Source organism: Haematobia irritans, chromosome 2, assembly GCF_050003625.1.
Source record: "Haematobia irritans isolate KBUSLIRL chromosome 2, ASM5000362v1, whole genome shotgun sequence".
Lineage (NCBI taxonomy): Eukaryota > Metazoa > Arthropoda > Insecta > Diptera > Muscidae > Haematobia > Haematobia irritans.
In genome coordinates, this window is record NC_134398.1 from 174388275 (window position 1) to 174964990 (window position 576716).

The 576716-nt window shown below is 30.4% G+C and overlaps 3 protein-coding genes and 1 long non-coding RNA gene across 11 annotated transcripts; 1 reads left to right on the forward strand and 3 right to left on the reverse strand.

Annotated features, from left to right (window-relative positions):
• Window positions 1-26152: 26152 nt before the first annotated feature.
• Window positions 26153-381781, forward strand: Pde11 (Phosphodiesterase 11). Of its 8 annotated transcripts, none has more exons than XM_075296859.1 (20): window positions 26153-26380; window positions 27354-27485; window positions 27658-27914; window positions 112244-112335; window positions 278145-278571; window positions 285352-285495; window positions 303616-304009; window positions 315320-315462; window positions 334786-334936; window positions 351627-351782; window positions 360941-361303; window positions 363198-363356; window positions 363473-363649; window positions 373743-373829; window positions 373946-374113; window positions 374906-375033; window positions 375101-375289; window positions 375351-375570; window positions 378643-378726; window positions 378793-381781. In XM_075296859.1, exons 5-20 carry the CDS (start codon window positions 278297-278299, stop codon window positions 380077-380079), a joined length of 4125 nt encoding a protein of 1374 aa, XP_075152974.1. In that variant the 5' UTR covers window positions 26153-26380; window positions 27354-27485; window positions 27658-27914; window positions 112244-112335; window positions 278145-278296; the 3' UTR covers window positions 380080-381781. The 8 variants fall into 8 exon arrangements, with proteins under 8 accessions (XP_075152974.1, XP_075152975.1, XP_075152976.1 ...); XM_075296860.1 differs by having other exon boundaries at window positions 27354-27470; XM_075296861.1 differs by lacking the exon at window positions 27354-27485.
• On the reverse strand, window positions 91723-100407 carry LOC142226716 (uncharacterized). Its single transcript, XM_075296856.1, has 3 exons — window positions 100272-100407; window positions 99176-100126; window positions 91723-92451 (listed from the first exon to the last, which is right to left on the reverse strand). The coding sequence occupies exons 2-3, from the start codon at window positions 99289-99291 to the stop codon at window positions 91854-91856; spliced, it is 714 nt and encodes a 237-aa protein (XP_075152971.1). The 5' UTR covers window positions 99292-100126; window positions 100272-100407; the 3' UTR covers window positions 91723-91853.
• A 15197-nt stretch (window positions 381782-396978) lies between the features above and the next one.
• On the reverse strand, window positions 396979-544324 carry LOC142226718 (uncharacterized). The gene is made up of 12 exons (XM_075296866.1): window positions 542993-544324; window positions 418524-419089; window positions 418107-418455; window positions 406487-406601; window positions 405886-406427; window positions 405590-405807; window positions 404148-405532; window positions 403915-404068; window positions 403510-403771; window positions 403298-403444; window positions 398594-398747; window positions 396979-398518 (listed from the first exon to the last, which is right to left on the reverse strand). The coding sequence occupies exons 1-12, from the start codon at window positions 543028-543030 to the stop codon at window positions 398273-398275; spliced, it is 4176 nt and encodes a 1391-aa protein (XP_075152981.1). The 5' UTR covers window positions 543031-544324; the 3' UTR covers window positions 396979-398272.
• On the reverse strand, window positions 414463-415943 carry LOC142226719 (uncharacterized). The gene is made up of 4 exons (XR_012719733.1): window positions 415709-415943; window positions 414997-415070; window positions 414837-414929; window positions 414463-414766 (listed from the first exon to the last, which is right to left on the reverse strand). It is a non-coding gene; the product is annotated as an uncharacterized LOC142226719 (long non-coding RNA).
• Window positions 544325-576716: the final 32392 nt, after the last annotated feature.

Genomic DNA, 576716 nt, shown 5'->3' on the forward strand with positions numbered 1-576716 from the left:
ATATTATATTATTGTATATACGATACATTGATCCCTTTATATTACATTATTTTTAAAATTAGTTTATTTTTTATTTTCATTTCAGAACAACAACCGAGAAGTGAGTATTCGAACACATAAATATCAATGTCACTAATAACTTAATAGAGAAAGTTCAACGTCGAAGTTTGTTTTCTAAATACCAATCCATAAATCCATTGAAGCACATCAGATAAAACTCTCACAGGATTGTACTATGCCAAATTATTGTGCCGATTCGATGTTGGACAAAAAGGAGAAGATGTTCTCTTCAAAAAAAACAATTAACTACTTTAAGCAAAGAAATTTAATTTACAGTAAAAAGAAAGATTGCGTAGAAACTTCTACGAAAGACTGTCATCCACAATCGAATTACTTGAGTTGTGGTAATACATACCGATGGTAAGTTATCTTAAAACTTCCTAACATCGTCTTCTAAATTGTAAGTTTGTCCATACGTGGTATATATTACGAATCGATATGGACTTTTGCACAGTACCTAGAGAGCCAGAATTGAAATATGCACCTAAAAAATGTGAACCCACCGTGGAAGAAAATGTAGGTTTATTTTAGAAAATTTTAACTAAAATAGTTTTCTAACTGCAACATGTTACAAATAAGTTAATACTTTTTGTCGAATTGAAAAAAAATTTTAAAAATAATTAATTTTTTTCTGTTGTTTAAGAAAATTTCATATATTGAAAGAGATAACTGGATTTAAAAATTGTTAAAATGTCTTTAGCGCTGTACGAAGTTCAAGACAGGTACAATTTTAGTAAAATTTACTCATTTGAGAAACTTATGAACTCAGTTTAAACAAACTTCTGCCATATATATATATATATATATATATATATATATATATATATATATATATATATATATATATATATATATATATATATATATATATATATATATATATATATATATATATATATATATATATATATATATATATATATATATATATATATATATATATATATATATATATATATATATATATATATATATATATATATATATATATATATATATATATATATATTTCGCCCGATATGGACTTATATGGCCCCAGAAGCCAGAGTTTTACCCTAATTTGCTTAAAATTTTGCACAAGAAGAACAATTAGTACTATAGTCAAGTGTGCCACTCATATGACCACAGAGGCCACTCATATGACCTCAGAGGCCAATTTTTGACCACAGAGGCCAATTTTTGCTCCGATTTAGTTGAAATTTTGCACAGGAAAAAGAATTAGCATTGTAGCTATCAGTGCTAAATTTGGTTGAAATCGGTTCAGATTTAGATATAGCTCCCATATATAGCTTTCGCCCGATTTACACTCATATGACCACAGAGGACAATTTTTAACTCCGATTTAGTTGAAATTTTGCACAGGGAGTAGAATTAGCATTGTAGCTATGCGTGCCAAATTTGGTTGAAATCGGTTCAGATTTATATATATCTCCCATATATAGCTTTCGCCCGATTTACACCCATATGGCCACAGAGGCCAATTTTTAACACAAATTTAGTTGAAATTTTGCACAGGGAGTAGAATTAGCATTGTAGCTATGCGTGCCAAATTTTGGTTGAAATCGGTTCAGATTTAGATATAGCTCCCATATATAGCTTTCGCCCGATTTACACTCATATGACCACAGAGGCCAATTTTTTGCTCCGATTTAGTTGACATTTTGAACAAGGAGTAGAATTAGCATTGTAGCTATGCGTGCCAAATTTGGTTGAAATCGGTTCAGATTTAGATATAGCTCCCATATATATGTTTTTCTGATTTCGACAAAAATGGTCAAAATACCAACATTTTCCTTGTAAAATCGCGACTGCTTTGTCGAAAAGTTGTAAAGATGACTCTAATTTCCCTAAACTTCTAATACATATACATCGAGCGATAAATCATTAATAAACTTTTGCGAAGTTTCTTTAAAATTGCTTCAGATTTAAATGTTTCCCATCCCAGCAAAAAAAATGGAAGTTGTTCCACAAACATTACTTTTAAAGCCCCTCCCAGAATCCCCCATCGAGTTTTTTCAACTTCTGATGCAGTCTTTTTGGACAAGTCCACAAACATTTCTTCTAAAGCGCATCGTGGGATCCCCCAATGATCTTTTTCCATTTCCGATGCAGTCCTTTTGGGCAAGTGCACAAATATTTCTTCTAAAACGCATCTTGGGATCCCCCAATGATTTTTTACTACTTCCGATGCAGTCCTTGTGAACAAGTATTAGAAAGAACGCAATCAGGCTATTATTTTGGCTATAATTTTGGACAATTAAATTTTACAAAAAAATAGAAAACTAATAAAAAAACTAAAAAAAATGAATATAATAAAAGAGTAAAAAAAAAAAATAAAAAAAAAATAAATTTCATCCCCGCTGGGATTTGAACCTATGGCGTTTGAGTTTTTCGCTTCCATGGAAGTTCTTTTGAGAACGTTTTGCAAATTACGAGAATTTTTAATTTTTTTGTTTATTTTTAATGGAGAAATATATTTATACGAAAATATATGCCGAAAATAAAAAATAACAAGTAAGGAAAGTCTAAAGTCGGGCGGGGCCGACTATATTATACCCTGCACCACTTTGTAGATCTAAATTTTCGATACCATATCACATCCGTCAAATGTGTTGGGGGCTATATATAAAGGTTTGTCCCAAATACATACATTTAAATATCACTCGATCTGGACAGAATTTGATAGACTTCTACAAAATCTATAGACTCAAAATTTAAGTCGGCTAATGCACTAGGGTGGAACACAATGTTATTAAAAAAATATGGGAAACATTTAAATCTGAAGCAATTTTAAGGAAACTTCGCAAAAGTTTATTTATGATTTATCGCTCGATATATATGTATTAGAAGTTTAGGAAAATTAGAGTCATTTTTACAACTTTTCGACTAAGCAGTGGCGATTTTACAAGAAAAATGTTGGTATTTTGACCATTTTTGTCGAAATCAGAAAAACATATATATGGGAGCTATATCTAAATCTAAACCGATTTCAACCAAATTTAGTACGAATAGCTACAACGTTAATTCTACTCCCTGTGCAAAATTTCAACTAAATCGGAGTTAAAAATTGGCCTCTGTGGTCATATCAGTGTAAATCGGGCGAAAGCTATATATGGGAGCTATATCTAAATCTGAACCGATTTCAACCAAATTTCGCACGCGTAGCTACAATGCTAATTCTACTTCCTGTGCAAAATTTCAACTAAATCGGAGCAAAAAATTGGCATCTGTGGTCATGTGGGTGTAAATCGGGCGAAAGCTATATATGGGAGCTATATCTAAATCTGAACCGATTTCAACCAAATTTGGCATGCATAGCTACAATGCTAATTCTACTCCCTGTGCAAAGTTTCAACTAAATCGGAGCAAAAAATTGGCCTCTGTGGTCATATGAGTGTAAATCGGGCGAAAGCTATATATGGGAGCTATATCTAAATCTGAACCGATTTCAACTAAATTTGGCACGCATAGCTACAATGCTAATTCTACTCCCTGTGCAAAGTTTCAACTAAATCGGAGCAAAAAATTGGCCTCTGTGGTCATATGAGTGTAAATCGGGCGAACGATATATATGGGAGCTATATCTAAATCTGAACCGATTTCAATAAAATTTGGCACACTAGACTACACTACTAATTGAACTCCTAGTGCAAAATTTCAACCAAATTGGGGTAGAACTCTGGCTTCTGGGACCGTATTCGTCCATATCGGGCGAAAGATATATATGGGAGCTATATCTAAATCTGAACCGATTTCTTCCAAAATCAATAGGTATCTATTCTGAGCCAAAACACGTACTTGTGCCAAATTTGAAGTCGATTAGACTAAAACTGCGACCTAGACTTTGATTACAAAAATGTGTTCACGGACAGACGGACAGACGGACATGGCTATATCGTCTTAGAATTTCTCCCTGAAATTTGGCACAAGTATGTGTTTTGTCTCAGAATAGATCCCTATTGATTTTGAAAGAAATCGGTTCAGATTTAGATATAGCTCCCATATATATATTTCGCCCGATTTGGACTTATATGACCCCAGAAGCCAGAGTTTTACCCTAATTTGCTTAAAATTTTGCACAAGAAGAACAATTAGTACTGTAGTCAAGTGTGCCAAATTTTATTGAAATCGGTTCAGATTGAGATATAGCTCCCATATATATCTTTAGCCCGATATGGACTAATACGGTCCCAGAAGCCAGAGTTTTACCCCAATTTGGTTGAAATTTTGCACAGGGAGTAGAATTAGCATTGTAGCTATGCGTGTCAAATTTGGTTGAAATCGGTTCAGATTTAGATATAGCTCTCATATATATCTTTCGCCCGATTTACACTCATATGACCACAGAGGCCAATTTTTAACTCCGATTTAGTTGAAATTATGTACAGGGAGTAGAATAAGCATTGTTGCTATGCGTGCCAAATTTGGTTGAAATCGGTTCAGATTTAGATATAGCTCCCATATATATGTTTTTCTGATTTCGACAAAAATGGTCAAAATACCAACATTTTCCTTGTAAAATCGCCACTGCTTAGTCGATAAGTTGTAAAAATGACTCTAATTTTCCTAAACTTCTAATACATGTATATCGAGCGATAAATCATAAATAAACTTTTTCGAAGTTTCCTTAAAATTGCTTCAGATTTAAACGTTTCCCATATTTTTTACTAAAATTGTGTTCCACCCTAGTGCATTAGCCGACTTAAATTTTGAGTATATAGATTTTGTAGAAGTCTATCAAATTCTGTTCAGATCGAGTGATATTTAAATGTATGTATTTGGGACAAACCTTTATATATAGCCCCCAACACATTTGACGGATGTGATATGGTATCGAACATTTAGATCTACAAAGTGGTGCAGGGTATAATGTAGTCGGCCCCGCCCGACTTTAGACTTTCCTTACTTGTTTTTTACTAACATTGTTTTCCACCCTAGTGCATTAGCCGACTTAAATTTTAAGTCTAAAGATTTTGTAGAAGTTTATCAAATTCTGTCCATATCGAGTGATATTTAAATGTATGTATTTGGGACAAACCTTTATATATAGCCCTAAACACATTTGACGGATGTGATATGTTATCGAAAATATAGATCTACAAAGTGGTGCAGAGTATAATATAGTCGGCCCCGCCCGACTTTAGACTTTCCTTACTTCTTTTTTTAGTATAATTGTGCACTATATTTGTATACAACGTTTTTTCTTATTTTTAGTTCACGTCATTAAAGTTAGCAAAGAATTATTCAAATAAGGAACATTTACTCATATTGTGCAAAACTTAACGAAAATCAACTAATCTTCATGAACTAAAATAAAGTTCAGTTGGCATTAGAGCCCCTCTTTTCTGGGTGTGGGGGTCGCTTATATCGGGGCTATATACAATTATGAACTTGATATGGACCAATTTATGTGTCATTGGGGATCGATTTATCTGAGGGATATAAACAACTATAGACCGATATTGACCTAGTTAGGCATGGTTGTTAACGGCCATATACTAGCACAATATACCAAATTTCAACTGAGTCGGATGAATTTTGCTCCTCCAAGAGACTTCAAAACCAAGTCTCGGGATCGGTTTATATGGGGGCTATATGTGTTTATGGATAGATATGGACCACTTTTCGCATGGTTGTTAAATACCATATACTAACACCACGTACCAAATTTCAACCAGATCGGATGAATTTTGCTTCTCCAAAAGGCACCGGAGGTCAAATCTGGGGATCGGTTTATATGGGGGCTACATCTAGGTTAGGTTAGGTGGCAGCCCGATGGATTAGGCTCACTTAGACTATTCAGTCCATTATGATACCACATTGGTGAACTTCTCTCTTATCACTGAGTGCTGCCCGATTCCATGTTAAGCTCAATGACAAGGGACCTCCTTTTTCCTCCACATTGCAGTGAAACCACTTAGAGAAGTTTTGAAACCCTCAGAAATGTCTCAAAATTTGGAATACAATTATCGAAATGAATTTTAAAACTGCAGACTAATCTCACTTTTCGTATCTAAAATCATATTGAAAATTATTATTTTTTTTTACATTATTTGCCTTTACACTCTTAATGAAGACAATTACCATAGATTGCATCGCAATTTAAGATATGATATAAATTGCCAGAAGTGTTGTACATATTTACATTTCATGCATTCATCAATGAAGTCGTGCTGTGAAAAATGCAAATAAATAAACAATTGAAATTTTTGTCATTTATTAACTGGTTGTTGCTTACAACGACAATATGTCAATGAGCCTGAAGTAAAGACATTCATATGGCCGCTATAAACAAAATTTTTCAGCTGTCAACTAGAATGGAATTATTTTTTGCAGTTGTTATTTTTTTATAGGTTGTCACTAGCTAGCAATGCTGGAGACAGAGGAGTGGGTTTTTTTTAAATATAGATAATAAATTGGGTCCTTATTAGTGAAATAATTGAAATATCGATCAATTTAATTTGAGACTTTGATACACTGTCCCAAAAACCGAATTGTAAGGATAAAACGCCATCGTTGAAAAGTTGTTCGACTTTTGATGAAGTAAAAACTAGAAATACGTCTTTTGTGAACCTAAAGCAAAAATACTTTTCTCCGGAATGAAATTTTAAATAAACGAAATTGGGAAGAATATTTATGTTTTGTAGTTTCAATAGAAGTTTGGCGTATAAGTCCCAAAATGAATCATATCCCATCCCAAGATATACAATAAGGCTATGGAAATTCGAATTAGCCAGCGATGAAGCATGTGTATAGTCAGCCTAGTGTAGATGGGTATCTGGAATTCTTTTTTTCAATAACTTAATAGTATCAATATAGTATCAATTCCCTTAATCTTCTTGTCCAATAAGCTCATAAATATTGTAATAATATGAAATTACTTCTCTTTGAAGGACAAACGATTCTTCGACTGCCTCTAAACTCTTTTATTTGTTTTAACATTTTTTAGCGTCAAAAGAAATTTTCGATTGTCTGAAATTTCATTCCTCGGAAAAAGAAACTTATCTTTTACGAAGGTGATTTTTTATATTTCGGGATTAGATTGTCTGAAATTTCACTTCCTCGGAAAAGAAACTCTTATCTTATGATGGTTGTTTTTATACCCTCCACCATAGGATGGGGGGTATATTAACTTTGTCATTCCGTTTGTAACATACCGAAATATTGCTCTAAGACTCCATAAAGTATATACGTCGTGGTGAAATTCTGAGTCGATCTAAGCATGTCCGTCCGTCCGTCTGTTGAAATCACGCTAACTTCCGAACGAAACAAGCTATCGACTTGAAACTTGGCACAAGTAGTTGTTATTGATGTAGGTCGGATGGTATTGCAAATGGGCCATATCGGTCCACTTTTACGTATAGCCCCCATATAAACGGACCCCCAGATTTGGCTTGCGGAGCTCTCTAAGAGAAGCAAAATTCATCCGATCCGGCAGACATTTGGTACATTGTTATATATAGGCCCCATATAAACCGATCCCCAGATTTGGCTTGCAGAGCTCTCTAAGAGTAGCAAATTTGATCCCATCCGGCTGAAATTTAGTACATTGTGTTAATATACCATATATATATATATACTCGTATATTCCGGGTCGTGGTGAAATTCTGAGTCGATCTAATCATGTCCGTCCGTCTGTTGAAATCACGCTAACTTCCGAACGAAATAATCTTGAAACTTGGCATAAGTAGTTGTTATTGATGTAGGTCGGATGGTATTGCAAATGGGTCATATCGGACCACTTTTACGTATAGCCCCCATATAAACGGACCCCCAGATTTGGCTTGCGGAGCCTCTTGGAGGAGCAAAATTCATCCGATCCGGTTGAAATTTAGTACATGATGTTAGTATATGACCTCTAACAACTACGCAAAAATTTGTCCACATCGGTCCATAATTATATATAGCCCTCATATAAACCGATCCCCAGATTTGGTTTGCGGAGCTCTCTAAGAGAAGCAAATTTCATCCGATCCGGCAGAAATTTGGTACATTGTGTTAGTATATGATCTCTAACAACCATGCAAAAATTGGTCCACATCGGTCCATAACAGAGTGCAACACAAAAATCCAAACAAAAAACAAGTAAGGAAAGTCCAAAGTCGGGCGGGGCCGACTATATTATATCCTGCACCACTTTGTAGATCTAAATTTTCGATTCCACATCACATCCGTCAAATGTGTTGGGGGCTATATATAAAGGTTTGTCCCAAATACATACATTTAAATATCACTCGATCTGGACAGGATTTGATAGGCTTCTACAAAATCTATAGACTCAAAATTTAAGTCGGCTAATGCACTAGGGTATAAATATGGGAAACATTTAAATCTCAAGCAATTTTAAGGAAACTTCGCAAAAGTTTATTTATGATTTATCGCTCGATATATATGTAATAGAAGTTTAGGAAAATTAGAGTCATTTTTACAACTTTTCGATTAAGCAGAGGCGATTTTACAAGGAAAATGTTGGTATTTTGACCAGAAAAACATATATATATATATATATATATATATAGAAGCTATATCTAAATCTGAACTGATTTCAACCAAATTTGGCACGCATAGCTACAATGCTAATTCTACTCCCTGGGCAAAATTTCAACTAAATCGGAGTTAAAAATTGGCCTCTGTGGTCATATGAGTGTAAATCGGGCGAAAGTTATATATGGGGGATATATCTAAATCTGAACCGATTTCAATAAAATTTTGCACACTTAACCGCACTACTAATTGTACTCCTAGTGAAAAATTTCAAACAAATTGGGCCAAAACTCTGGCTTCTAGGACCATATTAGTCCATATCGGGCGAAAGATATATATGGGAGCTATATCTAAATCTGAATCGATTTCAACCAAATTTGGCACGCATAGCTACAATGCTAAATCTACTCCCTGTGCAAAATTTCAACCAAATTGGGCCAAAACTCTGGCTTTAAGGACCATATTAGTCCATATCGGGCGAAAGATATATATGGGAGCTATATCTAAATCTGAACCGATTTCAATCAAATTTTGCACACTTAACTATACTACTAATTGTACTCCTAGTGCAAAATTTCAACCAAATTCGGCCAAAAATCTGGACGGACGGACAGACGGACATGGTTATATCGACTCAGGGACCCACCCTGAGCATTATTGCCAAAGACACCATGTGTCTATCTCATCTCCTTCTGGGTGTTACAAACATATGCACTAACTTATAATACCCTGTTCCACAGTGTGGCGCAGGGTATAATCACTTATCCCAGCCGAAAGTACTCGATGAGAGGAGAAAAGTTATTTCTGGATTTTGCTAGGTTGGTTGCTTTTCGTCTTTTAAGAGCCTCTAAAGTTTTGTTGCCAAATTCGATTTTGAGCACTGTTTGCAATTTTCGTATGGCCATAGCTCGAAAAATACTGTGAATTTTTTTGAGGTATTCAGCAAAGCTCAGTAGCTCTTAACTCGGCCAACAAAATGCTGAATATATTAAGTCTGAAAATTTTCATTCGGTGCCAAGTACCAAGGACTATACGGCGTATAAACCATCAAGTCGGTGTTTTAAGTGCTTAAAAATCCAGTTGTTTGAGCCGATGTGTGAGAGCTGGTCTTGTCGGGATAAACAATGATTAGTCTTCGGCGGTTGGTTGTCCTAAAATCTTGGAAGACAATTGGCAAACAAATTGTTGGGTACTACTCAAAATTGACTGTTCTGCATTATTCTAGTGGTACGATTACGATATTCCCAGTTTTTCTGAAAAGGATCATTTGCTTGGAAGTGCTTCGTGCGCTATAAACTTTTGTTGGATCTGTCTGTCGAGTGTTGTTTACTTTCGGGCACATACGCATAAGTCCACGAGTCATCACCTGTCAAGATATCATAGACGTCTTTCGAAGCACCATGATCGTATTTTTGGAGCATTTATTTCGATCAAACGACGCGAGCCTTGTTTTGGGTGATTGACAAATTGGGTGGGATCTAAAGCGAACAAATTGTTTTGACGGTCAAATGTTCAAGCAATATTGAATTTATGCTGGTCGTACTAATAACTAAGGTTGTTTCAATCTAACGATAGTTTCCCGAACAACAACAACAATTTTTGACGACTTTCACGAAATTAAACTAAAACTCTGTTGATTTCACCATTCCGTCGATAAACACTGGCTCTTGACGCAGTTTCATTTGCAAACATTTAATTAAGTTTATCGATGCACTGTTGTTGAGTTAATCCACGTCGAAAGGTGTAAAAAATAATCGCACTAAAATGTTCACGATTTAATTCCATTGGGCGAGATGGATCCTTTAAGATGCTGTTATCTACACGCTCGGGTTGGTATACGAGTACGTATAACTTCAAAAATAGCAATCTTTGCGTTAAAGTTGTTATAACAATACTAATCTTGCCCAATCCCGAAATATCAAAGGAAAAACATGTATATACGGCCGTAAGTTCGGCCAGGCCGAATCTTATGTACCCTCCACCATGGATTGCATAGAAACTTCTGCGAAAGACTGTCATCCACAATCGAATTAATTGCGTTGTGGTAATACTTACCGATGGCAAGGTATCTTAAAACTTCTTAACATCGTTTTCTAAATTGTGAGTTAGTCCATACGTGGTATATATTAGACAAAAAAGTTATGTATAGTTAAGTCTACAAATAATTACGAATCGATATGGACTTTTTGCACGGTACGTAGAGAGCCAGAATTGAAATATGGGGGTCGCTTATATGAGGGCTATATACAATTATGAACTTGATATGGACCAATTTTTGTGTGATTGGAAATCGCTTTATCTGAGGGATATATATAACTATAGACCGATATGGCATGGTTGTTAAAGACCATATACTAGCACAATGTGCCAAATTTCAACTGACTCGGATGAAATTTGCTCCTCCAAGAGGCTCCAAAACCAAATCTCGGGATCGGTTTATATGGGGCAATATATTATTATGGACTGATATGGAGCACTTTTGACATGGTTGTTAAATATCATATACGATCACCACGTACCAAATTTCAAGCAGATCGGATGAATTTTGCTTCTCCTAAAGGCACCGGAGGTCAAATCTGGGGATCGGTTTATATGGGAGCTATATAAAGGGTGATTCTTTTGAGGTTAGGATTTTCATGCATTAGTATTTGACAGATCACGTGGGATTTCAGACATGGTGTCAAAGAGAAAGATGCTCAGTATGCTTTGACATTTCATCATGAATAGACTTACGATCTGCCACAACGTCAAATTTTCAGTGAATGGGCCCTAGAAAAGTTGGCAGAAAATCCGCTTTTTTATCGACAAATTTTGTTCAGCGATGAGGCTCATTTCTGGTTGAATGGCTACGTAAATAAGCAAAATTGCCGCATTTGGAGTGAAGAGCAACCAGAAGCCGTTCAAGAACTGCCCATGCATCCCGAAAAATGCACTGTTTGGTGTGGTTTGTACGCTGGTGGAATCATTGGACCGTATTTTTTCAAAGATGCTGTTGGACGCAACGTTACGGTGAATGGCGATCGCTATCGTTCGATGCTAACAAACTTTTTGTTGCCAAAAATGGAAGAACTGAACTTGGTTGACATGTGGTTTCAACAAGATGGCGCTACATGCCACACAGCTCGCGATTCTATGGCCATTTTGAGGGAAAAGTTCGGAGAACAATTCATCTCAAGAAATGGACCGGTAAGTTGGCCACCAAGATCATGCGATTTGACGCCTTTAGACTATTTTTTGTGGGGCTACGTCAAGTCTAAAGTCTACAGAAATAAGCCAGCAACTATTCCAGCTTTGGAAGACAACATTTCCGAAGAAATTCGGGCTATTCCGGCCGAAATGCTCGAAAAAGTTGCCCAAAATTGGACTTTCCGAATGGACCACCTAAGACGCAGCCGCGGTCAACATTTAAATGAAATTATCTTCAAAAAGTAAATGTCATGGACCAATCTAACGTTTCAAATAAAGAACCGATGAGATTTTGCAAATTTTATGCGTTTTTTTTTTTAAAAGTTATCAAGCTCTTAACAAATCACCCTTTATAATTATGGGCTGATAGGAACCAATTCCTGCATGGTTGTTGGATACCATATACTAACATCACGTACCAAATTTCAACCGAATGGGAAGAATTTTGCTCTTCCAAGGGGCTCTGGAGGTCAAATCTGGGGATCGGTTTATATGGGGGCTATATATAATTATGGACCGATGTGGACCAATTTTTGCATGGTTGTTAGAGACCGTATACTGACACCATGTACCAAATTTCAGCCGGATCGGATGAAATTTGCTTCTCTTAGAGGCCTCGCAAGCCAAATCGGGGAATCGGTTTATATGGGGGCTATATATAATTATGAACCGATTTGAACCAATTTTTGCATGGTTGTTAGAGACCATATACTAACACCATGTACCAAATTTCAGCCGGATCGGATGAAATTTGCTTCTCTTAGAGGCCTCGCAAGCCAAATTTGGGGGTCCGTTTATATGGGGGCTATACGTAAAAGTGGACCGATATGGCCCATTTGCAATACCATCCGACCTACATCTATAACAACTACTTGTGCCAAGTTTCAAGTCGATAGCTTGTTTTGTTCGGAAGTTAGCGTGATTTCAACAGACGGACGGACGGACGGACATGCTCAGATCGACTCAGAATTTCACCACGACCCAGAATATATATACTTTATGGGGTCTTAGAGCAATATTTCGATGTGTTACAAACGGAATGACAAAGTTAATATACCCCCCATCCTATGGTGGAGGGTATAACTAGTAGTGTGTTTCGCAAAATGGGATTTTTATTTAACGACAATTAATCTTTGTCTTTGTCTCAGTCTTTTTTCAGAGTTCCTACAAAAATTTTTTGTCTACAAAGACAATTTCTCTTCATGCATTTAGTTGCTTAGTACCCACTCTAATATATTACATTTCCACTTGGTTAACATTTTCCGCTAGGTATTCATGCATGCCATCTATAATCGTTTTCATTTGTCAAATGTCAGGTTATTGAGAAGTTAAATGTTCATGATTTGCATTTGACGTCTGATGTTTATTGCTGATAATGAAGATAAAAATTGTCCAATTTACTTATGAGCGCGCAAACGTTAGATGAAATGTACGCTTCAATGGTTGAATAGATGGTTGTGTGAAGGTATATGTATATGTATGTCTGCATATATTTTTGTTTCGAGAGAGTCATTGAACAAGAGAGGAAAATAGAAGGGTATCAAGAACATTCTTTTCATGATTTCTTTTGTAGAAGAATACAGTTTAGATTACGTGTAGTGATTGTCTCTTGTTGTAGAGACAGTTTAATTGCTTCATATTGCAAAGAGCGAATACAATATAAGAAACCTTTAAGTCCCAAAACTCATTTCGTTGTGCGGTTTTAGTGATACAGTTATCATTTACTTAATTCATGCAGAGATAATTGAGAACAATAAGATTAAGCCTTGTGCTCTTATAAAGAGAAAACAAATGGCAAGGTGTAGAGGGCTATGAGAAAAAAATTGTTTTATTTGTCAATTTTTTCCAAGGCAGCTCTGCCCAGGAATAAACTAAAACAGCAATATTCACATAAAACCATAAAAAATATTCGCTTTAACATACACATACGTTTTATTTTAATTTTCTATAATCATTCTGGTATTGCTTTTGAGGTTTTTAACTCAGATATTTATGAAAAACACAAAAGTTGTGATATTTTCAGACGCAAACTGCAGTACATTTGAGAGATACGTCGACGCAAACTTCATGATATTTTGTTGACAGAGTCCTCTGGTGCTTCAGTTTTGCCATGACAAGACTGCGCCTTCTTCTAATTTGTCTATGATTCATGTCTATCCAGAGTTGTCACATACTTTTGCCCAAAACATCTTCAAAATTGACTTTAAAATCGCCAAACTTGTTGAAAAGAATTCTGCGGTCAATTTCAAGTTTTTCGCAATAAATTATAATTCGAGCTAAAATCAAAAACTAGTTACTAACATCCAGCTATTTTCAAATTCCAAATTGTGATGACTACATCTTTTGATCTAAAGCACATAGAGGGGAATTTCTTAAATTTGGACACCTCGAAGAACGGACACCTCAAAAATCGCGAATTTTCTTGAGGCGTTTGTTAAATTATCAGAGTGGTTATAAGGTACGTAGAATTTTCGATTTTAAACCACTGTGCATCAGTACAAATTTTACTTCTTGGGATTAAAAATAGCCAAAATTAGTATAATCAGTCACTATGGCAACACTCTTTCTATTTCTTTCTTTTATCAATTGTTTGTTAAGACTATATCAAATATATCCGCCCTACACTAATGTACGCATATGGTTAAATTGATTGTGCATCAAACAACAAAAAACTAATCGAGGCATTTTCCTCTATCTTATCCATTGTACATAGTATTACCATGATGGATTGGCGTAATTATTTGATGGATGTAGTGAGTGGGAGGATTATTATTACAGCAATATACGAAGAAAGGATTTACTAAATATTATATATGGTCGATTTATTTATGTCATATTTAGTAGCAATATTAGTCAGAATGAAAATTTCCAAAGTGATATCACAAATTTTAATATTGAAATTTTGCGCATTTCTTGTATAATAACCAAACACAAAAAAAACTTGTAAATATGGCCTAGGTTAGGTTAGGTATATGGCAGCCCGATGTATCAGGTTCAATTAGACTATTCAGTCTATTGTGATACCACAGTGGTGAACATCTCTCTTATCACTTAGTGCTGCCCGATTCCATATTAAGCTCAATGACAAGAGACCTCCTTTTTACAGCCGAGTTCGAACGACGTTCCACATTGCAGAGAAACCACTTAAGGAAGATTTTGAAACACTCAGAAATGTCACCAGCATTACTGAGGTGGGATAACTCACCGCTAAAAAACTTTTTTGGTGTTTGGTCGAAGCTGGGTTCGAACCCATGACCTTGTGTATGCAAGGCGGGCATGCTAACCATTGCACCACGATGGCTTCCAAATATGGCCTAAAGTTCAGGCCAGGCCGAATCTTATGTACCCTCCACCAAAAAAAAAATATTTCTATAGAAAATTTTGTCAAAATTTTATTTCTAAAGAAAACTTCGTCAAAATTGTAGTTTTCTATGTAATTTTGTCAGAATTTTATTTTTATAGAAATTTTGTTAAAATTTTAGTTTTCTATGTAATTTTGTCAGAATTTTATTTTTATAGAAAATTTTGTTAAAATTTTATTTCTATAGAAAATTTTGTCAAAATTTTATTTCTATAGAAAATTTAATCAACAATCCATTTCTATAGAAAATTTTGTCGAAATTTTTTTGCTATAGAAAATGTTGTCAAAATTTTATTTCTATAGAAATTTTGTCAAAATTTTATTTTTCTATATAATTTTGCCAGAATTTTATTTTTATAGAAAATTTTGTCAAAATTTTATTTCTATAGAAAACTTGATCAATATTGTATTTCTATAGAAAATTTTGTCAAAATGTTATTTCTATAGAAAATTTTGTCGAAATGTTATTGCTATAGAAAATTTTGTTCAAATTTTATTGCTATAGAAAATTTTGTCCAAATTGTATTTCCATAGAAAATTTTAGTTTTCTATGTAATTTTGTCAGAATTTTATTTTTATAGAAAATTTTGTTAAAATTTTATTTCTATAGAAAATTTAATCAACAATTCATTTCTATAGAAAATTTTGTCGAAATTTTTTGCTATAGAAAATTTTGTCAAAATGTAATTTTTCTATATAATTTTGTCAAAACTTAATTTTTCTATATAATTTTGTCAGATATTTTATAATTTTTATAGAAAATTCGTGATTTCTATAGAAATTTTGTCAGAATTTTATTTCTATAGAACATTTTGTCAAAATTTTATTTTTATAGAAAATTTTGTTAAATTTTTATTTCTATAGATAATTCTGTCAAAATTTTATTTCTATCGAAAAGATTGTCAAAATGTTATCTCTATAGAATTTTTTTTCAAAATTTTATTCCTATTTACAATTTTGTCAAAATATTATTTTTTTAGAAAATTTTGTGTAAATTTTATTTCTAAGGAAAATTTTATCTCAATTTTATGTCTATAGAAATTTTGTCTAAGTGTTATTTGTATAGAAAGTATTATCAAAATGTTATTTCTATAGAAAATTCCATCTGAATTTTATTATTGTAGAAAATTTTGTGAAAATGTTATTTTTAAATTGTATTTCTATAGAAAATTTTATTTCTGTAGATAATTTTGTCAAACTTTTATTTCTATAGGAAATTTTATTTCTTTAGAAACTTTTATCAAAATTTTATTTCTATAGAAACTTTTATCAAAATTTTATTTCTATAGAAAATTTTCTCATCATTTTATTTCTGTAGAAAATTTTCTCAAAATTTTATTTCTATAGAAAATTTTGTCAAATTTCATTATTATTGAAAATTTAGTCACAATTTTATTTCTATAGAAAATTTTGTCAAATTTTATATCTATAGAAAATTCTATCAAAATTTTATTTCCATAGAAAATTTTAGTTTTCTATGTAATTGTGTCAGAATTTTATTTGTAGAGAAAATTTTGTTAAATTTTTATTTTTATAGATAATTCTGTCAAAATTTTATTTCTATCGAAAAGATTGTCAAAATTTTATCTCTACAGATTTTTTTCAAAATTGTATTCCTTTTTACAATTTTGTCAAAATATTATTTTTTAGAAAATTTTGTCAAAATTTTATTTCTAAGGAAAATTTTATCTCAATTTTATGTCTATAGAAATTTTGTCTAAGTGTTATTTGTATAGAAAATATTATCAAAATGTTATTCCTATAGAAAATTTCATATGAATTTTATTATTGTAGAAAATTTTGTCAAAATGTTATTTTTATAGAAAATTTTGTCAACATTTTATTTCTATAGAAAAATTTATTTCTGTAGATAATTTTGTCAAAATTTTATTTCTTTAGAAACTTTTATCGAAATTTTATTTCTTTAGAAACTTTTATCGAAATTTTATTTCTATAGAAACTTTTATCAAAATTTTATTTCTATAGAAAATTTTCTCAACTTTTTATTTCTGTAGAAAATGTTGCCAAAATTTTATTTCTATAGAAAATTGCGTCAAAATTTTATTTCTATAGAAAATTTTGCCAAAATTTTATTTCTATAGAAAATTTTGCCAAAATTTTATTTCTATAGAAAATTTTTCAGAATTTTATTTTTATAGAAAATTTTGTCAAAATTTTATTTCTATATAAAATTTCATCTGAATTTTATTGCCATAGAAAAATTTGTCAAAATATGAATTCAATAGCAAATTTTGTCAAAATGTGATTTCTATAGAAAATTTTGCCAAAATTTTATTTATTAGTATATTCAATAAAAAGTGATTTCAATAGACAAGTGTGTCCAAATGTGATTTCTATAGAATTTTTTTTTCAAAATGTGATTTCTATAGAAAATTTTGTCAAAATTTAATTTCTGTAGAAAATTTTGTCAAAATTTTATTTTGGTGTTAAGTTACTCCTATTTTGAGTGGAATAATTTGCGATATCTACCAAAACATCAAGAATTCTACCAATCTACCAAACAGTAATAAATCTACCATTTTTGGTAGAATTCGACCAACGGTGACAACCGTGCTCCACGGTCGTTGAATATGAGCGGCTTCGAAATTATAGCAACCTGATGGTGGTTGCAATACACTTCAGTAACCCTGTATGTGTGCCATTCGCTGCTCAAAACCACAATATTCATTATTCCAAACTGAACCAATGCTAAAGATCGAATTCCTTGTTTTAAATTTCCTTTAAATAACATTGTCACCCTACGTGTAAAACCCTCGCAATATTCATTTCGTTCTGCATGCGATTTTCTTCAGTGTCCATAAGTTCCATTCCGGTGAGATAAGTGATAAAAATGTTCAATTCATTCAATTGGCGGCACATGAACGAATCACATTCGTTTCATCGTCATGCAATTCGTGCATGTTTTATCTTCCTACTTTGTTTTCGTCGTCTACTGCTCCCTCTTGTATTTTCTTGAATTGTTTGTTGCCTAATTTACGACATTTCTACGGTGATCTTGAGATGTGACGATCTACTTTTTCCTTCCCACCTCTCTCACTCTCTCAAGCACTCTCTTTCTTTTATTCTATGCTACAATCAGAGATACAAATTCATGATGGCAATAAACTAACCTTGAACTTGTCAAATTGTTACAGATACAACGGAGAACAATAACAACAACAGCAACTACATTGACAATCAAATGTGCAATAATTGACTGAGCTTTTACTAGAACATTTGTGCCATTTCAATTGTAATGGGTGTCCGTTACTATATGAATTTATACTTCTTGTTCAATTAGCATATGGGTTACTATAGATTTGTTGTTCCGATTTATCCAAAATGTTACAGTATGGTACACGCAGAGAAAGTGTTTTGCATTCAAAATAATGGAAGAGAAAAACTATTACTCTTCCGCTATTGTGAATTATTTTTATTCACAATGTACTTACATTATAGCTGATATGCATTGCAATCAACTTAAGGTTGATATGTGAATAAATCTTGTTTAAAAAGTGGACAAAAAAAGGTAACAACACCAGAAAGGATGAGAAAAGTGAAAACCACCGTTGATCGAAATGGAAACTTGCTCGTGAGCGAGAATGGATGCAATTGAAATATTGAAAAATGAGTTTGAAAAACAATGTAAGCACTGCTTAAAGAGAATATTGTTTGGGAGTTTCGAATTTTGTTTTTACGGTTATGGTGAACCGTTTTCAAGTTATTCTAAAATATGTAGCGCAAGTGCCCTAATTTTGAACATAACGGTATATCTCGAAAAGTCGAGCTGATAAAAATAAAACCAAGTGCAGATTTGGATTCAGTGACAAATTAGTAAAATTCTCAAATTAGTAAAAATTTGCTATAAATTTCAAATCAACACAAAAAAGTTCAATTTTGTTCCTTGTGTTATTTATCGTGTCGATAAAACAGCTGATCCCATACAAAAAGTTTACTAACCGGTTGTCTATCCACCGGTTAAGTATTAATCGGATAATGAGAAACTGGTCATTAGAATGGAAAGTGCAATCGAGTTGCTTCGCTTGCATGAAAGTAGCCAGTCACCGAATGACAGAACGGGTCTTTGTATGCCATTATAAATTGAGCAGTTTGTAAACAAACAAAATGATTGGGTTTACTTGCCAAAGAGGTCAGCTGAAAATGTAGACCTTCGGAAAAACAAAATAATCGGGTTTACTTGCCAAAGAGGTCAGCTGAAAATGTAGACCTGCGATTGGTCACCAGAACTCAAGTGCCGCCAATGATAATGGTGTTAGTGCTCGTAATATCCAATGGTTGCTCTCCGCTCGTATTCATCGACCATGGGGTCAATAATACAGCCCTGGACTGACAAACATTACTACCGCAGACCATCACATAGCAACAGGACTAGAGTGTCCAAATTACGGGTGTTTTTTTTTTTGAAAAGTCGGTTATCGGTTTATCCGAAAATCGCAATTTTTTAAAACCCGGTATTCGTTTTTTTATTTTGCTCAAAACCGGTTAAATCCGAAAAAAATAAAAATTATTGAAAATGAGTTTAAATACTTATTTTATTCTAAAAAATAATGAATTTGTTAATTTTAATTAAATGAACATTTTAAAACAAACTAAGGATTAATCCATGCTGTGCTTCCAGTATGATAGGAAAATTGATCGCCCTTTGTAAATAATATTTTCGTTTATTTTTTATTAAACTTGACGCTGACAATATGTTGGACTATACGTCTTCAGTGCGTTGTATATACTGAAAGAGTTTTTTCTTTTCTGAAGAGCTAAATGTTAGACAAACGTTATTTACTCTCGACTCTTCATATTTTGTTTTAAACCATATAGCAAAGATTTGTGCTAATCGTCAAAACGCTTCTAATAAATTGCGATTTATTTCCTTTCAAAGATAGGGCGAAATTTCGTTTGACTAAAATTTCGATCTAGAAGAAAATATTTTTCTTTGGGTGCAAGACTACAATTTATTTCAAAAATCAAAAGATGGACCGATACTCACCATTTTCTACACACCTCCTTATGGTCCTAAAATACTTCCAAATTTCCAATTTCAGGCAAATTGGATAAAAAGTACGGTTTCTATAAGCCCAAGAAATAAAATCGGGAGATCGGTTTATATGGGGGCTATATAAAAACATGGACCGATACTCACAATTTTTCACACATCTCTTTATGTTTATAAAATACCTCTAGATTTCCAATTTCAGGCAAATTGGATAAAAACTACGGATTCTAGAATATCAAGAAATAAATTCGAGAGATCGGTCTATATGAGGGCTACACCAAAACATGGACCGATATTCACCATTTTCAACACACCTCTTAATAGTGCTAAAACATCTCTAGGTCTCTAATTTCAGGCATATTGGATAAAAACTACGGATTCTAGAATCCCAAAAAGTAAATTCGGGCGATCGGTCTATATGGGGGCTATACCAAAAAATGGACCGATACTCACCATTTTTGGCACACCTCTTTATAGTTCTAAAATACCTCTAGGTTTTCAATTTCAGGTAAATTGGATTAAAACTACGGTTTCTATAGGCCTAAGACCTCAAATCGGGAGGTCGGTTTATATGGGGTCTATATGAAAACCTGGATCGATATAGCCAATCTTCGAACTTGACCTGCCTGCAGGTCACGATTGCTTCATTATTGAAGACTTCATTATTGAAGACTGTAGCGTGATTACAATGGACAGACATGGTTATATAGTCTTAGAATTTCTCCCTGATCAAGAATATATATACTTTATATAGTAGGAAATCAATATTTCCTACTACAAACGGAATGACAAACTTATTATACCCCCGTCACCATCCTATGGTGGTGGGTATAAAAACTTACGACAAATAGATTTCCGCGCTAAATTTAATTATACCCTGCGCCACACTGTGGAACAGGGTATTATAAGTTAGTGCATATGTTTGTAACACCCAGAAGGAGACGAGATAGACACATGGTGTCTTTGGCAATAATGCTCAGGGTGGGTCCCTGAGTCGATGTAACCATGTCCGTCTGTCCGCCCGTCCGTCTGTCCGCCCGTCCGTCTGTCCGCCCGTCCGTCTGTCCGCCCGTCCGTCTGTCCGCCCGTCCGTCTGTCTGTGAACACATTTTTGTGATCAAAGTCTAGTTCGAAATTTAAGTCCAATCGCCTTCAAATTTGGCACATGTTCCTAATTTGGATCAGAATAGAACCCTATTGATTTTGGAAGAAATCGGTTCAGGTTTAGATGTAGCTCCCATATGTATCTTTCTCCCGATATGCACTAATATGGACCCAGCAGCCAGAGTTTTATATCGATTTGCTTGAAATTTTGTACAAACATAACACTTAGTCGTATAGTCAAGTGTACAAAATTTGATTGAAATCGGTTCAGATTTAATATAGCTTCCATATATATTTTTCGCCCCATATGGACTTATATGGCCCCAGAAGCCAGATTTTTGGTCGAATTTGGTTGAAATTTTGCACTAGGAGTACAATTAGTAGTATAGTCAAGTGTGCAAAATTTGATTAAAATCGGTTCAGATTTAGATATAGCTCCCATATATATCTTTCACCCGATATGGACTAATATGGTCCTAAAAGCCAGAGTTTTGACCCAATTTGGTTGAAATTTTGCACAGGGAGTAGATTTAGCATTTTAGCTATGTGTGACAAATTTGGTTGAAATCGATTTATATTTAGATATAGCTCCCATATATATCTTTCGCCCGATATGGACTTATATGGACCCAGAAGCCAGAGTTTTATCCCGATTAGCTTGAAATTTTGCACAAGGAGTACAATTGGTAGTATAGTCATGTGTGCCAAATTTGATTGAAATCGGTCCAGATTTAGATATATCTCCCATATATATCTATCTTCCGATATGGACTAATACGGTCCCAGAAACCAGAGTTTTACCCCAATTGGATTGAAATGTTGCACAGGGAGTAGAATTAGCATTGTAGCTATACGTGCCAAATTTGGTTGAAATCGATTCAGATTTAGATATATCTCCCATATATAGATTTCGCCCGATTTACACTCATTTGCCCACAGAGGCCAATTTTTAACTCCGATTTAGTTGAAATTTTGCACAGGGAGTAGAATTAGAATTGTAGCTATGCGTGCCAAATTTGGTTGAAATCGGTTCAGATTTAGATATAGCTCCCATATATATGTTTTTCTGATTTCGACAAAAATGGTCAAAATACCAACATTTTCCTTGGTAAATCGCCACTGCTTAGTCGAAAAGTTGTAAAAATGACTCTAATTTTCCTCAACTTCTAATACATATATATATAGCGATAAATCATAAATAAACTTTTGCAAAGTTTCCATAAAATTGCTTCAGATTTAAATGTTCCCATATTTTTTTTTTACTAACATTGTGTTCCACCCTAGTGCATTAGCCGACTTAAATTTTGAGTCTATAGATTTTGTAGAAGTCTATCAAATTCTGTCCAGATCGAGTGATACTTAAATGTATGTATTTGGGACAAACCTTTATATATAGCCCCCAACACATTTGAGGGATGTGATATGGTATCGAAAATTTAGATCTACAAAGTGGTGAAGGGTATAATATAGTCGGCCCCGCCCGACTTTAGACTTTCCTTACTTGTTTTTTACTAAAATTGTGTTCCACCCTAGTGCATTAGCCAACTTAAATTTTGAGTCTATAGATTTTGTAAAAGTCTATCAAATTCTGTCCACATCGAGTGATATTTAAATGTATGTATTTGGGACAAACCTTTATGTATAGCACCCAACACATTTGACGGATATGATATGGTATCGAAAATTTAGATCTACAAAGTGGTGTAGGGTATAATATAGTCGGCCCCGCCCGACTTTAGACTTTCCTTACTTGTTTTTTACTATTTTTTGTTTAATTTAGTAGACCTATATAAAACAATTTATGGTTGGATATTTGTGGATCGGTTAAAACGCTAGATTCCAAATTTGATATGGGCAAAATTACATCTTTAAGTGCCAGCAGACAAAACCCAATTTGTTGCCAATTTCTGGAAGAAAGTCCCTTTTTTTAAATGATAACGTGACCATTCACTGTGTATAGTAGTTTATGATATAGTACGGTTCGCTCGATTGTTTACATTTTTTTAAATGTATGCAGTATAACAGCTTTTCATGTGAACGCGTGATTTTAATACAAGGCTAGGTAATAAAAAATTAAAATAGAAAAATTAATAGAAAAATTTTGAGTCTATAGATTTTGTAAAAGTCTATCAAATTCTGTCCACATCGAGTGATATTTAAATGTATGTATTTGGGACAAACCTTTATGTATAGCACCCAACACATTTGACGGATATGATATGGTATCGAAAATTTAGATCTACAAAGTGGTGTAGGGTATAATATAGTCGGCCCCGCCCGACTTTAGACTTTCCTTACTTGTTTTTTACTATTTTTTGTTTAATTTAGTAGACCTATATAAAACAATTTATGGTTGGATATTTGTGGATCGGTTAAAACGCTAGATTCCAAATTTGATATGGGCAAAATTACATCTTTAAGTGCCAGCAGACAAAACCCAATTTGTTGCCAATTTCTGGAAGAAAGTCCCTTTTTTTAAATGATAACGTGACCATTCACTGTGTATAGTAGTTTATGATATAGTACGGTTCGCTCGATTGTTTACATTTTTTTAAATGTATGCAGTATAACAGCTTTTCATGTGAACGCGTGATTTTAATACAAGGCTAGGCAATAAAAAATTAAAATAGAAAGAAAAAAAAACATTCCCTTGTTTTCCAAATAACATGAAATCACTACAAAATTACTTTCCTATTCACTCGAGGCAATAAAAAAAAGAAATGGGTTAATTAATATAATTTATATGGGTATCTTTGAATGTTTATAACTCTATGGCTACATGTGGAAGATTGTAAGAGACACATTCTCATAAAAACCAATTGACTACGCGTTCAATTAATCATTCATTCAATCTCTCTTAATTTCTTGACAAGCTTAATGGGAATTTAATATATTTCAGAGGGGTCAATTCATACAAACTCTTACCACATGTATCTCTCACTCGTTCTCTCTTTTCCTGTGTCTTTTTCTCAAACACATACTCTGCCTTTAATTCTTTATCATTTACAGTGCAAAGAACACACATGTTACCAGACTTCTCTGTATTTTTTCGCTGGAGCCCTACAAAGTGCACAAAGAATATGAAAAATGAGTATTAAAACGTTTATTTAAGTGATAACAAATGGCAACAACAACAAGCACAACAACAAACTCTAGGCTAGACTACAATGAATGGCCGAATGGAAACGTAATTTGTCAGCATGATGAAAAAAAGGGAAAGAGGGAGTATACGTAGAAATAATTCTTATCTGAAATCAAATATCAACAATTGTGACACGTGAGAGGAAAACGTACAAGAAAACAAAAAAACGTACATCATAATTATTATTGGATTTAGAATTTTGTTTTTATTGGCAGGTAGTTAAATAGACAAAAAGACGATTCTTCAATTTATATGTGTACTTCTGTATATTTTATATGGAGTATTTACTTTGATCGACGCATTCAACAGTAAGATATGGCAAAGACCCATCTGGAGAAACAAATGGTTACATTAGTTGTCTATGGGTAGACAAATTTTTGAAGCTCTCAGACCAAAAAAATATAAGTAATTTTTTTTGTTATTATAGTTTTAATTGAATTTTTAAAAATTAAATAAAAATAATTAATTTTTTTTTATCAAAAAAAAAATAAAATAAAAAAAAAAAATAAAAAATAAAAACAAAAAAATTACTTTAAATAATATTTTATTTTTATACACAATTTGCATTTCCGAAAGTAAATTGATTCAATTAAATATTAAGTGGAATAATTAATTTCGCAATAGGAGGCAAACAAATTATTCTATGCAGCTTCCCATCATCCGAGTTCCAGAAAAACCTATTTCAAATAGAACCTTCGAGTATTTTCTATAGACGATGTCTATATATGTCTAATTATATATCATAATTAGGGTATCCAAATAACTTTCTTTGTTTTTTTTAAGTCGGTTTTCGGTTTATTCGAACATCCGAATTTTTTGAATCCGGTTTTGTTTTTGCTCACAACCGGTTAAAACCTAAATAATAGAAAGACTTTGAAAGCAAATAAAAAAAAAATTGAAACAATCGTCACTACACTTCTAATAAATTGATGTTTATTTGAAAGGAAATCGGAATTTCGTTCAGTAGGAAAAAATTTTGGTTTTGGGTGTAAATCAAACAATTTATCTTTTCAGTTTTATCGAAATCGCGGTAGCTTTAGAAGTTGGGAATTTCATAAAAATACAGAAAATCGGTTAACGAATAGTCAAACCCCGGTTTTATGCGATTAACCGAAAATGACAAATTTTTCACTATCCGGTTTCGGTTTGTTTAATTGAATCGGATTAACCGGTGTCGGTTTTGGACTAAGTTAAAACATTTCTACCGGTCCTAAATATTGAGAGACTATTGAATAATTTCAAAAAGCATTTCTTTGACAATCATAAACGAAAGATCTTTTGACAATAACCTAAACATGCACAGCTGTTTGTTTCACTGTAGCCTTCCAGATTTTAATTTAATTTTAGTCCCTTTTATATATTCTTTCTTAATTTACTTGGAATTAGGCCGTTTTATATATTAACAGCTGTTTATTTGACTGAAGCCTTTTCCGATTTTAGCCCTTTTTAAGTTTTTTTTTTTATTTCATTCACTTGGAGTCCAATGAATTTCCATCTCTGCATATTGCAGATAATAAAATCGAAGAGCATTAAAGTATACTCACAACTAAGACCTATAATCACACGCTATACAAGCCCCATGACTGGCAAAGAGAACATGTGTGTGTGTGTTAATGTGGTGGCTCCAAAATGTTTTGTTTATTCAAAAAAAGAGAAAAATATCTACTCAATTGTTTATTGCTCTTGCTCTTCATATACATATTAACCCAACAATTGTTTATTTGTTGTTGGCGGCTGGCTACATGCATGGGGAAACTGGCTCGCTTTACTCTAAGTAACAGACAGCTGCGATCAGTTTACTCACATAATTCGACGCGTTCAGGTGGAGTTAACGTTGTTCGGAAACGAATCTAATCGTATATCGTATCATCGTTCATTTAACTGAGTGTGTAGCAAAAAAAAAAGAAAAAAAGCAAACGAAATTTTTTATAATATATCGGTTTATCAATAGCAAGTCAGCTAGTTTACTACAGCCCTCTTCGGTTATTAGAAACCACACAAATTGTGCTAAGAATTTAACAAGAATTTTGTGGTAAAAAAAAATTTATGAGAAATTACAAAAATAAAAAAAAAAAAATATTTTTGTTATAGTCGTATATAAAGTGTAATTTATACTGAAATCATTTGACTGCGGGTGAATAAGTTTCTTTTTTTTACGAAACAACGTAAATAATTGCCACGTTCGAGCTATTAAAAAAAGAATTCGATTCACATCAGCAAAAAATTTGGAAAGAAAGCTGTAAAAATTGAATAAACCGAAAAATTGTGTTTGTGTAATTTTTTTTTTCTCAAATTAAAATGAGCAACTAATTACTCCACAAATCTACGTTATGATCTCAAAGTGAAAAATTAACAAAAAAATTAGCAAAGATTTTGTATGGAATTTTGCAAGTATCTTCCAAAATCTTCATTGCGATTTTGAGTAACCCCAAAACCCTAACATTGATTCTTCTTCTTTGTTCTTCATTTGGTATTCATAAAACAGTCAAATTGGAGAATACAAAGAAATTTTAGCAAGAAAACAAATAAACCAAACCAAACAACAAGAACAAAAACAAAAACAAAGACATCCTACATTAAAAAAAACGCGAATACCAAACCAAAATCCGCCAACAACAACAAAAGCTGTTTCAAGAAAAAATAATACTTCCCACTCTCGCTGGTTCTCTTTACTGCTAAGAATCATCAGATAAATGCTGTAAGAGTTAATATTTTTAAGATTGTTCATTGATTTTTTTATAATTGAACTCTCTGTCATTTTTCTCTTCTCTCGGTTGTTGGGGCTTCGAAAAGGAGTATCGCAATATCGGGAAGAAACATACTTTTGTTTTGGTTTTTGTTGTTGTACCACATTAAACGGCGTTATTTTTTTTGTTGTTCTTTCTTCTCTATCGGTTAATAGTCATTTGTCTTCTTCATTGTATATACATAAATATTTGATTTTGTTGTTGTTTTTCCGTTTTTAACAAACTCGGTCACAAAATCGGGCTTTGTCGTCTTCAAAGGCGCTATAATCATCATTATACGGCAGCAAATGAACCAGCAACAGCTGAAACAGCAACCTAACAACAAGAAATTCTCTTTTGCTACTCTCCACAGAAGTGATTGAGTGAGAGTGTTAAGTGAGTGTATTTATGGTAATGTGAATTTCAAGTGTGTGTGTGTGTAGAATTGTGCTTGGGGGTCAATTGTTTGAAAAACCCAAATAATTAATGTATTGTTTTATATTTTTCTTCCTTCTTTTTTAATTTTATTTAAAATTCATTAATAATTGTATGTTTTATAAAAAAAAAATCCACTAAAATAAAGAAAGCCAAGCAATAAAAAAAATCGCTACGTTTTATTTTAAAAATTTGATTGGAATTAAAAAAAAATTAAAGAAATTTGTGAAATACCAATAACCAAAAATATACCAATAATAAAACAAAAACACCACAGTAAAAGTGAACAAAAAATATTGCCGAAAAATTTGCTTTAACGTGTTTGGCATTTTAACTCCAATTATTTGTTTTTGGAAATTTGCAAAAACACCATTCAAGTGAGCCTAATACAACAACATTTTTAAGGTAAATAATTTTTATTTATTTTTTGCTTAATTTAAATACCCTGGATTTGTTTTTGCATGCGAATACCTAACGCAACCATGGGTGTGGGTACATGACGATTTGTTTTTATGAATATTTTTTGCCGGTATATTGACAAATATATGTATGAGGTATCAGTCAAACAAAATGATATTTTTTATAATTTTGTTTTCTTAAATTTGATAATACAGTGAAACCTCCCTAAAAATGGACACTCTGAAAAGAGGACGTCTACCAACATTGGACAAATTTCGTGAGACCATTGTTATACTATCTCATAAAAAATGACCTTAACTTTAAATGGACACCCCCAAATGTGGCCAAAATTTAAGGTGTTCACTTCTGAGAGATTTCACTGTATTAAGGTAGGGCACTATAAAGTGGAAATAGCTTATTCAGGGAAAGTATCGCTCACATTTAGTTTTAGTATTGGAAAGAGAAAGGGAGCTCTCATTTAGAAATTATGAAAATTTTTGAAATGATTAAAATAGACAAACTATGAACAGATTGAATTAAGATTTTTTCAAAAAATGAGGATGGAGATGAGTCAGCCAATGTGATAATCTAATTTAGACAAACTATTCCAGAAGAAGTTTACCAGGCAAATGTGAATAATTAAAGATGTTTGTGTGTGTATGTTTTTTTAGCAAATGGTTTCCTACAGAGAAAAGCGAGGCATATCTAAATCTGAACCGATTTCAATAAACATTGGCACACTTGACTACACTACTAATTGTACTCCTAGTGCAAAATTTCAACCAAATTGGGGTAAAACTCTGTCTTCTGGTATTAGTCCATATCGGGCGAAAGATATATGGGAGCTATTATCTAAATCTGAACCGATTTCAATAAAATTTGGCACACTTGACTATAGTACTAATTGTTTTTCTTGTGCAAAATTTTAAGCAAATTAGGGTAAAACTCTGGCTTCTGGGGCCATATAAGTCCATATCGGGCGTAATATATATATGGCAGATATCTAAATCTGAACCGATTTCTTTCACAATCAATAGGGTTCTATTCTGAGCCAAAACATATACTTATGCCAAATTTGAAGTCGATTGGACTAAAACTCCGACCTACACGCAGAGAAGAAACATGATTGTCACAATCATATTCGAAGAGCAAAATAATATGATAGGAGCTATTTTTGCGGCGACCATGTAACATTTTAACCTGCAACCATGTTGGATCAGTGAACATGGTTCTAAGAAAAATATAATTGTCCTCATCTAAAATGTTATTATATTGATAAAAAGAATTTTGTTTGAATGAAAAGACAATGGTCACGATTTAAAATGTTATGGTATTCATTCAAAATGTTTTTCTTCTAGTTAAAAGAACATGGTCACAACCTAAAATGTTTTGATCTTTATGAAAAAACTTTTTTCATCGTCGAAAAAAGGACGCCACTTGAGAAAAGAAAACACAAAATTACATTTTTTTGTTTGTTTTTATTTATTTATAAACTAATTCATTGTTTATGTGTATTTATAATGCCGTTCAAGCAAACATCATATATTTTTACACATTCTTTTTTTTCAATTTCAACAATAAGTAATTATTCCATATTTACATCGTGCCCATCAAATGTACAAACGCAGACATCATGTAACTGCAAATAAAAATAAATGATCCATATAGCAAAATGCAGAACAAAAAACAGGTACATTTTTTCAATTACACTTTCCTTTTTTGTGTTCACATAAAACCACGTGCCACTTCTGAATAAATAAATTAACACAAAACACAGTAAATCCGTATTCTCCGTCCATTCCAAGAAACAATCAACACACGACTGACGCGCAAAATGAAAATCGTGTGTACCTGCTCAATGTTTTTATAAAATTCTTTTCGCTGCAAAAAAGTTAAAAAATTAAATGGTCACGAAAAAATGTAAATGGTCTTTATGGTCATGTAATGGTTCTAGACATATCTATACTTAACCTATAAAAATACTTTTTTCCCTGTAAAAAAGTAAAAAAAATTGAATGGTCAGGTACATGATTTTCCCGATCATGTAATGGTCTCAAATTCTATCATTTAAATAATAGAACATGTTTGCGGTATTTGATAACCATTCAAATGCTTATTGCCACCATACATTTTTCTCCGCTCGAAAACTATTTTTACAAAGACAAAATACATGGTTTTCGCGGCAATTACATGCTCTAGATAAGCATTAAATGGATGCGGCAACCATGTCCAAACATGGTTTTTCTGTGCGTGTAGACTTTGATTGGCTTTGACATGGCTATATCGACTCAGGAGCCCACTCTGTGCATTTTTGCCAAAGACACCATGTGTCTTTCTCGTTTCCTTCTGTGTGTTGCAAACATATACACTAACTTATAATACCCTATTCCACAGTGTGGCGCAGGGTATAAAAAGTGGTACAAAATTGAGCACTATCTGCTAAAAAATCAATCTATGAAAGCATAAAGGAAAATACATAAAGCGGTTTGGAAGGGCGACGATAATACTATGGGGTCGGGCTATACAACACCGTGTACCCAATATCAAGCAAATCGGATGAAATTTGCTCTTCCAAGAGACTCGGGAAACCAATTATGGATATCGGTTTATATGGATGCTATATATGATTATGGACCGATATGGACCAATTTTTTAACGGTTATTAAATGGCGTATACTAATATCATATGTCAAATTTCTACCGGATCGGATGAAACTTGCTCGCCGAAGAGTGTACGGAAGTACATTCGGGGAGTCGATTTATATGGTAGCTATACACGAAAGTGGTCCGACATGTCCCATTTTTAATACCCTCCGGCAAACTAGAAAAATATTGAAGAACTACTGAAGTCCTGTTCCCGATTCGCCCGATTTTACTTCGTAAAATTCTAGGAAGCGCAATTTTTATCCGATTTGCATGAAAAAAACAATTCTAGAAGTATTTTAGGTCCACGAACAAATATATATTGAATTTAATGTTTATTCTGGACTTCTACACTGAAAAAAAAAATATTTACGTGATATTAAAGATTACGCAATCTCAATTTCAGGATGCACAATTTACACAAGATTAAGGACAAATTTCTTTAAAATAATGAAATTTTAACTAAAAGAAAGTTTATAATCTTTGCATCAAAATTTTTTTCATTATATTTAGGACACACATTTTGAAAATTTGCGTCCCTTCGATAAAGTTGCATGTCTTTAAACTAAGGCAAATTTTCCTTAAGGTAAAGAAACACAATTTTGATTTTTGAGAAATCGTCCTTCAATTAACTGAAATATTGAATCTTAAGATTTAAAATAAAAACGCTTCAAATATAGGCCAAGACTTATTTTGAGGATATAGCATCTTTGGTTTAAAGTTTTTTTTTTAATTAAAAAACAATATTTTTTACTTCGAAGTATCCGTCATAATTTAGATTTTTAAACTGGTATTTTTTTTGAACGTGAATAGCTTTATTAATATACCGGAAAAATAGAATGAAAATTCGATAAATGAGATCTGTATCCTAATTATAATTTTATAGATCCTAGATTTAAAGCCAGATAGGCCGCAAAAAAATTTCCTTATTTTAAAGAATCTTTGGCTCGTCAAAATCTTTGTGGATCCAAGTAACCTTTAATTGAGTGTAGACATCATCAGTTTTCATTCGATTTTTACGAAATACGAAATCTAGAGGTAGCCAGTAAAAAAAAAATGGAAGTTGTTCCACAAACATTTCTTTTAAAGCTCATCCCAGAATCCCCACAAACATTTCTTCTAAAGGGCATATTGGGATCCCCCACTGATTTTTATACCCTCCACCATAGGATGGGGGTATATTATTATACCCTCCACCATAGGATGGGGGTATATTAACTTTGTCATTCCGTTTGTAACACATCGAAATATTGCTCTAAGACCCCATAAAGTATATATATTCTGGGTCGTGGTGAAATTCTGAGTCGATCTAAGCATGTCCGTCCGTCCGTCCGTTCGTCTGTTGAAATCACGCTAACTTCCGAACGAAACAAGCTATCGACTTGAAACATGGCACAAGTAGTTGTTATTGATTGAGGTCGGATGGTATTGAAAATGGGCCATATCGGTCGACTTTTACGTATAGCCCCCATATAAAGGGACCCTCAGATTTGGCTTGTGGAGCCTCTAACAGAAGCATTTTTCATCCAATCCGGCTGAAATTTGGTACATGGTGTTGGTATATGGTCTCTAACAACCATGCAAAAATTAGTCCACATCGGTCCTTAATTATATATAGCCCCATATAAACCGATCCCCAGATTAGGCTTGCGGAGCCTCAAAGAGAAGCAAATTTCATCCGATCCGGCTGAAATTTGGTACATGATGTTGGTATATGGTCTCTAACAACCGTGCAAAAATTGGTCCACATCGGTCCATAATTATATATAGACCCCATATAAACCGATCCCCAGATTTGGCTTGCGAAGCCTCAAAGAGAAGCAAGTTTCATCCGATCCGGCTGAAATTTGGTACATAGTGTGTGTATATGGTCTCTAACAACCGTGCAAAAATTGGTCCACATCGGTCCATAATTATATATAGCCCCCATATAAACCGATCCCCAGATTTAGGTTGCGGAGACTCAAAGAGAAGCAAATTTCATCCGATCCGCCAGAAATTTAGTACATGATGTTGGTATATGGTCTCTAATGGCCATGCAAAAATAGGTCCATATCGGTCCATAATTATATATAGCCCCCATATAAACCGATCACCAGATTTGGCCTCCGGAGCCTCTTGGAAGACCAAAATTCATCTGATTCAGTTGAAACTTGGTACGTGATGTTAATATATGGCCTCAAACAACCATGCAAAAATTGGTCGATATCGGTCCATAATTATATATAGGCGCCATATAAACCGATCCCCAGATTTGACCTCCGGAGCACCTTGGAAGAGCAAAATTCTTCCCATTCGGTTGAAATTTGGTACGTGATGTTAGTATATGGAATTGGTTCCTATCAGTCCATAATTATATATAGCTCCCATATAAACCGATCGCCAGATTTGACCTCCGGTCCCTTTTAGAGAAGCAAAATTCATCCGATCTGGTTGAAATTTGGTACGTGGTGGTAGTATATGATATTTAACAACCATGCCAAAAGTGGTCCATAATCATTTATAGCCCCCATATAAACCGATCCCGAGATTTGGTTTTGGAGCCTCTTGGAGGAGCAAATATCATCCGAGTGAGTTGAAATTTGTGGATGACAGTCTTTCGTAGAAGTTTCTACGCAATCCATGGTGGATGGTACATAAGATTCGGCCTGGCCGAACTTACGGCCGTATATACTTGTTTGATTTAATATATGCCACATATGGACTTACATACAATTTAGAATATGGTGTTAAGAGGTTTTAAGATACCTTGGCATTCGGCAAGCGTTACCGCAACTTAAGTAATTCGATTGTGGATGGCAGTGTTTAGAAGAAGTTTCTACGCAACCCATGGTAGAGGGTACATAAGCTTCGGCCTGGCCGAAGTTACGGCCGTATATACTTGTTCTTTTTTCTACTTCCGATGCAGTCCTTTTGGACAATTATTAGAAAGTAGGCAATTAGGTTATTTTAAGAGCAAATTTAAGTTTTGGACAATTAAATTGCACAAAAAAAAAATAGAAAATTCATAAAAATGTTAAAAAATAGAAAAATTTATAAAAAAGTAAAAACAAAAATAATAATAATAAAAATAAAATAAATTTCATCCCCGCTGGGATTTGAACCTGTGCCGTTTGATTTTTTCGCTCCCATGGAAGTTCTTTTGAAAATTACGAGAATTTTTAATATTCCAGGGCACAACTTCTAAAGCAATGCAAAGGATCCAAAAAGGGAGTACTTCCGTCCTATGACAAGCCCATGTAAAATTCATTGGAGATGATCCAAGTTTCCGGGTCACAGATTGGTAATACAAACTACTTTTTTGGAAGCTCTTATTTTGCTGGTTATTTTAAGTCTATAAATAGGTAAGACGAATATGGTGTTTTTTGGTTCATGGTTTGGTTTAGACTCCATATATACCAATCTCCCTATTTGGTTTCTTGGACTTCTAGACACCGAAATTTTTATCCGATTGCTCTGAAATTCGAAAAATAGAAATATTGCTGGCCCCCAAATAAATATGCCGAGTGTGGTATTTATCGGTTCATTGTTTGGTTTAGCCTCCATATAGACAAATCTCCCTATTTGGTTTCTTGAACTTCCAGGCACCGAAATTTTTATGCGATCGGTATGAAATTCGAAATCTATAGATATTTTAAGTCGAATAATTTGGCGAAGAACCGGCCTATATGTAATATAAGGTTAACATAAAAATTGTCAAAGTTTTTATCTGTGAAAAGATCGCATAATCAACTTCAATTCTTAATTTTTAAAGAAGAAAAAAAAACACATTTGGAAAACGGGTATCACAAACGTTGTTGTTTTCTTGCATTTTTGTATAATATCTTCAGTCTTTTTACAATAAAAAATGTTAGTTAGAAAATTGTTGCAATTTTGCACCAAAAAAATATTTAAAAATCATAAATATCGTTTGTATCAAGCAATGTTCTCTTTTGGTTTCATGGCTTAAATATAGAAACTTTGTTTGTATTACGCAAAAAATTGCTGAGAACTAAATAAACCCCATGGAAATGAGAAAGATGTGAGAGAAGATGAAATTGATCAGAAACAAACAAAAAACAAATGTGACTTAATCTTTATTAAATTGTTTTCACATTCTGTGAAAGATCCAAGTTGGCACAAAAAGTCTTTATTCCTTACAGAAAAAAAAAACATAGTAAACGCGAATTGTTTGTCTGAAATTTCGTTTGGGAGAAAAATATATTTCAGCTCGAATCCAAAGTCAAAATTAACATAATCTCACTATTTACCCTGCAGTAAAATCTTCTTAAATACAGAATAGTACGTCTTCAATGGCATATCAAGACTATCGAACTCATTCTCATATACTGGCATGTTTACTATTTCCAAAACAAATTTCGCTTTTCGTTTACCACATCAAAAAGGCATCTCTCATAGTTCAAAGAACTCAGTGGCCTATTTTTAGTTTAGGTAATAAATCAAATGATGCATTTCAAATAAAGTAAAAATAGATTGATAAATGCTTACATAATTTCCGAGGTATATGCGCTGAGTGCATCTTCTACTATGCATACATTATTTTCATTTTCATATGGGAAAATAGACTATTATTGATACGATTACGATTTCACGTAATAGACAAAAAAATTAACAATACTGTTAATATTTTAATTTTTTTTTAGAAAAAAATTTTGAATTTTTCTATTTATTTATTTTTTATTTGCGTGTGTCATAGTTAGAGTATTTTTTCTGCATGGTTTCACATAGTTTTGTGAAAAAAAATTATAAATTATAAATGTATGATATGTATTGTCAGTTTGGAGCCACCGTGGTGCAATTGTTAGCATGCCCGCCTTGCATACACAAGGTCGTGGGTTCGATTCCTGCTTCGACCGAACACCAAAAAGTTTTTCAGCGGTGGATTATCCTACCTCAGTAATGCTGGTAACATTTCTGAGGGTTTCAAAGCCGTTCGGACTCGGCTATAAAAAGGAGGTCCCTTGTCATTGAGCTTAACATGGAATCGGGCAGCATTCAGTGATAAGAGAGAAGTTAACCAATGTGGTATCACAATGGGCTGAATAGTCTAAGTGAACCTGATACAACGGGCTGCCACCTAACCTAACCTATCCTAACCATTGTCGGTTTTGAAAGTTCTGTTTTAATATTTCTACTATATCGACCGCACTACGGGGTGCACTCAACTTTGCCATTCATCACGCAAACGAAAATTTACTTGGAAAGCACATTTAGGTGAATCATTTCAAAAAACCACATTTGAAATGGAATCACCCTGTATTCTTACAATATTATTGTTAATTATATATTAATCGGGTTTTGACGTCAATGGGTGCATATATCTTTTCAGTTCTGACCAAGTGAATCGAATACAGGTGTTTATTGAATGTTCAAATATGTTAAGAGTCAAGTAATGGTTAATAAATTAGAAATAAATATTGGGAGAATACTACTACCACTACTACTGTAGTACTTACATTTAGTTTGTATATGTTAATAAATGCAATGACTTTAGAGCCTCGTTGATAAATATAATAGGCAGATTTGTATATATGAATATGGAATGCGTAAATATATTTAAGAGATCTTGAGGTACGGTTAAGTGGCAGGCCGATGTATCAGGCTCACTTAGACCATTCAGTTCATTGTGATACCACAGTGGTGAACTTCTCTCTTATCACTGAGTGCTGCCCGATTCCATGTTAAGCTCAATGACAAGGGGCCTTCTTTATATAGCCGAATCCGAACGGCGTTCCAATTAAACCACTTAGAGAAGCTCTCAGAAATATCACCGGCATTACTGAGGTGGGATAATCCATCGCTGAAAAACTTTTTGGTGTTCGATCGAAGCAGGAATCGAACCCACGACCTTGTGTATGCAAGGCGGGCATGCTAACCATTGCACCACGGTCCAATGGTTAGCGATATTTATACCCACCACCATAGAATGGTGACGGGGGTATAATAAGTTTGTCATTCCGTTTGTAACACATCGAAATATCGATTTCCGACTATATAAAGTATATATATTCTTGATCAGGGAGAAATTTTAAGACGATATAACGATGTCCGTCTGTCTGTCTGTCACGCTACAGTCTTCAATAATGAAGCAATCGTGCTGAAATTTTGTCTGCAGGCAGGTCAAGTTCGAAGATGGGCTATATCGGTCCAGGTTTTGATATAGTATATAAACCGACCTCCAGATTTGGGGTCTTGGGCTTATAGAAATCGTAGTTTTAATCCCATTTACCTGAAATTTGAAATCTAGAGGTATTTTATGACCATAAAGAGGTGTGCCAAAAATGGTGAGTATCGGTCCATATTTTGGTATAGCCCTCATATAGACCGATTTCCCGATTTTACTTCTTGGGCTTCTAGAATCCAAAGTTTTTATCCTATTTGCCTTAAATTGGAAATCTTGAGGTATTTTCGGGTCATAAAGAGGTGTGCCGAAAACGGTGAGTATCGGTCCATATTTTGGTATAGCCCCCATATAGACCGATCTCCCGATTTTACTTCTTGGGCTTATAGAAACCGTAGTTTTTATCCAATTTATCTGAAATTGGAAATAGAGAGGTAATTTAGAACCGTAAAGAGGTGTGCCAAAAATGGTGAGCATCGGTCCATGTTTTGGTATGGTCCCCATATAAACCAGCCTGCCGATTTGGGGTCTTGGGCTTATAGAATCCGTAGTTTTTATCCAATTTGCCTGAAATTGAAAATCTAGAGGTACTTGAGGACCATCAAAAGGTGTGCCGAAAATGGTCCGTATCGTTTCATGTTGTGGTATAGCCCCCATATAGACCGATCTCCCGATTTTACATCTTGGGTTTATAGAATTCGTAGTTTATATACAATTTGCCTGAATTTGGAAATTTATAGGTATTTTAGGTCCATAAAGAGGTGTGCCACAAATGGTGAGTATCGGTCCATATTTTAGTATAGCCCCCATAAGAACGATCTCCCGATTTAACTCCTTGGGTTTCTAGAAACCGTAGTTTTTATCCGATTTGCCTGAAATTGTAAATATTCTGGTATTTTAGGCTCACAAAAACGTGCATCGGATTAAGTTTTTATCGGTCCATTTGGTAATGCCTCCATATAGATCGACTTCACTTCTTGAGGGCGCACTGATCATGAAAATTGATTGAAATTCAATGTAAAATTTCCAGATTTTACTTCTCGGGTGAGAATCAATAGATTTTAGATTTCAAATCAAGACGTTATTTTATAATTTTCTTGCACACTTACAAGAGATGTTAATGATTCTTCTAAACCTCAAACAAAAATGGTTCTTATAAATCCAGAATCTGATATAGTTCTCATAGGTTTAATCTTTAAATTTATATTCGGGAAGTGTCCTCAAATCCTCAAGCCCTCCTGAAATTTCAAAGGAAACCCTAATATTTGGTTCCTGGTGGTGGGTATTTAAGATTCGGCCCGGCCGAACTTACTGCTGTATATACTTGTTTTAGATTCTCTTTGGTTAGGCTAAGTCTTCAGTGTTTGGATCATTTCTATTTTTTTGGTCCACATTTTGGACGCGATGCAACATTGCCCGTATTGCCCGTTTATTTAAAAAATCAAATTAAATTTCTTTTTCAAGTTCAATTAGTATTAAATTCAGGAAAATTATTCATGGCATTTTTACCGTAATGGCAAGATGCCAAATCCGGCCAAAACAGTACGGAACAACCGTGTTTCTTCAGGAAAGGCAGCAGACGTTTATTCAAACACTCTTTCACGTAAATTTCTTGGTTGACAGTGCCGGAAGCTATGAAAATGCTGCTTTTCAAGCCACAGGTACAGATGGCTTGCCAAACCAGACATTTCTTTGCGAACTTTGACAGTTTTATGTGCTTGAAAATATCTGCTACCTTTCCCCTTCCTTTTGCCGTATAAAACTCCTGTCCCGGAAGCTGCTTGTAGTCGGCTTTGACGTAGGTTTCGTCGTCCATTACCACGCAGTCAAACTTCGCCAGCATCGTCGTGTACATCCTCCGGGATCGCGCTTTGGCCGTCGTATTTATTTTATTTATCGCGATTTGGAGTCACTACCTTCTTGTAAGTCGATAGTCCGGCTCGTTTTTTGGCTCGATGCACGGTTGTAGACGATAGACCCAGCTTATTTGCGGCATCTCGGAGAGAGAGGTTAGGGTTTCGCTTGAAACTACCGGCAACTCTCTTTGTCGTCTCAGCGGCTTCCGGTTTTCGATTTCCCCCCGATCCAGACTTCCTGGCTGTCGACAAAAGTTCCCCAAACACTTTAATTACATTTGTAACGGTTGATTTGGCAACTTTTAGCGATTTTGGCAGCTTTGCGTGCGAGTAGCTCGGATTTTCGCGATGCGCGAGCAAAATTTTGATACGCTGCTCTTCTTGCTTGGACGGCATTTTGACAACTGAAGAGTGAATTCCAAAATCAAGAAAGGAGCAACATTCTACACACTTACACACACCTTCAAAATGAGGGTCAAAATTGAAAGAAATACGTCAAGTTTATATTGACCAAATTTTGACCGTATCACCCTTTATTAGCCTGGTCATTGACATAAATATAGAATCGGACAGCACCCATTGATAAGAAAAGTTCACCACTTGCAGTATCACAATGGACTGAATAGTATAAGTGAGCCGAACACAACGGGCTGCTACTATACCTAACCTAAGCGATTATATATCAGATACCCTGTATATGTTTCGCTTAATGATAAGGTCATACTCTATTGCCCATTGTGAAATCGCTTAGAGGAATTTTGGAGTATTCCAAACAAGATCCCTAGAAGAGTTTTGGAGCATTCCAGAAGGATCCTTAGTGTGACTACAGACGGTAACTGTAATGGAAAAAAGTGAAATTTCGACTTTTTAAGAATTTTGAAAACTCGTCTTTTCGTCAAACTCAATGTAAGTTCATCCTCCAGCATGATTTTTAGAAATCTTTCTGGAGGTTCAAACTAATTGACTCCGGGTTTGGCGAATTCACTGAAACTATTCTTATACTGATGAAGAATGTGAAACAACCATCCATGTAAGAGCCTTGCTGTTTGATGGGATTTACGCTAATCATTTTGACAAACATAACTTTACTCTGCGAATATTATAAATTATTCTTAAAACTACAGTAAGATTCTAATGGCTTTTTCCCCTCATTTAATGATGCAAATACTTCGCATATATTCCAAAACGTATTCCCTATTTGAGATTAGGTTCACCTTGCATATTAGAAATTAATGTCAAATGTCAATGAAATGCGTTACATTAAAATCCTTTCCATAGTTTTATTTTTAGAATTTCTAGTATATTTAATATTCATTTGAATGTTGTTTGTAGTTTGTTTATAGCGTTCTAGTATCAGTCGCCTTTTGTTTACTTTTTTCTCCGCATTTCAAAACAATTGTGTGATAAGATTTCTTCTATGCATTTCATATATATTAGCTATAAATAAAATTCTACCGATCTTTGATTGAAGAGAAACTGCACGTTTTTCCAATCGCTAGTTTTATGCCAATATTAAAATTATTATTATTTTTTATTTGTTTTTGTTTGAAATACATTTGTACTTTGTCTCAATTGCTGAATAGAAAATATGTATGAGTGTCTATAAATATTTGTTTGATTTTTAATTAACAGTTCATAGCTTTTGGAAAATATGAAGGTGTCCCATTTGAAATGAATACAGTGGCGAAATGCGTGTGAAGGAGAGGGGCAAGAGCTAATGTTGTTTTTTTTAATCACTCGTCGTTTGAACCAATAAAACCTAATAAATTTAGTGAGAAGTTAGCAAATCAGTGTTTATTGAATTTTTAAATAAGCAGGAAATTTTTATAGGCTCACAAAATTGGTTTCATTTTGCTGGAATGGGAAAAGTATTAATAAAGAAAAACATAGATACAAGCTCATCCCTTAGGGAGAAATACAGTGTGGCTGAAATGTATTGCATTTAACTTCACGTTAATATCATTTATAACCGCTCGTCTGACAGATTTATTCATGTGACAGTTCGTTTTATTGTTTACATGCTTACAAATTTTTTGCGAAATAAAATGTTCACAAAATTTTCTATAGAAATAAAATTTTTACAAATTTTTCTATAGATATAAAATTTTGACAAAATTTTCTATTGAAATAAAATTTTGACAAAATTTTCTATAGAAATTAAATTTTGATACAATTTTCTATAGAAATAAAAAATAAAATTTTGTCAAAATTTTCTATAAAAATGAAGTTTTGGCACAATTATCTATATAAATAAAATTTAGAAAAAATTTTCAGTAGAAATAATATTTTGACACAATTTTCTATAGAAACTAAATTCGGAAAAAAATTTCTATAAAAATGAAATTTTGACAACATTTTCTACAGACCTAAAATTTTGACAAAATTTCTATAGAAATAAAATTTTGACAAAATTTTCTATAGAAATAAAATTTTGAGACAATGTCCTATAGAAATAAAATTTGGAAAAAATTTCTATAAAAATGAAATTTTAACAAAATTTTCTACTGACCTAAAATTTTACCAAAATTTTGTATAGAAATAAAATTTTAACAAAATTTTCTATAGAAGTAAAATTTTGACACAATTTTCTATAGAAATGAAATTTTGACACAATTTTCTATAGAAATAAAATTTTCTACAGAAATAAAATCTTGACAACATTTTCTATAGATATAAAATTTTGACAAAATTTTCTGTAGAAATAAAATTTTAACTAAATTTTCTATAAAAATAAAATTTTGACAAAATTTTTTATAGAAATAAAATTTTGAAAATTTTTTTCTGTCGAAATGAAATTTTGACAAAATTTTCTATAGAAATAAAATTCTATAGAAAATTTTGACAAAATTATCTATAGATTTTGTCAAAAATTTCTATACAAATAAAATTTGGACAAAAATTTCTATAGAAATGAAATTTTGACAAAATTTTCTATAGAAATAAAAATTTTCGAAAATGTTCTGCAGAAATAAAATTTTGACAGAATTTTCCATAGAATTAAAATTTCAACAAAAATTTTTATAGAAATGAAATTTTAACAAAATTTTCTATAGAAATAAAATTTTGACAAAATTTTCTATAAGAATAAAATTTGTGACAAAATTTTCTATAGAAATAAAATTTTGCCAAAATTTTCTATCGAAATAAAATTTTACAGGATTTTTTATAGAAATAAAACTTGACAAGATTTTTTATAGAAATAAAATCTTGACAACATTTTCTATAGAAATAAAATTTTGACAAAATTTTCTATAGAAATAAAATTTTGACAAAGTATTCTATAGAAATGTAATTTTGACAAAATTTTCTTTATGGAATAAAACTTTGACAAAATTCTCTATATAAATAAAATTTTGACAAAATTTTGAAAATTTTGTTTGATTTTTAATTAACAGTTCATAGCTTTTGGAAAATATGAAGGTGTCCCATTTGAAATGAATACAGTGGCGAAATGCGTGTGAAGGAGAGGGGCAAGAGCTAATGTTGTTTTTTTTTAATCACTCGTCGTTTGAACCAATAAAACCTAATAAACTTAGTGAGAAGTTAGCAAATCAGTGTTTATTGAATTTTTAAATAAGCAGGAAATTTTTATAGGCTCACAAAATTGGTTTCATTTTGCGGGAATGGGAAAAGTATTAATAAAGAAAAACATAGATACAAGCTCATCCCTTAGGGAGAAATACAGTGTGGCATTTAACTTCACGTTAATATCATTTATAACCGCTCGTCTGACAGATTTATTCATGTGACAGTTCGTTTTATTGTTTACATGCTTACAAATTTTTTGCGAAATAAAATGTTCACAAAATTTTCTATAGAAATAAAATTTTTACAAATTTTTCTATAGATATAAAATTTTGACAAAATTTTCTATTGAAATAAAATTTTGACAAAATTTTCTATAGAAATTAAATTTTGATACAATTTTCTATAGAAATAAAAAATAAAATTTTGTCAAAATTTTCTATAAAAATGAAGTTTTGGCACAATTATCTATATAAATAAAATTTAGAAAAAATTTTCAGTAGAAATAATATTTTGACACAATTTTCTATAGAAACTAAATTTGGAAAAAAATTTCTATAAAAATGAAATTTTGACAACATTTTCTACAGACCTAAAATTTTGACAAAATTTCTATAGAAATAAAATTTTGACAAAATTTTCTATAGAAATAAAATTTTGAGACAATGTCCTATAGAAATAAAATTTGGAAAAAATTTCTATAAAAATGAAATTTTAACAAAATTTTCTACTGACCTAAAATTTTACCAAAATTTTGTATAGAAATAAAATTTTAACAAAATTTTCTATAGAAGTAAAATTTTGACACAATTTTCTATAGAAATGAAATTTTGACACAATTTTCTATAGAAATAAAATTTTCTACAGAAATAAAATCTTGACAACATTTTCTATAGATATAAAATTTTGACAAAATTTTCTGTAGAAATAAAATTTTAACTAAATTTTCTATAAAAATAAAATTTTGACAAAATTTTTTATAGAAATAAAATTTTGAAAATTTTTTTCTGTCGAAATGAAATTTTGACAAAATTTTCTATAGAAATAAAATTCTATAGAAAATTTTGACAAAATTATCTATAGATTTTGTCAAAAATTTCTATACAAATAAAATTTGGACAAAAATTTCTATAGAAATGAAATTTTGACAAAATTTTCTATAGAAATAAAAATTTTCGAAAATGTTCTGCAGAAATAAAATTTTGACAGAATTTTCCATAGAAATAAAATTTCAACAAAAATTTTTATAGAAATGAAATTTTAACAAAATTTTCTATAGAAATAAAATTTTGACAAAATTTTCTATAAGAATAAAATTTGTGACAAAATTTTCTATAGAAATAAAATTTTGCCAAAATTTTCTATCGAAATAAAATTTTACAGGATTTTTTATAGAAATAAAACTTGACAAGATTTTTTATAGAAATAAAATCTTGACAACATTTTCTATAGAAATAAAATTTTGACAAAATTTTCTATAGAAATAAAATTTTGACAAAGTATTCTATAGAAATGTAATTTTGACAAAATTTTCTTTATGGAATAAAACTTTGCCAAAATTCTCTATATAAATAAAATTTTGACAAAGTTTTCTATAGAACTAAAATTTTGACAAAATTTTCTATAGAAATAAATTTTTGATCAATTTTTCTATAGAAATACAATTTTGTTAAAATTTTCTATACAAATAAAACTTTGACAACATTTTTTGTACAAATAAAATTTTGACAAAATTTTCTATAGAAATAAAATTTTGACAAAATTTTCTATACAAATAAAATATGGACAAAAATTTCTATAGAAATGACATTTTGACAAAATTTTCTATAGAAATAAAATTTTTACAAAATTTTCTATAGAAATAAAACTTTGACAAGATTTTCTATAGAAATAAAATTTGGACAAAATTTTTTGGTGAAATAAATTTTTGACAGAATTTTCTATAGAAATAAAATTTCGAAAAAAATTTTTATAGAAATGAAATTTTGACAAATTTTCTATAGAAATAAAACTTTTACAAAATTTTTTTATAGAAATAAAATTTTGACAAAATTTTCTATAGAAATAAAATTTTGACAAAATTTTTTATAAGAATAAAATTTGTGACAAAATTTTCTATAGAAATACAATTTTACCAAAATTTTCTATCGAAATAAACTTTAGATAATTTTTTTCTATAGAAATAAAATTTTGACAAAATTTTCTTTATGGAATAAAACTTTGACAAAATTCTCTATATAAATAAAATTTTGACTAAGTTTTCTATAGAACTAAAATTTTGACAAAATTTTCTATAGAAATAAACTTTTGATCATTTTTTCCATAGAAATAAAATTTTGATAAAATTTTCTATACAAATAAAACTTTGACTTTGATTTTTAGTACAAATAAAATGTTGACAAAGTTTTCTGTAGAAATAACATTTTGACAAAATTTTCTATAGAAATAAAATATTGATAAAATTTTCTGTAGAAATAAAATTTTGACACAACTTTGTATAGAAATAAAGGTGTTAAAATATTTTGTTATAGAAATAAAACTTGACAAAAATTTTTATAGAAATAAAATGTTTACAAAACTTTCTATATAAATAAAATTTCAACAAAATTTTCTATAGAAATAAACTTTTGATATTTTTTTCTATAGAAATAAAATTTTGACAAAATTTTCTGTATAAATAAAATTTTAACTAAATTTTCTATACAAACGAAATTTTGACAAAATTTTCTATAGAAATAAAATTTTGACAAAATTTTCTAAAGAAATAATATTTTGACAAAATTTTCTATAGAAATGAAATTTTGACAAAATTTACTATAGAAATGAAATGGACAAAATATTCTGTAGAAATAAAATTTTGAAACAATTTTGTATAGAAATAAAATTTTGCCAAAATTTTCTATATAAATACAATTTTTAAGCAATACTTATCATAGTTTCGGCTATAGTTCGATTAAAAAAAAAAACATAGGATTGATGTTTTTATTTAATTTTTATCTCCAATATTTCGGTTGACTTCGTCAGAACCGTTAACCGATAGTAAATAGTAAATTTTGTTAAAATTCTATAGAAAATTTTGTCAAAATTTCATTTCTATAGAAAATTTTGTCAAAATGTCATTTCAACGATAATCAATCAGAAATAAATTTTGACAAAATTTTCTGTATAAATAAAATTTTAACTAAATTTTCTATAGAAATAAAAAGTTCTAAAGGAATACAATTTTGGTAAAATTTTCTATAGAAATAAAATTTTGACAAAATTTTTCTACATTGAAAATTTTGACAAAATTTTATATAGAAATAAATTTGTGACAAAATTTCCTATAGAAATAAAATTTTGCCAAAATTTTCTATCGAAATAAAAATTTGCCAAAATTTTCTATCGAAATAAAATTTTGATAAAATTTTTCTATAGAAATAAAATTTTAACAAAATTTTTTTCTATAGAAATAAAATCGTCACAAAATTCTTTATATAAATATTTTTTGTTTGTTATTGTTTTTTTATTCTGCTATCATTATTTTTTCATTAAATAAATTTCTAAAACACTTGGTTTGAAGAAACAAAGAAACATTTTTCTATAATATGATCAAACCACCAAAATATGATCAATAATAGGATTGATGTTTTTATTTAATTTTTATCTCCAATATTTCGGTTGACTTCGTCAAAACCGTTAACCGATAGTAAATAGTAAATTTTGTTAAAATTCTATAGAAAATTTTGTCAAAATTTCATTTCTATAGAAAATATTGTCAAAATGTCATTTCAACGATAATCAATCAGAAATAAATTTTGACAAAATTTTCTGTATAAATAAAATTTTAACTAAATTTTCTATAGAAATAAAAAGTTCTAAGGGAATACAATTTTGGTAAAATTTTCTATAGAAATAAAATTTTGACAAAATTTTTCTACATTGAAAATTTTGACAAAATTTTATATAGAAATAAATTTGTGCCAAAATTTCCTATAGAAATAAAATTTTGCCAAAATTTTCTATCGAAATAAATATTTGCCAAAATTTTCTATCGAAATAAAATTTTGATAAAATTTTTCTATAGAAATAAAATTTTAACAAAATTTTTTTCTATAGAAATAAAATCGTCACAAAATTCTTTATATAAATATTTTTTGTTTGCTATTGTTTTTTTATTCTGCTATCATTATTTTTTCATTAAATAAATTTCTAAGACACTTGGTTTGAAGAAACAAAGAAACATTTTCTATAGAAATAAAAAGTTCTAAAGGAATACAATTTTGGTAAAATTTTCTATAGAAATAAAATTTTGAAAAAATTTTTCTACATTGAAAATTTTGACAAAATTTTATATAGAAATAAATTTGTGCCAAAATTTCCTATAGAAATAAAATTTTGCCAAAATTTTCTATCGAAATAAAAATTTGCCAAAATTTTCTATCGAAATAAAATTTTGATAAAATTTTTCTATAGAAATAAAATTTTAACAAAATTTTTTTCTATAGAAATAAAATCGTCACAAAATTCTTTATATAAATATTTGTTGTTTGTTATTGTTTTTTTATTCTGCTATCATTATTTTTTCATTAAATAAATTTCTAAAACACTTGGTTTGAAGAAACAAAGAAACATTTTTCTATAATATGATCAAACCACCAAAATATGATCAATAATTTGATAGTTTGTTGGTAATATTTTCTTCAAAATGTGGGTAGACACTTTTTGGCTCGAATGGCATCCATGATAGCCCCCCATATAAACCGAAGTCATGATTTGAATTCTGTGGCATCCAGACACAGAAACGTTGAATGTGACGGTCATACCCATATAGGTGTTATCACATTACACTTTCCTACTAGGTCAGCAATTATGAAATTAAAAAATATTTTAAAGAGCGAATATCCCTACTGTGCGATAACATTTGCGTACAATGTATAATTCATAACAATGTTGCTCCAAGACTTTATTGTACCATAACTTTCTCGAGTATTGATTACTTATGACAACAGAGCAAAATGTTGTAACAGACAAAAGTGGGACAAGTACTAATTGCTGCAATAGAATGGAAGTGCAAAAACAGAATATCCCCGCAATCTGTTAAAACGAACTACTCAATCAACTACGAGTTCGAGTACCCACCTCAACAGCCTAGCAAACAAAGATACAGGTTTTAATTGCAACCAATTAGAGATTTGCAATGACACCTTTTTTTTGCCTCTGTTCTCGATTGCTTTTACCTGTGTACTTGAAATGATGGTGTCTATGGTCGCATAAATTCACACTTCCTCCTCACACTTCCACTTTATACATTCACTCACATTCTGTATCAGTTCAGGTCTCCATATTGGCTGGGCATTTGCTATCTAGGTATTTCGCTAAATAGCCTGTTTTGTTAGTTCCTACTAATCATCAGTTGGTTCACTCACCAACGCCACCACACTAACCTGATCATAGCGTGTGTGATTAAAAATTCCCAACACATTCGGTTAATGAGTTGAGAAAATGCAACGCGTATGTAATCGCTGATTAGAATTGTTTTTTGTGACATGTTTACGCGTTTGTTTTCCGATTTGTTGTCAGGTTCTTACTTTTATCGAATTTTGTTGATTTATGACTGATGACATTGGATCAAGTATTAGGGAGGTTTCATAGCTCGAATAAAGGATGGGAGGGTTGTCGAACGTTGTGGAGAGCTTAGCTGACCCTATATTAAAAAATGTTGGTTGTGTAGACACCAGGACTGGGGAGTCCGAGTCTGAGGATTTTGTGGTGACGGAGTAGAACAAATTTTGCTCGACTACGACTCCGGACCAAACAAAATTTGTAAAGATATATAATATATATATATATATATATATATATATATATATATATATATATATATATATATATATATATATATATATATATATATATATATATATATATATATATATATATATATATATATATATATATATATATATATATATATATATATATATATATATATATATATATATATATATATATATATATATATATATATATATATATATATATATATATATATATATATATATATATATATATATATATATATATATATATATATATATATATATATATATATATATATATATATATATATATATATATATATATATTTTTTTTTAATAATTCCCTGCATATAGTCAAGATGGACTTATATCAAAGCCAATTGGAAAAATAACTTAAATGAAATGTCGTGCCGACAAAGGTACATTGATGATTTCCCGTTGGGAAAACATATATAGCATGTTACAGCGATTAATCGAACTCCGGAACTATTTACAATATTTGGACAATGCTAAAGTGTCGCGGGCCAGTGATTGCTGGACTCAGGCCATAAATTGCATCGCTAGAAACAGATAGAAGAAAGTTTAACGACTGGAGCTTTTTACAGAGTGGAGACAGCTGTTTTTTTGTTTTGATGAAGAAAGAAAACGACCTAATTATTATTATTTTTTTAGGTGGTATGTTCATAGACCCTTTTTATTAGCCAAATAATCAGTTCAAAAAGTACGAAAATCACTTTATGAACTCCCTACAAAAATTTGAGGAAACGAAAAAGAGACTGGTGAAGATCTAAGAAATAAGACATCAAGTTCTTAATCAGAGGTCAATTTTGAAAAATATATCGATAATTTACAAGAGTAGCTCAAGAAGAGACCAAAATTGGGAAGGACCAAATGAACACTACGGACAAATATGATGCGCCTCATACATACTTCGGAGTGCAATGGTTATCATGCCCGCATTTCATAAAAATTGTCGTGGGTTCAACCCCAGCTTCGACCGAACACTAAAAAGTTTTTCAGGGGTGGATTATCCACTATTAGTAATTCTGAGTGCTTCAAGCTTCTCTATGTGGTTTCACTGCAATGTGGAATGCCGTTCGGATTCGGCTATAAACGATAGGTCCCTTGTCATTGAGCTAAACATAGAATCGGGCAGCAATCAGTTATAAGAGAGAAGTTCACCACTGTGGTATCACAATGGACGGAATAATCTAAGTAAGCCTGAAATATCGGGCTGCCACTATACCTATCTAAGAGGCATTTCACAAATTTTCTATAGAAATACTATTTTGACAAAATTTTCTATAAAAATACAATTTTGAGAAAATTTTCTATAGAAATAACATTTTTAGAAAATTTTCTATAGAAATAAAATTTTGACAAAATTTCTATGCAGAAATTTCTATAGAAATAAAATGTTGACAAAATTTCTATGCAGAAATTTCTATATAAATAAAATTTTCACAATTTTTTCTATAGAAATGAAATTTTGACAAATTTTTCAATAGAAATAAAGTTTGGACAACATTTTTTATAGAAATACAATTTTGAGAAAACTTTCTTTACAAATTTTGAGACAAATTTCTATAGAAATAAAATTGTGAAAAAAAATAAAATTTTGATAATTTTTTCGATAGAAGCAAAGTTTCGACAAAATTGTCTATAGAAATAAAATTTTGATGATTTTTTCAATAGAAATAAAGTTTCGACAAAATTGTCTATAGAAATAAAATTTTGAGAACATTTTCTATAGAAATAATATTTTGAGAAAGTTTTCTGTAAAAATAAAATTTTGAGACAATTTTCTATAAAAATAAAATTTTAAGAAAATTTTCTATAGAAATAAAATTTTGAGAACTTTCTATAGAATAAAATTTTGACAAAATTTCTATGTAGAAATTTCTACAGATATAAAATTTTGACAAATTTTTCGATAGAAATTTGTCTATAGAAATAAAATTATGAGAAAATTTTCTATCGAAATTTTGAGACAAGTTTCTATAGAAATAAAATTTTGACAAAATGTTTGTGTAGAAATTTCTATAGAAATAAAGTTTTGAGAAAATTTTCTATAGAAATAAATTTTTGAGAAAATTGTCTATAGAAATAAAATTTTGAGAAAATTTTCTATGAAAATAAAGGTTTGATAAAAGTTATATGTAGAAATTTCTATAGAAATAAAATTTTGTCAATAGAAATAAAGATTCGACAAAATTTTCTATAGAAATTAAATTTTGAGAAAATTTTCTGTAAAAATAAAATTTTGAGAAATTTTTCTATAGAAATAAAATTTTGAGAAAATTTTCTATAGAAATAAAATTTTGAGAACATTTTCTGTAGAAATAAAATTTGGAGACAATTTTCTACAGAAATAAAATTTTGACATATTTGTCGATAGAAATAAAGATTCGACAAAATTTTCTATAGAAATAAAATTTCGAGAAAATTTTCTGTAAAAATAAAATTTTGAGAAAATTTTCTATAGAAATAAAATTTTGAGACAATTTTCTAAAGAAATAAAATTTTGACAAAATTTCTATGTAGAAATTTCTATAGAAATAAAATTTTGACAAATTTGTCGATAGAAATAAAGTTTCGACAAAATTTTCTATAGAAATAAAATTTTGAGAAAATTTTCTGTAAAAATAAAAATTTGAGAAAATTTTCTATAGAAATCAAAATTTTCTGTAGAAATAAAATTTGGGACAATTTTTTTGAGAAATAAAATTTTGACAAAATTTCTATGTAGAAGTTTCTATAGATATAAAATTTTGAAAATTATTTCTATAGAAATGAAATTTTAACAAATTTTTCGATAGAAATAAAGTTTCGACAAAATTTTTTATAGAAATAAAATTTTGACAAAAGTTTCTATAGAAATAAAATGTTGACAAAATTTTCTATAGAAATAAAATTTTAAGAAAATTGTGTGTAAAAATAAAATTTTGAGAAAATTTTGTATAGAAATAAAATTTTGAGACAATTTTCTATAGAAATAAAATTTTGACAAAATTTTGTATAGAAATAAAATTTTGAGACAATTTTCTAAGAAATAAAATTATGAGACAATTTTCTATAGAAATAAAATTTTGACAAAATTTCTGTGTAGAAATTTCTATAGAAATAAAATTTTCACAAATTTTTCTATCGAAATAAAATTTTGACATATTTTTCGACAAAATTTTCTATAGAAATAAAATTTTGACAAAAGTTTCTATAGAAAAAAATTTGAGAAAATTGTCTATAGAAATTTTGAGACAACTTTCTATACAAATAAAATTTTTACACAATTTATAAGTAGAAACTTCTATAGAAATAAAATTTTGAAAATTTTTTCGATAGAAATAAAGTTTTGACAACATTTTCTATAGAAATAAAATTTTGAGAAAATTTTCTATAGAAATAAAATTTTGAGAACATTTTCTATAGAAATAATGTTTTGAGACAATTTCCTATAGAAATGAAATTTTGACAAATTTTTCGATAGAAATAGAGTTTCAACAAAATTTTCTATAGAAATACATTTTTGAGAAAATTTTCTATAGAAATAAAGTTTTGAGAAAATTTTCTATAGAAATACAATTTAGGGATATTTGGAAATGTGGATATTTCGGTTTGTGACCACGGTTGCCACAAATGTACCAAAAATGTTAGATTTGTTACAGTTTGGTAGATTAGTAGAATTCTTGATGTTTTGGTAGATTTTACAAAGTATTTTCCTCTAACTAGAGGTACTTTACAAATTTTCTATAGAAATAAAATTTTGACAAAATTTTGTATAGAAATACAATTTAGAGAAAATTTACTATAGAAATAAATGTTTGACAAATTTTTCGAGGGAAGTAAAATTTTGACAAAATTTTGCATTAGAAATAATTTGTTTACAAAATTTTTATGGAAATAAATTGTTTACAAAATTTTCTATACAAATAAAATTTTGACAAAATTTTCTTTATGGAATAAAATTTTGACAAAATTTATATGTAGAAATTTCTATAGAAATAAAATTTTGACAAATTTTTCGATAGAAATAAAGTTTCGACAAAATTTGCTATAGAGATAAAATTTTGAGAAAATTTTCTGTAAAAAAAAATTTATTTTGATAAAATGTTCTATAGAAATTATATTTTGAGAAAATTTTCTATAGAAGTACAATTTTGAGAAAATTTTCTACAGAAATAAAATTTTGACCAAAATTTCTATGTAGAAATTTCTATAGAAATAAAATTTAGACAAATTTTTCTATAGAAATGAAATTTTAACAAATTTTTCTATAGATATGAAATTTTAACAAATTTTTTGAAATAAATTTATGAGAAAATTTTCTAGAAAGAATTTGAATCTGAGAAAATTTTCTATAGAAATATAATTTATGGATATTTCGAAATGTGGATATTTCGGTTTGTGTTGCCACAGTCGATAGAATTCTACCAAAAATTGTAGATTTGATTACTGTTTGGTAGATTAGTAGAATTCTTGATGTTTTGGTAGATTTTGCAAAATATTCTCCTCTAACTAGAGGTACTTTACAAATTTTCTATAGAAATAAAATATGACAACATTTTCTATAGAAATAAAATTTTGAGGAAATTTACTACAAAAAAATTTGACAAAAAGTTTGACAAATTTTTCGACAGAAATACAATTTTGACAAAATGTTGCAATAGAAATATTTTTTTTTTACAAAATTTTCTACAGAAATAAAATTTTGACAAATTTTTCGATAAAAATGAAATTTTTAAAAATTTTCTATAGAAATAAAATTGTGACAAATTTTTAATAGAAATAAAATCCCAACAAATAACCTGCTGAGCCAAATTCAATCAGCGCTTACCTCTGCGAGGAATTCACTGATGAATTTATAAGGAAATGTCCCACTTAGATTAGGTTAGGTTTGGTCGCAGCCCGATGTAACAGGCTCACTTAGACTATTCAGTCCGTTGTGATACCACATTGGTGAACTTCTCTCTTATCACTGAGTGCTGGCCGATTCCATGTTAAACTCAACGACAAGGGACCTCCTTTTTATAGCCGAGTCCGAACGGCGTTCCACATTGCCGTGAAACCACTTAGAGAAGCTTTGAAACCCTAACCATTGCACCACGGTGGCTGCCAAAATATCCCACTTAAATGCACTTCTTCTTTGTATGAAATGCAGCGCTTTCAGAAGCAGTACATTTACATGAGGAGATCATTGCAAATTTAGTGCGCTTAAGAATGCTCATAATAATTCTGAATATTGGAACCATTATGGCGCTAAAGTACTACCAGATAGCGGTAAAATACTGCCAATAAATACGGCCCTGGGAGGTATTTTTCCTTCGGTGCTGTGGGCGGTTTTCGGTCTTCGAGAACAAGGTACTCGTTTCAGTTACAATATCCCCACGATATCTGCCTGATTCAGATATTCTCTTTTCTAGTGCTGGATCTTGTGCTCTAGTTTATAAAGAAGAACCCTTAAATTCTTGCCGATGAACCGAAATGAAGAATTTTGAATGGCATTCCATATTAAATTTCAAGCGGATGTTAGAACTTTGCTCCTCAGGAGGCTCAAAATAGCAACTAAATACTTCTGCCAAGTTTCAAGCCTGGCTAACTGCACGCAGAGAAAGAATATGATCATCTCAAACATGTTTTAAGAGCAAAATGTTATTTGTGTATGGTGACCATGTAACATGTTTGTCACTAAAATGTTATTTTCTCGTCAAATATAACCTGCTTGCCGAAATAAGATACATGATTTCCGAGAAAATAAAATGATTGCGAAAACCAGGTTACATGGTCACCACCCAAAAATAACATTTTGTTCTTAAAACATGTTTGAGGTGATCATATTCCTTCCCTGGGTGTGTTTTCGGTCGGAAATTAGCGTGATTTCAACAGAGGGACAAACAAATTTACTTCGCGAGATCCATTCGGATCTTTACCTCAAAGGAAATTACAAAACTATTGTAACCGTATTCTGTGGTGAAGGATATAGAGAAAATAAAAATCGTATATAATTAATTCTAGTAAAGCTATCGTATACGTTAGGCCGGTAGATTTTCAATTCTGAATTTTTCACATAATCATTTCAATTGAAAGCATTTTACTGTTCTCGGCAAAAAAATCCATCTTTATCTTACATAAAGTTTTATTATTATTTTATTTGTATAGAATAACATCGTGTGTCGGTGGGGTGATAAATTTATTCCAGTCATTTGTGAAATGTGTTATTGAGAATTTGACTTCCCCATTGGGTGGAAGTGCTGTGTGTATGGTGCTGATGTTTTGCAAACGCTTTGGTGATTCCATTGACACGGAACTGAATGCATCACCACCACCACCACCTGCCGAATGATTGTATGGTCAGTAAGGTGTATGAGATGTTGCATTCGCCTTCGCGTTTTCGCATTGACACCGACATGTTAATCAATCAACTCACTTAGTATTGTGTGTTGACTTGGTGTTGTTGTCGTTTACATGGGCCACTGCACCACAATCATTGGTGCGGTAAATGACACTTTTATTTACCTGCAGTAAAACGGGAATAATCGCATCCAAAGCTTCTACTATAGTTTTGTCTGTGTGAATTTTTTTTTGTTAACCAGATACCACTGCAGGCAGGTGTTATCTCCGATGATGAATGTGGTGAAATAAGGGTATGTTTTTGAAGTTGGAAAATTTTGTAACTGATAGTGGAGGCGATATAATGAAGTTTGTATAGTATTTTATTGCTATATGTAAAAGATAACCGAATGTTGCAAATGTATTCAAAAGAATTCCATAATTCTAGATTAATTTCTAAGAATTTATCTTTATGGGAAACAAGGGCATTATACAAATAAAAAGTGCAAATGCAGAATGTATCTGAAAAATTTAACTAAATAGTGGAGAGGTTTGTTGAGAGTAATTTTAACTGAATTAGTAAACCTAGCATTTTGAGGGATATTATTAAAGCAAGTTTGACAGATAACCCTAATTCTTAGACGAATCACACCGATACTTCATACTTCTATACTCTAGGTTAGGTTAGGTGGCAGCCCGATGTATCAGACTCACATAGACTATTCATTCCATTGTGATACCACAGTTGTGAACTTCTCTCTTATCACTGAGTGCTGCCCGATTCCCTGTTAAACTCAATGACAAGGGACCTCTTTCTTATAGCCGAGTTCGAACGGCGTTCCATTTTGCAGTGAAACCAGTTAGAGAAGGTTTGCTTACTCTAAGTCCGTATCTAAGACTATTAAGACTATGTGAGACTCGCTTTTTTTGCGTCAAGTGGCTGCATTACAAACCTCTAAGGGGCCACCCCTTTATACGATGTTTGTTTAAAGTACAGTAAAAAACAAAAATTTTCTGATTTACTTGAGATTTAAAGAGAACACGCCGTGAGGTTATGAATTTATTAGGGGGTACCTGATCTTTTAATATTTGGACGTGAAGGGGGACCTCCCCCTTGGCCGATTTTTGGAAAATTGGAACAAAATTATCCGATATGCTTGAAATTTTGAGGGAAGGTTGAAGGGAACAGGCAAAGAACAGCTACTTTTCGATATTTGGTCGAGGAGGGGGGGTCTCCCCTTTGTCCGACTTTTTTAAAGTACAGTGAAAAAACTAAAATTTTTCGACTTACTGAAATTTTTTTTTGATTGAGATTTTCTGGGACGTCTACACAATATACGCTATATCATGTTTTAATATTGGGACGGGGAGGGAGACCTCTAAAACTGAAAAAAAAATAGAATTCTCAAGTTTACTTCAAATTTAGAAAGGCCGTAGGGGAAGGTTATGAAATCAATATGTACTTGATTTTTGGGGTAGTTGGACGGGAACCTTCTCCTTGCCCCACACTATAGAACTTGAAGGAAAGTTTACAGTTGCAGGGAAAGTGACGTCCTTTACAAAAATAGATAAAAATCTAACCTTCTCCGATTTATTTGAAATTGGTTGGGGAAGGGGAATAGTGAAGTTGGGTAGTTTGTTAAATGAATATAGGGTAGTGAATTTACGATATCTGGTCAGGGTGGAGCGAAGGAGGGGGTTTCCCTTTTTCCCGATTTTTTGAAAATACACGCAAAAAAATAATTCATTCCTAACAAACGAATTTTAGGCAAAGTTCGTTTCTCATTTGCTTTTGGTTGAAAGGAAGTATATTTGGAAGAAAAGTATATACTTTATGTGATAAACGTTTATTCTTTTCCAGGATGTAAAAACAATTTCATAAAGACTAACTCAAAAAAAAAAATTCTGGCTAATTGCATTTTCCCTCACATCTTTCTCACTTCCACGAAGTTTTTTAGTTCTTAGCACCTTTTTCTGTAATACAAACAATGTAGAAGAAATTATACGATTTTATAAATATTTAAAATTTTTTTACCTTTCGCCTGGACGGAGAATCGAACCGCGGACCATGCAATTTGTAAGCCAACACACTATCCACTGAGCTATGTAGCCGTTATTGTCATCGATAGACAATTACCCATATACGTTATATTTATATAGCATAGCTTGCGGCGCCCACGAGCCGATTAAACAAAGTTTATTTAAAAGAAAAATACATATAGTTGGGCACCGTGGAGCAGTGGTTGCTACGTCCGACTTGCATGTATATTTTTCGAAGCAATTCAAAAAACTCTAACAAAAGATAAACGTTTTCGGTACACGTTTTCCAAACGTTTTTTTCTTTGCGTGTAGAAAGTAGAAAATTGTCGATAAATGAGACACGGTACATTATTATATGATATTTGCACAGGCCAGACTTTTTTAAGTAAAATACTTAACTTTACATGAAGTTGACAGGCAACGCTTCATTTTCCGGTATATGTTTGGGAAATGCATGTTCTCCATGTCCAACACTTTAACAAATGTTAATATGGTAAATTTTCAAGTACTTTTACTTTTTCCGATTTATTGGACGGTATGTTGAGGAGAAGTAGAAGAATTGTACAGAAGTACAGGAATTGTAGAAGATTGTCCAAAGATTTGAATACAGAACAATTAAAAAACAAAAAAATTGGTTGAAAGGGACACCCCCTAGCCGATGGTTGTTAAGCCAGGCCGTGTTACATCTGCTTAACCGCCCTATTTCTGTATATAAACGAAAAAGCAAGTAGTCCGATTTTTTTTGAAATGTACGGGACACGTGTGTGGAAACCATGGAGTGATTAATCAGTACTTCAGTTTTTGTGCCAGACTTCCCCTACTCTTTAACAGAGTTCAAATTGTTTCGAATTTGTTTTCAGATGGATATGGTTTACTAAGTTGCTTCGGGAGGCGCAGTGAAGCGGGCCGGGTTACGCTAGTTATTAATAAAAATAGAAAAGTTGGTAAATTTTGTTTTCTTCACTAAAAATAGAAAAGTTGAACAATTTTGTTTTCCTCATTTACATGAATTTTCAAGGCACAATTTTTAAAGCAATGCAAAGCGTCTAAAAATGGAGTACTTCCTCCATTGAAGGTGACCTAAATTTACACTCCATTCAAATTGGGGATCCAATCTCCTTTTTGTTGAAGCCCCGAATAGACAAACATTTTGGCTGTAGACAATGGATATTCCAACTCAACACGTGTCAACCAAGAGTGGGTTAAGAGGAGAGGTTCTTCGTTTCATTTCTACTGTACAATGGTCACCAAAATCTTTGGATCTCAATTCGTTCGTTTATGACATTTGGGGGGTATTTTGAAGAAGTAAGTTGGCACTAAAAAATACCAAAGTGTTGGTAATCTCAAGACGGCGCTTCGTTGGGAATGGGCCGCAGAGCCACTTTCGTGCAGAGTGAGATGGTTTGTTCGGTTGTTTTACAATAAAATTAAAAATAAATAATTTTTCTAAATTCGAATAATATGAAAATAAATAATTTATTTATTTATTTACAAATTTAGACTTATAGTATAATATAGAATACAAAAAAAATATTTCTATAGAAAATTGTTTGAAAATTTTATTTCTATAGAAAATGTTATCAAAATTTTATTTCTATAGAAAATTTTATTTCTATAGAAAAATTTGTTAAAATTTTATTTCTATAGAAAATTTTGTCAAAATTTTATTTCTATAGAAAAATTTGTCAACATTTTATTTCTATAGAAAATTTTGTCAAAATTTTATTTATATACAAATATTTCTATTTTTATGTTAGCCTGATATCAATGCAGGCTAGTTCAGTGTTCAAATCATTTAAACTTGAAATTATTACAATATCTATTCGAGCTTATTCGACAGGAAGATTGAGGGAATTGGCATTATTAAGTTACTGAAAAGAAAATGTCGGATACCCATTTCGCAAGCCTGACTACATATATGCTTCAGTGTCGGCCACTACACATTTCCATAGTCTTTAGCGAGATGATTGATTTTGGTCCTTTTATGTTAATGTCAATTCCCTTAATCTTTCTGTCCAATAAGCTCGAATAAATATTTTAATAATTTCTAGTTTAAAATTTTATTTCTATAGAAAATTTTGTCAAAATTGGCAAAGGAAGAGAGAAATGTTTGTACAAAGATTTATTTCGGCAAAAGCCGACTATCATAAACCTTTTTTCGGAGGGTTCAAGTGTGGTTCACTTTGGGTTTAGTGAACTATTAGAATTTATTCTGATAATTGGTTGATAGTTTTGCTGCAAGTAGAGGATGCTGATGAGGAATGTGGTATTACCGAAGCGTGCGTCCATCCAACCATCTTGCAGTCTATAGGGCTTTGCTCAAATAAATTTAACAAACATTCTTTTCCACTGTTGGTTAAGCTACATTTGTAGTTTAATCAATGAATGGTTGTCAGCTGAAATCAAAAACAACAATAATTTTATATCTATAGAAAATTTTGTCAAATTTTTTTTCCTATTGAAAATTTTGTCAAAATTTTATTTCTATAGAAAATTTTGTCAAAATTTTATTTCTATAGAAAATTTTGTCAAAATTGTATTTCTATAGAAAATTTTGTCGAAATTTTATTTCTGTAGAAAATGTTGTCAAAATTTTATTTCTATAGAAAATTTTATCGAAATTTTATTTCTGTAGAAAACGTTGTCAAAATTTTATTTCTATAGAAAATGTTGTCAAAATTTTATTTCTATAGAAAATATTGTCAAAATTTTTTTTTATAAAAAATTTTGTCAATTGTATTTCTATAGAAAATGTTGTCAACATTTAATTTCTATAGAAAAAATTGTCAACATTTTATTTTTATAGAAAATTTTGTCAAATGTTTTATTTCTATAGAAAATTTTGTCAAATTTTTTATTTCACAATTTTATTTCTATAGAAAATTTTATTTCTATAGAAAACTTTTCTAAAAATTTTATTTCTATAGAAAATTTTGTCAAAACTTTATTTCTATAGAAGATTTTGTCAATTGTATTTCTATAGAAAATTTTGCCAACATTTAATTTCTATAGAAAATATTGTCAAAATTTTATTTCTATATATTTTGCTGCAAGTAGAGGATGCTGATGAGGAATGTGGTAATTCCGAAACGTGCGTCCATCCAACCATCTTGAAGTCTATAGGGCTTTGCCCAAATAAATTTGACAAACATTCTTTTCCTCTGTTGGTTAAGCTACACTTGTAGTTTAGTCAATGTATGGTTTTAAGCTGCAATAAAAAACAACAACAAAACTTTGTTTCTATAGAAAATTTTGTCAACATTTTATTTCTATAGAAAATATTGTCAAAGTTTTATTTCTATAGAACATTTTGTCGAATGTTTTATTTCAGAATTTTATTTCTATAGAAAATTTTTTCAAATTTTTTATTTCAAAATTTTATTTCTATAGAAAATTTTGTCACAGTTTTATTTCTATAGAAATTGTTGTCAAAATTTTATTTCTATAGGAAATTTTGTCAAAATGTTATTTCTATAGAAAATTTTGTCAAAATGTTATTTCTATAGAAAAATTTCTGATAATTTTTCTCAAAATTTTATTTCAATAGAATTTTTTCTCAAAATTTTATTTTTATAGAAAATGTTCTCAAAATTTAATTTCTATAGAAAATTTTGTCAAAATTTTACTTCTATAGAAAATTTTGTCAAATGTTTTATTTCTATAGTAAAAAAATATTTTTTTTCTAAATTCGAATAAAATAAAAAATTCCAAAAATTTTCCAAGCATTTAGTTTTCTAGCTCGAAGAAGTCAAAATGTCTCTTATGACCATTTCTTATCAAAGACATACACTTCATAAATTGTTTGTTGATTAATCAGAAACAATGGTGCATTTTTTTCTATTATCAAATTCTGTATTTGACTAATTTAAGTATGGGAATATCTTGAGCATTATCATGATTAGATGTCACGGAGAAGGAGGGTTTCTGTCAAAAAGATTAGCGCCAAGTGCTAATTCATGACAATAAATAATTGACATCACGCACCTTTAAATGAAAACAAACGAACAAACAGCGGATATTGATTAAAATGAATGAATTATGGTCAAACAATAGCCACAGTGGTAAATATTCCAAATTGATCATCAAAACCACCTGCTTGTCATTTACCTGCCATTAAACGATATTAGAAAGTTTAATGAAAGACGAAACCAGGGGAAAGGGTGTTTTAAAGTTAACATTGACTTTTATCTGGGCAAAAAATGGGAAAATTTGCGTCATTTCAAAATTTCTGTTTATATTTCAATTAGAGAATGGCAAATTTTATTGCGTATTTCCCATACCATAGTCACCTCGAATTTGAGGGTATACAATGCCTGCAAATACCTGCAGGTATGGATTTCAATGATGAATCATCTAAATTTGGTGTTTGTTTGGTGATTGTTTTTTTGTTTGTTTGTTTTGGTAAATTTCCACTTAACTGTATGATATCTAACTTTTAAAAACAAATTCATTGGTAGAAACACTTTCTTGTTTTGCCCTGACGTAGTTTTCAATGTTAATTGAAAGTTGAAGTTTAAAACTATATCAACTACGTCACAAACTTCATATCATCCAAGAATTATTTGTGTTTGTGGAACCATAGATCCAACTGATGAACTGGTTTTTATTTGGAATTAAGCTACTTCCCATAACTAGCTAGTTGTCCGTCCAATGTTCATTGTCATGACAACTATATAACTGGTGTAGAACGCTTCTCGCAGCCCCCGTTTGGAAGATGATTTGGAAACATATCATCAACTTAATGGCTTTTTCGCATTTTCTACGACTTCAACAAGGTCACCTTTTTGGGTGGAGGGGGAACATGAATTATTATTAATTAGTTTAATATCTTATCAGAAATTGCACGCAAAACAAAAAAACCCCAACTTGTAACATTTAATGACACCATCAGATAATGACAATTTTCCAATAGAGTTAAGGGCTACGTCAGTTATTAATTCAATTCGATTTGAACATTACGTGTCGAAACAGCAATGAAGTTGGCAATTTAACAATGTTCTTATTTTTTGGTTTTTAAGATAGCTACATGGATATCCAATTGATGAAGATAAAATTTCCCAAAAATAACACAGTTTTTCCTAGTTTAAACATTTTCATTAAATATGTTTGAATTCCTTGATTTGAAACTTGTTATTTAGCTTGAGGATCACGGTTGCCACTCGTGGAAAACTTAATTTACCAAAATTTTCATAAAATTTTATCACAAATCTACCAAATTTAAAAAAATCGTATTTTAAAGTTTCAAAATCTTGTTTTTATTGCAAATTTGTTAAAATATTTATTTCTTTAGAAATTTTTGTCAACATTTTATTTCTATAGAACATTTGGTCAACTTATTATTTCTATAGAAAATATTCTTAAAATGTTATTGCTATAGAAATGTTAGTCAAAATTTTATTTCTATAGAAAATTTTCTCAAAATCTTATTTTTAGAGCAAAGTTCGCCCAAAATTTTATTTCTACAAAAAAAAAATGTAAAAATGTTATTTCTATAGAAAATTTGATCAAAGTATTATTTCTATAGCAAAATTTGGTCAAAATTTTATTTCTATCGTAAATTTTGTCAAAATTTTATTCCTATTAAAAATATTGCCAAAATTTTATTTATATTACAAATTTTGTAAAATTTCTATTCCTAGAGAAAATTTTCTCAAAATCTTATTTTTATAACAAAATTCGTTTAAAATTTTATTTCTACAAAAAAAAAATGGAAAAAATTTATTTCTATAAAAAATTTGATCAAAATATTATTTCTATACCAAAGTTTGGTCAAAATTTTATTTCTATGGTAAGTTTTGTCAAAATTTTATTCCTATTAAAAATATTGCCAAAGTTTTATTTATATCAATAATTTTGTCAAATTTCTATTTCTAGAGAGAACTTTGTTTCCCAGAGAAAATTTGTCAAAAACTTATTTCTATAGAAAATGTTATCAAAATTTTATTTCTATAGAAAATTTGTCTAAATTTTATTCTATGGAAAATGTTCTCAAAATCTTATTTTTATAGAAAATTTGGTCAACGTTTCATTTCTACAGAAAATTTGCTCAAAATTTTATTTCTATAGAAAATTTGGTCAAAATTTTATTTTTAGAGAAAATTTTATCAAAATTGTATTCCTATTTAAAAAATTGTCAAGATTTTATTCCTAGACAATTTTTTTGTTAAAATTTTATTCCTAGAGAAAGTTTTGTAAAATACTTATTTCTATCGAAAATTTTGTAAAAATTTTATTTCTATAGAAAATTTTGTCAAAATTTTATTCCTAGAAAAAACCTATTTCCAAAGAAAATTTTGTAAGAATTTTATTTCTATAGAAAATTTTGTCAAAATTTTGCGTTTATAGAAAATTTCGTCAAAATTTTGTTTTTATACAAAATGGGATTCAAGTTTTATTTCTATAGAAAATTTGTCTAAATTTTATTCAATAGAAAATTTTCTGAACATCTTATTGCTATAGAAAATTTTGTCAATGTTTTATTACTATAGAAAATTTGGTCAACATGTTATTTCTATAGTAAAATTTCGCCGAAAGTTTATTTCTATTGAAAATGTTATCAAAATGTTATTCCTATTTAAAAAATTGTCACAAGTTTATTTCTATCCAAAAATTTTTGAAAATGTTATTCCTGGAGATAGTTTTGTCAAAAACTTATTTCTATCGAAAATTTTGTAAAAAATTTATTTCTACTGAAAGTTTGGTCAACATCTTATTTCTATAGCAAAATTTTGTCAAAAGTTAATTTCTATAGAAAATTTTATAAAAATTTCATTCCTATTTAAAAAATTGTCATAATATTATTTCTATCGAAAATTTTTTCAAAATTTTATTCCGAGAGAAAATTTTGTTAAAATTTTATTCCGAGAGAAAATTTTGTTAAAATTTTATTCCTAGAGAAAGTTTTGTTAAATACTTATTTCTATCGAAAATTTTGTAAAAAATGTTATTTCTATCGAAAATTTTGTCAAAATTTTATTCCTAGAAAAAATAATGTCAACATTTTATTCCTGGAAAAAATTTTGTCAAAAACTTATTTCCATAGAAACTTTTTTAAAAATTTTATTTCTATAGAAAATTTTGTCAAAATTTTGTTTATACAGAAAATTGGATTCAAATTTTATTTCTATAGAAATTTTGACTAAATTTCTCAAAATCTTATTTCTATAGAAAATTTAGTCAAGGTTTTATTTCTATTGAAAATTTGGTAAAAATTTTATTTCTTTAGAAAATTTGGTCAAAATTTTATTTCTATAGAAAATTTGGTCAACATGTTATTTCTATAGTAAAATTTCGTCAAAAGTTTATTTCTATAGAAAATTTTATCAAAATTTTATTCCTATTTAAAAAATTGTCACAAGTTTATTTCTGTCGAAAAATTTGTCAACATTTTATTCCAACAGAAAATTTTGCTAAAATTTTATTCCTAGAGAAAGTTTTGTCAAAAACTTATTTCTATCGAAAATTTTGTAAAAATTTTATTTCTATACCAAAATTTGTCAAAAACTTCATTTCTATAGAAAATTTGTCTAAATTTTATTTAATAGAAAATTTTCTCAAAATCTTATTATTATACAAAATTTTGTCAAAATTTTATTTCTATAGAAAATTTTCTTTAAATGTTTATACCCTTCACCACTACTGTGGTACAGGGTATAATAAGTTTGTGCATTTGTATGTAACGCCAAGAAGGAGTAATCATAGACCAACATTTTAGTATACGGATCGGCTAAGAATTAAATTCTGAGTCGATTTAGCGATGTCCGTCTGTCTGTCGGTCTGTCTGTCTGTCCGTCTGTCTGTTGATGTATTTTTGTGTGCAAAGTACAGCTCGCAGTTTTAGTCCGATTGTCCTAAAATTTGGTATAGGGTCCTGTTTCGGCTCAAAGACGATCCCTATTGATTTTGGAAAAAATCGGTTCAGATTTAGATATAGCTGCCATATATATTTTTCACCGATCTGGTCATAATTGGCGTGTATATCAACCGATCTTCCTCAAATTCCGTACATCCGAATATTTTATGAGTCTCGAAAAACTTATCAAACTTAAAATATCAGCAAAATCGGTTCAGATTTAGATATAGCTCCCATATATAGCTTACGCCCGATTTACACTCATTTGCCCACAGAGGCCAATTTTTTGCTCCGATTTAGTTGAAATTTTGCATAGGGAGTAGAATTAGCGTTGTAACTATGCGTGCCAAATTTGCTTGAAATCGGTTCAGATTTGGATATATCTCCCATATAAAGCTTTCGCCCGATTTACACTCATATGACCACAGAGGCCAATTTTTTAACTCCGATTTAGTTGAAATTTTGCACAGGGAGTAAAATTAGCATTGTAGCTATGCGTGCCAAATTTGGTTGAAATCGGTTCAGATTTAGATATAGCTCCCATATATATGTTTTTCTGATTTCGACAAAAATGGTCAAAATACCAACATTTTCCTTGTAATATCGCCTCTGCTTAGTCGAAAAGTTGTAAAAATGACTCTAATTTTCCTAAACTTCTAATACATATATATCGAGCGATAAATCATAAATAAACTTTTTCAAAGTTTCCTTAAAATTGCTTCAGATTTAAACGTTTCCCATATTTTTTTACTAACATTGTGTTCCACCCTAGTGCATTAGCCGACTTAAATTTTGAGTCTATAGATTTTGTAGAAGTCTATCAAATTCTTCCAGATCGAGTGATATTTAAATTTATGTATTTGGGACAAACCTTTATATATAGCCCCCAACACATTTGACGGATGTGATATGGTATCGAAAATTTAGATCTACAAAGTGGTGCAGGGTATAATATAGTCGGCCCCGCCCGACTTTAGACTTTCCTTACTGGTTTTTCTATAGAAAATTTTGTCAAAAATTTATTTCTATAGAAAAATTTCTCAAAATTTTATTCTTAAATCAAAATTTGGTCAAAATGTTATTTCGATAGAAAATTTTCTGATATAGAAAATTTTATCAAAATTTATTTCATTAGGAAATTTTTCTACAGAAAAATTTGGGCAAAATTTGTTTCTATAGAAAATTTCTCATAGTTTAATTTTTATAGATAATTTGATCAAAATTTTATTTCTTTAGAAAATTTCGTCAACATTTTAATTATATAGAAAATTGAAGTACTTCTAATTTGGAAAGGAATGTATTGCAAAATCTACGAATACATCAAGAATTCTACCAACTTACCAAATTGTAAAAATCTACCATTTTTGTTAGAATTCTACCAACTGTGGCAACTTTATCACAATGGACTGAATAGTCTAAATGAGCCTGAATCTTAATCGGGCTGCCAATTTAACCTTTAACTTTGTGTAATCTCAAAATCGACAGACCTGAAAATTCATTTCAGTCATTCATTTGAAGCGAAAAATTCGAATTTAAATGTGATGTAATTCTCTCTTTGCTGCAAATTAATACAAAAATATATAAAATTGGGATGTCTAAAGTATACTTTTCAAAATTTTATCAAAATATCAAGTTTAATATTAGGACACTCAATTAATCCAGAATTAAGGACAATTTTTGTAATAAATAAGTCTTAATTCAAAAATGTTCGTATTCTTTGCTTAACTTTTTTATGAAATGTATATCATATCATTAAAATTTGCGTGCCTCCGTTAAAGTCGTATGGTTTTGACGTAAATTTTCTTTAAAGTAAAGAGAAAAATTTTCAATTAAAAAATTTTATTAATACAATTAAGTTTTTAATCAAACTAGAAACATTATGTCTATTAAGTCAATGATTGAAAATTTTTTAATTAAAGAATTAATTAATTTTTAATTTAACTCGGAAGATTAAATAAATTAAAAATATGATGAAGTTTTTAATTAAAAAAATTAATTGATACTATCACTTCTTTAATTAAACTAAAAACACAAAGTTAGTAACGAAAGTGATTGAAAATAGTTACGTTTTAATTAAAAAAATTAATTGAGTTCGACATCAATTAAATTTTTGAAATTATTTGAAATTTACTAATGAAATAAATAAATTTTTTTATCAAGCATTTTTGTATTCCCAATTAAAACTATAATTGATAGTATCATTTAAAACTATAATTGATAGTATCATATTTCAATTAAAAACTTAATTGCATCAATAATTTCGTGATTGAATCGGAGAAGCTTGTTTTCTGTACACGCTCCACCATGGATCTAACATAAAGGCTGGTATCCACAATCGAATTTCTTGGGTTCCTTATGTCTTCTTAATATTGTCTTCTAAATTGTCATTTAGTCTAAGTTAGAGCAAGAGAGGTGGATTGAATACCTATATAAGCCACAAGTATTATTTCTTTGGGTGTATATTTTTTGTTTCATTTATTTCTATGCGTTGTTGAGTGCATCACTAAAGTTTGTTTGAACAATGATTTAGGTTTCATCCCGTCCCCCTGTCACTGGAATGGCAAAATTGTGTAAAAGTTTTTCCATTCGTTATTTAGGCCATATCATGTGGTGTGGAATTTTACGATGTACTACAAAAAACATATGTTTGTACAATCATTGGCAACTTTTTTAGGGATAGCAATTGAAAGAGAGTAAAAATGTTTAATTAAGAACGTGAAAAAAGTTAGAGTAGTTTTAGGCTATTGTTTTTTCGCGTAGCTGTTGCAGCTGACTGCAACATTATACATCTAATGGTGATAAATTGAATATGGCATTTACGGAATGTGTACCTGTCTTAATAAACACAAATATGTATTCGGTGAACTTTTTCTATAAATTCCGAGCGAGTCGATTGCTGGAGGAGTGCTATGTAATATAATATCATTTTTTACACAAAGATTCACTTTGATATTTCGAAACCAATTGATAGACGATGGCGATATTGCTTACACTGCTGTTATTTTTTTTTTTTTGGGTTGCAGGTCTAATTCAGATCGCCCTTTCGAGGCGTGTCTTAAAACTCGCGAACAATGTTTTTGCAGCAGACATTCTTAAGACACCTTCTCTGTAGACACTGCATTCGTTCCGAGAGGATTCAAAAGCGTTTTAACCTCGATGAAAAGCAGATGTAGAAAATGCTCATTCTATACTTTTGAATATTCCATTTTTTAGATTGAAAACTGGTGACAAAAAAAAAATAAATAATAAACAAGTATATAAAGCAGTAAGTTCGGCCGGGCCGAATCTTAAATACCCACCACCATGAATCAAATATTATAGTTTCCTGTGAAAATTTCAGGGGGATTTGATGACAAGCAGATCAGTTCAACCAGTACACTTCCCGAAGATAAATTCAAAGGTTTTACCTATGAAGACTAGATCAGATTCTGGATTTATAAGAATCATATTTGTTTGAGTTTTAGAGGAATCATAAACATCGTGTGCAAGTGTGCAAGAAAACGATGAAATAACGCCTTGATTTAATATCTAACATAACATCTGTAGATTTTACCCTCATTATTTAAATGATTACCAGAAGTAAAATCTGGAAAGTATAATTCAGTTTCAAGCAATTTTCATTATCAGTGCACATGGACCGATTTTCACCATTTTCGGCACACCTCTTTATGTTCCTAAAATACTTCTAGATTTGAAATTTCATGCAAATTTGAAAAAAACGATGGTTTCTAAAAGCCCAAGAAGTAAAATCGGGAGATCGGTCTATTTGGGAGATAAACCAAAACATGGGCCAATATACGCCATTTTCGGCTCTCATATTTAAGGTCCTATAATACCTCTAGATTTCTTATTTCAGGCAAATTAGATAAAAACTACAGATTGTAGAAGCCTAAAAAATAAAATTATTTCTTGCACACCTATTTATATTCCTAACAACCTCCAGATATTCGATTTCAGGCAAAGTGCACAACAGTTACGGTTTGCCCGATACTCATCATTTTCAGTACACCTCTTTAGGGTTTTAAAATACCTCTAGATTTCTAATTTCAGGTAAATTGGATAAAAACTACAGATTTTAGACGCCCAAGAAGTAAAAACTGGATATCGGTCTATATGGGGGCTATACCAAAACATGGACCGATACTCACCATTTTTGGCACACCTCTTTATTGTTCTAAAATACCTCTAGATTTCCAATTTCAGGCAAATTGGATAAAAACTACGGATTCTATAAGCCCAAGAAACCATATCGGGAGATCGGTCTATATGGGGGATATATCAAAACCTGGACCGATACTCACCTCATATAAATTTCATAATCTCCCCCAAGTTCTCCGTAAAATTTCAGTAAGTTGATAAATTTTAGTTTTTTCACTGTACTTTAAAAAAAAAGTCGGACAAAGGGGAGGCCCACCTCCTCGACCAAATATCGAAAAATAAAGTAGCTGTTCTTTGCCTATACGCCCCCTTCAACCTTCTTGTAAAATTTCAAGCAAATCGGATAATTTTGTTGCAATTTTCAAAATTTCCCGACCACATATTAAAAAACGATACCCAATAATAAATTCATAACCTCACGGCATGTTCTCTGTAAATCACAAGTAAATCAGAGAAATTTGGGTTTTTTACAAAAAAAAAAGGACAAAGCAGAAGTCCCCCTCCGCGACCAAATTTCGAAAAATAAAGTAACGAGGCTTTGTCTGGACATCAACCCTAACCGTCCTTGGAAATTTCACCCAAATCGGAGAACTTTGGTCCAATTTTAAAAAAGTCAAGCAAGGCGGATATCCCCCTCCTCCACCAGATATCAAAAAATGAGGTATCCTATTTTCACCACATGATTATCCTCTACGTTCTCCGAAAATTTTTCATGTGAATAAATAAAATTAATGTGCTCTGCACGTAAAAAACTATTTTCCCACTTTTCCGTTGAAATTTTCCTTGAATTTCTCACAGAGCCCGAGACCTTTCCAATGAATGCAAAACGTGGAAATTGGTTTGTGCGTTCTGAAGTTGCATCGGGGATGGCGCTATGTATGAAAAGAGATTTTCCCGCTTTTCCGTTGAAACTTTTCTTTGCTACAAACCCTATGGAGCCCGAGACCTATCCCACGAATGCAAAGCCGTGGAAATGGGTTCGTGGTTATATAATAGATAACTGAAAATTGGGTTTATAATTAATAAACTTGACAAAATAAAATTTAGTAAAATCAGACAAAATAAAAAATAATTGTAAAATTAAAAAATCCCCAAAAATAGTCAAAAATTTCTAAATATTCTGCATTGGCAGTGTCCAAATTGTTGAAAGTAAATAATTTATTTTTTTCTTCAAATTCATGCTCAAATTGCTCCAAATTTGATTGATTATTGTTCTACAGTAATCCCTCGATTTACGTCGCCTCGGTTTACTTTGTTTCGATTTACGTCGTAAAAATGTTTGATCCATCGAACTTCGATTTACGTCGCCATTCGATTTACGTCGTCGATTTTTTTGCCCACTTTATCAGAAACGCCTTCCATAAGTAAAATTAGTATCAAAGATGATGACATCGTAACATTTTATTTTCTGAAATTCTTACCGAAATTACTGAATTACCTTTATTTTTTGAAGTTTTTTATTATGCACATACAACATATGTTAAATGGGTTTAGGTGTAAGTATGAGCAATTTTTAATTCGGTTTACGTCGTCAAATTCCGGAACCAATCACGATGTAAATCGAGGGATTACTGTACTTTATAATGTTAAGATATTTTTCACCCCCTAAAAAAAACTCCAAATGTTACCCCTAAAAATTCCCCCAAATGAAAAAATCCTAAATTTGGGGGAAAACACCCAAACTGGGGACGGTGCAATACCTCTACTATTGAACTCAAAGTCACATTATAGAGTGTTCCTCTATGTTGTGTATCCCACAACCAGTATTTATGCTTGGCTTAAGTAGACTAGTTCATGCAATCGACTCGTATATATCTCTATATAAGTATCAATATATCATCCCCATCTTTTGATCGGTTGTCTTCAAACTCTCAGCCAAAGTATTTCCTAAAACGACATCCCTACTTCACATAAGGAGGGAAAAAAAACACATTGATTTCGTAGTATCTTTGAACATCCCAATGCATTCGAGACTTTGCTGATTTATGTTATTCCTATGAGAACAATTGTTCTTTTGCTTTACTCTTTTTTTCTTTGCATTCTTTTAACAATCGCTTGTGTTTTTTGTGTTTTCTTGTGCCAATTTACTATCTTTTTGGACGTTGTCTTTATCTATCCTAGTTTTAAGTCTTTTAGGGGGAAATTTACAATTCATGGCTGTGACATCAATTGGATTTAGAAGAGAAAACTGTGAATGGTAATTTTTTTGGTGTATTATCTTCTCGTCTCCCTGCATACATGACATATTTCATGCTAGAAATATTGGTCAGTAGACTTTTGGAATACGAATGTGTTTCAATTGTTGAAAGAATTTTGGGTTGAAGACATTTAACTTAAAACTTAAAGATTTTAGTTTTGTGTAGATTAGGTAAAAGTAACTATAAAGTCCTATAAATCGCTGAAACACTTTGGTTATTTGGCTGAGACTGATGAACAATCTTACAGTCAGTGTTTAAAACAAGTATATACAGCACTAAGTTCGGCCGGGCCGAATCTTAAATACCCACCACCATGAACCAAATATTAGAGTTTCCTTTGAAATTTCAGGTGGGCTTGAGGACTTGAGGATACTTCCCGAAGATAAATTTAAAGATTTCACCTATGAGGACTATATCAGATTCTGGATTTATAAGAACCATTTTTGTTTGAGTTTTAGAGGAATCATTAACATCTCTTGTAAGTGTGCAAGAAAATTATAAAATAACGTCTTGATTTGAAATCTTAAATCTTGAGATTTTCACCCGAGAAGTAAAATCTGAAAATTTTACATTGAGTTTCAAGCAATTTTCATGATCAGTACGACTTCTATACCCTCAAGAAGTGAAATCGGTCTATATGGAGGCATTACCAAATGGACCGATAAAAACTTAATCCGATACACGTTTTTGTGAGCCTAAAATACCAGAATATTTACATTTTCAGGCAAATCGGATAAAAACTACGGTTTCTAGAAACCCAAGGAGTTAAATCGGTAGATCGTTCTTTTAGGGGCTATACTAAAATATGGACCGATACTCACCGTTTTCGGCACACTTCTTTAGATTTCCAATTTCAGGCAAATTGGATAAAAACTTCGGCTTCTAGAAGCCCAAGAAGTAAAATCGGGAAATCGGTCTATATGTGGGCTATACCAAAACATGGACCGATTCTCACCATTTGTGGCACACCTCTTTATGGTCCTAAAATACCTATAAATTTCCAATTTCAGCAAATTGTATATAAACTACAGATTCTATAAACCTAAGATGGGAGATCGGTCTATATGGGGGCTATACCAAAACATGGAAAGATACGGACCATTTTCGGCACACCTTTTGATGGTCCTCAAGTACCTCTAGATTTTCAATTTCAGGCAAATTGGATAAAAACTACGGTTTCTATAAGCCCAAGACCCCAAATCGGGAGGTCGGTTTATATGGGGACTATATCAAAACATGGACCGATGCTCACCATTGTTGGCACACCTCTTTACGGTTCTAAAGTACCTCTCGATTTCCAATTTCAGGTAAATTGGATAAAAACTGCGGTTTCTATAAGCCCAAGAAGTAAAATCGGGAGATCGGTCTATATGGGGGCTATACCAAAACATGGACCGATACTCACCATTTTCGGCACACCTTTTGATGGTCCTCAAGTACCTCTAGATTTTCCATTTCAGGCAAATTGGATAAAAACTTCGATTTCTATAAGCCCAAGACCCCAAATCGGGAGGTCGGTTTATATGGGGACTATATCAAAACCTGGACCGATATAGCCCATCTTCGAACTTGGCCTGCCTGCAGACAAAAAACGAGTTTGTGCAAGATTTCAGCACGATTGCTTCATTATTGAAGACTGTAGCGTGATTACAACAGACAGACAGACGGACAGACGGACAGACGGACATCGTTATATCGTCTTAGCATTTCTCCCTGATCAATATACTTTATATAGTCGGAAATCGATATTTCGATGTGTTACAAACGGAATGACAAACTTATTATACCCCCGTCACCATTCTATGGTGGTGGGTATAAAAATGTTTATAACCTGCGCCACACTGTGGAACAGGGTATTATAAGTTATAAGTATAAGCCTTTGGAAATAATACTCAGGGTGGGCCCCTGAGTCGATCTAGCCATGTCCGTCTGTCTGTCCGTCCGTCTATCCGTCCATCTGTCTGTGAACACATTTTTGTGATCAAAGTCTAGGTCGCAGTTTAAGTCCAATTGCCTTCAAATTTGGCACAAGTTCCTGTTTTGGGTCAGAATAGAACCCTATTGATTTTGGAAGAAATCAGTTCAGATTTAGATATAGCTCCCATATATACCTTTCGCCCGATATGCACTTATATAGACCCAGAATCCAGAGTTTTACCCTGATTTGCTCGAAATTTTGCACCAGGAGAACAATAAGTATTATCGTCAGGTGTGCCAAATCGGTTCAGATTGAGATATAGCTCTCATATAAATCTTTCGCGCGATATAGACCTATATGGCCCCAGAAATCAGAGTTTTAGCCCAATTTGGTTGAAATTTTGCACTAGGAGTACAATTAGTAGTGTAGTCAAGTGTGCTAAATTTTATTGCAATCGGTTCAGATTTAGATATAGTTCCAATATATATCTTTCGCCCGATTTTCCGTCATATGATCACAGAGGTCAAAGTTGTAGTCCGATTTACGTGAAATTTTGCACAGGGAGTAGAATTAAAATACTATGTATGCATGTCAAATTTGGTTGAAATCGGTTAAGATTTCTATACAGCTCCCATATATATGCTTTTCCGATTTGGGCAAAAATGACCAAAATACTCACATTTTCCTTATAAAATCGCCACTGCTAAGTCAAAAACTTGTAAAAGTGACTCAAATTTTCCTTTATTTCTAATAGATATCTATCGACCGATATATCATAAATACATTTTTGCGAAGTTGCCTCAAAATTGGTTCAGATTAAAATGTTTCCCATATTTTAAATTTTAAGTCTATAGATTATAAATTTTGTTCAAATGGAGTCAGATTTAAATGTATGTATTTGGGACAAAAACCTTTATATATAGCACCCAACACATTTGACGGATTCGATATAGTATCGACAATGTGGATTTACAAAGTGGTGCAGAGTATAATATAGTCGGCCCCGCCCGACTTTAGACTTTCCTTACTTGTTCTTACTATCTTTTATATCCGTAAACCGATGAATATTTTGAATTTGTTACTTAAATAACAACTAGTTTCTATATATCACCTCAAATTAACTTGTTTGGAAGTGGAAAATAAGAGCATATCTGGGAGAATATTCTTAGATAACAAAAAGAAAAAAAATTGCAGGACGAAAGAAGGAAACAAATCCATAGTCTACTCTACGCTTTATATTTGTTTGCTCATTTTTCATGAGTTAACGTCCACATCAAAAAAAACCTTCACTAACACTTTTTGCATTCGATCCTTGGCAGAGTGTACTTAAAATTGGATGGGAACTTGGATTATTTTAACGTTGATATGTCATTATGATTTATGGAAATTTTGAGGTTTTTATTAGTTGTCTAGGACATAGATTAACCCTCTAATGCGTCATTTTTTTGCCAGGTGATTAAATATTCAATGTTAACGATACAAAAACAAGAAAGCTATACAAGAAAAATGTATATGGTAAAATTCAGTATATGCTGCAAAGTTTCTTGAACAGTTTTAACTAAGTTTTCTTTTTATTTTACCCATTTTGTTGTCTTAAGGTGTGTTTTACTAAAAACTTCCTGATTTAATGAAGCACGCCTAAAGGCGAAATAGGGTAGTAGGGGATTAAAAAGATATGAAATAAAATATATTTTTGCAAAAAATAAACGTGACTAGTTTTTTTAAATGAACATCAATAATCATTGAATATTCCTCAGAAATAATATACACTAGAATTATTGGTACATTTTCGTTTTTGATTTATTTCTTAATTTAACAAGTGATCATTGAAATTCCATACGAAAATCGTTGTGCGTATTTCAAACACGTAGCAATTTTATGAGTTTGTCACATGTTTATGACATTATTTCAGTTTTGGTTGTAAATTTTCTACAGAAATAAATTTTGTACAAAGTTTTCTATAGAAATAAAATATTGACAAACTTTTCTACAGAAATGAAATTTTGACAAAATTTTCTATAGAAATCAAATTTTTACAAAATCTTCTATAGCAATAAAATTTCGTCAAATTTTTCTATAGAAATAAAAGTTCGACAAAATTTTCTATAGAAATAAATTTTTTACACAATTTTCCATAGAACTAAATTTTTAACAAATTTTGTATAGAACTAAATTTTTAACAAAATTTTCTATAAAATTAAATTTTTGACAACATTTTCTATAGAAATAAAATTTTGGCAACATTTTCTATTGAAATAAAATTTTGACAAAATTTTCTATCGAAATAAATTTTCTATGTAACTAATTTTATTGACAAAATTTTCTATTAAAATAAAATTTTGACAAAATTTTCTATAGAAATAAACATTTCACAACAATTTTTATAGAAACAAATTTTGAAAGCATTTTCTATAGAAATAAAATGTTGACAAAATTTTCATAGAAATAAAATTTTGACAAAAATAAGATTTTTTTTCTAAAGAAATAAAATGTTGACAAAACTTCCTATAGAAATACAATTTTTACAAAATTTTGTATAGAACTAAATTTTTGAAAAAATTCTTTATAGAACTTAATTTTTGACAAAATTTTCTATAGAACTAAAACTTTGGCAAAAACTTCTACAGAAATAAAATTTTGACAAAATTTTCTATAGAAATAAAATTTTGACAACAATTTCTATAGAAACAAATTTTGAAAACATTTTCTATAAAATAAAATTTTGAAAAAAATTTCTATTGAAATAAAATTTTGAAAAAATTTTCTATAGAAATAAAATTTTGACAAAGTTTTCTATAGAAAAAACATTTTCATAAAGAAATAAAATTTTGACATAACTTTCTGTAGAAATAAAGTATCGACAAAATTTTCTTTTGAAATAAAATGTTGAACAAATTTTGTAAAGAAATGAAATGTTGGCCAAATTTTCTATAGAACTAAATTTTTGACAAAATTTTCAATAGAAATAAATTTGTAACAAAAAGTTCTATAGAAATAAAATTTTCACAACAATTTCTATAGAAAATAATTTTCTATAGAAATAAAATTTTGAAAAAGATTTCCATAGAAATAAAATGTTGACAAATTTTTCTACAGAAATGAAATTTTGACAAAATTTTCTATAGAAATAAAATTTTGGAAAAATTTTCTATAGAAATAAAATTTTGACAACAATTTCTATAGAAACTAATTTTGAAAACATTTTCTATAGAAATAAAATTTTGAAAAAATTTTCCATAGAAATAAAATTTTGACAAAATTTTCTATAGAAATAAAATTTTGAAAAAAAAAAATTTTATAGAAATAAAATTTTGACAACAATTTCGATAGAAACTAATTTTGAAAACATTTTCTATAGAAATAAAATTTTGAAAAACTTTTCCATGGAAATAAAATTTTGACAAAATTTTCTATAGAAATAAAATTTTTAAAAAATTTTCTAAAGAAATAAAATGTTGACAAAACTTCCTATAGAAATAAATTTTTTACAAAATTTTCTATAAAACTAAATCTTTCACAAAATTTTCCATAGAACTAAATGTTTGACAAAATTTTCTATAGAAATAAAATTTTGACAAATGTTCCTATAGAACCAAATTTTGAAAACATTTTCTATAGAAATAAAATTAAAAAAAAAAATTCAATAGAAATAACATTTTGACAAAATATTTTATAGAAATAAAATTTTGACAAAATATTTTATAGAAAAAAAAATTGACAAAATTTCATAACGAAATAAAATTTTGACAAATTTTTCCAAAGAAATAAAATTTTGATATAACTTTCTGTAGAAATAAAATATCGACAAAATTTTCTTTTTAAATAAAATTTTGAACAAATTTTTTATAGAAATAAAATTTTGCCCAAATTTTCTATGGAACTAAATTTTTTAAAAAATTTTCTATAGAAATAAATTTTGTTCAAAAATTTTGATAGAAAAAAAATTGTACAAAATTTTCAGGCTGATAAGTCTCCGGTCTAACAAAGAAAAACACATTTTTTTGTCAAATAATTTTTTTTGTTAGAAATAAAATTTTGACAAAAAATCCTATAGAAATAAAATTTTGACAAAATTTCCTTTAGAATTAAAATTTTGACAACAATTTCTATAGATTTAAAATTTGATAAAATTTTCTATAGAAATACAGTTTTAAAAAAAATTTCTATAGAAATAAAATGTTGACAAAATTTTCTACAGAAATAAAATTTTGACAAAATTTTCTATAGTAATAAAATTTTGACAAAATTTTCGATAGGAATAAAATTTTAACAAAATTTTCTACAAAAATACAGTTTTGACAAAATTTTCTATAGAAATGCAATTTTGACAAAATTTTCTATAGTAATAAAATTTTGACACAATTTTCTATAGGAATAAAATTTTAACAAAATTTTCTATAGAAATAACATTTTGAGAAAATTTTCTATTAAATAAAATTTTGACAAAATTTTTTATAGAAATAAAATTTAGATAACATTTTCAACAGAAATAAAATTTTTACAAAATCTTCGATAGAAATAAAATTTTCTTTGAATTCAAATTTTTCGTGCTAGTATGAAAGTATCAAAGTCCAATGGTGAGTAGGGTTTTCCTTTTTTTGTAGAAGTGGTAACTTTCCCTAAAATTGGAAAAACATCCCAGCAAAAAATAATTCAGCAGTAAGAGTTTAGTTGCGCTTTTTGGTAGAAAATAAAGTAGGCAGTGCATCCACACTGCATGGATCGGTGGAAATAACGTAAACGAGTAATCACACTAGTTTATGATCATTCATTTATGTTATTGCAACCAATACATGCACTATAGATGCATGAAAGGTAGTGCTGTTTTCCTTCACGCCAACTTCTGAGCATTATTTCCATTAAAATGAGCAATTATATCAGCATTATGTAGAAGCTGCTCTAAATCGGGACATCGCCCTTAAAAATCAGCGCTGATTCGGTTGTTTTGTAAGCAGTCGGTGCTGCCTTTCTCCCTTGCAATTCTGCTGAAATAGCACTCCATTTTTTGCTGGAATGTAAAATTTTACACATTTACAATCCAAGGGGTATTTATACAGATTTTTTTTTAATTTGGTAAATTTTTGGTAAAAATTTCTTCAAATTTTGCTAGATCATTTTTGCACGAGTGGCAACCGTGGTCGTATCTCGTTGGAGTCGATTATTAGAAAATCCTAAACAGCGACAACAACCAATATCCCGTTGGCATCGCATTTGCCCAATTTAAACTTTGTCCATAGGAGAAAATCTTTTAGCCCGCCCAAAGGCCGACCAGTGTTATCGGTTTGAATTTGCATTGGCCTACGTTGGATTTATTTGAAGGAGAAAGTTTCAAACCCCAGTTGAAAACGAACTCAAAGAAGAAATTGGGTCTTAATTTTCATTTCAAATATTGGGCTTCACTTCCATAATTTAATGAAACGACGTTCGACGTTGGTGTTATAGTTCACCTTATAATGTTTTGGGCTTCTATATAATTTAGGGGTTCATTTAAATAAGACACAATTTTTCTATGTACCTCCTGAGGTGGATTGAAAAAAAAAATATATTTTTGTATTTCTATTTTTGTTTTGTTTGCTACTGTCTTTGATTAATATCTTTGTACGTGCATGAGTTTTTGAAAGCGTTTATTGTACGTAAAAACTTTTTTTTTTGTTTCTTAGAAATAAGTTTAGATCTTTTATCACTTTTCTTTCACATTTCAGTTTAAAATGTAAAGTGCTATTTTTCGCACTAACCATTGAAATCATAAACATCGGGCCTAGAAAAGTAACAACAAAAGAAAAACGTGACTTGGTATAGTGCAAACAATAATAGCAATTTAATACAATTTGTTAATCTATTTACAACAATGATTGATTTATGCATTTAATTTGTTGATATTGGACGGACATAATATAGATAATCGGAATTACCATAATAAAAGAGGTGTTTATCTCCGCTAGCCTTAAGGTGGGATTTTTGTTTTTTTTTCACATATACCAATGTCAAGGATATTTTTGCTTTGAATATTGTGATTCCATTACTATAATTTATTTTTCTTTAAATATATCCAGTTTAAAATTATATGTTTTCATCATGAAATTCTTTTTTTAAGGTTCCAAAAGTTTTTTTTTTGAGACTAATGATTTTGCTATTAATTCCTAGACATAGAAGCTGAGAGTTGCACTAAGAAAATCAATTTGAAATTTAAGTTTAGCATATGTTTTAGTAGGATACAAATCTTAATTTATTCGTTTTTCACTCTATTTTTTTTTTATATTATACCAAAGTCCTTCATAAACCTTCCAACCAAAACAAATTGAAATTTCAATGTTTCAATTAAAAAGCGTTTTTAAAATAAAGTCTTCCAAGACATCTCCTGAATTGGATTTAGCTTTGTAGGCCAGTTACAATAGGTTGGGTTGGGCTAAGTTCAAAAGGGAACTCAGGTTGCCCTGTCTCACGTCGACTGACTTATACTTAAGCTTAACTGACACAATTTCCTATAGAAATGAAATTTTTACAAAATATCCTACAGAAAAGAAAATTTCACAAAATTTCTATAGACCAGAAATTTTGATAAATATTCCAATAGACAAGAAATTTTGATAAAATTTCCTACAGACAAGAAATGTTGACAAAATTTCCTATAGACAAGAATTGCTACAAAATTTCCTGTATAAATTAAATTTTGACAAAATATCCTATAGATCAGAAGACCTATTTCTCTGGCACAAAGTTTTTTCCTTGGCCTTAACCCGAGAACATTTGCAACGAACGCGGTAAATAAATCGCAAATATTATGGAAATCATTATATTCTATAATTTATTACAATTTGTTGCATTTCGTATAAACCAGAAATGTTGACAAAATTTCCCATAGACAAGAAATTTTGTCAGAATAGCCAATAGACAAATTCATGGGGAAATTGAGAAATTAAGTTTGGACATAATTTCCCCTTAAATTCTATAATTTATTTTTACAAAATTTCTATATACAAGAAATTCTTCAAAATTTTTCTATAGACCAGAAATTTTGACAAAATATCCTATAGACAAAAAATTTTTGACCAAATTTTCAAACAACAAGAAATTTTGAAAAAAAAAAAATCTTATAGACAGGAAATTTTGACAAAATTAACAAACGACAAGTATTTTTATACCTCCACCATAGAATGGGGGGTATATTAACTTTGTCATTCCGTTTGTAACACATCGAAATATTGCTCTAAGACCCTATAAAGTATATATATTCTGGGTCGTGGTGAAATTCTGAGTCGATCTGAGCATGTCCGTCCGTCCGTCCATCCGTCTGTTGAAATCACGATAACTTCCGAACGAAACAAGCTATCGACTTGAAACTTGGCACAAGTAGTTGTTATTGATGTAGGTCGGATGGTATTGCAAATGGGCCATATCGGTCCACTTTTACGTATAGCCCCCATATAAACGGACCCCCAAATTTGGCTTGCGAGGCCTCTAAGAGAAGCAAATTTCATCCGATCCGGCTGAAATTTGGTACATGGTGTTAGTATATGGTCTCTAACAACCATGCAACAATTGGTCCATAATTATATATAGCCCCCATATAAACCGATCCCCCGGCTGAAATTTGGTACATGGTGTTAGTATATGGCCTCTAATAACCATGCAAAAATTGGTCCACATCGGTCCATAATTATATATAGCCCCCATATAAACCGATCACCCGATTTGGCTTGCGAGGCCTCTAGGAGAAGCAAATTTCATCCGATCCGGCTGAAATTTGGTACATGGTGTTAGTATATGGTCTCTAACAAACATGCAAAAATTGGTCCACATCGGTTCATAATTATATATAGCCCCCATATAAACCGATCACCATATTTGACCTCCGGAGCCTCTTGGAAGGCCAAAATTCATCTGATTCAGTTGAAATTTGGTACGTGATGTTAATATATGGCCTCAAACTCCCATGCAAAAATTGGTAGAAATCGGTTCATAATTATATATAGGCCCCATATAAACTGATCCCCAGATTTGACCTCCAGAGCCCCTTGGAAGAGCAAAATTCTTCCCATTCGGTTGAAACTCCTGCAACAACCATACAGGAATTGGTTCCTATCAGCCCATAATTATATATAGCTCCCATATAAACCGATCCCCAGATTTGACCTCCGGTGCCTTTTGGAGAAGCAAAATTCATCCGATCTGCTTGAAATTTGGTACGTGGTGATCGTATATAATTTTTAACAACCATGCCAAAAGTGGTCCATATCAGTCCATAATCATATGTAGCCCCATATAAACCAATCCCGAGATTTGGTTTTGGAGCCTCTTGGAGGAGCAAATTTCATCCGAGTGAGTTGAAATTTGGTACATTGTGCTAGTATATGGTCGTTAACATATTTCATATTTCAATTCTGGCTCTCTACGTACCGTGCAAAAAGTCCATATCGATTCGTAATTATTTGTAAACTTAATTATACATAACTTTTTTGTCTAATATATACCACGTATGGACTAACTCACAATTTAGAAAACGATGTTAAGAAGTTTTAAGATACCACAACCCAAGTATTTCGATTGTGGATGACAGTCTTTCGTAGAGGTTTGTAAGCAATCCATGGTGGAGGGTACATAAGATTCGGCCTGGCCGAACTTACGGCCGTATATACTTGTTAATTGAATTTATTTTATATTTTCAATAGAAATTTCGAATAAATTTCCTAAAAAAAAAAGGAAATTTAGACAAAATTTCCTATAGTAATGAAATTTCGACAAAATTTCCTAAAGTAATGACATTTTGACAAAATTTCTTATAGACATAAAATTTTGCCAAATTCGAAAATAGAAATTAAATTTTGACAAAATGTCCTATAGAAATGAAATTTTGAAAAATTTCCTATAGTAATGAAATATTGACAAACTTTTTTCGGGTAATGAAATTTTGACAAAATATAAATAAGATTTTCATATAGAAATGAGATTTTGACAAAATTTCCTATAGACAAGAAATTTTGCCAAATTTACTATAGACCAGAAATGTCGACAAAATTTCCTATAGACAAGAAGTTTTGACAAAATTTGATACAGACCAAGAATTTTTTCTAAAATTTCCTATAGACCAGAAATGTTGAGAAAATCTTAAAAATTAATTTTAGAAAATTTCGTAGAGAAAAAAATTTTAACAAAAATTCCTATTGGCTAGAAATTTTGACAAAATTTCCTATAGATATGAAATTTTGACAAAATTTGATATAGACAAGAAATGTTGACAAAATTTGATATCGACAAAGAATAGACAAGAAATCGTAAAAAAATTTTTAGAGACAAGAAATTTTGACCCAAATTCCTAGTGACCAGAAATTTTAACAAAATTTTCTATAGACAAGAAAATTTGACAAAATTTTCCATAGAGAGAAATTTTGACAAAATTCCCTATAGAAATGAAATTTTGACAAAATTTCCTGTAGAAATGAAATTTTGACAAAATTTCCTATAGAAATTCAATTTTGAAAAAATTTCCTGTAGGTAGGAGATTTTAACAAAATTTTCTATAGAGAAGAAATTTTGACAAAATTTCCCAAAGACAAAAAATTTTGACAAAATTTCCTATAGGGAATAAATTTTGACAACATTTCCTAAAGACAAGAAATTTTGACAAAATTTCCTAAAGACAAGAAATTTTGACAAAATTTCCTATAGACAAAAACTTTTGAGAATTTCTTAGAGACAAAAAATTTTGATCAAATTCTTCAAAGTGACCAGAAATTTTAACAAAATTTTCTGTAGACTAGAAATTTTGATAAAATTTTTAATAGAGAGAAATATTGACAAAATGTTCTATAGACAAGAAACTTTGACAAAATTTTCTATAGAAATGAAATTTTGACAAAATTTCCTATAGAAATAAAATTTTGACAAAATTTTCTAAAGGGAAGAAACAAGCGATTTTAATAAATTTTCCCAAAGACAAAAAATTTTGACAAAATTTACTAAAGACAAGACATTTTGACAAATTTCCTATAGACAGAAACTTTCGACAAGATTTCTTATAGACAAGAGATTTTTAGAAAATTTGTAGAAAACAAAAAATGTTGACGTAATTTTCTATAGAAAAGAAATTTTGCCAACATTTCCTATAGCCTAAAAATTTTGAAAAAATTTTCAAAATACAAGAAATTGTGATATCCTGTAGAAAATAAATTTTGACAAAAGTTCGTTTAGGCAAAAACTTTTGACAAAATTTCCTATAAACAAAAACGTTTGACAATATTTTCTACAGACAAGAAATTTTGACACAAGTTCCTATAGACAAGAAATTTTTATAAAATTTCCAAAAAACAAGAAATTTTGACGTAATTTTCTTAGAGAATAAATTTTGCCAAAATTTCCTATAGCTCAGAAATTTTGTCTATAGGACAACAATCAGGACGAGAAAATCTTTGTATAAGAAAGAAAAATTCGCATTCATTTTCCAACGAAATGAAATGTTCGTACTCATGACAATATTGTTTTTTTTTTGAGCTTCCAGATTCCCAACCAATCGAAAATGACATACTACCCACAAGCCAGTATTTGTCATTATTTTCGTTGTTGTGTTTGTTTACTAGAACCATTTACTACAAAAACGCTTCTCATAATCCATACGCTAATAAGCTTAAAGATGCTACTAATTTGAATTAATCGACCTGTTTGTGTTTTTAAAGGGTGATTCTTTTGAGGTTAGGATTTTCATGCATTAGTATTTGACAGATCACGTGGGATTTCAGACATGGTGTCAGAGAGAAAGATGCTCAGTATGCTTTGACATTTCATCATGAATAGACTTACTAACGAGCAACGCTTGCAAATCATTGAATTTTATTACCAAAATCAGTGGCAGAAAATCCGCTTTTTTATCGACAAATTTTGTTCAGCGATGAGGCTCATTTCTGGTTGAATGGCTACGTAAATAAGCAAAATTGCCGCATTTGGAGTGAAGAGCAACCAGAAGCCGTTCAAGAACTGCCCATGCATCCCGAAAAATGCACTGTTTGGTGTGGTTTGTACGCTGGTGGAATCATTGGACCGTATTTTTTCAAAGATGCTGTTGGACGCAACGTTACGGTGAATGGCGATCGCTATCGTTCGATGCTAACAAACTTTTTGTTGCCAAAAATGGAAGAACTGAACTTGGTTGACATGTGGTTTCAACAAGATGGCGCTACATGCCACACAGCTCGCGATTCTATGGCCATTTTGAGGGAAAACTTCGGAGAACAATTCATCTCAAGAAATGGACCGGTAAGTTGGCCACCAAGATCATGCGATTTGACGCCTTTAGACTATTTTTTGTGGGGCTACGTCAAGTCTAAAGTCTACAGAAATAAGCCAGCAACTATTCCAGCTTTGGAAGACAACATTTCCGAAGAAATTCGGGCTATTCCGGCCGAAATGCTCGAAAAAGTTGCCCAAAATTGGACTTTCCGAATGGACCACCTAAGACGCAGCCGCGGTCAACATTTAAATGAAATTATCTTCAAAAAGTAAATGTCATGGACCAATCTAACGTTTCAAATAAAGAACCGATGAGATTTTGCAAATTTTATGCGTTTTTTTTTTAAAAAAAAGTTATCAAGCTCTTAACAAATCACCCTTTATAAGCAGATTCATTAAATCACCTCAAAACGTGCTCATTTCTGTTATTTTGCTAATTGTTACTTTATTCTTTTTTTTTGTTAATAATCGTACATATCACTCAAATTTGTGGTAATTTGTTATGAGTGTATATTAGAATTTTAATAAAATAAACGAAGGTAGCTTTTTATATTTTGCAGCTTGGAAATATTTGATAAAAGCTTAAATTTATTTGTTCATTATAGACAGAGAGCTTCATTGTATAGAAGTTTACTGTAGAGGATTTTGATCGCAATTTTGAGGATTTACCTCAAATAAATGAAAAGCTATATAGTCTATAACATATATCCAGTATTACCGTTGGAAATTTTTAAAAAGTCGCAAAAAAGGTCGCATATTCTAAAAAAGGTCGCACAATTATAAAAAAGCCATTAACATGAAAAGATATTTTACTAACTTATTGCCACTTAAACGTATATATAAATACAATTTTTGTATTAATGTATTTGCATTGAAGAAAAAAATTTTTTTTATATACAAAAAACAGACTGAACAACCAGAACACCGCGTTACCTAAATTTTAGGATGCGCAATTTAAAAAGTATTAAGGACCAATTTCTTTAAATTAATGAAATTTTAATTTAAAAAAAATATAATTTTTGCTTCAAAAATTTTTAATTACATTTAAGACACAAATTTTGCATCACTTCGTTAAAGTCATATGACTTTGAACTAAGGAAAAATCTCCTTAAAGTAAAGAAACATAATTTTAATTTAAAGATACCGTCTTTAAATTCACTGAAATATTGAATCTTCAGATTTAAGATAAAAACACTCCAATCATGGGCTAAGACTTATGTTGAGTATTTAGGGTCTTTGGTTTAAAGTTTTGTTCGAATTAAGTAAATAATTGTTACTTTGAAGTATCCGTTATAATCTGGATTTTTAAACTGGCATTTGTTTGTACGTGAATAGAATGAAAATTCGATAAAAGAGATCAGTATCCTAATTTTATTTTTATTGATCCCAGCTATGTCGCTAAAAAATATCTTTATTTTCAAGAAGTCGCACCTTTGGATCGGAATCAATATCAAAATCCTTAAGGGAAGGTCCAACCTGTAAAGTTTTTTTAGTATAGGTGTCCATTGTGATACCATACGTGATTAATTTCTCTCTTATTAATGAGTGCTGACTGATTCTATTTGTAGCTCAATGACAAGGGAACTTTTTCTTATAGTCGATTTCAAACGGCGTTTCCCACTGAAGCATTTAAAGAAGCTTAGAAACACTCATCATCCGCCGCTGAAAAACTTTTTCTGCTTGGTCGAAACTGGAGTTGAATCCATGGACTTTGTATGCAAGGCGGGCCATTGCACCACGGTTGCTCCCGCGTAAAAAATAAGATGCACGGCAAATTCCGATTTATAAAAATTGCTTCAATTTTAAGCGCTTCCCTTTTGTGCGACTAAAGTCGCACATTTCGCATATTTTAAAAAAGTCGCACAAAAAGTCGCATGACGACAAAAAGGTTGCAAAATGCCACTAAAGTCGCACCACGGTAACACTGCATATATCGATGTATGAGTAAATACACAAAAAAGAATCTGAAGTAATATCAGCTATAAGTTTTGTATGAATATCTATTTAAAGGAGATGCACAATAGAAAAATGATCTCAAAACTGCGTATTTTTCGTTGACTGTTAAAGAAGTTTATACAAATTTATTTTATTGGAGAATATTTATAGTGTATTTAGATTACAGCCTCTACTTTAAAATAACATCAATAAATAAATCCAAACAGAGTGGGAAGTTAGAGTTTGATGTCGTTTTCGAATGTCCGCTATAGTGGACATCGGTTGCCAAGGGGTTAAAGGTCAATACTATGTTCATGTTTCGCTGTGAAAATTAACAATCAAAATAAAAATGTAATAGAATACGTTCTTCCTTTATCCAAATCTTACCAATATTGTTAAAGAAGTAAAGCAAAAATCAAGCATAGGGTAGGTAACACTAAGTGTTACAAACTAAAAAGGTCACCTACTTGATATTTGTTTTTTATTTTTTTTTAAATTAAGCACTTGTAGAGAGACTTTTTTGATTGAATGTAAATACTTCCAATTAATAACTGTTTATGAAAAAACTACACCAGCATCTCTAGCATCGTGACATTAATTTTCTGGATTACTCATTTAAAGTACTAGCACATAGTAGACTTACATAAAAATAAAAATCATGGAATTTTTTGAGCTGAACATTTATTGTTCAAAAAAAAAAAATATTTAATATCTTGTATGATCATTGAATGAAGTGTCTGTTGGTTTGACTATGAATGTTGTGGTCTGGATACTCGACTAGTTATTGTCATGATAATAAAGTTGAAGCGCAATCTGATCAAATGAGTGAAAAAAAAAACTCTGATGATATTAGGTTAGTGAAGTCAGAAATTGTAATAACATTTTAATTTAATTATTTGTAAACAGAAAAACATATTAAATAAATAATAAATAGTATAGTAAAACAAGTTAGTGAAGTCTAAAGTCGGGCGGGCCCGACTATATTATACCCTTCACCACTATGTAGACCAACATTTTTGATACCATCTGAACTTCTTCAAATTGTAACGACCCGACATTAGCCATACCTTCTATGGACCTGGTGCTACCTTTCATTTTCCGGCCGTGCTCAGGGAGTTGGGGTGATGATCTTGGCCTAGAAGGTATGTCAGGGCCTATTACAAAAACCAAAAATTTAGGTAGCTAAACCCTGAATAATAATGACTGCTTTACAACATTAAAAATAAAATATAAACAAAAGATGATTGGAAATATTCGAAGACTAGGGGTGGAAGATGTAATTTTCCCCTTATGTCTCTGCCCACCCTCCTATGTTATCACATTAATTTTAAAAAGTAATTATATTTTAACAAAATTGAAAAGAACCATTAATATTAAAATTACTAAAAAATTTTAGTATATAAAAACAATAAATATTATCTATCGAAATTTTATTTTATAAATATTAGTTTTTTTTAAGTATTGTTGATTATTAATATATTAATTCCACTAAGTATTAACAAAAACAAATAATTAATTTAATAATTAATTTTATGAAGAAATATTAAGTTTTAAGAATTTACACAAACACGAAAGGAATGATATATTTTATTTTGGAAAAACAAAATGTTAAAATGAATATTAATAATTATGTGGAGTGGAAATTTTGATTTTCATAAATTAAAATTAAAACTCACCTATTAGATCGTTGAAGATGACCGCAGCCCTGTTGTCGTATCTTGATCCATGAAGCTAAAATTTCCACTCTATCAAATAGTAAAGCTAATACAAATAGTTATGTGTCTTGTGTATCCTTAAAGTATGGTTCTACATATGAATCCTTGAATAGTTCCGAAAATTAGAAAAATAGCATGGCGTCTTCGTTTTGTCAAAAATTTGATATCGCAATATTCATAGCCTTCGACTGTTGAATATAAATTTTTGTCGCCTTCGCAATTTTCTCTTCTAGTTAAAATCAGACATAACTCAAGCAAACCAATATTTCGTTGTATGTAAATTTTCCGTTTTCACCAACTCGAAGCACACAAAGGTCGCTTCTGTCCGACTTGCCAATTTGGCTTTATAACCAAAAAAATGGTGTTTCAACAGCAGAGTAGGTACAATTTCAGGATATATAATGATTTCCTCATTTGTATATTGTATTAAAAAAATTATTGCCGTAGTAGATTAGTATTGAAATATTTATTTTTGTTTTAACAAAGTTCAACATAAATCCAATCGTTTAATTCGAAATTAAATTGTTTTTTTTTTCACAATTCACAGAAAAATTATTTTAATCGTCTTTTTATTTTCAAATTATGTTTTTCTTCTTCCTCACAAGAAAAAAATTTTATCCAATATTCAAATGTCTATCTCCAATTTTTTTTCTTTTTTCTCCTTTTCAAATTTTAAATTCTCAGTCATCGAAATATTTTTCATAGCCTCCCTCAATTCAAATTAGAATTTTTCCAGCAAGTTGATTCCTACACAAGTGCTAGCAGTCACAAAATTTACATTCCCATATACAAATATTTCAATCAGAACCGATGTGGACCAATATTTTTATACTTTTAAAAAATCACTTGAATTTAAATTTAAATCGGCTAACACCCTGAAACGAAACACAACTAAGTAAAAAATATGAGAAATATAAAATTAATGCCATTTTATTGCACAAAAGTACATTTATGATTTATCCGGCGACACACATGTAGGTATAAGACAATTTGAGGAATTTTTATGTTTGCTCCTTAGCAGTGGTGACTTCACAAGGATGTTGGCTAAATTTCACCAAGAGGTCAATTGTCGGGTTTGTGACAATATTTGGCCACATCGAGCGAGCTTTCTTGGGTATAAAATATGCAATTTTCTAACATATTTCCCCAAATCAGGCGTATATACGAGGGCGGTTCGGAAACTTCATAGCCTATCAATGATAGAAAATAGTTTTTCAAAAATATTTTTATTTTTCAATATAATCTCCTGAAACTTCAATACACTTACGAGGGCGGTTCGGAAACTTCTTAGCCTATCAATGAAAGAGAATAGTTAGTTTTTCAAAAATATTTTTATTTTTCAATATAATCTTCTGAAACTTCAATACACTTAGTCCAACGCTTTTCTAGCAATTCTATCCCTTGATTAAAATAGTTTTCCTCAAGGTCTTCAAAATAGTGGTTTACAACTGTAATTGCATCTTCATTTGAGGTAAAACGCCTGCCAGCAAGGAATTTTTTTAGATTTTGGGATCAAGTAAAAATCACTGGGAGCTAAATCAGGGCAATAAGGTGGGTGCTCAAGCAACTCGTACATTAATTCGTTGATTTTAGCCATTGTTAATACACTCTTGTGCGCTGGTGCGTTGTCTTGATGGAACATTATTTTTTTGTGTTGTAAGCCAGGACGTTTTTCTCGAATTTGTACATTTAATTGATCCAAAAGGTTGCAATAGTACTCCGAATTTATTGTTTTACCCTTTTGCAGATAGTCAATCAATAAAACACCTTTGAAGTCCCAAAAAACCTTTGCCATAATTTTACCAGCCGATTGAATTGTTTTTGCCTTCTTTGGGGCACTTCCTCCAGCTTCAGTCGATTGTTTGGATTGTTTTTTTTTTTTGTCTCTGGAGTATAGTGGTGGATCCATGTCTCATCAACAGCTATGAAACGACGCTTAAAATCCATTTTATTTTGCTTAAAACGATCCAAACAAGGTGGAGAAATGTTCAATCTTATGCGTTTTTGATCGACTGTTAAGAAATGCGTCACCCATCTTGCAGAAAGCTTTTTCATCTGTATTTCTTCATGCAAAATTAAATGGACTCGATCATGTATCTCGCCCATGATATTAGCAATTTCACGCACTTTTAGTCGTCGATCATTTAATACCATATCATGCACTTTGGCTACAATTTCTGTTGTTGTTGCTGTGTTTGGACGTCCACTATGTGGTTCATCTTCAATGCTTGTACAACCAGCAACCCAATTTTTTACTGCTGCGTATGAAGGAGCACTTTCATCTAACACATTCACCATATCATTATGAATTTCTTGTGCCGATAAACCTTTTTTATGTAAATATTTAATGACAGCACGCATTACTAATTTTTCCATTGTAAAAAGAATTGCGGATGCGTCTTGTTTGAACACCTGTTTCTATATGAAGGAGTTGCCAGATCGAAACAAAATTGAACATGTGTTCATAACAGAGATGGAAGTTTCCAAAACACTTAATTTTTCTCTGTTTATACCGCGCTTTTTGTGCTAGGCTAAGAAGTTTCCGAACTGTCCTCGTAAGTTCAAATCGGACGAAAGATATATATATGGGAGCTATATCTAAATCTGAACCGATTTCAATCAAATTTGGTACACATAACGATACCATCAAACGTACCTCTCGTGCAAAATTTGAAGCAAATCACGGCAAAACTCTTGCTTTGAAGCCATATAAGCGCAAATCGGGCGAAAGATATATATGAGAGCTATATCTAAATCTGGACCGATTTCAACCAAATTTGGTACACTTACCGATACTATGAAACGTACTCCTTGTGCAAAATTTGAAGCATGTCACGGCAAAACTGTGACTTTTGAGGTCATATAAGTTCAAATCGGATGAAAAATATATATGGGAGCTATATCTAAATCTGAACCGATTTAAATCAAATTTACCAAGCATTGGCAGAATATCAATACTGCTCTCTATGCAAAATTTCACTAAAATCGGTAGTAAACTTTGGCCTCTGTGGCCATATAAGTCTAAATCGGACGAAAGATGTATATGGGAGCTATATCTAAATCTGAACCGATTTGGCTGATAGTTGGCAAGTTTTTCGAGACTCATAAAATATTCGTATGTACAGAATTTGAAGAAAATCGGTTGATAAACACGCCAACTATGACCAGATCGGGGATAAATATATATGGCAGCTATATCTAAATCTGAACCTGTCCCAAAAAACCACCCTATGCCAAATTTGAGGACAATCGGACTTAAACTGCGAACTTTGCACACAAAAGTACATGAACAGACAGACGGACATAGTTAAATTGACTCAGAATTGAATTCTAAGACGATCGATATACTAAACGATAGGTCTCTGACTTTTCCTTCTTATACCCTGTACTACAGTAGCGGTAAAGGGTATATATAATAATTAGTAATAGCCTTTTAATTTATTTTTATAGTCTATATTTTAAAGATTTTTTATCGTCCCTGCTGAAATGTGTTTCTCTACTTTAAAGAAAGCTTTGCTTCAATGGCATACTACTCTAACGGGCTGAAGAAATTTTTAAAACCGAAAACTGTTTAAAGCCTTCATCTAAAGTTTCATTCAATCAACATTTCTTTATCTCAAAAAAAAAAAATTGTGTTTAAATTTTATATTTTTTTCAGTATAGCCAAAGCTTTCTTTGGTTTTACTGAATAATTAAATTTTTTTGACCAAATGACAACCATTAAATTTTTGTTTTAAATATAAATAATAAAAAAACAACATCGTTTTCATAATAAACCACACTAGTAATAATTGACAAATAACCACAACATATACTTACAACAAAAAAATATAAAACAAGATTTTTTCTCAGATTGGCAAATCACTTTGTGGTGTAATAGTTAATAACAACCATAATTACGAGCTTATAATAATACAATAAAATTACAAAATGACCAATTAAAATAACTAAATGATATTACGATTAAGTGATTATAAAGGGCCATGTTTAGATTTATAGCTTTTATTTTCACGGATTTATTAAGTAGAACTAAGGTTCTCTGTGAGATTTAAATGTTTGGAACTAAGGTCCCGTGTGAATGGATTTGGATGACAGAAACAAATCCTCATCCAACACATGTGAGCTTAGGCTCGATGAATAAAGCAATATTAGAAGAAAGAATTCTGAATAAAATTCTAACCAGCTTCAGCACAACCAAGAATTAGAAACACGTTGGGATTTCATTTCACTTACATTATTTTATTGGGAAATATAGAATAATGAGAACAAAGGTGTGTGTATCGTTGAACTGCTGTTTGTGAGAAGAAAGAGGAAGTCTGGCGAACAATGCAGGCAACCTCGGTTTCTGTACTCAAAAATGCTCGGATAAAAACAGGATTAGTGCTGCCACGTATTAAAACATATAGAAACCGGTTGTAATTCAAAGGTATATGTTAGCTTAACATTAGGTGATCAATTCAGCAAAGTATACATTCACAGAATAAAGGTTATATGCTACATTTAAATTGATTAATATAATTCATAATTCACAATTCATTATTATTTATAGTAATATAAACAAAATTGTAATGAGGATAAGTTTATGGGCAAATTGCAGTAAACATCCTCCCCCACCTTGACCGAAAAGGGCAAATGTTCAATCAGTAAGAGCATCGTTAAGTCTGTGTAGCGCCCTGATAGCTATTTGAACCATGTGGATTTGCTCAAGCACTCGACTGTGGATAGCTGAACTTCTGTCTTCTGTTCGTGTAACGCGATATGGCGTTTGACTTGGTTCACGGTTGATGGGGTTTTTGCGATGGTCGGACGTTGATCTAGTATGGCTGATGGTTTTGCCTTCACGAATATTTCTTTGATTCAAGGAGTGTTGATGGCGACTTTGTCTATGAACAGATTTCTGGTGATTTGCGGGACTTCTTTCCCTATTTATCCTGGTTAACAAATGCCGCATATCGGATGGTACTCGTCTACCTCTCATTTGTTCTTCTGTAAGCCGGGGCACGGGATGAAGGTGAAGTAAGGTGTGATGTTCACCTCCACATTCCTTGCACGCTACTTCCGAAATGCAGTCGTATGACTTGTGGGACCGAGCCAGGCAGTTCATGCAATATCCAAGTCGTCGAACTTCTCTTCGTCTAGCGCCAATGTCCATTCCTAGAAATTTTCGGCAAAAACGTAATGAGTGGTATCGGCTGCAAAGGAGACACTGGTGGATGTTTGGATTTCTTGGTGCCCTATTTTAAATAAATAAAGAAAAAAGCTTAAATGGAGTATTTTGGATTTGTTTGTGTTTGTGTGTTTTTTTTTTTTTTTTTTTTTTTTTTTTTTTGCAAATTTATCATAAAGAAGAGACTTCGGTTTATTTAGTTTTAAGTGATAAATCCTTGGATTCCAGATGTAAAGGACACAATCTTGTGATGTCTCTTGTTGTAACGCCATTTGCTGTGTTTAATTCCGCTACTCGAACGAATCCATCACGTCCAGGAAATGTCTTCGTTATCCGCCCAAGTTTCCATTCACAGGGTGGAAGTTGATCATCTCTTATAATAACTAACTGATTGACTTCGAGATTTTCTTTTGGCCTTTGCCACTTGTATCGCCGTTGCAGCTCTTTCAGATATTCATCTTTCCAACGCCGAGCAAAGTGATGTTGCAAAGATTTAAGTTTTTCCCATCTGTCAGTAAGTGATATAGTGTCTGACACGTACTCAGGTTGAGCTATCAATGGGGCACCTCGTAGAAAATGTCCAGGTGTTAATGCATTCAATTCCAATGGGTCATCTGTCATTGGTGATAAAGGACGAGAGTTTAGGACTGCTTCGATTCTAGCTAATAAAGTTGAGAACTCTTCGAATGTGTACTTAGAGTTTTGAGCGATCTTCTTAAAATGAGATTTAAAGGATTTGACACCTGCTTCCCACAAACCACCCATGTGTGGGGCGTTTGGAGGAATGAACTCCCAATGGAGACCTTGTATAGAATACTTTTTCGATATATCTTCCGAAACATTATTTATAAATTGATGAAAATCGTATCGAAGTTTTCGCTCTGCTCCAATAAAGTTTGTTCCGTTGTCGGACATTATTTTATTTGGAAGGCCTCTTCGGCTCACAAATCTTGTAAATGCTGCCATAAATGAATTCGAGGAGAGATCTGAACAAAGTTCCAAGTGGATGGCTTTGGTGCAGAAACACACGAAAACACATACATAACTTTTTTGGTAAACTGCATTTCTTAGACTTGAAGCTTTTACTGCGAACGGACCTGCGAAATCCAATCCAGTAAATGTGAAGGGTAGAGAGAAACTACTTCGTTCTGAAGGAAGGGCTGCCATTAGTTGGGACTGTATCTTACGTTTGTGTATAGTACATATTCTGCACATACGAATGCATTTCTTGATCGCCGATCGTAGTCGAGATATATAATATTCTTCCCGTATACTCCGCATCAATAAATTATTTTCAGCATGTAATAACAAAGTATGTGTAAACTGTATTAACAATTGCGCATAACATGATTGGACCGGTATTATAATCGGATGTCTTTCGTGGTAATTAAGATCTCCGTTGGCTATCCGTCCGCCAACCCTTATAATTCCATTATCATCAACGAATGGATTGAGGGAAAAGAGAGAACTCTTCTTATGAACAGGTTTAAAGCTTTCAAGTAACGTGTATTCTCGGGAGAAATATGACCGTTGAGTTAATGCAATGAGTCTATTTTTTGTGCTTCTGAATTCTTCGTGTGAGATCACAACTGAACTAAAATTCTCTATTTTACGAGTTACCTTACAGAAGCGGAAAACATACGCGAGTACTCTAATAGCTCTATCCCACCTGGAGAACCGTTTAATAATCTCGTCTTCGACTTCACAAGTATAAAAATTTTCAACTCTTCTAATTTCCGGTAAATCTCCATATGTTACTGTGGGCTTTGGCCATTCCTCCGGGGGTCTTTGAAGCCATGAGGGTCCATGCCACCAAAGGTCATTATTAGCCAATTCTTGAGGACTACATCCGCGTGAACCAAGATCTGCCGGATTTTCCGTAGAACGAACATGCCTCCATTGGCAATTTCCCACATTTCGGATAACTTTCGCTACTCGATTTGCAACATACGTTTTCCATGTAATTGGGGGCTTTCCCAACCAACCAAGGGTGATAGAGGAATCACTCCAAAGAAAAAGTTCCGTGTGTTCAAGAGACAAATTAGAAAGTAAATGTTTAGCTAACTTGGACAACAATACCGCTCCACAAAGCTCAAGACGTGGAAGACTCACAGGTTCTATAGGGGCCACCTTAGTTTTAGAAATTAAGAGATGAGAAGAGATTGAAGTTCCATTGTCAGTCCTAAGATATATGGATGCACAATATGCCTTTTCTGATGCATCGCAAAATCCGTGTAGTTGAGAGGTATGAAAAGGGATAAAGTTCACCCATCTCGGGATTTTTATTTGGGAAATATGTCTCATGTTTTCCAAAAATGTGATCCATTTGCTCAAAGTGGAAGGTCTTACGACCTCATCCCATTGAGTTCCTTCAATCCACAATTGCTGAAGAAGTATTTTTGCTTGTATTATGATCGGCGAGACCCATCCGACGGGGTCAAATAATTTTGAGACGGTGGAAAGAATTTGTCGTTTTGTTGTAGGTTTTGAAGTTGGAGACAGTTCGAGGTCATATGTAAATATATCACACAAGGCATTCCATTGAATGCCAAGTGTTTTTGTACCGCTTGTCTCATAAAACCTAAGAAATTCAGAATCTAACACGTTTTGTTGGGGAACAGAAGATAGAATATCAGAACAATTCGAAGTAATTTTCTTCAATGGGAATCCGGCAGAGTTTAACATATCAATTAATTGGGATAAAGTGTCGACCGCTGTGTCTATGTCGTGAGCACCCGATAAAATATCGTCAACATAGGTTTCCTTAAGAATCACCTTAGATGCCCTTGGATATTCATTCTGTGAATCTCGGGCGAGTTGAATTAGTGTCCTTATCGCTAAATAAGGAGCACAATTAACACCAAAAGTTACTCTGGTTAGGGCATAATCGTTTATAGGACCTAGTGGGGAAGGTCTGAATAATATTCTCTGAAACTGAATATCGTCATCGTGGACTATAATTTGGCGGTACATTTTTTCAATGTCACCGCAGTAAACACACTTATATAACCTCCATCTAAGAATTATTGTTGTCAAGTCCAGTTGGAGAGTGGGACCAATATGAAGCACATCATTAAGAGATACTCCTGAGCTTGTTCTTTTCGACGCATTGAACACAACTCTCACCTTCGTGCTACGACGCTCGGGTTTAACGATGGCGTGATGGGGTAAATAGAACGAACAAACTGATGCATTAGATGATGATTCTTGAGAACTTGTAATTGTCATATGATTTAAAGTTAGATATTCGTGTAGCACATCGTTATATGCCGTTGCTATTTGGGGATCTCTGAAAGCTGTTTTTTCCATCCTAATATATTGACCGAGAGCGTGAGATCTGGATGGACCTAAAGGTGACTGGGACATATAATCCTGTTTGAATGGAAGTCTAACCACGTACCGACCATCTTGGTTCCGAAACGTAGTCCTCTTAAAAAGATTTTCGCAATATTCATCATCCGCTGAAGAGCAAAATTCTGTAGGAACTTCTTCTTGTTCCCAAAATACTCTAAGTTGGTTACTAAGTGCGTCGTTCGACACCTCTGTCGCATGCAAGGAAAAAGAGGAAGTTGTTCGAATTGATATCGGACCACTGATTATCCATCCAAATATCGTAGCCTGCGCTATCAACGAACCACATACATTCTTCACTCCTTCCAATAACAAATGAGGAATTACATTGCTACCAAGTAATAAATCTACATGCCCAGGAGAATGGAAGTAGGGATCTGCTAATTCCAACTCATCCAAGTCATCAAAAGAAATGTCAGGCCTTTTAACAAAAAAATTCGGAAGTAATCGCGTTATCCTGGGAACAACTATAGCCTTAGCATTAACAATTTTACCGTGAGAACTGGAGAAAAGAGAAAATGAGCACATCGATTTAGAATTAGCTACAACCTGACCACCCAATCCTCTAATTTCAAAACGCTTCGCCTCAGTGGGGAGCATCAATCTCTGTTGCAATCCGCTTGAAATAAAAGTCTTCTCTGATCCTTGATCAAGGAAAGCTCTTGCGGTAAAACAGTCTCCCCTATGCTTGATTGTCACCATTGCTGTGGGTAGAAGTGTGTTCTCAACGCTCTCCTCGTTATCTTGGGAAGAAAAGTGAGAAGATGTTTGACAAACCTCGGACGCCGTTGCTTGTTCAAAAGTAGAAGAGTCCTCTTCGAAGTCTTCGTGAGTAGTTAGACTATTCTGCGGGCTAGAAATTGTTTGAAAATTGGCGGCTTGGTCACCCTGTGTCCTGGTGTTAGGGAAATGTAAAAGAGTGTTGTGATTCCGTTTGCAAACTATACACATGTGTTTACTTTTACAATCCTTCCTTGAGTGTTTATCGGATAGACAATTGAGGCACATTCCATTCCGCGAAACAAATTGAGAGCGGTCAGCTGGCGAGAGCTTTCTGAACTGCTGACAATTCCTTAGAGCGTGAGATTTATTGCATAGCTTGCATGTAACATGTGATACACTTTCTGTGTTGAACGAGTTTATCTCAGGTGACTTCCTAGAAACTGCTTTTGTGCCGTGAATAGTATCAAGTCTTTCTACTATTTCATATCTATCAGATAAAAACTGATCCATTTCGGACCATTTTGGTAGCTCCTTATGAGATTTCAATGACTGTTCCCAAAGCGATAAGGTTTCGTGTGGTAGTTTTGTCGAACACAAAAATACCAAAATTGGATCCCAGTCTCCAGTGGATATCTCTTGGGCCTTGAGAGCAGCCAGACAATCATTAATAGTTGATTGGATCTTCTGCAACGATTCGCTACTTTCTGAAGAGATGCTCTTCAAATTGAAAAGTATTCTTAGCTGATTATCGACTAATATTCTTTTATTCTCATATCGGGCGCGAAGTGCTTCCCACGCCAAAAAAAAGTTATCACCGCATAGATTATACTTCCTCACTATACCCGCGGCTTGCCCCTTCACTTTCAAGCGGAGATGATATAGTTTCTGAACTGGCGTAAGCTTTGGATGATTAATGTACACTGCTGTGAACATATCTCGGAATGAGGGCCATTCCTCATATCCGCCTTGGAAATTTTCTGTGTCGCAGGGAGGGACTTTAATGCAACTGAAATCCGTGTCAGTATCTTGCAAATTAAATGACGTTCTCGACGGATCAGATGGTGAGATCAGAGTTTTCTGATAATCTAGAATCCTTGCCTTGCATCTATGAAAAGTCTTAGTACAAGTCGCATATTTCTCCTGCGCCGCCTTTTTAAATTCCTTATCCACATCATCAATCCTATTGGCGAACACGAGCTTATAGGATTTTTGGACATTCATCCACCTTTCCTTTAAATCCTGTAATATGACTTCTAAAACGGAGTCCGTTTGATCAGCCGGTGCAATCTCACTATGTCGAGATCAAAACATCATCAAATCGTCTGAATAGAATATGAAATCGTCTTGCGTCTCAGCCATGTCAACACGCTACGCTCTTGAAGGTATAAATAAACAAAAGGCAGGAATTTGAATGAGGGGTCAGTCTGTCCTAAATCAAATCTCCTACTAATGGGTGTCGATATCGAACACTCAACAGAGTAGTTCCAAAAACAGTAGGCCCAGCACAAAACGATGCAAACACGACCAAAAAAATGGATTTATCGTAAACTCAAAATCGAACACTAAACAATATTTAATGGTTGAATTCACAAACAAAAATCTTCGATCGTTATCCGGAAAAATTATTCCGAAAGAATGCTAAAATTAATAATTCTAACAATTCACGAAATGTTTCGCTAAAGGTCTCATGAGATTCCTTAAAAATTACCGTTTAAAAAATTGGAGGAATGTCGTAGTGTCCGCAAAATACTCGACCAATTTCTCTATTCTCGGGAATGAAATGTCTCCCTATCTCCGAACTTGATAACAGGATACCTAAATCGGGTTAGACTCCTGAAATTCTTTGGTGACTTGACAAACAACTAATTCAGCAAACAAAATTTCATTTCATCAACCCTTCTCATTAACACACATTCACATAGAGATAGAGTCACAACCATTAAATCAGTTTTTCGTAAAGCCAAAATAAATCACTCATTCCAGACCAACAATTTGTAAACAACAACAACATTTATCCTCAGCAAATAACGAGCCAGAAGATTCATTGTGCAACAAATCATATAAAACTTTCAACAAATTTCGAAAATCTTACGACTTTCAATCATAGCATTATCGACGTGGCTATGCATTAAACAAATATCAAATTGCGGTATGATCATGTAAATAGCATTGCTCCTTAAAATCCTTACGACGATTTCCAATATATTTGTCTCGGTCATTGAGCAAATAATATATATTTCGTTTCCCAGGGATGGAAATTCAAAGGCAATATGTATTTATAAAATTTGTAGAAAAGTATTTATTTATATAGAAATAGGTGCAGGTGACTGACAACTTGTAATTTGTATGAGGCAATTATGTGAAATTATATGGTGGATACTTCCTTAATGCATTGACATTTATATATAATATATATAGTAATACGCCAAGGGTTGTAAGGGATTGTACGATATGATTTGGTTTCTTGTGTATTATGGCGATAAGCAATTCACATCTAGATTTACTTTCCACTTTTATATATTCAAACCCTTCACTTTGCAAAATGTTGCTAATGGCCGTGGTTTCGTTACTCTATTGTGTAAAAATACTTAATAGGAAAAGTCGGTGCCTACTTTCAGGCTGCCCATAATTATAGTAAAGACGTCAATAAATTTCACTTTTGTAAGGAAACCATGACCATACTATGAAAATATATAAAATAAAATTTTCTGACTTACAGCGACTCCAAGCAAATGTTACCGAGTGTCATTGTAGATCTGAGTAGATTAAAATTTCTGTAGGTGTATTGTTGTGTGTTGAGTTGCAGTGTTGCTGGAGAATGTCCCAGTTGCATAAAGATGTTGGGTTGATGATAAATGTTGTGATTCTATTTGCTGATGTTGCGATTATAGATGACAAAAAAGAGTCCAATGACGTTGATGTGTTGTGTTTGATGTCTGATGAGCTTGTAGTTATTGCGAAATGTTGCTATGGATGACTAAAAATGTTCCAGCTGTGTTGTGTGGTGATACTGACTGATTGGGAAATGTTGCAGAGAATAAATGTTGCCAGCGTTTGTTTTGATATGTGAAATATGTACGGTGTTTCATATAAGGGATGATTCTGATGATGGGAACTTTTTGGCCATGCAGTACCGTAGTTGATGATAGAGATGACACGAATTGAAATGATCACTGGAATGTACTTTTACCCAAGAACTGATGCTGGCACTTTATACAGATCCAACACCTTTCCAATGCGTGTATGTGAATTTTCTATTATTGTTGTCACCGGTGTACCTTAATTAGGGCTAAAGTTTGTTGGAAAGCCACTGGTAATATAAAATTTCACCGTCACTGAATTCAATGTTGCCCACCGCGATTCATCCGTATCAATGTTGAACAGCCAAATTTCTTGAGCGCGTAGCTTTTATGATTTCTTTTTAGGCCTCACTAAGGCAGCTTCCTGTGGGGAAATGTCTTCTTTACCTCTTAAGGGAGCACTTTATTCAATGTTGGAAGCAACTTTGAGTTTTGGAAAGCCTTTTTTTTCCGTACTCTACGCTTTTCGTAGGTAATTCTGATAATTGATTATATGACCGTTGTGCCGAGTAACTTTACCTTATCCAGCGAATTTCCCGGCTATATTTATAACCTTACGCTTCAGTTAGTGGTTCTGGATACTTGATTCTGAAATTTAAGAAGCACGAGAGTAGTTAAATTACTGCCGCCTTGTTATGTAAATTATTGTTGGGGCTCCCTCGTGGAGCTTTGTTGCGTAATCTTCTCGACTGATGTGGATATCAGAAAATCTAGGCATAAATTGGCTTCTTACCTCGAACTTCGTTCTTTTTATTATGTTACTCTTGTAACTGTTACGTGTTATCGCAATCTCAATTTGATCACATGCATCAAACCATAAAATTTGAAGATTTAAGTTTATTTGACGAATTTCTTTCCTTCGACCGACGCCTTGTTGAGAAAAAATGGTGCCAAATTCACTTATACTTTCATCAAGGTTGCCAAGCCGCTCTAAAGATATTATTTTTAGATGTTTGCAATTAATTTGGAGTTTTTCTTTTTATAAATGTAATTGAACATATTTGGTTCAATGTGAACAGAAGGTATGAAATCCAAATATGTCTATTATAATGGTTGGTGTATATTTATAAACATATTTACCCAGCATACGGTAATATTTGGGTAGAAAATATGGGATTTAACACTTTCGTGCAATGCAATTTCTGGACATTAATCCGAGGACTATATTTTGAAATAGAACTGATATTGATAAATTTCGAAGGACCATGTTTAGATTTATAGCTTTTATTTTCACGGATTTATTAAGTAGAACTAAGGTTCTCTGTGAGATTTAAATGTTTGGAACTAAGGTCCCGTGTGAATGGATTTGGATGACAGAAACAAATCCTCATCCAACACATGTGAGCTTAGGCTCGATGAATAAAGCAATATTAGAAGAAAGAATTCTGAATAAAATTCTAACCAGCTTCAGCACAACCAAGAATTAGAAACACGTTGGGATTTCATTTCACTTACATTATTTTATTGGGAAATATAGAATAATGAGAACAAAGGTGTGTGTATCGTTGAACTGCTGTTTGTGAGAAGAAAGAGGAAGTCTGGCGAACAATGCAGGCAACCTCGGTTTCTGTACTCAAAAATGCTCGGATAAAAACAGGATTAGTGCTGCCACGTATTAAAACATATAGAAACCGGTTGTAATTCAAAGGTATATGTTAGCTTAACATTAGGTGATCAATTCAGCAAAGTATACATTCACAGAATAAAGGTTATATGCTACATTTAAATTGATTAATATAATTCATAATTCACAATTCATTATTATTTATAGTAATATAAACAAAATTGTAATGAGGATAAGTTTATGGGCAAATTGCAGTAAACAGGCCAAAAGAGAACAATGCATCAATAAGTGAATCATACAATGTAGAAGAGAGTACAGACATTGGTTAAAAAAAAAGCTTATGTACCCTCCACCATGGGTTGCGTAGAAACTGCTTCTGAACACTGCCATCCACAATCGAATTACTTGGGTTGCGGTAACGCTTGCCGATGGCAAGGTATCTTAAAACCTCCTAACACCTAAATTGTAAGTACGTCCATACGTGGTATAGATTAAATTAACAAAATTTTCTATTGAAATAAAATTTTACCAAAATTTTCTATAGAAATAAAATGTTGGCTAAATTTTCTATAGAAATAAAATTTTGACAACATTTTCTATAGAAAAAAAGTTTTGACAAAATTTTCTATAGAAATAAAATTTTAACTAAATTTGCTATAGAAATAAAATTTTGACAAAATATTTTATAGATATAAAATGTTGGTAGATTATTTTTGGCTCAAGTGCCAACCATGTTTATGAACTGATATGGACCAATTCTTGTGTGATTGGGGATCGCCTATATATGGTTGTTAGCGGCCATATATTAACACTACGTTCCAAATTTGAACCGGATCGGATGAATTTTGCTCCTCCAAGGGTCTCCGGAGGTCGAATCTGGGGAACGGTTTATATGGGAGCTATATATAATTATGGACCGATATGGACCAATTCTGGCACGGTTGTTAGAGACTATATACTAACACCATGTTCCAAATTTCAACCGGATCGGATAAAATTTGCTTCTCTTAGAGGCTCCGCAAACCAAATCTGGGCATCGGTTTATATGGGTTCTATATATAATTATGAACCGATGTGGACCAATTTTTGCACGCATGATAGATATCATATACTAACAGCACGTTCCACATTTGAACCGGATCGGATGAATTTTGCTCCTACATGAGGCTCCCGAGGTCGAATCTGGGGATCGGTTTATATGAAGGCTATATATAATTATGAACCGATGTGGACCAATTTTTGCATGGTTGTTAGATACCATATACCAAAACCATGTACCAAATTTCAGCCGGATCGGATGAAATTTGGTTCTCTTTGAGGCTCCGCAAGCCAAATCTGGGGATCAGTTTATATGGGGGCTATATATAATTATGGACCGATGTGGCCCAATTTTTGCATGGTTGTGAGAGACCATATACCAACACCATGTACCACATTTCAGCCGGATCGGATGAAATATGCTTCTTTTAGAGCCACCGCAAGCCAAATCTGAGTGCCCGTTTATATGGGGGCTGTACGTAAAAGTGGACCGATATGGTCCATGTGCAATATCATCCGACCTACATCAATAACAACTACTTGTGCAAAGTTTCAAATCAATAGCTTGCTTCGTTCGGAAGTTAGCGTTATTTCAACAGACGGAGGGACGGACATGCTTAGATCTACTCAGAATTTCACCACGACCCAGAATATAAAGGGTGATTCTTTTGAGGTTAGGATTTTCATGCATTAGTATTTGACAGATCACGTGGGATTTCAGACATGGTGTCAAAGAGAAAGATGCTCAGTATGCTTTGACATTTCATCATGAATAGACTTACTAACGAGCCACAACGTCGAATTTTCAGTGAATGGGCCCTAGAAAAGTTGGCAGAAAATCCGCTTTTTTATCGACAAATTTTGTTCAGCGATGAGGCTCATTTCTGGTTGAATGGCTACGTAAATAAGCAAAATTGCCGCATTTGGAGTGAAGAGCAACCAGAAGCCGTTCAAGAACTGCCCATGCATCCCGAAAAATGCACTGTTTGGTGTGGTTTGTACGCTGGTGGAATCATTGGACCGTATTTTTTCAAAGATGCTGTTGGACGCAACGTTACGGTGAATGGCGATCGCTATCGTTCGATGCTAACAAACTTTTTGTTGCCAAAAATGGAAGAACTGAACTTGGTTGACATGTGGTTTCAACAAGATGGCGCTACATGCCACACAGCTCGCGATTCTATGGCCATTTTGAGGGAAAACTTCGGAGAACCATTCATCTCAAGAAATGGACCGGTAAGTTGGCCACCAAGATCATGCGATTTGACGCCTTTAGACTATTTTTTGTGGGGCTACGTCAAGTCTAAAGTCTACAGAAATAAGCCAGCAACTATTCCAGCTTTGGAAGACAACATTTCCGAAGAAATTCGGGCTATTCCGGCCGAAATGCTCGAAAAAGTTGCCCAAAATTGGACTTTCCGAATGGACCACCTAAGACGCAGCCGCGGTCAACATTTAAATGAAATTATCTTCAAAAAGTAAATGTCATGGACCAATCTAACGTTTCAAATAAAGAACCGATGAGATTTTGCAAATTTTATGCGTTTTTAAAAAAAAAAAGTTATCAAGCTCTTAACAAATCACCCTTTATATACTTTATGGGGTCTTAGAGCAATATTTCGATGTGTTACAAACGGAATGACAAAGTTAATATACCCCCATCCTATGGTGGAAGGTATAAAAATAAGAATTTTTAATATTCGATTTAGCAATATTATACTCTAGAGTTTTGTCAATTTTTGTTCTATAGAAAATTTTGTCAAAATTTTTGTTCTATAGAAAATTTGGTCAAAATTTTTGTTCTATAGAAAATTTGGTCAACTTTTTTTTTTGTATAGAAAATTTTATTTCCATAGACAATTTTGTCAAAATTTTATTTCCATAGAAAATGTTGTCAAAATTTTTCTTGCTTCCTACTGAGAGAGTTTCTTTCGTAATAAGGATAAAATATTAAATATTATTATTTTATTTGGCTTTTTTACACCTTAAATGTAAATCTTTAAAAAATACCTAGAGCAAAATTTGCGACAGATCTCTTCCAATCTTAGCAATTATAAATGCTTGATTCTTCTCTATGAATGTCTTCAAATGTGAACTACATTTAAGACCCCATTCACCAACAGGATTTTTAAGGCAGCTAACCACCGATCTATCGAGACATATCGTTGGAAAGGTATTTGGGACGACCTCCTTTTTGTGTAATCGAAAAAAAAATTTAAATTACAAAAATTGAAACTTTTTGGTGCAAGTAAAATTTTTGTTTTAAAAATATTTTTTTTTTTTTTGGAATTAACACTTTGAATTGAAACCTTTATAATTTTTGAACTAATACGATAACATTATGATTATCATTGAGTTTTGCAGGGAAATTTGTTTTAAGAAATATTGCTGAATATGCCACAATTCGTATCCACAATCCCAAAAAACCCCAAATGGGGGACATATGTTAAAAAAACGTTATTGTTTTGTAATTTGCATATTTCTCAGTCGGTTGAATGTTGACCTTCTACAGTTAGTTAGTGGACATATGTGGCTTTTATCATATCAAAAATTTGGATAGGATTAAGACAATATTTTCTATAAATCACTCGAATGCCGATGTATTATGCATGATAAATGGCACATTAATGTAACTAACTAAGTTAAGATCATTTGTACTCTTCATTGGGTTGTTCTTATATATGATCACTTATGATTGTAATTGTTATGATTATTTGAAAGGGGCGTCTTAAAACTGTCATTTTCAATTGCAAATTTGACATGGCCCCAAAGTGGTCCATTTTATATTTTCTTGCTTCCTAATTGTTTAGCATTCAAGCGCAAAAAAAGGGAGAAACAATATTCACTTAATAATCATGGCATTACACAGAGTAGGAGCGAAGAAAAAAAATTAATTAATAATTGCGGCATTACATGGCGCCTAATTGACGTTACATGATCAGTTTGTTACACGCCATAGATTCGCATGTTTTCGCTGATTTTTTCTCCATTTGAATGAGGAACACAACGACCTATTTGGCTTTCATTCCAATTTACAATGTGCTTTATTGTTGTTTTAACTGGGGAAAAAAAGTACAGTTATGGAATTTCACTCATTTGTTGGTGGTGTTAATTGGCATGTATTCTTCGAGGGCTTGTATTTTTATTAAAATGGATTTTTAATTTATGTTCGAGGGTTCGTGTAATATTCTCGTTGCATTTCCAAATGATTATTAAATATTGACTTGAATTTGCCAGTGTTGTGTCATTATTCGAGTTAATTGCAGTCAATTGTTACGATGGAAAAATATTGTGCAATAATAGATAGATTGTTGGTATAAGATTTTTTTAACGATAATGGTGAAAAATGTAATGCATCTGATAGGATTATTAATTAATTTTTAAATGGCGCCAATAAATAGAGAACCATTTAAAAAATAAAATATCTGCCTAGAAAAATCACTTGCACGATTCACAGCAGTAGGTATATGCATGTAGACATATTTACTGGCAATAAGTGTTTCAAATTTCTTGTCGAAGAAGAGTTTATTTGTGTTTTCCACTCAAAGTGGCAACCCGATATTTAAAACTCACATAGACTATTCAGTCCATTGTGATAGTACAATGGTGAATTTCTTTCTTGTCACTGAGTGCTGCCCAATTCTATGTCAAAATTTTATTTCTATAGAACATTTTGTCAAAATTTTATTTCTATAGAAAATTTTGTCAAAATTTTATTTCTATAGAATGTTGTCAAAATTTTATTTCTATAGAATATTGTCAAAATTTTATTTCTATAGGATAGACAAACTTTGTAATAATTTTTTTCTACATTGTTGTTGTTTTCGATTTAAGCTTAAAACCATGCATTGACTAAACTACAAGTGTAGCTTAACCAACAGAGGAAAAGAATGTTTGTCAAATTTATTTGGGCAAAGCCCTACAAACTGCAAGATGGTTGGATGGGCGCACGTTTCGGAATTACCACATTCCTCATCAGCATCCTCTACTTGCAGCAAAACTATCATCCAATTATCAGAATAAATTCAGGCAGTTTACTAAACCCAAAAGTGAACCACACTTGAACCTTCACGAAAAAAGGTTTTACATGATAACCGGCTTTTGCCGAAATAAATTCGTACAAACATATCTCTTTCCCTTTGCCACCGTCAAATCATCGATTTGAGTGCAGTTGGCTGGGTTTATTTTGAGAGTGCTTCCTCTTTTTCTCATTCGTTTTGTTTTATTATTGTTGGTTTTTTCCTCTAATCATTGTTGTTGTTTTTGATTTCAACTTAAAACAATGCATAGACTAAATTTTGTCAAAATTTTATTTCTACACCCTCAAAAAAAAAAATCGCTCCTTTAACATAGGTTCCAAACATATTTTGCAGGAAACACATATATTATTGGATACTGCCGAAACATTAATATGTTTGTTTTATGTGAACATATTATATGTTTGGAAGCATTTTAAGCCAAAAAGAATTTTTCCTTAAGACGATTGTGCTCATTCCCTAACATACTCGTAATTTTCACTTCCACGAAATATTTTAGTTCTTGACATCTTTTTCTGTAATACAAATAATGTTGAAGAAATTATTCACTTTTATAAATTTTTTAAATTTTACCTTTCGCCTGCACGGAGAATCGAACCGAGGACCATACAGTTTGTAAGCCAACACACTATCCACTGGGCTACGTAGCTGTTATAGTCACCAGTAGATAATTATCGTTATAAGTTACATTTATATAGCATAGTTTGCAGCGCCCACGAGCCCATGCAAACATAACATTATCTAACAGAAACATACATTTGTTTGCCACGTGGAGCAGTGGTTAGCATGTCTGCCTTGCATGCAAAGGGTCGTGGGTTCAATCCCTGCTCCGACCGAACACTTTTTTTTATTTACACATGTATATTTATACTATATTAAATTTTTACAATGAAACTTCGAAATGTTGGTTATTAAAGATTTCTAGTGAGTAACAGTGCTTGATATAAACGAAATTGACAGATTTTTGGATAAAATATTATTTTTTATTGCAAAAATAACAATTTTGTAACAAAAAACTGTTTTTGGTACAAAACTTTAAAATTTGGAAGGAATTCAAAAACTCTAACAAAAGAACGTGGAGTCGAGTATAAACATATATATATAATTTTATAATATAAACATAAATTTATTTAGGCGTGAACAGTTTTTTACTAGCATTTAACACCATCGCTCTAAAATGCCTTTTTATTTTTCTTTAATAATTCATTTTAAAGAAAATAAACTTTTTAAATTGTTTTAGCTGTAAAACTCGAACTTAATGTCCGCTTTTATATTTGAAGGTGTCCGTCAACTCCTCGTGGACTACTTATTAATAAAGAGGAACTAAACTTTGTTTTTATACATTTTACTGTGTAATTTTTCACTATTTCCTCCTTATTCATTTTACTGCCCCAACTCTAAAAAGAGTATAGTGCCCTTTCGTTATTTTTATGAAGACCCCTGATTTCTTTTAACGAATCAAGAAAAAAATTGTGCCCATAATGCCAAAATGATAAACAAAACACATGTCCACACATACATAAAATGCTGCTCTCAAGGCGACAACATATGCTCTTTGTTTTTCAAATGTCTATTCTCTTTGTTCCGAATGTCTATTTTCATTATTCAAATTAAATAATATTTAGACTTAAGCATATCAAATTTTTGGCCTTATCATAAAACAGTTTTCCGAAACAACATACAAGCGGTTTCACAGAAATTGTTCTCTTTTCATTCTTTTGCTGTGTTATGTTGATATATTTCGTCAACTCTCCCGGTTTCCGTCTCTATTTCTTTCTCTATACTTTCTCTGTCGCTTTGAATAAAATATCACAACATATGTATGTTTAGTCGAAATTTGTAAATTTATATATGTGTGCATTCAAACATACGAGTTTTATGAAACATTCATGCCCCAAACATAATATATTCTAACATATTAACATAGATGTCCCAAACATTTAGTGTTAGTTTAGGAACATTACATGTTTGCACTTAAATATATTGTGTTTTAAAATTGTGCCCGAAACACATTTTGTTTATATCGGAACATATGAAAAACATATTTTTCTAACAGTGTGCAGAAAATGTTGTCTAGATTTTTTTGCTATAGAAAATTTTTTAGAAATTGTTTTCTATAAAAAAATTGTGCTACAATTTTATTTATATAGAAAAGTTTGTCAAAATCTTATTTCTATAGAAAATGTTTTCAAAATTTTATTCCTATAGAAAATTTTGTCAAAAAATTATTTACAATAGAAAATTTTGTCAAAATTTTATTTCTATAGAAAAGTTTGTCAAAAATTTATTTCTATAGAAAAATTTGTCAAAATTTTATTTCTATAGAAAAATTTGTCAAAATTTTATTTCTATAGAAAATTTTTCAAATTTTATTTCTATATAAAAATCTGTCAAATTTTATTTCTATAGAAGATTTTGTCAAAATTTTATTTCTATAGATAATTATGTCAAAATTTTATTTACAATAGAAAATTTTGTCAATTTTTTTTATAGAAACTTTTGTTAAAAATTTATTTCTATAGAAAATGTTGTCAAAATTTTATTTTAATAGAAAATTTTGTCAAAAATTTAATTACAAAAGAAAATTTTGTCAAAATTTTTTAAGTTATAAGTTTGCCAAAATTTTTTTTTTAGAAAAGTTTGTCAAAAATTTATTTCTATGGAAAATTTTGTCAAAATTTTATTTCTATAGAAGAGGTGTTCTAAAATTTATTTCTATAGAAAATTTTGTCAAAATTTTATATATATAGAATATGTCAAAATGTTATTTATTATAGAAAATTTTGTCAAAATTTTATTTCTATAGAAAATTTTGTCAAAAATTTATTTACAATAGAAAATTTTGTCAAAATTTTATTTCTATAGAAAATTTTGCCAACACTTTATTTCTATAGAGAAGTTTGCCAAAATTTTATTCCTGTAGAAAAGTTTGTCAAAAATTTATTTCTATAGAAAATTTTGTCGAAATTTTATTTTTATAGAAAATGTCAAAATTTTATTTACAAAAGACAATTTTGTCAAAATTTTATTTCTATAGAAAATGTCAAAATAATTTTTACAATAGAAAATTTTGTAAATTCTGTTTAATAGAAAATTTTGTCAAAATTTTATTCCATAGAAAATTTTGTCAAAATTTTATTTCTATAGACAATTTTGTCAAGATTTTATTTCTATAGAAAATTATGCCAAAATTTTTGTTCTATGGAAAATTTTATTAGAAAATCTTTTTTAATTTTTTTCTCTAGAAGATGTTGTCTAACTTTTATTTCTATAGAAAATTTTGTCAAAATTTTATTTCTATAGAAAATTTTGTCAAAATTTTATTTCTATAGAAAATGTCAAAATTTTATTTACAATAGAAAATTTTGTCAAAATTTTATTTCTATATAAAATTTTGTCAAAATTTTATTTTTATAGAAAAATTTGTCAAAATTTTATTTTTAGAGAAAATTTTGCCAAAATTTTATTTCTATAGAAAATTTTGTCAACATGTTATTTCTATAGAAAATTTTGTCAAAATTTTATTTCTATAGAACATTTTGTCAAAATTTTATTTCTATAGAAAATTTTGTCAAAATTTTATTTGTAGAGAAAATTTTGTCACAATTTTATTTCTATAGAAAATTTTGTTAAGATTTTATTTCTATAGAAAATTTTGTCAACATTTTATTTTGATAAGAAACGTTGTCAAAATTTCATTTCTGAAAGAAATTTTGTCAAAATTGTGTTTCTAAAAGAAATTTTGTCAAATTTTTTTCTATAGATAATTTTGTCAAAATTATATGCCTACAGAAAATTTTGGCAAAATTTTATCTCTATAAAAAATTTTGTCAAAATTGTATTTCAAAAGTAATTTTGTCAAAATTTTATTTCTGTAGAAAATTTTGCCGAAATCTTATTTATATAGGCAACATTTCTTTTATTTCTATACCTCTTAGTTGGAGAGGAATAATCTGCAAAATCTGCCAACACGTCAAGAATTTTACCAATCTACCAAACAGTAAAAGATCTACCACACTGAAAAAAATTTCCGTAGCTAAACTAACGCTAAATTTAACTTATTTTTATTGGAAAAAAATTATTTGCTAGAAGTTAAATTCTATTATTTTTACTGAAATTTTCCACAACTTAATGAAATTTTCCTTTTTTTAAGTGTGTCTCAAAATTTTTGTGAACTAAACGGGGGGTATAAAGTTCAATGACCGTACACATAAGATCAATATGAACTAAAGCAAAATAAGATTTTCGTACGATTCCCAAAAATAGTAAGAATGAACTATTGTATGGTTAAAATGGTCATGATTTGGCGCCAATGATTTTCTTCTTTACTTTTAGTTATTTTTTTCTTCTATGAGAGGAAGTAATTTCGAGAGGATGCAATTAAAAAGTACAAAAGGGCATTAAAATTTCGTGGTTTTAATAACGCTTTGTGGAAATCTCAAAATGTGGAGTAAAATTTAGTTAAATTTTCGTGCGAGGTAGTTAATTCTTCCTATAAAACTGTTTACTTTTTTTCGGTGCACATTTGGTAGAAGTCAACCAACCGTGCCAACCGTATTCATGGTCCAAACATAGGATTTGGTCTCGTCAAGCATTGACGCCAACATCATTGTCACCACGGAACAAAATTTCAATTCTATAGAAAATTTTGTTAAAATTTTATTACTATAGAAAATTTTGTCAACATTTTATTTGTATAAAAAATTTTATTTCTATGGATATTTCGTCAAAATTTTATTTCTATAAGAAATTTTGGCATCATTTTATTTCTACAGAAAATGTTGTCAAAATTTTATTGCGATAGCAAATTTTGTAGAAATTGTTTTCTATAGAAAATTTTGCTAAAATATTATTTCTATAGAAAATTTTGCTAAAATTTTATTTCTATAGAAAAGTTTGCCAAAATTTAATTTCTATAGAGAATTTTGTTAAACTTTCAATTCTATAGGGAATTTTGTCAAAATTTCATGTCTATAAGAAATTTTGTTAAAATTTTATTACTATAGAAAATTTTGTCAATATTTTATTTCTGTAGGAAATTTTGTCAAAATTTTATTTCTATAGAAAATTTTGTCAGAATTATATGTCTACAGAAAATGTTGGCAAAATTGTATTTCAAAAGTAATTTTGTCAAAATTTTATTTATTTAAAAAATTTTGCCAAAATATTATTTGTATAGGCAATATGTGAATTATCCTCTTAGTTGGGGAGGAATAATCTGCAAAATCTACGAACACATCAAGAATTTTACCAATCTACCATATTTGGTAGAATTCTACCAACCGTGCAAACCGTGTTCATGGTTCAAACATAGGATTTGGACCCGTCAGGCATTGACATCAACATGAATGTCACTACGGATTCGCACGCCCATGTTAGGTTAGGTGGCAGCCCGATGTATCAGGCTAACTTAGACTATTCAGTCCATTGTGATACCACATTGGTGAACTTCTCTCTTATCACTGGGTGCTGCCCGATTCCATGTTAAGCTCAATGACAATGAGCTTAATGATAAAAATGACCTCCTTTTTATAGCCGAGTCCGAACGGCGTTCCACATTGCAGTGAAACCACTTAGAGAAGCTTTGAAACCCTCAGAAATGTCACCAGCATTACTGAGGTGGGATAATCCACCGCTGAAAAATTTTTTGGTGTTCGGTCGAAGCAGGAATCGAACGCACGACCTTGTGTATGCAAGGCGGGCATGCTAACCATTGCACCACGGTGGCATACCCATATATGTTTCACACTGACATTTTTTGTGCTTAAATAGCTTAATGGATATATCGAAAAAAAAAACTGAAAATTCCATAAATGAGATCTTTGTCCAAATTTTAATTTTATTGATCCTAGATTTAAAGCTACATAAGTCTCCAAAAATGTTTTTATTTGAAAACTATAAAACGGGATTTTTTTTTATATTCCTTCCAAAACTGATACCCATGTGTATTCTTTATTACAAAGAAATTTATATAAAAACACTATTTCTTTCTATTTGCTTGTATGATTACTGATACCATAAATAAAACAAAATTAATAATTTAGTTTGTTTTTCTTTTTTTTGTAGTTTTGCTGTAAACGCTAAATTTTGAAACGTCACGCTGGCTTCACCTAACAACACAGCACCGCCCGTGCTTTGGCGCGCGCGTCGTAAAGTGGGTAAGTTCATTAAAGCTACAATTATTATAATTATAAATAATAACAGTTAATAGATATTGTCATGTTTTAGTTTGTAAATAATGTAGTACGAGTGTGGTTACAAAAATATAGCGTCCTACCATACTGTCAATTCAAGAATTAACAAGTTTTTTCCATCATGCATAAATATACATGGTTTTGTTAAGATTGTGACAAAAATTTAATTTCTGTAAGAAATTAAAATTTTACAAAATGTCTAAATTTTAACAATCTTTTTTTAAAGAAATGAAACTCTTTCAAAAATTGGATATATATACATCTTTTATTAATTTTAAAACAAAAAATTTGAAACTGCACCTAAGCTAATGTAAACAAACCTGGCGCAGCATTTGGTATTCAAAAACATCAACAAAAATGTCCCTTTAAATTTTTTATCACTTCTATGATTTAGTTTCTCCTTCTGTGAAGTGCACTTCACTGTCCAATGACCACTGACTAAAAGTCAATCAATTTTACAACAAAAAAGTGTCAATAAACTGGCGTCAAGAATCTGTTGGGAGAAAAACTCAAGCATTTCTTTCATCAAAGAGTAAACTTCTAACAATGCCTCATTAGGAAGACCCCAAAAAAAGATATTCAATATTCTTTATGCGAATCTATCTAAAAGAAGGAACAGAAAAAAAAAATAACTTTGAGGAATGTCAACATGGGTCAATAATGATTTTTGGCCAATAGCCCATATGAACTATAAAAGGTCAGAAAACAATAATACGTCATAACGTTTTGGGATACTTAAATTCCTGGTTGAAAAACCTATCATTGCCAAGGTTAATGCCAACAACATTGTTGGCATCATAGTCTCAACCATAACAATAGCTATTCAATATACTTGCTATCATCAAAAGAAAAGTTAAAGGTTATTGGCCATCTTATTGCTATTCCTATAATGAACTAACATAATATGAACCAGAATAGGATGTAAGGAAATTTTCTCAATTCATTATCACTAAATTTGAAGCTAAGACAATTTGCCAAAATTTCATTTGTATAACAAATATTGTCAAAATTTTATTTCTACATGAAATTTTGTAAAAATTTCATTTCTATAAGAAATTTTGTAAAAATTTCATTTCTATAATAAATTTTTTAAAAATTTCATTTATATAGGAAATTTTATCAAAATTTCATTTTTATAAGAAATTTTATCAAAATTTCATTTTTATAAGAAATTTTATCAAAATTTCATTTTTAGAGGATTTTTCTCAATATTTAATTTCTATTAGAAATTTTGTCAAAATTTCATTTCTATAGGAAGCTTTGTAAGAATGTAATGTCTAGAGAGAAATTTTGCAAAACTTCAATTCCATAGGAAATTTTGTCAAAATGTGATTTCTATGGGAAATTCTCTCAAAATTTCATTTCTATAGGAAATCTTGTCAAAATTTAAATTAATTTAAAAGTTTTATTTTTATAGGAAATTTTGTCAAAATTTTATTTCTATAGGAAATTTTGTCAAAATTTCATTTTTATAGGAAATTTTGTCAAATTTTCATTTTTATAGGAAATTTTGTCAAAATTTCATTTCTATAGGAAATTTTGTTAAAATTTATTTCTATGGGAAATTTTGTAAAAATTTGATTTCTATGTGAAATTCTATCAAAATTTTATTTCTATAAAAAATTTTGTCAACATTTCATTTCTATAAGAAATTTTGTCAAAATTTCATTTCTATAGGAAATTTTGTCAAAATTTTATTTCTATAGGAAATTCTGTCAAAATTTTATTTCTATAGGAAATTTTGTCAAAATTTTATTTCTATAGGAAATTCTATTAAAATTTAATTTCTATAGGAAAGGTTATTGGCCATCTTATTGCTATTCCTATAATGAACTAACATAATATGAACCAGAATAGGATGTAAGGAAATTTTCTCAATTCATTATCACTAAATTTGAAGCTAAGACAATTTGCCAAAATTTCATTTGTATAACAAATATTGTCAAAATTTTATTTCTACATGAAATTTTGTAAAAATTTCATTTCTATAAGAAATTTTGTAAAAATTTCATTTCTATAATAAATTTTTTAAAAATTTCATTTATATAGGAAATTTTATCAAAATTTCATTTTTATAAGAAATTTTATCAAAATTTCATTTTTATAAGAAATTTTATCAAAATTTCATTTTTAGAGGATTTTTCTCAATATTTAATTTCTATTAGAAATTTTGTCAAAATTTCATTTCTATAGGAAGCTTTGTAAGAATGTAATGTCTAGAGAGAAATTTTGCAAAACTTCAATTCCATAGGAAATTTTGTCAAAATGTGATTTCTATGGGAAATTCTCTCAAAATTTCATTTCTATAGGAAATCTTGTCAAAATTTAAATTAATTTAAAAGTTTTATTTTTATAGGAAATTTTGTCAAAATTTTATTTCTATAGGAAATTTTGTCAAAATTTCATTTTTATAGGAAATTTTGTCAAATTTTCATTTTTATAGGAAATTTTGTCAAAATTTCATTTCTATAGGAAATTTTGTTAAAATTTATTTCTATGGGAAATTTTGTAAAAATTTGATTTCTATGTGAAATTCTATCAAAATTTTATTTCTATAAAAAATTTTGTCAACATTTCATTTCTATAAGAAATTTTGTCAAAATTTCATTTCTATAGGAAATTTTGTCAAAATTTTATTTCTATAGGAAATTCTGTCAAAATTTTATTTCTATAGGAAATTTTGTCAAAATTTTATTTCTATAGGAAATTCTATTAAAATTTAATTTCTATAGGAAATTTTGTCAAAATTTTATTTCTATAGGAAATTCTATCAAAATTTCATTTCTATAGGAAATTTTGTCAAAATTTCATTTCTATAGGAAATTTTGTCAAAATTTCATTTCTATAAAAAATTTTGTCAAAATTTTATTTCTATAGGAAATTTAGTCAAAATTTCATTTCTATAAGAAAGTTTGTCAAAATTTCATTTCTATAGGAATTTTTGTTAAAATATAGATTTGATAGAATATAGATTTGATAGATTTGAAATTCGATTTCTCTGGGAAATTCTTTCAAAATTTCATTTCTATGGGATATGTTGTCAATATTTCATTTCTATAGGAAATGTTGTCAAAATTTCATGTCTATAAGGAGTTTTATGAAATTTTAGAAATTTTGTCAAAATTTCAATTCTATGAGAAATTTTGTCAACATTTCATTTTTATAGGAAATTTTGTCAAAATTTCTTTTTTATAGGAAATTTTGTCAAAATTTCATATCTATAAGAAATTTTGTCAAAAATTTATTTCTATAGGGAATTTAGTCAAAATTTTATTTCTATAGGAAATTTTATAAAACTTTCAATTCTATATGATTTTTTTTCAATATTACAAATTTTGTCAAAATTTCATTTCTATAGGAACCTTTGTAAGAATTTCATTTCTATAGGAAATTTTGCCAAAATTTCATTTCTAAAGGAAATTTTGTTAAAATGTAATTTAAGAATTTTATTTTTATAGGAAATTTTGTCAAATTTCATTTCTATAGGAAATTTTGTCAAAATTTCATTTCTAAAAAACAATTTACCAAAATTTATTTCTATAGGAAATTTTGTAAAAATTTGATTTCTCTGTGAAATTCTTTCAAAATTTCATTTCTATAGAAAATTTTCTCGAAATTTCATTTAATTTAAAAATTTTATTTCTATTAGAAATTTTGTCAAAATTTCATAGAGGAAATTGTCAAAATTTCATTTCTAAAGGAAATTTTGTCAAAATTTAATTTCTATAGGAAATTTTGTCAAAAATTAATTTCTAAAGCAAATTTAGTCAAATTTCATTTCTATAGGAAATTTTGTCAAAAATGCATTTTTATTGGATACTTTGTAACATTTTTATTTTTATATGAATTTTTTTAAAAAATTTCATTTCTATGGGAAATTTTTTTAAAATTTTATTTCTATAAATTTTGTAAAAATTTCATTTCTATAAGAAATTTTGTAAATATTTCATTTCTATAGGAAATGTTGTCAAAATTTCATGTCTATAAGGAGTTTTGTGAAAAATTCATGTCTATAAGAAATTTTATCAAAATTTCATTTCTATAGGAAATTTTGTCAAAATTTATTTCTATACAAAATATGGCAAAAAGTAATTTTTTCTTTCAAAACTTCATTTCTATAGGAAATTTTGTCAAAATTTCATTTCTATAGGAAAATTTTTCAAAATTTCATTTCTATAGGATACTTTTCATTTTTATATAATTTTTTTTTTTTTAATTTCATTTCTATGGGAAATTTTATCAAAATTTCATTTCTTATGAAATTTTGTCAAAATTTAATCACCCTTATTCCTGAAGTCGCCTTCGCCGTCGCTTTTGGTCGCTTTTCCTCTGTCGCCACTAATTGGTATTCCGTTCGTCGATATATTCTGCTATCGAAGAAAATCGGTATTCCTGGTGTCGCTTTTTGTCGCCTTTAAATATACCAGCGACGAGTTTAGTGTTTAATTTTTGAAGAAGTTTTTTAGACTTTATTAATCGAACAGTTGAAAAATAAATTTAAAAAATAGAAATTGGTAAGAGGTAATGTGACTAATCTTCAACAATTACAAAAAAATGGGAAAAAATCAGTATATATAGCAGTTATGGTCATCACATTCACATCATAGAAAATAACACTGTACAATTAAAGTAAAAGTGTTGATTTTCAATTCCATTTATTTTTATTAGAAACCCTTCAAGGCCAATGTATTTTATTTAGCACCAAACTTAGATAACAAATGTGTCCTTCACGAACTTTGAATGATCCTTGGGCACATAATGTCAACGTCGTTCCAATTGTATATGCCGGATGTTGTTATTGTCCTAATGTAGATATCTAAATCATTTCCCGAGTCAAATTTATCATTTATTTTGATTTTCCAAGTCAAAATTGGATTACTAACAAATAGCATTTTAAACGCAAATAATTAAAATTCAGTTTTGTATATCAACTGATTGTTTTCTTTCATGATGATCCTTATGCCATTGATCTCAGCGTCGTCTCCATTTTTATAGTTTCGGAAGCTTTTACTGTCCTTGAATATATATCCACATTTTTTCCCGCGTCAAATTAAACATTTTTCTTGATTTTCCGACATAGAATTGCGTCGGAAATAAAGATATTTTAAACCGAAAAAATTAAAATTAATTTTTTCACATCAGCTGATTGTTTTCTAGTGATATCGGCCTTTTATTACCGAGTATTGTAATTGGTACAAAAAGTAATCGTCGTCGTCGCCGTCGCCACTTCACAGGAATACCAATTGAATGACGAGACGACTTAAAAGCGACAGATGACAAAAAGCGACGGCGAGAGCGTGGACGACTTCAGGAATAAGGGTGAATTTCTATAAGAAATTTTGTCAAAATTTCATTTCTATAGGAAATTTTGTCAAAATTTCATTTCTATAGGAAATTTTGTCAAAATTTCATTTCTATTTTCATTTCTTAATTTTGTTAAAATTTATTTCTATACAAAATATGGCAAAAATTAATTTTTATAGCAAATTTTGTCAAAATTTCATTGCACTAGGAAATTTTGTCTTTATTTCATTTCTATAAGAAATTTTGTCAAAATTTGATTTCTATAGGAATTTTGTAAAATTTTTATTTCTATAGGAAATTTTGTCAATATTTTATTTCTATAGAAAATTTTGTCAAAATTTTATTTCTATAGAAAATTTTGCCAAAATTTTATTTCTTTAGAAAATTTTGTCAAAATTTTTCATTTATACAAGAAAATTTATTAAAATCTCATTTATATACTATGACAAACAGACAATTTTTCGCAAATCGGTATGAATTACCAATGGTCACTCTATGTCTTTAACTCTCACCTATCTCACAATATCGTCAAATAAAAAAAAACATCATAAAAAGGCAAACAAAAATGTTTGCCTTTCAGATATGAACAGCAAACTTTGATTTTTATCAATTTGACATGAAAGTCCCTGTTAACAGGTCATTGTTACAAAGTTAGTTTTTGATATGGTTCGCTTACAAGTAAGTTAAGTTGGCCCGTTTCACGTGTTGGAAAACGACTATCCAGCAAAAACAACAATACACTTGTCGTAAACCCACTTCATTCAATTGCAATATGGTCACGGAGTATAAAAGTCCCAAAGACGTATAGAGGAAAACAACCAACAATAAGCAATGACCTTTAAACTCAAAAAGGAACAATGGCATTAGAGCTGTTGCTTTAAGTTTTACACTACCCATCTTAGCGTTATCAATTTGATTGTCGAACAAATCTCAACTTAATGCCTTGTCATTTGTTCTGATGTCATTTTTTCGTCAACTAAATCCTTTCTCATATGTCCCATTATTCTTTGTTTGTCTTTGAAATGGTGAGATTCGTGTTGTACACACTTTCTTTCTTAGGAGTAAGAGATGGAGGTTAGATTGCTGTGTGCGTGTATCATCTTTGAAATGCGTTTTACAATTTTCTATCCTTTCGGAATGCATTAAATCACTGTCTCGCGTCAAGCTAAATTCTACTGTAAAGGATATTTACAAAGGATTGAGTTTGCTTGTGATTTAGATGACACTTTTGGATGAAAACAAGTTTTGAATAAGATGGAAAAGAACAACTTTAACAAAATTGTTTATAGTGATGATTCAAAAACATCATTTGATTTTATAAAAAGTGTTCCTTTAGAAAAGAAATATTGACAAAATTTCCTATAGACATGAAATTTAGATAAAATTTTTTTACAGAAATTAAATTTATTTAAAATTTCTTACAGAAATGAAATTTTGACAAAATTTCCTACAGAAATGAAATTTTGACCAAAATTTCTTATAGAAATTAAAAGTTTGACAAAATTTTGTATAGATATGACATTTTGGTAAAATTTGCTATAGAAATGAAATTTTGACAAAATTTTCCATGTCAATGAAAATTTGACAAAAATTTCTTTGAAAATGAATTGAACAAAATTTCCTATAGAAATTATATTTCGACAAAATTTCCCATAGGAATGAAAGTTTAACAAAATTTCATATAGTTAAGAAATTTTGATAAAAATTGCTTTAAAAATGAAATTTAGCAGAATTTCCTATAGAAATAAAAATTTGAACAAATTTTCCTATAGAAATGAAATTTTGACTAAATTTTCTATAGAAATGAAATTTTGGCAAAATTTTCCATGCCAATGAAAATTTGACAAAATGTTCTATAGAAATGAAATTTTGGCAAAATGCAATTTTGACAAAATTTTCCATGTCAATGAAAATTTGGAAAATTTCCCATAGAAAAGAAATGTTGACAAAAATTTCTTTGAAAATGAATTTTTGATAAAATTTCCTATAGAAATTAAATTTCGACAAAATTTCCCATAGGAAAGAAATGTTAACAAAATTTCATATAGAAAAGTAATTTTGGCACAAATTCCTTTAAAAATAAAATTTGGCAGAATTTACTACAGAAATTAAATTTTTACAAAATTTTCTATAGAAATTAAATTTCGTCATTTTATACAAAAAAGAAATTTTGACAAAAATTCCTTTAAAAATAAAATGTGACAGAATTTTACTATAGAAATGAAATTTTAGCAAAATTTGCTGTGGAAATGAAATTTTGACAAAATTTTCCATGTCAATGAAAATTTGACAACATTTCCTAATGAAAATTTCATTTTCAAAGCAATTTTTGTCAAAATGTACAAAAATTTCCTTGAAAATGAAATTTTGACAAAATTTCCTATAGAAATTAAATTTTAAAAGATTTCCCATAGAAATTAAATTTTAATAAAATTTCGTAAAGAAATTAAATTTTGACAAAATTTCCTACAGAAATGAAAGTTTGAAAAAATTTCCTATAGGAACGAAATTTTGATAAAATATCTATAAAAATGTAATTTTGATAAAATATCTATATAAATGTAATTTTGACAAAAAAATCTTATAGAAATGAAAATTTAACAAAATTTCCTATAGAAATGAAATTTTGACAAAATTTACTATAGAAACGAAATTTTGGCAAAATTTTCTATATTCAATTTTGTCGACAATTTACTATTGAATTGAAAGTTTGACCAACATTCCTATAGAAATGAAGTCTTGACAAAATTTCCTGCAGAAATGAAATTTTGACAAAATATTCTATAGAAATGAAATTTTGACAAAATTGCCTATAGAAATGATTTTTTTTACAAAATTTCCCATAGACATGAAATTTTGACACAATTTCCTATAGGAATGAAATTTTGACATAATTTCCTCTAGAAACTAAATTTTGACGAAATTTCCTATAGAAATGAAATTTTGACAAAATTTCCTATAGAAATGAATATTTGGCTAAATTTCCTATAAAAATAAAATTTTGAGACAATGTCCGATAGAAATGAAATTTTGACAAAATTTCCTATAGAAACGAATATTTGACAAAATTTCCCACAAAAATGAAATTTTGACCAAATTTCCTATAGAAATGATATTTTGACAAAATTTCCTGTAGAAATGAATATTTGAAAAAAAAAATCCCATAAAAATTAAATTTTGACTTAATTTCCTATAGAAACGAATATTTGACAAAATTTCCTATAGAAATGAAATTTTGACAAAATTTCCTATAGAAATGAAATTTTGACAAAATTTCCTATAGAAATGAAATTTTGACAAAATTTCCTATAGAAATGAAATTTTGACAAAATTTCCTATAGAAATGAAATTTTGACAAAATTTCCTATAGAAATGAAATTTTGACAAAATTTCCTATAGAAATGAATATTTGGCTAAATTTCCTATAAAAATGAAATTTTGACACAATTTCCTATAGAAATGAAATTTTGACAAAAATTCCTATAGAAATGAAATTTTGACAAAATTTCCTATAGAAATGGAATTTTGACAAAATTTCGTATAGAATTTCCCATAAAAAGGAAATTTTGACTTAATTTCCTATATATATGAAATTTTTCCTGTAGAATTTAAATTTTGACAAAATTTCCTATGGAAATGAATTTTTGACAAAATTTCCTATAGAAATGACATTTTGATATAATTTCCTATAAAAAGGAAATTTTGACAAAATTTCCTATAGAAATGAAATGTTGACAAAATTTCCTATAGAAATGAATATTTGGCTAAATTTCCTATAAAAATGAAATTTTGACACAATTTCCTATAGAAATGAAATTTTGACAAAATGAAATTTTGACAAAATTTCCTATAGAAATGAAATTTTGACAAAATTTCCTATAGAAATGAAATTTTGACAAAATTTCCCACAGAAAGGAAATTTTGACAAAATTTCCTATAGAAATGAATACTTGGCTAAATTTCCTATAAAAATGAAATTTTAACACAATTTCCTATAGAAATGAAATTTTGACAAAAATTCCTATAGAAATGAAATTTTGACAAAATTTCCTATAGAAATGAAATTTTGACAAAATTTCCTATAGAAATGAAATTTTGACAAAATTTCCCACAGAAAGGAAATTTTGACAAAATTTCCTATAGAAATGAATACTTGGCTAAATTTCCTATAAAAATGAAATTTTAACACAATTTCCTATAGAAATGAAATTTTGACAAAAATTCCTATAGAAATGAAATTTTGACAAAATTTCCTATAGAAATGGAATTTTGACAAAATTTCGTATAGAATTTCCCATAAAAAGGAAATTTTGACTTAATTTCCTATATATATGAAATTTTTCCTGTAGAATTTAAATTTTGACAAAATTTCCTATGGAAATGAATTTTTGACAAAATTTCCTATAGAAATGAAATTTTGATATAATTTCCTATAAAAAGGAAATTTTGACCAAGTTTCCTATAGAAATGAAATTTTGACAAAATTTCCTATAGAAATGAATATTTGAAAAAATTTCCCATAAAAATGAAATTGTGTCTTAATTTCTTATATATATGAAATGTTGCCAAAATTTCCTATAGAAACGAATATTTGACAAAATTTCCTTTAGAAATGAAAGTTTGCCAACTTTCCTATAGAGATGAATTTTTGACAAAATTTCCTATACAAATGAAATATTGAAATTTTGATCACCGTCACAAAACTTCGCAACTGAAAGCAAATTAATTTTACACAATGTTGATTACGTGTACTTACATTTGTTGTTTTAATTTCTTAATAAAAGCTATTATATTGCCGCCTTAAGATAACTCAAGTCACATAGTCAATTTTAATTGCCATCCTAAGTTACATCATCATCCGTTCCAAAAATTTCTCTAGCGCGTGTTGCCATTTGATATCGTGTTTTAATTTCTTACATTTTCACTTTTTTGCCTGTAAAAAAAACAAATTTTGTTATTTAATACACGTCAACTATATAAAAAGTTAGAAGAAAAAAGTCTTCCTCTAGAACAAACATGGAATTAAAATAAATGCTCAGCTTTGCTCTTTTCTCAGTATTACCTCCGTAACACTTCAAAACTCTCAAGAGGATACCATTCTTCAAAAACAGCCATAATTTAGGCGAATGTGATGCGGTTGGTATGGCAAGGACATCAGAAGCTTGGGAAATTTGAGAGGAACATTATATAGAGTTGGACGTTGCAGGGCTAACATGGAGAAGCGTGGCAACAACACTTGAAACCAATTAATTATGCACATGCCAACAATTTGGTGTTGGATGCTAGGGATGATGCTTTTGGGACAGTTAAACCATATGAAAATGTATTAGTAGGGTTTGTACTGAAAGGAAATTTTTAAATCTACAGTCTTACAGTCTTAGAGATAACCGAATGAGTGAAATTTTGACAACATTTCATATAGAAATAAAATTTTGGACACATAGAAAAAATTTAAGAAATATTCTATAGAAATAAAATTGTGACAAAATATCCTATAGAAATTAAATTTTGACAAAATTGTCTATAGAACTAAAATTTTTCGAAAATTTCCGATAGAACCAAAATTTTTAGAAAATTTCCTATGGTATTACAGTTTTCAAAAAAAATCCTATAGCAAAGAAATTGTGCGAAAATTACCTTTAGAAATAAAATTTTTAGAAACTTTTCTTTAGAAATAAAATTTTACAAAAATGAAATGAATTTTTGACGAAAATGTCTTATAAAAATGAAATCTTAAGAAAATTTTCTATAGAAATGAAATTTTAACAAATTTTTCTATATAAATGAAATTTTTCGAAAATTTCCTATAGAAGTGAAATTTGAAGAAAATTTTCTATAGAAATGAAATTTTGACAAAATTTGAAAAGAATTAATAAAGAACTGAAATTTTACAAAACTCCCTATAGAAATGATAACTTGACAAAATACCCATAGAAATAAAAAAAAAAAGAAATGTACAAAAATTTCCTATAGAAATGAAATTGTAACAAAAATTCCTCTGTGAATGAAATTCTAACAAAATTTCCTATAGAAATGAAATTTTTAGAAAATTTCCTATAGTAGGGAAATTTTGAGAAAATTTCCTATAGAATTGAAATTTAAACAAAAAAAATGTTTTAGAAATGAACTTTTTAGAAAATTTTCTTTAGAAATGAAATTTTGACAAACTTTCCTTTAAAGTGAAATTTTGACAAAAATTGAAATTACAACATTTGTATATAAAAAATGTTTTGACTTATATTTCTATAGAAATGAAATTTTGAAAAAAAATTTTGAAAATTTCGTGTATAATGAATTTTGACAAAATTCCCTATAGAAATGATAACTTGACAAAATACCCACAGAAATAAAAAAAATGTACAAAAATTTCCTATAGAAATGAAATTGTGACAAAAATTCCTCTGTGAATGAAATTCTAACAAAATTTCCTAGAGAAATGAAATTTTTAGAAAATTTCCTATAGTAGGGAAATTTTGAGAAAATTTCCTATAGAATTTAAATTTAAACAAAAAAAATGTTTTAGAAATGAACTTTTTAGAAAATTTTCTTTAGAAATGAAATTTTGACAAACTTTCCTTTAAAGTGAAATTTTCTATACAAATCAAATTTTGAAAATTTCGTGTAGAAATGAAATTTTTAGAAAATTTCCTATAGAAATTATTTTTACAGAAAATTTCCAATGGAAATCAAAATTTTAAAGAAATTCTTTAAAAATGAAATTTTTGAAATTTTGAAATTAAATAAAGTTTTTGGGAACTATAGAATGAATTTTTTACAAAATTTCCCATAGAATTCAAATTTTCAGAAAATTTCTTTAGACATGAAATTTTGGCAAAATTTTCCTTAGAAATAAAATTTGCATAAAAAATCTATAGACATTTTTTACAAAATTTCCTATAAAAATTAATTTTTCGGAAAACTTGCTATAGACATGGCATTTTTAGAAAATTTCCTATAGAAATTTAATTTTCAGAAAACTTCCAATAGAAATCAAATTTTCAGAAAATTTCTTTTAGAAATGAAATTTTTGCAAAATTTCCGTTAGAAATAAAATTTTTGAAATTTTTTTCAATTAAATTAAATTTTTAGGAAATTTCCTATAGAATGAATTTTTTACAAAATTTGATTTAGAAATCAAAATTTTCAGAAAATTTCTTTTAGAAATGAAATTTTTGGAAAATTTCCTTTAGAAATAAAATTTTGCAAAAAAATCTATTAAAAAAAATTCCAAAATTTCCTGTAGAAATTAAATTTTGACAAAATTTGCTTTAAAAAAATTTTTTTGAGAAAATTTCTTTTAGAAATGAAATTCTTGGGAAAATTTTCCATAGAAATTTAATTTTCAAAAAACTTCCAAAAGAAATCAAATTTTCAGAAAATTTCTTTTAGAAATGAAATTTTTGCAAAATTTCCTTTAGAAATAAAATTTTTGAAATTTTTTTCAATTAAATTGAGTTTTTAGGAAATTTCCTATAGAATGAAGTTTTTACAAAATTTCCTATAGAAATCAAATTTTCAAAAAATTTCTTATAGAAATGAAATTGTTACAAAAAAAATTCCTTTAGAAATAAAATTTTGCCAAAAAAAATCTATAAAAAAATTTTCCAAAATTTTCTATAGAAATGAAATTTTGACAAAATTTGCTATAAAAATTAAATTTTGAGAAAACTTATTTTAGAAATGAAATTTTTGAGAAAATTGCCTACAGAACTAAAATTTTGACAATATCTCCTCAAGACCAAAACAAAATTTAATGGATGAAGTTGTCCTAAAATTTCCTAAAGGAATGATATTTTAATGTACTTTGCCATTAAGCGAAAGCTATTAAACCTAACCGAAAACTCCTAAGTGTTTGTCCTCGTTTAGTTAGAAGTTAGAAGGCAGTGAAGGCAGCAAGTAACTTGTTGAAAGAAAAACATTTTGTTAGGACTTTTATTCTGCAAAGTAAGCTTATCAAGTGAGCAAAATTCTTTCGCTTTTGGTTAATTAATCCAAATCCCATGAAAATGAAAAAAGGAGGGTTTCAATTTGTATGTTTTTATTTATTTTGGTACAAAATCAAACTTAAATGATCCCAAAAGGATAATATTTCGCTTAAGTTTTATGAAAACAAACAAATCAAGGGTTTATTATTTATGAATTATTTATAGCTGAAAGGACGAAAATAAAAAATGAACAGAGGATATGAAAAATAACATTAGGCATTCTCGAGGCAGTCAAGTGAAGTAAATGTGAATTTTAGGAAATATTTTATATTATTAATCACTGAAAGTATTATCCGTGACATAATACTGAATAATTGAGTAGCTTTCAGTACTGTTTTTAACAAAATCAGAAAGATTTCCTTGTTTAACAAGAGGGCGGTATTATCAAGCTAGAACTAGTGTCAATTTTTTTTTTTAAATTCCTTTTCTATAATAAAGTTTGCATAGGAAATTTTCTGAAAATTTAATTTCTATAGGAAATTTTCGAAAAATTTCATTCCTATCTGAAATTTTCTCAAAATGTAATTTCTATATGAAATTTTCTGAAAATTTCATTTCTATAGGAAATTTGCACAAAATTTCATTCCTATCTGAAATTTTCTCAAAATTTCATTTCTATAGGAAAATTTCTGAAAATTTCATTTCTATAGGAAATTTTCTGAAAATTTAATTTCTATAGGAAATTTTCTGAAAATTTCATTTCTATAGGAAATTTTCTCAAAATTTCATTTCTATAGGAAATTTTCTCAAAATTTCACTTCTATAAGAAATTTTGTGAAAATTTCATTTCTATAGGAAATTTTCTCAAAATGTCACTTCTATAATAAATTTTGTCAAATTTCATTTCTATTTTCTGAAATTTTCTATTCTATAGGAAATTTTATGAAAATTTACTTTCTATGGAAATTTTTTTCAAAATTTAATTTCTAGAGAGAATTTTGTTAAAATTTCATTTCCAAAGAAATATTCTCAAAATGTCATTTCTATAGGAAATTTTCTCAAAATTTCATTTATAATGAAAGATTTTTAAAAATTGCATTTCGAATGGGAATTTTGTGAAAACTTCTTATCTAATAGTTGAAATTTTGTGCAAATTTCATTTTTTCTAGGAAATGAAAATTTCATTTCCATAGGCAATTTTTGAAAAATTTCATTTCTACAGGAAATTTTCTGAAAAATTCAGTTTCTATAGGGAATTTTCTGAAAATTTCGTTTCTATAGCAAAGTTTTTGAAAATTTCATTTCTATAAGAAACTTTCTCGAAATTTCATTTCTATCCGAAATTTTCTAAAATGTTCATTTCTATAGGAAAATTTTTGAAAACTTGTATTCTATAGGAAATTTTCTGAATATTTATATTCTATAGTAAATTTTCTTTAATTTAATTTTAATTTCTAGAGAGAATTTTCTCAACATTTTATTTCTATGAGAAATTTTCTCAAAATTTCATTAATGATGAAAGTTTTCTAAAAATTGCATTTCGAATGCAATTTTTTTGAAAATTTCTTATCTAATATTTGAATTTTCTGCAAATTTCATTTTGATCAGAAATTTTTTGAAAATTTCAGTTTAATAAGAAATTTTTCGAAAATGTCAGTTTGATAAGAAATTTTCTGAAAAATTTATTTTGATAAGAAATTTTCTGAAAATTTCGTTCTATTGGAAATGTTTTGAAAATTTCATTTCTAAAGGAAAATTTCATTTCTCTAGGAAATTTTCTGAAAATTTAATTTCTATGGAAATTTTTTTCAAAATTTAATTTCTAGAGAGAATTTTGTTAAAATATCACTTCCATAGAAAATTTTCAATTCAAATTCAAAATTTTATTTCTATAGGAAATTTTCGTTTCGTTTTTTGCGTTTTTATAGGAAATGTTCTAAATTTTTTTTTATATGAATTTTTCTGAAAATTTCATGTCTGTAGAATTTCATTTCTATGGGAAATTTTCTAAAAATATCATTTGTATAGGAAATTTTATGAAATTGTCTTTTCTGAAGGAAATTTTCTGAAAATGTTATTTCTGTAGGAAATTTTCTGAAAATGTTATTTCTGTAGGAAATTTTCTGAAAATGTTATTTCTGTAGGAAATTTTCTGAAAATGTTATTCCTGTGGAAATTTTCTAAAAATTTTATTTCTATAGTAAATTTTCTGAAAATTTTGATAATTTGATAATTTTGATTTTCTGAAGATTTCGTTTCTATAAGAAATTTTCTGAAAATTTCGTTTCTATAGGAAATGTTTTGAAAATTTCATTTCTATAGGAAAATTTAATTTCTCTAGGAAATTTTCTGAAAATTTCATTTCTATGGAAAATTTTTTCAAAATTTAATTTCTAGAGAAAATTTTGTTAAAATATCACTTCCATAGAAAATTTTCAATTCAAATTCAAAATTTTATTTCTATAGAAAATTTTCTAAAAATTTAATTTCTATAGAAAATTTTCTCAAATTTTCATTTTTACAGGAAATTGTCTCAAAATTTGGTTTTATAGGAAATTTTCTAAAATTTCGTTTTTATAGGAAATGTTCTAAAATTTTTTTCTAAATGAATTTTTCTGAAAATTTCATGTCTGTAGAAAATTTTTTAAAAATTTTATTTCTGTAAGAAATTTTCTAAAAATTTCATTCCTATGGGAAATTTTCTGAATATATCATTTGTATAGGAAATTTTCTGAAATTGTCATTTCTGTAGGAAATTTTCTGAAAATTTTATTTCGGAAGGAAATTTTCTAAAAATTTTATTTCTATTATAAATTCTCTGAAAATTTTATTTCTGTAGGAAATTTTCTAAAAATTTCATTTCTATAGGAAATTTTCTCAAAATATCATTTCTATAGGAAATTTTCTGAAAATTTCATTTCTATAGGAAATTTTTTTAAAATTTTTTTTTTTTAAATTTCTCATTTTTTTTTATCGCCACTAGTGTATAATAATTCCTTATTTATTTCAGATTTACACAAAAAGTCTAATCACGACCAGATTCTTTGCGGAATTTCGTTATTCTAACATATTCGATTTGTTTTTGTTCCTGACTTATAAGTTATTGTAAACAAATCTAAACTTACTCACCTTCGCATTTGAATTTCAAATGAGGCAACATAATTGACAGCAGCTTTACATGAAAATTCATTCAACTCGATTTTTTATTTTCTCATTTAAGCTACTGTTTTTTTCGTATACCCACATTGCAAGTTGGTTAGCTTACAGTCATTTGAGCGCAAGCAACACGTGCCAATACAAATATTTCCGTTTCCTTATTTGCAACAGGAAAAAAAAAACAAAACAATTGTTTGATTCACTTGCTCGTCTAACGGTATTTACAATTCAACATATCATTGCCATGTCAAAATGTTTACCTATAAATTTTCTCTTGAGTGGAAGCTCTCAGTGAGAGAGGAAAAAGCTTTTCGAGAGAATCAAAATCCAATTATCTAGATTTTAATCAAATATTATCTTCATTTATTTTAGTTTTCTCCCAATTTTGTTCTCTCTCTCTCCCTTGTTGATTTTCTTTTTGGCTTTGTGTTTACAAAGTCCACTCTCTCATATATTTTGTATTGTCTGTTAAAAGCCGGCTACAATGAATAAGGTTAGCAAACAAAAGTCATTTTTTTTCGTGTGCTTTACCTTTTGTTTTCTCACCTCTTTGTGGCTGGTTTTGGTATTTGGATAATAATTACGACAAACCGCAAAATGCTGTAGTGTACGGAAGCCATTCGCGACTTTTTAGCGGTTGCTGAGATGTTATTGGAACACGCACGACATACGTGCATGCCGTACTCATTTCGTTCATTGTCTTCCTCTCAATTCTCACTTTTGGTAACAGTGCCTTTGGCTATGCCATTAGGAGGTACTGTTGCTTTTTGTGCATTTCTTGGGTGTTGGTGTATTTGCGATGTTCGTATGGTTTGCTGTTTTTTTCTTCTGCTTCTTCTTCGTTGTTGTCTCCGTAGCAAACGTGACTACAGGTTGATTAACGGCATTGTTGAGTGTGGCTGCCGGGTTAGTTTTGGTAGTAGCGAGTAATAACAGCAGAGTTGCCATTTATCTTCGATTTTCATTTCTTTTCTCTAACTTGGGATCATAAAAATTTGGGCATTGCCATTGTCGCATGACATTGTCATGGCAATGTCTTTTAATAAAAGTGGAAATTTAATTTTCAACATACTTGACCAAGCGTTCTAACTCGTCTGAATTATACGTTTTCAAGAAGCCTGCAGAACTCGCGACGACTTGTACACTACTACCAATACCGAAGCTAAGGCCAAACCACGTCTTCCAATCATCTTTGAGACAATATCAGCAATCAACTCTTACAACTGATTATTCTACTAAATTATTGTTTTGTTCTAGTTAAATTAGCAGACAATTAAATGAAGATTCCTTTGAAGTTTAAATGTAACGGAAAGGAAGGTATGATAGCGCCATCTAATAGATTTAAGAGGCAATGGTCAGTTTCGGTGTCAGCTGTTTATGAGGGCAGGTATGTGCGAAGTAAAATCCGCGTGAAAAACCACCGTTAGAGAAGTAAAATCTTCGAGCGTCTGAAAAAAACCGTCGTCGGGCCTTCCGCGATTGCAAAGTAAAATCTTCGTCGGGCAAACTCCTCGCCAACGAAGTAATACTTTCGCCTACGAAAAATAATTTTCGTCAGACAAACACCTTCCTCCCTCGCCAGCCAAGCACAAGTTTTGCCGCGCAAGTGCCACCCTCGCCCACCAAAATACAATCTTCTTGGGACAAGCTATTCACCCCTTCGCCAGCGAAGTGCAATTTTTGCGTGAATTAAAATCTTCATCGGACAAATATCCCGCGCCTGCGAAGTATAATTTTCGCCTGCGAAAAATAATCTTCGTCAGCGAAGTAAATCTCAACCTCAAATAAAATCTACGATACCTCCCAAGAGGATTACCCATACAAAGTACCGCGTCTGGCGAAGTAAAATCTGCTGTAACTAGCCCCCGCCAGCGTAGTAAAAACAATAAAACCTTCCTCGGAGAAACCTTGAGCCTGTGAAGTAAAATCTTCGCCTGCGACAAGTAATCTTCTTCGGGCCTTCCTTCCTTGCCAGCAAATTAAACTTTTGTCGGACATGTACGTCCCTTACCTGCCAAATACGATCATCATTGGACAAGCTGTTCCCCTATCATCAGCGAAGTGCAATCTATGCGTGAAATAAAATCGTCGTCGGACCTTCCGCTACTGCGAAGAAAAATCTTCGTCGGGCAAACTCCTCGCCAGCTAAGTAATACTTTCGCCTACGAAAAATAATTTTCGTCAGAGAAACACCTTCCTCCCTCGCCAGCTAAGCACAACTTTTGTCGCGCAAGTACCTGCCTTGCACGACAAATGCAATCTACGTAGGGCAAGCCCTTCTCCAGCGAAGTGCAATCTTTGCGTGAATTAAAATCTTTGTCGGACAAACATCCCGCACCGTACCTCCCAAGAGGATTACCCACACAGGGTAAAGAAGCGAAGTACAAAATTTATCGCGCAAATGCCTCCCCCGCCTGCCAAATACAATCTTCATTGGACAAGCTGTTAGCCCCTTTATCTGCGAAGGGGAATCTATACGAGAAATAAAATCTTCGTCTGACACCCATCGCCCGCCTGCGAAATAAAACTTTCACCTACAAAAAAATACCTTCGTCAGACAAACACCTGCTTCCCTCGCCAGCGAAGAAAATCTCAACCTCAAATAAAATCTACCGAAGTTGTCAAGAAAATTACCAATTCATCGTAACATCGCCGTGCGAAGTAAAATCTGCTGTAAATAACCTCCGCCAGCGAAATAAAAACAGTAAAATCTTCGCCGGAGAAACCTCTAGCCTGTGAAGTAAAATCTTCGTCGGACCTTCCGCACTTGCGAAGTAAAACTCCTCGCCATCGAAGTATAACTTTCGCCTCTGAATAATAATCTTCGTCAGACAATCACCTTCCTCCCACGCCAGCGAAGTAAATTTCAACGTCAAATTAAATCTGCCGAAGCTCTCAAGAGGATTACAACTCATCGTGACATCGTCGTGCGAAATAAAATCTGGAACTAGAAACAGTAAAATCTTCATCGGTGAAATCTTGAACCTGTGAAGTAAAATCTTTGGCGGACCTTCCGCGTTTTCGAAGTAAAATCTTCGTCGGACAAACACCTTCCTTCCTCGTCAGAATGGAGGAAAAAAATTTTCTGATAAACATCCGGCGCCTGCGAAGTAAAATCTTCATCGGACAAACTCCTTCGCCTGACAAGTACAATCTTCATCGAAGTACATTCTTTGTATTGTCCTCCTCCTTCGGGGGTTTATACTTTCTCTCTTTCCCGTCTTCGCCTGCGATATACAATCTTCTCGAGATAAATTCCTTTCCTTCTCCGTTTACCCGATTCTATGTCTAGCTCAAGCACAAGGAACCTCTCTTCCTCTTCCTCCATCCTCGGCTCCGACAAACTCCATTGCCTTCGAAGTATACTCTTCGCTAGACAAATTCCTTCCCACCCACGCTTACCCGCATCTATGCCTACCTCAAAGTCATGGAATCTCCCTTTTAAAGGCGAGTCCGAACGGCGTAACCTAATCTTTGACAAATTCGGAAATATCCCCAGCATTATTGAGAGTGTATAATCCACCACTAAACAACTTGTTGGTGTTTGGCCGAAACTGGAAGTAAACCTATAATTCTTTGTATGCATGGCAGACATGCTAATCAAATAAACTATTGCAAATAGTTTTAGCTTGTTGCCCGGAATGAGCAAACTCCACACTCCTCGTGTCGACACCTCTCTTCTATCCAAATTTGTACAAAGTGCAGCCTTTGTTAAATTTTGAAATACCTACATTCTCAATAATTTCGCGCACCTTCTATCGGTGGAATAGCAGCATTCAAAGCATCTTTCGTTTCGACGCAATTTTTATTATGTGGCAACACTGAATTAAAAATGACAGCGATGCATAATGCGAATAAGGTAGAACACACAAACAATGCCGAATTTAATCCCACCAATACAGACACACACACTCTCGTTGATACTCATGTGTGTGTCTCACATTGAAGTTTAAAGTCGGTTTGCCTCTGAGACGGCTGCTGACGTTTTTACAGTTTTCATGAAATTAGTGTAAATTTTGTGGCGTTTTTTGGACTTGTGTGTATGTCAGTTCAATGGAGTTTGTCTTTTTTTTTTTTGGTTGTGTCGTGAATGGGGGAGACATGAGATTTGTTTCTATTTCTTTTTGATGTTTTTGGCGGTTTTATCGTTGAGTTGAGTTCATTATATTAGACACTTAGGTTGGTTGAGTTAGTTAATTTTATTGCTGGTTGGTTGCTATTGGTATCTGGAGTTTCTAACGAAAGAAGTAAATTTATAGAAACAGCTGTTTCTGTTTGAAATTTGTATTACTTCCTGTTTGGTGTCTCTTTTTAGCAAAAAAATTCCATTTCTGTTCCTGATCTCAATGGGCCGTGGGAATTGATCGTACTATAATTCCAGCCGAATCTTAGACCGAATCGATGGCAGTACCTATCTATACGACATGGTTATATGAGGGCTAAAGATGATTAAGAATCTTTGTAAGCCAAAAAATGTTGGCATTTTCTATAGAAGAAAGTTTTGACAAAATTTTGTATAGACAAAAATTTTGACAATTTTTCTATAGAAATAAAATTTTGAAAAAATGTTATGTAGAAATAAAATTTTGACAAAATGTTCTATGGAATAAAGTTTTGACAAAAAATTGTATAGACTAAAATTTTGACCAACTTTTCTATAGAAGTAAAATTTTGTATAGAAATAAAATGTTGACAAAATTTTCTATAGTAATAACATTTTGACAAAATTTTCTATAGAAATAATTTTTTTAAAAAATTTTCTATAGAAATAAAATTTAAAAAAAAAAATCTATAGAAATAAAAATTTAAAAAAAAAATTTCTATAGAAATACAATTTTTAAAAAATTTTCTATAGAAATAAAATTTTTAAAAATTTTTCTATAGAAATAAAATTTTTACAACATTTTCTATAGAACTAAAATTTTGACAAAATTTTCTATACAAATAAAATTTTGACAAAATCTATATATATAAAATTCAAATTATGTTTGTTTATTTGTTTGTTTGTTTGTTTGTTTGTTTATTTGTATGTTCCGGGTTGGCGCGAAAACGGCTGAACCGATTTACTTGAAACTTTCAGAGATCGTGGGGGGCACTCATGTGCTGAAAATAGGGTACCTCATTTTTTGACATATGGTCGCGGAGAGGAACCTCCCATTTGTCCGACTTTTTGAAAATTAGACCAAAGTTGACCGATTTGCTTGAAATTTTCATTGAAGGTTGAGGTTGACATCTAGACAAAGATCCGCTACTTCATATTTCGATATTTGGTGGCGGAGGGGGACCTCCCTTTTGTTCGACTTTTTTTAAAGTACAGTGAAAAAACTAAAATTCTCTAAATTATCTGAGATTTACAGAGAACATGCGGTGAGGTTATGGAATTAATATGGTGTACCTGATGATTTCATATGTGGACGGGGAGGGGGACCTCCCCCTTGCCCTACTTTTTGAAACTTGGAATAAAATTGTGCGATTTGCTTGAAATTTTCATTGAATGTTGGGCTTGGCATTTAGACAAAAATCCGCTACATTATTTTTCGATATTTGGTCGGGGAGGAGGACCACCCATTTGCCCGACTCTTTTGTTAAAGTACAGTGAAAACAAAACTAAACTCCCCCGACTGAAATTTTACGGAAAAAATGGGTGAGGTTATGAAATTTATATCAGGTTCTTAATTTTTTAATATTTGGTCGGGGAAAAATAAAAGGGCATAGGGAGACATCCGCTTCTCTTAAGTATGTTACATACAGAGAAACCATTAAACTTTACCAAATTTACAGAGGACTGGGGAGAGGTTACGATATTAATAGTTGATACCTGATTTTGTGATATTTGGACGGCTTATAATTTGCCTTTAGGCTTATAATTTGCTTGACATTTTCTGGGACTTTTACAAAAGATACGCTACATCACTTTTCGATATTTGGTCGGGGAGGAGATCCTCCTCTAAAACTGCAAAAAAAACAAAGATTCTTAAGTTTTCTTGAAATTTAGAAAAGCAGTGGGGGAAGGTTATGAACGAAGAGGCACCTTTCTTGCCCCACACTTGAAGAAAAGTTTCACGAAATTTCAGGGAAGGTTAGGGGTGCTATTCACTACGATGTTTGTCGATATTGTATCGGGGAAAGTGACGTCCCTTTAAAACAATAGAGCAAAATTTAAACATCTCCGATCTACTTGAAATTTACAGGGAACGTGGGAGGAGGTGATTAAATTTATACATGATTTTTAAATTAGTATATGATTTTTCTATATCTGGTTGGGGAAGGGGAAAATTGAAATAAACTTTGTCGATTTACTTCGATAGAATTTATAGGGACCATTGAGTAGTTGTGAAATTAATATAGGGTACGTGATAGTCCGATATCAGGTGGGAGTGGAGCGAAGGTGGTTTCCCTTTTGTCCGTTTTTTTTTTCTTAAATTGAAAGTAGAGGGTTGTCCGTAAATGGGAACTCGATACATAATTTTATTATTTTTGCACAAGCTTCTGCCAGACTTCTTTTTAGTAAAGAACTTAAATTTACATGAAATTGGGAGCCAACATAGAGGATGCATGCATTTTCCAACATTTTATCAAATGTTAATGTGGTAACATTTTTTACTACTTTTGCTTTTTCCGATTTATTGGATGGGAAACAGTAATTCTTTGTATGTTATTATAATATAGTGCTTAATATTCAGATATGTTGAGGAGAAGGATACCTTTCCTTGACAAACCACTTAAAATTCACAAGAAATATAGAAGATTGTCCATATACTTGAATACAGAACATTATTAAAAAAATTTGGAGGAAAGGGTACACCCTCTCCCCGACATTTTTTAAGACGAACCGTTTTACATATGCAAGTAGTCCGATTTTACGAAAAAGCAAGTAGTCCGATTTGTTTGAAAGAATTCAAATCTTTTCGAATTTGTTTTCAGCACGAAGGATATGGTTGACTAAGTTCACGCAAAATGTTCCTACTAATACGCTTCGGAAGGCGCAGCGAAGCGGGCCGGGTTACGCTAGTTTTCTATAGATTTAATTTTTGTAGAAATACAATTTTGACAAAATTTCCCATAGAAATGAAATTTTGAAAAAATTTCTTATACTGATCACAGCTAGTCAAAGGTCACAGCTCCAAAGTCGTAGGTTGTTAAGATGTGGGTCGGCGAGAACCACGTTGATTCCGTTAGGGCTCCGCGATACTCAATAAGTATCAGAAAGTGAGCAGCAGATGTAAATCAGGTTTAAGAGTTTGGCAAACCTCGGCTAGTTTAGTAATTGTGGTAAATTCGCATTCAATATGCAAAATTTGGTAAAAAAGGCCGTTCAGATTTATATACTCCTTTCTCAGTTGTTTTCAATAGATTTATTAGAATCTGTTTTGCAATATGAAATATTTTAAATTCCACATTTTTTTTGTTAATTTTATCACCGGCACAAAATTTCAATATCTGGTTTCCTATAAGATTTAAATAATTTCACTTCATTCATGAGCTATTATGACTTGTTTTATTGTGACGTCAAATGGGTTTTTGTTTTTATTTATTTACAATCTCATGCAAATGATTTTCACTTTAATTCGATTGACAATGTGGATGACCGTGAAGAAGTGGTTTAACCTGGTAGACTGTGTGTTATAGATATTTGCTTCTGGGCAAGTATCTGGGTCGTTACTCAATAAGAATCACAAGAAGAATACGATGCACAGTGTGTCGATACTATACGTCGAATGGAGAAAAAATAAATGAAGACATCGAAGGAAAGAGAAAATTTGTAGAATCTAGATTTTGTTTAAAACCAAAATTGCATCAAAAGTTTGGTTACGATAGGCACACATCTTGAGATACCGGCAAAGGTACAAGCGGATGAAATATATCTTCTTGGGCTGGGAAATGAGATAAAACAAGTATATATAGAATTTTAAGTGGATTTGATGACAGCTTGGAGTTTAAAGGAATCTTAAATATCTCCTCTAAGCGTGCATGAAAATCCACGCTTGAGTAACACTTTTAGGATATTCGGATAAAATTTGGGTTGTCGGTACTAATAAGTAAACCAAATTCGGCACATATTTTTGTGGATTTGTAATTTTAGGCAAATTGGAGAAAAAGTGAGGTGTCTTCATCTATCAATATGAGGGTTTTACCAAACCCACCATATATCCAATTTCCGTCCATATATCCAATTTCAGACAAATCTGATAAAATTGCGGTGTGTGTAAGACCAAGAGGTCAACTCGGACGATCGGTCTATATTAGCTCTCATATATCAATGAAACATGAACCCATACACACCATATTCGGCATGTGGTCCCAAAATACTTGTAGTTTGTGAAATCGGATAAAAATTGAGGTGTTTAGACTCCCGTGAAGTTAATGCCAATATTTACTCTATGTTCACCTACAATAGCGCCAGTTTTGCAATTTTCAGCAAATCGGATGAAAATTGAAGAAATCAAGAAACTAAAACAGGAGATCGGTCCATATGAAGGTTATAGCGGCAAACCTCTTTTTATACCCACCACCATAGAATGGTGACGGGGGTATAATAAGTTTGTCATTCCGTTTGTAACACATCGAAATATCGATTTCCGACTATATAAAGTATATATATTCTTGATCAGGGAGAAATTCTAAGACGATATAACGATATCCGTCTGTCTGTCTGTCTGTTGTAATCACGCTACAGTCTTCAATAATGAAGCAATCGTGCTGAAATTGTGAACAAACTCGTATTTTGTCTGCAGACAGGTCAAGTTCGAAGATGATATAAACCGACCTCCCGATTTGGGTTTATAGAAATCGTAGTTTTTATCCAATTAGCCTGAAATTTTAAATCTAGAGGTATTGTAGGACAACAAATACGTGTGCCAAAAATTGTGAGTATCGGTCCATATTTTGGTATAGCCCCCATATAGACCGATCTCTCGATTTTACTTCTTGGGCTTATAGAAACCGCAGTTTTTATCCAATTTACCTGAAATTGGATATCGAGAGGTACTTTAGAACCGTAAAGAGGTGTGCCAAAAATGGTGGGCATCGGTCCATGTTTTGGTATGGTCCCCATATAAACCGACCTCCCGATTTGGGGTCTTTGGCTTATAGAAACCGCAGTTTTTATTCAATTTACCTAAAATTGGTAATCTAGAGGTATTGTAGGACCACAAATACGTGTGTTGTGAGTATCGGTCCATGTTTTGGTATGGTCCCCATATAAAACGACCTCCCGATTTGGGGTCTTGGTCTTATAGAAACCGTAGTTTTTATCCAATTTGTCTGAAATTGGAAATCTAGACGTATTTTAGGACCATAAAGAGGTGTGCCGAAAATGGTAAGTATCGGTCCATATTTTGGTATAGCCCTCATATAGACCGATTTCCCGATTTTACTTCTTGGGCTTCTAGAATCCAAAGTTTTTATCCTATTTGCCTTAAATTGGAAATCTAGAGGTATTTTCGGGTCATAAAGAGGTGTGCCGAAAACGGTGAGTATCGGTCCATATTTTAGTATAGCCCCCATAAGAAAGATCTCCCGATTTAACTCCTTGGGTTTCTAGAAGCCGTTGTTTTTATCCGATTTGCCTGAAATTGTAAATATTCTGGTATTTTAGGCTCACAAAAACGTGTATCGGATTAAGTTTTTATCGGTCCATTTGGTAATGCCTCCATATAGACCGACTTCACTTCTTGAGGGTGTAGAAGGCGCACTTATCATGAAAATTGCTTGAAACTCAATGTAAAATTTCCAGATTTTACTTCTCGGGTGAAAATCTACAGATTTAAGATTTCAAATCAAGACGTTATTTTATAATTTTCTTGCACACTTACAAGAGATGTTAATGATTCCTCAAAAACTCAAACAAAAATGGTTCTTATAAATCCAGAATCTGATATAGTCCTCATAGTTGAAATTTTTAAATTTATCTTCGGAAAGTGTCCTCAAGTCCTGAAGCCCTCCTGAAATTTGAAAGGAAACCCTAATATTTGGTTCATGGTGGTGGGTATTTAAGATTCGGCCCGGCCGAACTTACTGCTGTATATACTTGTTAACCTTGTGTTCTGCCCCAAGACATTAGCCTATTTAAATTTTAAGCCTGTAGACTTTGTAAATAGAAGTGTAAAAATATATTGTCCAAATCGGGTCATGGAAACAAAATTATTTACATATAGCACCCAACAAATTTGAAGGATTTTTTTGTGATATAGAAAACTTAGATATACAATGTAGAAGCGTGCGCGTGACACGAAATTTTCGTGACACGCGTGAATCACGTGAGGCGCAAACAAAATCCAAAGCAACTCTCGTGAATGAGCGTGAAATAAAATCGGTTCGTGAATGTGCCTGAATAAAATTTCTGCAAAATCACGCTCACGAAAATAATCACGATTTAATTCACACTCGTATGTTAACTGAAATTAATTTATCTCTCGAACTGTATTCTATTTTTGAATTTAGTTCCCTTTGCTGATTTCCGTTTGGAAAATATCGTGAGTCTCGTGAATTTGTTATGAATCACGTAAATTGTCGTTAAATCGTGCGACAACGTGAGTCTTTAAATGTAGTTCGTGGGTAAGTAGTGGTTTTCATTTTGTAAATGTGGGCGAGTGGGATTGGCTACCATACGTATCGTGTGTTAGCGTGCGTGAATAAATATTTTGCTTCATGGACGTGCGTGAGTGTGAGTGAAATTTCAGTCACGCGCACACCTCTATTACAAAATAATACTTGTACAGGCTATACAGGCCCATATTGCTACAGAACATTTTATGTCTGAATTTATATAAAGTTTTAATTTTTTAATTAATTTTTAGTCAAATATTGCATTATTATTGTCAGTTTACAAGCACTGTGCGACGTTTCCAGCACTAATGCCGGAATATTTGTTACATTATAGTTTTGCATAATTTTTGTGCTATATCATTGATTCACGTATGTCACTAATTTTAAACATTTATGTCTTTGCAGGTATGTACTATTTATGATATTGATTTAAGGTGGTAAGTAATTGCACTATGAAAGATTTGAGGGGGTTTGTAATTTGAACTAAAAAATGGCAGAATAGTATTAAGTTTGTCCTAATATAATTTGTATTAATTTAATATACACGCAAAGAAAAAAACGTTTGCAAAACGTGTACCGAAAATGTTTTTCTTTTGTTAGAGTTTTTTGAATTGCTTTGAAAAGTATACACTTTTATCACCAAAAAAAATTCGTTTTTTACAAAATGATTATTTTTTTAATAAAAAAAAATGTTATTTTTGAACCAACAACACAGTCCATTTCGTTTATATCAAACACTGTTCTTTTTTGACTTTAGGTTTTTAATAAGACACATTTTACAGTTCGTAGTAAAAATTTAAGATAGTACAATGTAATGTTGAACATATTTTCGAAATCTTCCGACCCTATCTGGAATATATGTAAAAAAAAAACAACTTTGGTCGAAGCAAGGATCGAACCCACGATCCTTGGCATGCAAGTCGGACGTAGCAACCACTGCTACACGGTGCCCAACTAAATGCATATCTGTTAAATAAACTTTGTTTAATCGGCTCTTGGGCGCCGCAAGCTATGCTATATAAATATAACTTATATGGGTAATTGTCTATTGATGACAATAACGGCTACATAGCTCAGTGGATAGTGTAAAAAAATTTTTAAAATTTATGAAATCGTATAATTTCTTCTACATTGTTTGTATTACAGAAAAAGGTGCTAAGAACTAAAAAACTTCGTGGAAGTGGGAAAGATGTGAGGGAAAATGCAATTAGCCAGAAATTTTTTTTTTTTGATTTAGTCTTTATGAAATTGTTTTTACATCCTGGAAAAGAATAAACGTTTATCACAAAAAGTATATAATTTTCTTCCAAATACACTTCCTTTCAGCGAAAAGCAAATGAGAAACGAACTTTGTTTGTCTAAAATTTCGTTTGGGAGGAAAGAATTATTTTTTTTGCGTGTAGTGTCCGGAGTTTTAATGTAATTTATGTTAAATTAAATACATGTTAACGTCTTTGTTTCATCTCCGAAGTGAATGCTGAGAAAGAAAGAAAGCCAAGTCTGGGTAGATCGGTCATAACTTCAATATATGTTGAAGCTAAATCTATATTTGATCCGAGTTTTCAAAAAATGAGCCAAAACAAGAACTCAACAAAAAAAAAATTGGAAGTTGTTCTAACGGCACAACTTTAAAAGCAATTTTAAAAATGTCGTTCCACAGATGTTTTTTATTTTAATTACAGAAAGTTCTTTTAATTTATATTTTTTAATGTATAATTTTAAGTTTTTTGTTTCAAATAGGTTAAAAATAGCGTAAGAATAAAGTCACACAATGAGTGTAAAACATTTTTCCAGGAGCATTTTCGAAATATCTGGATACAGTTTTTGTAAAATATTCTTATCGTGATTTGATGTATCCAGTACGAGGTAAAAATATTTACTGGTTTGACTGTAGCGACGACTTATTTTTTGATTTCTGTCAAATATTTGCCCAGTGTCACCATACCGTACAAATTAATAAAATTGTAAAAATTATTTACATTTTGTCGAAAAAAAAAATTTTGAAAATATTTGGGATTAAATGTTTCAGACGAGCATTGGAATGCATTAAAAATCATGAAAGATTATAAAGGGTGATTTGTTAAGAGCTTGATAACTTTTTTTTTTTAAAAAACGCATAAAATTTGCAAAATCTCATCGGTTCTTTATTTGAAACGTTAGATTGGTCCATGACATTTACTTTTTGAAGATAATTTCATTTAAATGTTGACCGCGGCTGCGTCTTAGGTGGTCCATTCGGAAAGTCCAATTTTGGGCAACTTTTTCGAGCATTTCGGCCGGAATAGCCCGAATTTCTTCGGAAATGTTGTCTTCCAAAGCTGGAATAGTTGCTGGCTTATTTCTGTAGACTTTAGACTTGACGTAGCCCCACAAAAAATAGTCTAAAGGCGTCAAATCGCATGATCTTGGTGGCCAACTTACCGGTCCATTTCTTGAGATGAATTGTTCTCCGAAGTTTTCCCTCAAAATGGCCATAGAATCGCGAGCTGTGTGGCATGTAGCGCCATCTTGTTGAAACCACATGTCAACCAAGTTCAGTTCTTCCATTTTTGGAAACAAAAAGTTTGTTAACATCGAACGATATCGATCGCCATTCACCGTAACGTTGCGTCCAACAGCATCTTTGAAAAAATACGGTCCAATGATTCCACCAGCGTACAAACCACACCAAACAGTGCATTTTTCGGGATGCATGGGCAGTTCTTGAACGGCTTCTGGTTGCTCTTCACTCCAAATGCGGCAATTTTGCTTATTTACGTAGCCATTCAACCAGAAATGAGCCTCATCGCTGAACAAAATTTGTCGATAAAAAAGCGGATTTTCTGCCACTGATTTTGGTAATAAAATTCAATGATTTGCAAGCGTTGCTCGTTAGTAAGTCTATTCATGATGAAATGTCAAAGCATACTGAGCATCTTTCTCTTTGACACCATGTCTGAAATCCCACGTGATCTGTCAAATACTAATGCATGAAAATCCTAACCTCAAAAGAATCACCCTTTAAAACTTAATTATTTGGCAAAATATCACAAAATTTTCAATTCACATACAAAACACTGAATTCGGATTACACCTTAAGAAGTGATGCAAATTCAGTGCAACCGCTGTTGAAATAGAGGATATCCATCCTATGACAAGCCCATGGTAAATTCATCGTTTCCGGGCCAAGTATGCATCACTTCCAGATCCAACAACAGCATTTGCATTACTTTTTTGGCGACCCTTTTTTTATGCCAAATTTGAGAACTTTGTCCACAAGATGGACGGACATCGCTAAGTCGACTCAGAATTTAATTTATATTATATTAACTAAATATTAATTAAATCAAATAATTTTTTGTGCGAAAAAAACCAACATTTCCAAGTGGGTGTCTGTTATTTGGGCTTATTTAGGTTATTCAATCCATTGTGTTACCTCAGCCGGTGAACTTCTTTTTTTTTATAAATGAGCGCTCCCCTATGTTTAGGGTTCTTCCTTTTTATAGCCGAGTCCCAAAGATGTTTCCACTACGGTGAATAATAACTCTGCCGAGACGGAATAATCTGCTGAAAAACTTTTTGGTTTTTGGCCGGAACTGGGGGTGAACCCACGATCCTCTGCATGCAAGGCGGATATTCGATATATGGTTATATTGGATTTTAACTAAAAACAGAGAATTTTCCATCGAACTGATTTTTAATTAAAACAAAAATAATGTTTAATTGCATCAATTAAATTTTTCAATTAATATACATTATTTTGGTGATAGTTTTTGTGTGTAGTTTATTCTTTCTTCTATTGCAAAGGTATGAATTCCTTTAATTTTTTTGTTTTTGAACCACGAAAACATATGGTGACAACTTTCAATTGCCGCTAAGGAAATTATTCCTGAGAGATAAATAAAAAAAAAACATGCAATGGAAAAACCCCATTGAGATAATTAAGCTTAAAGGGATATTCCATGGCGGAAACATTCGTGAGCAGAATCCTTAGAGACTAAAATAAATGCATCTAAAAATAAACTTCTTTGTTAAAAAGTTCAAGACAAAGGTCATGTAAAATAGATTTCTACGTTGGTTTTGGGGTTTTTTACTCAAAAAAAAAAAACTCATTAGGGGGTTTCCCCTTAGGATTTTGAACGTAGAAAACGAAAAAAAATCATATGAGGAAGAGGGGAAAACCAAAATAGCAAATGTACATAATTTTTATGAAATGGAAATGAAGAACGTAATAGGGCAATAGATAACAACAGAAAATGCAATAGACACAATCACATACATATACACACACACACACACAAACACAACAGATACTAACGGCCATATGAGATTAATAAAAACAAAAGAAGAAATAAATAAACAAATAAAAATAAACAAACTTTTTCGAAGCGAATTCAAAGGCGAATTAAATACAAAGATACTCAATGAGTGAAATTCTCTCTCACTCTCTCTATCTCCATCTCTCTGTTGTAGTCACTCTCTTTATTGTCTGTTTGGAGTTTGATTCTCCCATATTTATTTCTCTCATCTTTACCACCATTTGTATCTTTCCATTTAGAACTCAAAATAAAATTGAAAATAGCTTAGATAATTTCGCCGTAGAATTAAATGGATGAGTAGAGGGAAACCAGAAAATATGAAAACAAAAACAAACGAGCGGTAAGGGACCCCCCAAACGAAATGAAACTTTTGCAAATGCACCATAAAATATTTGTCGAAGCTACACATTTTCAGTATCGCTGAGATATTCGTAGAGTACGGTCGTGCTGACTTGGAAAATCTAAAGTGAAATGCGAAATATTCAAATGTCAGATATAAAGAAATACAAATAAAAACAAAAAAATACTAATACTAAAATTAAGAAAGAATGCCAATAACAAATTGAAATCATAAGCTATGCGAAACGAGTAGAAATCAAAAATCTAAGCATATAAAATTTTGTTTTTTTTTTGTCTAAACTAAATGCTAGTGATTTAAATTTTGTTAAAAAAATAATTTGAAACTAGCAAAAAGATATGTGAAATAAATGTAAATAGAAAAAATTCTATAATTTAATTAAAAAATATCCAAAGATTTGGGATTTTACTGAGTGTAAATAATAAATACGTGTTTGTTGGTGTGAAATCTTAAAAGTTAAATTAACTTAAATAAATTTAAAAAAATCGTATTAATAAAAACACTCAAAAAAATGCTATAAAACAAGTTCTTACTAAATCCATAATAAAAATATACAAAGATTAAGGTCATAGCGGAAGTGTAATAAAACCTCTACAATTTGAATTCTAATAATAACTAAAGTAAATGTAAATAACAAAAAAAATAAAACAAATACATAATCCCAATCTATTCAATATAATTCTAAAGAAACTAAATAGAAAACGTAAAGCAAACAAAAAAAAAAAGAAAGAGAAAATCAAAATAGTGTATGTTTTTGTTCTAAAGAGAATTAATGTGAAAGAAAAAATATTTAAAAAATCATTAAAAATAAGAATACAAATATTTCATAAAAAATATTAACGTAATAATTGACAAATAAAAATAAAATATTAACGTAATAATTTAAAGAAAAAATATTTATTGTAAATACATTAGAAAATTATTTTTTTTATTCCAAAAATAAAATATTACAAGTATACCAAAACTAAAAATAAAATAAAGTTTTTGGAAATATGCAAAAATACAAATGAAAAAGTGTCTAAGTGCTAAAAAATGTTAAATAAATCAACAATAATGTGAAATAAAAAATATGTGTATTGAAAGTTTTCAAATGTTTGCCGTTTAAGATTTTTTTTTCCAAAAAATTTACCTGATTCGCATATTTTTTTTTTGGAAATGAGTTTCGGTAGGTGGTGTATACCCTTTACAACAAATTGTTGAACTACATAAATATATTTGAAATATAAAGACAATTATTGTATATATTTGACAACAGTGTCTGTGATTAAAATTTCTGATATTTCTGAAGATCCATTTAAAGATTAACCCTCATATTCATAAAAGTTAGTGTAAACTTTAAACCTACTATTACCATACAAATTCCTTCGATAAACTGCCAGTAAAATATTATGAATATGCACAAAAAAATATCACCAAAATATTTCCAATTAAAAAGTTAATTGAAGTTGAAAATTTTTTCAATTAATAAATTAATTGATACAATTAACTTTTTAATCATGATAGAAACATTAAGTTAATTAAGTCAATGATTGAAAATTTTAAAATTTTTAATTAAAAAATTAATTGATACAATTAACTTTTTAATCAAATTCGGAAGACTATTTCAGTTAAAAAAAGTGCATTTTTTTTAATTTTTAATTAAAAATGTATTTCAAACAATAATTTGTTAATCCAAATAAAATCTCTAAACCAATTCAGAAAGTAATTAAGAATAGTTACCTTTTTAATTAATAAATTAATTGAGTTTTGCAATCAACATCAATTAAATTTTTAATCGAATCAATTAAAAAATTAATTGAAATTTGCTGAAAAAAATCAATTAAATTTTTGATCAAGAATGTTTTCAATGCCCAATTAAAACTGTGATTGATACTATCATTTTCGTGATTGAAGACATTTCAATTAAAAAATTAATTTGATCAATTAAATTCGTGATTGAATCAGAAAAAAAATTTTTGGTGCGCGGGCATTAGTCTACAAAATGAATTAAGACAAAAGTTAGCGACAAATAAAGGGCTAAAGTAGAGTTCAGCCGTCTATATGATTCCAGTCAAATGCTGAGGATGTAATTGAGGTGAAAAAACTTAATTGTTTACAAACCATTCAGGTTTTACATGAGAATTTCCACCTAGCAATTAGTTTTTAGTTAACTTCTCGCAAACCTTTTAACCTGTTCCCGATATTTCTCTGTAAGAGTAAATGAGATTTTCATTTGCATACCAAATTTTGAACTAAGAAAGCTCAAAGATTTTTGGTAATGAACGTTTTTGCTGAAATATTCGAATATAAAACTTTCGAAAAAATTAATTACCAAATTGTTATAACATAAACCATATAGTGGTCAGGCTATAATAACCTTGATCTGCCATAAAATAAGCCTAGCAGAAATATGATTTTAGACCCCATAAAATATAAGCAGATCGACTCGAAATCACCTCCTGATTCGATTTAGCACTTCGTGACAGTACGTTTGTCCATGTAATGGTCGCAATTATTAACCGATTTCGATGAAATTCGGTACATTGAGTTTTTTTTCTGGCACAAGGACGAATACTATTAAATTTATACTATCAAAATAAATACTATCAAATTTAGAAGTAGCTTCCATAAATATGTATCGTCCCATTTCGATAAATGGTACCAGATTATGCTTCTTTACTAACCAATCGCCATCAAATTTAACACAACGTTATCTAATTTATGTGTGCAAAATTTCATCGAAATCGGTTCAGATTTAGATACAACTCCCATATATATGTATCGCCCGATTTTCCAAAATTTGGCCATAATAGCCTTATTTATTAACTGATCTTACTCAAATTTAGCACAAGGTAACAAGGTAACCTTATACTACACTGGCTAATTATCATCCAAATCGGTTCAGAGTTAGGTATACCTCTCATATACATTGAGAAAAAAACAAGTATATACGGCCGTAAGTTCGGCCAGGCCGAATCTTATGTACCCTCCACCATGGATTGCGTAGAAACTTCTACGAAAGACTGTCATCCACAAATTTCAATTCACATGGTTGTTAAATATCATATACTACCACCACGTACCAAATTTCAACCAGATCGGATGAATTTTGCTTCTCCAAAAGGCACCGGAGGTCAAATCTGGGGATCGGTTTATATGGGAGCTATATTTTATTATGAACTGATAGGAACCAATTCCTGCATGGTTGTTGGATACCCTATACTAACATCACGTACCAAATTTCAACCGAATGAGATGAATTTTGCTCTTCCAAGGTGCGCCGGAGGTCAAATCTGGGGATCGGTTTATATGGGGCCCATATATAATTATGGACCGATATCGACCAATTTTTGCATGGGCATTTGAGGTCATATATTAACATCACGTACCAAATTTCAACTGAATCAGGTGAATTTTGGTCTTCCAAGGGTCTCCGGAGGTCAAATCTGGTGATCGGTTTATATGGGGGCTATATATAATTATGGACCGATATGGACCAATTTTTGCATGGTTGTTAGAGACCATATACTAACACCATGTACCAAATTTCAGCCGGATCGGATGAAATTTGCTTCTCTTAGAGGCTCCGCAAGCCATATCGGGGGATCGGTTTATATGGGGGCTATACGGAAAAGTGGACCGATATGGCCCATTTGCAATACCATCTGACCTACATCAATAACAACTACTTGTGCCCAGTTTCAAGTCGATGCTTATGTCGTTCGGAAGTTAGCGTGATGTCAACAGACGGACGGACGGACATGCTCAGGTCGACTCAGAATTTTACCACGACTCAGAATATATATACTTTATGGGGTCTTAGAGCAATATTTCGATGTGCTACAAACGGAATGACAAAGTTAATATACCCCCCATCCTATGGTGGAGGGTATAAAAAAAAGTTATACACCAATATGAAATAAATTGTGACGGATGTCCACCATTCCAACGGCCTTTGCACTGAATTTGCATCACTTCTTAAGGTGAGATTCGAATCTGGGTTTTTTGAATGTGAATTAAAAAATTTTGATAATGTTTTGCTAAATAAAAAATTTTTACAATTTTGTATGATTTTTAATGCATATCATATTTAGTCAAATATATTCAAAAATTCGCACTTTTTGTAGATTTTATTTAGCATATTTTTGAAAAAAATTTTAATATTTTTTACCATTTTATTAAATGTTTTTAACCTATTTGAAACAAAAAATTAAAATTATGAAAAAAGCGAGTTATAAAAAGTTGAATTAAAAGAACTTCCTGTGTAGTTAAAATAGAGAACATCATTGGAGGGATATTTTGGGTCGTGCCTTTGGAACAACTTCCAAAATTTTTTTTGGTGGGTAGTTTAATTTTATAGAATCTAGAACTCACTAATAACTCTATTTAGTTTAAATACGCCGTATCTTTGACTCGGAGATTTTCGCCCTATTACCATTCTTGGACTTTTTTCCAAATTTCATGAGAAGTTTTGCACAGGAAAATTACCAGCAATTTGAAAGACAACTTTTGATGCGGGTTTTGTCAAATAATAGAAATAATATAGAAACAATCCATGTTCTTTTGGATCACTAAAAAGCTTCCGACATATTTCATCATTTTGTGCTCTACTCGAAGTTGCAGGAACTGTTAATATGGATGATTTTCCTAAAGTTTTGACTTGGACTACCGCTAATGGCCTCTACCTAAATCCATACAGAAAAGGAAAAAAGATTATACCTATTAGCTTAGTCCCAGAATGACAATTTTTCATAAATGAAGTACGGCAAAAATCTTACCTACAACATTTTTGAGGTTTAAACTTTACAATATTTCTAATCTTTCGCATTTATAAATAGCCCAAATTTCAGTTAATTAAATTATTTTGTATTTTTCTTCCCGTATTGTTCCAATTGTCATCAACTTCGTCACAAAACGAACAAAAAAATTCCTCGGAATGAGCTTACAAGGCGTCAAACTTTGATCTGAAATGATCTCTCTGTTGTGCTTGTCAGTCGGAGTGAACAAATTTGACATCTACCAAGTAGACAGTATTCTCATGCCCAACATTTTGAGCAAGATAAGACCCAATCGATCTTTCGAAATGTCTGCAAAATAGACTGATTTTTTTAAAGCAGTCGTTTACGAGTAAATCGTGCACAGCAAATGGGTCGATAAGTTTGCTTGCCTTTCGTATTATTAGACCCATTTAATTCTTCATTTGATTCGCAGATTTGACTTCATTGGAGAAGTTAAAAATTATCTTGATTATATCGCCTTATAAAATAATTTCTTTTTATACCCTCCACCATAGGATGGGGGTATATAACCTTTGTCATTCCGTTTGTAACACATCGAAATATTGCTCTAAGACCCCATACAGTATATATATTCTGGGTCGTGGTGAAATTCTGAGTCGAACTGAGCATGTCCGTCCGTCCGTCTGTTGAACTCACGCTAACTTCCGAACGAAACAAGCTATCGACTTGAAACTTCGCACAAGTAGTTGTTATTGATGTAGGTCGGATGGTTTTGCAAATGGGCCATATCGGTCCACTTTTACGTATAGCCCCCACATAAACGGACCCCCAAATTTGGCTGGCGATTGCTCATCCGATTTCATCCGATCCGGCTGAAATTTGGTACATGGTGTTGGTATATGTTCTCTAATGACCATGCAAAAATTGGTCCACATCGACCCATAACTATATATAGGCCCCATATAAGCCGATCCCCAGATTTGACCTCCGGAGCCTCTTAGAGGAGCAAAATTCATCCGATTCGGTTGAAATTTGGTACGTGGTGTTAGTATATGGTCTCTAACAACCATGCAAGAATTGGTCCATATCGGTCCATAATTATATATAGCCCCCATATAAACCGTTCCCCAGATTTGATCTCCGGAGCCTCTTGGAGGTGCAAAATTCATCCGTTCCGGTTGAAATTTGCAACGTGGTGTTAGTATAAGGCCGCTAATAACTATGCCAAAATTGGTCCATATCGGTCTATAGTTATATATAGCCGATCCCCAATCACACAAAAATTGATCCATATCGGTTCATAATCATGGTTGCCACTCGAGCCAAAAATAATCTACCAAAGTTTTATTTTTATAGAAAACATTGTCAAAATGTTATTTCTATAGAAAATTTTGTCAAAATTTTATTTCTATAGAAAATTTTGTCAAAATTTTATTTCTATAGAAAATTTTGACAAAATTTTATTTCTATAGAAAATTTTGTCAAAATTTTATTTCTATAAAAATTTTTTCCAAATTTTATTTCTATAGAAATTTTTTCCAAATTTTATTTCTATAGAAAATTTTTTTCCAAATTTTACTTCCATGGAAAATGTTGTCAAAATTTTATTTTGTCAAAATTTTATTTCTAGAAACTTTAAACGTAATTATATACGTATTTAATCGGCCTTTTGTAGTTTAACATATACCACGTATGGACTATGTGGTATATATTACGGTGTTAGGAAGTTTTAAGATACCTTGCCATCGGCTTCAGTAGAAGTTTCTACGCAATCCATGGTGGAGGGTACATAAGCTTCGGCCTGGCCGAACTTACGGCCGTATATACTTGTTTTCAATTAAACCCGGTTTAGGTTTCTAGCACCAATATAAGCCGATATGTACACAAACCGATCTTCAACGTTATAATTTTTTCTTGGAACTCGTGCTTGATACTGATACCGATTTAAGACGAAGTCTCTACAAAGCAATCTACCCATTAGAATACTTTTGGGAGTTTGCATTCTTTATCATATGAGATGATCATATCTACCTTTAGAAATATGTTCTCATATGTGGACTTATCTATTTGATCATCTTGATTTACATGAATTCGCCAGACCTCCCAAAAACTTATGTTTCATCCTCATTTAAAATTAAATTTAAAACTAAAGTTTGGCCCGTGTTTTCCGGCTCACTTAGACCATTCGGTCCATTGTGATACCACAGTTGTACCTTTTGGTTCATATAGTAAATACAATTGTTTTGTTATTGTCTTTATACTCATATGGAAAATATTAAATTTTATGTAAAGATATCTTAATTTTCGATTTCCCCATCCTAATCCATTACATATCTCGTTTTTGAATAATTTTCTTTATTTGATTTCTTTCACGCAACTTAATCAGAGAAAATATTTGAATGATTCGAGACAACCATGACAATTTCCTTGGAATCACCTTATATTGTTGAAATTCCACTACCCATTTCATATGAATGGGCTAATACTTTTGATAATAACCACTTGATAGGTATTTGTATTGATTTCAATTCAATATCAATAATGTGATATTGTGCAATTGTTCAGATTTTCAAGCACTAGCACCAACACCACCACCCCCAGTCGGTTCAAAAATTCAAATACAATGATAGGGAGATACATTAATAGCAAAAACATCACAGGTTTTCAACAACAAAAATCCAATGTGCTAAAGATATAAACAAACATTCGGCTAAACAGTCGTATCAAAAGACTTGACACGATCAAGTCAGGCATATATGTATGTAAGCTTCCATCCCCTCAACACTTAAAACTCTCAGCACCTGGCCACCCATCATCATCTTCACCACATTAAGAGTCATCATAATAGAAAATCAAAACACAAATCAAATGATAGCGAAGCACACAAACATTTTGGTACCCCCTAATCAATTTATACTCAGATAGTGTTGATTTGTTGGAGACGTGTGTGTGAGAGTGAGAGTAAGTACATAGCACTATGTGTGCAATCAATTTGAGGCATTTATATTGTCCGGACAATAGCAATGAAACAAAAAATTCCACATTAGATCTTTCCTTGTATGATTGATGGGTATTAAGAAAGTCAGAGAGTGAGAGAGAAGGGGTGGTTTTGCGGTAGGACAATTGAAAACGTGGCCCATGGGAGTCAATGAAAATTAAAGCAGTAGTTAGAGAGCTTTCTGTCTTATAGTCTAAGCGTTTGAATGAATGTGACCAAAGATCAGATCTACACTTATACACAGAAAATATTTGATTTTTGTTACACTTAAAAACAGCTTAGTTGGATCCAACGATTTTGGTATTGATTTCAAGCCAAATATTCTGTTTCTTCCAAATAGAGACATTGTTTAAGAAGCTAGTTAGCTATATTCTTTTTGCAATACTATATACGCACAAATAAAATTCAGTTAAAAAGTTCAATGTGTAAAAAAATACTTCAATGTGACTAATTAAAATTCGTTAAAAGAGATATCTGTATCCTAATTTTTATTTTCTTTATCCTAAATTTAAAGCTATATACATAAATAAGTCCCTAAATATGCCTTTGGCTTGGAATCAATAGCAAATTCTTTAAGGGAAGGTGAAAATTGTTGGATACACGTAAATTAGCACAATTTTATAAAAGTCTTATTCAATCTGCAACAAAATTACACAAAGTGTTTGATGATATGACATGATATGATATGATATGATATGATATGATATGATATGATATGATATGATATGATATGATATGATATGATATGATATGATATGATATGATATGATATGATATGATATGATATGATATGATATGATATGATATGATATGATATGATATGATATGATATGATATGATATGATATGATATGATATGATATGATATGATATGATATGATATGATATGATATGATATGATATGATATGATATGATATGATATGATATGATATGATATGATATGATATGATATGATATGATATGATATGATATGATATGATATGATATGATATGATATGATATGATATGATATGATATGATATGATATGATATGATATGATATGATATGATATGATATGATATGATATGATATGATATGATATGATATGATATGATATGATATGATATGATATGATATGATATGATATGATATGATATGATATGATATGATATGATATGATATGATATGATATGATATGATATGATATGATATGATATGATATGATATGATATGATATGATATGATATGATATGATATGATATGATATGATATGATATGATATGATATGATATGATATGATATGATATGATATGATATGATATGATATGATATGATATGATATGATATGATATGATATGATATGATATGATATGATATGATATGATATGATATGATATGATATGATATGATATGATATGATATGATATGATATGATATGATATGATATGATATGATATGATATGATATGATATGATATGATATGATATGATATGATATGATATGATATGATATGATATGATATGATATGTTATGATTTGTTTTTGTCTTACTTTTTATTACACTTTTTTCTGCCCATGTATTCACATTCCATACGGTGGTAATGGTAGAAATATGAATTGGAAATTTATCACGTATTTGATTTGTGCCATTAACACTAAAATCATATCAAGTGTAACGAATGAACTGAATATGATAACACACATGATTTCCAATATCATATGGTTTGTGTTTAGTTTTTGTAGTAGTTGCGAATTAGCCTTATGACTTTTCACTACAACCTTTAGGGTGTTGCCCTCTGCGAGGGAGTTCATGGAAATTATTGTTGGAAGGGAAAGGAGAATTTCGTAGCACAACATTTCAACTGCTGGCTATTATTTTAATTTAACAAAATTAAAAAGTCTCTATACGAATATGAACTAATATTCTTTGAAGCGAAAGGAAAATTAATGGCGGAAATCTATTCTTGATTCCAAACATCAAGGGGTTCTGTTACTTTGTTTTAATCATACTGCATCCAGAATCAAGTAATTGAGCTATAGATTTCTATAAAAATGAAATTTTTACAAGATTTCTTATAGAAATTAAATTTAAACAAAGATTCCCATTAAAATTGAAATTTTGACAACATTTCCTACAAAAATGAAATTATGACAACGTTTCCTACAGAAATGAAATGTTGACAAAATTTCCTATAGAAATGAAATTTCCTATGGAAATGAAATTTTGACAAAATTTCTTATAGAAATGAAATGTTGACAAAATTTCATATAGAAATGAAATTTGGACAAAATTTCCTGCAGAAATGAAAATATGAAAAATTTTCTATAGAAATGAAATTTTGACAAAATTTTTATAGAAATGAAATTTTCACAAAATTTTCTATAGAAATAAAATTTTGACAAAATTTTCTATAGAAGTAAAATGCAATGGATTTTTTATTTGAAACTTAATAAAACTTAGAATTTATATACTTTTCTGAAAACATTGTCAAACTATAAAAAAAATTTTGGGAAAATCATGAGGCGCAAAGTACCAAATTTTGCACAAAAATCGTCACAATGACGTAAAATAGGTACGTCTGGCAAACACTGTTGGCACAATTAGTACATTTTTACCAAAAGTGATAGAATTTGGTAGATTGGTAGAATTATTGATGTTTTGGTAGATTTTTGCAAAAGTTTACTTTCCAACCAAGAGGTACTTTAATTTTCTATTTATAGAAATAAAAAATATTGACAAAATTCTCTTTAGAAAATAAATTTGTGACAAATTATTCGCCCTTACTCCTGAAGTCGCCCTCGCTGTCGCTTTTCGTCTGTCGCCACTAATTGTTATTCCGTTCGTCGATATATTCTGCTATCGAAGAAAATCGGTATTCCTGGTGTCGCTTTTTGTCGCCAACATCGTCGCTTTTTGTCGCCTTTAAATTTACCAGCGACGAGTTTAGTGTTTAATTTTTGAAGAAGTTTTTTAGACTTTATTGATCGAACAATTGAAAAATAAATGTAAAAAATGGAAATTGGTAAGATGTAAAGTGAATAATCTTCAACAATTACAAAAAATGGGGGAAAAATCAGTATATATAGCAGTTATGGTCATCAGATTCAAATCAAAAGAACACTGTACAATTAAAATAAACGTCTTGATTTTCAATTCCATTTATTTTTCATATCCCGAGTCAAATTTATCATTTATTTTGATTTTCCAAGTCAACATTGGATTACAAACAAACAGCATTTTAAACGAAAATAATTAAAATTCAGTTTTGCACATCAGCTGATTATTTTCTTTCACGATGATCCTTGTGCCATTGATCTCAGCGTCATCGCCATTTTTGTAGTTTTAGAAGCTTTAACTGTCCTCGAATATATATCCACATTGTTTCCGCGTGAAATTAAATATTTTTTCTTGATTTTCCGACTTAGAATTGCGTCAGAAATAAAAATATTTTAAACCGAAAAAAATTAATTTTTTTTTGCACATCAGCTGATTGTTTTCTAGTGATATCGGCCTTTTATTACCGAGTATTGTAATTGGTACAAAAAGTAATCGTCGTCGTCGCCGTCGCCACTTCGCAGGAATACCAAATGAATGACGAGACGACTTAAAAGCGAGAGACGACAAAAAGCGACGGCGAGAGCGAGGGCGACTTCAGGAATAAGGGTGATTATATAGTAAAAAAATTTGCACAAAATTTTCTATAGAAATAAAATTTTGACAAAATTTCATATAGAAATAACATTTTGATAAAAAAATTACAAAATTTGCTATAGAAATGAAATTTGGATAAAGTTTCCTATTGCAATGAAATTTTGACAAAATTTCATATAGGAATGATATTTTGATAAAATTTTCTATAGAAAAGCAATTTTATAAATAAATAACATTTTGACAAAATTTTATATAAAAATAACATTTTGAAATTTTTATTTTTTTTAATTGCCTAGAAATGAAATTTTGATTAAAATTTCCTATGGAAATGAAATTTTTACAAAATTTCCTATAGAAACGAAATTTTAACAAAATTTCCTATAGAAATGAAATTTTGACAAAATTTCCCATAGTAATGAAATTTTGACAAAATTTCCCATAGAAATGAAATTGTGACAAAATTTCGTATAGAAACGAAATTGTGACAAAATTTCCCATAGAAATGAAATTGTGACAAAATTTCGTATAGAAATGAAATTGTGACAAAATTTCATATAGAAATGAAATTTCTATAAAATTTCCTATAGAAATGAAATTTAGACAAACTTTTCTATAGAAATGAAATTTTAACAAAATTTTATATAGAAATGATATTTTGATAAAATTTTCTATAGAAAAGCAATTTTATAAATAAATAAAATTTTGACAAAATTTTATATAAAAATAACATTTTAATTTTTTTTAATTGCCATAGAAATAAAATTTTGATTAATACTTCCTATAGAATTGAAATTTTGATTAAAATTTCCTATGGAAATGCATTTTTTACAAAATTTGGTATAGAAATGAAATTTTAACAAGATTTCCTATAGAAATGAAATTGTGACAAAATTTCATATAGAAATGAAATTTTGATAAAATTTTCTATAGAAATAAAACTTTGACAAAATTTCCTATAGAAATAAAATTGTGTAAAATTTGAACAAAATTTCTTATAAAAATTAAATTTTGACAAAATTTCCTATAGAAATGAAATTGTGACAAAATTTCATATAGAAATGAAATTTTGATAAAATTTTCTATAGAAATGAAATTTTGTCAAAATTTCCTATAGAAATAAAATTTTGACAAAATTTCCTATAGAAATAAAATGTTGACAAAATATATTTATTTTTGATACGAGTGCCAACAGTGCTGACAACTCGGGTGTGGCCAAACTTTTGGAGATTCGTACTCAGAAGCAAAACAATTTGGCAGTAAAGTAGGCAAGCAATTGAGTGTATTTGGTAAACTGTGTCAACTTCCGAAAGAACTGTTCAACTTACTTTTGATCACTTTTTTTTTGCAAGAAATTTATGGATTTATTAAAGAAATTACCCTTAGAGTATCTGAATATTAAAAAATCATTTCAGAAAAATTTTATGCATTTGAAAGTAGCTCAAGCATATTAATTTTCAAAGAAAAAATTACATGCCAAATTACTCAACAAACGAAACCCTTTAGAATATTTTTGTGATGATTTTTGTAAAACTCATGCTGTGAATAAAAATTGACTGACCTTTTGTAGAAAAACAAAAACACTAAACATAAATATCAACGAAATATGAAATGCGGTAAAATTATGTGCATGAAAACAGAATAAAAAGGAAATTTTTATCAAATAAACTATATGAGTTGGTAGACACATTAGGGCGTTTCTTATAAACGACTAAAATACATTATTCAAAATGCTAATAAAAAGAACACAGCAAATATTTAAAATTTTCACTGTGGTTTATGATGCTGAAAATTACGAGAATATATTTGGTTTTATAATATTTTTTTCCTTTAGTATCCCTTATTTATTATGGACCACACTATTCTACTCATGTTTATTTCTATGCATGTGTGTGTGTGAATTTCGTTCAGAGGCACATTGTTTGGATTTTTGTTCTCAAGCGATTTCATTTGTAAGGCTCAACTGACAGGTAATGTCTGCTTTTAAATGTAAGCAATTTCTCAGATACACTCATAGAATTCAAAAACAAATTCATAAGAAAATTTTCCATCCAGAAATTTATTTATTAGATGGAAATATCCATATAGTTCTCATTTAGTTTTTAAAATATTTCATTCTTTAACCCACCCAAAGTCAAATCTAATGAATAATTTATTTATGAAGTCAATGCTAATCAAGTTGCTTTATTTCTCGAAGTGCAACATGTGCAATGCTTGCGAAAGATATTTGTATATATGTGAGCATATGTTTGACCGGTGTGCAATTTTCTTTGTTATGTATGGGTTATATATTCGTGTGTGCGCGAGTGTGAGTGAAATGAATGTGGCATATTCTGGCAAATGACACAGCATTTAATGTTTACGGTACATGAACGAACAAACGGACTAACTAACATACATGCCTGGGAGAGCAGCACACCAAAGAACCAAATCAAAGGAACGAAAGTGCATGTTATGCACTCTCCTTGTCATTGTTGTATAATTATGCGATCGTTTGCTGTTTTTTTTTTGCTTTTTGCTTTTTTGATTTTGGTTTAATTTTTTCGTTGTTTCGTCTTTCATTTCAGTTTGGTTTTAATGAAAAATTCTGAACGAAAAGAGAGAAACGAGTTGGGAAGAGTGAAGATTTCACATATTGTGCTCGTATAAGCATATCTTACATATCTACACATTTTATTTGACATATAAACCTTAGGGTGGGCCGAAGAGAATTTTCTAAATAATAATAAAGAGAATTATTATTATATTTCGTTAGTTTATGATTGATTATGACTGCGTCAAAATACTGATTGTTAGTTTATGAAAAACATGTGAAATAATTTTTGGAAATATTCAAAATATATATTTATTTTATGATAAAAAATTTTACATTGACGAATATTCTATGAAGATTAAATGGAGATGTTTGTTTTCTATTCAATTCGTATTCAATACAACCTTAGGATGGCCCGGAGAGAATGTTTTAAACAATAATAAAGTGTATAAATATTATATATCGTTATATGTTCCTGTTAGTATATAATTGCGTCAAAATATTTATTGTTATTTTTATAAAAAAAAATAATGAGGAATATTTTTTGGAAATATTCAAAATATGTACAGTGAAACCTCTCAAATTTGGACACTCTGAAAACCGGACACCTTCCAAATATGCACAGTTGTCTGGGGACATTTGTTATATTAACGCACTAAAATTAATCTCTCAAACCTGGTCAACTCTAAAAGGTGGACAAAATTTAGGCGACCGTGGGTGTCCACCTTTCAGAGGTTTCACTGCATTTATATTCCCAGCAAAAAAAAAAGTTGGAAGTTCTTCTAAGGACAAAACTTTAAAAAACAAAAATGTCCTCCCAAAGATGTTCTTTATTTTAACTACAGAGGAGGTTCTTTTTATTCAGGTTTTTGTAACTCGCTTTTTTATATTTTTTTAAAGGATAATTTTAACTTTTTGTGTTTCAATTAGGTTAGAAACAGAGTAAGAATTAATAAAATGATAGAGAGTATTAAAAATTTGTCGAAAAAATATCCATTCTAGAAAAATTAAAAATTTTTGGACAGTCAAACGTTTCACCCAAGCGTTAGAATGCATAAAAAATGCTATAAATTATTTATGTAACCAAATATCAAAAGATTTTTAATTTATTTATATATTTACAATCATAATGAATTATGAAAATAAACAGGTAATATAGGTGCTAAAAACATAGGTTTTCGACCTGCTGAAGATTTTTTAATTCACATCCAAAACACTGAATTCGGATCACACCTTAAGAAGTGATGCAAATTCTGTGCAACGGCTTTTGATATGGTGGACATCCGTCCTATGAAAAGCCCATGTTATATTCATGGCTTCTGCCCCAATTTTGCACCATTTCCGGATCCAAAAAGAAAATTTTCACTGCTTGTTTTTTTGGCGACTCTTTTTGCTGTAAAAAAATTTACATTGACGAATATTCTATAAAAATTGAATGGTGATGTTTATTTTTTATACTCTCCACCATAGGATGGGGGTATATTAACTTTGCCATTCCGTTTGTAACACATCGAAATACTGCTCTAAGACCCCATAAAGTATATATATTCTGGGCCGTGGTGAAATTCTGAGTCGATCTTAGCATGTCTGTCCATACGTCCGTCCGTACGTCCGTCCGTCTGTTGAAATTACGCTAACTTCCGAACGAAACAAGCTATCGACTTGAAACGTGGTATAAGTAGTTGTTATTGATGTAGGTCGGATGGTATTGCAAATGTGCCATATCGGACCACTTTTATGTAAAGCCCCCATATAAACCGACCCCTAGAGCTTCTTGGAAGAGCAAAATTCATCCGGTCCGGTTGAAAGTTGGTACGTGGTGTTAGTATATGGTCTTTAACAACCATGTCTTTAACAACCATGCAAAAATTGGTCCATATTGGTCCATAATTACATATAGCCCCCATATAAACCGATCCCCAGATTAGAGCTTCGGAGCCTCTTGGAGGAGCATAATTCATCCGATTAGGTTGAAATTTGAAACACTGCGCTAGTATATGGCCGCTAACATCCATACAAAAATTGGTCAATATCGGTCTATATGTGTATATACAGCTGATCGCCAATCACACAAAAATTGGTCCATATCGCCAAAAATAATCTACCAAAATTTTATTTCTATAGAAAAGTTTGTCAACATTTTATTTTTATAGAAAATTTGTCAAAATTTTATTTCTATAGAAAATTTTGTAAAAATTTTATTTCTATAGAAAATTTTGTCAAAATTTTATTACTATAGAAAATTTTGTAAAATTTTTATTTCTATGGAAAATTTTGTCAAAAATGTATTTCTATGGAAAATTTTGTCAAAATTTTATTTCTATGGAAAATTTTGTCAATATTTTATTTCTATAGAAAATTTTCTCAAAATTTTATTTCTATAGAAATAAAGTTTTATCAAAATTTTATTTCTATTAAAAACTTTGTCAAAATTTTATTTCTATGGAAAATTTTGTCAAAATTTTATTTCTATAGAAATTTGTGTCCAACTCAATTATATACGTATTTAATCGGCCTTGTTACCGCAACCCAAGTAATTCGATTGTGGATGACAGTCTTTAGTAGAAGTTTCTATGAAATCCATGGTGGAGAGTACATAAGATTCGGCCTAGCCGAACTTATGGCCCTATATACTTGTTATTTTTAATCAATTCTTATTCAATTCATATTTATTCCTTATGTATATAACAACATATATTAGAGGGCCCTTCTTTCCACAGAGACATTAAGGATGATTTTTACTAAAACAGATAATGCACACATAAAAATTAATTGCCATATAAACAAGAATTGTTTGACTGACTGTTCCATCTTGTTGGTATTAACTCGTTTTATCGTAAAAAATATACAAGACTATCCTCATAAGCTTTATTTTTATATGACGGTAATAGGACAAGGCGTTTTTAAATAGTCTAAATATGCACACATATTAAAATCTTACATGAAAATTTAACATGAAACCAAGTAGAAAAATTCTGACAGCTTCAATTTTCATATAAGAATTCGTTAGACTTGATAGCAACTCGCACAATTCAGGTTTAGAATTGGAAAATTAATTTACCACATTAAGGATGATTTTTTACTAAAGCATATAATGCACACATATGAATTAATTTTTATATTAATAAGGAAATGCTTGTAGATCCCATCTAATGGTTTCATCTTGCTTGTATCAATTCCTTTTATCTTACAGGATTTAAAACAATACCCAAATAAGATTAAGTTTTATATGATGATGATGATATTTCAAGGCGTTTTTAAAATAGGATATGCACACATATTAAATTCTTAGATGGAGAGAATGTAAAAGCAAGTAGAACAATTCTGGTAGCTTCAATTTTCATATGAGAATTCGTTTGACTTATTAGAAATTCGCTTTATTCAGCGTCAAATACATTAAATACAAAATATGGTTCAAAACTCATAACATGGTCACACATAATGATGCCTGTTCAACATTTCACAAAATTTTTTGATATGTAGCGGAAATAAAATATGAAATTTATAGTTGCTGGTTCCGGAAATCGGAAAGTTTCAATTCGGCGATATGTCATGCTATGTATTTTCAACGGCTATGTAACGTCAAGAAGACTTTTAAGGACTGTCCCCATGGACCTAGCCAACTAATTCAGAAAATTGTAAAAGTAGAGTGTAATTATTGAATTATTCCTCAACCATGTGCTTGCTAATGTTAAATTTTAGTGATAAGCTATATGTAATGATAATCTAAAATTACTAGATGGGTTTTTTTTACTCAGTTGTAATAAATTGAAATAAATAAAAAAGTTTTGTATAGACTTTCATAAGCATAGAGTTTCATAAAAAAATCGTAATAGACTACGGTTCGCATAATCGCAATACTTACATTCAGTTGATTAATGTCAAAATGGGGTTAAAAAATTGCTATTATTAATTTACAAGTAGATTATTTGGAGATATAAAAAAGTGTATTTTGTCCCAAGACATAAAACAATGCCTTGTTAAGCATGTTTTGCATAAGTTTACGATATCTGTGAAAATTTAGTTAATGCAGTTTGAATTCGCAAAGTTATGGCCGATCGATTTGATATGACCGGAGCATGTCTAATTGGAGAAATCGGAAATTTTTTGCGATTACGATATTTGTCTTCTATTTGATAATATAACTTATATACACCTAAAAACTACATAGTCATTTTCATTTGTCAATAAATTTGCTCATACAAAAATTTAATCACTTACAAATCATAATTTTCAATAGAATTTCAAACAATATTCACATAAGATTTATTTTTATATGATGATGATATTTCAACACACATGGCTATAAAAAGGAGGTCCATTATCATTGAGCTTAACATGGAATCGGGCAGCACTCAGTGATAAGAGATAAATTCACCAATGTGGTATCACAATGGACTGAATAGTCTAAGTGAGCTTGATACATCGGGCTGCCACCTAACCGAACCTAACACACATGATATTTCAATGCACACATTGTAAATTCCTGCACGGCAATAACGTTAAACCAAATAGGAAATTTCATGAAGCTTCATTTTTCGTATATCAATTAGTTGGGCTTGATAGGAATTCTATTAATCCTGCGTCAGTATAAAATATGCCCATCACCACGTTATAACAAAAATGTTCACACATAATATCTTTTGTCTCTTTGAACATATACTCGTAAGCTTATACATCAAAAATAAAAAAAATAATTTGTCAAAGAAATATTCGCAGCAGTGCGGAAGTCAAAGACCATACAATTCTTATGCTCTTATAAGAAAAGTAATAGTGACAACTTCATATTTGGTGAATATATTAATCTAGACTTTCCTCTCATGTTTTGAGTAGGATATGAATATTATGAGTTCGACTAAAACCGAAAATTTCAAAAAATACCACATCGGTCGCATTTGCTCCCAACCAAGGATGCAGTTTTTGTAATGATTACATGAAATCTAAAGTGCACACATAGAAAATATTTCTCCATTATAAAGGCAACGGCTGTAGAAGAATCATGTTTGTTCTACTTGTTCTATATCAATTCGTCTGCTCTTATAGAACTACTTTTAGTGCCGGCATCATATTTAATGAGCATATTAGGATAGTATTTCTTTTCGTTTGGTTTTTTTTTTAAGTAGAATAGACACACACAGAGATTAAGTGATTGCTGTTAGAGCCAAACATTATACCAAATACCAGATGACACTGATTTTTCAATAGTAATTAGCTTTGTGGTATAGGATTTCTGGCAATGCCTATACTAAATATAATACAAACAATTTTTTCGCCAAATTAAAGTTCAAACTTTATTACCAAACATTTGTAAAGGCTACATCAACAAAACAGGAATTTTAAAGCATGCGGCATGTACCATAAAAATAATTTGAAAAAAAAAACACTTCAACATCAGAGACTTTTTGAGGAAAATCGATAATTAAAAAAGAGAACATAGAAAATATTTCTCCATTATAAAGGCAACGGCTGTAGAAGAATCATGTTTGTTCTACTTGTTCTATATCAATTCGTCTGCTCTTATAGAACTACTTTTAGTGCCGGCATCATATTTAATGAGCATATTAGGATAGGATTTCTTTTCGTTTGGTATTTTTTTTTAAGTAGGATAGGCACACACAGAGATTAAGTGATTGATGTTAGAGCTAAACATTATACCAAATACCAGATGACACTGATTTTTCAATAGTAATTAGCTTTGTGGTATAGGATTTCGTGCAATGCCTATACTAAATATAATACAAACAATTTTTTCGCCTAATTTAAAGTTCAAACTTTATTACCAAACATTTGTAAAGGCTAGATCAACAAAACAGGAATTTTAAAGCATGCGGCATGTACCATAAAAATAATTTGAAAAAAAAAAACACTTCAACATCAGAGACTTTTTGAAGAAAAACGAAAATTAAAAAAAAGAGAACAATCTACATCGGTCGTAGTTGCAGTTTTAGTGATGTTTTGAAATATAAAGTGCACACATAGAATCCTTTTCGACAATACAAAGGCAAAGACTGTAAATGAATCATATTTGCTCTACTTTTTCTATATCAATTCGTCTATTTTTATAGAACTACTTTTAGTATCAGAATCGTATTTGATTAATATATAATTTCTATCTTTTGATATTTTTTTAAATAGGACAGGCACACATAGAGATTATAAGATTGATGTTTGAGACAAACGTTATGCTAAATACCAGAATACACTTAGTTATAAATAGTAATTCGCTTGGTGGTATAGGATTTCCAGCAATACCTATACCATATATTTGACTATAAAACAATACAAACAAATTTTATCACCTAATTTAAATTTCCAAAATTTTTGTATTATTTTAAATTTTAAATATAATAAAATTTGTTAAAGCTCAGAAAGTACACAATTGATTATGGGTAGACAAAAACAAATCATACCTTCATCATCAGCTTAGTCTTTGGTTTCTTTATCACTTAATTCTAAACAAATACCAATTTCAGGACTCACTAATATTTTTTCCTGTAATATTCTTTGATTGAAAAAGCTCTCAGGACTCACTAATATTATTTTTTCATATTCTTTGGTTTAAAAAGCTTCGCATATATATATCTGAATATATTTGTATGTAAATTTGTTTGTTCGTTTAAACAAAACTAAAACGATTTCATATCGTCCGTAAATAATTTGATGAATATGCCAACTTGGAAACGTGAGAAGAAGTTATTGGCTGTTATTTCTTATATTTCTGCTGAGACAGCAGGAAATGTAAAACTGTATGAAATTCTTTATATAGGAAGAGCGAGCGAGCAAACCAAATTAATGTTCAATATCGTTGATATTTTATATGAAAAAGTCACGCGTTAAGGAAATGTCCAAACATTTATAAGCGAATATGCATGGTCACCATTTATTGATGTTAAAGGAAAAAAATATGAAAACATAAATTCAACACTGAATGAACTTTGATCAATCGTAAATATTAAAGGTTTTTCAGGTCTGCTTTGTGAAATGTTATATTGGTTAGGGGTCTGTGGAATTGTTCAAGATCTCCATGGGGTAGTTTATACTTTACTAGAGGCACACAGGAAAAAAGTGGTAACCGTTTTATTGGTAGAATGAACTAAATTGTACTTCACATTTCGAGATTTCCCCAAAACGTTATTAAAACCAGGAAAATTTAATATCCTGATGAACTTTTTAACTGAAATTTGCGAAATTACGCCCTCTTATAGAAGAAAAAACAAGTAAGGAAAGGCTAAAGTCGGGCGGGGCCGACTAAACATCTAATATATATATTATATATATTAGAAGTTTAGGAAAATTAGAGTCATTTTTATAACTTTTCGACTAAGCAGTGGCGATTTTACAAGGAAAATGTTGGTATTTTGACCATTTTTGTCGAAATCAGAAAAACATATATATGGGAGCTATATCTAAATCTGAACCGATTTCAACCAAATTTGGCACGCATAGCTACAATGCTAATTCTATTCCCTGTGCAAAATTTCAAATAAATCGGAGTTAAAAATTGGCCTCTGTGGTCATATGAGTGTAAATCGGGCGAAAGCTATTTATGGGAGATATATCCAAATCTGAACCGATTTGGGTGATATTTTGCAAGTTTTTCGAGACTCATAAAATATTCGGATGTACGAAATTTGAGGAAGATCGGTTGATCGCCAATTATGACCAGATCGGTGAAAAATATATATGGCAGCTATATCTAAATCTGAACCCAAAATCAATAGGGATCGTCTTTAAGCCGAAACAGGACCCTATATATAATTTTAAGTCAATCGGACTAAAACAGCGAGCTGTACTTTGCACACAAAATACACCAACAGACAGACAGACAGACGGATAGACAGATAGACAGACAGACAGACGGTCCGTATACTAAAAGGTTGGTCTATGATTACTCTTTCTTGGCGTTACATACAAATGCATAAACTTATTATACCCTGTACCACAGTAGTGGTGAAGGGTATAATTAACTAAAAGTCGAGAAAAAAGGAAGTTCTCTTGAAGAAGGCTTTGCAAATTACGACAATTTTTAATTTTTTATTGAAATATATATTTATACAAAAATATATGGAAAAAATATATTTCTACAAAAATATATGCCGAAAAACAAAATATAAACGATGTATAACATAAAAAAAAAAAAAAACAAATATATGCGATCATAAGTTCGGCCATGCCGAATCTTATGTACCCTCGTTCATCCACAATTAAATTACATGGGTTGCGGCCGATGGCAAGGCATCTTAAAACTTCTTAACATCATCTTCTAGTCAATGCGGGATATATAGTAGACAAAAGAAAGGTCGTTTAAATACGTATATATTCAGTTCTTTACCGGTATACTCGTATATAGGGAAGAAATAATTACGAACCGATATAAACTTTTGTGCGGTAATTATAGAGCCAGAAGTGAAATATCGGGGTCGCTTTATATGGAGGCGATATACAATTATGAACACGAGACTACAAAAAAATGGCAGCTTTCTTACTGTTTGGTAGATTGGTAGAATTCTTGATGTTTTGGAATATTTTGTAACATATTCCTTCCCAAATATGAAATGCTTCATAAATTTTCTATAGAAATAAAATTTTGACAAAACTTTCTATAGAAATAAATTTTTGACAAAATTTTCTATAGAAATAAAATGTTGACAAAATTTTCTATAGAAATTATATTTTGACAAAATTTCCTAAAGACATAAAATGTTGATAAAATTTTCAATTGAAATAAAATTTTGACAAAATTTTCTATGGCAATAAAATTTTGGTAGATTATTTTTGGCTCGAGTGGCAATCGTGATTTTTCTGTGATTGGGGATCGGTTTATTTGGGGCTATATATAATATAGATCGATACGGATGGATCGATATGATTTTGGCATGGTTGTTATCGGCCATATACTAGCGAAATGTACCAAATTTCAATCGGATCAGATGAATTTTGCTCATTCAAGAGGCTCCGGAGGTCAGATCTGGGGATCGGTTTTTATAAAGGCTATATATAATTATGGACCGATATGGACCAATTCTGGCATGGTGTTTAGAGACCATATACTAACACCACGTACTAAATTTCAACCGGATCGGATGAATTTTGCTCCTCCAAGAGGCTCCGGAGGTCAAATCTGGGGATCGAGGCTATATATAATTATAGACCCATGTGGACCAATTCTGGCATGGTGTTTAGAGACCATATACTTACACCATGTACCAAATTTCAGCCGGATCGGATGAAATATGCTTCTCTTAGAGGCTCCGCAAGCCAAATCTGGGGATCGGTTTATATGGGCGCTATATATAATTATGGGCCGATATGGACCAATTTTTTCATGGTTGTTAGAGACCATATACTAATACCATGTACCAATATTCAACTGGATCGGATGAAATTTGCTTCTCTTAGAGGATCCGCAAGCCAATTCTGGGGATCGGTTTATATAAAGGCTATATATAATTATGGACCGATATGGACCAATTCTGGCACGGTTGTTAAAGACCATATACTAACACCATGTTCCAAATTTCAACCGGATCGGATGGAATTTGCTTCTCTTAAAGGCTACGTATGCTATATATAATTATGAACCTATGTGGACCTATTTTTGCATGGATGTTAGAGACCATATACTGACACCACGTTCCACATTTGAACGGAATGGGATGAATTTTGCTCCTCCAAGAGGCTCCGGAGGTCAAATCTGGAGAACGGTTTTTATAGGGGCTATATATAATTATGGACCGATATGGACCAATTCTGGTACGGTTGTTAGAGACCATATACTAACAACATGTTCCAAATTTCAACCGGATCAGATGAAATTTGCCACTCTCAGAGGCTCCGCAAGGCAAATCTGGGGATCGGTTTATATGGGGGCTATATATAATTATAGACCGATATGGACCAATTTTTGCATGGTTGTTAGAGACCATATACTAACACTATGTACCAATATTCAACTGGATCGGATGAATTTTACTCTTCCAAGAGGCTCCGCAAGCCAAATCTGAGCGTCGGTTTATATGGGGGCTATACGTAAAAGTGGCCCATTTGCAACACCATCCGACCTGCATCAATAAAAACTACTTGTGCCAAGTTTAAAGTCGATAGCGCATATCGTTCGGATGTTAGCGTGATTTCAACAGACGGACGGACATGTTTAGGTCGACTCAGAATCTCACCACGACCCAGAATATATGTACCTTATGGGGTCTTAGAGCAATATTTCGATGTGTTACAAACGAAATGACAAAGTTAATATACCCCCTATTGTGGAGGTTATAAAAATATATGTATAAAAAAAACCTTTTTGGTGTTCGGTCGAAGCAGGGAAGCAGGGACATAGCATTCACTGCTCCACGTTGCCCAACTAAATGTATGTTTCTGTTAAATAAAGTTTGTTTAATCGGCGGCGCTGCAAGCTATGCTATATAAATATATGGATAATTGTCTATTGATACAATAACAGCTGCATAGCTCAGTGGATAGACTTACAATTGCCTGGTTCGATTCTCCGTCCAGGCGAAAGGTAACACTTAAAAAAAAAAAAAAAAAAAAAATATATATATATATATATATATATATATATATATATATATATATATATATATATATATATATATATATATATATATATATATATATATATATATATATATATATATATATATATATATATATATATATATATATATATATATATATATATATATATATATATATATATATATATATATATATATATATATATATATATATATATATATATATATATATATATATATATATATATATATATATATATATATATATATATATATATATATATATATATATATATATATAATCGAATAATTTCTTCTACATTGTTTGTATTAGAGAAAAGGGTGCTATGAACTAAAAATCCTCGTGAAAGTGAAAAAGATGTGAAGGAAAATGTATTTAGTCAGAAAAGGTTATGTTTTTGAGTTAGTCGAGTATGAAATTTTTTTTACATCCTGGAAAAGAATAAACGTTTATCACTAAAAGTATTTACTTTTCTTCCAAATAAATTTTCTCAAAGGAAAAAGCAAATAAGAAACGAACTTTAAAATTTCGTTTGGGAGGAAAGAATTATTTTTTTGTGCGTGTGAGAACAGTCTAACTAACTACTGGAATTTTCAAAGAAGTACATCTGGTTGATATTTTTCTTGTTTTCGCCTTTGGTTCATAGTGGTTAAAATCATAAGACATCTCTTTGAGATATTCATCGACTTTTCGTAGTGGATGTACACCCAGAAAAAAGGGGCTCTAATGCACTGAAAAAACAGTGAACCCACCAGGAAGAAAACTTTTGATTAATTTTAGAAAATTTTGAATAGTTTTAGAAATTTTTAACTAAACAGTATTACAAGCGCTGGCATCACGCTGATATCACAAAAATAAGTAAATATTTTTCGACAAATTCAAGAAAATTTATTAGACATAAATAATTTTTTTCACTTTTTAAAGAAAATTTTGTAGTTTGAAGGAAAAAATTGGAGTTCAAAATTGCAAGAATGTCTTTAGTGACATACGAAGTTCATGACGGACGCTGTTGTAGTAAAATTTACAAATTTAAAGAAATAATGAACTATTTTGTGAGAAGTACGAATTTAGTAAAACTTTTTACTTCATTTGTGTATAATTTTTTCCCGTCTTTTAGTTCATTTAACTAACGTACGCAAAAAATTATTAGAGTAAATGAAACTTTCTCCAAATATAATAATTTCATGAAATAAAATATAGTTAAATTGGCTTTAGTGAAATAGTGAGTTCACTTTTTTTTGAGTGTGCCAACTGAACTTTATTTTAGTTCATGAAGATTAGTCGATTTTAGTTCATGAAGATTAGTTGACGTGAACTAAAAATAAGAAAAAAAGTTGTATACAAATATAGTGCACAAGTCTACTAAAAAATAAAATAATTCATATTTTCCTACAATGGCAGAAGTTTGCTTAAATTGAGTTCACAAGTCTCTCAAATGTGCAAATTTTACTAAAATTGTACCTGTCTCTAACTTCGTACAGCGCTAAAGACATTTTAACAATTTTTAAATACAATTTTTTCTTCCAACATAGAAAATTTTCTTTAACAACAGAAAAAAATTAATTATTTTTAAAAAAGTTTCTTCAATTTGACAAAAAGTATTAACTTATTTGTAACATGTTGCAATTATAAAACTATTTTAGTTAAAATTTTCTAAAATAAACCTACATCTTCTTCCACGGTGGGGTCACTTTTTTTTTGGGTGTAGTTTTTGTTTAATATTTGGCTTTCCCAAATACTAAATATTATGGAATGTATCATTTTTTGGTATGTTAATGGTCGTTGACAAATATTTCGCCATCATGGTAAAGGGTATAAAAATATTTCTTAAAATCCCATTGCTTAACCATGCCTTTTTATTTCTGGTAATATTTTTATTTCCTTTCGTCAATCAACGACAATCTGCGGTTATTTCGGTATTATTTTTAAATCCCATTGGCAATTGCCAACCATTGATGGCTTCTTCTCTTTTAACCCTCCCATTTGCCCATTTGCACATTTTGCCATGCCTCGTATAGTCTATGAAGTCATCGACAAAAAGTCAATGCACAATCATCTCATATTCGTAACGAGAAAAATTCTTCAGTTTATTTGTATATTGGGGAATTTTGATTTTGTATCAGTTTTGTATTCGGCAAATAGAGCACATGTGCCACGTTTCATATTCCATTGGACTATAGCCCTTATGAAATAAATATGGAAATTTTTTTTTTCATTACAGCATTGTAATCACATTTGTTGCCATGTGAAGTACTTTTTTGTGGGGGCTGGGAGGGGTTTTTTAACAACATTTTGTGAATGGAAAAAGATTTTTGGTTAATGCAACATATGATCCCGTCATAAATATCTACACGAGCGAGACTAGAAGTCGTCTGTCAGTAGGTCGGTCGTTATTTGAACAAAAAATTACGTCCTCCATATTTTTGTTTTTTTTTTTGTTTTGTTCATTCACTAGAGTTTATCATTGTTTTGTAAGCCCTTTGCTTTAGCTTTGCCAGATGTATGTTTTGTTTTTTTTTTTTTCTTAGTTCACCGCTATGTCTCTGCTTCCCGCCCGTGTGATGACTCTTTGTCAGGAAGCTTTTAGAAATTATCTTTTATGTTTTTGTTGTTTCGTTTTTGCTTTTTTTTTTGTTCGGCTCTATTGACTGTTAATCTTGTATTTGTTGTTGTTTTTGCTTCTCTTTTGTTTTGCTTTTCATATTTATCACTACATTTTGAATACCGGTGGAATTTGTAGAGAGATACATATAGGTATGTTTATGTGTATGTATGAAGCAGTAGGATTAACAACGAACAGCATATGGTTAAGATAGCTTTACAATTCCAGCACAGTATTTCGAAAATGGTTTCTGAGTGATTAAACAAGTGTTCGTGCGTCATTAAAGTGAATTTAGAAAAAAAATATGAATCTTCACAAACTGAACTTAATTTACACTTTTATAAAATATAAATGTCTTTGTGTATATATTCGCCCTCTTTATTTAAAGATTCATTTAGATTTTTTGAAGTCGTCAGTGAAACTTCTCTAGCTTGAGTCTTCTTCATTCTTAAAAACATTCACTCTTTCAACAGTTCTTACCACTCAACACCACCACTGTATTCGAGTTCGTTTATAAATTTACAAATGCATGAAAAATAGGTGCGAGTTGTTTTTATTTTTTTCTTGGCTTGACTTTGCATTAAATAACAAAAAAAAAAAAAAATCTAACAGCACCATATGAATTTGTTTATATTTTCCATTGGGGCTCTCATATATAAATAAGTCGCCGAATTCAAAAAGAGAGCGAGAGCATTGAGAGTGTAGCAAGCAATGCATAGAAAAAGTATGTAGTGTAATCAACAAGTAGATAAGACTATTTGCAAAATCACTCATTTACTCGCCAGTCTCACTGGTTCATTTGTGTCCACACTATGTGGACTGCTAGAAGACTACACTTTCATACGCACCCACTTGACTCGTTAAACATTTGTCTTTGTTCCTCCTGCCTTCAACTCTGCCACAACTCTAGCCATGCAATCAACACTCGTTTATTCAACTGAATTACTGCGCTATACACTCCACACACACACACACTCGCTAACCATTCATATACATCGTTCTGTTTTCATTGATACGTTAGGTATGGTTTCTGCCGTTAGCGATGCTGACATCGACTACCCACAATAGCTTCTGCATGATGAAAGTATTCCATTTTTGTTGTTGGTGTAAAATGCATATGAATTTTCGACTGACTGCCAAAGATGTGTGTTTGTATGTATGAAGTATTGTCTAATAATGTTCACAATGGTGATGGCGCCATGTCACTACTGCATTTGCTGTCCGTTATGACAGAGACGTAAGACATTGTCAGGGTATTGCAATGACTTCGTTACATGTTACAGTGTGTAGAAGAAGTTTACATACGCTCGCGTTACACAGAAAATAAAATACTATTAAAATGAATTAATATTATGGAATTAAATTGGAAATTAAATTAAAGTTAAATTAAAGTAAATTAAAGTTAATATAATTTAATTTAATTTAGTATTGTATAAATTAATTTATAGTTTATATATATTTAACATAGTATACATATTATAGTTTTATTATTTTTTATACAACACTATTAAATATAAATTAAATATAATATAAATTAAGTAAATTTTTAATATTATTAATATTTTTAATTTTAGTTTAGTGTTGTTTAATTTAGTTTAATTTAATTAATTTTATAGAATTTAAATCAATATATTTTGTTTTTATAGTTTATTCAATTCAATTATAAAATATTTAATTTAACATAGTATAGATATTTTAGTTTTATTATTTTTTATACAACAATATTAAATATAAATTAAATATAATTTAATTTAAGTAAATTGTAATCAATATTATTAATATTTTTAATTTGATTAATATTTTTAATTTTAGTTTAGATTTGTTTAATTTAGTTTAATTTAATTAATTTTATAGAATTTAACTTAATATATTTTGTTTTTATTATTCAATTATAAAATAAATTAGTACTATACCAAAAAAAAATAAATATAATTTACTGTTTTCTTTTTATGAATACTTAGTTTTTATCCGAATTTTATTTATTTTAATGGGCTGTTTGGGTCAATGTATATAAATGCAAAGAACGTCTATTTCATTTCTTTCTAGACGTATCGTCGGTTTTTCCGACCTTTTGTAGAGAATTATTTATTTGAAATATAACTGTTTTACATTTGTATCATTTATAAATTATTAAAACTGGACAACACAAACAATAATAATTAATAAATAAATAAGTAAATAAATAAATTAAATGTAAATAATGCAGCAAAAACTGAAAATCTATATTACAAAACAATATTTAAATTATTCTAACGGATTATATATAATATAACTTATTTAATGCAAATAAAATTTATTATTTTATTTGTTAAGTTAATTTATTTTAGTTTTGTGTTGTTTAGTAATTTAATTAAATTGATTTTATAGAATTTAAATAAGTATGTTTTAGTTGTATTACTTTTTATTCAGTTCAGTTCAGTTCAATTCAATTATAAAATAAATTAGTATTATCACAAAACAAACAAAAAAATAATAATAATAATTATAATTTAATTTTATTTTATTTAGTTTTGTTGTGGTTTTTTATTTTAATATTACATTAAAATAAAAAAATTAATTTAATGTATATAATTTAACTTGGTATATTTTGTTTTCATTATTTTTTTATTCAATTCAATTATAAAATAAATTAAATTATTGTGTAATTAAATTTTATAATTTAATTGAAGTAAACTAAACATAATATTTTATTTTTTAATTTAATTTATTTTAATTTTGTGTAGTATAATTTAATATAATTTAAATTAAATTTATCTTATATTTTAAATATGCTTTATTCCCGAATCCTTTGTCCGATTAACATGAATTCCTACCTAAACCATATGCATTGGCTAAAATGTTATAAATATTATCTTAATTCACGTAATACAAAGATATTAAATATAATTTAATTTAAGCCAGGTCGAAAACCTATGTTGTTAGCACGTATATTACCTGTTTATTTTCATAGTTCATTATGATTGTAAATATATAAATAAATAAATTTAATTTAAGTAAACTAGATTTAATATTTAATTTTTTAATTTAAATTGCTTTAGTTTCGTGCTATTTAGTTTAATTTAATATAATGTAATTTAATTGATTTTGTGGAATTTAAATTAATATATTTAATTTGTATATATTTTTTAATTTAAATCAATTATAAACCAAATTAGTATTTTATAAATAAATAAAATATAATTTAATTTCAGTAAATTAAATATAATAGGCTTTTTGGTCCAATATGTTTTTTTCGTGGATCAAAAGCCAATGAAAATAACTTCAAAACTTGAACCAATACATTGACGAGAAAGAATTCTCATAACCTGTACATATTGATGTAAATATTCTTACTGACAAACAGTCGTTCAAATAAACGCAACGAGTGCAGTCGCACATGCGCACAAGAAGAAATACGTTCACCACTTATTTCTAACAACATTATTTAATTAAATTAATTTTATAGAATAAAGTAGTATGTTTTACTTTTAATATTTTTGTATTCAATTCAATTATAAAATAAATTAGTATTATAAACAAATTAATTTAAAAATAATTTAATTTAAGTAAATTAAATTCAATATTTTAGTTTTTAACTTGCTTTATTTTAGTTAAGTGTTGTTTATTTCAATTTAATTAAAATAATAATCTGAGTAAACTAAATTTAATATATTTTAATTTAATTTGCGATTATTGCTAGTTGAAAACTTTAACCAATATTTTAATTTAATTTAATTCAATTTAATGTATTTTAGTGGAAAAACTTCAAAATTTGAAGCAATACATTGGTCGTAGAAAATGTTCCAACAATAAATTAAATTTAATATTTTATTTTTGAATTTAATTTATTTTAGATTTGTTCAATTTATTATTATTTAATTATATAAATTTTATTTAAGTTGGTATATTTTAGTTTTATTATTTTTGTATTCAATTATGAAATAAATTAAATATAATTTAGTTTAAGTATTCACTATTCCAGTTTTTAACTTATTTTATTATATTTTTTTATTTTTATTTTATTGTACTTATTTTTACTTTATTTTATTTTAGTTAAGTGTTGTTTATTTTAATTAAATAAAATAGTTTTACACAATTTAGTTTAGTATATTTTAGTTAGTATAGTTTAGTTATTCAATTTAATTATAAACTAAATTTGTATATAATACAATTTAATTAAGTAAACTAAATTAAAAATGTTATCTTAATTTAATTTAGCTTTATGTAATTTAACTGAAATCAAATTAATGTATTAATTAAATATAATTAAATTTAAGTAAATTCAATGTAATAGTTGACTTTTTAATTTAATTTCTTTTAGTTGAGTTTATTTCATTTCAATGTAATGTTCATTTAATTAAATAAATTTCATATAATTTAACTATATATTAATTAATTATTTTTTATATATTAATTTTATTATTTAATTTAATATTTTATCTTAATTTAATTTATTTTAATTTTATGTAATATAACTGAATTCAAATTAATGTATTTTTGTTTTCTTTTGTTTATTCAATTCAATTATAAAATAAATTTGTATTTTACCAATTAATTAAATATAATTAAATTTAAGTAAATTCAATGTAATAGTTAACTTTTTAATTTAATTTCTTTTAGTTGAGTTTATTTCATTTCAATTTAATGTTCATTTAATTAAATAAATTTCATATAATTTAACTATATATTAATTAATTATTTTTAATATATTAATTTTATTATGTTTTTATTCAATTCAAATATAAAATAAATTAGTGTTATATAAATAAATTAAATATAACTTAAATTTAATATTTTATTTTGTAATTTAATTTATTTTAGTATTATTTTGTATAATTTAACATAATGTATTTTTTATAAAATTAATTTTATAAAATTTAACTTGGCACTTTTGAATTTTTATTTATTCAATTTAATCCGCATTACATTCTTCTTTAATATTTTCAATCTTCCTCGAATCCTTGGCCCATTTTATATGAATTCCTACTTAAATCATATGCTTAGGGTAGAATGTTATAAGTATTCTTTTAATCCACATAAGAATACCTTTTAATGGATATGTGGGACATTAGCGGTAAAGATTTCCATATGTATGTATTTTTATTGCTTTTAGTTGAAGTGTTTGCTCTTGACTTTAAGCACGTACCTCGATAGAAAGATGTGTTTCTTTCCTTAAGACCTCAAGTGCTCAATGTAACTGTTTGCTTTTCCTATTCTCTCTTGGTTGTTGTTGTTGTTGTTTCGCATATAAAAGTATTTTTGTTTTTGGAAAATATATTAGTATTCGTTTGTTGTTGTTTTGCTTTGCATTTCTTTTCTATCTCTCACTAATACACTAATTTTTACTTGTGCTCAGTGAACTCAGTGAGCTTAATGCTCATCTAATCTCTATTCAACAATCGTCATGTGTTGTTGTTTGTTTTGTTAGAGTGCCTTAGTGTTGGCCATTGACGTTGTCATCATTGCCAGTCGTTTTATAACATTTTTCCGCCAACACACAATCAACGCCAATGCTCCATTGGCTTTATTCACTAACCTGAGTTTCCTCTCAAATGTCAAGTGTCTGGAAGCTTTTCTGTGTTGCTTTTGTCGGTCGTATTGACTTCCGAATCTAACAGTGTCCTCCTACTACCATGGGGAAGTGCTTTAGTAGGGATGCTATTTCGAAAATAATGCCTGAAAATATCCAATGATAGACTTATCTTAATAGAAAAATTAAAATAAAACTAAATTTTAGAGGAATTGGTTCATAGAAATGCATGTTAAATGATAATACGAGAATACCAAATGAAGGAAGTGGGTCTAACTCACCATGAATGTTGATTAGACTGATCACTTACAGATTAGTGTCATATGCGTTCCTGACACTTCTTGTTGAATTTTTAACGACATCCCTATGCATGCATTTCAATTACTTTTTCCCCAATTTTTTGTTAAAAATTTTTGCATATCTCAGGGTAAGTGCTTTTAACCCAAATCGAAAAAGGATTTCAACGTGAATTGCGAATAGCGTTAGTGGTACTTAACGGATGATGTAGGGATGGATTCAATTTTTTCCAAGCCACGGATATTATTACACAGACCAAAATACAAATTGAATCTATTGCTACCAGGTTTATATATGGAGTTATGAAATCATTGTTGTTTTTTGTTTTGTTTTTTTTTTGTTTCAAGTTAGATGTAAAGTAAATTATGTATTTTATATCTATTTAATCAAAAAAGCAATTCTCCTACAAGACCAAAATTTGCAAAAAATTACACGGGTGTCACAATTGGCAGAATTCTATCAAAAATGGTATATTTTTTACTGTACGGTAGATTAGTAGAATTTTTGATGTTTTGGTAGGTAGATTTTGCAAAGTGTTCCACTCCAACTAAGATTTTGATTTTGGAAATAAAATTTTGACACAATTTTCTATAAAAAAAATTGACAAAATTTTCTACTGAAATAAAACTTTGAAGAAATTTCCTATAAAGATAAAATTTTGACAAAATTTTCTATAGAAATAAAATTTTGACAAAATTTTCTATAGGAATAAAATTTTGACAAAATTTTCTATAAAAATACAATTTTGACAAATTTTTCTATAGAAACAAATGACAAATTTTTCTATAGAAACAAATGACAAATTTTTCTATAGAAATAAAATTTTGACAAAATTTTCTATAGCAATACAATTTAGACAAATTTTTCTATAGAAATCAAATTTTGACAAAATTTTCTATAGAAAAAAAATTTTTTAATAATTTTTTTAAAGAAATAAATTTTTGACAAAAATTTTCTATAGAAATAAAATTTTGACAAAAATTTCTATAGAATATAATTTTGAAAACGTTTTCTAAAGAAATAAAATTTTCACAAATTTTTTATAGAAATAAAATTATGACCAAATATTCTATAGAAATAAAATTTGGCATAATTTTCTATAAAAATAAAATTGTGACAATATTTTCTGTGGAAATAAAAATTTGACACAATTTGCTATTTATAGATTGTCTCAAGAAATAGAATTTTGACAAAATTTTCTATTGAACAAAATTTTGAAAAAATTTTCTAAGAAAAAATTGAAAAAATTTGTTATAGAAATTAAATTTTGAAAAAATTGTCTATAGAAATAAAATTTTGGCCAAATATGCTACAGAAATAAAATTTTGACAAAATTTTCTATAGAAATCATATTTTGACAAAAATTGTTAAAGAAATAAAATTTTGACAACAGTTTTTAAAGAAATAAAGTTTTGACAAAATTTTCTATATATAAAAAATTTGACAACATTTCCTATAGAAAAAAAAAAAATTGACAAAATTTTCTATTGAAATAAAATTTTGCAAAATTTTCTATAGACATAAAATTTTAACAAAATTTTCTATAGAAATAAAATTTTTAAATAATTTTTTAAAGAAATAAAATTTTGACAAAAATTTGGCGTTGAAATAAAATTTTGACAAAAATTTTCTATAGAAATAAAATTTTGACAAAATTTTCTATAGAAATAAAATTTTGACAAAATTTTCTATAGAACTAAAATTTTGACAAAAAATTCTATAGAATATAATTTTGAAAACATTTTCTAAAGAAATACAATTTTCACAAAATTTTTTATAGAAATAAAATTGTGACCAAATATTCTATAGAAATAAAATTTTTAAATAATTTTTTTAAAGAAATAAATTTTTGACAAAAATTTTCTATAGAAATAAAATTTTGACAAAAATTTCTATAGAATATAATTTTGAAAACGTTTTCTAAAGAAATAAAATTTTCACAAATTTTTTATAGAAATAAAATTATGACCAAATATTCTATAGAAATAAAATTTGGCATAATTTTCTATAAAAATAAAATTGTGACAATATTTTCTGTGGAAATAAAAATTTGACACAATTTTCTATGTATAGATTGTCTCAAGAAATAGAATTTTGACAAAATTTTCTATAGAACAAAATTTTGAAAAAATTTTCTAAGAAAAAATTGAAAAAATTTGTTATAGAAATTAAATTTTGAAAAAATTGTCTATAGAAATAAAATTTTGACCAAATATGCTACAGAAATAAAATTTTGACAAAATTTTCTATAGAAATCATATTTTGACAAAAATTGTTAAAGAAATAAAATTTTGACAACAGTTTTTAAAGAAATAAAGTTTTGACAAAATTTTCTATATATAAAAAAATTTGACAACATTTCCTATAGAAAAAAAAAATTGACAAAATTTTCTATTGAAATAAAATTTTGCAAAATTTTCTATAGACATAAAATTTTAACAAAATTTTCTATAGAAATAAAATTTTTAAATAATTTTTTAAAGAAATAAAATTTTGACAAAAATTTGCTGTTGAAATAAAATTTTGACAAAAATTTTCTATAGAAATAAAATTTTGACAAAATTTTCTATAGAAATAAAATTTTGACAAAATTTTCTATAGAACTAAAATTTTGACAAAAAATTCTATATAATATAATTTTGAAAACATTTTCTAAAGAAATAGAATTTTCACAAAATTTTTTATAGAAATAAAATTGTGACCAAATATTCTATAGAAATAAAATTTGGTATAATTTTCTATAAAACTAAAATTGTGATAACATTTTCTGTAGAAGAAAAATTTTGACACAATTTTCTATTTGGAAAAAAATTTAGATTGTCTCAAGAAATATAGAATAAATATTTTGAAATAATGTTCTATATAAAAAAACTTGAAAAAATTTGTTATAGAAATTAAATTTTGAACAAATTATCTATAGAAATAAAATTTTGGCAAAATATTCTACAGAAATAAAATTTTGACAAAATTTTCTATAGAAATCATATTTTGACAAAATTTGTTAAAGAAATAAAATTTTGACAAAATATTTAAAGAAATAAAATTTTGACAACATTTTTTAAAGAAATAAAGTTTTGACAAAATTTTCTATATAAATAAAATTTTAACAAAATTTTCTATAGAAATAAAACATTGACAAAATTTTCTATAGAAATAAAATTTTGACAAAATTTTCTATAGACATAAAATTTTAACAAAATTTTCTGTAGAAATAAAATTTTGACAAAATTTTCTATAGAAATTAAATTTTGAAAAAAATATCTATAGAAATAAAATTTTTGCAAAATATTCTACAGAAATAAAATTTTGACAAAATTTTCTATAGAAATCATATTTTGACAAAAATTGTTAAAGAAATAAAATTTTGACAAAATTTTTAAAGAAATAAAATTTTGACATTTTTTAAAGAAATAAAGTTTTGACAAAATTTTCTATATAAATAACATTTTAACAAAATTTTCTATAGAAATAAAATTTTTACAAAATTTTCTATAGAAATAAAATTTTGACAAAATTTTCTATAGACATAAAATTTTAACAAAATTTTCTATAGAAAAAAAAAATGACAAAATTTTCTATAGAAATCAAATTTTGAAAAATTTTTCTATATAAATCAAATTTTGCAAAATTTTCTATAAAAATAAAATTTTGACAAACTTTTCTTTAGAAATTTTGACATAATTTTTTAAAGAAATAAAATTTTGACATAATTTTCTATAGGCATAAAATTTGGTCAAATCAAATTTGGACAATCAAATTTTGACAAAATTTTCTATAGAAATAAAATTTTGTCAAATTTATATATAGATATCAAATGTTGACAAAATTTTGACAAAAATTTCTTTAGAAATAAAATTTCTATAGAATTTTCTATAGAAATAAAATTTGAACAAAATTTTCTATAGAAGTAAAATTTTGACAACATTTTTTATAGAAATAAAATTTTGACAAAATATTCTACAGAAATAAAATTTGACATAATTTTCTATAAAAGTAAAATTGTGACAACACTTTTTATGGAAATAAAATTTTGAAAAGAATTTTTATATAGAAGCGAAATTTTGACAAAATTTTCTATAGAAATCAAATATTGACAAAATTTTTTTATAGAAATACAATTTTGATAAAGATTTCTATAGAAATAAAATTTTCTAAAAAAATAAAATTTTGACATAATTTTCTATAGAAATAAAATTTTGACAAAATTTTCAATGGAATTAAAATTTTGAAAAATTTTCTATAGAAATAAAATGTTGACAAAATTTTCTCTAGAAAAAAAAATTTACTAAAATTTCTATAGAAATAAAATGTTGATAAATTTTTCAACAGAAATAAAATTTTGCCAAAATTTTCTATAGAAATATAATTTTCACAAAATGTTCTTCAAATATTAATAAATTATTTTATTATGTCGGAAATGACACCAAATTTTAGAATCCGTTTTGATTAATTCGAATTGGTGCCCGTTGGCACGAATTATGGCCTTCAAATGGCTGATAAAACCATTAAATTGACTCACAATAGAGCTGCCAGTTGGCTGGTTCCAACACTAAGGTAGCCCAAACTTCGTAGCCACTTCTGATTTTCCAGCCAATTATGAAGCAATCACACTAACACGATCGAATTCCATCATTAATAACTTTATTTTTGAATGAAATAGATTACAATGCTTTTATAACCTTGTAAACAATAGTTTCAATTGCTATTGGAACAAATTTGTAAACTGTCGACAAATGACGAGCAGCTTAGAAATATGATGTTGGTTGGAATATATATCAGCCACCCTGTAAATACATTTACTTACTTTACTTTAGTGTAAATAAAGCACTGAATAAATCCTATGTGTATCAAGCAAAACAGTCTGATTATCCTTTAATATCATTAAACGCATTCTTCAAAAACTTTGCCTTGGAGCATTGAAAAATATGAAAAAATTACTAACACATTTATATGTTGCTATTAAAACTTTTTTTTTTTTATAAGTTTTCCCTCTTCATTATTATGACCATGTCGACTTTTATGGAAATTGCAAGCAATTTATATAGCCTTTCGTTATAGCCTTTGTGGCCACACAAATTGCATTTGCAATAGTTTATGAATATAATAACAATAAAATTCTAATATTTTTTTAATTAAAAACTTTTAACCAAGTGTATGAAGCTTATGGACTAACCTAACCTAACCTAAGCTTATGGACTCGTTGGTGGTAAATTTCTTGTTGCTCTTAGAGTTTTCACTTTAATGACCAATTTTCTAACTCAATTCAGTGGTTTTTTAAAAGAGGATATTGCATAGCAGTACTTGGGTTATTTTAGTTTGGATTTTTTTATTTGATTTTTGTTATGGCTATGTATAAGATTTAGTCAATAAAATAAAATATTTTAATAAGTTGATAGATAATCGAGAGATGTTTGGAAAATTTTCGATTGAATAAATAAACTTTTTAGTAAGCATTTAAGTGCATATGACAATGAAAAAATATATTGATATAGGCTATATACGCTTAAAAAAAATATTTATTAGGTAGTAAAAATTACGCAACTTAAGTTTTGGAACAAGCAATTTACAAAATATTAAGGACAAATTTTCTTAAAATAATGAACGAAAGTTTATAATGTTTGCTTCAAAAATTGTTGTTATTAAATTTTAGACACACATTTCGCATTCCTCGGTTAACGTTGTATGTCTTTGAACAAAGGCAACTTTTCTTTAGAATAAATAAAAATATTTTGATTTAAAGAAATCGTCCTTAAATTAACTTAAATATTTACTCTTTAGATTTAAGATAAAGACGCTTCAAATATAGTCTAAGACTTATTTTGAGGATTTTGTATCTTTCGTTTAAAGTTTTGTTTTTTTTGCAATTAAGTTAACATTTTTTAATTTGAAGTATCTGTTATAATTTGGATTTTTAAACTGGTATTTTTTTTTTGTACGTGAATACCTAAAACAATATATCGCAAAATGATAATAAAAATTCCATAAATGAAATCGGTATCAAAATTTTAATTTTATTGATTCTAGATTTAAATCTACATAGGTCTCTAAAAAACGTCTTTATTATAAAGAAGCCGCATATTTGAATCAATACCAAAATCTTTAAGGGACTATTAATATCTTTGAATCCAAGTAAAATTTTGTGCAAAAAAATAGTGTACCAAAATTACCAAAAATCTACCAAATTTAAAAAATTTTATTTGAAGTTTATGATCAAATTTTTGTAGTTAGTATGAAAAAAATATTTTTTTTTTCCTCGAAAGAAATATTTTATTATTTTATTTTAGAAGTTTATTTATTATATATTTTGATCTCTTCTACTAGCGACAATTATTTGGTTGTTTAAATATCCTTTGAGTTGTAAATGTGTCGAATTTTATAATGATTTAACATGAAAATTAAAATTTTTATAGAAAATTTTGACAAAATTTTATTTCTATAGAAAATTTTGACAAAATTTTATTTCTATACAAAATTTTGACAATATTTTATTACTGTGGAAAATTTTGTGAAAACTTTTACTTTCACAGACAATTTTGTTTTTATTTCTGTAAAACATTTTCTTAAACTTTTATGTTTGTAGAAAATTTTCTCAAAATTTTATTTCTATAGAAAATTTTGTCAAAAATTATATTTCTATAGAAAATTTTGTAAGTGTGTCGAATTTTTAATGTTATAATGATCTAACACAAAAAAAAATATTTCTGTAGAAAACATTGACATTTTTTTTACTTTCACCGCAACTTTTGTCCAAATTTTATTTATGTAAAAAAATTTCTGAAAATTTTATGTTTTTAGAAAATGTTGCCAAAATTTTTATTCTATAGAAAATTTTGTAAATGTGTCGAATTTTTAATGTTGTAATGATCTAACACGAAAATTAAAATTTTAAAAGATACTGATTTTATAGAAAATTTTGACAAAATATTATTTCTATAGAAAATTTTGTCAAAATTTTTACTTTCACAGAAAATTTTGACCAATTTTATTTCCCAAAAAAATTTTCTGAAAATTTTATGTTTGTAGAAAATTTTCTCAAAATTTTATTTCTATAGAAAATTTTGTCAACATTTTATTTCTATAGAAAATTTTGTAAATGTGTCGAATTTTTAATGTTATAATGATCTAACACGAAAATTAAAATTTTAAAAGATACTGAATTTATAGAAAAAAATTGACAAAATAATATATCTATACAAAATTTTGTCAAAATTTTTACTTTTACAGAAAATTTTGACCAAATTTTATTTCCGAAAAAAAATTTCTGAAAATTTTATGTTTGTAGAAAATTTTCTCAATATTTTATTTCTATAGAAAATTTTGTCAAAATTGTATTTCTATAGAAAATTTTGTAAGTGTGTCGAATTTTTAATGTTATAATGATCTAACACGAATATTAAAATTTTTAATGATACTGAATTTCTATAGAACATTTTGTCAAAATTTTATTTCTATAGAAAATGTTATCAAAATTTTATTTTTATAGAAAATTTTGTCAAAATTTTATTTTTATAGAAAATTTTGTCAAAATTTTATTTCTATAGAAAATTTTGACAAAAATTTATTTCTATAGAAAATTTTGTCAAAATTTACATTCACAAAAAATTTTGTCCAGATTTTATTTCTTTAAAAAAATTTCTCAAAATTTTATGTTTATAGATAAAAAATTAAAAAATTTTGTCAAAATTTTATTTCTATAGAAAATTTGTCAAAATTTTATTTCTATAGCAAATTTTGTCAAAATTTTATTTCTATAGCAAATTTTGTCAAAATTTTATTTCTATAGAAAATTTTGTCAAAATTTTATTTCTATAGAAAATTTTGTCAAAATTATGTTTCTAGAGAAAATTTTGTAAGTGTGTCGAATTTTTAATGTTATAATGATCTAACACAAAATAAAATTATTTGTGTAGAAGACATTGACAAAATTTTTTTACTTTCACCACAACTTTTGTCCAATTTTTTTTCTGTAAAAAAATTTCTGAAAATTTTATGTTTGTAGAAAATGTTGTTAAAATTTTATTTCTATAGAAAATTTTGTCAACGTTTTATTTCTATAGAAAATTTTGTCAACGTTTTATTTCTATAGAAAATTTTGTCAAAATTTTATTTCTATAGAAAATGTTGTTAAAATTTTATTTCTACAGAAAATTTTGTCAAAATTTTATTTCTATATAAAATTTTGTAAATCTGTCGAATTTTTAATGTTTTAATGATGTAACACGAAAATTTTAATTTTTAAAGATACTGAATTTATAGAAAATGTTGACAAAATTTTATTTCTATAGACAATTTTGACAAAATTTTATTTCTGCAGATAATTTTGACAAAATTTTATTTCTCAAGAAAATGTTGACAAAATTTTATTTTTATAGAAAATTTTGACAATTTTTTTTTTCTATAGAAAATTTTGTCCACATTTTATTTTTGTAAAAAATGTTTTCAAAATTTTATGTTTGTTGAAAATTTTCTCAAAATTTTATTTCTATAGAAAATTTTCTCAAAATATTATTCCTTTAGAAAATTTAAGTACCTCTTAGTTGGAGAGGAATTCGAGAAATCTACCAAACTACCATTTTTGGTAGAATTCTACTAACTTTGGCAATCGTTCCCGTGACTATAAATAAAACCAATAAATTATTTTAATTGTTTTTGATATATTTAAACAAATATAATTTATTTTAAAATCAATTATCAAATTGTGTGTTTATTTTTCTAGTATTTTCATAATTAAAATAGCAAAAATTACCCATTACCATATTATGCACAGAAAAATTCCCATCATCATAGGATGTAGTATAGTTGTGTGTGTTTTTGTAAATTTTTTTGTAGTCCCTCTTGACAACGTAAATTATTTGGTTTTACATACAGATTTAAGTGATGAAATTAATTGAATTTATTTTGTAATTATCTCATGCCTGCTGTTTTTAGTGGCCGCAATCACTAAAACACAAAAAGCTTATTATCATAAATTTAATTAATTACATATGATTTTGTAATGTAAGCAATTTGTAAAGTAAAAACGAAAAAACACACACATACCGAAAACGCAATGTAGGCTAGCTTTAATTGAGCAAAGAGATGAATGAGAATGTAGGAGTAATCGGCATCATGGGAAATTGACAACAAAAATTACTATACCTATGAAAAAGGGGGAAAACTTTGATTGCACAGTGGTTTTGAACCACGGTAGCCACAGATTGAAGAATTCTACCAAAAATAATAGATTTTTTGGTGTTCGGTAGATTGGTACAATTCTTGATGTTTTGATAGATTTTGCAAAATAGTCCTCTCCTAATAAGGGGTGAGGGGCCTCACAAATTTTCGTTAGAAATAAAATTTTGAGAAAATTGAAAAATAAAGATTATATTTTGAATTTTCTATAGAAATAAAATGTTGATAAAGTTTTCTATAGAAGAAAAATTTTGACAAAATTTTCTATAGAAATACAATTCTATATAGAAATACAATTTTTAGAACATTTTCCATAGAAATAAAATTTTGAGAATATTTTTAATAGAAAAAAAAATTGAGAAAATTTTATACAAAAATAAAAAAATTGAGAAAATTTTCTATAGAAATAAAGTTTTGAGAAAAATTTCTATGGAAATAAAATTTTGAAAAAAATTTCTATGAGAAAACAATTCTCCATAGAAATGAAATTTTGAGAAATTTTTCGATAGAAATAAAATCTTGAGAAAATTTTCTATAGAAATAAATTTTTGAGAACATTTTCTTTATTTTCTGTAGAAATACAATTCTCTATAGAAATGAAATTTTGAAAAAATTTTGAGAAAATTTTCTTTAGAAATAAAAGTTTGACAAATTTTTCTATAGTAGTAAAAATTTGAGAAAATTTTCTATAAATTTTGAGAATATTTTTAATAGAAAAAAAATTGAGAAAATTTTATACAGAAATAAAAAATTTGAGAAAATTTTCTATAGAAATAAAATTTTGAGAAAATTTTCTTTAGAAGTAAAAGTTTGACAAATTTTTCTATAGTAGTAAAAATTTGAGAAAATTTTCTATAGAAATAAAATTTTGAAAAAATTTTCTATGAGAATACAATTCTCAATAGAAATGAAATTTTGAGAAACTTTTTGATAGAAATAAAAATTTGAGAAAATTTTCTATAGAAATAAAATTTTGAGTAAATTTTCTTTAAAAATAAAATTTTGAGAAAACTTTCTATAGAAATAAAATTTTGACAAAATTTCCTATAGAAATTTTGAGAAATTTTGAGAAAATTTTCTATAGCAATACAATTCTCTATAGAAATGAAATTTTGAAAAAAAAATTCCATAGAAATAAAATTTTGATAAAATTTTCTTTTGAGAACATTTTCCACTGAAATAAAATTTGGAGAAAATTTTCTATAGAAATACAATTCTCTATAGAAATAAAAGTTTGAAAAAAAAATTCCATAGAAATAAAATTTTGAGAAAATTTTCTTTAGAATTAAAAGTAGTAGTAAAAATTTGAGAACACTTTCTATAGAAATAAAATGTTGAGAATATTTTTAATAGAAATAAAATTTTGAGAAATTTTTCTATAGCAGTAAAAATTTTAGAAAATTTTCTATAGAAAAAAAAAATGTTAACTAAATTTTCTATAAAAATATAATTCTCCATAGAAATACAATTTTGGGAAAATTTTCTATAGAAATAAAAATTTTTGAGAAAATTTTTAATAGAAATAAAATTTTGACAAAATTTTCTAAAGAAATTTTGAGAAACTTTTCTATAGAAATACAATTTTGAGAACATTTTCTATAGAAATAAAATTTTGAAAAAAAAATTCTAAAAAAAAAAATTCCATAGAAATAAAATTTTGAGAAAATTTTCTTTTGAGAACATTTTCCACTGAAATAAAATTTTGAGAAAATTTTCTATAGAAATACATTTCTCTATAGAAATAAAAGTTTGAAAAAAAAATTTACATAGAAATAAAATTTTGAGAAAATTTTCTTTAGAAATAAAAGTAGTAGTAAAAATTTGAGAACACTTTCTATAGAAATAAAATGTTGAGAATATTTTTAATAGAAATAAAACTTTGAGAAATTTTTCTATAGTAGTAAAAATTTTAGAAAATTTTCTATAGAAAAAAATGTTGACTAAATTGTCTATAAAAATATAATTCTCCATAGAAATACAATTTTGGGAAAATTTTCTATAGAAATAAAATTTTGACAAAATTTTTTATAGAAATAAAATTTTGACGAAATTTTCTAAAGAAAATTTGAGAAACTTTTCTATAGAAATACAATTTTGAGAACATTTTCTATAGAAGTAAAATTTTGAAAAAAAAAATTCTATAGAAATACAATTCTCTATAGAAATGAAATTTTGAGAAAATGTTTCATAGAAATAAAATTTTGAGAAAATTTTCTATAGAAATAACATTTTGAGAAGATTTTATTTAGAAATAAAATTTTTATAAAATTTTCTATGAAAATAACATTTTGAGAAAATTTTCTATACAAATAACATTTTCAGAAAATTTTTATTGAAATAAAATTTTGATAAAATATTCCATAGAAATAAAATTTTGATAAAATATTCCATAGAAATAAAATTTTTATAAAATATTCTATAGAAATAAAATTTTGATAAAATTTTCTATAGAAAAAATTTTCGCAAAATTTTCTATAGAAAAAATTTTCGCAAAATTTTCTATAGAAAAAATTTTTGCAAAATTTCCGATTGAATATTTTTGAGAAAATTTTCTATAGAAATAAAATTTTGACAAAATTTTCTATAGAAACAACAATTTGAGAAAATTTTATATTGAAATAAAATTTTTACAAAATTTTCTATAGAAATAAAATTTTTACAAAATGTTCTATAGAAATAAATTTTTTGAAACAAAAAAAAAAGCCAATATTAAGTCAATACTTTTAAAAATTTTAATTTTTGTTTTAGGCCTATCAAAGTATCTCTTTTTCCCTCTTGTAGAAAAAGGAACACACTTTTTAAACAACCTAATAATAACAGATACTTCAATGTAAAAAATGTTTAGACCAGAGATATAAATTTAGACCAAAAATAAAATAATTCAGCAAAAAAATAGAGTCGCCAATCAATTTGTGAAAATGTTCTTTTTGTATCCAGAAGTGGTGCAAAATTGGCGCAGAAGCGATGAATTTACCATGGGTTTGTCATAGGACGGATGTGCTCAATTTCAACAGCCGTTGCACTTAATTTGCATCACTTATTAAGGTGTGATCCGAGTTCAATGTTCTGGATGTGAATTAAAAAAAAAATTGTGATATTTTGCCAAATAAATAATGTTTGTTATGATTTTTTATGCATTCTAACGCTTGTCTGAAATGTTTGACCTAAAATATTTTCAAAAATTTGCAATTTTTCTAAAATGAATTTATCATTTTTTTTTCTACAAAAATTATTATTATTTGTACCATTTGTCGAATTATGTCTCCGATAACTTTATTTGTTTCACAGATTCGTCTCCATTCATTTAGGTTTTGTTTGATGTGATCGCTCTTCTAATATGTCCAATTATCATTTTGAAAAGAAGAAACAGGTGGTAATTATGTGACCATTATTCCTAGAATTTTAAGTTACGGAGAGCTTAGGTATAATATCCAAGAATTTTATTACTTTTTATATTTATCCTACAAAACAAGTACCCAGAGGAACATGGAATGATTGGCAGGGTCTTTGGCAGTAATGCTCAGGGCCGGTCCCTAAGTTGATCTAGTCATGTCCGACTGTCCGTGAATATATTTTTGTATTTACAGGCTAGGTCGCATTTTTAGTCCAATCGACTTAAAATTTGGCTCAAGTATTTGTTTGTGTGGTCAGAATAAACCCGATTGATTTTGAAAGAAATCAGTTCAGATTTAGTTATAGGTCCGATATATTATTTTCGACCGCTAAGAACTTATATGACCCCCTATATGTGAATTTTTCGGTGCGGCCACACTTACACAAATATTTAACAGCAATCAAAAAAGAATTCGTCACTAGAGTCAAGCTAGCAAACATTTTGAGCTCAAATTGGATATAAATGCGGTATTCATATATTTTCACTATGATCCTGGGAAAAAGTTTTACATTCATTTTGGTGATTTTGCCTAGTGTGGCCATACCCTTAGTTTTAATTTTGGTACTTTAATTTTATTGAGACTAAATCTGCCACTATTAGACCGGACTTTGGTCTACCTTTCTATGATCTATTCACTAGTCAGCAAAGCAGTCTTAACTAACCGATCAACTGACTACCTTGTGTTCCATTCATCTCTATCAGAGCCAATATTTTTTTTTTTACAAACAATTGAGAGCAACGAAATGTGGAAAAAACTGCTCGAATGATTCATGTTGAGTGTAGAGATTCAAATCAAAATAATGGTTCGTTACTCTAACCTTTTGTCTGTTGGTACGCCACAATCATGGTAACCCACTGGGCACCTAAATGACGATGAGGAGAGCATCGTGATCACGATGCACGATGATTGTTGTAGGTAGTCACAATAGAAATTAATTGAATTGAATTTAATTAATTGAGGAAGAAGACGAAGAGAAGAAAAAAACCGAAAAAAGGCAATAATGTCGCCAACATGCACATTATATACACGTGTCTCTCGTTTGAAGCGAATCGTAACGATATATTTATTTCCCCCTTTTTTTTCGTCTCCCATTATATCAGCCGCTTCTTACCTTCATTCTTGCTAGTCCCAATGGACTTTATCTTTACTTATTGTTGTTGTTGGTGTCTATTGTACACAAAATTTGCGATAGTGATTTTGCATAAATAAGTGCTTCATTTAATTAATTCACTTGGTTTCACATTGTTTTATTAGTATTTACACTCTTTGGCCTGTCCTCCTTTTCGCGCTCTCTCTCTCTCTCTTGCTTTTGGATTTTTTGTGTTGTTATATGTTTTTCCTTCTTTTTATTTTGATTAGGCGATCGTTATTTTGGCGTATGTTAAACTTTGATTGACGACATAGACAATGACTAAGAAGACAAAAAAAAAAAAAAACAACACCACAAACGAGAGACCCCAGCGGGAGAGGTAAAGCAAAAGTAATAACATTTCTACACTACATATATAGCTAAGGAAGAAACAAAACGGAATATAAACAAAAATTCTAACGGCAGATCAAGCGTATTAAAGATAAATTCGAGAGAGTAACTCACAGAGAGAAATACGCTCATTCTATAAATAAAAGAGAGTAAAACATCTGTTATGTTTGTTTTAGGCTTTGCGTGAGAAAAATAAGATGGGAAAAATTGATTGTAAATTGTTTTTGGTCTCTTTGTTTCTCTCTCTCCCTCTCACTCTCATAAAGACTCTACTCCAAAATTTCTTTCATTCATTACTAATTCGCCTTGACTAATATGCTCGCTGTAATTTTTTGAATTTTACTTGCTTTCCTCTATATTTATGGAAGAGTATTTGCACATGTAAAAGGGAGAGCGAGAGAGAGAGAGAAATATAATATATAGAGAGATTCCAAAAACAAAGTAAAAAAAAAACAATAAAAACAAACAAATAGACCAAACCACAAGATCCATAGACAAAAGACTCATTCACTAGTTGCTTGAACTTAAACGGCAACTAAGGCACAAATGTCTCTCTGTTTATTTGCCTATCTCCCCATATACTAATATAGCCTAGCCGAAGGCGTAAAAATACAAGTGGAATTAAAGGAAATGGGGAAAACTTAGAAAAAAAGAATAATTTGTTTTGTTTTTGTTATCAAATGTCGGCAATAGACAATTTTTGTTTTTATTTCTATATGTATATAAATATGTGTTTATCTGTCTACGCCAACGTGTATAGGCAAAGTCACATGGCACAAATATTTATGGTCAAGAAAAACGTATCGCCATAATGATCTAATCTTAAGAAATCTCTGACCTTGACACTTAATTGATAAGTCTGGCAACCTTGAAATTAAATACCTGGTAGCAAAAATTATGTGTAATTTGAATTTAACATAAATTTAATTAAACCTAATTTTAAAATTAAAAAAAAAAAATTAAATTAAATTAAAACTAATTAAAAAAAATAATAAAAATAAAAATTAAAATTAAAATTAAAATTGAAATTAAAATAAAATAAAAAATAAAATAAAATTAAAAATTAAAATTAAAAAAACAAATAGTATGAAAATTAAAATAAAATCATCTAATCTTAAGAAATCTCCGACCTTGACACTTAATTGATAAGTCTGGCACCCTTGAAATTAAATACCTGGTAGCAAAAATTAAATTAAATTTGAATTTAAAATAAATTAAATTAAACCGAAATTTAAAATTAAACAAAAAAATAAAATTAAAACTATATTTAAAAAAAATTAAAAACAAAAATTGAAGTTGAAATTAAAATTAAAATTACAATAAAAAATAAAATTAAAAATTTCAATTAAAATTAAAAACAAAATAATATGAAAATTAAAATAAAAATGATCCAATCTTAAGAAATCTCTGACCTTGACACTTAATTTATAAGTCTGGCAATCTTGAAATGAAATACCTGGTAGCAAAACTTAAATTAAATTTGAATTTAAAATAAATTAAATTAAACCGAAATTTAAAATTAAAAAAAAAGTTGAAACAAATTTAAAAAAACTCAAAAATAAAAATTGAAATTGAAATTAAAATTACAATAAAAAATAAAATTAAAAATTTCAATTAAAACTAAAAAAAATAATATGAAAATTAAAATAAAAATGATCCAATCTTAAGAAATCTCTGACCTTGACACTTAATTTATAAATCTGGCAATCTTGAAATGAAATACCTGGTAGCAAAAATTAAATTAAATTTGAATTTAAAATAAATTAAATTAAACCGAAATTTAAAATTAAAAAAAAATAAAATTAAAACTATATTAAAAAAAAATAAAAATAAAAATTGAAGTTGAAATTAAAATTAAAATAAAAATAAAAAAAAATTAAAAATTCCAATTAAAACTAAAAAAAAAAATAATATGAAAATTAAAATAAAAATTAAATCTCAAATAAAAAAAACTAAAATAAAAAAGCTAAAATAAAAAATAGAAAAAAAATTAAATTAAAATAAAAACCAAATTTAAATGTAATTTACGGGGATTTTTCTTTATTAATTTTGCCCGTTTCATTTGTTATGTAGCTACCAAAATTATTTAAAAAATATATTCAAGTTTAAAAGTTGTGGTATGTAACTGAACTCTTAAAATGTAATTATTAAATTATTGTTTGAAATGAATTTATTTAAGCAATACAAATAGTAAAAAAATATAAGTTGAAATTAAAATTAAAATAAAAATAAAATTAAAAATTCCAATTAAAATTAAAAAAAAAAATAATATGAAAATTAAAATAAAAATTAAAACTCAAATAAAAAAGCTAAAATAAAAAATAGAACAAAATTGAAATTAAAATAAAAACCAAATTTAATAATAAAATTTAAATTTAAATTTTTCGGGGATTTTTCTTTATTAATGTTGCCCGTTTCATTTGTGATTTAGCTACCAAAATTATTTAAAAATTATATTGACCTCTTAAAATGTAATTATTAAATTATTGTTTGAAATGAATTTATTTAAACAATAAAAATAGTATAAAAAATAAATTTGAAATGAAAATTATAAACTAAAATATAAATTAATGTTAAAATAAAACTAAAATTAAAACTAAAGTTGAAATTAGAATTAAAATAAAATTTAAATGAAGATTAAATTTATATTTGAAAATAAAAATAAAAAAATAAAAATTAAATTGAAGTTAAAATTTGAAACTGAATTAAAAATTTAAATTGAAGTGAAAATTCAAGATACAATTTAATTTAAAATTAAACTTAAAATTAGAATTAATTTTAAAATTAAAAATAAAATTGAATTGAATTAAATAAACAAAATTATATTTTATTATAAATTATATAAATTAAACTTGAATTTTAAATTCAAAAAAAAAAAAATTAAATTAAAATACAAAATTAACTTAACTTAAAAATAAAGATTAAAGTTGAAATTAAAACTAAAAAAATTTTAATTTAAATTAAAATACAAATTAAAATTATAAATTAAAATAAAAATAAAAGTTAGAAAAAAATTAAAAATTAAAAATTAAAATAAAAATAAAAGTTAGAAAAAATAATAAAATAAAAACTAGATTTAAAAATAAAATTAAAATTGAAATTTACGGGTTTTTCGTTTATTTATTTTCCAGGTTTCGTTTGTTATTCAGCTACCAAAAATTATTCAAAGTTTAAAAATTATGTTTAAGTTGAAAAATTGTGTTATGTAACTGAACTCTTAAAATGTAATTATTAGATTAAACTAGAATAAAAATAAAAAACTAAAATAAAAATAAAAATTACAATAAAATTTAAATAACGATTAAATTTAAATTTGAAAATAAAAAACGTTTGTTATTCAGCTACCAAAAATTATTCAAACAACTGTGTTAAAGTTGTTAAAATGTAATTATTAGATTATTTTGTGAAATGAAAAAAATAAAATTGAAATGAAAATTTTTGCTTAAAATAAGAATTAAAAGTAATATTAAAATTAAAGTAAAATTAAAACTAAAACTAAAATTACAATAAAATTTAAATAAAGATAAAATTTTAATTTAAAAATAAAAAACGTAAAAAAGAAAAATTAAATTGAAGTTAAAATTTGAAATTGAAATAAAACTATAAATTAAAGTTACAATTTAATTTAAAATTAAAGTTAAAATTAACCTTAAAATTAAAAGTAAAACTAAATTGAATTAAATAAATAAACTTATATTTTTTAAATGCTTTATAAATTCTTTCGATAAAATGTTTCTAATGTAGGAATTAATAACTAAATAGATTTCTCAACTAAGTTTATAAAATCTAACTTTATGTACAGTAAGCAGCAAATGTCGGGGTACCTATGTTAATTTTTAAAAATATACTTAAGCAAATTTTTAATACATCATTTTATTTTACTTATATCTATAAAGTGAATTATTAAAAAAAAATAGGAACTCAAAATTTGCTTAAGTGTGTTTTAAGAAATTACCATTTGTACCAGGACTTTTGTTGTTCACTCTATATCAATACATAATGTCTTTTACTCAGTTATATATTAGCTAGGCCATCTCTGTTTATTTTCACAACGATGTCTGCATTGATTTTATTCATATCTTGACTAAATAAATTCAATTAGCGCTTGCTTGCAATAGAGAGTAACACAGAAACATGAATAGAATCCCATGATTTAATAAAAAGTCACAATCAATTTAAATTTTTGTAAAAAAAAACGATAATTTAGAGGGTCTATGTTAAACACACCTTGCTAAATACTAGAATTGCGTCAAACTATGACGATTATAACGTGCTAGATCAATAGTAAATTAGGTTAAATTTTCTATGGGAGTAGAAATATTCTAACAATATGAAAATTATTGAAAATTAAAATCTTATTAGTCGAACTATTAACAAGCTACCACTTCCAATCATTTATTTATTATTATCGTTATTGTGAGCCTCTTTAATATTTCATTAAAGGCAACCAATATTCGATCCAACTGTTGTGAACTAACCATTCTCAATTAATTTTCCATTTCGTTCATTGGAAATCCTATGATTGACGTAATTCATCAATACACAAATCAATGATAGCGACCGCCAATATAGCAAATTGTCAATTTTATATCAGCTTTATAAATTATTCACACCTTTCACTGAGTTAAAAAAAATAAAAAAAAAAATAAAAAAAAAAAACAAAAAAACTTAAAATAAAAACAAAGCTTAGCGGAACAGTTGTTTGTTATTTTTGCTCAATTTGTATTCTCAAAATAATTATTTATAAATTTAAAATATTTTTTTATTTATTTTTCTTGAAATGCAAGGGGACTTTGTTTCCATAAAAATATCTTTTGCACATAATAAATGATGGATTTTCCCAAAAAAAAAAAAAAAAAAACAAATCAAATCATTCTTTTGTCGTCATAATTTTTAATAATGTAGTACGTTGATAGATTTTCCTCCAATATTGTTGTTTTCTTAATTTTAAAAATAAATATTATGAACGGATGTAGTAAATGAAGTAAAAGTATAAAATTGTCCAAAAATACCTTGGTGTCTCTTAACGTATAAGTAATATTAATTAATTATGAATACTTATACGACACCTTGGTCATGTAATAAAAACTGGTTAATAAAAAGGACTTAATTTGAGGTAAATGTCGAAAATTTCTGCAAAAATTAACTTGGTGTTGTTTAATAAGTGCCATACATTGACATTTTATAATGACTTCATAAATTTTTCTCACCGTTCACTGAGTTAAAAAAAAAGAACTATGCTTAGAAAAACAGTTGTTTGTTATTTTTGGTCAATTTGTATTCCCAGAACTGATTAAATGAATTTTAAAATATTTTTTTTATTTATTTTCCTTTATGGGATTTTGTTCCCATACAAATAATTTTGCACATAATAAATTCACAAAAGTAAAATTTCTTTTGTCGTCATAATTTTTTAATAATGTAGTACGTTGATAGATTTTCCTCCAATATTGTTGTTTTCTTAATTTTAAAAATAAATATTTTGAACGGATGTAGTAAATGAAGTAAAAGTATAAAATTGTCCAAAAATACCTTGGTGCCCCTTAACGTATAAGTAATATTAATTAATTATGAATACTTATACGACACCTTGGTCATGTAATAAAAACTGGCGGAAATGACCTACTTTGAGGTAAATGTCGAAAATTTCTGAAAAATTTTAACTTGGTGTTGTTTAATAAGTGCCATACATTGACATTTTATAATGACTTCATAAATTTTTCTCACCGTTCACTGAGTTAAAAAAAAGAACTATGCTTAGAAAAACAGTTGTTTGTTATTTTTGGCCAATTTGTATTCCCAGAACTAATTAAATGAATTTTAAAATATTTTTTTATTTATTTTCCTTTATGGGATTTTGTTCCCATACAAATATTTTTGCACATAATAAATTCACAAAAGTAAAATTTCTTTTGTCGTCATAATTTTTAATAATGTAGTACGTTGATAGATTTTCCTCCAATATTGTTGTTTTCTTAATTTTAAAAATAAATATTTTGAACGGATGTAGTAAATGAAGTAAAAGTATAAAATTGTCCAAAAATACCTTGGTGCCCCGTAACGTATAAGTAATATTAATTAATTATGAATACTTATACGACACATTGGTCATGTAATAAAAACTGGCGGAAAGGACCTAATTTGAGGTAAATTTTTCTCACCGTTCACTGAGGTACAAAAAAAAACTTAAAATAAAAACTTTGCTTAGAGAAACAGTTGTTTGTTATTTTTTGGCCAATTTGTATTCCCAGAACTAATTAAATTAATTTTAAAATATTTTTTTTTTATTTATTTTCCTTTATGGGATTTTGTGCCCATAAAAATAATTTTGCATAATATTTTCACAAAAATCAATTTTTATTTTGTCGTCATAATTTTTAATATTGTAATACGATGATAGATGTCCCCCGATAGATTCTGTTTTCTTAATTTTACAAATAAATATTTTGAACGGATGTAAGGAAAATAGTTTTAAGTAAAATTATAAAATTGCTGAAAAATAACATGGTTCCCCGTAGCGTATAATTTATATGAATTAATTGTGAATAATTATACGACACCTTGGTCATATGACAAAAACTGGACAATGTGGGGAAAGGATGTATGGAAATATATTGCGAGGTAAATGACTAAAATTACCGCAAAAATAATTTATGTCACTTAATAATTGTCGTGCGATACTACGGACATTTCATAACAATGTCGAGATTACGAAAAATAAACAAAATTTTCTTTGATTACATTTATTATAATAAAATTTTTTGAAAGTAATATAATTTTTTCAATTAAAATATGCTGCTGTTTTAAGCTCCATAAGTAATTTGAATATATTTAAATATTGTTGTTATTGTAAGTAAAACGAAAGGAATACAAGTATTGACATACGCAGATGTCAATACATGTATATCATACAGAAGCCCCTCGAATGCCTACAACACGGGCGAAATAGGTTGGCTTAGGTATAAATCGTATAAGAAAGGTATGGACTAGAACTGAATCAATCGATTCTGAATACAGAAAACAATGCGAAAGAGAACCAATAAACCAAGTTTTTCAATTGCTAGTATCTACAGTTAAAATTCATTGTGTTGGATTTATTTAGATCTTTTGTTTTAGACCCACAAACTCCAGATCTTAATCTTTATTGGACCAATTTGTAGATTAGTGAAGGGTTTGGATATAACATTCTAATGATTATGAGTCCAAACAAGATAAACTTAAACTTGCTCTACTTGTTATTGAATTAGTTTTTTTCTGTAAAAAATAATCTTCGGAGCCCTTGGCGTATAAGTGATATGAATTAATTAATATGTTTTATATGACACCTTGGACAACAGATGAAAATTATAATTAAAATAAAATCTATTGTAGACCTGGGATATCACAATTTTAACCCCTTAAACATATACTAAACATAAACCCCAATATTAAGAAAAAGAAATTCCCTGGATCAACTGTTTTTTTTATTTTATTTTATTTATTTATTTTTTTGAAAGAGAGGTAACTATGTGAAAACCCTATTTTTATTCTTTTAATAACCTTAAAATAGGTATAAAATTTAAAAAAAAACGCAAGCTTTTTAACATATTCCAAATCATCACTAATTGCTTTGAGTAACTTTTTTTTCCCATTATAGATAAAGATAAATTTACACTTGTTCTAATTGTTATTGAATCAGTTTTTTTTTCTGTAAAAAATAATCTTCTGAACCCTTGGCGTATAAGTGATATGAATTAATTAATATGTTTTATACGACACCTTGGACCACAGATGAAAATTATAATTAAAATAAAATCTATTGTAAACCTGGGATATCACAATTTTAACCCCCTAAACATATACTAAACATAAACCCCAATATTAAGAAAAAGAGATTCCCTGGATAAACTGTTTTTTATTTTATTTAATTTAATTTAATTTTTTTTTTTTGAAATAGAGGTAACTATGTGAAAACCCTATTTTTATTCTCTTAATAACCTTAAAATAGGTATAAAATTTAAAAAAAAAATCAAGCTTTTTAACATATTCCAAATCATCACTAATTGCTTTGAGTAACTTTTTTTCCCATTATAGAGCAATGAACGATAATGAAGACAGTGTTCAATTACACAAGAAAAAATGTGTCACATAACAACAGATGCTTTAAAAAATTTGCCGTGTCAGTTCTAGTCGTTGTTTTTTTGAAACATAAAATGTGACATTTGTGCAATTTTGACAATCTGAAATTGTGTTAATTTCACATGTGGTAAATTGTCATTGATTGTTCACTTAACTTAAATACCATTTGACAAATGAGATATTTTTGTTATGACCGTGAAAAACAATCTCAATACTATGTATATATGTATGTTATAAATTGTGATGCAGATGGTTCTTATCGAGAAATTTAATGATTTCAAGTCATGACGTAGACCCTAAAAACTAACCTTGTAAACCTTGACGTATAATTTATATGGATTAATTAATAATTCTTATACGACACCATGGACAATGTACATATCTAAAAAAAATAATACTAACAAATTCATAAAAAACACAAATCTAAAACACCAATTTGCTGATCTAAAAAATAAAACAAAATAAAATAAAATATAAAAATAAAAGAAATTCGTAACAAAAAACAATGCCGTCTTTTCTTTCTAATTCGAAAAATTATGCATGAACACTTACCCTTTATATTTTTTGATTTTTCCCCTTTAAGAGAAAAAATATGAAATTTTGTAAAATTGTTATATTCTTCTTGCCACAAGTTGGCAGTTTGAATGACAGCGACAAATAAATAGATTGCCATTGATAATTCAATTAACTCATATACATACGAGGTTTGCCAAAATACAAAACATCTATGGTCCTTAAATATATTTTCACTATACGATTGTAGTACTGTGTAGTGATTGTAGTCATTCACATTATTTTGAAAATTCTCTTTGAATTGATTTGAAGGCATTATGATGAGTAACTGTGCAACGATAGGGACGAATTTATAGGAATTTTATTTCTTATAGAATTATTTTTCTCAAAAATAACACTGTAACCCTTTGCGTATACTTGATATGAATTAATTAATATTTATTATACTTTGAACAAGAAACATCTGTCGCTTGGTAGTTATCAATTATTCATATTTCTAATATCTCAAAAATAGTATTTAATTCAATTACAAATTTACAGTTAATATTCATTTAGTTTTGACATTTTCTTAACCTAAACAAAAAAATCCAAAAGTATTTTAAGAGAATAACGACCCCATAGTTGTCGGGAACTAACTTTTTTTAATTATTCGACCATAAAACAACTATAAATGATAGTCTCTTGTCAAAGGGTAATGCCACCAAAGAAAAACTAATCGTCACGAAGAGAATGAAACATACACCGTTTAATGTTTTTAATTTGAAAAACAAAATTCTAATGGGGCTTCTTAACTACGGTTACCACAGTTGGTAGGATTCTAGAAAAAAATGGTCGATTTTTTACTGTTCAGTAGATTGGTTGAATGTTTTGGTAGATTTTGCGGAACCTTCCTCTCGAACATTTGTATATAAATAAAACGTTCACAAAATTTTCTATACAAATAAAATTTTGACAAAATTTTCTATAAAAATAAAATTTTGACAAAATTTTCTATAGAAATAAAATTTTGACAAAATTTTCTATAGAAATAAAATTTTGACAAAATTTTCTATAGAAATAAAATTTTGACAAAATTTTCTATAGAAATAAAATCTTGACAACATTTTCTATAGAAATAAAATTTTGACAAAATTTTCTATAGAAATAAAATTTTGACAAACTTTTCTATAGAAATAAAATCTTGACAACATTTTCTATAGAAATAAAATTTTGACAAAATTTTCTATAGAAATAAAATTTTGACAAAATTTTCTATAGGAAAAAATCTACCATTTTTGGTAGAATTCTACTGTTTGTTAGAATACTTGATGGTTTGGTAGATTTGGCGAAACATTCCTCTTCAATTTTTCTATAGAAATAAAATTTTGAAAAAAGTCCATAGAAAAGAAATTTTGACCAAATTTGTATACAACTAAAATTTTGGTATAATTTTCTATAGAAATAAAAGTTTGAAAAAAAAAATCCATAGAAATAAAATTTTGGAAAAAGTTTCTATAGAAATAAAATTTTGACACAATTTTCTACAGAAATAAAATTTTAACAAAATTTTCTTAATAAGTGAAATTTTGATAAAATTTTGACCAAATTTTTATACAACTACAATTTTGGTATAATTTTCTATAGAAATATAATTTTGACAAAAAATCCATAGAAATAAAATTTTGGAAAAAGTTTCTATAGAAATAAAATTTTGACACAATTTTCTAAAGAAATAAAATGTTGACAAAATTTTCTAAAGAAGTGACATTTTGATAAAATTTTCTATAGAAATAAAATTTTGACAAAATTTTTTCTAGAAATAAAATTTTGAGAAAAGTTGCTATAGAAATAAAATTTTGAGAAAATTTTATATAGAAATAAAATTTTGACAACTATTAATTTAAAAAACGGTATTCCAAAAAGGCTTTCTAACCACGGTTGCCACAGTTGGTAGAATTCTACAGAAAATGGTAGATTTTTTACTGCGTGTTAGAATACTTGATGCTTTGGTAGATTTTGCGAAGCATTCCTCTCCAATTTTTCTATCGAAATAAAATTTTCGAAAAAAATTCTATAGAAATAAAATTTTGCAAAAATTTCCATAGAAATAAAATTTTGGAAAAATTTTCTATAGAAATAAAATTTTGACAAGATTTTCTATAATATAAAATTTAAAAAAAAAATCAATAAAAATTACATTTTGAAAAAAATTCGATAGAAATAAAATTTTGAGAAAATTTTCTATGCAAATAAAATTTTGAGAAAATTTTCTATAGAAACAAACATTTTGAGAAAATTTTCAATAGAAATAAGGTTTTGATAAAATTTTCAATACAAATAAAAGTTTGACAACATTTAATTTGAAAAACGATATTATATAAAGGCTTGCTAACCACGGTTGCCACAGTTGGAAGAATTCTATCAGAAATTGTAGATCTTTTGCTGTTTGTTAGAATTCTTGATGTTTTGGTAGATTTTGCGAAACATTCGAGAAAAAAATTATAGAAATAAAATTTTGGAAAAATTTTCCATAGAAATAAAATTTAGAGAACATTTTCTATAGAAATAAAATTTTCACAAAATGTTTAATAGAAATATAAATTTTGAGAAAATTTTCTATAGAAATGCAATTTTGAGATAATTTTCTAAAGAACTAAAATTTATACAAAATTTTCTATAGAAATAAAATTTGGACAAATTTCTGTACAGAAATAAAAGAATTTTGAAAGAATTTTCTATAGGAATAAAATTTTGAGATTATTTTCTATAGAAAAAAAATTTGACAAAATTTTCTATAGAAAAAAAAAGACAAAAATAGAATGTTTACATAAAAAACAATAATACTAAAAGTAAAAGAAATTCGTAATAAGAAATAAATCTAAAAACGATAAAATAATACTTGAAAAATTACCCTTTATTATTTTTTTATTGGATTATTTCTCTTCAAAATGTAAAATATAAATAAAACAAGTATATACAGCACTAAGTTCGGCAGGGCCGAATCTTAAATACCCACCACCATGAACCAAATGTTAGGGTTTCCTTTGAAATTTCAGGAGGGCTAGAGGACTTGAGGACACTTCCCGAAGATAAATTTAAAGATTTCACCTATGAGGACTATATCAGATTCTGGATTTATAAGAGCCATTTTTGTTTGAGTTTTAGAGGAATCATTAACATCTCTTGTAAGTGTGCAAGAAAATTATAAAATAACGTCTTGATTTGAAATCTTAAATATGTAGAAGTAAAATCTGGAAATTTTACATTGAGTTTCAAGCAATTTTCATGATCAGAGCGCCTTCTTCACCCTCAAGAAGTGAAGTCGGTCTAAATGGAGGCATTACCAAATGGACCGATAACAGCTTAATCCGATACACGTTTTTGTGAGCCTAAACTATCAGAATATTTACAATTTCAGGCAAATCAGATAAAAACTACCAAAATATGGACCGATACTCACCATTTTCGGCACACCTCTTTATGATCCTAAAAAACCTCTAGATTTCTAATTTGAGACAAATTGGATAAAAACTACGGTTTCTATAAGCCCAAGACCCCAAATCGGGAGATCGTTTTATATGGGGACCATACCAAAACATGGACCGATACTCACAATTTTTGGCACACGCATTTGTGGTCCTACAATACCTCTAGATTTCCAATTTCAGGTAAATTGAATAAAAACTGCGGTTTCTATAAGCCCAAGAAGTAAAATCGGGAAATCGGTCTATATGGGGGCTATACAAAAATATGGACCGATTCTCACAATTTTTGGCACACGAATTTGTGTTCCTACAATACATCTAGATTTCCAATTTCAGGTAAATTGAATAAAAACTGCGGTTGCTATGAGCCCAAGAAGTAAAATCAGGAGATCGGTCTATATAGGGGCTATACCAAAATATGGACCGATACTCACCATATTCGGCACACCTCTTTATGGTCCTAAAATACCTCTAGATTTCCAATTTCAGACAAATTGGATAAAAACTACGGTTTCTATAAGCCCAAGACCCCAAATCGGGAGGTCGTTTTATATGGAGACCATACCAAAACATGGACCAATACTCACAATTTTTGGCTTCCGTATTTGTGGTCCTACAATACCTCTAGATTTCCAATTTCAGGTAAATTGAATAAAAACTGCGGTTTCTATAAGCCCAAGAAATAAAATCGGGAGATCGGTATATATGGGGGCTATACCAAAATATTGACCGATACTCACAATTTTTGGCACACGTATTTGTGGTCCTACAATACCTCTAGATTTCCAATTTCAGGTAAATTTAATAAAAACTGCGGTTTCTATAAGCCCAAGAAGTAAAATCGGGAGATCGGTATATATGGGGGCTATACCAAAACATGGACCGATACTCACCATTTTTGGCACACCTCTTTATGGTCATAAAACACCTCTAGATTTCCAATTTCAGGCAAATTGGATAAAAACTACGATTTCTATAAGCCCAAGACCCCAAATCGGGAGGTCGGTTTATATGGGGACTATATCAAAACCTGGACCGATATAGCCCATCTTCGAACTTGACCTGCCTGCAGACAAAAGACGATTATATGCAAAATTTCAGCACGATCGCTTCATTATTGAAGACTGTAGCGTGATTACAACAGACAGACAGACAGACAGACAGACAGACAGACAGACGGACAGACGGACATCGTTATATCGTCTTAGAATTTCTCCCTGATCAAGAATATATATACTTTATATAGTCGGAAATCGATATTTCGATGTGTTACAAACGGAATGACAAACTTATTATACCCCCGTCACCATTCTATGGTGGTGGGTATAAAAATATGGAATTTTCGAAAATGTTAGTGGAACAATAATCTCCTTGCTTCAAGTTGGCAATTTGAATGGCAGCATATAAACAGATTGCCATTTCACTTTACTCATATAATACACTATTTGCCAAAATACAAAACATATCTATGGTTCATAAATGTATTCCTAATATACTGTGTAGTGATTTGTGATTCACATTAATTTAGAAAATTGTCTTTGAATTGATATGAAGTCATTATGAGGAGTAAATGGGCACGACAGGGACGAATTTATAGGAATTTTATTAGTTTTTGAAAAAGTTTGCCCACAATAAAAAAAACTTGTGCACGGGAGCGTATACTTGATATGAATTAATTAATATTTATTATACGGCACATTGAACCAGGAACATTGGTCTTAAGATCTTATTTGTCGCTTATTCACGTTTCTAATGTCTCAAAAATACTCTTTTAAATAATTAAAAATCCATAATTCAAATTTTTTTAGTTTTGACATTTACCAAAAATGGCAAATGTCCTCAAAAAATTTCTGCTGAACAATTTTAAATCAATGTGATATTTGTAATGCAGAAAAATTTACTTTGGTCATTAGTAAGCAAAATGTGTGTGTGTGTGTTTTTTTTTTTAATTTCTCTACTTTAATAGATCAACGAACGAAAGGCTCTTGACAAAGGTTAATGCCACCAAAGACAAACAAATCGTTACAAACAGAATGCAACATAGAACCGTTTAATGTTTCTTATTTCAAAAATTATATTTTGAGAGGGCTCCCTATTAAAGATAAATTTTTTTTCATAAAAAATACTCACATTTGTGCAATTCTTGACAATCTGATTGATGAATAGTGATGTGAAAGACATCCACCAACACCATTGGCTGTTCATTTATTGTTCACTCACCTTGTGTAGAGAAAGATGAGATTGTTTTTAATATTTTCTATGTTATAATTATGGTTCATTGACAGTGGAAAGTAAGAAAAATTTTGCTGTTTTTGTGACCCTGAAATATATTTTCAAAATTGTATGACATTGGCAATTCTCCTACTAGCAAAATAATTGTTTTTTTGCAAGTTCATTGTTCCACTAAAAAACCTACAAAATAATTATATTTGTATGGTTATGACAGTTGGATTGGCATAACATATGTAGAGCAATGAACCTGTCAAGTGGTTCATAGCATTGAACAAATAAAACTGAGATATCAAGTTGTGATGTGAAATATGAATGTGTGGGGGGGGGGGGGGGGGGTGGGATTTTTTTGCAGATGTTTCTTCCGTTTTTTTGGAGTACCCGTCATTTTAAACGAAAATGCTTGTATCAGGTGGAAATAGTGGCTAATTATATCTGAGGGAAAGCAATTTAAAATATATGCCACAGTTGAATATAATATATCTGCCTGCATTGAGTTGTTTGATAACTGGTAAAGAAATAGAGTGTTTCGCATCTATTGGTAACCATATTTTCTAATTGATGAAAAAAAATAAATAAATATAAGTCTGATTTTTAGGTCAAAAGAAATCAATATTTTGAATACCCCTTGGTTTTGGGCATATTAGCAAATAAAGGTTTTCTAAAATCTATGTTTTCCATATGAAAACTTGATTTTAATTTTATTTGTAGATTTATTTATTTTCTTTCTTTATTTTTCAATATCTTTATTATAATCTTTATATATAATTAATTCCGTTTAATTTTAAAAATTATCTTTTTTTTTGTACCCTATTATCGTCCTTAGTTTTATTATATTTGAATACGAATAAAATCCAAAGATATTTTCCCAGTGACCCCTTTTTTGTTTCCGCTAAAAATTCCATTGAAAAATTTAAATAAATAAACAAATTTTATTTATTACACTCATATATATATATATATATATATATATATATATATAAACCCTTGCAGAGAAATTATGGCTATAAGACAGAATACAATAAATGAGAAAATAAAATTTATTAATTTATATGGAAGTTAAGGAAATAACGCTCACAATATGTTTGTAAATTATTTATGGCATATTTTAGCGATTATTACTTAAATTTATAACGAATTATAAATTAACGTAATTATAAGAAAATTTCTCTAGACAAATCAGATATAACTCAGATTTGTTTTATCTTATACTTAAAAACTCATGGCTAAGATTTGTTTTATCTTTTACTTAAAAACTCATGGCTAACCATAGCAATATACGGGCGTATTTTATTCTCAAATTTTACCTTAGATGTGCTTTATTCCTATTGCAAGACCAATATATAGGCGTCCCGTCGTATTTGGATACTTATAAATATATTTTAAAATATTGTGTACCAACCATGGTTGCCACAGTTGGTAGAATTCTACCAAAAATGGTAGATATTTTTTTTGGTAGATTGGTAGAATTCTTTATATTATGATAGTTTTTGCAAATAGAAGAAATAAATTTTTGACAAAATTTTCGATAGAAATAAAATTTAAAAAAGTCCCGATGGATATAATACTTTGACAAAATTTTCGATAGAAATAAAATTTTGACAAAATTTTCGACTGAAATAGAATTTTAACAAAATTTTCGATAAAAATAAAATTTTGAGAAAATTTTCTATAGAAATAAACTTTTGACAAATTTTTCTACAGATATAACATTTTGACAACATTTTCGATAGAAATATAATTTTGACAAAATTTTCATTAGAAATATAATTTTGACAGAATTTTCATTAGAAATAAAAAAAAAAATAATAATAATATTTTGAGAAAACTTTCGGTAGAAAAAAAATGGACAAAATTTTCTATAGAAATAAAATTTTGAGAAAATTTTCGATAGATATACATTTTTGACAACATTTTCGATAGATATAAAATGTTGACAACATTTTCGATAGAAATACAATTTTGAGAAAATTTTCTATAGAAACAATATCGAAACAAAATTTGGACAAAAATTTCTATAGAAATAAAATTTGGACAAAATTTTCAATAGCAATAAATTTTTGATACAATTTTCTATAGAAATAAAATTTTGGCAAAATTTTCGATAGAAATAAAATTTTGAGAAAATTTTCGATAGAAATAAAATTGTGAGAAAATTTTCGATATATATAAATTTTTGACAACATTTTCCTTAGAAAATTTTCGATAGATATAAAATGTTGACAACATTTTCGATAGAAATAACATTTTGAGAAAATTTTCTATAGAAACAAAATTTAGACAAAAATTTCTATAGAAATAAAATTTTGACAAAATTTTCAATGGAAATAAATTTTTGATACAATTTTTTATAGAATTAAGATTTTGGCAAAATTTTCGATAGAAATACAATTTTGAGAAAATTTTCGATAGAAATAAAATTTTGAGTAAATTTTCGATAGATATAAAATTTTGACAAAATTTTCGATAGATATAAAATTTTGAGAAAATTTCTATAGAAATACAATATTTCGATAGAAATAAAATTTGGACAAAATTTTCTATAGAAATCAAATTTTGACAAAATTTTCTATAGAAATAAAGTTTTGAGAAAATTTTCGATAGATATAAATTTTTGACAACATTTTCGATAGATATAAAATGTTGACAACATTTTCGATAGAAATAAAATTTTGAGAAAGTTTTCAATAGAAATAAATTTTTGATACAATTTTCTATAGAAATAAAATTTTGGCAAAATTTTCGATAGAAAAAAAATTTTGAGAAAAATTTCTATAGAAATAATATTTTGAGAAAATTTTCGGTAGAAAAAAAATTGACAACATTTTCTATAGAAATAAAATTTTGAGAAAATTGTCGATAGATATAAATTTTTGACAACATTTTCGATAGATATAAAATGTTGGCAACATTTTCGATAGAAATAAAATTTTGAGAAAATTTTCTATAGAAATAAAATTTAGACAAAAATTTCTATAGAAATAAAGTTTTGACAAAATTTTCAATAGAAATAAGTTTTTGATACAATTTTTTATAGAATTAAAATTTTTGCAAAATTTTCGATAGAAATAAAATTTTGAGAAAATTTTCGATAGATATAAAATTTTGACAAAATTTTCGATAGAAATAAAATTTTGAGAAAATTTCTATAGAAATACAATATTTCTATAGAAATAAAATTTGGACAAAATTTTCTATAGAAATCAAATTTTGACAAAATTTTCTATAGAAATAAAGTTTTGAGAAAATTTTTTTATAGAAATAAAATTTTTAGAAAATTTTTTATAGAAATAAAATTTAGACAAAATTTTCAATAAAAATAAAATTTTAAGAAAATTCTCTATTGAAATAAAATGTTGAAAAAAAATTATATAGAAATAAAATTTTTACAAAATTTTTATATAGACAAAAAAATTTTGACAAAATTTATATATAGAAATAAAATTTTAACAACATTTTTATATAGAAATAAAATTGTGACAAAATTTTTAACTAGAAATAAAATTTTGACATTTTCTATAGAAATAAAATTTTGACAAAATTTTTATATAGAAATTAAATTTTGTCAAAATTTTTATATAGAAAAAAAATTTTGACAAAATTTGTATATAGAAATAAAATTTTGACAAAATTTTGATATGGAAATAAAATTGTGACAAAAGTTTTAAATAGAAATAACATTTTGACAATATTTTCTATAGAAATAAAATTTTGACAAAATTTTTGTATAGAAATAAAATTTTGACAAAATTTTTGTATGAAAAAAAAAATTACATAATTTTTATATAGAAATAAAATTGTGACAAGATTTTTAAAAAGAAATAAAATTGTGAGAAAATTTTTAAATAGATATAAAATTGTGAAAAAAATTTTCAATAGAAATAAAATTTTTTATTTGGTAGTTTTTTCGCCCAATTTTTGTAGATTATGTTTGGCTCGAGTGGCAACCGTATTACAATTACATAAAGTTTCTCTTACGCTCTAATTTTCTAAAAGAAATATTGTTTAATTTTATAGACATTTAAACTAAAATTGGGGTCCGTTTTTTTAAAATGTTTTGTGAGAAAGTAAGATTTATTATTGTCACAGAAATTTTATTTTTTGATTCAATCACAGAATTAATTGGTCCAATTAATTTGTTAATCGAAATTGCTTAAATCATGAAAATGATAGATTCACTCGCATTTATAATTAGAAAATAATAATTAGATTTTAATTTGATAATAAATAAAAATCAATACAGTTTATTAAACAATTAATTGATTTATTCGACAAATTCAATTAAATTTTAATTGGTTCGCAATATTCCATTAATTTTCCAATCGAGGCAATCAATCAATCAATTATTTGTTGTATAATAATTTTTTTATTCATAATTAGTTGAATAAATTTTCTTGTATTTTTTTTTAAATTGGAAGTATATTGTTGATATTTTTTGTGTTATAAATTAATGTTAGTAACTTAAGTTTAAGATAAATTTTGTGGGATTACCCGTGATTTAAGTTATTTATTTTTATTTACTTCCGCTCTGACTTGATATTTCGTCAATCTACCAGTTTGAAATTTATTTTGGATTATTAACTGCTCATAGTTTCATAGTTGTTCAATGGTGGTAATCGAGTCGACTAGACTTTGCTAAAAGTATAAAGTCAAAACCACCATAAATAAAAATATACAATTTAAATTAAATCAAACATGCCATTAGAGCGTGTGATTTATTTTAATTAAATACAATTGTCCATACGCTCCGGTGTTCAATATGAATCATAATATTCAGACCAAATAATTTCATTTAAACATTTTTTTTCACATAAAGAATGTATTTAAATCAAATTGATTGGTATTTTTATTTTACAATAATTCATTTAATATGTATAATATATTATTGTTATTTCCTTGTTATTGTTTGAAAAAAACCCCAAAGGCATTTATTATTTATACAAAATATTTCCTAGACATTTCGGAAAATGTAAACAATACTCTTTGTGGTTATTTTGTTTTATACCTCAACATTTGCTATGTGTTGAAATGCATATGTCTACCAAAGTTATTATTGATTCATGTTTTGTAGTGTATGCATATACCTTCACTGGTTCCAAGTTAGTTATGAGTATTTTTTGTGGTTTGTATTTGTCTGCCATTAATTATATTATTGTGAGTATTCCAGGAAAAGTGTTCAAGTTTCACGCAATCACAGAGACAAATAAATGAGAATCAAAATATTTCCAAAATGGGAGAATGTATTTAATTTTTGAAAATATTTTTAAAAAAACAGGGAGAAAATATTCTAGCTTAGTAGAGCAAAAATGCAACTCATTAACAAATAGTAATTTCCCATATAAATAAAATTTTGACATAATTCCCTATAGGAATACAATTTTGGCAGAATTTCCGATAGAAATGAAATTAAAAAAAAAAACCTATAGGAATGCAATTTTGAGAAAATTTCCAACAAAAATTTAAAAAAAAAGTTTCTATAGAAATGAAATTTTTACAAAATTTTCTATAGAAATAAAATTTTTACAAAATTTCCTATAGAAATGCAATTTTGACAAATTTTTTTACAAAACTGAAATTTTGACAAAATGTTTTACAGAAATGAAATTTTGACAAAATTTCGTATAGAAATGAAATTTTGACAAATTTTCCTATAGAAATAATATTTTGACAAAATTTCCGATAGAAATAATATTTTGACAAAATTTCCTATAGAAATAAAATTTTGATAAAATTTCCAATAGACATGCAATTTTGACAAAATTTTATATAGAAATAAAATTTTGATAAAATTTACTATAGAAATGAAATTTTGACAAAATTTCTTATAGAAATGATATTTTGACAAAATTTCCTATAAGAATGATATTTTGACAAAATTTCCTAAAGAAATGAAATTTTGACAAAATTTCGTAAAGAAATGAAATTTTGACAAAATGTCCTAAAGATATGAAATTTTGACAAAATTTCCTACAGAAATAAAATTTTGACAAAATTTCCTACAGAAATAAAATTTTGACAAAATTTCCTATAGAAATGAATTTTTGACAAAATTTCCAATAGAAATTAAATTTTGACAAAATTTCCTATAAAAATGAATATTTTGCAAAATTCCAAAAAAAAAATGGAATTTTGACACAATTTTCTATAGAAATGAAATTTTGTCAAAATTTACTATAGAAATAAAATTTTGACAAAATTTCCTATAGAAATGAAATCTCCACAAGATTTCTTATAGAAATGAAACTTTGGCAAAATTTCCTGTAGAAATGGAGCTTTGACAAAATTTCCTATAGAAATGAAATTTTGACACAATTTTCTATAGAAATGAAATTTTGACAAAGTTTCCTACAGAAATGAAATTTTGATAAAGTTTCCTATAGAAATGAGATTTTGATAAAATTTCCTATAGAAATGAAATAGAAGCTTTGACAATATTTCCTATAGAAATGAATATTTGGCAAAATTTCCTATAAAAATGAAATTTTGACACAATTTTCTATTGAAATGAAATTTTGTCAAAGTTACCTATAGAAATAAAATTTTGACAAAATTTCCAATGGAAATAATATTTTGACAAAATTTCCTATAGAAATAATATTTTGACAAAATTTCCTATAGAAATAAAATTTTGACAAAATTTCCTATAGAAATGAAATTTTGACAAAATTTTATATAGAAATGAAATTTTGATAAAATTTACTATAGAAATGAAATTTTGACAAAATTTTATATAGAAATGAAATTTTGATAAAATTTACTATACAAATGAAATTTTTACAAAATTTTCTAGAGAAATGAAATTTTGACAAAATTTCCTATAGAAATGAAATTTTGACAAAATTTCCTATGGAAATGAAAATTTGAAAAAATTTCCTATAGAAATGAACTTTTGACAAAATTTCCTATAGGAATAAAATTTTGACAAATTTTCCTATAGAAATAATATTTTGACAAAATTTCCTATAGAAATAATATTTTGACAAAATTTCCTATAGAAATAAAATTTTGACAAAATTTCCTGTAGAAATGAAATTTTGACAAAATTTTATATAGAAATGAAATTTTGATAAAATTTACTATAGAAATGAAATTTTGACAAAATTTTATATAGAAATGAAATTTTGATAAAATTTACTATACAAATGAAATTTTGACAAAATTTTCTAGAGAAATAAAATTTTGACAGAATTTCCTATAGAAATGGAATTTTCACAAAATTTCCTATCGAAATGAAAATTTGAAAAAATTTCCTATAGAAATGAAATTTTGACAAAATTTCCTATAGAAATGAAATTTTGACAAATTTTCCTATAGAAATAATATTTTTACAAAATTTCCTATAGAAATGAAATTTTGACAAAATTTCCTATAGAAATACAATTTTGACAAAATTTCCTATAGAAATGAAATTTTGACAAAATTTTATATAGAAATGAAATTTTGATAAAATTTACTATAGAAATGAAATTTTGACAAAATTTGCTAGAGAACTGAAATTTTGACAAAATTTCCTATAGAAATGAAATTTTGACAAAATTTCCTATAGAAATTAAATTTTGACAAAATTTCCTATAGAAATGAAATTTTGACAAAATTTCCTATTGAAATGGAATTTTCACAAAATTTCCTATCGAAATGAAATTTTGATAAAATTTCATATAGAAACGAAATTTTGACAAAGTTTCCTAGAGAAATTAAATTTTGACAAAATTTCCTATAGAAATGAAATTTTGACAAAATTTCCTAATGAAATGAAATTTTGACAAAATTTCCAATAGATATAATATATTGACAAAATTTCCTATAGAAATAAAATTTTGACAAAATTTCCTATAGAAATGAATTTTTGACAAAATTTCCTATAGAAATGAAATTTTTACAAAATTTCCTATAGAAATGAATATTTTGCAAAATTCCCCAAAAAAAAAAAAAACAAAAATGAAATTTTGACGCAATTTTGTATAGAAATGAAATTTCGTCAAAATTTCCTGTAGAAATTAAATTTTGACAAAATTTCCTATAGAAATGAAATTTTTACAAAATTTCCTATAGAAATGAATATTTTGCAAAATTTCCTATCGAAGTTAAATGTTGAATAAATTTCTTATAGAAATGAAATTTTGACAAAATTTCCTAGGGAAAAGAATTTTTGAAAATATTTCGTATGGAAAATTTTCTAGGGAAAAGACATTTTGACAAAATTTCCTATAAAAATGAAATTTTGACAAAAATTCCTTTAGAAATAAAATTTTGACACAATTTGCTAGAGAAATGAAATTTCGAAAAAAAAATCCTATACAAATAAAATTTTGACAAAGTTTCCTATGGAAACAAAATTTTGACAAAATTTACAAATAAAATTTTGACAAAATTTCCTATAGAAATGAAATTTTTACAATATTTCCTAAAAAATACTATTTTCGCAAATTGAAAAAGGAATAATAAATTATCGTCATCTCTTGTCGATATCCAAAAGGATGTTGACAGTTTGTTGTCATCTTAAATGTTGTGCTTTAACTCGTTTATACACTTCCCGAAGCGATGTACAATAATGTCAATTTATTCTTGATTTGTAAAATAATAAATATGATAATTTACGACAACAATACAACAACAATTTTGGCATATCTGTCTTTTTTGCAGCTATGAATTAATTTAAAAGAAATAAAATCCATTAAGAGTATTACGGAGCAATGTTTATTTCATTTAAATTGATTTTATTTGTGTCTTCGTATAGTGCTATTGTTTCCTTTTTTTGTGAGGCATTTAATTTAATTCGAATATATGATGGACAATTAAACTCTTTGTGAATCGATTGATTGCGAATTGATGAACATTTATTTTAACAACACCAGTTTGGGTTATATAGGAGGCTAGAGGACAGTGGTTATTCGAGATAAGCATTCAATTTTGCAACCCAATGCCTCAATAAGAAATGATTGGCAAACAAAAATTGCTGTTAACATTTCATGTTACTAACTACCACTGTCCCTTCCTTAAATACATTTATTGCACACAGTGCTACATATTTTTGAAAGTTTTCCTCGCCTTTTTTATTTTGTTTCCCAAACAATCTTTTATTGTAATGGGATGTGTCCACACAAAAGGCTTATAAGCCTCTGTCTTTTTCAGTTGTATTTTTTTATAACTTCCTCCATTATAATAATGGTCATCACAACTAAAAGCAATGGCGATGATGGCTTAAATGGTAATGATGATGACGATGCAAATGGTAAAACACAGTCATCAACATCATCGTCTCATTTCTCATCTACATTTTGTCATTATAGAACTGTCATTGAACTTTCGAACTGAATATTCAGATGGTCTTTTTTGCCTGTTTTAGTATAGTGAACGACGGCAATGTACTCTATCCTATATTTACATGCACCATCTAGCATCAAAACAACAACAATTTTGTTTTGCGAAATTGTGGAAAATTTTCAGTAGAATTTATTTTCTACTTGATTTTCCCTTGGAATTAATATTGGCAATTAAAAAAAACAAAAAGGAATGGCAAAGGTTCAATGGAATATTGAGATGGCAATACGAATATTAACTTTTGTTTTGGAAATAACAAAATGTAACATTCATATTGTTTAAGAACCAATGAACAATTTCAAATATAAAAGAAATGAGAGTTTAATTCCTTTAGGAAATTTCATTTATTTGGGAAATGTTGTTAAAATATCATTTCTTCAGGGAATTTTGTCAAATTTTAATTCTGTGATAAATTTTCTGAAAATTTCATTTCTTTAGGAAATTTTGTCCAAACTTAATTTCATTGGGAAAGTTTGTCAAAATTTCATTTCTGTAAGAGATGCTGTCAAAATTTCATTGGGAATTATTGCCAAAATTTTATTTCTGTAGAAGATTTTGTCAAAATTTCATTTCATTGCAATAAAAAATTTTGTAAAAATTTCATTTCTATAGGAAATTTTGTCAAATTTCATTGTAATGGGAAATTTTGCCAAAACTTACTTTCGGTAGAAAATTTTGTGAAAATTCCATTTGATTTGTAATTGGCAATTAGTAAAAACATATAGCAACGGTTAGGTGGCAGCCCGATGTATCAGGCTCACTTAGACTATTCAGTCCATTTTTATACCACATTGGTGAACTTCTCTCTTATCTCTGAGTGCTGCCCGATTCCATGTTAAGCTCAATGACAAGGGACCTCCATTTTATAGCCGAGTCCGAACGGCGTTCCACATTGCAGTGAAACCACTTAGAGAAGTTTTGAAACCCTCAGAAATGTCACCAGCATTTCTGAGGTGGGATAATCCACCACTGAAAAACTTTTTGGTGTTCGGTCGAAGCAGGAATCGAACTCACGACCTTGTGTATGCAAGGCGGGCATGCTAACCATTGCACCACGGTGGCTTCCAACATATAGCAAAAGTTCAATGGAAAATTTGGATGGAAATATGAATATTTATTTCTGTTTTGGAAAGAAAACAAAATTAAATATTGAGCCAGTCCTATTATAAACCATTTTTATACCCACCACCATAGAATGGTGACGGGGGTATAATAAGTTTGTCATTCCGTTTGTAACACATCGAAATATCGATTTCCGACTATATAAAGTATATATATTCTTGATCAGGGAGAAATTCTAAGACGATATAACGATGTCCGTCTGTCTGTCTGTCTGTCTGTCTGTCTGTTGTAATCACGCTACAGTCTTCAATAATGAAGCAATCGTGCTGAAATTTTGCACAAGCTCGTCTTTTGTCTGCAGGCAGGTCAAGTTCGAAGATGGGCTATATCTGTCCAGGTTTTGATATAGTCCCCATATAAACCGACCTCCCGATTTGGGGTCTTGGGCTTATAGAAATCGTAGTTTTTATCCAATTTGCCTGAAATTTGAAATCTGGAGGTATTTTATGACCATAAAGAGGTGTGCCAAAAATGGTGAGTATCGGTCCACGTTTTGGTATAGCCCCCATATAGACCGATCTCCCGATTTTACTTCTTGGGCTTATAGAAACCGCAGTTTTTATTCAATTTACCTGAAATTGGAAATCTAGAGGTATTGTAGGACCACAAATACGTGTGCCAAAAATTGTGAGTATCGGTCCATATTTTGGTATAGCCCCCATATAGACCGATCTCCCGATTTTACTTCTTGGGCTTATAGAAAACGCAGTTTTTATTCAATTTACCTGAAATTGGAAATCTAGAGGTATTGTAGGACCACAAATACGTGTGCCAAAAATTGTGAGTATCGGTCCATATTTTGGTATAGCCCCCATATAGACCGATCTCCCGATTTTACTTCTTGGGCTTATAGAAACCGCAGTTTTTATTCAATTTATCTGAAATTGGAGATCTAGAGGTATTGTAGGACCACAAATATGTGTGCCAAAAATTGTGAGTATCGGTCCATATTTTGGTATAGCCCCCATATAGACCGATCTCCCGATTTTACTTCTTGGGCTTATAGAAATCGCAGTTTTTATTAAATTTACCTGAAATTGGAAATCTAGAGGTATTGTAGGACCAAAAATACGTGTGCCAAAAATTGTGAGTATCAGTCCATATTTTGGTATAGCCCCCATATAGACCGATCTCCCGATTTGGGGTTTTGGGCTTATAGAAACCGTAGTTTTTATCCAATTTGTCTGAAATTGGAAATCTAGAGGTATTTTAGGACCATATAGAGGTGTGCCGAAAATAGTGAGTATCGGTCCATATTTTGGTATAGCCCCCATATAGATCGATTTCCCAATTGTACTTCTTGGGCTTCTAGAATCCGAAGTTTTTATCCTATTTGCCTGAAATTGGAAATCTAGAGGTATTTTCGGGTCACAAAGAGGTGTGCCGAAAATGGTGGGTATCGGTCCATATTTTAGTATAGCCCCCATAAGAACGATCTCCCGATTTAACTCCTTGGGTTTCTAGAAACCGTAGTTTTTATCTGATATGCCTGAAATTGTAAATATTCTGGTATTTTAGGCTCACAAAAACGTGTATCGGATTAAGTTTTTATCGGTCCATTTGGTAATGCCTCCATATAGACCGACTTCACTTCTAGAGGGTGTAGAAGGCACACTGATCATGAAAATTGCTTGAAACTCAATGTAAAATTTCCAGATTTTACTTCTACAGATTTAAGATTTCAAATCAAGACGTTATTTTATAATTTTCTTGCACACTTACAAGAAATGTTAATGATTCCTCTAAAACTCAAACAAAAATGGTTCTTATAAATCCAGAATCTGATATAGTCTTCATAGGTGAAATCTTTAAATTTATCTTCGGGAAGTGTCCTCAAGTCCTCAAGCCCTCCTGAAATTTCAAAGGAAACCCTAATATTTGGTTCATGGTGGTGGGTATTTAAGATTCGGCCCGGCCGAACTTACTGCTGTATATACTTGTTTAAAGATTTTTTATACCCTCCATCATAGGATGGGGGTATATTAACTTTGTCATTCCGTTTGTAACACATCGAAATATTGCTCTAAGACCCCATAAAGTATATATATTCTGGGTCGTGGTGAAATTCTGAGTCGATCTAAGCATGTCCGTCCGTCCGTCCGTCCGTCCGTCCGTCCGTCTGTTGAAATCACGCTAACTTCCGAACGAAACAAGCTATCGACTTGAAACTTGGCACAAGTAGTTGTTATCGATGTAGGTCGGATGGTATTGAAAATGGGCCATATGGGTCCAATTTTACGTATAGCCCCCATATAAAGGGACTCTCAGATTTGGCTTGTGGAGCCTCTAACAGAAGCATATTTCATCCGATCCGGCTGAAATTTGGTACATGGTGTTGGTATATGGTCTCTAACAACCATGCAAAAATTGGTCCACATCGGTCCATAATTATATATAGCCCCCATATAAACCGATCCCCAGATTTGGCTTGCGGAGCCTAAAAGAGAAGCAAATTTCATCCGATCCGGCTGAAATTTGGTACATGGTGTTGGTATATGGTCTCTAACAACCATGCAAAAATTGGTCCACATCGGTCCATAATTATATATAGCCCCCATATAAACCGATCCCCAGATTTGGCTTGCGGAGCCTCAAAGAGAAGCAAATTTCATCCGATCCGGCTGAAATTTGGTACATGATGTTGGTATATGGTCTCTAACAACCATGCAAAAATTGGTCCACATCGCTTCATAATTATATATAGCCCCCATATAAACCGATCCCCAGATTTGGCATGCGAAGTCTCCAAGAGAAGCAAATTTCATCCAAGCCGGTTGTAATTTGGAACATGGTGTTAGTATATGATCTTTAACAACCGTGCCAGAATTGGTCCATATCGGTCCATAATTATATATAGCCCCCATATAAAACGTTCTCCAGATTTGACCTCCGGAGCCTCTTGGAGGAGCAAAATTCATCCGATCCGGTTCAAATTAGGAACGTGGTGTTAGTATATGGTCGCTAACAACCATACCAAAATTGGTCCATATCGGTTCATAATCATGGTTGCCACTAGAGCCAAAAATAATCTACCAAAATTTTATTTCTATAGAAAATTTTGTCAAAATGTTATTTCTATAGAAACTTTTGTCAAAATTTTATTTCTAGAGAAAATTTTGTTAAAATTTTATTCGGTTCATAATAAAATTTTCATCATTTTCAAAATTTTATTTCTATAGAAAATTTTGTCAAAATTTTATTTCTATAGAAAATTTTGTCAAAATTTTATTTCTATAGAAAATTTTGTTCAAATTTTATTCGGTTCATAATCATGGTTGCCAGTCGAGCCACAAATAATCTACCAAGATTTTATTTCTATAGAAAATTTTGTCAAAAGTTTATTTCTATAGAAAAATTTGTTAAAATTTTATTTCTGTAGAAATTTTTGTCAAAATTTTCTTTCTATTGAATATTTTGTGAAAATTTTATTTCTATAGAAATTTTGTTAAAAATTTATTTCTGTAGACAATTTTGTCAAAATTTTATGTCTACTTTGTCAAACTGAATTATATACGTATTGGATCGATCTTTTTTGATTTAATATATACCACGTATGGACTTACATACAATTTAGAAGATGGTGTTAGGAGGTTTTAAGATACCTTGCAATCGGCAAGCGTTACCGCAACTTAAGTAATTCGATTGTGGACGACAGTGTTTAGAAGACGTTTCTACGCAATCCATGATGGAGGGTACATAAGCTTCGGCCTGGCCGAACTTACGGCCGTATATACTTGTTTAATATTATCACGTTTATAGAAATTTGGTTAAAATTATTGCGTTTTTGGAAATATTTAATTTAATTTTTATAGGAAATTTTGTCAGAGTTTCTCTTTGATAGGAATATTTATCAAAATTACATTTGCATAGGAAATTTTATGAACATTGCATTTCAATAGCAAAATTTGTGAGAATTTTATTTGAAAAGGGAATTTTGTAAAAATTTAATTCAATAGGAAACTTTGTCATTTCTCTAAGAAATTTTGTCAAAATTTAATTTCTGTAGAATTTTTTTTTTTTTAATTTCATTTCTATACGAAATTTTGTCAATATCTCATTTCTATACGAAATGTTGTCAAAATTTCATTTCTGTAGAAAATTTTGTCAAAATTGCATTTCTAGAGTAAATTTTTGTCGAAATTTCATTTCTAGACGAAATTTTTGTTGAAATTTCATTTCTCTAGGAAAATTTCATTTCATTGCTATAGTAATTTTTGTCAAAATTTTAGATATATTTTAAATTTGGTCAAATTTGGAAAATTTGGAAATTTTGTCAAAATTTAATTTCTATAAGAAATTTTATCAAAATTTAATTTCTACAAGAAATTCTGTCAAAATTTAATTTCTACAGGAACGTTTGTCAAAATTTCATATCTGCAGGAAATTTTGTAAAGATTTCATTTCTATAGGATATTTTGTCAAAATTTCATTTTTATAGGAAATTTTTTTAAAATTTCAGTTTTCTAGGAAATTTTGTCAAAATGTCAGTTTTCTAGGAAACTTTGTCAAGTTTTATGTTTTCTAGGAAATTTTGTCAAAATTTCATTTCTCTAGGAAATTTTATCAAAATTTCATTTGTATAGGAAATTTTGTCAAAATTTCATTTTTATAAGAAATTTTGGCATAAATTCATTTCTATAAGATATTTTGGCAAAATTTCATTTCTATAAAATATTTTGTCAAAATTTCATTGCTTACGAAATTTTGTCAAAATGTTATTTCTATAGGAAATTTTGTCAAAATTTCATTGCTATACGAAATTTTGTCTATATTTAATTTTTATAGGAAATTTTGTCAAAATTTCGTTTCTCTAGAAACATTTGTCAAAATTTCATTTCTCTAGGAAATTTTGTCATAATTTTGTTTCTATAGAAAATTGCGTCAAAATTGCATTTATATAGGAAATGTTGTCAAAATTTAATTTCTATAGGACATTTTATCAAAATTTAATTTCTATAGTCAATATGGTCAAAATTTCATTTCTCTAGGAAATTTTGTAATAATTTCATTTCTACAGGAAATTTTGTCAAAATTTCATTTCTATAAGAAATTTTATCAAAATTTCATTTCTATAAGAAATTTTATCAAAATTTCATTTCTATAAGAAATTTTTGTCAAAATTTAATTTTTATAGGAAATTTTGTCAAGATTTCAGCTTTCTAGGAAATTTTGTCAAAATTTCATTTCTATAAGAATTTTTTTCAAAATTTCATTTCTTTAGGAAATTTTATCGAAATTTCATTTCTTTAGGGAATTTTGTCAAAATTTCATTTCTATAGGAAATTTTTTCAAAATTTCATTTCTATAAGAAATTTGTCAAAATTTCATTTCTATAAGAAATTTGTCAAAATTTCATTTCTTACGAAATTTTGTCAAGATGTTATTTCTATAGGAAATTGTGTCAAAATTTCATATCTATACGAAATTTTGTCTATATTTAATTTTGATAGGAAATTTTTTCAAAATTTCTTTTCTCTAGGAAATTTTGCTGACATCAAAAAAATTTCACTGTCATAAGGTTTTTTTTTCAAAATTTCGTTCTGTGTAAATTTTTGTCATAATTTTATTTTCCAGATAATCCTGTTAAGAATTTAATTTCTTCAAGATATTAAATTTTTTTTACATTTCTTTTGGTTTGGAAATTACGTCTGCTATTGCCGACTGGAACTGTTTCCAAATTATTCGTCATACAGAATTCCCTTTAATAAAAAATATCAATATTCGTCACTTTAAATAAAATCATGGTCATATTTTGTCAAAGTCGTAAGAAATTGTTTGATTTGCATTAGAACATTTGATCCCATTATCATGATGAGTCACAAGAAAAACTAATTAAGCATTATAGTTAAAAAATATTATTCATAAGCCTTCAACAATGAATGAATGCAACTGCTAATAAATTTCTATTGCGTCAGGTCGAGGTTGTTTCCATTGGAATATAAATAAACGTCACAGCGGAAACCATATGATGCTTTCGTTTATAATTCCGTGAAATATAATTTTAATTGAATTCTGAAAATCCTATGGCCATGGACGTGAAAATATTGTTTTAACCTTAAACCCAAAGTAAAAATTATTATTAATTTTTGGAAATAATAACAAAATGTCTTCTCATATATTGGAATGTTCATACTATTGTTGTCAATGATAATTTTATTGTTTTTTCTTTGCATATGGTGGCTAAAGCAAAATATAATTTATTACACAGTACTTTTATATAAAAAAAATTACCTGGCTTTTGCTAGAAGGCAATATTTATCGCAAAATATCTATCTTAATAAATTTTGAGTCAATATTTTTTTTAATAATATTTTTTTTTAATTTCTTTTCTATAAGAAATATTGCGAAATTTTCATTTCTGTGGGAAATTTCGTCAAAATTTAATTTCTGTAGGAAATTTCGTCAAAATTTCATCACTATAGGAAATTTTGTAAAAATTTCATCTCTATAGGAAATTTGTTCAAAATTTAATTTCTTTTGGAATTTTTGTAAAAATGTCGTGTCTATAGGAAATTTTGTTAAAATTTCATTTCTATAGGAAATTTTGTAAAAATTTCATTTCTATAGGAAATTTTGCCAAAATTTCATTTCTTTGGGAAATTTTGTCAACATTTAATTTCTGTAGGAAATTTTGTCAATATTTCATTTCTATAGGAAATTTTATCAAAATTTCATTTTTATAGGATTTTTTTTTTCATTTTTTTTCTATATGTAATTTTTTCAATGTTTCATTTCTATTGGAAGTTTTGTTAAAATTCTTTGGGAAATTTTGTCAACATTTAATTTCTGTAGGAAATTTTGTCAATATTTCATTTCTATAGGAAATTTTATCAAAATTTCATTTTTATAGGATTTTTTTTTTCATTTTTTTTCTATATGTAATTTTTTCAATGTTTCATTTCTATTGGAAGTTTTGTTAAAATTTCACTTCTATAGCAAATTTTGTCATGATTTGTCAAAATTTCATTTCTATACGAAATTTTATCAAAATTTGATTTCTTTAGGAAATTTTATAAAAATTTCATTTTGATTGGAAATTTTGTCAAAATTTCATTTTTATTGGAAATTTTGTCAAAATTTAAATTCTATAGGATATTTTGTGGAAATTTCATTTCTATTGAAAATTTTGTGAAAATTTAATTGCTATGAGAAAGTTCGTCAAAATTAATTTATGTAGGAAATTTTGTCAAAATTTCATTACTATAGGAAATTTGTGAAAATTTTGCGAAAATTTTATTTCTATAGAAAATTTTGCGAAATTTTCATTTCTATAGGGAATTTCATTTCTAAAAAAAAATTGTCAAAATTCAATTTTAAAAGAAATTTTGTCAAAATTTAATTTCAATAGGAAATTTTATCAAAATTTAATTTCTATAGGAAATTTTGTCAAAATCTCATTTCTATGGGAACTTTTTGCAAAAATTCTTTTCTATAGGAAATTTTGTAACAAACACCAAATTAACAAAAATGTATAGGAAATATGAAGTAGATGTAATTTTATTTTCCATGTTGCTTGGTGGTGTTTTGTTTGTGTCGGCTTGTTAATCCCTCGAAATTAATGAAGGCTTGGCGAGCTATCGTGACACACACCAGATTAAAAAAAAACAAAACCTTTTTCTACCCAATATTGTGGGTGAATGAAAAACTTTTCTTTTGAATTTTTGTAGCTATCATATATAAATGATTAATAACCGGCATTACCCAATGAATTATCACCTAGTTTAAATACCACAAATCGATACACATTCTGTCATTTTTTGACATTTGAATATATTTTGAAATATTACCATGAGAGAATTGCTACGTGAGAATTTTTAATTTCTGGGTATTTGTCAACTTCTTGCTTGAGATTTGTCTACAAGGACCGTATTTCTAAATTGATTTTGAAAAAATTAATATTATTAAATTATTATAAATATTATATAAAATTTATATGATACCTGATAACATCACAAAGTCTTAAATTCCATATTAAAAATATTTGTTTTATTTGTAGTTATTTTTAGTAGGCTCTTTCTACATAAACAAATTTCGCCCAACGAGATTGTGTAGGAAATTTTGCCAAAATTTAATTTTGATACGAAATTTTGTCAAAATTTCATTTTTGTAGGAATTTTTGTCAAAATGTTATTTCTATAGGAAATTTTGTCAAAATTTTATTTCCATACGAAATTTTGTCATTAAGTTATTTTAGGAAATTTGTCAAAACTTCATTTCAAGAAGAATTTTTTGTCAACATTTCATTTATATAGGAAAATTTGTCACAATTTAATTTCTATAGGAAATTTTGTTATTTCATTTCTATAGGAAATTTTGTCAAAATTTCATTTCTATAGGAAATTTTATCAAAATTTCATTTTGATGCGAAATTTTGTTAAAATTTTATTTCTATAGGTCAAAATTGGTCGAAATTTTACTTCTATAGAAAATTTTGTCAAAGTTTCATTTTTATAGGAACATTTTTCATAATAGATAGATATGAAATCTATAGAAAATTTGGTCAACATTTCATTTCTATCGGCAATTTTGTCAAAATTTTAATTTTTTGTCCGAATTTCATTTCAAACTATCAAGACTTACATGACTCCGGTTTACATTTCGAGATGGGTCTTCCCCATTACTGAATTTTTCCAAAATATAATTTATATAGGAAATTTCGTCAAAAATATCATTTCTATAGAAAATTTTGTCAAAATTTCATTTTATAGGAAATTTTGTCAAAATTTTATTTCCGTAGAACATTTTCTCAACATTTGAATTCTTTAGAAAATTTTCCAAAATTTTCATTTCTATAGGAAATTTTGCTAAAATTTCATTTTTATAAGAAATTTTGTCACAATTTTATTTCCATAGGAAATTTTGTCAAGATTTCATTTCTATAGGGAATTTGGTAAAAATTTTATGCTCATAGGAAATTTTGTCGAAATTTCACTTTTATAGAAAATTTTGTCAAAATTTAATTTTTATAGGAACATTATTCACAATTTCATATCTATAGAAAATTTTGTCAAAATTTCATATCTATAGGAAATTTTGTCAAAAATTTAATTTTTTGTCCGAATTTCATTTCAAACTATCAAAACTTATATGACTCCGGTTTATGACCCCTGGTCGAGTGGGATCATCCCCATTAATGAATTTTTCCAAAATATAATTTCTATAGGAGATTTCCTCAAAAATATCACTTCTATAGAAATTTTTGTCAAAATTTAATTTTTATAGGACATTTTGTCAACATTTTATTTCTTTAGGACATTTTGTCAACATTTGATTTTTTTAGAAAATTTTCTAAAAATTTCATTTCTATAGGAAATTTTGCTAAATTTCATTTCCATAGGAAATTTTGCTAAACTTTCATTTCCATAGGAAATTTTGTCAAGATTTCATTTATAAAGGGAATTCGGTCAAAATTTTATTTTCATAGGAAATTTTGTCGAAATTTCACTTTTATAGAAAATTTTGTCAAAATTTCATTTTTATAGGAAAATTTTTCACAATTTCATATCTATAGAAAATTTTGTCAAAATTGCATATCTATCGGACATTTTGTCAAAAATTTAAAAATTTAATTTTGTCAAAATTTCATTTTTATAGGAACATTTTTCACAATTTCATATCTATAGAAAATTTTGTCAAAATTGCATATCTATCGGACATTTTGTCAAAAATTTAATTTTTTGTCCGAATTTCATTACAAACTATCAAGACTTATATGACTGCGGTTTATGACCCCCGGTCGAGTGGGGTCATCCCCGTTGCTGAATTTTTGCAAAATATAATTTCTATAGTCAAAAATATCACTTTTTTGTAAGTTTTGTCGAAATTTAATTTTAATAGGAAATTTTGTCAACATTTTATTTCTTTATGACATTTTGTCAACATTTGGTTTTTTTTTTAGAAAATTTTCTAAAAATTTCATTTTTATAGGAAATTTTGCTAAAGTTTGATTTCCCTAGGAAATTTTGTCAAAATTTCATTTCTATAGGAAATTTTGTTAAAATTTCATTTCTATAGCAAATTATGTCAAAATTTCATTTCTATAGGAAATTTTGTCAAAATTTCATTTCTATCAGAAATTTTGTCAAAATTTCATTTCTATAGGAAATTTTGTTAAAATTTCATTTTTTTTTAATTCCTATGAAGAATTGTGTCAACAATTTACATTTATAGAACATTTTGTCAAAATTTCATTTCTATAGGAAATTTTGTTAAAATTTCATTTCTATAGGAAATTTTGTCAAAATTTCATTTCTATAAGAAATTTTGTCAAAATTTCATTTCTATAAGAAATTTTGTCAAAATTTCATTTCTATAGGAAATTTTGTCAAAATTTCATTTCTATAGGAAATTTTGTTAAAAGTTCATTTCTATAGGAAATTTTGCCAAAATTTTATTCCTATGAAGAATTGTGTCAGCATTTTACATCTATAGAAAATTTAATTAAAATTTCATTTCTATAGAAAATTTAGTCAAAATTTCATTTCTATAGGAAATTTGCCAAATTTTCATTTCTATGGGAAATTTTGCCAAAATTTCATTTCTATAGGAAATTTTGTCAAAATTTCATATCTATAGAAAATTTTCTCAAAATTTAATTTCTATAGGAAATTTTGCCAAAATTTTATTCCTATAAAGAATTGTGTCAACATTTTACATCGATAGAAATTTTTGTTAAAATGTCATTTCTATAGAAAATTTAGTCAAAATTTCATTTCTATAGAAAATTTTGTTAAAGTTTCATTTCTATAGAAAATTTCATTTCTATAGGATATTTTGTTGAAATTTCATTTCTATTTGTCAAAATTTTATTTCTATAAGAAATTTGGTCAAAATTTCATTTCTATAGGAAATTTTGTCAAAATTTCATTTTTAAAGGAAATTTTGTCAAAATTTAATTTCTATAGGAAATTTTGTCAAAATTTCATTTCTATAGGAAATTTTGTCGAAGTTTTATTTCTATAGGAAATTTTTCATTTCAATTTTGTAAAAATTTTCATTTCATTACAATTTTGTCAAAATTTCATTTCTATAGGAAATTTTGTCAATATTTTATTTCTATGAAGAATTGTGTCGACATTTTACATCTATAGAAAATGTTGTTAAAATTTCATTTCTATAGGAAATTTTGTCAAAATTTCATTTCTATAGGAAATTTTGTCAAAATTCAATTTCTGTAGGACATTTTGTAAAATTTTCATTTCCGTAGGAAATTTTGTAAAAATTTAATTTCTGTAGGATATTTTCTCAAAATATCATTATCGTGGGGAATTTTTTCAAAATTTCATTTCTTTAAGGAATTTTGTCAAAAATTCATTTCTATAGGAAATTTTGTCAATACTTGTGTTCCGTAAGACATTCTGTGTGGAAAATTTCCATGCATGTTTCGATGCCGTTTTCCTTCTCTATGGGTTTTTTTAAATATTATATTATTGAAATATTTCGTATTTTTTAATTATATGCAATTTATTTTTTTGTCTCTACCTATTTAAGGCATCACATTTTCCAATACAATTTCATGCTTTTACCACAAATCTAATTTATTTTACTTCCTTCATAACATGAAAGGCCTCACATAATGACATTCAACTTTTCTCGTACCTTTTAGGGAAGCCCATTAATTTTTATGATTAATTACCTCGAGCTAAAAGGAAATTTAATTTCTTCATTTGTTTGAAATCGATAAGAAAAATCTAGACAGAACGATTTCGTTGCCATATTTGATTGATAGAGAACATTATTTCGATTGTTTTTTTTTTTTTGTTAAAGCAAAGAAAACAAAAATACATCGGCTATTACAACTGGTTCTGACAACATGGAACTCTCCCAGAGGTTGTGATGTTAACTCAAGCATTAAATTAATTGTGATTTGAGGCCTTAAGTGCATGTGAAGTGTTTTTTTTCGCATTTGTGCTTTTGAAAAGTTATTAATATTTATAGTAAATTTAAGTGTAGTAGTACAAACATTACTAGAACGCAATTACCTCCTCCTATTCATACAAAAAGAAGCTATAACGCTTGTATTACTCTCCTATAAATATTATGGCTGTGCTATAAGAAGATAAACTAAAGTGTCCGCAATTCTATTATTTTTAGGGTCCACCAACAAATAATGGCGCTACATATAGGGATACTCATAAAGCGTAAAAAATAAAAGAAACCATGGAAAATTGATTGAATTCATGTTACTCATAGACCAAGTGGGTCATCGTGTTATCAGAGCTATCGACATGGAGAGACTATATACCCTGAAAAAAAATATTTTCCTAATACGAAATAGTTATCGTTCTTAATTTTAGGGCACAATATTTATGGAATAAAAAAATTCTTAAAATTTTCAATTAACATACAATTTATAAATTTTATTTTAATAATATTGTTCATTAAATTTACATCTTTATATATAATATTTGTATCATTCTATTAAAGTCATGTGCCTTCCTTAATTGTCTTTAATGTCCATTTTTTATTTAAAGAATGATATTTAATTTAAACAAAACAGTGGATATTTGGCTTAGGGCTAAAAAGCTCACGATTTATTTTGATGATTCTGAATCTTTGACAAATTTGCTTTATATTTTTTTATATTAGGAACAATTTTTTTCTGTTTTACATTTATTTGATGTTAAATAGCTATTCTAGAACCTAGATTTAAATCTGGATTCCTTACTGAAAGATATTTTTATTTTAAATAAGCCTCATATTTGGCTCGGCATCAATACCAAAATTCTTACGGGAAAATCAAAATTTTTGGATAAAAAAAAAAAAAACTTTTTTGTCCCGTGTAGAGACCACATTGAAAACCATAACTATTTGTAGTTATTAAATGGTATATATACCTATTCTCTGTTGTCTTTTCTCTTGCCAATATCTTTCAGTTCAATGCAGTAGTATTTTTTTTATTCCATGTCATAAATGTATTGAGCATTTCATGTTCTTATCTCATAGGAGATTGTGTATAAATGCAGTGTACTCTTGTAGTTTCCTCAATGGAAACCTCAAGCATACTTGATATTTATGTTAGCATACATATACAAAAATTCATGAAATTTATAAAGCAATATGGAAAATTAAAAAAAAATCAATAGCATTGCATCACTATACGACAGAAGAGATAAGTGACAATAAAATGATTTATTAATAAATTTTATTTAATTAAATTAAGTTAGAAGAAGGTTAATTAAAATAAGTTAAATAAAAAATTAATTAATTAAATTATTACTTTTAACAACAATTTAATACAAATTAGTCTTGTTTAAGTTAACTAAATAGAAAAAATTAATTTAGTTAAAATATATTATGCTACAAACAAACAAAAATCTTATATGCCATCTATATCTTGACATAAGACCAGGATTCTGGAGCCCAATTTTAATGGCCTTTTACCTCATTACAAATTTTTTCCAAAATTTTGTCAAATTTTCATTTCTATAGGAAATTTTGTCAAAATGTCATTCCTTTGGGAAATTTTTTCAACATTTCATTTCTATAGGAAATTTCCGCAAAATTTAATTTCTATAGGAAATTTTCCTAAAACAAATTTTGTCAAAAGTTTACATCTGTAAAAAAATGTTGTCAAAATGTCATGTCTATATACATTGTTGTCAAAATTTCATGTCTATATGAATTTTTGTCAAAATTTCATTCATTTATTTCCTGTAGGTATATTTGTCAAAATTTAATTTCTATTAGAAAATTTCATTTCTATATGACATTTTGTCAAAGTTTCATTTCTATAGGATTTTTTTCCCCAAAATTGCATTTCTATAGGAAATTTTGCAAAAATTTAATTTTTATAGGAAATTTTGTTAAGATTTCATTTCTATATGAAATTTTACCAAAATTTCTTTTCTATAGGAGATTTTGTTAAAATTTCATTTTTATAGGAAATTTTGTCAAAATTTCAACTCTGTGTGTAGGTTAGGAGGCAGCCCGAAGTATCAAGCTCACTTAGACTATTCGGTCCATTGTGATACCACATTGCCCGATTCGATGTTAAGCTCAATGACAAGGGACCTCCTTTTTTATAGCCGAGTCTGAACGGCGTTCCACATTGCAGTGAAACCACTTAGAGAAGCTTTGAAACCCTCCGAAATATCACCAGCATTACTGAGGTGGGATAATCCACTTTTTGGTCGATGCGACCACGACCTTGTGTATGCAAGGCGGGCATGCTAACCATTGCACCACGGTGGCTCCCTCTGTGGGTAATTTAGTCAAAATTTAATTTCTTTTCGAATTTTTGTAAATATGTCATTTCTATAGGAAATTTTGTTAAAATTTCATTTCTATTGAAAATTTTGTCAAAATTTCATTTCTATATGAAATTTTGCCTAAATTTCATTTTTTTAGGAAATTTTGTCTTAATTTCATTTCTATAGGAAATTGTGTCAAAATGTAATTTCTATAGGAAATTTTGTCAATAGTTAATTTCTATAGGATTTTTTTCTCCAAAATTTTATTTCTATAGGAAATTTCATTTTATAGAAAATTTCATCAAAATTTCATTTCTATAGGAAATTTTGTCAAAATTTCACCACTATGGGAAATTTTGTCAAAATTTCATTTCTGTAGGAAATTTTGTCAATATTTAATTTCTATGGGAAATTTTGTCAAAATTTCATTTCTATAGAAATTTTGTCAAAATTTTATTTCTATGGGAAATTTTGTCAAAATTTCATTTCTGTAGGAAATTTTGTCAATATTTCATTTCTATAGGAAATTTTGTCAAAATTTAATTTCTATAGGAAATTTTGTCAAAATTTTATTTCTATGGAAAATTTCGTAAAAATTCCATTTCTATAGGAAATTTTGTCAAAATTTCATTTTTTAAGGAAATTTTGTCAAATTTCATTTCTATAGGAAATTTCATTTTTATAGGAAATTTTGTCAAAATTTCATTTTGATGGGAAATTTTGTCAAAAATTTTATCAAAATTTCATTTCTGTAGGAAATTTTATCAAATATTTCATTTATATAGAAAATTTTGTAAAAATTTTGTTAAAATTTCATTTCTATAGGAAATTTTGTAAAATTTTATTTCTGTAGGAAATTTTGTCCACAGTTCATTTCTATAGGAAATTTTGTCAATATTTCATTTCTATATGATTTTTTTCTCTCCAAAATTTCATTTCTATACGAAGTTTTGTCAAAATGTCATTTTATAGGAAATTTTGTCAAAATTTCATTTTTTAAGGAAATTTTGTCAAATTTCATTTCTATATGAAATTTCATCAAAATTTCATTTCTATAGGAAATTTTGTCAAAATTTCACCTCTATGGGAAATTTTGTCAAAATTTCATTTCTGTACGAAATTTTGTCAATATTTCAATTTTGTCAAAATTTTATTTCTATAGGAAATTTTTGTCAAAATTTTATTTCTATGGAAAATTTCGTCAAAATTCCATTTCTATAGGAAATGTTGTCAAAACTAAATTTTTATAAGAAATTTTGTCAAAATTTCATTTCTATAGAAAATCTTTTTAAAATTTCATTCTTTTTTTTCCAAAATTTCATGTCTATATGAAATTTTGTCAAAATTTCATTCATTTAATTTCTGTAGGAAATTTTGTCAAAGTTAGAAAATTTAATTTCTATAGCAAATTTTGTCAAAATTTCATTGCCATAGGTAGTTTTGTCAAAATTTCATTTCTATAGGAAATTTTGTCAAAATTTCATTTTTATAGAAAATTTTTTCAAAATTTCATTTCTGTAGGATTTTTTTTTCCAAGATTTCATGTCTATATGAAATTTTGCAAAACTTCATTCACTTAATTTCTGTAGGAAATTTTATCAAAATTTCATTTTTATAGGAAATTTTGTCAAAATTTAATTTTTATAGAAAATTTTGTCAAAACTTAATTTCTATAGGTTTTTTTTCTAAAATGTCATTTCTTTAGGAAATTTTTTCATTTCATTTCTATAGTAAATTTTGCCAAAATTTCTTTTCTATAGGCAATTTTGTAGGAAATTTTGTCAAATATTCCATTTATAAGGAAATTTTGTCAAAATTTTATTTCTTTTGTAATTCTTGTAAAAATGTAATTTTTAATATCTTTCAAATTCCTTTTTGGGGACCACCTTATCTAGCTCAATTGGACCAAACAATCTAAGTGAGCCTGAATCGGGATGCCACTTTAACCTCACCCTTAGCTCAATTGGCGCATGTATCAAATATATTAACAATTATTTTATTTAAAGCCTAAAAAATTTGTCTTTTTAATAAAAATATTTTTGAAATAATAAATATTTTTCTCCAAAATTTTATTTCTATAGGAAATTTTGTCAAAATTTCATTTTATAGAAAATTTCATCAAAATTTCATTTCTATAGGAAATTTTGTCAAAATTTCACCTCTATGGGAAATTTTGTCAAAATTTCATTTCCGTAGGAAATTTTGTCAATATTTCATTTCTATGGGAAATTTTGTCAAAATTTCATTTCTATAGAAATTTTGTCAAAATATTATTTCTATGGGAAATTTTGTCAAAATTTCATTTCTGTAGGAAATTTTGTCAATATTTCATTTCTATAGGAAATTTTGTCAAAATTTTATTTCTATGGAAAATTTCGTAAAAATTCCATTTCTATAGGAAATTTTGTCAAAATTTCATTTTTTAAGGAAATTTTGTCAAATTTCATTTCAATAGGAAATTTCATCAAAATTTCATTTTTATAGGAAATTTTGTCAAAATTTCATTTTGATGGGAAATTTTGTCAAAATTTCTCTTCTATAGAAAATTTTATCAAAATTTCATTTCTGTAGGAAATTTTATCAAATATTTCATTTATATAGAAAATTTTGTAAAAATTTCATTTCTATAGGAAATTTTGTAAAATTTTATTTCTGTAGGAAATTTTGTCCACAGTTCATTTCTATAGGAAATTTTGTCAGCATTTCATTTCTATATGACTTTTTTCTCTCCAAAATTTCATTTATATACGAAATTTTGTCAAAATGTCATTTTATAGGAAATTTTGTCAAAATTTCATTTTTTAAGGAAATTTTGTCAAATTTCATTTCTATATGAAATTTCATCAAAATTTCATTTCTATAGGAAATTTTGTCACAATTTCGGTTTGATGGGAAATTTTGTCAAAATTTCACCTCTATGGGAAATTTTGTCAAAATTTCATTTCTGTACGAAATTTTGTCAATATTTCAATTTTGTCAAAATTTCATTTCTATAGGAAATTTTGTCAAAATTTTATTTCTATGGAAAATTTCGTCAAAATTCCATTTCTATAGGAAATGTTGTCAAAACTAAATTTTTATAAGAAATTTTGTCAAAATTTCATTTCTATAGAAAATCTTTTTAAAATTTCATTCTTTTTTTTTCCAAAATTTCATGTCTATATGAAATTTTGTCAAAATTTCATTCATTTAATTTCTGTAGGAAATTTTGTCAAAGTTAGAAAATTTAATTTCTATAGCAAGTTTTGTCAAAATTTCATTGCCATAGGTAGTTTTGTCAAAATTTCATTTCTATAGGAAATTTTGTCAAAATTTCATTTTTATAGAAAATTTTTTCAAAATTTCATTTCTGTAGGATTTTTTTTTCCAAGATTTCATGTCTATATGAAATTTCATCAAAATTTCATTTTTATAGGAAATTTTGTCAAAATTTCATTTTGATGGGAAATTTTGTCAAAATTTCTCTTCTATAGAAAATTTTATCAAAATTTCATTTCTGTAGGAAATTTTATCAAATATTTCATTTATATAGAAAATTTTGTAAAAATTTCATTTCTATAGGAAATTTTGTAAAATTTTATTTCTGTGGGAAATTTTGTCCACAGTTCATTTCTATAGGAAATTTTGTCAGCATTTCATTTCTATATGATTTTTTTCTCTCCAAAATTTCATTTATATACGAAATTTTGTCAAAATGTCATTTTATAGGAAATTTTGTCAAAATTTCATTTTTTAAGGAAATTTTGTCAAATTTCATTTCTATATGAAATTTCATCAAAATTTCATTTCTATAGGAAATTTTCAAAAATTCAAAATTTCACCTCTATGGGAAATTTTGTCAAAATTTCATTTCTGTACGAAATTTTGTCAATATTTCAATTTTGTCAAAATTTCATTTCTATAGGAAATTTTGTCAAAATTTTATTTCTATGGAAAATTTCGTCAAAATTCCATTTCTATAGGAAATGTTGTCAAAACTAAATTTTTATAAGAAATTTTGTCAAAATTTCATTTCTATAGAAAATCTTTTTAAAATTTCATTCTTTTTTTTCCAAAATTTCATGTCTATATGAAATTTTGTCAAAATTTCATTCATTTAATTTCTGTAGGAAATTTTGTCAAAGTTAGAAAATTTAATTTCTATAGCAAATTTTGTCAAAATTTCATTGCCATAGGTAATTTTGTCAAAATTTCATTTCTATAAGAAATTTTGTCAAAATTTCGGTTTTATAGAAAATTTTTTCAAAATTTCATTTCTGTAGGATTTTTTTTTCCAAGATTTCATGTCTATATGAAATTTTGCAAAACTTCATTCACTTAATTTCTGTAGGAAATTTTATCAAAATTTCATTTTTATAGGAAATTTTGTCAAAATTTCATTTTTATAGAAAATTTTGTCAAAACTTCATTTCTATAGGTTTTTTTTTTCTAAAATGTCATTTCTTTAGGAAATTTTTTTATTTCATTTCTATAGTAAATTTTGCCAAAATTTCTTTTCTATAGGCAATTTTGTAAGAAATTTTGTCAAATATTCCATTTATAAGGAAATTTTGTCAAAATTTTATTTCTTTTGTAATTCTTGTAAAAATGTAATTTTTAATATCTTTCAAATTCCTTTTTGGGGACCATCTTATCTAGCTCAATTGGACCAAATAATCTAAGTGAGCCTGAATCGGGATGCCACTTTAACCTCACCCTTAGCTCAATTGGCGCATGTATCAAATATATTAACAATTATTTTATTTAAAGCCTAAAAAATTTGTCTTTTTGATAAAAATATTTTTGAAATAATTTTTTTTCTGAAAGAATTGCGCATGAACTTCAATAAAACATGTATTTGCAACTCATGGCAATATTTGCAGTGTATTTTTCCAAAGCAGTATTTTCTGTAAATACCGATGCACCATTATTATTCAAAACCAATTCTGAAAATAGAAAATATAAACACAAATGCTTCGAAGCATGAGTAATTTCCATAGAAATACAAAATCGGTGCATTGAACTTGCTTAAGTGTGTTTTTCTGCGATTTTTATATCCAATGGTTTGGTATATGCCTTAAAATCGATTAAAAACATCTGTTGGTATAGTTGAATGGGGTCAAACTAGGGTTGTCCTGTGTAATGAAAATACAAATGAAAATTCTAGATGGAAAATATTGGCCATTAAATGAGAAAAAGTAATTGTATTTAATTGAATTCATTTTATATAGGTAATATGTATTTAAGTAAATTAATGTAATATAATTAAAATAAAAATAAATTAATTTAATTTAAAATATAATATAATCATAAATTATTATAGTTTGGAATCATTGGCATAAATTAGGAGAAATTCATATTTAATTAAATCAAAATAAAATATTAAATTGGGCTTAAACAATAATATCACTTAAATAAAACTAAGCTAAATTAAATTTAGTTAAACTTAACATAATTACCATAAAGAAATTTAATAGATCAACAAATTAAGATCTAAAATTGAATAAATATATTCTTACTTATAAAAAAAAAATCGATAAAATGTGGTTAAAAACATTTTATCGATTTTTTTTTGGGTACGTATATAAAAGTAATTTCTTGTTTAACTCATTCGATATCTCTATTTCGATGGGATTTTTTTATTAATCAAGTTTCAATTACGTTTTTTCACATTCCACTATGGGAAGCTAGATTCTATCTCAAGTGGCGTGAGCAATGAAACAAAAGATATTTCATTCATGCTCAAATTCACGTTTATACAATGGCATATAATTAGCTATTTTCAAAGGTGATTGTACGTACGTGTTGTTGTGAACCTCTGACAAAAGTTCACAAGTAGAGTCCTTTCCTTTACAATTCGATGTGATGAATTTAGTTCGAGATAGCAAAGAAAAAAAAACGCTGTCTGACGTCAAACTTCATTGATAAAAACAAAAAACTCAAATACTATGCCATTGTTTGTTTTGTGTAATGGGGATTTTTTTTCTATGTAGAATTCAGAAACGAACTAAAAATAGGATAATTGAATTGACAAAATTTTGTAAATCAATTGTCTCCAGATGGGATGGGACGTACGTATTCATTGTTCTTCCTAGGTGACAGACTATGGACCTTTAACATTAGGAGTTCTCCTCATATTAGACCTTACTTTTATTGTTACAAAATTATATCTGTATATTGAATTATTATTTAATTTTTAAACAAAATTTTGTTTTATTATCGGATTGTAGCTTGTGCTAATGATTTTAGAATATTGACCTTAATTATCAATAAAAGTTAGTTATTTATTTGCTTTGAAAAAAAAATGGGTTTGCTATTTAATATATATTTTTTTTGGCAAAATATTGTATTATATAGATATTATTGTCTGTGTTTTTTTATATTTTTTGTTTGTTTTGTTTTCAAGCATTGATCACCTATCCACTCCTATTCTGAGCTTTTCTTTTGTAATCACACAACAACAAAAGCTTTTAAAAAATGCGCAAAACGTAGATTTCTTATCAAATTGTGGTATATTACGATTTTTTTGTTTACATTTTGTTTTTTTGTTTATTTTCATAAGACACTAATATAATAGCTTTAATACAATATAACAGCAAGTAAATAATTGCAATACACGTTTTGGCGCAGTATGGGGAATACCAAAAATGAAATAAGTTTAAGTCGATATTAAAATCTATGAGAATCAATTATATTTCATGTATATAATATTTTAATTAATTTTTTCTTTTATTTTTTTTTATTTTAGTTAATTTTTTTTTTTAACAGTCCTATAAAAATTGATCTATATAGAAAAATGCCGTCAAATCTTGTTTAGTTAAAATCTTAATTGGATTTGAAAAAATATTCAATTCAAATTGTAGTTATTTTTTTATTCAAAAATATCTTATTACCACATGTCGTATGACTATTATAAAAAAAAAAATACGCCTAGAAGACAAAGTGTCACTTAAAAATTTCTTTAAATTTCCACACATGTGTTTTTACTCCTTATTTTTTAAAATACTTAGAATATCCACATTTTTAGTCAACGCGCTTTAAATGTTACAGTTAAATGTTACAAATTAAAACGTCCTTTTTAATTATGGGAATGTAAAAGACCCATAACATATCCTTGTCTCTTTTTATACCCTCCACCATAGGATGGGGGGTATATTAACTTTGTCATTCCGTTTGTAACACATCGAAATATTGATCTAAGACCCCATGAAGTATATATATTCTGGGTCGTGGTGAAATTCTGAGTCGATCTGAGCATGTCCGTCCGTCCTCCGTCCGTCCGTCTGTTGAAATCACGCTAACTTCCGAACGAAACAAGCTATCGACTTGAAACTTCGCACAAGTAGTTGTTATTGATGTAGGTCGGATGGTATTGCAAATGGGCCATATCGGTCCACTTTTACGTATAGCCCCCATATAAACGGACCCCCAAATTTGGCTTGCGAGGCCTCTAAGAGAAGCAAATTTCATCCGATCCGTCTGAAATTTGGTGCATGGTGTTAGTATATGGTCTCTAACAACCATGCAAAAATTGGTCCACATCGGTCCATAATTATATATAGCCCCCATATAAACCGATCCCCCGATTTGGCTTGCAGAGCCTCTAAGAGAAAAAAATTTCATCCGATCCGGCTGAAATTTGGTACATGTTGTTCGTATATAGTCTCTAATGAACATGCAAAAAATGGTCCATATCGGTCTATAATTATATATAGCCCCCATATAAACCGATCACCAGATTTCACATCCGGAGCCTCTTGGAAGACCAAAATTCATCTGATTCAGTTGAAATTTGTTACGTGATGTTAATATATGGCCTCAAACACCCATGCAAAAATTGGTCGACATCGGTCCATAATTATATATAGGCCCCATATAAACCGATCCCCAGATTTGACCTCCGGAGCATCTTGGAAGAGCAAAATTCATCCGATCTTGTTGAAATTTGGTACGTGATGTTAGTATATGGTATCCAACAACCATGCAGGAATTGGTTCCTATCAGTCCATAATTATATATAGCCCAGCATATAAACCGATCGCCAGATTTGACCTCCGGTGCCTTTTGGAGAAGCATAATTCATCCGATGTGGTTGAAATTTGGTACGGGGTGGTAGTATATGATATTTAACAACCATGCCAAAAGTGGTTCAAATCAGTCCATAATAATTTATAGCCCCCATATAAACCGATCCCGAGAGTTGGTTTTGGAGCCTCTTGGAGGAGCAAATTTCATCCGAGTCAGTTGAAATTTGGTACATTGTGCTAGTATATGGCCGTTGACAACCATGTCTAACAAAGTCCATATCGGTTTATAGTTATATATAGCCCTCAGATAAATCGATCCACAATCACAAAAAATTTGTCCATATCAAGTTCATAATTTTATATAGCCCCCATATTTCAATTCTGGCTCTCTACGTGCCGTGCAAAAGTCCTTATCGATTCGTAATTATTTTTAGACTTACCTATACATACCTTTTTTGTCTAATATATACCACGTATGGACTAACTAACAAATTTAGAAAACGATGTTAAGAAGTTTTAAGATATCACAACCCATGTAATTCGATTGTGGACGACAGTCTTTCGTAGAAGTTTCTACGCAATCCATGGTGGAGGGTACATAAGATTCGGCCTGGCCGTACTTACGGCCGTATATACTTGCTAAATCTAAAATTCTTAAGATGGTAGATTTTTCGAGTTTCGTTAATTCAATTGTTTATTTTAGTCTTCCAAATAATCTAAAATGAATAAAAATATAATTTTTGTGTAACTAAAAATAATGGTTGCGTCTATTTATTAAAAAAAAGACATTTATAATTATTTTTGTTCCTACTCTCTCCACTCCACTCTGTATCCATTCCCAGCAAAAGATCCGCTAATTTAGTTTTCGATGTTTCGGCGGGTAGGGGGACTTCCCCTTTCTCCGACATTGTGATACATGAAGAAAAGTCCCTGAATGTGCGATATTTTTAACAAACAGTCTCTGAGTTAATAAAAAACAAGTAAGAAAAGTCTAAAGTCGGGCGGGGCCGACTATATTATACCCTGCACCACTTTGTAGATCTAAATTTTCGATACCATATCACATCCGTCAAATGTGTTGGGGGCTATATATAAAGGTTTGTCCCAAATACATACATTTAAATATCACTCGATCTGGACAGAATTTGATAGACTTCTACAAAATCTATAGACTCAATATTTAAGTCGACTAATGCACTAGGGTTGAACGCAATGTTAGTAAAAAATATGGGAAACATTTCAACCTGAGCAATTTTAAGGAAACTTCGCAAAAGTTTATTTATGATTAATCGCTCGATATATATGTATTAGAAGTGTAGGAAAATTAGAGTAATTTTTTTCGACTAAGCAGTGGCGATTTTACAAGCAAATGTTGGTATTTTGACCATTTTTGTTGAAATCAGAAAAACATATATATGGGAGCTATATCTAAATCTGAACCGATTTCAACCAAATTTGGCACTCTTAGCTACAATGCTATTTCTACTCCCTGTGCAAAATTTCAACTAAATCGGAGGTAAAAAATTGGCCTCTGTGGACATATGAGTGTAAATCGGTCGAACAATATATATGGGAGCTATATCTAAATCTGAACAGATTTCAATAAAATTTGGCACACTTGACGACACTACTAATTCTACTCCTACTGCAAAATTTCAACCGAATTAGGGTAAAACTCTGGCTTCTGAGACCGTATTAGTCCATATCGGGCGAAAGATATATATGGGAGCTATATCTCAATCTGAACCGATTTCAATAAAATTTGGCACACTTGACTATAGTACTAATTGTTCTTCTTGTGCAAAATTTTAAGCAAATTAGAGTAAAACTCTGGCTTATGGGGCCATATAAGTTCATATCGGCGAAATATATATATGGGAGCTATATCTAAATCTGAACCGATTTCTTCCAAAATCAATAGGGTTCTATTCTGAGCCAAAACACATACTTGTGCCAAATTTGAAGTCGATTGGACTAAAACTGCGACCTAGACTTTGATTATAAAAATGTGTTCACGGACAGACGGACATGGCTGTATCGACTCAGGAGCCCACCCTGAGCATTTTTGCCAAAGACACCATGTGCCTATCTCGTCTCTTTCTGGGTGTTGCAAATATATGCACTAACTTATAATAACCCTGTTCCACAGTGTGGCGCAGGATATAAAAACAAATTAAAAAAGAATGTGCTATGCAAATGTTCTTTTTTTTACCAATTTGCATATTATATATTTTTTTGAAGGAATTGGTATTCTTGTGCATTTAAGGGTTAAAGAGGCCAAGAGCCATCAACATGTAATTTAATTGAAATATGTACCACATGACGTATGGGAATTACGTACCACATACGCCTAGAGGTCCAAAAGGGGATTTAAAATTTCTTCCAAAATATACATAGCTTTAGAGAAAAAGACATATGTATACTCTTATTCGTAGAATATAATTGCGATTGCAATACCTGGAAATTTTATTTATTTTTATATATAACAATTAAGGTGTTCACGGGTCTTTTCGTCCTTTTACCCCTCCTACACACATTTACTTCGTCAGAACTGAAACAATGTGTTTTGAATTTTTTACTTAAATTTATAAATTAGTTTCACACTACCTATTTCAATTTTTAACCTCCACAACATTTTGAATAAAATCCACGTTGGAGGGAATATGAGATTACCACAGGGCTGTTAATCATGGGACGTATGATTTATTTTAATTCAATTACCTTGGATAGTACATTATGATCGGTGTTGCCAGTATTTTCTGGGCTCTTGTCCCCAAAATTGAACGTTTTCATCCCCAAAAATCCCCATTTTAATTTAAAACTCCTCAAAAAAATCCCCAATGAATTTTTAGCATGTTTTTTGAGAAAAAGTAAAGGAATAGACTCTGCTTAAAAAAAAAAAAACATAAAAAAATAAAAATTGGAAAAATATGCAATTTTTGTTATGCCAGTTTATGAGTTACAAAAATATGAAACACAAAACCAGGAGGCAGATGCTCAAAATATCAACCGATACAAGCCCTCATGAGAGTTAATTATTGGTATGAGAAGTAATCGATTTTTTTTTCTTATGCAAATCATTTTCCAAATGCTCGAGAAATAAAAATGGGAGTTTGGTTAACATGTGTATTTATGAATCAAAACTTAGTTCTAAATGGTCAAGATATAAAATTGGGTGATCGATCAAAAGGCGTTGTTGTCCCGATATGAACTCTATTCTATATGTATGGGATATATTTTCCCAATTAGTCATATACGCAGATGAGTCCTTACGATATAATTTCACAATAGTAAAAAAAAATTCTTAGGAAAAAAAGTAAATTTCCCAATTTAATCTGTTTCCTAAGAACTAGCTCTTGGGTCCCAAAAAAAATCCCGTGGAAGAAAGAGGAGGATTTTTTTTATATTTTGGAGACTTTCTGTACTTATTTAAGCATGCTTGTAGAAGTAAAGAATATCATGTATACCATAATTCTTAATCCTATTTATTATACAGAACATATTTCGAAAATTCCCCACAAAAGTGCCCAAATTTGTGGAAATTCCCCACAAAATCCCCAAGTCCCCAACTCACAAATTAAGTCTCCCTCCACGAAAAAATATCCCCGATTTGGGGAAAAATCCCCAATACTGGCAACACTGATTATGAAATATTAATTTTTTTACAAACTCGTCTGATTCTTTAGAGAGTGAGGTTATCAATTCGGAGTTCTGTAAAGTGAACTACTGAACGTATGATTGATATGATTTGAATTGTTTACATATTTTCTATTATTTTAGTTTACTAAAAATATGATACTGTAGCAGAGACAAGCCTTAACTATTAGCAAACATAACTTTTGCCATATTTTACAAGAAGAAAAACACAACAAACTAAACGAAATAATAAACTTTATCTTTTAGCTCTCTGTATTTATTCACAAAACATTTTAGTTTTTTTTTTGCAGAAAGGCCAAAGAAGCAGAAAGAGAATGGAAAAGAAAAACTTAAATACCCCCTACTTTTATTTAGTCAAGATGAACTGCAAATGAACAATATAAACTAGCATTTTGATTACAAGACTTTTACTTGTTGTTTATGGTAAATGCCAACAGAAAGAGGCATCCAAAGATATAAACAATTCAGGACCATAGTGGTATGCATTAGCAACGAACCAAACTAAAACTTTCTCAGCTTATTTTGCCAGTGGTTTTATTTAAATTCTCTGTGTAAGGCTGTAGTTAAGACCGGAGGAAAAAGAAGAAGGGGTGGATGGTTGAGGAGGCGTCATACAGGATATGTTGAAGATATCAAGGAAAATTGTTGTTCACGCTTGATGTGTTTTTTGCTCTACATAAATTGTTGATAGCAACTATGGTAGCGTTGAATACTGAGAACTAGGGAAAATTACATTGAAATGCTGAGAAATTGTCTGGTTTGCGTTCTATAAGCAACAGGGATATTTGCTTTATAGCTAAGTGATATGTGTAAGGTTGTGTTAAGTTTTTACACAGAATTCTTAAATACAGTTTTTTCTACAAATCAAGTGGTTTTTAAGTATTCAGAATATTGTTTAGCTTTTATCATGACTTCATTCAGAGATTCATCATTCCGAGACCTCGGTTAAATTAACTGATCCAAAAATATATTAAATTTATTCCATTAATTTATGCAATAGGTTTTTATTACAAAATTATTAATTGAATAAAACAAAAAATAGAAAATTTTGTCAAAATTTTACTTCTAACGAAATTTATGTGAAAATTTTATTTCTAAATAAAACTTTGACCGAATTTTATTTCTATAGAAAATTTTGTTAAAATTTTATTTCTATGGAAAATTTTTGCAAAATTTTATTTGTTGTTGTTTTTTATTGCAGCTTAAAACTATACATTGACTAAACTACAAGTGTAGCTTAACCAACAGAGGAAAAGAATGTTTGTCAAATTTATTTGGGCAAAGCCCTATAGACTGCAAGATGGTTGGATGGACGCACGTTTCGGAATTACCACATTCCTCATCAGCATCCTCTACTTGCAGCAAAACTATCAACCAATTATCAGAATAAATTCTGGCAGTTTGTTAAACCCAACAAAAACCACACTTGAACCCTCCGAAAAAAGGTTTTACATTGACAGCCGGCTTTTGCCGAAATAAATTCGGAGGGTTCAAGTGTGGTTTTTGTTGGGTTTAATAATCTGGAGAAATTTTTATAAAATTTTATTTCTATAGAAAATTTGTGCAAAATTTTATTTCTATAGAAAATTTTTGGAAAATTTTATTTCTATAGAAAATTTTTGCAACATTTTATTTGTATAGAAAACTTTTACAAAATTTAATTTTTATAGCAAATTTTTGCATAGAAAAATTTCTATTTCTATAGAAAAATTTTGTATCTATCGAATATTTGAGCACAATTTTATTTTGCATAGAAAATTACTATTTCTGTAGAAAAATTTTTTATCTATAGAATATGTTAGCAAAATTTTATTTCCATAGAATTTTTTTTATTTTTATAGAACATTTTTGCAAAACTTAATTTCTATAGAAAATGTTTGCAAAATTTAATTTCTATAGAAAATTTTGTCAAAATTTTATTTCTATAGATAATTTTTGCAAAATTTTATTTCTATAGAAATTTAAAAAAAAAATATTTCTATAGAAAATGTAAAAATTTTATTTCTATAGAAAATTTTTGCAAAATTTCATTTCAATAGATATTTAAAAAAATTTTATTTCTATAGAAAAATTTGTCAAAATTTTATTTCTATAGAAAATTTTTTCAAAATTTTAATTCTATAGATATTTCATTTTATATAAAAAATTTTGAAAAATTTTATTTCTATAGAAAATGTGTGAAAAATTTTATTTCTATAGAAAATTTTGTCAAGATTTTATTTGTATAGAAAATTTTGTTAACATTTAATTTCTATAAACATTTTATTTTATATAGAAAATTTTGATATTTTTTTTTCTATAGAAAACTTCTATTTCTATAGAAAAATTTTATTTCTATAAAATTTTATTTCTATAGAAAATTTTTGCAAAATTTTATTTCTATAGAAAATTTTAGCAAAATTTAATTTTTATAGGATTTTTTATAAAATTTTATTTCTATAGAACATTTTTGTAAAATTTTAGTTCTATAGAAAAAATTTTATTTGTATAGAAAATTTTTGCAAAATTAATATCTATATCAAATTTTTGCATAGAAAATTTCTATTTCTATAGAAAAATTTTATATCTATAGAATATTTTAGTAAAATTTTATTTCCAAAGAATTTTTTATAAAAGTTTATTTTTATAGAAAATTTTTGCAAAATTTAATTTCTATAGAAAATTTTTGCAAAAGTTTATTTCTATTGAAAATTTTGTCAACATTTTATTTCTATAGAAAATTTTTGCAAAATTTTATTTCAATAGAAATTTTTTGCAAAATCTTATTTCAATAAAAATTTGTAAAAATTTTATTTCTATAAAAAATTTTTTCAAAACTTTATTTCTATAGATATTTTATTTCATATAGAAAATTTTGTCAAGGTTTTATTTCTATACATAATTTTGTTAACATTTCATTTGTATAAAAATTTTATTTTATATAGAAAATTTTGACATTTTAATTCTTTAGGAAAGTTTGTCAAAATTTATTTCTATAGAAAATTTTGTCACAATTTTATTTCTATAGAAAATTTTGTCAAAATTTTATTTCAATAGAAATTTTTAAAAAAGTTATTTCTATGGAAAATGTTGTAAAAATTTTATTTCTATAGAAAATTTTTGCAAAATTTAATTTCTATAGAAAATTTTTGCAAAAGTTTATTTCTATAGAAAATTTTGTCAACATTTTATTTCTATAGAAAATTTTTGCAAAATTTTATTTCAATAGAAATTTTTAAAAAAGTTATTTCTATGGAAAATGTTGTCAAAATTTTATTTCTATAGAAAATGTTTGCAAAATCTTATTTCAATAGAAATTTTGAAAAATTTTATTTCTATAGAATTTTTTTTCAAAACTTTATTTCTATACATATTTTATTTCATATAGAAAATTTTGCCAAGGTTTTATTTCTATACAAAATTTTGTTATCATTTCATTTCTATAAAAATTTTATTTTATATAGAAAATTTTTACATTTTAATTCTATAGAAAATTTTGTCAAAAATTTTTTTTTTATAGAAAATGTTGTCGTTATTTTATTTTTATAGAACATTTTGGCAAAATTTTATTTCTAAGACAATTTTGGCAACATTTTATTGCTATAGAAAAATTTCTCTAAATTTTAATTCTATAGAAAATTTTGTCAAAACTTTATCTCTAGAAAATTTTGTTGAAATTTTATTTTTATAGACATTTTTTGCAAAATTTTATTTCTATAAAAAATATTTCCAAAGTTTTATTTCTATAAAATATTTTTCCAAAATTTTATTTATATAGAAAATTTTGTCAAAATTTTATTTCTATTGAAAATTTTGTCAACATTTTATCTCTATAGAAATTTTTTTCAAATTTTATTTCTATAGAAATTTTTTGCAAAAAGTTATTTCAATAAAAAATTTTGCAAAATGTTATTTCCATAAAATTTTTTGGCAAAATGTTATTTCCATAAAAAATTTTTTGCAAAATGTCTGTAGAAAATTTCTATAGAAAAATTTTGTCAAAATTTTATTTCTAAATAAAATTTTTGCAAAATTTTACTTCTACAGAAAATTTTGTCAAAATTTTTGCAAAATTTTACTTCTATATTTTTATCAAATTTTTGTCAAACTTCTATTTCTGTAGAAAATTTTGTCAAAATCTATAGAAATTTTTTTTTGCAAAATTTTATTTTTATAGAAAATTTTTGAAAATTTTATTTCTATAGAAAATTTCGTCAAAATTTTATTTCTAACTAAAATTTGATCAAAATTTTAATTCTATAGAAAATGTTTGCAAAATTTTATTTCTATACAAAATTTTGTCAAAATTATATTTCTCTAGAAAATTTTGTCTACATTTTATTTTTTTATATATAAATTTTGTAAAAATTTTATACCTATAGAAAAATTTTGGAAATTTTAATTTCTATAGAAATTTTTTTGAAAATTTGACTTCTATAGAAAATTTTTGCAAAATTATATTTCTATAGAAAATTTTGTCTACATTTTATTTTTTTATATGTAATTTTGTTAAAATTTTATTCCTATAGAAAAATTTTGGAAATTTTAATTTCTATAGAATTTTTTTTGAAAATTTGACTTCTACAGAAAATTTTTGCAAAATTATATTTCTATAGACAATTTGTGCAAAATTTTAATTTTATAGACTTTTTGCAAAAATTTTTTTCTTTATAATAGTTTCGACAAATTTAATTTCTTTAACCAATTCATGCAAAATTTTATTTCTATAGGAAAAATTTTGTCAAAATTTTATTTCTATAGAAAAATTTTCAAAATTTCATTTCTATAGAAAATTGTACCTCTTAATTGGAGATAAGCATTTCGTAAAATCTACTAAAACGTCAAGATTTCTACCAATCACTAACCAGTAAAAGATCTACCATTTTCTACAGAATTCTACTAACTGTGGCAACCGTGGTAGCACCTCCTTGGCTCTTTCCAGTCTAAGTAACGAGCTATGATAGGAAAAACAAATGAATTTTGCACATTTAAATTCCAGCCAAAAATAAAGCAATTACGCTATCACGCTTGAATTCCATCACAAATAACTTTATTTCTGAATGCAATAAAACAAATGTTTTTGTAGGCTTATAAACAATAAAATTAATTTTCACTGGAATAAATTTGCCACCTGTTATATAAATAGTAGTTGTGTTCCTTTACGTACTACTAGTTACTACTTTTACTAGTTTTTACTAGAAACCGTTCCTCAACCCCAAAAAATTGTAAAAGTAGTAAATAATTTTAAGAGAACAATGTCAAAATGCATGTCTCTTTTAAAATTTTTTTACTACAAGTTACTCAACAAATTCTTTCGAGTAAAAGTTGTAGATATGTCATGACAAAAATAATTATTTGTTTTCAAATTTTCCAAACTAAAGTAGTTCCAAATCGCTTTTTTTTGGAAATAAATCTGTAACTTTTTAATGGATTAAGATATGATCATCATTTTTTCTTTGTGCCAAAGCTGAAATGTTTTTCTCTATATTTAGAGGTTTGTAGGTCCCTAGTGGATTCACGGGCTGGTCTATAGACGTTGGAAGTTGGGCACCTCGGATGTATGAAATTTAGTGTTACTTGGCAAACGCGCAATTATGCACCGATTTTCATGATTTTTGCTTTGCTGGATAGAACTTATAAACTACCATAAAAAGATTGTGTATGTGTGCGAATATATCTAATATTTGCGAGATAGGGCCATACAATTTATTTTTTTTGCAAAATTTGAACAAAGTGGGGTATGTATTTTGAGTCTAGAAGGAAAACATTCCTTATAAAATTCTACGTATTCTGGAGGAAAATTGTGTGCACCTTTGTGCTTTAGATTTAACGTGTAGACTCCACAATTTGGAATTTCAAAACAATGCCGAACCAATACCACTTGTTTCGAAAAAAGTACCAAAACATTGACCGACTCACACCAAATTCGGCACACCCTTTAATGGACCAAAAGTACCTCTACGTTTTGAATTTCATGCAAATCGGATAAAAGTTTTAATGTCTATGTCATGAAGACCCCCAATTCGGGGGTCGGTTCATATGGAAGCAAAATCGAAACTTAGGCCGAAGTAGTCCCATCTTCAAAATTGACCTGCATGTAGAAGAAAAACGTGTCTGTTAAAATTTCAGCACTATAAGTTCATTATTGAAGGAAGTAGCCTGATTACAACAGATAGCCAGACAGAGAGACATCGTCTTATAATTTCTCCCTGATCAAGACTATATATACTTTCTATAGTCAGAATTCGTTATTTGTATGTGTTACAAACGGAATGAAAAACCCCACCTTATAAGATACTGATAATATGCGCTATTACTCTACTTTATGGCCCAGAAGCCAGAGTTTTACTTTGATTAAAAATTTTGCAAAAGGGGTACTTTTTATAACAAAGTAAAAACCATAGCTTCTTTCTATCGTAATAAGGATTTCAAAGTTTCCTGCAAAAAATCTGCCATTTGTCACAAAAATTTCGATATAAAAGTATTTAATTTACCTACATGTTTTTTTTTTATTTGACATTTTTACAATTTTTACTATATTTTCGTTCCTGTACATTAAAAAAATATAGAAATCTGAGAGGATTTTCAAAATTTCTCTCTTTTACTACTTTTTACTACGAGTAAAGTAAAGGAACACACCTAGTGTAGAAATGATAGCAAACTGCAATAACGTACAAATCACCCACCCTGTGTTCGTTATATCTTTCTCTTAAAAAAAAAAAAATACTTTGAATAGTACCTTCTGGTTTACCTAGAGATTGTTTTGGCATGCTTTAGAGTTACATTCTAAAGTCAATAAATGGGCTTTGGATACACCAAGGCTATAAATACCGTCTTTAGTGTATTTCTAAAAATTCGAAGTTTTGTTAAGGATATGAGTACATTTTGTAGCATTGTTCTATTAATATGAAGAAATTTTATTCCCACATTAACTGTAACTGTATGAAAATAAAAAATATTTTCCATTCCCAAAATTTTTTATTTTTTCTTTGTTAATTTTTTACTTGCTCTATTCCACCGAATTCCTTTTTTTTATAGTCGATTGCTTAATTGATGATGACAACTTAAACGTCCCGTGTAATTAATAATTATAGAGCATTTTGAAATAATTGTTGTATGCAGAGAGCCATTGAGGAGCGTTGATTTCTAGTCCACATTGTCCAAATGAGTCATTCAATGAATTCAACAGAATACGATTTATCAACAAGCTAATTAATTAATATGTGCAGTGATAATGTCAAAATATCCCTAATTTTTCATTTCATTTAAAATAAGTTTCTTACATATGTTTTCGGAACAAAATACGTTTTGAGATTTTTCGTTGTATGGTAATCAATAAATCTAATCAGTTTGTATGGTAATGGTCTGTGTAAAATTATCATTTTAGGGATTTTTTAATATTTAGTTTGCAGATTTGAAAATGTACATTATAAGAAATCTTTAAAACGAATGCCAAAAAAATGGGAAAATGGAAATTCATATTGGTTTATAACTGAATACGATTTATTAAATGGCAAGGATTGCGTATAAGTAGTTTTAATACGTGGTCAATATTGCCCCTGGATCTATGCTATTAAAATTACTTGAACGAGGTGGTTGGGGCGTATTATATATTCATTAAGTATATATTTGATATTTATATTAAAATCTTTTAAAATTACTCATACGTTATCGAACTATTAATTATTTTTAATAATTATTTATTCTTAGTAATTAAATAAAATGTTCTCAAATAACAATGCTAGTAATTTTAATGGTACTTATTATTCTTTGTGGATTTCTACTATAATAAATACTTATATGGTATTGAAAAGGGATCCAAGGAAAATGAGCCCCAAAACAAACAGAGTCACAAATATGGGTCGACGCTTCATAATGAATAGGAACCCCATTAAAATGAGTCCCAACAAAATATAACTCAAGCATGAAAATTAAGACTAATTTTCACTTTTGATTTAAACGAAAAGAACCCCGTATGATGAAATTCAAGCAAATCTGAAGCGATACAATGCTTTTCGGAACAACAAACGCGTGTATAGTTGCCACCAGACCCAAAATACGAAAATAAGTCCCACTTGAAAATGATCCTCAAAAGGAAATTGGGGTTAATTTTTTAATTGAAATATTGGGGTTTATTTTCATAATACAAACGGATCCCTAAAATAAAATGAAGTTACTACCCAAAAAACATGAAAATTTGGTGTTGTTATTTTCCATATAATTTTTTGGGGTCCTGCCTAATTTAGATTTTGGGGCCAATTTTTATAGAGCCCTATGAGCCTCATGAAACTGCTGTTCAACAAAATGTAACTGAAGCATGGAAATTGATCCCAAAACAAAATTAGGGCTATTTTTTTTTTGTTTTATATCATATTTTATCTGTTTTTTTATTTTAAAGACCGAGTGAAAATGAACCATTAATGAAGGAAAAAATATATCGAAATCGCGTTAGGGCCGGATAAAGGGCCGTCCACCTTTATCTTTGGATCTATCTATGGGAAAAAGTCTTAAAACTCGCCATCCATTTCACTTTGCATTTACCATAGCCCGTCTATAGGAGAAGGTCTCATGAAAAACGCTGCAAATCTTGGCCGAAGGACACCACTTACATCCCTTCAAAATCGAAATCGTTAGCTTACATTGGACTCTGTTTATACGAGAAAGCCTTTAACTAGAGGTGTGCACGTGAGTAATATTTTACTCACGCACACTCACGACGGCAAAATATTAGTCACGCACACTCACGCACGATATTGTTTGGTAGGTTTCACGCACACTCACGAAAGAAAACTTTTACTCCCGCACACTTACGCACGAAAATGTCGTGACTCACGAAAAATACCGTGACTCACGAAAAGTATCGTGACTCACGAATAATTTAATTAGTAATTTACTGAGAGACGTGTCTGAAATCATGAGCACGATTAAAATCGAGAGCGTTATTAAATTCTTAACATCCTAGGTATCACTAAAATTGCAAATGAATTGAACTTTTAAGCGTTGTGAAAAAATTTTCTATAGAAATAAAATTTTGACAAATTTTTCTACAGAAATAAAATTTGGGCCAAATTTTCTATAGAAATAAAATTTTGAAAAAAAATTCTATAGAAATAACATTTTTAAAAAAATTCTATAGAAATAACATTTTGAAAAAAATTCTATAGAAATAAAATTTTGAAAAATGTATCTATAGAAATATTCTTCTATAGAAATAAAATTATGACAAAATTTTCTATAAGAATAACATTTTGACAAAATTTTCTATAGAAATAACATTTTGACAAAATTGTCTATAGAAAAAACATTTTGACAGAATTTTCTATAGAAATAAAATGTTGGCAAAATTTTCTATAGAAACAAAATTTTGATAATATTTTTTTTTATACACAAAATTTTGGCCATTTTTTTAGACATTAACTATACAAACAATTAAAAATTATCGTAATTTGCAAAACCTTCTCAAACTTCCATGGAAATAAAAAGTCAAACGATACAGGTTCAAATCCCTGCGGGATGATATCTTTTATTTTTGTTTTTACTTTTTTATTGATTTTGTCAAAAACTTAAATTTTCACTTAACACGGCCTAACAGTACGAAAGTGGAAAAATCGGTAGGGGATCCCGGGATGCGCTTTAAAAGAAATGTTTGTGGACTTGTCTAAAACGACTGTATTGGAAGTGGAAAAAATTGATGGGGATTCCGGGATGCGATTTAAAAGAAATTTTTGTGAATGAACTACCAATTTTTTGTTTGCTGGTAATTAAAGTTATACATTAAATAACAATAAATTTAAAAAAAAATCAGTTGGAAAATAAAAGAGATGAATTAATATGAACTGGTGAAGCAACTGTCTAATAAACCTAATACATTAATTAACCTCCAAAGAAAATCTATACTTTAATCCATAGATAATACAATTTTTGTTAAAATTTATGATAAAGAACAAAATTATAAGGCATTTTGTAAATACTTTAGTATTCTTTTATTCCCTGCTTAGTTATCCTTGTCACATGACTAAGTATCCTTTAACAATCATGAAATCAATGTCAGCAATGAATATGCTGGCATATGAACTCGTACATATCAATGTTCATATTTTTGAAATTTTATGTTCTTGAAAAGATTTCTGGTTGATTTGACATCGAGCTTTCATAGCAAAGAATATGCGTTGTTAGCAGTGATATTGAGATTGCATGGAAATATTCTAGTTTGTTTATGATTTCTAGAAGCTTAATGGAGTGAACATAATAAGACGAAGCTATTTGATTCGAAGTAAATGCGAGTATATTGATATTTTCTAGTGAATGATTTCGAAACCAATATGTGTCAAATTTCTGCATCATAGATACTAGTCGAAACATAGGCAATAAAGTTATAGGGTCAATAGTGGTCAATGAACATATGATTAAATTTTATTGAAACAGATAATGTTAAACATACACCTAGAGTAGCATAACTACTGCAGATAAATGGATTGCAATCGTATCAATTTTAGGATAATTTCATGTCCTTTTATCAATAACTGTGTTTAGTTAACTCAATTTTGAGTTAATTCCAAGGATCAAAGACCCAATTAAGTTGCATTAATCTGTTCGTAATTAGTAAAACAATTGACGTATATGATTTTCAATGTGTTTGTGCGTTGCTTCTTTGTCATTCATGCTGGTGGGTGTGTTAACGGAACGTTATCCTTGACAATAAATCTTGCAGGTGGTCGAATGCGTCATAGTAAGGTTCATCAGAAAATGTAAATGGTTGTCTATTTATGAGTGGGCGATAGTTAATATGAAAGGCGATTGAGATTATGTTGGAGAAAGAAAAACATGGATTTACATGAAATTTATTATAGAGGATATTCGCCACTGTTAAAGTTATTATACTCTCCTTCGTAGGATGCTGGGTATGGTTAGGTTAGGTTAAAGTGGCAGCTTGATTAAGATTTAGGCTCACTTAGACTATTCAGTCCATTGTGATACCACACTCGGGATGCAGGGTATACTTTGTCATTTCGTTTATAACACATCGAAATATTTCTCTCAATCCTCATGGAGAATATATATTCGGGTTCGTGGTGAAATTTTGAGTTGCTCTAGCGGGACACGTCCCTCCGGCTGTCCGTCTGTGGAAATCATGTTAACGAAGAATGCTATCGACCTGAAACTTGATATACTTAGTTGTTCTTGATGTATGTTGGATGGTATTGCAAATGACCATATCGGGCCACTGTCAGGTGTAGCCCTCATACAAACCGACTCCCAGATGTGTGTTGCGGCTCCTTCTATAGAAATAAAATTTTGCAAAAAATTTCTATAAAAATAAATCTTGACGAAATTTTGGCAAAATTTTCTATAGCTGAGAAATATAATTTTGACAAAATTTTCTATAAAAATAAAATTTTGCAAAAATTTTCTATAGAATTATTTCTATACATTTTGCAAAAAATTTCCCCCCCATCCCAGGATTTGACCTCCGGAGCCTGAAATAAATGTTTGAAAAAATTTTCTACAGAAATAAAATTTTGACAAAATTTTCAATAGAAATACAATTTTGCAAAAATTTTATACAGAATAAAGATTTTGACAATATTTTCTATAGAAATAAAATTTGAAAAATTTCAATAGAAATATTTTTTTCTTATACTATGAATATTTTTGATTTTAGTATTTAAAAAAAAAATCTAGAAATAATATTTTGACAAAATTTTCGTTGGAAATAAAATTATGACAACATTTTCTATAGAAATAAAGTTTTGACAAAATTTCTATAGAAGTAAAACAATGACAAAATTTTCTATAGAACCAAAAATTTTGACAAAATGTCTAAAAAAGTAAAACATTGACAAAATTTTCTATAGAACCAAAAATTTTGATAAAATTTTCCATAGAAATAAAATATTGACAAAATTTTCTACTGAAATAAAATTTTAAAAAATTTTAAAAGAACAAAAATTTTCTATAGAAGAAGAGATTTGACACAATTTTCTATAGAAATAAAATTTTGACAAAATTTTCGATAAAAATAAAATTTGGACAAAATTTTCTATAGCTGAGAAATATAATTTTGACAAAATTTTCTACAAAAATAAAATGTTGCAAAAAAATTATATAGAAATTACATTATGCAAAAATTTCCCCCCGATCCCCAGATTTGACCTCCGGAGCATCAAATTTCCATAGAAATTAAATTTTGATAAAAATTTCTATAGAAATGAAAGTTTGACAAATTTTTCTGTACAAATAAAATTTTGACAAAATTTTCCATAGAAATATAATTTTGACCATAGAAATAAAATTTTACAAAAATTTTATACAGAATAAAGATTTTGACAATATTTTCCATAGAATTTTTTTTTTTTAAATTTTCAATAGAATATTTTTTTTTGTTATATTAAAAATATTTTTCATTTTAGTATTTTGAAAAAAAAAATCTAGAAATAATATTTTGACAACAGTTTCATTGGAAATAAAGTTGTGACATTTTCTATAGAAGTAAAACATTGAAAACATGTCTATAAAAACAAAAATTTTTATAAAATTTTCCATAGAATAAAATATTGACAAAAATTTCTACTGGAATAAAATTTTTAACAAATTTCTATAGAAATAAAATTCCGACAAAATTTTCTATAGAACAAACATTTCCTATAGAAGTAAAGGTTTGACAAAATTCTCTTTAGAAATAAAATTTTGCAAAAATTTCCTATAGAAACAAAATTTTGCAAAAATTTTATACAGAATAAAGATTTTGACAATATTTTCTATAGAAATAAAATTTTTCAAAAATTTTCAATAGAAATATTATTTTTCTTATGTTATGAATATTTTTGATTTGTTTCTTTGGAAATAAAATTGTGGCATTTTCTATAGAAGTAAAACATTGACAAAATTGTCTATAAAAACAATAATGTTGGCAAAATTTTCCATAGAAATAAAATATTGACAAAATTTTCTACTGAAATAAAATTTTTAAAAATTTTGTATAGAAATAGAATTCCTTTTTTGAGTGTTGTTGACCTATTTTATGTTTATTCTGATTATTAATCTATGACCTCAAGCCGAACAAAATTAATAATCAGAAGAAATAGAATTCCGACAAAATTTTCTATAGAACAAAAATTTTTTATTGAAGTAAAGATTTGACAAATTTTTTTAGGGAAATAAAATTTTGACTAAATTTTCTAAATAAATAAAATTTTGACAAAATTTTCTATAGAAATAAAATAAAAATATTATGTAGATAAGAAAATATTCTATAGAAACAACACTTTAGCAAATGTTTCTATAGAAATAAAATGTTGACAAAATTTTCATAGAAATAAAATGTTGACCATATTTTCTATAGAAATAAAATTTAGCCACAATTTTCTACAGAAATTAAATTTTGAGAAAATTTTCTATAGAAATTAAATTTTGACAAAATTTTCTATAGAAATAAAATTTTGACAAAATTTTCGATAGAAATAACATTTTTCCAAAAAATAAACCCAACCAACTGCACTCAAATCAATGATTTGACGGTGGGAAAGGTAAAGAGATATGTTTGTACGAATTTATTTCGGCATAAGCCGGCTATCATGTTAAACCTTTTTAGGGTTCATTGTTGGGCTTAATGAACGGCCTGAATTTATTCTGGTTGATAGCTTTGCTGCAAGTAGAGGATGCTGATGAGGAATGTGTTAATTCCGAAACGTGCGTCCATACAACCATCTTGCAATCTATAGGGCTTTGCCCAAGTAAATTTGACAAACATTCCTTTCCTCTGTTGGTTAAGCTACACTTGTAGTTTAGTCAATGCATAGTTTTAATCTGAAATCAAAAACAACAACAATGATTAAAGAACAAAACCAACAATAACAAAACAAAACGAAAATTTTCTATATAAATAAACTGTTGACTAAATTTTCAATAGAAATGAAATTTTGACAAAAATTTCTATAGAAATAAAATTTTGACAAAATTTTAACAAAAAGTTATATAGAAAAATTTTTTTTTTCAAAATTTCTATTGACAAAATTTTTACAAAATTGTCCATAGAAACAAATTTTTGAGAAATTTTCCATAGAAATAAAATTTTGACAACATTTCCTGTAGATATAAATTTTTGACAAAATTTTCTACAGACATATCATTTTGACAAAATATTTTAAATATAATTAATAAATAAAATAAATTTAATTTAATAAACTATCGGTGTTAAAAAGTGCCACTCCTTTTCCACTTTCTATATCCTTTTTTATCTCAGAATCGGCAGTTTTCACATTACTAGTTTTATCAATATTTTGCCAAGTTATTTTATATAGTTTGCCGAATGTGTGATAAAAATCACTAAAGTACACATTTGTTTATAGTAATATCAATAAACTAAATATTTTAACCCAACAACAACTTCCTCGTTTTTGACATCGAAACAATAGAATTCCTCCCACAACAAAAAAATCTTTTTGTTTTACGACTTCCAATAAAAATAAATTTTATCATATATGCCGAGTACCAAATTTCAAACAGTTATCACAAAAAAATCACAGAGCCAACATGGAATATTCATAAAAAATATTCAAATAAAAAAAAAATGGTATAACAAATAGGCCAAAGAATGTACTCGAGAAAGAAGTTTACTTAAGAGAGTTTTTGCTAAGGATATGTACGGGATTTTTGTGGTTCTGGTTTATGTTATGACATTCCATAAAATAAATATGATACCATTCCCAGTTGTAGCTGAGGTTTTTTTTCAGCGGATGAAAGACAAAAAAATTTGATCCTTTGGCAAATCATTGGCGGTTTTCGAATTGGTTATTTTTTTATACATGATTCCTACAACCAATTTTGTTTTATGTTTTAGCCTAGGGCTAATGTGTGTCAGAGATTTTTTTATGATTAGAGTAATATAAAATTTGCCCGGGAGGGATTATGGGAAGAAGATTTTGGACAGAGTATTATATTTGTAATGCTTGTGGTTATATTAAATTAGTGCAGTTTTGCTGTTGAGAATTACGGAAGAGTGGCATAAAAAATTTCGCTTATAATAAAAGGGGACATACTTCTATTTAAATGAATTTTATATTTTTTTCCATGAAATTATGAAGTCGCCTTTTTGTGCCAGTATTACGGATTTTTTCTAAATTGGGGATATATTTTCGTAAATGGGGCCAAATTGGAGAATTTTTATATATTTTTTAAATTGGTGAAGAGTTTCCAAAAATTAGAGAATTTTTAAATTTTTGTAAATTGGTGAAGAATTTCCAAAAATTGGAGAATTTTTATATTTTTTAAATTCCTTTTTTTGAAAATTTAAATTGTTAATTGCTGATTTTAATTCGTTATTTTTAATATAAATTTGTCAAAAAATGATTGAGATTTTTATTAGGGACTTTAGTTTAAACTAGGGGTTTTTGGAGAAGAAAGCTGCTCAATGTGGGGATAAACGAATGGAAAATACTGGCAACACTGCATGGGGAACCTGGACTATCTACTGCAGACAAATTTCTTTGCATATTTGCAAGCACCAAAATTTTTGCGCTTGATGACTTTGGGGCTTGAGAACGAAAAAGTTCTCAATTGGATGGACTAGTTCAATTTTATGTTGAGACATCTTTCACATCCGAAAATTTAAAGGTGGCGATGTATCAAAATTTACGAAAAATATTACACTCAGTAAAGGAATTAATTAAAAAGTGGCACAACATTACAAAAAAGTGTCACAAAATTGTAAAAAGTAACATAAAAGTATCAATGTTTAAAAAAGATGACAAATTTGTCACATCACTGAATGAATGAAATTAAATTAATTCAATATAAATTATATTGAATCCAAAATCTAATTAAAATATTTTAAATAAAATACATTAAAATTATTTCAATTAAAAAAAAGTGGCAAATTTGTCACTAACGTGGCACCACACAGAGTCCCATTTCTATGAAGCTCCTTTAGTGCTACGTTAGCTAACGAACATTTGAAGCTTACAATGTATATATATGCCATTTTGCCTACACTGAAAAAAATATTTACGTGATATTAAAGATTACGCAACCTCAATTTTAGGATGCGCAAATTACACACTATTAAGGACAAATTTCTTTAAAATAATGAAATTTTAATTAAATTAAAGTTAAGATTATAAACTTTCTTCAAAAAAAATTTTTTTTTCATTAAATTTAGGACACACATTTTGAAAATTTGCATCACTTCGTTAAAGTTGCATGTCTTTAAACTGAGGCAAATTTTCCTTAAGGTAAAGAAACACGTTTTTTATTTAAAGAAATCGTCCTTAAATTAACTGAAATATTGAATCTTTAGATTTAAGATAAAAACGCTTCAAATATAGGCTAAGACTTATTTTGAGGATTTAGCATCTTTAGTTTAAACTTTCTTCAACCAATTTATTTTTCATTAAATTTAGGACACACATTTTGAAAATTTGCGTCACTTCGTTAAAGTTGCATGTCTTTAAATTGAGGCAAAATTTCCTTAAAGTAAAGAAACACGTTTTTGAGTTAAAGAAATCGTCCTTAAATTAACTGAAATATTGAATCTTTAGATTTAAGATAAAAACGCTTCAAATATAGGCTAAGACTTATTTTGAGGATTTAGCATCTTTAGTTTAAAGTTTTTTTTTTTGGAATTAAGAAAATATTTTTTACTTCGAAGTATCCATCATAATATGGATTTTTAACTGTCATTTTTTTGTACGTGAGTAGCTTTATTAATATACCCGAAAAATAGAATGAAAAATCGATAAATGAGATCTGTATTCTAATTTTAATTTTATAGATCCTAGATTTAAAGCCAGATAGGTCGCTAAAAATGTCTTTTTTAAAGAACTCACATCTTTGACTCGGAATCAATACCAAAATCGTTAAAGGAAGATCAAAATCTTTGGATCCAATAAACTTTTTTTTTTTTTTTGAATTTATATATTCCATATGCCAGTTAGGAACTTTACTGCTGAAAATTTTACAGTTAAATTCAAAGGGAGAAAAAATATTTCCATTTTTCTTATTAACGGGCAGTTAAAGCCTAATGCAGCTACATGAAAATGGCCGTTAACGAATGGAATGAAATTAATTTAATTTTAATTATATTAAATTAAAATTTATTGTTAATAATTTAAATTAATTAAAAAACAAGTATATACGGCCGTAAGTTCGGCCAGGCCGAAGCTTATATACCCTCCATCATGGATTGCGTAGAAACTTCTTCTAAACACTGCCATCCACAATCGAATTACTTAAGTTGCGGTAACGCTTGCCGATGGCAAGGTATCTTGAAACCTCCTAACACCATCTTCTAAATTGTATATAAGTCCATACGTGGTATATATTAAATCGAAAAAGATCGATCCAATACGTATATAATTCAGTTTGACAAAGTAGACATAAAATTTTGACAAAATTTTCTACAGAAATAAAATTTTAACAAAATTTTCTATAGAAATAAAATTTTCACAAAATTTTCTATAGAAATAAAATCTTGGTAGATTATTTTTGGCTCGATTGGCAACCATGATTATGAACCGAATAAAATTTGAACAAAATTTTCTATAGAAATAAAATTTTGACAATGATGAAAATTTTATTATGAACCGAATAAAATTTTAACAAAATTTTCTCTAGAAATAAATTTTGACAAAATTTTCTATAGAAATAAAATTTTGACAAAATTTTCTATAGAAATAAAATTTTGGTAGACTATTTTTGGCTCTAGTGGCAACCATGATTATGAACCGATATGGACCAATTTTTGTGTGATTGGACCAATTTTGGTATGGTTGTTAGCGACCATATACTAACACCACGTTCCTAATTTGAACCGGATCGGATGAATTTTGCTCCTCCAAGAGGCTCCGGAGGTCAAATCTGGAGAACGTTTTATATGGGGGCTATATATAATTATGGACCGATATGGACCAATTCTGGCACGCTTGTTAAAGATCATATACTAACACCATGTTCCAAATTACAACCGGATTGGATGAAATTTGCTTCTCTTGGAGACTTCGCAAGCCAAATCTGGGGATCGGTTTATATGGGGGCTATATATAATTATGAACCGATGTGGACCAATTTTTGCATGGTTGTTAGAGACCATATACCAATATCATGTACCAAATTTCAGGCGGATCGGATGTAATTTGCTTCTCTTTGAGGCTCCGGAACCCAAATCTGGGGATCGGTTTATATGGGCGCTATATATAATTATGGACCGATGTGGACCAATTTTTGCACGGTTGTTAGAGACCATATACCAACACCATGTACCAAATTTCAGCCGGATCGGATGCAATTTGCTTCTCTTTGAGGCTCCGTAAGCCAAATCTGGAGATCGGTTTATATGGGGTCTATATATAATTATGGACCGATGTGGACCAATTTTTGCATGGTTGTTAGAGACCATATACCAACATCATGTACCGAATTTCAGCCGGATCGGATGAAATTTGCTTCTCTTTGAGGCTCCGCAAGCCAAATCTGGGGATCGGTTTATATGGGGGCTATATATAATTATGGACCGATGTGGACCAATTTTTGCATGATTGTTAGAGACCATATACCAACACCATGTACCTAATTTCAGCCGGATCGGATGAAATTTGCTTCTCTTTGAGGCTCCGCAAGCCAAATCTGGGGATCGGTTTATATGGGGGCTATATATAATTATGGACCGATGTGGACCAATTTTTGCATGATTGTTAGAGACCATATACCAACACCATGTACCAAATTTCAGCCGGATCGGATGAAATATGCTTCTCTTAGAGGCTCCACAAGCCAAATCTGGGGATCGGTTTATATGGGGGCTATATATAATTAACGACCGATATGGACCAATTTTTGCATGGTTGTTAGAGACCACATACCAACATCTTGTACCAAATTTCAGCCGGATCGGATGAAATATGTTTCTGTTAGAGGCTCCACAATCCAAATCTGAGGGTCCCTTTATATGGGGGCTATACGTAAAAGTGGACCGATATGGCCCATTTTCAATTCCATCCGACCTACATCGATAACAACTACTTGTGCCAAGTTTCAAGTCGATAGCTTGTTTCGTTCGGAAGTTAGCGTGATTTCAACCGACGGACGGACGGACGGACATGCTCAGATCGACTCAGAATTTCACCTCGACCCAGAATATATATATTTTATGGGGTCTTAGAAAAATATTTCGATGTATTACAAACGGAATGACAAAGTTAATATACCCCCATCCTATGATGGAGGGATAAAAAACTTAAAATTTGCTTTTATGCTTTTATAGCCTAGGTCAAGATTAAAATTTTTATTATTTTTTTTTTTTTTTTTTAAAAAACTTTTCTACATAAATTTTGGCTGCCGCAAAGAAGCGATACATTTTCTGTTTTCACATATTCAACATGAGTTGACTACTTTCGCCAACCAACATCAACCCCCACTGACTTAGTGAAGGTCAAACCCCTTTATCCTGTTTTAAATTTCCCAACATCTGAAGTTTATTAAGGACATTCTTCTATCACGCATTGACGCATGAATGCTCAACGACACGTACATTGTGCCAATGTGGTGTCATTCCTTTGACATGCCGGGCATGTATGTTCTACGAAAAGTAAGCACGTGTCCGGAAATTTCATATAAGCCCATAGATACATACACACATATGTACATACGCTCGCACATATGTGCTTATTTTTTAGGTCCCCACAAATCCTAGAACAAATTCTATACCAAATGTCTCTATGCGAATTTAATTTAATAAAACCAATTCATTGGGTGCCACCATTGTTGCTATTAGAGCATGACGGTCACCAACCACACAGACAAACAATGCAGACATACATATTATATGTTTGTTGCGTATTGGGATTTTATAATATTTTATTTATAATCAATAGCTGCTGGATCTCTGGATACATTTTATTAAAATATTAAAGCGTTATAGGAAAATATTAATATTTGAATCCCATTTATTTTTTTTTGTTCCATAAAAAGATCAAGTTTCTAAATTTTTATTGTTAAAAAAGGTTTATACTACTTAAATTTAACACAGCTTTTGAGTTTTTTTTTGCCTTAAAGTGCAAAGAAATTGGTCCTTTGAAAATAATGTCATTCTATTAAAAATTTAATTCATCTCAATTTTTTTATAAAAAATTGTTTAGAGTAAGAAGACCCCATAGTAAAATTTCCTATTCGATGGTCAATGCTTTAGTAAAAGCCTTACCAAGGGTATAGAAAAAATGGAACCTTTGGCCTTAAGTTTAAACAGAGAAATTTTTTTAGATCTTGAAGAGAGTTATGAAATGGGACTTTCAATGAAATTTAAATTAATATAAATTATTTAAACTAAGCTTTAATTAATTAAATTAAATTGGTTTAAATTAATCTAAATGAAATGACAAGAAAATTAAATTCCATTTATGTTATTTATTTTCTTTTTTTTTATTTTTTATGAAGTTAGATTTTTGGAAATCCTATTTTCGCATTTTCCACCAAATACTGAATATATCTCCACTTTCTCGCCCTATCCCTCTTCTGCCCAAAATCAAAGTAAATCAAATGAGATGTTGTCAAAAATATATAATAATTGTCCCTGTAGTTATTTTACCACTTAAATTTTATTATAATTTTTGAACACGAAATTAATTAGGAAACATCTTTTTTATATTAGAGCTATAAAACCAAGAAAAAACATAGACACAAAAAGTTAAACTTAATTCAATTAAGGCGAAAAACAAAACTTAATAGAAAAAGTTCTGCGTATAAAATTTTATGGAAAAAGAGATCATAGGAAACAAAAGTGAAGAAAGTAATAAAAATAAAAAATACAGCGATTCTTCAAAGGCGGAGAACAATTTTTGTGATTATGAACAACTTTAATTTTTTGCTAAATGAACACAATCAACAACAGCAGCAGCACGAAAAGGAAAAACAACTAAAAATAAATAAATTAAGAGGTTCAATTTCATTGAAATCAAGAATTTTATTACAAACTTCAAAGAAATTTAATTATACCCCAAAGACAAATAGCAGAAGGCGACCAAGTAATTGCTTAACAACTGCCAAAACAACAAAAGCCCATAAGTCATCGTCAGCAACTCGAGGAACTAAGACGGCAACACTAAAATCCGTAAAATTATCGTTTGCCATTCCTAGGAGGATATTAAAAACGAGTGACAGCAGCAAAAAGATCAAAAGTACCGCAACTTTTGACTTTGTTGGAAACTTTAAAATCGAAAAGTGTATTACAGATAATCCAACTACAACTAACCAGTTTACACCAATTGGAAGCGCAATTATTTTGTATACGTTTCCCAGGAAATCCTTAAAGCCCACTCTGAAGTTTTATAAACATTTTTTAAAATTAAATTCATTAAAACGGAGGGTTTAACATTTGCATTGTTAGCAGGCCCCATGGGCCAGGCTGCCAGTATGTGTCGATTTCGTGGTTGTCGTTACAAAAAGAATAAAAACAATAAAAATAGTAACCCACAGCAAGCGCAGCAGCATCAACAACAACAACAACATCAACAATATCTACATAATTCATCATCTTCATCCATAATAAGCACATCGCCAGTGGCTATAGAAAATACACACAACAATGTTGCCGCAATACCTAAAACAACAGAAGCCACAATACCACCTGAACCACAGCAAATAACATCTCCAACGACAACAATAACAACAACAACACTCGCACCACCCACAACACATTTTACTTATCTGCCTGCCGAAGAGCCATTATTGTCAACTCCCAACTACCCATTAGTAGTAGATGCTGCAGGTAAGCCCCTTAGCACACTTTATCTCATTTCGCTCACACCTTCTCTCCTACTCTCAAGTGTATAAAATTATGAAATTTAATATTACAGAGAGTTTAAGTGTATGACTGGCGATATGTGTGTAAGAGAGAGTATCAACTCACGTAAAACTAGACAGATAACATTCACACAGCCATGTTGATATTGCAACGAATAACCACAAAGCACAAAACCACACAAGTTGGTGTTTATTTACACTGTTGCTTTACAGGCCACTATGGCCTATGGGTAATGTGAACAACAGAAGTTTAGTTATATTACATTACTCATACTCTACTCGTCAACAATATTGTTTGGGGAAAAGGAATTAACATAGTTTGTACGTGAGTGTGTTTGTATGTGGTAATTCCTTAATCTTTTAATGAGTATTCATGAATTATGGGTTATATATATGTGCGATAAGTATACATATATAATAATTAACCCACTGTGGATTAAAATGAACATTTTATATTTATTTCCTATAACATACAACTTTGTGGTCAGCGTGTTGTGGCTTTGTACAAAATACTTAATGCCAAGAAAGAGATGAATTTAGCTCCATCCACCTATGGCATATGTTTTAAGTGTCACTTTATTTAACCACTTAGCAATTTCCGCCCGTTCTACTGTCTACAACTTTTTGTTATAAACAAAATTTTGAAGGACTAAATTTTTTGAATTTCATACAGATTTATATATACCTCCTTTGTTTAAGTTAATCGAGGTGTAATTTCTATAAAATGTAATTTCTATAAAAAAACCAAAGAATTGATGAAAACTATAGCGTTTCTATTGTCGTAGAATGTGCTAAAAATTTTTAGCTTATATCAAGATAAAAACATTTCAGAAAAGTTGCGATGCATTTTTCAATAAACATGGTAGCTGACACGAAGTGTAACCAATTCCAACGACAATATTTTTTGTGTCATAACATGTTTTTTTCATACAAATATCTGTGTGTGAGAAATCTAATTAGCGAAATTCATTCACATTTAATTCACCACCTGTAAAATTGACTATTGCTCTTTGTCACAACTCTATAGAAAATTTTGTCAAAATTTTATTTCTATAAAATATTTTGTCAAAAATTTATTTCTATAGAACACTTTGTCAAAATTTTATTTCTATTAAAAATTTTGTCAAAATTTTATCTCTATAAAAAATTTTGTCAAAATTTTATCCCTCTAGAAAATTTTGTCTAAATTTTATCTCTCTAGAAAATATCAATATTTTATCTTTTTAGAAAAATTTGTCAAAATTGTATTTCTTTAGAAAATTTAGTCAAAATTGTATCTCTATGGAAAATTTTGTAAAATTATTTTTCTATAGAAAATTTGTCAAACTTTTATTTCTATAGAAAATTTTGTCAAAATTTTATTTCTATATAAAATACTGTCAAAGTTTTATCTCTATAGAAAATTTTGTCAAAATTGTATCTCTATAGAAAATTTTGTCAAAATTTTATTTCTATAGAAAATTTTGACAAAGTTTTATCTTTATGGAAAGTGTTGTCAAAATTTTATAGCTATAGAAAATGTTGTCAAAATTTTATCTCTATAGAAAATGTTGTCAAAACTTTAGTTCTATAGAAAAATTTTTCGAAATTTTATCTCTATAGAATATTTTGTCAAAATTTTATCTCTACAGAAAATTTTGTCAAAATTTTATCTCTATAGAAAATTTTGTTAAAATTTTATCTCTATAGACAATTTTGTCAAAATTTTATCTCTATAGAAAATTTTGTCAAAACTTTATTTCTATAGAAAATTTTATCAAAATTTTATCTCTATAGAAAATGTTGTCAAAATTTTATCTCTATAGAAAATGTTGTCAAAATTTTATCTCTATAGAAAACTTTATCTCTATAAAAATTGTTAGCACTTTAGAAAATTTTGCCAAAATTTTATTTCTTTACAATATTTTGTCAAAATTTTATTTCTATAAAAAATTTTGTCGAAATTTTATCTCTCCAGAAAATCTTGTCGAAATTTTATCTCTCCAGAAAATTTTGTCAAAATTTTATTTCTATAGAAAATTTTTCAAAATTTTATTTCTATAGAAAATTTTGTCAAAATTTTATTTCTACAGAAAATTTTGTCAAATGAAGATAGAGGAAGCACGCTCAAAAACAAACCCAGCCAAATACATACAAATCGATGATTTGAGTTTGGCAAAGGAAAAGAGATATGTTGGCAAATTTGTTTAGGCAGTAGCCGACTATCAAACCCTTTTTCGGGAGGTTCAAGTGTAGTTCACGTTGGGTTGAGTGAATTACCCGAATTTATTCTGATAATTGGTTGATAGTTTTGCTGCAAGTAGAGGATGCTGATGAGGAATGTGGTAATTCCGAAACAGCTGTACATCCAACCATCTTGCAGTCTATAGGGCTTTGCCCAAATAAATTTGACAAGCATACTTTTCCTCTGTTGGTTAAGCTACACTTGTAGTTTAGTCAATGCATGGCTTTAAGCTGAGATCAAAAAACAAAAAAACAACAATAACGATTGAAGAGAAGCCAACAATAACAAACAAAACGAATGAAGATAGAGGACGCACGCTCAAAAACAAACCCAGCCAAATACATACAAATCGATGATTTGAGTTTGGCAAAGGAAAAGAGATATGCTGGCAAATTTGTTTAGGCAGTAGCCGACTATCAAACCCTTTTTCGGGAGGTTCAAGTGTAGTTCACGTTGGGTTGAGTGAATTACCCCAATTTATTCTGATAATTGGTTGATAGTTTTGCTGCAAGTAGAGGATGCTGATGAGGAATGTGGTAATTCCGAAACAGCTGTACATCCAACCATCTTGCAGTCTATAGGGCTTTGCCCAAATAAAATTGACAAACATTCTTTTCCTCTGTTGGTTAAGCTACTCTTGTAGTTTAGTCAATGTATGGTTTTAAGCTGAAATAAAAAACAACAAAAATTTTATTTCTATAAAAAATTTTGTCAAAAATTTTTTTCTACAGAAAATTTTGTAAAAATTTTATTTTTATAAAAGATTTTGTCAAAAATTTATTTCTATAGAAAATTTTGTCAAAAATTTATTTCTATAGAAAATTTGTCAAAATTTTATTTCTACAGAAAATTTTGTCAAAATTTTATCTCTATAGAAAATTTTGTCAAAAAAATTTTTTTCTATAGAACATTTTTTAAAAATTTTATTTGTATAGAAAATTTTGTCAAAATTTTATTTGTGTAGAAAATTTTGTCAAAATTGTATACCTACAAAAAATTTGGTCAACATTTTATTTCTATAAAAAATTTTATCAAAATTATATTTCCTTAGAAAAGTTTGTTAAAACTGTATTTCTATGGAAAATTTTATCAAAACTTTATTTCTATAGAAAATTTTGTAAAAATTTTATTTATATAGAAAATTTTGTCGAAATTTTATTTATATAGAAACTTTTATGGAAATGTTATTTCCATAGAACATTTTGTCAAAATTTTATATCTATAGAAAATTTTGTCACAATTTTATCTCTATAGAAAATTTTGTCAAAATTTTATTTCTACAGAAAATTTTTTTAACATTTTATTTCTACAGACAAATATGTCAAAATTTTATCGCTATAGAAAATTTTGTCAAAATTTTCTCTCTATAGAAAATGTTGTCAAAATTTTATTTCTATAGAAAATTTTGTCAAAATTTTATTTTTATAGCAATTTTATTTCTATAGAAAATTTTGTCAAATTTTTATTTCTATAGATAATTTGTTAAAATTTTATTTCTATAGGAAACTTTGTCAAAATATTATTTTTATAGAAAATTTTGTCAAAACTTTATTTCTATAGAAAATTTTGTCAAAATTTTTTTTCTTATTATATTACATGTTAGCCTGATACCGAAACAGGCAATTGACGTCCAAATGCATTATATCTAATTATACAATTATTTTTCGAGCTTTATGGACAGATACAGATTAAGGAACATGGTTAATAGAGCCATTGAAAAGAAAACGCCAGATACAAATCTATACACGCCTGGACTGTACATGTTTCGGTTCTTTTTTTTCTATAGAAAATGTTGTCAAAATTTTATTTCTGCAGAAAATTGAAGTAACCCTTATGTGGATGGGAATATTTTGCAAAATCTACAAAAAGCCACAAATTCTAATTCTACCAAAATAAATTATCGTACCAATATATATAGAGTAAAATAGGCTTCAAGTTTATATTAGAATGTATGCATATGGTGTTGTAACTATAATTAGCACAGCTACAGTACAGTACAGATAAAATAGCTTTCAGTTTAGAAAACAATCTTAAGAAGTTCAATCATACGTTTCCATCTATGGCCTTTACCACAATATTAGCAATTCGATTGTGTGACATTGGCTTTAATAGTGTTTTTTTCACGATCTATGGAAGAGTGTACATAAAATTTGAAACGGCTTCAGCCCTACTTGTTTGAAAATAACGTAAATGTTCTATTGAATAATTGTACAACGAAGTTTTTGTTCTACTTTGATTTAGTAGTTTTAAATGGGTTTCTGTGATTTTTCTAAAATACACAAAAACAAATTTACATATAACCTTATAATCGAAAATCTCCACCTTCTATTTTTTTCTTGATATTTATTTCTTTCCTCACCACCCATGAATAACTGTAGATTACTTCACAAAATACCATTACGAATTACAACATTTTTATTTTAACATATCCATCATTGTCTTTAAACTTTAATGACAAATGCTTCAATAATCCCGCCAAAGAGAAAACAAATACCACTCCCGGGATTTACAACAACGAAATAAAAATAAGCGAAAAAAAAAACAAAAATCTTTAATACAGAGTTAGAACCATCAATCATTGTCGTACTTTTTTTCGTACATTTAAAAATAATAAACTTTTCCCGATGCTTTCGACAAAAGCAACATTATACATGTGTCACATCTATTGCATGGAGAATGAAAAGTGTGGGGAGGGGAGGGAGCGGCCATAAAATATATGGAAGTACTTAATCAAATATTGACGCTAACATATATCCTTGCGTGCTTACATGACTTCAGGATGAATGGATGACATGATGATGCTGGCAATAAGATCTAAAAACAAACATTAAGATTAATTTCCACATTCACATTCCACCCATAAAGGCAATGGAAAATGATACGAAATGAAATATATTTCACTACCATGTTAAGCAAAAGCCACTAACCAATCCTCCCTTACTGTGTTCTAATCATTGTCATGATCATCACCACCATAGTCATCGTCATCGTCACCATTATCATTGCCATATTTTCGGAAGACTAATTTAACCCAAAAAAAAGGGCCTATAAATTTCGTGTGAGCAAATGCATAACTCATAGGGCTCAAGATAACATTGGCAAAATGTTTACAAATGTCTTCCTGTCGTCAGACATCAAACCCAACAACCAACAAGGCAGCCAGCCAACCAGCACCCAGTTACATTGCTTGATACAAATGCCAGCCAGCCAGCCAGCCAGCCATCCTGACTGACATCGTCTTAAATAACAATTATGTAAATGGAGCAAGGAGCAAAAAGCGTGTAGCTAAATTCATTCCCCCCTTTGGCGAGAAACACGAGAAGTGTTATATGGTAAAAATTAAAGGAACTGAAAACAAAAGAAATGATTATGAATCCAAGACTGAAGGACACATTTTATATTACATTGCTTTGTGTGATTTCAAGGATATGAGTTTACTTGAAAATATGGTTACAATTTTGTAAATTTAATATGGTTACTGTTATTATGATATTTTCTGGAGACGTATACAAAGGAAACACTTTGGTAGGCAAAAAAAAAAAAAAAAAAATTGCGCAGAAAATTTTGAGCTCCTAAGCCACATAATGTTTTAATACCCACCTTACATACAAAGGGTCATGGGCTGAATCTCAGTTGCGAGAGAATTTCACCTCTTAGGATGTTACAATGGACGGTGAACTGATGGTAAATTTTAATTTTTACAATTTCTTGGGAAAGTTTTCTTAGCCCAATGAATTTTTCATTATTCCAAGTATGTTTCAAAAATATTATGAAATAACGTGGAAATAAAATGCAAAAACCGTACGAAAAACTTTAAGAAGAAGAAAACTTTGGTGGTTAATGTGGTAAAGATTTGGTGCCAATGATTCTTTTCTTTATTTTTTGTTAATTTTTCCTGTCATGAAATGGAAGAACTTGTTAACCCTTAAATGCGCCCTGTAACTTTTAAGATACAACCAGAAAAAAAATCATACGTCCTAAAATTTTTACCGAATGCTATGAAATTAAGTTTGTTGTATTTAATACATCATAACGCTATTTCTAAAATATATTTTTCAGGAAAATTTGTTGTACTTCTGAGTAATCTGCAATCAAAATTAAAAATCAAATTTTGACCAAAAATTCAAAAAAAAAAAAAACTATAAATTGGAAGATCAATAATATTTACCAGAGATATATTGGTAAAAAACTAAGTAGTATAAAATATATCTCTATTCTCTACCAAAATCAAGTTGTTTATTTGTAAATAAAAACTTAGTTTAATGCTCACTGTATTTTTTACAAGACAACCTCTATTTTTTTTTTAATAAAAAACCCATAAGTTTTAAATCTGGTATACAAATGTTCTTTATTTATAATTTTGCATATTATATATTTTTTTCGGAGGAATCGATGATCTTGTGCATTTAACGGTTAAATGGGGTATTTAAATAATAAAAATGTCAGAAAATTGTCTTTATCTTAAAACGCTTTATGGAAATCTCAAAAAATTTAATCAAATTTAGTAAAATTTTCGCACAAGGCGGATCATTTTTCTGTGCCGGTTTTTTTATACCCTCTACCATAGAATGGAGGGCATACTAACTTTGCCATTCCGTTTGTAATGCACCGAATATTATTAAAATTATGTGTTAATCTTGCGATCCATCAGTCCGTCAGTCCAGCGGTTCGCCCACAAGAGCATCCGTCCGTCCATCCGTCTGTAGAAACACGCTAACTTCCAAACGAAACAAGCTATCGAACTACATGTAGATATAACCCTAATAAAACCGATCCCAAGATTTGGCATCTGAAGCCTAACATATTGCTTGAGCAAATATTCTCCGATCCAATAGAATTTTGGTACGTGTTTTCATTAAAAGGGGTTTCTTTTAAAGTTTTTCGGATTAGGCAAATCAAGTGTTGCAATCTGCCTTCATCTCGCCTTAATTCAATTTTTGGCAATGAAGCTCCTTCAAGTATGTATGAATTTAGCCGAGGTCGTAGTTCTCTCCAAAATGAATTTCGTGAAGGTCGTCCAAAATCAGTTGTTGTTCCGGAAATCATTGATCACCGTCATGAGACTTATCGTAAGATTGAGAAAACCCTATGCAACTGTTGTCCCAGCATACATTCCATATTGCATGAAAATTTGACCGTAAATAAAATTTGTATACCACACAATTTATTACTCCTTCAAAACCAGGCTCTTGTCGATTGGTCGAAAAAATGCTCGAAGCACTGCGTTCGTATTGATCACTTCGAACACGTCTATGATGTCGCAGGTGATGAATCGTGTATTTACGCATATGAGCCCAAAAGCAAAGAGAAGTCGACTGTATGGGTGTTTCTTTGTGAACCAAATCCAACAAAAGTAGCTCGTCCACTAAGCACTTCTAAGCGATCGCCTGTTTTTTCGGAAAAAAATACATATCGCAATAATACTAGAATAATGTAAAATAGTTAATTCTGAGTGGTACCATTTGTTTACCAGTTGCGTTCTAAAAAATCAGGAAAACTAACCGCGGAAGACGGATTACTGTTCTCAACGACAATGCGAGCTCTCACATATCGGCTCAGGCAACTGCATTTTAGAGCACCCAAAATATCGATTTGATGATTCATCCGCCGTATAGTCCTGACTTGGTAAAGAATGACTTCTTTTTATTTCTTTACGTATCATTTTATTTATACGAATTAATTATTCAACAAGTATATACGGCCGTAAGTTCGGCCAGGCCGAATCTTATGTACCCTTCACAATGGATTGCGTAGAAACTTCTACGAAAGACTGTCATCCACAATCGAAGTACTTGGGTTGTGGTATCTTAAAACTGGTTATCAATGACCATATACTAGCACAATGTACCAAATTTCAACTCACTCGGATGAAATTTGCTCCTCCAAGAGGCTCCAAAACCAAATCTCGAGATCGGTTTATATGGGGCTATATATGATTATGGACTGATATGGACCACTTTTGGCATATCATATACGATCACCACGTACCAAATTTCAAGCAGATCGGATGAATTTTGCTTCTACAAAAGGCACCGGAGGTCAAATCTGGGGATCGGTTTATATGGGAGCTATATATAATTATGTGCTGATAGGAACCAATTCCTGCATGGTTGTTGGATACCATATACTAACATCACGTACATTCGGTTGAAATAATGGGAAGAATTTTGCTCTTCCAAGGGGCTCTGGAGGTCAAATCTGGGGATCGGTTTATATGGGGCCTATATATGATTATGGACCGATTTAAACCAATTTTTGCATGGGAGTTTGAGGCCATATATTAACACCACGTACCAAATTTCAACTGAATCAGAAGAATTTTGGTCTTCCAGGAGGCTCCGGAGGTCAAATCTGGTGATTGGTTTATATGGGGGCTATATATAATTATGGACCGATGTGGACCAATTTTTGCATGGTTGTTAGAGACCATATACTAACACCATGTACCAAATTTCACCCGGATCGGATGAAATTTGCTTCTCTTAGAGGCCTCGCAAGCCAAATCGGGTGATCGGTTTATATGGGGGCTATATATAATCATGGACCGATGTGGACCAATTTTTGCATGGTTGTTAGAGACCATATACTAACACCATGTACCAAATTTCAGCCGGATTGGATGAAATTTGCTTCTCTTAGAGGCCTTGCAAGCCAAATTTGGGGGTCCGTTTATATGGGGGCTATACGTAAAAGTGGACCGATATGGCCCATTTGCAATACCATCCGACCTATACCAATAACAACTACTTGTGCTAAGTTTCAAGTCGATAGCTTGTTTCGTTCGGAAGTTAGCGTGATTTCAACAGACGGACGGACGGACAGACGGACATGCTCAGATCGACTCAGAATTCCACCACGACCCAGAATATATATACTTTATGGGGTCTTAGAGCAATATTTGGATGTGTTACAAACGGAATGACAAAGTTAATATACCCCCAATCCTATGGTGGAGGGTATAATAAAGGAAGAAATAAAATTAAAATAAATAAATAAATAAATGAAAATAAAAAAATAATAATAAAAAAGTTAATGTTTTTCGACTGAAGAGGCAGAATGTATATTTTGGAGATACCTCAATCAGAGTGGCCAAAGAGCTACGACAAGTGGTTCAATCGCAAGAAACAATGTATAGATCTTGTGGGGAATATTTTGAAAAACAATATAGAGATGTTTCAATGATTAATATTTGTTTTTGTTCTCTAATTCCGAAATACAAAAGGCAACCCTCGCACATGGTTTCCAATAACCACCCAGAAAAAAAGAGCTTCCAAAAAAGTAGTTTGGATCCCCAATCTGTGATCCGGAAGTAGTGCAAACTTGTATCATCTCTAATGAGTTTTACATGGGCTTGTCATAGGACGGAAGTACTCCCTTTTTGGATCCTTTGCATTGCTTTAGAAGTTGTGCCCTGGAAGTTAATTTGAATGAAGAAATTTAAAAAGCGAAAAAAAATTATTATCTAATTTTTACAATTTGAAAAACTTTTTCGCTCCGACCAGGGGTTGAACCAGGGTTTGCTGGCACCATAACAGAACACCTTAGCACACTCAGCCACAAACGCCATTGAACATGATGCGTCGAAAGGTCAATTCAAATGTTTGTGATATGATCGTAATACAACACCAATGAATAACATTCTAATTGCTTCTCGAGATGTTCTTTATTAGTATGAACGAAAAAATAAGAAACGCAGGTTCAAATCTCAACAGCGGCAATTTTTTTTTTATCAAATATTTTCTAAAAAATTATTTTTTATGTCATGCATCGTTTTTATTTTTTATTTTCGGCATATATTTTCGTATAAATAAAAAAATAAAAATTCTCGTAATTTGCAAAACCTTATCAAAAGAACTTCCATGAAAGCGAAAAAATTAAACGGCACAGGTTCAAATCCCAGCAGGGATGAAATTTATTTTTTTTACTTTTTTATTAATTTCAATTTTTTTTAGTTTTTTTTTATTAGTTTTCTATTTTTTTGTAAAATTTAAACGTACAAAATTTGCACTTAAAATAGCCTGATTGCGTTCTTTCTAATACTTGTCCACAAGGACTGCATCGGAAGTAGAAAAAAATCATTGGGGGATCCCAAGATGCGCTTTAGAAGAAATGTTTGTGCACTTGTCCAAAAGGACTGCATCGGAAGTGGAAAAAAATTATTGGGGGATCCCACGATGCGCTTTAGAAGAAATGTTTATGGACTTGTCCAAAAGGACTGCATCGGAAGTTGAAAAAACTCGATGGGGGATTCTGGGATGGGATGTTTGTGGAACAACTTCCAATTTTTTTTGCTGGGCAGTCAAACCTTTTACCATATTGGTCCATTATTGTGTATATACCCTTCTATGTAAACCGATCAAAAACTAAAGTGCCTTATTTAATCCTCATCTGCATCTTGTACTTGCAGTGAAACTATCAACCAATTGTCAAAAATAAATTCGTCAAATTCACCAAACCCATTGTGAATTACATTCGAACGTTTCAAAGAAAAGTTTCCCTTAAAAACCGCTGAACAAAAACTTACAAATATTTAAGATTGAAATTTTCGCTAAGATATATATATCGACTTATCCTTCTACCAACACATGGCTATATTTTATCATTTACGGAATTCGCAATGTCGGATATAGCACCACATATGCCCGTAGCCACATTTCCATAGAAAAAATGTTGGCTTACAGTTGTATGTGTCATTCAAATTTGCCAACATGTGATAAATTGCTCTATTTAATCTTGGAAACTCTTACAGCTTAATCAAAGTCCTACAATATCAACCGCATACATAGCAATCAAAAATGCTTCACTTGTACGTAGAAAAATTCTTTTGTTTAGTTGTGAATACGATGACATCGCCTGTGGTGCTGTATTCGAAGCTGTGCTTTTGGTATTACTATTCCTACCCAGCTAAAATGTCTATTCAAATGATACACTTTCACGTTTACAGCATGAAATATATGCGTACTAGGTATTATAGTGTGACCTTAATGGCATTCTGCTTTCAGCAAAAACATTTTAAAGGTTTTCTATTTGCCAGTAAATGCTTGTTCGAAAAAAAAGTATCTAAAACGATATTTTTATGGAAATATTTTCCACTATGAGACAATCTAGCAAATATTTGCGGGGAGAAAAGGACAAAAGTTATTACAAAATATGAAGTACTGTAGTTCGTCTATACACGCAAAAAAAAATTCTTTCCTTCCAAACGAAACTTTTGACAAACAAATATCGTTTCCCATTTGCTTTTCTAACCAAAAAAATTTCTGGCTAATTGCATCTTCCTTCACATCTTTCTCAATTCCTCGTAAAAATGTAGAAGAAATTATTAAATTGACAGAAACATTCATTTAGTTGGCCACCATGGATCAATGGTTAGCATGCCCGCCTCGCATACAAAGGGTCGTGTGTTCGATCCCTGTTTCGACCGAAGACCATGTTTTTTTTACATATATTTCAATAATGCCCGGAAGATTCCGAAAAGATGTTCGACATTACATACTACTATATTCATAGAAAAAAATTTCACGAAAATTTTTCCAATTAAAATCTTAATTGAGTAAAAAATCAATCAAAAATTTAATTGATTCAATAAATTTTTTAATTGAAAACAAAATCACAAGATCAATAGTATCAATTTATTTTTTAATTGGATCAATACATTTTTTAATAGACTTTCAATTAACTTTTTAATTGGTACTATTATTTCTGTGATAGAAGACATTTCAATTAAAAAATTAATTGGATCAATTAGTTTCGTAATTGAACCAGAAATTTTTTTGTGTGTTACTATGAAACATCAAAATGCGTCTTATTAAAAACTTAAGGTCAGAAAAAAAATATTTGTTAGATATAAACGAAATGGACTTTGGAATCAAAAATTATTTTTTTTATTGCAAAAATAAAAATTTTGTAACAAAAAAAAATTTTTTTTGATGATACATGTTTGAAATTTTCGAAGAAATTCAAAAAATGAAAAAACGTTCGGTACACTTTTTTAAACGTTTTTTTTTTTTTTTGGGTGCAGATATGAATATTAAATATTATAATTAAATTTAACTTATTTCTATTTAAAATTAAAATTACAGTTATCATAATAAAATCTAAAATTACATTAAAATGAAAGTTATTATATATAGCTTATGATCAGTTTTTCATATGTATTCCATATTACGAATTTATTTATTTTTCTAATATTTAGCATCCTGTAGGGACGTAGGGCCACAATGTAGGACATTTTCACTCAACACAATTTGTAATAATTTTTACATTTTGGTGGCTCTAGAGGAGGAAATTAGAAGCCGGCAAGGCATGATCTTTAACAATGTGTGGTAAACTTTATTCCTGTAGAGAATTTTGTCAACATTTTATTTCTATAGAACATTTTGTCAAAATTGTACTTCTATAGAAATTTTTTTCAAAATATTATTTCCATAAAAAATTTTCTCAAAATTTTATTTCTGTGGAATTTTTTCTCAAAATTTTATTTCTATAGAATTTATTGTCAAAATGTTATTTCTATAGAAAAATTTCTCACAAAAATTTGTTTATAGAAACATTTTCCAAAATTTTATTTTTATAGAGATTTAACAAAAAAGATTACTAATTTGGGTAGAATTCTACCAACTGTGGCAACCGTGGTGGTAATACAAATTTATATTCTAAGTTATATACGTTGCAAGTTCATGTTCTAAGATAATAAAGTACTTAGAACCATAAAATTTTTTTAAATTTATCGAAAAATATAGTATTTTCCGTGGCAACATTGACTATGAGCTATAGTCAGATCGACACAAAGCACCCATAGACATGTACCCCTTAATTTTCTTAAATATGCAACTGCGGTTTATCTCCTAGACCTATATGTTACCCCACAAATGCTTATGATTACTAATTCTCTAATGGTGGTTTAGGGTATGATATAGTCGGCCCCGCCCGACTTTCTACTTTACTTTGTTGTTTTAATTTTAATGTTAATTTTAATGTTAATCTTAATGTTAATTTTAATTTTAATTTTAACTTTAATTTTAATTTTTATTGTAATTTTAATTTTAAATGTGGTTCGCCTATAGATATTAAAATTACATAAATATTATTATTAAATTGAACTTATTTCTATTTAAAATTAAAATGTCAGTTATCATAAAAAAAATCTAAAGTTACATTAAAATAAAAGTTAAAGTTATAATATTTATCTTATGATCAGTTTTTCATATGTATTCCGTGTTTTGTATTTATGTTTTGTTTATTTTAATTTATATTTAATTAATTTAAATTGAGTTTCGGGTTTATTTCGATTTGAATTTTAATTCAAATGATCCATTAAAATTAAAATTTAGATTAAAATTAAAGTAAATATAGTATTAAATTAATTTAAATATTTTTGTATGGCAGGTCTTATATATGCCAATTGCACTAATTTGTAAATTGAATAAAGCTATACACACTACCACTGTGCTGATTTTACGTTTTCTCACTTCATGCAAATGGAAAGCTTGCTGACATTTGTTGGCCATGTATAATCTGGAAGCAGTCCATGTAATTCTCCTTGTGATGTTTGTTGGATGGCTTCTTAGATGACTTGGTTGGATGAATGGTGAAGGTTTGGAAAAATATTCAATGTTTACCGAGTGCATCCTTTCATAAACCTATTGTGCATACCTGAATATGTATGAGTATCTATAGTAGTAGTAGTGGTGGTAATTTCAGGCTTAGGTGTAATTGTAGGGAGCATACATATTCATTGGATATAAATACTAAAGTGATGCATCCTTATAAAGGTTCACATACATAGTCAAGGCTATCAATGCAAATGCATTCACATACATATACATATGTGTGTGTGTTTTAGTGCATTTTCTCATAGGGTAGAAAATTTATTTTTAGGATGGTATATCATTCATATTCAATGGCATATCTTTTGTTGACTAACAAAGGAAGTCAATGTTTCAGGCATTTGTACTTAAAAGTCCATTCATCTTTGGCGACATCCTGCCAAAGATATCATATTCCTACACACACACACACATATATACTGAAATAAATAGATAACCACAATGGAACCATAAATAGATAACAATAAGAACGAAAGGAAATTAAAGATGAATGAAAAAAAGACAACGGATATGAACTTTAAGTATAGCATGAAGTTTAAGAATAGAGCACAGGATCTTGGAGGAAATGGAATATTTGAGGTTTCTTAAAAAAAAAACAACAAATTCTTTTAAATTGAAAAATATTAACTGCATATAAAAATATTTTCATTGACATATTTTTCTATGCTGGCGTTATTAATATATTATATTTATTTTTCGATTGTTTTTTAAATTATAAAATCATTCATTTTTGATTGGTGATATTAACACTTAAAAATTATAAAAAAATATTTTATTGAAATATAGAACTGATTGAGGATCCAAGCTTTTTATTGAAAACAGGGTATTCAGAAACAAACAAAAAAATAAAATAAAATAAAATGAAAAATAAAATAAAATAAAATAAAATAAAATAAAATAAAATAAAATAAAATAAAATAAAATAAAATAATATAAAATAAAATAAAAAATAAAATAAAATAAATTAATAAAAATTACTAAATTTTATTCATATATTTTCTACAATATTTATTTTACTTATGACTTTATCATACTATAACTAATTACCAAATTTTCCTTTCTTTTTTTAGGTTTACACTTGCGCAGCATAGAAGAACCCTCAAATCCTGCTCAATTATTCACCTTCAACTCTAATCCACACAATAGCTTAAGCGTTTACGGTAGCAGTAGTAGTAGTGGCGGTATTGGAGGAGGTGGAAGTGGTAGTTTCGGGCTTGGTAGAATGCCCACGGAGCTGGGGGGCACAGGCTATGGTTCAGAACAAAATCTTCTAATGAGCAATCGTACCGGTGTCCCCCTGGCCACATATCAACAGCATCAGTACCAGCAACAGCAACAGCAATCACTAACACAACAACAACAAAACCAAAATACATCTGCATCTTTATGTTTACTACAACACCCGCTATCGCCACAGAGGCATTATGATCCCGAATATGCACGAATGGAGGCCTGGATGGATGAGAATCAAGAATTTGTTCAGGATTATTTTATAAGGTAATACAATTGAGAGTAATTAAGTGAGAGAGGGAAAGAGAAAGGCAACACAAACTAAGTATATACCCAGAAAAAAAGTCCGTAGTTAAATTAATGCTAAATGTAACTAATTTTTATTGCAAAATAATATTTGTTGGTACACAAAAAATAATTTCACGAAAAATTTTGCTAATAAATTCCTAATTGAGTTTTAAAAAATATTCAATTAAAAACTTAATTGATTCAACAATTTATTTAATTTAAACAAAAATTAATAGTATCGCTTAATTTTTTAATTGGATCAATTAATTTTTTAATTGGCCTTCAATTAATTTTTTAATTGCTATTATCATTTCTGTGATTGAAGACAAAAAATATTTTTTGTGTGTAGCTAAATTTTATTTATTTTGTTTGAAATTTTTCACAGCCCAATGAAATTTTCCTTATCCCAAGTATGTCTCAAAAATTCTATACTCATAGAATTAAATGAGCGTATACATAAATTCATTGTGAGCTAAAGTAGAAGAAAATTTTTTATATCATTCCCAAAAGTGGAGTACTAGTTAGTTCAATTTGCGCACGAGGTAGTTCATTTTTACCATCAAACAGTTTCTTTTTTTTCTAAACTGCTATGTAATGCAATAAAGCAAAAGGCTATATTTTTTCGACTTTTTCATTGCACTGAAAAAAAGCATGCTCGGTTACAAAGATTTTGTCTTTACACTAATGATTTTTAAATTGATTCCGAGCCAAAGAAGCGGAGAATTGAAGTAAGGATACAGACAGAATTTTCTTTTAAATTGAAGTTGTTCGTACTTGATTTTAGACAACAAATTTTAATTTCTTCGTTTTTTCTGTTTGTTTTTCTTCATGTGCAATTAAAGTCCTTTAAAAACGTGTTACCGACAAGATACATTTTCAAATTCCGACTCGACTTCAATTATGTTATGTCTCATGCAAAAATTCGTCTTTAAAATAAAGTGTTGTAAAACGTCTTCTATTTTTAAACACTTTTTTGCTTTGTTGTCAAGATGCAAAAAGACAACTAATTTAAAGACAATTTCTTTAATTTTAAAGAATTTTTCACAAATATTAAAGACAAGTTGACTTTAGTCAAACAAAATTTTCTTTCATTTTAAGATATCCATTTTTAATTTGAATGACTTAACATAATTATAAGGAAACAAATATTTTATAGAAAAGTTCATCGTCTTTCGGGCATGGAAAAAAACTTTACATCAGAGAAATGCGACTTCGATGTTAAGCAAAAAACGAATTCGTATTTTAAGGACATGAAATCTTTGGTCTCACGACAATATTTTTTTTCAGTGTGTCCAAAAGAAAAACAATGGAAATAACATCAAATTTTAGAATCAGTTTAGATTTGTTCAAATGGGCCCGTTTGGCACGAATTATGGCCTTCAAACGACCGACAAAGCCTTCACACGCCGCACGAAAGTAGCTTTGCGGTATATCTGCGGAAGCGCCGTTTTAGGATGATTGACACCTTGATGCCAAACTTACTCTCCAAGATCGGCGGACGAAATGTTTGTCAGACCAAAACTTCAGTACTGTATTCATGACATTTTCTCGATAATATATGGCATTTATTTCAACCCCAAGGTTGATGAATACAAACGGAGAACGGCCATCGACCGTTACGGCGACCTACGCCATTACCAATTGACCACTTTCGTGCAAGCGAAGCAACTCCTTTGTTTTACCAGTGTAACGGTGCACCGCACAGTGCCTTTGCAAAGTTTAAAAACTTAGCAATTTTTATTTTTTGAATATAAAATATAAACCAAAATCAAACAAGTAAGTAAAGTAGAAAGTCGGGCTGGGCCGACTATATCATACCCTAAACCACCCTTACTGAATTAGTAATCATAAGCATTTGTGGGATAACATTGATATAGGTCTGGGAGATAAACCGCAGTTGCATATTTAATAAAATTAAGGGGTACATGCTTATGGGTGCTTTGTCTCAATCTGACTATAGCTCATAGTCAGTGTTGCCAGGAAAAACCCTACAAGAACAAAAAAAGTTCCCTACTTTCCCATACATTCCCAAACAATTTTCCTTGCAATATTTTTCGTTAAATTAAAAAAAAATACAAAATAAAAATGATTCTAAGTACTTTATTATCTTAAAACATGAAAATGCAACGTATAACATATAACCTAGAAAATAAATTTGTATTATCACAACGGTTGCCACAGTTGGTAGAATTCTACCAAAAATAGTAATTATACCCTGCTCCACACTTTGGAACAGGGTATTATAAGTTAGTGCATATGTTTGCAACACCCAGAAGGAGACGAGATAGACACATGGTGTCTTTGGCAAAAATGCTCAGGGTGGGCTCTTGAGTCGATATAGCGATGTCTGTCTGTCCGTGAACACATTTTTGTAATCAAAGTCTAGGTCGCAGTTTTAGTCCAATCGACTTGAAATTTGGCACAAGTATGTGTTTTGGCTCAGAATAGATCCCTATTGATTTTGGAAGAAATCGGTTCAGATTTAGATATAGCTCCCATATATATCTTTCGCCCGATATGGACTAATACGGTCCCAGAAGCCAGAGTTTTACCCTAATTTGCTTAAAATTTTGCACAGGGAGTAGAATTAGCATTGTAGCTATGCGTGCCAAATTTGGTTGAAATCGGTTCAGATTTAGATATAGCTCCCATATATAGCTTTCGCCCGATTTACACTCATATGACCACAGAGGCCAATTTTTAACTCCGATTTAGTTGAAATTTTGCACAGGGAGTAGAATTAGCATTGTTGCTATGCGTGCTAAATTTGGTTGAAATTGGTTCAGATTTAGATATAGCTCCCATATATAGCTTTCGCTCGATTTACACTCATATGACCACAGAGGCCAATTTTTAACTCCGATTTAGTTGAAATTTTGCACAGGGAGTAGAATTAGCATTGTTGCAATGCGTGCCAAATTTGGTTGAAATCGGTTCAGATTTAGATATAGCTCCCATATATATGTTTTTCTGATTTCGACAAAAATGGTCAAAATATCAACATTTTCCTTGTAAAATCGCCACTGCTTAGTCGAAAATGACTCTAATTTTCCTAAACTTCTAATACGTATATATCGAGCGATATATCATAAATAAACTTTTGCGAAGTTTCCTTAAAACTGCTTCAGATTTAAACGTTTCCCATATTTTTTTACTAATATTGTGTTCCACCCTAGTGCATTAGCCGACTTAAATTTTGAGTCTATAGATGAGTCTATAGATGTAAAAGTCTATCAAATTCTGTCCAAATCGAGTGATATTTATATGTATGTATTTGGGACAAACCTTTATATATAGCACCCAACACATTTGACGGATGTGATATGGTTTCGAAAATTTAGATCTACAAAGTGGTGTAGGGTATAATATAGTCGGCCCCGCCCGACTTTAGACTTTCCTTACTTTTTTTTTGTTAAATCTCTATAGAAATACTATTTTTGAAAAAGTTTCTATAAACAATTTTTTTGAGAAATTTTTTTATAGAAATAAATTTTTGATAATAAATTCTATAGAAATAAAATTTTGAGAAAAAATTCGATAGAAATACAATTTTGAGAAAATTTTTTATAGAAATAATATTTTGTAAAAAATTTCTATAGAAATACAATTTTGGCAAAATTTTCTATAGAAATAAAATGTTGACAAAATTGTCTACAAGAATAAAGTTTTAACAAAAATTTCTATAGAAATATTTGTTTGGTAGATTTGTGGTAATCTTTAAATTTTGTTAGATTTTTTTTGGCACGAGTGGCAACTGTTGTTACCACATATTGTTAAAGATCAAGCCTTGCCGGCTTCTAATTTCCTCCTCTAGAGCCACCAAAATGTAAAAATTATTACAAATCGTGTTGGGTGAAAATGTCCTACATTGCGGCCCTACGTCCTAAAAGACGCTAAATATTAGAAATATAGGGAATTTTCCCTACTTCTAGCAACACTGGCTGTAGTTGATATTGCACCTACGGAGTTAGTATGCCACTAATATTAAGCCCATTATAAAAAAAGAGAAAATCGCTCAATTATTGTGGGTAATAAATCCAAATTTGTAAAAATCTAGCAATATTCTTATGTAATAGCTACAAGTACGTACAAATACGATAGGCTAGTAAATCAAAATTTGAAATGTGAGTAACATTGGTTAATAAATAAGAGCATTATGGCCAAATTTGGGAAAATCGAGCGATGCATATATATGGAAGCTATATGTAAATCTGAACCAATTTGCATAACATTTTGCGGGTTTGATTAATACCACAAAAGGTTACCTTGTGCAAAATTTGAGGAAGATCAGTTAAGAAATGAGGCCTCTATGGTCAAACATAAGGTTATTAGGGGCAAATTTTTCAAAATCGGGCGATACATATATGGGAGCTATATCTCAATCTAACCCGATTTCGATGAAATTTTGCACATACATTTAGTGCTATAGAAGATTACATTTGGCCAACTTTGAGTACTATCGGTTGATAAATAAGGGTTTTATAGCCAAATTTAGAAAAATAGGGCGATACATATATATGGGAGCTATATCTAAATCTGAACCGATTTCGATGAAATTTTGCAGACTTAAAGGGTGATGCAGAGGATTATTTTGTGCTAAATTTGACGACTATCGGTTAGTAAAAAAGTGCAACGTGACCCCATTTGTCGAAATCGGGCGATACATATATATGGGAGCTATATCTAAATTTGACCCGATTTCTTCCAAATTCAATAGCGTTCGTCCTTGTGCCCAAACAACTCCCTGTACCAAATTTCATCCAAATCGGTTGATAATTGCGACCGGAATCCTGTGATCAATACATGGACAGACGGACGGACGGACACCAAGCGCTAGATCGACTCAGGTGATTCTGAGTCGATCGGTATATATTTTATGGGGTCTAAAATCAATATTTCTGGTAGGCACATTTTTTGGCCGATCAAACTTATTATACCCTGACCACTATGTGGTTTAGGGTATAAAAAGAAATTAAATTCAAAGATATCTTGTTTTGTTACAAGTCCTCAAATTACAACCGAGATGACCCAAAAGAGGAACAAATTTAAATTGTCACCTGTTTTACAAAATTTTGCCAAAAATGACGCTAATTTTTCAAAATTAGCAAAATTTTATTTTTTGATTGGAAAACTCAAACCTAAGAAAACTGGCATAAAACGCATTACGTGATAAAAACTCGTTCATCCAAAAATCCTTCGTTGTTATAAATTAGGTGTTTTTACCGAAAATATACTCCAAAAGTAAAAATATTTTAAAAATATTTGCAATCAAAAATAGCAGAATTTTATTTTTTTGTTCAATTATGTGCTCTATAATCTATCCAAAAAATAGTGTGAGAACAAACTTGAAAGATATAATTATTGTTGGCGTTCTTTGTAAATTATCCTTTTTGGGAAGAAAAATCCCAAAAATTTTAAAAAATTTTAATTTGTTCAAATTTATATTTTTTTGTTTTACATCAAAAACCAGCACCAATAACCACCCAAACTATTTATCGGACCATTCGTTCTTTTACACCATCCACATTTTCGACTTACAATTAAAAAAAAAATTAAATAGTTCTAGTCAATTATAGCAAAATTTTATTGTTGCACTCGAAGCTCGATAGGATATTAACAACAGAAGTTAGAATAAAAGTCGAAGCACATATTTGTTTTACCTCTTTCGAAGCACGATGCCGTGGTGCAATGGTTAGCATACCCGTCTTGCATATAAATTGTCGTCATTTCAATGCTAGTTTCGTCCTAACACCAACAAGTTTTTCAGCGGTGAATTATCCCCCTTTTTGTCGTCCTATACCAGCTTAGTTTGCTCGCAACCTTCCGAGGAGACCCAACATTCTCGCCAGTTCATCATATTTGATATCAAACCTGTAATGATATGAAGATAACGGAAAAAATTTCCGTAAGGACATTATTCGTTCCACGAGCGCCCTCCTTAAACATCTCATCTGCTTCTTTTTTCACCCAACACAGGGTTTGTATGCCGTTCAGTGAGGACTAAGCTCTCTAGACAGCGGCTGGCTACCTTATATCTTAAGTTTGAGTTGGACCAAGACCTGAAGGTAGTTGTAGTGGAAGCCCGATATTTCAGGATCACTTGGACTATTCATTCCATTGTGATACCACAGTGGGAACTACTCTCTTATCACTGAGTGCTACCCGATAAGGGGCCTCCTTTTTATAAACCGAGTCTGAAGGCCGTTCCACATTGCAGTGAAACCACTTCGAGAGGTTTTTAAAAACTAAGAAATTTCACCAGCATTGCCGATACGAGATAATCCACCGCTGAAAAACTTTTTGGTGATTAGTCAAAACAGGGTTTGAAGCCACGACCGCGTTTATACAAGGCAGGCATGCTAACCATTTCACAACGGTGGCTGCTCAAGGCCTTCATTGATTGTTTGACTGACAATGAAAAATCTGATATCGCTTCTGAATAACGGCCTCATCAACACCGACTCAGCAGCTTTTGTGATTGCACAAATTTCTGCCATAAAGGTATGGCAATCGCTATCTAACGTATACGACGCAATGAATTTCGCTACCAATTCCTTTGTCCATTTTAGATCCATCTATGTTATATAGATATTCAGAGTTCCGAAAGATATCCTCCTTGCCTTTCCTCCTCCATATAGTCTCTCTATAACGATCGGGATGAAGTTATATATGATAACTGTCTCAATCCTACATAAATACCATATTTTTAATCGTTTTACTAATAATGTTATTTTACATTGTATTTCCTTTATTTTGTAGAAAAGCCACACGTCAGGTTGTCGATGCCTGGCTAGTTTCACATGCAACATCCGCTGGCAATGATACATCAAATACGTCACCCACACATCCGAATGGTCAGAGTTGTTCATCACGTGGTGGCTCAGGAGCCACAACACCTGTGAGGTAAGTTTTTGTATACTATTTAAAGAAAAGTATCGACATACAGACGGACAGATATTGTGATATTGAAGGGCGAATTGATTCCGTGTAGTTTGATAGTGACTATCTCTTTAACCGCCTAAACGATTGGGCGTGGCGACCCGAAATTTTGGCTAGACGCTTCGTAAATGACTTCAACATGAGTAAAAGAAAAAAAAATGGCGATACCTTTAAAAATTCGGTGGCGAAAGGGTTAATATGATGAATAAATAAATATGAGAACATGTTAATAAATTCTATTCTTCTTCATTTATTATAAACTGTATGTTCGAAAATCGAATCGTATCGAATCGAACGTAACTTATAGGCCGATAGCCTCTAGTCGCAAGTGCCCGTATAAATATGTTTATTATAATTTGTAATTATAATAAATTAAGTAATAAATAAAAATACAAAAATTTTTAGATTTTGATCAGGCCTCATATACAAATTCCAAACATATATCACCATTGCTATATATACGATATATTTTTGTTCAAAAAACCTTAATCACATCATCCATAAAATTTCATTATACAAGAGAAATGCATTAAACTCTTCTGGCAATGTTTGATAAGCATTTTGGCTTTGTAATCCACAAAAACCCTTCCCAAAAGCCCTAATGGATTATCATTTCTAATTAGAAGCATGCTACTCATCAGCTTTCCTCGTCATTTGCTCTAATGAAAATTGATTATACTTCACTCTATTCACTTTAGTTAAGAGCACTATAGTAGGGAGTAAATTGTGTTGCACACTTTGATTGTCTGTTTGTGGGCAGCAGAGCATAGATGTTGTGTTGTTTGATTCGAACACACACACACACATCTCTCACATACTACGATTGATCTCTTTATGGAAGTCTCAACGATGGTCATGGAGCTACTAATATATACAACTCTCTTGAATAATACAAAGCTATCATATACTAAGAATGTTATAATTTATTGGCTATGTTCATGTAATGCAGCACGTCCAAAAGTAAAACCAAAGGGGACCTCAAGCACCATGGCAAACAAAGGGGTTTGCAAATATAAAGCAATCCAATGTAGAACAATTTGAGAGTATATAAGCAAGAACTGAGAAGGGTTCAATAAAACTATTGGACTGGGTATTGTAACTAGGGCTGTGGAGTCGAGCCAATTTTGCTCGACGCCGACTCCAACTCCAGCATTTTTCACCAGCTCGACTCCGACTCCGGAGTCGACTCCGGGTAATATAACTAAATCTCATTTTAATACCACTAATTTGTACTTCTATTGTGGGGGTACCCTAAGTGGATCGATATAAAGTATCGTATTTATTTATGTGTGTAAAAAAAGGTCTTAATTTCACATTAGATGCCAATTGAACTCTATATTTCAAATTTAGGGCAATGTTTAATAAATAAAATAATGATATAAATACCCATCATAATATGAGAAGATACCAACAGTATATGTATTTGTGAACCAAAATTATTGATACTATCTCACATCCTTTAAATTTGTTGCGAGCTATATAAAGGTTTATATTCCCATATGCATGAATTTGAATCTGAATCGATTTAGACAAAATTGTATATACTTCTACAAAATCTATGTACTTCAAATTTAAAGCTAACGTTATGGCACGTAACACAATTTTAACAAAAATAAAAATGCAAGGAAAGACTAAAGTCGGGCGGGCCGATTATAATATATGTTACTCTGCACAACTTTGTATTTAGATCTACATTTTGATAAAATCTCAAATCAGACTTCTACAAAATATCGGGCAATATTTGGGAAATATTTATAATTGTTTAGACAATTTCGCAAAAATGCATTTATGATTCATTCATTGAAAAATTTGATCATTTCTACAAGTTTTCGACTAAGCAGTGAGTGTCAGTGAGCATACAATTTTGGAAAAATTTTTGTCTAGTAAAAAAAAATTTGCAAAATTTTATATAGAAATAAAATTTTGCAAAATTTTCTACAGAAACAAAATTTTGACTAAATTTTCTATAGAAATAAAATTTTGGAAAAAATTTCTATAGAAATAAAATTTTGACCAAATATATAGAAATAAAATTTTGAATAAAATTTTTATAGGAATAAAATTTGGCAAAATTTTTTATAGAAATAAAAAATTGAAAAAATTAACAATAGAAATAAAATTTTGCAAAATATTCTTTAGAAACAAAATTTTGACTACATTTTCTATAGAAATAAAATGTTGACTAAATTTTATATAGAAAAAAATATTTCTATAGTAATAAAATGTTGAATACATTTTTTATAGCTGTGAGTATCAGTGCGCTTCAGTAAGAAAAAAAAAATTGAGAAAATTTGCTATAGAAATAAAATTTGACAATTTTTTCTTATAGAAATAACATTATCAATAAAATATCAATAAAAATACAATTTTAGAAAAATTTTTGTGTAGTAAATAAAATTCTGAAACAAAATTTCGACTAAATTTTCTATAGAAATAAAATTTTGACTAAATTTTCTATAGAAATAAAATTTTGACAAAATTTTTTATAGAAATAAAATTTTGACCAAATTTTCTAATAAAAAAATCTATTACTATAAAATTTTGGCAAAATTTTCTATAGAAATACAATTTTGACTTAAATTTTTATAGAAATAAAGTTATCAATATTAATAAAATTTTGAAAAATTTTTTGTGTAACAAACCAAATTTTGCAAAATTTTCTATAGAAATAAAATTTTGCAAAATTTTCTATAGAAACAAAATTTTGACTCAATTTTCTATAGAAAAAATATTTCTATAGTAATAAAATTTTGAATAAATTTTTATAGAAAAAATTTTTGACAAAATTTGCTATAGAAATAAAATTTTGACAAAACTTTTTATAGAAATAACATTTTGACAAAATTTTCTATAAAAAATAGCTTTGAAAAAATTTTCTGTCAATATTCCACATATGTATAGGGCCTTAAAATAAAATTAAAAAACAAAAGAAAAAATAATTTCGATTGTTCGAATGGATCGATCCAGCCCATCTGCTAGCCTAACATTCTAGGAAAAATAAAAAGATAGCCGTAATTGGAAGTTGATTTTCATTTACAATCATGCTGTACATTGATCAAATGAATAACGCAATGGAAACTAATTTGCGTAAAAACTTGCTTAGTTACAAAAATGTGAAGTGAAAATTTGGTTTAGCCGGAGTCGGAGTCGAGCAAAATTTTTACGACTCCAACTCCAGCTAAATCTTCAGACTCCGACTCCGGCTCCACAGCCCTGATTGTAACAGTATTGAAAGCACATCTTGATTTCTCAGAGTAAGGAAGGTATTAACATTTAAACACTCCATTCTGCATTTCGTGAATGTAATGCCGACCTACTGGATACATTTAAATTACCTCAGAGATCTAAACAGTTATTTCACTGCAATAAATTTGAGGATATCCGCCACCAGTTCACTACATGGACATCAGAGATCCGTATGTATTGCATTTTAGAGTCCTGGAGTTATATTCGAAACCCTTTTAAATTATCTGCATACATCAAATTACCATACAGACCAGTCAGAACGCTGCCCTGGATCATATTTGTGTGAAGATGAAGATCCATAATTATATGTAGCAGTATCTTCTTTATTGTTATCACAGTACAAATCACCGTCTTGTCGATGGACAACCATCACCCATGAGCCTCTAGATCATGCAGCATGCCAGATAGGTGTGAACCAGGATAATGAAACATTGTAACTGAAGCGGGGAGCAGCTACCAGGTGATCCTATACTCGGAGTCTGACCAGGGCCATAGGATCGGAAGAAAATTTTGCCAAAATTTTATTTCTATAGAAAATTTTGTCAAAAATTTATTTCTATAGAAAATTATGTCAAAATTTTATATCTATAGAAAATTTCTTCAAAATTTAAATTCTTTAGAAAATTTTGTTAATATTTTATATCTGTAGAAAATTTCTTCAAAATTTTATTTCTATAGAAATTTTTGTCAAAATTTTATTCCTATAAAAAATTTCTTCAAAATTTTATTTCTATAGAATATTTGGTCAAAATTTTGTTCCTTTATTCCTATACAATTTTTTTTCAAAATTTTATTTCTATAAAATATTTAGTCAAAATTTTATTTCTATAGAAAATTTTGTCAAAAAGGTTATTTGAATAGAAAACTTTGTCAAAATTTTGTTAAAATCGAAAATTTGTCAAAAATTTTATTTCTATAGAAAATGTTTTCAAAACTTTTATTTCTATAAAAAATTTTGTCAAAAATTTATTTCTATAAAAAATGTTGTCAAAATTTTATTTCTATAGAAAATTTTGCAAAACTTTATTTCTATAAAAAATTTGGTTAAAATTAAATTTATATAGAAAATTGAAGTATTTTTTAGATGAAGATAAATAGTTTGCAAAATCTACGAAAACATCAAGAATTATAGCAATCTACCAAACAGTATAAAAATCTAAAATTTTTGGTAGAATTCTACCAACTGTGGCAACCTTGATTTCAAATCTTGGAGAAATATTTACCAAAAACTTTCCAAACAAAAAATCATATTTAATAAAAAATATTTCTATAGAAAATGTTGTCAATATTCTATTTCTATAGAAAATTTTGTCAAAATTTTATATCAATAGAAAATTTTTTAAAAATTTTATTTCTTTAGAAAATTTTGTTAAAAATTTTAAATCTATAGAAAATTTCTTCAAAAATTTATTTCTATAGAAAATTTCTTCAAAATTTTATTTCTATAGAAAATTTTGTCAAAATTTTATTTCTATTGAAAACTTTGTCAAAATTGTATTTCTATAGAAAATTTGGTTAAAATTTAGTTTATATAGAAAATTGAAGTATTTCTTATGGCGTTTTCGATTCGCAAAAAATATGTTGCCCTGGTGTTACCCTACTTTTTTCCTTATTGCATTTTCGACCAAATGATAGCGTCATTGCAAAGCTATTGTTAATTCCTAATATTGTGCGAGATAGAGGATCCGAAACCTATCACAGTGTCCTTCATATTTTGCTATCAATTTCGAAAATGTTGCACCTTTTTCCCCAATCGAAATCGCCATTAGATGAAGAGAAATAGTTTGCAAAATCTACCAAAACATCAAGAAATCTACCAAACAGTAAAAAATCTGCCATTTTTGGTAGAATTTTATCAACAACTTGATTTCAAATCTACTAAACCTACTATATGGATACCTTCAATTTATTTTCCATCTGGACATGTGAATCTTTATTGAAAATGAAAACAAAAACTTTTGTAACATTAATTAAATTGTATACATTTTTATAAATGCTACAATAATAATGGATTGTAGCAAACCATTTCGATTGTAGCAGCAATGTTAGTACATTGTATAATTTGTACATTGGTTTTAAATTCAATTCTTTTGTACTCTCATTCACTACTATTGCTCTATTGTGTAATGTTTACAGTGTAAACTTTTCAATTGATGGGGTTTTATTTTTCTTTCACTTTCACCATGTGCGTCTCTTTCACTTTCGTATTTTGAGTTTATTGTTGTTGTTGTTTTTTTTTTTAACATAGTTCACTGTGTGAGTGGCCTTCATGCACTGTTACATTCATTGTGGTATAACCAGCACAAAATGATTGAATAGTGTCAGTGTGTGTGTGTTAAAGTCCTGTGGCTTTATTTATATTTACTTGGCAGTCAGAATTCTCTACAAATAAAATATAATAGTCATGCATGTGTGTACATTGTAGAATGTTCATCTGAATTTTCCCTTGATTTTGGTGGGGGAATTTCGAACAAAAAGTGTAGTAATGAATTTAAGCGGTTTGAACAAATTATCGTGTTATGCTATGCTGATAACATGTAATTAAAAAGCAGTTACTCAAAGTACCATATGTTCTATTGGGAGCAAAAATTAAAAATGCGAGATTTTTCAAATGTTTAAAAATGTATTACAAAAAAATATTTTAGAAGTTTATTTTCAGTATATATCCATTGAATGGTAAATGAGTCGAATTTTATATATTTAAACGATTTAGCTAGATCTAAAAAGGGAAAGTTAGTTCTCCTTTAAAAAGTGAGAAGTCGAAAGTTAACATTTTTAAAATTATAGAACATTTTGTCAAAATTTTATTTCTATAGCAAATTTTGTCGAAATTTTATTTCTATAGAAAATTTTGTCAAAATTTTATGTCTATAGGAAATTTTGTCAAATTTCTATTACTATAGACAATTTTAATAAAATTTGATTTTTATAGAAAATCTTGCTAAATTGTATTTCGATAGAAAATTTTTTCAAAATGTAATTTCTATAGAAAATTTTATTCCTGTATTCCTATTGAAAATTTTTTCAAAATTTTATTTCTATAGACAATTTTGTCAAAATTTTAGTTCTGTAGAAAATTTTATCAAAATATTAATTTTATAGAAAATTTTGTCAAAATATAATTTCTATAGAAAAATTTGTCAAAAATTTATTCCATTAAATTTTGCCAAAATGTTTTTTATAGAAAACTTTGTCAAAATTTTATTTTTATAGAAAATTAAATAAAATTTTATTTCTGTAGAAAATTTTGTCAAAATTTTATTTCTATTTTGTCAGAATTATATTTCTTTAGAAAATTTTGTCAATATTATATTTCTATAGAAAAATTTGCCAAAATTTTATTTCTATAGAAAACTTTGTTAAAGTTGTATTTCTATAGAAAATTTTGTCAAAATTTTATTCCTTTATTCCTATGATTTTTTTTTTCAAAATTGTATGTCCATGGACCATTTTGTCAACATTTTATTTCTGTAGAAAATTTTATCAACATTTTATTTCTATAGAAAACTTTCTCAAAATTGTATTTCTATAGCAAATTTTGTCAAAATTTTATTCCTACATAAAATTTTGTTAAAATTTTATTCCTACATAAACTTTTGTTAAAATTTTATTTCTATAGAAAATTTTGTCCAAATTTTATTTCTATAGAAAATTTTGTCCAAATTTTATTTCTATAGAAAATTTTGTCCAAATTTTACTTCTATAGAAAATTTTGTAAAATGTGTCAAAATTCTCTTTTTATATAATAGTTTGCCAAAATTCTATTTCTAGATTTTGCCAAAATCTTATTTCTATAGAAAATGTTGGCGAAATTTTATTTCTATAGAAAATTTTAGTAACAGTTTTTGTAGTGACCAACAATAAAATAACAACACAGAATTATTTTCCGTAACAAATGTTGTAATAATTTTATTTTCATAGAAAAGTTTGTCAAAAGAAAGAAAATTTTGTGAAAGAAATTTTTGTACTATAGAAAATTTTGTCAAAATTTTATTTCGCAAAATCTACCAAAACATCAAGAATTCTACCAAACAGTAAAAAATCTACCAGTTTGGTAGAATTTTCTGAAATATTGTAACCTACGGCGGTCGGGGTAGAACTTCCCATTTGAGTGTTTTCCAAATAAGTTTTAGGGGCTTTTCAATATGTGTCCGTGTTGCAAAATCTCCTTCTCTTGCTATTTCTAAATATTGTGACCTTTGATCATACTCGGCTCGAACTCATCCATTGATCTCAAAGCAAAGCACCTGTTATCCTTTCACTCGTTTGCTGTAGCTTATTGTAAACCACACCCAGCTAGTCTCACCAAATACACAGCATAAGCTTCTTTCCATGGATATCCGGCTTTGCCGCCGATGTTGAGGTACGAGGGTTGTCTTTTATATTTAGGGAACAATAATAAACATTAGTAAATGAAAATCGCTTTATTTTTTTTTTTTTCAAAATATTCCCTATTGAGGTATCTCTAAAATATGCATTCTAAACTCGTCAACCGCTTCTTCAGGTGTCCAAAAAAGTTGGCCTCTCATTTCATTTATTACGTACGGGAATAAGTAGAAGTTATACGGTGCCAAGTCAGGACTATGGATGATGGTTGACCCATCAAATCGGGTTGTTTGAGCAGAGTGTGATTGCTCGCATTGTTGTGGTGAAGAGGGATCAGCCTTCGGAGGCTGGTTTTCCTGATTTCTGGGAAGACAACTGGCAAACAAATGATTGTGTACCACTCAGATTTGACTGTTCTGCGTTGTTCTAGTGGTAAGATTGTTACATGTCCAGTTTTTTCCGAAAAACAAACAATCGTCAGCTTAGAATTGCTTCATGCGAGAACAACTTTTGCTGGATGTTGTTCATCTTGACTCACCCATACAGTCGATTGCTGTTTACTTTCGGGCTCATACGTGTAAATCCACGATTTATCACCTGTCACGATGTTATAGACGTATTTCGAAGCACCGCTATAGTATTTTTGGAGCATTTCTTTCGACCAATCGACACGAGCCGTTTTTTGGATCCAATGTGAACAACTTCTTTTGCCAGTCAAATGTTCATGCAATATTGAATGTTTGCTGGTCCTTCTAATGCCTAAGGTTGTCTCAATCTCATAATAGGTCACACGACGATCTTGCAATGTCAATTGGGGCACATCATCAATGGTTTGCGGAACAACAACAGGCTTTGGACGACTTCACACAATTCGTCTTAGGGTGAACTACACCCTTGGTTGAATTCACCATACCAACGATAAATACTGGTCCTTGATGGAGCTTCAGCGTCAAAAATTAAATTAAGGAGAGTCCATTGAAGAAATGGGCTAGTATTCGTATTCTAAGGAAAAGAAATCTTTGTTCCCACAAAAATATTTTTTTTTAGGGTAGGCATTGAGTAGGCTGGGTCACATCCCGATATGGTTAACTCTTTGCCTAGTAAAGCCAGGGCAGTTACAAAGACAGTGTTCCAAGGTCTCATCATCCTCAAAACACGCACTATAATCGGCTACTGCTATTAGGCATAGATTTGCTCTCAATTTTAGGCGCCCAGTCATTATGCCCACGGTTCTCCTGACTCGTGCTTCCCCTTCCGACCGTTGTGTTGGTCCACATGGCTTTATTCGTCTCCCATGCTCATTCATCCAACTTGGCCCTTAACGACTCTATAGGCTTTGCATTCTCTAGGTTCACTTCTCTATTGTATCCTAGCTCCAATCGCCAGATAGATAAGATTTGAAATATTCGGCATTAAAAACTTGATCTAGACTGGAAAAAGTCCTATGATTGTATGCAATGATTTTTTCGACCGATGACCCACAGATCCCCTTCCCTTATTAAGTCTTTGCCGTGGGATTCATAAAGCTTTCCACATGAGGGGACCTCTACCATACTCAGGCAAAAGACTTAATTAGTTATAAAAAAATTCCATACTTCCTTCAATCAATGCAACATTGAGGCATATTTACAGTGAAGTAGGTTTGACCTTACCAATCTCTTTACCCTCGATGGAAGCAATTGTTTATTCTGTTGATTTCCATTACCAATGTCTACAACAGAAATTGAAAACAATACAGTGACTGTAGACATGGAAGCTGTAACTGTCGGATGATGATGGTTTGTCCAAGCAAAACCACAATCAACCAACTACCACCTAAACCAATTTACTACTTGGAAAACAAAACAAAAAGCTAATAGGAGAAAAGGAAAGAAACCACCCGAAAACAAATATTGGAGCCAGAGTTACTGCTGGCTAGTGATTTTGGCAAGCTGCTGATGTAGATGTCAGTTGCTTGCTAGGGTCCTTGAACATAGCAGCAGTACAAGTCCTCCATACGATTTGGTTTTGGAGGCCGAATAAAGTCCCCTAGTTCGTTTCCTCTTCCTTCTTGTCGTTTTGAGTGTGGATATTTTTGGCAACTTGGATGATGTTTATGGGTGTTGAAAGTTTGTATTTTTCTTGTGTTGGTGATACTGGCCAAATTGCGGTCTTGTTGTCATACCATCCTTCTAGGATTTTGTTGTTGTTGAGGTTTTCTGTTATGTGAGCTAAGATTGAATGTATTAGGATGCTGTTGGTTTATTGGGTTTCATTTTAAGCTAATGACCTTAAAGTTGTCTCTTCTCGCCCCCCATGATGATGACTGAAGTGTGTTGTCAGAAATGTTCTATTTTTAGAATTTAATTCTTGGAATGGAAACTTGACAATATTTGACCTGTTGTTGTCCAATGGTCATTAGATGGATAGATTTCCTTTTAAGGAAAAAATAGTTAGATTATTGAAAATCATATGTTGATTGCAATTATTTTGTGGTAAACTCAAAATATTTAAAGTGGATAGTTTAAAAATTATTGATTTAGGGGGGGGGGGGGTGGTGGAGTTAAAACCCAGCGCGATTTACGCCGCTGGGTTTTTAACCGGTCTGCAGGGCTCCCGCTCCACCGATAGTCTTTTAATTTACTGTAATAGAACATTCAGCTGACGGCCGGACGGAAATGGCTACAACAAATTTTATACAAAAATGGAAGCCCAATATTAATGATTCAATCTTTTACGAATGACTGTGTATACTCGTACCATACATATCATGGTTCAATATACAATTAAATGAGCTTCGTAAATTTGACCTTTAATTCAATGATATCACGTTCCTTATTTATTGACCCATTTTATAATGACCCATAACATAAATTCAATACAGTCACATAAAACAAAATCCTCTTTTGGGTCATAATTCTGTTAAGTCAACCATTATCTAGAATGACTTCACCTTAAGAAGTCATCCATATAAATCTTTAAACATGGGACTATCTTTTGAATTGAAAATTTACCTTTGAACGAAGTCCCATTAAAATGAGATAAGAAATAGCAAAAGGATGGACATCTCAAAACATAACATAGTTGTTACAACTTTAGCAGTAGATTTACAGTGAAATCCAATTTATTTGCTACACGCAAAAAATAAACTGGTCTAATACGAAATATTATAATAAAAGTCGTATGCCTTAAAAGTAAGTCTAATTTTCTTTAACTTAAAAAAAATATATTTTATATAAAGAAATAATTTTAAAATTAACTGCGATATAGGTTTTTGCGTACAAATCGAATTACTTGGGTTCTGGTAAATAGTTGCCGATAGCAATGTATCGGAAATTTTCTTATCATTGTCTACTAAATTGAAGTCTATCAAAAAGGTACAATGGACTGAATAGGCTAAGTGAGCCTGAAACTTAATTGGGCTGCCACTTTAATCTAACTACATACACTGATTTAGACCAATTGTGTACTGATTTGGACCAATTTTCACATAATTATACCCTGCACCACACTATGGAACAGGGTATTATAAGTTAGTGCATATGTTTGCAACACTGAGGTTCGGTCCCTGAGTCGTTATAGCCATGTCCGTCTGTCCGTCCGTCCGTCTGTCTGCCTGTGAACACATTTTTGTAAGCAATGTCCAGGTCGCAGTTTTAGTCCATCCAACTTGAAATTTGGTACAAGTTTCTGTTTTGGGTCAGAATAGAACCCTATTTTGGAAGAAATCGGTTCAGATGTAGTTATAGCTCTCATATGTATCTTTCGCCCGATATACACTTAGGTTAGGTTAGGTGGCAGCCCGATGTATCAGGCTCACTTACATTATTCAGTCCAATGTGATACCACATTGGTGAATTTCTTTCTTATCACTGAGTGCTGCCCGATTCCATGTTAAGCTCAATGACAAGGGACGTCCTTTTCATAGCCGAGTTCGAACGGCGTTCCACATTGCAGTGAAGCCTCTTAGAGAAGCTTTGAAACCATCAGAAATGTCACCAGCATTACTGAGGTGGGATAATCCACCGCTGAAAAACTTTTTGGTGTTCGGCCGAAGCAGGTATCGAACCCATGAAAGGCGGGCATGCTAACCATTGCACCATGGTTGCTCCCACATATACACTTATGTGGACCCACATTTATTTTTATGCAATGCTATGCTATGCAATTCAAAAAATAATAAAGATTTATTTTTTAATATGTAGTTACTAATTCAGTAAGATTTTTATTTAAAAATAAAAATAAAGATCTTTAATATTTACGTACACACAAAAAAATTTTTTTTTTGATTTCAATCACGAAAATCGCGGATTCAATCATTTTTTTAATTGAAATGTCTTTAATCACAAAAATGATAGTATCAACCACCCATTTTGATTGAAAACCAACACGATTTTCAATTAAACATTTAATTGACTTTTATCACTGAATCAATTAATTGTGTGATTGAATCAATTAAAAACGTGATTGATTTTTAACATAAAATACAATCACAGTTTTAATTGAATCAGTTAAAATTTTAATTAATTTCGCAACAAACATCAATCAACTATTTGATTCATTCAATTAAATAATTAAGTGAAATTGGCTATAAATTTTAATCAAAAAATGTATATATTGCGCCCCCAAAAATCGTATTTAGTTTTATTTGAAATAAAAGAAAATATTTGTTTCTTATAAAACATATTCAATATTTTATTATTTTTTTAATTATGCAATGACAAATAAATTGGGTTCATGTGTGTTTTGTTCTAACATAACTTACATATACAATTACTATCAATAACAACTATAGGGTGAAAAAATAGACTATATAAATCTTTATCTTCCTTATAATGTCAGCATGTTCCCTCTAATATGTAAATGCGCCTAGATTTCCAATAAATAAGCACCCTGTAAACTAAGTTAGTTTTTCTGAAATTAAACAGAATAATTCGAATTTAATTTTGTTCAATTAAAAGTTAATTTTGATAAACATTACATGCATAGAATATCAAGTTCAATTCTTAGTTCCAGGTTGCAGATTTATAATCTTCTTTTGCAGTGGTAGTCTTTTAGCATAAAAAGGTGTATTAAGGAGCTCGGTAATTTAATTTTAGTAACAATTCCTTTCCAAAATTTCCACACATTGAAATCGTCTATTAAAACCCGGACCAATCAAAGACAAAAATAATGGCAAACAATGTAATATTTGGTATTATATTGATGATACTTTGCAATTTCTGGAAATAGAAAAAAATATAAATGGAAAATACATATTTTTATTATTTTCGGATATTTTCATATTTTTAAATTCAAAAGAAAGAACTTTTTTACCATTACATAATTCAGCTCATTAGTTTATATATCAGATATACTGCTCTCTACTTGGGTTCAAACTGAAAAAGCAGGTAAAACAAAAATTCAATCTACCAACAAACCAATACCGCTCTTGGTTTTAAGAAAACTAGGAGTGAAAAAATTATAATTTTAAAAGATCAATATGGTACCCGCCTTTTGATTGCAAACATATTCTTATATATTTGATAAAAGGATGGAGTGGATTGATTGACCAATTTCACGAAATGAAATTGCTCACTAAAAGAAATGAAAAAAATATATTATTTTAGTCCGTTTAATGTAAACATGCTTCAATGGAAAACGGTATTCACATTTCACAATTTCTTACCTTCAATAAACGTAGATTGTTTTCCATTTTTACAATACCACAAAACACAAACACAGGTAATTTCTAATGCGTTCTGTCATATATTTTTTCAAACGTTTACCACGGGGCCATTTGTTGTTGCACACTTTATTTCAACCCTTTGCTATGATTTGTTATTGCGTTCAAACTATTTATGCACATATTTTGAATGCAGCAGACAGAATGTCGCCAATCATGTTTTTCAATTTACGCGAAAAACAAAAACCCAACCGTTCGTTACGAGTTACTTCCACAGACTGATCTCTCCATCATACATTTTTTTAATAAATACCCATTCTCTTGTTCTCTTTTCGCTCTTTCCATTGCTGAAAATTATTCAATTTCAATCACAAAGGTGATTGGATCAATCACATGTGTAATTGGAAACGGAAATATTTTCAATCACGTTTGTAATTGAAAATTATTTCCGAATTGATTAATAAATTGATTGCATCAATTAATATTTTAATTGGAATCGTAACAAATATCAATCATTTTTTTAATTGGTTTTTATTCGGATTTGATTAAATAATTAATTGAATCAATTAACATATTAATTGAATCTGTTTCCAAATTCAGTTAAATGTTTAATTGAAAAAATGTTGGTGATAATTTTTTGTGTGTATGTATTGCCCGATTTTCAAAAATTTGACCATAAAACTCTTATTGATTGACTCTCCAATTAAGATATACAATTTACTACAGAAATTAAATTTAAACAAAATATTCTACAGAAATAAAATTTTGACGAAATTTTGCAAAAATTTTCTTAGAAATAAAATTTTGCAAAAACTTTCTTAGAAATAAAGTTTTGCAAGAATTTACTGGAAAAAATTACCAAAAATGTTCTATAAAAATAAATTTTTACAAGAATGTTCTATAAAAAAAAATGTGCAAACATTTTCTATAGAAATAAAATTTTGACAAAATTTTCTATAGAAATAAAATTTTGACAAAATTTTCTATAGAAATAAAATTTTGACAAAATTTTCTATAGAAATAAAATTTTGACAAAATTTTCTATAGAAATAAAATTTTGACAAAATTTTCTATAGAAATAAAATTTTGACAAAATTTTCTATAGAAGTAAAATGTTGACAAAATTTTCTGTAGAAATGAAATGTTGACTACATTTTTTATAGAAATAAAATTTTGATAAAATTTTCTATAGAAATAAAATTTTGACAAAATTTTCTATAGAAATAACATTTTGACAAAATTTTCTGTAGAAATAAAATTTTGACAAAATTTTTTATAGAAAAAAAAAATTCTATAGAAATAAAATTTTGACAAAATTTTTTATAGAAATAAAATTTTGACAAAAATTTTTATAGAAATAACATTTTGACAACATTTTCTATAGAACTAAAATTTTGACAATTTTTTTTTTGTAGAAATAAAATAAAAATCGGCATTTGCTATTTTGTGAGTAAAAAATCGTCAAAATGCCGATAAATCGGCAAAATTGGTAGCCCTGGCTGAGGAGCTTCCTTAAAAATGTCATTATTTTAAAGAAGCCGCAGCTTTGGTTCGGAATCGATACCAAAACACTTAAGCAACATCATTTGGATGCAAGTAAACTTTTTTATTTGAGTGTAAGCATTCACTTCGGCAAGAAGGAAAAAAGGTAATGGCTTACATTAAATGTTTCGATAGCTACAGGAAGGATGTAACAACCAACACCACATTGGTCACTCTATTATAAATCTAAAAACCAAGATCTGAAATCGAGTCCAATCCATGCATTATTGGTGCTATGGGTTTCTGTTCGTTTTTTTTTCTCTTCGTCTCTTTAACCTTTCTTAAGTGTACTTGAATTTACCATTTAGAAACCAATTTTCCCCTTTCTTGTATTCCGTTACGTTTTATCAAAGATAAAATATATGTGTATTTGTTTTTGGTCTGCCTCATAAAATTTTTCGTTTTTTTTTTTTTTGCTCTTTCTTTATGTAGTTGCGTTTAACCCTTAGCTATTTATTATCCTTACCGGCAGTTATTTTGCCATAAACTAAATGCAGAGATTTTTTTCCACTTTACTCAACTACATGCATACATACATGATGATATGGTTTGGTAATTTATTTTCAAATCATATACTGTGAAAGGGAATGGCTTTATTTCATACAGGTTTTTTATATGAGAAATTCCATGGGTAATAGTTTATTGCAAGGTTTTTAGGTTAATTTAGATGGGAAACTTAAGGAACTACTTATTTTATCATAAATTTCGAAATGATAAATTTTTGAATTTGATAAAATTTTCTTAAAATTGTGATAAATTATGTTTTGCTGGTGTGCCAACCGTGGCACATATACCTCCACCATCCCACAAGGCACATTATTATAATGTTTAAGTCCGTCTGCCAAAAAAATAGTAAACCTGTTCTAAGCACATATCGGACTTGCATAAGGATATTTATCAGGGTAGCTAAATCAATAAGAAGTTTTATCTGACAGTCCTATACAAATATGAAGTGCTCAGGCCTTGGACATCCAGACCAATATGCCTTTGACTTTGTTGGATCTTTCTGACGGAGAATCAAAAAAAAAAAAATCAGTAAACCTCCATTGACAATAATGCTGCCAGAACAATGCAAACCAGTCAGGATGACCCGGTGCCAAATTTCAAGGAACTTTAATCCCCTAGCAAAAAAGCGTGACAAAAAAGGTAGTGAAAATGTTCTTTTAGGATCCGAAAGTGGTGAAAATTTACGCAGAAGCTATAAATTAACATGGGTTAGTTCGCAATCTCCGAACACACCCATGAAAACACAACAGATAAAATTTTGACAAAATTTTCTATAGACATAAAATTTTGACAAAATTTTCTATTGAAATAAAATTTCGCAAAATTTTCTACAGAAATAAAATCTTTACAAAATTTTCTATAGAAATAAAATTTTGACAAAATTTCCAATAGAAATAAAATTTGACAAAATTTTCTATAGAAATATAATTTTGACAAAATTTGGTAAATTTTCAATAAAAACAAAATGTTGACAAAATATTCTGTATAAATAAAAATTTGACAAATTTTCTATAGAAAAAAAAAATTGTCAAAATTTTCTATAGAAATAAAATTTTGACAAAATTATTATAAATAAAAAATTATTATAGAAATAAAATTTTGACAACATTTTTCTATAGAAATAAAATTTTGACAAAATTTTCTATAGAAATAAAGTTTTGACAAAATTTTCTATAGAAATAAATTTTTGACAAAATTTTCTATAGAAATAAAATTTTGAAAAAATTTGTTATAGAAATTAAATTTTTGACAACATTTTTCTATAGAAATAAAATTTTGACAAAATTGTCTATAGAAATAAAATTTTCTTTCCATAAAAATATAATTTTAAAAAAATTTTTATAGAAATTAAATTTTGAAAAATTTTCTATAGAAATAAAATTTTCACAAAATTTTCTACAGAAATAAAATTTTCAAAAAATTTTCTGTAGAAATAAAATTTTCACAAAATTTTCTATAGAAATAAAATTGATAAAATTTTCTACAGAAATAAAATTTTGACAATAATTTTCTATAGAAATAAAACTTTGACAAAGTTTTCTATATAAATAAAATTTTGACAAAATTTTCTATAGAAATAAAATGTTGGCAAAATTTTCTATAGAAATAAAATTTTGAAAAATTTTCTACCTAAATAAAATTTTGACAAAATTGTCTATAGAAATAAAATTTTCTTTCCACAAAAATAACATTTTTAAAAATTTTCTATAGAAATTAAATTTTGAAAAATTTTCTGTAGATATAAAATTTTCACAAAATTTTCTATAGAAATAAAATTTTCACAAAATTTTCTATAGAAATAAAATTTTCACAAAATTTTCTATAGAAATAAAATTGATAAAATTTTCTATAGAAATACAATTTTGACAACATTTTTCTATAGAAATAAAATTTTGATAAAATTTTCTATAGAAATAAAATTTTGACAAAATTTTCTATAGAAATAAATTTTTGACAAAATTTTCTATAGAAATAAAATTTTGAAAAAATTTGTTATAGAAATAAAATTTTGAAAAAATTTGTTATAGAAATTAAATTTTTGACAACATTTTTCTATAGAAATAAAATTTTGACAAAATTGTCTATAGAAATAAAATTTTCTTTCCATAAAAATATAATTAAAAAAAAAAAAATTGTAGAAATTAAAGTTTGAAAAATTTTCTATAGAAATAAAATGTTCACAAAATTTTTTACAGAAATAAAATTTTCAAAAAATTTTCTGTAGAAATAAAATTTTCACAAAATTTTCTATAGAAATAAAATTGATACAATTTTCTATAGAAATAAAACTTTGACAAAGTTTTCTATATAAATAAAATTTTGACAAAACTTTTTATAGAAATAAAACTTTGGCAAAATTTTCTATATAAATAAAATTTTGAAAAAATTGTCTATAGAAATAAAAGGTTGACAAAATTTTCTATAGAAATAAAATTTTGAAAAATTTTCTACAGAAATAAAATTTTGACAAAATTTTCAATAGAAATAAAATTTTCTGTAGAAATGAAACTTTGACAAAAAATTTCTATAGAAATAAAATTTTGACAAAAATTTCAATAGAAATAGGTTATGGATCCTTTAATCAGTTGACCTAGTTGATTTATGCCTTCATTGTCGCGAAATGACCGTAATCGAAGTGGTTGTATGTCTTCATCACTACCTACAATATCCTCTGACAGAAAGTTGATCATATTTCATTTTCAAAAATGTTTTATACAATAGCTTCGTTGGATGACTTTTTTCAATTTCCTTTTTGTATTGTTACCAATTTTCTTTAACGTCAACTCTCTCTCACTGTCTCTTCCTCTTATATTTTACAGGAAAATATCTGCACATGAATTTGAACGTGGTGGCCTATTGAAACCAATTGTCAATACTATTGATGGTACACCCACTTTCCTGAGTATAGGAACACCAAATGATTGTACCATCATGTCCCAATCGATGAGCACCAGCAACAGTAATGGCAGTGCTGGCAACAACTCAATGTCATCATCAGCCATGGGAACTGGAGGGGTCGGAGGTTTAAGCTCTAACAGCACAGGGAGTCATATGGGCACGGGCCCTTATCATCACAATAGTCATCATTATCAACAGACGGGTTCTGGTTCACATTCGCATCATCATCATCACCATCATAATCATTATCGGCCGCAACGTTTATCACGTAATGAATTGAAGCAATTGGACGAAAAGGAATTAATATTTGAACTGGTAAGGTATTGTCTAAGTATGTATGTATGTGGTTGCGTGTTTGAGTGGGTAGTATTGGAATAAAATAACAAAAAATGGATGAAAAATATTTGCAGAATAAAATTGGAAAATATCACATTGGCATTTGTATTGTTTGACAGTGCAAGTTGATCTTGTTTGCTGGACCTGTTGACATTAATTCTAGAAATAGCAATATTAAAAGTCATATTTGCAATTTATTATTAATAAGCATTTTCACATGTTATTGACCACAAAGAACTTGAAAATAATAAGTGTCCATCTTTCGAGCCACCGTGGTGCAATGGTGGGCACCGGTAGACGTTATAAATATTGAGTGGGAAAAGTATTCATTTGGAATCCAAGCCGAATAATACGGTGTCTTATTAGAGATTTGAAATGGAGCTCACTTCGGAGGAATGACAATAAATTGTACATGGTCCTTCGAGCCGGATTGTTGGTTTTTACAGAACTGAGTTTTGCCCCACCAGAGGAAAGGGACTTAGTTGGACCAAAAATCAAAAATAAATAAATCCTTTCATAAATTAAGGGAAATATAAAAATTTGGTCCTACGGTAAAAGAGCTATACCCCATAAGCGGTAAGAAGCTCTATCGAATCAGGTTCTAAAAACAATTTAAAAATCAAAATAAATTGTTTAATCACTGGAAAAAATTATTTTAGTAACAAAGCGTTCTCGTGGCTTAGACAACGAGAAGAAAACTTAAAATTAACCCCTTGAAGAATACAATTCAAGGGAAACAGTGAATAAGGCGTATTCCAAGGCCATACATTGGAATTCACTTAAAAAGCGTATGTCGCGGCTTAAACAGCGACAAAATAAAAAATATTAAATGAAATTTTAATATAAAAACACCGCCACCAAAAATATTAGGTGGAAAATCGTAATTCGTGGCTTTAACAACGAATTAAAAGGACAAACAAAAAATTTAAAAAACAACAGTCTTCATACCAGATCAAGAACAAAGATGGACTTTGTGATGAGAATGGAGAGAATAAACAATGCTTCAATCGAGTCACAGGATGACAAAGCTTTGCTAAAAGATGCAAAAACATATTTGGAAGTATGGATGAAGGAGTTGGATAATCTGTACTGGCACCTTATTTTTAATCACGATGGACCCCTCGTTTATCTCACCAAAGTATTCGAAGAGGTTGATGATTTATACGAAAAGAATAGAGACGCTCTATTGCCTAAAGTTTATTTGGAAGAGGCAACAAATGAAAATGTCCAATTTGGAAGAATTAAGGAGTTGTTGAACGCACAAGGAAGCTGAAAATTTGGAAAGCGCATCAATCTCCTTTGCGCCAGCAGGTCCTCACTTCGGAGGAAATGAGGCGAGTGTGACGGTCCAAGAAGCAACGCCTAATGTAATTTCCTCGAATTGGGAGGAATTCAAGAAACAATTGCAAAAAGCTCCATTTGAAATCCCAAATCAATCTTTTCTCGTTGAGTTCCAAATGAATACTAATTTCTTTATTGAATATAAACGTATATCTAGAATATTGAAAATCTTAATCTAATCTAGAACAAGACAACAATAATCTGTTATCATTCTTCTAGCTGTCTTATAACTTAACAAACGATCCCAAGTGAACATGCAGCATACATGCACGTCCAATAGATCTTTTGTTGTAACCCTTTGAAAATACCCTCACACATAAGTGTTTCTTAAAATGGGTGGTTCATTTTGATCGTTTCACTTATCTTCACAAGTGAAAAGAGAAATTAATAAACTTAAATATAAACACTATGCTGGAGATTATTGATATTTAGGCACATAGGACGTATTTGTTCCATATGCATTTGTTTTGATCCCATGCTCAAAGCATATTTGTTTTGAACACCGACCCAACATTAAACTTTTCTTCGGTGGTGTTTTAGCCCCTCTCAGTTGACATTTCTGAGTTTTTGTCCTTTTTTTACCTCGATGCACTTGGCACAGCGACATCATCTCTTTAAATCCATCCGAAAAAGACGTTTCTCTACATTATAAAAAAAAATGTTTACTTAGATCCAACGATTTTTTAAGGATTCTGGTATTGATTTTGAGCCAAAGATGCGGCTTCTTTAAACCAAAGACGTTTTTAATATGACTTTAATCTGAATGAATAAAAATAAAATCACATTTAACGAATTTCCCAATAAAACTTTAAACCAAATATACAAAATCCTCAATCTTATTTTAAGCGTGTTAATCCTAAGATGAACGATTCAATATATCAATTAATTTAAAGACGATTTCTTTAAATTATTCAGGGACGCAAATTTCCGCGAAGGCGATAAGCTCATTCGACGTTTTATTTTCAATTCGACTACCAATCGCATAGTTAATGCATCATGATTATCGTAATATTCGCTGTGTGTGAATTTCGTGAAAACGTTTGCGATACCCTCTCCGGACACAGTTGGTGACCGTCTTCGCTCTTGTTTTTTGACATGTTTACGGGTGCAGTTTCGATTACTCCATTTTTTGTCGATTGTTAAATTTCTCTGAAACTTACTCGGATTGTGCAAAAGCCGCCTCAAACACTGATCTCAACAGGTCTAACGGATGCGCTTACCTTACAAACGCCAATTTGTGGTCTGCTAATATAAGATAGTGGACTTCTTTACCAGAATATATCTCTATTATAAACCAAAGTTCGATTAACCTCTTCGGGAGCCGCCGTGGTGCAATGGTTAGCATGCCCGCCTTGCATACACAAGGTCGTGGGTTCGATTCCTGCTTCGACCGAACATCAAAAAGTTTTTCAGCGGTGGATTATCCCACCTCAGTAATACTGGTGACATTTCTGAGGGTTTCAAAGCTTCTCTAAGTGGTTTCACTGCAATGTGGAACGTCGTTCGGACGCGGCTATAAAAAGGAGGTCCCTTGTCATTGAGCTTAACATGGAATCGGGCAGCACTCAGTGATAAGAGAGAAGTTCACCAATGTGGTATCACAATGGACTGAATAGTCTAAGTGAGCCTGATACATCAGGCTGCCACCTAACCTAACCTAACCCTCTTCGATATTGCTCCTTCCAAAAACAAGAACCGCATTATCGACCGATGTTGCTCCTATCTTTATAAAATCTACGGACGCATCACTTAAAATAAAAAAAATATGTGTCGAATTTGGCTACAATTTCGATGGCAGCCGTTTATTATAATGTATTACATGATCTTAATCTACACTTGCGATAGTTTTGCGTAAAGTGACGAGGCTAAATACTTCATGGAGTATTGGTATATGTCGATATTTTTGTGCGATTTTAAGCAATGAGTTTAATGACTTCATAATAATCGTCTAAATCGACTTAAATTTTAATCTGGGATTAAATTTGATTTTCCAAAAGTTATGGTCTGCCTGTGTTTTTTGTACAAATTTCGGAGTTTAGTAATTAAGTGTTTGGTTTTTTGTTTGATTTTATGTTTACATTCGAAAATCGGCCATGTCGTTTCATTCGCCTTGAGCAGTAGACATCCCTTACAGCCTTCGAGATGACTTTGAAAAGACCAGTTTAGACCAATCTGCTGATTTAGCCTTTTTTTCAATATTTCAATATTTTCAATAATTTCAATATTTAGCATGACCTTAAGAGACAAATACACGAGTGAACCGACACGACTAAATCGACTACATTGTAGGATCTTAGTCCAATATTTACGTTTTAGTATACCCTTTGCTCAAAGCTATTTCGGGCGATAGAAAATATACTGAAAGCTATTCTTCAGCATAAGTGCACTTTTAAATTGTTCTTTATTGTTGGCCAGTATGGCGTATAAGCATCGCAACAAAGAATGATATATACACCATACGCACCAGCGAACGAACACGAATATATTTATTTTATTTATTTATTTATTTACACAGCATAATTAGCAGCTGGTTACAGTAAAATAAAAAGTATGACGCTTATAATAATTAAAAATAAAATAAAATAAAATAAAATAAAATATAACTATATAATCTATTTTAGAAATTGAAGGGACAATAGAAGATTTATAGGCAGGATTGGGACTAAGAATTGAATACAAACAACAAAAAAACAAGAGAAAAAAGAAGAGAAAAAAAAGATAAGATAAGGAACAATTTTACAACAAGAATTGGGAATATAGTGTAAAGCTGGAGTAAATTCATTGCGGAAAAACTGGGATACCAGGGATAGAATGGGTTTTGTATTAGACGAATTATGGGTCAGGAACTAAGAGAATCAGGAACTAGGATGAATCAGGAACTAGGATGAATCAGGAACATGGTGATAGCAGGAATAAGGACAGCAGGAAAGGATACAGGAAATGACGCCAAAGCATAGTAGGAGCATAGTAGGTATGTTGAAAGGAAGAAATTTAGGCAATTACAAGTCAGGAACCAGGAAGAATCAGGAACACAGCAGTATAAGGAAATGGAAAATAAAATCGGAGAGAATAATATCGCTTGAACGGGAGTTATTGCAGGAACATGGTGATAGCAGGAATCAGGAACACGGTGATAGCATGAATAAGGATAGCAGGAACGAACACAGGAAATTACGTTAATGGACAGGAGCATAATAGGGAGTTATTGCAGGAACAGACAGGAACAATAAAATACGAAATACGATATAGTTATAGTTGACAACCCATTAGAGCATAAAACTAATCCATAAGGATAGCGCGTTTTATACAAGATATGGAATCAGTGAGTGAAAATAAATTAAAGGAATGGTTAAACTCAATTATAAGACGATTCAATTAACTTCCACTCTCTCTGGACGACGAAATTAACCTTTTGTGACCAATTGATCGAATAAGTGTGTGGAGAAAATCAATTGAAGTGACGCAAAGTCCAAACCTAAAACATTTAAGGAGTGCTAGTTAGGGTCTATGGCAACATGGACAACATGGATTAGGGATTGTAATTAGAATTAAAAGGTCGACCTTTCGACTTTTTTAAAAGGGAAAAAATTAAAGAAGAAGCGATTTTTTTGACTTTCTAAAATATTCGAGCTGCGGCTTAACCATCCATATTCAAGGTATATCTGTTCATATGCATATATTTTAAAATAAATCATATCGACTACAGATACGAGTAGTCGCAGAATTACCATAGAAATATTTGTTTTTTTTTTTTAAGAATTCCTTTTTAAAAAGACCCTTGTGGAAAAGTAGAATCTTTACATTGTTTCACCTTTAAGGATTGTGGTACTGACTCCGATACAGTTTTTAAATATATGGCCTATAAAATTAAAACTAGGACACATATGCCATTTATCGATATTGTATCCTCTTTTTCCGATATACAGTGCGCTCGCGGAATTTTGAAAGTTCTCAAGAGATAGTCTTTTATTTTTATACCCTCCACCATAGAATGGCGGGTATCTTAACTTTGTCATTCCGTTTGTAACACTTCGAAATATTGCTCTTAGACCCCATAAAGTATATATATTCTGGGTCGTGGTGAAGTTCTGAATTGATCTAACCATGTCTGTCCGTCCGTCTGTTGAACTCACGCTAACTTTCGAACGAAACAAGCTATCGACGGCACAAGTAGTTGTTATTGATGTAGGTCGGATGGTATTGCAAATGGGCCATATCGGACCACTTTTACGTAAAGCCCCCATATAAACCGACGCTCAGATTTGGCTTGCAGAGCCTTTTGGAGGAGCAAAATTCATCCGAACCGGTTGAAATTTGGTACATGATGTTAATATATGGTCTCTAATAACCATGCAAAAAGTGGTCCATATCGGTTCATAATTATATATAGCCCCCAGATAAACCGATCCCCAGATTTGGCTTGCGGAACCTCTAAGAGAAGCAAATTTCATCCGATCCGGCTGAAATTTGGTACATGGTGTAAGTATATGGTCTCTAACAACCATGCAAAAATTGGTCCCAATCGGTCCATAATTATATAGCCCCCATATAAACCGATCCCCAGACTTGAACTCCGGAGCCTCATGTATAAGCAAAATTCATCCGATTCGGTTGGAAATTGGTACGTGGTCTTAGTATATGATCTCTAACAACCATGCAGGAATTGGTTCATATCGGTCCATAATTAATGTAGCCCCCATATAAACCGATCCCCAGATTAGACCTGCCCCTTGGAAGAGCAAAATTCACCCGATCCGGTTGAAATTTGGTACATTGGGCTAGTACATGGCCGCTAACAATCATGCCAAAATTGGTCCGTTTCGGTCTATAGTTATATATAGCCGATCTCCAAAAATAATCTACCAAAATTTTATTTCTATAGAAAATTTTGTCAAAATTTTTTTGCTATAGACAATTTTGTCAAAATTTTAGTATTGTAGAAAATTTTGTCAAAATTTTATTACTATACAAAATTTTGTCAACATTTTATTTCTATAGAAAATTTTGTCAATTTTTTTTCTATAGAAAATTTTGTCAATTTTTTCTTTTTTTCTATAGAAAATTTTGCCAAAATTTTATTTTGTCAAGACTTTATTTCGGTAGAAAATTTTATCAAAATTTTATTTCTATAGAAAAAGTTTTCAAAATGTTATTGCTATAGAAAGTTTTATCAAAATTTTATTTCTATTAAAAATTTTGTCAAACTGAATTATATACGTATTAGTCGGCCTTTTTGGTTTAATATGTACCCCGTATGGAGTAAATTACAATTGAGAAGACGGTGTTAAGAAGTTTTAAGATACCTTGCCATAAGCAAGTGTTACCGCAACCCAATTACTTCGATTGTGGATGACAGTCTTTAGTACAAGTTTCTATGCAATCCATGGTGGAGGGTACATAAGATTCGGCCTGGCCGAACCTATGGCCGTATATACTTGATATTATTAGTAATATTAACCCTCGTAAAAATATCAGCGGTTATGGCATTCTAAAACAATATAAATTAATAATTAAAATTCACGAAAAATGTAAAACGAGATCACAAAAAATTCATAGGTTTATTTGAAATTATATTTGACATTGTGAATCTGCCTTTAACGTCAAATTTCATGTATTTCAGTGTTGCATAACTTTAACTTTATGAAAAAAAAAAAATCATGTTATAGAACTTTCAAGTTGGTTCACTTTAACGGTGTGGTTAGTGTAAGAATAAGCGTGTACATATTAAGCGGTATTGACGTTACCTTTGTACCAACCAATCGAAATCCGCAAAAATATCTTTATCTTTAATCCAAATATTTAATATCTATGTTAATTTAGATATTATTTATTTTAATTTAAAAAAATATTTGTATACAGCTTTAACAGAGGGACGCAAATTTCAAAGATTCATGTCCTTATTTGTCTAAATTTTCTTCTAATGGAAATATTATTATGCTACATAATGCTCCATATTTGTAAAAAAAAATCATTGTGGATTTGGACTCCCTAGGCCATAGCATCTTCACTCCAGTAACTTTATCATCAAATATATATCAATGTGTGTTAAGGTAATTATTCACTTATGGTTGGAAATAAATATTCCTGAACTGGCATTGATAGAACACGCGAATATAATTAGACAGCTGCACTTGGCTGAGATGTGTCCCTTGGTGCGTATGAGTATCATCATTGTCTACTAATTATACGCATCAATGGTTTAACAATAAACCACAACAATTTACGTAAATGTCATATCTATAAAGCTTTAGATCAAACCAACTCAGATGAAATCAAGACTACACTACAAAAAACAGGAAAGTTTACTTAGTGTAAAATATACTTCAAAATAAACAAATATATTGGGCCGAAAGTTCTGTCAGGCCGAATCTTATGTACCCTCCAACATGGATTGCGTAAAAAGTTCTACCAAAGACTATAATCATGGAACTACTTGGATTGTTTTAACAGAGGTCTATGGCAAGGTATATTTGTATTTCTTAAAATGGTCTTCTTAATTGTATGTTAGTCCATATGGAGTTAAAAAGGCATAAAAAATGGCCAACTAAATGCGTATAAAAGCCCCTTTAGTTCTTGATCAGTTTATACAGAGGAGTCTATAAATAATTATGAACCGAAATGAACCATGATAATCCATCGCATGGTAATTAGAAGGCAACATTTTAATATAATCGGATGAAATTTATTCCTCCATGAAGCTTCAGATGTCAAATCTTGGTAGTCTGGGATATATAATTAAGGACCGAAATATACCAATTTTTGCAAGGTAAAACGTCGCTCAAAAAGTAGTGAAATGTTCTTTTTGTATCCGGAAGTAGTTCAAAATTGGTGTATAAGCGATGAATTTAACATGGGCTTGTCATAGAACGGATGTCCACCATTTCAAAAAAAAAAAACTTTTAATATTTTGCCAATTAATATTGTTTATTAGTTTTTTGTTATAATTTTCAATGCATTTTAAACATTTGCAAGTTTTCTACAATGTACATAACATTTTTCGCTAAAATTTAAATAATTTGTATCATTTTATTAATTTTTATTCTGAATTTAACCTATTTGAGGCAAAAGTTAAGTTAAAATTACCCATTAAAATATGAAAAAAGAGAATTATTAAAAAAACGAATTAAAATAAATTCCTGTGTAGTTAAAATGAAGAACATCTTTGGGAGAACGTTTTTGGAAGTGCTTCTATAGTTGTGCCATTAGAACAACATCCAAATTTTTTTGCTGGCTACTTACATCACGTACCGAATTTCAACCGGATCGGATGAAATTTTCTCTTCTGGGAGACTCCGAAAGTTTAATCTGGGCGTCGGTTTATATGCCTGAAAGTGTCCCGATATGGTCCCATCAATAGCTACTTGTACCAATTTTCAAGTCGATGGCTTCTTTCTTTCGGACGTTAGCGTGATTTCAACGGACGGACGGATATAGCTAAGGAGAAATCCTTGTAGTGTTAGTAGAAATTTAAATAAAACGAAATAAAATAAAATAAATCATATACGCAAAATCCACAAAATGCTTTATCCTACATTTGAAGCTTTTTTTAAGTGTAATTAACATATGCAATATCTCAGTTAATTGAAAGATTATTTCCTTTCGTCAAAAGTGCGTTTCTTGTTTTGAAAGAAAATTTGCCTTAGTCCAGAGACATAAAGGGTGATACGGTCAAAATTTGGTCTATATAAACTTGACGTATTTCTTTCAATTTTGCATTTAAAAAACCTGAACACCCCTCATTTTGAAGGTGTGTGTGTAGAATGTTGTTCCTATTTTGATTTTGGAATTCACTCTTCAGTTGTCAAAATGCCGTCCAAGCAATAAGAGCAGCGTATCAAAATTTTGCTCGCGCATCGCGAAAATCCGAGCTACTCGCACGCAAAGCTGGCAAAATCACTAAAAGTTGCCAAATCAACCGTTAAAATGTAATTAAACGTTGGTCTGGATCGGGATAATAAAATAAATATCGTCTACAACCGTGCATCGAGCCAAAAAACGAGCCGGACTATCGACTTACAAGAAGGTAGTGACTCCAAATCGCGATTATAAACAAAATACGACGGCCAAAGCGCGATCCCGGAGGCTGTACACGACGATGCTGACGAAGTTTGACTACGTGGTAATGGACGACGAAACATACGTCAAAGCCGACTACAAGCAGCTTCCGGAACAGGAGTTTTATACGGCAAAAGGAAGGGGAAAGGTAGCAGATATTTTCAAGCACATAAAACTGTCAAAGTTCGCAAAGAAATATCTGGTTTGACAAGACATCTGTACCTGTGGCTTGAAAAGCAGCATTTTCATAGCTTCCGGGACTGTCAGAAATTTACGTGAAAGAGTATTTGAATAAACGTCTGCTGCCTTTCCTGAAGAAACACGGTTGTTCCGTACTGTTTTGGCCGGATTTGGCATCTTGCCATTACGGTAAAAAGGCCATGGAGTGGTACGCCGCCAACAACGTGCAGGTGGTTCCCAAGGACAAGAACCCTCCCAACACGCCAGAGCTCCGCCCAATTGAGAAATACTGGGCTATTGTCAAGCGGAACCTAAAGAAGACCAAAAAACTGCTAAGAACGAGCAGCAGTTCAAGGCAAACTGGCTTTCTGCGGCGAAGAAGGTGGACAAGGTGGCTGTACAAAATCTGATGGCGGGTGTCAAGCGTGAGGCCCGGCAATTCGGATTTGGAAAAGCGAAGGCCTAACTGAATATATGAATTTGAACTTGAAAAATACATTTAATTTGATTTTTTAAATAAACGATTTCACCGATTTACACGCGTTTTCCCTTGACCATATTTTGACCGTATCACCCTTTATTATGTTACTTTAACGGGGATCAAAGATTTGTTTGCTAATTTTTTTGGAACGAATTTTTAAATAAAGATTATGAACTTATTAAATAAAATTTAATTATTTCAAAGAAATTCTTAAATCCTTAATGTTTAGTTAGCATAATCATTTACAGTAGTTCAATATGGTTTTAGTGTATGAAAAACCTTCTATCCTTGTATATAATTATGTCGTCAAATGAGCATACGCCAGATGTAATTTCAAAAGATCCTTGAACTTTCATCACTTGAACACGTGTTTATATTTATATTAACCCCTCTGTCTGGCTTATTATCCCACGGGTATATGCACATCATTATTATTGGACTTAATTACTGTTAATAATACGCATCATTGATATCAACAAAAACAATAAATATAATTGTAGAGTTAAAACATATTGAAAATACAGATGATGCGTTGGTACTCCTTCTGACGATAACTACATAATTATTTCTCATGTAATTATTGACAATATATAATGTTAATTTTAAAAATAAAAATTAACATGAAACATGAACATTTATTCAATATCAGTATCTTCTTTTTATCTATACATGTAAACGAATATGATAATAAATGACCCACACTCATTTTTTGTGTTTTTTTTCTCCTTTTTTTCTTTTCATATAACATTTCGGATTTTTTACATTGACTTTGGCTTTTCTCTCTACGATTTCGGTTTCACGATAACGTTCTCTCCGAACGAATGTCATCTGGAAAATAACCATCATTTGTTATGTCCTGGACATTGTGATACTCTATCTCTACTGTAACAATGCCTGGATATATGGGCCATGTTGGACATGCTGGCTATAAACGTCACACTGACACTTCCACCATTACCACTGATGGTCGTGATAATGTTCATTAATGTCATACAAATGGTGTCATTGATATCTTTTGGACTAACTTTTGATGGTGTCTTGTTGCTGGTTGCTGTTCTTTCTGTTCTGTTGCGATGATGGTGAAATGACACCACTGATTCATTGATGCTGAATGATATTTGAATGTTGAACTGTTTCTTGTGGAAAATATATTGCCTGATAATGTTACTTTATGCCATGGTCATTAATTTTATCATCCACATCATCGTCCTTATCATTATCGTCATCATCAGGTAAAGGACATTTGCAATGAACTGGAAGTTCGTAGTCTGTGCCACAAGATTTTACAAAACGTCTCAATTCTATTGAATGCTGACCGGGGATCTCTGTTTTTAGTGCAAGGACGTTGCAGCAGCATCAATGATGGACCAAAGAAGTAAGTACAATTATTTATTAGTAAAAATAAATAAATTAAGTAAAAATATTAATTTTAACTAGAGAATCTTAATACTCGTACAATATAATTACATACATAAATATCGGAGATTTTTTCATATATTTCAATGTTTCATGAATTTTCAAGACAACAAAAATTGTATTTATATATTACCTTAATTGTCACAAATCAAAAACATTCGAATTAAAATTTTCCAACATTCGTATAATCCATAGTGGACTGTTATGGTCCATCAAAAAAAAAAAAAAAATAAAGAGCTTCCAAAAAAGTAGTCTAGATCCTTAAGTAGTGCAAATTTGTATCATCTCCAATCAATCTAACATGGGCTTGTAATCACAGGTGCCAAAGTTGGTAATGTTAGATTGTTTGACAGATTGGTAGAATTCTTGATGTTTTGTTTTTTTTTTTTTTTTTTTGCAAAATATTCGTCTCCACTTAAGATGTACTACACAAATTTTCTTTAGGAATAAAATTTTGACAAAATTTTCTCTAGGAATAAAAATTCGACAAAATTTTCTGTTGACATAAAAATTTGACAAAATTTTCTGTTGGCATAAAAATTTTACAAAATCTCCTCTATGAATAAAACGTTGACAAAATTTTCTCTAAGAATAAAATTTTGATACAATTTCCTATACAAAATAAAATTTTCTAAACAAATCAAATATGAATATGAAATGGAAGTTTGACAAATGCTTCTACATAAATAAAATTTTAACTAAATTTTCTATAAAGTCAACATCTTAAAAAATTATTCTATCAAAATCCAAAAATAATCTACCAAAATTTTATTTCTATAGAAAATTTTGTCAAAATTTTATCTCTATAGAAAATTTTGTAAAAATTGTATTTCTATATAAAATTTTGTCAAATTTTTATTTCTATAGAAAATTTTGTCAAAATTTTATTTCTATAGAAAATTTTATCTCTATTTAAAATTTTGTCAAATTTTTATTTCTATAGTAAATTTTGCCAAAATTTTATTTCTATAGAAAATTTTGTCAAAATTTTATTTCTATGGAAACTTGTGTCAAAATTTTATTTCTATTGAAAATTTTGTCAAAATTTTATTTCTATAGAAAATTTTGTCAAAATTTTATTTTTATAGAAAAGTTTGTCAAAATTTTATTTTTATGGAAATTCTTGTCAAAATTTTATTCCTATAAAAAATTTTGTCAAAATTTTATTTCTATAGAAAATTTTGTCAAAATTTTATTTCTATTGAAAATTTTGTCAAAATTTTATTTCTATTGAAAATTTTGTCAAAATTTTATTTTTATTGAACATTTTGTCAAAATTTTATTTCTATAAAAATTTTTTGTCAGAATTTTATTTCTATAGAAAATTTTGTCCAAATTTTATTTCTATAGAAAATTTTGTCAAAATTTTATTTCCATAGAAAATTTTGTCAAAATTTTATTTCTATTGAAAAATGTGTCAAAATTTTATTTCTATAGAAAATTTTGTCGAAATTTTATTTCTATAGAAAATTATGTCAAATTTTTATTTCTATAAAAATTTTTGTCAAAATTTTATTTCTATAGAAAATTTTGTCAAAATTTTATTCCTATAGAAAATTTTGTCAAAATTTTATTTCTATGGAAAATTGTGTCAAAATTTTATTTCTATAGAAAATTGTGTCAAAATTTTATTTCCATGGAAAATTTTGTCAAACTGAATTATATACGTATTTAATCGGGCGTTTTTGCTTAATATATACCCCGTATGGACTAAGTTACAATTTAAATTACGGTGTTAAGAAGTTTTAAGATACCTTGCCATCGGCAAGTGTTAGCGCAATCCAAGTAATTCGATTGTGGATGACAGTTTTTAGTAGAAGTTTCTACGCAATCCATGGTGGAGTGTACATAAGATTCGGCCTGACCGAACTTACGGCCGTATATACTTGTCATCATTTGCGTTTACGACCGGGTTTTGAACCTGGGTTTGTTCACACCATAACAGAGCATCTCCACACACTAAGACACAAACGCCATTGAATTCGAAGTATTAACACGTTAAACTCAATAAAAAATTAAAACTTCTCGTAATTTGCAAACCCTTTTCAAAAGAAGTTCCATTGAAGTGAAATTAAATTTTTAATTTTATTTTTATTGTTTTTCTTTTTTTTTTAATTTTTATGGATTTGCTATTCCGTTTTGCAACATTTAACTGTCCAAAAATTTACATTTTGTCCTCAAATGGCCAAATAGCGCATTTTTTTAAGTCTGGTCTAACACACGTTATCGGAAGTGGAGAAATTAGATGAAGGATACTGGGATGCTCTTAAAAAGAAATATTTTTGGAACAAATTCATTGTATTGTTTATAAGCTTCCAAGGGCATTTTAATCAATTGCATTCAGAAATTAAGTTATTCGTTATGGCAGCACTGCAGTGTATTGGTTTATATTTGACAGGAAAACCACAAACGACTATCGAAATTGGTCTCTACCATTTAAATTAGAATAAATATTTTGCTTTTCGTACCATTCCTGGTGTTGTTACCATTTGGACGCGATGCAACATTGCCAGTATCATGTCAGTATCAAGCGAAGCATCTCCTGGGATCTTTCTGTTCTAGCCTTGGAGAAAACGAGCAAGAGCTCACTGATGCACAAAAAAAAAGCTAGAACAGAAAGATCCCAAGAGATGCTTCGCTTGATAATGGCAGTGTTGCATCGCGTCCAAAAAGTGGACGAAAAACAAATGGTAACAACACCGGGAAAGTTCCGAAAGGTGTAGGCCAGATTTGATCAAAATGCACATTGCAGTAGAAGAATACTTGCTTGGGAGCTGAACGTACTATGAGAACATTTGCAATACATATTGAAAAATTAACTTGAAGAAAACGGGCAAGAGCTCACTGATGCACAAAAAAGGCTTGAACAGAAAGATCTCAGGAGATTACTTGCCATAAAGGTCGGCTTAAAATCTAAACCTGAAGTAGTGTGGGTCGCCATACCGGGCCTTAACCGCTCCGTGGGGTCAAAATAAATGCAGAATATTAACTGGAAAATATCATAAAGACAGACCAGGGGCATTGTGGAGACTAAAGTTGGCACTTAAAAAAAAAACAAAGTATCGGGAATGGGCCAATATACCGCAGAGCCACGTGTTATGGCTTTGTGGGTCGTCTGAAGGAAATTATCCGTGCCAAAGATAGTCAATTCGAACAAATACAAAAAAATTTGATATTATTTCTGATATTTTTTTAATTAAATACTATGTGTCACTTTTTTGGATGAAATTAAATATTCCATTTGGGCCTTTTACTTCATTATGAAACAAGGCAGTTTTTTGTTGTATTCTTTGAAATTCTCGTGGAGCCTTCGAAGTAGAAAACAAGAAACCGACTTCGGAAACAAACATTTGGGTTGCTTGCGACTCTTTTTTCGGGCTTGTATTAAGTGAACTAAAGTCCTTGTATTAAATCCTAACAAAAAACTATTAGTATTCCTGAGTCGACAAAACAAAAAAAATAAATAAATAACTAATAAAGTAACAGCATTTTATTCTTCACACCATTCTTAATCCAATATCCTTAAAAAAAAAATTCTTCAAAACTATCTCACAACAAAAATAAATGTATAATTTTATGATTAAACTCAATCTTTGCCAGAACTTCTAATTCAAGTAAATAACTATGACATTTGTTTTATTCTCTTATTCATTTTGCTGCTGTAAATCCATTTGAAATAGCATTGGTCACGTTATTCGTTGGTCTAATAAACACGTCCCATGGCTATTACGCAAGTGAACTAATTTTGCTGAATAGAAGGAGGAAGTTAGCTTGTCATGCAGTCAATAAATTATTGACTAGAATTAGTTCATATGTCGTTTTACCACACTTCTATGGGAAATATTCTATTATGTAGAGGGACATGTGAATGAATTTTCATTTTTTTGCTGTGAGCAAAAAAAAATTAGTTCCATAGAGTCGCAAAATCTTTGGGTTATTGTCTAAAACAAATGTATAAGGAAAAAGTTTAGTCAGTCCGATGAATAAATTCTTTTAATTATTGTTATTTTTTTATTATTTGTATTAGCCATAAAGATGTCCAAGACCTACAAACACGTACACAGGGCATTTGTATGGAAGTGAAAGAGAATAAATATAACTGAGTTCGTAGTAAAATAGCTTTGAATGAAAATGTGTCTGTGAGAAATATTGTACTGAACAGCTGCAAATTACTTCTTGAGTCGATCCATACCTGTCCTTCCGTAAGCCCTTGTCCAGATATATGGACAATTTTCAGCATATATTTGTAGTATTTGGTAATAAGCAATAATGGTTAAATTACGATTTTAAGTTGTTAAACTTCAGAGCATTGAGTAACGCTCAAATCTACCCTCCAAAAAAAATTGCTTGGATCCAAAGATTTTGACCTTCCTTTAACGATTTTGGTATTGATTCCGAGCCAAAGATGCGGGTTCTTTAAAATAAGGAAATTTTTTGCGACATTTCTGGCGTTAAATTTAGAATCTAACATGTTGGCTGATAAGTCCCCGGTATGACACATAGATGGCGTCGCTAGTATTAAATGCATATTATTTTTATATAGTACCAACCTTCAAATGATTCGTCTCAAAATTTGACGTCTGTAAGTCAATTAGTTTGTGAGATAGAGCGTCTTTTGTGAAGCAACTTTTGTTATTGTGAAAAAAAAATGGAAAAAAGGAATTTCGTGTTTTGATAAAATACTGTTTTCTGAAGGGAAAAAATACGTTGGAAGCAAAAACTTGGCTTGATAATGAGTTTCCGGACTCTGCCCCAGGGAAATCAACAATAATTGATTGGTATGCAAAATTCAAGCGTGGTGAAATGAGCACGGAGGGCGGTGAACGCAGTAAACCCCCGAAAGAGGTGGTTACCGACGAAAACATCCAAAAAAATCCACAAAATGATTTTGAATGACCCTAAAATGAAGTTGATCGATATAGCAGAGGCCTTAAAGATATCAAAGGAACGTGTTGGTCATATCATTCATCAATATTTGGATATGCGGAAGCTCTGTGCAAAATGGGTGCCGCGCGAGCTCACATTTGACCAAAAACAACAACGTGTATATGATTCTGAGCGGTGTTTGCTGCTTTTAAATCGTAATACACCCGAGTTTTTCCGTCGATATGGGACAATAGATGAAACATGGCTCCATCACTACACTCCTGAGTCCAATCGACAGTCGGCTGAGTGGTCAGCGACCGGTGAACCGTCTCCGAAGCGTGGAAAGACTCAAAAGTCCGCTGGCATAGTAATGGCCTCTGATTTTTGGGATGGACATGGAATAATTTTTATCGATTATCTTGAGAAGGGAAAATCCATCAACAGTTACTATTATATGGCGTTATTGGCGCTTTCGAAGTTCGAAATCGCGGCAAAAAGTGTTGTTCCTCCAAGACAACGCACCGTGCCACAAGTCATTGAGAACGATGGCAAAAATTCATGAGTTGGGCTTCGAATTGCTTCCACACCCACCGTATTCTCCAGATTTGGCCCCCAGCGACTTTTTCTTGTTCTAGGACCTCAAAAGGATGCTCGTAGGGAAAAAATTTGGCTGCAATGAAGAGGTGATCGCCGAAACTGAGGCCTATTTTGAGGCAAAACCGAAGGAGTACTACCAAAATGGTATCAAAAAATTGGAAGGTCGTTATAATCATTGTATCGCTCTTGAAGGGAACTATGTTGAATAATAAAAACGAATTTTGACCAAAAATGTGTTTTTCTTTGTTAGACCGGGGACTTATTAGCCAAACTGTTATAAAATTAAATTTAGGATACAGATCTCATTTATCGAATTTTCATTCTATTTTTCCGGTATATTAATAAAGCTATTCACGTACAAACAAATGCCAGTTTAAAAATCCAAATTATGACGGATACCACGAAGTAAAAAATATTTTCTTAATTCCAAAAAACTTTAAACCAAATATGCTAAATCCTCAAAATAAGTTTTAGCCTATATTTGAAACGTTTTATCTTAAATCTAAAGATTCAATATTTCAGTTAATTTAAGGACGATTTCTTTAAATCAAAAATGTGATTCTTTACTTTAAGGAAAATTTGCCTTAGTTTAAAGACACGCAACTTTAACGAAGGTACGTAAATTTTCAAAATGTGTGTCCTATATTTAATGAAAAACAAGTACATACGGCCGTATGTTCGGCCAGGCCGAAGTTTATGTACCCTCCACCATGGATTGGGTAGAAACTTCTACTGAAGACTGTCATCCACAATCGAATTACTTGGGTTGCGGTAACACTTGCCGATGGCAAGGTATCTTAAATCTTCCTAACACCGTCTTTTAAATTGCAAGGTAGTCCATATGTGTTGACAAAATTTTCTATAGAAGTAAAATTTTGGTAGATTATTTTTGGCTCGAGTGGCAACCATGATTATGAACCGATATGGACCAATTTTTGTGTGATTGCGGATCGGCTATATATAACTATAGACCTATATGGACCGATGTTGGCATGGTTATTAGCGGCCATATACTAACACCACGTGCAAATTTCAACGGATGAATTTTTCTTCTCCAAGAGGTTCCGGGGATCGATTTATATGGAGGCTATATATATAATTATGGACCGATATGGACCAATTCTTGCGTGTTTGTTAGAGACCACATACTAACACCACGTTCCAAATTTCAACCGTATCGGATGAATTTTGCTCCTCCAAGGGGCTCCGGAGGACAAATCGGGGGATCGGTTTATATGGGGGCTATATGTAATTATGGACCGATGTGGACCAATTTTTGCATGGTTGTTAGAGACCATATACTAACACCAAGTACCAAATTTCAGCCGGATCGGATGAAATTTGCTTCTCTTAGAGGCCTCGCATGCGAAATTTGGGGATCGGTTTCTATGGGGGCTATATATAATTATGGACCGAAATGGACCAATTTTTGCATGGTTGTTACAGACCATATACTAACACCATGTACCAAATTTCAGCCGGATCGGATGAAATTTGCTTCTCTTAGAGGCCTCGCAAGCGAAATTTGGGGGTCGGTTTATATGGGGGCTATACGTAAAAGTGGACCGATATGGCCCATTTTCAATACCATCCGACCTACATCAATAAAAACCACTTGTGCCAAGTTTCAAGTCGATAGCTTGTTTCGTTCGGAAGTTAGATTGATTTCAACAGACGGACGGACGGACGGACATTCTCAGATCGACTCAGAATTTCACCACGACCCAGAATATATATACTTTATGGGGTCTTAGAGCAATATTTCGATGTGTTACAAACGGAATGACAAAGTTAATATACCCCCATCCTATGGTGGAGGATATAAAAATTGTGGAGCAAAGATTTTAAACTTTCTTTTAATAAAAAATTTAATTATTTTAAAGAGAGTTCTCCTTAATAGTGTGTAAATAGCTCATCCTAAAATTGAGGTTGCGTAATCTTTAATATCATGTAAATATTTTTTTTTTCAGTGTATGCAAATCTTAAAAAATAAACACAATCTATGGAAACATCATACCTATTGTGAACTGGCAGACATTTAATCCATCAAAATACAAATTTTTAATTTAATTTTTCAAAAGCAAACAATGTCACAAGTAATATGAAATTTTAGTAACAGTTGGGATTTGTTCGAATTGGGAGCCTTTCGCACGATTCGCATGTTAGACAAAGCCATCAAACGATTCACGAAAGTATCTCTGCGGTATTTTGGCCCATTCCCGTCGTAACGATTATAAAAACTTTGTCCAAATTTTAAATACCCACATAGGATAAATACTCAGCACCATAAGAATTGTCTTTGCTGCGTATAAAAAAATTATGGAAAATCGATCGGGGTTTTAATAAAGTTTAAGATTTTTAGGGACTTTGTTATGACATTTGAGGTAACAAATTCTATATAAATAAAAATCTCATAGAACATACCTCTCCCTCAAGATGATCGAATTTCTTTTCCAAGTCCTCACGCAAATTGAATGCAAATATCCTTTTAACATAATTCAGGACCGAAATTTACTGTTGATTTATGTGGGAAATTATTGATCTAAATGTATGATTTTAATTTCGCATATCGGACTCTGTGGGCGACATATCCTTCATCCTTTATACCCTAGCTTTGGACTAACTTATACATTTTGTTTTAGGGAAATTGAAACAAATTAGAGACAAAAATTGTACTTCTTGACATACACCCAGGATTATTTTCTCCCATAGAAAATACTATACATTAAACGAAAATTTCGTTTATCTACAAATTCGTTCGGAAAGAAAGTAGTTTTTCTGTGGGTGTATGATTTATAGTCCTGCAAAAACAATATGAAAGGCATTGGTAGGAATTTAATTGCTACACTAAACCATGCATATGTTCTCTTCTGGCTTGAATGCTTTGGTCCTTTTTAAGTGGGATTTTTGCTTTCCTCTAAACACATACACGTTCACCACACTGACACCTTAAATTGTATTGTGCTAGTAATGTTGACCATTAGAGGACCACGTACTTCAATGCTTCTCTATGGTTTAACATATTGCTGATGTTGTCATTAAAATGAATACGAGGCCTATTGAATCAATTAAAGGAAATCTAGATGTCAATTATATTAATTTAATTTAGAAAAATAAAACTAATACACAGCAAAAAAATTGGAAGTTGTTCAATTGGAATTATTCATGAACATTTCGTTTTACGACAATGCCAGGATCTTCCATTAATTTTTCCACTTCCGTTGAAGTTCTTTTTGACTAGTATTAGAAAATAAGCAATTTGGGGGTATAAAGCCCAAAATTTAAATTTTGGACAATAAAATGTCGCCAAAAAGAAAATTAAAAAAAAAAATGAAAATTAAATTAAAAATGTTTACCACCGCGGATATTTGAACATGTGCCTGTTGACTTTTTCACTTCCATAGAAAAAAGTATATTTCTACAAAAATATACGCCGAAAATAAAAAATAAAAGCGATGTATATAAAAAAGCAAACATACACCCTCAAAAAAATCGCTTCTTTAACATATGTTCCAAACATATTTTGCAGGAAGCACATATATTATTGCATACTGTCGAAACATTAATATTTTTGTTTTATGTGAACATATTATATGTTTGGAAGCACTTTGAGCCAAAAATATTATATGCTTGGAAGAATTTTTCCCAAACACGTTTGTGCTCATTCCCTAACATACTCGTAGTTTTCACTTCCACGAAATTTTTTAGTTATTGGCACCTTTTTCTGTAATACAAATAATGTTGAAGAAATTATTCACTTTTATAATTTTTTTTAAATTTTACCTTTCGCCTGCACGGAGAATCGAACCGAGGACCATACAGTTTGTAAGCCAACACTCTATCCACTGGGCTACGTAGCTGTTATAGCCACCAGTAGATAATTATCGTTTTAAGTTACATTTATATAGCATAGTTTGCAGCGCCCACGAGCCCATGCAAACATAACATTATTTAACAGAAACATACATTTGTTTGCCGCGTGGAGCAGTGGTTAGCATGTCTGCCTTGCATGCAAAGGGTCGTGGGTTCAATCCCTGATCCGACCGAACTTTTTTTTTTGTTTCTTTTTTTTTTTTTTTTAATTTACACGTTTATATTTATACTATATTAATTTTTTTTAAATGAAACTTCGAAATGTGTGTTATTAAATATTTATAGTCAGTAACAGTGCTTGATATAAACGAAATTGACTGATTTTTGCTTAAAATATTATTTTTTATTGCAAAAATAACAATTTTTTAATAAAAAACTGTTTATGTACAAAACTTTAAAATTTGGAAGGAATTCAAAAACTAACAAAAGAACGTGGAGTCGAGTATAAACATACATACATAATTTTATAATATAAACATAAATTTATTTAGGAGTGAACAGTTTTTTACTAGCATTTAACACCATCGCTCTAAAATTCCTTTTATTTGTCTTTAATAATTCATTTTAAAGAAAATAAACTTTTTAAATTGTTTTAGCTGCAAAACTCGAACTTAATGCCCGCTTTTATATTTGATGGTGTCCGTCAACTCCTCGTGGACTACTTTTTAATAAAGAGGAACTCAAGTTTGTTTTTTTACATTTTACTGTGTAATTTTTCACTATTTCCTCCTTATTTCATTTTACTGTCCCAACTCTAAAAAGAGTATAATGCCCTTTCGTTATTTTTATGAAGACCCCTGATTTATTTTAACGAAAAATTGTGCCCATAATGTCAAAATGATAAACAAAACACATGTTCACACATACATAAAATGCTGCTCTCAAGGCGAAAACATATGCTGTTTGTTTTTCAAATGTCTATTCTCTTGGTTCCGAATGTCTATTCTCTTTATTCAAATTAAATAATATTTAGACTTAAGCATATCAAATTTTTGGCCTGATCATAAAACAGTTTTCCGAAACAACATACAAGCGGTTTCACAGAAATTGTTGTCTTTTGATTCTTTCGCTGTGTTATGTTGATATCTTTCGTCAACTCTCCCGGTTTCCAACTCTATTTCTCTCTCTATACTCTCTCTGTCGCTTTGAATAAAATATCACAACATATATATGATTACTCGAAATTTGTAAATTTATATATGTTTGCATTCACACATATTATTTTTATGAAACATTCATGCCCCAAACATAATATATTCTAACATATTAACATAGATGTCCCAAACATTTAGTGTTAGTTTAGGAACATTACATGTTCGCACTTAAATATATTGTGGTTTAAAATCGTGCCCGAAACACATTTTGTTTATATCGGAACATATGAAAAACATATTTTTCTAACAGTGTACCTTTGAAAATTTGCTACTGGTGTGTGTATGTGTTCTTTATTTTTTCATGCATACTAATAAAAAACACCTCGAGAAAAAAGGCAGAACATACTCACAGTGGGCTTTGATACTATCAACTTACACAAAAATTAAAAATTTTAATTTTAAAAAGTTTTATAAAAATTTTGTAAAAATTTTATTATTTCTATATAGAATTTTGTCAAAATTTTATTTCTATATAAAATTTTGTCAACATTTTATTTCTAAAGAAAAGTTTGTCAAAATTTAATTTCTATAAAAAATTTTGTCTACATTTTATTTCTGTAGAAAATTTTGTCAAAATTCTATTAGACTAAAACATTTTGCCAACATTTTATTTCTATGGAAAATTTTGATAACATTTTATTTTTTATTTAAAAATTTGGTAAAAAAAAATTGTTATATAATAAGCGGATGATATGAGATCCTCCAAGAGGCTTCGCAAACAAAATCTGGGAATTGGTTTATATGGGGATTATGTATAAGTATGGTCCCATATGGACCAATTTTTTCGTGGTTGTTAGAGGGCATCTACTAGCACCACGTACCGATTTTCAACCGGATCTTACGAAATTTGCTCGTCCAATAGGCTCCACAAGTACAGTTGCCGCTTGTGCAAAATATAATCTACCTAAATCTAAAATTTTACTAAAACTATACCAAATATACAAAGTTTTATTTTAAAATTTTTGATCAAAAATTTGATTCTCTAGAAAATTTCGCAAAATTTTAGTTCTCTTAAAACTTTTGTCAAAATTTTATTTCTGTAGAAAATCTAGACAAAATTAACTTCTATAGCAACTATTGTCAAAATTTACCTCTATAGCAACTATAGTCAAAATTTACCTCTATAGAAAATCTTGGTAAAATTAACCTCTATAGAAAATTTTGATAAAATTTTATTTCTCAAGAAAATTTTGTAAACATTTTATTTCATAGGAAAATTTTGTCAAAATTTTTTTTTCTATAGAAAATTTTGTCAATTTTTTTTTTCTATAGAAAAATTTAGTCAAAATTCGCCAATTTTTTTTTTTTTGATAGAAAATTTTGTCAATTTTGTTTTTCTATTGAAAATTTTGTCAATATATTTTTCTATAGAAAATTTTGTCAATTTTTTTCCTGTAGATTTTTTTGTTTTTAATTTTTTTCCATAAAAAAGTTTGTGAAATTTTTTTTCTATAGACAATTTTCTAAAAATTTTATTTCTATAGAAAATTTTGTCAAAATTTTATTTTGTCAATATATTTTTCTATAGAAAATTTTGTCAAATTATTTCCTGTAGATGTTTTTGTTTTTAAATTTTTTCCATACAAAAGTTTGTGAAAATTTTTTTCTATAGAAAATTTTCTCAAAATTTTATTTCGATAGAAAATTTTGTCAAAATTTTATTTCGATAGAAAATTTTGTCAAAATTCGTTTCTATAGAAAATTATGTCAAAATTTTATCTCTCCAGAATATTTCGTCAAATTTTTTTTCTATAGAAAATTTTGTTAAAAATTTATTTCTGTACGTAATTTTGTCAAAATTGTATTTCTATAGAAAATTTTGTCAAAAGTTTTTCTTCAGAAAATGTTGTAAAAATGTTTTTGTCATTTTTTTTGCCAAAATTTTATTTCTATAGAAAATTTTGTCAAAATTTTATTTCTGTAGAAAATTTTGTCAAAATTTTATTTATATAGAAATTTTTGTCAAAATTTTAATTCTATAGAAAATGTTGTCAAAATTTTATTTCTATAGAAGATTTTGTCAAAATTTTATTTCTATAGAAGATTTTGTCAAAATTTTATTTCCATAGAAAATTTTGTCAAAATTTTATTTCGATAGAAAATTTTGTCAAAATTCGTTTCTATAGAAAATTTTGTCAAAATTTTATCCAGAACATTTCGTCAAATTTTTTTCTATAGAAAATTTTGTTAAAAATTTATTTCTGTACGTAATTTTGTCAAAATTTTATTTCTATAGAACATTTTGTCAAAAGCTTTTCTTCAGAAAATGTTGTAAAAATGTTTTTCCGTAGAAAATTGTGACAAAAATTTTCTATAGAAAATGTGTCAAAATCGTATTTCTATAAAAATTGAAGTACATCTTAGTTGCACGCACAGAAAAAACATGTTTGGACATGGTTGCCGCATCCATTTAATGCTTATTTAGAGTATGTAATTGTCGCGAAAACCATGTATTTTGTCTTTGTAAAAATAATTTTCGAGCGGAGAAAAATATATGTTGGCAATAAGCATTTAAATGGTTCTCAAATGCCGCAAACATGTTCTATTATTTAAATGATAGAATTTGAGACCATTATATGGTCAGGAAAATCATGTATCTGACCATTCAATTTTTTTACTTTTTTGCAGAGAAAAAAATATTTTTATAGTTTACGTATAGACATGTCTACAACCATTACATGGCCATAAAGACCATGTACATTGTTTTCGTGACCATTTAATTTTTTAATTTTTTTGCAGCGACAAGAATTTTATAAAAACATTGAACAGGTACACACGATTTTCATTTTGCGCGTCAGTCGTGTGTTGATTGTTTCTTGGAATGGACGGAGAATACGGAATTATTGTGTTTTGTGTTAATTTATTTATTCAGAAATGGCACGTGGTTTTATGTGAATACAAACAAGGAAAGTGTAATTGAAAAAAATATACCTGGTTTTTGTTCTGCATTTTGATATATGGTATAATTTATTTTTATTTGCAGTTACATGATGTCTGCGTTTGTACATTTGATGGTCACGAAGTAAATATGGAATGATTACTTATTGTTGAAATTGAACCAAACTAGAGTGTGTAAAAATATGTGAAGTTTGCTTGCACGACATTATAAATACAAATAAACAATGAATTAGTTTATAAATAAATAAAAACAAATAAATAAAGTTGATTTTGTGTTTTCTTTTCTCAAGTGGCGTCCTTTTTTCGACGACGAAAAAAGTTTTTTCATAAAAATCAAAACATTTTAGGTTGTGACCATGTTCTTTTAACTAGAAGAAAAACATTTTTGACGAATAACATAACATTTTAGATCGTGACCATTGTCTTTTAATGGAAACAAAATTCTTTTTATCAATATAATAACATTTAGGATGAGGACAATTGTATTTTTTTTAAGAACCATGTTCACTGAGCCAACATGGTTGCAGGTTAAAATGTTACATGGTCGCCGCAAAAATAGCTGCTATCATATTATTTTGCTCTTCGAATATGATTGTGGCAATCATGTTTCTTCTCTGCGTGTGGAGAGGAATATTTTGCAAAATCTACCAAACAGTAAAAAATCTTCCGTTTTTGGTGGAATTCTACCACCTGTGGCAACCATATCCGCCAGCCATATCTTGGGACGATTTATAGAGGGACTGCACCTAAATAGTTCGATATGACACATTTGCAATACCATCGGACTAACTTAAAAAAGACTATTTGTGCCAAGTTTTCAGTGGATAGCTTGTTTCGTTCGGAAGTTAGAGTGATTTCAACAGGCTGACGGGCGTGCTTGCATCGCTGAATCATAACACGACCCAGAATATATATACTTTATGGGGTCTGGGATCAATATTTCTATGTGTTACGAACGGAATGACAAAGTTTCTATACTCCCCATCCTATGATGGAGAGTATAAAATGTCATCAGAGAACTTCTACATTATATTTCAATACCTGACAAATCAGCTAATTTCCTTTCCTTATCCTGTCCATACTAACCTCGTACTTCCTATAGTTCTTGCTTCACCTGTATTTTGCACTTTTCTCTCCCTTTATTACTGGGGTACTTATTAATTTTCATATCTCGTTTCATGGTGTACCCTGTTAGTTCTACACCACTGCTGTCAACTGCTAATTAATCACAGGAGTGACCTTGACACTTAAAACAAAAGTCAAAATGTTTTCGCTGTAAATGCAAGAAGAAGGCTAACAGATTTAAAAAATGTGTGTATGCTAGGTCTGCTGTTCATTTAAATGTTTTTGTAAAAAGTTTTCTTTTGTCAGAGAAAGCAAACCCCCTTGTGGTTTTAATGTAAAATGAAAATTTATTGTTTTGAATTGTAGAAGATTAGCTTTGTTAACCATTGTGTTGCAGACCAACTTTCTAGAGATGGCTGTGTATAAATCAACTTAGCTGGTAATATATGAAAAGTTTTTGGGTTAATCGGCTTAGTGCAGTAGCAGAAGGAAATAACAGGCTGATTCAACAATAGAACTATGATTGCAAAATCTGTTAGGAAAAAAAGCGTGACAAATAAAGTTTAAAAAAATGTTCTGTTTGGATCCGGAAGTTATGCAGAATTGACTCACAAGCATCGAGTTTTACACGGGCTTGTAATTTGAAAGTAGTTTTTAATTCATTTACGTATATCAAACATTTGCTCATCGTTTATTATCATATTTGCTGAACTTTAATTTGTGCACAGGTCAAATTGGCGCCTTGCAAATGAAAAAGGAATACGGTAAAAAAAAACACTATGCCAAAAATGCAAGTCATATTTTTTTCTTTTGATTTTTATTACTCTCTCGATATTACAAAAATGAAACTCGTTCTTTTTCTTTTTGAATTTATTTGAATGTATGTATAGTGCGCATTTTTGCTATGGATATAAGAGACAAAAAGAAAAATACGATTGCATTCCTCCCTAACCAAAAGACGCATTGATGATTGTTCGCAAGTTGATTATAGTTCTCCAGTGTTGATTTGCATAGAACCGCGGTAATCGTTTGCCTTTTTGTCAAAGTTTCGTCCTTCCTTTCTTCCTCTTTGTCAAAATGAATATTTTTTGCGCTTGAAAAATTTTTGTCATCAAATTTGGGGTTTGTGAATGTAATACAAAGAATTACTGTGCTTGGCACCATTTGCTCTATGCACAATTTTGTTTTAAAGAATTACGTTCGTTTTATCTCTCTTTCCCCTTTCACACAACCAAGTTCATTGTGACACAAATTGAATTTGAATTTTCTCTTCATTTTTTTATGATTCCATCAGATTTTATTATGCAGTTTCAACTTTCAAATTATTATCCTCTTTTATTGTTGAATTTTGTCATGAAGAAAGTATGCTACTGTATAGAAAATTTAAACCAATTCTATAGAATTGATCTACTGTAAACAATATGAACAATAATATGCATTTTTCACTTTAAATGACCAAATACGGTATTTTCTAAAATGTGTCGATAAGAACTTCAACGAAAGTGGACAAAATTAATAGAGAATCTCGATATGCGCTTAAGAACACAATTCTTGTGGAATAACTTGTGATGGGACTTGTCCAATACACGTCTAAATATCGATTTTCAACTATATAAAGTTATATTTAAATTCTTTATCAGGGAGAAATTCTAAGACGATATAACCATGTCCGTCTGTCTGTTTGTCTCTTGTAATCACGCTACAGCCGGCGCTATCGTATTTAAATTTGCCACAGATTTATTTTTTGTTCGCAGGCAGGTCAAATACAAAGATGGTCTATATCGGTCCAGGTTTTGATATAGCTCCCATATAAGCCGACCCCCCTATTATTGGGGCCTTGGGCTATTAGAAACCGCCATTTTTATAAGATTTTTTTGAAATTGGAAATCTAGAAGTATTTAAGAACTGCACATTGGTGTGACGAAAATTGTGTTTATCGGTCCATATATAGTCTATATAGACCGATCTCTCGATTTGACTACTTGGGCTTTTGGGAACCGTAGTTGTTATCCAATTTGCCGGAAATTGGAAATCTAGAGGTATTTTACACAACAACTAATAGATATATGATTTTTATTGCTCCATTGTTTGGTATAACCCCTATCGACCCCTGATTTGGGGTCTTGGACTTCTAGAAGCCTTAGATTTTAACCAATTTGTCTTAAATTCGAAATCTAGCAGTATTTTAGGGTAGACAAAGGTGAAATGAATATGGTGTCTATCGGTCCATGCTTTGGTGTAACCTCCATGTAGACCGATCTCACGATTGGATTTCTGCAGCTTCTTGAAACCGCAGGTTTTCTCTGATTTTTCTAAAATTATAAATCGAAAGGTTATTTAGGGCCGTTAAAAAATAAATTCGATCAGCGTCTTATTTCTAGCAGTATTTTAGGGTAGACAAAGGTGAAATGAATATGGTGTGTATCGGTTCATGCTTTGGTGTAACCTCCATGTAGACCGAGCAGGTTTTCTCTGATTTTTCTAAAATTATAAATCGAAAGGTTATTTAGGGCCGTTAAAAATAAATTCGACCTGGGTCGTATTTATTTTGAAAATTTTGACATAATTTTCTGTAGAAATAAAATTTTGACAAAATGTTCCATATAAATAAAATTTTGATAAAATGTTCTATATAAATACAATTTTGATAAAATGTTATATAGAAATAAAATTTTGACAACATTTTCTCTAGAAATAAAAATTTGACAAAATTTCCATTGAAATAAAATTTTGAAAAAAAATTTATAGAAATGTAGTTTTGACAAAATTTTCTATAGACATTAAATTTTGACGAAACTTTCTATAGAACTAAAATTTTTACAAAATTTTCTGTAGACATAAAAATTTGACAAAATTTTCTATAGAAATAAACTTTTGACAAAATTTTTTATAGAAATAAAATTTTGACAAAATTTTCTATGGAAATAAAATTTTGACAAAATTTTCTATAGAAATAAAATTTTTACAAAATTTTCTATAGGAATAAAATCTTGACAAAATTTTCATGGAAATAAAATTTTGACAAAATTTTCGATAGAAATAAAAATTTGACAAAATGTTCCATAGAAATAAAATTTTGACAAACGTTTCTATAGAAATAAAATTTTGACAAAATTTTCTATAGAAATAAATTTTTGACAAAACTTTCTATAGAAATAAAATTTTGACAAAATTTTCTATAGAAATAAAATTTTGACAAAATTTTCTATAGAAATAAATTTTTGACAAAATTTTCTATAGAAATAAAATTTTGACAAAATTTTCTGTAGACATAACAATTTGACAAAATTTTCTGTATACATAACAGTTTGACAAAATTTTCTATAGAATAAAAATTTTGATAAAATTTTCTATAGAAATAAAATTTTGACATTATTTCCTCTAGAAATAAAAATTTGACAAAATTTCCATAGAAATAAAATTTTGAGAAAATTTTCTATAGAAATATAATTTGGCAAAATTTTCTGTAGAAATAAAATGTTGACAAAATTTTCTATAGAAATAAAATTTTGACAAAATTTTCTATAGAAAAAAAATGTTGACAAAATTTTCTATAGACATAAAATTTTGGCGAAATTTTCTATAGAACTAAAATTTTTACAAAATTTTCTATAGATATAAATTTTTGACAAAATTTTCTATCAAAATAACATTTTTACAAAATTTTTTATAGAAATAAAATTTTGACAAAATTTTCTATAGAAATAAAATTTTGACAAAATTTTCTATGGAAATAAAATTTTGACAAAATTTTCTATAGAAATAAAATTTTTACAAAATTTTCTATAGAAATAAAATCTAGACAAAATTTTCATGGAAATAAAATTTTGACAAAATTTTCGATAGAAATAAAAATTTGACAAAATGTTCCATAGAAATAAAATTTTGACAAACGTTTCTATAGAAATAAAATTTTGACAAAATTTTCTATAGAAATAAAATTTTGACAAAATTTTCTATAGAAATAAAATTTTGACAAAATTTTCTATAGAAATAAAATTTTGACAAAATTTTCTATAGAAATAAAATTTTCTATAGAAATAAAATTTTGACAAAATTTTCTATAGAAATAAAATTTTTACAACATTTTCTATAGAAATAAAATTTTGACAAAATTTTCTATAGAAATACAATTTTGACAAAATTTTCTATGGAAATAAAATTTTGACAAAATTTTCTATAGAAATAAAATTTTGACAAAATTTTCAGTAGAAATTAAAATCTTGAGTAAATTTTTTACTATGGGAAGTGTATCATTTGAGGTAGAGTTGCAAATTCCAGAAAGTAAAAATAGTCTCCTAATTTTTTTGAGTCCTACCCTATTTAGGTCTTGAAGCTCATTTTTATGGGGCTCATATTCTCCAGAAGATCATGTATAGCAATTTAGTGCTCCCGATTACCATGATAAAAGTTCGAATCCAAAATGATGATCGTTTGTCAAGTATTGGGATCAGTCTCTTTAGAAACCGGTTTTTGATAGCATGAACAGCAAGTTTGTAGTCTGGTGTAAACTAAGTACATTTAGGTCATTTAAAAACCCAAATCGTATTTATAATCGCCGCATTTTTAACTGTTGGAAATAACTAAACGTTCCTACTACTCAAGATGAGTTCAGTTGAGCAGCGGTGATGATAAGTATGATTTAGTTCATCAAATGACTTCAACTTAGTTAAAGGGTTACACTACTTTGTGTGAAATATTTGTCAAGGCATTAACCGACATAAATAAATAAAAAATAAAAACTTTAATAAAAGATTTAGTTACGATAATTATAACATAAATTAAATCCTTCATTGAATTATTTTTTTAATTTCATTATATTTTTTCAGATGTCTAGTTTCAAAACTTTTTGATGTTTGTCCGCGTAGCACTGTTGAAGAAATGGAACAGCAAGATGAAGTTCAAATTGCATGGGGTACAGGAATTGCTGGTCATGTTGCCGAAAGTGGTGAACCTGTAAATATTCCTGATGCATATAAGGTAAATTCTAATAATGCTGATATTTAATATTTTGAAAATAATACAGAATGGAAGAAATTTGGTCAAAATATTTTGGTGTATTTGGAGCATTGTAATCATTAAAAAAAAAAAAAAACAAAAGCTAATTAAAAGAAAAATAAACTGCTTCACGAAGGTATGACTTGTGCCAGAATCCCCTAAACCAAGGAGTAGGATCAACTAAAGCGTCCCAGCAAAAAAGCGTCGCCAAAAAAAGCAGGGAAAATTGAGCCGGAAGCGATGAATTTAACATGGGCTTGTCATAGGATGGATGTCCACCATTTCAACAGCTGTTGCACTGAATTTGCATTACTTCTTAAGGTGTGATCCGAATTCAGTGTTTTTGGATGTGAATTAAACAATTTTGTGATATTTTGCTAAATAAATACTTTATTTAATTTTTTATGCATTCCAACGCTTGTCTGAAACTTTCGCATTCAAAAATTTACAAAAATTCGTAATTTTTCTAGAATGGATAATGCATTTTTATCGACAAAATTTTAATAATTCGTACCATTTTATTAATTCTTACTCAGTTTTTAATCTAGTTGAAATAAAAAAAGTTAAAAATACCCACACTGAAAAAAATATTTACGTGATATTAAAGATAACGCAACCTACATTTTAGGATGCGAAATTTAAAAAAAATAAAGGACAAATTTCTTTAAAACAATGAAATTTTAATTAAAATAAACTATAATCTTTGCTTCAAAATTTTTTTCATTAAATTTAGGACACAAATTTTGTAAATTTGCGTCCCTCAGTTAAAGTCGCATGTCTTTCAACTAGGGCTAATTTTCCTTAAAGTAAAGAAACACATTTTTAATTTAAAGAAATTGTCCTCAAATTAACTGAAATATTGAAACTTTAGATTTAATATAAAAACGCTTCAAATATAGACTAAGACTTATTTTGAGGATTTAGCGTCTTTGGTTTAAAGTTTTTTTTTTTTTTTTGAATTAAGAAAACATTTTTTACTTTGAAGTATCCGTTATAATTTGGATTTTTAAACTGGCATTTGTTTCTACGTGAGTACCTTTATTAATATACAGTGCAAAGAGAATGAGAATTTGGTAAATGAGATCTGTATCCTAATTTTAATTTTATTGGTCCTAGATTTAAAGCCAGATAGGTCGCTAAAAATTTCTTTATTTTAAAGAAGCCGCATCTTTGGCTCGGAATCAATACCAAAATCCCTAAGGGAAGGTCAACATCTTTGGATCCAAGTAAACTTTTTTTTGAGTGCATTAAAAATATGAAAAAGTCCAGTTATAAAAAATTTAATTAAAAAAACATCCTGTGTAACTAAAATAAAGAACATGTTCGAGAAAATATTTTTGGAAGTGCTTTTAAAGTTGTGCCTTTAGAAGAACTTCCAATTTTTGTTTGCTGGGGTGTTTCAAGAGAGTAATATTATTATTGAATGTACAAATATTGTCTTCTCGCTTAAAAGCAGTGTGTGTCAAATTTCCACTTTTTATACCCTCCACCATAGGATGGGGGGCTATATTAACTTTGTCATTCCGTTTGTAACACACCGAAATATTGCTCTAAGACCCCATAAAGTATACATATTCTAGGTTGTGATGAAATTCTGAGTCGATCTATGTATGTCCGCCCGTCCGTCCGTCTGTTGAAATCACGCTAACTTCCGAACGAAACAAGCTATCGACTTGAAACTTGGCACAAGTAGATTTTATTGATGTTGGTCGGATGTTATTGCAAATGGCCCATATCGGATCACTTTTATGTATAGCCCCCATATAAACCGATCTTCAGATTTGGCTTGCGGAGCTTGTAAGAGAAGCAAATTTCATCCCATCCGACTTAATTTTGGGACATGGTATTGGTATATAGTCTCTAACAACCATGCAAAAATTGGTCCACATCGGTTCATAATTATATATAGCCCCGATATAAACCGATTCCCATATTTGGCTTGCGGAGCTTCAAAGAGAAGCAAATTTCATCCGATCCGGCTTAAATTTGGTACAAAGTGTTGGTATATGGTCTCTAACAACTATGCAAAAATTGGTCCATATCGGTTCATAATTATATATAGCCTCCATATAAACCGATCCCCAGATTTGACCTCCGGAGCCTCTTGGAGGAACAAAATTCATCCGATCCGGTTGAAACTTAGTACGTGGTGTTAGTATATGGTCTCTAACAACCGTGCAAAAATTGGTCCATATCGGTTTATAATTATACATAGCTCCCATATAAACCGATCCCCCGAGATATATAGCACTTATATAAACCCATCCCTAGATTTGTCCTCCGGATCCTCTTGGAGGAGCAAAATTCATCCGATCCGGTTGAAACTTAGTATGTGGTGTTACTATACGGTATCTAACAACCATGCAAAAATTGGTCCATATCGGTTCATAATTATATATAGCCCTCATATAAACCGATCCCCAGATTTGGCTTGCGGGGCTTCTAAGAGAAGCAAATTTCATCAGATCCGACTGAAATTTGGAACATGGTGTTGGTATATAGTCTCTAACAACCATGCAAAAAGTGGTCCACATCGGTTAATAATTATATATAGCCCCAAATAAAAAGCGATCCTCAGATTTGACTTGCGGAGCCACGAAGATCCAAAAATAATCTACCAAAATTTTATTGCCATAGAAAATTTTGTAAAAATTGTATATTTCTATAAAAAATTTTGTAAAGCTTTTTTAGAAAATTTTGTCAACATTTTATGTCTTTAGGAAATTTTGTAAAAATATAATTATAGAAAATTTTGTCAACATTTTATTTCTATAGAAAATTTTGTCAAAATTTTATTTCTATAGAAAATTTTGTCAGAATTTTATTTCTGTAGAAACTTTTGTCAAAATGTTATTTCTGTAGAAAATTTATGAAGCATTTCATAGTTGGAGAATTTTACCAATCTACCAAACAGTAAAAAATCTGCCATTTTTGGTAGACTCGTGTTTATACTTGTATATTGTCCCCATATGAAGCCACCCCCATATTTAAATTCTGGCTCTATAATTACCGCACAAAAGTTAATATCGGTTCATAATTATTTCTTTTCTATATGTACCGGTCAAGAACTGAATATATACGTATTTAATCGACCTTTCTTTTGTCTACTATATATCCCGCATGGACTAACTTACTATTTAGAAGATGATGTTAAGAAATTTTAAGATGCCGCAACCCAAGCAATTTAATTGTGGATGACCGTCTTTAGTAGAAGTTTCTACGCAATCCATGGTGGAGGGTACATAAGATTCGGCCTGGCCGAACTTACGGCCGTATATACTTGTTTAATATATCATTTGAACAGTTTTCCCTCTCCAACCATAGTGTTATCAAGCTGTCAATTCTGACGCCTGAAAATATGTAAAGAAATTGTTCTTGTCTAAGTAAACCTGGTTCTGCCATTAAGTGTTGATTTCACAGATTGGTTTTTGATGAAAATGAAATGATTCATGGGTTTGTTTAAATCTAATGATCTTGTTTAGAGAACGACTTAATTGGTATGTTTCCTTTGTAAAAAAAAATGCGCCTGTTACTAGTTATGGAAAAATTCACGAAATGGTTTCGTATTATATCATACACGCAGAGAAGGAATATGATCACCTCAAATATGTTTTAAGAGCTGCTCGCCGAAATCAGATACATGATTGCCGACAAAATAACATGGTTGCGAAAACCATGTTACATGGTCACCACCCAAAAATAACATTTTGCTCTTAAAACATGTTTGAGGTGATCATATTCCTTCTCTGGGTGTAGGTAGGCATTTTTACTGGTGGCCTTATCTACCTCTGCACCCGCAGAAAATAAAAAATATCAAAAGTCAAATGAAAATTCCGGAGGGAAGAGCCTAAAATTTCTGGCCTCTTGATCCCTTCTATCGAAAACTTCTTCGCTTAAATTACAAGCATCAGTGAAATGGCGATCTTATGTCATCTTGAACACAATACAATTCCACCCCCCCACATGAGTATTGCTACTCAATGAAATTGACATTTTCGTCGTTATTTATTTCTTGTATACGTACACACTGTTTTTTTTTTGTCTCAAAAAACATACAAAGTATATAATAAAATATTTATTGAGACTTCTCTCATTGTTAATTTAAACAAAATCAAAAAAAAAAAAATTAAATTCTTTCAATGGCCGGTATTCATTGGCCGATAAAATATACAAAGTAATCCAAAATATTCCCTACAAAAAATTTAAGTAAACAAGTGCGATACGACGCAGCATAGAAAGTCGAGTCTTTGATGATTATGAAATTTGGCAGTAGACTCAATGAAAATAAACCGCATGGAGTACAATGACATCAAATGTCGCCAAATGAGACATTTCCATTATGGGAAATTATAAATTGAAATACAAATAAGCAAATAAACATGAATGACTTGCAAAGATGGCAGTTACAGTTTTTTTCCTAGATGATTTCTCAAAAAAACATTCCCATAGGTTTTAGCTTATGAATATATAAACAGGTAATTTTCCCACAAAAAAAAACAACTTAGCTAATTAATTTAAATATAAATATTTATGGCATTATTAATAATTTATTATTAATGCATATCAAATTTCAGTATAAAAGAAAATAATAAGCTATTTTTTGTACCCGACTAGTGTGAGAGAATAGTAGGTCCTATGTTGGTAAAACATTATTTCAGGAAGCTAAATAATATGATCCAATGTTGACAAAGAAATAAAAACCAAAATGGGGTAGCACTCCTAAAAATAATATGGAAAACTTTAAATTCGATTTTTTTTCTATTTCGCTCTATTTTCGCTTTCTGGGACATCGGTGGCACTATGCACACCTTTGTTGAAAGTCATCGTTGTGCACTGGTTAACATAGCCGCATTGCAAACAAAGGATCATGGGTTCAATCGTAGTTCCGATCAAATATCAAAATGATTTTCAGTGGCGACATTTCTGATTATTTCTCTAAGTGGTTTCACTTTTTGTTGTTTCGCTCAGCATTGTATTGTATATTTGCGTGTACTGGCCTTCGGTCGGGGTTTCACATTTTTTTCTAGAGATATGGAGTGATATTAATTGGGTGAATTAAGACTTTCTCCTAACGCGAATGCAATACGATAACGTGGACAAACCTTGGCCGAGGTTCAAGGACAGAGTCCAAAGTGGTCTAACGCCAGAGCAAAATGTTATTTTTGGACGGAGACCATTTATTTTCTCAAAAAGCATATGTCTGACTCCGGCGACCATGTATATGTTTGCCGAGAAAACAACAGATTTGCGACAAAAATGTTCCATGGTCACCATCCAAAAATAACATTTTGCTCTCGAAACATGGTTGAGGTGATCATATTCCTTCTCTGCGTGTATTCTTCTATTTTCTTCTAAAAAATTTCACAGTCTTCGGGTGAAAATGAGCTCCAAAACCAAAATGAAATAGGGACACAAATGTGGAGCGATGGTTCATAATGAATATGAGATCCATGAAAATAGGCCTTAACAAAATTTAACTGAAGCATGAAAATCGACCACAAAAAATTAGGGTCCATTTGAACTTTTAATATAAAGGACCATGTGAAAATGAACCCTAATTGATGGTAAAAATATGAGTTCTAAGAAAAAAAACATTAATAGATCCCAGCAAAAAAAAATTGGAAGTTATTCCACAAACAGTTCTTGTAAAGCGCATCCCTGAATCCCCCATCAAGGGTATGTTTTTTTCAGATATGAACCGAAATACCTGCCGATTCAAAAATACATTATTTACCCTTTACCTTTCAAATTTCAAACGCGTAACACAAAATGTTAGTCATAACTTATATATTTTTTTGGATTCGCTGTCATAACTGTCATGCAACCAGGGCAGTTGATAGAATTCTACCAAACGTGATCAATTTTTTACTGTTTAGTAGATTGATAGAATTCTTGATGTTTTGATAGATTTTACAAAATATTCCTCTCCAACAAGAGGTACTTCAAAATTTTCTATAGAAATACATTTTTGACAAATTTCCTCTAGAAACAAAATTTTGAAAAAAAAAATTCTACGGAAAAGAAAATTTTGAAAAATTTTCTATACCGAAAAAATCGGTGAAAATTGTCATTTATGGGGTTTTGAGCATGAAGATGAAAATTGTCCAACTTAATATATTCAGCATTTTTGCTTGTCTAGTCAAGAGCTACAACTTTGCTGACGGCTGCAAAAACAATCACACCATTTTTCGAGGTAATTATAGCCATTACTTTAAAATATGGGCGAGGCCCGCCCATTTTTTCCAAAACCCATTTTTTTAATAACTTGAAATCTACTCACCAAATTTTGTGAAGCTAACTTGGTGGGCAGTATTTTATACCGCTAAAATCATGATTTCGCCCATAGTGAACAGTGGTGAACTTCTCTGCCATCACTGAGTGCTGCCCGATTCTATGGTTAGCTCAATGACAAGGGACCTCTTTTATATAGCTGAGTACGAACAGCATTCTAAGTTGCTGTAAAACCACTTAGAAAAGCTTTGATACACTCAGAAATGTTACCAGCATTACTGAGAGAAAAGAAAATTTTGAAAAATTTTCTGTGGAAAAAAAAAGTTTTCTATAGAAATAAAATTTAAATTAAATAAAATTTTGACTAAAGTCAATATTAAATAATAAAGCGTAAGATAATTTTTATACCCTCCACCATAGGATGGGGGTATATTAACTTTGTCATTCCGTTTGTAACACATCGAAATATTGCTCTAAGACCCCATAAAGTATATATTCTGGGTCGTGGTGAAATTATGTGTCGATCTGAGCATGTCCGCCCGTCCGTCTGTTGAAATCACGCTAACTTCCGAACGAAACAAGCTATTGACTTGAAACTTGGCACAAGTAGTTGTTATTGATGTAGGTCGGATGGTATTGCAAATGGGCCATATCGCTCCACTTTTACGTATAGCCCCCATATAAACGGACCCCCAAATTTGGCTTGAGATTGCTCTAAGAGAAGCAAATTTCATCCGATCCGGTTGAAATTTGGTACATGGTGTAAGTATATGGTCTCTAATGACCATGCAAAAATTGGTCCACATCGGTCCATAATTATATATAGCCCCCATATAAACCGATCCCCCGATTTGGCTTGCGGAGCCTCTAAGAGCAGCAAATTTCATGCGATCCGGCTAAAATTTTGTACATGGTGTATGTATATGGTCTCTAATGACCATGCAATTATCCATAATTATATGTAGCCCCTATATAAACCGATCACCAGATTTGACCTTCGGAACCTCTTGGAAGACCAAAATTCATCTGATTCAGTTGAAATTTGGTACGTGATGTTAGTATATGGTATCCAACAACCACGCAGGAATTGGTTCATATCAGTCCATAATTATCCCCAGATTTAACCTCTGGTGCCTTTTGGAGAAGCAAAATTCATCCGATCTGGTTGAAATTTGGTACGTGTGGTAGTATATGATATTTAACAACCATGCCAAAAGTGGTCCATATCATTCCATAATCATATATAGCCCCCATATAAACCGATCCCGAGATTTGGTTTTGTGCTAGTATATAGCCGCTAACAACCATGCCTAACTAGGTCCATATCGCTCTATAGTTATATATAGCCCTCAGATAAATCGATCCCCAATCACACAAAAATTGGTCCATATCAAGTTCAGAATTCTATATAGCCCCCATATAAGTGACCCCCATATTTCAATTCTGGCTCTCTACGTACCGTGCAAAAGTCCATGTCGATTCGTAATTATTTGTAGACTTACCTATACATAACTCTTTGTCTAATATATACCTCGTATGGACTAACTCCCAATTTAGAAAACGATGTTAAGAAGTTTTAAGATACCACAACCCAAGTAATTCGATTGTGGATGACGGTCTTTTGTAGAAATTTCTACGCAATCCATGGTGGAGTGTACATAAGATTCAGCCTGGCCTAACTTACGGCCGTATATACTTGTTTTTTTTTTCATAATAACCACAAAAATTTAATCAAGCACTGCAAAATAGTATTATTTTATTTGGTAGTTTTTCGGTTAGGTTAAGTTAGGTGGCAGCCCGATGTATCAGGCTCACTTAGACTATTCTGTCCATTGTGATACCACATTGGTGAACTTCTTTCTTATCATTGAGTGCTGCCCGATTCCATGTTAAGCTCAATGACAAGGGACCTCCTTTTTATAGCCGAGTCCGGCGTTTCACATTACAGTGAAACCACTTAGACAGTGAAACCCTCAGAAATGTCACCAGCATTACTGAGGTGGGATAATCCACCGCTGAAAAACTTTTTGGTGTTCGGTCGTAGCAGGAATCGAACCCACGACCTTGTGTATGCAAGGCGGGCATGCTAATCATTGCACCACGGTGGCTCCCTAGTTTTTCAGTAAAATATTCTTAAAATTTTGGTAGATTATTTTTGGTTCGAATGGCAACCGTGCATGCAATCCACCCAAAATTGAATCTGGGCCCAATTTTTTATCATTTATTATTTTTTAGTATTTCTAGCCAATTCGTTGACCTACAAAAAAAAAAGAATTAAAGCAAATATGCTTAAGAAATATCCTTCAAGTCTTCCATGAAGAGATGCATATAATGCCTTCATTGTTCTGATATAAATTTTGACCAAAAACACTTCTGCGCTTTCCTGTAACTCCTTGTGGTTGTTAAGCATCTTCTTACACTCTCTACTCTCAATGATTGTATAAAAAGTAAAACTTTTAAGACTTATATATCTTACATGACTTACAATGTGCATTTAAAGTTTTTTTTTAAGAACGTTTTGTTGCACAATAAATTCCCCTGCAACAATGTCGAACGAAAAACAAAAGTCACTTTGTTCTTACTTTTTCGTATTTTCATCGTCAATCCTTTTGTATCCATATGGATTACATTTAAAAAGATATATATCTTACTTAACTTTTTGGCTATTCTTGGAATTTCGTTCGAAGAATACAAAGAAAGTGAATTCACTTTGAAAGTGGAAGGCATCTGGGATTTGGCTATGTTTTATGTAAACGTATATTAAGATGGATGGTGTGGGTTAGTTAAGCGAAGACATTTTTAGGAATTTGTGTGTTTTATTCTTTGATCATGAAGAGATAATATCTTTGATTATGAAAAAATATATATAAATTACTTTTTAGGGACAAAGAACTAAGAATAAAGGGTGATACGGTCAAAATTTGGTCAAGGGAAAACGCGTGTAAATCGGTGAAATCGTTTATTTAAGAAATCAAATTAAATTTCTTTTTCAAGTTCAATTAGTATACAATTCAGGAAAAATATTCAGTTTGGCTTTCGCTTTTCCAAATCCGAATTGCCGGGCCTCACGCTTGACACCTGCCATCAGATTTTGTACAGCCACCTTGTCCACCTTCTTCGCCGCAGAAAGCCAGTTTGCCTTGAACTGCTGCTCGTCCTTAGCAGTTTTTTTTGGTCTTCTTTAGGTTCCGCTTGACAATAGCCCAGTATTTCTCAATTGGGCGGAGCTCTGGCGTGTTGGGAGGGTTCTTGTCCTTGGGAACCACCTGCACGTTGTTGGCGGCGTACCACTCCATGGCCTTTTTACCGTAATGGCAAAATGCCAAATCCGGCCAAAACAGTACGGAACAACCGTGTTTCTTCAGGAAAGGTAGCAGACGTTTATTCAAATACTCTTTCACGTAAATTTCTGACAGTCCCGGAAGCTATGAAAATGCTGCTTTTCAAGCCACAGGTACAGATGGCTTGTCAAATCAGATATTTCTTTGCGAACTTTGACAGTTTTATGTGCTTGAAAATATCTGCTACCTTTCCCCTTCCTTTTGCCGTATAAAACTCCTGTCCCGGAAGCTGCTTGTAGTCGGCTTTGACGTAGGTTTCGTCGTCCATTACCACGCAGTCAAACTTCGTCAGCATCGTCGTGTACAGCCTCCGGGATCGCGCTTTGGCCGTCGTATTTTGTTTATCATCGCGATTTGGAGTCAATACCTTCTTGTAAGTCGATAGTCCGGCTCGTTTTTTGGCTCGATGCACGGTTGTAGACGATACACCCAGCTTATTTGCGGCATCTCGGAGAGAGAGGTTAGGGTTTCGCTTGAAACTACCGGCAACTCTCTTTGTCGTCTCAGCGGCTTCCGGTTTTCGATTTCCCCCCGATCCAGACTTCCTGGCTGGCGACAAACGTTCCCCAAATACTTTAATTACATTTTAACGGTTGATTTGGCAACTTTTAGCGATTTTGCCAGCTTTGCGTGCGAGTAGCTCGGATTTTCGCGATGCGCGAGCAAAATTTTGATACTCTGCTCTTCTTGCTTGGACGGCATTTTGACAACTGAAGAGTGAATTCCAAAATCAAAATAGGAGCAACATTCTACACACACACACCTTCAAAATGAGGGGTGTTCAGGTTTTTTTAATGCAAAATTGAAAGAAATACGTCAAGTTTATATTGACCAAATTTTGACCGTATCACCCTTTATGACTATTAATTTTATTTTGTGCTCTTTTTATATAGAGGGCTTGAGTTGTTTATACGAGTATAAAGGATTTTTCAGTTCATCGACAGAGAGTAAAGGTTTTCTTTTCTTTTTTTTTAGTGTACGTTTTTGTGAAATTTTGAAGAGTTTTATAATTTTTCGTGGAGTAAAACTGAAAATGTTGTAAGATGTCATTGGAAATGTTTACATGTGATTGTTTGTAGAAATCTCCAGTTATATGCCATGGTAAAACTATCTGCATTTGGCTGCTAATGAATGAATGAATGATATTTTTCAAAAACACTCAGGTTTAAAAATTTTGAATGTTTATAGCTTTATAGGCTGCATTTTTACCTTGATTGTTTGGTAAAATTTTCAATAGTTCATGAGCTGTAGTCGGAAAACCAACAAAATCGGTGAAAAGTTGTCATTTTTGAGGCTTTGAGCATGAAGATGAAAATTTTCCAACGCTCACAAAAAATCGCTTCTGTAACATATACTCCCAAAGATATTTTGCTTCAAGCATATATATTTTTGAGTATTGCCCAAACATTTATATGTTTGATCTCTTCCAATATATAATATGTTTGAAAGCATATTGGTCTAAACAATATATGTTTGGGTAGTCTAAGTTCCAAACATTTTGTATTTTTGCATCCAAATTCAATAATGTTGTCTTCCAAAAAACAATATGTTATTATGTGAACATATAATATGTTTGGAAGCATTTTGCACCCAAAAATATTATATGCTTAAAAAAAATTCTCCCAAACAATATTGTTCTCAAAATTTTATTTATTTATTTATATATTTACAATCATAATGAATTATGAAAATAAACAGGTAATATAGGTGCTAACAACATAGGTTTTCGACCTGAATGCTCAAAATTTTGTTTCTGCCCAATTGTATATTCCCCCACATCTTTCTCACTTCCACGAGATTTTTTAGTTCTTAGCACCTGTTTCTGTAATACAAACATTGGAGAAGAAATTATTCAATTGTATGATTTTTTTTATTTTAATTTTACCTTTTGCCGGACGGGGATTCGAACAGCGGACCACACAGTTTGTAAGGATCAAAGAAGTAGCTGATCAATTGCCCAAGGAAAAATAAAATGTTAATTTTGTAATAACAAGCAACAACCACCAACTTAATTCAATGTCGCTCCCTGTTAAATAGCGCTCCAAGCTACTAAACACATATATTTTTATAGGCTATTTCTAAATTAATATATGTTTGCATCCAAGCATATTATATTTACAAACATTTTATGTCCCAAACATAATATGTTCTAACATATTAACATATATGTCCCAAACATGTTATGCTAGTTTATGAACATTATATGCTTGCACTCAAAAATATTGTGTTTAAAAATTTGTGTTCCAAACATATAATGTTTATAGCCAAACATATGAAAAACAGTCTTTTTCATCCGTGTAGTCAAGAGCTACAACTTTGCTGACGGCTGCAAAAACAATCATACCATTTTTCGAGGTAATTATTACTTTAAAAAGGGGACTTGGCCCGCCCATTTTTTCTAAAATCAATTTTTTTAATAACTACAAATCTATTCACCAAATTTTGTGAAGTTAACTTGGTGGGTAGTATTTTTTACCGCTAAAATCATGATTTCGCCCATAGTGCACAGTGGTGAACTTCTCTCTCATCACTGAGTGCTGCCCGAATCTATGGTTAGCTCAATGACAAGGGACCTCTTTTCTATAGCCGAGTCCGAACGGCGTTCTACGTTGCTGTAAAACCACTTAGAAAAGCTTTGATACACTCAGCAATGTTACCAGCATTACTGAGAGGAGATCATCCACCGCTGAAAGACTTTTTGGTATTTGGTTGAAACAGGCATTGAACTCATGATCCTTTGTTTGCAAGTCGGGCATGTTAACTATTGTACCACTGTGGTTCCCTCTTGTTCGGTTCCCTTTTTGTTTTTGGATCCCATACAATGTGTCAATCGCTCAAAAAAAAAGGCTCGTAACGATTGGTCGAAAGAAATGCTCCAAAAATACGAAACATATCTATGACATTGTAACAGGCGATGAAGCCAATGATCGCCTGTTTTTTCGGAGAAAAAAACTGAGGCTCAAAGAACTGCATTTTTGACCTGACTTCGAACTGCACGAATTCTTTTTATTCCCGTACGTAAAAAATAAAATGAGAAGCCCACGTTTTTCGACACCTGAAGGAGCGGTTGATGCGTTCAGAATTCATGTTTTCGAGATATTTCAATAAGAGTGGAAAATTTCCTTGGGCAATTGGTTCAAACGCTTTTTTCATACGCATGTAACAACAAAAATGATTTTTATACCCTCCACCATAGATGGGGGTATATAAACTTTGTCATTCCGTTTGTAACACATCGAAATGTTGCTCTAAGACCCCATAAAGTATATATTCTGGGTCGTGCTGAAATTCTGAGTCGATCCGTCTGTTGAAATCACGCTAACTTCCGAACGAAACAAGATATCGACTTGAAACTTGGCACAAGTAGTTGTTATTGATGTAGGTCAGATAGTATTGCAAATGGGCCATATCGGTCCACTTTTACGTATAGTCCCCATATAATTGGACCCCCAAATTTGGCTTGCGATTGCTCTAAGAGAAGCAAATTTCATCCGATCCGGCTGAAATTTGGTACATGGTGTTAGTATATGGTCTCTAACAACCATGCACAAATTGGTCCACATCTGTCCATAATTATATATAGCCCCCATATAAATCGATCCCCAGATTTGGCTGGCGGAGCCTCAAAGAGAAGCAAATTTCATCCGATACGGCTGAAATTTGGTACATGGTATTAGTATATAGTCTCTAAGAACCATTCAAAAATTGGTCCATATCAGTCCATAATTATATATAGCCCCTATATAAACCGATCCCCAGATCTGAACTCCGGAGCCACTTGGACGAGCAAAATTCATCCGATCCGGTTGAAATTGGCAACGTGGTGATAATATATGGCCATGCTTAAATTGGTCCATATCGGTCTATAGTTATATATAGCCGATCCCCAATCACACAAAAATTGGTCCATATCGGTTTATAATCATGCTTGCCACTCGAGCAAAAATAATCTAGCAAAATTTTATTAGAAAATTTTGTCAAAATTTTATTTCTATAGAAAATTTTGTCGACATTTTATTCCTATAGAAAATTTTGTCAAATTTTATTTCTATAGAAAATTTTGGCAAAATTTTATTTCTATAGAAAATGCTGTCAAAATTTTAATTCTATAGAGAATGTTGTCAAAATTTTAAATCTTTTGAAAATTTTGTAAAAATTTTATTTCTATAGAAAATTTTGTCAAAATGTTATTTCTATAGAAAATTTTGTCCAAATTTTACTTCCATAGAAAATGTTGTCAAAGTTTTATTTTGTCAAAATTTTATTTCTATAGAAAATTTTGTATTATATACGTATTTAATGGGTCATTTTAAGTTTAATATATACCACGTATGGACTACTTGGTATATATTACGGTATTAGGAAGTTTTAAGATACCTTGTCATCGGCAAAAGTTACCGCAACCCAAGTAATTCCATTGTGGATGACAGTCTTCAGTAGTAGTTTCTACGCAATCCATGGTGGAGGGTACATAAGCGTCGGCCTGGCCGAACTTACGGCCGTATATACTTGTCTATAATTAATATTTGTTGCTTTTTTAATCTCTAATCCAGTAGCAGTGAAGCACCCTAGTGTATCATGTTGGGGTTTTGTTTATAAATTTTAAACAATGTCGCCTGCAGTATGCGTTTGCAGATTCGACAAAGTTATAAATCGTTTGGATACTCCTGTTTTATTTTTATGTCCTTATACTATCAACATTTGCTGTCATTTTATATATAATTTCATTGTTCTCGTACATAGCATGTGTAAGAATATAAAACCATAAAGATGTACATAAAATATTCTTATGTCCTGAGGAAAAATGTCCCATGCTATCCAATACATTCAGTGCAAAAGAATATTATATATTCGGAGAATGTCTATAAAAAAAATACATAAGATTAATTACTTACCATGTGCAGGCAGGGGAATCAGAATCAGAATAAAGGATAATGTCATTAAGAAGAAAAAAAGCAAACAAACAAGCAATGCAAATGAAGTAGATTGCAAAGAAATTATTGCATTTTTCGTATGAGAAATCAAATAATATTTCAACTCTTTATGTTAAAGACATTTTTACTTACACATTGTACAATTTCTACTTGAAGACGAGTCTCAAAAAACAAGCAATGCAAATGAAATAATTTGCAAACGAATTAATGCATTTTTCGAACGAGAAATAAAATAATATTTCGTAAAAAAATCGTAATGCAATTTCTCATAAAAATTTAAAAAAAGTCCCAGGATCGACTCCTTCATACTGAATAAAAAACTTGAAGTTTGAAGCAGTTAATTTGTCATAAAAACCACATTTCCAAAAAATGTTTGCGAAATCCTGCACAACAAACACGAACTCAGTTTTTAGTTTCAAGTTGGTTAATTTGCTACGACTGGTCCTCATTCAATAAATACAGATCGATTCAGATTTTGCCAAAAGATGTGACAATTACTCTCCAGAGTGCACTGAAAAACAAAAGCATGCTCGGTTCCAAAAGCTTAATCTTGAGGCAATCGAAGTAAGGACACATCTAAGATACAATTCTCTTTTAAATTCTAAATTCTCAATTTCAAGTACAAATAATGCTATGTTTCAAGTAAAAATCGTCTTTAAAATAAAGTGTTGAAAGACATATTCTATTTTTGAACGCTTTTTATACCCACCGCCATAGGATGGGGCGTATATTAATTTTGTCATTCCGTTTGTAACACATCGAAATATTGGTCTCACATCCCATAACGTATACATATTCTGGGTTAATCTTGCGATGTCCGTCCGTCCCTCTGTCCGTCTGTTGAAATAACGCTGACTTCCGAAAGAAACAACTTGAAACTTGGCACAAGTAGTTCGAATGGTATTGCAAATGGGCTATATCGGACCACTTTTAGGTATATCCCCCATATAAACGGACTCCCAAATTGCGGAGCTTCCACGAGGGATACATTTCATACGATCCGGTTGAAATTTGGTACGTGGTACTAGTCTACGATCTTTAACAATCGTGCAAGAGTTTGTCCATATCGGTCTATAATAATATATAGCCCCTATATAAACCGATTCCTAGATTTGACTTACGGAGCCTCTAAAAGGGGCAAATTTCATCTGATCTGGTTGAAATTTGGTACATGGTGTTAGTCTATAGCCTCTAACAATCGTGCAGAAATTGGTCCATATCGGCATATAATTATATATAGCCCCCATATAAACCGATTGACTTCCGGAGCCTCTAATAATGCAAAAATTGCCATATTGGTCTATAATTATATATAGCCCCCATATAATAATATATAGCCCCCATATAAACCGATTCCTAGATCTAACTTACTTACTAAAAGGGGAAAATTTCATCTGATCTGGTTGAAATTTGGTACATGGTGTTAGTCTGTAGCCTCTAACAATCGTGCCGAAATTGGTCCATATCGGTATATAATTATATATATCCCCCATATAAACCTATTGACTTCCGGAGCCTCTAGGAGAGGCAAATTTCATCCGATCCGGTTGAGATTTGGTACGTGATGTTAGTCTATTGCCTCTAATAATGCAAAAATTGGTCCATATTGGTCTATAATTATATATAGCCCCCATATAAACCGATCTAAAACGCTCTGTATGTCAAATCTGGGCCTCCGGAGCGTTTTAGAGGTGTATATTTCATCCGAACCCGTTGAAGTTTATGAACTAAAACTATACCTTGACATCGCCAAATTTTTACACATCCCAAGTAATTCGATTTTGGTGGAAGTCCTGGGAGAATTCCCCACCATGGTGGTGGGTACATAAGATTTCGCCTAGCCGAACTTAAGACAGTAAAGATACCCATTTTTAAGTCAAATCACATAACTATAAGGACAAAGGAAAGTTTATCGACTTTTGGACAAGGAAAAAAAACTTCACATCAAAGAAATGCGTTTTCTATGCTAAAAAAAAAATCGCATTCGTATTTTAAGGACATGACATCTTTGGCCTTACTAAAATATTTCTTTCAGTGTGGTATAGGGTATAATATAGTCGACCCCAAAATTACACATTCCTTACACTAATTTCCACACTACTCTCTCTAATCATACAATATGTTTTTATCACTATTTTTGTATTGTTTTTGTTTTTCTACTTTCAGGATGAACGTTTTAATTGTGAAATCGATTCGTTGACCGGTTATCGTACAAAGGCGTTACTTTGTATGCCAATCAAGGACTCTTCTGGTGATGTCATTGGTGTGGCCCAAGTCATTAACAAATTAAACGGAGAATGTTTCTCGGAAACAGATGAAAAGGTAAGCTGCAAAACAAAAAGGGATACACTAATCCTAACCACGTGAGTGTCTAAAAATACAGTGATAGGGGTGAAGTGGATTTTTTTTCGCCTAGACGAGGAAGAAAACCAAAACAAAAATAGCCTTGAGTTTTTTTTTTATTGATCAATTAAGTGAATTGCTTTGGCAAGAATTTAAGATTTTATTGAAAGCAAAATAAATATTAAAAAAATTAAATTTACCACTTTTGGGGTTAGATCTATGTTAGAGGAGCCTAAATTTTATTTTGTTTTATTAAGAGAGAGAGTTTTTTGCTAAATTGTTATTTAACAATCTTTTCTTATCTTTATAGGTGTAAACTTTAAATTTGGCGGTATATTTTCTCTTTAATTCGAAGTGGAAATTGTCTTGAAAAAAAAAATACTAAAATGTTTCCAATTGAAATCTAAATTCAATTTAAAAAAGCTTTATCTTAAACTGATTCAACTAATGGTGTTTTCTTTTCTGAAAAAGTGCTTTGCCTTCATTTTGTCTGTACAGAATGCGCATTTTTAAAATGTTACCAGCAACCTAAAAAAATGCTATCATTTCAGCGGGCAGAAAAGAATTCAAAGAAGGAAACAGGGCAATCGCAGCACTCTCGTTTGTTGGCAGTGCTGAAAATGCCCGTAATTTGCCTCTATGCGTGGCGCTATTTTCACAACAGAATTCGAAGCCTTTTCGTACGTTTGCCTGTTTTTTTTAGAAAAGAACCTAAAATGTACATTTTCCGGGCGCATAAGGTTTTAATAAAAACAAAAAAGCAATTACACAAATGAATTGCACCAATTAGTTGGGTAATGGAATTAATTTCGTGATTGAAGACAACAAATATTTTTTGAACCCAGCGGAAAATTGAAAAAGCCAAAAAAAAAATAGAAATGTTCTCTTTGGATTCGAACCGGAAGTGGTACAAAATTGGCGCAGAAGCAATTTATTTCACATATGTTTGCCAGTATTTCGGATTCGTTCTTAAAATATTTTCTTATATAGCATTTTCACTTCAAATGAAACCTTTTATATTTTAAATGGATCCATTTTAAAATCAAATGAACCTTTTTTAAATCAAATGAATCCTTTTTAAAATCAAATGAAACCTTTTTCATTTCAAATGCGCTTTTTTTTCAAATCAAACGCAACATTTTTCATTTCCAACGAAATTTGTATACCCTCCACCATAGGATGGGGGGTAAATTAACTTTGTCATTCCTTTAGTACATACATCGAAATAAGACCCCATAAAGTGTATATATATTCTGGGTCGTGGTGAAATTCTGAGTCGATCTAAGCATGTCCGTCCGTCTGTTGAAATGACACTAACTTCCGAACGAAACAAGCTATCGACTTGAAACTTGGCACAAGTAGTTGTTATTGATGTAGGCCAGATGGTATTGCAAATGGGCCATATCGGTTCACTTTTACGTATAGCCCTCACATAAACAGACCCCCAGATTTGGTTTGCGGAGCCTCAAAGGGAAGCATATTTCATCCGATCTAGCTGAAATTTGGTACATGGTGTTGCTATATGGTCTCTAACAACCATACAAAAATTGGTCTACATTGGTTGATAATAACATATAGCCCCCATATAAACCGATCCCCAGATTTGGCTTGCGGAGCCTCTAAGAGAAGCAAATTTCATCCGATCCGGCTGAAATTTAGTATAAAGTGTTGGTATATGGTCTCTAACAACCATGCAAAAATTGGTCTATATTGGTTCAAAATTATATATAGGCCCTATATAAATCGATCCCCAGATTTGGCTTGCGGATCCTCTAAGGGAAGCATATTTCATCCGATCTGGCTGAAATTTGTTACATGGTGTTGCTATATGGTCTCTAACAACCATACAAAAATTGGTCCACATCGGTTTATAATTATATATCATCCGATCCGGTTGAAATTTGGTATATGGTCTCTAACAACCATGTAGGAATTGGTCCATATCGATCCATAGTTATACACACAAAAAAATTTCACGTAAATTTTTTCAATTAAAATTTTAATTGAGTTTTAAAAAATATTTAATTAAAAGTTTAATTGATTCAACAACCTTTTTTAATTGAAACAAAAATCAATCACAAAAATAATAGTATCAATTAAATTTTTAATTGGATCAATTAACTTTTTAATTGACCTTCAATTATTTTTTTAATTGATACTATCATTTCTGTGATTGAAGACATTTCAATTAAAAATTAATTGGATCAATTAATTTCGTGATTGAATCAGAAAATTTTTTTTTTTTTGTGTATATAGCCCTTATATAAACCCATCCCCTGATTTGACCTCCGGAGCCTCTTGGAGGAGCAAAATTCATTCGATCCGATTGAAACTTAGTACGTGGTGTTAGTAGATGGTCTCTAACAATCGTACAAAAATTGGTCCTTATCGGTTTATAAATATATATAGCCCCCATATAAACCGATCCCCCGAGATTTGACCTCCGGAGAGTCTTGAAGGAGCAAAATTCATCCGATCCGCTTGAAATTTGGTACATTTTACTAGTGTATGGCCGATAAAAACATGCCAAAATTGGTCCGTATCAATCTATATTATATATAGCCCCCAATTAAACTGATCCCCAATCACAGAAAAATCACGATTGCCACTCGACCCAAAAATAATCTACCAAAATTTTATTGGCATAGAAATTTTTATCAAAATTTTATATTTCTATAGAAAATGTAGTCAAAATTTTATTTTTATAGAAAATTTTGTCAACATTTTATATATTTAGGAAATTTTGTCAAAATATAATTTCTATACAAAAATTTGTCAAAAATTTATATCTATAGAAAATTTTGTCAGAATTTTATTTCTGTAGAAAATTTTGTCGAAATGTTATTTCTATAGAAAATTTATAAAGCATTTCATAATTGAAGAGGAATATTTTGTAAAATCTTCCAAAGCATCAAGAATTCTACCAATCTACCAAACGGTAAAAATCTTGCCATTTTTGGTAGACTCGTGTTCATAATTGTATATAGCCCCTATATAAAGCGACCCCTATATTTCAAATCTGGCTCTATTATTACCGCACAAAAGTTCATATCGGTTCGTAATTATTTCTTCCCTATATATACCGGTCAAGAACTGAATATATACGTATTTAATCGACCTTTCTTTTGTCTACTATTTATCCCGCATGGACTAACTTACAATTTAGAAGATGATGTTAGGAAGTTTTAAGATACCTCGCCATCGGCCGCGACCCAAGTAATGTAATTGTGGCCTGGCCGAATTTACGGCCGTATATACTCTTTTCAAATCAAATGTATAGTTTTGGAGTTTTATTGAAATTTTGACCCAGACTTTTATTTTACATGAGGGAAACAAATGACATGGCTAAACAATTTATACTTTAGGACTTACGCAAGATGACAAGCGAAAAAACGTAGTCAAAAACGTAATGATAATGTTTTTTTTCGCTCAGAAGCATAGGTTATGTGGCAGCCCGATGTATCAGGCTCACTTAGACTATTCAGTCCATTGTGATACCACAGTGGTGAACTTCTCTCTTATCACTGGGTGCTGCCCGATTCCATGTTAAGCTCAATGACAAGGGACCTCCTTTTTATAGCCGAGTCCGAACGGCGTTCCACATTCCAGTGAAACCACTTAGAGAAGCTTTGAAACCCTCAGAAATGTCACCAGCATTACTGAGGTGGGATAATCCACCGCTGAAAAACTTTTTGGTGTTCGGTCGTAGCAGGAATCGAATCCACGACCTTGTGTATGCAAGGCGGGCATGCTAGCCATTGCACGACGGTGGCTCCCATTAATGGCGTAGGAAGAACTCCCAATTTTTTGCTGGGATATGAAAAATTAAAAAAACAAGTATATACGGCCGTAAGTTCGGCCAGGCCGAATCTTATGTACCCTCCACCATTGATTGCGTAGAAACTTCTAAAAAAGACTGTCATCCACAATCGATTTATCTGAGGGATATATAACTATAGACCGATATGGACCTAGTTAGGCATGGTTGTTAACGACCATATACTAGCATAATGTACCAAATTTCAACTCACTCGGATGAAATTTGCTCCTCCAAGAGGCTCCAAAACCAAATCTCGGGATCGGTTAATATAGGGCTATATATGATTATGGACTGATACGGACCACTTTTGGCATGGTTGTTAAATATCATATACGATCACCACGTACCAAATTTCAAGCAGATCGGATGAATTTTGCTTCTCCAAAAGGTACCGGAGGTCAAATCTGAGGATCGGTTTATATAGGAGCTATATATAATTATGGGCTGATAGAAACCAATTCCGGCATGGTTGTTAGATACCAACATCACGTACCACATTTCAACCGAATGGAAAGAATTTTGTTCTTCCAAGGGATTCTGGAGGTCAAATCTAGGGATCGGTTTATATGGTGCCTATATATAATTATGGACCGATTTCGACCAATTTTTGTATGGGAGTTTGAGGCCATATATTAACACCACGTACCAAATTTCAACTGAATCAGATGAATTTTGGTCTTCCAAGAGGCTCCGGAGGTCAAATCTGGTGATCGGTTTATATGGGGGTTATATATAATTATGGACCGATGTGGACCAATTTTTGCATGGTTGTTAGAGATGACCATGTACCGAATTTCAGCCGGATCGGATGAAATTTGCTTCTCTTAGAGGCCTCACAAGCCAAATCGGGAGATCGGTTTATATGGGGGCTACATATAATTATGGACCGATGTGGAACAATTTATGCATGGTTGTTAGGGACCATATACTAACACCATGTACCAAATTTCAGCCGGATCGGATGAAATTTGCTTCTCTTAGAGGCCTCGCAAGCCAAATCGGGGGATCGGTTTATATGGGGGCTATATATAATTATGGACCGATGTGGATCAATTTTTGCATGGTTGTAAGAGACCATATACTAACATCATGTACCAAATTTCAGCCGGATCGGATGAAATTTGCTTCTCTTAGAGGCCTCGCAAGCCAAATCGGGGGATTGGTTTATATGGGGGCTATATATAATTATGGACCGATGTGGACCAATTTTTGCATGGTTGTTAGAGACCATATACTAACATCATGTACCAAATTTCAGCCGGATCGGATGAAATTTGCTTCTCTTAGAGGCCTCGCAAGCCAAATTTGGGGGTCCGTTTATATGGGGCTATACGTAAAAGTGGACCGATATGGCCCATTTGCAATAACATCCGACCTACATCAATAACAACTATTTATGCCAAGTTTCAAGTCGATAGCTTGTTTCGTTCGGAAGTTAGCGTGATTTCAACAGACGGACGGACGGACGGACGGACATGCTCAGATCGACTCAGAATTTCACCACGACCCAGAATATATATACTTCATGGGGTCTTAGATATAGGGAGCCACCGTGGTGCAATGGTTAGCATGCCCGCCTTGCATACATAAGGTCGTGGGTTCGATTCCTGCTACGACCGAACACCAAAAAGTTTTTCAGCGGTGGATTATCCCACCTCAGTAATGCAGGTGACATTTCTGAGGGTTTCAAAGCTTCTCTAAGTGGTTTCACTGGAATGTGGAACGCCGTTCGGACTCGGCTATAAAAAGGAGGTCCCTTGTCATTGAGCTTAACATGGAATCGGGCAGCACTCAGTGATAAGAGAGAAGTTCACCACTGTGGTATCACAATGGACTGAATAGTCTAAGTGGGTCTGATACATCGGGCTGCCACATAACCTAACCTAACCTATGGGGTCTTAGATCAATATTTCGATGTGTTACAAACGGAATGACAAAGTTAATATACCCCCCATCCTATGGTGGAGGGTATAAAAACAAAACAAGTAAAGGGTGATTTGTTAAGAGCTTGATAACTTTTTTTTTAAAAAAACGCATAAAATTTGCAAAATCTCATCGGTTCTTTATTTGAAACGTTAGATTGGTCCATGACATTTACTTTTTGAAGATAATTTCATTTAAATGTTGACCGCGGCTGCGTCTTAGGTGGTCCATTCGGAAAGTCCAATTTTGGGCAACTTTTTCGAGCATTTCGGCCGGAATAGCCCGAATTTCTTCGGAAATGTTGTCTTCCAAAGCTGGAATAGTTGCTGGCTTATTTCTGTAGACTTTAGACTTGACGTAGCCCCACAAAAAATAGTCTAAAGGCGTCAAATCGCATGATCTTGGTGGCCAACTTACCGGTCCATTTCTTGAGATGAATTGTTCTCCGAAGTTTTCCCTCAAAATGGCCATAGAATCGCGAGCTGTGTGGCATGTAGCGCCATCTTGTTGAAACCACATGTCAACCAAGTTCAGTTCTTCCATTTTTGGCAACAAAAAGTTTGTTAGCATCGAACGATAGCGATCGCCATTCACCGTAACGTTGCGTCCAACAGCATCTTTGAAAAAATACGGTCCAATGATTCCACCAGCGTACAAACCACACCAAACAGTGCATTTTTCGGGATGCATGGGCAGTTCTTGAACGGCTTCTGGTTGCTCTTCACTCCAAATGCGGCAATTTTGCTTATTTACGTAGCCATTCAACCAGAAATGAGCCTCATCGCTGAACAAAATTTGTCGATAAAAAAGCGGATTTTCTGCCAACTTTTCTAGGGCCCATTCACTGAAAATTCGACGTTGTGGCTCGTTAGTAAGTCTATTCATGATGAAATGTCAAAGCATACTGAGCATCTTTCTCTTTGACACCATGTCTGAAATCCCACGTGATCTGTCAAATACTAATGCATGAAAATCCTAACCTCAAAAGAATCACCCTTTATATACGGCCGTAAGTTCGGCCAGGCCGCATCTTATGTACCCTCCACCATGGATTGCCTAGAAACTTCTACGAAAGACTGTCATCCACAAATTTCAACTCACATGGTTGTTAAATATCATATACTACCACCACGTTCCAAATTTCGACCAGATCGGATGAATTTTGCTTCTCCAAAAGGCACCGGAGGTCAAATCTGGGGATCGGTTTTTATGGGAGCTATATATTATTATGGACTGATAGGAACCAATTCCTGCATGGTTGTTGGATACCCAATAATAACATCACGTATCAAATTTCAACTGAATCAGATTAATTTTGGTCTTCCAAGAGGGCTCCGGAGGTCAAATCTGGGGATCGGTTTATATGGGGGCTATATATAATTATGGACCGATATGGACCAATTTTTGCATGCTTGTTATAGACCATATACTAACACCATGTACCAAATTTCAGCCGAATCGGATGAAAATTGTTTCTCGTAGAGGCTCTGCAAGCCAAATCGGGGGATCGGTTTATATGGGGGCTATATATAATTATGGACCGATGTGGACCAATTTTAGCATGGTTGTTAGAGACCATATACTTACACCATGTATCAAATTTCAGCCGGATCGGATGAAATTTGCTTCTTTTAGAGGCTCCGCAAACCAAATCGGGGGATCGGTTTATATGGGGGCTATATATAATTATGGACCGATGTGAACCAATTTTTGCATGGTTGTTAGAGACCATATACTAACACCATGTACCAAATTTCAGCCGGATCGGATGAAATTTGCTTCTCTTAGAGGCCTCGCAAGCCAAATTTGGGGGTCCGTTTATATGGGGGCTATACGTAAAAGTATACCGATATGGCCCATAGCTTGTTTCGTTCGGAAGTTAGCGTGATTTCAACAGACGGACGGACGGACGGACATGCTCAGAATTTCACCACGACCCAGAATATATATACTTTATGGGGTCTTAGAGCAATATTTCGATGTGTTACAAACGGAATGACAAAGTTAATATACCCCCCATCCTATGGTGGAGGGTATAAAAATCGGTTAGTACACAAAAAAATATTTAGAAATTCTTGTAAAATTAAAATTAACTTGATTTCTAATTTTTTAATTTCTTGTTTGTTTGTAAGAAAATTTATATCCATAGACATCTAATCTTCTAATATATAAAAATAAGTCGGGTTTTCCTTCTTGACGCTTTAACTCCAGAACGGAAAGGTCTCGGTCTTCGTAAGATTTACAGCAAAGAAAATTCAAGAAAAGTTTCAAAGGAAAAGCGGGAAAATCTTTTTTATATACAGCGCCATCTCTGATGCAACCCCGGTTTTGCATTCGTTGGGAAGGTCTCCGTAAGGTTTATAGCAAAGAAAATTCAAGAAAAGTTTTAAGAAAAGAATATTTTCTATTTGGATGGCTGCGCTTTTTTTATTGTGAAAGAAATAGATAGCCTCTATAAATCAATCAAATTTTATGCTAATATTTAACCTTGTCTTCATTGTAATTATACAACGAAACACTAACCAAAAAAGATGAAGTTGTCATTTTTTTTTTTAATTTTTCGTATGATATTTGTTTAAATCATCTATTACCTTTGTCATAGTATCACGTAACAAGGCTTAGAAAAAACACCTGTGACCATCATTGAATATCATCCACATTGTTGCCACACAATGATTTCTATCTCCATTATTTTCTCATAGAAAACTTTTTCACAAAATTTCAAGAAAGGATAAAAGTTTTAATTTTATTGTTAAATAAATCTTTTAACTTTTAAACGCTATTGTTCATGTTTTCTTCTTTGCCATGGTGCTCGCTCTATTTTCTGAATTTTTGCAAAGATTAGGAAACTTTTGTAGTTTGGATGCATGGAGTTTATGGGAAAGTAATAGTTTGCAAGTAGCTACAGGATTCGAAGAACATGGGAGAATATTACAACGTAGTACAATAGAAAATGGTTGGCATAGCTAGAGTGGCCAAAGCATATGGAAGTAATACCGCGTGTGTGTGTGTTTCGAAGTTTAATCTATAGCTTAGATTACGGTGTGATCAAAACAAAAGCGCAACTTGTAATGGCTAAATAATTGAGAAATCTATGAACTTTGCTGAAAAGGTTCTACATTATTGTTAATGTTTAAAATTTCAACAATACATCCCCCCATAACCTTTTAATTCAAAAGTGACAAACACCAGAAACTTTCCTTTGACATTTCCCAGAAACAAAGGAAAACAAAAAATTGCAAACAAGAAAAATTTTCCTTTGCTTAATTGTAGTTAGCCCTGAAATACTCATCATGTTGTCGTTGTTCATTATTTGTATCTCTTAACTCTCATTCCTTGATTTTTCATCCTTGTTTTTATTTATTTATTTATTTTTTTTGCATTGTATTTCAAGGTGTTTGCTTCCTATTTACAATTCTGTGGCATTGGTCTACGTAATGCTCAACTCTACGAGAAATCCCAGCTGGAAATCAAACGTAATCAGGTGCTACTCGATTTGGCACGTATGATATTCGAAGAGCAAAGTACCATTGAGCACATGGTGTTCCGCATTTTGACCCATATGCAGAGTCTAATACAATGCCAAAGAGTACAAATCCTATTGGTGCATGAAGCTTCAAAGGGAAGCTTTTCGCGCGTATTCGATTTTGAAGCCAATGACCTAAGCGAAGAGGAGTCAACAAATCGTACCAGTCCTTTTGAATCAAGATTCCCTATCAATGTTGGTATTACCGGACATGTGGCAACAACGGGAGAGGTAAGAAAAGTTCAATAAAATTTAAGGAAATTAATTACCCATAAAATATACCATGACTACCCAAAAAGTTTGGTGGAAAATCGTTATGAAATGACAAAATTTTCTATAGGAAATTAATTTTGTCAAATCTTCCTATAGAAATAAAAATTTAACCAAATTACCTATAGAAATGAAATTTTGACAAAATTTCGTAAAGAAATGAAATTTTGACAAAATTTCCTAAAGAAATGAAATTTTGACACAATTTCCTATAGAAAATAAATTTTGATAAAATTTCCCATAAAAATTAAATTTTCAGAAAATTTCCTATAGAAATGAAAATTCCAGAAAATTTCCTATAGAAATAGAAATTTTCAGAAAAATTCCTATAGAAAGGAAATTTTCGGAAAATTTCCTGTATAAATGAAATTTTCGGAAAATTTCCTTAGAAATTGCAAAAAAAAAATTTAAAAAATTTTCTACAGAAATAAAATTTTAAAAAAATTTCCCATATAAATGAAATTTTCAGAAAATTTCCTATAGAAACGAAATTTTCAAAAAATTTCCTATAAAATGAAATTTTCAGAAAAGTTTCAATAGAAGTTCAATTTTCAGAAAATTTTCTATACCAATGAAATTTTCAGAAAATTTCCTATAGAAATGAAATTTTCCTAAATAAATGAAATTTTGACAAAATTTCCTATAGAAATTAAATTTTGATAAAAGTTCCCATAAAAATTAAATTTTCAGAAAATTTCCTATAGAAATGAAATTTTCAGAAAATTTCCCATACGAATGAAAGTTTCAGAAAATTTCCTACAGAAATAAAATTTTCAGAAAATTTCCGGTAGAAATAAAATCTATAGAAATGAACTTTTCAGAAAATTTCCTATAAAAATGAAATTTTTAGAAAAGTTTCAATAGAAGTGCAATTTTCAGAAAATTTTTTATACCAATGAAATTTTTGAAAATTGCCTATAGAAATAAAATTTTCGAAAAATTTTCTACAGAAATAACATTTTCAGGAAATTTCCAATAGAAATGAAATTTTCAGAAAATTTCCTAAATTTTCCTGAAATTGTCAGAAAATTTCCTATAGAAGTGAAATTTTCAGAAAATTTCCTATAAAATGAAATTTTCAGAAAAGTTCCAATAGAAGTGAAATTTTCAGAAAATTTTCTATAGCAATGAAATTTTCAGAAAATTTCCAATAGAAATGAAATTTTCAGAAAATTTCCTACAGAAATGAAATTTTCAGAAAATTTCCTATAGAAATGAAATTTTTAGAAAATTTCCTATAGAAATAAAACTTTAAAAAAATTTTCTACAGAAATAAAATTTTCAGAAAATTTCCTAAAAAAATTAAATTTTCAGAAAATTTCCTATAGAAATACAATTTTCTACAGAAATAAAATTTTCAGAAAATTTCCTATAGAAATGAAATTTTCAGAAAATTTCCTGAAATTGTCAGAAAATTTCCTATAGAAATGAAAATTTCCTATAGAAATGAAATTTTTAGAAAATTTCCTATAGAAATGAAATTTTCAGAAAATTTCCTATAGAAATGAAATTTTCAGAAAATTTCCTATATAAATGAAATTTGCAGAAAATTTCCTATAGAAATGAAATTTGCAAAAATTTTTTTATAGAAATTAAATTTTCAGAAAATTTCCTATAGAAATGAAATTTTCAGAAAATTTCCCATAGAAATGAAATTTTCAGAAAATTTCGTATAGAAATGAAATTTTCCGAAAATTTCCTATAGAAATTAAATTTTGACAAAATTTTCCATAGAAATGAAATGTTTTAGAAAATTTCCCATCGTAATAAAATAAAGCATGCCTTTTAAAGTTTCAAATTTCAAAAATATTTTTTTATCTTTTATGTATCTGCTTTTTATCTACCACCTTTACAGACTGTCAATATACCCAATGCCTACGAAGATGATCGATTCGATCCCAGTGTGGATGAGGGCTCCAGTTTTCAACATAAATCCATATTGTGTATGGCCATTAAAAATTCCCTAGGACAAATTATTGGTGTCATACAACTGATTAACAAATTTGATAATTTGGTAAGTTTTTAAGAGAATTTCTATTGTATTTAATCCTATTGTTTTTAATGTGTCCTCTGATGTGGCGTTGGCAAGAGAACAATAATAATCCACTTGTACTTAATTTTTATTAACAGGTCTTCACCAAAAACGATGAAAACTTTGTTGAAGCTTTTGCCATATTCTGTGGCATGGGTATACACAACACCCACATGTATGAGAAAGCCATTGTGGCCATGGCCAAACAAAGTGTTACCCTGGAGGTTTTAAGTTATCATGCTTCGGCCACCATGGATGAGGCTCATCGTTTAAGGGTAAGTGTTAAAGGACAAATAAAAAACAAAAGGGGCAAATAGTTAATTTTAATAGAATGTGGTCAAAATTTAAATAGCGGCAACAATAAAGGATTTTATGACACCGAACTACAAAAAAATGTTCACTTATAAAAAAAATAATTTTCGTTATTTCATTTCTTTTAAAAATTTTTACAAAATTGAAATAATTTTTAGCTTTTCAAAGTTTCATTCCATTTCAAAACTTAAACAAAATGTTATTCCTAGGAAATTTTATGAACATTGCATTTCAGTATGAGCCACCGTGGTAACCATTGCACCAAGCATGCCCGCCTTGCACACAAGGTCGTGGGTTCGATTCCTGCTTCGACCGAACACCAAATTTTTTTCAGCGGTGGATTATCACACCTCAGTAATGCTGGTGACATTTCTTAGGATTTCAAAGCTTCTCTAAGTGGTTTCACTGCAATGTGGAACGCCGTTCGGACTCGACTATGGAGGTCCCTTGTCATTGAGGTTAACATGGAATCGGGCAGCACTCAGTGATAAGAGAGAAGTTCACAATGGACTGAATAATCTAAGTGAGCCTGAAATATCGGACTGCCACTATACCTAACTTAACCTAATCATTTCAATATGAAATAATTATTTAATTGCAGAAGGAGACTTTATCAAAATTTTTTAAAAATTTAATTTCTATGGGAAATTTTGTCAAAATTTTATTTCATTAGGAAATTTTCTGAAAATTTCATTTCAATAGGAAATTTTGTTAAAATTTCGTTTCTATAGGAAATTTCTATAGGAAATTTTATCTTTTCTATGGGAGATTTTTCAAATTTCAATTCTATAGGAAATTTTTTCAAAATTTTATTTCTATAGGAAATTTTGTCAAGATTTAATTTCTATAGAAAATTTTGTCAAAATTTCATATCTATAGGAAATTTCATTTCTATAGAAAATTTTGTCAAAATTTCGGTTCTATACGAAATTTGGTCAAAATTTCATTTCGATAGAAAATTTTGTCAAAATTTCATTTCTACAGAAAATATTATCAAACTTTAATTTCTATAGGAAATTTTGTCAAAAATTTCATTTTTATAGGATATTTTGTCAAAATTTCATTTCTATAGAAAATTTTGTCATCTCCCTATAGGAAATTTCATTTCTATAGAAAAATTTATCAAAATGTTGTTTCTATAGGAAATTTTGTCAAATTTTCATTTCTATAGAAATTTTTTTCAAAATCTCGGTTCTATATGAAATTTTGTCATAATTTCATTTCCGAAAGAAAATTTGTCAAACTTTCATTTTTATAGGAAATTTGGTAAAAATTTCATTTCTATAGAAAATTTTGTCAAAATTTCATTTCTATAAGAAATTTTGTCAAAATTTCATTTCTACAGGAAATTTTGTCAAAATTTCATTTCTATAGGAAATTTTCTCAAAATTTCATTTCTATAGGAAATTTTATCAAAATTTGATTTCTATAGGAAATTTTGACAAAATTTCATTTCTATAGGAAATTTTGTCAAAATTTCATTTCTATAGGAAATTTTGTCAAAATTTCATTTCTATAGGAAATTTTGTCAAAATTTCGGTTCTATATGAAATTTTGTCATAATTTCATTTCCGAAAGAAAATTTGTCAAACTTTCATTTCTATAGGAAATTTGGTCAAAATTTCATTTCTATAGGAAATTTTGTCAAAATTTCATTACTATAGGAAATTTTGTCAAAATTTAATTTCTATAGGAAATTTTGTCAAAATTTCATTTCTATAGGAAATTTTGTCAAAATTTCATTTCTATAGAAAATTTTGACAAAATTTCATTTCTTTAAGAAATTTTGTCAAAATTTCATTTCTATAGGAAATTTTGTCAAAATTTTATTTCTATAAGAAATTTTGTCAAAATTTCATTTCTACAGGAAATTTTGTCAAAATTTCATTTCTATAGGAAATTTTGTCAAAATTTCATTTCTATAGGAAATTTTGTCAAAATTTCATTTCTATAGGAAATTTTGTCAAAATTTCAATTTTATAGAAAATTTTTTCAATATCTCATTTCTGTAGGAAATTTTGTCAAAATTTCTTTTGTAAAAGTTTTATGATTATAATAATATTAGTCTACTCCATGTAGTTATGGGGAATATGCACCTTGTTTTGTTGCCTGATCCTTTGTTGTTGGGTGTACAACAACTATTCTGTTATTTTGAGCTTTCCCTACTTCAATTACCATAAATTCCTAGTTTATCATTTAGCTTTTCATCTGATAGTATTTACTGCCAAATTTATGGCTATAATTAAAAGTAAAGAAACAGATGCTCGAAACACAAAGGGGGTTTTTGGGGCTCAGTGTTATTTTGTATTTTCATCTTTTATCAAGAAAATCTCTTTATAATTAATTCTGAGTAACAAATTCTTTGAATATAACAAATTGGCAGAACTTTTGCTCTAGGAAGGCAACAATTTAAAATTATGTATTTAGTTATGCCAACATTTAAGACCGCAAAGTCTTTAAAACATTCTCTATTAGATTACAGATAATTTTAATGGCTTAAAACTGGGGGAAATGGAATCAAATAAATTTATTTTGTTTTGCCTGCAGAAAAAAAATTTTGTGTTCTGATTATGTTATTCAAGACAGAATGTAAATAAGGAGAAATGTCCTTTGGCATTGTATCGTATTGAATACGTGTATAAGTCTCTTAGTGATATGAAATAGACAAAGAAAAAAATATTAATATTATTAAAGAACATTAATTTCTATAAGGATATAAAAGAAAGAGTAAATATAAATAAAAATGAAGCTTATAACATATACCGCAAACATCGGTTATAAAATATTAATTTTGTTCTGATATCCTCCTAAATTTTCAAAAAAAAAATATTAAACGACAATTTAATTTCTATAGAAAATTTTCATTTCCATAGAAAATTTTGTCAAAATTTTAATTCTAAATAAATTTTGTTCATATTTGTTCACATTTGTTAAAAAATTTATTTCTATTCGAAATTATGTCAAAAACCACATCTTTTGAAAACTTTGTTAAATTTTCAATTCTATGGAAAATTTTGTCGACTTATTTCTTGACGAATTCTGTTAAAATATAATTTATTATAATTTCGTTGCCAAAAGATTTTTTTGGTTTTTTTTTTGTAAGACATTTATTTTCAAAAGTTTTTAAGATTTCACTTCCATAAGAAATTTCGCATTTTTATAAAAATTCATTGCTATGGGAGGTTTGTCAAAATTTCATTTCCATGTGCAAGTTTATGCAAATTCTAAAAAAATACGCTAAAATTCCGTTGACATAAGCAAATTTTTAAATTGCAGATTTTAAAGATTCTTGTCCTTAATTTGATCATAACAAATTAAGCAACGATTATAACATAAACTTTTTTAATTAAAATTTCTTTATTTTAAAGACATATTTTGTAAAATCGCGTGCCATAAAACGTAGGCCGCAAATATTTCAAATTAAGTAGCGAGAAATTTTCATGGTACTTCTCTTAGTTTTAGTTGTTTTATGGCAACCATCTTCCTTCAATAGCGTCTTCAAGTAGGTTTCGTCGAATTATTACGGTCGTCCGCGTTCAGGCTTGTCTTCAAGGTAATAGTCGCCATTTTTATACCCTGCGCCACACTGTGGAACAGGGTATTATAAGTTAGTGCATATGTTTGTAACACTCATAAGGAGACGAGATAGACACATGGTGTCTTTGGCAATAATGTTCAGGGTGGGTCCCTGAGTCGATAAACCATGTCCGTCTGTCCGTCCGTCCGTCCGTCTGTCTGTGAACACATTTTTGTGATCAAAGTCTAGGTCGCAATTTAAGTCCAATCGCCTTCAAATTTGGCACATGTTCCTAGTTTGGGTCAGAATAGAACCCTATTTTGGAAGAAATCGGTTCAGATTTAGATATAGCTCCCATATATATCTTTCGCCCGATATGCACTAATATGGACCCAGCAGCCAGAGTTTTATACCGATTTGCTTGTAATTTTGTACAAACATAACACTTAGTCCTATAGTAAAGTGTGCAAAATTTGATTGAAATCGGTTCAGATTTAGATATAGCTCCCATATATATCTTTCGCCCGATATGGACTTATATGGCCGCAGAAGTCAGATTTTTGGCCGAATTTGGCTGAAATTTTGCACTAGGAGTACAATTAGTAGTATAGTCAAGTGTGCAAAATTTTATTGAAATCGGTTCAGATTTAGATATAGCTCCCATATATATCTTTCGCCCGATATGGACTAATATGGTCCTAAAAGCTAGAGTTTTGGCCCAATTTGGTTGAAATTTTGCATAGGGAGTAGATTTAGCATTGCTATGTGTGCCAAATTTGGTTGAAATCGATTCAGATTTAGATATAGCTCATATATATATCATTCGCCCGATATGCACTTATATGGACCCAGAAGCCAGAGTTTTATCCCGATTAGCTTGAAATTTTGCACAAGGACAATTGGTAGTATAGTCAAGTGTGCTAAATTTGATTGAAATCGGTTCAGATTTAGATATAGTTTCCATATATATTTTTCGCCCGATATGGACTTGTATGGCCCCAGAAGCCAGAGTTTTGGCCCAATTTGTTTGAAATTAGTAATATAGTCATGTGTGCCAAATTTTATTGAAATCGGTTCAAATTTAGATATAGCTCCCATATATATGTTTTTCTGATTTCGACAAAAATGGTCAAAATACCAACATTTGTCTTGTTAAATCGCCACTGCTTAGTCGAAAAGTTTTAAAAATGACTCTAATTTTCCTAAACTTCTAATACATATATATCGAGCGATAAATCATAAATAAACTTTTGCGAAGTTTCCTTAAAATTGCTTCAGATTTAAATGTTTCCCATATTGTTTTACTAAAATTGTGTTCTACCCTAGTGCATTAGCCAACTTAAATTTTGAGTCTATAGATTTTGTAAAAGTCTATCAAATTTTGTCAAAATCGAATGATATTTAAATGTATGTATTTGGGACAAACCTTTATATATAGCACCCAACACATTTGACGGATGTGATATGGTATCGAAAATTTAGATCAACAAAGTGGTGCAGGGTATAATATAGTCGGCCCCGCCCGCTTACTTGTTTAACTTCATTTTTGAACCAATTTTTTCCATTGTTGGTAGAAGGCACATTCTATCGTCACAATTCCTATTTCCAAATACCATAAAACATATATACAAAATCATAACAAAATTTAAATTTTCATAAATTTCCCACACTTTATGACAAAGGTTTACCATATGCCAGACCAACAAGGAAACCCACAAAGCATGGCCCACCCACTGAGTTGAATCTTCTTAAGACTTTTAAAAATGTATTAAAAAATCATTACCAGAGTTTACCTCTTTCCACCAAAGTGGTGCGTGATGAAACATATTGCCTATTATCTCTGGGAATTATACAAAAACTTTTGACAACAATTTTCTTTTCTTTGAAAATGCGCTTTGCTCTTTTTCCGAACATGAATCCTTTATAAATTGCCTGGTAGGCTAGGCTGTGTGTTTGAAAGCCAAAGAATGTGTTTTCATCGCCACTACATTTGTGGTTTTATTAAAACCCAAAAGGGAAAGCAAATGTCCTAGCAGTCGGCGTATGCGAGTGAAAACCTTTTGTGTTATGTTTGAACTCTTGTGTTGGTTGAAAAACGTTAATAAATAATGTGTTTGTTTTTTTTTTTTTTTTGGTCCAGAATTTATGTTGTCCTTGCTATCATTTGCCATCCTTTTTGCTGTTATCCATTCTTTAGCGTTTATATTTGAGGACCAGTTGTAAATCCTTAAAGGATTAAATATGTTAATTGGCATTTGGAGAATATTTGGAATGCTTTGAATATTTTATTTTCTCCCTACCGAAAAGAACAACAGAAGCCACACGCATATCTGCCTCAATTTTCCCAGACCTTTTTGCTGTCGTCATCCCTGCATGAGTAATGGTTGATGGTGGATATGCCTTGCTTTTGCCATTATGATTATAAATCAATTTCCATCGAACAACTCAGATAGCATTTCAATTAATTCGTGTCAATTATGATGATTTGTGTTTGCTACTTTATGTGCTGGAGCATCTCAAGAGTCATATTTCTCTTGACATTTTCTCCGATTGGAAGGATAAAAAAGAAGGATAAAAATATCATATCGATGGTTTCAATTACTGAAACCTTCAATATAGAAAATGTGGATTTAATGGATATGTTTTCTTGCAGTTATTTGTTTTTGCTTTTTTTTAGAAAATGATAACACAACCAAGTATATACATGTAGAAATTTAATTTTAGGAAATGAGTCAAACTTTTATTTGTGGAGAATTTCTTAAATCACACATTATTGGACATTTTCTAAGAGTTATTTCTTTAAGGAAATATTCTAAAAATTTAATTTCTATACACTTAAACAATTATTGGTCTAATATGAAAGACTGTGCTACCTAAAATTTTGGCTATGCAATTTGCACAATTATAACACCAAAATTTCTTTAATATAGAGAAATATAATATTATCTATATAAATATCATATAATAAAGGGCATTACTTCTACAGGAAATTTTTGTCAAAATTTCATTTTTTAAGAACTTTTGTCAAATATTCACTTCTATAGAAAATTTTCTCAAAAGTCCATTTTGTCAAAATTTCTATAGGAATTTAATTTCTATAGAAAATATTCTGTAAATTTCGTTTCTAAAGGAAATTTTCTAAGAATTTCATTTCTATTGGAAATTTTGTCAAAATTTAATTTTTATGGGAAATTTTGTCAAAATTATTTTTTTTTTTAAAAAATTTATTTCTATAAAAAATTTTGTCAAAATTTCATTTTTATAAGAAATTTTCTCAAAATTCCATTTCTATAGGAAATTTTGTCAAAATTTTATTTCTATGGGAAATTTTTTCAAAATTTCTTTTTTATAGAAAAATTTCTCAAAATTTAATTTTTATAGGAAATTTTCTGAAAAATTAAATTTTATAGGAAATTTTCTTTAAATTTCAACTCTATTGGAAATGTTCTCAAAAATATTCCATTTTTATAAGAAATTTTATAAACATTTCATTTCTACAGGAAATTTTTCAAAATTTCGTTTTTATAGAAAATTTTCCCAAAATTTCTTTTTTATAGAAAATTTTCTCAAAATTTCATTTTAATGAAATTTTGTCAAACTTTAAATTCTATAGGAAAGTTTCTCAAAACTTCATTTCTATAAGAAATTTTGCCAAACTTTCATTTCTATATAAAATTTTGCCAAAATTTTATTTCTATAAAAATTTATGCCAAACTCCATTTCTATAGAAAATTTTGTCAAAATTTCATTTCTATAGGAAATTTTGTCAAAATTTCATTCCTGTAGGAAATTTTCTGAAAATTTCAATTCTATAGGAAATTTTCTCAAAATTTCAATTCTATAAGAAATTTTCTCAAAATTTGATTTTTATAATAAATTTTGTCAAATGTCATTTCTATAGAAAATTTCTATTGGAAATTTTGTCAAAAGTCCTTTTTTTGGGAAATTTTGTCAAAATTTCGTCTTTATGGGAAATTTTGTCAAAATTATTTTTTTTTTGTAAAAATTTTATTTCTATACAACATTTTGTCAAAATTTCATTTTTATAAGAAATTTTCTCAAAATTTCATTTCTATAGTAAATTTTGTCAAAATTTTATTTCTATAGCAAATTTTGTTAAAATTTATTTCTATAGGAAATTTTTTCAAAATTTCTTTTTTATAGAAAATTTTCTCAAAATTTAATTTTTATAGGGAATTTTCTGAAAAATTAATTTTTATAGGAAATTTTCTTAAAAATTAATTTTTATAGGAAATTTTCTTAAAATTTCAACTCTATTGGAAATTTTCTCAAAAACATTCCATTTTTATAAGAAATTTTATTAACATTTCATTTCTAAAGAAAATTTTTCAAAATTTCTTTTTTATAGAAAATTTTCTCAAAATTTCATTTTTAACGAAATTTTGTCAAAATTTAAATTCTATAGGAAAGTTTCTCAAAACTTCATTTCTATAAGAAATTTTGTCAAACTTTCATTTCTATATAAAATTTTGCCAAAATTTTATTTCTATAAAAATTTTTGCCAAACTCCATTTCTATAGCAAATTTTGTCAAAATTTCATTTCTATAGGAAATTTTCTGAAAATTTCACTTCTATAGGAAATTTTCTGAAAATTTCACTTCTATAGGAAATTTTCTCAAAATTTCAATTCTATAATAAATTTTGTCAAAATGTCATTTCTATAAGAAATTTTTTAAACATTTCATTTATATAGGAATTTTTTCAAAATTACTTGTATATAGAAAATTTTCTCAAAATTTAAATTTCATTTCTATAGGAAATTTTGCCAAAATTTCATTTCTATAGGAAATTTTGTCAAAATTTCATTTCTATAGGAAATTTTGTCAAAATTTTATTTCTATAGGAAATTTTGTCAAAATGTCATTTCTATAGAAAATGTTACCACCAACATTTCATTTCTACAGGAAATTTTGTCAAAATTTTATTTCTATAGGAAATTTTCTGAAAATATCAAATCTGTAAGAAATTTTCTCAAAATTTCATTTCTATAAGAAATTTTGTCAAATTGAAATTTTCTATAAAAAATTTTGTCAAAAGGTCATTTCTATAGAAAATGTTACCAGCAATATTTCATTTCTATAGGAAATGTTGTCAAAATGTCATTTCTATAAAAAATTTTCTCAAAATTTCATTTCTATAAGAAATGTTACTACCAATATTTCATTTCTATAGGAAATGTTGTCAAAATGTCATTTCTATAGGAAATTTCATTGCTATAGGAAACTTTCTCTAAATTTCATTTATATAGACAATTTTCATTTATATAGAAAATTTTGTCAAAATGTCATTGCTGTAGGAAATTTTCTCAAAATTTCATTTATATAGACAATTTTCTCAAAATTTCATTTATATAGGAAATTTTTTCAAAATTTCATTTCTATAGGAAATTTTATCAAAATTTCATTTCTATAGGAAATTTTGTCAAAATTTCATTTCTATAGGAAATTTTGTCAAAATTTCATTTCTATAGGAAATTTTGTCTACATTTTATTTCTATAGGAAATTTTGTCAAAATTTCAATTCTATAGGAAATTTTTTCAAAATTTCATTTCTATCAGAAATTTTGTCAAAATGTCATTTCTATAGAAAATATTACCACTAATATTTTATTTCTATTGGAAATTTTGTCAAAATTTAATTTCTATATCTATAGAAAATTTTGCTAAAATTACTATAGAAAATTTTATCAAAATTTCATTTCTATAAGAAATTTTATTAACATTTCATCTCTCTAGAAAACTTTGTCAAATTACATTTCTTTATGAAATCTTGGTAAAAGATTTAATTTCTATATGAAATTTTGTCAAAATTTCATTTCTATAGGAGATTTTGGTCAAAATTTCATTTCTATGGGAAATTTTGTCACAATTTCATCTCTCTACAAAGATTTGTCATAAATAACTTTCAGTACAAAATTTTGTCAAAATTTAATCTATGTATATAGAATTTTTTTTGCCAAAATTGCATTTCTGTAAAAAATCAGGTCAAAAATTCATTACGATTCAAAATTTTGGTCAAAATTTAATTTCTATAGGAAATTTTGTCGAAATTTCATTTCTATAGGAAATTTTCTCAAAAGTTCATTTCAATAGGAAAATTTCTTCAAAATTTTATTTCTATAATTTTTTTTATTTTTTTTTATAGGAATTTGATTACAACAAATATTTTTTTTCCACTTGAAACGTTTTCCTCTACTCCCACAATGTTTCGTCGTTGGAAATGTATCTCTTACTAATCATCTTTTTCATTAATATATAGCTTCCAAATGGAATTGTATTTAAAAGGGAATTATTATGACGCAAAAATCTCCATGGGGAAATATGTCGTCATCCATGGCATTTTCCTATTGTTTTTCATTCTTCATTAATTTTGGATGATGGCAAAAAAAATTAAGAAAACCTATTTAAGTAATGACCACTATTCACAAGGGGAGAAAGATTTAGCACAACCATAATTTTTCTTGAGTCATTCTTAACTTCCGTTTCCGTTGTGTCCTTGTTCTTATCCTTATTTACAGCGGCTACGAGTACCTTCTGCAGCTCATTTCCGTTTACATGATTTCCGTTTTGATGATATCCACTTTGAGGATGATGATACTCTAAAGGTTTGTTTGACTTCATGAACATTGGTCACAATAAAAATGTGATTTCTTTATAAACTCATTTCAATTATTTGATACTGAGAATTGTCTATATGAATCTTTCCTATTTTTGTTTTTAGGCCTGTTTACGAATGTTTTTAGATTTGGATTTCGTGGAACGTTTCCATATCGACTATGAAGTGCTATGTCGTTGGCTGTTGAGTGTTAAGAAGAATTATCGCAATGTAATTTATCATAATTGGCGTCACGCATTCAATGTGGCCCAAATGATGTTTGCTATATTGACGGTAAGTAGCTGCGAATACTGGAAAAGAAGCGTATCATAGACTGTAATAGCATTTGTGTATTCAGTTCTTGAAAGTTGGTTATCTATGTATTTTATTTTGATGTATAATTCTATTATAAATGAATTCTGAGAAAAATATAGAATTATATTCGCTATAATTATTCATAGAATACAAAGTTTATTGTATATCACGGACTAAGTTAATTTCATGGTATGGATGCTACTAATGATGAAATACAGGAAATATAGGCCCTTCAAAGGCGAGAAGTTTTTTTTTATATAAAATTACCTCGGCTGTCTCCAAGGTAGACTTCCTATTAAAAAATACCTTTTTATTTTTTTATCAGAATAAATTAGGATAATTCACTTAACCCAAAGTGAATTACAATTGAACCTCCCCGAAAAGGTTTTTGATAGTCGACTTTGCCATAATAAATTTTTGCATAAACATCTCACTTTCCTTCTAGTAGTCTAAAGGACTTTGCCCAAATAAAATTGACAAATTTGAGTTTTCCTCTGCTGGTTAAGCTACTCTTGTGGTTTAATCAATGCATAACAATAATAATAAAATTTTAGTACCAACTGGAGATAAGAGTTAGCCTGTCCATTTAGATAAGAAAATTACTACTTAATGTTTTAATAAAAATTTGTTTATATTCCGATTTTTGTTTCTAAAACTACTCTTGTTTTTAAATATTCCTTTAGAATTTTTATTTCTTAATATAAATTTTATATTTTCTTTTTAATTTGTCCCATCTTTATATACCCACATATAAATTTTTATTAATCAAAGATTTCCCATCATGGACAGGCCACACAATGGTGGAAGATATTTGGTGAAATGGAATGTTTGGCTTTAATTATTGCCTGCCTATGTCATGATTTGGATCATCGGGGGACAAATAATTCATTTCAGATCAAGTAAAAACAGAAAGATTTTATTAAAACTAATTTAAAAAATTGTAATAAATTCCCCCTAATATCACAGAGCTTCATCGCCTTTGGCCCAATTGTATTCAACTTCAACCATGGAACATCATCATTTCGATCAGTGTCTAATGATTCTTAACAGTCCTGGAAATCAAATTTTAGCTAATTTATCTTCAGAGGATTATTGTCGTGTTATAAAAGTTTTGGAAGATGCTATTTTGTCTACAGATTTGGCAGTTTATTTGAGGTAAGTATAGAGAGGTTTCAAATGAATTTGAACATTTTGTATAAATACAATTTTCGTTTAGAAAACGAGGAACCTTTTTGGAAGATGTTCATCGACAACCTTTGAGTTATTGGATAGGTGAAGAACCACGTGCTCTCCTAAGAGCCATGAGTATGACTGTCTGTGATTTATCAGCCATAACTAAACCATGGGATATCGAGAAACGTGTAGCGGATTTGGTTAGTTCTGAATTCTTTGAGCAGGGTGATATGGAGAAACAAGAATTGAATATAACTCCCATAGTAAGTATGATGAAGTATTATGTGTATTCTAACAAAAATTGTTATTAAGTTAGGTTTAGGCGTCGGTGGGATAAATCTCATCATTTGGTGAAAAATTTTCACAAAATTTTCTATGGAAATAAAATTTTGACAAATTTGCTTTAGAAATAAAATTTTGACAAAATTTTCTATAGAAATAAAGTTTTGACAAAATTTTGTATAGAAATAAAATTTTCACAAAATTTTGTATAGAAATAAAATGTTGACAAAACTTTCCATAGAAATCCAGTTTTGACAAAATTTTCTATAGAAAAAACATTTTTGACAAAATTTTTTTTAGAAAAAAAATTGACAAAATTTTCTATAGAAATAAAATGTTGACAAAATTTTCTATAGAAATAAAATTTTGACAAAATTTTCTATAAAAATATAATTTTGACAAAATTTTCTATAGAAATAAAATTTTGACAAAATTTTCTATAGACAACATTTTCGATAGAAATAACATTTTGACGAAATTTTCTATAGAAATAAAATTTTGACAAAATTTTCGATAGAAATAAAATTTTGACAAAATTTTCTATAGAAATAAAATCTTGACAACATTTTCTATAAAAATATAATTTTGACAAAATTTTCTATAGAAATAAAATTTTGACAAAATTTTCTATGGAAATTAAATTTTGACAAAATTTTCTATAGAATTAAAATTTTGACAAAATTTTCGATAGAAATATAATTTTGACAAAATTTTCTATAGAAAAACAATTTTGACAAAATTTTCTATAGAAATTAATTTTTGACAAAATTTTCTTTAGAAATAAAATTTTGACAAACTTTTCTATAGAAATAAAATTTTGAAAAAATTTTCTAAAGAAATAAAATTTTTACAAAAAATTCTATGAAATAAAATTTTGATAACATTTTCTATAGAAATAAAATTTTGACAAAATTTTCTATAGAAATAAAATTTTGACAAAATTTTCTATAGAAATAAAATTTTGACAAAATTTTATATAGAAATAAAATTTTGACAAAATTTTCGATAGAAATAAAATGTTGACAAAATTTTCTAAAGAAATAAAATTGTGGCAAAATTTTTTATAGAAATAAAATTTTGACAAAATTTTCCATAGAAATACAATTTTGACAAAATTTTATATAGAAATAAAATGTTGACAAAATTTTCTATAGAAATAAAGTTTTGACAAATTTTGACAAAGTTTTCTATAGCAATAAAATTTTGACAAAATTTTACATAGAAATACAATTTTGACAAAATTTTCTATGGAAATAAAATTTTGACAAATTTTCTTTAGAAATAAAATTTTGACAAATTTTTCTATAGAAATAAAATGTTGACAAAATTTTCCATAGAAATCCAATTTTGACAAAATTTTCTATAGAAAAAAAATTTTGACAAAATTTTTTTTAGAAAATAAAATTGACAAAATTTTCTATAGAAATAAAATTTAAAACAAAAAATTCTATGAAATAAAATTTTGACACAATTTTCTATAGAAATAAAATCTTGACAACATTTTCTATAGATATAAAATGTTGACAATATTTTCTATAGAAATAAAATTTTGACAAAATTTTCTATAGAAATATAATTTTGACAAAATTTTCTATAGAAATAAAGTTTTGACAAAATTTTCTATAGAAATAAAATTTTGACAAAATTTATATAGAAATAAAATATTGACAAAGTTTTCCATAGAAATAAAATCTTGACAAAATTTTTCTATGAAATAAAATTTTGATAACGTTATCTATAGAAATAAAATTTTGACAAAATTTTCTACAGAAAAAAAAATGTTTGACAAAATTTTCTATTGAATAAAATTTTGACAAAATTTTCTATAGAAATGAATTTTTGACAAAATTTTCTTTAGAAATAAAATTTTGACAAAATTTTTTATAGAAATACAATTTTGACAAAATTTTCTATAGAAATAAAATTTTGACAAAATTTTCTATAGAAATACAATTTTTACAAAATTTTTCTTGTAGAAATGAAATTTTGATAAAATTTTCTATAGAAATTCAATTTTAATAAAATTTTCTATAGAAAAAAAATTTTGACAAAATTTTCAATAGGAATAAAATTAAAATTTTGACAAAATTTTTTATATAAATAAATTTTTAAAATAGAAATAAGATTTTGACAAAATTTTTTATATAAAATATAATTCCCCAATGGGAAATTGGTGCAAATTGCCATTGACGGAGTGAAATAAAATTATCCAGAATAACCTATTGTTCGACATATTTTATTTTGTTTTTTTTTTTTTTTTTTTTGTCATTTCGGGTTCGATTGGATTGAAATTGAAACGGATTTCTAAGAGCTTGTCCGAGACTGGTTCCTGAGGACCTGTCTATGGGGTGCTCCTGCTAAATTGTTCCAGGCCGTGTCCTTTGGGATGAGTCCAGGACGCGTCCTAAAATGTAAATTTACCCCGTCAACGACAAACCCATGTTAAAATGATCGGTCCCTTTCATACGTTTTGACCAGAACTAGGACTGGTCCATACACACCAGGGACTAGTCCTGTACCGGTTCTGTGGTTGATCCATTTCCCGTAGGATTTATTTTGGTAGATTTTTGTAACAAAAAAAACTTCTAAGTTTGGTAGATTATTTATGGCTCGAGTGGCAACCGTGTTAGCATGACCAACAAATTTTTGACCGGAGATTCATTCAATTTTAGTAATGCATTTTTTCTAAGTGATTTCACACACAATGAGCAATGAAAGGGAGGGTCCTTGTTATTAAGATTGTTTTATCTCAGTTTTTTCATTTCTGGCGGTGACACTTTTTATGCCACTTTTTGGGAAATGCTAACACAAAATTTTCTTTCAGAGGAGGTATATTTCCCTTCAGTTATGCATTCCCTCTAAGTGGTTTCACACACAATAAGTTATGAAAAAGAGGTCTCTTGTCATTAGGGGTTTCATCTCCGTCTTTTCGAATCCCGGGGATTTTTTCCAGTGACACTTTTTATGCCACTTTTTAGAAATGCTAATACAAAATTTTCATAACCAGGCCGATTTTCGATTTAATCTTATCCCTGTGGTATTTTCTTTTCTAGGACATCATGAATCGGGAAAAAGAAGATGAATTACCAATGATGCAAGTCGGATTCATAGATTCCATATGTCTGCCAATATATGAGGTAAAAGCCAAAGCACCACTTTTCCCATCATTAAACACCTATTAACTCTTAATTTTATTAATATAGGCCTTTTCAACACTCTCCGATAAATTGGAACCCTTGGTTGAGGGGGTACGAGACAATCGGCAACATTGGATTGATTTGGCCCAAGGTGTTGAGACTAAAAGCAAAAAAAGCAATGGCATTGTCAAGGCCAAAAACAATAAAAATTTAAATTCCAATAGCAATAACAATAATAACGATAATGGACCAGGAAATGATGATCATAACAATTCACCATCTGATGCAGATAATATCAACCTTCAGGCAAATTTATCCACTGAAGAATGCCCAGATGTAGAAGCAGAAGAAACTGGGGCCGAAGCCGATGATGATGATTCCGAAGTGGAAGAAACTCCTTGTAATGATGGTTATTCCAGCGATTCCAGTCGTCTCTCTACTCCACCTCCAACTGGAGAAGAAGATAGCTCACCCACCTCTCCAGCCAAACGGGAGGCAGCTGCCAGAAAACAAGCTCAACTTATGGCTGAAAATTTGGAAAGCCTCAATCACAATCCTTTACATAAGCAGCGTAATTCCACTCTATCCTCGTCATCGTGTAGGAATTGCGAATGCATGCGTCTAAGGAAGACTTCTTCATTAAAGGGATCCAACGATTATCTGCCACATAATGGGAGTAGTAAATCCTATAGCAAAAGTACTCCCTCAATGTCAAGTTGTGGGACTTCACAGGGTATAGGGCATCAAAAACAAGATGATTGCCTATGTCATAAAAGTAGAGGAGAAACGGGTCATCATCATCATCGTCACCATCATCACCACCATCATCATCATCACCACCACAATAGCAGCCGGAAATCCCAAGAGCATCAACTACAAAATAATTCCGGAAATTCTTCACACTCCCACCCCCATCATCATCATCATCAGCAAAGTAATAGTTTGGGAGGTGGAGGAAGTAGTGGTGGATCTTCCATATGCGGTGGTCTCTCTAATAATTCCAGCCTCTCGGAAAGTGATAAAATACCAAAAATTGTTGGCAAATTGGGAAATCTTGATAGCCTACACCATGTTGCAAGTAATGGAGTGGCGTCGTGTGTCCTAACTCCCAATTCAAATGGCTTGTGTAATTTGGGAACTACTTCGAATCGTTTATCCTCACGTCGCCACTCCGAAGCCAATGGTGTGGCTTTAAGTATAAATTCCAATTTGAATACCTGCAGTACAAGTAATGCTAATATCCAAACGCCATTGACCACAGCACTCTCAGCGACGAATACGTCAACGACAATAGAAATGGCTACATCGCCGCCGATTACGGTGTCAGTGCCGGAGGCCATGTGCGATAAATAGACGGTATGCATATATGGAAATGGTTTATTAGTGGTTTTGTGTTTTCTTTTTTTGAATTCCTCACATGAGACTTTGGAGAGTTCTTGGAAGCGGGAATAACTTTTAAGTTAAAAGATAGCAAGTGACTATTTCGATTGATGAATTTGGAAAGTTAGCAGCATCAATAGAACGAAGGGGATTTTTATTTGAGGCTAGTGGATGTACTCATTTGATGATACTTTGTGTTTAATTCAGCTGATATCAAATTTTTCTATAATATGTCTTGGTCCTTGAAAAACTCATGGGGGAGATTTTGAAGATCCTTTCTATCTTATGCCAGGCTTATTTTCTGCTCAAACCCCCTTATTCGTTTTTCACTTTATTCTTGAAAAAATTTGGAAATTGTACTTGGTGGGTATTTTTTTATGAAATTTCTAATAAATTCGTAGAAATCGGTGGATGGAATATTACAAAATTATAAATATAAATTTAAAAATGAATTTAATAATTTTAAAGTTTATAGCTACAAATATTTATTCATTAAATTTTTATTAAAAAAAGGAAAAACATATTTAAAAAAATAGTTTCAATGCATCAAACTTGATTTCATAGAATTTGGCCAACATTTTAAGACGTAAGAATTTTTTTCTGTTTGTATCTTAAAAGATACAGTGAACATTTAAGGGTTAAAATTAAGCCAATGACAGTTTTTCATTCGCATATCGTAAAGGTTTCATAAAGACAATGAAAATGTTCATTAGTAGTATGAAACATTTCGTTATGGCAAATTCATAACGATAACGAAAATTGTCATTATATTTATGAAATTGTTTGATTGGCTCAATCTAATGGGAAATTTCGATGTTTAGATTTGCAAAATTTTTTCAAATAAAGTTTTGTACAACAGAACTTATTGACAACAATTCAATATATTCAATCTAATATAAGATGTCATGTAAGATATGTTATTATTCCCTTGACTTAGCAGGACTTTCGCTCTATCGCACGTTTTATTCAATTTGATAACCAAAGAAAATATTTCCCAAATAATAAACTTTGGAAAATTATAATCGGATCTACATATATTTTAATAGAAAAATATTATCTCCCTAATCGAAAATAGTCATCCTATAGATTTTCTGCTACAAAAGAAAATAAGCCTCTCCAAAAAGGTCACAGAGAATCAAAATGAAATGAAAATATACTTTTCGAAAAATTATTTTTAAATATCTAAAAAAAAACAAATGATTAATAGAAATAATTTATTTGGAATTTGTATAAATACCAGAATACCACCATAACATTGAATAGACATTCATTATGAGATACAATACTATAATAAAAGCTATAGAAAAAATTATTACGAATTATGTTTCCTATTACTCTACATTAAAATACATACAAAAAAAATTGAATGTAAAGATTTTTATTTAAGAAAACCTAAAAACAAATAATAATTAAAATAAAATAATCAACATAGTTGAAAAAGAAATATTAGTCATGTTAGTAAAAACAAACAAAACAACAAACAAAAATAATTATAAAATAAATGTATTTAAGAAAAAAATCAGAAATTCTGTTTAAATTTATATAAGAGATAAATTTAGAAAATAATAAACATCAATAAGTCAATTTTGTTTCCCCATACAAATGTCAAACAATCAACAATGAAAATTTGGGGATTTCCACAAAGAGATGAAAAATCCTAAAAATGTAAAACGAATAGTATTTGTTCTTTGTCTATAATGGATAAGTAATCAAACTAGTATACCAACTAATTAGAAATTTTCCTCTAGCTTTAAACATATACGATATATAATAATATTATTATTGTTATTCATATGCATATGCATTCAAATCAAATGCTGGAAACGAAACGGGTAACCAAAAGAATTTGTTTCTTGAAACTTAATTAACAAATTGAAATCAAAATATAAAAGCAAAAAATTAAAAATGAAAAACTTAAATGCAAATTCAAATTTAGTTTTTAAAATAAACTAAAACAGAGCTAAGCTTAATTTCTTTAACTAGGTTTTATGGAAGTCTTTGTTATCGATTAAAATGTTAAGGGTATTATTTATAATAAATTAAAATCAATTTAAAATATTTTAAATTAAAATTGACAAATACAAAAAGAACACAGTAATATTACCAAAAAACAAATATTTTTTAAGAGTTTCTACTTCACAATGGTAAAACATTGACATCCCAGCAAAAAATTTGGAAGTTCTTCCAAAGGCAGAACTTTAAAAGCACTTCCAGAATATGCACTCCCAATGATGTTCTTTATTTTAACTACCCATGAAGTTCTTTTAATTCAATTTTGTATAACTTGGTTTTTTCATACTTTTAATGGGTAATTTTAACTTTTTTTGTTTCAAATACGTTAAAAACAGAGTAAGAATTCGTAAAATGGTACAAATCATTTAAATTTTGTCGAAGAAAATGCTGAATCCAATCTGAAAAAATTGTGAATTTTAGAAAATATTTGGGGTCAAACATTTCCGGCAAGCGTTAGAATCCATTAAAAATTATAAAAAATTGTGAAAATTATTTATTTGACAAAATATCATAGAATTTTTTTAATTTACATCCAAAACATTGAATTCGCATCACACCTAAAGAAGTGATGCAAATTCAGTGCAACGGCTGTTTAAATGGAGGACTTCCGTCCTATGACAAGCCCATGTTAGATTCATCGCTTGCTTGAATTTTGCACCACTTCCGGATCCAAAAAGAACATTTTCATTACATTTTTGGCGATGCTTGTTTTGCTGGGATTCTATGGCTATCGCATTGAAATCGGTGATAATTTACGGTTTGGTATCTGTGCTCCAGTTTTGGTATCGGTTTGGTATGGATTTATTGATTTCTATAAAAAGTACTAAGATTTTGTCCCAGCCTGGCTAATGAAGATGGGGTAGTCCTACTAATTTGTCCCAGGAAATGACCTATGAGTCCACGTCAATGACAGACCCATGTTAAAGTGACCGGTCCCTTCAATACGTTTTGATCAGAAATGGGGTTGGTCCATAGCGGTCCTGGGTCGCTTGTTCACATCACTTTGGGTTAGGTTACCAAGAAGTTCTAGGTCTTCGTGTCTCAAGCACGGTTGCCGCAGTTGGTAGATTTCTGCCAAAAATGGTAGATTATTTACGGTTGGGTGGATTGGAAGGATTCTTGATGTTTTGCTAGAATTCCTCTCCAACTAAATTTTCTATAGATAATAATTTTTACAAAATTTGCTATAGAAATAAAATTTTAACAAAATTTTCTGTAGAAATAAAATTTAGATAAAATCTCCTAAAGAAATAAAATTGTGACAAAATTTCCTATAGAAATAAAATCTTGACAAAATTGTCTATAGAAACAAAATTTTGACAAAATTGTCTATAGAAATAAAATGTTGACAAAATTTCCTATCAAAATAAAATTTTGACAAAATTTCCTACAGAAATAAAATTTTGATAAAATGTTCTTTGTAAATAAAATTTGGCAACATTTTCTATAGAAATAGAATTTTGACAAAATTGTCTATAGAAATAAAATTTTGAGAAAATTGTCTATAGAAATAAAATGTTGACAAAATTTCCTATAGAAATAAAATTGCGACAAAATTTTCTATAGAAATAAAATGTTGAAAAAATTTTCTATAGAAATAAAATTTTGACAAATTTTCTTTACAAATAAAATTTGACACAATTGCCTACAGAAATAAAATTTTGAAAAAAATTTTCTACAAAAATAAATTTTTTACAAAATTTTCTATAAAAATAAAATATTTACAAAATTTTCTATAAAAATAAAATTTTGACAAAATCTTCTATAGAAATAAAATTTTTACAAAATTTTCTATAGTAATAAAATTTGGACAAAATTTTCTGTAAAAGTAAAATTTTGGCAAACAATTTCAAAATTTTCTTTACAAATAAAATGTGACAAAATTTTCTGTAGAAACAAAATTTCCCAAAGTACGATTTTTTGTTTGGTACTTTTTTTTTGATAAAATTTTCTCACAATTGGTAGATTTTTTTGGCTCGAGTGGCAACCGTGGTCTCAAGTCGTATAATTTACAGCTAAGCCGGGTTTTTGCGCTGTTACTATTTCTTTCTTTTATAGCCTTCTTTTATTCCAGAAATTCAGTGTCTTTATAGAATACAATTTCTATGGAGCCATCGTGATGCAATGGTTAGCATGCCCGCCTTGCATACACAAGGTCGTGGGTTCGATACCTGCTTCGACCGAACACCAAAAAGTTTTTCAGCGGTGGATTATCCCACCTCAGTAATGCTGGTGACATTTCTGAGGGTTTCAAAGCTTCTCTAAGTGGTTTCACTGCAATGTGGAACGCCGTTCGGACTCGGCTATAAAAAGGAGGTCCCTTGTCATTGAGCTTAACATGGAATCGGGCAGCACTCAGTGATAAGAGAGAAGTTCACCAATGTGGTATCACAATGGACTGAATAGTCTAAGTGAGCCCTATACATCGGGCTGCCACCTAACCTAACCTAACCTATGGAAATAATATTTTGACAAAAATTTTCTATAGAAATAAAATTTTTACAAAATTTTCTATAGTAATAAAAATGTTGACAAAATTTTCTATAGTAATAAAATTTTGACAAAATTTTCTACAGAAATAAAATTTCAACAAAACTTTCTATAGAAACAAAATTTTAACTAAATTTTCTAGAGAAATAAAATTTTAACAAAAAAATTTTCTATAGAAATAAAATGTTGACAAAATTTTCTATAGAAATAAAATTTTGACAAATTTTCTTTACAAATAAAATTTGACAAAATTTCCTATAGAAATAAAATTTTGATAAAATTTCCTACAGTAATAAAATTTTGACAAAATTTCCTACAGAAATAAAATTTTGAAAAAATATTCTATAGAAATAAAATTTTGACCAAAATTTTTTTACAAATAAAATATGACAAAATTTCCTATAGAAATAAAATTTTGCGAAGTACGATTTTTTGTTTTGTTTTTTTTTTTTTTTTTTTTTTTTGATAAAATTTTCTCAAAATTCTGGTAGATTTTTTTTGGCATGTTGACAAAATTTTCTATAGAAATAAAATTTTTACAAAATTTTCTATAGTAATAAAATTTTGACAATATTTTCTATAGTAATAAAATTTTGACAAAATTTTCTACAGAAATAAAATTCCAAAAAAATAGAAATAAAATTTTACAAAATTTTCTATAGAAATAAAATTTTGCAAAAATTTCTATAGTAATAAAATTTTGACAGAATATAGAAATAAAATTTTGACAAAGTTTGACAAATAAAACTGTTTCCAGTCTCTTTTTCCAAGCTAATCAAGATCCTCAGTAACATTTTCCTCCATGTCGGGGCAGTGACATTGGTTGTGCTCCAAGGTATCTTCTCGCTCATAACATAACACGCCCTATATACATCATCATCCGCTAAGCCTATTAGGCACATATCTTCACTCATCGCTAGGTGCCCGTTCATGATTCCCAAGGGCCTTCTAAATGTACTATCCTTCAGGTGCTTTCCAATCTTTTTGAGACATTTTATTCCCCTTTCGACCACATCGTTTTATGTTTTTTCCGGTGTCCATTACTAAAACTTTGCCCACAAAAAAATCAACTCAAATTGTAACCTATACAAATATGTCCTACTGTTTGATTACATCAGCTTGAGTTTCGGTGATTAATCGGATATAATCTTCATATGGAAGGATCTTATCTGTGTTAACCCCTAGGATTTTTAGTCGCCCTTCCGACCGTCGCTTTGCTTTCTCTAAGTTTCGTTCCCTATGTATCCTAGTTCTTATCGCCAGTTCATATGCTTATGCTTCCTTCCAATAAGGTTCGTGATAGAACCGTAGTATCTGCTATTACCTTCACATTCCATTATGGCACACACTCTACCTGCATGATTGTGCTGTGATCCGGCAATCACAAGCATCTCGGTGTCTGGGTCCTTCTCATATACGCCCATTTCCATCCTCCCAGCCGTCTTCGATTAATCGGTGTAGCAGTTATTTCCCTCTGGTAACTGTTCTCGGGTCCCATTCTCCTCAGAATCATCTTACTCGTGTCACACGGCAGCTCAGGTGTACGATCATGGATTTTTACGCTATTTCACCCACCGTCTCCCCATATTATCCTTTGATTGTCAGGTTTTGTGTTGCCGTCTATTTTCCAACATCTTCAATCTAATCGCTATAGGTCTTAAGTCCAGTATCGTCTTCAAAACTTTGGTTGACGTGGATTTCATTGCCCCAGTTATACCAAGAGAACATGTACGTTAGACCCGTTGTAAAATTTCTATGTTGCACTTCCTCTCCATTGATGTCCACCAAACTATTGACGCGTATGCCAGGATTGACCTTATTAGGCTCTCGTCTATCCAGTGTGTCAAATTTAAATTCACGAGCCATTCAAAGCCCAACGCTCTTCTGCACAGTTCCCAAAATCGTAAGGGTTTCTTGATGATGTGGCTCTTTCAAATCAATTTCCTTTCTAAGGTTAGGTTGTAAGGTTAAGAAAATTGAAACTTTAACTTGGATATTTGTTAAGACATCAATCACATCTGTAAATTTAATGGGATCAAAATTTACAAACAATTAATGTCGCATAAAAGGAATTAATTAAATAATGGCACAACACGACATCAAAATTTAAAAAAAAATTACAATACTTAGTGACACATTAAAATAGTGGCTACACTCATAGAAAAATGTCTGCTAAAAACAGCAGTCGATGTCTGCTGTTATATTTTTGTACTTCAGGGCGTAATGAACAACAATTTATAAAATTTTTAGGTTATACAATTTTCCCCAAAGCCTATTTAAGAACCAAAAGTAGTTTTTGGTATATTTTTGCACTGTAATATACTTACAAGCTCCTAAATACGATCAGCAAACATTTTGTTTGCTGTTATGCCTCAATTCGAGAAATATTCAGATTTTTGGTCAAATACTATAGATATTCATAAAATATTGTGTTAATTATGTTAGGATAGCTCCTAAGATGACATTTTTATTTGTTTTAGCCAAAATAAAACATGTTTTAGTGTAATCGAGCTTCAAAAATAGCAGGAAATGTTTGCTATTTCAGCAAACAATGACTGCTGTCCCTTTTTCAGCAGACTTTCTGCTGTTTTAGCAGACTTTTGTGCTGTCCCTACTAACAAATTTCTTTGGGTGTAGAAAAAGTAACAAATATGCCATTAAAGTAACACTGTTCTTAACATTAGTGTAAAATGGAGTTCCTCTAAGATACTGCAATAAATATTCAAATACAAAATATGAAAAGTTTTATTATTATGAATATACCCTTAAATAAACAAAACAAAGATCTTTTCTAAAGTATGTATATTCTGTAAATACTACATTCTAATTATTTATCAATGAGTTCTATTTTTAAATAAAAACAATGCATACAAAAAAAGTTCAATTGTATTCGCAATAACTGCAAATATATCTATCGAATTTAATTAATTGTTTTTAATTTATTTAATTAAAAAATAAATTTCATAGGAACAAGCAAACAAAAACGTATAACAAAAAATAAATATAAAAGATTTAGTATAATTTTGTGATTTTATCTTAAGAAAACTTTTAAAATAAAAAATAATTTTAGATATAAAACAAAAACAATAAGTAATTCTTTGTTAAAAAAATAATTTAATATATTACCAACTCCCTATATGTTAAAAAAAAGAAAACAATGTGTGTTTATTCATTCAATTTTGTTATTACAAAAAAAAAAAAAAAAACAAAACAAAACAAAACAAAACATAAATTACAATTGATTTTATTTAATTAAAATAAATGTAATTAAAAATATATACAACCCTACTCGCTTTATAAAATTCCTATGTTATTTAAATAGATTACTTTCTCACCAATTTTTTTTTGTATATCTGGTAAGACATATGATTTTTAAAAGCTATATTCAAATGTAAATAATTACTATATATTTAATTTAAAAGAAATTCAAAAAATCTAATTATTTAATGTCTAAATTTCTTGAAATTCAATTTCTTAAATTAAATGTTATGTACATTAAAAAGAAAATAATAATAAAATATAAAATATATGGATTTCAACAAAGATATCATTAACTATGTTTTCCTTTGTCGACTTTGTTAAATATTCATATACATAATTAAAAAACCAAATCTTTTTAATATTTGGGCTAAAAAACTTTATTTAGTAAAAAAGATGTTTTAAATTCCCTGAATAAATCCCGGGAATTTTTGACCGAAGTATTATGTTCATATGCTATACGTTATTGTACTTGATACCTGCAGATCGACGCACAAGCACGTTATATTACAGTAATTTTTACATCCAGAAATACTGTCCTAAATGATTTAGCTTTTCTGGTTTAAACACGTGCTTTCTATACATGCAAAATCCGATTAGTAGAAGAAAAGACTTCACAAAATACCAGTTTGAACTCTAGCGTATTTGAGCCGTAGCACGCTTAGCCACAAAAACCATTGAACATTGCAGATCAAAACATCAATTCAAATGTTCGTCATATGAACGTAATATGACACCAAGGCATTTTTCCAAATATGTTTCATATTATACGAGCATACTATTTGAATTCGTAAGCATATATACATGCACCTAGTTTTTATCCTATTTTCCAAAAATAGATGTATTGTAGGTCCATAAAAAGATATGCTAAATTTGGCATATTTATGTGTTGCCAATTACCTTAATTTGTTGATGTTTTGTCTAGCCATACAAAAGACAATGGATAATTAGCGAATTATTTGAAAGCATAAGTTAAGGCGCCCTATGAAATGGTTGACAATGATTGTTGAGAAGAGTTGTGTTTTTTCGGAGTATTATTTTCTTATGAGTTGGCAATACTATGGTAGTTGGAGACATAGTATATTTCAAAGCATAAGTTAAGGCGGTATTTACAAATTACTTGGACTGATCATATAAAAAAGTTTTATGAAGAATTGGCAAGGATAGACGCTGCTACGAAAAGAAGAGTCAGGCACAGAGAATGAAGCCGACCCATTTTTGTCGGCGGCGGCTAATACTAATTTTTTGCCTCCGGCGGCGGCGGCTTGATGGCTAAGCCGATATAAATTTGTCTTATCGACGGCGGACAATTATCCATAATAAAATCAATTTGATGTTATCCGAATGGTAATGAGATTAGTTGTACAACTTATCTTAAAATCACATTTACACATAATTAGTCAAATTTTTGCAAAATTATTATAGCAACTTGATACTGACGGATTTTGGGTGGAAAGTTAAACATTTTGACAAAAAAAGGCATCCATTATTTATAATTTTTTTCTGATTCAAATCAATATTTTTGATTAATTGGCGGCTAACTTTGAGTCGACAAATTCGGCGACGGCTTCGACTGGTAAAAACTAGTCGGCGGCGGCTAAAATCGTCGGCGGCTTCATTCTCTGGTCAGGCATAGAGTTGGGTAGTTCGCGAACGAACTAGTTCAATTGAACGGTTCACTGAAATGAGTGAGCTGAACTAGTTCACATCTATTGTTCTTTTCCGTTCACCATGTCAGTTTAGCTAACTAAGCACATTTTATCATTTTGATCACTCAGTTATTTTCGCTTTCGTAATAATTGGACAATTTTCTGCCTTTACGCTAATATCGATCTTTTTTGCACATAAGCTGTTCGGGATTATTTTCGCATGTGCTTTTGGGATGAATAAATCAACGCAAGGCTAATAGGTTTCATTTATGATAAACTGGAAGAAAGCAACAACATAAGTTGAAATGAACCGGTTACTGACCGTAAATGAACAAATGAACTAACTGACCGAACTAGTTCGTTGATCGGAAAAGAGCCGAAGTGAGCGATCATTACACTGAACTATAATGTCCAACACTAGTCAGGAAAGAACTAAACTTGCTGAAAAACATCCAAGAATGGTCAGAATACAGGGGGGAAAATTATACACAAATGAAGCATAAAGATTTATTCAATTCGTGTCTCCTACAAAATAGTTCAGAATTTCTTAAAATTTGTAAATTTTAGCAATAATGCACCCATCATAAACTTCTTATGGCACTAAAGACATTTTTGCAATTCTGCAATCCAATTTTTTTCTTCGAACTTCGAAATTTTTTTTTTAAAGTAAAGAAAAATAATTGTATCTAATAATCGTTCTTGAGCTATATAAAAACATGGCCCGATATACCAAAATGGCATATCTAATTACATACAAAATACATCTACATTTCAAATTCTAGAAAAACGCATAAATGTAGAGCCCTATGTTATTTAGACTCAAGAAGTAAAATCGTGCGTAAAACAGTGAACCCATCAGTAAGAAAATTTTTGTTTACTTTTAGATAATTATAACTAAACTGTATTGCAAAGGTTAGTTTAAAGTGGCATCCCGATTAAGTTTCAGGCTCACTTAGACTATTCAGTCCATTGTGATATCACATTTAACTAAAAGTACCTGTTACATATGGGCACTTCTAGTTTTAACCACTGAACCTTCTCTATTATTTTCTTTTGTTGAACCAACCAGATTGTTCAAAAAACATTAGCAGACTGCTTAAGTTAACGTTTTGCAGGTCCGCCATTAATCTAAAGCTATATGCCTCTAAAATTCGCTTACGCCTTTCACAAAATGCAGGACACTCACACAAGAGGTGTTTAATTGATTCCTTTTCCTTCACATCATGATAGCTAATACAGTAGTCATTAGACTTCGCACCAATAGTTTTTGCAAATTCGCCTATCAGGCGACCCGTTATAGCAGATATCAGAAGTGATATCTGACGTCTTGAGAACACTAGCATATCTAGTGTGCGGTTTAAGTTTAAATGGGGCCATATTTTCTTGGTGTTGTTACAACCCTTGCAATTATCCCATCGAACATTGGCCTTCTCACGCAGTAAGAGCTTGTAGGTAGCCAGAGGCATACCAAAATAGTTCCCCTGGAGTATGTAAGGTAGTTCCTAGCCTTGGAAACTCATCTGCTTCGCAGTTCCCCGGTATGTTCATATGGCCAGGCACTCATGACAGCTAATACAGTAGTCATTAGACTTCGCACCAATAGTTTTTGCAAATTCGCCTATCAGGCGACCCGTTATAGCAGATATCAGAAATGATATCTGACGTCTTGAGAACACTAGCATATCTAGTGTGCGGTTTAAGTTTAAATGGGGCCATATTTTCTTGGTGTTGTTACAACCCTTGCAATTATCCCATCGAACATTGGCCTTCTCACGCAGTAAGAGCTTGTAGGTAGCCAGAGGCATACCAAAATAGTTCCCCTGGAATATGTAAGGTAGTTCATAGCCTTGGAAGCTCATCTGCTTCGCAGTTCCCCGGTATGTTCCTATGGCCAGGCACTCATATTAGGTGAATTTGTACTGCTCAGCCATCTCGTTGAGAGATTTGCGGCAATCGATGGCCGTTTTCGAGTTAAGAAACACAGAGTCCAAGGATTTTATTGCAGGTTGACTGACTGAGTATATGCCAATATTTATTGGAACATTGCCAATTCACCACCTCTCTTATTGCTAATATTTCAGCCTGAAAAACATTACAGTGATTATGTAATCTTTTCGCTATTCGAATTTTCAGATCTTTAGAATATACTCCGAAACCCATTTGGCCATCCAATTTGAAGCCATCAGTGTAGAAATTTATATATCGTTTATTCCCCGGGGTCTGTGTACACCACGCCTCACTGTTGGGAATTAGAGTTTCAATCTTTTTGTCGAAAAGTGGTTTCGCAAGAGTGTAATCCACTACGTTAGGCACATATGGCATTATTTTGAGGACCGAACTGTGACTGTATGTTTTTTCCGACCACAACGATAGTTCGCGCAACCACACAACCGTTATTGCAGCTGAATGTTTGGCCAAAATGTCTAAAGGCAATAGATGCAGCATGACATTAAGGAAATCTGTTCCTGTCTTACTGAATGCGCCTGAGATACACAGGCACGCAATACGCTGAACTTTATCTAAACCTGTCGTTTGATGAAGTGCCGGCCACCGGACTACAACACCATATAGCATTATAGGTCTAACCACTGCCGTGTGTAGCCAATGTACAATTTTCGGTTTTAGCCCCCCCTTTTTTTCCTATTGCCTTTTTGCACGAGTACAAAGCTACCGTGGCTTTTCTCGCCCTTTCTTCAATATTAAGCTTACAGTTCAGCTTCCTGTCCAAACTAACGCCAAGGCATTTTGTACACTCACCGATGGGAATTTTAATACCCCCTAAGGATATGGGCTTAACCGTGGGAGTTTTGCGATCTTTGCAATACATGACTAATTCTGTCTTTGCAGGACTTACTCCAATACCATTCTCTTCGCCCACTTCTCAGTCATCCGGAGGGCTCTCTGTGTTACATTTCCGATTGTGGGTGGGAATTTTCCCCTTATTGCTAGAGCCACAGCGTCTGCGTATGCCACCACTTTACCATTCTTTTTCTAGGGAAACCCGAAGGTTTTTTATAGCAAACATTTCAATTCTAATTCTGTCTTTGCAGGATTTCAATACCATTCTCCAATATCAAATTTCCCTTCCTGGTGGGTTCACAAACACGATTTTACTTCTTGAGTATAAATAGCTCTCTACTTTTATGCGATTTTCCTGAAGTTTTAAATCTAGAGGCAGTTTAGATGTAATGAAATTTGCCAAATTTCGTACATATCGGTCCATGTTTTTATATAGTTCCAGAGCGATCTCACGATTTATATGTTAATGATTGATACCATATAGACTTTGTATAGTTTGCGAATTATTTCAACGCATAAGTTAAGGCGCAACATAAAATTCATTGGGATGAGTGTTGGAAAGAGGTGAGTATAATTCGGAGTACTATTTTCTTTTGAATTGGCTATACTGAAGTAGTTGGTGAAATATAATTTTTAAAGCATGATGGGGGGTATATTAATTTTGTCATTCCGTTTGTAACACATCGAAATATTGCTCTAAGGCCCCATAAAGTATATATATTCTGGGTCGTGGAGAAATTCTGAGTTGATCTAAGTTTGTCCGTCCGTCTGTCTGTTGAAATCACGCTGTGCCATATCGGACAACTTTTACGTATAGCGCCCATATAAACCGACGCTCAGATTTGGCTTGGGGAGCGTCTTGGAGGAGCAAAATCCATCCGATCCAGTTGAAATTTGGTCCATAATTATATACAGCCCCAATATAAACCGATCCCCAGATTTGGCTTGCGGAGCCTCTAAGAGAAGCAAATTTCATCCGATCCGTCTGAAATTTGGTATATGGTGTTAGTATATGGTATCTAACAACCGTGCCAAAATTGGTCCATACACTGAAAAAACAGTGAACCCCCCAGGAAGAAAACTTTTGGTTAAGTTTAGAAAATTTTGAATATTTTTAAAAAAATTTAACTAAACAGTATTACAAACGCTGGAATCACGCCGATGTCACAAAAATAAGTTAATATCCCCCACATTTGAACTCCGGAGCCGCTTGGAAGAGCAAAAATTCACCCGATCCGGTTTAAATTTGGTACGTGGTTTTAGTATATGGTCTCTAACAACCATGCAAAAATTGGTCTTAATTATATATAAACCCCATTTAAACCGATCCCTAGATTTTACCTCCGGAGCTCTTGGAAGAGCAAAATTCATCCGATTCGGTTGAAATTTTGTAAATGTTTCTGTAACAGTTTTTAATGTAGTTTCATCCATTTTGTTCTATGCTTGTGTAGTTCAACTAGTAGCCAGATCAAGGAAATCTGCAACAAGGATGGGGTGTGTCCAGAGTGATCTGGAGGTGAGACGGGTAGGCTTAGCTGGGCAAGTGAAAAGGTGACGAGCGTCATGTGGCCTTTGATTACAGATGGGACACATGTCAGCTACGTTGCTATGAATCACTGATAAGTAGGAATTGAGGCGGCTGCACTTGCCTGATCTTAGTTGGGCCAAAACTACCCTGTTCTGCTGTGGGAGGTCTCTCTCCTCCGGTGCTATGGGCGACGGTCGGACTCCGAGAACAAGATTAACCTTGTAGCTTCTCACCACTTCAGTTCCAGTATCCTCATGAATCCTGTTCAGACCTGCCTGATATGCTGCCTGATCTAGAGGCTCTCTTTTATAACGCTGGATCTCGGGCTCTAGAAGGTGAAGATCAATCCTTACATTCCTGGGTGGAGGTTGTCTATCCACAAGATGGTGATTTGGATGACAACTACGATAGCAACCCAAGAGGTACTGCTTTGACAACATGTAATTGTGTCGACGCACTGGGATGATCTTGGTTTCCGCATAAAGGTGATCCAGGGGTGTACTGCGGAGACATCCTGTTGCAGTTCTAAGGGCAGCGTTCTGACAGGTCTGTATGTTATTCCACTGCGTGTCGCTCGTTTGAGGTGTCCACCCTGGCGCTGCATAGTTTACCACTGACCGGCCTATTGCCTTATATGTAGTCAACAAGGTTTCTTTGTCCGCACCCCAAGTGCTGCCGGCAAGCGACTTGAGAACCTTGTTTCTACCGCGGAGTTTATTGCAAATTGCAGTGGCATGGGCGGACGACTTAAAAAGGCTGTCAAATGTGACCCCGAGAATCTTGGGGTAATTTGTGGTCGGAATTACTTCGCCGTCGACTCTGACATTCAACTGCCTGCGTACATCCGCCGTCCATGTAGTGAGTAGTGTGGCTGAGGATTTGGTGGTAAGCGAGGTAGATATTCAATCGATTGCATATGTCATCAACAATGGGCCCGGATGCGCTGATTGTACAATCGTCCGCATATGATACAATCTCGACGCCGTCAGAAGGGGGTGGAATCGAGGACAGGTAGAGATTAAACAGTGCCGGAAATATCACCTCACCCTGTTTAACTCTACGAGATTTTGACTTCCTGTCCCTATACGACTGGCGTCCGCACAGATAATTCAGAACCCAACGCTTGGTTCCTGGCGGTAGGGACGTATTCTCGATGTCCTCGAATAGTGTGGCATGGTTGACCGTATCGAATGCCTTCGATAAGTCAAGCGCCACAAGGACCGTCCTGTGACACGTCTTGGGCTGATTGAGTCCCATATTGATGTGTGCTGAAATGGCATGCAAGGATGTCATCGTGCTATGTACCTTACGGAATCCATGTTGATGGTAGGCAGCTGAAAAATTCTCCACAAGGCTGGGGAGGAGTAGTGCCTCAAGTGTCTTGGCTACTGGCGAGAGAAGGCATATCGGTCTGTACGATTCACCTTTGCTCGAGTCTTTGCCTGGCTTCAATAGTGGAATCACCCTACCCATCTTCCAGACATCGGGTATAATGAGTGATTCTAAGGACAAATTGAGGAGTCTGGTCAGGTACTCAACTCCCAGTATTCCCAGATGCTTCAGCATTAGTATTGAAATTCCGTCGTGGCCCAGCGTCTTGGATGGTTTCGCGCTGTTGATGACATTAGTAACTTCGGCTGTCGTAAATTGTGGTGCGTCATCGGCTCGGAGACCACGTATACGACGAGTGGCTCTCCTTTTTGGGATGCTCGACAAACTGTTGGTTGAAAAATCTGGCGCATCTCTTCGGATCCGTCACCGTCACGTCGCCAATTTACCAGTTCCTGTGCCTAAGTTACATTGCTTCAGGTGATCTATTCAAGTGTTCCGCTTGTGCTCGTCGACTATCTGACTAATCTCTAGATTCAGTTCACTGATTCTAGGATCAGCAGGGTTAGCACAACGGCGTTCATCACGCTCGTCTACGAGTCCCACCGCTTCGGCTGGGAAGTTGGGCCTCACTTGAGCAATTCGACCAGCGGGTATGAAGCGAGCTGCTGCTGCGTTGATGATGTCCCGGAGGTGAACCCAATGAAATGACGGGTTGCCAGGAAACGTCAGTTATCAGACCTGGCGATGCTAAGGATAAATCTGGCGAGCTGCTGCAATCACCCATAATTCTTGTGGGTGCCTCTTCGAAATTTGGTACATTGCTCTAGTATATGTCCGGTAACAACCATGCCAAAAATTGGTCCATATCGGTCTATAGTTATATATAGCCGATCCCCAAAAATAATCTAACAAAATTGTATTTCTATAGGAAATTTTGTCAAAATTTTATTACTATAGAACATTTTGTCAAAATTGTATTACCATAGAAAATTTTGTCAAAATTTTATTTTTATAGAAAATTTGGTCAAAATTTTATTACTATAGAAAATTATGTTAAAATTTTATTTTTATAGAAAATTTTGTCAAAATCTTATTTCTATAGAAAATTTTGTCAAAATTTTATTTCTATAGAAAATTTTGTCAAAATGTTATTTCTATAGAAAATTTTGTCAAAATTTTATTACTATAGAAAATTTTGTCAAAATTTTATTACTATAGAAAATTTTGTCAAAATTTTATTTCTATCGAAAATTTTGTCAAAATTTTATTATAGAAAATTTTGTCAAAATTGTATTACTATAGTAAATTTTGTCAAAATTTTATTTTTATAGAAAATTTTGTCAAAATTTTATTTCTATAGAATATTTTGGCAAAATTTTATTGTCATTGAAAATTTTGTCAAAATAAATTTTATTTCTATAACTACTTACAATTAGTTTTAAGATACCTTGTTACCGCAACCCAAGTAATTCGATTGTTTCTATTCGATCCATGGTGGAGGGTACATAAGATTCGGCCTGGCAGAACTTAGGCCGTGTATACTTGTTTAAATCTATAAATTGAGATGGCGGTGGGGGTATAATAAGTTCGCCATTCATTTTGTCACACATCGAAATGTCGATTTCCGGCTACAAATAAAGTATAAAGTACATACGAGTATATTTTAGAGATACTTCAGGCCCGAAAATAGATGCGCCAAGTATGCTGTGTTTTTTGAAATGTTTCATGTACTCAATATAATTTTAGAATTTTATTGCTAAATCTTACCTGAAAATGTATTCCAATAAATAGTAGTTTCATATATAGGACTTATAAATTATATTTATTTGTTAAAGTTCGTTAACTAAATTGATTGACATATTCTTCGTTCGTTTATAATTTATTAATAAATAAGCAATAGAAATGCATTGAATTCTAATTGACCACTACAAGGATGCATTACAAATACAATTATTTGTTTTTGTTTTTCTTTTTTTTATAAAATAAAGTAAATATACAAATTATAAAATTATGTTCATATATATGGTATATAAAATCAAAAAAAATAACCATAGAGTTTATTTTTGCATATTTAAAAGGGGCAGTTTTCAAAAATTAAAACAAAAAATACAAAAGATTAGAATTAACCAAAAATAAGTGATAACTAAGAAAGTAATAAGACTAAAAAAATTAACAAAACGAGGGCGAGGAAAATTATTTAAATTATAAATCGAAAATTATAGGAAAATGTTTTTTGTTTGAGAATATGTATTTAGGAAATTTAAAATTATAAAATATAAAGTGATTTTCTGTTATAGAAAAAATTGAACGTTGGCAACATTTCCCAAAGTAAGGCACATTATAAATTGTCACTTTTATATTAGGCAAGAAAATTCGTATATTATTAAATTTTTTTTTATATGATATAATAATTGACTTCAATATTATTATGTCATATAAAAATATATCCCTGCTTTCGATTAATTTAGGATGATGCCATTAAATAAACAAGCCTTGCTTAAAGAAATATTGCAGTACTGGTGTTTTGTTTTTATATATAAAACATGCATAAATAAAGGAAGAAAATACATTAATATAAAGTCTTTAATATTTATAAAACAAAAACAAAATAATAATTTTATAAGTTTCGGTTTTTGTGAAGATTAAAAATATTTCTTTTATCGACTCTTCGCTAGAAATTTGTATTAGCAAAAATTATTTACATTTACTTATTTAGTTTTAAGTACGATCTAATAAAAAATATATTTTTTTTATGAAAAATGTATTTTTCTTTAATTATTTACATTAATTTTTCATATTTAGTTTTGTTTTATTCTTTCTTTTATTTTTAAGAGGAAAAACTATTTTTTGTTAAATATTTTTAAGCCTCTCTTTAAACGATTGCGGCTTGTAAACTAATAATAATCGACTTAAATTTATTTTATTTTATTATCATTGTTGTTTTTTTTTAATGTTTAACTAATGGCGGACTTGTTGGATTTTGTTGTGGTTCGTTCTTGTGTAGTTTATCATATTATAAACTTAGAACAAAATATAATTAAAACAATATATATGTATAAACTTATTTCTGTCAAAATTACTTAAAGTACCATTTAATTTACAACGATGCTATGAACGGGGTCAAATCAGGGAACTTGAAGAGATTTTGAGGTCTCGACCTCTGTACACGTGATGGTGGTGGTACCTGAGCTCCTTGTCTCGCTTGGGCATTGAAATTACCATTTTGCCCTGTTAAATAAATACCGCACTGTGAGTTACAAACTTCATCGCGTAAAATGGCCTCTTTGGGCCATTGACGGATCAGTTGACCACAGTCGGTAATACGGAGAGAGGCACATTGGGCCTGAAATTTAGAAAAAATAAAAACAAAATTAAATTAATTTTTAACTTTATTAAATGTTTTAATAGATTGTCTTACCCCTTCTGTTGAACACACACAACTGGTACATGGTGAGGGGAAGGCTGATTCACCAACTCTCACATGACGACTTCCAATCTGACATCCTTGAACATTTTCCCGCCAAGCACTCAAATCAATTTGTGGCATCGAATGGCAAGGTACACGGGGATTTCTAAAATAGAAAAAAAAACATTTTTCAAATATAGTATCTAGTAAAAAATACTTTAAAATCTGCAGTGGCTTTTTTTATAGAGATTTTTACAGCCTGCTCTATAAAAAGATTTACCAATGCTGTCTATAATTAACACATCTATTTTAGGGACCAAAAGAAACATCCGATTTTGATTTACTAACGAATTTCCCAGCAAACAAAGCGTGGCCAAAAAAGTAGTGAAAAAGTTCATTTTGGATCCGGAAGTGAAAATTGGTCTAAAAACGATGAATTTAACATGGGCTTGTCATAGGACGGATGCCCATCATTTCACAGCCTTTGCACTGAATTTGCATCAATTCGTAAGGTGTGATCCGAAAAATTCGCAATTTTCTAGAATTTAGCACTTTAAAATTTAAATAATTTTTACCATTTTATTAATTCTTTTAAACTATTTGAAAAAAATAAAGTTAAAATTATCCATTAAAAGTACAAAGAAAGTACAAAGAAAAAAATGTTTCGTCTTCAATCACGAAATGAATTGATCCAATTAATTTTTAATTGAAATGGAGCCATCGTGGTGCCAAGGTTAGCATGCCCGCCTTGCATACAAAAGGTCGTGGGTTCGATTCCTGCTTCAACCGAACACCAAAAAGTTTTTCAGCGGTGGATTATCCCACCTCAGTAATGCTGGTGACATTTTTGAAGGTTTTAAGCTTCTCTAAGTGGTTTCACTGCTATGTGGAACGCCGTTCGGACTCGGCTATAAAAAGGAGGTCCCATGTCATTGAGCTTAACATGGAATCGGGCAGCACTCAGCGATAAGAGAGAAGTTCACCAATGTGGTATCACAATGGACTGAATAGTCTAAGTGAACCTGATACATCGGGCTGCCACCTAACCTAACCTAATGTCTTCAATCACAGAAATGACAGTAACAATCACCAACGTCAATTAAAAAGTTAACTGTTCCAATTAAAAACTTAATTGATATACGTAATTTTTGTGATTGATCTTTGTTTCAATTAAAAAATTGGTTGAACCAATTAAATTTTTAATTAAATATTTTTTAAAACGCAATTAAAATTTTAATTGGAAAAATTTCGGTAGCCCAAAAAACAATGAAAATGCTCTTTTTGGATCCGTAAGTCGTGCAGAATTAACTCGAAGGCAATGAATTTTCCATGGGCTTGGTATAGGACGGAAGTCATCTTGTTAAACATCCATTGCAGTGATTTCTTCAGATCTGATGCTATTTCAGTATTTCGGATTTCGTTTATAAATTAAAGAAAAACTTGTCAGTTTTTATCTCTATCTGAAATTCTAAGTCTGTCAAGAAATGGATCGTGTGAAAGTGAACTTAAGTCCATCTCTAGGAAGAACTTCCAAATTTTGTTGCTGGGTAGAATAAAATCGCCAAATCAAACAATTCTATGAGAATAACGTGACAAAATTCCAATCATCTTAATCAGTATGTTACAGAATTTCAAATGGCAGGAACCACGGTAGGGTTGGTTTAGGTTGAAAAGAGGATTCAGGTTGCTTTGTGTCCTATCGGCTTACATGCACTTAAGCCAGTATTCGACTTGTTGTGCGTTCTAACTTCTTGTCTCCACCATACCTTCTTCTATTCCAGGATCTTTGGATCCCTTACGATTCGCTAATTTATTTCCAAAATGGGCCAGGTCCCGAAACACCTCTTCCCATGTAAAGGCAGGACATTGACAAAGAGCTGTACTGTTCCGAGGTCTCATCATCCTCAAAACACGTCCTACACGCATCATACCCTGATGCTCCTATTCGGCGCTGATTTGCTCGCAATTCCAAATGCCCCGTCATTATTCCTTACTGTCGTTTTTCTTTTCTTGAGTAGTTCTGCAGGCTTTTTCTCGTTTGGGACACTCCATAGTATTTTCGCCATCCTACCGCATTGGTTCACATTGCTTTATATGTCTCCCGTGCCCATTCATCCAACTCGGCCCGCATTGCCTCTATTGGCTTTACATTCTCCAAGTTTCCTATGGCATGTGTCCTAGCTCTTATCGTCAGTTCATTTGCATTTACGTTTCCTCTTATTCTGGCATGTCTATGATGCGGAACCTGCCGCATCATATTCTGAGTAGTCGTTAATAGTGATTTTGCATGCCAATACGGTTAGCGATCAAACCTTCTGCTATTGCCTTCATTGCGCTCCGGCAATCTGTGAAATTATTAATGTTTTGTTGACTCATGTTATTTCCGAGCTATTTAACACATTCCGTTATGGCACGCACTTCTGCCTGAAGGATTGTGTTATGGTCCATATATGTCCCGTCCTCTTATCCAACTTCGATCCATCGGTACAGCAGCTATTTCCCGTTCTATTTCCCCTGTATATCTACTTCACTCGTTTTGCAATTTTCGCACGTAATATGGTCTGTGATCATCCATCAATATAGTAATAACCTATGGTCACTTTTGGACTGAAAAGCACAGACTGTTGGACTGTTTGAGTCTATAGAGTTATGATGCCATTATTTATTGGAACAATACGTCTAAAACCAATTTGCCATCTCCTTAATTTCTAATATTTCTTCTTGAAGGCCATCATATTGAATAGGTAATCTTTGTGCGTTCTCAAGTTCCAGGCCACATAAGGTTATATGTCAGTCCAGTTGGGAACCATCGGTATACGGTCGCTTGCTTCTCGAGGAGGCTTGCCAGTGTATAATCCACTGTGATTTCCAGATCCGGCTATATGTTGTCAATCAATTTTGACTGGATTTTCATATTAAGTAGAATTTGTAGGATAAAAAAAATTACATGGACTGTATTAGATGAAAAGTCGGTTGACTTTTTTGCATCTGACTGCTTGACAAATTTATTTGAAGGCAATAAATATAATATGACATTAAGAGAACCTACACTAATAGAAAAAATTACGTTCCATAGTCGTGAACGAACGGTGACAAAATGAAACGGAAACGTTCACAAAAAATCAAAACAGAATGTTCACAATTTCGTCCACGGGCGTTCACGATTTCATGAACGGCATCCGTTTTTCTTTGGCCATGAGAAGTCTTAAAATAATCGTTAGACGTTATTATGGCAACTCCCTCGGCGGTGCAATGTGCTAAGGCGACTGTTAACGCGTATGGTGCAGAATACACAGGCTCGAGTCACGCTAGCGGAAATCTTTTTTTAATTTTGTTTATAAAGTCGTAGCCGTAACGTTTTCAGATCATGAACGCTGGTTGTTGTTTTGACAACGCATGGTGTCATTTTATCGTTGTCAGATTGACTCCGCCTGTTCTCAGTTTGACACCACATGTGTGTTGATTCACTTTCATGAACGAATCGTTTTGAAATGAGCACGCCATGCATGATTTTTTCTATGAGTGTACACTTGCCTTACTAAACCTTTTCTAATATCGCATGGTGAACCACTTCTTGAAGTGCTAAGATACCAGACCACAAATTCATATAGCACATTATTGGTCAAATTACTACTTTGTACAGTAAACTCTAGAAAACTTAAGACGCTTGTAGATATTGATAACAAGTTCATTCTCTCTGGTATTATAAATGAGTCTGGAACAGCGGTTTCCTAAACTTAATCTAATCAAAGTCAAATCCAGTAAAATCCCAATCATACATACACTGAAAAAAAGCATACTCGGTTGCAAAGATTTTGTCTTTACTTTAAAAAATTTGGTATTAATTCCGAGCCAAAGAAGCGGAGAATATAAGTAAGGATACTTTTAAGACATAATTCTCTTTTAAATTTAGGTTTTGTGTACTTGCTTCTAGGAAGCAAATTTTAATTTTTCGCTTTCTCAGCTTTTTTTCTTCATATGCTATCAAAGTCCTTTAAAAACGAGTTAATGGCAACTTTATTTTCCAAATTAAGACTCGACTTCCAGTAGAAATTATGCTATGTTTGAAGTAAAAAACTTCTTTAAAATAAAGTTTTGAAAAACATGTCCTATATTTGAACGATTTTTTGCTTTGTAGTCAAGATGCAAAAAGACAACAAATTTAAAGACAATTTCATTAAATTTAAAGAATTTTTCTGAATTATTAAAGTCAAGTTGACCTTAGCCTATACATTTTTTCCTTCATGTTAAGATACCCATTTTTAAGTCAAATCACTTAATTATAAGGACAATACGACTTCATTGAAAAGTTTATCGACTTTTGGACAAGGAAAATAACTTCATTTTAGAGAAATGCGTCTTCTATGTTAAGCAAAATTTGTATTCGTATTTTAAAGACATGAAATCTTTGACCTCACGACAATACTTTTTTCAGTGTACTAGTTATATTTTACAACTGTTGAAAAAGTTGGAAAAAGGCCAACGAATCGTCCAGAAACGATGAAATAAATTTGTTTTATTTTCATCTTTTAAAAACTTGACCATTTGTCCAAAAAATTGTCTTGACCAATCTTGCGTGCGTTACTAGTGAATTCTTAGGTTGAAATTCGTTTCCTGATTCAAAGATGTTATACTTTTATGACCCTTATCGCAATGTGATCGAGTAATAATATCACATATCTGTATACAAACGAGCTACTAGAACTTAATACTTACAAGAAATTGCTAGGTAAATCGAATGCAGCACGTTGCATATCACCGGGAATTTCCAAATTTTCACAGGTTATCTTAGCCAAAGTAGTTTTACGAATTTCAGCCAGCTGAGCTTCGGTGAATTTAACCTCAGGATTTTGATTTTCATACCTAAGGAAATTAGATAAAATTAATTGTATAACAATGCTCTCTAACATTTATCAAATCAAACATACCAGAAACGATCACATTTCCTCAATTGTCTAAATTGTATACCAATAATGCAAGCCAATGTTGGACCAACTAAACCACCCTGTAAGGGTCTTTCAGTCATAGCGCCAGGGAATAGATCAATATCATCAACTGTGGGATAGATTTTCTTGAAGCGGGTAATAACTTCAGTAGGAATTTCACGACTCAAATCATTCCATGTGGTAGCTCTCTTCAAATTACACAAGGCACGATAATTATTATACGAAGGTAAACCATGATCACGACCTGAGGAAAAAAATGGAGAAAGGTTGCAATATTTTATTGAGTTTTGGAATAATTTGTTTAGAGATATCAAGAATCTAAATTCAGGAAATTGGAATATTTTTTTTTGAGATTTAGAATATTTTTTCTGGAAATCTCAAACCTACCTCTTTGAATATTCAAGGCAATCAAATCAACACCCGAGAAGGGAATCTTACGATCTTCGAATAAATGATTGGTTACCTCACCAGTTATGAATTGATCCAAAGTTTCCATAGGAGTAGCCACCAAACCACGCATAATTTCATCGATAATACCAGGCTTTAAAGAAAATAAAAGATAATGCATATGAAATCTGTTTTCGTAGTTTAATATTTTTGAATTCCTTATTCTCAATTACCTGTAATAAAGCATCCATTTTGAAGAAACCATCACGCAACAATAGAGGAGGATCAACGGGTTGATGTTGAGGACTCAAACGAGGAATATGAGGTCTCAATAGCGAATGACCAATACGGAAAGCAGCAGCAGCAAATTCATTAAAGATAATCGGAGAACATGAGGGATTGTAGTCCTTGTAATAACCCTGAGGCAAAAGTTTCAAGCCATACAAATTAACAGCATTCCAACTTAGAATACGTGGCAGAAATTCATTGAATGTTATATGCTGAACTTGGGCACTGACAATACGACGAGCATGTTGGAACAATTGATCACCATTCCAATGGGGATTTACACCACGCAAACCTTCAACAATACGATTATGCTCACGTAAAAAGATCGTGTGGATGGCCGTTAAACCTGGCTGCTCAGAGGCACGTTCATCACCACCATCAAAGCATAGGCGATTGCGTGATTTACATTCAGGATGATGATTGGTCTGAGGCAATAATTCCTTACCGCGTATGGGATGTATGGTGGAATTTAAACGTCCCGAGAAACCACGCAATTTATTGGCCACACATACATTTTCCCCATATACCATTGAGGCATCGAGGAAATGGGTATTCTGATTAATTTGATCACGTGGACCCAAAGTCAATTGTCCCGGTAAAGATCTCATGGAAGGGAAACATAAACGCTCTCCACTGGTGACATTCACCTCGGGATAGTAGTAATCTCCAGCTGGTACAGGGAACGGATTACATTCAGGATGAACTGTTTGTGGGGAATTACATCTTCTGCAACTTGGTATAGATTCATGGAAACCTTTGTGTATAGGAGTCATAGTCAAATCGTGATCAATAAATTGAGCAAATTGCATAGTCATTAGGGAATAACGGGTATGTAAATTTGAAATATCAGGATGGATAACTGTGGACACTGTACGAGGATTGGGTAAAGGAGCTCCAGTTACAGCCAATAATCTTGGTTTAGAGATGCCGTCATCGTATTGAGCTGGTAGTAGACGTGAGAAAGTTGTTAAAGATTTACCCCATCCCGGGTTGCGCAAATTATTACAGTAACCAGACATAGTACGGAAAGGACTTGTGGTATCACAGGCCACCACAGGATCTTCACAATCTGTAGCCGGTTGACGATTCTGTAGGAAACTGCTGATGTCAATGGTGGATAAGGTTTCGGTGAGGTCATTACGGTTGAAGTTACTCAAACCCGAATCGAAAACTTGCCTCTTACGGCGATTAATCGAAGTCAAGGTATTGACTATTTCATTGGAAGCCAATTCATAGATCAACGAGGAATTGGCCAAAAGTAAAGCATTACGATTTGCCTTGCTAAAGGAGGCAGCAACACCTTCAGGACTCTTGGCACTTATACCACCCTCTGTAAAGAAAATCCACATTATTTTGCTACTCCAAAAAACGGGCCTTGAAAACTTACGTGCCAACCAAGATTCATATTCAAAACGTTTGCGTTCTTCCAATTCCATTTTAGCTCTTTCCACAGCAGCTTCTAAAAGTTCTGGGTTCAATTCACTGATTACCTCTTTGACCTCAGGTTCAACTTCCACATGTTCAATGGGTGTAGCTTCATCAACAACCGACTTCCAGGGACGCATATCCAATTTTACAATTTGATCGCAATTCAATAAGGTATTCCTTCGTAAGAGAAGCCAAAAAAAAGAATCAATTAGTTTCATTATTTTCCCATGTAAAAAACATCTCGAAAATACTCACAAAAAATTATCCTGGCTAATGAAAGCTTTCGATTGAGCCTCCTCTACTTGATTTGAAGCACACAAGAGACCCGATAATGTGGTCTGACGTATAGCCTTCAATTGATCCAAAGTAAACGATGATGGTGGTATATCATTTTCATACCAAAAACGATCGGTTCTCTTTAAATGTTCAAACTGCAAGGTTAGTAAACATGTAATGGTAGGTCCAAACAGTGATCCCACAGCAGGATCTTCTAAGAGAGCTCCCGTCAATAGATCAACATCACTTGCACTCTGATAGATATCTCGTAAATTGGTTATATATTCTTCTGGAATTGTGGAATATTTTGAGAGATTCTCAAAAGTGATATTGATATTATCCGTAAAACGTTTATCACATAAATCCAAAGCTTGCACATAGGCGGGAATGCCATGATCACGAGCACGATGTAAAGCCAAAGCCAAATCTGACCATCCTTCAGGATTAATGGTTGATGGTATCAGAGATTTTTGCAATGCCGAGACGGAAAGTAATTGAGCTGAAGACATGGAATGCGAAAGCTAAAAGAAAAAGTAAAATTTTAATGATAATGACTATGCAATTCACAGTGAATTCTTACCATTTCTGGTGGATACATGGTAAGGAATGCTGGCATGGCACTTGTGGCGAATTCATTGTAAATACCTCCACGATTTGTACTGGAATAATTTGTCGAATGTTTTTCAGCTGCAAGTCTGAAATTAAGAATGAAAAATTAGTTCGATATAGTTTATCAAAATTTAAGGGAGATACATTTGTATATTTTTGTTATTTGGTATATAAAGGGTGGCTGATATGTAAAGCAATAAAGTAAAGAGTTATTTTTAACTTTATTGCTCAAAAGCTAAAAATGTCTGAAATAACCTAAAATTTCAGAAATTTCTAGAGGATGCGTGTTTTGTTTTTACTAAAAAAAGTGTATGTGAGACTTTTTTGAAAATTTAGTCGGGGAGACTTTGTTTCCTCAATAAAGTGGTTGTGAGCAGAGAACTGCAACCGGTGCCTTTTTTTCGTATTGCAATCTTACCCACAAAATGTTGGTGGCAGTGAGTAAGACACCAATTACCATGCGATCTCTTACATTCATACAAATGTAAAAAAGAAAAAAAACACTACCAGTATATACTCATGTTCGTTTGCAGTGTTTTGCGGTGTTAAACCAATCGGCATCGTAGGAATGCTCGGTAAACAAAACATGAGTGTGGTAGTATACTTACACTTAAGTGTGATTGCACCTAACTACAACAACTACCAGCAATTGTCATTAGCTTAAGAGATTTGGGAGTACACCAAAGAAGAGATATGGGGTAACAAGTTTGAGTGATTGTTTTATTACGTTGTTTTCGAGACACCCAGACTAATACTAACAACCATCGATAGTCTCGGTTGCTTTGAATATTGGTGGTTGAAATTCATTTTACCAATTGGCGTTTTGAGATTGCAAATATTAATGTTTACTAAATACACTGGTCGGTTGCGGTAGATCGCAGTTTTTTCTCTGGCTGTGAGACTATTTTCTTAAAAAAAGGGATCTGTGAGACGTTTTCTTTAAAACGGAAGCTGGGAGACATTTTGCATTAAAAATGTTTTTGGACTTTCTTCCGTATAAAAGAGTCTGGATACGTTTTTTTCCTGAAAAAATGTCTTTGAGTCCTTTTTTTTCTGGGTGACTTTTTTTCTAAAGAAAGCTTTGAATTTTTTGTCTTAAGAATTTTTTACTACAAAAGTTGCTGTGAGACTTTACCCTAAAATCAGAGTCTATTCTTAGAAAAAGGTTTGTATGACTTTTTCCGTACAAAAGTTTCTCTGTGATTGTTTTTATACCCTCCACCATAGGATGGGGGTATATTAACTTTGTCATTCCGTTTGTAACACATCGAAATATTGCTCTAAGACCCCATAAAGTATATATATTCTGGGTCGTGGTGAAATTCTGAATCGATCTGAGCATTTCCGTCCGTCCGTCTGTTGAAATCACGCTAACTTCCGAACGAAACAAGCTATCGACTTGAAACTTGGCACAAGTAGTTGTTATTGATGTAGGTCGAACGGTATTGCAAATGGGCCATATCGGTCCACTTTTACGTATAGCCCCCATATAAACGGACCCCCAAATTTGGCTTGCGAGGCCTCTAAGAGAAGCAAATTTCATACGATCCGTCTGAAATTTGGTACATGGTGTTAGTACATGGTCTCGAACAACCGTTTTGGCTTGCAGAGCCTCTAAGAAAAAAAATTTTCATCCGATCCGGCTGAAATTTGGTACATGGTGTTAGTATAGGGGCTCTAACAACCATGTAAAAATTGGTCCATATCGGTACATAATTATATATAGCCCCCATATAAACCGATCACCAGATTTGACCTCCGGAGCCTCTTAGAAGACCAAAATTCATATGATTCAGTTGAAATTCGGTACGTGATGTTAGTATTGGGTATCCAACAACCATGCAGGAATTGGTTCCTATCAGTCCATAATAATATATAGCTCCCATATAAACCGATCTCCAGATTTGACCTCCGGTGCCTTTTGGAGAAGCAAAATTCATCCGCTCTGGTTGAAATTTGGTACGTGGTGGTAGCATATGATATTTAACAACCATGTGAGTTGAAATTTGTGGATGACAGTCTTTCGTAGAAGTTTCTACGCAATCCATGGAGGAGGGTACATAAGATTCGGCCTGGCCGAACTTACGGCCGTATATACTTGTTTTTAACTGAAAAAAGTATCTGCGCCTTTTTTGAAAATTGAGTCTAGGAGACTCTTTCCTGAATAAAGTGGCTGTGAAACTTTTTTCTTTAAAAAGTAATAGTGAGACATTTTCTTCAAAAATGATGCTGACACGAAAGCTGAAACGAAATTTTCCTGATTTTTTGTTGTGACTTTCTTCCGTACAAAAGAGCATGTGGACTTTTTTCCTGAACAAATGTCTGTGAGGCTTTTTCCGTTAATAATGTCTGTTACAGTTTTTTCCTTAATAACATAAAGTTGATGTAAGTATGTTTTTGCAAAAAAAGTCTGGGAGACCACTTTTCTGAATAAAGTGTTTTTTTTTTTTTTTTTTTTTTGTAAACAGAAGTTGACACTGAAACATATGTATAGTCAGACTCTGGCATTTTCTTTTCAATAGCTCAATAATACCAATTCCTTAATCTTCACATCCAATTAGCTCGCATTAAAATTTTAATAATATGTAAAGTAATTGATTTAGACAAAAAAACCAGCCTACGTTGATATCAGGCTAACATAAAAATATAAGTTGGGAAACTTTTTGCGTGAATAATGTTTTCGGTATTTCTTTCGTGCAAAAGTTTGTGAGGCATTTTTCTTGAAAAAATGCCCGGGCGCCTTTTTCCTACAAAATGTCTGTTAGGTATTTATCATGAAAACAGTGTCTGATAGATTTTTTTCCTGTAGGAATTTTTCCCATAAAAAATGTCTGTTAGAATGGTTTAGTACAAAATTGTCTGTGAGACTTTTTCGAAAAATAGAGTCTGGGAAATCTTTTCCCTAAATAAAGTGGCTGTGAACCTTTTTCTTCAAATCAGAATATGGTAGAAATTTTTCGTGAATAATGTTTTTGGATATTCTTCCGTACAAAAGAGTCTGTGAGACTTTTTTCCTTAAAAAAAGTGTGTTTAAGTCTTTTTTGGTACAAAATTGTATGTGAGATTTGTTACCTGAAAACAGGGTTTGGGAGACATATTTCCTGAATAAAGTGTCTGTTAGACTTTTATCTTGAAAAAGTGTCTCTGAGATTTTTCCTGAAAAAGTATATTTGTGTATTTATTTCTCAAAACAATCGATGAACACGAGTGAGGTGAGACCATCGGTCGCTACGGGGGTACACACCATTACCATCGGCGGTGGAGTTTTGGTGGCCAATCGAAGCTGTACATTTTCAATTAGCAAGTAAGCTCGATAATTTTGTTTGTTCACAAATTGCTCAATTTGGAATGGTTTCGCATAGGAGAAAGGCAAATTAGTTAACTGGCAACTTTGGGCAAACGAAACAACTCCTTAGCTTTTTGTGCAGCTCACGAGCAGGATTCTAATCAAATCTAGCTATCACTTTTTTAGGTGTTTTTACCGTTTTTTTCGTCCACGTTCACAATAGAATTAAATAGATCAAAATGCTTTTATATGTTTGTAAATGGTACATATGTCAGCTGTCAGAAATTATAGCAACCCAAAGCTGGTTGCAACACTGAATAACAAAGCTTACCCGGTTCTAAAGATTTGGTCTTTGCACTAATGATTTTGGTATTGATTCCGAGCCAAAGATGCGGAAAATTGCAATAAGGACACCTTTAGGACAAATTCTTTTTTATACCCACCACCATAGAATGGTGACGGGGGTATAATAAGTTTGTCATTCCGTTTGTAACACATCGAAATGTCGATTTCCGACTATATAAAGTATATACATTCTTGATCAGGGAGAAATTTTAAGACGATATAACGATGTCCGTCTGTCCGTCTTTCCGTCTTCCCGTCTGTCTGTTGTAATCACGCTACAGTCTTCAATAATGAAGCAATCGTGCTGAAAAATTGCACAAACTCGTCTTTTGTCTGCAGACAGGTCAAGTTCGAAGATGGGCTATATCGGTCCATGTTTTGATATAGTCCCCATATAAACCGACCTCCCGATTTGGGGTCTTGGGCTTATAGAAATCGTAGTTTTTATGCAATTTGCCTGAAATTTGAAATCTAGAGGTATTTTATGACCATAAAGAGGTGAGCCAAAAATGGTGAGTATCGGTCCATGTTTTGGTATAGCCCCCATATAGACCGATCTCCCGATTTGGGGTCTTGGGCTTATAGAAACCGTAGTTTTTATCCAATTTGTCTGAAATTGGAAATCTAGAGGTATTTATACCCTGCTCCACACTGTGGAACAGGGTATTATAAGTTAGTGCATATGTTTGCAACACCCAGAAGGAGACGAGATAGACACATGGTGTCTTTGGCAAAAATGCTCAGGGTGGGTTCCTGAGTCGATATAGCGATGTCCGTCTGTCCGTCTGTCCGTCTGTCCGTGAACACATTTTTGTAATCAAAGTCTAGGTCGCAGTTTTAGTCCAATCGACTTCAAATTTGGCACAAGTATGTGTTTTGGCTCAGAATAGATCCCTATTGATTTTGGAAGAAATCGGTTCAGATTTAGATATAGCTCCCATATATATATTTCGCCCGATATGGACTTATATGGCCCCAGAAGCCAGAGTCTTACCCTAATTTGCTTAAAATTTTGCACAAGAAGAACAATTAGTACTATTGTCAAGTGTGCCAAATTTTATTGAAATCGGTTCAGATTTAGATATAGCTCCCATATATATCTTTCGCCCGATATGCACTAATATGGACCCAGCAGCCAGAGTTTTATACCGATTTGCTTGAAATATTGTATTAACATAACACTTAGTCGTGTAGTCAAGTGTGCAAAATTTGATTGAAATCGGTTCAGATTTAGATATAGCTCCCATATATATCTTTCGCCCGATATGGACTTATATGGCCCCAGAAGCCAGATTTTTGGCCGAATTTGGTTAAAATTTTGCACTAGGAGTACAATTAGTAGTATAGTCAAGTGTGCAAAATTTGATTGAAATCGGTTCAGATTTAGATATAGCTCCCATATATATCTTTCGCCCGATATGGACTAATATGGTCCTAAAAGCTAGAGTTTTGACCCAATTTGGTTGAAATTTTGCACAGGGAGTAGATTTAGCATTGTAGCTATGTATGCCAAATTTGGTTGAAGTCGATTCAGATTTAGATATAGCTCCCATATATATCTTTCGCCCGATATGCACTTATATGGACCCAGAAGCCAGAGTTTTATCCCGATTAGCTTGAAATTTTGCACAAGGAGTACAATTGGTAGTATAGTCATGTGTGCCAAATTCGATTGAAATCGGTTCAGATTTAGATATAGCTTCCATATATATTTTTCGCTCGATATGGACTTATATGGCCCCAGAAGCCCGAGTTTTGGCCCAATTTGGTTGAAATTTTGCACAGGGAGTAGATTTAGCATTCTAGCTATGCGTGCCAAATTTGATTGAAATCGGTTCAGATTTATATATAGCTCCCATATATAGCTTTCGCCTGATTTACACTCATATGACCACAGAGGCCAATGTTTTGCTCCGATTTAGTTGAAATTTTGCACATGGAGTAGAATTAGCATTGTAGCTATGTCTGCCAAATTTGGTTGAAATCGGTTCAGATTTAGATATAGCTCCCATATATATGTTCTTCTGATTTCGACAAAAATGGTCAAAATACCAACATTTTCCTTGTAAAATCGCCACTGCTTTGTCGAAAAGTTGTAAAACTGACTCTGATTTTCCTAAACTTGTAATACATATATACGAAGCGATAAATCATAAATAAACTTTTGCGAAGTTTCCTTAAAATTGCTTCAGATTTAAATGTTTCCCATATTTATACCCTGCTCCACACTGTGGAACAGGGTATTATAAGTTAGTGCATATGTTTGCAACACCCAGAAGGAGACGAGATAGACACATGGTGTCTTTGGCAAAAATGCTCAGGGTGGGTTCCTGAGTCGATATAGCGATGTCCGTCTGTCCGTCTGTCCGTGAACACATTTTTGTAATCAAAGTCTAGGTCGCAGTTTTAGTCCAATCGACTTCAAATTTGGCACAAGTATGTGTTTTGGCTCAGAATAGATCCCTATTGATTTTGGAAGAAATCGGTTCAGATTTAGATATAGCTCCCATATATATATTTCGCACGATATGGACTTATATGGCCCCAGAAGCCAGAGTCTTACCCTAATTTGCTTAAAATTTTGCACAAGAAGAACAATTAGTACTATTGTCAAGTGTGCCAAATTTTATTGAAATCGGTTCAGATTTAGATATAGCTCCCATATATATCTTTCGCCCGATATGCACTAATATGGACCCAGCAGCCAGAGTTTTATACCGATTTGCTTGAAATATTGTATTAACATAACACTTAGTCGTGTAGTCAAGTGTGCAAAATTTGATTGAAATCGGTTCAGATTTAGATATAGCTCCCATATATATCTTTCGCCCGATATGGACTTATATGGCCCCAGAAGCCAGATTTTTGGCCGAATTTGGTTAAAATTTTGCACTAGGAGTACAATTAGTAGTATAGTCAAGTGTGCAAAATTTGATTGAAATCGGTTCAGATTTAGATATAGCTCCCATATATATCTTTCGCCCGATATGGACTAATATGGTCCTAAAAGCTAGAGTTTTGACCCAATTTGGTTGAAATTTTGCACAGGGAGTAGATTTAGCATTGTAGCTATGTATGCCAAATTTGGTTGAAGTCGATTCAGATTTAGATATAGCTCCCATATATATCTTTCGCCCGATATGCACTTATATGGACCCAGAAGCCAGAGTTTTATCCCGATTAGCTTGAAATTTTGCACAAGGAGTACAATTGGTAGTATAGTCATGTGTGCCAAATTCGATTGAAATCGGTTCAGATTTAGATATAGCTTCCATATATATTTTTCGCTCGATATGGACTTATATGGCCCCAGAAGCCCGAGTTTTGGCCCAATTTGGTTGAAATTTTGCACAGGGAGTAGATTTAGCATTCTAGCTATGCGTGCCAAATTTGATTGAAATCGGTTCAGATTTATATATAGCTCCCATATATAGCTTTCGCCCGATTTACACTCATATGACCACAGAGGCCAATGTTTTGCTCCGATTTAGTTGAAATTTTGCACATGGAGTAGAATTAGCATTGTAGCTATGTCTGCCAAATTTGGTTGAAATCGGTTCAGATTTAGATATAGCTCCCATATATATGTTCTTCTGATTTCGACAAAAATGGTCAAAATACCAACATTTTCCTTGTAAAATCGCCACTGCTTAGTCGAAAAGTTGTAAAACTGACTCTGATTTTCCTAAACTTGTAATACATATATACGAAGCGATAAATCATAAATAAACTTTTGCGAAGTTTCCTTAAAATTGCTTCAGATTTAAATGTTTCCCATATTTTTTTACTAAAATTGTGTTCCACCCTAGTGCATTAGCCAACTTAAATTTTGAGTCTATAGATTTTGTAAAAGTCTATCAAATTCTGTCCAAATCGAATGATATTTAAATGTATGTATTTGGGACAAATCCTTGTATATAGCACCCAACACATTTGACGGATGTGATATGGTACACCGAAAAAAAAGTTTACTATTGTTTACGAAAAATGAACTAACCCATAGTAAGAATGACCATGATTTGGCGCCAAAGATTTTTTTCATCTAGAGAAGTTCATGATTTTCTTATAAATAAGTTTATGTATTGCATCGTATTTTAGTTCATTCTTACTACGCTGAGGGAAGAATGTACTTACACTCATTCAAAATATTCCTGCTATCCGGAAAAATGAACAAGTTTTTGGGAATCCTATATTTAGAAATTGGTTTCAAATAAACTATTTATCAGTATAATTTTCAAAGAAGTAAATAAATTTAGGAATTAAAGGTACAACAAGCCTGTATACAACTAAGAAATTTTTCGTACAATATAAGACAATTTTTCATAACTACCAGTATTTTATTTCAAAAAATTATTATTATATTACATAAAACTATGGCTTATGATATACAATAAAAGAAATGTTTTTATTTGTACGCTGTATGTTGTTACTTTTCCGTAGTTAGTAATTGCTTCTTCAAAAGAGTAATATTCTATGTTAGTAGAATGAAACTAATTAATATCAATTTCCATTTTCTATCCATATGAAAGATATATGCCATAAGTTGCTATTTTCATTTCATTTTTGTCCAATTTCACCGATTTCGCTAGTTTTTGTTGTGTGGATTTGCGTCATAAGCCTCTGAAGTTAAAAAGGTATATGAAATATAAAAATATTATCAAATTCTATGGTATTTTGATCTTTAACTTACAAGAGAATTTTCTTAGAGCCAATAGGGATATCAGCTTAGATAGCATTAAACAGTAAGAAGATTCCAAAAAATACCATTAGATTTGCTGTCATCCTGCAAATGAAAATTATTTTTAATAAATAGAAATTTTGGCTTTATTACAAATGGACGAAAAACTTACCACATTGAAAAAAATCATCCAATTACTACATTAGTGGAATCATATCCATGCACAAATGGGACATTTTTGAAATCCTTCTCAGAATATAAATGAAATAAAAATATTATAAAATTAGATATAATTTCCACTTGTCAATATAGCATTTAGTATTTAAGGTGGATATTAAGTTCGAGTTTAGTGGCTAAAATCCCAATTTTTCATGATTAGTTTTCTTTAGAAATACATGGGAACAAAATTGAACCGTTTTTGTGTTCATTTAAAATTTATATCAAATTTTTAGTAATTTGAGGTTGCTGAATCCAAATTTACACTTGTTTTTTTAAGAGCTCGACTTTTTGAGATATACGGTTATGTTCAAAATTAAGGGACTTCCGCTATATATATTGGAATAACTTGAAAACAATTCATCATATTAAATTAAAAAACAGCGTTCTACATAAGCTTAAAAACGATTTTCTGTTCTTAATCGTGTAATCCATTTAAAGAATATAAACTTTATAAAAAACTTGTTTCGAGCTATTCTCCATCAAGTTATATTTAAATTTGCATCGAAGGCGTATAATTTTATACTTTTCTTACTGATTTATTTCTGATTTTAGCACCTAAACTCGAACTTAGTACACACCTTAAGGACTCGCTATAACATAAAAATATAGACTCAAAAAATTGTACTGTGATCCAGATGTAGAGTAAATATAGATCATTTTATTACCACTCATTATGAATATTTTTATGTAAACCAATTTAAAACCGCACTAATTTTAAATTATTAATAGAAATATACAGTTTCTTAATATGTGATTTATTTTAGAGTTATTTATTTTTTATCAATATAAAGTGTTTTTGTTTTCTCTAACATCACACCATTCACTTATCAGTTTCTAAAATGTTACGAAATAAATGTATTTTTATTAATAAACACAAATACCGCACGCAAGCGCACCACGTGTGCGCTTCATAAATGCATCAACAGAACTGAATGCACCAATAAAACTCAAAGACACAAATAGTCATAAAGGACACATATGTAAAGAAAAACAACTCCACACACACATGATCCCTTTCTGATCTCGCTATTGCAACAAAACAACTATCACCACAAAAGATACCAACAACACACATTCCATAACATCATCGCAATAACAAACACAAACAAAAAAAAAAAAAAGATGATGCAATAATTTCATAATTTCTTTTCACTTCAATTTCCAGTATCACGTTTATTGATTAGTTGGTATTCTATCTATAGGATAAGGTAAAATATATTCAAAATTTACGAGGAATCCATAAAAAATTATATACACCCGTCAAGGATTAAATTAACTACTTTTTATTCTACTTTATCTAAAATTTTCAATGTGAGGAAATATACTCCAACTTATAGTAAAAACCGAAATAAGCTGTAGGAAGCCGCCATACGAATCGGTACTGTGGTTAAGTTAATTTTTACTATAAAATTTTTTTTCCATACAAAATTTTTTCTTAGTAAATTGTCCACATTTCGTAGTAAGATTTTTATATTGCCTATGTCTTTTTATAATACAATCAACGATGCATTAACTATTGTATTGGAAATTTATTTAAGGAAAAATCCGTCCCATTTCGTAGTTAGTGAACTAAAAAACATTTACTGAATTTTTATAAGTTTTCCTTTAGCTAAGTTAATTTTCGCAGTGGTTACGAAAAATGAACTATATTACAGTAAATTTTTTGAACTATGTGGAAGTTAAACTGGTCCTAAAATTAACAAGACACCTTTTTTTCTGTGTAACGAAAATTTAGATCTACAAAGTGGTGCAGGGTATAATATAGTCGGCCCCGCCCGACTTTCCTTACTTGTTTTTTACTAAAATTGTGTTCCACCCTAGTGCATTAGCCAACTTAAATTTTGAGTCTATAGATTTTGTAAAAGTCTATCAAATTCTGTCCAAATCGAATGATATTTAAATGTATGTATTTGGGACAAATCCTTGTATATAGCACCCAACACATTTGACGGATGTGATATGGTAACGAAAATTTAGATCTACAAAGTGGTGCAGGGTATAATATAGTCGGCCCCGCCCGACTTTAGACTTTCCTTACTTGTTTAGGACCATAAAGAGGTGTGCCGAAAATGGTGAGTTTCGGTCCATATTTTGGTATAGCCCCCATATAGACCGATTTCCCGATTTTACTTCTTGGGCTTCTAGAATCCGAAGTTTTTATCCTATTTGCCTGAAATTGGAAATCTAGAGGTATTTTCGGGTCATAAAGAGGTGTGCCGAAAACGGTGAGTATCGGTCCATAGTTTAGTATAGCCCCCATAAGAACGATCTGCCGATTTAACTCCTTGGGTTTCTAGAAACCGTAGTTTTTATCTGATTTGCCTGAAATTGTAAATATTCTGGTATTTTAGGCTCACAAAAACGTGTATCGGATTAAGTTTTTATCAGTCCATTTGGCAATGCCTCCATATAGACCGACTTCACTTCTTGAGGGTGTCGAAGGCGCACTGATCATGAAAATTGCTTAAAACTCAATGTAAAATTTCCAGATTTGACTTCTACAGATTTAAGATTTCAAATCAAGACGTTATTTTATAATTGTCTTGCAATTTAATAAGTATTCCTGTTTTGTTCTTCATGTACTATCAAAGACCTTTAAAACTGCGCTAAGGTCAATTTAAATTTACAAGTTCAGACTCAATTTCAAGTGGAAAATATTCTATGTTTCAAAAAAAAAAAAATGAAGCATTTAAAAAATCTCTTATTTTGGGACGCTTTTTTGCTTTGTAGTGTAGATGCAATAAGTCAACAAATTTAAAAAAAGGTTTCATTAATTTTGAAGAATTTTTCTGAAATACTAAAGCCAAGTTGACCAAAGTCAAACAAAATTTTCTTTCTTGTCAGGATACCAATTTTGAAATCGTATCATTTAACTAGAAAGACAAAATAACTTTATTGAAAAGTTTATCAACTTTTGGACAAAGAAAAACTCCAATTCATAGAAAGGCGTCTTTTATGCGAAAATGATTAATATTTTAAGGGCAAGAAATCTTTGGCCTCAAGACAATGTTTTTTTTCGGTGAATATTCATCAGCCACACTATAGACTTCCTAAAAAACTTACCTTAGTCCTTGTTTTGCTGTAGTTTCCTGGCCCAAAACCAAAGGTAAAAACTCATTATAGGTAATATGTTGAATTTGTGCTATAATTATACGTCTAGCTTCCAAGAAGACATCTTCTTCGGACCAATCTGGATTCATGTGAGCCAATTGTTCGGCAATTTTATTGTGTTCCTGCAACAAAGCACGATGCAAAGCTCCTGTGGCACCAGGGACACGACAATATTTGCAAGATTCCACTTTGACACCACCACTAATATAGGTGCGAATTTCCTGGAATTCTTGGGCAGTAGATCCATAAAGACCACTACCATCAATATAAGCTGAGGCAACATTCATTTGTTCACGTTCATCTGGAAGATTTTTAAGAATTGGAGCTGTAAGAATATAACAACTGTTGATAAATTCACAATATGCTTACGTTTACTGCAAGCTTCAACATCATAAGCCGGAGCCGAACGTCTATATTCCTTACAATCAGGTCCTGAGCGTACATAACATTGTTCCATTTCACGGGGATTTCGTTCGAAGGTATTACGGCAACATTTACCACTTACAGGTAATTGACTGACCTCAATCAAATCGTTGGCCAATAATTGACCCCAGGCTGGTAACATGGCAGTGATATGAGGATGTCTCACCTCACCATCGATGTGTTTTTGCAATTGCGTTACAATAAATTCAGCATCTGGTAAAGCATGAGTTCCATGTGATGTGCGGGGTTGGCTAACACCATCAGCATAATCGGCCTTTAAGAGGCGCAAGAAAATATCACCTCGTGCACCCCATTTACGATGTGACACATTGTTACATTCTCCTGTGGATAGGCGATATTTACTTGGCGGACACACATCGAAGCCTTTCGTACTATCTTGCTCCTCTTGACACGGCGTAAGCGAATGCGCTCTTTCCAATTGTAGAGCTTTGAGGGCATTATCTTCGAGATCTTCAGGTATTCGCAGGAGATATGCCGGTGAGCATAAACACCTGAAAATAAACAAAAGAATAATTAGTTAAAAGAATAAATTATTAATATTTTTAAATGGGTTACGATGCACTGTTTGAAATGGCGATAATAATGAATGAATTTGTCAATGCAATTGAGTCAATGGCACCGTTTCTTAAATAGATCGGTACACCAATAAATTCTCTGCTAATTTCATTAAATTAATAATTAAAGATTTTTTTGTAGTCACGATGAGTAGAAGTTTAAAACTGATTCTATTCAAAAAGAGGCCCAAATAGATAGAGGCACAAGACCACTATTAACACATTTGCAACACGCCGAAATGGGAATTTACTGGGAAAAATTCATAGCCGGTATAAACATGAACCTACGGAAAATGAGCCCAAAAACCCAAATAAAACTAGGCCACAAATGTGGGGCGACGCTACACAGTGAATATGAGCCTCATCAAAATGAACACCAACAAAATGTAAATAATGCATAAAAATCGTCACAAAAAAAAAAACAAACAAGTATATACGGCCGTAAGTTCGGACAGGCCGAATCTTATGTACCCTCCACCATGGATTGCGTAGAAACTTCTACGAAAGAATGTCATCCACAATCGAATTACTTGGGTTGTGGTATCTTAAAACTTCTTAACATCGTTTTCTAAATTGTGAGTTATGGACTGATATGGACCACTTTTGGCATGGTTCTTAAATATCATATACTACCACCACGTACAAAATTTCAACCATATCGGATGAATTTTGCTTCTCCAAAAGGCACCGGAGGTCAAATCTGGGGATCGGTTTATATGGGGGCTATACATTATTATGGACTGATATGAACCAGTTCCTGCATGGTTGTTGGATAACATATACTAACATCACGTACCAAATTTCAACCGAATCCGATTAATTTTGCTCTTCCAAGGGGCTTCGGTGGTCAAACCTGGGGATCGGTTTATATGGGGGGCCATATACAATTATGGGACGATTTCGACCAATTTTTGCATGGGTGTTTGAGGCCATATATTAACCCCACATACCAAATTTCAACTGAATCAGATGAATTTTGGTCTTCCAAGAGGCTCCGGAGGTCAAATCTGGTGATCGGTTTGTATGGGTGCTATATATAATTATGGACTGATGTGGACCAATTTTTGCATTGTCATTAGATAACTTTTACTAACACAAATTTCAAATTCAGCCGGATCGGATGAAATTTGTTTCTCTTAGAGGCTCCGCAAGCCAAATCGGGGGATCGGTTTATATGGGGGCTATATATAATTATGGACCGATGTGACCAATTTTTGCATGGTTGTTAGAGACCGTATACTAACACCATGTACCAAATTTAAGCCGGATCGGATGAAATTTGCTTCTCTTAGAGGCTCCGCAAGCCAAATTTGGGGGTTCGTTTATATGGGATCTATATGTAATGATATGTCCCATTTGCAATACCATCCGACCTACATCAATAACAACTACTTGTGCCAAATTGTTTCGTTCGAAAGTTAGCGTGATTTCAACAGACGGACGGACGGACATGCTCAGATCGACTCAGAATTTCACCACGACCCAGAATATATATACTTTATGGGGTCTTAGAGCAATATTTCGATGTTTTACAAACGGAATGACAAAGTTAATATACCCCCATCCTATGGTGGAGGGTATAAAAACAAAATTAAAAATCCTTTCTGATTTAAAGGACCGAGTGAAAATTAACTCCAAATGATAGAAAAATATTAATTTTTAAGAAAATAAATAAATATGTGTTACTGAGTACAAATCTCTTTGAAATCGCGTTAGCCCACAGGTTTAAGACATTTTTCCTATGGCCAGAGTCCAAGGCCATAGGAAAAATGTCTTAAACCCCGGTCGGACGCTATTTACGTAAAAACCAAATCTAGTGCAATACAATGCTTTTCAGAACAACAAATCCTAGAATTCCAAATCCCAGAATGTGAAAAACGGCCCACTTGAAAATGAAGCACAATCCCAAAAAAGGAATTTTGCGGTTTATTTTCATTTTAAATATTGGTGTTAATTTTCTTTACAAAAGCGGCCCCAAAACTAAAATGAACCCTTGAGGAAATGGATCAACCACAGAACCGCTACAGGACTAGTCCCTGGTGTGTTTGGACCAGTCCCAGTTCTGGTCAAAACGTATGGAAGGGATCAAGCGAGTACGGAAATAAATAAATTACGATTATTTAAAAATTGCAACTAACTGGAGCACAGGTACCAGTTCTTGTGATAGGTCCGTCAGTTGCAATTGCACAAATTTTCCGTGGGGAAGTTACTCCCTAAAACACATTAAAAATTGGTATTGTTCTTTTCCATAAAATGTTGGGGTCCTACTTCATTTAGCTTTTGGGGCTTCTTTTCATAGGGCAAACGAAGAAAGTTTAAAACCGTTTCACTTAAGGATTTTGGTATTGATTCCGAACCAATGACGCTTCCTGAGTTTTGCGTTTTCGAATCTAGGTAACAAATTTTAATTTATTCATTTTTTCAGCTTTTTTCCTTATGTATATCGCAGTAATTTAAAAACGTGTTAACGACAACTTAAATTTCCAAATTCAGAATCGACTTCAATTACAAGTTAAAATAAAGTATTGAAAAACATCTCCTATTTTTGATCCCTTTTTGCTTTGTAGTCAAGATGCAAAAACACAACAAATTTAGAAACGATTTAATCAATTTTAAAGAATTTTTAAGAATTGTTAAAGTCAAGTTGACCTTAATCAAACGATTATTTCTTTCATGCTAATATACCCATTTTAACTCGAATCACTTCATTATAAAGTATATCGGCTTTTAGGATAAGGAGAAAACTTTACATGAGAGAAATGCGTCTTCTATGCTGAGCAAAATTCTCATTCGTATTTTAAGGATATTAAATCTTTAGCTTCAATACAATATTTTGTTCAGTGTAGTGTCGCTTAATCAGTCTGTTACAATTTTTACGGAATAAAAAATTCCACATTTTTAATTTGTGTTCCCAATATTTCAGAGGAACTGATGAAAACTAATCTCCGTAAACTATTTTTAACTTTGGATTACGAATATCAACAAATTCGCCATGAAAGGTAAGAAATAGCGATCGGTATATGTACGGATCTACAACAAAGTAGTAATTCAATGAACAATTGGTCTACAGTCTGCTCGCGAAAAAAGAAATATACTAAAATATATATCAAAGTAGTCATATAAACCGAATTTAGAATACCAGTTTTTTGATTCAAAAGATGTAAATTTCAATTAATATTAAATCGAAAGGTGTATATATGAAGCCTATAAAAAGTGGTTTTCAGAAGGTCTACTTGCTCAAAACAAAAAGCAAAATAAACAAATATCTACCCCGTGCACAAGTTGCATCATTGATATTTTGACGTTTTACGAACGAAATGACAAAAAATGTATATCTTCCTTTGTATGGTTGAGGCTATAAAAAATAAATTAATATTTAAAAAACTCTATAATAAAATGTGAATATGTGAAGAAAATCTCTGTGAAAATCTCGTGCCGGGCAAACGTGTTGCTTACGAATAAGAACAATAAAATCGAAATTCTAAAAGTTCACATTACTTAATTTAACATTTTAATTAGAAATCAGAAAATATTTGATTTACATAAACCAGTAGCGAGAATACAATGAACTATACCCAGGTTATAAATATTTAGGTCTTCACATAACCGAATATTAAATAGATGAATTAATGGATGAACAGAAATTGCCATATAATTATAAATCGATTATTTAAATAGTTAATTGTTATATTGCATTTCGTCACAAAGATTTTATAGAACATTTCTAAAGAACTAAATATTTAGATATTGACTTTTATTTACATTTAGCGCAACCAATGCCAGTTTGTAGTACATAGGGAAGGAAAGAGTAAGAACCATGCTAAATTTTATTTTAGGAACTAAAATTTTTTTTAAATTAAAATAAAATGATTGGTTTATTTAATGATGTAGCTCTTCTATTATGCCTCCCGCCTGTCTTCAAATGTAGAATTTTTTCTTGGAACTCATATGACAATTTTCAAACTATTGCACTGAAGTTCCATATAGTATATGACCAGAGAGTCGGAAATAGAGGAAGTAATATGATCTTCTGCAAAGAAAACAAATGTCAACCTATAGATGTCGCGCAATGATCGCATCGTTTTTGTATGCCAGCATTGCTGTCGGAACGCTGCTTTGATAAAATGGTTATAGAAGCATCGGCAGCTATAATTTCAAATTGTTTGCCAAAAATTTAATATAATGAAATGATTTATATAAACGAACATTTGTTATTACAAAGTACATCCTAAATGCCATTTTCCACAAGTTTCGTAAAGTCGGCGGAGAACAGAACAGAGGTGACGCTGACGCAAACTGTACTGAAAAAAAGTTGCCCGTAATTTATGACATATTTTGAACTTCAATATAGTAGTTCACTTCAATATAGTATAGTAGTTCAAATTTCAAAAAAAAATTATAAAAATCTCGTAATAATTATTATTTTTAACTCTTTGGCAGTTCAGGTGACTCTTTAAAATTAAATAAAAATTGTACTTAAAGTGGTGTACTCCGATATAGTTTAAAATTACAAAGATTTGGTCATTTTTTCGTGCCAGTAACGAAATTTGTACTTACACATATTACAAATTTTTTTCATACCAGTCAGTTAAAGTTTATAAAACTTAATGATATTTTTTCTTAAATGGTAGTAAATATGACCATGATTTGGCCCTTAAGACAGTTTCAGTAAGTTCATTTTTTTTACTGTGGTGCACGAAATTTCTACCAAGTTTAAAGAATAAATGACCAACTCTTTGTAATTTCAAACTATATGAAGTAAAACTTTGGTTAATTTTAAAAAATTTACATTATTTTTAGAAAATTTTAACTAAACAGTATTAGAAACGCAAACATCACGCCGATATCACAAAAAAGTAAATATTTTTCGACAATTTTAAGAAAATTTATTTGACATAATAAATTTTGTTTATTTATTAAAGAAACTTTTGTAGTTTGAAAGAAAAAATTTAAGTTCAAAATTGCAAGAGTGTCGTTAGTGCCACACGAAGTTCAAGATGTGCGCATTTGTAGTAAAATTTATAAATTTAAAGAAATAATGATCTATTTTATGAGACGTACGAATTTAGTAAATATCTATGCTTCATTTGTGTATAGTTTGTCCCATTTCTCAGTTCATTTAACAAACGTATGCAAACAATTATTAGATTAAAGGAAATTTTCTCCAAACTAAACTGTTAGATGAAATTTAATTTTTTGTTTTTGTTTAAGGAAATTTTCTCAAAATAAACCCCATATTTTTAAAATGGCCTTAGCGTCAGTTCAATTGATCAATGACTGCAATTTTGCTGCACCTTCAAACGATGGACACTATTTCACATATCCTACTAGGTTAGACTAGAAGTTGAACAGAATCTATATATTTTAATGCCATGCCACCATAACTTCTACTAGTTGCATTTCGAAATAAATGTTTCAAATTATATTTGTAGACTTCACGCTCACATATAAACCGATTTTCCGATTTGTTTTCTTGAAATTAACCGGTTGTGCCAAAATGTCTACCATTTTTTACCAGCTTGAAATTTGCATTCGATTTGCCAGAATTTGGGACCCCTAAAGAAATAAGCAAAATATGGTTCCTGTCGGTCCAGATTTTGATACAGCCTCGCATAAACCGATTCTTAAACGCATAGAAGACTCCACATTCATTAGATTTGAATAAAATTTGGATTATAGTATATTTTGGGGTCATAAAATCATTCATGCATATAGACCGATACTACGATTACTTCTTAAACTTCATGAGGCCATAGGGACTAATTCGCTGTAAATTTAAAAAATAGATATCTTTTAGAACCCTTAAATGCTAAAGATTGTCGGTATACAATTGGCGTCAAATTTAGATTTCGTTTGCACACATAAATATTTAAGATAATTTATATTGGTCAATTTATGTGTACAAATGAGTATTATAAAAATGGGATTTAGCTATATAAGCAGCAGTCGACTGCGAAGTCGAGACTGCTGAAAAATGTTGGAGTTTGAGTCTTCGAAAATTGGCTCCAATCCACAGCCTTGTATAGATGTTTTTGGCAGTCACTTAAAGGTTTTTCATTGATCCAAATAATGTAAATTTATTTTATTTTTAAATACATTTTCAATTTTACTATTATTATCATCTTCACTATTATTATCATCATCCTATGAAATACCAACAATGTATAATTTTACCTAGTACTACAATGTCATTTATGACGACTTCTTTTGCAGTTGGTCATTATGGATTATGCAATATGGCATTCAATTATATGACCATCGAGGTTTTCTTTTCACAAAAGACCGTTTTGTGGTTATTTGTTTTCATGATTTCCTCTACCAAATGATGTATTTATATAAAATTATATAATTTAGTCGTTCTAGTTAAGAGTTTTTCATTTAATGAGAACATCCTGTGTTTGAAATTAAGAATGGATAGCATTGTTTTTAAAATACATATGATTGTATAATAATTGAATGCGTAACGAGAACCAGTATGGAAAATGTGAAGGCATTCTAATATATGATTTATAATTGTTTAGCATAACTTGACCCACAATTATGCACCGATTACTCCAAAATATTGTTTATTTTTAATTTTCTTGTTAATATGTGAATTTTTCTCTTCCATATGGTTTATTTACTTCTCGTTACTTTTTCTGTAATGCAAAAATAAAAATTTTGTAACCAAAAATTTTTAGGGATAAACGCTTAAAATTGTTTTTGCGTATACGATTTCATTAGGTTGTTATAACTAGTAACCTTATCTTTGTTAAACAAGGCGGGGTTAGTATATCCAAAATATAGAGAGGCCAGCTATTACAAATATATATAATATATATATATATATATATATAAGTATAAATATATATAAGTATCCTTAAAATTCGTTTTGTGTATCTATGTTTTTGTAATTAACATTTGAAGACTTCACAATTTGAAGTTATTCCCTTCATTGGTAAGGGAATAACTCCGCATTTTTAGAGAAAAACTTTTTGTCCCCGCCCGACTTTAGACTTTCCTTACTTGTTTTATTATACCCTGCGCCACACTGTGGAACAGGGTATTATAAGTTAGTGCATATGTTTGTAACACCCAGAAGGAGACGAGATAGACACATGGTGTCTTTGGCAATAATGCTTAGGGTGGGTCCCTGAGTCGATATAACCATGTCCGTCTGTCCGTCCGTCTGTCTGTGAACACATTTTTGTGATCAAAGTCTAGGTCGCAATTTAAGTCCAATCGCTTTCAAATTTGACACATGTTCCTAATTTGGATCAGAATAGAACTCTATTGATTTTGGAAGAAATCGGTTCAGATTTAGATATAGCTCCCATATATATCTTTCGCCCGATATGCACTAATATGGACCCAGCTGCCAGAGTTTTATACCGATTTGCTTGAAATTTTGTACAAACATAACACTTAGTCGTATAGTCAAGTGTGCAAAATTTGATTGAAATCGGTTCAGATTTAGATATAGCTCCCATATATATCTTTCGCCCGATATGGACTTATATGGCTCCAGAAGCCAGATTTTTGGCAGAATTTGGTTGAAATTTTGCACTAGGAATACAATTAGTAGTATAGTCAAGTGTGCAAACTTTGATTGAAATCGGTTCAGATTTCGATATAGCTGCCATATATATCTTTCGCCCGATATGGACTAATATGGTCCTAAGAGTTTTGGCCCAATTTGGTTGAAATTTTGCACAGGGAGTAGATTTAGCATTGTAGCTATGCGTGCCAAATTTGGTTGAAATCGATTCAGATTTAGATATAGCTCCCATATATATCTTTCGCCCGATATGAACTAATACTGTCCCAGAAGCCAGAGTTTTACCCCAATTTGGTAGAAATTTTGCACTAGGAGTACAATTAGTAGTGTAGTCAAGTGTGCCAAATTTTATTGAAATCGGTTCAGATTTAGATATAGCTCCCATATATATCGTTCGCCCAATTTGCACTCATATGACCACAGTGGCCAATCTTTTACTCCGATTTAATTGAAATTTTGCACAGGGAGTAGAATTAGCATTGTAGCTATGCGTGCCAAATTTGGTTGAAATCGGTTCAGATTTAGATATAGCTCCCATATATATGTTTTTCTGATTTGGACAACAATGGTCAACAACATTTTCCTTGTAAAATCGCCACTGCTTAGTCGAAAAGTTGTAAAAATTACTCTAATTTTCCTAAATTTCTAATACATATATATCGAGCGATAAATCATAAATAAACTATTGCGAAGTTTCCTTAAAATTGCTTCAGATTTAAATGTTTCCCATATTTTTTTACTAATATTGTGTTCCACCCTAGTGCATTAGCCGACTTAGTCTATCAAATTCTGTCCAGATCGAGTGATATTTAAGTGTATGTATTTGGGACAAAACTTTATATATAGCCCCCAACACATTTGACGGATGTGACATGGTATCGAAAATTTAGATCTACAAAGTGGTGCAGGGTATAATATAGACGGCCCCGCCCGACTTTAGACTTTCCTTACTTGTTTTTTTTTTATAAATTCGTGACCATTACGTTTTAACCTAATGAGGGCTGGTTGTTGTTTTGACAACGCATGTTGTAATTTTACTGTTGTCAGATTGACACATTCTGCTTTCCGTTGGGCACCACCTGTGTGTTGAATCGTTCATGAATTTCTTTTTGTGGTCAAAGAAATTTCAATTTTTATCTTAATCACATTAAATTTTTAATTTTGTGTTATTGTAGGCCTTCAAAGAGGTGTGCTAGAGGTTAAAAATATGCTCCGGTCTTAGTAACTTCTTTATATTTATTATTATTATTATTATTATCATTCTCTAATATATTAATATGCAACTGTTGTAATCGATAATAATAAAATGTTTTGCAAGTGATAGAAAACAAGTGCTATAATTTTGCAAAACAATAAACTTAAGACACAAACATCATTAAAAATATTAGCAAAGTTGTGGTGGTGGGTTGACTCTTTGGGCAAACCCCCAAATAAACTCTAACACAAACACTACAAAGCCTTTCGATAGCTCTATGTTTCCTTCTCAAATTTTGGTATTTTAAAAAATAATAACACATTTTAGTTGTTCCAGTTATTTATGATACCTTCATTATTCAAGACTCAACAAAGAAAAACCATGTTAACCGAGTGAACCAAAAACAGAAGTGTTAACAAATGTTACGCTTCAAAATAAACTATAATAATAGGTTAAGCAAAATAATAAGTCTATAATCGGCTTGTAGGAATTTCAACGTGTCTAAGATAAGGCTATGATGTTTCAATAACAGACGCAACTATGTAGTTTTTTCAGTTTTTTTTTTCGTTGTCCGTCTCTCTAATATTAAGAAATACTATGTTTATATGTTTGGGTTGCTTTTTTTGTAGTTTTTTGTTTTTTTTTTTTGCATAGGGAAGAGGTATCTCATTCATCGCAAACAAATCCATTCATTATTAGCAAGTGCTCACCCATTTGGTAATCTTTCAAAACAAATTATGCATATTAATAAGTGGTAGTTTTTTCATCTTTTTCTACCTCTTGTGAATTTTGTGTATTTGTTAATTTATTAAATACCTTAAATAGACTACATCAATATTTTTGTGGTGGGGAGGAGATATCAAAGTTTTAATACCTTCCAATAGAAAAGTGCGGAATTATGCAATTTTTATATTGTTTTTGTTTTAGTCTATAATCAATAGTTTGACTAGACCTACTGCCTTCGATCGCCACAATGCCGGATATTAATATTGTCTTAATTTAGTGAATTTTATATGGGGCTTTTTTTGGTTTATTTTTGGTTTGGTGATCGTTATGCATTTAAACCAACACCGGTGGTAGTTTAGGAATGTAAATAAACTAAAATGCAAATATGGATTTGTATTTTACTTTAAAATTTAATTCAAGGCTAAATATTTTCTTGATTTCGTGTTGGTTTGCATATATGCTTCTCTGTTTTTAAACGCAAATTAACAATGGTATTTTTTATTTAATCTTCTGTGATAATTTATAAGTGGTTTCGTTGCAACGTCATATGGATTTAATGAATGAATTTTCGGTTTAACTTAAAAAACATATTTTTGCGACATGTCTAAGAAACAGATTTTTTATTAAACCTGTTAAAAGTTATATTTCCGGTTTTGTTTTAGTTCGGTTTGGACAAAAAAAAAAAAACTATTATAGTCAGTGCAAAGATTTCTTGTACTGAAAATACGTAGCAAACTTTGAGTATCATAACATAGAAGACATATAGCTGTGATACAAAGTTTTTCTCCCTCACCGATGGGATAAACTTTTCAATAAAGCCGTTAGGGTTTCGACTTAAAAATATTTATCTATACTTTAAAAATTGGCAAAAAAAATCTTCAATATTACTGAAGTTGAGTTTTGTAACTTCAGAACCTATTCAATAAGAGATGTCTTCAAAGACATTATTATAAAGAAGCTTTTTAATTGGAACATGGCGTAATTTCTACTTGAAGTCTAGTCTAAATGTGGAATTTAATTTGTGGTTAACACGTCTTTGAGGGTCTTATGTGGAAAATTTTGTCAAAACTTTATTTCTCTAGAAAATTTTGTCAACATTTTATTTCTATAGAAAATTTTGTAAAAATTTTATTTCGATAAAAAAATTTGTCAAAATTTCATTTCTATAGAAAATTTTGTCAAAATTTTATTTCTAAAGAAAATTTTGTCAAAATTTTATTTCTATGGAAAATTTTGTCAAAATTTTATTTCTATAGAAAAATTTGTCAAAATTTTATTTCTATAGAAAAATTTGTCAAAATTTTATTTCTATAGAAAATTTTGTCAAAATTTTATTTCTATAAAAAAAATTGACAAAATTTTATTTCTATAGAAAATTTTGTCAAAATTTTATTTCTAGAGGAAAATGTTGTCAAAATTTTATTTCTATAGAAAATTTTGTCAAAATTTTATTCCTATAGAAAATTTTGTCAAAATTTTATTTCTATAGAAAATTTTTTCAAAATTTTATTGCTATAGAAAATTTTGTCAAAATTTTATTTCTACAGAATTTTATTTCTATAGAAAATTTTATCAAAATTTTATTTCTATAGAAAATTTTGTCAAAATTTTATTTCTACAGAAAATTTTGTCAAAATTTTATTTCTAAAGAAAATTTTGTCAAAATTTTATTTCTACAGAAAATTTTGTCAAAATTTTATTACTATAGATTTTTTTTCATAATTGTATATCTATGGATTTTTTTTTTCAAAATTGTATTTCTAATAATCTAAATTTTATTTCTATAGAAAATTTTGTCAAAATTTTATTTCTATAGAAAATTTTGTCAACATTTTATTTCTATAAAAAATTTTGTCAAAATTTTAGTTTTATAGAAAATTTTGTCAAAATTTTATTTCTATAGAAAAATTTGTCAAAATTTTATTTCTATAGAAAATTTTGTCAAAATTTTATTTCTATAAAAAAAATTGACAAAATTTTATTTCTATAGAAAATTTTGTCAAAATTTTATTTCTAGAGGAAAATGTTGTCAAAATTTTGTTCTATAGAAAAATTTGTCAAAAATTTATTTCTATAGAAAATTTTGTCAACATTTTATTTTCTATAGAAAATTTTGTCAAAATTTTATTTTTATAGAAAATTTTATTTCTATAGAAAATTTTGTCAAAAGTTTATTTCTATAGAAAATTTTGTCAAAATTTTATTTCTATGAAAATGTTGTCAAAATTTTATTTCTATAGAAAATGTTGTCACAATTTTATTTCTATAGAAAATTTTGTCAAAATTTTATTTCTACAGAGTTTTTTTTCTTTTCAAAATTTTATTTCTAATATAAGATTTGTGTCTTAATGTTATCGTAAATTTTGTCAAAATTTTATTTCTATAGAAAATTTTGTCAAAATTTTATTTCTATAGAAATTTTTGTCAAAATTTAATTTCTATAGAAAATTTTGTCAAAATTTTATTTCTGTAGAAAATTTTGTCAACATTTTATTTCTATAGAAAATTTTGTCAAGATTTAAATTCTATAGAAAATTTTGTCAAAATTTTATTTCTATAGAAAATTTTGTCAAAATTTTATTTCTAATATAAGATTGGTGTCTTAGTGTTATAGAAAATTTTGTCAAAATTGTATTTCTGTAGAATTTTTTTTTCCAAATTGTATTGTGATTATTAATTTTGTTCGGCTTGAGGTCATAGAAACAATCGATTATTGATTTGTTTTAATATTTATTTCCAATATTTCGGTTAGTGCCACTAACCATCTTCTGGGATTTTGTATCTACATAAAATACAAAAATTAAATTACATTTAATGTTCACAAAAATCACAATTGTTATTGAAAATAAATTTAATCGAAAAATAACTAACTTGAGTTCTTGTGCTGCTGTTTGTTTCGCAATTTACCGTACACTAAACTTCGTTTGTGTCGATGCTTGTTTATAATATGTCGATACATTCTGGCGCATTCTTCCGTGTCTTTTTTGAAATTCATTCTTTTGTCAGGAGAGAGATCTATTATATTGAGCATCTCAAGAGTGTATCTTCGTCTATGATTATTCTCTTGAGCAAGTATCTCGACGTCTGTAAAGTTGGGCTTGGGTCCTGTTGTTGTACAGTGAGCTGCCAGTGCTGTTTTTTGTTCTACCGACTTGTCTGTAGCTTTATGGTCTGATTTATGCGACGAAAGTCTTGTCTTAAGTTTAGTCATTGTAGTGCCAACATATGCCATTGGACATATGTTGGACTTGTCCCCATTACATTTAATTTTGTATACTATATTACTCTTGTCCTCACTCTTTATTTTTGACTTTGTATTGCTGAATAATTCTTTTACTGTTCTTGACGTCCGTGATGCAATTTGAATGTTGTCCTTGTTATATATGTCCGATTTTAAAAAACGTTCTGAGAAACCCTCGATGTAAGTCATGGGCTTATAGGACTTATCCTTTTCATGTTCCAGCTTTTCAGTTGTTTTATTTTTAACGCGATGAATCTGTCTGTATATTATTCTATTTGGAAACTCGTTTGCGGTCAATATTTGTTTTATTTTTATTTCATTCTCCTTGTGAAATTCTGCATCACTTATCCTTAGAACCCAATCTATAAAATTAATTGCTGTCATATGTTTTATACGTTTATTGTGTTTTGAATTATAATTTATAAAACCAACCAACTGGTTGGTTTTTGATACCAATTCAGCCTCAAATCGTTACCATCTCTCAATATGTTGCAGTCCAAATATGACAACTTGTTGTCTTTTTCTAATTCCATTGTAAATTGGATTTGGCTGTGGAATGAGTTTAATGCGTGAAGAGTCCTTTCTACTTCTATTTTCTTTATTATGGCAAATATGTCGTCAACATATTTTGTAATAATTCGAGGTTTCGGTATGTTGCTTAAGGAATTGTCTAATAGTTCTTCCATGATGATGTCAGCAATTATTGGAGATGCTGGAGATCCCATTGGCATTGCTTTTAATTGTTCATAAGGCTTATCTTCATATTTAAAGTACCTACTGTCTTTGATGCAAAATAGTGCTAGTTCCTTAAAAATATCTCGAGGTATTTTGGTATAATTTTTGATTAAGTCCCATTTCTTCTCCATTGTTGCAATGGCTAGGTTTACTGGTATACTGGGAAATAGTGACACAACATCAAACGATATCAGGATTTCGTCGTCCTCTAATTTTACATTCTTAATTTTCGAATTAAAGTCAATCGCGTCTTTTACGTTGTATTTCTATAGAATATTTTATCAAAATTTTATTTCGATAGAAAATTTTATCAAAATTTTCTTACGATAGATAATTTTATCCAAATTTTGGAAAATCCGATTTGGCTCAAATTCTTTCATATTTTGTGGAAAAATTCAATATCTACTTAAATGTCTTTAAACGATAATATCTAATAATTTTGTGATTTGTTTAATATTTCCATAATATCTTCATTCTCAGTAATTAAAATTTCTACATATATCCAAATATTTCCACAAATGCCAACATTTATGATCATTTGACAAATATCCCTCAGGCCAATGTTTTATCATGATTTGATAATGATTAATGGAAATTCCACAAAATAATGAGCGTAGTATAAGCACGAAACGTGTTTGCACAATCAACGCCATCTTCCATTACAAAGTTGCAAATTATTGCATGGGTATAATGTAAAATATTAAAAATCATATTTCCAATACAATAATTACTCATCTTGTTTTGTTTCGTTGGAAGGAAATTTTTCGGAAAAATAATTTGTGATGCATTTGCAATTATTAGACATTATTCAATTGAAATTAATAGAAATAGGTGTGCAGCAGCAAGCATGATGCATATTAGAGAATGTATTTTTAAATTTCATTTGGAAAATTTTGGATTACTAATGATTTTTTCCAAAAATGTTAAGAGTAGTTAATAATATTGTTTTGGAAAAAATGCTTTGTGTTATTGAACAGGCTCTAAATCAATAGAACATAGTGTGTATAGGACCATTGTTTAAATTAGTAGGTTTTTATATCCGCAATTGGAGAACGTGTGAAATTCCACGTTTTTTATGAAGCCGTTTCTAATTATTATAAGACAACTTAGTTTGTCTAAAACAGCGAGAAGATTTTATTCTCAGCCCGCCTCTTCACCGCTTCACCTCTTTCCCAAGGTTTCATCATCCTCAAAACAAGATCTACATGCACCAAACTCTAATGCTCATATTCTCATTTTATATTTATATTCTCATTTCTACGTACCCGGTCAATATTACCAAGGCCCACTTGACTGTCATCCTACTCTCCTTGTTTTGGAAGAAATGCTTTGTTTTGTTGAATAGGCTCTAAATCAATAGTGCATAGTGTATATGGGTCCATTGTTTAAACTTAGAAGGTTTTTATATCCGAAATCGGAGAACGGGGTTATAATAAAATTGAGAAAAACATTTTGACTTATGAAATTATTTGGTTTTAAAGAACATTGGTTACCTCATCATCCTCAAAACAAGATCTACATGCGCCAAACTCTGCTGCTCCCATTCGGCACAGTTGGGCTCTCATTTCTATGTACCGGGCCCACCTGAATGTCATCCTACTCTCCTTGAGTAGTTTTCCAGCTTTTTCTTGTCTCGGTCACTCCATATTATTTTCGTCGTCCTTCCGACCGTTGCATTGGTCCACATCGTTTCTAAACCTCTGTAGCGCTTAAGTCCAGTATCACCTCCAAGCATCTTGTTGATGTGATATTCATTGCCCCAGTTATGCCACGAAAGCATGTCCGGTAGTCTCGTTTTAAAATTTCTATGTTGCACTGCTTGTTCATTGATGTTCACCATACTATGGACGCGTATGTCAGTATTGACCCTATGACCCTCTCATATATCCAGTGCGTCTGCACAGTGTCCAATATTTGTAGGCTTTCTTTTTCATTCCTCTTTTCGATGTGACTCTTTCAATTCAGCTTCCTTTCTAAGGTTGCTCTTAAGTACTTTATATTATCAAACACTGGTGTCATCTTGCCCAAAAACCTCCGATCGATATATTGGGTAATTTTAGTTCTTCTAGTGAATAGCATAATTCTGTCTTCTCCGGGATAACATTCAAGCCCCTCCGTCCTTCCCAGTCATATGCAATTCCTAGGGTCCTTTTCGCCCTCTTGCAAAGTCTGTTAGGATCCATGCCCCGCAGAAGTATTATAACATTTGTCACATAAATACAAAAAGTTGAACTGCCTGTTCATGAAAGCCAAAATCGTTTCAAGACGAATCGTTCGGCTAGAGTAAGAATAAAATAACTTTAGATATATTTGCTGCCATGAACTCATTCTTTATGTTTTACTATCGAAAATCGACATAATTCTTATTCGACTGATCGTAGTTTTCGAGATAACAACGTGTGATTTTTGACGATTCATTCTTCTCGAGGCGAACGAAAATTTCACGAACACGACGTAAATCTTTCGCATTTAGAGACTAAATCTTCATACTTGAAGGCCTACCCTAGAAATTTAAGAACATTCTCGAATCCACACCTACAATGGCTCTTGTAGATTCGGAATTTGACATAGTCTCCATATGGATTGTAGGCAGCGTTGCCACAATGAATTTTTGTTTTGGATCAACATTTTTCCGAAATTGGACCAAAATTCGTACCAGCGGACCATTTTTCCAATTTAAAATAATATAATTTAATAGTTAAATTTTTCCAAAATGTTACTTCGATAGAAAAATTTATCAAATTTTTATTTCTATAGGAAATTATGTCAAAATTTTATTTCTGTAGAAAATTTTGTCAAAATTTAATTTCTATATAAAATTGTGTGAAAATTTTATTTCTATAGAAAATTTTGTCAAAATTTTATTTCTATAAAAAAATTATCGGAAAATTTTATTTATATATAAAATTTCTACAAAATTTTCTTCCTGTATAACATTTTTGAATAATTTTGTATCTATACAATTTTTTTTTTAAAGTTTACTTCTGTACAAAATTTTAGCAAAATTTTATTTGATAGAAAATTTTGTTAAAATTTTATTTCCATAGAAATTGCTGTCCAAATTTTATTTCTACAGAAAATTTTGTCAAAATTTTATTTCTATTGAAAAATTTTAAAATATTACCGATTTGACTAAAATGGACCAAAATCAACCAAATTAAATTTGGTCCGACCATCGGACCAAATTTAAAAATTAATATTTTTTTTGACAAATTTTGGTCCAATCGGACCAAAATGGCAACCCTGATTGTTGGTCATAAATGATCGTCTGTACATATCCACCATTGCAAAGTTCCCAGCCTGACACATAGATAGTGCTATTGGAATTCGCAGCATTTTTGCAGGTATATTTAAGCTCTACTTTATCTTCTCAGATCCTAAAGGAATTCTCGCTGTCAACAAATTTTCGTCGTATAAAGAAGTGAAAAGCAAAAGAAAAGTAAAGGCAAATCGGAATACAGACAATTATGTAACATAATTAAAACGATATTGTATATTTCACTTTGGTTAATTGTTGATTTTTCACACCCAAATGAGTCTAAAGTAACCGTAAATGAAAATTTCAAAATCTAACTACAAATTTTTATAAGGCTTGCATGTGAATGCATTTCGCATATTCTATTATGAAAAAAAAAAAATAAAATAAAGCAATCTCTTAGAACCTACTGTATGGCAAAAGAAGCCAGTCAAATGTCTTAATATTTACCGTTTCATTTAACTCTCAATTAATTAACCATTCAACAAATCAAAAGACTTAAGACACGAACTCAGCAAATCAAACAATTATATGTGATTGCCACAGACAAAAAAAAATAACACACAAAAAACCTCAATAATTCTATTAATTATAGTTATTTAACCATTTCATTTAAAAATGTACAGAACACCCCCTAAATTGGCCAAAATTCAAATGCATCCATCAAACAATTTGGGAAAAAATTGCCAATACCAAACCTCCAAACACTACAGAAAAATAGAGCATTAATGTAGGCCCCCATTAACAAACATTGTATTACGAGAATATCTTCAAGCGAAACGAAACCAAATCGCAAACTTCGCATATATTATTCCAGCCAACATCTGTTAAACAATGACAACGTAATAGTTCAAAAAATAAAAACAAACAAAAAAAAAAAAAAAAAACAAGTAATGCTATTATAAAATGCTGCAAATTGTATAAATCTAATCGAATTGCAGTGGCGGCTGAAGTAGTTAAAATTGGTGTGGTTTCGTAGTTATGCCATTTCGGATTTTTATTGCAAGTGTTGTTGTTTTTGTTGTTGAATTAAATGGGGCTTTATATAGGATTTTCTCTGAAGTTACCATTCAAGCACGCAAATGGCATGTGCCAAACTTATTGCACAAAAAACAGGCGCTAACTTCAGCTCTACTACCACCAACGCTTTATTTCTGTTCAGATCATGCACAGTGGCTTCTGTATATATGAAATACAAAGTCTAGTGATTAAAGAATTGATATCTTCAATTGAGTCTCTGTTTATATCCGGAATTTTTTGCATTGCAGTATAGTTCTTTTTTCTTAGTATTTGATTCGAATTGTTTTTTTTTCCTAATTTTTGTTCCTATTTTCTATTACATGACTTCTTTATTATACACTCGAATTGATAACATCCAAGATCCGTAAAATAACAAAAACGATTGTAGCTTGATACTAATGCACGCTGCTATGCTAACGCCATTTTTCAAGTACTTTTTTGTTGTTTAGGCCATTTTCTGCACCTCTATTTTTTTGCTCTCTACTCCTCTTTGCTCTTTTGTCAAAGCCATTAAAAGACAAACGTTCACATATGTTTTATGTGATAATATTTTTTTTGAAAAATATGTAAGCAACTGCAACAGATATAGCAACATTAACATCAACAATAAAAAAATATGGCCAAAACAAACAATTTAAAAACTGTGTCACACCTGATGACACATACCATATAAATTAATTTGTTATTTATTATTTCGTTGAGGCTATCAGACACCCTCAAAAGTTTTTGAAAGAAGCCAATAGACACGAAAAAACTCATTCCAAATTTGACATGTACGTGTCGCCTATTGCATATTTTCAATTTGCATTTATTTTCTTTATGTCAAAGAGGATGTGAATCATATTAGAAATCCGCTTGTCATAATATGACTTTATAAACAGTATTTGTTATTTAAAACGTCTAGTGCAATCATGTGAATGTAGAATAGTTATCAATAAAAAGAGTTATCATGTTTATAAGGGATTATCTTCTGGGCTTGTTTCTTAAGTCTTTCGTTTTCGAATCCGGGTCTTTCTCTGCTTGTCAGGTAGAGGCATATTAATAAAACAATTTAAAATTTGTTTTATTAATATGACAAAGCTGGATTATGCTGGGAACAACTTATGACAGAGACATTAAAAAAAAAAATGGGTAATCAAATAAGTCTCTTAGATTTTTGACAATAACATAGGTGTCGTTGGTGTTGTCTATCTCCAGTGCTACCTACCACAATGTTATTTCATAATTAGTTTCGACTTTTTCGATTTTTTTTCACGATTTGAAAAAGTTGACTTCCGCTATGCGACTTTTCCAAAAGTAAACTTTCCGAATTTTTCCAAATATAAAAATATGGATTTTTGGACTTTTTAAAAATTTAAAATGTTGGTGTTTTTGTGAAACGGTAGACGTTTGACTTCGTGACCTTCCATTTTTTAGTTAATTTTCAGTATATAAGGATCTTCACAACATTCTCTTTTAAACCCAAATTTGACTTCTTGCCTAGTGAAAGTCCAGCTTACTATAAAAGGTCGATTTTGATCAACAGCAAAATTTTTGTCGATTTTGAAGGTGAAAATATGTCGACTTCGAATTTTGACCTTTTCCGGCAAAAAGTCGATTAGTCGAAAAGTTGGTTTGCAACTTTTGTATCCCTAATATTTGAAGATAATAAGCAATCCTTGTTTGCGTATTTTATCAGTACATGTCGTTATGTGTAAAGGTGACATTTTAGCTTATCTAACCAAACAAAAAATAATAAATTCAGAGAAATTGAAAAACGTTACAGCTGCTCAAATATTATTGAAAATTATGAAAAAATTTGATACATATTGAAACTTTTTTTATAAAAAAAAACTAACGAATCCCGCCCCGCTTCGCTGTGCTTCCCGAAGCATATTTTCGTTAACTTTGTCAACCATATCCTTCGATCTGAAAACAAATACGAAAAGATTTGAATTCTTTTAAAGAGTAGGATCAGGAGAAGTCTGGCACAAAAACTGAAGTACTGATTAATTACTCCATGATTTCCACAAACGTGTCCCGTACATTTCAAAAAAATTGGACTACTTGCTTTTTCGATTATATACAGAAATAGGGCGGTTATACAGATGTAAAACTGACCAGCTTAACAAACGTCGGGTAGGAGGTGTTCCCTTTCAACCAATTTTTTGTTTTTTAATTGTTTCGCATTCAAATCGTTGGACAATCCTCTTTATTTCCTGTGAATTTCATGTGTGGTTTGTCATTGGGAGGTATACTTCTCTTCGACATACCGTCCAATAAATCGGAAAAAGAAAAAAATACTTAAAAATTTACCATATTAACATTTGTTAATGTGTTGGACACGGAGAACATGCCTTTCCCAAACATATACCGGAAAATGAAGCACCCTCTACGTTGCCTGCCAAATTCATGAAAATTTAAGTTTTTTCCTTAAAAATGTCTGGCAGATGCCTGTGGAAAAATCATAAAATTATGTACCGAGTTCCCATTTGTCGACAATCCTCTACTTTCTAGTTTCAAAGAATCGGGCAAAAGGGGACCCCCTCCTTCGCTCCTCCCCCAACAGATATCGTAAATTCACGTACCTTATATTCATTTCACAAACTACCCAACTTCACTGTTCCCCTTCCCTAACCATACATCGAAAAAGTCATGTTCCCTGTATGAATTTAATCATCTTCTCTCAATTTCAAGTAAATCGGTGAAGGGACGACACTTTCTCTGCAAATTCCAAGAAAATCTGTAAACTTTTCTTCAAGTTTCATAGTGTTGGTCAAGGGGAGGGTTCCTGTCCAAATACCCAAAAATCAAATATTGATTTCATAACCTTCCCCTACGGCTTTTGTAAATTGCAAGTAAACTTGAGAATTCTAGTTTCTTTCAGTTTTAGAGGAGGCCTCCCTCCTTGTGTAGACGTCGCAGAAAATCTCAAGCAAATTATAATCCAAATTTATAAAATTTACGGATACGATGCTGTATCAGTTGGACAACACAAGACTGGTTTGCTCGCTTATGTTATGGAAATTTCGATGTGAAAGAAGCACCTTGCTCTGGTCCATTTATCATTGAGAAAGTCTATGAAATTATGGAAAATTTCATGACCACACACAGAGAAGATATTGGTTGAAAATCGATTGTTGTAATGAAAATTCTGCATTTAGAATGAAATCACAGTTACTTTATTTAGAACCATTATTTGGTTCCTTCTACCTTTCGGATCTTATTATAGATTGTTGTTTGAAATGCAAGTCAAATGGTTGTCTGAACTAATTGCCTCTCTATTGAAAAGAAGGATTTTGATCGAATTCGATACGCACAACCTACCTTATAAAACCTTCATAACCGTCATTTAGTATTCAGCACTTACAATTGATAGTCACAGCCGAATTCCGTTGGAAATATTTTTAAATGTCAATATTGTTATTATCAATTATTCAATGTGAAAGGAAAACTTGTTGTATTTTTAATTTAATATAAAAACCACTGAAAACTGAATATTTTTCAGCCGTTTCTAAGTTTATTTAAATCCTCGTGGACTGCCTGTCAAATATTTTCACGAACTACTCGCGCAATCATCAGGATACTCAATGCTGCGAGCCAGATAAACAGTGCGCATCATCAATTGTTTGGGATCAAATGGAGATCGAGTTATATACTCGTAAAGTATTAGATGTGGAACAATTTTCTTGTGTTAAAGGGCAAAAGTATAAATCATGCAACGACTTTAAAGGGCCTCTAATGGAAAAATCCATCTCCACGTCGTTATTTTATTAATGAAACCCCCAAAGGAAGTGACCATGTAGAGTACATTCTTATTAAATTTTTAAAACTCCACACTAATTTTCTAACTTAATTTGTTGTGTTTTTAGGCAAGCTATGTTGGCCCATTTTTATGCTATGTGCTCAGTTTGGACTCCGTTTATAAGTACAAGTGTACCAAGAGTCCCAGAGATTTAACTCCCATTGCCTGTCAATTCAACAATCCAAGCTTTTAAAGGTGACAATTTTTGTTAAATTATGTACCTTTCTATCATTTAAAAATATAAAATACAATATTTTGATGAAAAATTTATTCGGTTAAGGTGCTAATAAAGTTGGGTAATACAACCAAATAAGAAGGGAGTAACGACCAATTGCATCGTCTAGTACGACCAACTCCATATATGGTATTAGTTGGATTTCCCATAATTCGATTGAGTCGACCGAATTTATCGGGTATCACAACTGCCAGCAGATAGTTGCTGCAACTGTCAAAAGGAGGTTGGCAATAAATTCGGTCATCACAACCAATATGTATTCTCTGTGCAGAACCTTCATATATGTAGTGAATAATGTGTGACCATAAGAAGAAGTTCTATGTTTGGTTATTACATAAATTATCTGTGAAAAATTTAATAGACTGAATTAATATTTGCGATACTTTGCTGAGACTACATGAAATCGAACTAATTCTGAAAATAATGGTAATAGTAGATGCAAATCGGATTATTATATACGATTAAATAGAACTACGGATCTATATAATAAAATGTGTATGATCTGCAAGAACAGCATACATTTTATATACCATAGTGGGCAAAAAAGTACTTGGCTCATAATATTAAAATTCTGTATTATTTCGGAAAATGTATTTTGTATGCGACGATGCTTTCTCAAGGACTTACCTTTTTTACCCATAATACTTTGATTGCCAAAATTTAATGATGTCGACTTTGTTGTAGGAATATTTACCACTAAATATAATAGTATACATTGCAAACTGAATGATATAATTACTATGTATCAGTGGTAGTGTTAAAATAATATTTGGTTGGAATTGTTAGTTATGAATTATTCTCCAGTTTTTTATGACGACAGCAAAAATTTAAGCACAGAGTTGAATATATATTGCATTTTTAACACACTTTTTGGAGAAAAACTATTGAGAGATGTGCATACTATTTACATATGCATTAGCAATCATTCTAATGTATTCATTTCTATAAGTTTTCAGATTTCTATTAGTAATAATAATTTAATCGCAGACTTCGGCTTTAATTTCACCAAATATTGAAAATCAAATTCCTAAAATAGTCCTTTTGTATAATTGACATGATAGTCAAGAATGTATGGAATGATTTTGTTATTTCGTTTGCAATAAATTTATTTATCGAATTTCAATCACATATATCAGGTTCATAGTTCAAATGATGCAGTGATCTAGGTTGTGCTCTATTATAAGACTGCTAACATCAAAATATCGAGTCATTTTTATACCCTCCACCATAGGATAGGGGGTATATTAACTTTGTCATACTTTTTGTAACACATCGAAATATTGCTCTTAGACCCCATAAAGTATATACTCTGGGTCGTGGTGCAATTCTGAGTCGATATAAGCATGTCCGTCCGTCCGTCCGTCTGTTGAAATCACGCTAACTTCCGAACGAAGCAATCTACCGACTTGAAACTTGGCACAAGTAGTTGTTATTGATGTGGGTCGGACAGTATTGCAAATGGGCCATATCGGTTCAATTTTACGTATAGCCCCCATATAAACGGACCCCCAGATTTGGCTTGCGGAGCCTCTAAGAGAAGCAAATTTCATCCGATCCGGCATCCGAAATTTGGTACATGGTGTTGCTATATAGTATCTAACAACCATACATAAATTGGTCCACATCGGTCCATAATTATATATAGCCCACATATAAACCGATCCCCAGATTTGGATTGCGGAGCCTCTAAGAGAAGCAAATTTCATCCGATCCAGCTGAAATTTGGTACATGGTGTTGCTATATAGTATCTAACAACCATACAAAAATTGGTCCACATCGATCCATAATTTTATATAGCCCCCATATAAACCGATCCCAAGATTTGGATTGCGGGGCCTCTAAGAGAAGCAAATTTCATCCGATCCAGCTGAAATTTGGTACATGGTGTTAGTCTATGGTCTCTAACAACCATCCAAAAATTGGTCTACATCGGTCCATAATTATATATAGCCCCCATATAAACCGATCCCCCGATTTGGCTTGCAGAGCATCTAAGAGAAGCAAATTTCATCCGATCCGGCTGAAATTTGATGCATGGTGTAAGAATAAGATCTCTAACAAGTATGCAAAAATTGGTCCACATCGGTCCATAATTATATATAGCCCCCATATAAACCGATCCCCAGATATGACCTCCGGAGCCTCATGGATCAGCAAAATTCATCTGATTCGGTTGAAATTTGGTACGTGGTGTGAGTACATGGTGTTAGTATCCATACCGGTCTTAATTATATATAATCCTAATTTAAACCACTCCCCAGATTTGACCTCCGGAGCCTCTTGAAGGAGCAAAATTCATCCGAACTGGTTGAAATTTGGTACATTTCGCTAGTGGATGGCCGATAACAACCATGCCAAAATTGGTCCGTATCGATCTATATAATATATATCCCCCAAATAAACCAATCCCCAATTACAGAAAAATCACAGTTTCCACTCGAGCCAAAAATAATCTACCAAAATTTTATTGCCATAGAAAATTTTGTCAAAATTTTATATTTCTATAGAAAATTTTGTCAACATTTTATTTCTATAGAAAATTTTGTCAACATTTTATATCTTTAGGAAATTTTGTCAAAATATAATTTCTATACAAAATTTTGTCAAAAAAATTACATATTTCAGTAGAAATTTTTATCTAGATTTTGTTTCTACAGAAAATTTTGTCAGAATTTTATTTCTGTAGAAAATTTTGTCAAAATTTTATTTCTATTGAAAATTTATGAAGCATTTCATAGTTGCAGTGGAATATTTTGCAAAATCTTCCAAAACATCAAGAATTTTACTAATCTACCAAACAGTAAAAATTTGCCATTTTTGGTAGACTCGTGTTCATAATTGTATATAGCCCCCATAAAGAGCGACCCCCATATTTCAATTCTGGCTCTATAATTACCACACAAAAGTTCATATCGGTTCGTAATCATTTCTTTCCTATATATGTTCACCCGCCAAGAACTGAATATATACGTATTTGTCTACTATATATCCCGCATGGACTAACTTACAATTTAGAAGATGATGTTAAGAAGTTTTAAGATGCTTTGCCATCGATCGGTAATTTAAAAACAGATATGCTTGAATATGCTTGCTGATATATGAAATTCAGAGTTTTTTTGAACCATAAAAAATATGGTACAGGTAGATACATTTTAATTGATAAATTCACCAACAAGACCTATCTTCGATTTATATGAAATAAGGAATTTTGCGTTATTTTACACCTAAATAAGCTTTGTGGATTTTTATTGGTTCAATATTTATTATAAACCGTCCAGCAAAAAAAGAGTCGCCAAAAAAGTAATGAAAATGTGCAAAATTGACGCAGAAGCGATGAATTTAACATGGGTTTGTCATAGGACGGAAGTCCTCCATTTCTGCAGCCGTTGCACTGAATTTGCATCACTTCTTTAGGTGTGATCCGAATTCAATATTTTGTAATGTAAATTAAAAAAATTCTGTGATATTTTGTCAAATAAATAATTTTTATAATTTTTGAAAACGTTTGACCTCAAATATTTTAAAAAATGCACAATTTTTTCAGATTGGATTTTGCACTTTTTTCGACAAAATTTAAATGATTTTACCATTTTATGAATTCTTACTCTGTTTTTAACCTATTTGAAACAAAAAAAGTTAAAATTACCCATTAACGCCCATTTTCATGAAGCTCCGTTAGTGCTCCGTTAACTAACGAACTTTTAAACCGTATTATGGGCATAGCTGCCATCTTGCGTATATATTCCATATGCCAGCTAGAAACTTAACTGCTGCTAATTTTTCAGTTAAAGTTAACCGGAAAAAAGATTTTTCCATTTTTCTTTCTGTTAACTGGCAGTTAAAGCCTAACGGAGCTACATGAAAATGGCCGTAAAAGTATGAAAAAAACCAAGTTATAAGAAATTGAATTAAAAGAACTTCCTGGGTAGTTAAAATAAAGAACATCACTGGGAGTGCGTCTACTGGAAGTGCTTTTAAAGTTGTGCCTTTGGATTTTTTTTTGCTGGGCGATATCCAAATTTTACTATTGGGGCCTACCATACCGATTTGCTTGAAAATTTGACTGGGAAATTAAATTCGGAGGTTCAATGCTGTTATATATCGACCATTCAATTTTACTATTTATTACCCAGCAAAAAAGCGTCGCCAAAAATTAGTGAAAATGTTCTTTTTGGATCCAGACAACACTGACAACCCGTCGCACTGAATTTCTATCACTTCTTAAGGTGTAACCCAAATTCAGTGTTTTGGATATGAACTAATTTTGTGATATTTTGCCAAAAAAATTCATTTTTATAATTTTAAATGCATTCCAATGTTTTTCTGAAATGTTTGACTTCAAAAATTTTCAAAAATTCGATTTGAATCGATTTTTCTAGAATGAATTTTGGATTTTTTTTCGACAAAGTTTAAATAATATATACCACCTTTTTAACTCTGACTCTGTTCTTAACCTCTTTGAAGTAAACAAACAAATTAAATATAACTATTAAAAATATGAAAAAGGCGAGTTATAAAACAAAAAATTGAATTAAAAGCACTTCCTGAGTAGTTAAAATAAAGAACATCTTTGGGAGTACTTTTTGGAAGTGCCTTTAAAGTTGTGCCTTTAGAAGGACTTCCAATTTTTGTTTGCTGGATAGTTATTAGTATCTACAAACAATCATAACAGATTAGAAACAGTTCAGTCCTTTTTTGAAATGAAGAACGGTGTGTACCATATTGGTCCAATAAGTACGTATAGCATGACCAACTGTTGCCATATCACCACAAAACACATTTACTATTGTATTGTATATTCTTGTTAATGGATTTCACATGGATCCGACTAATATTTTCATTGTGAAGAATAATCTGGTCTAGTTGGCAGCTACGAGGGCAGTTCGGAAACTTTTTAACCTAGCACAAAAAGCGCGGTATAAACAGAAAAATGTTAAGTGTTTTGGAAACTTCTATTTTGAACACATGTTAAATTTTGTTTCGATCTGGCATCTCCTTCATATGGAAACAGGTGTTCAAAGAAGACGCATCCGCAATTTTTTTACAATGGAAAAATTTGAAATGCGTGCTGTCATTAAATTTTTACATAAAAAAGGTTTATCGGGACAAGAAATTCATAATCGTATACCAAAATATTGACCCATTTAAACCACATTCATGAGTGTAAATATCAAATTAAAGAATTTTTGGAATTCGTCTGAACTAATAAGCCCTACACATTACACTCAAAATCCACATATTCGAGATTTGAAATTTACTTTTTGTAAGGCAAATGACAGTTGAAATTTAGTTAACGTCAATTTTGGAATTATAATGGTCATACACATTATACTTGCAAATATAAAACATATTTGCTATTGAGATGATGGGTTTAGTAACTATTTTAGGTAAGTACATAGTATTGAGAAAATTTTATTTAAAAACAAAAGCCCAAGTAACTTCGTATCTGTATTTTTGCCGTACTTGTATTATACGTCACAAAGTGCAAAACAAATTGAATGAAAGAAAAATGCAAATATTAAAAAACAAAACATCAACAAAATTAAAGTGATGATACTCATACTCGATTAGTTTGTAGTTGGTGGTGGATTACAGATATTAGTTGAGCTGCTAACGACCTTCAAGCAGAGACCAAAAGCAAACTCGATGCCACTCATGAACAAATACAGACGCATAAAATATTAGCAACAGTCAATGGCAGCAATTATATCTGCTAGCGCAACGGATAAGCGTTAACGTAGCGTTGCCGACAGCTGCTACTGAGAGAGAGCAGAAACGAGCGAGAGAATTGTTGCAGATATTTGGGAGCCATATATGCATTATAGTTCATATGTCAGTGTGAACCGGATTTCAAAATATAGCCACCTCTGTCTGCGATCCTCAAGAGCCAGACAATGAATCTCCAACTACCAAATATTAATGATACTTTATCTAGTAACAAAGACAGACCGCTGGTGACTTTGTTAGATGGTCACTTTGTGTCAAATTAGATTTGTCTGTGATCTCTCTTGGTTTTGGAAGACCTCTCGCATCTTAACCTCTCTGCCTCTCTCACGTAGCATGGTTTTATTCTCATCACAAACCAAAGTTCATGTGCTTGAGTGTTTATATTTTTTCTATTTGTCCATAGTTTATGGTGGTTTAAATATGAATTTTAAATATTGCAGTTAATAGCTGGAGTTTTTATGAAAAATTTCAATAGCATTTTAAATATTTAATAGTTTCTTGTATGTGTGTGTGTTGTATTTTTCAGTTTGAAGTGCACTTAACACAATATCCAACAACTTTATGTGATGCCATCAAATGCAGACGTCATTGCATACAAAGTGAAATTTCAAGTTTTTGCCTTAAGTCTTTTGTTTTCAATTACAAATGGATGTGCGAACGAAAAGATTATTACGTTGGATGATTGATTAATGAATTATTTTGACATTGTCAAAATTAAAATATATTTAATTTCAATAAAAAAAATGTTTTGCAAAATTTGTAACAAAAAATAAAGATTATTCATCTTATACCAGCATAAGGGGAATAACCTTTTTGTAACAAATTCAGAATTATTTCAGACCAATAATATTTATATTGAGTGTCATACAAAATACAAGTAGTTCTTGTTGTTGTATAATTAATCTAATATATAAAAACAAGTCTGGTTTTCCTTCCTGACGCAATAACTCCAGAACGCACGAACCGATTTCCACGGTTTTGCATTCGTTGGAAAAGTCTCGGGCTCCGTGAGGTTTATAGGAAAGGAAATTCAAGAAAAGTTTAAACGGAAAAGCGGGAAAATCTTTTTGTACATACAGCGCCATACTCTGATGCAACTCCAGAACGCACGAAAGGTATATTTGGTCGTGGAGGCCACCCTTTTATATCTCGTTATATCTTCTTAGAATTTCTCCCTGATCAAGAATATATATACTTTATATAGTCGGAAATCGATATTTCGATGTGTTACAAACGGAATGACAAACTTATTATACCCCCGCCACCATTCTATGGTGGTGGGTATAAAAATAAGTCGGTATTTCTATCCTGACGCAATAACTCCAGAACGCACGAACCGATTTCCACGGTTTTGCATTCGTTGGAAAGGTCTCGGGGTCCGTGAGGTTTATAGCAAAGAAAATTCAAATTCGGAAAAGCGGTAAAGTCTTTTTTTACATACAGCGCCATGCTCTGATGCAACTCCAGAACGCACGAACCTATTTGAAAGGTATAACATATTTGGTCGTGGAGGTGGACCATCATTTTATACGATTTTGGTTTAAAGTACAATAAAAGTAAAAACTCTCTGATTTACTTGAGATTTACAGAGAACACACCGTGAGGTTATGCATTTATTATGGGGTACCTGATTTTTTAATATTTGGTCGGGCAGGGGGAGGCCTTGCCCGACTTCTTGAAAATTGGAACAAAATTATCCGATTTGCTTGAAATTTTCAGGGAAGGTGAAAGGGGCGACTAGGCAAAGAACAGCTACTTTATTTTTCGATATTATGTCGAAAACTAAAATTTGTCGCCTTACTGAAATTTTACGGAGAACTTAGGGGATATTATGAAATTTATATGAGGCATATGATTTTTTAATATTAGGTCGGGGAAAAGTAAAAGGACACAGGGAGATCTCATTTCTCCTTAAGTACATACCGTAAAACAATTAAACTTTTCCAATTTAGTTGAAATTTACAGAGGATGTGGCTACCCCACATTATTATAATGGATAACTGATTTTGTGATATTCGGTAGGGAAGAGGGCTTCCCCTTGCCCTGCTGTTGAAAAATTGGGCTTATAATTTGCTTGAGATTTTCTGGGACGTCTCCACAAGGAGGGAGACCTCCTCTAAAACTGAAAAAAAACTAGAATTGTCAAGTTTACTTGACCGTAGGGGAAGGTTATGAAATCAATATGGTGTACTTGATTTTTGGGTATTTGGACAGGAACCTTCTTCTTGGCCCACTCTATGAAACTTGAAGAAAAGTTTACAGATTTTCTTAGAATTTGCAGAGAAAGTGTCGTCCCTTTACAAAAAATAGAGCACAATCTAACCTTCTCCGATTTACTTGAAATTGAGAGAAGATGATTAAATTCATACAGGGAACATGATTTTTTCGATGTCTGGTTGGGAAAGGGGAATAGTGAAGTTGGATAGTTTGTGAAATGAATATAGGGTACATGAATTTACGATATCTGGTCGGGGAGTAGCGAAGGAGGGGGATTCCCTTTTGCCCGATGTTTTTGAAAATAGAAAGTAGAGGATTGTCGACAAATGGGAACTCGGTACATAATTTTATGATTTTTCCATAGGATTCTGCCAGACTTTTTAAGTAAAAAACTTAAATTTACATGAAGTTGACAGGCAACGTGCTTCATTTTCCGGTATATGTTTGGAAAAGGATCAGTTTTTATGTATTTTTTTTCCGATTTATTGGACGGTATGTTGAGGAGAAGTATATCTCCCAATGACAAAACACGCTTGAAATTCACAGGAAATGTAGAAAATTGTCCAACGATTTGAATACGGAACAATTAAAAAACAAACAAGTAAGTAAAGTCTAAAGTCGGGCGGGGCCGACTATATTATACCCTTCACCAAAATTTGTGTTACCATCCTTCATGCAGGTTTATATTCCCATATACAAATATTTATATCTTAACTTCTTTGGAGACCATTTTTTGTACTTCTACAAAATCTCTTGAACAAAAATTTAAATCGGCTTATGCCCTGGGATGAAGCAAAATGCTACTAAAAAAATATGAGAAACATTTAAATCTGAACCCATTTTGAGGCAACTTCGCAAAAGCGTATTTATGATTTATCAGTCAATAGATGTGTATTAGAGTAATAGGAAAATTTGAGTCATTTTTATAAGTTTTTGACTTAGCAGTGGTGATTTTATAAGGAACATGTGGGTATTTTGGCCATTTTGGCCTAAATCGGAAAACCATATATATGGAAGCTATTGGAAATCTGAAGCGATTTCAATAAAATTTCACATGCATAGTTACTATGTTAATTGTACTCCCTCTGCAAAATTTCACGTAAATCAGAGTAAAATTTTTGTATTCCTACTTGTATTCCTAGTACAACATTTCAAGTAAATTAGATATATATGGGAGTTATATCTAAATCGGAACTGATTTTAATAAAATTTGGCACATTTAACTATACTACTAAACGCACTCCTTGTGCAAAATTTGAAGCAAATCAGGACAAAACTCTGGCTTTTGTGGCCATATAAGTGCAAATCGGACGAAAGATATATATGGGAGCTATATCTAAATCTGAACCGATTTGGCTGATATTTTGCATATTTTACGAGAGCCGCAAACCATTTGGCTGTACGAAATTTTAAGAAAATATGTTGATAAATACGTCAATTATGTCCAGATCGGTGATAAATATATATGGCATCTGTATCTAAATCTGAACCGATTTTTTTTTCAAAATCAATAGCGATTGTCTTTGAGCCAAACTAAAACTCTGTGCCAAATTTTAGGATGATCGGACTTAAACTGCGACCTGTACTTTGTACACAAAATTACATATACAGATAGACTGACATCGCTAAATCGACTCAGAATTTAATTCTAAGATGATCGGTATACTAAACGATTCGTCTCAGACTTTTCCTTCTTGGCGTTACATACAAATGCACAAACTTATTCTACCCTGTACCACAGTAGTGGTGAAGGGTATAAAAATTGGTTGAAAGGAAACAGCTCCTACCCTACGTTTGTTAAGCCGGTCAGTTTTACATCAGCATAACCTCTCTATGAGTATTTCTGTATATAAACGAAAAAGCAATTAGCCGATTTTCTTGAAATGTACGGGACATGTGTGTGGAAACCATGGAGTGATTAATCAGTACTTCAAGGTTTGTGCCAGATTTCTCCTGACCCTACTCTTTAAAAGAGTTCAAATCTTTTCGAATTTGTTTTCAGATCGAAGGATATGGTTGACCAAGTTAATGAAAATATGCTGCGGGAGGCACAAATTGATTTTATTTTTATACCAGATTTCTGATTTTATTCAGTTAAGTTTATATGTAGAAATTTCAAAACCTATGGGAAAAACTAACAAGGAGTTTAGGTTTTTTAGACTGTGTAATTTTCAAACCATCGTCTAACTTAGATCCAATTGTTTTGCATTATTTATTAAAAAAAATGATGAATTGTCAACACAAAAGGATCCATAACACATTCTCTTTTAATTGAAATGAAATGACTTAGTTGAATACAGACATTTTGTATATGTAGAAACTTGTTAAAGTGATAGTTTATAAGAATCTAATTTAATTTTATTTGATATCCAAAAATTTTTTTCTTATATTTTTCGAAATTAAATATTTATCTGAACATATTTTTTAAATTTACATTTAATGTGAAATAATAACAATTATTATTATTATTTTTTTTTGTCTTTTTCTTTTAGAAAACTCATAAAAAATGTTGGGTATGGTTAGTTTTGGATTGTTCCAAAGATTATTTAATTTAATTAATCAACGTTTAGTTTTATTTGTATATGATTGTAATACTTCTACATAAAATCATTTACTAATAAACTAATAAAGAATCACAATACTTTTGTTGTTCTTGTCCTTTTTGGCACGAGTCAAATTAAAAAAAAAAATTACCTTTAGTATTGACAAAAGCAATCTCGAGCTATAGGTTTTAAAGCAGTTATCTTCTAAAGGTATAATACCCTTATACTATAAGTAAATTAGCATCTACATATATGGGTGCTCCATGCGACACCAGAGTCTTTTATTTTTTCGTTTATTTCTCTAGCTCTGGATGGGAGACGATTGTGTAATATGCCATGTAAGTAATTTATGAACTTTACTTAATGATATGCAGTTGCTTTATGCAACCCTTAGTGTAAACTAATAACAACAACAACAACACAACCACAGCAAGAAATATATGCAAGATATTTGTTTTTGTTTGTTTAAAAAAAAAAAAATAAATAAAAACACTACTGACAGATAAAACACTACTGACAGATAAAACAATGTTATTGTGTCTTATGATGGAACAACACGTGAATAATTTGCCGTTTGCTTTTGAGATATAGATAACTACTATTTGAGGGAGTGTTTTGAAAAATACTTTATATACCAGAGATAAGAGATATATAGGTAAAGAATGGCCTTAGAGCTGACGCTTTCAAGAAAACTGTGTGCCCTATAGTACTCACTAAATCCAGTAGCTCGATACGTAGTGACTTTGAAAACAGAGGCGGCTGCATCTACACTAAAAAAAAATATTTATTAAGCAACCTAAATTTTAGGATGACCAGTTTACAAAATATTAAGGACAAATTTCTTTAAAATAATGAAATTTTAATTAAAATAAAGCATATAGCCTTTGCTCCAAAAAAAAATATTAAATTTAGGTAACAAATTTTTGAAATTTTCGTCCCTCCGTTAAAGTCGTATGTCTTTGAATAATGGCAAATTTTGCTTAACCCTCTAATGCCCAAACCCTTCGTTTAAACGGGAAGCTTTTAGTAAAACACAACTACAGACAATAAAAACTGCTGAAATAAAAACAAAACTTTGTTAAAACTCTACAAGAGACTTTGCAGCATAACATATACGGGATTTTACCGTATATTTTTCTCTTGTTTCATTTTCTTGCTTTTGTATCATAAACCTTAGACATTTTTTTTCAGCTCCCAAAAAATGGGGCATTAGAGGGTTAAGGTAAAGAAAAACATTTTTTATTTAAATACATCTTCCTTGAATTAACTAAAATATTGAATCTTTAGATTTAAGATAAAAACGATTCGAATATAGTCTAAGGCTTTTGAGGTTTAGCATCTTTGGTTTAAAGTTTTTTTGGAATTAAGAAATCACTTTTTACTTTTAAGTTTCCGTTATAATTTAGATTTATACGTTATAATTTATTATACCACGAAAAGACAATGAAAATGAGATCCTAATTTTATTGATCCTAAATTTAAAGACAGTTGGGTTGCTAAAAATGTCTTTAATTAAAAGAAGCAGCATTTTTGGCTCTGAATCAATACTGAAATTCTTAAGGGAAGATAGAAATCTTTGGATCCAAGTAAACATTTTGTTTGAGTGTAGTTGATAGAAAATTGAACTAAATTTTACTCCACATTTTGAGATTTCCAAAATGCGTTGTTAAAACCAGGAAAATTTAATGTCGTGTTACACTTTTTAACTGCAGTTCACGAAATTACATTATCTTCTAGAAGAAAAAATGAACTAAAAGTAAAGAAGAAAGTCATTGACGCCAAATCATCACCATTTTATCCATACAGTAGTTCATTCTTACTATTTTTGGGAATCGTACGAAAATCTTCGTTTGACTTAGTTCATATTGAACTTATGTTTACGGTCATTGAACTTTATACCCACGTTTAGTTCATAAAATTTTTGAGACATACTTAAAAAGGTAAGATTTCATTAAGCTGTAGAAAATTTAGAAAAAAAATAATAAAATTTAACTACTAGCAAATAATTTTTTCCAATAAAAATAAGTTAAATTTAGCATTACGGAAATTTTTTTCTCTGTACACAAATTTTTAAAACAATTTAAAATTGAAGTTTTCTTGAATACTATCAAATCGTTATGACCAATATTTATGCCCACCGAGAGATTTTTTAAAGTTTGGAAACAAACCAAAGCATAACGCGAGCCCAGAAATTATGGTACATAGTCCATAACAGTTGTGATCATCCATGTTTAGCTCAATGAAAAGGGACCTCTTATTTATAACCCTGGCCGAAAGGCAAATAAGGCAAACAATTTTAAAAGAACTTCAAAAATTTTCCTCCCAAAGATGTTCCTTATTTTAACTATACAGGAAGTTCTTTTAAGCAATTTTTTATAACTCGATTTTTTCATATTTTTAATGAGTAGTTTTAATGTTTTTTCGTTTCAAATAAGTTACCAAAAATGAAAGTGTTTTTACTGTTTGGTAGATTGTTAGAATTATTAATGTTTTCTTAGATTTTGCACAAGGGAGAAATTAACTTTTGACAAAATTTTCTATAGACAAATTTTCTATACAAATAAAATTTTGACAAAATTTTCTATAGAAATAAAATGTTCGCAAAATATTTTCTATACAAATAAAATGTTCGCAAAAAATAAAATAAAGAAATAAAATTTTGACAAAATTTTCTAGAGAAGTAAAATTATGAAAAAAAAATCTGTAGAAATAAAATTTTGAAAAAAAAAAACAGAAATAAAATTTTGTCAACATTTTCTATAGAAAAAATACAAATACAATGTTGACAAAATTTCTTATGGAAATAAAATTTTGACTAAATTATGAAAAACAAATCTGTAGAAATAAAATTTTGAAAAAAAACATCTGCAAAAATAAAATTTTGTCAACATTTTCTATAGAAAAAATACAAAATTTCTTATGGAAATAAGAAATTTTCACTAAATGTTGTATAGAATTAAAATTTTGACTAAATTTTGTATAGGAATACAATTTTGACAAAATTTTCCAGAGAAATAAAATTTTGACAATTTTTTCTATGGATATAAAATTTTGACAAATTTTTCTATGGAAATAAAATTCTGCAATTTTGTTTTGGTTGATAGTTTTTTGGTAAAATTTTCTCCCAATTTTGGTAAAGTATTGGCTTGAGTGGCAGTCGTGGATTATGTATTTGGCTAAACATCACCAAATTTTTTAATTCAAACTCTGAATTTGAATCACAATAAGAAGTCAGATCATTAAGAAGACAAGCAAATTCAGCGCAACAGCTGTTGAAATGGTGAACATCCGTTCTATGATAAGTTCATGTTAATTTCATTGCTTCCGCGCCACTTTTGCACCACTTCCAGATTTAAAAAGAACATTTTCACTATGTTTTGCTGGGGTATTAAAATGTGTAAAATGACCTAAAGAATCTTTAAACCCTCGTTTAATATCTGCCCAAATTGGTATTGTACTCTCCACCCCGGTGGACAACGTTATAGCGAACGGTAGCTCCTAGTCCAGTTTGAAGTCCAATTCAGACTTGTGAAGATTATTGTCCGGTGTGAGCAAACGCGACACTCTACGAATCTACAACATCAAAATGTCGCTTAAAGTGTCTAAATTACTATGTTGCAAACTTATGGAAATTTCAAAACTTTGATGTCTGTAGGAATGACACACAGAATGGCTTCTTCAGGGAGCCACCGTGGTGCAATGGTTAGCATGCCCGCCTTGCATACACAAGGTCGTGGGTTCGATTCCTGCTACGACCGAACACCAAATAGTTTTTCAGCGGTGGACTATCCCACCTCAGTAATGCTGGTGACATTTCTGAGGGTTTCAAAGCTTCTCTAAGTGGTTTCACTGGAATGTGGAACGCCGTTCGGACTCGGCTATAAAAAGGAGGTCCCTTGTCATTGAGCTTAACATGGAATCGGGCAGCACTCAGTGATAAGAGAGAAGTTCACCACTGTGGTATCACAATGGACTGAATAGTCTAAGTGAGCTTGATACATCGGGCTGCCACATAACCTAACCTAACCTAACCTATGGCTTCTTCAACCCCAAAAAGGATGGACAATGCAGCTAATCAACTCAAAACACCAAACAAATTTGTATTAAATTAGAATTAAAAGATATTATTATTAAATTCACAGAAAAAAATTTCACGAAAATTTCTCCAATTAAAATTTTAATTGAGTTTTACAAAATTTAATTAAATCAACAAATTTTTTATTTGAAACAAAAATTAATCACAAAAAGTTGACTTGTGAAGATTACTGTCCGGTGTGAGCAAACGCGGCACTCTACGAATCCACAACATGTTCAGCATGTCGCTTTAAGTGTCTTAATTACTATGTTGCAAACTTATGGAAATTTTAAAACTGTCATAAAATTTTGGGAATGACACAAAGAATGGCTTCTTCAACCCCAAAAATTTTTTAATTGGATCAATTAATTTTTCAATTTACATTTACCTTCAATTAATTTTTGAATTGATACTATCATTTCTGTGATTGAAGACATTTCAATTAAAAAATTAATTGGATCAATTGATTGAATCAGAAAACAATTTTTTGTGTGAAGACTACAATGTAATTAAAACAGAGAACCTTACAAGGATTCATATCATTTGATCTTCTTAGAAATTCGTCCTGATTAAAAATATATCCTTCTTATGTCATAAACAGAACTAATGCACATAATTTGGAATTGTAATTTCAAGTTGTTGAACAAGAAAATCAGTAGACCGATCTAAACTAAACTATCAGGAGCCACCGTGGTGCAATGGTTAGCATACCCGCCTTGCATACACAAGGTCATGGGTTCGATTCCTGCTTTGACCGAACACCAAAAAGTTTTTCAGCGGTGGATTATCCCACCTCAGTAATGTGGTGACATTTCTGAGGGTTTCAAAGTTTCTCTAAGAGGTTTCACTGCAATGTGGAACGCCGTTCGGACTCAGCTATAAAAAGGAGGTCCCTTGTCATTGAGCTTAACATGGAATCGGGCAGCACTCAGTGAGAAGTTTACCAATATGGTATCGCAATGGACTGAATAATCTAAGTCTGATACATCGGGCTGCCACCTAACCTAAACTATACTAAACATCCATAAATTCCCATAGCTCATAACAAATTCGCCTTTGCTACTACAACTCATCTTCATTGTATTGTTTTCAATGTTTACCTATTCAACTTCCTATGAATTGCTTTATAATGAAGCTGGATAATTTTGCCAAAGTTATTTCATCAATGAGAGGTTCAGTATATTTTCTCGTACACAAGCATTGTCTAGTGACTGTGATGATCTTTCGTTGATAATTTGTTGGAATTAAGCACGATATTCAACATCATTTTATTAGCATATATTAGTTTAGTTATCGTATTTAAATGAGAGATTCCTATAAAAATAATAATAGGTGTATATTTTCGGTTACTATATAAACAAACCTGAGATATACTGTTCATTCGATTAAATACAATTATTGGCATGTGGTATTAGGTGTTACGTCTGGATGTTCAACTCAAATGGCTAAAGGGTGATGACGATAATGGTGATTACGATGATGTTGATCGAGGATGATCAATGAATTGCAGTTAGGTTTTTGTTGTTTTTTATTATGTTAACAGTTATTAAATAAACATGGAAAAATTATCAATCATTTTGAAAATAATTAAATAAGCACCTCATAATATATGCACACATACATGTATAGGGAAATATTTAGACATATGTATTTTATAAAGAAAACATGCCATGCCATGTTTGTAATGTGGGATGGTCGCTGTAATTTTTGCTATAGCTTATGAATGATTTTTGAATCATGGTTTCTATTAACCACCCATTCAATGGAAATTACTCATTAGGGAAGTTTGTTGCTTAAGTCTTTCGTTTTTTTTTTGTATTAAGCAAAACAGCTGTTGTTTGAAGAAGATTTCATACTCACATCATGAGTTGTATAAAATTTTATAGGAAATAAAGAATTTGAGATTTTGTTTTGTAGATAGCGAAGCAAAAGAAAAAAACTAAATTTTAATTTCATATCTCATTAATGATGTTTATAAAAATCTTCTCATTCATTATGGATGTATTATAGTTTTGCTAATAAACATAGTGTTTCAATACTTCCAATAATCGTCGTTTGTTAAATTCGACCTTTCACGCCAATTTTATAGCATGTTAATGTGATACCCATCAAAAATTAGATACCACGATCGCAATGGCATAAAATTAATTATGTTTCACAAAAAGAATTTCAAATATTTAGATTTCATTTTTTTGTGGTTTTCCAAAATAGCACATAAAATACTCCTAACTCCATACATACCTTAATGCAATCTATTATAGTTAGAATCTTTTTTAATTATTTGCATATTTTAGATTCTATAACCTAACAAACCGCAATATAATTGAAGGTTATTTGAAATGTTCATTTTAGAAACTTCATGTTTGCCGGAATAGGTCTCTCGTTTCGGCAACGTTGTAAGGTTTTATTGTTCATTCGAAGACTTACCTAAAATGAAACCAAGAGGAAAATAGAAAAAATTAACATTTTGTAATTAATAATCTTCAATAAAAAAAAAATTGTGGGAAAATTTTTAATTATAAATAATTGAAAGTGTTTGGTGCAATCAATTTTTGGGCTTCTTATCGAGATATTTATCTGTGTCTTTTTAACATTAAAATCTCTGAATAGGTACATTAATCACCCAACAAAAAATTTTGGAAGTTCTTCCAAAGGCACAACTTTAAAAGCACTTCCAAAAATGTCCTCCCAAAGATGTTCTTTATTTTAACTACGCAGGAAGTTCATTTGAGTTAATTTTTTATAATTGGCTTTTTCAATATTTTTAAAGGGAATTTAATTTTTTTTTGTTTTCACATAGATTAAAAACATACTAAGAATTAATAAAATTATACATATTATTCAAATTTTGCCAAAAAAAAAACAAATAATTCCATTTCTAGAAAAATTGCGAATTTTTTTAAGTATTTGATGTCAAACATTCCCGACAAGCGTTAGACTGCATTAAAATCATAAAAAAATTAAAAATAATTTTTTTTGTCAAAATATCACAAAATTTCTTAATTCACATCCAGAATACTGAAGTGATTCACACCTTAAGAAGTGATTCAAATTCAGTGCACCGGCTGTTGAAATGGTGGACATCCGTTCTATGACAAGTCCATGTGAAATTCATCGCTACTGCGCCAATTTTGTCGTATGTCGTACAAAGGCAGAAGTTGTCAAGTACTGCAAAGTACTTGATATTCCTATGGTTAAGTCTATCTTCTTAGGTTTATATGGGCTCAAAAACTCAAATTTAAGCTCAAAGTTAATTTAAAACAGAATTTGCTTTATTTCAAAGGCTTACCACTTTAATCGTGTCATGAAAATCCCAAAGATAATTTTCCTAAATTTAAGGAAATGAATGAATTAACACAAACTTTTTATTTATTTGTTTATATATATTTTTCAGTGTATATATTTATTATATATATATATATATATATATATATATATATATATATATATATATATATATATATATATATATATATATATATAATATATATATATATATATAATATATATATATATATATATATATATATATATATATATATATATTATATATATATATATATATATATATATATATATATATATATATATATATATATATATATATATATATATATATATATATATATATATATATATATATATATATATATTTTACAGTGTATGTTTTGAAAATATAAAATGTGTAGCTTTATTTCAAGAGACGAATAAACTTTTGCATTTGTATTCATAACTTTTCATGGGACCATAGTTTCTTTATGAATGAAACATATTCATTTATCACAAAACATTTAGCAAATCATGCTCTTAAAATTTTTCTATTCAAAACATAAACAATATTCGCAGATGGCTGTCTACCATACAAAAAAAAAACCGGTAAATGTAAGAAACCATAGACATCAATTTTGACTACCAACAATTATTTTGCAAAGATGACAACTGCATTAACATAAACAATGGCGGCCTTAGTTGTAGTTTTTTTGGTATTTGCAATTCATATACTGATGTATAGATGCCATTTGTCTGGCGCAAATGTTATGCCGGTAGGTTGCTTGATTTTGTGAGGAACGTCATTACTAAAGTTTATTTTGTTGCAGATATGTCATTGTTATATACTATTAAGTTTACCGGTATTACGAAATATTCACTCATTAATGGATTTTTCGATGGTACAATTTATTTCTCCATCGCGCTCTTTTTGCTCTCTGTATCTTACTACAAAGAATATTTTGCCTACATTAGTGATTATGTTTAAACGACAAGTTTGTTTCTTAAGTCTTTTGTTTTGATTGGGCAATACTCGAATTTATAGTTTTCTCTGGTATTTAAGATTAAATGAAGTGAAATGAAAATTTTTCATAATTTATTAAGAAACAAATTATTGAATTGAGAATATTAATAATATTATAAAATCCGGGTAATGCAAGTGTTGTCACTGTATACTTTATTATCAACAGAAGTTGGTTGATTAAATTATTTTAAAATATATATGATTTTTTCTAATAATCGAATTAGGCTCCATTAAACCCATATTACTATGTTGTTAAATCAACTTATCAAAAAAAAAAAAAAATAAAATAACATATAGCCAATTACAGTGTTCAAAAAATGTATAATTCGTATTTACAAATTTCTATTTAGCAATTCTGTTTAAGCATTTCTTTAAAAAATATATATGTTACTTGCAAAGCTAGTATTAAGCAATATGTGTAAAACCATTACATATAATTACGATATTATATTGCACAAATATTTCAACAATAAAAAACTAAAATAACAAAATGGTAAGATGTGTAAACTATTGAAAAATATACGAGCAATATCCCCTAACAAATCATTACTGGTTACAAAAATATTAATGAAAACTTAAAAATTTGTTTGTTTTATGAATATAATATATTCTCTATATTTAGTTTTTAAAATTAGCTTATGTATTTCCATTAAACATTGCCTTAGATTTATGAGAACTTTATTCTATATTTTATTTTGTTTATATTTTTATTGGCATTTCATAGTCCAATTACATATATATTCTACCATATATTTACAAAATTTATACGATACAATCTAATTATATATACAATTTGTATGAGTTATAAATCAAAGAAATAAGAAAAGTCAAGCTGAGCTGGCATAGAACTACTATACGACACTGAAAGAAGAGTTTTTTTTTCTAAAACAAGCGAAGTTTTCTTTTGGCACTAAAAATTGTCTTTGAAAGTAAATTAAAATTTTTAAAGACAATCCTTGAATCACTTATCATAAATTCGGTTTAATTTGTTCTAAATGAAAATACTTTATATGAAAGGGGAATTTCGTTTGTCTAAAATTTCGTTCCGGAGGAAAATATTTTTTCTTTGGGTGTATGTAGACACTTCTACCAACTATTAAAAAATAGTTACAAAATATGATTTCTTTTTACCCAATGGACGCATAAAAATATAAAAATTAAAAAAAAGTTAATTGTGGCTGTGGCAGAAAAAAAGCAAATTATTTAACTGTTTAAATGCATAGAAATTTCAATTAAAAAGTTATTTGATGTTGAAAACGTAATGAAAAAAAAATTAGCTTAATTAATAAAATCAAACCAAAAATTAAAAAGAAAATAATTGCAATTTTTTACATTTTAATTTAAAATATTATCCCAATTAATTTTATTTACATAAAAAGTATTATTATTATACACTTCACCATAGGGGAGGGGATAATAATGTCATTCCGTTTGTAACACATCGAAACATTGCTCTAAGACCCCATAAATTATATATATATTCTGGCTCGTGGTAAAATTCTGAATCGATCTAAGCATGTCCTTCCGTCCGTCCGTCTGTTGAAATCACGCTAACTTCCGAACGAAACAAGCTATCGACTTGAAACTTGGCATAAGTAGTTGTTCTTGATGTATCTGATGGTATTGCAAATGGCAAATGTAGGTCTGAATGTCATATCGGGCCACTTTTAAGTATAGCCCCCATATAAACCGACGCTCAGATTTGGCTTGCGGAGCATCTTGGAGGAGCAAAATTCATCCGATTCGGTTGAAATTTGGTACATAGTGTGAGTATATGGTCTCTAACAACCATGCAAAAATTGGTCCACATCGGTCCATAATTATATATAGCCCCCATATAAACCGATCCCCAGATTTGGCTTGCGGAGCCTCTAAGAGAAGCAAATTTTATCCTTCCGGCTGAAATTTGGTACATAGTGTAAGTATAGGGTCTCTAACGACTATGCAAAAATTGGTCCACATCGGTCCATAATTATATATAGCCCTCATATAAACTGATCCCCAGATTTGACCTCCGGAGCCTCATGGACCAGCAAAATTCATCCGATTCGGTTGAAATTTGGTACGTAGTGTGAGTACATGGTGTTAGTATATGGTCTCTAACAACCATGCAAAAATTTGTCCATACCGGTCTTAATTACATACAATCCCCATTTAAACCGATTCCCAGGCTTGACCTCCAGAGCTCTTGGAGGAGCAAAATTTATCCGATCCGGTTAAAATATTGTACGTGGTGAAATTTGGTACATTGCGCTAGTATATGGCCGCTAACAACCATGCCGAAATTGGTCCATATCGGTCTATAGTTATATATAGCCGATCCCTAAACATAATCTACCAAAATTTTATTTCTATTGAAAATTGTATTACTATAGGAAATTTTGTCAAAATTTTATTACTATACACAATTTTGTCAAGATTTTATTTCTGTAGACAATTTTGTCAAAAGTTTATTTCTATAAGATATTTTGTCAAAATTGTATTACTATACAAAATTTTGTCAAGATTATATGTCTATAGAAAATTTTGTCAAAATTTTATTTCTATAGAAAATTTTGTCAATATTTTATTTTATGGACATTTTGTCTCACTGAATTATATACCTATTTAATTGGCCTTTTTGCTTAATATATACCCCGTATATATTAAACAATTGAGAAGACGGTGTTGAGAAGTTTTAAGATACCTTGCCATCGTCAAGTGTTACCGCAACCCAAGAAATTCGATTATGGATGACTGTCTTTAGTGCAAGATTCTATGCAATCCATGGAGGAGGGTACTTAAGATTCGGCCTGGCCGAATTTACGGCCGTATATACTTGTTTTAATTAAATTAAAAAATATTTCCAAATAAAAAATAATCTAACTTTTTGGTGGGAAATAATTAGTTTCATTGGTTGGACTCAAATCTATAGAAAAATAATATTCTAACCCCTAATTCGAAAATTTAACCCCTATGTTCCGAAATTCGGAATTGCAAGACGCAAGAATTTATTTTTCTATTTACGACAAAAAATTAGATTCTCTGGGACATAAATCCAAATTCTATTTCAACTTCCTATTGCGGGGCCATATTTTAGCTTTGGGAGCTACCGGGGTGCAATGGTTAGCATGCCCGCCTTGCATACACAAGGTCGTGGGTTCGATTCCTTCTTCGACCGAACACCAAAAAGTGTTTCAGCGGTGGATTATCCCACCTCAGTAATGCTGGTGACATTACTGAGGGTTTCAAAGTTTCTCTAAGTGGTTTCATTGCAATGTGGAACGCCGTTCGGACTCGGCTATAAAAAGCAGGTCCCTTGTCATTGAGCTTAACATGGAATCGGGCAGCACTCAGTGATAAGAGAGAAGTTCACCAATGAGGTATCACAATGGACTGAATAGTCTAAGTGAGCCTGATACATCGTGCTGCCACCTAACCTAACCTAGCTTTGTATGTTTTATAATTATGAAAATATTGTCAAATGAATATTTTGCGAGTTGTGGTTCCGAATATTGGAACATAGGGTATTATCTAAAGAAAAAATAATCATAACAAAAAAAAAAAAAACATATATTACAATAAAGACTTGATAAAGTCAATTAACAATTATTTGAAATATTTGATCAAATTCACAATTTAAATCATATTGAGTACAAAAATTTACTGCAGTGCAGTAAAGAACTGACAAGCATGAAAATTTAAAGTCAATTCTATAGTATAAAAAATACTGATCAAATCGCAACTACCGAAATTTTTTATGACTGACGCATTTATTAATGTAGAAGAATAATATACAATAAAAATATAGAATAAAACAATTTTTTTTAAAAGAAATTCTTTGCAATTATTAATGAAATATCTATTAAGATCTAATATAGATAGTCTCCATTTATTGGTAAATGGATTAAATCCATGAAAGCTATAGAGCTATTCCGTGGTGTCTTCAAGTTCTGGTCAAAACGTATGGAATGGACTAGTCAATTTAACATCCCAGCAAAAAAAAATTATAAGTTCTTCTAACAAGCGCTTCCAAAAATGTCCTCCCAAATATGTTCTTTATTTCAACTACACATGAATTTCTTTTAAATCGATTTTTATAACTCGCTTTATCCATATTTTTATACCCACCACCATAGAATGGTGACGGGGGTATAATAAGTTTGTCATTCCGTTTGTAACGCATCGAAATATCGATTTCCGACTATATAAAGTATATATATTCTTGATCAGGGAGAAATTCTAAGACGATATAACGATGTCCGTCTGTCCGTCTGTCTGTCTGTCTGTCTGTCTGTCTGTCTGTTGTAATCACGCTACAGTCTTCAATAATGAAGCAATCGAGCTGAAATTTTGCACAAGCTCGTCTTTTGTCTGCAGGCAGGTCAAGTTCGAAGATGGGCTATATCGGTCCAGGTTTTGATATAGTCCCCATATAAACCGACCTCCCGATTTGGGGTCTTGGGCTTATAGAAATCGTAGTTTTTATCCAATTTGCCTGAAATTTGAAATCTGGAGGTATTTTATGACCATAAAGAGATGTGCCAAAAATGGTGAGTATCGGTCTACGTTTTGGTATAGCCCCCATATAGACCGATCTCCCGATTTTACTTCTAGGGCTTATAGAAACCGAAGTTTTTATTCAATTTACCTGAAATTTGAAATCTAGAGGTATTGTAGGACCACAAATACGTGTGCCAAAAATTGTGAGTATCGGTCCATATTTTGGTATAGCCCCTATATAGACCGATCTCCCGATTTTACTTCTTGGGCTTATAGAAAACGCAGTTTTTATTCAATTTACCTGAAATTGGAAATCTAGAGGTATTGTAGGACCACAAATAAGTGTGCCAAAAATTGTGAGTATCGGTCCATATTTTGGTATAGCCCCTATATAGACCGATCTCCCGATTTTACTTCTTGGGCTTATAGAAACCGCAGTTTTTATTCAATTTACCTGAAATTGGAAATCTAGAGGTATTGTAGGACCACAAATACGTGTGCCAAAAATTGTGAGTATCGGTCCATATTTTGGTATAGCCCCCATATAGACCGATCTCCCGATTTTACTTCTTGGGCTTATAGAAACCGCAGTTTTTATTCAATTTATCTGAAATTGGAAATCTAGAGGTATTGTAGGACCACAAATACGTGTGCCAAAAATTGTGAGTATCGGTCCATATTTTGGGATAGCCCCCATATAGACCGATCTCCCGATTTGGGGTCTTGGGCTTATAGAAACCGTATTTTTTATCCAATTTGTCTGAAATTGGAAATCTAGAGGTATTTTAGGACCATAAAGAGGTGTGCCGAAAATGGTGAGTATCGATCCATATTTTGGTATAGCCCCCATATAGACCGATTTCCCAATTTTACTTCTTGGGCTTCTAGAATCCGAAGTTTTTATCCTATTTGCCTGAAATTGGAAATCTAGAGGTATTTTCGGGTCACAAAGAGGTGTGCCGAAAATGGTGGGTATCGGTCCATATTTTAGTATAGCCCCCATAAGAACGAGCTCCCGATTTAACTCCTTGGGTTTCTAGAAACCGTAGTTTTTATCTGATATGCCTGAAATTGTAAATATTCTGGTATTCTAGGCTCACAAAAACGTGTATCGGATTAAGTTTTTATCGGTCCATTTGGTAATGCCTCCATATAGACCGACTTCACTTCTTGAGGGTGTAGAAGGCGCACTGATCATGAAAATTGCTTGAAACTCAATGTAAAATTTCCAGATTTTACTTCTACAGATTTAAGATTTCAAATCAAGACGTTATTTTATAATTTTCTTGCACACTTACAAGAGATGTTAATGATTCCTCTAAACCTCAAACAAAAATGGTTCTTATAAATCCAGAATCTGATATAGTCCTCATAGGTGAAATCCGTGCCACCGTGGTGCAATGGTTAGCATGCCCGCCTTGCATACACAAGGTCGTGGGTTCGATTCCTGCTACGACCGAACACCAAAAAGTTTTTCAGCGGTGGATTATCCCACCTCAGTAATGCTGGTGTCATTTCTGAGGGTTTCAAAGCTTCTCTAAGAGGTTCCACTGGAATGTGGAACGCCGTTCGGACTCGGCTATAAAAAGGAGGTCCCTTGTCATTGAGCTTAACATGGAATCGGGCATCACTCAGTGATAAGAGAGAAGTTCACCACTGTGGTATCACAATGGACTGAATAGTCTAAGTGAGCCTGATACATCGGGCTGCCACATAACCTAACCTAACCTAACCTAGGTGAAATCTTTAAATTTATCTTCGGGTTGTGTCCTCAAGTCCTCAAGCCCTCCTGAAATTTCAAAGGAAACCCTAATATATGGTTCATGGTGGTGGGTATTTAAGATTCGGCCCGGCCGAACTTACTGCTGTATATACTTGTTAATGGATAATTTTAACTTTTTTCAAATACGTTAAAAACAGGGTTTACAAAATGGTAGCAATTATTCAAATGTTGCCGAAAAAATGTTAAATCCATTATTAAAAAATTTCGAATTTTTGAAAGTATTTAAAGCGTTAAAATGCATTAAAAATCGTAAAAAATGATAAAAATTATTTATTTGCCAAAATATCACAGAATATTTTACTTCACATCGAAAACACTGAATTCGGATCACACCTTAAAAAGTAATGCAAATTCTGTGCAAAGGTTATTGAAATGGTGGACATTCGTTCTCTGACAAACCCTTGCTATTTTCATCGATTCTACGCCAATTTTTGCACACTTCTGAATCCAAAAAGAACATTTTCTCTCCGTCCTTGGCGACGCTTTTTTTATTGTGATGTGTAAATTAACATGAAACCTGAGCAAGAAATTATGCAAATTAAATTATTTGTATTTAACTTGATTTGCAATATGTACATAGATACCTGTAATATAATAATTTATTTTATAAATATATATTTCCAAGGTCATTTTATGTAATTTAATAATATATATTTAAAATTTAAAGATAAACTGGAGCATCGGGACCTGTTCTGTTATGAATCTGTCAGTGGCAATCCGCACCGATTTCCCGTAGAGCACTAACACAATGAATGCTTATGGTATAATGCCAATTAAAAACTTTTAAAAAGCAATTTTATTGTTAAACGAACGTATGCTGCAACAAATTAACTGAAAGGTTAGTATCAGACATAATATTATTTCTTTTACCACGCCAACATTCCAGTAAATTGAAATTGGAATTTGTGGTGGTTTTCTTTACTTTATACTTTGATATCAAATACAAAGAGTTTATTTAAAGTAATAAGAAAGGGGGAAAAACGTTGTTTATATGTAAATGATGTTGACATTGTTGCTAGCGGTAACCTTTATAATTTATTCAAATTAATTTGTAACAAAAGTTTACGAAACTATAATCTAAATGGAGTATATCAGAGTAAGTTATCTTTTGTTATAAAAACAGATAAAATCAATTCCCACAATTAAAATGCAGATTTAAGGCTGGTATCATAAATTTATTTTATATAAAAAGACTATTTGACATATTTTAATTGCTATTGCAATAAATCATTAAATGTTGTAACAAAGACGTTAAAACTTCACTTCAAGTCAACGGAAAGGGAAATTTATATACTCTCTTGTAGTTGTATTATTATAACAATTCTCATATATCGTAGAGTAGATATCGGTTTGGGCATTGACATAGATCCTCCTTCCTCCTTTTTATAGCCTAGTCCGAACGGCGTTCCACATTGCAGTGCAACCACTTAGAGAAGCTTTTGAAACCCTCTGAAGTATCAAAATGAATGCATTAAAAAAAACAACAAGTATATACGGCCGTTAGTTCAGCCAGGCTGAAGCTTATGTACCCTCCACCATGGATTGCGTAGAAACTTCTTCTAAACACTGCCATCCACAATCGAATTACTTGGGTTGCGGTAACGCTTGCCGATGGCAAGGTATGTATCTTAAACCCTCCTAACACCGTCTTCTAAATTATCAGTAAGTCCATACGTGGTATATATTAAATTAAAAAGGTATATACAGCAGTAAGTTCGGCCGGGCCGAATCTTAAATACCCACCACCATGAACCAAATATTAGGGTTTCCTTTGAAATTCCAGGAGGGCTTGAGGACTTGAGGACACTTCCCGAAGATAAATTTAAACATTTCACCTATGAGGACTATATCAGATTCTGGATTTATAAGAACCATTTTTGTTTGAGGTTTAGAGGAATCATTAACATCTCTTGTAAGTGTGCAAGAAAATTCTAAAATAACGTCTTGATTTGAAATCTTAAATCTGTAGAAGTAAAATCTGGAAATTTTACATTGAGTTTCAAGCAATTTTCATGATCCTAAAATACCTCTAGATTTCCAATTTCAGACAAATTGGATAAAAACTACGGTTTCTATAAGCCCAAGACCCCAAATCGGGAGATCGGTCTATATGGGGGCTATACCAAAATATGGACCGATACTCACAATTTTTGGCACACGTATTTGTGGTCCTACAATACCTCTAGATTTCCAATTTCAGGTAAATTGAAAAAAAACTGCGGTTTCTATAAGCCCAAGAAGTAAAATCGGGAGATCGGTCTATATGGGGGCTATACCAAAATATGGACCAATACTCACAATTTTTGGCACACGTATTTGTGGTCCTACAATACCTCTAGATTTCCAATTTCAGATAAATTGAATAAAAACTGCGGTTTCTATAAGCCCAAGAAGTAAAATCGGGAGATCGGTCTATATGGGGGCTATACCAAAATATGGACCGATACTCACAATTTTTGGCACACGTATTTATGGTTCTACAATACCTCTAGATTTCCAAGTTCAGGTAAATTGAATAAAAACTGCGGTTTCTATAAGCCCCAGGAAGTAAAATCGGGAGATCGGTCTATATGCGGGCTATACCAAAACGTGGACCGATACTCACCATTTTTGGCACACCTCTTTATGGTCATAAAATACCTCCAGATTTCAAATTTCAGGCAAATTGGATAAAAACTACGATTTCTATAAGCCCAAGACCCCAAATCGGGAGGTCGGTTTATATGGGGGCTATACCAAAACATGGCCCGATATAGCCCATCTTCGAACTTGACCTGCGCGCAGACAAAAGACGATTCTGTGCCAAATTTCAGGACGATAGCTCCATTATTGAATGCTGTAGCGTGATTACAACAGACAGCCAGACAGACAGACAGGCGGACAGACGGACATGCTTATATCGTCTTAGAATTTCTCCCTGATCAAGAATATATATACTTTATATAGTCGGAAATCGATATTTCGATGCGTTACAAACGGAATGACAAACTTATTATACCCCGTCACCATTTTATGGTGGTGGGTATAAAAAGACCGATTAAATACATATATAATTCAGTTTGACAAAACTTTCTATAGAAATAAAATTTTGACAAAATTTTCTTTATAGAAATAAAATTTTGACAAAATTTTTTATAGAAATAAAGTTTTGACAAATTTTTCTATAGAAAAGAAATTTTAACGAAATTTTCTATAAAAATAAAATGTTAACAAAATTTTCTATAGAAATAAAATTTTGACAAAATTTTTTATAGAAATAAAGTTTTGACTAATTTTTCTATAGAAATGAAATTTTAACAAAATTTTCTATAAAAACAAAATTTTAACAAAATTTTCTATATAAATAAAATTTTGGTATATTATTTTGGGCTCGAGTGGCAACCATGAATATGAACCGATATGGACCAATTTTTGTGTGATTGGGGATCGGCTATATATAACTATAGACCGATATGGACCAATTTTGGAATGGTTGTTAGAGGCCATATAGTAACACCACGTTCCAAATTTGATCCGGATCGGATAAATTTTGCTCCTCCAAGAGGCTTCGGAGGTCAAATCTGGAGAACGGTTTATGTAGGGGCTATATATAATCATGGACCGATATGGGCCAATTTTTGCATGATTGTTAGAGACCATATACATCAAGCACCAAATTTCAGCCGGATCTGATGAAATTTGTTTCTCTTTGTGCCTCCGCAAGCCAAATCTGGGGATCGCTTTATATGGAGGCTATATATAATTATGGACCGATTTGGACCAATTTTTGCGTGGTTGTTAGAGACCATATACAAACACCATGTACCAAATTTCAGCCGGATCGGATGAAATATGCTTCTCTTAGAGGCTCCGCAAGCCAAAACTGAGGGTCCGTTTATATGGGGCCTATACGTAAAAGTGGACCGATATGGCCAATTTGCAATACCATCCGACCTACATCAATAACAACTACTTGTGCCAAGTTTCAAGTCGGTAGCTGGTTTCGTCCGGAAGTTAGCGTGATTTCAACAGACGGAAGGACATGCTTAGATCGACCCAGAATTTTACCATGACCCAGAATATATATACTTTATGGGGTCTTAGAGCAATATTTCGATGTGTTACAAACGAAATAACAAAGAATGATCCAAACTTGTACTACATTCGGACCAGCACTTGGGGATCCAAATAAATTTTTTGAACGTCATTTCTCCACGTTTTCGTTTGTAACGCATCGAAATATCGATTTCCATACCATATAAAGTGTATATATATATATATATATATATATATATATATATATATATATATATATATATATATATATATATATATATATATATATATATATATATATATATATATATATATATATATATATATATATATATATATATATATATATATATATATATATATATATATATATATATATATATATATATATATATATATATATATATATATTATCAGGGGAATTCTAAGACGATATAACCATGCCCGTCTGTCCAACTGACTGTCTGACTTGCTGTCTGTCTGTTGAAATCCTGCTACAGACTTCAATAATGGCGCTATCCTCCTGAAACTCGTTCCAAAGATTAGTTTTTTGTTTGTAGGTAGGTAACGTTCGAAGACGGGCTATATTGGCCCAGGTTTTGATATAGCCCCCATATAAACCGATTTCCCGATTTGTGTCTTCGGTTTCTAGAAACCCAAAATTTTATCCGATTTCCTGAAATTGGAAATCTAGAGGTATTTTAGGCCTACAACAAGTATGATGTGCATCGGTCCATGTTTTGGTATAGCCCCATATAGACCGATCTCCCGATTTGACTTCTTGCTATTCGAAATCTAAAGGTATTTAGGCCAAAAATAGACCGGTCTCCTGATATGACTTCTGGGGCTTGTAGAAGCCACAATTTTTATCCGATTTTGCTGATCCGAATACAGTGCGTATTGATGCATATTTTGGTAAAGTCCCCATATACACCGAATTCCCGATATGACTTCTTGGGCTTCTAGTCATCGCAATATTCCCACTATATCTCTGAAATTCGAAATCAAGAGGTATTTTAAGTTCACAAAAACCTCTGCCGAATTTGGTTCGTATCGGTTCGTAATATAGTAAAGCTCACATTCATAGAAATCTAGACACCGCAATTTTTATCCGATAGTCTTAAAATTGTAAATCTAAAAAAATTTTAGGACTATAACTTTTGGTCTACACACAAAGAAAATTTCATTAAAATTTTCATTAATACAAATAAAGTATTCATTAATAGTACAAAATGTAACGTTGGTTAACAGAAAATTCGTTATAATAACGAACATTTTCGTTGTCTTAACGAATTTCTTTCATTGACTCAGTTTTAATGCCACATTTCGTTAATATAAAGAAACTTTTTCTATCAGTGTATATCGGTAAGGGTTTGAGGGGATAAAATGCCCACTGATAATCGAAATTCCAGGAAACTAAAAGCAAAACGGTCCTATTGTCTTTTATTTCCTATAAAATTCCAGTCAAATCGGATAGAAATTGTGGGTCTATGCCCTAAAAAGGTCTATTCGTAAGAATAGCCTATATGGGGGCTATATTAGAATAAGGACCGATCTAAAACAAATTTGACACACAAGTACGATAGCTTAATTATACAAGGCAGCTGTGTGATTACAATGTTCATTCCCATCAAGTAGATTCCAATGGCATAATTATGATTCAAGTGTTAACAATTACTTATGGCCAAAAAATCGTTTAGAGGAAGCCTAACCAAATGTAATGTTCTTTAGGACTTGTGCAAAGCAAATATCCACTATGAATCCTGAAGTAGATTAACCCTATGTTAGCAATAAAATGATGACAAAAACTAGTTTTTTATGAGATCTATAGGAGGTTGTGGATCTTCTCTTATTTACTTATAAAATAATTAAACATTGTGTCAAATTTCCTTTTCACACTTATTTTTTATTATGTTTATGGTAGAGGCTATAAAATACTTTAAAGAGATATTTTAATTTAAATTTTATAATAAGAAATATATAAAAGTCTTAATCATTTATAAGTTAAGGTCGTTTGCATTACTAAGTTTGGGTCTTAAGTCTTTAGTTTCGACAAATTCAAATATTAAAATAGAACCGGAATACAATCTATTCTGGTTATAACCATAAAAGACGATAACTATGTCATTGGAAAAACTGTTAAAATTTTAACAACAGCCATTAAAATAAATTTTAATAAGGTTTTGGGTATAAAAGTAAAATATGTGTTTATTTGGAAATTTAGTACATTCTCAATATAGACTACGATATAGTTCAGCATAACAGACATTAGATTTGTGACTACTAAAGCTAACTCAGTGTATTGAATTTTTTTTTATTAAAAAAAAAAAAAAAAAACAACTCAAACTCCTTTTCTTAAATTGATTTATGTATGCTGCCACCAAGAAACCAGACAAATTCCTTAAATTCAATCTTGAATTTCCTATCCAAGAAATTTACAATCAAGCCAGAAACGTATAAATGAAATAGAAACCACTGAATCAAACGGGAATTGTCTAGCCAGTCACGATATCTGTCACTTGAAAGTAAATTGACCTTGTGCTTAGAGAATTAGCATAAAATGCTTACCCGGGGAGAGGAATGTGAGTGTGAGAAAATGAATGAAGCAAACGTACAATTAAATCAAGTAAATCAATACCACAGCTTTAGTCATTCAAGAAGTATTTTAGTATAACTAAGACCAATATTTCATCCCTTGAGAGATGGTTTGTCTTTATTGAAGTTGAGCCTAATCCATTGTAAGAACTCCATACCTCGTGCGAACTCTCACACATCGGCTCAAAAAAAAACTCCATATTTGAAACGGGTTATGCATTCAGAATGCAAGTTTTTTTGAGATACCTCAATCAGTTTGACAGCTGTTAAGATTGTTAAAAAATCAGATTGTTGTCATCTATAAATATGGGCATATAACATTTTCACGTCTGATGATACCTGGTACATTTCAAATCTTTTTCAAACTAAATGAAACTTTTTTCTAAGCACATGAAACTTTTTATACCCTTCACCACTTCTGTGGTACAGGGTATAATAAGTTTGTGCATTTGTATGTAACACCGAGAAGGAATAGCCATAGACCCATTTTTATACCCACCACCATAGAATGGTGAAGGTTTGTTTGTAACACATCGAAATATCGATTTCCGACTATATAAAGTATATATATTCTTGATCAGGGTGAAATTCTAAGACGATATAAGCATGTCCGTCTGTCTGTCTGTTGTAATCACGCTACAGCCTTCAATAATGGCGCTATCGTCTTGAAATTTGGCTCAGATTCCTCTTTTGTTTGCAGGCAGGTCAAGTTCGAAGATGTGCTATATCGGTCCAAGTTTTGACATAGTCCCCATATAAACCAATTTCTCGATTTGGGGTCTTGGGCTTATAAAAACTGTAGTTTTTATCCAATTTGCGTGAAATTGGAAATCTAGAGGTATTTTAGGATCATCAAAAAGTGTACCGAAAATGGTGTATATCGGTACATGTTTTGGTATAGCCCCCATATGGACCGATTTCCCGATTTTGCTTCTTGGGGGTCTAGAAAGTGTATTTTCTATCCGATTTGCCTAAAATTGGAAATCTAGAGGTATTCTAGGACCATAAAAAGGTGTGCCGAAAATGGGGTGTATCGGTCCATGTTATGATATAGCCCCCATATAGACCGATCTCATGATTTTACTTCTTGGGCTTCTAGAATCCGTAATTTTTACCCAATTTGCTTGAAATTGGAAATCTAGAGGTACTCTAGTACCCTAAAGACGTGTGCCGAAAATGGGAGTACTGGCCCATGTTTTGATATAGCCACCATATAGACCGATCTCTCGATTTTACTTTTTGGGCTTCTAGAATCCGTAATTTTTACCCAATTTGCCTGAAATTGGGAATCTAGAGGTATTCTAGGAAAATAAAGATATGTGCCGAAAATGGTGAGTACCGGTCCATGTTTTGATGTAGCCCCCATATAGACCGATCTCACGATTTTACTTCTTGGGCTTCTAGAATCCGTAGTTTTTACCCAATTTGCCTGAAATTATAAATCTAGAGGTATTCTAGGTAAATAAAGAGATGTGCCGAAAATGGTGATTATCGGATCATGTTTCGATATAGCCCCCATATAGACCGATCTCCAGATTTACTTCTCGGTCTTCTAGAATCCGTAATTTTTATACAATTTGCCTGAAATTGTAAATCTAGAGGTATTCTAGGAAAATAAAGAGATGTACCGAAAATGGTGATTATCGGACCATGTTTCGATATAGCCCCCATATAGATCGATCTTCAGATTTACTTCGTGCAAGGCCGTATTCAGGGGTGGGATGAGGGGGATTAAACCCCCCGAAATGAATGAATATTTTTATATATAAAAATATATATTTTTAGCTGCATAGAAAAATCTTATCGAAGGTTTTATTTTGAAAAACGTTTACCTATAAAACTTGCACAAATCATAGAATCATTGAAAAGCCCGTCAAACGACGATCGAAGAAAACAAATTGTTTTTGTTCTCGCACCACAAATTTCATTTTTGGAAAATGTATTTCTGCTTTTTATGTGTGTTTGTTGTTCTTTTTGTGAACATGACTCGCTTTGTTTGGCCATAGCAACAACAACGAAACAGCCAAACACACATGTGTAAATGAAATGGCGCAAAACCTGTGAAAAGAACCTGCCTAATTCAGCGATGGAAGCAATAAAGAGATATTTCCAAACGTGTATATTCTTTTAAAAATTTTGGTCACTTTGCCAATTACTCAGGGATGGAAAATACAATTTTTAGAAAGTACAAAAAAGGTATTTTTTGAGCGGAAAGGTACTTTTTACTAAATTTCAACAAAAATGTCACTGGAAGATTATTGTCATGAAACTGAATTTTAAAGAAAATAAAATTTTGACAAAATTTTCTATAGAAATAAAATTTTGCAAAAATTTCCTATAGAAATAAAATTTTTACAAAATTTTCAATTAAAATAAAATTTTGACAAAATTTTCTATAAAAATAAAATTTTGCAAAAATTCTATATAGAAATAAAATTTTGACAACATTTTCTACCGAAAAAAAAATCGATAATATAGAATCGCATTCTTTTTTCGACTAAAACTTTCTTGAAGTTCAATAAAATCCTGTTTTTGACTATGTCTTTCACAAAATCGAGATTTTCTTCCCATATGGACATGACTGTTTTGCCATATTTGTAAAAGACTATTAGCAAATAAGGTTGATAAAGACTTTCTCAAAATATTAAAATATTTTGTCAAAGCTATTGTACCATAAATCTGATATCGACTCAAAAATGTCTACACAAAAGGTACTAAATCCTTCGCGGGGGTACTACGGTACTGACCGGGGTGAAAAAGGTTTGAAAAAAGTACTATAGTACTGCATTTTCCATCCCTGCAATTACTACGTGCTCATCCGAACGTTCATTTTCAACAATGAAGAGATTAAAGACGTATCTTAGAAATTCGACTAGCGAGAGTAGACTCAAAGGATTGGCATTAATGTCGGTTCATCGCCGAATAAATGTGCCGACTGAAGAAGTCATTGATTTATTTGCTGCCCAAAAAGCCCGTCGGCTCAATTTACTATTATAAAAATATTGTATACATACCTATGCATAAATGGGAGCCACCGTGGTGCAATGGTTAGCATGCCCGCCTTGCATACACAAGGTCGTGGGTTCGGTTCCTGCTATGACCGAACACCAAAAAGTTTTTCGGCGGTGGATTATCCCACCTCAGTAATGCTGGTGACATTTCTGAGGGTTTCAAAGCTTCTCTAAGTGGTTCCTCTGGAATGTGGAACGCCGTTCGGACTCGGCTATAAAAAGGAGGTCCCTTGTCATTGAGCTTAACATGGAATCGGGCAGCACTCAGTGATAAGAGAGAAGTTCACCACTGTGGTATAACAATGGACTGAATAGTCTAAGTGAGCCTGATACATCGGGCTGCCACATAACCTAACCTAACCTAAACTATGCATAAATAAAATTTTCTACACATGAGATTATATGAATATATTTTTTTAAGTTGAAGTTGAGTATCGGTACAGTTTTTGATATGGCCCCCTTATAATCCGGCCCTCCTATTTGGGGTCTAGATTCTAGAACTACAATTACATGTGCTGAATACTGTGTGTATCCTTCCATGTTTTGGTATAGCCCCCATTACACCGAACTCCCGATTTAACTCCTAGGGCTTCTAAAAATTGTAGTTTTTATTCGATTATCCACAAATTTGAAAATATACTGGCATTGTAGACCCATAACAAAGTGTATATGATTTAGTTTTATCGGTCCATTTGGTAAGGCCTCCATATAGACCGACTTCATTTATTGAGGGCATGGAAGGCGCACTGATCATGAAAATTGCTTGAAACTGAATGCTAAATTTCCAGATTTTACTTCTTATAATTGGGATGAAATTCTACAGATTTTAGATTTCAAAACATAATTTTCTTGCACACTTACAAGATATGTTTATGATTCCTCTAAAACTCAAACAAAAAATGGTTGTTATAAATTCAGAATCCGATCTAGTCTTCATAGGTAAAATCTTTACATTTATCTGTGGGAAGCGTACTGGTTGAACTGATCTGCTTGGGAAAATATCTGTCATCAAATCCCCCTGAAATTTTCAAAGGAAACTAGTATATTTGATTCATGGTGGTGGGTATTTAAGATTCGACCCGGCCGAACTGCTGTATATACTTGTTTTTTTACTAACATTGTGGTCCGTCCCGGTCATTAATGAATTTAAATGAATTAAAATGATCCTAGACATTTTGTGAAAGTTTAAAAAATGTTTTCCATATCGGTTCAAACTAAAATATTTGTATATCGGAATATAAACCTTTATATACATATCTCCTAACAAATTTGAAGGTGTTAAGATGGTATCAAAAATGTTGGTATACATAGTGGTGAAGGGTATAATATAGTCGGTCCCGTCCTACTTTAAGCTTTCCTTACTTGTTTTATATAAATTGGATTTTTTTTTTCATTAAAATTGAAGTGAGTTATTAATTCCAATGATATTTTTCAATTCAAATGAAACCATATACAATTATTTTTTGTTTTATTACAATATTTTTTTTTATTATAATAATTTGTTACTGTACTTAGCCAAACTACATTGAACTGTGCTACAAACTTTTGGCCCATTTATTGTTTTCTCCAGAAATGGTATATTTTCTTCTGTGCAGGCCTCGAGATGTAACGACATTGTTGAAAAGTAATTCGTCATTTTTTCCAGTGTTTCCATTTAATTTTTAGTTATTTCTCTTTATATTAGTGTTTCATAGACAGCTACATCTGCCGTAAAATACAATAAAATTCTGAATGAAATTTCATAGTAAAACATTGAACTAAATAATTTTAAGGCCTACATTATTTATACTAGACCATGATGTAATAAACTAAATAAAATATGTTAATGACGACATATATGTCAGATATACATTCATTGAAATGTGCAAAAACTGTAACAGAATACAAATTACAATTTAAATAAATGCGACATTAAAGCTGAGCTAAGTGATAACATGATTGGTAATAATAATAAAAAAAGAAAAATTATTGCAAAATTTATTCAAGACTGAACAAAGTCAATAACCTTTTAATAAACTCTCATATGTATGACATAATCATATATATATTCAGCGAGGTTGCTTTTAGGATTTTTGTTTTACATAAAAGGAAACATCATGACAAAAATCAAATTTGTTCGACTAATCATTTGAAATATTACTCAAATTAATTTTCTTTGATAATTGTCAATTAATAAAAATTATCATTACACCCACTCTATATTTATTTGCAAATTGTACCAAAAAGGAAGGTGTTGTACCAATCATATTTGATCATATTATACGAGTAAGCTTTCTTCAGGGGCTTACAAAATTGACTAATTTATTTATATAAGAATAGTTAATATTTTCTTCTATGAGATGATGAAATTTCGTGAACTGCAGTTACAAAGTACAACAGGGCATTAAAATTTCCAGGTTTTAACAACGCTTTGTGGAAATCTCAAAATGTGGAGTAAAATTTAGTTCAATTTTCGTGCGAAGTAGTTCATTCTTCCTATTAAACAGTTCACTTTTTTTCGGTGTATATATGATCGGGGATCGTTAGTGCTAATAAAAACACCCGACATTTCCCTCCCCAGGGTTGAGATATTAAAACTTCATTTACAGTTCATTTTGTAAACATAATAATACTTAACATAACTTCCTTAATAGCTATCAACCAAGATTGTCAATCACTACCAACACTTTTTGTATTGTAATAGAATACAAGAAAAATTACACTTTATCACGATGTTGTTTTTCTGCTTTTGTGCTGGCTTTTTATTAGTTTGTTTGTTTTTTTTTACAATAATACTTTGTATATAAAGTGTCAAAGTAATGCATAATATGATGAATTTTGTCTATAGACACATTTATAATTACCTAGTAATGAAATCTTTACAATACCCTAAACTTACTACCAAAGAAACTGAAAATCAGCGGGGGTAATTGGTAATTTGTAATGTTATTAAATCATAAATGAAATAATAACATAAAAGCAATACAAAAAAATTGTAAACGTTGAAAGCCATTAGGGAGGCATTGAAAGTTTATCCATGCTTATGGGGAGGAATAACAATATTTGTAACTGGTTTCTCTTTCACTTTATTGCCACTAGTTGGGTATAATAGGTGTTTCCCAGAAGGGGGGAACAAAAATATTCTAATAACAAAGTGAAATTTTTTTATAACATATATACAAGTAATGAAATAATATATTGATGGATTAAATAGTCTTTGTTCAATTCATTAAACTTGTATTATAAGACTTAAGCTTAATTTAAGTCAAATTGTGACGTATATCTCATTAACTCATGGTTATGCGAGTTAACTCTGGACTATATAGTAGCACAAAATATTTATAAATAGCTTAAAGTTGTTATTTTGGTGGGCAAATAAAAACTCATGGTCATTTGAGGAGTTTTCGATAGGAATCTTGGCTTTCCTGCTGATGCTAGATAACCGAAAGAAAAATTTTTGTATCGCGCGGTACATTCTCTTAAAAGGCTACCTTTTTTAATTGTCAGCTACACTGAAAACCAAGCATGTCCGATTCCAAAGACTTTGTTTTTACACTAATGAATTTGGTATTGATTCCGAGGCAAAGAAGCGGAAAATTGAAGTAAGGACAATTCTCCTTTCAATTTAAGTTTTGCGTACTGGATCCTAGGAAACAAAAAATAATTTCTTTTTTTAGTTCCTTCTTCATGTGGTATCAGATTCCTTTAAAATCACCCCAGCAAAAAATTGGAAGTTCTTCTTAAGGCACAATTTTAAAAGCACTTCCAAAAATGTCCTCCCAAAGATGTTCTTTATTTTAACTGCACAGAAGTTCATGCAAAATTTAAAATTTTGTTTATTCAAATAGGCTAAATACAGATTAAGAGTTAATAAAATGGTACAAATTATTTAAATTTTGCCGAAAAAAATCCTTAATCCTTTCTAGAAAAATTGCGAATTTTTGAAAGTACTTGATGTCAAACGTTCCAGACAAGCGTTATAATGCATTAAAAATCATAAAAAAATTAAAAATGTTTATTTGTCAAAATAGCACAAAACACTGAATTCGCATCACACTTTAAGCACTGAATTCGCATCACACTTTAAGAAGTGATGCAAAATCAGTGCAACGACTGTTGAAATGGTGGACGTCCGTCCTATGACAAGTCCATGTTAAATTCATCGCTTCTGCGTCAATTGGGCACCACTTCCGGATCCAAAAAAGAACATTTTCACTACATTTTTGGCGATGCTTTTTTTTGCTGGGATGTTAACGAAAATTTCAATTGGATAATCCTCCGCTGAAAAACTTGTTGGTGTTCGGCCATTGCACCACGGTGGCTCCCTAGAATGAGGAATAATACGCCCCTATTCTGAAGGCGTCATAAAACCAAGTTCCGCAAGCGCGTTAGAAAATTGTTCTTTAAGTCGGTGCAACCAGGATTTTAACCAGTAAAACCACAATGTCATCTATTCCTTAGAAAAGTTGTAAAAAAAGAAAATCTGCATACCACATTTTTTCAATAGTGGTTTTAATATAAAGAATACAGTGCATATTAAACTATGTTTTTATTTGCAAATAAACAATTTGATTTTAGAAAAAAAAAATGAGAATTGAGATATTTTTACACTACACAGTCTTTTTTACCAACATTACCAACTCTGGTAAATATTATTTAACTTCCAGTTTGTAGTTTTTTTGAATTTTTGCTCAAAATTTGATTTTTAGTTTTTACTGCTGATATCTCTGAAGTACTATAAATTATCCGGAAAGACTTATTTTTTGAAATAGTGTTATAATGTTTCAAATGCAACAAATATAATTTCATAGATTTCGGTCAAAATTTTACTACGTAAGATTTTTTTCTTATACAAAATATCTACAAATAGACAGAAATGTAGCTTCGTCAAAGAATCCATGTGTCACTTTCCTCTGGGTAATTTATAATACTCTATACCATTCTATTCAATTACAAAATTAATTAATCCAATTAATTTTTAATTGAAATGTTCTTCGATCATAGAAATTATCACCAAAGTCAACTAAAAATTAACTGTTGCAATTAAAAAATTAATTGATACAATTAATTTTTGTGATTGATTTATGTTTCGTTCAAAAAAATTATTGAACCAAATAAATTTTTAATTGAATATTTTTTAAAATTTTAAAAAATTTTTATTGCAAAAATTTTGGTGATATTTTCTTCTGTGTGATTATTTAAATTTTCTTCGAAAAACTAAAATGCAAATTATGCGGTAACCGATGGTCCAAAAACCATGATTTGTCGGCCTGTAAGTAAGCCTAATATGACATGTGGTACAAATGTCACACTGTTAGAAAAATATGTTTTTCATATGTTCCGATATAAACAAAATGTGTTTCGGGCACAATTTTTAAACACAATATATTTCAGTGCCAACATGTAATGTTCCTAAACTAACACTAAATGTTTGGGACACATATGTTAATATGTTAAAATATATTATGTTTGGGGTATGAATGTTTCATAAAAATAATATGTGTGAATGTAAACATATATAAATTTACAAATTTCGAGCAAACATATATATGTTTACAATTTCTGTGAAATGGTTGTATGTTGTTTCGGAAAACTGCTTTATGATAAGGCCAAAAATTTTATATGCTTAAGTCTAAATATTATTTAATTTGAATATTAGAATGAGTATTCGGAGTAAAGAGAATAGACATTCGGAACCAAGAGCATAGAGATTTGAAAAAAAACAGCATGTGTTTTCGCCTTGAGAGGAGAATTTTATGTATGTGGGGACTGTAAATTTTTAATAATCCACATTTCGAAGTTTCATTATAAAAATTTAATATAGTATAAATGTCTAAATTGCAAAAAAAAAATTGGTTCGGTCGGAGCAGGAATTGAACCCACGACCCTTTGCATGCAAGGCAGGCATGCTAACCACTGCTCCACGTGGCCAACAAATGTATGTTTCTTTTAAATAATGTTATGTTTGCATGGGCTCGTGGGCGCTGCAAAGTATGCTATATAAATGTAACTTGTAACGATAATTGTCTACTGGTGACTATAACTACTACGTAGCCCAGTGGATAGTGTGTTGGCTTACAAACTGTATGGGCCTCGGTTCGATTCTCCGCCCAGGCGAAAGGTAAAATTAAAAAAAAAAATTATAAAATTGAATAATTTCTTCAACATTATTTGTATTACAGAAAAAGGTGCCAAGAACTAAAAATTTCGTGGAAGTGAAAATTATGTGAGGGAATGATCACAATCTTCTTTGGGGAAAATTCTTCCAAGCATATAATATTTTTGGGCTCAAAATGCTTCCAAACATATAATATGTCCACATAAAACAAACATATTAATATTTCGGCAGTATCCAATAATATATGTGCTTCCTGCAAAATATGTTTGGAACATATGTTAAAGAAGCGATTTTTTTTGAGGGTGCACTAGTAGCCGTACTAACATTGAAAAACAATGCTGCCAACGCATTTCCGCTAAAAATTTTAATTAAATTTACTATTGATGCCAACAATATGTTGCATTAAAGATGTATTCGAACTTGATTAAATAAAAAGTTCCGCATTTCATTATACATTTCGCTGTATAGCTGTAACCAATGACAAGAGAAAATTTAAATTTTTAATTAATTACAATTTTACAGCTTCTAGAAGACAGCAATTTTAACTGATAAAGATATAAAAAATATTATAAAAATATGTTGGCACTTGTCATTAACAATGTGAACATTTTAAATATAATTCCCAACAATGTATCATTTATTTAATTCATTACAAAATACTGTCGGCATATGCTAGCATATAATTAATGATTAGGGATGAGTTCTTAAATTAAGGAAGTTTATTGCTTAAGTCTTTTGTTATAAATCTTGATAAACACAAACCATGCAAATCACCTAAACATAATCCCTCTGAAGTAATAATTAAGAATCCATAGAAGATACCACTTAGCTCAGAACATCATATACAATTCTTCTCAATGGCAATGAGTTCGCCACTTAAGATGGTATTTAAATTAACATTTTAACTATTAAAATGCAATTAATCATTTTTAAGGTGGCTTAGAGCAGGCTAGCATGGCAGTTAACAGTCAGTCAGCCAGCCGCTACATAACTTTAATCGCGGCACAAATCTTATAGACATAGATTTTGCTTTGAAGCAATAAAATTTTAGAGCGCAGCTAAATAATTTGTTAAACGTCATTTAAATTAAGATGAATAACTGACACCATGAACAAAAAAAAAATAATTAATTACTTATAGTTTACCATAGAGAACAGGGAAATGTTTTACTAAACATATGTTTACAAATCTTCATATCAGCTAATATGATAGATGATAATTTTAAGCGAAAATGTGAAACAATAGTTGGTTAATTAAATTAGAAGTTCAAAGTTAAAAGCCACGAATTTGCATATTATTATTTTTTCTTATTAGAAGATAAATACTATTCAAAATATTAAATTGACATGAATTACTCATACATTTTAATGGATGTTAAGTAAATTAAAATTTTTGTTTTATTATTCATTAATCCACAGAAAATAAATTGTTGGTAAAAGTTTGTGTCTTAAGTCTTTTGTTTTTATAATGACATGTACGACACACAAATGTTCTAATTATTACCGAATAATAAGTTTTTCTTAAATTAATTAAAATCTAACTTATAATCGTTATTATAATGAATGGTCTAAAAGGCTAGAAAGGTTAATTGTTAAAAAAAAAACAACAAGTTTATCCTCTTTAATTTTTGTTTGTAGATACTTCACAATATAGGATCTGTATAAAAACAATATTGTGATAATTAATGTATTTTCCTTTGTGCGTGCTCTTATATTTTAAATATAGAATCATTATGTCTGTCTTAACGGTATACACAGTCTTACACAAGTTTACATACGGTTTAAGAAATTGTATTTTCTTTAATTATTAAAATATAATAAAATATGCATATATATGCTTTAGATTTTGAAAATTAATTTGAAAAACAAAGTATTTGTCCATTTTCAAGAAGATGTTTTTAGTCTGGATTATAAACAACAACAAGAAACATGTTTAGTTATAAGGTAAAAACCTCAAGGGTATGTAAACTTATGTGAGACTGTGTATATGTAATTATACCCTTCACCACTACTGTGGTACAGGGTATAATAAGTTTGTGCATTTGTATGTAACGCCAAGAAGGAGTAATCATAGACCAACCTTTTAGTATACGGATCGGCTTAGAATTAAATTCTGAGTCGATTTAGCGATGTCCGTCTGTCTGTCTGTCTGTCCGTCTGTCTGTCTATTGATGTATTTTTGTGTGCAAAGTACAGCTCGCATTTTTAGTCCGATTGTCCCAAAATTTGGTATAGGGTCCTGTTTCGTCTCAAAGACGATCCCTATTGATTTTGGAAAAAATCGGTTCAGATTTAGATATAGCTGCCATATATATTTTTCACCGATCTGGTCATAATTGGCGTGTATATCAACCGATCTTCCTCAAATTCCGTACATCCAAATATTTTATGGGTCTCAAAAAACTTGCAAAATATCAGCCAAATCGGTTCAGATTTAGATATAGCTCCCATATATAGCTTTCGCCCGATTTACACTCATTTGCCCACAGAGCCCAATTTTTAACTCCGATTTAGTTGAAATTATGCATAGGGAGTAGAATTAGCATTGTAAATATGCGTGCCAAATTTGGTTGAAATCGGTTCTGATTTGGATATATCTCCCATATATAGCTTTCGCCCGATTTACACTCATATGACCACAGAGACCAATTTTTAACTCCGATTTAGTTGAAATTTTGCACAGGGAGTAGAATTAGCATTGTAGTCATGCGTGCCACATTTGGTTGAAATCGGTTCAAATTTAGATATATCTCCCATATATAGCTTTCGCCCGATTTACACTCATATGACCACAGAGGCCAATTTTTAACAGAGAGTAGAATTAGCATTGTTGCTATGCGTGCCAAATTTGGTTGAAATCGGTTCAGATTTAGATATAGCTCCCATATATATGTTTTTCTGATTTCGACAAAAATGGTCAAAATACTAACATTTTCCTTGTAAAATCGCCACTGCTTAGTCCAAAAGTTGTAAAAATGACTTAATTTTCCTAAACTTCTAATACACATATATCGAGCGATAAACCATAAATAAACTTTTGCGAAGTTTCCTTAAAATTGCTTCAGATTTAAATGGTTCACATATTTTTTTTTACTAATATTGTGTTCCACCCTAGTGCATTAGCCGACTTAAATTTTGAGTCTATAGATTTGTAGAAGTCTATCAAATTCTGTCCAGATCGAGTGATATTTAAATGTATGTATTTGGGACAAACCTTTATATATAGCACCCAACACATTTGACGGATGTGATATGGTATCGAAAATTTAGATCTACAAAGTGGTGCAGGGTATAATAAAGTCGGCCCCGCCCGACTTTAGACTTTCCTTATTTGTTTTATATCTAAATTTAGCTGATATTTAGTCTGAATTTAGCTGATATTTAGTTTTCAAAGATACAACCAGAAAAAAAAATTCTTACGTCTTAAAATTTTGATATCTATGAAATCAAGAATGATGCATTTAAAACATAATAACGCTATTTCTAAAATATCTTTTTCCAGAAAATTTGTAGTACTTCAGAGTAATCTGCAATCAAAATTGAAAATCAAATTGTTACAAAAAATTCAAAAAACTACAAATTGGAGGTTAAATAATATTTACCAGAGATGAAAGTAATTGTGGTAAAAAAAAAACTGTGTAATGTAAAAATATTTCTATTCTCTACTAAAACCATATCGTTTATTTGTAAATAAAAACTTAATTTAATGCGCACTGCATTTTTTAGATACAACCACAATTTTTTCAAAAAAACGCATAAAAATTGTTTGTGAAAAAATATGTTCGTTTTTTACAATTTTGCATATTATATATTTTTTCAGACGAATCGGTGATCTTTAAGGGTTATGCCATATTTAAGAAAATTGCGAAAAAGATGGTAGGAATACGAATGACAAACATCGACTTTTGGATTAATTGGATTTTTGTAAAAATTTAACTAATTTCTTTTATTTCTTCAATTGGATTTGGATATTTGCCAAAATAAACTAAACAACTTTTTACGAAAAAGACGAAATATCAAATAAGATTAAATATATAATGTGATGTAAATATTGGCGCCTTAATAAAATAACTTCTATATATACTCTAAAAGCTATTCATTTTGGCTAATGCTGTGGGTACAATATAGCAAGGTTTTGTTCATATTTTTTATTTATTTATCTATTCTGGCAGATCTATTCCACATAGTATAACCCGGTCACAATACACTTATGTCAAAGTTTTTGTGGTCGTAACAGTTGTCAATGTCAATTTTCTTAAAAGCCTATGAGTATAGCGATGCAGATGTAGTGTCTTCAATAGACATAAGACACCATAGACATTGGGGCCACTTTTTTTTACTTATCACAAAGAGATTGGGATGCTATTCTGTTTGTAACACTTTGAAATGTCGATTTCCGACTATATAAATTATAGATATTCTAGATCAAGAAGAAATTCAAAGACAATCTATGCATGTCCGTCTGTCAGTTGTATCACTTTACAGCATTAATATTCTTACCGATTCTTTATTATTGTAACCATAAGATACACATACCTAAAAAGAAATAAAGAAAAGAATTAGAAACATTATAGTTTATCATTTAAATTTTAGCTTAAAATTCTGAAATTTGCTAGGTGGTGCTAGTATGTGGTCTCTAATAACCATGCAAAAATTCCGATAAATAGCCATCAGATATATCGAAGCCCAATCACACAAAAATTGGTCCACATCGGTTCATAATTGTATATAGCCCCCATATAAAGCGACCCCATATTTCAATTCTGGCTCTCTAGACTTACTTATATATACCTTTTTGTGTCCAATATTAACACGTATGGACTAACTTACAATTTAGAAGACGATGTTAGAAGGTTTTAAGATACCTTGCCATCGGTAAGTATTACCACTACCCAAGTAATTCGATTGCGGATGACAGTCTTTCGTAGAAGTTTCTACGCAATCCATGGTGGAGGGTACATAAGATTCGGCCTGGCCGAACTTACGGCCATATATACTTGTTTCATATTTAAATATAGATGCCGCGTTAATTTTTAACTCGAATTGCTTCCAAATGTACTGCCACCACACAAAATTTTAAATAAAAAATCTGATACTCAGTACACTGAAAAAAAAGCATACTCGGTTCCAAGGATTTTGTCTTTACTTTAAAAAATTTGGTATTGATTCCGAGCCAAAGAAGCGGAGAATATAAATAAGGATACTTTTAAGACACAATTCTCTTTTAAATTTAGGTTTTGTGTACTTGCTTCTAGGAAGCAAATTTTAATTTTTCGCTTTCTCAGCTTTTTTTCTCATATGCTATAAAAGTCCTTTAAAAACGAGTTAACGGCAACTTTATTTTCCAAATTAGGACTCGACTTCAGTAGAAATTATGCTATGTTTGAAGTAAAAAACTTCTTTAAAATAAAGTTTTGAAAAACATGTCCTATATTTGAACGATTTTTTGCTTTGTAGTCAAGATGCAAAAAGACAACAAATTTAAAGACAATTTCATTAAATTTAAAGAATTTTTCTGAATTATTAAAGTCAAGTTGACCTTAGCCTATAAATGTTTTCTTTCATGTTAAGATACCCATTTTTAAGTCAAATCACTTAATTATAAGGACAATATGACTTCATTGAAAAGTTTATCGGCTTTTGGACAAGGAAAATAACTTTATATTAGAGAAATGCGTCTTCTATGCTAAGCAAAATTTGTATTCGTATTTTAAAGACATGAAATCTTTGACCTCACGGCAATATTTTTTTCAGTGTATATTTCTCATTCGGGGAAATCAGCAGGCCAGTTCTTTTTGAGCCTCGTTGGCACTTTAATAATTATTCTGAAAACTTTTATTACATAAATATAACAATTTTAATTATATTCCTTACTGAGATCCATTATTTGTAGAAGAATTGGACATAAACAAAGCTGCCCTATAGAAAATATTCAGTAAACTTTGTTCTAAGCTAAAAATATCTTTTTTAATGCAATATCTTTATTTTCTTCAATCGGAATTCTTATTTCACATTTTTTAAAGACTTGTGAAAAAAAGTTTATAAATTAGAAAATACTCCCAAAAAAAAAAAACAAGAGACTCAAGTCACAAACTTATTGTTTACACAATATCACACTATCTCATCTACACGTTAGATCTAATCACCTACGTAATCAGCGATTGTATTTTCAACATGATCGTGAGATCATGGTACTATTAAAGGAAAGTAAATTATGAACTCTTAATTCCAAAATTACAGATGAAAAATTTCTCTGATACATAGGGTTTTTTTTATGATTCGTTGGCACTTTAATAATGATTTTGAAAACTTTTAATACATAAATACAAAAATTTTAATTATATTCCTTAGCTTTGGATCCTATTCTGTAAACTTTGTTCTAGACAAAATATATCTTTTTTTAATACAACATCCTTGTTTTTTTAATCGCAAGGCCTTCGAAAATTAAAAATATATTTAATTTAACTTGTGAAAAAAATCAGTTTATAAATTGATAAAATACTACAAAAAAAAAACAATAAAACACAAAAGACTCAAGACACAAACTTATTGCTTACACAATATCCCACTACCTGATCTACACGTTAATAATATTGCACATGAAAAATAATTTCTGTCACCTAATCAGCGATTATTTTTTCTATAATAATTATTCAATTCCACATTCTTTAACACACTTCCTCTTAACCAACCGAAGGGGTTTTCTATAAACATATAGCATCTATGTATTGTCATCTCATCTTACGATGGTATGCCTATTATATACCATTTTTTATAGAGTTTGTTTTATTTATACTCGTATTTACTTGGATGGTGTCATTACAAAGTGTGTGTTTTTTTATCATGTCGTATTTTTATGACTGACACTAAGGTAATAAAAACCATTTGTGTGTGTGTTTTTTCATGTAAATTCTCTTCACCCCGATATTGGCTTAAAGCACGCGAATACAAAAAAACGGAAAGATAAAGTTACGCCTAAACTCATGTAGAAATTGACGAGTATAAAATTTCACTTTCATTTATGGAATTTGTTTTCTGTTTTATTTTGTATGTAAAGCAAAAAATGAGACGAATCATAAAAACTTAAAATTATGAGCTGTGATGCAGCTTCCATTTTATTGAAATTTAATGGATGCTGTGAGGAATGCTGTTGAACTATACTAATGGCGTAGGCAAAAAAAAGATGTATACCTGTGTTGGCATGGATAAAAACGAAATATGACGTGTGTTAAAGTTATGCCAATTGGCCTTAAAATTACGTAATATTTGTTTTTTCAATGTTCAAGTTTAAATCCTGTGTTGTGAGTTAAGCAGAAATCAAGTCTGCAGATTTATTTTTCTTTTTTTTTGCGTAAGGGATTCGTTCGACTTCGTGTATAGCTTATGGCATTTTTTGAGTAAAATTTTATGTAAAATTAAGTTTTGAAAGATAAGATGTCCATTGTTAAATGCAGTTATTTTTATATTCTAGTCTAGTCAAGTGATAAAAAAAATCATCGAATTTAATTACGATTTCTAGAAAATTAAGGATTTGTTTCAGGTCTATAAAAAACATATTGAACTCAATTAAACGAATTCAACGAATTTTCTTTTGGGTAAAAACACCCATTTTAAGGTCGAATGTCTTAACTGTGCAGACAAATGAAAAGTTTACCGAATCAAGTGGTGAAGCGAAAAATTTTTGTTTCAGAGAAATACATCTACCATGCCACGCATAACACGCATCTGTAAAATATTGTCGTGAGGTCAAAGATTTCGTGTCTTCAAAATACGAATGCAAATTTTACTTAGCATAGAAGACGCATTTCTCTAACATAAAGTTTTTTCCATGTCCAAAAGTCCTCAAAATTTTCAATGAAGTCGTATTGTCCTTATAATTAAGTAATTTGACTTAAAAATGGGTGTCATAACATTAAAGAAAACATTTTTGGGCTAAGGTCAACTTGACTTTAAATTCTTTAAATTTAATTTAATTGTATTTAAATTTGTTGTCTTGTTGCATCTTGACTACAAAGCAAAACAACGTTCAAATATAAAGGGTGATACGGTCAACATTTGGTGAATATAAACTTGACGTATTTGTTTCAATTTTGCATTTAAAAAACCTGAACACCCCTCATTTTGAAGGTGTGTGTGCGTAGAATGTTGCTCCTATTTTGATTTTGGAATTCACTCTTCAGTTGTCAAAATGCCGTCCAAGCAAGAAGAGCAGCGTATCAAAATTTTGCTCGCGCATCGCGAAAATCCGAACTACTCGCACGCAAAGCTGGCAAAATCACTAAAAGTTGCCAAATCAACCGTTACAAATGTAATTAAAGTGTTTGGGGAACGTTTGTCGACAGCCAGGAAGCCTGGATCGGGGGGAAATCGAAAACCGGAAGCCGCTGAGGCGACAAAGAGAGTTGCCGGTAGTTTCAAGCAAAACCCTAACCTCTCTCTCCGAGATGCCGCAAATAAGCTGGGTGTATCGTCTACAACCGTGCATCGAGCCAAAAAAAGGAGCCGGACTATCGACTTACAAGAAGGTAGTGACTCCAAATCGCGATGATAAACAAAATACGAAGGCCAAAGCGCGATCCCGGACGATGTACACGACGATGCTGACGAAGTTTGACGGCGTGGTAATGGACGACGAAACCTACGTCAAAGCCGACTACAAGCAGCTTCCGGGACAGGAGTTTTATACGGCAAAAGGAAGGGGAAAGGTAGCAGATATTTTCAAGCACATAAAACTGTCAAAGTTCGCAAAGAAATATCTGGTTTGGCAAGCCATCTGTACCTGTGGCTTGAAAAGCAGCATTTTCATAGCTTCCGGGACTGTCAACCAAGAAATTTACGTGAAAGAGTGTTTGAATAAACGTCTGCTGCCTTTCCTGAAGAAACACGGTTGTTCCGTACTGTTTTGGCCGGATTTGGCATCTTGCCATTACGGTAAAAAGGCCATGGAGTGGTACGCCGCCAACAACGTGCAGGTGGTTCCCAAGAACAAGAACCCTCCCAACACGCTATTGTCAAGCGGAACCTAAAGAAGACCAACAAAACTACTAAGGACGAGCAGCAGTTCAAGGCAAACTGGCTTTCTGCGGCGAAGAAGGTGGACAAGGTTTCTGTACAAAATCTGATGGCAGGTGTCAAGCGTGAGGCCCGGCAATTCGGATTTGGAAAAGCGAAAGCCTAACTGAATATTTTTCCTGAATTTTATACTAATTGAACTTGAAAAAGAAATTTAATTTGATTTTTTAAATAAACGATTTCACCGAGTTACACACGTTTTCCCTTGACCAAATTTTGACCGTATCACCCTGTAGGACATGTTTTTCAACACTTTATATTAAAGACGTTTTTACTTGAAACATAGCATAATTTCTACTGGAAGTCAAGTTTGAATTTGGAAAATAAAGTTGTCGTTAACTCGTTTTTAAAGGACTTTGATAGCATATGAAAAAAAAAGCTGAAAAAGCGAACAATTAATATTTGCTTTCTAGAGTCAAGTACACAAAACCCAAATTTAAAAGATAATTGTGTCTTAAAAGTATCCTTACTTGTGTTCTCCGCTTCTTTGGCTCGGAATCAATACTAACATTTTTAAGGTAAAGACAAAATCTTTTGAACCGGACATGCTTTCTTCAGTACAGATTTCCAGATACCAATTTTTGACCAAATTGGATTAACAAGAGATTGGTCTATATGAGGCTATACCAAAAAATGCTTCAAAATAGCCTAAGCTTCAAAATAGTCTCAATACCACAGCTCCAAATGTAGCGAGATACCAATATGAAACATACATTGAGACATCGTCTGTTGGAAAATATATTTTATAAATTATGTAATTGATGTTGTGTCAAAGCTTCTCGGGCACGGTTACCACAGTTGATAGAATTCTACAAAAAATGGTGGATTTGATACTGTTTGGTAGACTGGTAGAATTCTTGATGTTTTGGTATATTCTGCGAAATAGTCCTCTCTAAAAATTTTCTGTAAAAATAAAATTTCAACGTCATTTTCTTAAGAACTAAAATTTTGGCAATTTTTTCTATAGAAATAAAATTTTGGCAAAATTTTCTACAGAAATAAAATTTTGATAAAATATAGAAATAAAACTTTGACAAAATTTTCTTAAGAAATAAAATTTTGATACAATTCTCAATTGAAAGAAAATTTTCTAAAAATAAAATTCTGGCAAAATTTTCTATAGAATTCTACTCAAAATGGTAGATTTTATACTGTTTGGTAGATTGGTAGAATTTTTGATATTTTGGTAGATTCTGCGAAATATTCTTCTCTAAAAATTTTCTATAGACATAAATTTTCATTGTTGTTGTTTTTATTGCAGCTTAAAACCATACATTGACTAAACTACAAGTGTAGCTTAACCAACAGAGGAAAAGAATGTTTGTCAAATTTATTTGGGCAAAGCCCTATAGACTGCAAGATGGTTGGATGGACGCACGTTGACAAACATTCTTTTCCTCTGTTGGTTAAGCTACACTTGTAGTTTAGTCAATGTATGGTTTTAAGCTGCAATAAAAAACGACAACAATGCTTAAAGAACAAAACCAACAATAACAAAACAAAACGAATGGAAATAAAATTTTGGCAAAAGTTTCTATGGAAATAAAATTTTGGAAAAATTTTCTAATGAAAAAAAAAATTACAAAATTTTCTGAAGAAATAAAATTTTGGCAAAATTTTTTAAATAAAAAAAAATAATGACAAAATTTTCTAAAGAAATAAAATCTTGAAAACATTTTGTATATAAATGCTTTAATCATTGTTGTTGTTTTTTTTGATTTCAGCTTAAAACCATGCATTGACTAAACTACAAGTGTAGCTTAGTCAATGAATGGTTTTAAACTGAAATCAAAAAAACAACGACAATGATTAAAGAACAAAACCAACAATAACAAAATAAAAATAATGAAAGAAGAGGAAGCACGCTCAAAATAAACCTAGCCAACTGCACTCAATTCGATAATTTGACGGTGGCAAAGGAAAAGTAATATGTCTGTACGAATTTATTTCGGCATAAGCCGGCTATCAATGTAAAACCTTTTTTCGGAAGGTTCACGTCTGGTTCATTGTTGGGTTTAATGAACTGCCTGAATTTATTCTGATAATTGGTTGATAGTTTTGCTGCAAGTAGATGAAGTTGATTAGGAATGTGGTAATTTCGAAACTTGCGTCCATCCAACCATCTTGCAGTCTATAGGGCTTTGCCCCAATAAATTTGACAAACATTGTTTTCCTCTGTTGGTTAAGCTACACTTGTAGTTTAGTCAATGCATGGTTTTAAGCTGAGATAAAAAAAATAACGAAATAAAATTTTGATAAAATTTTCTATAGAAATAAACTTTTGGAAAAATTTTCTATAAAAATAAATTTTTGACAAAATTTTCTATAGAAATTAACTTTTGAAAAAATTTTGTATAGAAATAAAATTTTGACAATATTTTCTAAAGAAATAAAATCTTGAAAAAAATTGTATATAAATAAAATTTTGGCAAAGTTTGCTATAGAAATTAAATTTTGACAAAATTTTCTATAGAAATAAAATTTTGGCAAAATTTTCTTAGACATAAAATTTTGGCAAAATTTTCTATAAAATGTTGGCAATATTTTCTAAATAAATAAATATTAAAAAAGTAAAGTTGTGAAAAATTTTCTATAGAAATAAAAATAACAAATACAAGTTTGGCAAAATTTTCTATAGAAATACAATTTTGGCAAGATTTTCTATAGTAATCAAATTTGGGCAAAATTTTTTTCTTTAGTAGTTTTTGATAGAATTTTTTCCAAATTTTAGTATATTATTTTTGGTTCGAGTGGCAACCGGGTCCAAAACAGGTGTTTAGACCAAGTACCCACATGATCGTGCTATAATGGTGCTAAAACAAAGTGAATCATGAACTTTTAATTCTATACGTGTAACGAATGGAGAACAACATCATTGATATTCGGACTCACACATACATATATTCATGTGTGTGTGTGCACTAGACATCGGACAACATATAGAAACACGGACGGACTTTACAGACTGTGACATGCAGAAATTCACAATTCCTCCGGTCGAGGCGTTGAGTGGAGGTGTGCATTCGCCCAACAAGTATCTTCCATACCGGTCACACCACGGTACTGTGCTACTTCATATGAAGCTAAACCCTCCAATTTCAAACACTTCTCAAACAAAAGACTTAAGATACAAACTTACACAGTTCTCTCCATTTACCTTTCAAGAGTAAGCCAATGGCTCTCAAAACATTTTAATATAGCACACCCACCTCAACTCAAATGAGTCATACAGCTTAAAAAATAACGTCTTTTAGTCTTAGGATTTTCCAATCACGTGCATGAACTTTTGATAAATAAAACGCCCACACTTTGTCATTTACACGCATTATAAATCAAAAACAAGTCTTCGAGAATAATAATAAACAAAACAAAAAATTGATCACACTTCACCTTAATTTTTTGAAGCCAAAGGCCGTCCAAAATGTCGACATTATCCAAGTGCAAGTGCAGGTAGATATTTAAAAAATTTATATGTGTTTAGATTCATAACGCAATGCAATACGCAACAATTTGACTTTGAAAAGCAAGAAGAAAAAACCTGACATACTTAATAAGGCTTAAAACCAACAACTACTCATTTCGTTTTTGGATGGACGATAGACTTAATCAGCCGGGTGTGCTACCGCTTAGCATGAAAAAGCTATTACGTGCCAATGAAAAGACAAAGTTGTTGTAGCAGAATTTTCCCCACTAATAAGCAATTGCAGGTTTATAGAACCTTTTTTGGCTTGGATTATAAAATCACATTTTTTGTGGAAGCCCCCAGACATGGCCACCAAAAATTTATGTTGTTTTGGTCTATCATAGATAATTAAATGTTGTGTAAATGAAATGCAAATGACAGCTTATATGCGCCATGGCATTAGTTGATGCCTAGGCAATTTTGACTTTGCTCATATCTCAAGGTCATGATGCTCGGAACCTAATCAAAAACTTCATTTGCTTATATATTTGCACTTTTGAAGCAATTGTCCATTTACTATGAGTGAATTTAAGTAGTCTGGCATGAAATTGTTTTGACATTAAGGTCAAATATTTCAAATAGAAACACTTCAGATGACACGCAGTTGAATAGAAAAATCATGTCTTCAATCTACTTGACTAGATTCAGAGCACCGACAAGCAAGATTTGAAGTGAATAAACATAAATTACACTAGTTTGCAACTTCATAAAATCATTGAATCTTTATAAAAATACTTTTTGTAATGCGACTCCTTTTTGCCTCGAAGGCAAACAAAATTAATTTTAAATTAAAACTTTAAAAATAAAAATTTCTTTGCATTTAGAAGTTTTATCTCAGATAATTTTATTTACATACATGATTTTGTATGACAGTGCTAAATAAATGATTTCAAAGAGCACAGAAACAAAAACACTTGTTAAAAATGCTATCTGTAAATTACTTTTTATTTTATTTTTGCTTAAACGCTGAAAGTGTTTCAATACGTAAATAATAGACAAATTAAATTCAAATAAGATAAAACACTTGAAGCCTACTTTAAAATATGTTGTCATCACCAAGTGTCTGAAGCTCTAATGGCAAAGCAATTAAGTCTCTTTATATCATACTTAAGTTCAATAGTACTCTAATTTTATTTAAAGCTTAAGGAAGATAAAAAATCTAAAAAATAAATATATCAAGGTCATGTTTAGAAATTGTTTTCCACTTCAAGAAAATATTATTGAGTAACAAATAACTCCTACTTATTAGTCAAACCAACTACCACAAGTCTTTGTAAGAAAATCTTAACTAACTTACTTCAATATTCAAAGATATTTTTTCACAACTTTCATTAATGTATATTTGATGAAGATCTCAATGTTAAACAAAATATTGAGTATTTAATTGAAACAAAAATATGGTATAAAAAATAAAACCCATATAAAGAAATATTGAAAATTTTTAATCGTATATCCTATAAGCAGCATTGCACAACGAAATTTTATTTTGGATCAACATTTATCTATAATTGAACCAAGATTCGTATCAGCGGACCCTTTTCCAAATTAAAAAAATAAAACTTTAAAAGATAAAATTTCAAATTTCAAAGATAAAATTTTTCCAACATCTTCCTACGATAGAATTTTTTTTTTAAATTTTTATTTCTATTAAGATTATTTATTTCTATTTCTTTCTATAGAAATTTTTGACAAAACATTATTTCAATCAAAAAATTTGCAAAAATTTTATTTCTGTAGAAAATTTTGTCAAAATTTTACTTCTATAGAAAATCTTGTCAAAATTTTAATTCTATAGAAAATTTTATCAAAATTATTGACAAGAAAATTTTATTAAAATTTTATTTCTATTGATTTTCTATTTTATCAAAATTTTATTTCCAAAGAAAGTTTTATCAAAATTTTATTTCTATAGAAAATTTTTATCAAAATTTTATTTCTATAGAAAACTTTATCAAAATTTTATTTCTATAGATAACTTTATCAAAACTTTATTTGTATAGAAAAATTTTCTATCAAAATTGTATATCCATAGAAAATTTTGTCATAATTTTTTATAGAAAATTTTGCGAACATTTCGTTTCTATAGAACATTTTGCCAAATTTTTTTCTATAGAAATTTTTGCCAAAATGTCATTTCAATGAAAAGTTTTGTCAAAATTTTATTTCTATAGAAAATTTTGTCAACATTTTTTGTTTTATAGAAAATTTTGCCAACATTTCATTTCAACAGAAAATTTTGCCAAAATTTATTTCTATAGAAAACTTTGTCAATATTTTTTTCTACAAAAAATTTTGTCAAAATTTTATTTCTATAAAAATTTTTTATCAACATTTTATTTCTATAGACAATTTTATCAAAATTCTATTTTTATAGAAAATTTTATAAAAATTTTATTTCTATGAAAAATTTTGTCCAAATGTGGCAAAATTTTATTTCTATAGAAAATTTTGTCAAAATTGTATTTCTATAGCAAATGTTATCAAAATTTTATTTCTATAGCAAATGTTATCAAAATTTTATTTTTATAGAAAATTTTATCAAAATTGTATATTTAAAAATATTTTTGTCAAAATTGTATTTCTATAGAAATCTTTCTCCAAATTTTATTTCTATAGAATATTTTGCCAACATTTTACTTTTTTCTATAGAATATTGTATCAAAATTTTATTTCTATAGAAAATTTTATCAAAATTTTATTTCCATAGAAAATTTTATCAAAATTTTATTTCTACAGAAAATTTTATTTTTATTTCTATAGAAAATTTGTCATCATTTTTTTCTATAGAAAATTTTGCGAACATTTCGTTTCTATAGAACATTTTGCCAATTTTTTTTTTCTATAGAAAATTTTGCCAAAATGTTTTTTCAATGAAAAGTTATGTCAAAATTTTATTTCTATAGAAAATTTTGTCAAAATTTTTTGTTCTATAGAAAATTTTGCCAACATTTCATTTCAACAGAAAATTTTGCCAAAATTTATTTCTATAGAAAACTTTGTCAATATTTTTTTCTATAAAAAATTTTGTCAAAATTTTATTCCTATAAAAATTTTTTATCAACACTTTATTTCTATAGAAAATATTATCAAAATTTTATTTTTATAGAAAATTTTATAAAAATTTTATTTCTATGAAAAATTTTGTCAAAATGTTATTCCTATAGAAAATTGTGTCAAAATTTTATTTCTATAGAAAATGTTGTCAAAATTTTATTTCTATAGAAAATGTTATCAAAATTTTATTTCTATAGAAAATGTTATCAAAATTTTATTTTTATAGAAAATTTTGTCAAAATTGTATATTTAAAAATATTTTTGTCAAGATTATATTGCTATTGAAAATTTTGTCAACATTTTACTTTTTTCTATAGAAAATTTTATCAAAGTTTTATTTCTATAGAAAATTTTATCAAAATTTTATTTCCATAGAAAATTTTATCAAAATTTTATTTCTATGGAAAATTTTATAAAAATTTTATTTCTATAGAAAATTTTGTCATCATTTTTTTATAGAAAATTTTGCCAAAATGTTATTTCAATGAAAAAATTTTGTCGAAATTTTATTTCTATAGAAAATTTTGTCAACACTTTTTGTTCCATAGAAAATTTTGCCAACATTTCATTTCAATAGAAAATTTGGCCAAAATTTATTTCTATAGAAAATTTTGTCAATATTTTTTTTCTACAGAAAATTTTGTCAAAATTTTATTTCTATAAAAATTTTTATCAAAATTTTTTTTTTATAGAAAATTTTATCAAAACTTTATTTTTTTGGAAAAATTGCCTAAATTTATTTCCATGGAAATTTTTGTCAATATTTTTTCTACAGAAAATTTTGTCAAAATTTTATTTTTATAGAAAATTTTGTCAACACTTTTTGTTCTATAGAAAATTTTGCCAACAGTTCATTTCAATAGAAAATTTATTCAAAATTTATTTCTATAGAAAATTTTGTCAATATTTTTTTCTACAGAAAATTTTGTCAAAATTGTATTTGTATAAAAATTTTTATCAAAATTTTATTTCTATAGAAAATTTTATCAACATTTTAGTTTTATAGAAAATTTTATCAACATTTCATTTCTATGAAAAATTTTGTCAAAATTTTATTTCTATAAAAAATTTTGTCAAAATTTTTTTCTATAGAAAATTTTCTCAAAATTTTATTTTTATAGAAAATTTTGTCAAAATTGTATATTTAAAAAAATTTTTGTCAAAATTGTATTTCTATAGAAATCTTTGTCAAAATTGTATTTCTATAGAAAATATCAAAATTTTATTTCTATAGAAAATGTTGTCAACATTTTACTTTTATAGGAAATTTTGTCAATTTTTGTTTTTTATAGAAAATATTGCCAAAATTTTATTTCAATAGATAATTGCGTCAAAATTTTATTTCGATAGAAAATTATCGAAATAATTTATTTCTATATAAAATTTTTACAATATTTGCTTACTTTACAAAATGTTTGCATAATTTTGTATCTATTCAAAATTTTCAACGTCGATGGTCCGACTTTGCTATTTTTCCGAAATTTCGAAATTTGACTTCCAACATACGAACTTTCTCGCTTATTTTGGTGATTAAGTAAACTGTAAACATAGTAGCTATGTATGCCGCTGTTTACCTATTTCGAAATATACCTATTTCATATATTATTTCTCTTTTTTTAATATTATTTGTTATTTGGGAAAAATACTCATTCATATTTTCCATTACACATTTAACTTTTTCCACAGCCAATTCCATAGATTCAAGATATTCTTTGCCATTACCACACGTTGCGGTTGGTAGGATGATGTTGTAATGTTGAAATTATGAAAATGCTGATGCTGTGTCAAGTACACTCAAGTCTAAGTCTAGGGGTCTCTGTTGTGAAGCCGTTTATCCATTCATTGATCTGTCTGGCTGTCGACTAAAACAATTTGCAATTGATAACTTTTTTTCATTTAAACTAGTATATGAGACGAAGACTACAAAATGCAAAGAAAAAAATCGCATCATCATTCAGATGTAGTAGAAGACCATGTACTACTTTTGGTCATAGTTTTTACAATGAAAATTTTGTTACTAGCATCTCAGTGGCTAGTTGTTCTTGTGGCTTTGGAAAATGTGGTTAAATTTATGATGTGCTTCATTTTTTCTTTAAAAAAAAACCCCAAACCCTCTTTTTCTATCTATAACCAGTAGTGTTAATGTTTTTGTTTCTATTACAACTTATTGATTTCATGAAGTTTTTGTTGTCGTTTTTTTTTCAATCTTCAATGTGTTAATTATACAGCATTTGGTATTACTATGGTGGATTATGGCCGCCGGTTAACATCGAATGTCACAACTTGTTGTAAAATTAATACCTAACATAGCATTGACTTTGTGCGATGGTTATACTTTGTTATACAGGGCATCAAAGAATTATTTGGTATACTAGAATAAGTAAGCTATTTGTAACATTTATTTCTGATATATTTTCAGAGATCGATATTGTGTTGTCTGTCTGTTCTTATATGTAATTTTGGTATACCGCCCAAATTCAGTCATATTATCCTAATTGGTTCGGTCATTTTGAAATTTGATGTCTTTTGTAACTTTATACCCTGAGCCACACTGTGGAACAGGGTATTATTTTAAGTTAGGTTAGTTAGTTTTAACACACAGGAGACTTTAACCTCATTTGGGAAGGAAACTCATCAAAGAGTTTTGGCATGTAATTGGATAAAATAGTCGAATATCGACTGTTTGTCAAAAAAGCCGTAATGTCAGAGTAGGTATCTTCAAATTCGGCAAATTAATTGTTGGCATTTTGAAAATTGACTTTTGATGTTGCCCAAAATCTACGCCTAAGGAAAAAGTCAATATCGGATTAGAAGAGTAAAAATCGCAAACAAATAGTAAAAATATAACCAAAATGTTTTCTATTAAATTTTTTTAATGGAATTAAAAAAAAAAAGTATAAAGTCGGGTGGGGCCGACTATATTATACCCTGCACCACTTTGTAGATCCGATATGATGCGGACCCTGAGTATTTTGAATAGTCCTTGATGATTATTGTCCTCCGACTTTCCGTGAATACTTGCAAGTTCACAGGCCATTTGACACCATAAAGTATATGTATATTCTGGGTCGTGGTGAAATTCTAAGTCTATCTAAGCATGTCCGTCCGTTCCTCTGTTGAAATCACGCTAAATTCCGAACGAAACAAGCCATCGACTTGAAACTTGGCACAAGTAAAGGGTGATACGGACAAAATTTGGTCAAGGGAAAACGCGTGTAAATCGGTGAAATCGTTTATTTAAAAAATCAAATTAAATTTCTTTTTCAAGTTCAATTAGTATAAAATTCAGGAAAAATATTCAGTTAGGCTTTCGCTTTTCCAAATCCGAATTGCCGGGCCTCACGCTTGACACCTGCCATCAGATTTTGTACAGCCACCTTGTCCAAGGTGGACAAGGCCTTCGGCGGCGAAAGCCAGTTTGCCTTGAACTGCTGCTCGTCCTTAGCAGTTTTTTTGGTCTTCTTTAGGTTCCGCTTGACAATAGCCCAGTATTTCTCAATTGGGCGGAGCTCTGGCGTGTTGGGAGGGTTCTTGTCCTTGGGAACCACCTGCACGTTGTTGGCGGCGTACCACTCCATGGCCTTTTTACCGTAATGACAAGATGCCAAATCCGGCCAAAACAGTACGGAACAACCGTGTTTCTTCAGGAAAGGCAGCAGACGTTTATTCAAACACTCTTTCACGTAAATTTCTTGGTTGACAGTCCCGGAAGCTATGAAAATGTTGCTTTTCAAGCCACAGGTACAGATGGCTTGCCAAACCAGATATTTCTTTGCGAACTTTGACAGTTTTATGTGCTTGAAAATATCTGCTACCTTTCCCCTTCCTTTTGCCGTATAAAACTCCTGTCCCGGAAGCTGCTTGTAGTCGGCTTTGACGTAGGTTTCGTCGTCCATTACCACGCCGTCAAACTTCGTCAGCATCGCCGTGTACAGCCTCCGGGATCGCGCTTTGGCCGTCGTATTTTGTTTATCATCGCGATTTGGAGTCACTACCTTCTTGTAAGTCGGTAGTTCGGCTCGTTTTTTGGCTCGACGCACGGTTGTAGACGATACACCCAGCTTATTTGCGGCATCTCGGAGAGAGAGGTTAGGGTTTCGCTTGAAACTACCGGCAACTCTCTTTGTCGTCTCAGCGGCTTCCGGTTTTCGATTTCCCCCCAATCCAGACTTCCTGGCTGTCGACAAACGTTCCCCAAACACTTTAATTACATTTGTAACGGTTGATTTGGCAACTTTTAGTGATTTTGCCAGCTTTGCGTGCGAGTTGCTCGGATTTTCGCGATGCGCGAGCAAAATTTTGATACGCTGCTCTTCTTGCTTGGACGACATTTTGAAAACTGAAGAGTGAATTCCAAAATCAAAATAGGAGCAATATTCTACACACACGCACCTTCAAAATGAGGGGTATTCAGGTTTTTTAAATGCAAAATTGAAAGAAATACGTCAAGTTTATATTGACCAAATTTTGACCGTATCACCCTTTATAAACGGACACCCAGATTTGGCTTGCGGAGCCTTTAAGAGAAGCATATTTCATCCGATCTGGCTGAAATTTGGTATGTGGTGTTAGTATATGGTCTCTAACAACCATGCAAAAATTGGTCCACATCAGTCCATAATTATATATAGCCCCCATATAAACCGATCCCCAGATTTGGCTTGCGGAGCCTCTAGGAGAAGCAAATTTCATCTGATCTGGCTGAAATTTGATATGTGATGTTAGTATATGGTCTATAATACCCATGGAAAAATTCGTCCACATCGGTCCATAATTATATATAGCCCCCATATAAACCTATCCCCAGATTTGGCTTGCGGATCCTCTAAGAGAAGCAAATTTCATCTGATCTGGTTGAATTTTGGTATGTGATGTTAGTATATGGTCTATAATAACCATGGAAAAATTGGTCCACATGGGTCCATAAATATATATAGCCCGCATATAAACCTATCCCCAGATTTGGCTTGCGGATCCTCTAAGAGAAGCAAATTTCATCTGATCTGGTTGAATTTTGGTATGTGATGCTAGTATATGGTCTATAATAACCATGGAAAAAATTGGTCCACATGGGTCCATAAATATATATAGCCCCCATATAAACCGATCCCCAGATTTCGCTTGCGGATCCTCTAAGAGAAGCAAGTTTCATCTGATCTGGCTGAAATTTGGTACATGGCCTAAGTATATGGTCTCTAACAACCTTGCAAAAATTAGTCCACATCGGTCCATAATTATATATAGCTCCCATATAAACCGATACCCAGATTTGGCTTGCGGAGCCTCTAAGAGAAGCAAATTTAATCCGATCCCGCTGAAATTTGGTACATGGTGTTAGTATATGGTCTCTAACATCCATGCAAAAATTGGTCCACATCGGTTCATAAGAAATAAAATTTTGACAACATTTTCTATAGAAATTAAATTTTAACACAAATTTCTATATTAATAGAATTTTGGCAACATAAAATTGTCTTCAAATTTTTGTAGACCATTTTTGGCTCTAGTGGCAACTTTTGCGCCGAAGTACAAGGACTGTCTATGTGCCGTCAGGAATTCACAGCTAGAGTTTAGATCTCTATACAACGGAAAAAGCTTGCCTGTTTTCAAAGATTTTTTTTGTTTTTTGACTAAAGATTTTGGCATTGATTCCGAGCCAAAGAAATGGAGAATTGAAGTAAGGACATTTTTCCAACACAAATATCTTTTACTTTGTGTTTAGAGTACTTGATACTAGGAAACAATTTGATCTTTTTGGTTTTTTTCTGTTTTTTTTCTTCATATGCTATCAAATGAAAAGCGTTGCTATTTTTAATGTGGCACCATCCAATCTATCATCCCTTCACTCTTATAGCATATAGAGACAATTTTTCCTTCTTCTAGGATTTTGGAGTGAATGCCACCAACTAGATTTCAGCCGAAATCTCTTTGATTTCTAGATATTTGCAATGGAGAAATATAAACTGCCTCTGTTGCATCGCTTTTCATAAATTCGGAAAATTCTTTATAGGCAGAATTTCGTTTTTCTAAAAATTCATTCTGGAAGAAAGTATTTTTTCTTTGTGTATTCAGCACATCCAATTTATATCTTAGTGAAGTATAAACAATATTCATTATTATCTTTATTTATGTTTAAATAAATATATTAATTTCTTTGTGTGACGATTGCTTTGTATATTTTTTGGACGATTTGTCTTCCACTGCATTATGAAATGCACCAACTAGTTGCATTAGGGGTTTCTTTGTTTTGTTAAAATGCTTGCAATTACTTCTGCCTTGGTTTATGACTTTGTATTAGACGCCTCATAGTAATAGCTAATTAACTTCCTTATATTTTATTCGAAGCTACAAATGCCAACAACGTAATTAAAAAACAAAAATACTTGCATACAATGGAATTTTCTTTTTCGCGCAATTTTCTTGAAACTATAAAGCATTGTTCACTGATGATGATACGAAAGTATGGAGTATCTTGTTTTTCCATTTTTGGCAAATTGCATCAAACAATGAAGAGAATTTTAAAATGATGATTCATTTGACAAATATGAAATTCTGGCTATACTTAAATGAATTAGCTTTTGATTTAATTTAATAGATTCACAAATAAAAAAAATAAAAAACAAATTATTGTTCTCATCTCTTGGAAGAACTGACTCATCAATAGGTACTTGGAATTTTCAACGTTTTGTTTGTCTCCTAACAAATAAATACAGATTAGAGTTTAATTTATACAAAAGGCATAAATTTTTATAGATATTGATGGTGCCAAACAAAAGACTTAAGACAAGAACGTACACATTTGGCTGCCTGTAAAGAAAGACTGCATCAATTTCAAATATGTTGACCATCCATTTAGGACTTTTGATATTGATTCCGAGCCAAAACTACTGCTGCATAAAAATATTTTTTTGGGAAGCTATCTAGCTTTAAATCTAGGCTCTATAAATTTAAAATTTGAATACAGAGGAACGGAAATTTTCGAAGAATCCTGTACTAAATTTAAAGACATCAATTTTTGAAGCATACACTGAAAAAAATATTGACCTAATATGAAAGATTATGCAACTTAAATTTTAGGAATCGAAATTTATCCAAAGTTAAGGAAAAAATTCTTTAAAATAATGACATTTTAATTAAATGAAAGTATGTAATCCTTGCTTCAAAAAATTTTTTCATTAAATTTAGGACACAAATCTTGAAATTTTCCGTCTCTCTTCTGAAGTTGTATATCTTTGAAGTAAGTCAAATTTTCCTTAAAATAAAGAAAAACATTTTTATTTTAAAGAAATCGTCTTTTACTCAACTGACATATTGCATTTTTTAAATTTAAAATAAAATCGCTTCAAATATAGGCTAAGACTTATTTTAAGGATTTGCATCTTTGGTTTTTTTTAACATTAAGAATACTGTTTTTACTTTGAAGTACCGGTCGTAATTTGGATTTTAAATTGGAATTTGTTTGTACATAAATACCTATATTAATATATCGCAAAAAGAAGATAAAAATTCGATGAATGAAATCCGTATCAAATTTTAATTTTATTTATCCTAGATTTAAAGCCAGGGAGGTCCGTCAAAGATGTTTTTATTTTAAAGAAGCCGCATCTTTGGCTCAGAATCAATACCAAAATCCTTAAGGGAAGGTCACAATCATTGGATCCAAGTAAACTTTTTTTTTTAGTGTAGATTATGAACTTTCTTTTAATTAAAATTTCTTTATATCAATGAAATTTGTTTTTGCCATTGTGTAGATTGCATATCCTAAAATTTAGGTTGACTAATCCTTCATATTAATTCAATATTTTTGTTGTAGTCTTCAAAAATAGACTAAGACTTTGTTTGAGGATTTTGTATTTTCGGTTTAAAGTTTTTTTAATAACAAAATATTTTTTTACTTTGAAGTATTTGTTATAATATGTCATTTTTTGTACGAGTATAGTTTTATTAATATATTGCAGAAAGATAATGAAAATTCCATAAATGAGATCAGTATCCTAATTTTAATTTTATTAATCCTATATTTAAAGTTTAATATGTCCCTAAAAATTTCTTTATTTTAAACAAGTTAGTAAAGTGTAAAGTCAGGCGGGGCCGACTATATTATACCCTTCACCACTATGTAGACCAAAATTTTTGATACCATCTCAATTCCTTCAAAAAAAAAAAAATGGGACATATAAAGCTAAAGCCATTTTATGGCACAAAAGTGCATTTGTGATTTATCCGACGACATACATGTATTAGAGGTATAGGACAATTTGAGGAATTTTTATTTTTGCTCCTTAGCAGTGGTGAGTTCACAAGGATATCGGCTAGATTTCAACAAGATATGTGGTCAATTGTCGGGTTTGTGACAATATTTGGCCACATCCAGCGACATTTACACAGCCGTAACTTTATCTAAATTTTCTGACGTTGTCCCAATTTTGCCTAAATCGGAAGAATATATGGCGCTTTATCTAAATCTCAACCGATAAAATAAAATCCGACAGTTAGATAGGATGGTAAATCTTTCTTGTGTGTAAAATAAAACGAAATGCAGTAAAATTCCGTTGAAATGTCGTATATACATGGGAGCTATGTCCAAATCTATACCAACTTGAACTAAATTTGGTATATGAAGCTAAAATCTTAATTCTACTCTCAGGGTAGGGAGCCACCGTGGTGCAATGGTTAGCATGCCCACATTGCGTACACAAGGTCGTGGGTTCGATTCCTGCTTCGATCGAACACCAAAAAGTTTTTCTATCGGTGGATTATCCCACCTCAGTAATGATGGTGACATTTCTGAGGGTTTCAAAGCTTCTCTAAGTGGTTTCAGTGCAATTTTGAACGCCGTTCGGAGTCGGCTATAAAAAAGTAGGTCCCTTGTCATTGAATTTAACATGGAATCGGGCAGCACTCAGTGATAAGAGAGAAGTTCATCAGTGTGGTATCACAATGGACTGAAAAGTCTAAGTGAGCCTGATACATCGGGCTGCCACATAACCTAACCTAACCTAACCTTGTCCCCAAAAAAGACCATGTGCGAAATTTGAAGACGATCGGACTTAAACTGCGACCTGTACTCACACACAAAATATATGAACAGACAGATAGAAAGACGGACGGACGGACAGACACACAGACGGACATAGCTAAATCGACTCAGAATTCAATTCTAAGACCATCGGTATACTAAAAGATGCGTCTCTGACTTTTCCCTCTTTGCATTACATACAAATGCACAAACTTATTAAATATACCCTGTACCACAGTAGTGGTGAAGGGTATAAAAAGCCGCTTCTTTGGCTCGGAATCAATACAAAATTCCTTTAGGGAATGTTAAAATCTTTGGATCCAAGTAAACTTTTTGTTAGTGCAGTAATGAAACTAACATATCGTCTCTGCGATCCATAAATTAGGCTATATTTGAGTCCAGTCCAAACCTAGAAAGAATAGTCGTCACACGATTTTGGTTATTCGGTTATTTATTTTCAAATCTATTTGAAATTTGGTACGTCACTTTTAGAGCCTCTAATAGCTATAACAGGGATTATCCCTAATATAATATTCCGTACGTCAATTTTAATGTCTCTAATATACATAATAATTTTTATTATATATCCCTAGGTCCGATATGATACGGTTCTAAAATTTTATGTTGGCCGCAACCGTCTACATGGGTGTTGCGTTCACAAAATTTGCTAGATGTTGTATTTATCGGTTTTAGCTCTACTTGACTTCAGGGGTATTTGCAAGCCATGCCATAAAAGTGGCAGATCAATGTAGCGTTATATAATACGCGTTCCCATCAGATCCAGGTGACTTAAATTGTACAAAGTTTTTATGACATTATCTACCATGCTGTGAATTCTTAAACAAAATTCAAAAATATATATTTTTATACCCACCACCATAAGCGTAAGCGTAGGAAGGCCTCTGGGGAGGGGGCTTAGACCCCCCCAGAAAAAATTTAGCCCCCCCAGAATTTGAAAACCTATTTACGATTTTACATTTTTATAAAAATTAAACAAGTATATACAACCGCACAAAGTTCCGCTAAAGACTTTCATGTACAATCGAATTACTTGGGTTGTGGTAGCATTTACCGATGGCAATGTTCGAAGTCTGATATTTATGAAATAGAGCTGTGATTGAACTTATGGTTTAGTTGAATAACTAAAGCTCCTTTATTATATTGTTTAGTCTGGTTTAGTCATCTTAATTAAAAAATAGTAACTGGTATTAAAACTATTCTTTCATAAATTAATATCTTAATAATGCTGCAAAAAAGCGTTGCCAAAAAAGAAGTGAAAGTGTTCCTTTTGGGTGCGGAAGTGGTGCAAAATTGGCGGAGAAGCGATGAATTAAAAAATTGTGTGATATTTTCCTAAATAAATAATTTTTATTTATTCTTTTTTTATTTGATTTTTGGTCGACCTTTTGTTAGAATTATATAAGTATTTGTAAAGACCTCGAGCTTCAAGAAACATTAATTTATAATAATTTTTATATGTTTGAATATTTTCAAAAATTATCGATTTTTCTATAATGGATTTAGCATTTTTGTGGCAAAATTTGAATAATTTTTACCATTTTATTTATTCTTACTCTTTTTTTTAACTATTTGAAAAAAGAAAACAAAAATTACGCATTAAAATAAAAACTGAAGTAAAAAACTTCCTGTGTAGTTAATATAATTAACTTCTTTGTGAGGACATTTTTGGAAGTGCTTTTAAAGTTGTGCCTTTAAAACAAATCCCAATTTTTTGCTGGGAAAAGTGTGGAACTACTTTTAGTTGCTTTATTATATATTATTTTGATGTCTATTTTTTTATTCATTTTTATGAAATAAAACAATAATTGAACCTATAAGTTCAGTCTATAAATTTTTAGCTAGGGGGGCTATAGCCCCCCCCCCTAGGAAAGTTGTCTTGGTACGCTAATGACCATAAGATGGGGGGTATATTAACTTTGTCATTCCGTTTGTAACACATCGAAATATTGCTCTAAGACCCCATAAAGTATATATATTCTGGGTCGTGGTGAAATTCTGAGTCGATCTGAGCATGTCCGTCCGTCTGTTGAAATCACGCTAACTTCCGAACGAAACAAGCTATCGACTTGAAACTTGGCACAAGTAGTTGTTATTGATGTAGGTCGGATGGTATTGCAAATGGGCCATATCGGTCCCCTTTTACGTATAGCCCCCATATAAACGGACCCCAAAATTTGGCTTGCGAGGCCTCTAAGAGAAGAAAATTTCATCCGATCCGGCTGAAATTTGGAACATGGTATTAGTATATGGTCTCTAACAACCATGCAAAAATTGGTCCACATCGGTCCATAATTATATATAGCCCCCATATAAACCGATCCCCCGATTTGGCTTGCGAGGCCCCTAAGAGAAGCAAATTTCATCCGATCCGGCTGAAATGTGGTACATGGTGTCAGTATATGGTCTTTAACAACCATGCAAAAATTGGTCCAAATCTGTTCATAATTATATATAGCCCCAATATAAACCGATCACCAGATTTGACCTCCGGAACCTCTTGGAAGACCAAAATTCATCTGATTCAGTTGAAATTTGGTACGTGGTGTTAATATATGGCCTCAATCTCCCATGCAAAAATTGGTCGATATAGGTCCATAATTATATATAAACCGATCCCCAGATTTGACCTCCAGAGCCCCTTGGAAGAGCAAAATTCTTCCCATTCGGTTGGAATTTGGTACGTGATGTTAGTATATGGTATCCACCAACCATGCAGGAATTGGTTCCTATCAGTCCATAATTATATATAGCTCCCATATAAACCGATCCCCAGATTTGAACTCCGGTGCTTTTTGGAGAAGCAAAATTCATCCGATCTGCTTGAAATTTGGTACGTGGTGGTAGTATATGATATTTAACAACCATGCCAAAAGTGGTCAATATCAGTCCATAATCATATATAGCCCCCATATAAACCGATCCCGAGTTTTGTTTTTGGAGCCTCTTGAAGGAGCAAATTTCATCTGAGTGAGTTGAAATTTGGTACATTGTGCTAGTATATGGCCGTTAACAACCATGCCTAACTAGGTCCATATCGGTCTATAGTTATATATGGCCCTCAGATAAATCGATCCCTAATCACACAAAAATTGGTCCATATCAAGTTCATAATTGTATATAGCCCCCATATAAGCGACCCCCATATTTCAATTCTGGCTCTCTACGTACAAAAAGTCCATATCGATTCGTAATCATTTGCAGACTTAACTATACATAACTTTTTTGTCTAATATATACCATGTATGGACTAAATCACAATTTAGAAAACGATGTTAAGAAGTTTTAAGATACCACAACCCAAGTAATTCGATTGTGGATGATAGTCTTCCGTAGAAGTTTCTACGCAATCCATGGTGGTGGGTACATAAGATTCGGCCTGGCCGAACTTGCGGCCGTATATACTTGTTTTACATTTATGGTATATGGATAATTCAAGGTCCAAACACCACATCACAAAATTTGATACAATAACACAAACCGAAAGTAATTCAGAATTAAGTAATAAACCGTCAACTTTAGGAATAAGAATAGAATTTAATACAGACGAGAAAATCACAAATCTATTTAAACACAATTTCTACACCAGGTACGTAGTGAGAAATTTCATTTGAGGGATGAGAAATATAAATAAGTGTGCAGCAAATTTTCTAAATAAGCGTAATTGTAATTGTAAAGAAATTATTTTTGATTAGATGAGGAATCTTCCTGAGTGACACCAATAGAAAGTAGGACTGTGTATGCCAAAATGAAATATCACCTCGTAGCTCCAAATTTATTCCACATAAAAAAACAACAAAAGACCAAAGGAAAAGGTTTGCAAATATTTCCAGACCAACCAGAGAATATAAATATTACCCACGTGAATTCTTTCGTTGTTGAAAGGTAAGTGTAAACTAAACGAAAAACTAAAAACGATATCTGTATTTCAAAGATATTATATCCTAGAATAAATTTTGTACGGATGCCCGTTTAGACAATTTCTGAAAAATTAAATTTGAATAAAGTTTTAACCCTTTTGCTCCGTCCCTGTACTAGACTTTGTATGCAAATTAAATATTCTTATACTCGATAATTTGAAGGGGATTTTGAAACACTTTATACGCCATGTTCCTGTTTCTCTAAGCAAGAGTTCAAGGTGGTTCAAGTCATTGGATAATATATGTCTTAAATTTAATTAAAAACAATTTATTATCTACAAGTATTAGACAAGCAACCTAAAGAAATAACCAAAATAAACAATCTAAAAGAAGTAGAGTCAAAATATCTGATAATTTTTATTTATAGACTCAAATTGACCACAAATCAATGATCATGATTAAATAATCGGATATTCACTGCAAACTACGTAATTTTTAAGTGTTGATATCCATTAGGAGTTGAATTGGAATACACTTACCGAAAAAGAAAATGAGACGTGTGTTTTGTATATTTTATTTGCGATGTATACGTACCTGAAAAAAGACAAAATTTTAATTTTAATTTAAAACATTAAATAAATATCAAAACAATAGTTAGCACATATTAATTTTTTGTTATTATCTATGGTGATTGCTGTTTTTTTTTTATAAATTTATTATAATTTGTAATTACAAAAATGCTAATAAAATAGAACAAAATGGGTTTTTTGTTTCTTAAAAATACTACTCAAGAATTTTTGCATTATAAAAACAAATTATATAGAGTGCAAATTAAAAACAAGTATATACGGCCGTATATTCGCTCGTCCAGGCCGAAGCTTATGTACCCTCCACCATGGATTGCGTAGAAACTTCTACTGAAGACTGTCATCCACAATCGAATTACTTGGGTTGCGGTAACACTTGCCGATGGCAAAGTATCTTATAACTTCCTAACGCCGTCTTCTAAATTACAAGGTAGTCCATACGTAGTATATATTAAACTAAAAAAGGCCGATTAAATACGTATATAATTAAGTTTAAAGTTTCTATAGAAATAAAATTTTGACAACATTTTGTATACAAGTAAAATTTGGAAAAAAAATTTTCTATAGAAATAAAATTTGGAAAAAAAATTCTATAGAAATAAAATGTTGACAAAATTTTCTATAGAAATAAAATGTTGACAAAATTTTCTATAGAAATAAAATTTTGACAAAATTTTCTATAGAAATAACATTGTGACAATGTTTTCCATAAAACTAAAATTTTGGTAGATTATTTTTAGCTCGAGTGGCAACCATGAATATGAACCGATATGGACCAATTTTTGTGTGATTGGGGATCGGCTATATATAACTATAGACCGATATGGACCAATTTTGGCATGGATATTAGCGGCCTTATACTAACACCACGTTGCAAATTTCAACCGGATCGGATGAATTTTGCTCCTCCAAGAGGCTCCGGAGATCAAATCTAGGGAACGGTTTATATGGGGGCTATATATAATTATGGACCGATATGGACCAATTCTTGCGTGTTTGTTAGAGACCACATTCTAACACCATGTTCCAAATTTCAACCGTATCGGATAAATTTTGCTCCTCCAAGAGGCTCCGATATGGACCAATTTTTGCATGGTTATTAGAGACCATATACTAACACCATGTATCAAATTTCAGCTGGATTGGATGAAATTTGCTTCTCTTAGAGCGATCGCAAGCCAAATTTGGGAGTCCTTTTATATGGGGGCTATACGTAAAAGTGGACCGATATGGCCCATTTGCAATACCATCCAACCTACATCAATAACAACTAAAGGGTGATTCTTTTGAGGTTAGGATTTTCATGCATTAGTATTTGACAGATCACGTGGGATTTCAGACATGGTGTCAAAGAGAAAGATGCTCAGTATGCTTTGACATTTCATCATGAATAGACTTACGATCTGCCACAACGTCGAATTTTCAGTGAATGGGCCCTAGAAAAGTTGGCAGAAAATCCGCTTTTTTATCGACAAATTTTGTTCAGCGATGAGGCTCATTTCTGGTTGAATGGCTACGTAAATAAGCAAAATTGCCGCATTTGGAGTGAAGAGCAACCAGAAGCCGTTCAAGAACTGCCCATGCATCCCGAAAAATGCACTGTTTGGTGTGGTTTGTACGCTGGTGGAATCATTGGACCGTATTTTTTCAAAGATGCTGTTGGACGCAACGTTACGGTGAATGGCGATCGCTATCGTTCGATGCTAACAAACTTTTTGTTGCCAAAAATGAAAGAACTGAACTTGGTTGACATGTGGTTTCAACAAGATGGCGCTACATGCCACACAGCTCGCGATTCTATGGCCATTTTGAGGGAAAACTTCGGAGAACAATTCATCTCAAGAAATGGACCGGTAAGTTGGCCACCAAGATCATGCGATTTGACGCCTTTAGACTATTTTTTGTGGGGCTACGTCAAGTCTAAAGTCTACAGAAATAAGCCAGCAACTATTCCAGCTTTGGAAGACAACATTTCCGAAGAAATTCGGGCTATTCCGGCCGAAATGCTCGAAAAAGTTGCCCAAAATTGGACTTTCCGAATGGACCACCTAAGACGCAGCCGCGGTCAACATTTAAATGAAATTATCTTCAAAAAGTAAATGTCATGGACCAATCTAACGTTTCAAATAAAGAACCGATGAGATTTTGCAAATTTTATGCGTTTTTTTTTTTTAAAAAGTTATCAAGCTCTTAACAAATCACCCTTTACTTGTGCCAAGTTTCAAGTCGATAGCTGGTTTCGTTCGGAAGTTAGTGTGATTTCAACAGACGGACGGACGGACGGACGGACGGACATGCTCAGATCGACTCAGAATCTCACCACGACCCAGAATATATATACTTTATGGGGTCTTAGAGCAATATTTCGATGTGTTACAAACGGAATGACAAAGTTAATATACCCCCATCCGATGGTGGAGGGTATAATAGTTACTATAAATATATTTTATTTTATATTTTATGATTTGCAATTATAAAAAATTTTTGTTAAATGTGTTTTTGTGTTATAAAAAGATTATATATAGTACGAATTGAAAATAGTTAATGTAAATATATTTGATTTTATGGTGCTTGCTTCTTTGTTTTTCTAAATTTAATATAATTTGTAAATATGTTTTTTTTTTGGGTTTGTCAAATATTTTTGTTTTGTTTTCAAAACATGTTTGTTTTATATACAAATGTATGTATACATCTTTTGAATTTGTTATAATATTTTGGCCAACATTTTCATTTCACTAAAATCCTTAAAATCCATTATACAGAAAACATATTTTGTTAAATTGACGCTAAGATTAACTTGCAACTTGCAATGTACATGCAAAAAAACATAGTATTTTTATACCCTAAACCACATAGTGGTCAGGGTATAATAACTGTGATTTGCAAAATATGTGCCTACCAGAAATATTGATTTTAGACCCCATAAAATATATACCGATCGACTCAGAATCATCTCCGGAGTCGATCTAGCGCTTGGTGTTCGTCCGTCCGTCTGTCAATGTATTTGTTGTTCACAGGATTCCGGTCGCATCCTTTATTATTATTGGTACAGGATGTTTTTGGGCACAAGGACGAACGTTATTGAATTTGGAAAAAATCGGTTAAAATTTAGATATAGCTCCCATACATATATGTATCGCCCGATTTCGACAAATGGGGTCACGTTACGCTTTTTTATAAACGGATCGTCACCAAATTTAGCAAAAAGTAATCTTCTTCATCACCCTGCAAGTCTGCAAACCTTCCCCCAAATTGGTTCAGATTTAGCTATAGCTCCCATACGAGTATATATTAAGTGACCGCAACTTATATAGGGCAAAAAAATGTCGGAATCTTGTTCGCCTTAACCCCACAAAATGAATCCCCTTTCCAGATATTGCGATAGTCAAACGACGTTAACACGTGCCGCTCGTCGCTCAAACTTTGAAAAAAACGAATTTTTTTGCCAAAAAGTTTGGCGGCACGTGTCAACGTCGTTTAATCGGGCTCAAATTTTGGCTATCCCAATATCTGGAAAGGGGATTCGTTTTGTGGGGTTGAGACGAATGCTCCTAGTGGCACCAGGTCGCGTTTTCGAAGCTTAAGGCTGGCGTAACTCGGTTTGACTCAGAGTTACAACAATTTTGCTCATAACATAAATTTTTAAGGACAAAATAAGCTATCGTTTGTGATATAGTATGTGTTTTTATTATTTACCGTTCTCGAGTTATGGCTCAATACGTCAAATTTTTGGCCAAAAATTTTTCAAATTTTGAGCGACGAGCGGCACGTGTTAACGTCATTTAATCGGGCTCAAATTTTGGCTATCCCAATATCTGGAAAGGGGATTCGTTTTGTTAATGCGAACAAGATTCCGACATTTTTTTTTTTTGCCCCATATAAGTTGCGGTCACTCTAGTATATATGTACTGCCCGATTTTTTTAAATTTGTCTGTAAAACTCTTATTTATTAACAAATCTTACTCAATGTTGGCTAAATGTAATCTTCTATAGTACTAACTATTTGTGCAAAATTTCATCGAAATCGGTTCAGATTCAGATATAGCTCCCATATATATGTATAGCGCAATTTTCCCAAATTTTTCCATAGAACCCATATTTATTAACTGATCTTACTCAAAGTTGGCTATATCCAGTCCTCTGTAGTACTAATTGTGTGTGCAAAATTTAATCGATATCGGTTCAGATGTAGTTATAGCTACCATATATATGTATAGCCCGATTTTGAAAAATTTGCCCATAAGAACCTTATGCTTGACCATAGAGACGTCATTTCTTAACTGATCTTACTCAAATTTAGCACAAGGTTACCTTCTGTAGTTTCACTTAAACCTGGAAAATATCATCTAAATTGGTTCAGATTTAGATATAGCTCCCATACATATATATACATCGCTCGATTTTCCCAAATTAGGCAACAATACTTTTATTTATTAACCAATGCTACACAAGTTTCAAATCTTTATGTATTATCCGATCGTACACAGAAAAAATATCACCAAAACATTTCCAATTAAAAAGTTAATTGAAGTTGAGAATTTTTTCAATTAATAAAATAATTGATACAATTAACTTTTTAATCATGATAGAAATATTAAGTTAATTAAGTCAATGATTGAAATTTTTAAAATTTTTAATTAAAAAATTAATTGATACCATTAACTTTTTAATCGAATTTGGAAGACTAATTCAGTTAAAAAAGTGCTGATTTTTTTTAATTTTTAATTAAAAATATATTTCAAACAATCATTTGGTAATCCAAATAAAAACTCTAAGCCAATTCAGAAAGTAATTAAAAATAGTTACCTTTTTTAATTAATAAATTAATTGAGTTTGACAATCAATATCAATTAAAATTTTAATTGAATCAATTAAAAATTTATTGAAATTTGATGAAAAAAATCCATTAATTTTTTAATCAAGAATTTTTTCTATGCCCAACTAAAACTGTGATTGATACTATCATTTTCGTGATTGAAGACATCTCAATTAAAAAATTAATTGGATCAATTAATTTGGTGATTGTATCAGAAAAAAAAATTGTGTGTATTTAGACTTACATGATAAACTCTTACATAATAATATTGCCCGATTTTCGCGAATTTTGATTTATTACCCACATTAATTGAGCGATTTCCTCTTTTTTAATATTGGACCCAATATTAGTTGTATACTAACTCTGTAGGTGCAAAATCAACTCAAAACAAGTAAGGAAAGTCTAAAGTCGGGCGGGGCCGACTATATTATACCCTGCACCACTTTGTACATCTAAATTTTCGATACCATATCACATCCGTCAAATATGTTGGGGGCTATATATAAAGGTTTGTCCCAAATACATACATTTAAATATCACTCGATCTGAACAGAATTTGATAGACTTATACAAAATCTATAGACTCAAAATTTAAGTCGGCTAATGCACTAGGGTGGAACACAATGTTAGTAAAAAACAAGTAAGAAAAGTCTAAAGTCGGGCGGGGCCGACTATATTATACCCTGCACCACTTTGTGGATCTAAATTTTCGATACCATATCACATCCGTGTTGGGGGCTATATATAAAGGTTTGTCCCAAATACATACATTTAAATATCACTCGATCTGCACAGAATTTGAGAGACTTCTACAAAATCTATAGACTCAAAATTTAAGTCGCTAATGCACTAGGGTGGAACACAATGTTAGTAAAAAAATATGGGAAACATTTAAATCTGAAGCAATTTTAAGGAAACTTCGCAAAAGTTTATTTATGATTTATCGCTTGATATATATGTATTAGAAGTTTAGGAAAATTAGAGTCATTTTTACAAGTTTTCGACTAAGCAGTGACGATTTTACAAGGAAAATGTTGGTATTTTGACCATTTTTGTCGAAATCAGAAAAACATATATATGGGAACTATATCTAAATCTGAACCGATTTCAACCAAATTTGGCACGCATAGCTACAATGCTAATTTTACTCCCTGTGCAAAATTTCAACTAAATCGGAGTTAAAAATTGGCCTCTGTGGTCATATGAGTGTAAATCGGGCGAAAGCTATATATGGGAGATATATCTAAATCTGAACCGATTTCAACCAAATTTGGCACACATAGCTACAATGCTAATTCTACTCCATCTGCAAAATTTCAACTAAATCGGAGCAAAAAGTTGGCATCTGTGGTCATATGAGTGTAAATCGGGCGAAAGCTATATATGGGAGCTATATCTAAATCTGAACCGATTTCAACCAAATTTGGCACGCATATCAACAATGCTAATACTACTCTCTGTGCAAAATTTCAACTAAATCGGAGTTAAAAATTGGCATCTGTGGTCATATGAGTGTAAATCGGGCGAAAGCTATATATGGGAGATATATCTAAATCTGAACCGATTTCAACCAAATTTGGCACACATAGCTACAATGCTAATTCTACTTTCTGTGCAAAATTTCAACCAAATTGGGGTAAAACTCTGGCTTCTGGAACCGTATTAGTCCATATCGGGCGAAAGATATATATCTAAATCTGAACCGATTTCAATAAAATTTGGCACACTTGACTACAGTACTAATTGTTCTTCTTGTGCAAAATTTTAAAATTTATTTCTTTCAAAATCAATAGGGATCTATTCTGACGATTGGACTAAAACTGCGACCTAGACTTTGATTACAAAAATGTGTTCACGGACAGACGGACATCGCTATATCGACTCAAGAGCCCACCCTGAGCATTTTTGCCAAAGACACCATGTGTCTATCTCGTCTCCTTCTGGGTGTTGCAAACAGATGCACTAACTTATAATACCCTGTTCCACAGTGTGGAGCAGGGTATAAAAAGGATTAAAATTTAGTTAAAATTTTGCACCAAATAGTACATGTATCCATTAAAGAGCTTATTTTTCTTTCTGTGTACAGCCTTTTTAGGGATTGTTATATGCATGCTTTTGTTAGTCTTTGAAACAGATATCTTTCTTCAATACTCTATGCGTAAATTTTAGTTAAAATTTCTAAGCGCCCCAATACAAATAGTAATTTTAGTTTCTATCTTGAAAATGTCTGGATTTACCTTTTATTCCACATGTTTTACTATGTATGAATATTGAAGTTTTTTTCACTATCTCTCTTTAAAAATCCTTCAAATAATACAATCAATATATTGACTAGTACAACTTTCATATCATATATCAAACAAATAAAAAAATGTGATCTGCAGCCCAACCCATCAATAAAATTGCTTTTATTCCTTCATTGGAAATCCCGCCAATTACATACCTTCAAAATATTCAAAAATTCCTCCACACCTGTATTAACAATAACAGAAAAACACAAATGATCCCATTAACCTGTATTTGCAATGTGAGTGAATAAATGATCGACTCATTTGGGTTACATCATTTTGGGCATCTTTTCTCGAATGTTTTTTTTTCGAAAAGTAATAATAAGCTTTAAATCTTCCCTTTGGACCAGCCAATGAAGATAAAACAAAACTGCATTAATAAATTAAGATGAAAGGAAAATTATCACGATCACCAATGACGATGAACTACACTCAAGCACCTCCACACATTATGGAGTCCATGAAAAGTGATGAAATGTATTAAAAAACCGAAAAACTTTCATTATTAACATGATCATGTAAAACAGCTATACGACAAACAAAAAAAAATTAAAACAAAATAAATACCAAAACCAAACAAAAAATATATATAGTATGCAAAGAAATTTCATAACACTACTACTGGTTTCAAGTGCCAATTTTGTAGCCGCTTTTGCTGGTGGTATCCCATGCTTATCGTTAGTGGCCATAACAAATTGCCAAAAGAAGAAAGGTAGCGTGAAGAGTTTTTACACAAATCTCATCCATCGATAATAAACTTGAAATATGCCAATTTTCATAAAAAAAACATATTTAATTTCGTTCATGTTATAATTAAAGTAATTTAAACAATAACTGGACCAAATCGAGGAAGCTTCTCTAACACAAGTTCCTTAATGGTAAAGCAAAAGGGGACTTTGAAAATGTTTATTCACTATAGGTGGGTATTAGATGGTATATCAGATATCAAAAGGTTTTAGAAGGACAATAGCTTTAACTTAAATTTGTTTTAAGGCGAGGAAGATAAATACTGAACAGATTTGCGTAACTGAAAATTGTTTCCTGATTTGGTTATTGTTTAATATTGAAAGAGAAAATTAGTAGGACATTAGATTCTGAATTTTTATGAACACAATATTTACGAATAATATATCGCATGGGCTACACGTAAGAATTTTTTTAATACCATACACATCAACGTAGTGTAAAGGGTCTTCTTTTAATTTTTTTTTTAATGCCCCAATCCACAGAAAAAATTCCGCTAACGTAGCTTAGGTTAGGTGGCAGCCCGATGTATCAGGCTCACTTAGACTATTCAGTCCACATTGATACCACTTTGCTGAACTTCTCTCTTATCACTGAGTGCTGCCCGATTCCATGTTAAGCTCAATGACAAGGGACCTCCTTTTTATAGCCGAGTCCGAACGGCGTTCCACATTCCGGAGGAACCACTTAGAGAAGCTTTGAAACCCTCAGAAATGTCACCAGCATTACTGAGGTGGGATAATCCACCGCCGAAAAACTTTTTGGTGTTCGGTCATAGCAGGAACCGAACCCACGACCTTGTGTATGCAAGACGGGCATGCTAACCATTGCACCACGGTGGCTCCCACAAACGTATGTATATTCCAAAAATTTTTTTTTTATTTATTTATTTTTTTAATTTTCTCCAGCTCAATAAAATTTTCTTTATTCCTTATATTAAGTATAAACTACGTCATGGTTAGTTTGGTAATTATTAGTCAATTATGTTTCTCTTAAATTTTAGTTTATTTTTTTCTTTAATGAGAAGGGAGAATTTCATAAATTGTAGTTACACTGAAAAAAATTTTAAGTTCATTTCCTTGTCCGATATATAGTTAAGCGATTCGTCTTAAAATTGGGTATATTTACTTGAAAGAAAATTTTGTTTGGCTGACATCTACTTGGCTTTAGAAATTCTGAAAAATTCTTAAAAATTAATGAAGTCGTCTTTACATTTGTTGACTTTTTGTGCCTTGACTACAAAGCAAAAACCTGTTCAAAAACAGGAGAACGAAGAGGAACCTGAGGAATACGATGATGATATCTATGTCTCATTCCAGAGTACGCTAAGTCGACTTAGCATTTTTTAATAGAGTTCGTTGTTTTTATTCGGATTGATGTGAATTGCATCCAGTAAAAAGTTCGAATTTTCTGGATACTTCTATCAAAAGCTATAGTTAATATTGTACGTAGCCTGTGATTAAAGTATTAAAAATTTTCAATACAAAAAGGGCAAAAATCTTTGTTAAGTCTAAAATGGTCTAAGTCATTTTTAGCCATGTTCTATTATCACTATTTTAAACTCGTACATCAGGGATGGAAAATGCAGTACTATAGTACTTTTTGGTCAGTACCGTAGTACCCCAGCAAATGATTTAGTACCTTTTGCGTAGACATTTTTGTGCCGATATTAGATTTATTGTACACTAGTTTTGAAAAAAATTTAATATTTTGAAAAAAGTCTTTTAACAGACTTATTAAAACTACAAAAAATATTATTTAGCAAAAATGTTGTCAAAATTTTATTTCTATAGACATTTTTTTCTTTTGGAATATTTTGTCAACATTTTATTTTTTTATCAAAATTTTATATCTATAGAAAATTTTGTCAAAATTTTATTTCTATCGAAAATTTGGTCAAAATTTTATTTCTATCGAAAATTTTGTCAAAATTTTATTTCTATAGAAAATTTGGTCAATTTTTGTTTCTATAGGAAATTTTGTCAAAATTTTATTTCTATAGAAAATTTTGTCAACATTTTATTTCTCTAGAAAATTTTGTCAAAATTTTAGTTCTATAGAAAAATTTGTCAAAATTTTATTTCTATAGAATTTTTTTTTCTGCTGAAAATTTTGTCAAAATTTTATTTCTATAGAATATCTAGTCAAACTTTTCTTTCTGTCGAAAATTTTGTTTTTATAGAAAAATTTGTCAAAATTTTATATCTATAGAAAGTTTTGTCAAAATTTTATTTCGGTAAAAAATTTTGTCAAAATTTTATTTCTATAGAAACTTTTGTCAAAATTTTATTTCTATAGAAAATTTTGTTAATTTTTTTCTTTTGGAATATTTTGTCAAAAGTTCATTTTTTTTGTCAAAATGTTATATCTATAAAAAAATTTGTCAAAATTGAAAATGTTGTCAAAATTTTATTCTATCGAAAATTTTGTCAAAATTTTATTTCTATGGAAAATTTTGTCAAAATTTTATTTCTATAGAAAATTTGGTGATTTTTTTTTCTATGGGAAATTTTGTCAAAATTTCATTTCTATATAAAATATTGTCAACATTTTATTTCTCTGGAAAATTTTGCCAAAATTTTATTTCTATAGAAATTTTTTTTCGGATGAAAATTTTGTCAACATTTTATTTCTATAGAATATTTAGTCAAACTTTTATTTCTATTGAAAATTTTGTTAAATTTTATTTTTATAGAAAACTTTGTCAAAATTTTATATCTATAGAAAGTTTTGTCAAAACTTTATTTCGGTAGAAAATTTTGTAAAAATTTTATTTCTATAGAAAATGTTGTTAATTAAGTCAAAATTTTATTTCTATAGAAAATTTTGTTAATTTTTTTCTTTTGAAATATTTTGTAAAAATTTTATTTATTTTTTTGTCAAAATTTTATATTTATAGAAAATTTTGTCAAAATTGAAAATTTTGTCAAAATTTTATTTCTATAGAAAATTTTGTCAAAATTTTATTTCTATCGAAAATTTGGTCAATTTTTTTTCTATAGGAAATTTTGTCAAAATTTTATTTCGATAGAAAATTTTGTCAACATTTGATTTCTCTAGAAAATTTTGTCAAAATTTTAGTTCTAGTGAAAATTTTGTCAAAATTTTTGTTCTATAGAAAAATTTGTCAAAATTTTATTTCTATACAAAATTTTGTAAAAGTTTTATTTTTATAGAATTTTTGTTTAAATTTTATTTCTGATGAAAATTTTGTCAAAATTTTATTTCTATAGAAACTTGTGTCCACATTTTATTTCTATCGAAAATTTGGTCAAAATTTTATTTCTGTCGAAAATTTCGTCAAAATTTTATTTATATAGAAAATTTTTTTCTTTTGGAATATTTTGTCAACATTTTATTTTTTTTGTCAAAATTTTATATCTATAGAAAATTTTGTCAAAATTGAAAATTTTGTCAAAATTTTATTTCTATCGAAAATTTGGTCAAAATTTTATTTCTATTGAAAATTTTGTCAAAATTTTATTTCTATAGAAAATTTGGTCAATTTTTGTTTCTATAGGAAATTTTGTCAAAATTTTATTTCTATAGAAAATTTTGTCAACATTTTATTTCTCTAGAAAATTTTGTCAAAATTTTAGTTCTATAGAAAAATTTGTCAAAATTTTATTTCTATAGAATATTTAGTCAAACTTTTATTTCTGTCGAAAATTTTGTTAAATTTTATTTTTATAGAAAAATTTGTCAAAATTTTATATCTATAGAAAGTTTTGTCAAAATTTTATTTCGGTAAAAAATTTTGTCAAACTTTTATTTCTATAGAAAATTTTGTTAATTTTTTTCTTTTGGAATATTTTGTCAAAATTTCATTTTTTTTGTCAAAATTTTATTTCTATAGAAAAATTTGTCAAAATTGAAAATTTTGTCAAAATTTTATTTCTATAGAAAATTTTGTCAAAATTTTATTTCTATAGAAAATTTTGTCAAAATTTTATTTCTATAGAAAATTTGGTGAATTTTTTTTTCTATGGGAAATTTTGTCAAAATTTCATATCTATATAAAATTTTGTCAACATTTTATTTCTCTGGAAAATTTTGTCAAAATTTTATTTCTACAGAAAAATTTGTCAAAATGTTATTTCTATAGAAATTTTTTTTCTGATGAAAATTTTGTCAACATTTTATTTCTATAGAATATTTAGTCAAACTTTTATTTCTATTGAAAATTTTGTTAAATTTTATTTTTATAGAAAACTTTGTCAAAATTTTATATCTATAGAAAGTTTTGTCAAAACTTTATTTCGGTAGAAAATTTTGTCAAAATTTTATTTCTATAGAAAATGTTGTCAAAATTTTATTTCTATAGAAACTTATGTCAAAATTTTATTTCTATAGAAAATTTTGTTAATTTTTTTCTTTTGGAATATTTTGTAATTTTTTTTTTTTTTTTTTGTCAAAATTTTATATCTATAGAAAATTTTGTCAAAATTTTATAGAAAAATTTGTCAAAATTTTATATCTATTGAAAGTTTTGTCAAAATTTTATTTCGGTAAAAAATTTTGTCAAAATTTTATTTCTATAGAAAATTTTGTTAATTTTTTTCTTTTGGAATATTTTGTCAAAATTTCATTTTTTTTGTCAAAATTTTATTTCTATAGAAAATTTTGTCAAAATTTTATTTCTATAGAAAATTTGGTGAATTTTTTTTTCTATGGGAAATTTTGTCAAAATTTCATTTCTATATAAAATTTTGTCAACATTTTATTTCTCTGGAAAATTTTGTCAAAATTTTATTTCTACAGAAAAATTTGTCAAAATTTTATTTCTATAGATTTTTTTTTCTGATGAAAATTTTGTCAACATTTTATATCTATAGAATATTTAGTCAAACTTTTATTTCTATTGAAAATTTTGTTAAATTTTATTTTTATAGAAAACTTTGTCAAAATTTTATATCTATAGAAAGTTTTGTCAAAACTTTATTTCGGTAGAAAATGTTGTCAAAATTTTATTTCTATAGAAACTTATGTCAAAATTTTATTCCTATAGAAAATTTTGTTAATTTTTTTCTTTTGGAATATTTTGTAAAAATTTTATTTTTTTTTGTCAAAATTTTATATCTATAGAAAATTTTTTCAAAATTTTATTTCTATAGAAAATTTTGTCAAAATTTTATTTCTATAGAAAATTTTGTCAAAATTTTATTTCTATAGAAAATTTGGTCAATTTTTTTTCTATAGGAAATTTTGTCAAAATTTTATTTCTATAGAAAATTTTGTCAACATTTTATTTCTCTAGAAAATTTTGTCAAAATTTTAGTTCTATAGAAAAATTTGTCAAAATTTTTGTTCTATAGAAAAATTTGTCAAAATTTTATTTCTATAGAAAATTTTGTAAAAGTTTTATTTTTATAGAATTTTTGTTTAAATTTTTTTATTTCTGATGAAAATTTTGTCAAAATTTTATTTCTATAGAAACTTGTGTCAACATTTTTTTTTTCAATAGAAAACTTTGTCAAAAAAATTTTTTTTGTCAAAAATTTTTTGTCAAAATTTTTTTTGTCAAAAAAAAAACCAACAATAACAAAACAAAACGAATGGAAAATTTTATTCCTATAGACAAATTTGTCAAAATTTTATTTCTATAGAAAATTTTGTCAAAATTTTATTTGTATAGAATTTTTGTTTAAATTTTATTTCTGATGAAAATTTTGTCAAAATTTTATTTCTATAGAGTATTTAGTGAAACTTTTATTTCTGTTGAAAATTTTGTTAAATTTTATTTTTATAGAATATTTTGTCAAAATTTTATATATACAGAAAGTTTTGTCCAAATTTTATGAGAATGTACTATGCAATCATTGGAAGAAAACCCATATCACTATTAATTTCATTTAATTTAATATATATGTTAGAAATCATTTTTCTCCAGTGTATTTCGTACCCATTTAAATAAACCGCTTATTACGACCAGCTTTGGTAACGATAACCTGTTACAAACGAAAAGGAACTGTTACCATAACTGTGTTCGACCGAAAATTTGCATTTCTTTAACTTGACATAATTTCCGATTAAATAATATCCACACTGTTAACAAATCCATCGATCACCATAAATGTAACCTCAAATAAATATGGCACAAGCACACATTCACCGAAAGCAAAGAAAACTAATACAAAATATTTAAAAAATTTACTCATCTTTTTTTTTGTTTTTGTGCCCTCATTGGATTATCTATGAATATTCACATAATGAACGCAATATGCGTGGCCCTTACAATACACAATGAGAGTTATATTGTGTGAGAGGGGTGGGCAAGGGGGAAAGAGCCGGTTAAAATGTTTTCTGGTCTTTTGTTTGTTGCCCGGCTATTGTATTTGCCCAACTGCCAACATTTAATAATGCAAACACTCTCCGTTTATTTATTTTTTCCTCTATAGTATGAAAGTGAAATTTATTTGTTTATTTTTGTCTTCTTTTCGTTTTCTTCACTTTTCATTTTTTTGTTTATGTTTCAATCGTCCGAGGTGGGATCTCTGGAAGTAGTTTTTTTCACCATCATTTTTTTGATGAAAGATGAACGTGTATAATAGGGTAGGTCAGAAGAATGACGGAGATAGAAATATTCGATGAATATAGAAAATAATACTCCTCTTTCTAGACACAAATCTGAACAGTGTATGTGAAAAACTACTTAAGGAAGATTTGAAGCATTCAAAAATATCACTAGCGTTTCTGAGAGGGAATAAATCACATCCTAAAAAAAAACTACTTGATATTTGGCTAAGATTAAACCCATGATCTGCTATGTGGAAAACGGCGGATATTCTAACCTTTCAAACCACATTATTTATTTTCTGTTATATTTAAATCACAATCTATTCCAACTTCCGTTTCCTCATTCCCAGTCCACCCTTATATACATTCATACACACATGTATATATTATTCTGTTAACTATTGCACAAATTTGTTTAAACTAAAAATTAAGATATGAAATACAATAAATAAATAAAAGAAAAACTTCAAATACAATCTTGCTAAGTAGGTTGTGTTAAACAAATATTCAAATGCAAACATAACCATCAACCAGAAATGTGAATATGGGAATGTTGTTTGGCTGGTCATCCGTTCATTGGTCTACTCGTCTGTCTGTCTTCTAGACCGTTCATTTGTATCCAACGCTACAGTCTCACTTTCAGTCGTTTATTTTAAATTTAGGTTTATTAACATTTTAAATGAAATGATAAATATTACGTTATGTTATGTTATGCTAAAATTCACAGAAATAGGAATGTGGAGCAATTGATCAAATCAATGTAAAGAAAATAAACCAAATGAATAGGAGAAAAAAAAATAAAATAAATGACTAAAATCAATTCCCCAAAATAAACCAAACTAACTTCAAAATATTATTGTGACACAACTTTTTTTACTATTTATAGGAATTGAATGGTATAATTTTTTATAGGTTTATTTGGGGTGAATGGTTTTTTGTCCAAATTATTATATTGGGAATTAATTGGCCACTATTTCTTTCGTTTTTACACAATTTTCATTAGATTTCTATAATAGCATTTTGCAATTGGAATACAGAAAGTTTTTACTCACGCAGCACTTGATTAACTGGCATATCGTTTTTGTATACCCTGCGCCACACTGTGGAATAGGGTAAGTTAGTGCATATGTTTGTAACACCCAGAAGGAGACGAGATAGACACATGGTGTCTTCGGCAATAATGCTCAGGGTGGGTCCCTGAGTCGATATAACCATGTCCGTCTGTCCGTCCGTCTGTCTGTGAACACATCGCAATTTAAGTCCAATCGCCTTCAAATTTGGCACATATTCCTAGTTTGGGTCAGAATAGAACCCTATCGATTTTGGAAGAAATCGATTCAGATTTAGATATAGCTCCCATATATATCTTTCGCCCGATATGCACTAATATGGACCCAGCAGCCAGAGTTTTATACCGATTTGCTTGAAATTTTGTACTAGGAGTACAATTAGTAGTATAGTCAAGTTTGCAAAATTTTATTGAAATCGGTTCAGATTTAGATATAGCTCCCATATATATCTTTCGCCCGATATGGACTTATATGGCCCCAGAAGCCTGATTTTTGGCCGAATTTTGTACTAGGAGTACAATTAGTAGTATAGTCAAGTTTGTAAAATGTGATTGAAATTGGTTCAGATTTAGATATAGCTTCCATATATATCTTTCGCCCGATATGGACTAATATGGTCCTAAAAGCCAGAGTTTTGGCCCTATTCGGTTGAAATTTTGCACAGGTAGTAGATTTAGCATTGTAGCTATGCGTGAAAAATTTGGTTGAAATCGATTCAGATTTACATATAGCTTCCATATATATCTTTCGCCCGATATGGACTTATATGGCCCCAGAAGCCAGATTTTTGGCCGAATTTGGTTGAAATTTTGTACTAGGAGTACAATTAGTAGTATAGTCAAGTTTGCAAAATTTGATTGAAATTGGTTCAGATTTAGATATAGCTTCCATATATATCTTTCGCCCGATATGGACTAATATGGTCCTAAAAGCCAGAGTTTTGGCCCTATTCGGTTGAAATTTTGCACTAGGAGTACAATTAGTAATATAGTCATGTGTGCCAAATTTGATTGAAATCGGTTCAGATTTAGATATAGCTCCCATATATATGTTTTTCTGATTTCGACAAAAATGGTCAAAATACCAACATTTTCCTTGTTAAATCGCCACTGCTTAGTCGAAAAGTTGTAAAAATGACTCTAATTTTCCTATACTTCTAATACATATATATCGAGCGATAAATCATAAATAAACTTTTTCGAATTTTCCTTAAAATTGCTTCAGATTTAAATGTTTCCCATATTATTTTTTACTAAAATTATGTTCCACCCTAGTGCATTAGCCAACTTAAATTTTGAGTCTATAGATTTTGTAAAAGTCTATCAAATTATGTCCAAATCGAGTGATATTTAAATGTATGTATTTGGGACAAACCTTTATATATAGCACCCAACACATTTGACGGATGTGATATGGTATCGAAAATTTAGATCTACTAAGTGGTGCAGGGTATAATATAGTCGGCCCCGCCCGACTTTAGACTTTCCTTACTTGTTTTGTTTCAAATAGGTTAAAAACAGAGAAAGAATTCATAAAATGGTAAAATCATTTAAATTTTGTCGAAAAAAATGGTAAATTCAATCTGAAAAAATTGTGAATTTTTGAAAATATTTGAGGTCAGACGTTTCCAACAAGCGTTAGAATCCATTAAAAATTATAAAACATATGAAAGTTATTTATTTGGCCAAATATAACAGAACTTTTTAATTTACATCCAAAACACTGAATTCAGATTACACCTAAAGAAGTGATGAAAATTCAGTGCAACGGCTGTTGAAATGGAGGACTTCCGTCCTATGACAAGCCCATGGTAAATTCATCGCTTCTGCGTCAATTATGCACCACTTCCGGATCCAAAAAGAACATTTTCATTACTTTTTTGGCGACGCTTTTTTTGCTGGGATATTTATAAAGTTAATTCTACTGCCTGTGCAAATGAGAGCTATATCTAAATCAGAACTGATTTCAACCAAATTCGGTACGCATATTTATAATGTTAATTATACGCCCCGTGCAAAATTGCATGTAACTCGGAGTAAACCTTTGGCCTCTGGGGCCATACGAGTGTAAATCGGGCGAAAGCTATATATGAGAGCTATATCTGAATCTGAACCGATTTGAGTGATATTTTGCAAAACTTACGAGACTCACAAAATATTCGATTATACGAAGTTGGAAGAAGATCAGTTAATATATGTTGGTAGTCATTTATGAACAGATCGGTTATAAATATATATATGGCAGCTATATCTAAATCTGAACCGATTATTTCCATACTCAATAGGGATAGTCTTTGAGCCGAAAAAGGACTTTATGCCAAATTTGAGGACGATCGGACTTAAACTGCGACATGGACACAAAAATACATCAACAGACTGACAGACGGACATCGTTAAATCGACTCAGAATTTAATTCTATGATTGCTCCTTCTCGGCGTTACATACAAATGTACAATCTTATTATATCCTGTACCACATTAGTGGTGAAGGGTATAAAACGCATTGTAAGGAAATTTTAAAGTTAAGCGGGGCTGACATTATTATACCATTCACCACTTTGTAGAACAAAGTAATCGTTGCCAACCAAAACCGTTCAAATTACTACTAGCTACACTGAAAATAATGCATGCGCGGTTCTAAAGATTTTGTCTTTACTTTAACAATTTTGGTTTTGATTCCGAGCCAACGAAGCGGAGAATACAAGTAAGGATACTTTTAAGACACAATTCTCTATTAAATTTGGGTTTTGTGTACTTGCTTCTAGGAAGCAAATTTTAATTTTTAATTTTTTTTTCAACCTTTCTTCTTCATATGATGTCAAAGTGCTTTAAAAACGAATTAACAAAAACTTTATTTTCCAAATTCAGACTCGACTTCCAGTAGAAATTATGCTATGTTTCAAGTAAAAAATGTCTTTAAAATAAAGTGTTGAAAAACATGTCCTATATTTTAACTTTTTTTTCTTGCTTTGTAGTCAAGATGCAAAAAGACAACAAATTTAAAGACTATTTCATTAATTTTAAAGAATTTTTCTGAATTATTAAAATCAAGTTGACCTTACCCCAAAAAAATTTTCTTTCATGTAATGATACCCATTATTAAGTAAAATCACTTAATTATAAGGACAATACGACTTCATTGAAAAGTTTATTACTTTTGGACAAGGAAAAAAACTTTATATTAGAGAAATGCCTCTTCTATGCTAAGCAAAATTTGCATTCGTATTTAAGGACATGAAATCTTTGGCCTCACGACAATAATTTTTTTAGTGTATTTATACCTCAGAGAGGACTAAAAAATAATAAAAAAATGTATAACAAATTTACAAGTCTTTCTTGCATTTGTTTTGCCCTCATTGGATTATCTGGGAATATTCACATAATGGATCAAAACCATTAAAATTTCCTAATAGCTACACTAATAGAAAAAGTTTCGTTATATTAACGAAATGTGTCGTTAAAAGTCAGCCAATGAAACAAATTCGTTAATACAAGGAATTTTTTCGTTAATATAACGAATTTTCTGCAAATCAACGTAACGTTTCGTACTATTAAGGAATAGTTTCATTGTATTAATGAAAACGTTTCGTTATATCAATGAAAACTTTTCGTTGGCTGACTTTTAATGAAATTTTCTTTGTGTGTACCTGAGCGGATTAAAAAATCAATCCTTTGCATACGCTATACGCATATCGGAAAAAGAGATAAATGGAACCCCAACATAAATCTTAAATAATTTCAACCACATTCCCCGTATAAAAATCGGGGAATATAATCAGATATGTTTAGATCTCAAAATTGGCCCCTTTAGATATATGTAGATATACCCAAATATGATAAGATAGAATTAGATAGAAATGTATATGATTCCATATATGACCAGATTTAACATCAGACCCAATTATATATATTGATAGATATAATTATATATAAGACATTAGATCTAGGCCAATATTGAGATCTGATCAGATCTATTTTCATAGTAATTAAATATCATAGATCTTACCATTTTTAGGATCTACTCATATCTCATTGTATCAAATTAGATCTCTCAATTTTTACTCGGGTCGGCATACAATAGTTTTATACAAATAAATACTTTGCTCCCAATCGATTTTTGTGGCATAAAAATTTGTTTGGAAAAATAAGGTATTGTTTATGTCTTTTATATCCTTAATATTCTGGATAATTTCACCTTCCCTTAAATAAATTATTTTTAAATTGTACCTTTTGTCCGAACAGAGAATTAAGTATAAGTATTTTTTAAGAGAATTCGATAATAAATAGGACCAATGTGGGCAGATCGAGAAATATATGTGTAGAATTCAATAATAACCTGCTTATGAAAACACTTTGCTTGATATATAATTTTGTATTCAACCTATCTATGCATTCATTATTCAAAATGACACATTAAAAATTTTCATGTCAGTTGTTTTCGAATTACTTTCAAATAAAGAAGAGATTTTTAACCATTTTATATAAACCAACAATTTTTACAATATATAACCCTGAAATCTATTGATATTGCTTTAGGTCTATAGACCGAATATAAAAGTCTGTGTTATATTACGAATTGGAGTCGGCTTTGTCTTTGTAGACCAAGTAGTCAAAAATATTCTCCATATTCAGTATACGTAAAAAAATCGAATAATAATTTCCCCCTCGTAATTTTATCAATGCATTGGAGTAAGATTAACGATTTTTAGCAATTATTTTCTAATTTATATACGCTAAGCATAACTCAAAAGTGAACGCCCCTATATATGGTTAATGGCTACATTCACCTATCATTAACAACTCTTCCTCGTAATAATACACCAGCAACAGGAACTAAAAAAAAAAACGAATATTCTTAAAGCGATGAAATTAACTCTTAGAATTGATTGATTTTCCACTTTAAACACATTTTTTTTTTTGGTATTAAGAAAACAAAAACTGGAAAAAATAACCCCCTAAGGCATCAGGAAGATTTTTTTCTATCTCTCTAAATGTCTATCATTTATGCAAATTACAAACTATAGGCATAAAATTCATTTTTCAATAGCATAACAAATGCTCAAATCACTCAAATTAAAGTGTCTATTTCAGATGGGGTTTTTTGTGTTTACGTTCTGATTACTTTCAATATAGCAAGAAAATAAAAACTGAAAATTGTGTACTTCAAGCCAGTTAACATTTAGAATGGATCTTCAGACTTGTTTTGTGTGCTTTATTATTATTATTTTTGATTATTGTTGCTGTTGTGCTTTTTAATAATTAGTAAGAATCTGGATGTACAATAGCAAAACAATACTGGCGCCAAAATTGGCTAAGAGTCTGATGGCTAAAATATAATATGAGAAACCAGAAAAATATTAATGAATCCAAATTGAGGGAAAAATTTATAAAAAAAAACAAAAATTAAGCTTAAAACAAATCACTAAGCAAAATTGGCAAGACATTAATCAAAAATAAATTATCTGGCAGGCAGAGAATAAATGTAAAATAAAATTAAAATGGAAACATAAAACCAACCTCATGTCAAAAATTCATATGTGGAAGATTATAAATCATGGCACAAAATATAATAAAATAATTTTATTTTTTTTTTACTTTTGTTAACTCCTACAACTCTTGAGTGTATAAACTTGCTTTCGAAAATGGTACGCACATAAAAGTTCAATAAACTAAAGGATTATGGTCTTATAAAACAAAAGACTTAAGCAACGAACTTGAACCACTTATCAAATCAAGCCAGAAAATTTTCCTAAAACTAAAAATTCAACATTTGCATTTTTGTTCTTAACTAAATTTAACACACTATTTTAATTTTTCACTAATATAAAAGTATCATCATAGTGCCAGTAATTGTTGTTAATATTAATTTGTATACCCTGCGCCACACTGTGAAAAAGGGTATTATAAGTTAGTGCATATGTTTGCAACACCCAGAAGGAGACGAAATAGACACATGTTGTCTTTGGCAATAATGCTCAGGGTGGGTCCCTGAGTCGATCTAGCCATGTCCGTATGTCTGTCTGTCTGTTGATGTATTTTTGTGTGCAAAGTCCAGCTCGCTGTTTAAGTCCGATCGTCCTCAAATTTGGGATAGGGTCCTTTTTCGGCTCAAAGACGATCCCATAAATTACGTATTTATCAACCGATCTTCTTCCAATTTCGTACAATCGTCTTCCAATTTCATACAAGGAGTCTCGTAAATTTTGCAAAATATCAGTCAAATGGGTTCGGATTCAGATATAGCTCTCATATATAGCTTTCGCCCGATTTACACTCCTATGGACTCAGAGGCAAATCTTTTGTTCTGATTTACGTGAAATTTTGCACAGGGAGTAGAACTAACATTATAAATACGCACACCGAATTTGGTTGAAATCGGTTCAGATTCAGATATAGCTCTCATATATAGCCTTCGCCCGATTTACACTGCTATGGCCCTAGAGGCCAAAGGTTTACTCCGAGTTACGTGAAATTTTGCACAGGGAGTAAAATTAACATTATAGATATGCACACCGAATTTGGTTGAAATCGGTTCAGATTTAGATATAGCTCCCATATATAGCTTTCGCCCGATTTAAACTCCTATGGCCCCAGAGGCCAAAGTTTTAAGCCGATTTACGTAAAATTTTTCACAAGGAGTAGAGGTAACATTATTAATATGCATACATTTGGTTGAAATCGGTTCAGATTTAAATATAGCTTCCATATATATCTGTCGTCCGATTTACAGATATGACCACCGTAGATCAAAAATTTCCTCCGATTTACTTAAAATTCTGCACAGGGAATGGAAATAACATGTTTTTATCACAATCGGCTCAGAATTAGACAAAGCCCCCATATATATGTTCTTCCTGTTTTAGCAAATATGGCCAAAATACCCACATGTTCCTTGTAAAATCGTCACTGTTGAGCCGAAAACTCGCAAAAATTCTTTAAATTTACCTATACTCTAATTCGTATATATCGACCATAAATCATAAATGAAGATTTCCGAAATTTTATGCAATTGAAATATTTACAATATTTTTTACTAACATTGTGGTCCGTCCCGGTCATTAACCAATTTAAATTTTGGATCTTGAGATTTTGTGAAAGTTTACAAAATTTTATCCAAATAGGTTCATATTTAAATATTTGTATACGGGAATATAAACCTTTATATAGCTTCAACCAAATTTGAAGGTGTTAAGATGGAATTAAATATGTTGATATAAATAGTGGTGAAGGGTATAATATAGTCAGCCCCGCCCGACTTTAAACTTTCCTGACTTGTTAGATATGTAAATGGCCAATAAACTTGTGCTCTATCCCCCACTTACCACAGTAAAACAAAAGTTTTGGGTAGCAAACTTGAACTATTTATCAACCCCAAAATAAGCCTGGTTAGGTAGATAAGATTGGTATTTGTTTTTCCTAAAACAAAAAACTTTCTCAAGTGGTTATTCGACTTTTTTCGTTTTGAAGAAAAAAAGTGAACTATTATGGCGGGACTTCAGAATTGGCGTGGACAAAATATTTAAGAATGTCGATAACTCCAAAAATATTATTTCTAATATTTATTTTATTTCACAGCAAAACGCTCTCGTAAAAGACCATTAACCTAAAGGATAATGGCCTTGTGAACGACCATACATACCACTTACCAGAATAAAACAAAAGACTTAAGCAACGAACTTGAATCACTTATCAAACTATAAATAAGCCATGGTAAGTAGATAAGATTGTCTGACATTTTTCCTAAAACTATAAATTTAATATTTGCATTTGTTATTTGGTTTTACTTGATATTCGAATTAAATTTAAAAACATGTTTTTGGTTTTTCATTTTTGCTAAAGAACTTCCTTTAAATGCTGGCGTTTTTGTTTTTTTTTTCTCTGGCCTGTTTTTAGTAGGGTGTGAATAAAAAATGATATCGAATTCTTTTTAATTTTTTTTTGTATCTGACATTAAAACAACAATACTTTAAGTGCTTTAATATCGATGACCTTTGCATTAACTAAAAGTTCATTGGTGTATTAGTGGTGGTCAGATATATTTAGGAAGTGGTATTTGCTTATATAGAATCTTAACTCTTCGTGTGCGAGGAATAATAATCGCGTTAAGAAATAAAACATGCCGCTTAAAGAATAATGTCTAAACTTAAACAATATGCAAATTATGCAAATGTAACCCAAGAGTAGCATGCTTTTAATTAAACCGTCTTGCCTTAAGTGAGGGCGAATGTCGTCGAAACATCATACTCACATATATGGTAGAAATAGAGCTAAAAACCAAAGATGAAACTTCAGTTGGTACAAAGTATGAAAATCATTTTTTTGAGATTAACAATGAGATCATCTTTAGCATAGTTTTACTCATTCCAATGATATATAATGAATTGTAAAAATATCAAAATATCATATGGTTCCTTTAACTACAGAATTAATTAGGTTAGGTTAGGTTAGGTTATGTGGCAGCCCGATATCAGGCTCACTTAGACTATTCAGTCCATTGTGATACCACAGTGGTGAACTTCTCTCTTATCACTGAGTGCTGCCCGATTCCATGTTAAGCTCAATGACAAGGGACCTCCTTTTTATAGCCGAGTCCGAACGGCGCTCCACATTCCAGTGAAACCACTTAGAGAAGCTTTGAAACCCTCAGAAATGTCACCAGCATTACTGAGGTGGGATAATCCACCGCTGAAAAACTTTTTGGTGTTCGGTCGTAGCAGGAATCGAACCCACGACCTTGTGTATGCAAGGCGGGCATGCTAACCATTGCACCACGGTGGACTACAGAATTAATTAACTTGAAAATTTCTTAGAAATCTAATTACAATTGATATTTCCATCAAAGAGGACTAGTCAATTTAAACCAAGTTTAAAACTGAATAAGTCTGTTGCAGATGCAGGGGAAAGTCCATTATTTCATTTTGAATTCCGAAAAAAAAACGATTTCTCGAAATTTAAAACCACGAAACTTTTCTCACAAAAAACAGATTTTGGATCCCCATTCCTTTATAATTAACCCAAAAAAACAATCCTTTGGCACAACAGAAGATATATAAATTTTCTAATAAATGTGATATGCATCGCAGTTTTGGGTATTCTAAATATATTACAGTTTAATTAAATTATTATATTATTTCGTCTTATATGGGATCACACCTTAGACTTTAAACATTGATTATAATTTTGCATCCAGTGACAAACAGGTAAATATTTTATTACCATCTGTTTGTTTGTCCGATTATAACGCCTGGTAATTAAAGAGAAAAAATAATAGAATATCTAATGAGCTTAAATGAAAGCAATAACTTATGAATTTGACGTAATTTCTAAACGAAAGAAAAATATATAGCAAAATATAATAGAAATTTTTTAAATAAACTTTGGTTTACTACAAAAATGACACATATATTCCAAGAATTATAATAAGAAGTATTTCTACTACAATTTTTGCAGATTTGCGTATTCTTTCAAACTTTAGTATAAGATTATATCTTTAATCTATGGTTTAGATAAGAATGGAAGCCAATGTTCATATTGTTAGAAAATATTCTATTATTGTTTGAGTTCGCTTCTTAACTCTTTTGTTTTAATTATGATTAGCATATAACTGTGTACTCGAATATTGCATCTAAGTTATTTTGACATTTTTATACCCTGTGCCACACTGTGGAACAGGGTATTATAAGTTAATGCATATGTTTGCAACACCCAGAAGGAGACGAGATGGACACATGGTGTCTTTGGCAATAATGCTCAGGGTGGGTCCCTGAGTCGATATAACCATGTCCGTCTGTCCGTCCGTCCGTCCGTCTGTCTGTGAACACATTTTTGTGATCAAAGTCTAGGTCGCAATTTAAGTCCAATCGCTTTCAAATTTGACACATGTTCCTAATTTGGGTCAGAATAGAACCCTATTGATTTTGGAAGAAATCGGTTCAGATTTCGATATAGCTCCCATATATATCTTTCGCCCGATATGGACTAATATGGACCCAGCAGCCAGAGTTTTATACCGATTTGCTTGAAATTTTGTACAAACATAACACTCAGTCGTGTAGTCAAGTATACAGAATTTGATTGAAATCGGTTCAGATTTAGATATAGCTCCCATATATATCTTTCGCCCGATATGGACTAATACGGTCCCAGAAGCCAGAGTTTTACCCCAATTTGATTAAAATTTTGCACTAGGAGTACAATTAGTAGTGTAGTCAAGTGCGCCAAATTTTATTGAAATCGGTTTAGATTTAGATATAGCTCCCGTATATATCGTTCGCCCGATTTACACTCATATGACCACAGTGGCCAATCTTTTACTCCGATTTAATTGAAATTTTGCACAGGGAGTAGAATTAGCATTGTAGCTATGCGTGCCAAATTTGGTTGAAATCGGTTCAGATTTAGATATAGCTCCCATATATATGTTTTTCTGATTTCGACAAAAATGGTCAAAATACCAACATTTTCCTTGTAAAATCGCCACTGCTTAGTCGGAAAGTTGTAAAAATGACTCTAATTTTATTAAACTTCTAATACATATATATAGAGCGATAAACCATAAATAAACTTTTGCGAAGTTTCCTTAAAATTGCTTCAGATTTAAATGTTTCCCATATTTTTTTACTAACATTGTGTTCTACCCTAGTGCATTAGCCGACTTAAATTTTGAGTCTATAGATTTTGTAGAAGTCTATCAAATTCTGTCCAGATCGAGTGATATATAAATGTTTGTATTTGGGACAAACCTTTATATATAGCCCCCAACACATTTGACGGATGTGATATGGTATCGAAAATTTAGATCCACAAAGTGGTGCAGGGTATAATATAGTCAGCCCCGCCCGACTTTAGACTTTCCTTACTTGTTTTTTACTAACATAGTATACCATCCCAGAGCATTAGCCGACTTAAATTATAGATTATAAATTTTGTTCAGATGGAGTCATGTTTAAATGTATGTAGTTGGGACAAAAACATTTATATATAGCACCCAAACATATTTGACGGATTTGATATACTATCGAAAATGTTGATTTACAAAGTGGTGCAGGGTATAATATAGTCGGCCCCGCCCGACTTTAGACTTTCCTTACTTGTCTCTTTCTTAATTTTTTGTTATATTTTTTACAATGCGATGTATATAAAATTTGGTCGCAACATTTGTATCGAGTTAATCAAATCTACTCAATCGTTCTTGTTCTTTGGATACCAATTTAATTACAATGATTCACAAAAAATCCCCAGGGGTTTACCCTAAAAGTCTTTGATATTTGGTTTTAATTCTAAGTGATCTTTATTGCTTATGGACGTTTCACAGAAAATGATTATGTTTGGAATTTGAGTCATGGCAACTGATAAATACCAAAAATATTCCAAATTTGGTTAAACATGTACTTGGGTCCAAAGATTTTGACCTTCTTGTATGGATTTTGTTATTTATAATGAGTCAGAAAAGCCGCTTCATTCAAAAAACAACATTTTAAGGGGCTTTCTAGGCACAGTTCTATGCTCTAAAAATAAAATTAGTATACAGATATCATTTATCGAATTTATATTATCTTCTTGTGATACGTTAACAAAGCCATTCATATAAAAATAATTATCAGTTTAAAAATCCAAATTATAACAAAACATAAAAGTAAAAAAAAAAATCTTAATGAAAACATATTTTTAATGCAAAATCAGCTAAATTTTTCTTAGCTTATAATTGAAGCTTTTTTGTCTTTAATGTTTAAATCAAAACATATTTTTGTTTTTAAGGAAATATTACTTTGCTTCAAAAATACATGATAATTGACAATGATATATGTCATTTCGATTTATAGATAAAAATTTACTATACTTCAAAATCTTGGCGTCAAACATTCGATCTATAAACTAATCCCTATTTTCGAAAGTGAAAACAATAAATACCATGTTTAGAACCTATACCCAAATTTACTACATTAAAAGAATGCTAGACAAAATAACTTCATACATATCAAGTATATGTTTGCCATCCTGCCTATATATGACCCTGGCAGGTAGGAGTTACATTACTAAAAATTCTAACATAAAATTAATGCTTATTGAAAATATTATTATTTTATTTTATATTTTTATTTTATTTTATATTTTTATTTTATTTATTTTTGTTATCGAACAAAAAATTGCTAACGTGGAACAAGTTACGATGGACATAGCCATATTTACTCACACAAAAATATCACCTAAATATTTCCAATTTTGTTGTTCGACCAAAATAAATTATATTTATCAAAAAAAGTTAATTGATAGCAGTGTTGGCAGAAGTAGGAGAAATTCCCTACATGTATTTAGGTTTTTTTCTAATATATGTTACAGACACAAGACAGTATAGGGACTTAGGGGCACAATGTAGGGATTTTTTCACTCAACGCAAAAAGTTTACATTGTTTTGGCTCTAGAGGAGGAAATTAAAAGGCTTGATCTTTAACAACCCAAAAAAAAGCGTCGCCAAAAAAGTAATGAAAATGTTCTTTTTGGATCCGTAAGTGGTGCAAAATTGAAGCAGAAGCGATGAATTTAACATGGGCTTGTCATAGGACAGAAGTCTTCCATTTCAACAGCCGTTGCACTGAATTTGCATGACTTCTTCAGATGTTATCCGAGTTCAATGTTTTGGATGTAAATTAAAAAATTCTGTGACATTTTGTCAAATAAATAATTTTTATAATTTTTTTAAAATTTTTAATGGATTCTAACACTTGTCGGAATCATTTGACCTCAAATATTTTCAAAAAATCACAATTTTTTCTGATTGGATTGAGCATTTTTTTCGAAAAAATTTAAATGAGTTGTAACATTTTATGAATTCTTACTCTGTTTTTAACCTATTTGAAACAAAAAAGTTAAAATTACCCATTAAAAGTATGAAAAACCCAAGTTATACAAATGGAATTAAAAGAACTTTCTTGGTAGTTAAAATAAAGAACATCATTGGGAGTACATCTTCTGGAAGTGCTTTTAAAGTTGTGCCTTTGGAAGAACTTCCATTTTTTTGCTGGGAATGTGTGGAAACTAAAGGGTGATACGGTCAAAATTTGGTCAATATAAACTTGACGTATTTCTTTAAATTTTGCATTTAAAAAATCTGAACATCCCTCATTTTGAAGGTGTGTGTGTGTAGAATGTTGCTCCTATTTTGATTTTGGAATTCACTCTTCAGTTGTCAAAATGCCGTCCAAGCAAGGAGAGCAGCGTATCAAAATTTTGCTCGCGCATCGCGAAGAACCGAGCTACTCGCAGGCAAAGCTGGAAAAATCGCTAAAAGTTTCCAAATCAACCGTTACAAATGTAATTAAAGTGTTTGGGGAACGTTTGTCGACAGCCAGGAAGTCTGGATCGGGAGGAAATCGAAAACCGGAAGCCGCTGAGACGACAAAGAGAGTTGCCGGTAGTTTCAAGCCAAAAAAGTAATGAAAATGTTCTTTTTGGATCCGTAAGTGGTGCAAAATTGAAGCAGAAGCGATGAATTTAACATGGGCTTGTCATAGGACAGAAGTCTTCCATTTCAACAGCCGTTGCACTGAATTTGCATGACTTCTTCAGATGTTATCCGAGTTCAATGTTTTGGATGTAAATTAAAAAATTCTGTGACATTTTGTCAAATAAATAATTTTTATAATTTTTTTAAAATTTTTAATGGATTCTAACACTTGTCGGAATCATTTGACCTCAAATATTTTCAAAAAATCACAATTTTTTCTGATTGGATTGAGCATTTTTTTCGAAAAAATTTAAATGAGTTGTAACATTTTATGAATTCTTACTCTGTTTTTAACCTATTTGAAACAAAAAAGTTAAAATTACCCATTAAAAGTATGAAAAACCCAAGTTATACAAATGGAATTAAAAGAACTTTCTTGGTAGTTAAAATAAAGAACATCATTGGGAGTACATCTTCTGGAAGTGCTTTTAAAGTTGTGCCTTTGGAAGAACTTCCATTTTTTTGCTGGGAATGTGTGGAAACTAAAGGGTGATACGGTCAAAATTTGGTCAATATAAACTTGACGTATTTCTTTAAATTTTGCATTTAAAAAATCTGAACATCCCTCATTTTGAAGGTGTGTGTGTGTAGAATGTTGCTCCTATTTTGATTTTGGAATTCACTCTTCAGTTGTCAAAATGCCGTCCAAGCAAGGAGAGCAGCGTATCAAAATTTTGCTCGCGCATCGCGAAGAACCGAGCTACTCGCAGGCAAAGCTGGAAAAATCGCTAAAAGTTTCCAAATCAACCGTTACAAATGTAATTAAAGTGTTTGGGGAACGTTTGTCGACAGCCAGGAAGTCTGGATCGGGAGGAAATCGAAAACCGGAAGCCGCTGAGACGACAAAGAGAGTTGCCGGTAGTTTCAAGCGAAACCTTAACCTCTCTATCCGAGATGCCGCAAATAAGCTGGGTGTATCGTCTACAACCGTGCATCGAGCCAAAAAACGAGCCGGACTATCGACTTACAAGAAGGTAGTGACTTCCAATCGCGATGATAAACAAAATACGACGGCCAAAGCGCGATGCCGGAGGCTGTACACGACGATGCTGACGAAGATTGACTGCGTGGTAATGGACGACGAAACCTACGTCAAAGCCGACTACAAGCAGCTTCCGGGACAGGAGTTTTATACGGCAAAAGGAAGGGGAGAGGTAGCAGATATTTTAAAGCACATAAAACTGTCAAAGTTCGCAAAGAAATATCTGGTTTGGCAAGCCATCTGTACCTGTGGCTTGAAAAGCAGCATTTTCATAGCTTCCGAGACCATCAACCAAGAAATTTACGTGAAAGAGTGTTTGAATAAACGTCTGCTGCCTTTCCTGAAGAAACACGGTTGTTCCGTACTGTTTTGGCCGGATTTGGCATCTTGCCATTACGGTAAAAAGGCCATGGAGTGGTACGCCGCCAACAACGTGCAGGTGGTTCCCAAGGACAAGAACCCTCCCAACACGCCAGAGCTCCGCCCAATTGAGAAATACTGGGCTATTGTCCAGCGGAACCTAAAGAAGACCAAAAAACTGCTAAGGACGAGCAGCAGTTCAAGGCAAACTGGCTTTCTGCGGCGAAGAAGGTGGACAAGGTGGATGTACAAAATCTGATGGCAGGTGTCAAGCGTGAGGCCCGGCAATTCGGATTTGGAAAAGAGAAAGCCTAAATGAATATTTTTCCTGAATTTTATACTAATTGAACTTGAAAAAGAAATTTAATTTGATTTTTTAAATAAACGATTTCACCGATTTACACGCGTTTTCCCTTGACCAAATTTTGACCGTATCACCCTTTATACAATATTTTGTCCAAATTTTATTCCTGAAGAAAATTTTGTCAAAATTTTATTTCTATAGAAAATTTTGCCAAAATTTTATTTATATAGAAAATTTTCTCAAATTTTATTCCTGTAGAAAATTTTGTCCAAATTTAATTTCTCTACAAAATTTTGTCAACATTTTATTTCTATACAAAATTTTTTCAAAATTTTATTCCTGTAGAAAATTTTTTCAAAATTTTATTTCTATACAAAATTTTGTCAAAGTTTTATTCCTGTAGAAAATTTTGTCAAAATTTTATTTCTATTGAAAATTTGATCATAACTTTATTTCTATAGAAAATTTTGTAAAAATTTTATTTCTAACGAAAATTTTCTCAAATTTTATTCCTGTAGAAAATTTTGTCCAAATTTAATTTCTATACGAAATTTTGTTAATATTTTGTTTCTGTAGAAAATTTTGTAAAAATTTTATTTCTATAGAAAATTTTGTCAAAATTGTATTTCTATAGAAATTTTGTCAAAATTTTATTCCTGTAGAAAATTTAGTCAAAATTTTATTTCTTTAGAAAATTTTGTTAACATTTTATTCCTGTAGAAGATTTTGTCAACATTTTATTTCTGTAGAAAATTTAGTCAAAAAAATGTTTTTGTGTCAACATTTTTTAATAGAAACTTTTTCCAAAAATTTATTTTTATATAAACTTTTTTCAAAATTGTATTTCTATAGAGATTTGATATACCAACACATCAAGAATTTTACCAATCTACCAAACAGAAAAAAATCTAAAATTTTTGTTAAAATTCTACGAATTGTGGCAACAGTGGTTGTAATACAAATTTATTTTTACGTAGTATACGTTGCATTTCCATATGTTTAATGATAATAAAGCATATAAAACTATTTTTGTTTTGTAATTTTTTTTTTAAATTGAACAAAATTGTATTAAACATTTTTGGGAATGTAGGAGAAAGTAAGGAATTTTTTTTTGTCCTTGTGGGGTAAACCGAGAATTTTCTCATATATCAATTAATTTTAATTCTGTGACTGATAATATAATTTTTGTCATTGAAGCAAATTAAATTAAAATATAAATTGCACCAATTATTTTTCCGATTGTATAAAAAAATTTTCTGAACTGATGTGGAGTCTAAGATCAATATATTCCTATGAATGTCTTAGCTTTTATACTCTAAACAAGTAGTTGTGTATAAAATTAAAACAAATTTTATGAAGGTAAAATTAAATAATAAAATATAAATAATAAAAATAAAATCATGTTTACAATTATTATACAAATTTAAATCTGTTATTATTTTATTTTTTTTTGTTTATTTCAGTAAATAAAATTAAAATTCATGTAATCAAATATAAACGATATTGTGTGAAATTTTTGGAAATAAATTTTACAAATTCTATCACAAAACCTTTTTAAATCGTATGCTTTTTCCACAATAAATAAATTGGACTACTTACCATAAAATTATTCCAATAAGAATTCGTTGTTTCTCCATAGTTTTCTCCTTTGGATTAAATCCTTAGCAAGGATTTTTTAGAGGTTGAATAAATAAACTATACTATGACTGGGACTTTTCTTAAATTCACTTGGGTTTTTCTTGTTTTGGTTTTTATTTCTTTTTATTTTCAATAATAAATAACTTAGTTTCGAAATAGATATACGTATATGTGTGTAAATGTATTTTTAAAATGGTTGTATTTGTGGCTGTATGTAAGAGTATAATTGCTTTTTTTTGTGTGTAAATTTGGCACTATAGCTTTACAAGACAAAATTATATTACAAAACAGGAAACACTTGTTTTTCTTTTTTTCTGTGGTTAATTTTTTTGTTTTGTTTTTTTTTTTCTTGTCAGGCACTTTGGTTAGCTTTTGAAGAGGAATCAAATTAAAGTTGGAAAATTTGGAAAATTCGTTTCAATTTTTTTTTGTGAGAAGCAGCGGAAATTTACTGCCTTTTACCAAAAAGATAATAACCGATAAGATATATTTTAGTTTTATTCCTTTTGCCGTTTAGCATAACGTCGTTCTCACTAAGCAGTTAGACATGACCAGCACAGGAGCAAAGACAATAGTTTCTTAAGAACACCATATACACATTTAGAATTGGGGACGTTTTCGATATTTGTTATGATTCAATAACCGTTACGCGATTTCGAAAAAAATGTAAACGTTAAGAGTTTTAAATTTTTTCTATTATTTTTCCTTTTATATTTGAGTTGGGTAATTTTTGATATTTATTTTTTTGTATCGCTTACGAGAAGACCGCGCACGCGTGCTTACTGCAGCAAGCGCTAAAACAATCTGTGAGCTTAACGATAGTTAAGCGAGCGCAAAAGTGCAAAGTTGATGACAACACTTCACTGCCCGACAGACAAACAATTCACTGTTGGTGGTAGACGCCAACGGCAGCGTTAAAGCTGTCGGCTCTGTTGCTTCGAAATTTCGATGGATGAATCGGTGGTACACCAATGGCTTGTATCTCTCTCTCGCTCCCTGCGTTTTTGTTAAATTTTTTCTAATTCAATTTCGTTTTGGATTTTCTATTGTACAAAATGCGCATGCGCAAATGCAAACACCACGAAACAAGCTCCCAACTGAGCTATGATACCGACCCACTACCACTTGAAGTAATGGCTTCAAGACAACACAACACTCAGTTATGTCTCAGCTGGAGCGTTTACCAGCTTACGAAATTTTTGTATTCAAATCGAATTTTTCAATCAATATCCAATCGAGCAATGGGATTTTCAATACAACACCGTAACCGTTCGATAACCGTTTGGATGTTGTTCACTGTCTCGGTACGAAATTAAATCTGAAAAGCTAAGATTCAATGTTCATGGCTTTTAACAATATTGTCTACGAGTCTCACCTATACATAGGCAAAATGCAATATGCCGCAAAGCTAAAACTGCTTTTACTCACTCAGGTCTTTGTTTTCCACTGGCATTGCTGTTGGAGAGTCTTACGTTAATTTCTGGTTTCGAGGTTTCATTGTAATGGCCCACAAAACAACCGGTAAATGGAAACCCTATCATATACTTGGTGAAAAAAAAGCCAGAAGTAATTACTCAGTCTTTTTCTAGGCCTGCAAACAATAAAAACAAAAACCAAATATAACCAGAAAAACTTCAATGAAAAGCTCTGCATTTGGCCACCAAGTTTCTCCTTAGCAAAACAATGAAGAAAAAGCACGAGACTAAAACCATGTGCACACAGTTAAGGTGATCAATTAGTTTAGCTTAGATCACTGATCATAGATTCTTTAAAATGGATTAGAGCTTAAAATAACGGACAATGACATTTTTAAGAAATTTTGATTGTGTTGAAGACTGCCTAGGCAATCTAAAAAATCGTCCATGCTAAATAGAAGCTGTCTTTGTATTGGACACAAAATATTGCGACTACAATCGGAGAGGGTAGAGACGGATTATCTTAAATTACCTTTACACAAAAATAAATTCGATAATTGTGTAATTAAACTTTTCCTTAGAACTATGGATCACAATGTCATGAATCCTAGTTTTTTTTTCAGTATGGGTTCTTTTATTAAAATCAAAATACTCGTTTTGGTTCCACAAAAATACTCTCTACGGAATTTTATTAAGATATGAATTGAGCCTGTATCTTGCGAACAATAAAAATAAAGAAAGAAAGATGGACACAAATTGTGTCAAATCAGAACTTTATTTTAACCCTTTCACTAGGGAGCCAATGGATAGCATGCCCGCCTTCCATACACAAGGTCGTGGGTTCGATTCCTGCTACGACCGAACACAAAAAAGTTTTTCAGCGGTGGATTATCCCACCTCAGTAATGCTGGTGACATTTCTGAGGCTTTCAAAGCTTCCCTAAGTGGTTTCACTGAAATTTGGAACGCCGTTCGGACTCGGCTATAAAAAGGAGGTCCCTTGTCATTGAGCTTAACATGGAATCGGGCAGCACTCAGTGATAAGAGAGAAGTTCACCACTGTGGTATCACAATGGACTGAATAGTCTAAGTGAGCCTGATACATCGGGCTGCCACATAACCTAACCTAACCTAACCCTTTCACTACCGATGTCCACTTAGAGTGACATTCGAAAAAGACACAAAATTCTATTTTCCCACTTAGTTTCGATTTATTTCTCGATGTTATTTTAAAGTAGAGGCTTTTATCGAAATAAGCTAAATATATACTCCCCATTTTTGGCACACCTCTTTTTGGTCTTAAAATACCTCTAGGCTTCCAATTTCCTGCACATTGGATGAAAACTACGGTTTCTATAAGCCCAAGAAGTAAAATCGGGAAATCGGTCTATATGGGGGATATACCAAAACATGAACCGATATTCACCATTTTTGACACACCTCTTTATGTTTCTAAAATACCTCTAGATTTCCAAATTCAGGCAAATTGGATAAAAACTATGGTTTCTATAGGCCCAAGACCCCAAATAGGGAGGTTGATTTATATGGGGAGTATATCAAAACCTGGACCGATATATCCCATCTTCGAACTTTACCTGCCTGCAGACAAATGACGAGTTTGTGCAAAATTTCCGCACGATTTCTTCATTATTGAAGACTGTAGCGTCGTTACAACAGACAGACAGACGAACATGGTTATATCGTCTTAGAATTTCTCCCTGATCAAGGATATATATACTTAATATAGTCGGAAATCGATATTTCGATGGATTACAAACGGAATGACAAACTTATTATACCCCCGTCACCATTCTATGGTGGTGGCTATAACAAGGTTTTTTCCATAGCTGGTAGGGAAAATTCAAACCACGATATAATACATATTGTTTCTAATCATTGTATAATATAATGCTGTCATTTTATTACGACATTGTATTGGAGTTACTGTACTCCGTAAGTAAAAAAATTCTAATTTATACCATGAGCACAAGAATAACAAGTATATACGGCCGTAAGTTCGGCCAGGCCGAATCTTATGTACCCTCTACCATGGATTGCGTAGAAACTTCTACGAAAGACTGACATCCACAATCGAAATACTTGGGTTGTGGTATCTTAAAAGTTCTTAAGATACCACAACCCATATATTAGACAAAAAAGGTATGTATAGGTAAGTATACAAATATGATATGGACTTTTGCACGGTACGTAGAGAGATAGAATTGAAATATGGGGGTCGCTTATATGTGTGCTATATACAATTATGAACATGATATGGACCAATTTTTTGCGATTGGGGATCGATTCATCTGAGGGATAGATATAACTATAGACCGATATGGACCTAGTTAGACATGGTTGTTAACGGCCATATACTAGCACAATGTACCAAATTTCAACTGACTCGGATGAAATTTGTTCCTCCAAGAGGCTCCAAAACCAAATCTCGGGATCGGTTTATTTGAGGGCTATATATGATTATGGACTGATATGGACCACTTTTGGCATGGTTGTTAAATATCATATACTACCACCACGTACCAAATTTCAACCAGATCGGATCGGCACCCGGGGTCAAGTTTGGGGATCGGTTTATATAAGGGCTATATATAATTATGGACTGATATGAACCAATTCCTGAATGGTTGTTGAATACCATATACTAACATCACGTACAAAATTTCAACCGAATCGGATGAATTTTGCTCTTCCAAGGGGCTCCGGAGGTCAAATCTGGGGATCGGTTTATATGTGGGCTATATATAATTATGGACCGATTTCGACCAATTTTTGCATTGGTGTTTGAGGCCATATATTAACACCACGTACCAAATTTCAACTGAATCAGATGAATTTTTGTCTGTCAAGAGACTCCGGAGGTCAAATCTGGTGATCGGTTTATATGGGGGCTATATATAATTATGGACCGATTTCGACTAATTTTTGCATGTCCACTAGAGACCATATATTAACACCATGTACCAAATTTCAGCCGGATCGGATGATATTTGCTTCTCTTAGAGGGTCCGCAAGCCAAATCGGGGGATCGGTTTATATAGGGGCTATATATAATTATTGACTGATATGGACCAATTTTTGCATAGTTGTTAGATACCATATACCAACACCATGTACCAAATTTCTGCCGGATCGTATGAAATTTGCTTCTTTTAAAGGCTCCGCAAGCCAAATCGGGGAATCGGTTTATATGGGGGCTATATATATTATGGACCGATGTGAACCAATTTTTGCATGGTTGTAAGAGACCATATACCAACACCATGTACCAAATTTCAGCCGGATCGGATGAAACTTGTTTTTCTTAGAGGCTCCGCAAGCCAAATCGGGGGATCGGTTTATATGGGTCTATATATAATTATGGACCGATATGGACCAATTTTTGCATGGTTGTTAGAGACCATATACCAACACCATGTACCAAATTTCAGCCGGATCGGATTAAATTTGTTTCTCTTAGAGGGTCCGCAACCCAAATCTGTGGATCGGTTTATATCGGGGCTATATATAATTATAGACCGATGGAGACCAATTTTTGCATGGTTGTTAGAGACCATATACCAACACCATGTACCAAATTTCAGCCGGATCGGATGAAATTTGCTTCTCTTAGAGGATCGGCAAATCAAATTTGGGGGCCCGTTTATATGGGGGCTATATACAATTATAGACCGATGAGGACCAATTTTTGCATGGTTGTTAGATACCATATACTAACACCATGTACCAAATTTCAGCCGGATCGGATGAAATTTGCTTCTCTTAGAGGATCGGCAAGCCAAATTTGGGGGCCCGTTTATATGGGGGCCGTACGTAAAAGTGAACCGATATGGCCCATTTGCAATACCATCCGACCTACATCAATAACAACTATTTGTGCCAAGTTTCAAGTCGATAGCTTGTTTCGTTCGGAAGTTAGCGTGATTTCAACAGACGGACGGACATGCTCAGATCGTCTCAGAATTTCACCACGACCCATCCTATGGTGGAGGGTATAAAACAGGTGACTGATCGACATTTTATCCATTTTTATCCTGAAAATTTCGAAAACATAATGTGTATGTTGTGTAATTATATCATTTTAACAACCCAGCAAAAAAAATTGGAAGTTCTTCCACAAACATTTCTTTTAAAGCCCATCCCAGATTCCCCCCATCGAGTTTTTTCAACTTCCGATGCAGTCCTTTTGGACAAGTCCACCAACATTTCTTCTAAAGCGCATCGTGGGATCCCCCAATAATTTTTTCCACTTCTGATGCAGTCCTTTTGGACAAGTGCACAAACATTTCTTCTAAAGCGTATCTTGGGATCCCCCAATGATTTTTTTCAACTTCCAATGAAGTCCTTGTGGACAAGTGTTCGAAAAAACGCCATCAGGCTATTTTAAGTGCAAATATTGGACAATTAAAGGTAACAAAAAAAATAGAAAACTAATAAAAAAATAGAAAATTAATAAAAAAAACTAAAAAAAAATAATAATAATAAAAAATACATTTCAGGATTTGAACCTGTGCCGTTTGACTTTTTCGCTTCCATGGAAGTTCTTTTGAGAAAGTTTTGCAAATTACAAGAATTATTATTTTTTTTTATTTTTAATGGAAGAAATATATTTACACGAAAATAACAAATAAAAAAAACGATGCATAACATAGAAAAATAATTTTTTAGAAAAATATTTGATAAAAAAATTGCCGTTGGTGAGATTTGACCTGCGTTTCTTACTTTTTCGTTCACACTAATAAAGAACATCTCGAGAAGCAATTAGAATGTTATTCCTTGGTGTCGTATTACGATCATTTCACAAACATTTGAATTGACCTTTCGACGCTTTATGTTCAATGGCGTTTTTGAAGCTTTTTTTTTGCTGGAAAACAAGATGTTGAGAAATGACATCATGGTAGCTTTCGATACCATCTCCAATACCAGTATATCGTATGATCCTTTACCTATATCTTCCGCCAAGTCCAATTGACATTCCCTTAATGTCCAATTAACAATGTATCGAAATGTTTAAACCTATCATGTTCCATTAATGTTTATGTTTTGAAGTGAATTATTCAATATTAAGGAATATGTTACATCATAATTCCATATGACAGTGAAAATTGGGTTAATGCCTTTCAATTTAAAATGCATGTTAATGTACGCTTGCCCTTACATTTTCTGAAATTTCATTTAGTTAGGTCTTTTCAGTTTAGTACTTTACACAGATAGGGGGTATATAAAGTTTTCCATAATTTTTGTAACTCATCGACATATCTTTTTTTCAGCAGTTTAAAGTATATATTATTTTAAAGACCTAAGAGTGTTTAGCCAACACATGCCATAGTGCAGAGATATGGCTGATATCAGGGTCCACCATATATAAAGAACACCCTGTCTTCATATCATGAAATCCTAAAGCCTTAAAACATATTCCTTGATAATCCACATCAGTACCCATTTGAATGTAGCTCCCATATAATGTTTTTCTATAACTAGCATTTAAAATTCACAGGCTAAGGGATCTTCGTCATAGCCTAATTTGGTACCACTTTTATACTTTATGTTATAAAAGCAATCGAAAGCCAAAAGTTCGAGAAATTAACATCCACTTGTATTGTGTGCTTCAATTTCTGCCAATACTGAGAGCAGTCATAATCACTAAAAAGAAAATGAAGTCAAATAAAAGTAAAATCAGGTCAACATACGCACCTTAATATGCGTTTATTTGCCATTAAAATTTTTTTTTCGGATTTTGCATAAATTAAATATGTGTGCATACGCATATTTTGCTTGTATATTTTAAAGATTTGCTTTATCACTTTACATAAAACAAGATACAAACTATATATGAGGAGACCTATGACAATGTGTTTGGTTTTTGGAGTAGTACATTTTTCATTTTTTTTTTTTCAAAAGGATATTGACTTAAACTTAATATTCATATACGAGTGATTTGAAAGTTGCAGTACACAGAAAAAACTTTTTAAAAAATATTTGAAGTTTGAAATGGATACAAAAGAAAATTTTATTGACACAATAAAATACATTGTATTTTTTTCAATAAGACATGTGATTAATCATTTGACGTAAAATATATACAGAAGTAAGTTCGGTCAGGCCGAATCTTAAATACCTACCACCATGAAGGGAATTTAATAGTTTCCTTTGAAAATTTAAGGGGGTTTAATGACAGATTTTCTCCCAAGATAAATTTAAAGATTTTACCTATGAAGACTAGATCACATTCTTGATTTATAAGAACCATTTTTTCGAATTTTAGAGGAATCGTAAACATTGCTTGTAAATGTATATGAAAATTATGAAAAAACGCCTTGATTTGAAATCTAATATCTCTAAATAAGTATAATCTGGAAATTTTAAATTCAGTTTCAAGCAATTTTCATGATCAGTGCACTTTCTGTACCCTTAAGTAATGGAGGCATTACCTAATGGGTCTAAAATACCAGTATATTTACAATTTCAGGCAAATCGGATAAAAATTACGGTTTCTAGAATTCAAGGAGTTAAATCGGAAGATTAGTCTTATGGGGGCTATGCAAAAAACATGGACGCGTACACACAATATTCAGCAAATCTAATTGTAGTTCTAGAACCTAAACCCCAAATCGGAGACCCGGTTTATAAGAGGACTATATCAAAAATTGTACCGATACATAATATATTCAGCACACCGATTTACGGTCCTAAAAAACTCTAGATTTCCAATTTCAGACAAATTGGATAAAAACCACGGTTTCTAGGAGCCCAAGAAATAAACCATGGACCGATGCACGCCATTTCTTGCACACCTCTTTACGGTCCTAAAATATTTCTAGATTTCCAATTTCAGGAAAATTGGACAAGAACTACTTATTCTAGAGCTCAGGAAGAAAAATCCGGAGATCGGTCTATATGCCGGCAATACCAAACAATCCATGTTTGGTATACTCACAATTTTCGCAACACCCCTTTATGGTTCCCAAATACCTCTATATTTCCAATTTCAGGCAAATTAAAAAAAAAACTACGGTTACTTTAAGCCCAAGACCCCAAATCGGGAGGTCGATTTATATGGGGACAAAGGGTGGTTAAAATTTCAAGGGCCGATGTTGATTTTGAATAAATCACAAACTATTTAGGAAATCATTGTAATTTTATTTTAGTATAATATATTGGTATTACTCAATTATGTATGGAACAAAATATCGGCCAAATGGGCGCCGCGCCTTCGGTGGCACACCTTCATCCGATGGTCCAAATTTTCGATGACGCTGAGGCCTAATGGAGGTTCTATGCCGTTAATGTGCCGAATTATCTCATCCTTTAGCTCTTGAATTGTTGCTGGCTTATCGACGTACATCTTTTCTTTCAAATACCCCAAAGAAAAAAGTCCAACGGTGTCAAATCACATGATCTTGGCGGCCAATTGACTTCTCCATTACGTGAGATAACACGGCCATTGAATTTGTTGCGCAAAAGAGCCATTGTTTCGTTAGCTGTGTGGCAAGTGGCACCGTCTTGCTGAAACCACATATCGCCCACATCCATATCTTCCAATTCGGGCCATAAAAAGTTCGTTATCATCTCACGATAGCGAACACCATTCACAGTAACTGCCTGACCGGCCTCATTTTGGAAAAAATACGGCCCGATAATGCCGCCAGCCCATAAACCGCACCAAACAGTCACTCTTTGTGGGTACATTGGTTTTTCGACAATAACTCTTGGATTCTCATTCGCCCAACTCCGGCAATTCTGTTTATTGACAAATCCACTGAGGTGAAAATGTGCCTCATCACTGAAGATGAAGGTGCGCGATATGCATTTTGATTTTAACCCCCATTTTCATAATAAGTCTGGATAACTTTAACATGTTGTTGCATTGTGTATCTCTCCATGGTTCAAATTGAGTAAGTCTGAAATAGAGAAATGTCAAATAAAAAACTTGGCGTTTAGGTGTGGTTCACATTCAACATCGACCCTTACAATTTAACCACTCTTTATATCAAAACATGGACCGATGCTCACCATTTTCGGCACACCTCTTTAATACCTCTAGATTTCAATTTTCAGTCAAATTGTATAAAAACTACGGTTCCTGTAAGCCCAAGACCCCAAATCAGGAGGTTGGATTATATGGGGGCTATATCAAAACCTGGACCGTGTACCGAAAACGTTTTTCTTTTATTGCATTTTTTTGAATTTCTTCGAAAATTTAAAACTTTTATCACCAAGAAAATTGGTTTTTACAAAATTTTTATTTTTTCAATAAAACAATTATTTTTGAATTAACAACACAGTCCATTTCGTTTATATCAAGCACTGTTCTTTTCTGACTTAAAGTCACATTTTACAGTTTCATAGTAAGAATTTAATATAGTAGTATGTAATATTGAATACTTTTCGCAATCTTCCGAACATATCTGGAATATATGTAAAAAAAAAACAAAAACAAGTATATACGGCCTTAAGTTCGGCCAGGCCGAATCTTATGTACCCTCCACCATGGATTGCGTAGAAACTTCTACGAAAGACTGTCATCCACAAATTTCAACTCACATGGTTGTTAAATATCATATACTACCACCACGTACCAAATTTCAACCAGATCGGATGAATTTTGCTTCTCGAAAATGCACCGGAGGCCAAATCTGGGGATCGGTTTATATAGGAGCTATATATAATTATGGACTTTTAGGAACCAATTCCTGCATGGTTGTTGGATACCCTATACTAACATCACGTACCAAATTTCAACCGAATGTGAAGAATTTTGCTCATCCAAGTTGCTCCGGAGGTCAAATCTGGGGATCGCTTTATATGGGGCCTATATATAATTATGGACCGCTTTTTGCATGGGTGTTTGAGGCCATATATTATCATCACGTACCAAATTTCAACTGAATCAGATGAATTTTGGTCTTCCAAGAGGCTCCGGAGGTCAAATCTGGTGATCGGTATATATGTGGGCTATATATAATTATGGACCGATATGGACCAATTTTTGCATTGTTGTTAGAGACCATATACTAGGTTAGGTTAGGTTAAGTTAGGTTAGGTGGCAGCACGATGTATCCGGCTCACTTAGACTATTCAGTCCATTATGATACCACTTTGGTGAACTTCTCTCTTATCACTGAGTGCTGCCCGATTCCATGTTAAGCTCAAAGGGACCTCCTTTTTATACCCGAGTCCGAACGGCGTTCTACATTGCAGTGAAACCACTTAGAGAAGCTTTGAAACCCTCAGAAATGTCACCAGCATTACTGATGTGGGATAATCCACCGCTGAAAAATTTTTTGTGTTCGGTCGAGGCAGGAATCGAACCCACGACCTTGTGTATGCAAGGCGGGCATGCTAACAATTGCACCACGCTGGCTCCCGACCATATACTAACACCATGTGCCAAATTTCAGCCGGATCGGATGAAAATTGTTTATCTTAGAGGCTCTTCAAGCCAAATCGGGGGATCGGTTTATATGGGGGCTATATATCATTATGGACCGATGTGGACCAATTTTTGCGTGGTTGTTAGAGACCATATACTAACACCATATACCAAATTTCAGCCGGATCGGATGAAATTTGCTTCTCTTAGAGGCCTCGCAAGCCAAATTTGGGGGTCCGTTTATATGGGGGCTATACGTAAAAGTGGACCGATATGGCCCATTTGCAATACCATCCGACCTACATTAATAGCAACTACTTGTGCCAAGTTTCAAGTCGATAGCTTGTTTCGTTCGGAAGTTAGCGTGATTTCAACAGACGGACGGACGGACGGACATGCTCAGATCGACTCAGAATTTCACCACGACCCAGAATACATATACTTTATGGGGTCTTAGAGCAATATTTCGATGTGTTACAAACAGAATGACAAAGTTAATATACCCCCCATCCTATGGTGGAGAGTATAAAACAAAAAAAAAACTTTTTGGTGTTCCATCGGAAACAGGGATCGACCCAGGACCCTTGATATGCAAGGCAGACGTACCAACCTTTATCACAATGGGCTGAATAGTCTAAGTGAGCGTGATACATCGGGCTACCACCTAACCTAAGTAACCACTGTTCCACGGGTCGCAACTACATGTATTAAACCCAATGACAAGCGACCTCCTTTTTATTGCCGAGTCCGAACGACGTTCCACATAGCAGTGAAACCATTTAGAGAAGCTTTTAAACCTTCAGAAATGTCACCAGCATTACTGAGGTGGGATAATCCACCGAAAAACTTTTTGGTGTTCGGTCGAAGCAGGAATCGAACCCACGACCTTGTGTATGCAAGGCGGGCATGGTAACCATTGCACCACGGTGGCTCCCAATTTATAACGATAATTGTCGGTTTATGACAATAACAGCTACGTAGCCCAGTGGATAGTGTGTTGGCTTACAAATTGCAGGGTCCGCGGATCGATTCTCCGACCAGGCGAAAGGTAAAATTTAAAAAAATTATAAAATCGAATAATTTCTACTACATTGTTTGTATTACAGAAAAAGGTGCTAAGAACTAAAAAAACCTCGTGGAAGTGAGAAAGATGTTAGGGAAAATGCAATTAGCCAGAATTTTTTTTTGGGGTTAGTCTTCATGAAATTGTTTTTAAATCCTGGAAAAGAGTAAACGTTTATCACAAAAAGTATTTTTCTTCCAAATAAACTTCCTTACAGCGAAAAGCAATCGAGAAACGAACTGTGTTTGTATAAAAATCGTTTGGGAGGAAAGAATTTTTTTTACGTGTACCTTTTTATTTTTATTTAGTATAAATTTGCTTTTATATATTTATTTTATTTTGTTGTTTTCATTGATGATGTAAGATTTCCATTTCTTTGATACTCAACATAATTAAGTCTGATCAGTTTATTACTTTTTCACTGTCATTCTCGTTTGTTATTATTTAAAATCGCTGGAGTATTTGGTATTTTGACCATCATCATTTTGCCCATGATTTTTCACATTTTAAAGCAGGTGCCATCGAGTACCAGGGAATAGAAAACTCCATATCAGTTATTTTTTGTTGACGGCAAAACGTGTCATGTGATATTTATGAATGAAATTTGCATGTGATAAAGATGAGTTGATGCTGTCGATGTCATCAACAATTCGTTAATGACAACAATTCGTTCTCAACAATTCGTTAATGACAATTAAAATGTCAAAATAGATATTTTAATCATTTTCATTAAAACAAATCGCCTGCCATGATCTAAAAACAACAAGTATATACGGCCGTAAATTCGGCCAGGCCGAATCTTATGTACCCTCCACCATGGATTATATAGAAACTTGTACTGAAGACTGTCATCTACAATCGAATAACTTAGGTTGCGGTAACACTTGCCGATGGCAAGGCATCTTAAAACTTCTTAACACAGTCTTCTCAATTGTAAGTTAGTCTATACGGGGTATATATTAAACAAGATAAAAAAAGCCGACTAAATATGTATATAATTCAGTTTGACACAATTTTCTTTAGAAATAAAATTTTGACAAAATTTTCTACTGAAATAAAATTTTGACACAATTTTCTATAGAAATAAAATTTTGACAAAATTTTCTATAGAAATAAAATTTGTTGTTGTTTTGTTCTTTTAAGCATTGTTGTGTTTTTTTTTTTATTTTAGCTTAAAACCATACAATGACTAAACTACAAGTGTAGCTTAACCAACAGAGGAAAAGAATGTTGGGTTTAATGAACTGCCTGAATTTATACTGATAATTGGTTGATAGTTTTGCTGCAAGTAGAGGATGCTGATGAGACATGTGGTAATTCCGAAACGTGCGTCCATCCAACCATCTTGCAGTCTATAGGGCTTTGCCCAAATAAATTTGACAAACATTATTTTCCTCTGTTAAGCTACACTTGTAGTTTAGTCAATGTATGGTTTTAAGCTGAAATAAAAAAAAACCACATAAATAAAATTTTGACAAAATTTTCTATAGAAATACAATTTTAACAAAATTTTGTATTGTAATAAAATTTTAACAAAATTTTCTATAGATATAAAATTGGTAGATTATTATGTTAGAGACCATATACAAACACCACGTACCAAATTTCAACCGGATCGGGTGAGTTTTGCTCTTCCAAGGGGCTCCGGAGGTCAAATTTGGAGATCGGTTTATATAGGGGCTACATAAATTATGGTCCGATATGGACCAATTCCTGCATGGTTGTTAGATACCATATAATAACACCACATACCAAATTTCACCCGAATCGGATAAATTTTGCTCATCCATGAGGCTCCGGAGGTCACATCTGGGGATCGGTTTATATGAGGGCTATTTATAATTATGGACCGATGTGAACCAATTTTTGCATGGTTGTTAGGTACCATATACTAACACCATGTACCAAATTTCAGCCATATCGGAAGAAATTTGCTTCTCTTAGAGGCTCCGCAAGCCAAATCTGGGGATCGCTTTATATGGGGGCTATATATGATTAAGGACCGATGTAGACCAATTTTTGCACGTTTGTTAAAGACCATATACTAACACCATTTACCAAATTTCAGCCATATCGGATGAAATTTGCTTCTCTTAGAGGCTCCGCAAGCCAAATCTGAGGGTCGATTTATATGGGGGCTATACGTAAAAGTGGTCCGATATGGTCCATTTTCAATACCATCCGACCTACATCAATAACAACTACTTATGCCAAGGTTCAAGTCGATAGCTTGTTTCGTTCGGAAGTTAGCGTGATTTCAACAGACGGACGGACGGATATGCTTAGATCGACTCAGAATTTCACCACGACCCAGAATATATATACTTTATGGAGTCTTAGAGCAATATTTCGATGTGTTACAAACGGATTGACAAACTTAATATATCCCCATCCTATGGTGGAGGGAAAAAACAAAAAGGAGGTAGGGAAAGACTAAAGTTGGGGTGGAAGGACTATATCATATATATGAAATTTTGGGTTCTAGGGCCATATAAGTGCATAGCAGGCGAGAGATTTTTTCCATAATCAATAGGGTTATGACCCAAAACCCATATATATATATATATATATATATATATATATATATATATATATATATATATATATATATATATATATATATATATATATATATATATATATATATATATATATATATATATATATATATATATATATATATATATATATATATATATATATATATATATATATATATATATATATATATATATATATATATATATATATATATTTGTGGAACCTCCATTATGCAACGAAATGAACATTTTTTGATTGCTCATTAAAGAGCATACGTACCATATTTCAAAACCCGATAGGAGGAACTTTACTTTTGTAAAAAGAATTGTTTCAGTTTTTGGGAATAATTTCACAAAAAGTTTTTGAATTTATTTCGTTATGGCATAAGTCCCCAATTTGGTAAATTTGCAATTTTGAGATTTGAGTGGCGTTGATATTTAAGCGGACAGTAAGAAAGGCAAATGTAAACCATTGGGAATCTCAATGGAGGAATTTTTCTTGGGATTTGAATTGGTATAGAAATATCTAGGAAAAGGCATTGTCCCACATTTCATTGAATCTTTCTAAATATCGACTGCAATAGATAATCGTTAACTATAATGGTATATATGTAAAATGGGAAATATCCATCTGACTTTAATTCTTTCTTATTTGTTTACGAATTATAATAGATTGACTCATATATGTGCTAAGTTTAAAACTTTGCGACAGTCATACCATTCTTTTAAGATGATCAGATATTATTTACATATAAATCAATATTATCTAGTATTCCATCAACTTACATTTCAAAACCCGTTAATCTAAAACTAATTTCCATTTTATTTGATTTATTTTATTTAGGATTTTACTATTGAAACAATTTGAGTCTCATAAGGAACAAATTCATGCACACGCACCATAAAAATTAAAATTCAATGTCAATAATGTTGTGGAACGACCTTCACAAAATCGCCAAAAATTGATTTGATTATCGATGCGGCCTATTTAAGAAATAAAAGCATTTTTATTACCATAAAGAATCGTCCAATTAAAATCTACCATTGACCGTATTTATAAACAAGAATACCAAAAATTTATAGCTGCCATAGAGAATGCCTTTGAGCTAGGTTTTGGTCATTAATTAGTAGATATCTGAAAAATAATTAAAAGCTGCGAGAATACTTAGTCATTTATGGCTATGTGTTTTCACATACCGAATCCATAAATCAAATGGTTTAATTAAATTAACAAACTCCACCTATGAATTTTACATGGGCCTATAGAAGGACAGTTATTTCACGTCTTTCTTAAACCGATTGACGGATATATGAACTTTTTCCGTCATATATCCGTCATTTTGTTTTCATCAACTCCCAAAAGACTTATTTTACAATAGATTTGCTTGGAATTTACTACGAGAAATTAATTACTTCCTTCTAACAATTTTTTGTTTTGTTATTTCTGTAGAAAATTTTGTCAAAATTTTATTTCTGTTGAAAATTTTGTCAAAAATTTATTTCTATAGAAAATTTTGTCAAACTTTTATTTCTAAGGAAAATTTTGTCAAAATATTATTTCTATAGAAAATTTTGTCAAAATTTTATCTCTATAGAAAATTTTGTCAAAATTTTAGTCAAAAATTTATTCCTATAAACATTTTTATTTCTGTTGAAAATTTTGTCATAATTTTATTTCTGTTGAAAATTATGTCAACATATATTTTGTCAAAATTCAAACAAAACTATTTCTATAGAAAAGTTAGTGAGAAGTTTATTTCTGGAAAGTTTTGTGAAAATTTTATTTCTATGACAATATTTGACAAAATTTCATTTCTATAGAAAATATTGACAAAATTTCATGTTGCCAAAATCTTATTTTTAAACTATATTTTTCAAAGTTTTTCTTTAATTTTCATTTCCAATGTTTCGGTTGACTTCTTAAAAAAAATTACTTCTATAGAAAATTTTGTCAACATTTTATTTCTATAGAAAATTTTGCCAAAATTTTATTCCTATAGAAAATTTTGCTAAAATTTTATTCCTATAAAAAAATTGTCCTGTAGAAAGTTTTGTCAACATTTTATTCCTATAGATAATTATTTGTTTTGTTATTTCTGTTGAAAATTTTGCCAAAATTTTATTTCTTTTGAAAATATTGTCAAAATTTTATTTCTGTTGAAATTTTTGTCAAACTATTATTTCTATAGAAAATTTTGTCAAAATTTTATTTCTATAGAAAATTTTGTCAAAATTTTATTTCTATAGAAAATTTTTTCAAAATTTTATTCCTATAGAAAATTTTGCTAAAATTTTATTCCTATAAAAAAATTTTCCTATAGAAAATTTTGTCAAAATTTTATTCCAATAGAAAATTTTGTCAAAATTTTATTCCTATAGAAAATTATTTATTTTGTTATTTCTGTTGAAAGTTTTGCCAAAATTTTAGTTCTTTTGAAAATGTTGTCAAAATTTTATTTCTGTTGAAAATTTTGTCAACATTTTATTACTATATTCTGTCAAAATTCAATCAAAGCTTTATTTCTATAGAAAATATTGTGAAAAGTTTATTTCTAAAGAATGTTTTGTCAAAATTTTATTTCAATAGAAAATTTTGCCAAAATTTTATTTCTATAGACAATCTTTTTAAAATTTTATTTCTATAGAAAATTTTGTTAAAATTTTATTCCTATACAAAAATTTTCCTATTTTCTATATTTTGTCAAAATTTTATTCCCTATAGAAAATTATTTGTTATTTCTGTTGAAAATTTTGCCAAAATTTTATTTCTTTTGAAAATTTTGTCAAAATGTTATTTCTGTAGAAAATTTTGTCAACATTTTATTACTATATTCTGTCAAAATTCAATCAAAGCTTTATTTCTGTAGAAAATTTTGTGAAAAGTTTATTTCTAAAGAACGTTTTGTCAAAATTTTATTTCAATAGAAAATTTTGCCAAATTTTAATTTTGTCAACATTTTATTTCTATAGAAAATTTTGCCAAAATTTTATTCCTATAGAAAATTTTGCTAAAATTTTGCTAAAATTTTATTCCTATAAAAAAATTGTTCTATAGAAAGTTTTGTCAACATTTTATTCCTATAGATAATTATTTGTTTTGTTATTTCTGTTGAAAATTTTGCCAAAATTTTATTTCTTTTTAAAATATTGTCAAAATTTTATTTCTGTTGAAAATTTTGTCAAACTATTATTTCTATAGAAAAATTTGTCAAAATTTTATTTCTATAGAACATTTTGTCAAAATTTTATTTCTATAGAAAATTTTGTCAAAATTTTATTCCTATAGAAAATTTTGCTAAAATTTTATTCCTATAGAAAATTTTGTCAAAATTTTATTCCTATAGAAAATTATTTATTTTGTTATTTCTGTTGAAAATTTTGCAAAAATTTTAGTTCTTTTGAAAATGTTGTCAAAATTTTATTTCTGTTGAAAATTTTGTCAAAATTTTATTACTATATTCTGTCAAAATTCAATCAAAGCTTTATTTCTGTAGAAAATTTTGTGAAAATTTTATTTCTAAAGAACGTTTTGTCAAAATTTTATTTCAATAGAAAATTTTGCCAAATTTTATTTCTATAGACAATCTTTTTAAATTTTTATTTCTATAGAAAATTTTGACAAAATTTAAATTCTATAAACAATTTTGTAAACATTTTATTTCTATAGAAAATTTTGTCAATATCTTATTTCAATAGAGAATTTTGTCAAAATTTTATTACTATATAAAATTTTGTGAAAATTTTACTTCTAAAGAATGTTTTGCAAATTTTATTTCTATAGAAAATTTTTTCACAATTTCATTTCTGTAGAAAATTTTGTCAAAATTTTAATTCTGTAGAAAATTTTGTCAAAACTTTATTTCTATAGAAAATTTTGTCAAAATTTTATTTCTGTTGAAAATTGTGTCAACATTTTATTACTATATTTTGTCAAAATTCAAACAAAATTTTATTTCTATAGAAAAGTTTGTGAGAAGTTTATTTCTAGAAATTTTTGTGAAAATTTTATTTCTATGACAATGTTTGACAAAATTTCATTTCTATAGAAAATATTGACAAAATTTCATGTTGCCAAAATCTTATTTTTAAGCTATATTTTTCAAAGTTTTTCTTTTATTTTCATTTCCAATATTTCGGTTGACTTCGTTAAAAAAAATTATTTCTATAGAAAATTTTGTCAACATTTTATTTCTATAGAAAATTTTGCCAAAATTTTATTCCTATAGAAAATTTTGCTAAAATGTTATTCCTACAAAAAAATTGTCCTATAGAAAGTTTTGTCAACATTTTATTCCTATAGAAAATTATTTGTTTTGTTATTTCTGTTGAAAATTTTGCCAAAATTTGATTTCTTTTGAAAATATTGTCAAAATTTTATTTCTGTTGAAAATTTTGTCAAACTATTATTTCTATAGAAAATTTTGTCAAAATTTTATTTAAATAGAAAATTTTGTCAAAATTTTATTTCTATAGAAAATTTTGTCAAAATTTTATTTCTATAGAAAATTTTGTCAAAATTTTATTTCCTTAGAAAATTTTGTCAAAATTTTATTTCTATAGAAAATTTTGTCAAAATTGTATTTCTATAGAAAATTTTGTAAAATTTTATTCCTATAGAAAATTTTGCTAAAATTTTATTCCTATAAAAAAATTTTCCTATAGAAAATTTTGTCAAAATTTTATTCCTATAGAAAAATATTTATTTTGTTATTTCTGTCGAAAATTTTGCCAAAATTTTATTTCTTTTGAAAATTTTGTCAAAATTTTATTACTATATTCTGTCAAAATTCAATCAAAGCTTTATTTCTATAGAAAATTTTGTGAAAAGTTGATTTCAATAGAAAATTTTGCCAAATCTTATTTCTATAGACAATCTTTTTAAAATTTTATTTCTATAGAAAATTTTGTCAAAATTTCATTTCTGTAGAAACTTTTGTCAAAATTTTATTTCTGATGAAAATGTTGTCAAAATTTTATTTCTGTTGAAAATTTTGTCAACATTTTATTTCTGTTGAAATTTTTGTCAACATTTTATTACTATATTTTGTGAAAATTCAAACAAAATTTTATTTCTATAGAAAAGTTTGTGAGAAGTTTATTTCTAAAGAAAGTTTTGTGAAAATTTTATTTCTGTGAGAATATTTGACAAAATGTAATTTCTACAGAAAATATTGACAAAATTTCATGTTGCCAAAATCTTATTTTTAAGCTATATTTTTCACAGGTTTTCTTTTATTTTTATTTCCAATGTTTCGGTTGACTTCGTAAAAAAAATTGTTTCTATAGAAAATTTTGTCAACATTTTATTTCTATAGAAAATTTTGCCAAAATTTTATTCCTATAGAAAATTTTGCTGAAATTTTATTCCTATAAGAAATTTTGCTAAAATTTTATTCCTATAAAAAATTTTTCTATACAAAATTTTGTCAAAATATTATTCCTATAGAAAATTATTTGTTTTGTTATTTCTGTTGAAAATTTTGCCAAATTTTATTTCTGTTGAAAATTTTGTCAAAATTTTATTTCTGTTGAAAATTTTGTCAAAATTTTATTACTATATTCTGTCAAAATTCAATCAAAACTTTATTTCCATAGAAAATTTTGTCAAAAGTTTATTTCTAAAGAATGTTTTGTCAAAATTTTATTTCAATTGAAATTTTTGCCAAATTTTATTTCTATAGAAAATTTTGTCAAAATTTCATTTCTATAGAAAATTTTGGCAAAATTGTATTTCTATAGAAAATTTTGTTAAAATTTTATTTCTATAGAAAATTTTGTCAAAATTTCATTTCGATAGATTTTTTTTTTAATTTTATTTCTATAGATTTTTTTTTTTAATTTTATTTCTATAGAAAATTTTGTCAAAATATTATATCTATAGAAAATTTTGTCAAAATATTATATCTATAGAAAATTTTGTCAAAATTTTATTTCTATAGAAAATTTTGTCAAAATTTTATTTCTATAGAAAATTTTGTCAAAATTTTATTTTTGATTAAAGTTTTGTTAACATTTTATTTCTATATTCTGTCAAAATTCAATCAAAATTGTATTTCTATAGAAAATTTTGTGAAGATTTTATTTCAATAGAAAATTTTGTCAAAATTTTATTCCCAGAAAATTTTGTAAAAATGTTATTTCCATAAACAATTTTTTTTTTATTTTATTTCTATAGAAAATTTTGTCAAAATTTTATTTCTGTAGAAATTTTTGTCAAAATTTTATTTTTATAAAAAATTTTGTCAAAATTTCATTTCTATAGAAAATTTTATCAAGATTTTATTTCTATAGAAAATTGTGACAAAATATTATTTCTATAGAAAATTTTGTCAAAATATTATTTCTATAGAAAATTTTGTCAAAATTTTATTTGTTTAGAAAAGTTTGTCAAAATTTTATTTCTATAGAAAATTTTGCAAAATTTTATTTCTGATAAAAGTTGTGTCAACATTTTATTTCTATATTCTGTCAAAATAGAAAGTTTTCTAGAAAGTTTTCTCAAAATGTTATTTCTATTAATAATTTTTGTTTTATTTTTTTAATTTATTTCAATAAAAAATTTAAGTACCTTTTAGTTGAAGATGGATGCAAAATCTTTACAAAATCTACCAAAACATGAAGAATTCTATCAATCTACCAGACAGTAAAAAATCTACGGATTTTAGTAGAATTCTACCAACTGTGGCAACCGTGACCACAACACAATCTCGATGACATAAATGGATGTATGCGTTAAATGGTGCAGACATAACATAAGTCGAGAAAACGTTAAAATGTTCACGGATAAACGGTACAGCATTGACAAAGAATATTGAGAATACGGCGGATGCCCTATATACGATACGGGCTAGGACACTAGGGCAAATGAACTCAAAGCTCACAGAACGTACTGCTCATCGGCTGTAAACTCTGCCAATGTACTATAGTTCAATCAGATAAGAAAAAGGATAGGAAGTGATGACCGGATACTTAGATTTCTGGCATAATCAGTGGAATATGTATACTGCAAGAAGAGTTTTCTTTTATGAGGAACAAGATTTTAGACAAGCGAACAATTGTGGATCCAAAAAGAATATTTTTGGCGATGCTGGGTATGTAAATGCTCATCACACAAACTTCGTTCTGTTCCGGGATTTGAAACAAACTAAGAAATTCGTTAAGGATACCTTTTGGCCGCTGCTTGTTTTTCTACTGCAGTGGAAGAAGTTCTCTTTTGTGAGGAATGATATTTTAGATGAACGAATTTTTCTTTTCACGATAAAAATATTAATAAATTGGGATTTATTCATAAGTATACAAAAAGGGACTCATTTCAGGGCTTATTATCTTTTATTCCGGTACAAATTCTCTAGCCCTAACTGACAATATTCTATTTGTGGTTACCAGTTCGGCCATCTGATTTCCAAAAAATTGTGTTCAATGATCCTTAAATCCCTTCATAAAATCGTCTTCTACCTCCCATAATTCCAAGAAAATCGGGCTAGAAACCGATTATATATCAAATTCTAGCAGAGTCTTATCTCTATCCCCACTTCAAACTCTAAAAATGTAAATAAATTACTACTTAAGGATCTACCATCATATATAATTTTTAAATTTATTTCTCTGTAAAAATTTTAAAAACAAATAAATCCACACCAAAATAAATGAATAAAATCACAAAAGCTCATTAAATTTGGTTAGGCAGTCACCTGGAAAGTAAAAAGATTAAACAAGCGCATCTGAAGTTTCGTATGAGTTGGTGCTAAAAACGAAGAAAACAAGTTTTATTGGAATTTCTGTTTTTTTAACTGATATTGCAAATAATTTTGGAACTGTCAATGTTATCACCGTCAAACAGCATTATTCATATTAACATGATGGGCAAGAGAATCACGTGACTTCAGTTTTAGATCCAGGTTTTGTTTTAGCACTTTTGTCTAAAATTCGCATAAAATTTATTAATGCAAATCAATGAAGAGGAACAATTTAATGGTGGCATCTGTTTTCAATTTGGCAATAAACCGTTTAACGTTTATTTGGTTTTTACCATTTTCAGTTCAAATGTGGAAAAAAAATGCAATTAGTCCAAATATTTGTCAAGTGTTGATTTATGACAGCTACCGTTGTCAATATACCATATGACTGATTTCAAAAATGCTTAAATTATACATTGACAAACCACATGAACTTCAGAAAACAATTCTTCAAAATCGTTTGTAATGATTCGTTATTCTCCTAAGCTCTGTATAAACAAGTAAAGAAAGTCTAAAGTCGAGCGGGCCGACTATATTATACCCTGCACCACTTTGTAGATCTAAATTGTCGATACCATATCACATCCCTCAAATAGGTTGGGGGCTATATATAAAGGTTTGTCCCAAAAACATACATTTAAATATCACTCGATCTGGACAGAATTTGATAGACTTCTACAAAATCTATAGACTCAAAATTTAAGTCGGCTAATGCACTAGGGTGGAACACAATGTTAGTAAAAATATATGGGAAACATTTAAATCTGAAGCAATTTTAAGGAAACTTCGCAAAAGTTTATTTATGATTTATCGCTCGATATATACGTATTAGAAGTTTAGGAAAATTTGAGTAAATTTTACAACTTTTCGACTAAGCAGTGGCGATTTTACAAGGAAAATGCTGGTATTTTGACCATTTTTGTCGAAATCAGAAAAATATATATATGGGAGCTATATCTAAATCTGAACCGATTTCAACCAAATTTGGCACGCATAGCTACAATGCTAATTCTACTCCCTGTCAAAATTTCAACTAAATCGGAGTTAAAAATTGGCCTCTGTGTTCATATGAGTGTAAATTGGGCGAAAGCTATATATGGGAGCTATATCTAAATCTGAACCGATTTCAATAAAATTTGGCACACTTGACTATAGTATTAATTGTTCTTCTTGTGCAAAATTTTAAGCAAATTAGGGTAAAACTCTGGCTTCTGGGGCCATATAAGTCCATATCGGACGAAATATATAAAGGGTGATTTGTTAAGAGCTTGATAACTTTTTTTAAAAAAAAAACGCATAAAATTTGCAAAATCTCATCGGTTCTTTATTTGAAACGTTAGATTGGTCCATGACATTTACTTTTTGAAGATAATTTCATTTAAATGTTGACCGCGGCTGCGTCTTAGGTGGTCCATTCGGAAAGTCCAATTTTGGGCAACTTTTTCGAGCATTTCGGCCGGAATAGCCCGAATTTCTTCGGAAATGTTGTCTTCCAAAGCTGGAATAGTTGCTGGCTTATTTCTGTAGACTTTAGACTTGACGTAGCCCCACAAAAAATAGTCTAAAGGCGTCAAATCGCATGATCTTGGTGGCCAACTTACCGGTCCATTTCTTGAGATGAATTGTTCTCCGAAGTTTTCCCTCAAAATGGCCATAGAATCGCGAGCTGTGTGGCATGTAGCGCCATCTTGTTGAAACCACATGTCAACCAAGTTCAGTTCTTCCATTTTTGGCAACAAAAAGTTTGTTAGCATCGAACGATAGCGATCGCCATTCACCGTAACGTTGCGTCCAACAGCATCTTTGAAAAAATACGGTCCAATGATTCCACCAGCGTACAAACCACACCAAACAGTGCATTTTTCGGGATGCATGGGCAGTTCTTGAACGGCTTCTGGTTGCTCTTCACTCCAAATGCGGCAATTTTGCTTATTTACGTAGCCATTCAACCAGAAATGAGCCTCATCGCTGAACAAAATTTGTCGATAAAAAAGCGGATTTTCTGCCAACTTTTCTAGGGCCCATTCACTGAAAATTCGACGTTGTGGCAGATCGTTCGGCTTCAGTTCTTGCACGAGCTGTATTTTATACGGTTTTACACCAAGATCTTTGCGTAAAATCTTCCATGTGGTCGAATAACACAAACCCAATTGCTGCGAACGGCGACGAATCGACATTTCACGGTCTTCAGCAACACTCTCAGAAACAGACGCAATATTCTCTTCTGTACGCACTGTACGCATTCGTGTGGTTGGTTTAATGTCCAATAAAGTAAACTGAGTGCGAAACTTGGTCACAATCGCATTAATTGTTTGCTCACTTGGTCGATTATGTAGACCATAAATCGGACGTAAAGCGCGAAACACATTTCGAACCGAACACTGATTTTGGTAATAAAATTCAATGATTTGCAAGCGTTGCTCGTTAGTAAGTCTATTCATGATGAAATGTCAAAGCATACTGAGCATCTTTCTCTTTGACACCATGTCTGAAATCCCACGTGATCTGTCAAATACTAATGCATGAAAATCCTAACCTCAAAAGAATCACCCTTTACGTGGGAGCTATATCTAAGTCTGAACCGATTTCTTCGAAAAACAATAGGGTTCTATTCTGAGCCAAAACACATACTTGTGCCAAATTTGAAGTCGATTGGACTAAAACTGCGACCTAGACTGTGATTACAAAAATGTGTTCACGGACAGACGGACATGGCTATATCGACTCAGGAGCCCACCCTAAGCATTTTTGCCAAAGACACCGTGTGTCTATCGCGTCTCCTTCTGGGTGTTGCAAACATATCCACTAACTTATAATACCGTGTTCCACAGTGTGGCGCACGGTATGAATATTAGCCCGTCAGTTTTTTTTACACAAACTCTCAAATCAATGTTCTGTGCTCTAATTCACCAAATCCACTCGTATTCTAAAAATAAATTGGAAGTCATTCCTTTTATCATACCCTTGCCTTATTGTAATCACGTGAAGGAAGTAGAAGAGATGATGCTCTGCCGTACTTACGTAGTATTTTCCTAGAAAAAAGTAGAAGCCTGATATTCCCCAGTAAACTCTATTTCTGTTCTAAACCAATAAACTGGGTCTACTCAGCGATTTAATCACGATCAAAAGCTAATAAATTTATTAAATATCTAGAGTAGCTAAAAATATATATTCAAGCGAGAAAAGTGTCACCTTTATTTATTTCGAAGTCGATTATGGATTTTCATTTTTGCGGTGATATCGCCAGCAAGAGCAAAATATTGAAGAATGGGATCAACAATAAAATGATTTATTTTATTGGGACAGGTGTCGTCATATCTGACCGACTTGGCAACGAACAAAAAAGAGCAATTTGTAAACAATGAAAATCAATAAATGATGTCTTATTTAGCAAATCTTTGTTAATTTATTTGGAAAATATTGTAAGCGAAATTAATGATTTGATATAACTCAGAGTGCTGCAGTACTCCATCATTTGGGGATTATATTATCTAATCGATTATATTTGCAAAACTACCGAAATCATGAAAACAAAGCCACCACACTCCCATTCAATGGGGAGACTATGTATATTATTATAATTTACTAAACCAAAGCCATTGAATGACTTTAAATGTTTTTATCTGTTTCACATTGGGTAAAGTTCGAAATTCATAGAAATACAAACAACCAAAAAAAAGCAGATACTTTGTATTGTTATAGTTTTAAAATCTCATTTGCAATAGAGAGAAACGAATATTTAGTTTGGCCTTGAATTTTAATTAAAAAATATTTAATGACCAAATATGTAACGGACTTGTAAACCTCAGACATATTTCCTGTTGATCACTTAAAGTTGTAACCCACTTTGGTTTTAGTTACGTACGAGTCAACCTATAAGCCCATAGAAAAGGGATGTATATCAAACCAAAATCAATGAATACCACAGGACAATAAATTCCGCGAAATTCAATTCCAAGAAGTTACTACTGTAGATGACACTATCTTCTTAAGCAAGTTTGAAGAAATTATTTTCCTATCTTCACACTAAAACTTAAACAATCGCGGATCATAGATAAAGCAGAGCAGAAAGCAAATAAATACGGCCGTAAGTTCAGCCAGGCCGAATCTTATGTACCCTCCACCATGGATTGCGTAGAAACTTCTACTAAAGACTGTTATCCACAATCGAATTACTTGGGTTGTGGTAAAACTAGCCGATGACCTTGCTATCTTAAAACTTCTTAACATCGTCCTCTAAATTGTAAGTTAGTCATACGTGGTATATATTAGACAAAAACAGAAAAAAAACAAATTAAATACGTATATAATTCAGTTCTTAACCCGGTATATGGTATAACGGGAAGTGTATAAATAATTACCAATGGATATGAAGTTTTGTGCGGTATTACTCCCTCAAAAAAAAATCGCTTCTGTAACACATACCCCAAACGCATTTTGCTTCAAGCAAATATATTTTCAGGATTGGTCCAAACAAAATATTGTTTGTGGTGTTCAAACATATTATGTTTCACCTTAGGCATATACTGGTAGAAAAAAAATTTAATGAAATTTTCTTTGTGTATATATACTTTTAAGGCCCCATCAATAAAATTTGGAAATTCTTCCAAAGGCACAACTTTAAAAGCACTTCCAGAAGATGTACTCCCAATGATGTTCTTTATTTTAACTACACAGGAAGTTCTTTTCAATTAATTTTTTATAACATGCTTTTTTCATATTTTTAATGGGTAATTTAACTTTTTTGGTTCGAATTGGTTAAAAACAGTTTAAGAATTCATACAATGGTACAAATTATTAAAATTTTGTCGAAAAAAATGCTAAATCCAATTTGAAAAAATTGTGAATTTTTGAAAATATTTGAGGTCAAACATTTTAGACAACCGTTAAATCCATTAAAAATTATAAAAATTATAGAAATTATTTTTTTGACAAAATAGCACAGAATTTTTTAATTTACATCCAAAACATTGAATTCGGATCACACCTAAAGAAGTGATGTAAATTGAGTGCACCGGCTGTTGAAATGGAGGACTTCCGTCCTATGACAAGCCCATGTTATATTCATCGCTTCTGCAAAATTGCACCACTTCCGGATCCAATAAGAACATTTTCATTACTTTTTTGGCGACGCTCTTTTTGCTGGGGCGCCAATTGGTTATTTCCATTCCTTTACTTGCAGCATACTCTCTAGGTCTCTCTTTCTAAACACATATATGTTTATGGGCTATTTCTAAATTAATATATGTTTGCATCCAAGCATATTATATTTAAAAACATGTTATGTCCCAAACGTAATATGTTGTAACATATTAAAATATATGTCCCAAACATGTTATACTAGTCTATGAACATTGTATGCTTGCCCTTAAAAATATTGTGATAAAAAATTTGAGTTTCAAACATATAATTTTTACAGCCAAACATAAGAAAAAAAGTCTTTTTCGTCCGTGTAGAGAGCCGAATTGAAATATGGGTGTCGCTTTATAAGGGGACAATTACGAAACGATATGGACCAATTTTTGTGTGATTGGGGATAGGTTTATCTGGGGGCTATATATAACTATAGACCAATATGGATCAATTTTGGCATGGTTGTTAGCGGCCATATACTATCACGATGTAACAAATTTCAACCGAATCGGATGAATTTGCTCCTCCAATAGGCTCCGGAGTTCAAATCTGGGGATCGGTTTATATGGGGGCTATATATAATTATGAATCGATGTGGACCAATTTTAGCTTGTTTGTTAGAGACCATATATTAAACCATGTACCAAATTTCAGCTGGATCGGATGAAATTTGCTTCTCTTAGAGGATCCGCAATCCAATTCTTGGGATCAGTTTATATGGGGACTATATATAATTATCGGCCGATATGGACCATTTTTGCCTGGTTGTTAGAGACCATATACTAACATCACGTACCAAATTTCAGCCAGATCGGATGAAATATGCTTCTTTTAGAGGCTCCGCAAGCCAAATCTGTAGGTCCGTTTATATGGGGGCTATACGTAAAAGTGAACCGATATGACCCATTTGGAATACCATCCGATCTAAATCAATAACAACTACTTGTGCCAAGTTTCAAGTCGATAGCTTGTTTCGTTCGGAAGTTAGTGTGATTTCAACAGACGGACGGACGGACATGCTTAGATCGACTCAGAATTTCACCACGATCCATAATATATATACTTTATGAGGTTTTAGAGCAATATTTTGATGTGTTACAAACGGAATGACAAAGTTAATATACCCCCATCCTATGGTGGAAGGTATAAAAGTGATGAACGCAAGATAAGAATTTTGATTGACATTTATTTCTTTCGATATATGTTAGACCACAGGGAGAGCCACATAACAAATTCCGGGAAGGGCAAATCTTGAATCCAACATGCTGACATCTATAGTAAATAAAAAACAGTAGGGCAGGTTCCTAAAGATTAAGTAGTAGGCATAGGTAAAGATTTTTCTTTGAAAAAATGGAACATGTTAGAAACAGAGTTGAAGCAAGAGAGATGATTTTTACGACACGTGCTAGGCCGGTATTATAATATCATATCATACGAAGTTTCTCACTATTTCAGTTGTCTTTTAAAGCTAGTACAGTGAGTAATTAAAAGAAACAGATTTTAAATAAAAATGGAAAACGTCTAATTTTTATGGAATATCTTCAGTATTTGGTATTTGACGTTTTTTTTCTATTTTTGGCAATAATATGTTGAAGTGTAACTCAATCCTTAATTATACCCATCAGCCATAGTCAAGATGTTATAGATGATAATCCATTACAAGGAGATGTTTTCAAAGAAAATTATTGTATGTATACATAAGATTCAGTCTGAAAATTTCGCTTTATAAACTTGTGTGCTTAAATAGAAAATGGGAAAATGTATAATTTCTTAATAGAAAATGTTCTAGGTTAGGATAGGTGTGGCAGCCCGATGTATAAGGCTCACTTAGACTATTCAGTCCATTGTGATACCACAGTGGTGAACTTCTCTCTTATCACTGAGTGCGTCCCGATTCCATGTTAAACTCAATGACAAGGGACCTCCTTTTTATAGCCGAGTCCGAACGGCGTTCCACATTGCAGTGAACATTACTGAGGTGGGATAATTCACCGCTGAAAAATTTTTGGTGTACGGTCGAAGCAGGAATCGAACCCACGACCTTGAGAATGCAAAGCGGGTATGCTAACCACTACACCACGGTGGCTACAACAAAAACAAATGTGGAAAATTTCTAGCCACGTGAAGATTTATTATAAGGAAGTTTGATGTAATGTAAGGTGAAATCATCAAAATAGGGGACAATAAAGCCAATTTAACTCCATTGCTTGAAACATACAGAGATGTCACCAGTATTGCTAATAAATCTTTGAAAGACGTTAGTATGCAAAGTGGAAGTGCAAATCAATGCTTGACGAAGGCTATCGAAGTTATGAAAGAAATTAGAATATTTCTTGATATGTTAGCAGCAAATCGAAAACTTCTTACTTCACTTCAACAATACTGATACAAAAAGTCCCTCCATCTCACCTTCAGAATTTATTTATTGTTATACCCTCCGCCATGGGGATCCCATCCCTATAAATTGTGCCACATCGTTTGTAGTACATCGAAATATTAATCTCAGACCCAATAAGGTATATATATTTAGGGAACGAAGTGAAATTCTGAGTCGATCTAGCGATGTCCGTCCGTCCAACCGTGTATACCTCTAACAACCATGCAAACCTTGGTCTATATCGATCCATAATTACCCAGCAAACAAAATTTGGAATTTTTTTTTCAAGGCACAACTTTAAAAGAACTTCTAAAAATGCCCTCCCAAAGAGCTTCTTTATTTTAACAGCACAGGAAGTTCATTTGAGTCAATTTTTTTATAACCCGCTTTTTTCATATTTTTAATGTGAAATTAATTTTTTTTTATTTCAAATATGTTAAAAATATATTAAGAATTAATAAAATTTAGGCGGCAAAAATGTTAAATCCTTTCTAGAAAATTGCGAATTTTTGAAAATATTTGATGACAAATGTTCCAGACAAGCGATATAATGAATTAAAAATCATAAAAATTTTAAAAATTATTTATTTATCAAAATATCACAAAAATTCTTAATTCATATCCAAATTACTGAACTCACCTTATGCCTTAAGAAAAATAGCAAATTTTCTAAAATATTTGATGACAAATGTTCCAGACAAGCGTTATAATGCATTAAAAATCATAAGAATTTTAAAAATTATTTATTTATCAAAATATCACAAAAATTTTTAATTCACATCCAAAACACTGAACTCACCTCACGCCTAAAGAAGTGATGCAAATTCAGTGCAGCGGTAGTTGAAATGGTGGACATCCGTCCTATGGCAAGCCCATGTTAAATTCCGGGTCCGAAAAGAAAATGTTCCCTACTTTTTGGCGACGCTTTTTTTGCTGGGTATATAACTATAGCCCCCCCCCCCATATAAACCGTCCCCCACATTTGGCTTGCGGAGCCTCTTAGAGGATCAAGTTTCATGCGATCCGGTTAAAATTTGGTACGTGGTGTTAGTATATGCCCTCTAACAGCCACGCAAAAATTGGTCCATAACAGTCCATATTAATAGATAGTCGCCATAAAAAACGATTCCCAATTTGGCTTGCAGATCCTCTTGGAGCAGCAAATTTCATCCGATCAAGTTGAAATTTGGTACGTGACGTCAATATATGGCCTCTAAAAGACGAGCACAAATTGGTTCATATGGGATTGAATTGGCTTATACAGGCACTTAATATGCCTTTTTCTAACATCTATCACAATGGACTGAATAGTCTAAGTGAGCCTGAAATTTAATCGGGCTGCCACTTTAACCTTTAACCTAACATGGACTTCATATGGACTAACATACAATTTAGAAGACAATGCTTAGAAGATTTAAGATACCTTGCCATCGGCCTTCGATTGTGAATAAGACGCCTTTAGTACACTGAAAAAAGAGTTTTCTTTTCTGAGGAACGAAATTTTATACAAGCAAAATTTTCTGTTGACGCTAAAAATTTTCTTTCAAAGTAAATTAAAAATATTAAAGAAATTTGTTGAATAGCTTATCATAAATTCGGATATATTTTCTCTTAAGGAAAATACTTTATTGGAAAGGGGAATTTCCTTTGCCTAAAATTTCGTTCCGGAGGTAAGTATTTTTCTTGTGGTTGGTGAAATTTCCTCTGCTTTTTTCGATATTTCTTGCAACATATGGAGCAAAACACGACTTTTGGCTCAGTCCTAATTTCTTCATACGAAGGAAAATTCAGATTACACAGGTCATGCGTCATCGATCGAAACACCATCGGGTGCAATGGTTAGCATGTCCGCCTTGCATACACAAGGTCGTGGGTTCGAACCCAGCTTCGACCAAACACCAAAAAGTTTTTCAACGCTGGATTATCCCATCTCAGTAATGCTTGTGACGTTTCCGAGTGTTTCAAAGCTTCTATAAGTGGTTTCACTGCAATGTGGAACGCCGTTCGGACTCGGCTATAAAAAGGAGGTCCCTTGTCATTGAGCTTAACATAGAATCGGGCCGCACTCAGTGATAAGAGAGAAGTTCACCACTGTGGTATAACAATGGACTGAATAGTCTAAGTGAGTGTGAATTATCAGGCTGCCAATATACCTAACCTAACTATCGATAAAAACAACTGGTAATAAAAGATACTTCAAACTATATGGCAAGTTATTTTTGCAATTTACACGAGTCATCATTCCACTGAAAAAAATATTGTCGTGAGGCAAAAATTTCATGTCCTTAAAATACGAATGCAAATTTTGCTTAGCGTGGAAGACGCATTTCTCTAATATAAATTTTTTTTTCCTTGTCCAAAAGTCGTCAAACTATTCAATGAAGTCGTGTTGTCCTTATAATTAAGTGATTTGGCTTAAAAATAGGTATCATAACATGAAAGAATTTTTTTTTTTGGGCTAAGGTCAACTCGACTTTAATACGAGTAATTCAGTAAAATTCAGGGCTGTGGAGCCGGAGTCGGAGTCGGAGTCTTGGAGTCGGAGTCTGAAGATTTTGCTGGAGTCGGAGTCGGAGTCGGAGTCGTAAAAATTTTGCTCGACTCCGACTCCGGCTAAACCAAATTTTTTAAAACACTTCACATTTTTGTAACTAAGCAAGTTTTTACGCAAATTAGTTTCCATTGCGTTATTCAATCGATCAATGTACAGCATTGTTGTAAATGAAAATCAACTTCCAATTACGGCTATCTTTTTATGTCTCCTAGAATGTTAGACTAGCAGATGGGCTGGATCGATCCATTTTAATGCCCATATCAATTTATTTGAAATATTTCGAACAATCGAAATTATTTTTCAAAATTTTATTTCTATAAGAAAAAAATTGTCAAATTTTATTTCTATAGCAAATTTTTTCAAAATTTTATTTCTTACTAATGTTCACTGATACTCACTGCTATAAAAAATGTATTCACAATTTTATTACTATAGAAAATTTTTTTCTATATAAAATTTAGCCAACATTTTATTTCTATAGAAAATTTAGTCAAAATTTTGTTTCTATAGAATTATTTGCAAAATTTTATTTCTGTACAAAATTTTGCAAAATTTTTTTGCTACACATTTTTTTTTAAATTGTATTTCTATTGATAATTTTTTCAAACTTTAATTTCTATAAACAATTTTGCCAAATTTTATTTCTATAAAAATTTTATTCAAAATGTTATTTCTATATATTTTGTCAAAATTTGATTTCTATAGAAAATTGTGCCAAAATTTTATTTCTATAGAAAATTTAGTAAAAATGTTGTTTCTGTAGAAAATTTTGCAAAATTTTATATAGAAATAAAATTTTGCAAAATTTTATTTACTAGACAAAAATTTTTCCAAAATTGTATGCTCACTGATACTCACTGCTAAGTCGAAAACTTGTAGAAATGACTCAAATTTTCAAAATTTTCAATGAATGAATCATAAATGCATTTCTGCGAAATTGTCTAAACAATTATAAATATTTCCCAAATATTGCCCGAGATTTTGTAGAAGTATGATTTGAGATTTTATCAAAATGTAGATCTAAATACAAAGTTGTGCAGAGTATATTATAATCGGCCCGCCCGACTTTAGACTTTCCTTGCATTTTTTTGTCTAAATCGATTCAAATTCAAATTCATTCATATGGGAATATAAACCTATATATAGCTCGCAACAAATTTAAATGATTTGAGATAGTATCAATAATTTTGGTCCACAAATACATAACATATACTGTTGGTATCTTCTCATATTATGATGGGTATTTATATCATTATTTTATTTATTAAACATTGCCCTAAATTTGAAATATAGAGTTCAATTGGCATTTAATGTGAAATTAAGACCTTTTTTGCACACATAAATAAATACGATACTTTATATCGATCCACTTACGGTACCCCCACAATAGAACTACAAATTAGTGGTATTAAAATGAGATTTAGTTATATTACCCGGAGTCGACTCCGGAGTCGGAGTCGGAGTCGAGCTGATGAAA

Excerpts from the sequence above, each read along its gene's own strand:
- LOC142226716 (XM_075296856.1), bottom strand. The coding sequence starts at position 99,291 with ATGCAACTGGGACATTCTCCAGCAACACTGCAACTCAACACACAACAA. Across the intron at positions 92,452-99,175 it reads AACATTTGCTTGGAGTCGCT|GGCACCAAGAAATCCAAACA; the intron begins GTAAGTCAGAAA and ends TATTTAAAATAG.
- Pde11 (XM_075296857.1), top strand. The coding sequence starts at position 262,834 with ATGGGCCAGGCTGCCAGTATGTGTCGATTTCGTGGTTGTCGTTACAAA. Across the intron at positions 315,463-334,785 it reads ATCAATGATGGACCAAAGAA|ATGTCTAGTTTCAAAACTTT; the intron begins GTAAGTACAATT and ends ATATTTTTTCAG. Across the intron at positions 375,034-375,100 it reads AATAATTCATTTCAGATCAA|AGCTTCATCGCCTTTGGCCC; the intron begins GTAAAAACAGAA and ends CTAATATCACAG.
- LOC142226718 (XM_075296866.1), bottom strand. The coding sequence starts at position 543,030 with ATGGAGAAACAACGAATTCTTATTGGAATAATTTTATG. Across the intron at positions 406,428-406,486 it reads CCATGTATCCACCAGAAATG|CTTTCGCATTCCATGTCTTC; the intron begins GTAAGAATTCAC and ends TTTTTCTTTTAG. Across the intron at positions 405,533-405,589 it reads ATATGAATCTTGGTTGGCAC|AGGGTGGTATAAGTGCCAAG; the intron begins GTAAGTTTTCAA and ends TTTTCTTTACAG.